The sequence below is a fragment of the Schistocerca cancellata genome, chromosome 1 (assembly GCF_023864275.1).
Source record: "Schistocerca cancellata isolate TAMUIC-IGC-003103 chromosome 1, iqSchCanc2.1, whole genome shotgun sequence".
Taxonomy (NCBI): Eukaryota; Metazoa; Arthropoda; class Insecta; order Orthoptera; family Acrididae; genus Schistocerca; species Schistocerca cancellata.
In genome coordinates, this window is record NC_064626.1 from 1,286,421,657 (window position 1) to 1,286,998,372 (window position 576,716).

The 576,716-nt window shown below is 40.5% G+C and overlaps 1 protein-coding gene across 1 annotated transcript; it reads right to left on the reverse strand.

Moving 5' to 3' along the window:
* Window positions 1-50,071: 50,071 nt before the first annotated feature.
* LOC126095109 (serine/threonine-protein phosphatase 6 regulatory ankyrin repeat subunit A-like) lies at window positions 50,072-450,086 on the reverse strand. The gene is made up of 17 exons (XM_049909822.1): window positions 449,991-450,086; window positions 411,262-411,337; window positions 387,042-387,242; window positions 361,978-362,277; window positions 335,869-335,916; window positions 301,361-301,669; window positions 274,264-274,365; window positions 268,364-268,468; window positions 268,182-268,262; window positions 249,947-250,045; window positions 228,838-228,939; window positions 177,388-177,498; window positions 156,772-156,870; window positions 145,930-146,349; window positions 108,325-108,615; window positions 91,548-91,649; window positions 50,072-50,639 (listed from the first exon to the last, which is right to left on the reverse strand). Exons 2-17 carry the CDS (start codon window positions 411,310-411,312, stop codon window positions 50,181-50,183), a joined length of 2,880 nt encoding a protein of 959 aa, XP_049765779.1. The 5' UTR covers window positions 411,313-411,337; window positions 449,991-450,086; the 3' UTR covers window positions 50,072-50,180.
* Between the last annotated feature and the right edge of the window lie 126,630 nt (window positions 450,087-576,716).

Consider the following 576,716-nt stretch of genomic DNA (forward strand, 5'->3'; position numbering starts at 1 on the left):
GGATTTTCACCGGTAAAATATAGCGTTACACAGGCGCGGCTGAGGTTAGGTTGGCTGGGTGGTTAATTTTTTTTTTTTTGGGGGGGGGGGGTGGGGGAGGAGCAAACAGCGAGGTCATCGGACCCACCGGACTAGGGAAGGATGGGGAAGGAAGTCGGCCGTGTCCTTTCAAAGAAATCATTCCAACATTTGCCTGAAGCGATTCAGGGAAATCACGGGAAACCTAAATCAGGATGACAGGACGCGGGTTTGAATCGTCGTCCTCCCGAATGCGAGGCCATCGTGCTGATCACTTTGCCACCTCGCTCGGTGGCGGTGCTTTCGGCGCCTTTTTCACAGTCATGGCGGATGCAGACCTTTAGAGAACACTGCCGTAATTTAGTCCCCTTTGTTCTCAACGCATCTGAACATGCATACGTCGTGTTGCCGACTGCCCAGTCCATTCTACATGAGTGACGCTCGTGTTCCTTCAGTGCTAGGTTGTTGAGAGCCGGTTCTACCGGTTAATTGGATGATTGTTTTGGAAGATTTCTCGCATTCATCTCTTCGAATTCTGGCCTCGGTTTACATTTTTACCCAAATATCCTAAAAAATTTAGATTTTAGAACGCATTTCGTTACACATTCATTATGCCAATCAACATTCAAAAATATAAGTCATCCAAATAATGAAATAAAACCATTAGAATGATCAGACGTGAAAATCTACAAACAAAGTAAATGGTACCGAAGTTGAATAAACGTCATTTCTACACTTAGTCGAGTATAAAACAGGGCAATTTTTTATGGTTATTTTTGCTAATATTCGATAGGATTTCTTCAATGTATCAGGTTTTTTTCCTTCACTTGTTGATGGCCAGCACTGAAATCTGCAGCAGCTTTCGGAAGGGTTGCCCTTCTGTCACTTTGAACGATTCTCTTCTGTCGTCGTTGGCCCCTGTTCTTGCAGGATCTTTTCCCAGCCTGAATTCCTGATATTGACGGTAAACTCGTGAAATGCTCGTCCGGGAAAATCTCCACCTCATCGCTAACACTGAGACGCTGTATCCCATCGCTCGTGCAGCGACTATAACGCCACGTTCAAACCCATTTAAATCTTAATAACCTGTCATTGCAGCAGCAGCAACGGATCTAAAAATTGCGCCAGAGACTTGCTGACTTATGTAGGCGTTGCCGACTGCAGCGCCGTATTCTGCTTGTTTACGTATCTCTGTATTTGAATACACATGCCTATACCAGTTTAACTACACGACAAATGTTTAACATGCGACGTGACCAGATGACGTACCTCGCCGCACGTGCAGCGGTTAGGCCTATCGGTCTGTCGCACCTGATCGTGCCGACCCACGTTAAGCGTTCACGTCGGCGTGGCTCCGGGCCTACGTGTGACCAGGCAGTATATTTTTTCACTGCGTTAGACCGTTACGTGTTTACAATGAGCTCTCCGCTGGTTTACTGCAAAGGGCAGTACAACAAAAATTCAAATGGTTCAAATGGCTCTGAGCACTATGGGACTCAACTGCTGAGGTCATTAGTCCCCTAGAACTTAGAACTAGTTAAACCTAACTAACCTAAGGACATCACAAACATCCATGCCCGAGGCAGGATTCGAACCTGCGACCGTAGCGGTCTTGCGGTTCCAGACTGCAGCGCCTTTAACCGCACGGCCACTTCGGCCGGCAGTGCAACAAAAACCTACCGTACTGCGACACAGGTAAATGACTGTAAGTTTCAGAAATGCGTCGTTACCAGTAAGTGACCTACGTTTTCTTTGCTAAACAAAGTCTGTAAGCAAAAAAGAGGGACAAAAGGAAAGAAACTAAAAAAAGAACACGTTTTGCTCGTTTACATGTGGTGATGCCACATGTTTAACATTTATCTCTCATTTTTGCGGCATTTCCCGACATTTGCGGCCTGATGTATCTTGTACGAAATTACTTGTCTCTGCATCATCTCCGTCGCTTTGGGGGTTTTTAAACATGAATAAAAATCATCGTATATATGACTCTAACGATACTTGGGAGTCCTGCTCTTTTTGTTTATGTGCTGCGAGAATATGCTGGCGTAGAGTTTCTAGGTCTTCCGAGGAAGTTAAACAGTCTATCCTAACATTGGTTCTTCCTAATTTGTTTGTTTCGGCAGTTTTTAGCTGTGATTTTAGTTTCCTCCTGGATTACTCTTTCTAAGACAGTCTCACTCCTGTTTCAATTTGGAAATGTTCGGAAATTTTTCTCCTGAATTTGACCTTACAAATGGTTCAAATGGCTCTGAGCACTATGGGACTTAACATCTATGATCATCAGTCCCCTAGAACTTAGATATACTTAAACCTAACTAACCTAAGGAGATCACACAACACCTAGTCGTCACGAGGCAGAGAAAATCCCTGACCCGCCGGGAATCGAACCCGGGAACCCGGGAGCGGAAATGACCTTAGATATTGTACCATTCAGTGTTTCAGTAACAACTGTCAGTGGCTTTGGGGTCCAAAGGTTGGAAAAGCGACTTGCGGCCCTCTGCGAACGTACAAATTGCTTTCTTGTAGTAATTATTCATCATCATAATTTAAGACTGATTATGCCTGTCAGCGTTCAGTCTGGAGCATAGTCCCCCTTATAAAATTCCTCCATGATCCCCTATTCAGTGCTAACATTGGTGCCTCTTCTGATGTTAAGCCTATTACTTCAAAATCATTCTTAACCGAGTCCAGGTACCTTCTCCTTAGTCTACCCCGACTGCTCCTACCCTCTACTGTTGAACCCATGAGTCTGTTGGGTAACCTCGCTTCTCCCATGCGTGTAACATGACCCCACCATCTAAGCCTGTTCGCCCTGACTGCTACATCTATAGAGTTCATTCCCAGTTTTTCTTTGATTTCTTCATTGTGGACACCCTCCTGCCATTGTTCCATGCAGTCATCCTAGCTAGTAATTATTATTATTATACTAAAATATTTTACGCATTTTATTGTAATTATTATTAAAAACCTACGCATATATGGTACGTCAAGCGGGAATGGCTAGTTACACTTGGGAGGAGGGGTGGGGAGGGGGCAGACAGTAACGATGTGTCACTCAGCTCCCCTCCTCCAGAGGCCAGCCCGGGGTCCGCGCCTTATTCCAGAGGACGGGTGGAGCCGCACAGAGCTGGACACAGTCAGCACTGCAGTGACGGGCGGCTACAGGAGGGACACCGGCAGCGGCAGGATGCGGCAGGAATGTGCGGCGCCAGCAGGAAACCACCGACCGCGGGCGTCTGCTGCCAGCTACCCAGCCGCCCGAATCAGCGCCACCTCCTCCTGTTCGGGGTCGGAGCTGAAATGTGTACACATCTGTAGCCGCCGTGCTCGCTGTAGTCGTAGTTTCACCACCGGCGGTGAACCGAACAGTGAAAAGGGGAGGAACCTTGTAAGAGGTCCACGATTAAGGGATTTGTTGCTAGCGCACTCGAGCAGATGTAATTTCGATGGATTGCTCACGCGCTGCCTGCGATATGTAAGGTATAAGAGAATCTCAGACCAAAGAGCAGTGTTGACGGCAGTAGGAACTGTGTAGCACTTGTAGTAGTAGTAGCGAGGAGTCGTGTGTGTGGAGTTGGCTGGGCCGGTCGTGTGGAGCGATGGCGGAGCCTGAGCGTTGTAGTATAAGGTAAAAGCAGCCTCGCGCATATGTAGTATTGTTATATCAAGTCCCATGTAAATGTTTAAAAAAATTTCTTAATAATAATCTTTCCTATGAAAATTAACTTTTGACAATCATTCGTCTCAATTTAAAGAATTTACTAATTTCTCCAGTCCATGGTCATCCTGATTACTGTAAAGAAAAATCAGTTGTTTCTTTTTATACATGACAAATCTGTCGGCCAGCATTGCACTGGGCTGTGCCAGAAAAATTTATTACAGGAACAGACATATATGCTTTATCCGGCGATTTCATTGAGGTAAGAATTTTCAATGATCTTTCAGGGCCAGACGCAGCACTGCTGACGTCCAAAATTTACCAGTTTAAATTCACAGTCAATTATTGAAAGGTTACAAGTGAGCCACAATGTTACTGAGAAATTAGTCACGTTATTATTGGTAGGTTACGGAATAAAAAAGTGTTGCTAGGTTACACTAAATGTCAATGCTACACATATTTTTAGTGTTGGTTAGTTACTCTGAATGTGAATTATATAATTATATTTTTTACTGTTGGGAGGTTATTATATAATTTAATTGTTGGGAGGTTACAACCTCTCAGCACCTAGCGGCCGGATGACGTGCCTCTCAAGCAGAGATGTACAAATCCTCCTTCCAGCCTGCCTGCCCCCATCTCCGCCGCAACCGTTGAAGCAGTTCAACCTGACGCAGTGAGACACTCGAGTACGTGTCAACTGAAGCAGGCCAGCTAGAGCTTCTGCAAGCCTGGCAAGCCTCACGGGACCCCTTCATACTGCTGCACCTCACCACGGGTTGCGCTGTCAGTCCACCGTGACTAGCCAGGTACATGTTTGCCTGGATAGTTTCTCTGCAGCTCATTTATCATAACGGCGGGAACAGCAAACTGAAAGTACCCTAACTCGAAGGAGATTGAGGAGAAATTAACAGTTGCGAGAATATACACCGGGCACGAAACAGAGCACAAGACACAGCAGAGGAAAAGTTTTGGGCGTTTATGAGGCAGCCTACATCAGTAGGCGTCTCCCAATGCAAATTGCATTTAAAACTACTAAACATTCATTCGGAAATCTCTAGTATCTTACGGCGCGTTTGTAAATTTGACCAGCAGTTTCCTCATGCCATAAACATTTTGAACGAAGGGGTGGGGAGGTTAGTGGCTGACAAGCGTGTGGAAATGCAATATAAATACTTGAGGCCATTTATCAGTGTATAGACTTTCTAAATTTAGGTCAAACATTGACTGTAATAGGAAAAAAATATGGCTCAGTAGATATTAAAAAGCACATTCCGATGGAATGCAACATAGTGCGGAGAAAGCTTCGTATGAAAGAAAAGCTTCTTCTTCCAGACATGTATTTGTTAGATTAACGTGACGTGAAGAACGAATTTCCTGTTTCCTACATTGCATTTGCGGAATTCAGAATCAACTGTTTTGCCCACTTAGAATAAATTCAGCAAACAGGCAACACACATCCTGGAAAATGTAATTGAAATTGATATAACTGGGTTCATATTTAGCTGAAACACACCGAGGTTATAGAAACAAGATATCTAAAATCTTATTTTAGCTGCTGTTGTAGCATAACAGACTTGTGATTCTTGAGTTTCTCCCGGCGTATTTGACAATCAAAATATCCACGGGTGTGCTGCTGATTCCGCCCATAAGAAGGCTGCGGGACGTCAAACAGCTAAGTTCTCACGTCTCCTTGACAAACCATCTCTGCAGGTTCCGTGCAAGACTGTCATCAATTTGAGTGGCATGGTGTTGAGTGATGATGCGGTCTCGGTTTTGCAGAAAGGTCTCAACTTCGCTCCCACCCCCAAGTTCACTCCGGTCGCAGAAATTGTTAGTGCTGTTGAACAGGTTGCAGCTCCACTTCCGCCAGAATCAGCCGAGGAAATACGTCGTGAAACTTGTCGTGCGTTGACGAAATCCAAGCCGATGAAGTCAAATATCAGCAGTAAAGAGAGGGCGGCCATTCGTGATCTGAGGGAGCGCTCTGAAATAGTTGTCTTACCGGCTGACAAAGGCAATGCTACAGTTGTTGTCTCCCATAAGGACTACACTGATAAGATGCAGAGCCTGCTAAATGACGATTCCTACCGGAAGATCAGCGTTGACCCTACAAAGAAGGTGGAGAACAAGACGAGGGCGCTTCTCAAGGACGCAGATTTATCGGAGGGTGACGCTAAGAAATTGTTACCCCCAAGTCCGGTACCGCCTAGACTATATGGACTCCCGAAGGTTCACAAAGAGGGGGTACCATTACGCCCCATTGTCAGCAACATCAGGGCACCTACATATTTGTTGGCCAAATACCTGACGGGAATATTAAGTCCTTATGTGGGTAAATGCCCTCATCACATCCGTAATTCCGTGGATTTTGTTAAACGCCTTGATAGCTTCAGGTTGGATGAGTCAGATATCATGGTGAGTTTTGACGTCGTTTCCTTGTTTACGAGGGTACCCCTGCGAGAGTCACTAGAATTGATTAGTCAGAAGTTTGACGAGAAGATCACTGAACTTTTTAGGCATGTCTTGACTTCCACGTATTTTCTTTTTAATGGAGAATACTACGAAAAAACGGAGGGAGTCGCCATGGGTAGCCCACTCTCACCGGTGGTAGCGAATTTACACATGGAGAACTTCGAGGACGAAGCCCTGTCGTCATTCGTATGGAAACCTACTTGCTTTTTCCGTTACGTGGACGACACGTTCGTCATCTGGACACATGGTATGGATAAACTCCTTGACTTCCTTACACATCTAAACTCCATACACCCCAACATCAAATTCACTATGGAGACTGAAACGGAGGGTAAATTACCTTTCCTTGACGTCTTGGTCAAGAGAAGGGCTGACGGCACCCTAGGTCATGGGGTGTATCGGAAGACTACGCACACTGATCTGTATTTGCACGCAGACAGCTGCCACCACCCTTCATAGAGGAATGGGGTACTTAAACCTCTAGTACATAGGGCGCGCACTATCTCTGACGCAGAGAGTCTACCCCAGGAATTGGAACATCTGAGAACTGTATTTCGAAAAAATGGGTACTCAGAGTGGCAGATTCAACGCGCTCTCCGCCCAACCACTGCAGCACAACCTGTTGAGATGGATGAAGTCACGAGGGAGGAGGTAGGCACTGCATTTATTCCATACACAGGCGCACTCTCGGGGAAAATCGCCCGCATTCTGCAGAAACACCGGGTCGGAACTGTGTTTTGTCCTCCAAATAAAACTCGTGCACTGGTGGGGAGCGCCAAAGATGACCTGGGTTTGAGGAAGGCCGGCGTGTACCAGATTCCGTGCCAATGTCGCAAGTCGTATATTGGTCAGACGATGCGTACCGTCGAGGATCGATGCCGAGAACACCAGAGGCACAGTCGACTGATGTATCCGAGCAAGTCGGCGGTCGCTGAACATTGTTTGTCGGAAAATCACGCCATGGAGTATGACCGCACGAGGATTCTGGTACAGACGTCGAGATACTGGGACAGCGTTGTTAGAGAGGCCATCGAAATTCGCACCAATGACGACCTCATAAACCGTGACTGTGGCTATAATCTTAGCAAGGCTTGGGAACCAGCGATCGGGTTAATCAAGAGTAAATCGAGCAAACGTATAGTTGTGACGACCACGGCGGACAGAGCCATCACACCCACGTCATCTCAGACGCTGTAGCAATCTGTTCCACCGCGCGACCGTGGCGCGGGGCGCGGACGGCGGAGGGAGCGCGCCGCGGGCGGAGGGTATTTAAATCGGCCGCCGCCGCGACCGAACCCAGTCGGTTTTCGCAGGGGCCACTCCACAGTACACCAACTCATGCGTGTCTTGGAGGAAGCCATGAGAGCCCTGGAGACCCGGGAATACCTTGGGGCGGTGTTCCTGGACGTCTCTAGGGCACTTGACTCCGTGTGGCACGACGGGCTCGTGTACAAACTATTCGTGCACGGGGTCCCGACGTCACACGGGGTGCTACTGAAGTCCTACCTCGAAAACCGGACCTTTCATGTGCGCCTTGAGGAGGGTGTGTCTACTCAACGACCGATCCAGGCTGGAGTGCCGCAGGGGTCCGTACTCGGCCCCCTGCTGTACTCCCTCTACACCGCAGATGCTCCACGAGTGGCGCGGGTGTCGCTCGCATTATATGCCGACGACACTGCGCTGCTCGTCCGGAGCATGAACCTGCAAGAAATGAGACGGCGTCTCCAGCTAGGGTGTGAGGCTTTAGGAAGCTGGTCGACGAAATGGCGGCTGAAATTTAATGCTGCCAAAAGTCAGGCAGTAATATTCACTAATAGAATGCTGCCTCCTGACTTAGAGCCGGTGACGATCGCGTGAGGCCCCATCCCGTGGTGTGAAACCGCGAAATACCTCGGGGTAACCCTAGACCAGCGGTTAACATGGCGCCCCCACGTACAGGAGGTAAAGGGTAGGGTTGCAGGGCGTCTTCGCGTCCTGTACCCTCTACTCAACCCGACTTCGACGCTTCCCCCTCGCCACGGCATCACCCTATACCTGGCACTGGTTCGCCCGGTGCTGGAGTACGCTGCCGTGGTGTGGGGAAATTCGGCCGAAACCCACATTGTCGAGCTCCGGAGGGTGCAGAACCGAGCACTTCGGCTCGCCCTCCGTCTACCCTGGCGTTACCCAACTGCCCAGCTACACCAACAAACTGGTATACCTCTGCTGAGAGATCGCTTCCGACAATCAGCGCGACAGTTCTATCAAGAGGCCCACAGGTCTCACAATAGGCTCATCCAGGCACTGGGCCACCAAATACACCACAGGCCGACCACACGTTGGCCCGACCTGTTGCAAGCATAAAAATCTTGCAACAACCAATTGATGCAGGGCATCCGATAGGCCAGCCCGAAGTAAGCCAGTTCCCTCCCACATCTTGTAAGTCAATATTAGCAGGAATAGCACCCGATGCTCACCCTGCCCCTTCACGAGCAAAGGACTGCTCGCAAGTAATAGTGAGTGAGTGAGTGACCGAACCCAGTTCCCTCTGAGCAGCCGTAGCGTACGGATCTCCGTGCCAGCACGTTCACAGGAGCTCAGTCCGTCAGTTCACCTGATGATGGCGACATGTATGATCGCCGAAATTTTGTGCCCTTTGGACACTATAGACCGGCAGCATACCCGTGGATATTTTGATTATCATAACAGACTTCTTTACGTCCTTAGGTGCAAAGGAACTGAACTTCTAGAGAAGGCTCTGCTTTGCTACGCATCAGATGTATTAGACGTGACCTGATCATTATTCGAACTGAGAATAGTTGAAAAAGGGCGAAGCTGCAGAGAAAATCGTTCGTATCGAAACAAATAAATCAATAATTCCAAAATACACCGAAAAGGAAGAAAAGGACAAATAAAACCCAACATTTTCTGACCTGGATAACCTTGTGAAATAAGACTTTTCATCAACTTTCGAAGACTCCTGTAAGCTGCTTGAGTTGGGCACATCTTGGCTTCGATGGGAGTCAAGCAGCCTGCACATGCTGTAGGTAACGCGCGGCAACTTGCCTGCCTGGCTAACAGGCAAGCATGACCAGGTTGAAAGCCGAATGCTCTGAAGTTCTAAAGAGATCATTCCTCTGCAGCGCCAATTTCGAAAGCTTCTGTTCTCTTCTTCTCTAAACTAGTTATCGTCCATGTTTCACTTCCATACATGGCTACACTTTATACAAATACTTTTAGAAAAGACTTCCTAATACTTAAATCTCTACTCGATGTCAGCAAATTTCTCTTCCACAGAAGCGCTTTCCCCGCTAGTGCCAGTCTACATTTTACATCCTCTCTACTTCGACTATCATCAGTTTTTTTTTTCCTCCGCAAATAGCAAAACTCATTTACTACTTTAAGTATCTCATTTCCTAATCTAATTCCTTCAGCATCACCCAACTTAATTCGACTACATTCCATTATCCTCGTTTTGTTTTTGTTATGTTCATCTTATATTCTCTTTTCAAGACACTGTCCATTCCGCTCAAATGCTGTTCCAAGTCCTTTGCTGTCTCTGACAGAATTGCAATGTCATCGGCGAACCTCAAAGTTTTTATTTCTTCTCCATGGATTTTAATACCTACTCCTAATTTTTCTTTTGTTTCCTTTACTGCTTGCTCAGTATACATATTGAATAACATCGGGGATAGGCTACAACCCTGCCTCACTCCTTTCTCAACAACTGCTTCCCTTCCATGCCCCTCGACTCTTAAGACTGCTATCTCCTAGAATACTAGAAAAGTAGGTTTGCCTTTGCTTAATCTATCTTCCAAGATCAGTCGTAGGGTCAGTACTGCCTCACGTGTTCAAACATTTCTACGGAATCCAAACTGATCTTCCCCGAGATCGGCTTCTACCATTTTTTCCAGTCGTCTGTAAAGAATTCGTGTTAGTATTTCGCAGACGTGACGTATTAAACTGATATTTCGGTGATTTTCACACGTGTCAACACCTGCTTTCTTTGGGATTGGAATTAGTATAGTCTTCTTGAAGTCTGAAGGTATTTCGCCTGTCTCATACAGCTTGCTCACCATACATCTGGGCTGGCTCTCCTAAGGGTATCAGTAGTTCTAATAGAATGCTCTCTACTCCGGAGGCCTTGTTTCAACTTAGGTCTTTCAGTGCTCTGGCAAATTCTTCACGCAGTATCGTATCTCCCATTTCATCTTCATCTACATCCTCTTCCATTTCCATAAAATTGGCCGGCCGAAGTGGCCGTGTGGTTAAAGGCGCTGCAGTCTGGAACCGCAAGACCGCTACGGTCGCAGGTTCGAATCCTGACTCGGGCATGGATGTTTGTGATGTCCTTAGGTTAGTTAGGTTTAACTAGTTCTAAGTTCTAGGGGACTGATGACCTCAGCAGTTGAGTCCCATAGTGCTCAGAGCCATTTGAACCATTTTGAACCGTAATATTGTCCTCAAGTACATTGCCCTTGTATAGACCCTCTATATACTCCTTCCACCTTTCTGATTTCCCTTCTTTGCTTAGAACTGGGTTCCCATCTGAACTCTTGATATTCATACAAATCGTTCTCTTTTCTCCAAAGGTCTCTTTAATTTTCCTGTAGGCAGTATCTATCTTACCCCTAGTGAGATAAGCCTCTACATCCTTACATTTGTCCTCTAGCCATGCCTGCTTAGCCATTTTGCACTTCCTGTCGATCTCATTTTTGAGACGTTTCCATTCTCTTTTGCCTACTTCATTTATTGCATTTTTATATTTTCTCCTTTCATCAATTAAGTCCAGTATCTCTTGTATTACCCAAAGATTTTTACTAGCCCTCGTCTATTTACCTACTTGATCATCTGCTGCCTTTACTATTTCATCTGTCGAAGCTACCCATTCTTCTTCTATCGTATTTCTTTCCCTCGTTCTGGTCAATCGTTCCCTCATGCTCTCTCTGAAACTCTGTACAGCCTCTGGTTCTTTCAGTTTACTCATATCCCATCTCCTTAAATTCCCACCTTTTCGCAGTTACTTCAGTTTTAATCTACAGTTCGTAACCATTAGATTGTGGTCAGAGTCCACATCTGCCTTGGAAACGCCTTAAAATTTAAGACCTGGTTCCTAAATCTCTGTCTTACCATTTTATAATCTATCTGAAACCTTCCAGTGTCTCTAGGCCTCTTCCACGTATACAGCCTTCTTTCATGATTTTTAAACCAAGTGTTAGCTATGATTAAGTTATGCTCTGCGCAAAATTCTACGAGGCAGCTTCCTCTTTCATTCCTTATTCCCATTCCTTAATCACCTACAACTTTTCCTTCCCTTTTCCTGCTACCGGATTCCAGCCCCCCATGACAATTAAATTTTCGTCTCCCTTCACTATCTGAATAATTTATTTTATCTCATGATACATTTCTTACTACTGTGGTAGCCGTGGGCTTCATGCTTATCTTGGTTACAATAATACGTTCACTGTGCTGTTTGTAGTAGCTTACCCGCGCTCCTATTTTTTTATTCATTACTAAACCTATTCGTGCATTACCCCTATTTCATTTTGTATTTATAACCCTGTATTCACCTGACCAGAAGTCTTGTTCCTCTTGCCGAACTTCACCAAGTCCCACTGTATCTGACTTTAACCTATCCATTTCCTTTTTTAAATTTTCTAACCTACCTCTGTAGAATGCCAGTCTTGTTGCTCCTGATAATGACGTCCTCCTGAGTAGTCCCTGCCCGGAGATTCGAATAGGCGACTATTTTACCTCCGGAATATTTTACCCAAGAGGACGCCATCATCAATCATCATTTAACCATACAGTAAAGCTGCATGCCCTCGGGAAAAATTACGGCTTTAGTTTCCCCCTTGCTTTCAGCCGTTCGCAGTACCAGCACAGCAAGGCCGTTTTGGTTAATGTTACAAGGGCAGATCAGTCAATCATCCAGAGTGTTGCCCCTGCAACTACGGAAAATGCTGCTGCCCCTCTTCAGGAACCACACGTCTGTCTGGCCTCTCAACAGGTATCCCTCCGTTGTGGTTGCACCTACGGTACAGTTGTCTGTATCGCTGAGGCACGCAAGCCTCCCAACCAGCGGCAAGGTCCATGTTTCTTGGGGGGAGGTAAAGATTAAAACTCGTGATTAGAGTAACTTTCTCTATGCTACCCAGGATAATTATATGTACTTAATGACGTAATAGGCGAATTAATCTCTTCCATCTAGCGATGTTTCACGACAAGCCAAAATTCCTACCATAAACTACGCAATAGGACAATACTTATAAACAGCGGAGCAGTTTAATGCGCAATGATTCTCAATCTAGCCTCTTACTAAGCACAACTCATAAATAACCTTAAAAGTTGCCAAAACACCGAAGCAACAATGATTTACGAAATTTCATATTGCAAAAACTATTTACTTTTTCTTAAATTTATAGCTCACTAGAAAACTCAGATGACCGAGAATCCGGGAAACTCACACTTTCCATCAAACTTGTTGGACTGAGGATTATTCGAAATAAACACGAATTACACTGCGTCATAAATAATGTGTTCAAAACAACTGATTTGTCTCGATGTCAATACCAAAGTTCCACTCATATTTTTACTCTGTGAAAATAATGAAACAGCACTGGAAAAGTCACATCTTTAAGAAAAAAATGATTCAAATGGCCCTGAGCACTATGGGACTTAACATCTATGGTCATCAGTCCCCTAGAACTTAGAACTACTTAAACCATCTAACCTAAGGACATCACACAACACCCAGCCATCACGAGGCAGAGAAAATCCCTGACCCCGCCGGGAATCGAACCCGGGAACCCGGGCGTGGGAAGCGAGAACGCTACCGCACGACCACGAGATGCGGGCTCACGTCTTTAAGAAACTTGCACTAAAAACATAAATTAGTTTGTAAACCCCCCAACTATATTTGTTTCTGTTTGAAATTTAGCCCAACTGTACCTTTCAGTGTATAAAAGTTTACGTATTACCAAAACTACGTCCCACAAACTTATCTAACTTAAACTCGTATGCCAACCTTTGACTAAATAGAACCTAACTTGAACTGAACTGTAATTGATCTGAATGCAGCATGCCTTCATATTAAATGAGCAACTGAAGTAAAACCATTATTTGGCCTTAATAAAAATTTCCACTTACCTTGCGTCTTGACAACATTGTTGCAGATTTCTCGAAAACACAGCAGCAAATAGCAAGCAGGTAGCGGCTAAGCTATATTTCCATTTCTAAACACTTATTCAAACTGTTGCATGTGGTAATGAGTAATGATAAACAGTAGGATGGGGAGAGTAGCTATTCCTATCAAATGATATTCCAAGACAACGCTTATAGAATGAAATGTGTATTCATAATGGGAGGCCTGGAGATACTAAAAGGTATCAGATAGATTATGTAATGGTAAGACAGAGATTTAGGAACCAGGTTTTAAATTGTAAGACATTTCCAGGGGCAGATGTGGACTCTGATCACAATCTATTGGTTGTGACCTGTAGATTAAAACTGAAGAAACTGCAAAAAGGTGGGAATTTAAGGAGATGGGACCTGGATAAACTGAAAGAACCAGAGGTTGTACAGAGTTTCAGGGAGAGCATAAGGGAACAATTGACAGGAATGGGGGAAAGAAATACAGTAGAAGAAGAATGGGTAGCTTTGAGGGATGAAGTAGCGAAGGCAGCAGAGGATCAAGTAGGTAAAGGACGAGGGCTAGTAGAAATCCTTGGGTAACAGAAGAAATATTGAATTTAATTGATGAAAGGAGAAAATATAAAAATGCAGTAAATGAAGCAGGCAAAAAGGAATACAAACGTCTCAAAAATGAGATCGACAGGAAGTGCAAAATGGCTAAGCGGGGATGGCTAGAGGACAAATGTAAGGATGTAGAGGCCTATCTCACTAGGGGTAAGATAGATACTGCCTACAGGAAAATTAAAGAGACCTTTGGAGATAAGAGAACGACTTGTATGAATATCAAGAGCTCAGATGGAAACCCAGTTCTAAGCAAAGAAGGGAAAGCAGAAAGGTGGAAGGAGTATATAGAGGGTCTATACAAGGGCGATGTACTTGAGGACAATATTATGGAAATGGAAGAGGATGTAGATGAAGATGAAATGGGAGATGTGATACTGCGTGAAGAGTTTGACAGAGCACTGAAAGACCTGAGTCGAAACAAGGCCCCCGGAGTAGACGACATTCCATTGGAACTACTGACGGCCTTGGGAGAGCCAGTCCTGACAAAACTCTACCATCTGGTGAGCAAGATGTATGAAACAGGCGAAATACCCTCAGACTTCAAGAAGAATATAATAATTCCAATCCCAAAGAAAGCAGGTGTTGACAGATGTGAAAATTACCGAACTATCAGTTTAATAAGTCACAGCTGCAAAATACTAACACGAATTCTTTACAGACGAATGGAAAAACTAGTAGAAGCCAACCTCGGGGAAGATCAGTTTGGATTCCGTAGAAACACTGGAACACGTGAGGCAATACTGACCTTACGACTTATCTTAGAAGAAAGATTAAGGAAAGGCAAACCTACGTTTCTAACATTTGTAGACTTAGAGAAAGCTTTTGACAATGTTGACTGGAATACTCTCTTTCAAATTCTAAAGGTGGCAGGGGTAAAATACAGGGAGCGAAAGGCTATTTACAATTTGTACAGAAACAAGATGGCAGTTATAAGAGTCGAGGGACATGAAAGGGAAGCAGTGGTTGGGAAGGGAGTAAGATAGGGTTGTAGCCTCTCCCCGATGTTGTTCAATCTGTATATAGAGCAAGCAGTAAAGGAAAGAAAAGAAAAATTCGGAGTAGGTATTAAAATTCATGGAGAAGAAATAAAAACTTTTAGGTTCGCCGATGACATTGTAATTCTGTCAGAGACAGCAAAGGACTTGGAAGAGCAGTTGAATGGAATGGACAGTGTCTTGAAAGGCGGATATAAGATGAACATCAACAAAAGCAAAACAAGGATAATGGAATGTAGTCTAATTAAGTCGGGTGATGCTGAGGGAATTAGATTAGGAAATGAGGCACTTAAAGTAGTAAAGGAGTTTTGCTATTTGTGGAGCAAAATAACTGATGATGGTCGAAGTAGAGAGGATATAAAATGTAGGCTGGCAGTAGCAAGGAAAGCGTTTCTGAAGAAGAGAAATTTGTTAACATCCAGTATTGATTTAAGTGTCAGGAAGTCATTTCTGAAAGTATTCGTATGGAGTGTAGCCATGTATGGAAGTGAAACGTGGACGATAAATAGTTTGGACAAGAAGAGAATAGAAGCTTTCGAAATGTGGTGCTACAGAAGAATGCTGAAGATTAGATGGGTAGATCACATAACTAATGAGGAAGTATTGAATAGGATTGGGGAGAAGAGAAGTTTGTGGCACAACTTGACCAGAAGAAGGGATCGGTTGGTAGGACATGTTCTGAGGCATCAAGGGATCACCAATTTAGTATTGGAGGGCAGCGTGGAGGGTAAAAATCGTAGACGGAGACCAAGAAATGAATACACTAGGCAGATTCAGAAGGATGTAGGTTGCAGTAGGTACTGGGAGATGATAAAGCTTGCACAGGATAGAGTAGCATGGAGAGCTGCATCAAACCAGTCTCAGGACTGAAGACCACAACAACAACAACATGTATTCAGAGACAGAGTAAAACTTCTCGTGACCTTCACATATAACATTGGTCTAAAAAATACTATGCTTAACAAAGTCAACAATGACTTAAAGAGGGTACAATGTTTACAGAGAATTTCTATAAAAACCAAACAGCTTGATCAGTTCATGTGTTAATGCATGACTCACGAAAGTGGTGTGGTCTTTCTCCCAGCTCTGAGGAAATTAACTAGCTGACAATGATCATTCCTAGCTGCGCAATGATGCACTCTTACCTCAAATTTCTTCTTTTCAAAGATGATAACATCATTCAGAAATTATGTCCTTTTCCGATTGCAGTCCTTTACTGTAAATCTTTATTCATCTAACAGATACTATCACAAGTCAACACAGCGTTACTGAATACATCCATCAACTACTACACTTCAACTTAGAATATAACAGTAGGGACGACAAGAAATCGCGTATCTATTACAAATCACAGTGACTGTGAAGTCACAGATATCACAATAATAACTTTACAGAACCTGGTTGCGATTTCAGTCACAACTATGAGTCGCAAGTAGCCTTTAACATTCAACGGCGTGTGCACATCTGTTGGCCGAATTCCGTACTTCTTTCTGTGAACGCATTGTCTAGCTGCGACTTTCGTGGCAAGTCCCAAGCAGAAGTCGCAAATAGCAACTAAAAAGCGCAGTTAACATTCAACGCCGTGTGCCATCTGTTGGCCAAATTTCGTATTTCTTCGTCTGAACCTCTTGTCTAGCCGTGATTTCCGTGACAAATCGCAGCTATAAGTAGCAAGTAGCATCTCAAGAGCGCATTTAAAATTAGAGGCTGTATGCGATCTGTTGTCCTACATCGTACTTCGTTCTGAGAGCCTTGTGTCTCACAATTTGCATGTGTTACATGCTTATGGTCGAAGGTACGAACTAAGAAGCTAATTTGCTCTGAGAAAAATTTTATACTCTGTTGAAAGTTGGTGCAGCCAAGGAATGTAAATGCCGAATAAAGTTAGTGGTAACAGTTAGACCATAGCGTAGCCTGGAGTTTTTGTGACATGTTTAAACACACTCTTTATTGTAAAGTAGAGATGGGCAAACTGAATCACGTAAATGTTTCGAAACAAATGAAACAGTACAATGTAATGTTTCGATACGGTGTTTCGAAACAGTGAAACAGTTTGTTTTGTAATCTAATAAACCTACACATTTTATCATCTTGAATGTCTACTGTATAAGTATGTCCATATAAACACAAATGAAGTGCGAGAGCGCTAATCATATCGCAGAAAGTATGAAACTATCACTTAGGCGTCTTGGCAGTTTCGTATTTCCTGCAGCAAATGCGCTGCTTTTGTGTCATGTGACTCTCATACTTTTCAATTGGCTGAGGAAAGCCTTAGCTGAAGACAAAGAACCACCACGTACGGAACTGGAGGTGGGAGCAAACTGCAGAAACAACAGATATGCTACTGGGATTCCCACATTCCATTAGTATGGCTAATATACCCATCCTGCTAATTTCCATGCACACAAAGGGAATCATTGTAGATAATAGACACAGTGACTACAGACTCACAAATAACGCCAAATAATTCGAATAAATAACAAAATATAACAGAAAAAAATTGTGTTTCAAGGTGTTTCGAACTGTTACTATGAATTTACGATGCTTCCCGTTCACCATTACACTATCAGTGATATGTCAAACAGATTGCTTCCAATTATACCTAGATCACATTTATATACATGTCTAATGACTGTCACTCTACGCCTTTTTTTTATTTAAAATGTTGTAGTCTTACTTGCGTTCCTTAATATGATTACTGTACATGAACAGAGAAGCGTATGTTATAAAAAAAAGTGTAATTTAACTGAATGATTTTCACATATTTATTATTTTGAATGCGAATAGTATGCGTTGTTTTATTGTTTGGTTAGAGTTTATAAAGCAGATGTTGCGCCATTTCGGAATAGGACAGTCAGCTAGAAACGAAGCTATATTTTCGGATATCTTGAGCTTCATGCTATTGCTTGTCAAAAGATTTCGACACTCTTGAAAGTGTTTCATGAAGTGGTATGTTGTGTTTCAGTACCTGTGCCGAGCCTGAATCTCGTCCGACACAGAGCGGAACGAAACATCACTGTTTCGATACAATTTGCCGTTCCAGGCGCAGGTGGACTGAAACAGTCTTATTTTGAAACAACGATACAGTTTCTGTGTCTGGCTCGAGATCCGAGACAAGGGCGGAATGAAACACCACTATTTCGAAACAGTGAACCATAGCCGTTCCGAAACACTGAAACAGTTCCAGGTATCGATACACTGTATCGAAACATAGAAACAGTGGCCAAGTCTATTGTAAAGGCTAAAACTGCAGGGTAATTTCAAAAACAGATAATGGATAAGTCACCGACGAGTATTTTGATGCGTATTGCACACATATTTGATACATAAACTACTAAAAATGCAATCTATTGTCTATAACTTTTACCGAATATTTAACAGCCATATTCACAAGACGGATATTTTTTCCGACGGTACAATACGAAGTTAAACGTTTGTCTATATTTTCGAATATTGCCCTAGTACTATTCCCAATGTCAACTTGTAACTGTAAGATCAGTGCTTTCCACTGTTTACACTTGCACTTCACCAACCTTAAATCACGCAACCTTCCAACCTAACCTAGACCTTGCGCTACGCTACAGGCCAGTCTGTCATCACAACGAACATTCAAGGCGGGAGGGATAGACGGATCAGTATCTACATCTACATGGATAGTCGGCAAATCACATCTAAGTGCCTGGCAGAGGGTTCATCGAACCACCTTCACAGTTCTCTTTCCGTACGAGCTCTGATTACCCCTAATTTTATTGTGGTGATCGTTTCTCCCTATGTAGGTCGGTGTCAACAAAATATTTTCGCATTCGGAGGAGAAAGTTGGTGATAGAAATTTCGTGAGAACATTCCGTCGCAACGAAAAGCGCCTTTCTTTTAATGATGTCCAGCCCAAATCCTGCATAATTTCTGTGACACTCTCTCCCATATTTCGCGGTAATACAAAACTTGCTGCCCTTCTTTAAACTTTTTCGATGTACTCCGTCAGTCCCATCTGGTAAGGATTCCACACCGCGCAATAGTATTCTAAAAGAGGACGGACAAGCTTAGTGTAGGCAGTCTCCTTAGTAGGTCTGTTACATTTTCCAAGTGTCTTGCCAACAAAACGCAGTCTTTGGTTAGCCTTCCCCACAACATTTTCTATGTGTTCCTTCCAATTTAAGTTGTTCGTAATTGTAATAACTAGATACTTAGCTGAATGTACGACTTTTAGCTTAGACTGATTTATCGTGTAACCGAAGTTTAACGAATTCCTTTCAGCACTCATGTGGATGACCTCACACTTTTCGTTACATAGGGTCAACTGCCAATTTTCGCACCATTCAGGTATCTTTTCTAAATCTTTCTGCAATTTGTTCTGATCTTCTGATGACCTCATTAGTCGATGAACGACGGCATCATCTGCAAACAACCTAAGACGGCTACTCATATTTCCTCCCAAGTCGTTTACATAGATAAAGGAACAGCAAAGAAACTATAACACTACCTTCGGGAACGCCAGAAATAACGTCTGTTTTACTCGATGACTTTCCATCAGTTACTACGAACTGTAACCTCTCTAACAGAAAATCACAAATCCAGTCACATAACTGAGACGATATTCCATAAGCACGCAATTTCACTACAAGCCGCTTGTGTGTTACAGTATCGAAAGCCTTCCAGAAATTCAGAAATACGGAATCGATCTGAAATCCCTTGTCAATAGCACTCAACACTTCATGCTAATAAAGAGCTAATTGTGTTTCACAGGAACGATTTTATCTGAACCCATGTTAATTGTGTGTCAATAGACCGATTTCTTCGAGGTAATTCATAATGTTCGAACACAATATATGTTCCAAAATCCTGCTGCATATCGACGTTAACGATATGGGCCTGTAATTTAGTGGATTCCTCCCACTACCTTTCTTGAATATCGGTGTGACCTGTGCAACTTTCCAGTCTTTGGGTATGGAACTTTCGTCGAGCGAACGGTTGCATATGATTGTTAAGTATGGAGTTAATGCGTCAGCATACTCCGAAAGTAACCTAACTGGTATACAGTCTGGACCAGAAGACTTGCATTTATTAAGTGATTTAAGTTGCTTCACTACTCCAAGGATATTTACTTCTACGTTACTCATGTTGGCAGTTGTTCTCGATTCGAATTCTGAAATACTTACTTCGTCTTCTTTTGTGAAGGCATTTCGGAAGGCTGTGTTTAGTAACTCTGCTTTGGCAACACTGTCTTCGATAGTATCTCCATTGCTATCGCGCAGAGAAGGCAGTGATTCTGTCTTGCCGCTAACATACTTCACGTACGACCGAAATCTCTCTGGATTTTCTGTCAGGTTTCGAGACAAAGTTTCGTTGTGGAAACTGCATCTCGCATTGAAGTCCGCGCTAAATTTCGAGCTTCTGTAAAAGATCGCCAATCTTGATGATTTTGCGTCTGTTTAAATTTGGCATGTTTGTTTCGTTGTGTCTGCAACAGTGTTCTAACCCGTTTTCTGTACCAAGGAGGATCAGTTCCGTCGTTTGTTAATTTGTTTGATATAAATCTCTCAGTTGCTACCGAGACTATTTCTTTGAATTCAAGCGACATCTGGTCTACACTTCCTTCGAAGATCAAGTCGATATGCTTCTCATTTTCGGAGAATGCCAACGAAATTCAGTGGGAGCTAGAGACTTATAGGCTGAAACACATCCTCAACTACTAATGAGGAAACGTAAATTGGGTACTCTTGCCACTGTGGTTCGAAATCGTTGTGTTAGTGCGCGTCAAATCGCAAGGGAATCTGGCGTCAGCCAGAGTAGTGTTATTCGTGCTGTGCGTCGCTTTAAATATCGTCCTTACCGTATCAGTCTCCACCAAGAACCAACCCCTTACGGATTGCATGCGTCGCACTGAATTCTGCCAATGGGCTCAACTTCAGATTCAGAGGGATGACACATTTATTAATTTGATTTTATTTGCTGACGAAGCTACATTTACGAACCATGGAAATGTTAATTTGCATTACATGGACTATTGGTCAACTGAAAATCCGTGTTGGCTGCGGCAAGGTTTGTGGATCAATTTTCTTTGCGGATAGAACTGCGATGGGAATCACGTACCCTGACATGTTGGAACTATGGCTGTTCCCTCAAGTTATGGAAGATTCCCAGGACTTCATTTTCCAACAGGATGGAGCTCTGCCCCATTGGCACTGTGATGTACCAGGATTTTTGAATGACTCCCTTCCTCGGCGCTGGATCGGTCGCAGGGGACTTGAGGGCCTAGCTCTGCAAGTGTGGCCACAGATATCTACTGGCCTCACACCCTGCGACTATTTCGGATGAGGTTATGGGAAAGAAGCTGTTTACGTCCCGCCTCTGCCAACGACTGTGAACGATCGGCGGAATCGGATCACTGCTGCCGTGCACTCAGTGACAGCGGATACACTTTCGCGAGCGTGGGACAAGTTTTGCTACTGCGTTGATGTTTGCCGTGCAGCCAACGGTGGCAACATTGAATATTTATCACATTTATCACATTTCTAATTATTAAAAACTAATTGATTACAAATTATAACAAATCATTAAATTTATTAAATTGATATCAAACATTATGGGGAAAAAAACTTTGAAACTTCCTCTTTTCATTGGTATAAAGCTTGTTCATTTTGGATTTGTACATGAATAAATACAAAGCTTTGAAAATGGGTCCATCATTTAGAATAACCCTGTATTACGCATTTCGACATACTGACAATGTAAGTTCACTGCCAACACTCTTGCTGCAAACTGAAAGTAAATTGGTGTAATATTTTTCGTTATTGGGATTCCGCATTTGATGAGTGATAATGCTCAGCCGATCACATCCACTTTCAAGTGAAATCCAGTAGTTGAAAACACAGTGCAATCACAGTAATGAGACTAGCTGTCAAAATCCAAAATAACCTCCTGTTGTAGCTCGGACTGTCCCGAGACGTGCAGCAGGAAAGTCAGTGAGGGTCTGGAAGCTACCGACAAGGATGCAGAGCCATGCTGACTGCAATGCCAAGGCCAACTGCGATACATTTGTCGATTTAGAATCCGTGGTGCGTACAGCCTGATCGAGATGGCGTCACACATTCTCAACTGAGTTTAAATCCGGGTAGTTTGATGACCAGGGGGGTACAGTAAGCTCATTCTGGTGCTCCTTGAACCACACTAGTTCACTGCGAGCTGTGTGACATGTTGCAGTGTCCAGCTGGAAGATGCCCATCGTGCTGAGCAAAAACAAACTACATGTAGAAGTGGAGATGGTGCTCTAGGATAGGTGCGTACTTGTGTTGATCCATTGTGTCTTCCAGAACGACGAGGTCACCAAAGGAATGCCACGAGAACTTCCCCAGACTGTAACGCTTCCTTCTCCAGCCTGGACCCTTCAGATCGTTGTTGAAGAGTGCTTGCTTTCAGATGTTTCACGCCATACACGCCGACGGCCCTTTGTTCGATGGAGCATGAAACATGGTTCATCTTGTGAAGAAAACGATTTCCAGGGGTTGTATTTTGTGAGATTTCAGACCGTGTGTTTATACGAACCCTACCGAGAATGTATGTAATTATATCGCCCCAAAAGAACTCGTTTTACTTCCGAATTGTTTGGAACAAAACATCCTTCAATGAAATAGTCTCCTAAACGTGTAAATCCCACACAATTCTATTAATAATCCCGCAGATGCTGAAGGTTAGGCTTTACGTCTCTACACTTATTCCCTGTGATCATCAAAAATCGATGTTTGTACTCATCATAGTGTGGTAACAAGACTGAGTAAGATGAAAAACATAGCCTGTGTGGTCTGACAGCTGTCACATTCAAATTTACCCTCGCCGCAAAGCTTGTACCAATAGCGAATAAGTAGCTGTAATTCTATTGGTCGGCGCGCAGAAACTAATGGCGGACACCGCGATTTACACACAATAAACTTTGCCTACTCACTTTTCAATCAATACTACACTCGCATTTATAACACTTCCCTCCAAAAGACACATAAAAATACAGTTTAATTGAAAGAAAACTGCTTATAAACACTGGCAGGTCAACAATGCCTACAATGAAAGCTAACAGTTCAATGAAAGTTGTTTTATTACCATAGGTAAAGTGAAACAAAATTATGATTTTAAATGGAAATCTTTTCGGTGTTGATGTATTGAGATGACTACACTGTCTTATGGTGTTGAAGATGGAGTTACAACAGCAGGCGCCGGGTTGGATCAGCTCCGTAGATTGAATGACGATTGCCGATACTCTTCCCATGTAGCAAATGATCTTCATCCAGCAAAGTTGACGTCAGTGGCGTAATATCGGCCACTGGCAGACAGCACGTTGTTGTTGTTGTTGCCAACACTCAGACTGGCACGTGCGCACGATTTCCCTTCCATCAAACACGATATCTGCAGTAAGAATGTCTGTTACACAGTTTTTAAGTTTTCTGATCGTGGAATTACAGTTTATTAGTTACGTGAAAACCACGACCGCGAAACCACCACGCTTGCCAGGAATCGGCACATTCATAGTATACCGTTTTTAACATGCATGTGGCATAGTTAATAATCAAGTTACACTGTTCTCAGCCACAAGGCGAAAACACATAAAAGTTCTGAAACTTGCAAAGTGCACACGATACAGTCAAAGCGAACACAGTTCACCTCAAAACCCGTAACTACAATGTTGTCCGTACACAGCTGTATTGTCATAGTTACACGACCCAGTTCAGTTGGCTGTTTTACACAGTCCAGCCTCTCTGTCCACAATAAACATTTTCAGAATTCTATGGAAAGAACAAAAACATACATCACCATTAACAAGTTCCGTTCGCACCACTTTGCAAGAAAACACGTACATACATCAAACCATACGTGTTCGCGCCACCTCCGTCACTATCGGTAGCCTACTCTCAGATCGCTCTCACTCTATTTATACAGCATCTCATTCTATTTTTAATTGTACTGTAATGCTACAGACTCATCCAGGACTCATATAAAATGTCCGATACCACCTTGTTTTATATGCATCTGGATAGTTATCAGACAATTCAGTGCTTCCTTTTATTTATTTATTTATTTAGCATCCAATAGATCACACATGTGATATAGGATTTGTCATTTGATTACATGTAACACATAACAACACATACACATAATAAATTGATAAACAGCAACAAAATTACATACACATAGTACATAAGTAGTGTACAGGAACTTATTACCCAAAACAAAAGTATGTGCTCATGATAAACAATTATAGATCATGAACTACGCCTTATACACAAAACGTATTACAGATATTTAACAGATTTTTCCTAAGTACCATAATTACGAAGTTGAAAATATAATTAAATTAGTTTGAATTTTTTTAAAAAAATAAGTACAGGTTTCAATCCACACTCTGAGACAGGTATTCGTTTACACTGTAGTAGCATTTTTCCATCAAGTATTTTTTTACTTCACACTTGAAATTATTTTTGCCTTTCAATTCTTTAATTTGAGATGGAAGTGCATTTAAAAGCTTTATTCCTAAGTGGCTAACATGTTTCTGACTTCTAGTTTTTGCTACATAGGGAATGTGGAAGTCTTTACAATGCCTTGTATTGTGATCATGGTAGCTTGAGTTGGTTTGGAGATCGCAGTTATTTTTACTGATCATTTCCAGGCATTTAAAAATATATATTGAGTGTATTGTAAGTATCTTTAGTTGTTTGAATAAGGGTCTACAGCGAGTTTGTGGTGGGCTGTGTGTCATACGAATAGCTCTTTTTTGCATAATAAAAATGTCATTTAGTGTTGACCTGGTTTTTCCCCAAAAACTTATGCCATAGCTTGCAACTGATTGGAAATATCTAAAGTACAACGCTCTAATACATTCTTTGCTACATACCTTGGATATTATTCTTAAGGCAAAACATGCTGAGCTAAGTTTCTGAGTAAGATATACACTGTGTTAATTCCAGTTTAAATCTTGGTCAATTCGCATTCCCAGAAACTTTGTGGTGAACACTTTTTCTATTTGTTTGCTATCCAGCATAAGGCCCATATGTTCCCCTTGACACTTGCTTCCATACTGTATAAAGTTTGTTTTCTTTGTATTTAATGTCGGCTTATTTGAATGAGACCATGACTGTATGTATGAGAGCATTTTTTCTGCTGTAGTACACAATGATTCTTTTATATCACTAATTATGATACTCGTGTCATCTGCAAATAGTAGAATTTTGGCTGAACTGTCTGGAGCCTATATATATTTGATATAAATTAGAAATAACAACGGGCCCAGAATGCTGCCCTGTGGAACACCTATTTCAATTTGTTTTGGTTCAGATATTAGTTTAAAATTGTGAAGATTGTTGGATGACCTCAGCTCAACAACTTGTGACCTGTTTTGCAGATAAGATTCAAACAATTTATTAACAGTACCACTGATGCCTATTGCTTTAAGTTTCTCTAGTAATATTACATGGTTCACAGTATCGAAGGCTTTGAATAAACCTAGATTAATTCCAACAACCTGTTTACTTGACTCCAAATTTCTTACTATTTCTGTTGTGTAGTCGAATATGGCTGTTTCTGTACTTTGCCCTGCTCGAAAGCCATGTTGACTGTTACTTATTAGTTTGTGTTTTTCTAGATATTTTGTAACCCTGATTTTCACTAATTCCTCAAGTATTTAGGAGAAGGCTGGGAGGAGACATATAGGTCGGTAATTTTCTATTTTATGTCTGTCACCATTTTTGTATAGAGGTATCACTTTAGAGATTTTAAGTTTATCCGAAAATATCCCTTCACTAAGGGACCCAGAGGACATTTTGGATTTCAAGCATTTAATGACTTTTAGAACTTCATGCTCATCTGTTGGGATTGCCATCATGCTGGTATTTACCATTGGAGTCATCACTGTTGGTTGTTGCTTAAATTTACTACTTAAAGTAAGGGGAATATTTACAAAATAATTGTTTACATAGTTTGCCATGGCATCTTTTTCTATGGGAATATTTTCATTATTTTTAAGATTGATTTCCTGTTCTTTAGTTTGACCTCCAGTTTCTTTTTTTTACCATTTTCCACATCATTCTGGACTTGTTACTAGCCTGCCTTATTAATCTATCATTACTTAATAATTTTGCTTTTGCTATTACTTTGTGGAAGTCTTTTTGTATGTCCTGACATACTCAACAAACTGCTGATCATGACATGTTCTTAACTTTAAACTTAGTAATTTCATGGTTTCTCACTTTACTTTTTCATTCCGGGTGTAATCCAGGTTCCTTTGGATCCAGATGATCTATAACTCAAAAGCTTTTTTGGGAAACACATTTCAAAGCATGTCATAAAAGTGGAAGCAAATATATTATAAGCATCATTTGTGTTTGTTTGTGCCAAGACCTCTGACCATTCTGCATTTTTAAAATTATTTTTGAACTGATTACAATTTTCAGTAGAGAAAAATCGTTTGTACTCCTTTTTATGTTCGTCCTCCTTGGGAGTTGCAGTGAGATTAAAGGTTAGTGCATTATGATCTGATAATCCTATATTCCCATTTGTAACTGCAACTTCATGTGTGACCACATTTGAGAAGATGTTATCTATTAGGCTTTCACTGGAATCTGTTGTTCTAGTGGGAGCTGATATGTGGGGGAACATGTTGAAGCTTTTTAGTATGTCTAAAAAGTTGTTTTTTACTGGACTCTGGACCAATAGATTAATATTAAAGTCACAACAAAGAATTATGGTAGAGTTCTCATTTGAGAAAATGTTGAGCATTTCTTCCAAATTCTTAAGAAAGTCTTCAGTATCTCCAGATGGTGACCTGTAAATTGCTGCAACAATTACTTCCTTCTTTAAACTATATAACTGAATGGCTACTGCCTCAAAATCCTTTCCTATGATTAATCGTTTAGCCTCGTATCTTAACTTTAATTTAATCTTGGGATTTAGATAAATGCATACACCACCACCTTTGGCATTTTGCCTACAGTACTGACTGGCAAGTTTATAGTGGCTTAAGTTTATGCTGTTTGGTTCACTGTCCCTGCACCAATGTTCCATAACACATAAACAATCAATATGGTCATTATTTGCTGCCACCTCAACTTCAAGGTACTTGTTTTTAAGACACTGAACGTTCAGACTCATAATTCTTAGCTGATTTGAACGATCCGACTGACCTGTGACTTTGCACTCTGTTGATGCATTTTCTCTTACACTGTTACAAGATTTCATACCTTGTTGTAGATTCCTCTGCTTGCAAACATTCACTTGTTTCCCTGTTATGTGCTGTTGTTCGCTCCTTTGCCCCAGCAAAAATCCTGGCTTCTCAAGGGTGGCTGCCTTCTTCTGGTGTGACGACTGCTCCTATTACCACTGCTGCTGCTGTGTGGTGTTGCAGTGAATGCCAGTGATTCTGGTTGCTTGGTTATCGATGTTGGAACTACTGCTTCTGATGTTGCTGGGGCCTTGTATGTCCGTCTATTTGATGAAAAACTTGATATTCATTGCGAAGGCATGTGGAATGTTCTAGAAGGATGTGCATCATTGTAATTATCGGTGGGTTGTTGTCATTGATAAAATTATGTACATATACCAAATTAAGTAACTAATCAAGAAATTGAAGTAATAAGTCCTTAACAATAAATAACTGGAGACTGCAGAAATGTTAGCACGAAAAATAAATACTCAAAAGACTGTAAGTATGAATTACCACACTAGACAAAATCTTACCCCCTTCAATGCAGTTATACTTATTGGCAAAGATAACATTACAAGCAGGCAGGACACCAAATTTCTTAGACTTACCGTCAATAACACTCTAAACTGAAAACCACACATTGAGGTACTGTCACGAAAGCTTCATAAAACCTGTTATCTATTAAGATCATTAAAAGACACAGCCAGTGTAGATACCTTGAAGCTGGTGTACCATGCCCTGTTTGAGTCTGTCTTGAGGTATGATCTAATCTTCTGGGGAAGTAGCTCTGATTCTCTCATAACTTTCAAGGTACAAAAACAAGCGGTAAGAATAATGAAATGTAAAAAAAGAACTCAGCACTATAAACAACTGTTTCAACAGTTAAAAATTCTGTCACTGCCATGCCTCTATATAATGGAACTAGCTTGTTTTACACTACAGCATTTGGAATCCCTCCAGAGAAATGCAGACCGCCACACACATGACACCAGGAACAAAACCCAATTACAAATTATACCTCACAACACAAAATTATATGAGAATGGGGTTAAGTGTATGGGCATTAAAATATACAACTACCTCCCAACTGACACAAAAGCAAGCATAAACCCAAAAATAATGAGAATTAAATTAAAGGAATTACTACCAAACCATTGTTTCTATTCTGTACATGAATTTCTTGAAACAAAATTTTAATTACTGTGAATAAGCTATTTATTCACTTGTAGTTATCTATACTTAGTAAGATAATTTAATCATTGCCCTGTTTGTATCTCATATATGTCTTCTGATATGTGAAGTATGTACCACAAAATGTTAATTACTTGTAGTAAGCTGTTTATTCACTTGTAGGTATTTCTACTTGGGAAGATAATTTAATTATTGTATGTTATTGATTTCTGATTGTATCTCTTACATGTACTCTGCTATGTGCAGCATTTACCACCACTGTCATCTCTCATTACACACCACCTTTTTATAAACTCCTGGAAATGGAAAAAAGAACACATTGACACCGGTGTGTCAGACCCACCATACTTGCTCCGGACACTGCGACAGGGCTGTACAAGCAATGATCACACGCACGGCACAGCGGACACACCAGGAACTGCAGTGTTGGCCGTCGAATGGCGCTAGCTGAACAGCATTTGTGCACCGCCGCCGTCAGTGTCAGCCAGTTTGCCGTGGCATACGGAGCTCCATCGCAGTCTTTAACACTGGTAGCATGCCGCGACAGCGTGGACGTGAACCGTATGTGCAGTTGACGGACTTTGAGCGAGGGCGTATAGTGGGCATGCGGGAGGCCGGGTGGACGTACCGCCGAATTGCTCAACACGTGGGGCGTGAGGTCTCCACAGTACATCGATGTTGTCGCCAGTGGTCGGCGGAAGGTGCACGTGACCGTCGACCTGGGACCGGACCGCAGCGACGCACGGATGCACGCCAAGACCGTAGGATCCTACGCAGTGCCGTAGGGGACCGCACCGCCACTTCCCAGCAAATTAGGGACACTGTTGCTCCTGGGGTATCGGCGAGGACCATTCGCAACCGTCTCCATGAAGCTGGGCTACGGTCCCGCACACCGTTAGGCCGTCTTCCGCTCACGCCCCAACATCGTGCAGCCCGCCTCCAGTGGTGTCGCGACAGGCGTGAATGGAGGGACGAATGGAGACGTGTCGTCTTCAGCGATGAGAGTCGCTTCTGCCTTGGTGCCAATGATGGTCGTATGCGTGTTTGGCGCCGTGCAGGTGAGCGCCACAATCAGGACTGCATACGACCGAGGCACACAGGGCCAACACCCGGCATCATGGTGTGGGGGGCGATCTCCTACACTGGCCGTACACCACTGGTGATCGTCGAGGGGACACTGAATAGTGCACGGTACATCCAAACCGTCATCAAACCCATCGTTCTACCATTCCTAGACCGCAAGGGAACTTGCTGTTCCAACAGGACAATGCACGTCCGCATGTATCCCGTGCCACCCAACGTGCTCTAGAAGGTGTAAGTCAACTACCCTGGCCAGCAAGATCTCCGGATCTGTCCCCCATTGAGCATGTTTGGGACTGGATGAAGCGTCGTCTCACGCGGTCTGCACGTCCAGCACGAACGCTGGTCCAACTGAGGCGCCAGGTGGAAATGGCATGGCAAGCCGTTCCACAGGACTACATCCAGCATCTCTACGATCGTCTCCATGGGCGAATAGCAGCCTGCATTGCTGCGAAAGGTGGATATACACTGTACTAGTGCCGACATTGTGCATGCTCTGTTGCCTGTGTCTATGTGCCTGTGGTTCTGTCAGTGTGATCATGTGATGTATCTGACCCCAGGAATGTGTCAATAAAGTTTCCCCTTCCTGGGACAATGAATTCACGGTGTTCTTATTTCAATTTCCAGGAGTGTATTTTGTCTATATATCCTATATGTATTCTGCCATGTGATTTATGTACCATTACTGTCATCTTTCATCATATACCGTCTCAACATAATTTTTAAATAGACTTGTCATATACCATGATGTGCTTTGCTGTACAAATTGTATGATCTACAGGACCAATAATAATAAATAAATAAATAAATGCTCTAATTAACGAAATGTTAATCTGAAATTACAGTTTCAAAAGCACACACAGTCAGGAGAAGCTGCTTAAAAATTATTACCAAATGATGTATTTTCATTTGTCATTTACTTTTATGTATTCTTCTGTAATTAATATTCTTTGTAATTACATTTCTAATTAACTCCCCAATTGTTTACATCTCACAGTTTTCTAATTTCCAGAATTTGTGGCCTTATTTGTATGTTCTCTGTATTTAATTGGATAAAGCACAAGATCTGAAACAAATACTAACAAAGAGATAGAGGGGCTGGCCAGTACTTACCTCAGCTCAGTACAGCCGTTAGATACACATACAGCTGGCACAGTACTTACAGTAGAATATCTTTGGCTTCCCTCTGACAACTATGCCTCCATCCTTGCTACCCTCCCTATTTTCCTTTCCCTGTTGCTTCATAGCCTGGGTTGTGAGTAACTGAATCTCCTTTCCCTTCTTCCCTTTCTTTCCCCTCTCTCCTCCCTGATGAAGGAACATTTGTTCCAAAAGCTAGGAATGTAAATTTTCGGTTCTGTTTTATTGTATCTATCGGCAGTACTGAGCTGAGGTAAGTACTGGCCAGCCCCTCTATCTCTTTGTTAGTATTTGTTTCACATCTTTATATGAGATTTTCCATTAATCATTTAAAGCACAAGATCTGTACTACCATTACATGTTAGTAACCAAATCCAAACTGTAATTAATTACATAACTAAAATAATACGAGAGACATTATTGTAATTGAAGTTCAGAATGATTTTCTTACGGAAAACTAAAGATATTACTATAAAAGATTGTCATTGAATATTGTATTTTATACCTTATTCAGCTGTAACATCAGTTTCTTTACGTTTTGTAAATCTTAATTGTAACATCAAAATTGTACAAAATTAATAATGCTTTATTTGGAAGTTATTGTTAAAATTCTATATAAAGTGATGCAGCGAGGCTGCATGTTAGTTGTTGAGTTGTTGTTTCGTCAGTCAGTTGTAAAGTTACTTCTGGAAGTCAAAGAGATCAGTGAAATCTGTCCATGTTTTGTTTACACGACGAGCGTGCAGTTCGGATGTCAATTAATGTGAACGAAGTTTGTGAAGCATGAAAATTTCCCATTCATTCGTCAGTGGACCACGCAGGAGAAACTTAAGTAACATTCAACATGAATCATTACAGTTGGTGGAGTTGAGCTGGGATCAATGTTTGAAATGTGGAAATATGTTTAACAAGTGACTGTTGCAGGTGAACATAAGACAAATGTCAAGCATAAATTATCTTGAAAAATTTTGTGTTATGGATGCACAGAACAAATGGATGTTGCCACATGGGAAGAGTCGGTGTGGATAAAACAGGACCAAATTCTTGGACAGCACCATCAACCATCAGATGAATAACAGTTTATTTTCTTAATTAGTGTTTTTGTGAAAGTGACAAACATTTGTGTGGGAAGTTATACATTTTATAACTTACTATAGCTGATAAAGACTATGTAAAAATAAGCGAGAAAAAAGGAGTTAGTAGTGAATCTGTAGAAAACACTTTGGACCTAGGAACAAGAATCAGTGAATAGTAATCAAAGTGTAGATCGGAGCTTAGTGGAGAGGGTTTCAGTGAAAATGTCGCCACAAGTTCTCCAATTGCACAGCGAAGAGTAGGCGGAGATGATTTGTTAATGTTATTATCGCAGCATATGAAAGAAGTGAAGGAACAGATGAGACAGATTAGGGAGGATATTGCTCAGTAAAGCCAACAGTTCAGCCAGCAGTTAAGTGAAAATATTAATCAGAGAAGGGAAATCCAGGAGGGTTTGGCAGCACTAAAAATTACCCTTAAGACAGGGCAGGGTGAACTCAATACTCGGGTAGGATCAGTAGAAGGAAGGTTAGAAATATCAGAAACTAATTTCACCCAAGAGGAAAAAAAATGGGGAGAGATTCGTAAAACTAGATAAGCATGTAGAAGTAGAAAATTCTAAACTTAAAGTAGAGGTTGTTCAGACTAGGAGAATCTTAGAAGAAAAAGTAGAATCTTACATACAGACATTACTAATCAAATAAGTAGTGTAGAACTGAAGTTTGATGAAAAAATAGATTTGTGTAAAAATAATGTTGTAGATTTAAATAGGAAAGTTGTAGAACTACACGAGGGTGTAGCTCAAAGAAATTTTGTTAGCAATATTAAGTGTGTATGGGGTGGCATACCTTTAAAATGCTTTCCAGGAGATGGTAAATTGCATCCTGTTGATTTTTTAAAGCATTGTCAAGATAATTTTAGTAATGACATGACAGACAATGTTAAAATTAAATTTGATAAGAGATTTTTGGATGGAGAAGCAATCTCATGGGCCAATCAGAATATTAATTGTATCATGTCATATGATTAATTTGAAAGAAAGTTCTTAAATACGTTTTGATCAGAATATGAGCATGCTAGGATTAAGAGTGGGTTTTTGAATGGCTGAATGTATAGGGAAGGTGATGGTAGCTTGAAGTGTTTTTGTGAAAACCAATTGAGGAAATTAGTACACTCAGACAAGTCTTTTGACAAACTAATACTTACTCCTTAAAAAGGAGATTACCGAAAAAAGTACAGTGGGGGTTGATTTATGGACCAATCTCCATAGATCAGTTCTTGAGGTATGTAGATAAGTTGGATAGAGCCTTTGAGAGAAATGGGAGGTTAAGTAGTGGCAGATTTGGTGATCAGCCATCTGGCAGTGGAATCAAAGCAGGAATCAAGGCAGGAGTGACAATGAAAATCAAAATAATAATAGTGGTTACAATAGAAGTGATAACAAATGGATTAACCATAGAAATGGGAACGGAAATAGAGGATATGACAACAGGGAGAGACCTAGGTATGATAATAACAGACAATTGGATAATCACCATTCAAGACCAGGCAATTTAAATTGATGGGAGCCTCATTGAGTGCCTGTCAGTTTGGGGTGAGAAATAAGTACCGAGCTAGCTGCTGTAGCCGAGTGGTTCTAGGCACTTCAGTTCGGAACTGCGTGCCTGCTGGTTCAAATCCTGCCTCAGGCATGGATGTGTGTGATGTCCTTAGGTTAGTTAGGTTTAAGTAGTTTCTAAGTCTAGGGGGCTGATGACCTCAGATGTTAACTCCCATAGTGCTTAGAGCCTTTTGAACCATAAGTAAGGAAATCAGGCTAAACACCACTGGCCTAGAAACATCAAAAATAATTACAGAAGACAGAGTAATCAAAGACATTGGAGTGGAAATGACAGAACTAATGTAAGAAGAGCACATTATATTAGCAAATTACAGTTTTACAGTAAATTCTGGAAAAGTATGAATGAAAGTGTGGAAGATAGAAGTAAAAGCATCTGTAAAGATGTGAAAGAGGTTCCGTTAGGGGAGGAAACTATTTCAAAGTCTATATAATCAGTGTGGTGAAGAAGTATGCGAAGAAAATGTTGGTTCTTATAATAATCCTGATGAGTTTGGATTAGGTAAATGAATGGAGGAAAAATCACTGTTAAGCACCGAACTGATGATACTAATACTGGTGTACTTGTCAACAATTCTGATAATCATTGTAAAAATGTTGTAGAAGTGGCTAGTACTGCAGATGATAGCATGTTTGGTAATGTTGATAGTGAAAGTGTCAGGAGTAATGATGAATGGGAGGAAGAATTAGGTGGAGTGGTGTATATGGAGGTTAAAGAAGATTTAATTAATGGGGAAGAAGATGATGTTAGTAGTATTTGTGAAGAATATGAGAACCAGATTGTAGCAATGGAAACTGGGAAGGTATCATCAGATAAGGAACATGTGGACAGAAATTATGATTTAGATGTGATGCTAGAAAGTTTATGGAATACTTACAAGGATTATAATGACAATGACAGAGTAAAATGGGTAATCAAGATTATTTGTGAAGACTTGCATTCAAACTGGGAAGGCAGTACCATTCAGCAGGCTTACAGTGAAACCAGTTCCGGGAAAAGTAGACAGTGAGTAAAAGAGGGACATGACATCAAGCAATCATCTGATGTAACTCTAAGTAAAATTCAGATAAGTAAGAGAAATTGTGCAGGCAAGAATGGTGTAAATGAAAAAAAAACTGACATTAAAGAGGAAGACAATGAAGAAGAATGCAGTGAAGACAAGTATGCTGAATTAGTAGCCAACAAACTAAAAGAACCTTGAAGGCTAGATAAAGAACAGACAGATTAATTAGGTAGTTTGTTGTGGGAATAGTAGGATGTGTTTAGTGGGAAACCTGGGAAAGTGAAAAACTATGAATGTAGGCTTAATCTAAAACCTCATGAATCATTTTTTCTCCAACCATGTGGCGTAAGTGTCAACCACAAAGAAAATTAATTTGATGTAAAAGCCCTCAGGAGGACACATCTCTATGTCAAGTGCGTGGCAAGCACTAGGTCTCCAAGCTATGTAACATTCTATTTTCTTCTTTTTGTTTTTGGATGCTACTTTTTTACTCATCTATAAACCTATAATCTGACAAATTGAAAATGAAAGTGAAGTACAATGTATACTGAAAATTTTTGAATCTACAATTTAAATGCAACAAAAAGTGATTTCAGTAAGAAAAAGGATCTAGATCACACTGACAGCAGGTGCTTTATTCATATGTTTTGCTTTTTTGAGACAGCTTCAAAATTTCTACATGGGAAAAATACATAAAAGCAGATTAGAGGTATGGTCTTACCTTGGTAAATTGTTTTACATATTCAGTTTATTCACCATTGACCACTTACAGCGGAATAGGTCTGAACATTAAATATACAATTGACAATAACTTTACAGTAAAGTTTTTTACAATTTAATTCCTTTTCTTTTAGGAATATCCTTATATACTAATGTCAATACTTATTTCAAAATATTCTGTTATCTTATAAAATGGGTGTTTGAGAAGCCAGTCTTAAACCTTACGTTTGAAAATATTATTGGTCAGTGACCGAGCAGATGCTGGAAGTTTATTGAAGAGTTTTAAACTCATTATTTTGTGTGAGTTTGTAGTCTTTGTGAGTCTGTGTCTTGGTATGTCAAAGTCCAGTTTGCCTCTGGTGTTGTGGGGATGTATGTTCTCTCTGGTCTCGAACTCATTTAAGTTGCTTTTGACATAAATCAGTGCTGTGTAGATGTATAGATTCACCACAGTTAATATCATGTGCTTGATAAAGAGGGGACGGCAGTGTTCCTTGCGTTTAGCTTTGCTTATTATTCTGATTACTTTTTTTTTAATTTTCAGAATTTCGCTGACAAAGCAAGAATGTCCCCATAACAATATGCCGTAGGAAATGTGTGACTGAAAGAGGCCAAAATATACCACCTTTAGATACTTATCAGTGACTACATCTGTCAGTCTCCAGATGAGATAACACACCCGTGCTATTCTCTTGCAGATATGGCTAATGTGTTCCTCCCAGTTTAATTTTGAGTCAATGTGGAATCCTAACAATTTTATTGATTTGCTTTCAACAGCTGTAGTTAAACCCAGAATTAGTTCTTGTGTTTTATCAGGATTACACAGGAGTTCATTAGAAGAAAACCAATCCATTACTAGTTCTAGTTTTTCCTGTGTTGCCTGATGCAGTTCTGTTGTGTCATAGTGTGTATTGAGCAACGTTGTATCATCTGCATAACACACAACTGAATTTGCTCCTACATGGTAAGGTAAGTCATTAATTGCAATGATAAACAGAAAAGGACCTAGGACCGAGCCCTGAGGCACTCCAGTCCGAACTTCCTTCAGTGAGGAGCATCTATTTTTAATTGATACATACTGTCTCCTGTTACTTAAGTATGATTCGATTACATCCAAAGATGGTTTGTGTATGCCATAAAATTCCAGTTTTGCAAGTAGGGTGTTAGATGGTAGGCAGTCGAAGGCTTTGCTAAGATTGCACAGTATGACTGATACTAGATCCTTATTTTCAAATGTAGTTAACACCTGGTTAACAACTTCAGTGACAGCAGTAGTGGTGTTTTTACCATGCTGATATGCAAACTGTCTGTTGGAGAGGAGATCATGCTTATCAAAATAGTTATTTAGTTGACTGTACATTACATATTCAAAAACTTTAGAGAAAATTGGGACAATAGAAACTGGTCGATAGTTTTGGGGCAGATGCTTATCTCCCTTTTTAAAGACTGGTATTACTTTAGCAGTTTTGAGCGCATCTGGGAAAACTCCAGATTCTAAACACATATTAAAAATGAAAGAAAGAGGTTGACAGATAAGGTGTATTATTTTTTTCATTACATAGTTAGAAAACCAATAACAGCCCATACTTTTGGAGTTGGTGAACCTTGCCACAGCTTTTACAATATCCTCTGGGGTGACAACCTTCCAGTGGAAAGTATACATACTATGGGGCACAGCACCAAGATGATCTAGTGCACAAGTGCCATTTTGCTTGATTTTGTTTTTCTGCTCACTCACTGAGGTTAGGAAGTAATTATTTACTTCTTCTGGGACCAGCATTGCATCTTGTGTATGGGTTTGTGAATTATATTGGTTGATGATATGCCATGCTGCTTTACATTTGTTGGGAGCACTTTCAATGTAATGTTCACATGCTTGTTTTTTGGCCAAGGACAATTTATCTTTGTAGATTTTTTTACATTTTAGATAAGCTCTGTAAGAAGTATTATCTAGCTCAGGTCCTTGTTTACAAGAATTTTTATATATTCTGTACAGTCTGAGCGTCTCCTCCCTAGTGAGAGCTAGCTCATCTGTATACCATTTTAGCTGTTTGTTTTTCTGTTTATGCTTAGGGCTACTTTTGACTAATGGTGAGCAGGAGTACCATAACTCTATGAGTATTTCCAGGAATTTGTTAAACACCATTTCACCAGCACCCTTTTCAGGTTGTGTGTTGTATACAAAGTCCCAGTTAACATAAGATATTCTGTCAATCAATAAATTAATATATTCATCTTTCTGCCCTCTTACCCATGTGGCATTAGACTTGATTCTGACTGATTTAGGCAACTGATCACAGGAGAATGTTAAAATCAATGGTTCATGATCAGCTAGGGCTCCACTGGCAAGTCTGACGTCGTACATATCTCTAGAAAAATTTACTATAATATTATCTAAGCACGCCTTATCCGTGTTGGTGTGTAATTTGTACATTGTAAATTTAGTGATCTTAAGATATTAAAAAACGTTCTAGTAACATGTTCATCACTGTTGTCCATTTCAATGTTGAAATCGCCACAGATAATTAGTTTTATGTTAGATTTTAGTATTTTCCTCATAAGCAGCTCAAATCTTTCGAAAAATGTGTTTACATCTCCTCCTGGTGATCTATATAAGCTAACAATTATAGTATTCTCTACGTTTAGTCTTATACAGATAAATTCTCCATCTAGTTCTGCACAGTAAGAGCTAACATCTATTTTAGTAAACATTATACTATCTTTAACAAATATTAGGGCACCTCCATTCTTTCTTTCACTTCTACACATAATGTCTCCAACAGCATACCCCTGAGGAACAAAATATTGTACTTGATCGCATGTCAGCCAATGTTCTGAGATACAAACAACATCAACGTTTTCAATACTGCAAAAAATGTTCTAATTGTAATACTTTGTTCCTAATGCAGCGAATGTTCGTTTGCATCACAGTAACAAATTTATCTTTATTGTTTATTGACTGAGAACACTCTCTCATTCGAATGTCGCTTTTAGCACCTAGTTCAAGTACAGGAGGTTTATTACCCGCCGATTCAGAGACTTTTATACTAAAAAATGACGTACATTCCAGGTATTACTCAAACCGCTACTTTCGTAGATCGTTTTATTCCGTGTGAGTCTTTCTTTAATTACACTCCTGGAAATTGAAATAAGAACACCGTGAATTCATTGCCCCACGAAGGGGAAACTTTATTGACACATTCCTGGGGTCAGATACATCACATGATCACACTGACAGAACCACAGGCACATAGACACAGGCAACAGAGCATGCACAATGTCGGCACTAGTACAGTGTATATCCACCTTTCGCAGCAATGCAGGCTGCTATTCTCCCATGGAGACGATCGTAGAGATGCTGGATGTAGTCCTGTGGAACGGCTTGCCATGCCATTTCCACCTGGCGCCTCAGTTGGACCAGCGTTCGTGCTGGACGTGCAGACCGCGTGAGACGACGCATCATCCAGTCCCAAACATGCTCAATGGGGGACAGATTGCTGGCCAGGATAGTTGACTTACACCTTCTAGAGCACGTTGGGTGGCACGGGATACATGCGGACGTGCATTGTCCTGTTGGAACAGCAAGTTACCTTGCCGGTCTAGGAATGGTAGAACGATGGGTTCGATGACGGTTTGGATGTACCGTGCACTATTCAGTGTCCCCTCGACGATCACCAGTGGCGTACGGCCAGTGTAGGAGATCGCTCCCCACACCATGATGCCGGGTGTTGGCCCTGTGTGCCTCGGTCGTATGCAGTCCTGATTGTGGCGCTCACCTGCACGGCGCCAAACACGCATACGACCATCATTGGCACCAAGGCAGAAGCGACTCTCATCGCTGAAGACGACACGTCTCCATTCGTCCCTCCATTCACGCCTGTCGCGACACCACTGGAGGCGGGCTGCACGATGTTGGGGCGTGAGCGGAAGACGGCCTAACGGTGTGCGGGACCGTAGCCCAGCTTCATGGAGACGGTTGCGAATGGTCCTCGCCGATACCCCAGGAGCAACAGTGTCCCTAATTTGCTGGGAAGTGGCGGTGCGGTCCCCTACGGCACTGCGTAGGATCCTACGGCCTTGGCGTGCATCCGTGCGTCGCTGCGGTCCGGTCCCAGGTCGACGGTCACGTGCACCTTCCGCCGACCACTGGCGACAACATCGATGTACTGTGGAGACCTCACGCCCCACGTGTTGAGCAATTCGGCGGTACGTCCACCCGGCCTCCCGCATGCCCACTATACGCCCTCGCTCAAAGTCCGTCAACTGCACATACGGTTCACGTCCACGCTGTCGTGGCATGCTACCAGTGTTAAAGACTGCGATGGAGCTCCGTATGCCACGGCAAACTGGCTGACACTGACGGCGGCGGTGCACAAATGCTGCACAGCTAGCGCCATTCGACGGCCAACACCGCGGTTCCTGGTGTGTCCGCTGTGCCGTGCGTGTGATCATTGCTTGTACAGCCCTGTCGCAGTGTCCGGAGCAAGTATGGTGGGTCTGACACACCGGTGTCAATGTGTTCTTTTTTCCATTTCCAGGAGTGTATGTCATTGACACGTTCGCACACAAACTTTTTCCCTTCATAGTTTAGGTGGTGCCCGTGTCTGGTGTGAAGGTTACGCTTAAGTTTACTTATATCGACCACAGCACAATTTGCATATTCAGAGCACAGTTTCTTTATTTTAATATTCGTTCTTCGAATTTCTTTATTTACGCACGAACTATAGATTAGATCGTGCCTATGAGGCACTGTAGCAACAACTGTATTCCTTGATTTATTTTTTGCTAGAAAGTTCTGAAGCACTTTTACCCAGATATCTGCTTCATTTTTCGCAACATCATTTGATCCCGTTATGCATACGACAAAGTCATTTTCTTGCGTGGATTTTGTTTGAATGCAAGCTTCTAAAACGTGTTTAGTTCCCGCTCCAGGTTTAACAACACTGGTCACTGCTAAGTCTCGATTTATTTCTCGAAACATACTTGATAAATTCCTGCCATGGCTATCTGTTAGAAAAAGCACACTGTTCCTTTTACCTGTTGTTTCCCGTTTATCAACATTTTTCCCAGAGTGACCATTTGTTTTCAGCGCATTGTCTTTTGAATGGTCTGGATAATTTACACTGTCTTTAACACCGTCACTGGACTGCAGATTACCGTATTTGTTTTTATCCGTAAATGTAACTGCTGTTGCAAAGTTCGTTTTTATTTTTCCAGCTACAGTTCTACCTTTGTGTCTCACTTCTGTCCACTCGGACGATTTGTGCCTTTCGTCAGGTGCCACTTCGGATGATTTGTTCTTCGACCGTAGTTCCCGATTTTCATTCTTGAGTGTGGTGATTTCGCTTCTTAAAGTGTTGACTAAGAATTGTAGACCTGAAACTCGTTCTCTTAAATTTGTTATTTCGACGTTACAATTCTCGCACACTGCCTTTTTTAGTACATAACTGTAACTTTTACTCGTCTTAGGGTTACACACTTCTACACTCGCGGCCATAGTGGGATTAAAGTTATCTCTTACTGAAAATACTATCCATTCTCTGTAGTATAAGTTTTCTGTATATAATATGACTATTAAGTGTCTACATTTGAGGAATAATTTGAAAATGTAAACTGTGTACTAAATTTGACTTTCCTACAATAGTGATTGACCAATTATTGTAGTTATACTCTGTAGAGCAAGTATTTCATTTGTGGGTGCTTCTCTAAGAATTACAAGCATGATCATAATTTTATGAATTTGCTAATGAGATGAACAAACGAACATGTGTCACTAACCATTTAAGTTGTAATGTGACAAAAGACATTTTGTGAAAAGTTTGTTATTACAAGATGGCGTGATGATGAGCAGTCTATGAGTTTGTTTGATATGATAAAGAGTTAAATGAGATCTGGGGGGCCAAATATACTGTATAGTGGAATATACTGAAATATTAATCAAAAAGAAGGGATACATATATAATTCATTTTTGGTTCATTGACTTTCATCTGTATATAGCTTAATCTTTACAGTTTAGAGGTGCTTAATTTTGTGTGATTTTATTTGTGAATATGCTAATAGTATAGGGCAATATGTGAATGCTCTTGATATATTCATAACTGATGTGACTTTAATTGTAACCTACACGAGTACCTTAAGTAATGAGTTCATCCCTGTTCCTACCTAGAGAGCTGGAAGTGAAAATTACAAAACTGTGAAACTAATAGTGGGCTGTGCTATTGCAACGTACAGACTGCCAGAAAAAGAGGGGTTGCAGACACAAGAAGGACAGCGCAAAAGGACAGATGATACTGAGCTGCCAGTTCCTTAAGATGTGCAATGTGAACCAGTGACTGGAGTGACAGCTCAGAAAAGAAAACTTCTTTTTGATTTTTTGGATTGCTTGTATGTATTTAGCAGCCATTCATACAATTAATACTTGTAACAGTGGCTGGGTGGGTGTATAACAGTACAGCCTCCACCAGGACTCATATGAAATGTCCAATACCACCTTTTTTTATATGCATCCAGATAGTTATCAGACAATTTAGTGCTTCCTAAGGCCTTGTATGCATGTCATATATATATATCTAAAAACAAAGATGATGAGACTTACCAAACAAAAGCGCTGGCAGGTCAATAGACACACAAACAAACACAAACATACACACAAAATTCAAGCTTTCGCAACAAACGGTTGCTTCATCAGGAAAGAGGGAAGGAGAGGGAAAGACGAAAGGATGTGGGTTTCAAGGGAGAGGGTAAGGAGTCATTCCAATCCCGGGAGCGGAAAGACTTACCTTAGGGGGAAAAAAGGACAGGTATACACTCGCACACACACACATATCCATCCGCACATACACAGACACAAGCAGACATTTGTAAAGTCTCATCATCTCTGTTTATATATATATATATATAGTTATAATAGAGGGAAACATTCCACGTAGGAAAAATATATCTAAAAAAAAAGATGATGTGACTTACCAAATGAAACTGCTGGCAGGTCGACAGACACACAAACAAACACAAACATACACACAAAATTCAAGCTTTCGCAACAAACTTTCGCCTCATCAGGAAAGAGGGAAGGAGAGGGAAAGACGAAAGGATGTGGGTTTTAAGGGAGAGGGTAAGGAGTCATTCCAATCCCGGGAGCGGAAAGACTTACCTTAGGGGGAAAAAAAGGACGGGTATACACTCGCACACACACACATATCCATCCACACATATACAGACACAAGCAGACATATTTAAAGACAAAGAGTTTGGGCAGAGATGTCAGTCGAGGCAGAAGTGCAGAGGCAAAGATGTTGTTGAATGACAGGTGAGGTATGAGTGGCGGCTACTTGAAATTAGCGGAGATTGAGGCCTGGTGGATAACGGGAAGAGAGGATATATTGAAGAGCAAGTTCCCATCTCTGGAGTTCGGATAGGTTGGTGTTAGTGGGAAGTATCCAGATAACCCGGACGGTGTAACACTGTGCCAAGATGTGCTGGCCGTGCACCAAGGCATGTTTAGCCACAGGGTGATCCTCAGTACCAACAAACACTGTCTGCCTGTGTCCATTCATGCGAATGGACAGTTTGTTGCTGGTCATTCCCACATAGAATGCGTCACAGTGTAGGCAGGTCAGTTGGTAGATCACGTGGGTGCTTTCACACGTGGCTCTGCCTTTGATCGTGTACACCTTCCAGGTTACAGGACTGGAGTAGGTGGTGGTGGGAGGGTGCATGGGACAGGTTTTACACCGGGGGCGGTTACAAGAGTAGGATCCAGAGGGTAGGGAAGGTGGTTTGGGGATTTCATAGGGATGAACTAAGAGGTTACGAAGGTTAGGTGGACGGCAGAAAGACACTCTTGGTGGAGTGGGGAGGATTTTATGAAGGATGGATCTCATTTCAGGGCAGGATTTGAGGAAGTCGTATCCCTGCTGGAGAGCCGCATTCAGAATCTGATCCAGTCCCGGAAAGTATCGTGTCACAAGTGGGGCACTTTTGTGGTTCTTCTGTGGCAGGTTCTCGGTTTGAGAGGATGAGGAAGTAGCTCTGGTTATTTGCTTCTGTACCAGGTCGGGAGGGTAGTTGCGGGATGCGAAAGCTGTTGTCAGGTTGTTGGTGTAATGCTTCAGGGATTCCGGACTGGAGCAGAAACCTCTGTCCTATCCAAAGGCCTTACCTTCAGCCCCACTCCCAGATTCAACCAAACAGCCCTCATCAAAGATTTACTGTCCTACACTCGTACTCTCTGCTGGAAGTATCACTTCGCCACGAAGAAAAATGATCCTAATCCTACCCAAGACACTATCCAAATTGAACCCTGCCTGGAACAGTTCCGTCCTCCGTCACAGCGGGACCCACCTCCTCTTCCTCAAAATCACCCTCTCCAAACCTTCCAGGAATTTCTGACTTCCAGCCTTGCCTCTCAATCCTTCTTAAAAAACCTTAATCCTACTCCCAACATCACCACTGCTGAAGCCCAGGCTATCCGTGATCTGAAGGCTGACCGGTCCATTGTCATTCTTCCGGCGGACAAGCGTTCCACGACTGTGGTACTTGATCGTCGGGAGTATGTGGCTGAGGGACTGCGTCAGCTTTCAGACAACACCACATACAAAGTTTGCCAAGGTAATCCCATTCCTGATGTCCAGGCGGAGCTTCAAGGAATCCTCAGAACCTTAGGCCCCCTACAAAACCTTTCACCTGACTCCATCAACCTCTTGACCCCACCGACACCCCGCACCCCTACCTTCTACCTTCTTCCTAAAATTCACAAACCCAATCATCCCGGCCGCCCCATTGTAGCTGGTTACCAAGCCCCCACAGAACGTATCTCTGCCTATGTAGATCAACACCTTCAACCCATTACGTGCAGTCTCCCATCCTTCATCAAAGACACCAACCACTTTCTCGAACGCCTGGAATCCTTACCCAATCCGTTACCCCCAGAAACCATCCTTGTAACCATTGATGCCACTTCCTTATACACAAATATCCCGCATGTACAGGGCCTCGCTGTGATGGAGCACTTCCTTTCACGCCAATCACCTGCCACCCTACCTAAAACCTCTTTCCTCCTTACCTTAGCCAGCTTCATCCTGACCCACAACTTCTTCACTTTTGAAGGCCAGACATACCAACAATTAAAGGGAACAGCCATGGGTACCAGGATGGCCCCTTCGTACGCCAACCTATTCATGGGTTGCTTAGAGGAAGACTTCTTGGTTACCCAGGCCTGCCAACCCAAAGTTTGGTACAGATTTATTGATGAAATCTTCATGATCTGGACTCACAGTGAAGAAGAACTCCAGAATTTCCTCTCCAACCTCATCTCCTTTGGTTCCATCAGATTCACCTGGTCCTACTCCAAATCCCATGCCACTTTCCTTGATGTTGACCTCCACCTGTCCAATGGCCAGCTTAACATGTCCGTCCACATCAAACCCACCAACAAACAATAGTACCTCCATTACGACAGCTGCCACCCATTCCACATCAAACGGTCCCTTCCCTACAGCCTAGGTCTTCGTGGCAAACGAATCTGCTCCAGTCCGGAATCCCTGAACCATTACACCAACAACCTGACAACAGCTTTCGCATCCCGCAACTACCCTCCCGACCTGGTACAGAAGCAAATAACCAGAGCCACTTCCTCATCCTCTCAAACCCAGAACCTCCCACAGAAGAACCACAAAAGTGCCCCACTTGTGACAGGATATTTTCCGGGACTGGATCAGATTCTGAATGTGGCTCTCCAGCAGGGATACGACTTCCTCAAATCCTGCCCTGAAATGAGATCCATCCTTCATAAAATCCTCCCCACTCCACCAAGAGTGTCTTTCTGCCGTCCACCTAACCTTCGTAACCTCTTAGTTCATCCCTATGAAATCCCCAAACCACCTTCCCTACCCTCTGGCTCCTACCCTTGTAAGCGCCCCCGGTGTAAAACTTGTCCCATGCACCCTCCCACCACCACCTACTCCAGTCCTGTAACCCGGAAGGTGTACACGATCAAAGGCAGAGCCACGTGTGAAAGCACCCACGTGATCTACCAACTGACCTGCCTACACTGTGACGCATTCTATGTGGGAATGACCAGCAACAAACTGTCCATTCGCATGAATGGACACAGGCAGACAGTGTTTGTTGGTAATGAGGATCACCCTGTGGCTAAACATGCCTTGGTGCACGGCCAGCACAGCTTGGCACAGTGTTACACCGTCCGGGTTATCTGGATACTTCCCACTAACACCAACCTATCCGAACCCCGGAGATGGGAACTTGCTCTTCAATATATCCTCTCTTCCCGTTATCCACCAGGCCTCAATCTCTGCTAATTTCAAGTAGCCGCCACTCATACCTCACCTGTCATTCAACAACATCTTTGCCTCTGCACTTCTGCCTCGACTGACATCTCTGCCCAAACTCTTTGTCTTTAAATATGTCTGCTTGTGTCTGTATATGTGTGGATGGATATGTGTGTGTGTGCGAGTGTATACCCGTCCTTTTTTTCCCCCTAAGGTAAGTCTTTCCGCTCCCGGGATTGGAATGACTCCTTACCCTCTCCCATGAAACCCACATCCTTTCGTCTTTCCCTCTCCTTTCCTCTTTCCTGACGAAGCAACCATTGGTTACGAAAGCTAGAATTTTGTGTGTATGTTTGTGTTTGTTTGTGTGTCTATCGACCTGCCAGCACTTCTGTTTGGTAAGTCACATCATCTATATATATATATATATATATATATATATATATATATATATATATATATATATATATATATATGGTTATAATAGAAGGAAACATTCCACGAAGGAAAAATATACCTAAAAACAAAGATGATGTGACTTACCAAATGAAAGTGCTGGCAGGTCGACAGACACACAAACGAACACAAACATACACACAAAATTCAAGCTTTCGCAACAAACTGTTGCCTCATCAGGAAAGAGGGAAGGAGAGGGAAAGACGAAAGGATGTGGGTTTTAAGGGAGAGGGTAAGGAGTCATTCCAGTCCCGGGAGCGGAAAGACTTACCTTAGGGGGAAAAAAGGACGGGTATACACTCGCACACACACACATATTCATCCACACATATACCCGTCCTTTTTTCCCCCTAAGGTAAGTCTTTCCGCTCCCGGGACTGGAATGACTCCTTACCCTCTCCATTAAAACCCACATCCTTTCGTCTTTCCCTCTCCTTCCCTCTTTCCTGCTGAGGCAACAGTTTGTTGCGAAAGCTTGAATTTTGTGTGTATGTTTGTGTTCGTTTGTGTGTCTGTCGACCTGCCAGCACTTTCATTTGGTAAGTCACATCATCTTTGTTTTTAGGTATATATATATATATATATATATATATATATATATATATATATATATATAAATACAAAGATGATGTGACTTACCAAACGAAAGTGCTGGCATGTCAATAGACACACAAACAAACACAAACATACACACAAAATTCTAGCTTTATCAACCAATGGTTGCTTCGTCAGGAAAGAGGGAAGGAGTGTGAAAGACGAAAGGATGTGGGTTTTAAGGGAAAGGGTAAGGAGTCATTCCAATCCCAGGAGCAGAAAGACTTACCGTAGGGGGGAAAAAAGGACGGGTAAACACTCGCACACACACACACACACACACACACACACACACACACACACACACACATATCCATCCACACATATACAGACATAAGCAGATATACTCAAAGGCCTTTGAATATGTCTGCTTATGTCTGTATATGTGTGGATGGATATGTGTGTGTGTGTGTGTGTGTGTGTTTGTGTGTGTGTGTGTGTGTGTGCGCGTGTGTATACCTGTCCTTTTTTCCCCCTAAGGTAAGTCTTTCCGATCCCGGGATTGGAATGACTTCTTACCCTCTCCCTTAAAACCCACATCCTTTCGTCTTTCCCTCTCCTTCCCTCTTTCCTGACAAAGCAACCGTTGGTTACGAAAGCTAGAATTTTGTGTGTATGTTTGTGTTTGTTTGTGTGTCTATCGACGTGCCAGCGCTTTCGTTTGGTAAGTCACATCATCTTTGTTTTTAGATATATTTTTCCAACGTGGAATGTTTCCTTCTATTATATTGATATCATTAATTTGAACCCAACAATTACGTTTTTTATTGTCACTGTTGCATTTCGAAATCTTTTCTGTCGTCTTATTTTCTCTTTCTGTTTTTGCCAGTAGTTTCACTTTGTGTTCACCTTCTCCTTTTTACCCTAATCTACTATACAATTTTATCCCGCCTATATATACTGAATAATACGTCACCCACTTCCAAACCATAACCAAATAAAAATTTTCCCCTTTCAACACTACCGCTGCTATAAAATCCACCGTTTCTAGTCCACAAACAGTTCCTTTCACCTATTAAACAACCATTTCGGCTAGTTCTGAAAACTTTCGCTTTATTTCCATTTCCGTTTTTCCCACATCACTGATAATTTTTAGCCGCTTCCCACAGGTTTTAACCTCATTAGTTCTTCGCCAGACAATTGTTAGCCTCATTTTCGTAATCTGCCACCACAAAACCACTCCTTTTAATACATTTACACGCAGTTTTTTCGAAATATTCCCGAAGTTCTCCATCCTTTAACGTGTTTGGTGACAACACAACCACCACCTAACCTTTGTGCACATCGTTGTCTACCAACCCAAGTTCACCTCAGGATCAACATAGTCCAGCTTTAACCAACACTTTTTCGCCTTTTTTCACAACAGATCACCAGTTACTTTCTAGTTTACCTTTATTTCTCCCCATATATTTTTATTTTCATTTTCATTTCAGCCTCATGTTACACTTTCCACCTTCTAATACCATGTCACCCTCACAACACCCCCACAACGACCCCATTAAGTTATATTTACATTCCCTCCGCAAACATGCCTTCACCCTAGCCAGATTACGTTCGCATATTTTATTTTCTCAGGCTTTATAGGCCTTTGAATATGTCTGCTTATGTCTGTATATGTGTGGATGGATATGTGTGTGTGTGTGTGTGTGTGTGTGTGTGTGTGTGTGTGTGTATACCCGTTCTTTTATCCCCCTAAGGTAAGTCTTTCCGCTCCCGGGATTGGAATGACTCCTTGCCCTCTCCCTTAAAACCCACATCCTTTCGTCTTTCCCTCTCCTTCCCTCTTTCCTGATGAAGCAACCGTTGGTTGCGAAAGCTAGAATTTTGTGTGTATGTGTGTGTGTGTTTTTGTTTCTATCGACCTGCCAGCGCTTTCATATGGTAAGTCACATCATCTTTGTTTTTAAATATATTTTTCCCACGTGGAATGTTTCCCTATATATATATATATATATATATATATATATATATATATATATATATATATATATATATATATATATACCAACCACCTGAAAACAGCTTTCGCATCCTGCAACTACCCTCCCGACCTGGTACAGAAGCAAATAACCAGAGCCACTTCCTCATCCCCTCAAACCCAGAACCTCCCACAGAAGAACCCCAAAAGTGCCCCACTTGTGACAGGATACTTTCCGGGACTGGATCAGATTCTGAATGTGGCTCTCCAGCAGGGATACGACTTCCTCAAATCCTGCCCTGAAATGAGATCCATCCTTCATGAAATCCTCCCCACTCCACCAAGAGTGTCTTTCCGCCGTCCACCTAACCTTCGTAACCTCTTAGTTCATCCCTATGAAATCCCCAAACCACCTTCCCTACCCTCTGGCTCCTACCCTTGTAAGCGCCCCCGGTGTAAAACCTGTCCCATGCACCCTCCCACCACCACCTACTCCAGTCCTGTAACCCGGAAGGTGTACACGATCAAAGGCAGAGCCACGTGTGAAAGCACCCACGTGATCTACCAACTGACCTGCCTACACTGTGACGCATTCTATGTGGGAATGACCAGCAACAAACTGTCCATTCGCATGAATGGACACAGGCAGACAGTGTTTGTTGGTAATGAGGATCACCCTGTGGCTAAACATGCCTTGGTGCATGGCCAGCACATCTTGGCACAGTGTTACACCGTCCAGGTTATCTGGATACTTCCCACTAACACCAACCTGTCAGAACTCCGGAGATGGGAACTTACCCTTCAGTATATCCTCTCTTCTCGTTACCTGCCTGGCCTCAACCTCCGCTAATTTCAAGTTGCCGCCTGTCATACCTCACCTGTCATTCAACAACATCTTTGCCTCTGTACTTCTGCCTCGACTGACATCTCTGCCCAAACTCTTTGCCTTTACAAATGTCTGCTTGTGTCTGTGTATGTGCGGATGGATATGTGTGTGTGCGAGTGTATACCTGTCCTTTTTTCCCCCTAAGGTAAGTATGACCCCTTACCCTCTCCCTTAAAACCCACATCCTTTCGTCTTTCCCTCTCCTTCCCTCTTTCCTGATGAAGCAACCGTTGGATGCAAAAGCTTGAATTTTGTGTGTGTGTTTGTGTTTGTTTGTGTGTCTATCAACATGCAAACGCTTTTGTTTGGTAAGTTACATCATCTTTGTATATATCTGCTTGTGTCTGTGTATGTGCGGATGGATATGTGTGTGTGTGTGTGTGTGTGAGTGCATACCCCTTCTTTCCCCCTAAGGTAAGTCCCCCTAAGGTAAGTCTTTCCGCTCCCGGGATTGGAATGACTCCTTACCCTCTCCCTTAAAACCCACATCCTTTCGTCTTTCCCTCTCCTTCCCTCTTTCCTGATGAGGCAACAGTTTGTTGTGAAAGCTTGAATTTCATGTGTATGTTTGTGTTTGTTTGTGTGTCTATCGACCTGCCAACACTTTCGTTCGGTAAGTCACATCATCTGTGTTTATATATATATCCTATTTGGTAAAAAACTTGATATTCATTGCAAAGGCATGTGGAATGTTCTAGAAGGACATGCGTTGTCATAATTATCGGTTGATTGTTCTCATTGATAAAATTATGTACAGTAGACATTTAAAATACTAAAATGGTACAAGTCAGGAGCACTTACATTACAGTGATTTCTGAGGGAATTGCTACACTGGTTTCAGAACCTGATGATACAGCGGGATTATGCCTATCCCCATAAAACACGGAAATCCCATGATCTTCTTCAAGAAATCAACATTTTAACTTACCTGCCTGGTTGGATAAGAAATGAGAAGGAATTTTCAGCCAGTAAGTGTACATTAAGTACTGATATGTTGTATATTTTTATTCTTTCATGGAATTAAGTTCTTTCATGCACAAGTATGTCGCAATATGAATATTTGATGAAAAATGTAGTTCTTTATTCCAGTGACATATAAATGTAATACAAAGTACATACATATTCAGTGTACAGAAAAAAACACTGTAAATTAGACCTGAGTCAAACCTTTTCAACTCACCCATATGTAATCAGAGTCGATGCTGCATATAATCTAGTAAGTCGATAGTTGTGTCAGACCAAGACCTTTGTGCCAACTGGTAGACAGTATTCCCATCTTTGTCTTGAGCACTAATGTCTGCTCCTGCATTCACCAGAATCTCAAGCATATCACATACATCAGGATACCACCAGTTACTGCTGATTGCTAACATTAAAGGTGTTCTGTCATCAGCATCCCTGTCATTCACTGGGACATGTGCTTCTTCCACCAAATACTTTGTTACAATGTAATTTTCTGATGTAACTGCAACATGCAATGCTGTGCGTCCTTTGTTGTCACGTGCATATTCAGTATGACCACTGTCCATTAATTTCTTCACAATTTCCACACTAAACTGTGCTGCACAGTGCAGCAATGTTGTATTGTGCTCAGGATCCCACCAGCAGTCTGATAAGGACATTCCCAAAGACATCAAGTGGTCCAACATCTGCAAAGAGAAAATACATAGACTTTCTCAGTTCTACACCAAAATAACCAGTCCCTAAGAATTAAGTGCAACAGCTAGAAGTGAAACTGTAGCATACTGATAGCTCACTTGTTTGCTTAACAGCACATTTGTGTGTGGGTTCTAAACTAACATTTGTGGCTCTAAACTCCTACAACCTAGCGTGCCATTATGGTATGACCACTTTGAGAGGTGGTGAGTCATCCCTATTTGTCATAGAATGTGTGTGTGTATGTATAAAGTTAGCAATGATAATGTCTCACTCAAGTGAAGAAAAACATGTAGAGATCTCAACAATATAGACAAGAAACCATTTATGTTCCAAACATGAACTGTGCTACACATTCATCATTCTCCTAGTGCTGACAAGGACACTTCCATTGCAAAACTAATTCAAGAACAGGACACAGTTTCTAATGCTAATGTGAAACTTCTGTTTTGTGGGGATTTAAACATCAACACAATTAATCCAAATGGATTCTGCAACGCATTCACACATTCTTCAACATTATGCACAGCTTTATAATATCACCATGGATTAACACTGACACAAGGATGACCAATCACTGATTATGTGGCATGAAGGAAGAGAGATGTAAATACTGAACTATGTTACAAACACAATGAAACTGTGATGCACCACTGGAGAAGAACTAAGCAATGTTGTGTGCAGCCTAAAAAATAAAACGTCAGCAGGTATACATAAAGTGCCCGTGTGCTTACTGGAAGACTGTATAGACAGTATCAAAGACCCTTTAGTGCGCATCATAAATGAATCCTTCATGACAGTTTGCTTCCCAGAGACAATAAATCATGTTAAAGTCCTGTCTACATACAAAAAGTGATGCATAAAACCTAGAACATTATAGTCCCATTTTATTAGCCTCACCATTTTCTATTGAATCATGAAAAATAGGCTTACAGTGTACTTAACAAAATACAATCGTCTGTGTAAATAACAGTTTGGTTTCAGGTCTAGTAAAAGCACACGCTCAGCCATAGCTCAAGCTACAAGTGTTATCCTGGAAGCACTTGGCAAAGGAGTTCACATAAGAGACATTTTCCTTGACAGTGGACTACACAATTCTGCTAATTAGATTAGGTCCACTAAGAATAAGGGGAGTAGAAAATAAATGTTTTCTTTTAGAGTGCATTGGGTGGAGATCTCTTATATGAACCACAGTCATACCATAAAACACCATTCTATCTCACACTTTACTAACATTGGAGTTATCAAATGACATGCTGTAATGGGACATCCTCCTATAGAATTACTTTTCCTCAACAGTAGTTGTCAATACAAGTAATATTTTTCGAATTTTGGACAAGTCAATATTATCTCAGCAGCTTTTCTGAAAACTTTCATATAATTTTATACTCAATATTCTATATTTCAAGCTAAAATTTACGAACAGAAATTACTTTATCTTGGATGTTGTAACTGATAAACACTAGTTCTGAATGTACAGTTGTTGTTGTTGTTGAGGTCTTCAGTCCTGAGACTGGGTTGATGCAGCTCTCCATGCTACTCTATCCTGTGCAAGCTTCTTCATCTCCCAGTACCTACTGCAACCTACATCCTTCTGAATCTGCTCAGTTTATTCATGTCTTGGTCTCCCTCTACGATTTTTACCCTCCACACTGCCCTCCAAACCTAAACTGGTGATCCCTTGATGCCTCAGAACATGTCCTACCAAACGATCCCTTCTTCTAGTCAAGTTGTGCCACAAACTCCTCTTTGTGATCTACCCATCTAATCTTCAGCATTCTTCTGTAGCACATTTCAAAAGCTTCTATTCTCTTCTTGTCTAAACTATTTATCATCCATGTTTCACTTCCATACATGGCTACACTCCATACAAATACTTTCAGAAATAACTTCCTGACACTTAAATCTATACTCGCTGTTAGCAAATTTCTCTTCTTCAGAAACACTTTCCTTGCCATTGCCTGTCTACATTTTATATCCTCTCTACTTCGACCATCGTCAGTTATTTTGCTCCCCAAATAGCAAAACTCCTTTACTACTTTAAGTGTCTCATTTCCTAATCTAATTCCATCAGCATCACCCGACTTAATTCGACTACATTCCATTATCCTTGTTTTGTTTTTGTTTATGTTCATCTTATATTCTCCTTTCAAGACACTTGTAACCTCCCCCTCACTTACCGACCTTAATGACAGTGAAAAATGAAACCGTGTGTACCTAATGGGAGTTTTGGAAAAGCAATCGTCACCGAAGTTAACCTGTCGGTAAAGAGGGAGGAAAGGGTTACATCTAAATGAAAGGAAATGTGCTAATGAAACTGGTGGAAATTAATTTTGAAAAGGGGTAAAGTTAATAAAGAAAGTAAATGTGCAGCCATTACGTTAACAATTAACTAGCGGTAATTAGGTATTTGAGATTTGGGGGAAATCACGGTCGCCAGTCCTAAGGACAATTACTATAGTAACTGAAAAAGAAAGGTTATTACACATATAATTAGCACTAGAAGCGTGGCAACTGAGGGTTGACACGTGTAGTGTGAAAACTGAAAGTTTGTCAGAAGTAATAAATTTCGCTACACCCTGACTTAATTTAGCAAAAGAATTAATAAAACCGGAAAATCGAAAGTTAATTTAGTGACTGAAGTTAAAAGTGAGCTTTCTTTCTGAAGCACATCGAAATTCAGTAAAATACGGTTAGTCTTGGACTACCTCAACAACCATTTCAAAAGCTACTTGAATCTACGCAATTTAGAAAGAAGAGATTTAACTTTGAACTTGAATTAAATGATTCTGAACAATTAACAATAGTAAAATTTAGTACGTACCAAGCTGAGCTGCAGTCACAGGTAAGCTAAAATACGGTAACAAAGCTCGCACTCTTAATTCGTGCTTGTGTAATCTGAATGTTGTAGCCAGCTATTAATGCCATAATTGTACTTTGAAATTAAAGCAGTGAAAACGAGTTAGCTATATTACTTTACTGCTGGCGTTTGAATTTCAACGACACTCGGGTTCATTTCGGAAAAGGAAGGGACTCTGCTTGGTAATGCAATTGGGACAATGAGCAACAAAAGTTCATGTTAAGTTGCTGTAATTATAGTGACGAAAATGGAACAGTTTGAAAAGCTGAGGTCTGCCATACCGTTCTAAAACTTTACGCGCGTCCAGTCTTCCTCGTCGGTTGATTGAAGGTTTGAAGCCGTCGGTCGAGGAGGTGGCGACAGTCACTCATTGTCGGCCGTCGCTGTTGCAGAAGCTGGATGTTGGCGCGCCTTCTTCTCGACACGGTCACCAGACGAAACGGGCTCTTGATGTGCGCTAGTTAATGTTTCCCGTCCGCGACACCATGTCAGAAACTATCATCGCAAGTCGATCGCGATTACATGCTGCCAAACCCCGAAAGCGCGGCAACTCGCGGGAGCGTCACACAACACACCTGCTCCACTCGCTACTCCAGCCAGACTCTTTCTGCTCAGCCCGCGCTCCACGCGGCAGAGGTAACACTACCAAAGATCCTACACACTTTGATTCTTCACACGACCTATCGATGTAATTGTTCGATAGCAGTCTTCCCTAGGCAAGACCCAGCGTAAAAATACAAATAATATTTACGAAACAAACCAATTACACATCGACATAAATGTATAAATCTATATATACAAACAGTAAAACAATTACAATATACAAAGAGACACAAATGTCATATCTTGAGGTAACAAAGCAAGGAAAAACATTATACTACAATAGATGAAAATAGGAGGATATGCATTTCCGGCGTTACACGTGCCCCACACTGTCTGAGGATGTTCGTGTATCGTAAACAGACTCAGAAAATGTCCCAAAAAAGAAACAGCAGAAATGCATATGCTCAAAATAGCAAAAAAATTTAGCATTCGTCTAATTAATCATAAACCAATTTTTATACAATAATAATTGACTGGAGATACTCCTAATCTTATTCCACTCTGTCATCTTGCACAAAGTAAAACAGGTTGACAACATATCAAAATTCATAAAAAACATAGAAAATGGTTTAGCTATTCCAAAATCATTAAAATTCGTAACACTATAAGAAATGGAATACTATTTGCAAAATTGATCCGAGTACATGGTCATAAAAAACAGGTATATCAAAATACGCAAACTAATAATTAATTACATAGAATACACATTTTTATGTAACCTTTTCATAATTAATATTCTCGTCATGTCCAATTAACGCTAAACAAGAAAATAATATACAGCAGATAAAATAAAACATAAATATTGACAGCAGAATTCTTTCACATCAGCTGTCCGGGAAGAAAAACAACTCCACCTTCCGTACTCGCAAGTACAAAGGATGCCGACAGCGGCACAAGAGCCGACAGCGGCACAAGAGCCGACAGCGGCTTCGCCTCGCCATTATTGTTGCGCCCGCCTGTGCGGCACGCTTGATCTCACTCGCCTGTGTAACGGCATTTGCAGAACGTCCGTTTCACTGAATTCTTTCGGAAAAACTCACTCCCGAGTAATCTCAAGGAGTCCATAAACACTATCACAGCGGATAACTCAACACTGTCCATCATGACACGCATGTACTAGCCTGAAACTTAAAACAGCGTCTAAGTACATCGGCAATGACTAATAAAAACACACATTCATGAAATATTACAGCAAGTTACAAAATCATATTTACATTCCTTAATCTACTGTGACTCAGCTGAAAACTTAAACTAGCAGCTTGGATTTTTCAGATGATTACTAATCAGTTACTCTTAAATCATTTAGTCAAAATTAAATACTTATTAATTACAATTTCTTTAATGACCTCTAGGTCAGGCAAAAGCATCGTAACATGGCACATCCTTAAATCTTACACTCTATATTTACATACTGTACAAATTACCCATTGTGTGGTATTAATCGATCCTAGGTTGGTACAATTTCAAGTCTACAATATTCCGTATACCTAATCGTTTTCCAGAGCTTGGATACTCTAAGCAATAAGCATTTGTGTGAGGTATACCAATGACTTTATATGGTCCATTATAAACAAACTTAAATTTAGAGATTTCATTGTCTATCTCGCTCGATTTCTCATGAGCTTTTACAAGTACTAAGTCTCCGATTGCAAACTTAGCAAAACGCGTTTTAGCGTCATGACGACGTATGCGAGCATCGGCTTTTAGCTTCATTACTTCTCGCAAACGATCTTTTTTCACACCAATACTAATGTCAATCTGTGGAGGGAATTTGATTATCTCCTCCACTAAACTTTTACTTCTGTCATCCAACAGGATTTCCTCTGGAGAAAATCCCGTAGATTCATGTCTCAAGGTGTTCATAATTCTCTCAAATACTGCTACATATTTGCCCCATGCCCTATGATTGTGATGGCAATAGGTACGGCAAAGTCGGCCTAGCTCGCGCATATACCTCTCAGCGGGATTCCCAGCCGGACAGTAAGCTGAAATATGGATCACCTTGACCCCATTACTTTCCATGCCTTCATTCCACAACTTAGAAGTAAATTGTGCCCCATTATCTGATAGAATCGCCTTGGGCTTGCCAATATGAACAAAATAATCGTTCACAAGCTTGCTATAGACCGCTTTGGCTGTAGCTTTCCTAATCGGGTATAGTTTGATGAACTTGGAAAAAGCTTCTAGCACTACTAAAATGTAGGCAAAGTTTCCTGATGACTTGGGCAAAGGTCCGTACAAGTCCACGCACAGTAATTCAAAGGTGTCGTTAGGCCTTATACTTTGCATAGGACCACGACTCATACAGTTGGTAACCTTCACCTTCTGACATAAATCGCAAGTTTTCACTCTGTCAGTAACGCGTTTTAACATGTTGTTAAAATGCACTACTTCACTCAGCTTTTCCGTACATTTCTTAGGTCCACAGTGACCATACGCCAAATGGTAGTAGTCTATTATTTCCGTGACGTATTTGGTGGGCCAGCATACCCGCCAAATATTACTATCTTCACCCTTACGTATGTACAAGATATGATCGTATATCTTGTAATACTTTCTTAATTTCTCTCCTTCTGGACTCCTTTCGTCATATCGGGTTTTCACCATATTTAAACAACCGTCCTCGTTCTGATGACGACGTAGATTCTTACAGATGTCCACTACTAATTTACGTCCCTCAACTTCTTTAAAATAGTATAATTTGACCACTCCATCTGACTCATCTTTCAATACATCTTGATTAGACTCGGGCAACCGCGACAGCGCATCCGCTACGCAATTGTCGGTCCCTTTTACGTAACAGATGTCATAGTTAAATTGCTGTAAATACAGCGACCACCTAGTCAGTCTTTCGTGAAGTAGTTTACAATCCTTCAGATAAGTGAGTGCCTTATGGTCCGTATGAATAATCACCTTACGGTCCCATAGGTAACCTTTGAACTTCTTGAATCCCCACACGATAGCGAGACACTCTTTCTCAGAAATCGTGTAGTTTCGCTCACTTTTTGATAAAGTTCGACTCGCGAACGCTATCGTCCGGTGTTCCTTGTCCTCTCCTTCACCAACTTCTTGGAACAGTTATACCCCCACCCCGTAATTCGACGAATCCGTTCCCAGATGGAAGGGTAGCGATAAATCAGGATGAAATAGTATGTTAGATCTTAACAACTCGTCTTTTAATCTCTCGAAAGCGGCCTGACACCCGTCAGTCCACACAAACGGAACGTTTTTGCGTAAGAGGTTATTCAAATTTTCATCATTAAACACTTGTCCTTTTACAAATTTGCGGTAAAATCCTGTTAACCCTAGAAAACTTTTTAACTGTTTCCTAGACTTGGGTGGAGGACAATTCCTTATTGCCTCTAGTTTCTCTGGGTCCTTCGTAATACCAGCAGTGGTAATTACATGCCCTAAAAATTTCAGTTCCTGCTTCACAAATTCGCATTTCTTTAGCTTCAGAGTCATTCCGCCACGGCGCAATGCTCTAAGAACTTCATCTAACAGGTCACAATGGTCATGCCAAGTGGCATTGGCCAACAATAGGTCGTCAACATATACAGTTAATCTTGAACTCAAAGCCGGTCCTAGCACTTTATCTAGGGCCCTGATGAATACGGACACAGATATATTAAGTCCAAACGGCAGTACTCTATACTGATAACACCTGCCCGCAAACAAGAAGGCGGTGTATGGCCTATATTCTTCTTCGAGTTCTATTTGCCAGTAACTAGCCGTCAGATCGAGGCTAGTCATGAACTTAACGTCATGAAAACGTTGCAAAATCTCCTCCATACTCTCTGGTCTGTCTGTTTCGCGTTGAACGACCCTATTCAACGTGCGTGCGTCAATCACAATACGCACACTACCATCCCGTTTTGCTACAATGACCAAACCGTTATTGTATGGACTTGTACTTCTTTCAATCACTCCCCATTCGATCATCTTATCTATCTCCCGTTGCACTGCTTCCTTTTTGGACAGCGGTATAGCATACGGTCTCACGAAGAATGGTTCGTGAGGAATTACATGCAATTTGCATTTATATCCTTCCACAAGTCCCGGTTTGTCTGAAAACACACTCTTATTCCTCATTATTACTTCATACAGACCTCGTCTTTGTTCGTGTGTTACGTTTGGCACACCGTCTACAATACTTTCCAATTCACTTTCTACACTATTGTCAATTCCGAGATTCCTCACATTACAGTAGTTCAAATTCATTCCTACGTCAATGTCATCCGGCCAGTTAACAATGTGTATAGGCTGGTATTGCTTATGCACACCGTCTCCTGCCTCGTCAAAACTAACTATTATCGTTTTATCTTGTGACGTACATGTCAAAGTTTTGCTTTCGCAATTAATCACCGAACGGTACTTTAATAGCCAATCTAACCCGATAATTACTTCCGTAGTCAAGTCTGGCACGACGACAAACTCTTGTTGAAATCGTGCCCCACATATCTCGAAGTTGACAAAAATCTGTTTTGTGACCGGTTTACTGGCCTTCCCAGTAGCACCGATAATTTTCACTCCTGTTACTGGCATAACTACGATGCCAGGTCTGTCTTTCAGTAACTCAAATATTTTCCCAGATACAGCACTCAATTCTGCACCGGTGTCAATCAACACGTTTAGTTGTAGGTCATGCATATTAACAGACACTACTATCTGTCTACACTTGTCCTCGACTGTTTCTTTATTTTCCCACAGTAAATCCTCGTCTATATCCAGGTCATTCCAGAAAAAACCATCCGGCTTTGATCCTAAATCCGGCTTATCTGGCGGCTTTTTCAGCCTCTGTTCACTTACAGTTTTAATTTCAACACGTTTGTCCTGAGGCTTAGTCTGTAGCTTCGCCTCCAATACCGAAACCTTTTCCTGTAACTCGTCAACTATTGAGTGTCGCTTTGCTATCAATTTACTAATTGTCACCTTCGTTGATTCATCTTTGGCCAGATTGATCTCCTCTGCCAATCTACCTGGAGGAATGTGCTCAGTAGTATCTGCAATTACTTCCTCTGGATCTGCGCAACCCCCACTGCTATCGTCCGACCGTATAACGTCAGCCCTAACCTCATACACGCTGTAATCTACGTGCTTTTCTACCAATCGTGTCCGGCTATCACTAAAATTCTCGTAATCTTTCTCCTTAATACTTTCACAATGTTTAAACTGGAGGTTTGCGTCGGATGGGTCGGCTACTTCTACCACTACAACTTTCGGTAAGGTCTGCCGGTTAGGGCCAGAACTTTCCGTTACTACTTCAATATCTAACTCCTGCGGGACGAAACACGACGAATCTTGCTCGTGCTCCCCCTTAACATCAACTATTTCTAGTAAAGTCTGCCGGTTAGGGCCAGAACTTTCTATCATTTCACAAACACTATCTTCCTGCGGGACGAGACGCGGCAAATTCTGCACGCGCTCCCCATAAACACTTCTCCCATACAGATCCCTATAATCTCTTAGTTCGTCGTATAAGCGACCGAACTGCCTTAACCAGACCTCATCCCTCTCTGCATCCCCTCGCTCGATGACGGACGTGTTATCCGACATCTGATCTTCTCTCAACAATTGCGAATCATTCTTAAACTCAATCTCCAGTTCCGCTGTGGGTATTACAGCTGCCACTTTATAATCGATTTCCGGAACACTACTTAAATTGTTCTCACTGACAGTGAATGTACTACCTACTGCCGTGTATACAGCTGATCTACTACTTGTGGGCGCACTCCTTTCTCCTAACACTGGCACACACTCCCGCCGTTGATTATTCCACACGGAATTTTCATAATGACGATACCTGGGTTTTCTCCTGTTATTGGGCCGCCAAAATTTCTCCACGCCCGCTCGGCCCCTCACCGGCGCGGCTAATGGTTTCCCGGTCTCGTCCCAGCAGATACGCTCCCCGGATGCCGCTGAGGCGGCTGATCACACCCTCTGGCGTTATTACTATTCTGTGAAGCCCGTATCACGTTAGTATGATACTGGTTTCTGTCATTCCTGTTATTATTTGCATAGTACCGATTGTTATTACGGTCCGAACCATTATTGTTATTGCTGCGGTATGCATTATTCCCATGGTTATCGTTGTTATGGTTGGGGTGGTACCCGTTGTTGTTACCACGGCCTCTACCACTGTCGCGATTACTGCGCCAATTGTCCTCGTCCTCAACTCTTTCCAGGAAATCATTGATTGTCCTGTAATTGCTTCCTACGTAGCGTTTTGTATCATCTGGAAGCTTCTTGTAGAGTTCCCAGACTATTTCGGATTCCGTGCGGCGATCACGCAAATATTCCAACTTGCGGATCCAGCCCTCACAAAACTCCCTCATCGAACCACGCGAATTTGCATCGAAAGGCCTCGATACGACAAATTCGCGCCAGACACTTTGCTGTTTTTGCTCTGACCAGTATTCAGCCAGAAACAAATTTTTAAACTCGTCAAAAGTCAGGTTCGTAATGTTGAGGTTTAAGCCCCAACGCTTGGCATCACCAGCCAGCACATCAATAACTGCATTAATTTTTCTCTCATTAGTCCATGATCTGGGTAAAACTCTTTCACAATTTTTAATGAAATCCGTCGCGTGAATACCGCCTTTTTTCAAGGGGTCGAACCGCTCCTCTTTCGTCAACAATTCCGAACTATGTGCACAGATTGGCAGATAGCTCTGTTTTTCGTCAAGTTTCTTTTCTAATTCCGACACTCTCGTAATTACTTGGCAAGTGGTTGTCGCAAGCGTTTCCACTTCCCTCTTTTTCTCTTCGCAGGTATTAGCCTGCTCCCTCACTTTAGTGTCTACTTCGGACACTAAAGCCTTTAAAGTTTCCACCTTCTGTTGATCCTCTTTTTTCACTAATTGAATTTGTTCCGCCACCTTATTCTCGATGATCGGAGCAACTGCTTCTCCTACACTTTTCTCGATTCTGCTAATTTCGGAATCAAAACGAGTATTTATGCTCGCAATTTCCGCCTGAACGCCTATCATTTCCTGTTTAAGATTACCGATTTCGGTATTAATTACAACAATATCTTCTTTGATTTTATCAACTTTTGTATTAACAACTCCAACATTGTTGTTAACAACATTAATAGCTTTGTTCTGATTGTCTAGCTTTCGTTCAATTTTTTCAGACTGAGCTTCTTGCTTGGCAGACTGAGCTTCTTGCTTGGCAGACAGAGCTTTAATTTCTGCCGATTGACTCTTGATTTCATTAATCAAAACATTCAATAAATCAGTTAAATTCCCGGAAACTACCGGTTTTACTTCCGTAGCTGGTTCCTCTATATATGTTCCCCCGTACTCATCATCAAGGGGTACAGATTTGATTTTCGCTTCCGATTCCGAAACATTTTCTGAAGTTTGGAATTCTATTTCTGCTCTTTGTTGCGTTTCGGCGGTCGCGTCTTTCATGCTAGCCGCCTGCCCCTGAACAATGGGAACCGCCGTGCGCGTTTCCCACTGTTCGACCGATTGTTCCGTATCCAAGTCTACCAAATTTTGGCAATTGTTGCCTTCACTCATTTTAATAATTTTCAATATAAATGCCAAATCTCAAATATAATTAGGATTACTTCCACTACTTATTCTCGCTGACGTAACGGCCTGTACGTAACCAGTACTTTGTTACGAGATTTGCACAATGCAAAATTCGTGTCCAGAACAACCTCAAATCCGAAGATTGTCCTGTCACCAGGTCGCCACGTGTAACCTCCCCCTCACTTACCGACCTTAATGACAGTGAAAAATGAAACCGCGTGTACCTAATGGGAGTTTTGGAAAAGCAATCGTCACCGAAGGTAACCTGTCGGTAAAGAGGGAGGAAAGGGTTACATCTAAATGAAAGGAAATGTGCTAATGAAACTGGTGGAAATTAATTTTGAAAAGGGGTAAAGTTAATAAAGAAAGTAAATGTGCAGCCGTTACGTTAACAATTAACTAGCGGTAATTAGGTATTTGAGATTTGGGGGAAATCACGGTCGCCAGTCCTAAGGACAATTACTATAGTAACTGAAAAAGAAAGGTTATTACACATATAATTAGCACTAGAAGCGTGGCAACTGAGGGTTGACACGTGTAGTGTGAAAACTGAAAGTTTGTCAGAAGTAATAAATTTCGCTACACCCTGACTTAATTTAGCAAAAGAATTAATAAAACCGGAAAATCGAAAGTTAATTTAGTGACTGAAGTTAAAAGTGAGCTTTCTTTCTGAAGCACATCGAAATTCAGTAAAATACGGTTAGTCTTGGACTACCTCAACAACCATTTCAAAAGCTACTTGAATCTACGCAATTTAGAAAGAAGAGATTTAACTTTGAACTTGAATTAAATGATTCTGAACAATTAACAATAGTAAAATTTAGTACGTACCAAGCTGAGCTGCAGTCACAGGTAAGCTAAAATACGGTAACAAAGCTCGCACTCTTAATTCGTGCTTGTGTAATCTGAATGTTGTAGCCAGCTATTAATGCCATAATTGTACTTTGAAATTAAAGCAGTGAAAACGAGTTAGCTATATTACTTTAATGCTGGCGTTTGAATTTCAACGACACTCGGGTTCATTTCGGAAAAGGAAGGGACTCTGCTTGGTAATGCAATTGGGACAATGAGCAACAAAAGTTCATGTTAAGTTGCTGTAATTATAGTGACGAAAATGGAACAGTTTGAAAAGCTGAGGTCTGCCATACCGTTCTAAAACTTTACGTGCGTCCAGTCGTCCTCGTCGGTTGATTGAAGGTTTGAAGCCGTCGGTCGAGGAGGTGGCGACAGTCACTCATTGTCGGCCGTCGCTGTTGCAGAAGCTGGATGTTGGCGCGCCTTCTTCTCGACACGGTCACCAGACGAAACGGGCTCTTGATGTGCGCTAGTTAATGTTTCCCGTCCGCGACACCATGTCAGAAACTATCATCGCAAGTCGATCGTGATTACATGCTGCCAAACCCCGAAAGCGCGGCAACTCGCGGGAGCGTCACACAACACACCTGCTCCACTCGCTACTCCAGCCAGACTCTTTCTGCTCAGCCCGCGCTCCACGCGGCAGAGTTAACACTACCAAAGATCCTACACACTTTGATTCTTCACACGACCTATCGATGTAATTGTTCGATAGCAGTCTTCCCTAGGCAAGACCCAGCGTAAAAATACAAATAATATTTACGAAACAAACCAATTATACATCGACATAAATGTATAAATCTATATATACAAACAGTAAAACAATTACAATATACAAAGAGACACAAATGCCATATCTTGAGGTAACAAAGCAAGGAAAAAAATTATACTACAATAGATGAAAATAGGAGGATATGCATTTCCGGCGTTACACACTGTCCATTGTGTTCCGTTCAACTGTTTTTCCAAGTCCTTTGCTGTCTCTGACAGAATTGCAATGTCATTGGCGAACCTCAAAGTTTTTATTTCTTCTCCATGGATTTTAATTCCTACTCCAAATTTTTCTTTTGTTTCCTTCACTGCTTGTTCTATATACAGATTGAATATCATCGGGGAGAGGCTACAACCCTGTCTCACTCCCTTCCCAACCACTGCTTCCCTTTCATGCCCCTCGACTCTTATAACTGCCATCTGGTTTCTGTACAAATTGTAAATAGCCTTTCAGTCCCTGTATTTTACCCCTGCCACCTTCAGAATTTGAAAGAGAGTATTCCAGTCAACATAGTCAAAAGCTTTCTCTAAGTTTACAAATGCTAGAAATGTAGGTTTGCCTTTCCTTAATCTATCTTCTAAGATAAGTCGTAAGGTCAGTATTGCCTCACGTGTTTCAGTATTTCTACGGAATCCAAACTGATCTTCCCCGAGGTTGGCTTCTACCAGTTTTGCCATTCGTCTGCAAACAATTTGCGGTAGTATTTTGCAGCTGTGACTTATTGAACTAATAGTTCGGTAATTTTCACATCTGTCAACACCTGCTTTCTTTGGGATTGGAATTATTATATTCTTCTTGAAGTCTGAGGGTATTTTGCCTGTCTCATACATCTTGTTCACCAGAGTCTCATACATCTTGTTCACCAGATGGTAGAGTTTTGTCAGGACTGGCTCTCCCCAGGCTGTCAGAAGTTCTAATGGAATGTTGTCTACTCCCGGGGCCTTGCTTTGACTCTCGTCTTTCAGTCCTGTGTCAAACTCTTCACGCAGAATCATATCTCCCATTTCATCTACATCCTCTTCCATAATATTGTCCTCAAGTACATTGCCCTTGTATAGACCCTCTTTATACTCCTTCCATCTTTCTGCTTTCCCTTCTTTGCTTAGAACTGGGTTTCCATCTAAGCTCCTGATATTCATACAAGTGGTTCTCTTTTCTCCAAAGGTCTCTTTAATTTTCCTGTAGGGAGTATCTATCTTAGCCCTAGTGAGATAAGCCTCTACATCCTTAAATTTGTCCTCTAGCCATCCCTGCTTAGCCATTTTGCACTTCCTGTTGATCTCATTTTTGAGACGTTTTTATTCCTTTTTACCTGCTTCATTTATTGCATTTTTATATTTTCTTCATTCATCAATTAAATTCAATATTTCTCCTGTTACCCAAGGATTTTTACTAGCCCTTTTTTTTTACCTACTTGATCCTCTGCTGCCTTTACTACATCATTTAACAGTAATGTATAGTAAACGTTACTTTTTTGGAAACATTTGAAATTAGGAATTATTTGGCACACTTAAAATTTCTATTATTAATTACACAATCTAGTAGTGTTTACTATGTTCATTTCTGGACTCATTTATGAAATAATAATCGAAATTAACAGAAATTCATTTGTCAAGAAAAATTGTAAATCCTCTGGAATATGGTTATTACCACAGAATGAAGTAGTAGTAAGCGTGCCAATGATGTGATGGGTCATATTTTTGTATTTTGGGCAAACAACGTAATTTCAGCTTTGTTCATGTGAAAATTCAAAATACTGTGTGATGTACTAAATTGTGACAAAATAAATTAATGTAAAACAAATTCTGCAACAACAATCTTCAAAATTATATAGATCAGTTCAACCATGAGGACCTAAAATGTGAGAATTTCAACTTCAAGAATCAGACCCCTAGACAAGAAAAACTGGAGCCAACTCTACAAGAAAAGATAAGAAACTAAACAGTATATTGTGATCGTACTCCTGTCAAATCTTCAGAAAATATTTTGCTCATTGTGACCAATAGCTGCAACTAGGAAGGAGGAGGGAGATTACACTGCACTGGGCCAAATATTCCTGCTGGTATATATCAACTGTTTTCCTCAGAGTGCCAAATGTGGTGAAACAGTACTGTTTGCTAATGACAGTAACATTCTAATCAGTAATGAGTCACACAATGTACCACATGAAAAATCTGAAGAAACATTCTTGTATGGAAAACTTGGAAATTTGTGGTAACCTCCTATCAGTCCCTAGGCTTACACACTACTTAAACTAACTTATGCTAAGGACGACATACACACTCACACCCGAGGGAGGACTCGAACCTCTGACTGGGGGAGCCGCGCGAACCGTAGTGAGGCACCTCAGACTAGGCAGCAACCCTGTGTGGCAAACTCTTGCATGCATGCAGGCAGGTAGAAATAGCAAATTAATTCTAAGTGTGAAAATAAACCAATAGTGAAAGATGAGCTTACAAAATGTGTATCACAAACTAAATTACTTGTCGACTCGCAAATGAAGTATATTGCTCACAGGAAGTGAATAGCTTCAGCACGGTATGCACTCAGAACAACAAATTCAGCGTGTAGTAGCTTGTGCATTAGAACTATATACAGAATTTTGCATATCTCCATTCTATAGTTTGTTACGGTATAACGTTCTGGGGAACAAATGAACAAAATACACAAACAATATTGTGTAATTAGATGAATGATGAACACTAACTTCACTTAACGAAGGTTTATTCAGCACTTGCACATACAAGAGTGCGGGCCAAATATCTCACGAAATAAGCATCAAACGAAAAAACTACAAAGAATGAAACTTGTCTAGGTTGAAGGGGGAAACCAGATGGCGTTATGGTCGGCCCGCTATATGGCGCTGCCATAGGTCAAACGGATATCAACTGCATTTTTAAAAATAGGAACCCCATTTTTTATTACATATTGATGTAGTACATAAAGGAATATGAATGTTTCATCTGAACCACTTTTTTCGCTTTGTGATAGATGGCGCTGTAGTAGTCACAAACATAAGGCTCACAATTTTAGTCGAACAGTTGGTAACAGGTAGGTTTTTTAAATTAAAATACAGAACGTAGGTAAGTTTGAACATTTTATTTCGGTTGTTCCAATGTGACACATGTACCTTTCTGAACTTATCATTTCTGAGAATGCATGCTGTTACAGTGTGATTACCTGTAAATTCCACATTAATGCAATAAATGCTCAAAATGATGTCTGTCAACCTCAATGTATTTGGCAATACGTGTAACAACATTCCTCTCAACAGCGAGTGGTTCGCATTCCATAATGTTCGCACATGCACTGACAATGCGCTGACGCATGTTGTCAGGTGTTGTCGGTGGATCACGATAACAAATATCCTTCAACTTTCCCCACAGACGTGGGGGCCACGATATGGTGCTTCGATGACCAATCCACCTGTCATGAAATATGCTATTCAATACCGCTTCAATCGCATGCAAGCTATGTGCCAGACATTGATCACGTTGGAAGTACATCGCCATTCTGTCATTCAGCGAAACATCTTGTAGTAACATCGGTGGAATACTATGTAGGAAATCAGCATACATTGCACCATTTAGATTGCCATCGATAAAATGGGGGCCAATTATCCTTCCTCCCATAATGCCGCACCATACATTAACCTGCCAAGGACGCTGATGTTCCACTTGTCGCAGCCATTGTGGATTTTCTGTTGCCCAATAGTGCATATTATGCTGGTTTACATTACCACTGTTGGTGAATGACGCTTCGTCCCTAAATAGAACGCGTGCAAAAAATCTATCATCATCCCATAATTTCTCTTGTACCCAGTGGCAGAACTGTACATGACATTCAAAGTCGTCGCCATGCAATTCCTGGTACACAGAAATATGGTACGGGTGCAATCGATGCTGATATAGCATTCTCAACTCTGACATTTTTGAGATTCCTGATTCTCGCGCAATTTGTATGCTACTGATGTGCGGATTAGCAGCGACAGCAGCTAAAACACCTACTTGGGCATCATCATTTGTTGCAGGTCATGGTTGAATTTTCACATGTGGCTGAACATTTCCTGTTTCTTTACATAACGTTACTATCCGGTGAACGCTCTGGACACTTGGATGATGTCATCCAGGATACCGAGCAGTGGACATAGCACATGCCCGTTGGGCATTTTGATCACAGTAGCCATACATACGGTCCATTTTAACACGGGTAATGTATCACGAAGCAAATACTGTCCGCACTGGCAGAATGTTACGTGATACCACGTACTAATACATTTGTGACTATTACAGTGCCATTCATCACAAAGTGAAAAAAGTGGTCCAACTAAAACATTCATATTTCTTTACGTACTACACGAATATGTAATAAAAAATGGGGGTTCCTATTTTAAAAAACGCAGTTGATATCAATTTGACCTATGGCAGCACCATCTAGTGGGCCAACCATAGCGCCATCTGGTTTTCCCCTTCAAGCTAGACGAGTTTCATTCTTTGTAGTTTTTCTGTTTGATGCTTATTTCGTGAGATATTTGGCCCGGTCACTATCAATGGACCACCCTGCATACAGTTACAGAACATTCCAGTACAATGATTCTTGACATATGTAGATACTTCTAGAATGTACTTGACTTAATAAAGAAATTAAAATTTTACAATTCCGGTGAGTTTTGAACTCACAACCCTCCACGCAACAGTCTAGTATCATAACCACTAGACCACAGTGACGGTGCTACTTAGTATCTTCTGCAACAATATTTAAGCTACATAAAAGGGCTGTATGGACTGTAATAAAAACAATAGAAAGAAAACTCACTGCACCAAGTTAATTAAATTTATGGGACTCTTGACTGTTCCATGTGAGTATATTTTGCATACAGTGAACCACATAAAGAAAGACTTAGACCAATGTGATGAACAGGTCTATGTATACACATGGAGCCATATCCACTCACTGCTTACATCTCAGTAGGAAACAGAAAATAAAAACTCAAAAATAGTGTATTATATAAGGGTTCTAACAATGGTATGTACATTATGTTGACAACTATGCTAATGATTAATAGCTAGGATTAAGACAGATTTTACAAATATATTCAACAGTATAGTGAAATATACATTGTAAAGCAAACAGTGCATATATTTGTGTAATTGTCTGTACATGTATGCATTTTTGTGGCTATTTTGTGTACTTTATATGTTGACAGGATCCATACGATTCGTATCGTCTATGGATAGATAAATAAATAAATAAAATACCAAAGTTCTCATGTTTTCTAAACACACAGTTCTTAAATCAAAAGCTAAGGCTGAATACAGTAGTAGGATTGTGACTCTTCAAGCTTTCCCAGCGAATATGTTGTAAATAGTCTTCGAGGGTTTGCCGCCAGATCACGCTGTGCAATTTCCACAATATTTCCTTGGAACAACTGTCTGCCATCTTCAGGTAGTTCAAACTTGCTGGTCACTAGGTATGACTGACAGTGTCCACACATCAACACCCCATTTCTAGAATATGCACGTGAAGAATGCACTGGTGCAGAAATCATGCACGCGCAATGATTTGCAGATAGATGATGCCACATTCAAACTCCCTCTGCTGACAATCGCAGAGCAGCTCTCCTGCGTGTGTGCTGTATGCTGTGTTTGTCAATAGTACGTCCAGACATTATTGACCAACAATCGTATTAGACCAATGTTACGATGGCTCTGTTATCGACGAATCTCGATTTTTGCACAGTGATTTAATAGCAGCCAATGCAGGGTTCCAGGCTGTGCTCAGTTGAAATCCTGCATCCCTGTTGATGATATTACTGGCTGTAGGGACATACATTGCTTCCTTAATGATGCAATGCCATAAAGATGATGCCGGGGTTAAAACTTCCATCTTTTCATAAATCATGCGATATCCTGTATTCAGACAGTGTTCTGCATTGCAGACTTTTCCAGCTGACGAAGGTGTGTATGATGCTGACATTCATCGCAGTGTTCTTGCACTGTGTGGCACGTATGGCCTATATACGCTGCCCCACATTGACAAGGAATCTTGTACATACCACATTTCCTCAGGCCGAGGTTATCTTTCTCAGTTTTGCAGATGGTTGAAAAACACACGTAATTCCATACCTTTTGAGAACTCTTCCAAATTTTGATGACATGGCACCAAAATGTGGCAAAACGGCCAAAGTGGTGGGTGTCTTTGTATCTTCATTCTGCTCCATAGATTGAACTTGCCTGGGCCTGAATGCATTATGTATCTGTCTCTCAGAATAACAGTTTTGTTGGAACACTGACTTCAAATGTTGTATTTCATTCGACAGGCTTTCAGGGTCAGATACCACGTATGCTCTATGAACTAACATACATAATGCACTACCACATTGTGCAGGATGGTGGCAGTCTGTGGCCTGCATGCATTAGCTTGCAGTAGACACTGTGTCCCAATGTTCCATCTGCTTTCCTTCGAGCCAAAACATCAAGAAAAGGTAAAGTACCATCTTTTTCCACTTCTGTTGTTAAGTTTATATTCGGATGGAGCAAATTCAATGTAGAATAAATGTAGGTAGAGTATCAAGTCCATGTGGCCACAGCACAAGTGTATCATCCACATACCACAGAAAATAAGAGGGTTTGAGAGTGGCTGAATGTAGTGCTTTTTCTTCAAAGTCTTCTTGGATGATGCTGCAGTTTCAGTGCTAGAGAAGGGTCTGAATTTTGCACCTACACCAGGGATAATTTCCATCCGAGATATAATTAGTGGAATAGAGCAGGCCGCTTTGAAACTTTCTAAGGATGCTGCCGAAGAGATTAGGCTTGACACATGCTGCATCTTGACTCGAGCTTCACCTGAGAGGTCCAACTTTAAGCTCACCTCAGCTGAAAGAAATGTTCTACGACAATTGAGAGAAGACCAAGACATCATCATATTACCTGCTGACAAAGGAAATGCTACTGTGCTTCTTTCACGCACAGAATATAGCAGGTAGATATACAAACTGCTCGACAATCCTGCATACAGTAAATTAAAAAGTGATCTGATGGGTAGGATACAGAGTAAGGGTTTGCATCAACAGGCTACAGTTACTCCTAGACTCTACAGCCTGGCCAAGATCCATAAGAATGGGGCGCCTCTCTGTCCCATTGTATGTAACATAGGAGCAGCTACTCATTTTATTGCCAAATATCTGATATCACTATTGGGACCTCTCACAGGCAAGTGTAACCGTCATATTCAAAACTCTGAAGATTTCATAGGACACCTGAAAACTCTTAGATTGCAACTGCCAGATCTCTTAGAAAGTTTTAATATTGTGTCTTTATTTACAAAAGTGTCCTTGCAGGACACTCTGGAGCTCATTAGCAACAAGTTTGAGGAGGACAAAGTAGCATTATTTAAGCATATACTTACTTCAACATACTTTTTAATTCATGACCAGTGTTTTGAACAAGTGGACAGTGTTGCCATAGGAAGCTCTCTGTTTCTTGTGGTGGCCAATTATTTTATGGAGGACTTTGAAGATGAAGCACTACTGTCAGCCACTCTCAAAGCCCCTTGTTTTCTGTGCTATGTGGATGATACATTTGTGATGTGGCCACATGGACTTGATACTCTACCTACGTTTCTTCAGCATCTGAATTCACTCCATCCAAATATAAACTTCATGTTGGAAGTGCAAAAATTTGGTACTTTACCTTTTCTTGATGTTTTGGTAAAAAGCAAAGTAGATGGAAACTTGGGACACAGCATCTACCTCAAGCCAATGCATACAGATCTATATCTTCATCTACAGCAGTGCAACGAAACATTAATTACAGTGTGCAAGCAGACAGCATTACATCTTTAGATGGACCTGCTTCTGTCTTGTATAGATTTCAACATTATCCTTTCGCGAACCTGGCACAGCAACAAGCTGCACAGTTCACCGACACCTCTGTCGACTTGTCAGGCAGTTACTCTAATACTGCGAGTACTACCGAACCTTTGCCAGTGAACATACCTCAGGACTTTTTCATATCAGTTCATGGAACCTTTTTTTATACGCACCGTGTGAACATTGTAAACAATGGTCACGTAGTACCGCGCCACTCCAGTTGAGCACAGTGAACTATTCCGCCAGGGGACCAAGTAATGTGAATTGTGAACGCTGGCCTAATGCTCAGCCACGTACCACAACACGTGTTGTGCCAGCCGCGTCAGTCGACTGCTTCGTCGTGCCGAGCTACCCTACTGCCCAACTGCCCGTTTTTACAGTGCCACCGAGCATACCGGCTGCGCCGTGAAGGCTCAAAGATACAGCAACCCCCCCTGCACGGGACCTGACATCCGCGCCTGCACCTAACCTATCGGCCGCTTCCAAACCGCTGCCACCCGAGAGGCTACCGAAACTACCAGCGTTCACACTAGAGCACCCCAAATTCTGGTTCACTCTCGCAGAACAAACTTTTCAATACTATTTGCTCAATGATGACTCAAGATTCATCTGTCTGCTGACCACCAACCTCCACGACCGTGTAGACCTGATCCGTGATTTAGCAAGCGCACCCCCACAGGTAGACAAATACACAACTGCCGAGGAGATAATATTGGAACGCGTCACCCACATGTCGACAGAAAAGTTTCAGAACCTCATCTAGGAGGAGCACCTCGGTGACAAAACTCTATCACAGCTGTGGCGATGCTTACGACTCCTCGTAAATGAACGGGCCCTGCCCAATGACACCCTCGTGTCGATACGGATCGGGAAACTGCCTCTCTGCGTCCAAACTGCCATCGCCAGCCAATCAACTGGAGAACACATCCACACTGCTGGACAAGTGCACTCCACTCTCAAGCGCGAACTCCACGCCCAGCAAACCCCCACACACTACAACCTTCTCCCCCCAGGCAGGCCGCAGACGACACCACAACTTAGATGCCGGGCACAACTCACTGGTCCAGCCGAACAGGCTACGAGCTGCACAAACAACAGCGATTACACCACCACCGCCCCTTCCCCCTAGTCTCAACACTTCCGATGATCCTGAGCCCCGAGAGCACCCACAACACTACCCATTCTATTACTACCGTACCAAATTCGGATCGGGTGCTAAGAGATGCAGCCCTCCTCGCTAGCACCCAGACGCATTGCGCAGGTCAGTCTAGGTGCCGCCACTTGTAACGAAGAAGCCGGGCGCAAGCCGTCCCTCGACTCAGTAGAGGAGCCACTCCCTAAGTGCACTCGCATGTACATCAAAGACTGTGTAACAGGCATTCGTTTCCTTATTGACACGGGCGCAGACGTATCTTTGCTATGACTGTTGATGAAACCGGCAAACATCCGACCACACCGTACACAGTTACGAGTGGTCAACACTACGTGTCTAAAGTGTGTAGGCTCGGCATCATTTTCCGTACACCTTTCTCCCGAGTACGTGCTTAAGTGGGTTTTTCTGGTGGCAGACATTCCAGAACCGATTTTGGGCACTGACTTTCTTAAACACCATGTACATTCGCTTAACACAGGGCACAATACTGTTTTTCACGAACCCTCAGGCGAACATTTCCAGTGTGCCACTGCGAGTGCATGTGATACCGACTCGAGTTCGTACTCCCACCTAATAAGTTTGTGTGACTCGCTCTCGACCACTTTACCACAAACTAGTGACAAACTGTTCGCTGAGACAGACGAAAGGACCCGTTTACAACAGGAACAGCACGAGATCAAATGTCGCGCGGAAAATGTTACGCTCGAGATTACGGCTGCCAGACACCACATCGAGACGCTACAGCAACACATCACAGAGCATGATACTAAGGTTAGTACCAGTGCCTCGATTCAGTGCACAAACAGTGATTCTCCACCCACACACAGTGTTAATCTTCCCTTGGCAGACTCCGCACAACTGTAATCCACAGACACGGATATTTGTAAACATTCAGCTGTTACCATGACAACTGTGTGCACAAACAGTGACATCTCGCGCACAGCAGTTGTCACGTCGTCACTAGTGCCAATTTCCAACACTGCAGTTGAGGCTCGTACTCCCTCACCGCCAGCAACGCCTCCTGTGTCGGACCCACTAACTAAAGACAAGGCCGCCACTACGTGCAACCGTAACGCACTTTTTTCGCCGACTCCGGAAGCGTCTGTCACCCCTGCGCGGCAGACGTCTTCCCTAGAAACGCCCGTCACGCCACCAAATCAGATTACGTCCACACGGCACACTACATCAGCAAGGGCACAAACAGCTGACCCGAACACAACCGAACGGCAGCCTCGGAATACTTCGGACCTGCCGAACCACACCGGGCGCATTGACGTTGCGCCACTCCAACAGGCTGTTGCACAACACACGAGTGCTCACAAGTAGGCGGCCACACGCATTGACCCAACAGTCTTGGTCATTACAAACGGAACCGTCCACAAACTGCTCCTAACTGACGGACCTCCAATCTCTTGTAGTAGTAGATGCTTAAAACCTGAACTCGTGCAGACTGCGAGGGAGCAAATTACTGAGCTTTTACAAGCCAAAGTCCTGGAGCCCTCCTCCAGTGCACGGTCTATGCTGATACATTTCGTAAATAAGAAAGACGGTAGCAAGAGAATGTGCGGAGACTACATACTACTCGACACCTGCACTATTCTTGACAAGTACCCCGTACCCAACACAGCTGATTTTACACACGCACTGTGGGGCTGTATTTATTTTTCGGTCATCAACTGCGAACGTGCGTATCATCAGATACCTATTGGTCTTTGTAACGCAGGCCAGATTGGCAGTGATTCATAAACGAGGTTCTCTTTCACCTCGATTTCTGTTTCGCCTATTTAGACGACACCCTCGTGTTCAGCCCTTCACTAGAGGACAACCAGACCCATGTACAAACTGTACTCGATACCTTGCAGGCGGCAGGTATCAAAACGAACAATAAGAAGCTGCAGTTACAACAGATCTCCGTTGACTTCCTAGGGTTCGTGGTGTCATCAGCGGGAATTAGCCCCCGCCCGCTAAAGTGCAACCAATGTAAGAGATGCAACGCCCAACTACTTACAAGGAATTGCGCAGTTTCTTAGGAACAATAAACTATTACAGGAAGCACCTACCTGCCATCGCAGAAGTCCAGGCTCCACTTACGGACGCGCTCACAGGACGGTTAACTTCAGGCACGTGACTCGAGCCTCGGACAGAAGAGATGAACTCCGATTTTCGAGAAATTAAAAAAACTTTTGGCCTCAGCATTTACCATAGCACACCCTTACCCAGAGGAAGAACTATTCATAACTACAGACGCTAGCAAAAACACAGTAGGTGCTGTCCTGAGCCAAACGGTCGGTGACTCTACCTTCCCACTGAGTTTCTTCTCGAAGAAATTGAACAACGTGCAGAAGAAGTACTCCGCCTTCGATCGTGAACTATTAGCGGTCTACGAGGCCATCAAACATTTTCGTCCAGAGATCGAGGGCCGAGGACTCTGTGTACTCACAGACCACAAACTGTTAGCCGCTGCCATACAGAACCCCCCGAAAGATCCTCCTCCAGGCCGTTTTCAATATTTCGACTTCATATCACAGTTTACCACTGATGTGCGTCATATCAGGGGCGCCGACAATGTCGTCGCAGACTTCCTATCGCAAGTTGACATCACTTTTTGGTATACCGAACCTCGTTACCTTGCAAGCAGTGCAACTGTTGACACCGATTTCTGACCAAAACTCGTCACTCAAACCAGTACGCACTACTTACCCAGGCGTAGTTGGTGAGATTTGGTGCAACGAACCCACCAGGACCCTATGACCATTCATCCCGTGTGCCTTACAGTGCGAAGTGTTTCTCAAGCTCCACAATTTAGCACACCCTGGCATCTGCGCATCCACAAGACTCGTGACGGAACATCTTGTTTGGCACAACATGAAGCCAAGAGTGGGCCCGCAACTGTACACCATGCACAACAGAACAAAATATCACGCCACACCATATCCCCACTGCATAGTTTCCTTACACCCACAAGCCAGTTTCAACATATCCACATAGACTTAGTTGGCCCCCCTCCCCCCCTCTGAGGGCCACAGGTACACCCTTTCAGTAATCGACAGGACGACACTGAGGGTGGAAGCAGCGCTCCTACCGAACATTACCACAGAAACTGTAGCACGAGAATTCTTCTCCATGTGATTCACTCGTTTTGGTTCCCCTGCCACCATCACCACGGACCAAGGTGGCCGGTTCAAGTGCACATTGTTCAACTTGCTCTGCGCTCTTTGCGGCATTGCCCATCTTCACACCACAGGCTACCATCCCCAATCCAATGGATTAGTTGAGCGATGGCACAGGACGCTAAAGACTGTGATTCAATGCCATGGAAAGCTAGGGACAGAGGCACTGCGATTCGTACTGCTTGGCCTCCGTGCCACCTACAAGGAAGACTTGAAGGGCACCATTGCTGAGTTCATTTATGGACAGACGCTCGTCTTACCTGGGGAACTGGTCAATCCCTCACCTGAACTCATCCTCCCCGAGCTACCCACCTTACTCAAACACATCAAACTGCATTGCCCTAAACTCCTACCATCCTACCCCCCCCCCCCCCCGTGCCCCCCCCCCTCTCCAGCCACACTCCCCCACACACATACATCCCACGAACATTGGAAATCTGCACAACACACATAATGCTCAGTGATGACACAGTGCGGACTCCCCTAAAGCCTCCCTATACTGGCCCACATAAAATTATTAAATGCACAGACCAGACGTTATACATTGAGGTCAAAGGCAACCCAGTCACTGTATCAGTTCACCGGGTAAAAGCAGCATACGTGGAGCCGACGTCCCCGTCCCCTCCTGTCGAAGTCGCAAATTTCTCTAATCACATTCACAGCTCAAATCGAGCTCTCTTATTTCGCCCCCAACCGCTCCCACTTCTAGACCCCCTGCAACTTGCAGCATTCCCGGCTTACCCTTCCGAGGTTTCTCGCCCCGACCTCCACTGTCCAATTCGTCCGGAGGCCGAGTCCAGTGTTACCGACAGCTCTCCGTCAAACTCTTTACCCCCCTCTCCGACCTCTCCCGCCCACGCCGGGAACATAGAGGTACTCCCAACTGAGCACACCCCCACGCCCCCCTCACCGGGTTGGCACGAACCCCTAACCCCTCCCGGCTCCCCATTCCGAGGTTTCTCAGCACCCCTACCCTGAACTGACCGGGGCCTTCCACCAGAGACCCATACGATTGCACAGCGGGTGGACATTTCCATTTCCCCAGAGGACATCACGAACCTCTCTATCACCATCTGAGGTGATTCTGCTTACATACTGTTGATAAAACCAAGTGCGTCACCCCCTACCTCCACACCGACCACGTCAGTAGTGCGACGATTCTCACTCCCACCCTCCACATCCGTCAACGCTATCAGAGCATTTGTGTGCCCTGACGGGTTCGTGTTACTGCATTTGCCATGTGCATCACAGATCTCCTCACCACACCCACACTCCAGGGCCGGCCGACGCCTTCGCCCCCCTCAGAGATTTGACGATTACACCGTCCAGTGGCCCCCCTTGAGCTGTGAGCACAGCCATCGCTGCCGATCCCAGACAACGCCGAGGAGTTACCGATCACGCATCTGCCTGGCGGCCCACTGCCCCCGCCCACCGACGAGTACTCCATACTGCAAGCAAGAGGGGGGGGGGGGGGGGGGGGGAAGGGGGGCTATGTGGCGACATTCACAGAAGTCGTTAAACATTGACTGTCAACAGCTACGAAGGTTTGATTTCTCTTTGCCATGTTCTTTGGAGGGTCACGCAGAGACCCACGTCTTAGTGCCCTTTTCTGTATACATTGTGCCATCAAGTACAATAAATCAGTGTTTCTAGTAATGGGTGTATTATGTGGTGTTATAGTACCTACTTATACCCCATAATACTATGTCTCTCACAGTTTAGAAACTGTATGTTCCTCTGCAGAGTGAAAGATTTATTGATTCCCCAGACGTTGTTAGCATCATTAACTTATGTTTGCAGCTCTGATATTGTAGCATAACTGCTCAACATAATAATCTCCAACATGTAGGGTCAGAGACTTACTTCTTATTTTTGTCTACATATTATTTTTAAAACAAATACAATTTAATATTTTATTTTACACAATTTAAATGAAGCCTGACATTGTGTAAAGTTATGATAGTGAGATTACTTTGTCTATGTAATTTTTTACCTTTGTTTAGTGGGTTTGGAGCTAGCATGTCAGTCTGAGCAGGAAAGTAGTCAGAGTGCTGACGAAAGAGGAGAAAAACTGGTGTGTGTATAAATTATTTCTCATCAGAAAACTATGTTCAGTGTAATAAAAAGTTTTAAATTAGCTTTTGGGGATCGAGATGTTATGTACGGTAATATCGAACCCCGGCATTAACTATTCGCTCATTTATAATGAACTAACTTTATTTTGATCATGTCGGTAAAAACACATCCGCTCGAATGCAGAGCCTGGAACACACTTGGGATCAACAGTTTTCAAAGAAGTTCGTTCTCAAAGATGAGGCGGAGGACTCTTGCAGTCAATAACTGCCACAAGCTGTTGTCTTCCATAAGTGCTATCATTCTCATCTTTAAAGTAGTAATGAGTGATATAGCATATGATGATTCAGTTCTTGCTCCAGCACACTGGTATGTTACAAGTGGCAATGAGTGATCAGTACAATCTTCAGTGAAGAAGAAGATGGGGAGAACAAACTGAAATTATAATATAAAAAGTGAAACTGATGGTGAAGAGATTAGCATTATGTGTCAACAAAAGAGTTGACAATAGAAAGGAGTGCACACAGTGTAGAACAACAAATAGGAATTAATGTAGAACTGTGCAGACAGATTAAGGTGTTGAATGAATTTTGGTATGGAAAAGAAGTAATTGTCAGTGTGTTTAACAGCCACAGTAGTCCCAAGAATGCCATGGAGTAGTTCTATACATTGCAGAGCATCCTATGCTATGTAGCCACAGTCATTCAAGACAACTAGAAGTAAGTGTTACAAGAAGCAACATCATAGACTGTCTAGCATCAACGCAGTATATTATTTTGGTGGTTACAGTTGTATTTTTGGGTGTGAAATAGCACGTCAAGATTTAGAGCTAACTGTGTTGAAAATGTACCTTACATTTTTATTCAAATTATATGGTAATTCTTAAGCTTGTATGATTGCAAATTATCATTATTGCCAAACTAGCAGACATTTTTAGTGGGATAAATATAGACTATAAGACAACAAAGTGGAGCAAGTACTTGAGTGTAAGACTTCAGAATTTTTGGATAGCAGCAAAATCAGAATGCGAGAAAATCTCACATACAGTAGTATGTCATGTTCAGGTTTATGCAAAGATCAACAAAAGGAAGAACTGACGAGCAGTGAACTGGAACTACAAAGTCAAATCAAAGCATCAATGTATTTAATAATAGGAGAGAAAGAGGGAGGAAATCTGTGCAAGCACAGAGTTATATAAAGAAGAAAATGTGGAAGCAGAATTCAATGTACAAGTGGTGCATAGATGTGTCACCAAAACCTAGAAGAATGCATTGGAAACACGTGAGAAAATGCCAAGAACAACAAGACTGAAGCAGACATACAGGAATGTATAAAAATGGAATTAAAGGCAGAATCACATAGTGTGCATAATGGATTAGCAGTCATAGAGTGTCACAACTAATGCTTAAGTGGGATAGACAAATCTAATGTGAAAGGATCAATCCACCTTGTACCATTTTTGGAGAACTTCAGAGGAGGGTGACCTACTGGTTGGATGGAAGATCAGTTTTGAAATAAGGAAGCTAATGGGAGACATAGTTTGGTGGTGCATGCACATAGAAACAACAGTTGAAAGCTGTGCAGATTTTGAGGTGGCATTCCTAGAAGACATGTGGTCAGAAGATAAACAGATTGAAATAAAGCTGATGCTAGTAAGTTATCCAAAATACCAGAGAGAGAGAGAGAGAGAGAGAGAGAGAGAGAGAGAGAGAGAGAGAGAGAATGAAGGCATAGAGTATGCACGGGGATAAAAGAGGAGTAAAACAAGAACAAGATGGGAAGGAAGAATGAGACAAAAGATCCCATTTCATCTCAGAAATGTTCAAATGTCTAAGAAAGAAGAAAAGATGCCACATATTTTAGGATGTGAAAAGGCATGGAAGAAAGAAGAAAAGGGCAAACTTGAAGCCTTGTTATACAGTAGTGAAAGCCAGAACGAGGTGATGTTTGATAAAAAAAATTTATGGACATGAGTGAGTTTATTAAACTTTAAAATAGTAGTTGCAATGAAATAAGATTACGAGAGCAGCAACACCAGGTTGAAAAGAACTTCATACTAAGAGACTAATGCAGTAGAAGTAAGGCCAAATAACAGTCTGCACATGCTCCCCCCCCCCCCCCCCCCCCCTATAACACCCAGTGGATGATGAGACAATGGCACAAACAAACAAAGAGATTCTGTGTGTGTGATAGTCAGGTTTTTTTTTTCAATTTTGGTATTATCAATTTTTCAGCAGAATATAAAGTAAGTGTTAATACGGAAAATGAAGACTTAATGATGACTTAGATTTATTACGATCCAATTCTGAATATATAATAGCTTAGTACCTTCAGTATGAGTAAGATTAACTTATTATCAAAGTAAAATTCATACATTTTTTTCCTTCTTAATTAATCCTGCTACTATAACTTGATGAAGGGGCTCTGACTTATACAGGGTGTTACAAAAAGGTAGGGCCAAACTTTCAGGAAACATTCCTCACACACAAATAAGGAAACGCTTAATTTCCATGTTAGAGCTCATTTTAGTTTCGTCAGTATGTACTGTACTTCCTCGATTCGCCGCCAGTTGGCCCAATTGAAGGGAGGTAATGTTGACTTCGGTGCTTGTGTTGACATGCGACTCATTGCTCTATAGTACTAGCATCAAGCACATCAGTACATAGCATCAACAGGTCAGTGTTCATCACGAACGTGGTTTTGCAGTCAGTGCAATGTTTACAAATGCGGAGTTGGCAGATGCCCATTTGATGTATGGATTAGCACGGGGCAATAGCTGTGGCATGGTACGTTTGTATTGAGACAGATTTTCAGAATGAAGGTGTCCCAACAGGAAGACGTTCGAAGCAATTGATCAGTGTCTTAGGGAGCACGGAACATTCCAGCCTATGACTCGTGACTGGGGAAGACCTAGAACGAGGAGGACAACTGCAATGGACGAGGCAATTCTTCGTGCAGTTGGCGATAACCCTAATGTCAGCATCAGAGAAGTTGCTGCTGTACAAGGTAACGTTGACCATGTCTGCATGGAGAGTGCTACGGGAGAACCAGTTGTTTCCGTACCATGTACAGCATGTGCAGACACTATCAGCAGCTGACTGGCCTCTACGGGTACACTTTTGTGAATGGTTCATCCAACAATGTGTCAATCCTCATTTCAGTGCAAATGTTCTCTTTACGTATGAGGCTTCATTCCAACGTGATCAAATTGTAAATTTTCACAATCAACATGTGTGGGCTGACGAGAATCCGCACGCAATTGTGCAATCACGTCATCAACACAGATTTTCTGAGAATGTTTGGGCAGGCATTGTTGGTGATGTCTTGATTGGGCCCCATGATCTTCCACCTATGCTCAATGGAGCACGTTATCATGATTTCATATGGGATGCTCTACCTGTGCTGCTAGAACATGTGCCTTTACAAGTACGACACAACATGTGGTTCATGCACGATGATGCTCCTGCACATTTCACTCAAAGTGTTCGTATGCTTCTCAGCAACAGATTCGGTGACCGATGGATTGGTAGAGGTGACCAGTTCCATGGCCTCCACGCTCTCCTGACCTCAACCCTCTTGACTTTCATTTATGGGGGCATTTGAAAGCTCTTGTCTACGCAACCCCGGTACCAAATGTAGAGACTCTTCGTGCTCGTATTGTGTACGACTGTGATACAATACGCCATTCTCCAGTGCTGCATCAGGGATTCCATGCGACAGAGGGTGGATGCATGTATCCTCGCTAACTGAGGACATTTTGAACATTTCCTGTAACAAAGTGTTTGAAGTCACGCTGGTACATTCTGTTGCTGTGTGTTTCCATACCATGATTAATGTGATTTGAAGAGAAGTAATAAAATGAGCTCTAACATGGAAAGTAAATGTTTCCGGACACGTGTCCACATAACATATTTTCTTTCTTTGTGTATGAGGAATGTTTCCTGAAAGTTTGGCCGTACCTTTTTGTAACACCCTGTATGTATTAGGTAGATTTGCATTATGCATGCATGCACACACAGATTTCTTTGGATCTTTTTAGTGTGGTTGGAGTTAGCATGGCAAATGCAGCAATGTGTAATTGTTTGAAGTGAGAAAAATAACCAGTAAGTAAAAGAGCAGCAGAAAAGCATATGTATGTGTTAACAATGTAGGAAAAGATGGATCACTTTTTACCATAAGCTTAAGACAGGCATAATTAAAAGACACTTACAAATTAGCTTTCAGCCACTGACTTCATCAGAAAAAGAAAGAGAAAGAGAAACACATACCATTTGTTCACACTAGCAAGCATACCTCACAAACACAGGATCATCAACTCTGGCAGCTCGGACCGGAATGCATCTGTCATGCAAAATGGAAGCAGCAAACTGGAGGGGCTGGGGAAGGAAAGGGGATAGCAGAGTATGGGTTGGGGGAGAGAGGATCAATGTCTGGTATAGTATGCAGGGACTAGACTGCCAACAGGCACAGCACTGGGAGGTTGTGGGGCAGACAAGTGGGAAAAACAGAGTGAAAATGGAGAGCTGAGAGACAAGAATGGGCAGGAGGTGACTGGTTAGAGGGCATGAAAACTGTTGGGTGAAGGGGATGTTAGGCTGTATGTTACCATAGATTGAGGCTGGGATAATTATGGGAGTGGAGAATGTGCTGTAAGGTTAACTCCCATCTGCACAGTTCAGAAAAGCTGGAGGTGGAGTGGAGGATCCAGATGCCTTGGATAGTGAAGCAGCCATTGAAGTCAACTGTCTTATGTCCAGTTGTATGTTGTACCACCAGACAGTCTGCTTTGGCCTTGGCCACATTTTAAGAAAGGAAGGAAGATTAGACTTAATGTCCTGTTGACACTGATGTCATTAGAGACTAAGCACAAACTCAGGTGGTGTAAGGATGTGGAAGGAAATTGTTTGTGCCCTTTCAAAGGAACCATCCTGGCATTTGACTGGAGTGATTTAGGGAAATCAAGGAAAACCTAAATCTCGATGGTTGGATGTGGGTTTGAACTGTCATCCTCCTGAAGACGAGTCTAGTGTGCTAACCACTGTGCCACCTCACTCAGTTTTGGCCACTCTTTGGTGGTGGTCATTTACCCTCATGGTCAGCTGGTTGGTAGTCATACCTATATAAAAATCTCTGCAGTGATGGCAGCAGAGCTGGTAAATGACATGGCTGCTTTCACACAAGGTCAAGCCTCTGATGGGGTAAGATAAGATTGTGACAAGACTGAAATAGGAAGTGCAGGGGGAATAGACTGGGCACGTCTTGCATCTGAGTCTTCCACAGCAATATCATCCTTGTGGTGAGGGGTTGGGACTGGGAGGGGCATATGGATAGACTGGGATCCTGTGCAGTTTGAATTGGCAATGGAAAACCACTTCAGGAGGGGTGCGAAGGATCTTGAGTAGGATGTCCCTCATTTCAGTGCATGATGATAGCTAATCAAAGGCCTGGTGAAGGATGTGGTTCAGCTGTTCCAGACTGAGATGGTGTTGGGTGACAAAGGAGGCTGGTTCTTGGGGATGGTGGGAGGATTGGGGGTGAGGGGGGGAATGGCATGGTAGATATTTCTGCAGAGACCCTCAGTATACTGTCCAAGAGTGCTCTTGTAACTGCAGATATGCTGTCCTTAGGTGGCTCAGCTGTTTGGGAGGGATTTTCTGGTGTGAATAGGCTGTACAAATCAACTATTTGTCATCAGAAATAAACGTCCAGTGAAATAAAATGTTTTGATTTTGCTGTTGTCTTCTGAAAGTGTTATGTTTATTTTCTTTAAGCAGTAATGAGTGACATTGCACTCAGAGGTTTGTGTGTGGGGGGTGGGGGTGGGGCTGGAGGGGGTGAAGGGGGAAGGGGAGAGGCAAACCATACCACTGCCAAGGGTGGCAGTTTTCAGGGGCCAGCAAAATCTTAAATTTTAGTATTGTGCCAACAGAATGAATTAAATAATACAATGAAAGTTTTGCATAATTAAAAAAGTGAGAGAAAAAAATTATTTAATTGGATAGATAAAAAATCTTCTCTCCAAGTGACGAATAACACATACATAAAAGATTGTTGTGACTGGCAAGGCAACTTACTGTACAGTAAGTTTCCCCTGAACTGCGGTTCTGGGTGACTTTCCCGAAATCTACCCCTTTTCCTAGACCTCTCCAGTTCTTTCCCTTCACTGTTCTTCCTTCCCCTTCAACCCTTCTGCCTGAAGCATGAGCCACTGGCTCCAAAAAGCTTGCCAATCACAACAGTCTGTTATGTGTGTGTTGTGCCGCCACTTGATGAGTAGATTTTTTATCAATCCAATTAAATATCCAATTAAATAAGTTATCTAAAAACAAAGATGATGTGACTTACCAAACGAAGGCGCTGGCACGTCGATAGACACACAAACAAACACAAACATACACACAAAATTATAGCTTTCGCAACCAATGGTTGCCTCATCAGGAAAGAGGGAAGGAGAGGGAAAGACGAAAGGATTTGGGCTTTAAGGGAGAGGGTAAGGAGTCATTCCAATCCCGGGAGCGGAAAGACTTACCTTAGGGGGAAAAAAGGATGGGTATACACTCGCGCACACACACACATATCCATCCACACATATACAGACACAAGCAGACATATACAGAGGCAAAGAGTTTGGGCAGAGATGTCAGTCGAGATGGAAGTGCAGAGGCAAAGACGTTGTTGAATGACAGGTGAGGTATGAGTGGCGGCAACTTGAAATTAGCGGAGATTGAGGCGTGGTGGATAAAGGGAAGAGAGGATATATTGAAGAGCAAGTTCCCATCTTCGGAGTTCGGATAGGTTGGTGTTAGTGGGAAGTATCCAGATAACCCGGACGGTGTAACACTGTGCCAAGATGTGCTGGCCGTGCACCAAGGCATGTTTAGCCACAGGGTGATCCTCATTACCAACAAACACTGTCTGCATGTGTCCATTCATGCGAATGGACAGTTTGTTACTGGTCATTCCCACATAGAATGCGTCACAGTGTAGGCAGGTCAGTTGGTAGATCACGTGGGTGCTTTCACACGTGGCTCTGCCTTTGATCGTGTACACCTTCCGGGTTACAGGACTGGAGTAGGTGGTGGTGGGAGGGTGCATGGGACAGGTTTTACACCGGGGGCAGTTACGAGGGTAGGAGCCAGAGGGTAGGGAAGGTGGTTAGGGGATTTCATAGGGATGAACTAAGAGGTTTCGAAGGTTAGGTGGATGGCGGAAAGACACTCTTGGTGGAGTGGGGAGGATTTCATGAAGGATGGATCTCATTTCAGGGCAGGATTTGAGGAAGTCGTATCCCTGCTGGAGAGCCACATTCAGAGTCTGATCCAGTCCTGGAAAGTATCATGTCACAAGTGGGGCACTTTTGTGGTTCTTCTGTGGGAGGTTCTGGATTTGAGAGGATGAGGAAGTGGCTCTGGTTATTTGCTTCTGTACCAGGTCGGGAGGGTAGTTGCGGGATGCGAAAGCTGTTGTCAGGTTGTTGGTGTAATGGTTCAGGGATTCCGGACTGGAGCAGATTCGTTTGCCATGAAGACCTAGGCTGTAGGGAAGGGACCGTTTGATGTGGAATGGGTGGCAGCTGTCATAATGGAGGTACTGTTTCTTGTTGGTGGGTTTGATGTGGACGGAAGTGTGAAGCTGGCCATTGGACAGGTGGAGGTCAACATCAAGGAAAGTGGCATGGGATTTGGAGTAGGACCAGGTGAATCTGATGGAACCAAAGGAGTTGAGGTTGGAGAGGAAATTCTGGAGTTCTTCTTCACTGTGAGTCCAGATCATGAAGATGTCATCAATAAATCTGTACCAAACTTTGGGTTGGCAGGCCTGGGTAACCAAGAAGGCTTCCTCTAAGTGACCCATGAATAGGTTGACGTACGAAGGGTGAACTTGGGTTGGTAGATAACGATGTGCACAAAGGTTAGGTGGTTGTGTTGCCGCCAAAACACGTTAAAGGATGGAGAAAATCGGAAAAATTTCGAAAAAACTGCGTGTAAATGTATTAAAAGGAGTGGTTTTGTGGTGGCAGATTATGAAAATAAGGCTAACAATTGTCTGGCGAAGAAATAATGACGTTAAAACCCGTGGGAAGCGGCTAAAAATTATCAGTGATGTGGGAAAAACGTAATGGAAATAAAGCGAAAGTTATCAGAACTAGACGAAATGGTTGTTTAATAGGTGAAAGGAACTGTTTGTGGACTAGAAACGGTGGATTTTATAGCAGCGGTAGTGTTGAAAGCGGAAAAAAATTTTTTTGGTTATGGTTTGGAAGTGGGTGACGTATTGTTGAGTATATACAGGCGGGATAAAATTGTTCTACTATACAATCCTTTAACGTGTTTTGGCGGCAACACAACCACCTAACTTTTGTGCACATCGTTATCTACCAACCCAAGTTCACCACAGGATCAATATAGCCCAGCTTTAACCAACACTTTTTCGCCTTTTTTCACAACAGATCTCCAGTTATTTTCATTTTCATTTCAACCTCATGTTACACTTTCCACCATCTAATACCTTGTCACCCTCACAACAGCCCCACAATGACCCCATTAAGTTTTACTTACATTCCCTCTGCAAACATGCCTTCACCCTAGCCAGATTACGCTCACATATTTTATTTTCTCAGGCTTGTCTGACATTTGGCATTACCCCCAGAGGCCTCACACTTAAAGTTCCCATCTCTGGCTGTAACCCTTCTTTCCATCAGTCCCTATATCAGTTCCAAACTGAACAATCCATTGCCCTCACCCACCTAATCCTTCACCTACACATCAACTCAGCCAATGAACACACCCGTCAACTCCTATCCTTAATAAAAGTCCTCAATCTTTCCTCTCCCACATCCACACCGGCTGTTCAGAGCATCCTCCTACAGGCCAACCGCAAATTAGAACAGCATGCCACCCTTCAGCTCAAAAAACTATCCAATCTCCTGGTTTCCCACCTCCAGAAAGGCAACTCGCTCACCCTTCACAACCTTTCCAGCAAACCTCAACCTCCTCTCATTGCACACAAACCCAGTCTCTCCCATCTACTCAATCTCCCACTTCCAGCTCCACTCCCTCCAAAACCTCAAAATTCCGATCAACACAATCTGGTACCACAACACCCTATTTCAATAGTTAACCTTTCCTCCAAACCTCTCTCCCAATCCGAAACCTCTGTCCTATCCAAAGGCCTCACCTTCAGCCCCACTCCCAGATTCAACCAAACAGCCCTCGTCAAAGATTTACTGTTCTACACTCGTACTCTCTGCTGGAAGTATCACTTTGCCACGAAGAAAAATGATCCTAATCCTACTCCTAATGATCCAACTCCACAAGACACTATCCAAATTGAACCCTGCCTGGAACAGTTCCGTCCTCCATCACAGTGGGACCCACCTCCTCTTCCTCAAAATCACCCTCTCCAAATCATCCAGGAATTTCTGACTTCCAGCCTTGCCTCTCAATCCTTCTTTAAAAAACCTTAATCCTACTCCCAACATCACCACTGCTGAAGCCCAGGCTATCCGTGATCTGAAGGCTGACCGGTCCATCATCATTCTTCCGGCGGACTAGGGTTCCACGACCGTGGTACTTGATCGTCGAGAGTATGTGGCTGAGGGACTGCGTCAGCTTTCAGACAACACCACCTACAAAGTTTGCCAAGGTAATCCCATTCCTGATGTCCAGGCGGAGTTTCAAGGAATCCTCAGAACCTTAGGCCCCCTACAAAACCTTTCACCTGACTCCATCAACCTCCTGACCCCACCGACACCCCGCACCCCTACCTTCTACCTTCTTCCTAAAATTCACAAACCCAATCATCCCAGGCGCCCCATTGTAGCTGGTTACCAAGCACCCACAGAACGTATCTCTGCCTACGTAGATCAACACCTTCAATCCATTACATGCAGTCTCCCATCCTTCATCAAAGACACCAACCACTTTCTCGAACGCCTGGAATCCTTACCCAATCCGTTACCCCTGGAAACCATCCTTGTAACCATTGATAACAATTTCCTTATACACAAATATCCCGCATGTCCAGGGCCTCGCTGTGATGGAGCACTTCCTTTCACGCCGATCACCTGCCACCCTACCTAAAACCTCTTTCCTCATTACCTTAGCCAGCTTCATCCTGACCCACAACTTCTTCACTTTTGAAGACCAGACATACCAACAATTAAAAAGAACAGCCATGGTACCAGGATGGCCCCTTCATATGCCAACCTATTCATGGGTCGCTTAGAGGAAGCCTTCTTGGTTACCCAGGCCTGCCAACCCAAAGTTTGGTACAGATTTATTGATGACATCTTCATGATCTGGACTCACAGTGAAGAAGAACTCCAGAATTTCCTCTCCAACCTCAACTTCTTTGGTTCCATCAGATTCACCTGGTCCTACTCCAAATCCCATGCCACTTTCCTTGATGTTGACCTCCACCTGTCCAATGGCCAGCTTCACACGTCCGTCCACATCAAACCCACCAACAAGAAACAGTACCTCCATTATGACAGCTGCCACCCATTCCACATCAAACGGTCCCTTCCCTACAGCCTAGGTCCTCGTGGCAAACGAATCTGCTCCAGTCCGGAATCCCTGAACCATTACACCAACAACCTGACAACAGCTTTCGCATCCCGCAACTACCCTCCCGACCTGGTACAGAAGCAAATAACCAGAGCCACTTCCTCATCCCCTCAAACCCAGAACCTCCCACAGAAGAACCACAAAAGTGCCCCACTTGTGACATGATACTTTCCGGGACTGGATCAGACTCTGAATGTGGCTCTCCAGCAGGGATACGACTTCCTCAAATCCTGCCCTGAAATGAGATCCATCCTTCATGAAATCCTCCCCACTCCACCAAGAGTGTCTTTCCGCCATCCACCTAACCTTCGTAACCTCTTAGTTCATCCCTATGAAATCCCCAAACCACCTTCCCTACCCTCTGGCTCCTACCCTCGTAACCGCCCCCGGTGTAAAACCTGTCCCATGCACCCTCCCACCACCACCTACTCCAGTCCTGTAACCCGGAAGGTGTACACGATCAAAGGCAGAGCCACGTGTGAAAGCACCCACATGATCTACCAACTAACCTGCCTACACTGTGACGCATTCTATGTGGGAATGACCAGCAACAAAGTGTCCATTCGCATGAATGGACACAGGCAGACAGTGTTTGTTGGTAATGAGGATCACCCTGTGGCTAAACATGCCTTGGTGCACGGCCAGCACATCTTGGCACAGTGTTACACCGTCCGGGTTATCTGGATACTTCCCACTAACACCAACCTATCCGAACTCCGGAGATGGGAACTTGCTCTTCAATATATCCTCTCTTCCCGTTATCCACCACGCCTCAATCTCCGCTAATTTCAAGTTGCCGCCACTCATACCTCACCTGTCATTCAACAACATCTTTGCCTCTGCACTTCCGCCTCTACTGACATCTCTGCCCAAACTCTTTGCCTCTGTATATGTCTGCTTGTGTCTGTATATGTGTGGATGGATATGTGTGTGTGTGTGTGCGAGTGTATACCCGTCCTTTTTTCCCCCTAAGGTAAGTCTTTCCGCTCCCGGGATTGGAATGACTCCTTACCCTCTCCCTTAAAACCCAAATCCTTTCGTCTTTCCCTCTCCTTCCCGCTTTCCTGATGAGGCAACCGTTGGTTGCGAAAGCTATAATTTTGCGTGTATGTTTGTTGTTTGTTTGTGTGTCTATCGACGTGCCAGCGCTTTCGTTTGGTAAGTCACATCATCTTTGTTTTTAGATATATTTTTTTTCCCCACGTGGAATGTTTCCTTCTATTATATTCATACAATCAAATAATTTTATCAATAATTGATTGTTTTCATTGTTATACTAGCCAAACCGTTAGAATAAGTTGAACATACAAATAATTCATAAAAATCTAGTGTCTTATTAGAAATTATCTGTGGTATTGTGAAACAGAAGCTTGCTAGAGGTAGTTTTGCCAATTTCTAACATGCACCTACACAGCAATTCAAACGTACCTATGTCATCTTGGAAGCCCTTACAGATATTAAAAACTTTGCAACAAAGAAATAAAGATAAATGTAAACATGTAATGGTCTAAAAGTTCCTATAAAGCAACCTTAAACATCTATAACAGTATCACTGAGAAAAACGCTCTCTTATAAATAAGCAAACAACTTTGTAAAAGATGAACTGCCAGTGACATGCCATAGTCTTTTGAATCCAGACTTTGTGATTAAGCTGCATTTACAAGTGGGAATATTCATGGCAGCCTCCCCCACCATGTCCTCCCTCCCCTTTGGATCTGCCATTAATATCATTTACATTTGTCTTCTCCTTGCTGTTCTTATCTAAATTAGTCTATTCTGCTTTGTCTGTAACTATTTTAAGTTTTCCTTCATTCTCTTATCTTTCTCAATGTTCAAACCATAGTCAATAGATATTGGTACTACAAGATCTTACGGAAAAACCACTACATATTATTTTGGATCTGTAGCAACTACACTGCACTGATCAACTATCTATCCAGTCTTGCCTTCCTTCACACTGTGGCCCAAAAATTTTATTTAGGGTTTAACTGCTACCTTTTGCCATAATAAGTGAAAGTGCTTTCGCCAAAGCAAGAAAGTATCTGTAGTATAAGGTAAATGTGAAGTCATGTTTGCCACTAATTTTAGTTTTGATTTATTTACATACATTGTGCTTTTTCATTCATTTATTTAATAAACATACATTGTAGGGTAGGACTACATTTGTTCTGCCTGATGAAAAAATACATTCCTGAATGTCACCGGCCTGGGCAAATCCATCGCTGGAGGTGCTGTTTCACATCCTATAATCTGTATACTTTTTATTATTCCCTGAGACCCATAGTTCTGTTTGAAACTCATAGGTTCAGGTAAGTTGGAACATTTCGTGCCTTTTGCAGCTTCCACCAACGTATGCAATTTAACACTGTTGAGGGCTGCAGTGAACAGTTGTTCAGTTTGCAGTGAGCAGATACATGTTTGTTTCTTTGTCTTTGTGGTGTGCTATGTATATGTACTGCACTGAAGCTAAATATCTACATAAATAAGCAATTTCATGACAACTGTGTCTTCTGAATGTCATTTATAACATAGCAAGCAATCAGTATGATGCACAAACAGTGAGCATTCTAAGTAGACTGTGAGAACTCTACTCGCATCTACTCCCCAGTTGTTACTCTCCCTGCAGCAGTCATAATGCTCCATGCCGCACACTCTGCTCTGATCAGGGAACAAGAAAAAGTGAGTTAAATAACTTAATTTTGGTGGAAATAACTTAATTTTTGTTGAAATAACTTAATTTTTGTTGAAATAATTAATTTGGAGTTACAAGGCAAAACGTAATGCACTGCAAATGCTTCACTTCTGTTTCACTGACTGATAAAATTCTTGAAGGTGGCCCTGATAGCAAATGAGAGTTTAGTTCTTGCTTTCCCAAATCAGTATCCTTCTTTATAAAGTTTTTGTAGTTTCAATAGTTTTTAATTTTTACCATGTATTTGTTCATAATGTTCTAGCAAATGATAAGTGGATAGTTTTCTTTCATTTTGAGAGCATACAGGCTATGACTCAATTAAAAATCTGTGCACAGTCTCATTTCTTTCACAGATAATATTCACTGCACAAGTAAACACACCGGAATTATCTGTAGCATTCATACAAATATAAATTTTACTTTTGCCCATTTGAAATGTTAAGAATACTAACAATAATCTCAAAGTATGTTTGTTCAGCAATGAAATCTGTAATCAGGGGCTGATTACAGTTTCAGTACTGGAATGGCACTCATAAGTTACTGATGTACAAAACATTAAATGGCTATAATGACTTACATAGAAAATGTAAGAACTGTTAGCTAACAGTAAAGGAAATATGTTCAAAAGCAATCTGTAGCTGCTGAGGAAGAAGGCATGTTTGTTTGCAGGCAATGACTGTAGCACAGATAGTAAAAATATATATGTTTGTAATTAAATCCATACTAAATAGCACTTTAGGTTACCTCCTCATCTCCTGCTGTTGCAGCTAAATGTGCAGCTCTGATACGAAATTCCTGTGGGATGTCCATGAAGCTGCTTCCTGCAGTCCACAGGAATTTCACTGCCTGCATTATAAAAAAAAGTGTGAAAATGAGCCATGGTGTGGAAGAGTTTTAGATATTTCCTATCATAGTTTCTGATTATCTCATACCCACATGGAACTGTATATAAAGGCTACTTAAAAAAATCCTAGGTCAGGTGTTCAGCGCCACTACTTGTATTTGGTTACTGAAAACAAGGATCAATAAAGTACAGACTAGCGTTTTCAATTTCTGCCCATCTGTTACTTATTTCATGTGAAAGCTAAGTTTTAGTTTTGGTGTTTAATATATGTAGTTTTCAAAGAAACTGCTTATGTAACGTGATTTCCATGTTAGATGGTTACTTATTAGGACATCAAGAAGTAGTATACACAGACCATAAGGCTTTGATCTATATACAGGAGTGTACTTTGCATCACAGCAGGATAATCAGGTGGACGCTATTCCTGAAGCAGTTCAACTATACGGTAAAGTATATAAAAGGTGAAGAAAATCTATTTGCTGGTGCTATATCAAATTGCCAATGGGAGGAGAAGGTGAAAATAACAGTGATGAGTGTGGAATGGAATCTAAAATGGGTGGAAGAGGAGAATGAAATCAGGAAAATTTGTAATGACATCTGTAGATATCAGAACCATGTTTCCAACTGGAAGTTAGTTAAAAGTTATCTGGGTAAGAGAGGATATGAGAAAGTAGAGCAACATTATAAAATGCACAAGGGTATACTTTTCAGAAGATACAGTGCAGACAGTGATGCTTGGAGATTGTGTTGGCCAGAGCAGTATACTGAAGTACTGATAAAGTATGTACATGAGAGTTTCAGACATTGTGGGACACTGAAATGTATCCGAAAGATCCAAGAAAATGTGTAACATGGACAGGAGAGTGAGGAAGCAGTTATCTACATGTGACAGGTGCCAGAGGGTAAAAGTTATTAATCAAACCTGCAAAGGGTGTATACAAAACATCTTGCCAAGAGAACAACTACAACTTGTAGCAGTTGATTTTTATGGATCATTGCCTAAGGCTAAAGGAGGATTTTGTTACATATTTGTCATGGTGGCTCTTTTTTCAAAATTCATTAAACTATATCCATTGAAGAAAGCAACAGGTAAGAACACCTTTTGAAAATTAGAGGAGACTATTTCACAAAGGTAGGAAAACTGGAGAGCATACTTTCTGACAATGGAGCACAATTTACTTCTAAACTTTGGAAATGAGGATGAAAATATAAACCATATTCTGATATCTGCTTATCACCCGTCAAGCAATCCGGCTGAACGTTACATCAGAGAAATAGGGCGATTATTTAGAACTTATTGCAACAAAAATCATGTAAGTCGGATAGAGTATGTAGACAGCTTTGAAGATAAACTTAAAAGCTTACAACATTCGTCTACTGGTTCTGCCCATATGAAATAATGTACCACAAGAAACCACTGAATCTGATCAATGAATTAATTGAATTCCCAGCATGTAAGGCTATGAGTCCACAGGAAAGAGAAGAAATAGTCAAAAAAGTAATGGAACAACAAGGGAAATTGAGGAAAAACAAACATGATAAGAAACTGAAACCTACAAATTTTAAAATCGATGATCTAATCCTGTTGAAAACACATGAAAAATCCAAGGCTATAAGAATGAATTAAAGATATTCTTTGACATACATATTGATCCATTCAAAATTCAGTCTATGCCACACCCAAATGCATACAGGTCAGTGAATCCAAAGTCTAGAAGGTTATTTGGTTTATGTAACATAACTGAACTGAAACCCTATAAGCAAGTGTCAAACACCAAGAAAAAATAAGATAATGTAAAAAGCCCCCAGGAGGACACATTTTCGTGTCAAGTGCATGGTGAGCACCAGGTCTCCGAGCTATGTAGCATTCTATTTTCTTCTTTTCATTTTTCGGATGCTACTCTTTTACTCATCTATAAACCTGTAATAAAGTTATCTCTTACTGAAAATACTACCCATTCTCTGTAGTATAAGTTTTCTGTATATAATATGACTATTGAGTGACATTATTTGAGGAATAATTTGAGAATGTAAACTGTGTACTAAATTTGACTTTCCTACTGTAGTAATTGACCAGTCGTTGAAGTTTTACCCTGTAGAGCATGTATTTGATTTTGTGGGCGGTTCTTTGAGAATTACAGGCATGGTCATGATTTTGTGAATTTGCTAATGAGATATACAAGTGGATGTAAACATGTCACTGAATGGACAAGTTGCAATGTGACAAAAGATATTTTGTGAAAAGTTTGTCATCACAAGATGGTGCGATAATGAACAATCTGTGAGTTTATGCTTGATATGATAAGAAGTTAAATGAGATTGGCAGGGGAGGGGGGGGGGGGGGGGGTTAAATATACTGTATAGGGGAACATACTGAAATATTAATCAAAAAGAAAGGATACATATATAATTTGTTTTTGTTCATTGACTTTAATCTGTATATAGCTAAATATTTACAGTTTAGAGATACTTATCTTTGTGTGATTTTGTTTGTAAATATGCTAATAGTACAAGATATTATGTGAATGATTTTGACATATTTAAACCTAATGTGACCTTAATTGTAACTTGCTCGAGTTCTTTGAGAAATGAGTTTATGGGTTTAGCGTTGTAGGGTTGCCGAATCCAATGATGCACGCTACACCACATGTAATAAACACTATTTTTATTTCTCGTAAGCACACATATACAGTTGTTTACATTCTGAATTCCCGGTACACGTCCGTACACTTTCACGCGCGACCACAGACTGCCGCAAAGAGCTTGCCAAAAACAAAGATATTACACGCGACTTGGTCGATAGTCGCCACATTAGCCCCCCCCCTAGAGTGTGGAGCACAAACATAAATATTGGGGCATACATGTAAAGGGAACACCCAGGGGGGAGGGAGAGGGTGTTTAATCAGAAACCATACCTTACATTACATTACATTAGTAATTGAAGTCTTCGAGCCAGCGAGGGGGGCGGATGGTCCTGCCTGACCGGGTGAATCCTCGTACAGCAGTTGAGGGATCTGGGGAGGGGATGGTGGGTTGTGAGGGGCCAGGATAGCGGATCTGAATGCCTGTGGCGGTACGTAGGACTTTGACCGTTGATGGGTCAGTACCAACAGGCAAGGGGACAGACTGGAGGAGATGAATGTGAATTAAGTTGTCACTGGGGAAGCTGGCTTGTTCGTAGAAGATGTACACATTACCCGGCTGCATAACAAAAAACACATTAGAGCTGCAAATAAGATCTGTGTTGACATTCACTACCACTTCCTTATACGGGTTGACAGAATCTCCACACGAGTCGTCATCGGTGACATCACACGCTCTGAGGCTGGTCCCTGATACATCACTGAATCCTAACAGGGGAGAGGCGAGGGGCTGCCTGTAGGAGGGTAAGTCATCACACGCACCACTCTGCATAGGAATGTCACACGCACCTGTAGCACTGTCACACGACTGGGAGTGGGGAACGTCACACGTGTGGGAATGGGCATCGCTCACCCATGGACTGTCGGTAGATGCCTCATGCGAGGTGGGTGCAGCAGGGGATGGGGTCTGACTGGGTGGGGTATCGGGCAGTTCTCCCAGAGTCCATGCAGGTTTGAGGCGGCAGACGGATACCGTTTGAGGCGTGCTGTTAATGAGCACTTCGAACGTGTTGGTACGCCGTGATATGACTCTGTGCGGGCCCGTATATGGAGGTCTGAGTGCCGGTCTGATGGTGTCATCACGCACCATGACATGAGTGCACGACGCCAAGTCCTTATGCAGAAATACGGGAGGGGGCGTGTGTGGTCGAGGAGGCGGCACGCGGATGTTAGCAATTAGCTCCTTGACCTGCCCGACGAATGTCGAGTCGCAGATTTGATCTGGAGGAAGTGAAGGCTCGACTAACTCTGCTGGGAGTGTGAGGGGTTCTCCATACAGTACCTCTGCCAGGGATGCGCCAAGGTCCTCTTTGTACGCGGCCCGAACGCCTAACATTACCCATGGTAAGGCATCGGCCCACTCACCTCCGTGGCACATCAGGGAAGCTTTAAGCGTTCGGTGCCAGCGTTCCACAAGCCCATTGCTCTGGGGGTGGTATGCTGTAGTCCTAAATCGTTTCACCCCACACAGTTCACAAAGCTGTCGGAAGAGGGCAGACTCGAACTGGCGGCCCTGGTCGGTGGTGACAGAGACTGGGCAGCCGAAGCGCGAGATCCACATTAACAGCAGGGCTCGGGCCACTGCATCGGCTGTGATAGTAGTGAGAGGAATTACCTCTACCCAGCGGGTAAACCTGTCAATTGCGGACAGTATGTAACGGAAGGGGCCTGAGGGGGGTAAGGGCCCGACGATATCGATGTGTATGTGCTGGAATCTTCTTTTTGCCACATCGAACGTACCCATGGGGGGCTGTGCATGACGTCCTACTTTTGCGCGCTGACAAGCCACACATGCTCGTGCCCAACTGCGACACTGTTTTATCACCCCGGGCCAAACAAAACGTTCAGATACCAGACGTGCGGAGGCGCGAATGCCAGGGTGTGCCAAGTCGTGGATACTATTAAATATGTCCCGGCGGAGAGGTGCAGGAATCACCGGGCGGTGCGTCCTGTTGAAATGTCGCACCAGATGGGTGATGAAAACCCAGGAAGTGTCCGTAACTCTAGTTTGAGTCCTGTTTTGATATCGGAACGCAATGCTGCGAGTTCAGTATCCTCTGTCTGCAATTTAGGGAGCTCACTGAGGTCCAGTTGTGAAGATAAAGCCAACACCCGAGACAGAAAATCAGCGACGACATTGTCTGCGCCTCTGACGTAACGTATGTCATTCATAAACTGACATATAAGGTCCATATGCCTAAAACGTCTCGGGGATGAGTCCTTACCTGGGTTACGGAAAGCGTAAACCAATGGCTCGTGGTCGGTAAATACCACGAGATGGCGACCTTCGATATCGTCTTGGAAATATTTGATAGCAGCGTAAATAGCAAACAGTTCCCGGTCGAAGGTCGACCATTTACGTTGGGAAGCGGTCAGTTTGTGGGAGAAAAATCTGAGCGGCTGTACAACAGAACCCACGGATTGCTGAAGTACTGCCCCCACTGCTGTATCACTTGCGTCTGTAGTAAGCGAGATGGGAGCATCAGGAATGGGGTGAGCAAGCGTAACAGCTGTCCGTAAGGCTGACTTTAGATTATCAAATGCGCGACGCATATCTGGAGTCCACGTGACCGCCCGAGACCCTGATGTGTTTTTTCCTGCGAGGGCATCCGTCAGTGGGGCTTGTATGTCGGCGGCGCGGGGAATATGTTTACGGTAGTAATTTACCGTTCCAAGGAAGCGGCGGAGGCCCTGAAAATCTTTGGGCAAAGGCACCGTACTAATGGCCTCCACCCATTCAGTTAGGGGGCGGATGCCGTCGCCAGAAACTCTGTGGCCCAGAAAAGTGACACTGGTGCGGCGGAGTTGTGACTTAGTATTGTTCACTGCGATACCGTTTGCTTTTAATAGTTGGAACACTGTATTTAAATGTTGTTCATGTTCCTCGAGGGAGGAAGAAAAAATTAACAAGTCGTCCAGGTACGCATATGCAAAGTCAAGTTTTCCAACCAGCGAGTCGATGAACCGTTGCCACGTCTGTGCAGCATTTTTAAGGCCGAATGGCATAAACAAATACTCGAACAACCCGAACGGGGTGATGATAGCGGTCTTTTCAACGTCCTCAGGTGCCATTGGCAGTTGGTGGTACGCCTTATGACAATCGACTACACTGAAAATTTGTGCCCCATGCAGCTGGGAAGCAAAGTCTTGAATATTTGGGACGGGATAATTATCTAAAATTGTTCTGGCGTTAAGCGCCCGATAGTCACCGCAGAGGCGGAAAGTGTCATCTTTCTTGGGGACCAAATGAATGGGTGATGACCAACAACTAGAAGAAGGGCGGATAGTCTTATTATCTAAAAGTTCCTGAACAATAGCTTTAGCGTGTTTAAGTTTTTCCGGATTTAAACGCCTAGCCTTTGCACGTACCGGTGGGCCTTCTGTGGTATTTATTCTGTGGACAGTACCGTTATTGATCGCGAACACCGATGGGGATGCTGGACCAGCACCCGTTGCACTGTGACTAACCTGTAATGCACACGTGTGTGTGTCCAAGGCCGGCAGTTCAGCAGCAGTGGCGGTGATCCACTGGTAGTCCTTGTCGAAGAGCTCGGTGGGGTACCTGGTAGTGTCGCGGGTACAGCTTCCGTCCGGCAGTAGAAATGTCACGCGGCGTCGGCTGCAGGTGCGAGGAAGTGGTGCGGGGGTTGGGGGCGTGGCCGTGTGTGACAGCTGGGCGGCCTGCTTACGCGCGTCCGTGAGCTTGGCTTGCACGGCGGCGATGCGTAAGCGGAGGGCCCCATTGCTGTCCCGAAGTTCGTCGTTGTGTGATCTAAGAGAAAGCACTGCAACAGCAGTTTCCGCTAGCTCACACAGCAGAATGGCGCTTTCGGATGAGAGGGGTAAGATATCTGAACCGGTGGTACGGTCTCCCGAGTTAAAGGTTAGTGTACCTCGTTGTAGGTTGGGTGACAGCGCGTGGGCTAAGAGAAAATCTACCCCAAGCACGGGTTCATCCACATCCGCGATAACGAAAGTCCACTGTAAGGGCGTATTAATGTCCTGCAGTTTAAGGCTTAAATTCGTTATTCCATGAGAGCGGATCAGGGAATTATTGGCGGCTCGAAGCGGGGGGCAAGGCTGAAGCTCGAATTTAATACCTGCGGACAAAGGTATCACACTAACCTCGGCCCCCGTGTCGACTAGAAATGAAAGGCAAGACACTGCATCTTTCACGTACAAGCGTCCTGGCGCGTGAGGAGAAGAAGTATTTAGTGATAGGCGTCTGTGCGGTGCAACGCGGCCCGTAGCGCCTGAATTGGGTCGCGTTACTAGTTTGGGAACGCGCATGGAGAACGACATTTCTTAGCCGCGTCGCCAAAGCGGGAGTGGAAATAACACCAAGCGGGGCGGCGCGTGGCGTCGCCCGTCGCGCTGGTTGAGGTCGAAGCGGCAGTGGAGGGGGACTTGTTTGTAGTTCCCTCCGATGGCGACGCTGCAGCAGTGCTGGTAGGAGAGGAGTTACTGCGGCGGTTGCCAGGCGGCGTTGGCTCCGCGCGCATGCGTGGAGCGAGTCGTGCGCACTCTGTACTGCAGGATGGGAACTGCCGCGCAGGTGTGCCAACCCCTGAGGCCTGAGGGCACCCTGGGGGGGTATGCGGGGGGGGGGGGCAGAATGTTGTAAACCTGGTCTGCGATCTTCAGTTTGGCATCTAGTGGGGCCGAAGTTACATGTAGAAGGTGAAGTTGAACTTGCGGGGGAAGTTTCAGCAACCAGATGGTCCAAAGTGTAATGTCCGGCATGTGATGCGTGTCAATCATAGCGCGGAGATGACGCCAGAGTTGCGACGGGGACCTGGATCCCAGCGATTCCTGACTGATGAGGCGGATAGCTTCCTCTGTCGATGTGGATAGTCGCTCGAGGATGGTGCGTCGGGCGAACGCATATTTGTCCGTAGCGGGGGGCGAAGCCACAATGTCGCAGATCAGATCCAGTTCGTCATGGAGGTGACACAGTAAGCATAGGAACTTCGAATTGTCGTCGGCGACGCCGTGTAGCTGCAGGACGTGGTCGACCAAGGCAAACCATGTGCGTGGGTGATCCTTGCGAAGGGGTGGTAGCTTCGGCCAACGGGTGGGAAAGTCTTGACCTAAATGTTTATCAGAAACTCTCTCTCCCTGTCCATAGTTCTGCAACGTAATTGTCTCGGGTGCAGTAGCGGTGCACCAGCTTCCGCCACTGTCAGTGGCACGCGGCACGGTAGGCGCGGCTGGCTCGACCTTGGTCGAGAAATCAACGAATCGAGCGGTCGACGGAGTAACGCCGACGGGCGTAGAATGGACCGGCGCGGTAGAATCGAGCGTAGTCGACCGATGTGCGGCGAACGACGGAATACAGTTTCCGGGCCCCTCCCCTACAGGTGCATTAAAATAGTTAAAATCACCTAATGTTTGTGGAACACACGCGGCAGGAACGGCGTGTGCCGTCGGAAACACTCGTAAAGCGGACGCTGGTGGTGTAGGGGGGGTTGTTGCAAAATCCGGAGTTCCGGCAGAAATATGAACTCTCCTGTCTTGAGCGTCCGGCTCGATTTGTACAGTCACTGATTCGGGTGGAAAATTCACACTTGCACTTGGGAAACCTGTAAACATAGTCACTGGGGTTTGAGCACATTGTGTCGGCTGTTGAGCACTCTGAACACGTGGAAAGTTCGTATTGGACGTAATACGTTCATATTCAAAGTTTTGTGCGCGGAAAACGTTCTGATGGTACGGAACACTGTCACACGACGGCTGACTCATGTACGGTAACGGAAAGTTATTGTTCGTACCTGATGCCGGCACACGTGGCTGTGGAATTGTATAAACACTGTCCTGTTGAGTACAGCTAGTCGATGTGTTCGGAAACTGCGTAGAACTATTGCGGACGCCCGGTGGATAATTGTAAAACCATGCCGAAGCGTCCGTTGGAACACTTAGTTGGCACGTGTTCGGTGTAGCAGGCGGCAAGCGATCCATTGTGTACTGCTCGACGGTATAAGATTTCGTTGTAGCACTCGCGAACAAAATTCGGGGTCACCAGTATGGGTTTAGCGTTGTAGGGTTGCCGAATCCAATGATGCACGCTACACCACATGTAATAAACACTATTTTTATTTCTCGTAAGCACACATATACAGTTGTTTACATTCTGAATTCCCGGTACACGTCCGTACACTTTCACGCGCGACCACAGACTGCCGCAAAGAGCTTGCCAAAAACAAAGATATTACACGCGACTTGGTCGATAGTCGCCACAAGTTCATCTCTGTTCATACCTAGAGAACTGTATCCAAGATTCTTACCTGACCTGGAAATAAAAACTAAGAACTGTAAAACTAATAGTGGACTGTGCTATTGCAGCATAGACAGAAAAAGAGAGTTGCAGACACAAGATGGACAGTGCAGAAGAACTGATGATTGTGAGCTGCCAATTCCTTAAGATGTGCAAGTGAATCAGTGATTGGAGTGACAGCCAAGAAAAGGAAACTTTTTTGATTTTTTTGAATTATGTATATGTATTTAGCAGCCATTCATACAAGTAATACTTGTAAGAGTGGCTGGGGGTGTGTGCAACAATACAGCTTTCCCCAAGACTCTAATGAAGAGACTGATACCACATTTTTTGTATGCATCTGGGTGGCTGCCGGACAAGTTAGTGCTTCCTAGGGACTTGTATGTGTGTCTATATTATATCATTCAGTCCAATTTACTAAAACACATGATATTCATTGTTAAAGCATAAAAAAAGTTCTGGAAGGACTTATATTACGATTTTCAGGGGATTGTTGTCATTACAAGTGCTGAGTTAGATGTTTAATCAAGAAATTGAAGTGTTAAATATCTGGCGGCAAATATTAAGAGGCTGTGGAAAAGCTGGCATAAGTGGCTGGTGCCTCTTAATTACATTAATTGCAGTTGATTGGTAGGTTGACACAGATAAACTCATCATCTTGAGAAACGGCTTAAAAGTTATTACCAAGCAAGTATTTTCATTTGTTATCCATTTTTATGCCTGCCTCTGTAATTAATATCCTTTGTCATTACATTTCTAATTAATCTCCAATTGTTTACATCACACAACTTTCAGATTTTCAGAATTTGAGGCTTTATATGTAAAATTTACGTATGTAGTCGGATAAAGCATGAGATTTGTACTGTCATTGATTGTTAGTAACCAAATCCACCCTGCAATTAATTACATAATTAAAATAATACAAGAGACATTATTGTAATTAAAGTACAGATTTATTTTCATATTTAAAACTAGTGATGATACTATAAAAATTATGTCAATTAATATTGTATTTTATACCTTATTCGGCTGTAACATCAGTTTCTTTACATTTTGTAAATTATAATTGTAACATCAAAATGGTACAGACTTAATAATGAGTTATTTTGAAATTTATTGTTAAAATTCTATATAAAGCAAAGTAGTGATGCTGTGAGGGAGTCAGTTGTTGAGTTGTTTTGTTTGTCAGTCAAAGAGATCTGTGAAGTATGTCAGTTAGTGTTTTTGTTAACATGACGAGTATGCAGTTCAGTTGTCAATAAATTTTGTGAAGTTGGAAACTGTTATATTCTTTCATCAAATGAACTCCAAGCAATCTAAAGTTAAGTTAAATGTAACGATCTGAGTGGAACGTTATAACACAGACGTGTTGAGAGACAGTCCCTCCACAGTGAACTAGGAGTACTGTTTAGTAGTAATAATATGAGCATTCTTATGGGACAGTTCAATACATGGATCCATGTGATCTCTCTTTATGATGCTCTTTGAACTCAATTGTTAAGTTTTGTGATCGTGAAGTGAATAAAGTATATCATTACAATAAAGTGGTGTTAAATGTCATTATTTCACCGTAATATCATTACCCGCCACACTGGTGAGTCTGTGTAACACATTTTCTGTGAATCCAGCAATTTGGACATTTTCCATGATTGACAAACCACAGGACAATATGGCCTACAATAGCAACGACTGTTATGACACAGAAATCGACTCCGTCCACTGGTTATATGCCTAAATGTATGTCTTCTGCATCAGTTTGTCACCATTGCAGAAAAGTGTGACCATTTTTCATCGGCATCATCACAAATTGCTGAACAAAGTGCACTGACAATGGACATCATTGCACATTCTCTTATGCCCTGTGAACATTTTGCAGGACAATTTACTCATTATGCCCCTCCATTGATGGGTTTCCATGTGAACGATAATGCTTCTGTGTCACAAAATCCATTTGTTACCCTTTATAATTCTAAGCTACAAATGATGCTGTCAGCTCTGCACCATTGTGCTGTATTGCCAGCAGATTCACCTAACCTTGCCAAATTTGATGATAAACCACAAGCGTTTGGTACAGTGCGACAGCAGGGGTGCTTGAATAGTGACCTTTTATTAATTAACAATGTGAATTTTGCCATTGTCCCGTCCAGTGCTCCTAAATCGAGTGTTCCCAATGCGCCACAATTAGTAAACAAACCTCCACAGTGTACTGTGTCGTGCAAACCAAATCTCTTGATGGCCACGGCCATTTCTACTGCACCAGTCAGCCCTGCAACCACAGCTGCTACGTTGTGTTATATGTATGAACATTAAGAACAGTGTAAAGTCAAGCGTCCAGATATTCTGCAGGGCACCACAACATCGTCTGTGTTCACCACTCCACTCCTGCCTGTTCTTTCAGGATGTCTACCACAATTGCCTCCACTTAACAAGGAGAGCCCGAAAACATGGTTTGCTCATGTTAACAGCATCCTCAATGTCCATGGAGTCTTATCCGATGAAGCGCAGTTCATATCTTTGAGTTCAGCTCTGCACAAGCACACAGATTTGACATCTGATTTCATCCGTGCAGCACCAACAAGGGACTGCTATGTACACACAAAATCTATTATTCTTGAGTGTTTGTTGAGAACTCCACATGAAGGAATTAATCATATAGTGCATGACATATTGCTCTGTGAGCCCACACCATTGCAGTTGTGGCAAAAGATCAGGGCACTTACTGATCCCTCCTTCCTGTTTGACACCGCTTTGTGGTTGCTATGGATAGTGAAAATACCGGAAGGTCTCCAGCTGCAGCTTTTATCACACTCCACTGACCCATTAGAGAAGCACCTACAGCTAGCAGATGACATCTATAAAATCATCAGACATCGGCAACTCATTGCAACACAGAGCTCTTCACCAACAGCTGGCAATACTGCACACATCCCAGCACATACTTTCACACGAGGCCACAAAAGGTTACTCCAGTCAACAACTGTGATTGAGGTGCTAGCTGGTGGTCGTGGCAGTGAAATGTCCTCCCCCTTCATGCCTCCGCACCCAGGCTCCCTTTCCACCTTACCCAATTCCTGCACTGCAACTACAGATGTCACACAAAGTCTGCAGTTGCACTCCATATATCCGCTGTGTTGGTATCATGCCCATCACGCAGATGTGTCTCAGAAGTGTCGCCCATCTGCCCTACACCCATCCCACTGCGGGATGAGTTAGGTGCATCATCTAAAGTGTATTCTAGTATTCTACAGGGTGCCTGCAGCACCACCAGTCTTCACACAATAAACAACTACCCCCAGGTAGATTGTATGTACATGACTTCATCAGTGACTCTTTCTGGTCAACATCAGTGCAGATACCAGCGTCATACCTCCAGCATTGTCAACTTTGACACTGACATCTTCCGCCTTGACATTGTGAGCAGCAAACAATTCGTCAGTCTTAATCCATGGCTCAACATACCATCGCCTCAAACTTAAACCAAAATTTTGTTTTGAACGGATATTCAATGTGGCCAACACTGATGAGCCAGTATTGGGAAATGGTTTTCTATGATACTATGGCCTCTCTCCAGATTTATCGTCAAGAACGCTGCTCCACCACTCTTCTGACACGGGCATTGAGGGCTCCTTCATTGCAATACCCACACATTCTAGAGCAAGAATGGCTGCCCCTTTGCACCAGCTGGCTGAACACACTTCCCTCACATCAGATCTGGTGGATTCACTGTTCCAGCTACCCAACAGACGACATGACTTTGCAGCCCTATGCATGGCCAACAGGTCGCTGCAGGCACTGATTAACAACAATTCCGCAGACCTGGCATATGCGCGAATGACCATCACAGCACTTTCAGTGGCTACCACCACTACAACACTGGCTACTGCTCCAGTCTTGCTCTCTAATGACAACATTCAACACGTGGCGAGCAATCTGCCTCATCCATGTCGGCAGACTATGCTCACTCTACAGCTGTCAAACCAATGAGCTACGCAGCTGCTGCAATCAACGCCATCACGCACGCTCACACCGAGCCTGCACAACCTTGTGTCACCTCGCCCACCACAGATGCAGACCACGCCCCTCTCGCCATGCTGACACCGCACACAACAGCTGGCTCACACTCTATTCTTGCAGCTGCCGACACAGTATCTGATGGCAGAGAATCTTCACCAATGTAATCATATTTTTTAATTTGTTTTCTAGTATACTTTTAAGGATTTTAGTCAAACTGAAGTTCAGTTAAATATTATACATTAGTTAGTCAGTTAGTTATATATTACACCTTCTCTTTCAGATTGAATCTTGACTGCAAGCATAACATAGAATTTCAATTCTGAAATTAATGATTTATTACTTGAAATTTTTGACTGTGTGTACTTTTTAATTGTACACTATTTCAGAACAGATTTTGGTTTTAAAATGTTCTGCACATTGACATCTTTAAACTGGTGAATCTCTTTTATGTGTAAGTATTTCAGTTGTTTCTTTGTTCCATACATTCACAATATAGTACTCATATGTCCTACCCCCCTTTGTCACCATATTTATGATCTGCTTAACACTATTTGGGAATGCTATGTAGTCATTTGGACCTCAATGAGGCATTGACCCCATCCAGCATAGTTGCACCGCTGTGTATTACTGCTGAATCACTTTCTTGAGCCTGTGCAATTACACCATTCACTGCTTTTCAGTTTCTGACCATCAGTTTGAATAGCAATGAGTAGAGCATTAGTGTAAAGTATAAAGCAAGTCATGTTCATGAAAATGAGCTGCTGACTAAACAGGTTCAATCAGCTAGATAGTTATTTAGTTACTTACTCTATAGATCAAATCCATGATATATGTTACGATGTGGAAAATGCCAACAGAATAAAAACAGAACACTTATATACAACTAAAGAGGAAATGAAAAATAATGTTTATATTCATGCAAGGTGGCCTTTTGCTAACTGATTATTTATCTCTACTCACAAACTGCTCTAATGTATAGAAGAAGTTTTTAAGGAGAAATCTATTTAATCCACATCTGAAAATAATTATGCTAATCTGTCAGACATTTTATTTTCATGGGCAGTGTGTCAAAAAGCTTTATAGCAGCATATTTACCCCTTTCTGTGCCAGAGTTAGATTCATTACAGGATAACACAGATCATTTTCCCTTCTAGTGCTGTACCGTACATGTGAATATCTCAAACATAGATGGATTTTTGACAGCAATTTTCATAAGTTACTAAATGTATTGTGAAGCTGTTGTTAATATTGCCAGGCCTTTGAACCTAAAGATTAGCCTTGTAATCTAGTTTGATAGTAGATGCAAAAATAATCTGGTCCATCAGCAGCTTATCTTGGTGAATATTCTATTCAAGCAATGGAAATTAACAATATTAGAGAAGGAAAGTTGCTACTTACCATATGGCGGAGATGTTGAGTCGTGATAAGCACAACAAAAAGATTATAGTTCTCAGCCATTAAGGCCTTTGTCAGCAATAGAGACATGTGTGTGTATTGCTGACAAAGGCCTCAATGGCCAAAAGCTATAATTGTGTGAATCTTTTTGTTGTGCCTATCGTGACTCAGCATCTCCACTATATGATGAGTAGCAACTTCCCTCTTTAATACTGAATATTCTATTCTGTACACTCCCTTGTGAGTGTAGCCATGACTGGGAAGTGCTTTGGACTTGTATTTAATATGCGGTACTCCATACAAACTTATTTGCCCATATGGATTACTTGGGAGGGTTGCCAGGGGGAAGAGAAGACAACTCCAGTAGCCTTAGACTTACCTCAAAGGAGAAGGGAAAACTCAAAGGTAAAGAAACGAAGCCACCTAGTGTCAGCTCTAGGTGGCAGCTCGGAGTAGAAGAGAGAGATGTTTATTGGTCACGGCTCCAAAGGCCTGTCATGCCGGAAATGCATATCCTCCTATTTCCATCTATTGTACTATAAGTTTTTTCCTTATTTTGTTACCTGAAGATATGACATTTCTGTGTCTTTATATACTGTAATTGTTTTACAATTTGTATATATATATATTTATATAATAGAGGGAAACATTCCATGTGGGAAAAATATATCTAAAAACACAGATGGTTATAATAGAAGGAAACATTCCATGAAGGAAAAATATACCTAAAAACAAAGATGATGTGACTTACCAAATGAAAGTGCTGGCAGGTCGACAGACACACAAACGAACACAAACATACACACTAAATTCAAGCTTTCGCAACAAACTGTTGCCTCATCAGGAAAGAGGGAAGGAGAGGGAAAGACGAAAGGATGTGGGTTTTAAGGGAGAGGGTAAGGAGTCATTCCAGTCCCGGGAGCGGAAAGACTTACCTTATGGGGAAAAAAGGACGGGTATACACTCGCACACACACACATATCCATCCACACATATACAGACACAAGCAGACATATTTAAAGACAAAGAGTTTGCCAGTTAACGTAACAACCACACATTTACCTTCTTTATTAACTTTACCCTTTTTCAAAATTAATTTCCACCAATTTCATTTGCATTTTTCCTTTCATTTAGATGTAACCCTTCCTCCCTCTTTACCGACAGATTAACTTTGGTGACAATTGCTTTTCCCAAATTTTCATTAGGTACACACAGTTTCATTTTTCACTTTCATTAAGGTCGATAAGTGAGGGGGAGGTTACAGGCCCACCATACGGTGATCCTGAAATGTAATTTGATTGGCGAGGTGGCAGTGCTAATGATGATTTGGCCTAGTCTGGTGTAAACGAGTTGATTATTAATGCATCAGCTCAAAAGCAACAGATGAAAAATGCAGTTCCATGTAAAATTTCAATAATAAACATTACTGGTGTTCAGGTCTTGGGGATATGTTGTAAAGCTCTGCAAAAATCTATAAGTACAAGATCTATGGTACCATCCAGACAAAAATATAGTCAGAAATGTAATGATTCTAAGCAACACAAATGCTCCACAGATGAGAATAACCAAAACTACAAACTGAGTTTCAATAAATAGAAATTCCGATCCAATTCTTAAAAGACAGAGAAAAAAACATAGCAATGTGTAACAGGTGGAATGAATGAATGAGGACCCTACCAGAGTGACGATACTGAGTACCAGTCCGACACCAGCGAAGAGCATACGGCATCTCTGCTGTTCTGTCTTTGAGAAAGAAGTGTCAAATTTTAGAGTCAAGGGTGCTGTCTAGCGATATTTGATTTTTATATCAGTTACACATGAGTTGATCTGTAATGAGAATAATGCACTCTTATTGGAGCAGCAGTGAATTATTTCAAAAACAGAAAAAAAAGACAAAATGTGCCTCTCTTACAAGGAGTAGTGATAAATTTATTTGACCAAAAGGGAATAATCCTATTTTCAATTCTTTAATCAGCATGATTTCCTTTGTTTCTTTTTCATTTGCAGTTAACATGCATAAATATAAATAACTTTCAGGTAACAAGACACAAATGTCTATTGCTAAATTGTGAAACTGGAATTGTACCACTCTGCCCAAAGAAATGTGAACACATATGCTATTTTCTGACATTCTGTCAAAAATTTAATATTGGCTTCTAGCTGACTGAACTTATTTGCTGTGAATATTGCCTCTTTTGCAGTATACCATTTATTAAACATCAGTTGACGCACAACTTACAAGTGACTACATCCTTTTTGTAGTCACTATTGCAATCGTCTCAAGGAAATACACAGGATTGACAAAGAGTTACCTTTCTCTCTAGTGGAAAAAAAAATGCAGTTAGAACTTACACCATGGCTGCCATGGTCAATGGCTTGTTGGAGTGCTGTCTTCCCAGAGTAATCTCTCACACTAAAATTTGCTCCTTTCCTCAGCAGGAAATTGACTGCATCACTGCTGCCAACAGCAAGCATCAGTGGTGTCTGGCCATCACTGTCCTGCTCATCAATGCTTGCTGGCTTTTGCAGCAACAGCTCCAGACCTCCTACACTGTGTGCCTCGGCTGCCCAGTGCAAAGGTGTTCGACCAATGACATCCTTTGATGTGATATCTACACCAGCCGCAATCAGTGTCTCCATTACCTAAAAAGACTTACTTTTAGATTTACTATCACACATGTTTTGTGCTGCACACATCATCCAGATGTAATCTAGCAGCAAATTTATGAACAAGTTAAAATCAACTGATTACTTAATCATGAAAACCTTACACATTTCTTGCATTAACATTTGTTCTTTCATGAGTTCATTTTTCTTATAATAAATGTTAATCTGATAATAGAAACTTCAGCAAAAAACAACCGAAGGTATGAGTGAAGATGACAACTTACCCCCCCCCCCCCTTTCTCTCTCTCTCTCTCTCTCTATCACACACACACACACACACACACATATGTCTATACTCTGCAAACCACCAAACTGTACATCCCACAGTACCAGTTATCAGGGTTTCTTCCTGTTCCATTCATGTATGGAGCATGACAAGAATCATTAAATCATTATTTGAATGCCTCTGTGTGTACTGTAGTTATTCCGATCTTATCCTCATGATCCCTATGTGAGCAATACACAGGGGTTTTTAATACATTCTTAGTAGAGTCACCACCTAAAGCAGGTCTCATATTTGTTAGTAGACTTTCTTGGGATAGTTTATGTCTATTTTCAAGAAATTGCCAGTTCAGTTTCTTCAGTTTCTCTGTGACACTTCCCCAAGGATCAAACAAACCTGTGACCATTCATGTTACCCTTTTCTGTATATGTTCAATATCCCCCGGAAGTCCTATTTGGTATGGGTCACACACACTTCAGTAACATTCTAGAACACTGTCCACATGAGTGATTTGTAGGCAATGTTCTTCATAGATTGACAGCACTTCCCCAGTATGCTATCAATAAACCAAAGTCTAGCATCTGCTTTACCCACAACCGCGCCTATGTGATCATTCCATTTCATATCTCTACATAGTGTTACACCCAGATGTTTGTACAAGTTGGCCAATTCCAACTGTGACTCACTGGCATTATAGTTACAGGATATTATGTTTTTTTTCTGTTTTGTGAAGTGACAGTTTTACACTTTTGATCATTTAAAACAAGTTGCAAATCTTCACACCACTTTGAAATCTCATCACGATCTGACTGAATATTTATGCAGCTTCTTTCAGACAGTACTTGATTATAGATAACTGCATCATTTGCAAATAGCCTGTGGTTACTATTAATATTGTCTGCAAGGACTTGACTAGAAGAAGGGATCAGTTGGTAGGACATGTTCTGAGGCATCAAGGGATCACCAATTTAGTACTGGAGGGCAGTGTGGAGGGTAAGAATCGTAGAGGGAGACCAAGAGATAAGTACACTAAGAAGATTCTGAAGGATGTAGGCTGCAGTAGGTACTGAGAGATGAAGAAGCTTGCACAGGATAGAGTTGCATGCAGAGCTGCATCGAACCAGTCTCAGGACTGAAGACCACAACAACAACAACAGGACATTGACATACAACATGAACAGCAAGGGTCCCAACACACTTAAATGGGGCATACCCAAAGTTCCTTCTACATCGGATAATGAATTTCCATCCCAGATAACATGCAGCAAACTTCCAAGGAGAGGTCCAATTTGTTAAAGAGGACCTTTAAAAGAGTCATGTTTTTCATTTATTCTTAAAATTTCCATAAAGAACAATAAACCACTTTATTCAACAATGATCTTTGAGTTTTCTCTGCTCTGAAATGGTTTGAGTCTTATCTAACTAACAGGAAACAAAGGGTGTCATTGCGAAATACCTGAGCAGTAAGCAGCCTGTCTTCAGCTGATTGGGAATTAATTACATGTGGTGCTCCTCAAGGTTCCATTTTAGGTCCATTGCTTTTTCTTATGTACATTAATGACCTCTCATTATTACATTGCCAGATGGTAAGTTTGCTTTTGTTTCCATATGATGCAAACATTGCAATAAGCAGCTAGTCAAGGATAAATTTAGAAATGGCTGCTAATCAAAGTTTCACTGATATTAATAAACAGTTTAAAGCTAATTCACTGTCATTAAACTTTGAAAAGACCCACTATAAGCAGTTCATAACTTGTAAGAGGTCTTTCAGCATGTGTATAACATACAAAAAAATGTCGATTGAAGAGGTCGACAGTGTTAAGTTTCAGGGAGTACAAATCGATAATAAAATCAGTTGGGAAGTGCACACCACAGAATTTATGAAGTGCCTAAACAAGTCCATATTTGCAGTGAGAATAATGTCAGATGTAGGAGATACAAATATAAAAAAAATGTGCATATTTTGCTAGCTTTCATTCTATTATGGAATATGGGATCATATTCTGGGATAACTAGTTAAAACAACCAAAAGTCTTTAGCATGCAAAAGCATGTAATAAGGCTCATTTGAGGTGTAAATTGAAGGATATCATGTAGCAACCTGTTCAAGGAAATTTTTAGTCTAACCACTGCTTCTCAGTATATTTATTCTTGCTCTGTAGTGATTATCAATAAGTGAAGAGTGTGTATTACCTGTGAACAGCTTTCTTTGGATCAGTCCAATGCCAGCTTTCTCACATGCTGTAGCACTTGTTTTCTGCTGTATTGTTTCTAATTATTTAGTGTTTAATAAATGTATTTCCATTGAAAGTGCCTTAACTGTGCCAATAATCACAATTAGAAGAAAAGTGAAACCAGTATTCTCACATGGAAGCTTCCACAAGAAATTAGTGATTTCTTACTCATACCAATTTCCCCATTTGAAATGAATAAATAATAAACTCTCTCAAAAATAAGAGCTCATACGAAATTGATGGTATTTCCAACAAAATTCTTGTTCTGGCTGTAGAGAAGCACTATCACACGCACTTGTTCAGAGAAGCTGTAGAAAAAAAAAAAAACACTCAGACAGTTTGAACAAGAAAGAGGAAAGCCTTAAGGTCAACGGATCCTGGCTTCCCATACTGCAACGAACAACTGTCGCAGGTAGCAAGAGGAGAACCACACCGGAAATGACCGCGAAGAAGCCCTCAGACGTTGGCGCGCCAGGTACATATAGTCTGCGCCCACGAGCTCGGCTCCAGTTCACCACCGGCAATGGAGGGTGAAGCTTTGACAATGCCAGCCACTTGTGCTGGTGAAACGTCGGAAAAATCATTGGATGAACGTTAGCCGAAGAACCCGAGACAGAAGCCAATAGACGGTTTGTCAACAAGTGGCCACGAAAGCCTTAACAATTTTGTGAAATTCTAGAGAATTGTTGTCATATGATAAGTACTGTCCTCTCTAAAATATGTAATGCATCATTAAATTAGTACTTTCATTATAGAGATTAAAGGATGTAATTATGAAACCCTTTACAGGTAAGGTGACAGGAGCGGTATCAATAATAATCACATTTTGTGAAGATTTTGAGAAACTAATGTACTCCAGAATGGTGTCCCATCTTCGTAAGAACAATATACTTAGCAAATTACAGTTTGGATTTTGGGGGAGGGGACTGCTCAACAGATAACACTATCTATACACTCACTAACCAAATTATAGAAGGATTAATTTACAGAACAAAGCCAGATAGTAATTTCAGTGACTGGTCCAAAGCATTTGACTATATAAATCACAACAATTTTATCCAAATCTAAGGTTCTAAAGCCTTTTCATTGTGGCTAACAGGTGATGTACAGGGTGTTTCAAAAATGACTGGTATATTTGAAACGGCAATAAAAACTAAACGAGCAGCGATAGAAATACACCGTTTGTTGCAATATGCTTGGGACAACAGTACATTTTCAGGCAGACAAACTTTTGAAATTACAGTAGTTACAATTTTCAACAACAGATGGCGCTGCAAGTGATGTGAAAGATATAGAAGACAACGCAGTCTGTGGGTGCGCCGTTCTGTAAGCGTGTGCTGTTCACAACGTGCAAGTGTGCTGTAGACAACATGGTTTATTCCTTAGAACAGAGGATTTTTCTGGTGTTGGAATTCCACCACCTAGAACACAGTGTTTTTGCAACAAGACGAAGTTTTCAACGGAGGTTTAATGTAACCAAAGGACCGAAAAGCGATACAATAAAGGATCTGTTTGAAAAATTTCAACGGACTGGGAACGTGATGGATGACCGTGCTGGAAAGGTAGGGCGACCGCGTACGGCAACCACAGAGGGCAACACGCAGCTAGTGCAGCAGGTGATCCAACAGCGGCCTCGGGTTTCCGTTTGCCTTGTTGCAGCTGCGGTCCAAATGATGCCAACGTCCACGTATCGTCTCATGCGCCAGAGTTTACACCTCTATCCATACAAAATTCAAACGTGGCAACCCCTCAGCGCCGCTACCATTGCTGCATGAGAGACATTCACTAACGATATAGTGCACAGGATTGATGATGGTGATATGCATGTGGGCAGCATTTGGTTTACTGACAAAGCTTATTTTTACCTGGACAGCTTTGTCAATAAACAGAACTGGCGCATATGGGGAACCGAAAAGCCCCATGTTGCAGTCCCATCATCCCTGCATCCTCAAAAAGTACTGGTCTGGGCCGCCATTTCTTCCAAAGGAATCATTGGCCCATTTTTCAGATCCGAAACGATTACTGCATCACGCTATCTGGACATTCTTCATGAATTTGTGGTGGTACAAACTGCCTTAGACGACACCGCGAACACCTCGTGGTTTATGCAAGATGGTGCCCGGCGACATCGCACGGCCAACGTCTTTAATTTCCTGAATGAATATTTCGATGATCGTGTGATTGCTTTGGGCTATCCGAAACATACAGGAGGTGGCGTGGATTGGCCTCCCTATTCGCCAGACATGAACCCCTGTCACTTCTTTCTGTGGGGACACTTGAAAGACCAGGTGTACCGCCAGAATCCAGAAACAATTGAGCAGCTGAAGCAGTACATCTCATCTGCATGTGAAGCCATTCCGCCAGACACATTGTCAAAGGTTTCGGGTAATTTCATTCAGAGGCTACGCCATATTATTGCTACGCATGGTGGATATGTGGAAAATATCGTACTATAGAGTTTCCCAGACCGCAGCGCCATCTGTTGTTGAAAATTGTAACTACTGTAATTTCGAATGTTTGTCTGCCTGAAAATGTACTGTTGTCCCAAGCATATTGCAACAAACGGTGTATTTCTATCGCTGCTCGTTTAGTTTTTATTGCCGTTTCAAATATACCGGTCATTTTTGAAACACCCTGTACATCATCAGGTTACCTTCCATTTGGAAAGTGGATGCACTCAGTGACTGTATGTGACTTATAAATTATAGAGTGCAGCAATCAGTCATCCTTTTTAGATTTTATTACGCAAATCCAGATTTCAGCTAGTAGCTAGCCATTCTCAATGTAAGTCCCTGTTGTATAGGTGTCAGTCACAGTTCTTTGAACACTGGATTTGCTTAATAAAATATAAAAAGGATGACTGATTGTTGCACTCTATAATTTATATGATTTACATCATATTTAAACAAAATGTAAAAATTTATAATTTATGGTTTTTCAGATTTAGATAGGGGATATTTTTCTGAATTAGAGCAAATAAATTTATGGAATTCCACAAGGATCAACATCAGACCCTCTGTTGCTTCTCGTATATGTTAATGAACTTCCATTTATATATCTACATCCATTCTCTGCAATCCACCATATCCTGTGATACACATGGCAGAATGTATGCCCTGTCATACATGGATAAGGGTTTCTTCCAGTTTCTTTCAGATGTGGAGTATACAAAGCAGGACTGCTTCAGTGCATCTGTGCATGCTGTAATTAGCCCACTCTTGTCTTTATGAGCCCCACGTAAGTGATACATTGAGGCCAGTAGTACATTCCTTACTTACACTGGTTCTGGAGACTTCATTTAGGCTTTCAAGGAGCAGTTGACATCTGTCTTCATATCTCTTTCAGTTCTGGTTTATCAGCATTTCCGTGACACTCTCCTGCCATTCAAACCTAAGACCATTAAGACTTCCCTCGTTATGTTCAGTGCCCCTATAAATCCTATTTGGTATGGGTTTCACATGCTCGAGAAATATTCTAGGATGGTTCTACAAGTGTGTTGTAAGTAATCTCCGTTTTGTGGATGTAGGCCTATCTCATTATCCCAGTATTCTCTCAATGTACTTGTGTCTGTCACTTCCTTTATCAATGACTGAGTCTATGTCATCTTTCATTTATTATTTCCAGAAATTTTACACAAAAGTGTTTGTATGAGTTGACCAATTTTATCTGTGACCAGCTGATATTGAAGTTACAAATACTATGTTTTATAAATAAATAGATAAAAAAATCTACTCACCAAGTGACAGCAGGGGAGCACACACACAAAAGGATTAACTTTTACAAGCTTTCAGAGCCAGTGGCTCCTTCTTGTGGCAGAAGAGTTGAATGGGAAGGAAGAGGGGTGAAGGAAAAGGACTGGAGAGGTTTCGAAAAAGGAGTACAGTTTAGAAATGTCACCCAGAACCTCGGGTCAGGGGAGACTTACTGGACAGGATGCTAAGGAAAGATGATTGTGTGGGACTGCATCAGGTAAGATTTGAAAACCTGAGAATTTGAAGATGGAAGACAGGGTAATATGCAAGTCAGAGATTACTACTAAAACATTGTGCACAAGCTAATAACGAGTGTAAAGCGAAGTGCATTGTATGTAACAGAGGTGGGAGGGGGGATGGCAAAAAGTAGACAAGTCAGAGAATGTAAGATGTAGAAAACTAAAATGGAGTGAAGAAAGAAGTATTTACTGTGAATAAATGCTGAGACAGAAGGAATTAATGTAAATTAAAGCCAAGTGGGTGGCAAGAACCAAGAATATGTTGTGGTGCTAGTTCCCACCTGCAAAGTTCTGAGAAACTGGTGTCTGGGGGAAGAATTCAGATTGCACATGTGGTGAGACAGGCACCAAGGTCAACAATGACTTCACTTTTGAGGGGCAGACATACAAACAGAGAAAGGGTACGACCATGGGAACCAGGACGGCCCATTCCTATGCCAACCTTCATTGGTTGCTTGGAGGGGGCTTTCCTGGGATCCATAGGTCTTCGGTCCCTGGTTTGGGTTAGATACATTGGTGACATCTGTGTCATATGAACTCATGGTGGGGTTGACCTGCTAAAATTCCTGGAATCTCTAAATACCTTCTCCCAATTAAATTTCACATGGTCCTATTCCGAATCCAATGCACTTTCCTCGTTATTGATCTCATCCTCACCGAAGGCCAGCTACATACTTTTGTCCACAACAAACCTACTAACAAACAATAGTACTTACGTTTGACAGTTTCCATCCTTTCCATGTCAAATATTCCCTCCAATCCAGCCTTGGCATTCGAGGCAAACGTATTTGTTCAGATGCAGTCTCCTTACAGCGGTACACCACATCTCTGCTTTCAGCCTGCACTGGACATAATTATCCTAACAGCCCAGTTAAAAAGCAGATTCCCCAGGACATCACATCCAATCCTAGCATTGTTGATCCCTCTGAGAAACAACTTCGAAACACACCACTTGCCACCTAGTATTATCCTGATCTTGAATGTATCAATCAGCTACTTTGACAAGGCCATAACTTCCAAGGCCATGCCTTGAAATAAGATCCAGTCCACCTGAGATTTTGCCCACCACACCTAGAATAGCTTTTCATCACCCTTCCAGTCTCTGCAATATCCTTGTCAGACCCTCTGATCCTTCTGCACCCATCTCCCTACCCTATGTCTCCTACCCGTGTGATGGTCTCAACTACAAGACTTGCCCTATGCACCCTCCTACCACCATCTACTCCAGCCCTGTAATTGGCAAAACATATACTATCAAAGGCAGAGCCATCTGTGAAACCATGCATGTCATATACCAGCTGTTTTGTAAACACTGTCCAGCCTTTTGCATCGGCATGACTACCAACCAGTTATCATTCAGGATGAATGGGCATAGGCAGAGGGTGTATACAGGCAACACACAATATTCTGTGTCAGAGCGTGTTGTACAACTTGACAATCATGGCCTGGGTGCCTGTTTCACCACATGCACCATTGGATTCTTCTCCCAGACAACAGTTTCTCAGAACTCTGCAGGTGGGAACTAGCATTACAACATGTCCTCGGTTCTTGCTACCCATCTCGCCTTAATTTACATTAATTTCTACCATCACAGCATTTATTTACAGTAAATACTTCTTTCTTCACTCCATTTTAGTTTTATTCATCTTCCATTTTCTGATTTGTCTATTTTTTGCCATCCCCTCTCCTACCTCTGTTGCATACAATGCACTTAGGTTTTCACTCTTTATTAACTACTGCATGATGTTTTAGTAGTAATCTCTGTCTTACATATTACCTTGTCATCCACCTTTAAGCTCTCAGGTTTTCAGATCTCATCTAGTGCAGTCCCCAACAATCAGTCTTTCCTTCTTGTCCCATCCAGTAAGTCTCCCTGGCCCAGGGTTCTGCATGACTTTTTAAAACTGTTCCCCTTTCTCTAAACCTCTTCAGTCCTTTACCTTCACACCTCTTCCTTCCCATTCAACTCTTCTGCCAGAGGAAGAAGCCACTGGCTCCAAAAGCTTGTAAAAGTTAAATCCTTTTGTGTGTATGTTCCCCTGCCACTGCTTGGTGAGTAGATTTTTTGATCTAGCCGTTGACATCATATTATCAATAACTGATTATTTTCATTGTTAAATACTGTGTTTCTGCATTCTGTGAAATGCATAGTCTTACATTTCTGTAAAACATACTTCCCAACTTTGCACCCCTCTGATATCTTATCAAGGCCTGATAGTACTTTGGTACAGATAACTGCATAATCTGCAAAAGATTAATCATGCATAGCAGTTATTTTTCATAAATTATGAAGAATTTTAACACATAACAAGCATTTTGCATGATCTGCTAAAGAGGCCACAGAGCTTTGTACTGTCATCTATAAATAAATAAATGATTAATAATGTGAATAAACATTATGTTGCTATATTGCAGAACTGATCTCACTTAAAAATACCAGATACAGACATTTCAAAACATTCAATCTCTTACACATTGATATACCATCTTTTTTATGTTTCTTCCATACATTATTTTTATAACCTGAATACTGATCTTCCGGGTGTTATGCTGAGTTGTTATTTCCATTTGCTGTGCAATATTTTGATGAGCAGTGAGCCTTCATCTACAGATGCTGCAAGTTTTTTCTGTTATGTGTTCTTCCTGCATCAATTCCAAGCAGGCTGCGAAATATTGTTGGTCTCACTCTGCTGTTTATAGCTATGATTGCTGATTTCCACTATGCCCAGATGTTTGATTTTAGTGAAAATGGGTACAACTTATTCATCTTGACACCTTGTTAGGAAGGTTACCATACTAGGAAGTCAACCTTTCTTTTACCAGAGCTTATCCAACTTGTGTACATTGTGGAATATCTCCTTTCCTCAGTAGGCATTTTGAATCAAAGTTGGTTTTAAAATGCAGTGTAAGACCAACGTAAGTTCAGTATGGTTGGAGTCTAAGTAGTGAATACATATAATAGCAAAACTCATGGCACCTGAAGAAGACAGCTGGATCAGTCATCACACTAGAGTGCAGAAAATGATAATGAAGGCTCAGCAGAACAATTGGAAGCACATTATTAATCAGTCATGCTCAGAAAATATTAGAGGTGGGGGATGCTATAACCTCTTTCTACAGCCCATATGTCATACTTGTAGACTCTTTCTTTGGAATATGGCCAGTTCACTTACTTTTCCGATCTTTTAATTAATGCATTCATCAGTCTTACTTGCACCATCACTGAAAAGGTCTTTCAGTTGACATTTTGCACTAGTAACAATTAACTGTGAATAAACTGTCTGTATAACAGAAATTTGTTGGTTAATCATATTAGATGATAGTAGAGTGTCAGTATGTGTGGCACCAAAGCTAGTGTCCAGTTCCTAGTGAATGAGACAGGAACTGAAATTGAGGATAGCAAAGCAAAAGCTGAAATGCTCAACTCTGTTTTCAAATATTCCTTTACAAATGAAAACCAAGGACAATTGTCCCAACTTAATCCACTGAAAGATGAACGAAATAAGTATTAATGTCAGTGGTGCTTAGAAACAGCTGAAATTGTTGAAACTGAACAAAGCTCCAGACCTGATGGTATCCCTATCATTCTGTCTATGAATTTTTGGTGGAGGTAGCCCCTCTTCTAACTATAATTATCATAGATCCCTCAAACAAAAAACTGTGCCCAGCTCTTGGGGAAAAAAAAAAACCACAGGTCACACCCGTCTACAAGAAGGGTAGTAGAATTTATCTACAAAACTACCATCTAATAACTGTTACATTGGTTTGTTGTAAAATTGTAGGAGATATTCTGAGCTCAGACATAATGAAATATCTTGAACAGAATGACCATCCCAACACCAAGCAGCATGGATTCCAAAAACATAAATCAAATGAAACCCAACTTGAACTTTTCGCACATGACATACTGAAAACTTAAGATTCAAGGCAGTCAGGTAGATGTAGTATTTCTTGAAATTTGTGACTTTATTGAGGACTTTTTCAGCAGGGAGGACGAAGTCTGTACTCAAAGTTTGGGACGGGGGGGGGGGGGGGGGGGGGGGGGGGGAGGTTCTGCATAGTCTGGGCCCTCCTTCTCCTCCACCCCCAATCACCTAATGAAATTACACATGACCTAGCTGATGTGCAGTGAATTTGAAAGATGTTTCAATTTTCAGTCATACAATGGAAAAAAAGATACACACTATCGATAGTCAGTAAGCCCAATGATAAATTTAAACTATCCCTACATCCATAGTACTACTGGCTCTCATCCATCCCTATTTTAGCTGAGACAAGTCGTTGGTCTTCTTTGAAAACAGGTGGTGTTTTGCACACTTGTGGAACCATCCTAGAATATTTCTTGAGCGTGTGGAACCCATACCAAACAGGATTTATAGGGGTACTGAACATAACGAGGGAAGTCTTAATGGTCTTAGGTTTGAATGGTGGGAGAGTGTCACAGAAATGCTGAAAAACCGGAACTGAAAGACATATGAAGATAGATGTCAACTGCTCCTAGAAAGCCTAAATGAAGTCTCCAGAACCAGTGTAAGTGAGGAATGTACTACTGGCCTCAATGTATCACTTACGTGGGGCTCATAAAGACAAGAGTGGGCTAATTACAGCATGCACAGATGCACTGAATCAGTCCTGCTTTGTACACTCCACATCTGAAAGAAACTGGAAGAAACCCTTATACATGTATGACAGGGCATACATTCTGCCATGTGTATCACAGGATATGGTGGATTGCAGAGAATGGATGTAGATATATAAATGGAAGTTCATTAACATATACGAGAAGCAACAGAGGGTCTGATGTTGATCCTTGTGGAATTCCATTAATTTATTTGCTCTAATTCAGAAAAATATCCCCTACCTAAATCTGAGAAACCATAAATTATAAATTTCTACCTTTTGTTTAAATATCGTGTAAATCATGTAAATTATAGAGTGCAACAATCAGTCATCCTTTTTATATTTTATTATGCAAATCCAGTATTCAAAGAACTGCGACTGCCACCTGTACAACAGGGACTTACATTGAGAATGGCTAGCTACTAGCTGAAATCTGGATTTGCATAATAAAATCTAAAAAGGATGACTGATTGCTGCACTCTATAATTTATAAGTCACACACAGTCACTGAGTGCATCCACTTTCCAAATGGAAGGTTACCTGATGATGTACATCACCTGTTAGCCACAATGAAAAGGCTTTAGAACCTTAGATTTCGATAAAAATGCTTTGGATCAGTCACTTGTAATGGATCTGGGAGACGTTATTTTCTTTACCATATTTGTCGATACCGAATTGTAAATGTTTTCTTATATTTTTGTCAGGATTTATTATAATTTGTCTTATTATATGTTAATTTACTTCTGTTTTTGAGAGTAAAAGCATATTGATTACTATTAAAAAATGTATCGAAGAATAGCAAAGAGACTGATTACAACTGGAAGATTGTGTGTGGTGTAAAACATCTTTGACGTTGGAGTCATCTTTGACTATAGTAAGTCGGCAGCTAACTCTTGGTGTGTGTTGACATGGTGTTGATCGAAGAACATTGTGAAGGTCGCCGTCATAAATAATTTTGAAGTATGTTACTATTATTTTTGTATTAACTAAAAAAGAAGAAATTACATTTGAAGAAACTGTATTTGAAACACCAAAATGAGAGAAACACGTTGAACCACGTCAATTCTGCAACCAACAAAGATGCATTGTGGAATCATTCTCAGACAACTGAAGCCAAGACTATATCGCCGTAAAAACGTCTAATGGAAAAGGTACTGTCACGAAATATGGCAAATTTAAGTAAATAAGAAAAAATAGTGATCATATTTTCAACTTGTGTCATAGCCGTATTTCAACTGGGGGCTCAGTAGCCGGGATATTGTGTTCACGAGATTTTCAACAGTGCTACGAGGAAGAAAATTTTTGTGTGTTAATACCAGTTTCTTCAGAATGTGTGTTACAGTGTTTGTGTTCATCGGGAAGTAAAAGTTTTGGAGAAGAAATGTTTCGGCGAAAAATATAATTTTCGACAGAAGAAAATATTTCAAGAATTTTGGTCAACAATCACATGGATGGAAAACGTGGTTTTGCAACAGTAGAAGAGTGTTCCAGATAAGTCACGAAATCATCGTATTTTGTTAAAAACAATCTTTTTATCTTGTTCTGTATTGTTGTGTATAAATTTTTGTTCTTCACAATGACTTATGAGATTTTCGAGAGTATTGTGCCTAAAGTAGAAAGTAGTAATTTAATAGACTTCGAACATCAGGACAGGTCAAATGAAAGTGAAAGAACCGATAAGTTTGATTTAAAAAGTTTTCTTGTAAATTTCACGAAAGAAATTAAAAAAAAACTTGACGACAATAAGACTTACTGGGATGAAAAAATTGATAACATTTTGTTGCAAGTCCAAGCAGTCAATACCCAAGTGGGAGATCTTTCGAACAGAGTTGACAATGCTGAGGAAAAAATTGAATCTGTGGAAGCAAAAGTAAATGAAATTGATGATAAATTGAGCGGTGAAATTAATACTGTAAAAAATGAGTTACTGGCAGATAGGGAAATAAATTTAATTGATTTTAATGACATTAAAGGGGAAATTAAAAATTTGGATGAGAATACACAAGTTTTAGTAAAAAATGTAGAACAAAAAACTGACAATCGTTTGGTTACTCTAGAAAAAAAAGTAGAGTGCAATGATTTAGAAAACAAAAAATCTGTCAAAGAACTTAGCAAAAAAATTAACATTGAATTTCAAAGCAAAAATTACAATGTCAACACATGTAATCTTGTATCTAATATTCCAGTGAAGCACTTTTCGGTAGATGGACCCTTATATCCCGTTGATTTTATGCAGTATTGTAAGGATTGCTTTTTACCTCACTCACCAGATGAAATAAAAATTAAATTTGTGAAAAAATTCTTGGAAGGGGAAGCTTTGACTTGGGCAAACCAGATTGTAACTATGGGGATGACATTTTCAGAATTTAAATCAAAATTTCTGGAAAATTTTTGGAATGATCTTAAACAAACTAGAATCAAAAGTGAATTTTTGAATGGGCGAAACTATAGAGAATCAGATGGGAGCATGAAACAATTTTGCAAAAGTGAACTTCTTCTTTCAGGAGTGTTAGTTCTGCAAGGTTTGCAGGAGAGCTTCTGTAAAGTTTGGAAGGTAGGAGACGAGGTACTGGCAGAAGTAAAGCTGTGAGTACCGGGCGTGAGTCGTGCTTCGGTAGCTCAGTTGGTAGAGCACTTGCCCGCGAAAGGCAAAGGTCCCGAGTTCGAGTCTCGGTCGGGCACACAGTTTTAATCTGCCAGGAAGTTTCATATCAGCGCACACTCCGCTGCAGAGTGAAAATCTCATTCTGGAAACATCCCCCAGGCTGTGGCTAAGCCATGTCTCCGCAATATCCTTTCTTTCAGGAGTGTTAGTTCTGCAAGGTTTGCAGGAGAGCTTCTGTAAAGTTTGGAAGGTAGGAGACGAGGTACTGGCAGAAGTAAAGCTGTGAGTACCGGGCGTGAGTCGTGCTTCGGTAGCTCAGTTGGTAGAGCACTTGCCCGCGAAAGGCAAAGGTCCCGAGTTCGAGTCTCGGTCGGGCACACAGTTTTAATCTGCCAGGAAGTTTCATATCAGCGCACACTCCGCTGCAGAGTGAAAATCTCATTCTGGAAACATCCCCCAGGCTGTGGCTAAGCCATGTCTCCGCAATATCCTTTCTTTCAGGAGTGTTAGTTCTGCAAGGTTTGCAGGAGAGCTTCTGTAAAGTTTGGAAGGTAGGAGACGAGGTACTGGCAGAAGTAAAGCTGTGAGTACCGGGCGTGAGTCGTGCTTCGGTAGCTCAGTTGGTAGAGCACTTGCCTGCGAAAGGCAAAGGTCCCGAGTTCGAGTCTCGGTCGGGCACACAGTTTTAATCTGCCAGGAAGTTTCATATCAGCGCACACTCCGCTGCAGAGTGAAAATCTCATTCTGGAAACATCCCCCAGGCTGTGGCTAAGCCATGTCTCCGCAATATCCTTTCTTTCAGGAGTGTTAGTTCTGCAAGGTTTGCAGGAGAGCTTCTGTAAAGTTTGGAAGGTAGGAGATGAGGTACTGGCAGAAGTAAAGCTGTGAGTACCGGGCGTGAGTCGTGCTTCGGTAGCTCAGTTGGTAGAGCACTTGCCCGCGAAAGGCAAAGGTCCCGAGTTCGAGTCTCGGTCGGGCACACAGTTTTAATCTGCCAGGAAGTTTCATATCAGCGCACACTCCGCTGCAGAGTGAAAATCTCATTCTGGAAACATCCCCCAGGCTGTGGCTAAGCCATGTCTCCGCAATATCCTTTCTTTCATGAGTGTTAGTTCTGCAAGGTTTGCAGGAGAGCTTCTGTAATGTTTGGAAGGTAGGAGACGAGGTACTGGCAGAAGTAAAGCTGTGAGTACCGGGCGTGAGTCGTGCTTCGGTAGCTCAGTTGGTAGAGCACTTGCCCGCGAAAGGCAAAGGTCCCGAGTTCGAGTCTCGGTCGGGCACACAGTTTTAATCTGCCAGGAAGTTTCATATCAGCGCACACTCCGCTGCAGAGTGAAAATCTCATTCTGAACTTCAAAAACTTATTCATTTAACAAAACCTTTGGATGACTTGATCAAAATTGATACCTTAAAGAGAAGATTGCCATCAGCAATGCAGTTGAATTTAGTTCAATGTCCTGATAGTAATGTAGAGCAGTTTCTCAATTATATTGAAAAGTTGGATAGGGTAACAACAACAACACACAGTGGGTTTACTCAGAAAGGTAACGGTCAAAATTGGGGAAATGATAACTTTCAAAAAAGGGAACAAAACAATTATCATGGTGTTAGTCAAAATTCAGGGGGATATAACAATTTTCAAAAGAAGGACCATAATTTTTATCCAAAACAAGAACATGATTTTCGCGGTAGTAATCAACAAAATAGAGAACACTTTAGGGATCAAAATCACAGAAATTTTGATAGAGATCAGTACAATAGAAACTACCGACAATCAGGTAATGTTTGGCATAGGAATGGGAACAGAAATGTTGATCAGAGACATTGGCAGAACCACAATCAGCAGTTCAAACAGGAACAAGTTGTAATTCAGGAAACAAAAAACGAGTAGACGCCCCCTTGAAGGTCCGCAAGGTTGAGGCAGAAGGTGAGCATGATGAAAGGACCAATGGATGTGACTATCATAAACCCAAACATGACAGTTGCAAACCTAAGCTATCACATGAGGTTATTAGTTGTTACTTATTGAAAAAATTTCAAGAGGAAAATAATATTGATAAAAATAAAATTTTCAGTACACAAGAACATACAGTAGATAAAAGTAATTGTGATCCATTTAATTTAACAGAGTTTTACACTTGGGCAGAAAAGAACAACACTTTGTCAGATGATGTAATTTGTAGTTCAGAGATGTGTGTGAATGAAAGAGAGAATGCATGCTATGAGAATGAAAATATTGGTGAAAGGGATCTGGTAACTTTAGAAAGGGGAAATTATATTTTGGGGAATAATTTGAATGTGTATGGCTTGAATATGTATAATGATAATGATGTTTTGATAAAGTTGATAATGATGGTAATGGTATTGATGATGATGTTGAGGAAAGGTATTTCATTAGTTTAAATAGGGAGTTGGGTATACACATGGTTGAAAATGGATTAAATAGTGAGAATATTATAGAAATTCCCAGGGATGTTACCAGGATGAATAAAGCTCACAAGATGGATGTATGTGAAAGTGTGAATTTTGATGTTGTTGGTAAAGAATCTGACTACACAAATAACGGTGCCACATGTATAACTTGTAGCCTAAGTGAAACTTTTACAGATACTAATGACACACACACATTTCTTATGAATATATGGCTGAACAGTGAAACTATTTCTTTTGACAAGAACTTTAGAAAGATGCTTATTAATGTATGTGAAACTGTATGTCCTGAGTGGTGGAAAAAGATGAGATATTTTATTTTTGAAAAGCTGAAGGATAAGTACTTCAATAGTATACAATGTGATTTGGATGAAAATTCTTGGCTATTTGAGATAATAGAGAGTACTAATGACAATTTTGTATCTTGTGCAAATTTTATAACTGTGACAAATAATACATGTAATGATATACCATATGATTCTGATAAGTATAGGTTTGGGGAAATTGAAAGTGATTTATTACATGAGGATACAGGTTCTGAGAAAAGTGATCAATTTTGCAGTCCTTATATAAAAGTTCAAATTGGGTCATGGATTGGTAAATGTTTAATTGATACAGGAAGTGAGATCTCGGGAATATCTGAAAGGTTAAGCAAGAAATTGAAAGTGGGGAAAGATTTTGTTGAAATGCCAGTTGTTGGGGTAAAGATAAAAGGTGCTACTGGGAAGAGCAGTAAATTGGTAAAAAGCCAGGCTTTAGTGACATTTTTAATTGAAGGCAAGTTGTTCACACATGGATGTTTTGTTATTCAGGAATTTAATGAGGATTTTCTTTTGGGTATGAATTGGATAGTAAAAGTAAATACAGCATTTGATTGGGTTGGAAGAAAACTTTTGATAGAAACTAGTGAAAGGGAATACATTCAGACAAATTTTGTGAACACACTTGGTGATCAGAGTAATGGAAATTTTGGCAGTATCAATTTACTAAAAGAAAATAGATTGGAGAATATTGAAACTCATAGATTTGATACTGATGAAGTTGAATTTGGGAATTTAGTAAATTTGAAAATTTCAGAAACACAAAATTTATCTGGGGAGCAAAAACAACAGTTAGAAAATCTGCTGTGGGAATACAGTGATGTTTTCAGTGACATACCTGGTAGGGTAAAGGGTTATCAGTGTGAGCTTCAGGTAAAATCTCATGAACCATTTTTCATAAAACCATACAGTATTGCAATATCAAAAAGACCTGCTGTTGAGAAAGAGCTGAAAAAGATGGAAGGATGTAATATAATAGAAAGGAGTATCAGTGCATATAATAATCCTCTAGTAGTAGTTTCGAAAAAAGATGGTGGAGTAAGATTGGTTTTGGACTCTAGACACTTAAACAAAATTTTGTTCAGACAGACAGACCATCCCGAAAACATTGATGAGTTACTCTATAAACTTACAAATATAAAATATATGTCAAGTTTGGATCTAACTTCGGGTTTTCATCAGGTACCACTTTCGGTTAATTCTAGGAAATATACTGCTTTCTTGTACAATGGTAAGAGTTACCAATATTGTGTTGTGCCATTTGGGTTAAATTCTTCTGTTTCTGAATTTATAAGAGCTTTGGATCATGTACTGGGGCAAGAACTTGCGTCTAAACTGATAATTTATGTAGATGACATTTTGGTTACAGGGCAAAATTGGGAGGAACATTTTTTGATTTTGAAGTCAGTTTGTGAAAAACTTAGAAAAGGGGGGATGACATTGAAATTAGAGAAATGTAAATTTGCAGTTTCTGAATTAAAATTTTTGGGTCATGTTGTCACAGACAAGGGAATTTTGGCAGATCCAGAAAAAATTAAAGCAATTTCAGAAATTCCTATTCCTAAGACTAAAAAACAATTAAAGTCGTTCTTTGGGTTATGCGGTTATTACCGAAAACATATAAGTGATCAGAGTCTGAATGCACCATGTTTAAGTCAGTTACTTAAGAAAAACACTGTTTGGGTTTGGGATAAAAGTTGTCAGGAAGAGTTCGATAAAATTAAGCAAGAGTTGAGGAAGCAACACTTATTACACAGGCCTGATTTTAATTTACCATTTTGTTTGAACACTGATAGCAGTAATTATGGGCTTGGAGCAGAGTTATTTCAAGAAAGAGTAGAGAATGGGGTTAAGATACATTGTACCATAGCATTTGCAAGCAGAATGTTACTCAAGCATGAGAAAAATTATACAGTCACAGAGAAGGAACTTTTGGCAATTCATTGGGCTTTTACAAAATTTAGAATTTACCTTGTTGGACATAAAACCATAGTATTTTCGGATCACAAAGCTTTGAGTTACTTACAAGAGTGCAAATTATACCACAGTAGATTGACCAGATGGGCAATTTTTCTGCAACAGTTTAACTTTGAAATCAAACACATAAAAGGTTCTGAGAATGTAGTAGCTGATTCACTTTCAAGGTTACCAATTGGGGGAGAAAAGGAGATTTTTGAACAAGAGGAGGAAAAGCAATTTAAAATTAGATACTTGAAAGGGGTGGAAAATGAAAAAACAATTAGAGCTATGTGTAACAAAATTAGAAAAAATCAAAATTTAGATCAGAGTTGGAAATTAATCAAGGAATGTTTAGGCAAGAAGGGGTATGAGAAACTTAATAAATTTTACAAATTACATAAGGGGATTTTATTTCGGAGAACAGATGTAGATTCTGATAATTGGAAACTGTGTTGGCCAGAGGCAGATGCTGATAAGCTGATCATTTACATACATGAAAGTTTTGGTCATTGTGGGATACAGAAGTGTATTCAAAAGATACAAGAAAATGTTTATTTTTACAATATTGGAAAGAAGGTTAGAAAAGAATTGGCAACCTGTGACAAATGTCAGAGAGTTAAAGTGAGCAATAAAAGATTTGGTGGAGAGATGCAAAACATTATTCCGGAAAAACCTTTAGATCTTATCGCAGTGGACTTATATGGAATGTTACCAAAGAGTAAAGGTGGTCACTGTTACATATTTGTTATGGTAGATGTATTTTCAAAATTAATTAAACTATATCCAGTGAAAAAAGCTACTAGCCATGAAATTACAATAAAAATTGAAAGAGATTATTTCGCACAGGTGGGTAAACCAAAAGCTATATTATCAGATAATGGTTCACAGTTCACCTCTAAAATTTGGAAAAAGTTTATTGAAAGATCAAAATTGAAGCATATACTTATATCTGTTTATTCTCCGTCCACCAATCCTGCAGAAAGATATATGAGGGAAATTGGGAGACTTTGTAGAACCTATTGCAGCTATAAACATCCAACCTGGTTTGAGCACATTCGAAATTTTGAAGATATTATGAATAGCCTACAACATAGTTCCACAGGATTTTCACCGTATGAGATTATGTTTAATATTAGACCTCCAAATCTTATATCAGAACTTATTGAATTTCCTAAATGTACACCTTTAACTATGCAAGAGAGAGAAGATATTGTCAGGGAAACTATGAGGAAACAAGGGGAAAAGAGGAATAAAAGACATAACAATAGGGTAAGATTAACCACTTTTAAAATTGGGGATCTTGTTCTGGTCAAATCTCATAAAAAATCCAAAATGTTAACTTCAGAAATTAAAAAATTCTTTGATATCTATATTGGGCCTTTTGAAGTCATAGAAAATCCACACCCTAATGCTAATCGTTTGGTGTATCCTAAGTCAAAGAAATTATTTGGTCTCAGGAATGTTGTCTCTTTAAAACTGTATAAACAGAAATCATAATTTCAAAATTTAAATAACCTATTATCATCTAAAACAAAAGTCCTTCACTGGAATATGCTTGTTAGAACAAAACTGCCTGTACAACCAAGTATGTATATTTGTATGTATAAAGTAATAATTTGAAGTCACATGTTAATTGAAACTGATGAAAAAACACTGTTGTAACAAAAAATGAGGTAGTGATTTATTTTTACTTTTTTACAAAAAAAAAGTCTCCATAGTGAGCATTTCTGAATTTTTCTAATTTTTGGAAGCCAAGTCTTCCCTGTGGGTGAAGGCATGCATGTGAGGACATGCATGCAAAGGTATAAGTTTCAAAACCAATTTTAGATAAAGCCTCATGATATATGAGCAGTTTATTGTTGTTTATACTGATGTTGTGGGGAGCAAAAGTACTCTTCACAAGAATGTGATTTGTAGTAATATTGTAGTAGAGAGGCAAGTGTACATAAAAAAAAAATTAGATAGTACCGATGTATCTTTAACTGTACTAAAAGAAGAAAATCACAAGAAAAAAATATATAAAAAAACCATGAGTTAAAAAAAAATTAAAAAGAAAAAAAATATATACAAAAAACAAAAAAACCATGACTAATAAAAAAATATAAAAATTAAAAAAAAAATCAGAAGTTAAAAATATATATATATATATAAAAGGCAAATATAGAGAAAAACACATTACACTATATATGTCCAGCATCATTTTTACTGTACAATATGTAAGAATAATGAAACTAACATTAATATTTATAAAAAAAAATTTAAATCTTAATCTAGGAAATGAGTTTTGCCTTTCTATTATTTTCAATCTGTATGCTGTATGTTAGAATATTTCTCATGTATGTTTTATACCATGTATATTTGTCATGTCAAATAATTTCTTTACTTGAATTTTTGTGTATGAGATTGATGGGGAAGTATCATTGCAACAACAGCCAGTAACAAGTCCACAGATTCAAAGAGTCCAAATTTGGAAGAGGTTATCAGACTGCATCATTAAAGTACTAATTGTGTAATACAGATCTATTATTGAGTGTGGTCGGGATTTTGTTGTATATGTCCATAACAACAAAAGCCCTGGGGAGCAGTTGTAATGGATCTGGGAGACGTTATTTTCTTTACCATATTTGTCGATACCGAATTGTAAATGTTTTCTTATATTTTTGTCAGGATTTATTATAATTTGTCTTATTATATGTTAATTTACTTCTGTTTTTGAGAGTAAAAGCATATTGATTACTATTAAAAAATGTATCAAAGAATAGCAAAGAGACTGATTACAACTGGAAGATTGTGTGTGGTGTAAAACATCTTTGACGTTGGAGTCATCTTTGACTATAGTAAGTCGGCAGCTAACTCTTGGTGTGTGTTGACATGGTGTTGACCGAAGAACATAATGAAGGTCGCCGTCATAAATAATTTTGAAGTATGTTACTATTATTTTTGTATTAACTAAAAAAGAAGAAATTACATTTGAAGAAACTGTATTTGAAACACCAAAATGAGAGAAACACGTTGAACCACGTCAATTCTGCAACCAACAAAGATGCATTGTGGAATCATTCTCAGACAACTGAAGCCAAGACTATATCGCCGTAAAAACGTCTAATGGAAAAGGTACTGTCACGAAATATGGCAAATTTAAGTAAATAAGAAAAAATAGTGATCATATTTTCAACTTGTGTCATAGCCGTATTTCACACTGAAATTACTATGTGGCTTTGTTCTGTAAATTAATCCTTCTAAATTTGGTTAGTGAGTGTATAGATAGAAATGAAATGAAAAATGAAAATGAAATGTTATCTGTTGAGCAGTCCCCTCCCCCAAAATCCAAACTGTAATTTGCTAAGTATATTATTCTTATGAAGATGGGACACCGTTCTGGAGTACATTAGTTCCACAATAACTTCACAAAATGTCAGCAAGGTAACAAGTTGATTATTATTGATACCACTCCTGTCATCTTACCTCTAAAGGGTTTCACAATTACATCTTTTAATCTCTATGATGAAAGTACTAATTTAATGATGCATTACATATTTTAGAGAGGACAGTACTTATCATAAGACAACAATTCTCTAGAATTTTGTTGGAAATACCATCAATTTCATATGAGCTCTTATTTTTGAGAGAGTTTATTATTTATTCATTTCAAATGGGGAAATTGGTACGAGTAAGAGATCACTAATTTCTTGTGGAAGCTTCCATGTGAGAATACTGGTTTCATTTTCTCCTAATTGTGATTATTGCCGCAGTTAAGGCAATGTACGTCGCTAACAAAACATGTTTCAATGGAAATACATTTATTAAACCCTAAATAAGTAGAAGCAATACAGCAGAAAACAAGTGCTACAGCATGTGAGAAAGCCGGCATCGGACTGATCCAAAGAAAGCTGTTCACAGGTAATACACACTCTTCAGTTACTGATAATCACCACAGAACGAGAATAAATATACTGAGAAGCAGTGGTTAGAATAAAAATTTCCTTGAACAGGTTGCTACATGATATCCTTCAATTTACACCTCAAATGAGCCTTATTACATGCTTTTGCATACTAAAGACTTTTGGTTGGTTTGACTAGTTATCCCAGAATATGATCCTGTATTCCATAATAGAATGAAAGCTAGCAAAGTATGCACAATTTTTTATATTTGTATCTCCTATATCAGACATTATTCTCACAGCAAATATGGACTTGTTTAGGCACTTCATAAATTCTGCAGTGTGTACTTCCCTACTGATTTTACTATCGATTTGTAATCCCTGAAATTTAACACTATCAGCCTCTTCAATCTGCATGTTTTTGTATGTTATACACCTGCTGAAAGACCTCTTACAGGTTCTGAACTGCTTATAGTTGATCTTTTCAAAGTTTGGACAGAGAATTAGATTTAAACCATTTATTAATATCAGTGAAACTTTGATTAGCAGCCATTTCTAAATCTATGCTTGACTTGCTGCTTATTGCAATGTTTGTATCATATGCAAACAAAAGCAAAGCTTAGCATTTGGCAATGTAACAATGAGAGGTCATTAATGTGCACACGAAAAAGCAATGGACCCAAGATGGAACCTTGAGGAGCACCACACGTAATTAATTCCCAATCAGCTGAAGACAGATTGCTTACTGCTCGGGTATTTTGCAATGATACCCTTTGTTTCCTGTTAGTTAGGTAAGTCTCAAACCATTTCAGAGCCGTGCTGGTGAAACTATATTATTCTAATTTACATAAGAGAATGCTGTGATACACACAGTCAAAGGCTTTTGACATGTCACAGAAAATCCCAGAAGCCCCTTATTTGTTATCTAATGGATTAAATACATTCTCACTGTATGTGTAAATAGCTTTCTCTGTATTGGAACCCTTTTTAGATTAGATTAGATTTACTTTCATTCCAATTGATCCGTAGTGAGGAGGTCCTCCAGGATGTGGAACATCAGAAAAACAACAACACATGACAAATATTTACAACTAAAACAAATAAGCTAATGTACCATTCCACAGGTCCCAAGTGGAATGATCGTCATTTTTTAATGAACACTAAGAGTCATTTAAAAATACTAATGCACTGAATTTAAAATAAAAAAGTTTTTTATTTATTTATAAGGTAGTAAACATGTAATACAACTACTGTAATACTTACTTACAATGAACACATTACTGCACTGAAATGGTGCAGAAGTTAGATTATACTTACACACACACACACACACACAAATTTTCAGTGAACACATTACTGCACTGAAATTGTGCAGAAGTTATGTTGTACTTATATACAAATCAGTTGGTTTTACTAAGAAATTCATCAATAGAGTAGAAGGAGTTGGCCACCAATAAATCCTTTAGGCTTCTCTTAAACTGAATTTCATTGGTTGTTAAGCTTTTTATGGCTGCTGGCAAGTTATTGAAAATGTGTGTTCCTGAATAATGCACACCTTTTTGTACAAGACTAAGTGACTTTAAATCCTTGTAAAGATTATTCTTATTTCTAGTATTGATTCCATGAATTGAGCTGTTGGTTTGAAAAAGTGATATATTTTTAATGACAAATTTCATTAAGGAATAAATATATTGGGAAGCTGTAGTCAGTATCCCTAGTTCCCTAAACAGGCTTCTGCAGGATGTTCTTGAGTTCACACCACATATAATTCTTACTGCACGTTTTTGTGCCCGGAAAACTTTAGCTTGGCTTGATGAATTACCCCAAAAAATAATCCCATATGACAGTATGGAATGAAAGTAAGCATACTATGCCAGCTTTTTCATTTTTATATCCCCTATGTCTGACAAAATTCGCATTGCAAACAGAGATTTGTTAAGACGCTTCAGTAGTTCTGTGGTGTGCTCCTCCCAGTTGAATTTATTATCAAGCTGTAATCCCAATAATTTAACACTGTCCACTTCTTCTATCTTCTTGTCATTGTATGTTAGACATATACTCTTGGGACACCCCTTACAAGTTCTGAACTGCATGTAGTGTGTTTTTTCAAAGTTTAGTGACAAAGAATTGGCTAGGAACCAGTGATTAATGTCCACAAATGTTTTATTGGCTGATCTTTCTAAGACTACACTTGATTTGCTATTTATTGCAATGTTTGTATCATCAGCAAACAAAACAAACTTGGCATCTGGTAATGTTACTGATGAAAGGTCATTGATATACACAAGAAAAAGTAAGGGCCCCAAAATGGAACCTTGTGGGACCCCACATGTAATTAGTTCCCAGTTGGATGATGCCTGATAGCTTGATACATGTCTCTTTCCTAATAACACCCTTTGTTTCCTGCCAGAGATATAAGATTTGAACCATTTTGCAGCATTTCCTGTTACACTATAATATTCTAGTTTACTTAAAAGGATATTGTGATTTACACAGTCAAATGCCTTTGACAGATCACAAAATATACCAGTTGCCTGCAATTTTTTGTCTAATGAATTAAGCACATTTTCACTGTAAGTGAAGATAGCCTTCTCAATATCAGAACCTTTTAAAAATCCAAACTGTGACTTTGACAGTATGTTATTTGAGATAAGATGGTTATAAAGACGACTGTACATTACTTTTTCGAAAATGTTTGAGAATGCTGGCAACAGTGAAATTGGACGGAAATTTGATGCTATTTCTTTACCTCCCTTCTTAAACAGTGGCTTAACTTCAGCATATTTCAGCCACTCAGGAAATATTCCACTGATAAACGACTGGTTACACAGATAGCTTAATATGTTACTTAGCTCAGAATCACATTCTTTAATTAACTTTGTTGATATTTCATCATACCCACTAGATGTTTTTGATTTTAAAGATTTTATGATGGACATTATTTCTGTTGGGGTAGTGAGGGTCAAATTCATATTATGGAAGTTACTTGAAATGTCTGGTCTAAGGTAATCCATAGCAGCATCTACCGAACCTGACAACCCCATCTTTTCAGTAACAGTTATAAAATGTTTGTTAAAAAGTTCTGCAACACTATACACATCTGTCACCAATGTATCATTTACTCTTAATGCTATTTGTTCCTCTTCATGTCTGGTTCTACCAGTCTCCTCCTTCACTATATCCCATATTGTCTTTATTTTGTTATCTGATATGACTATCTTTTCCTTGTAATATATTTGCTTTGACATCCGTATTACAGTCTTTAATATTTTGCAGTATTTCTTATAATGTGCTATAGCATCAACATTGGAAATGTTTCGGATTGACAGATACAGTTTTCTTTTTGTTTTACAAGATACCCCTATTCCTCGAGTAATCCATGGCTTCTTTGTAGACTTTGCTCTAACCTTGGTAAGTTTTGGGGGAAAGCAGTGTTCAAATAAGGTAAGCACTTTATTAGCAAAAATGTTATATTTTTCATTCATGCCATGAGCACTGTAAACATCAGTCCAGTGAATGTCTCTGAGGAGTGTCCTAAAATAATCAATTTTTGGCTTACTGATTACCCTCTTGAGCTCAGATTTAACAGATTTTATATCCTGTTCAGTATTAACATTTAACAGAAGGAACTGCATGTCATGGTCTGAGAGGCCATTGACTATTGGTTTTGTAATATAATTTTGTTCATTGGACTTTTCTATAAAGATATTATCAATGGCTGTTTGTGAGCAAGTGGCTATCCTAGTGGGGAACTTTACTGTGGGAATTAAGTTGAATGATAGTGTTACTAACTCAAATAAGTTCTTACTGGGAGAGTCTTTAAGGAAATCTACATTGAAATCACCAGCAACCACTATTTCTTTGTTTTTGGTTGTTAAATGGGCCAGTACAGCTTCAAGGTGGTTTACAAACAGATTAAAGTTACCTGCAGGTGCTCGATATACACTTAATATTATGAAAGATTTTTTGTGAAAATCTAATTCTGTTGCACATGCTTCCATATGCTGTTCTAGGCAAAATTTACGAATGTCTATGTTCTTAAATTTATGACAGTTCCTGATGAATGTGGCAACTCCTCCTTTCTCCATTTCTGATCTACAAAAGTGAGATGCTAACCTAAACCCTGTAACACTTAAAAGTTCTATACCAGTGGTCACATGATGTTCAGAGAGGCAGATTATGTCAGCTGGGTTTGAAGACTCTAATTCATCTATGCAGATAGTTAATTCATTAATTTTATTTCTCAGTCCTCGAATATTTTGATGCAATAAAGATAGCTGACATTTCACATTGACTGAGTTAAAATTGGGTGGAGTTAAAATATCTGCTGACAGTTGAAAATTCTTAACCAATGGCTGTTTATGTTGATGTAATAAGCTGGAATTATGTTTTTTGATTTCTTTCTCAAACTGAAGGTTTGTCTCAGTTCTAACCTCTCTTAAAATTTGTTTTCTTTCTGTCCTCCCTACCCTAAAAAAGGGTCTTTTCTGAATCCTATAACCACTGGTATTTTACCACTCATGACAGTGCCTCCCCCTTTAACTTTCCTGCTACTTCCCCAGCCAATTTACCCTTCCCCTTCCTGTTGAGGTGAAGGCCATGCCTAGTATAATCCCACCTACTGATAGAATCAACATGAACCACACCAATGTGTGACCCCGCACCCGACATGAGCAGCCGTTCCAGCTCCAAATTAACTCTCTTGACAGAAGAGTTCAAATGAGGTCGGTCATGGCGCCCAAGAACAGATACAAACTCAACACTGGTATGCTTCGATGCTGATGCAATCTTCGCCAGGTCACACTCTATGCTGTACCCAGGATCTCTGTCAATACTGTTACCTGCCCCACCCACTATAACCACGGTGTCTTCCTTAGTAAAATCTTTGCAAAGTGATCCTAAATCCTCTGTCACCTGCTCCAGACCAGCACTAGGTTTAAAAAAATTGGTGACCTGGTATTCTGATCCTAGTTCATCCTGCAAGAGTTGGCCAACACCTCTTCCATGGGAACTACCTAACAACAACACTTTCTTTCTCTTTACTGATTTCCCTACATTCTTACTTTTCAATTTGCTGCTGAAAGTTTGTTGTGCCCTGTCTACACCTGTAACTGCTTGTTGAGATTGGTTTGATGCAGCTCTCCATGCTACTCTATCCTGTGTAAGCTTCTTCATCTCCCAGTAAGTACTGCAACCTACATCCTTCTGAATCTGTTTAGTGTATACATCTCTTGGTCTCCCACTACGATTTTTATCCTCCACGGTGCCCTCCAGTACTAAATTGGTGATCCCTTGATGCCTCAGAACATGTCCTACCAAGCGATCCCTTCTCCTAGTCAACTTATGCCACAAATTTCTCTTCTCCCCAATTCTATTCAACACCTCCTCATTAGTTATGTGGTCTACCCATCTAATCTTCAGCATCCTTCTGAAGAACCACATTTCGAAAGCTTCTATTCTCTTCTTGTCTAAACTATTTATTGTCCACATTTCACTTACATACAAGACTACACTCCATACAAATATTTTCAGAAACGACTTCCTCACACTTAAATCTATACTTGATGTTAACAAATTTCTCTTCTTCAGAAACGCTTTCCTTGCCATTGACAGTCTACATTTTATATCCTCTCTACTTCGACCATCGTCAGTTATTTTGCTCCCCAAATAGCAAAACTCATTTACTACTTTAGGTGTCTCATTTCCTAATCAAATACTCTCAGCATCACTCGACTTAATTCGACTACATTCCATTATCCTCATTTTGCCTTTGTTGATGTTCATCTTATACCCTCCTTTCAAGAGACTATCCATTCCGTTCAACTGCTCTTCCAAGTCTGCTGTCTCTGACAGAATTACAATGTCATCGGCGTACCTCAAAGATTTTATTTCTTCTCCATGGATTTTAATACCTACTCCGAATTTTTCTTTTGTTTCCTTCACTGCTTGTTCAATATACAGATTGAATAACATCAGGGATAGACTACAACCCTGTCTCACTCCCTTCCCAACCACTGCTTCCCTTTCATGCCCCTCGACTCTTATAACTGCCATCTACGTTTACATCTACATCCATACTCCACAAGGCACCTGATGGTGTGTGGCGGAGGGTACCTTGTGAGTACCTCTATTGGGTCTCCCTTCTGTTCCAGTCTCTTATTGTTTGTGGAAAGAAATATTGTTGGTATGCCTCTGTGTGGGCTCTAATCTCTCTGATTTTATCCTCATGGCCTCTTCGCGAGATATACGTAGGAAAGTGCAATATACTGCTTGACTCCTCGGTGAAGGTATCTTCTCGAAACTTCAACAAAATCCCGTACCGAGCCACTTAGCGTCTCTCTTGCAGAGTCTTCCACTGGAGTTTATCCATCATCTTCGTAACAATTTCATGATTACTAAATCATCCTGTAACGAAGTGCGCTGCTCCCCGTTGGATCTCCTCTATCTCTTCTAGCAACCCTATCTGGTATGGATCCCACACCAGTGAGCAGTATTCAAGCAGTGGGTGAACAAGTGTACTGTAACCTACTTCCTTTGTTTTCGGACTGCATTTCCTTAGCATTCTTCCAATGAATCTCAGTCTGGCATCTGATTTACTGACGATTAATTTTATATGGTCATCACTCCTAATGCCTACTTCCAGATCATTTATGGAGTTAACTGCTTACACTTGCTGACGTGCTATATTGTAGCTGAATGATAAAGGATCTTTCCTTCTATATATTCGAGACTTGTCTACATTGAGATTCAATTGCCAATTCCTGCCCCATGCGTCAATTTGTTGTAGATCCTCCTGAATTTCAGTTCAATTTTCCATTGTTGCAACCTCTTGATATACTACAGCATCATTCGCAAAAAGCTTCAGTGAACTTCTGATGTTATCCACAATCGTCAATAGCAATGGTCCTACGACACTCCCCTGCAGCACACCTGAAACCACTCCTATTTTGAAAGACTTCTCTCCATTGAAAATGACATGCTGCATTATGTTATCTAGAAACCCTTCAATCCAAACACAATTGGTCTGATAGTCCATATGCTCTTACTTTGTTCATTAAACAACTGTGGGGAACTGTATCAAATGCCTTGTGGAAGTCAAGGAACACGGCATGTACCTGGGAACCCATGTCTATGGCCATCTGAGTCTCATGGACGAATAGTGCAAGCTGGGTTTCACACGATCGTCTCTTTCAAAACCCATGCTGATTCCTACAGAGTAGATTTCTAGTCTCCAGAAAAGTCATTATACTTGAACGTAATACGTGTTCCAAAATTCTACAACTGATTGACGTTAGAGATATAGGTCTATAGTTCTGCACATCTGTTCGATGTCCCTCCTTGAAAACTGGGATGACCTGTGCCCTTTTCCAATCTTTTGGAACACTACACTCTTCTAGAGACCTACAGTACACCGCTGCAAGAATGGGGTCAAGTTCCTTCGCGTACTCTGCACAAATTGTAAATAGCCTTTCTCTCCCTGTATTTTACCCCTATCACCTTCAGAATTTGAAAGAGAGTATTCCAGTCAACAATGCCAAAACCTTTCTCTAAGTCTACAAATGCTAGAAACATAGGTTTACCTTTCCTTAATCTATTTTCTTAGATAAGTCATAGGGTCAGTATTTCCTCACATGTTCCAACATTTCTACGGAATCCAAACTGATCTTCCCTGAGGTCGGCTTCTACCAGTTTTTCCATTCATCTGTATAGAATTTGTGTTAGTATTTTGTAGCCTTGGCTTATTAAACTGATAGTTCAGTAATTTTCACATCTGCCAACACCCGCTTTCATTGGGATTGGAATTATTATATTCTTCTTTAAGTCTGAGGGTATTTCGCCTGTCTCATACATCTTACTCACCAGATGGTAGCATTTTGTCACGGCTGCCTCTCCCAAGGCTATCAGTAGTTCTAATGGGATGTTGTCTACTCCTGGGGCCTTGTTTCAACTTAGGTCTTTCAGTGCTCTGTCAAACTCTTCACACAGTATCATATCTCCCATTTCATCTTGATCTACATCCTCTTCCATTTCCATAACATTGTCCTGAAGAACATCACCCTTGTATGGACGCTCTATATACTCCTTCCACCTTTCTGATTTCCCTTCTTTGCTTAGAACTGAGTTTCCATCTGAACTCTTGATATTCATGCAAGTGGTTCTCTTTTCTCGTAAGGTCTCTCTAATTTTCCTGTAGGCAGTATCTATCTTACCCCTAGTGATATACACCTCTACATCCTAACATTTGTCCTCTAGCCATCCCTGCTTAGCCATTTGGCACTTCCTGTCGATCTCATTTTTGAGAGGTTTGTATTCCTTTTTGCTGCTTCATTTACTGCATTTTTGTATTTTCTCCTTTCATCAATTAAACTGAATATCTCTTCTGTTACCCAAGGATGTCTATTAGCCCTCTTCTTTCTACCTACTTGATCCTCTGATGCCTTCACCATTTCATCTCTCAAAGCTACCCATTCTTCTTCTACTGTATTTCTTTCCCTCATTCTTGTCAATCATTCCGTAATGCTCTCCCTGAAACTCTCTCCAACCTCTGGTTCTGTTAGTTTATCCAGGTCCCATCTCTTTAAATTCCCACCTTTTTGCAGTTTCTTTAGTTTTAATCTACAGTTCATAACCAATAGATTGTGGTCAGAGTCCACGTCTGCCCCTGGAAATGTCTTACAATTTAAAACCTGGTTCCTAAATCTCTGTCTTACCGTTCCTGAATCTCTGTCTTACCATTATATAATCTATCTGAAACCTTCCAGTATCTCCAGTAGATGTAATGCCAACACCACCTATGCTGAGACATGACTCACCTCATCATGCACGTCTTTTTATTGAGCTAGATTTCCTGCCCATCTCGTGCACCTATGTTCCTCTGCGTGCCATGCCATGCCCACTTCACACAGGTGCCTTACAATCAGACCACTGAGTGCCATCACACCGTCCACCACTGTCCTAAGCTATTGTTGTTGCTTGGAGATTCTCTGGCAATGTGGTTTGCTCTCAGTGAGTGTTTGATGTCAGGCAGTGGCATCATATTGGGGGTGACAAGAAGTTTGCCACTCTTCTTAACTACCCCAGGGACTATGTGGTTCTTATTAAGTGTCTTGCTTTTGGACATTCCTGCTTCTCACAAATACGAAACAACCAAGACACTACTGCTACAATGACTAACATGTACACCTGAGCAGCACCTACATCTCATCATCAAAAAGTCTACTTTTGGCAATAGCAAGCTGTCTTCCCTCTGATGCCACCTGCAAATTCTATCTGATCCAATGCTCCTCCTCGATTGTGTGCCACGGACACTTTGCCTCCTAAAACTGCCAGTATACATTTAGAGAGCAATGCTAGTGCACAAGGAGGCACTGTCAGGGTTTAAACATCGACTCACTCACAGAATGCAGTCACTATTACAACACCGCATTCTAAACAACAATCAACAGTGTTACACTGTAGTCAACGCCCAGTATGCCTGCACTGAAACCAGTTTTGTATAATCCTGGCTGAGCTGCCCTAACATTCTGCACAGATGCGGACTGACTGGAGATGGCCGGACCAATCTGAACCGGGTCGTGCTACTGCCTCTATGACCACAAGTGCTTTTCATGATGCCAGTGGACAACAGTCGCCTACCACGACAGCTGAGGCTGTCACCACATCACCTTCAGTTGACCACTGCCCTGACTCTGTGTACAAACAAAAGTTACGTCAACAAAGTGCTTCACCTGTTTCCGTGCCCAACACACAGCAATGCTACTGCTGGTTTCACACCAAAATTGGGCAGGATGCACAATGCTGCAGACAACCCTGTGCCTACCCAAAACTGGAATGGCCACCTGACGTATGTGCACTGGGCTGGCCTTCATTAACGAGCCACCTCCACACACCAAAACAAAACAGCACTGATGCAGCATTTCAACACGTAGACAGTTCCCAGCTATTTTGCCACCACTGCAAATGCATGTGGCCAATGACATCATAATAACAGTTACTGGAACTGCACAAATCGTGATCAACTGATCAACCTCGGCACAGATACACAAATACCTTGGACATTCCTAGTGGAAGAAACAGTAGAACAAGTCCTGGGAGCCGATTTCCTCCAGAACTACCAACTACTTCCAGATCTAAATTGTGCCCTCCTATTACAATGGGATGGCCGGCAGCTGATCCTCGGTGCGGTGAGCGATACACTATCTGCCAGCACTGTAGTGCCCTCAGTCACACTGTCACCACTCGACACACCACTCGACCTGAAGCTAAAAAGCAAAGCACTTTCCAACCAGGTATGCTTAAAGGCAGCCAAGTACTCTTCATGACAACAAGGTCACGTGTCTCAACAACAAACAATTACAGAGACAAATTGTGATTGCCACAGTGTCATTACATGCAGGTCAACAGCATCTTGATAACCTTTATCATCTCTATACCGATCACTACCATTGCACCACTGCTATGGACATTTTGCAGATTAGGGAAGTGACACAATCCCCAATTGAATGCACTCCTGAGACAATGCCATGGGACACTAGCAGTGTTGGTGAATCACATTGTGTCCCGTCTCCTGGACTCGCTCAATGCTCTCCCATTAGACAATGTACAATCTATGCCATGCGGGATGGTACAGTCCACACATTACAACCACACCAGGTCTCCCTGCCCATTGCTGCCCATGTCACCTAGCTCCCCACTAACATAAAACGACAAAAGAAGCAGTGGACAAACTTTTGCAGGCTGGCAGAGTCAGCCCATCATACACTGTTTGGGCCTTCCCAATTATACTAGTTCCTAAAAAGAACAGAACCTGTTGCCTACGCAGTGACTACCTCTACCTCAACGCCTGTACAATCATTTACAGCTACCTTGTTCTGAACTTGCACGATTTTCCCCACATCTTGGCCAGGGCAAAAATTTTCAGTGCTGTCAACTGTAAAACAGCATACCTGCAAATGCCAATGGCAGATGAAGATGTACTGAAAACTGTGATAATCACTCCACTCAGTCTCTCTGAATTCTTATACATGAACTATTTACTAAAACATGCAGCCCCGACGTGGCAAAGATTTATTAATAGCATAGTGATCAGTTTCCCTTTTTAATTTACCTATCTAAATGACATCACATTCTTTTCACAAAATGAGCAAGACCATGATGACCATCTGTGTATCACCTTGATAAGGTGGCGCCTCACACTTTCATGATAAATGATGAAAAGTGCCAACTTTGACAACTCATTGTGACCTTTGTCGGACATCAAATCAACATATCTGGAGAGCGTCCTGCTCCTGAGAAAACTGACCAGATATGCTTTTGGGTCATAAATTTCTACAGGAAACAAACCAATTGCCACACGCTGCTGAGACTTTGCTGCCACTCACCCAAGCATTGCGCAGCAAGAATACATATGATAAATGACAGCTCGATTGGACACCGCAAATACAGGTGGGCTTCGACAAAATAAAAGAACAGCTGTTACATGCCATGACTCTCATGCACCCATCGTCTGATGCACATCTAATTATAGGGTCTGATGCTAGCAATCAAGCAATCAGGGCTGATTTCCAGTGAGAGGTCAGTGGAATCACTCAGCTTCTCAGGTTTATCTCACACAAACGTACCAACACCCAGAAAAAAATGGTCCAAATTTGACTACTAGTGACTACTAGCCATATATGAAGCAGCTCATCACTTTCAAGATGATGATGAAGGGAGACCCCTTATCATATACATAGACCATCACCCTTTGGCAGACTGATTCTGCAACCCATTGGCAGATTCTGCACCCAGTAGATTTCTCCACCTAGATTTCATAGCAAAGCCCACTGCCAATGTGTGATACATTAAAGGTGCTGATAACATTGTGGCAGACTATCTTTCTCATATCGCAGCTACCTCCATCCAGTTGGACTTCAATAGGATTGCAAATGCACAAGCAACAGATGCCAATCTCCACAGTTTGTTTAACAAACCAGAGACCGGACTCCAATTGCAACAACAAATGCTACCTGGTGGAACCAAACAAGTCTGCTGAAACGTTTCGAATGGAGAGGTCCAATCAGTCATCCCACAGCACTAAAACGCAGGACAATATTTGACATTCTCCAAAACCTGACACATCCGGGCATGCACCCTGCCATGCACCTCATCATGGAACAGTTTGTCTGGACTAACAATCAAAAATATTGTGCCAAGTGGGCCACAACTTGCATTCCATGCCAGCAGGCAAAAACGGGCCACCATGCACAGCTCCCCTTTGGCAAATTCCCAGTTCCAAAGGGGCAGTTCCAGCATGTTCACACTGGCATCCTAGGGCCACTCCATGAATCACATGGTTACCATTAGATTCTGTCAATGAAAAATTTTCTGACATGATGAGTGGAGGCAATGCCCATTTCACATGTATTAGCAGAGATATTAGCAAAATTTTTTGCCAACATTTGGATTGCCAGATTCAGCTGCCATACCTCCTTAACATCAGACCAGAGTCGGCAGTTCGAATCCCACCTGTTCAATGACTTATGCCACCTATGTGGATACTACAAGTTCCATACAACCATCTACCACCCCAAATCTAATGCCCTCTTGGAACAGTGGCATCAGATGATGAAAGCTGCTTTCACGTGGCACTCAGAATCGTGGGTGGAGGCCCTTTCATAGGTTCTTTTGAGCATTTGCACAACACACAAAGACAACCCTGATGCGTTGCTTGCCACAATTCTATGCAGCGAGCTCCTCAGTCTACCGACTGAATTTGTAGCAACAAAATGGTTCCCACAGACCTGGACTTAGTTGCCACCCCTCTCACACCACATGACACAATGAATATTTATTCATAAATAATTGGCCACATCTTCTCAAGTGATATATGGAAATGCCGTGTGGCTAGGGCCTCCCGTCAGGCAGACCGTTCGCCTGGTGCAAGTCTTTCGGATTGATGCCACTTCAGCGACTTGCGTGTCAATGGGGATGAAATGATGATGAAAGACACACAATATCCAGTCATCACGAGGCAGAGAAAATCCCTGGCCCTGCCGGGAATCGAACCCGGGACCCCGTGTGCGGGAAGCGAGAATGCTACCGCAAGACCATGAGCTGCAGACTTCTCAAGTGATGCTATGTACTGACATGTGAAACCCGCCCTAGAGCCACCATCTACAGGACCTTACCGAGTGTTGAAACATGATACAGACACATGTGATATCGAAATTACTGGAAAACAAACAATAGCATCAGTGAACTAGCTTAAACTGGCATGTACTTTAGCGGACCTGTCACAACAGACACTGCTTCCTCCACCGCCTCCTATGCACCATTAGTCAAATTCCAAATGCAAGTAAATCTCCATGATTTTTTGCCTGATGTTATTCCATCACATTATGTGATACCATCATCTTGATTACCACTACCTAAATGGACAGGTGGTCGGGTGCAAGCACTGTCACACTCCTGTCCCACCAGAAGTTTGACACCGCAGGACTCACCTTTCATTTCTCAACAGACAGTACACTTGCCATTACTGTCCTGCCTATTACTCCTGTGGATGCAACAATGCAAGGCGATGCCACCAACATGTCTCCATTTCACTGTGGCTACATCCTTATCTGCTAATGCTGTCACACTCTGATGTCCCTGCAACCCCCCCCCCCCCTCGCCACCACCACCCCACCAGTGCACCTTCCTGATGATTATGATGGATGATGGGTCCATCACATTCACCATCACATAGACACCTGCATCACTTCCGACTGACAATGCCTAACCCCAGATTCCTGTCACATGCTCCACTCTTATGGTGGAGGGGTCTCTGTGGTGACATAACATCACTGACCCAGGAAAAGGAGAATGACTGTCTTGTGACGCTGTGTGAATTAGTATGCTCTGTACACTCTAAATGATTACATATTATGTGTAAGTGCTTACCAATAAACAGTGTGGAAACCATATCTCTATGCTGTTTCACTATTCTGCCATCACATCATTGGTACCCCATCTTCCACCCCCTGCTCTCCCTCCCCCTCCCTACCCCAGCCAACTCCTTACCACCAGCACCCATATTGCTGCCAATCTGACCCCAGCAGCCAGAGACAGTGGTCATGTGTGTGTGAGTTGTTTCTGTGCGAATGTGTGTGTGCATGTTGTCTATTTCAGAAAAAGACCTACCGGCCAAAATCTGACTTGTTTAGTAGACTTTTTGCTGCGCCTGTCTGCAATTCATCTACACTACATGGTGAATAGTACTGTCATTATTCCATCAAATTAAAAAAAAAAAATCCAGTAAAATGTTTTTTAGAAAAGCTTCTTCTTCTTCTTCTTTTTTTTTTTCATATCTGTAGAACTAAGTGTACATTGTTACATTTACCAGTTTATGTGTGTAGCACCCATTCTTTCAGACATGTCTGAAGAAAGAGTTGCCACACACATATAAATATATACATTTATGTGCCTTGATGGCAAAATGATATCTTTTGTGCACATGCACTCACTCATCTGAACCTTTGTGGGACTCAGTTGGCTAGCTGCAAACCAATAGGGGATAATGAACAGAGGGGACTACATCTGTAGTGTGTGGCATGTGGGAATTTGGGCTGGACAGGAAGCAAATGTAGATGGCTGAGGCAGTTAAGCCAACCATTCTAAAGAAGTGGAGTATCCGGGTTTGAGTCCCAGTCCTGCACAGATTTTCACACCTTGCTGTTGCATTTAATGCAAAACCCACATGCAGCTAAGCTCTGTAAATTTCTATTACATTTAATAATACCTGTGTAGGGTCACACCAATTCAAATAAGCAAATGAACTGGCCTAGTTAAACTCTGACAACAGAGAAAATCCAGTTCAGACTTTGCTCTGTAGATTTGTAAAGTAGTGCAATGAAGTGTTAAGTTAAAAATCTGTTGAATATGAACAATGGTGAAAAACGGAATTTACATCCCAGAGTCCAAATCACATTCACCTAAGTGTTGATGTTATACAAATAAATATGCATTTCATACACTGAAAAATGATAATTCCTATAAATTACTGTACCTTCACGTCATCAACGCTGGATGCAATGTGCAAAGGTGTTTTTCCTTTGTTGTCCTTGATAAAGGGACTTGCTCCTTCTGCCAGTAATATCTTTACTTCACGGTGTAACGAACGCCAATTTGAGCCTTGCTGCACAAGCATGGCAAGTGCTGTCTGCCCCTCATCATTTCTCTCATCTACAGGCACCAGCTTCCTCCTCAGAATATGCTCTATAATCCTCATTCTGTTGTTACCATTTCTTGTGGCAAAGTGTAGAACAGTGTTTCCATGATTGTCATAGCCCCATGCTGAGGGCCAAACACCCATCAGATAATCAATGGCTTTGGGATTCCCAAGCTGGGATGCCTGGTGTATAATTTTCTGGCCATTGATATTGCCTACTGTTATATTAGCTCCAGCATCAATCAGTACTTGCACAGTCTGCAACAACAAATACGAATTCTTGAGATTAATATCCAAGCATTAATTAAGTTTTGAAAACATACATCTACAGTTTATGGTTAAGCTCTTGCCAGTGTATAAAACCTGCTGCCTTCCATGATGGTGGTTTCCCTCATTTCTTCCTTCCTCTAATGCCTTTTTTGCCTCTTTATCTCTGCTACAATGTGTTTTTGACATTCATCACCCATCTTCAGCTGGATAATATCAGTAATACATTCTATGACAAAAAAAAAAAAAAATACTATGCATCATGAAGGAATTATCTGAATGGGACAAAAATTGGTAAATATAATGTATATGTACAGACAAACATATGATTACAGTTTCAGGAGAACTGGAAGATCTTTTTCAAGAGAAAGAACTCCACATTTTGAGCTAGTCAGTAATGCAGTGTTCTAAATCTGGCCCTTATGCAAGCAGTTATTCAGCTTGGCATTGATTGACAGAGTTATGGGATGTCCTCCCTCAAACCAAATTCTGTCTAGTTGACAAATTATATTGTCAAAATCCCAAGATGGTAGGAGGGCCCTGCTCATAAGACTCCAGATTTTTTGCAATTGGGGAGAGATCTTGTGATCTTACTGGCCTACACTGGGTTTGGCAAGCATGAAAACAAGCAGTAGAAACTCTTGTTGTGTGCAGGCATTATCTTGCTGAAATGTAAGCCCAGGATGACTTACCATTAAAGGCAACAAAACAGGGCATAGAATATCATCGACATACCAATGTAATATAAGGGTGCCACGAATGACAATCGAAGAGGTCCTGCTATGAAAAGAAATGGTACCTTAGACCCTCCCTCCTGGTTGTTAAGTCATATGGTGGGGAACATTCAGGTTGGTATTCCACTGCTGTCCAGGGAATTTCCAGATAAGTCTTCACTGGTCATCATGGCCCCATTTGAAGCAGGACTCATCACTGAAGAAAATTCTGCTCCAATCAATGAGATTCCAGGCTAAAGACAAATAAGGAGATGCCCTGGACAGCTGTGGAATACTAATATGACTGTCATCTGCCATACGGCCTTACAACCAGGAGTGATAGTCTCGAGTGCCGTGTCTTTTCATAGCAGGACCCCTTTGTTCGTCATTGTCGACACCCTTCAACAAAGTGGTATGCTGAAGATATTCTATGCACCATTTAGTTGCCCTTCATGGTAAGCCATCCTAGGTTTACATGTCAGCAAGATAATGGCCACCAACACATGGTGAGAGTTTCTACTACTTGTTGATGTGGTTGGCAAACACTACCTTGGCCAGCAAAGTCGCCATATTTCTTCCCAACTGTAAATATTTGGAGCATTATAGGCAGGGCTCTCCAACCATCTTGGAATTATGATGATCTAACTTGACAATTGGACATAATTTGGCACAATATCCCCCACGAGGACATCCAACAACTCTATACATCAATGCCAAGCCAAATAAGTGCTTGCATAAGGGCCAGAGTAAGACCAAAACATTATTGACTTGCTCAACTTGTAAAGCTCTATCTCTTGAACAAATCATCCAATTTTTCTAGAATAGTAATAATTTGTTTGTCTATACATGTAGATCACATATACTGATTTCTCTGACAGAAAATATTTATAAGACTGACATGGAACTGTCCCTTGGTAATGAATGAGAGAATTGCCCATCACATAAAATGCTGGAAACTGTGATTTCAATGCACCAGTTACTTGTTGTCACATGTTTGTGTGTGCCAATCTCCCACATGCTCTGCCCTGAGTACTTTTCTCTGTCGTTACATTTTGGTGGGTGAGAGGGGCACTCATGTCAAATGTAACACAGACTGCTACTCACAATAAAACAGTGCCTGTTTATTGTCATGTCTCTGTGAAGCATAATTAGGGGCAAATAATAATAATAATTAGTACTTTATTCAATATCAAGTGATTCATTACATCGGTACCAGTATGAAAATGGCAAAGATTACAATTGTTGATGCATAAAACAACAAGATATTTGTAGAACTTCTGGTGCATATGGCTTGTGGAATGATGCAGAATAGTAATAAGTGAGGTAAACTCAAATTTGTTGCTGATAATGGAGCATATGGAAAGGTCCCGCTCACACAGTTTAATTGTTAACAGTGAACTGAGGACAGTTAGAGTATCAAAGAGGTTCATACCCTACAGGAGCGCTAAACTCATGTTGCAGCCAAAGAGTTTTATTTATGTGGATACTACACTTCACCAATGGTGAGGTCCACACAGAGCCATTCTCCTGCAGCATATATGGTTGGCAGGTGGAGGGTGACAAAGGTTCCCAGCCACATGCATGAACTTTGTGCAGTTGTATATGACTATCTGTGCCATGGCTGGATGTGAAGCAGGACATGACTGGACGATTTCTCAGCAAAGGTGTACACTGGTGGTGCCTTTATACCACTCTTTACTGTACATGTTAATGACTAAGGTAGGGGAGAGGTCATCAGATATGGCTTTAGTCAGATTGCTGTTCAGTGTCAAAGTTCTTGAGTTGCAGTGGTGGAAGGGTTACTTGTGACAGTGATGAATGAGATGGTGTAGTGTCATCTCTCTCTTCTTGTATGTTGTCTTCTTCCTGAGCAGCACTTTTGGTGCACCTCTCAAAATCTCGGTGGGTTTGAGGCGATGCATGGGGACAGGGAAACTGGTGCAGTATTCAAAATGAAATGTTCATTCTGCAATGGAGTGTACACTGATATGATACTTCCTGGCAGATTGAAACTGTGGGCCAGACTGACATTCAAACTCAGGACCTTTTCCTTTTGAGAGCAAGTACTCTACCGACTGAGATACCCTAGCATGGAACACAACCTGTCCTCACAGCTTTACTTCCACCAGTGTGGTGACAACTTTGTGTACTGTGGTACTGTGCCCTGTCTGATGCCTGTCCACTTAGGCATTGCACTAATTGTGTGTGTGTGTGTGTGTGTGTGTGTGTGTGTGTGTGTGTGTTGGGATGGCAGGAAATGGGGGGAGGCAGCGGGGGCTCAACATAGGTGTCTCACACGGTGGGTGCATGTACGCACAGTGGTGTAAAAATTCACCATACTGTCCACTGTTTCTGTCCATACAGGCAGTTCGACGACATCACAGGATGTGTTGTCTAGTTCATGCCAGAAATTTGTGGACTGTAGTGCTGTTCCCACTTTAACTGCCTTAGATAAGATTGCATAGCATGTAGTTCCCTTCCTAATAAACATGCCCAAGCTTTCAAATTTAAATTCTCGTTGTGTAGTCTGAGCCCCTCTTTTTTTTTTCTTCTTCAAAACTCTTTGTCACCAGTTGTTGCTCAGACTCCAAAGCCCAACAGTCATTAAGTAGTTGTTGGCTGATTTCATTTGTAAGGTTTGAAGAGGGTTGTATTGGAACAGTCTCCTCTGAAGCTGCATGTAAATGTGCTAGCAGGTTGCCACTGATTCCAGGGACTGATTCTCCACTGCTGGTTTGTCTGGGGATACATAGTATTTAGGTCTGGGGAGAGCTGAAATTGATGGCGAAAATCCGTGCCCTAGATTTTTTTGTGACGTCTGTGATACCAAACTGCCCTGTAAATATCTCATGCAAACTGAGGATCACAGTGCATGTGACAGTGTCACCTGTGGCACACAGTTGGTGTTCTGGTTGTGGCAGTTCCCCAGGAATGCTGATCACTTCAGAGGACCATCTATAAGGAAGTATTGATTTGTTGCATTGTCTAACACATACAGTCTAGAAAAATCACTTGCAAAAGGAGCAAAACTAGTCTGACCCATCACTTCAGCTGTATGCAGGTCTGTTGTGTGTTCAGGTGGTCGGATGGTGTGGAACAATTGTGTGCCTGTTAGCTGAAATGTGAGTGAAACCAGTGTAACCGTGTGTGTGCCGCTTGCTGCCATGAGGAATGTTATTGTTGACTGTGGATTTGGCAGTTGTGGCTGGCTGAAGGTCACCATTCTCAGATTTATCGCTCATGACACGACTGTCACGAGTTTACATAGCTGCTGGGGTTTGTGGCATCTCCACATTACTGGCCCAGCGTTTTGGGCTAGCAATCTGCTGGTGATGATCACTGTATCACATCCAAGTAGTTTTGTTGTTGTCAAACTGTGAAAAGTCTGTCAGCCAGAAACAATATGTTTTCCCTCCCATTATATTCACATGGAAACATTGTCATTTGTATCTGAGGAAGTAATTTAATTAACCAGAGTGTTCAAAGTATACTGTCTGGCATTAGAGTCTAGTTGATCAATTCAAAGAGGCATCTCCATATGTGAAATGGTTTCTACGGCACTGCCATTCCTCGTAAATTACTTTTTATATCTGTCGCTCTGGTGTCTTGGAAAGTCAGTGTGAAATTTGCCTGTGGCTGGGGTTGATTGTATGATACCACAAATTATGCTGAAATAATCTCATACACTGCTTAGCAGGATCCCAAACTTTGAAGTATCATCTATGATTCCAGAAGTGTGAAGCATGAATTTGATGAACATGAAATATGTTGCTGTGTGTTCTGGTTGGAAGATCAGTCAAGAGATGAGAGAGTGGTGGTATATGTGCTCCACAAAAGTCCTGTCAGCGATGTGCTGGAATGTTTGGTCTGAGGCTGACACTGGACAAGATCCCGTGGACTGTGCACAGTCACATGTTGCACGGTCTAGCTGATCGGACATTGCATTTGATTATGCATGGGGTCATCTGGATCATTCCTGTTGTAGATAGACTTGTAAGATTGCAGGGGGTTTTATCATGCAGATATGAATTAGTTGCCTGAGTACTGTCTTTTTGATGTAGAGCAAGATATGACTCATCACTGAAATCACTGAGGAGATTAAAATGCATTACACATCTTTCATGTACACATTCACCATTGTTGCTGTTGATGGTAGGGCATGCTAGGCTATCACTTTTGTGTTTCACACTAATTGTAGACTGATCAAGGTGAAAGAGAGTATGTCTCTGTTTAAAGCCAATATTATGTCCAAATTTTTTAAAAAGATGGTGATCATGGAAGCTAAGACTATATCACAAAATACACTTGTTATTGCAGTGTCACCACTGTAGAAATTCTGATGTGGTTGGCTTGCAGAGTGAATCAGAGTGCTAGTGAATGAGATAAACTCAAATTTATTGCTGACAATAGAGCCTACAGAAACACTGCAGGCACACAATACATTTGTTCACCCCTGAACTGAGGTGCATAATGTGCAAAAGGTATCCCTCCTTGCAAAACTCATGCCTCTGCCAATCAGTTTTATTTATGTAATTTTTTTTTTTTTTTACGGTGAAGTTATCACATAATCTTCTGAATATCACATTGATTAACATGTGATAAGATTACAAGTAAATGGTTTGGTGAACACCACATACATAATTTTTTCAAAGTAATTCTCTTTCTGCATTTAAGTATGATATTCTTCTAATGTGATGAAAGGATTTTGTAAAAGGTATTTCTTAAGTTGAAACTTAAGCTTCAATGTGAGAAGAGTTGTAACAGTACTGGGCAGTGCATATTTGCTATGGTCAGCACACCAGTTTTTTGAAATAGGCCAAGGCATGGTTGCACATACGACGCTTATAACCCTTTTTCGAGGAATCAATAACTTATTTAGATTTGCTTTGGTTGTTGCTCCCCAAATTTCTAATCCATAGTTCAAGTATGAGGAAAATAAAGCACTGTGTGCAGTGTTCAGAACAACAGCATCTTTGCAAAACTTGCTAATCATATTGATTCCAAATATATTCTTGGATAACTTACAAGCTAGAGAGTTAAGAAACAGATTGCTTTGAATGGTTAAACCAATGAATTTTACACAAAACTCTTATTTAACTATTCCATTCCATATGTATAGTTTAATTCAATCACTGAATCTATTGTTGGCAAACTCCATGATACATGTCTTACTGGTGCTTACATGTAGGTGGTTTTCATTGAACTATTGAACAATTTCATTTGTCTCATTGCTGCAATGGGTCTCTAGTTCATTAAATGCGTCCTTTTTACACACAATGAATGTATTATCTGCACACAGAACTACTTTTTGATATAGAGAACAATATTTAATGTCATTTACATAAGTCAGAAACACAAGAGAGCCCAATAGCAAGCATTTTAGAACCCTGTTTTTTAAATTAGTGATTTTACATTTGTGAACACCACCTTCAGTTTTGAAGACAGCAAACTGTTTTCATGGACTCATGTAGGAATTTATTAGATTGAAAGCAGTTGCCTCTTATGCCAATGTTTCGTAGCTTATCTGCTACGATAGCAATGTTCACACAGGGGAAAAGCTTTCTTAAGGTCTAGATATATACCTGCAACTTGTTCCTTTTTCTCTATGCTGCTTAATACCTCTTCAATTAACTGTGCAGCTACTATGCTGGTTGATTTGCATTTTAGGTATTCATTTTGATATTCAAATGTTAGATTATGTTTGTGAGAAAATTTATAATTCTGTCATTCATAACCTTTTCAGCTATTTGGCAAAGGACAGGAAGTATTGAGATTGGTCTGTAATTTTCCATTTTGTATTTGTCACCTTTTTTAATAGACCAGTGTTACATGGGCTATTTTTAGTTTGTCTGGGAAAGTGCCTAATTTTACTATATTATTTACTGCTACAGACAGAAGTAGAAAGACATTCTGTCTACACACTTTTAATACATTAATACTGAGGCCATCATGACCTACAGAACTGGAGGATTTGAAAGAGCTAATGATGTTCATTATTTCTTTGTAATTTGGGGGGGGGGGGGGGGGCTTCATGTATGCTATGCTAAGATGAGTTGCCTTTAAAATGATACTGCAGATTTTTATGTTCGTCACTGATGGCTTTCCCTACCAATTTCAAGTTGTTCTTTTATGTACATACCATTTTAATTTACAATAAAGTTTATACAAGCTTAGTCTCTGCATGTTCTAAAACTGTTTATCACTGCTCAGACACCAGCAGGAAGGTTGTATGAAGTCTGATGCTTGTTTTCAGCATAGTTGCTCCTGGTCTGTACTAATAAATTTTTATACTATTCTTCATAAATTTTGGAGGCTTCTTAAAGTTTGAGACTTTCTGTATCATTCAGTATTGCACTACACAGTAATTTTAATTTTCCTCTTGCTCCAATGATATTAATATTTATCCAGATACTTTTGTTTATATTTTTTGAATGGTTGACTTTTGTCACTACAATTGGTCATGAGGCATCAAAATAGCAGTAGAACTCAGCAGCAAAGCTATCATAGGATAAGCTATCATTGTCAGAGCTTGGTATGTGTGCTAACATCCAGTTCAGTCTGCTGATGTCATAATTATTAATAATTCTTTTGCTTACATATTGTTTCTTTTCAGGGCCAAAGGGCATCTCATAGTATTCCATCTGAGTCTGTACTGCATGCTGGTCAGAGATGGCTAGGTTTGTAACGTATGTAGGAAAGATAGGCCTTGTTTGTTATTATGTTATACAGACATGTTTGTTCACCAATTTCTCTACTTGGTTCACAAAAGAGTGGTATCATATTAAATTCATCTAGTAGGAGACATAGCTATTTGGAGCTGGGAACATTGGTTAATAAGTCTATATTTATATCCCCTTTTATTTTAATATTAACACAGCCATTTAGTCCAAAAAAATGTACTGCCTATATACACAAGCAAGTTAGACAGATTTTTGAAAAAGGTATCCATTTTGTGTAGGGGGCCTGTAGACCCCAATAATTACTGTTTTCCCTATTACATTTCAGATTTAGTGCAGCAATTTCTGAGATTCGATCTAAGCAGAATGCACTTACATCAATAACAACAAAGTTATTTTCTTTTACAGAGAAGACTGCTACACCATCCAGCAAGGGTATGAGACTAGACGTGTTTTGGCAAAATCTCCAGTAAAGTCCACAATACAAAACCTTGTGGCAAAGTTGTGCATAATGGACACTGTAGCAAATAAGAACTGTAACTACCTGAAAAGAGTTTAAACATCAGAAAAAATTCATGGAGGAGAGGAAAGCCTCAAAAAATGTCTAATGAAATCCAAACACTCTTTATCTGTGCAAGTGGGAATATGATATCTCCATGTTGAAACATTATCAAGGGTGTTCATCTGTGTTCTAGTGTGCATGAGTTACAACACCCAGACAAACTTTTGTCTATTGAATTCTGCTGGAGGTTTCTGAGTGAAGCCTAATCAGGGATTTTGGATCCTCAAGGTTTCATTTCCTCAGATGAAGACTGGTGCAGCGTATGATAGTATGTGAACTTGCAGAACATGTATCAGCATGCAACATAAAACCCCAATAAGTACTTTGTATAGTCCCAAGACTGATGTCTGGTGTGCAACAATGTATAGTGTTCATCACATTGTAATACAATTATTTCACCAAACTATTAATGCTAATGTTAGTCCAAAAACTGTTTAAGATGAATAACTGTATGGATATTCTCAGCAAGACAGAGCAACTACAAACATTGCCTTGACAATGTTGTCATGGGTGCATAAGGTGTTTGTGGAGGAGAGGACAATCAGCAGAGGCAGTTCAGTTTCCTGGCCACCTCAACCAACTGACTTCTCTACCTGTAATTTTTACCTGTGTGACAAATTGAATGAACTGGTGAACACAAATAATTCTCACACATGGGAACAGCTACAGCCGAACGCTGAAAAAGCTATTGCTGCTATCCCTCAAGCAGAGCTGCTATGTGTGTCTCACACTTCGATAAACAAACAAAATGCTACATCAACAACAATTATGGCCATTAACCAGGTTCAATATTGCATCAGCCTTATGTACTTGAAACCCATCACTAACAAAATGTAAAGAGACTCTTTACAATGACCAATTGGAACTAAAAATGAAATTAAGTACATTTTATCAAATAATATAGAAATTTAACAAAATAGACTCATAAGATGCAACACAAAAATAGCTACTAATAGGGGAACCCATCAAATTTGACAGTGAAGAAACTACACAGACTGGTGATTCAGAGAATTAAAAGGTAAGCACAAAACTTTAGTACTGTGTTGTGCCCATGGTACTGGATGCACTCTAAGATCACTTTTTGACAGAAGTGTGGAATATGGAATTTGCCTAAGGGAATCAACCAGTTTCTCACTCAAATGCATCAGCTGCAGTATGCTGACAAATCAGTCATAATGAAGGACGACAGCCTCAGAAAAACTGAAAAATCTTAAGTGCCAGCGTGCTGTAATGCATGACATGTGAGCTGAGGAGACATGTGGAGGAAGCCAAAACTCTTGATTTGGTAAGATTCTTGTCTTCATATCTCCAACAGACACATGTTAAGCACTCTGATCCCCCATTACTGATAGATCATACATTCTTCAGTAAGAAGAACATTACAGGCAGAGTAGGGAACTGTGTAAATACATGTATCAGTTCTAGCCCCTCCCAATTGCTACTGACTTGCAGGTAGTCACTATTTGTATAAATGTGTAGCTACATGTTTCCTTTGCCAATGACCTTGCCGCAGTGGTAATACTAGTTCCTGTCTGATCACCAAAGTTAAGTGCTGTCGGGCTGGGCTAGAACTTGGATGGGTGACAGTTTGGTCTGCCGAGCACTGTTGTTGGCAAGTGGGGTGTACTCAGACTTCGTAAGGTAAACTGAGTAGCTACTTATTTCACATCTATGAGTACCATTTCACTTGGGATCAGAGGGAGGTACATTAGCATTCCTCTTTTTCTTTGTAAATATGTATTAAGAATTCATTTTTTATGACTTTTCCATATATTTCAGGATATCCTCACTATGGATTCATGGAACAAAAAGTACATCTAATGTAATCATAATATGTTATACTGTTTTCCACCACCAGTCTTTACAGACAGCTCTGAGATTCAGATACTCATTAACATTCACTGACCATCATGTGATAATAGAGAAACATTCACAGACTTTGCATCACAGCAATGAAGAAGATTCACAAGCAACACTTACACATTTATGAGCTAGATTCTCTATTACCTACAGTAGGAAACATAACACTTGGTTGTGATGATATTCATTTGTGCTATCTCATTCATTGGTTTATCCCTTAGACTTTTTGAACTTCACTGTTTAATAAGATTCAGAATTTTTCTTTCCTGTCAGAATTCTCATGTAACTTTATGTATATATTTTTAAATTGTATGTTAGTTATAATTTTCTGGTATGGTACTACCAAGTAAAAATAAATCACATCTTCATTTAAGTATGACTTCAAGAAGTACTTGCTTTCCTTTGAATGTTTATTTCACAGAGAAAATGAAAAGTGATCATCTTTTATGAAAAGTTGTCATTCTACAGGCATCTACAACATATCAAAAGAAGAAATTTGATTACTTAGTTAATAAGTTGATGTGTTATTCTCAAATAAATACTCTGACAGTAGTTCCCTACTGTGGACTGTTTGTGACTTTAATACAAGTTGACATGGTACCTCTTTGTAGCAACGATTAGCCAGCATGAGTAATGGTGTTGCACCATTCACGTCCACAGAATTTACATCACCACCAGCATCAATTAAAATTTTCAGGTACTGAAATAAGAGAAATAAGTAATGAGACATGGCAGTAATATCAGCAATGCACTACTTTAAAAAGGTTATCATGAAATATAATGTATAGTATATAAAGCACAGAAGCAGATAAGCTCTCTCTCTCCCTCTCTCTCTGTCTGTGTCTATGTCTGTGTGTGTGTGTGTGTGTGTGTGTGTGTGCGTGACTGCAAATAACTGGAAGGGGAAGAGTATTATTTATTGTTGTTGTTAAACCAAAGACCTAAAGTAATTGCATTTATTAAGCATACTACAGACAGTAAAGTAATGTTAACAAATAGCTAAACACCTTGAGAATAATACTCTCATAACCTGGCTATCCGTGTTAAAACCATCAATCAGAAATACTTGGATTTTTCAAATTAGCAATCATAAAATAAAGTTTTCTGGATACATTGTTCATATTTTACCTTAACATTTTCAGTTTGGGAATCAGCTAGTGTGTGACAACAAGTGCACATAGTTGGGGACACAACAGAAGAAAAGCTCAGGATTAATGAAGTGCTATACAGGGAGCAACAAAAAGATCTGACAGTTTTAGAGCACAAATAATGCAAATGTTAAGAGTGATAGAAAATCTTTTATTGGTTATTACAGAAAGGTGTTAATGGAAATTAAAGAATATAACATTGGAACAACTGATTTCATCAGTTTAAGATTTGAAGATGATGTCCTTCAAATGATGCCCTTCTGTGATGAAGTACTCTTCCAGTCTGGCACCAAAACTGTCGAACACCTTCCTTAACATAGCAGGAGACAGGTTGGCGATTTCTTGAGTTATGGACACCTTAAGTTTGCCTAATGTGTGGGGCTTATTTGTTTACACTCTTGATTTCAAGGAACCCTACAAGAAACAAATCACAAATGCTTAGATGATGGGAGCATGCTGGCCATGCAATATCCTCAAAATGCGAGATTATTCAGCTGAAAAGTATACTTTTCAAAAAGTCCATCACCTCATCGGCTGTACAAGCAGTTGCCCCATCCTGCTGGAACCACATTCTACTGTGCACTAAGCGTTTTCCTTAAATTTCAGGAACCAGGAAGTTTTGTAACATCAACAGATAATGTTGCAAATCGACCATAACAGTTTGACCACCCTCTTCAAAGAAGGTGCCCAGTGGCACAAGGTTTTGTTACACCACAGCACACAGTGACCTTAGGACTATGCAGAGGATAGTCAAGCAGTTCTTCAGGGTTTTTAGCTAACCGATAATGAAAGTTCTGTTTGTTTACATAACCATCCAGATGAAAATGTGCCTCATTGCTCATCGTGAAAATTTTTTCATCTGTGGTCAAATCAATTATTTGCTCAAAAAATGCTTTTCACTTTGCATAGTCATTGGGCTTTAACTGCTCAACAACAGCCATTTTGTATGGATGGAAATGCAGATTGAACCACAAAATTCACTTTACTGAGCACTCAGACATATGCAAAGCAGTAGCTTGTTTATGGGTCACTTGCCAAAGACTGGCTTCCACAACTTCTCTTACTCTATCAATATCCTCTGGTGCCCCGGCTGACCTTGTATGGCCAGTTGACTTCCGTTTCAATGCTGAAACGGTTGCTCTGAAGTTATGCACCTGCAGCATAATTATGTTGCGTGTCAGAAATTTTCCTAGTGAACCTAAATTAAAATGCCTATGGAACTGCCTCTGCACACAAACACAGGAATCATCAGTTTTAAAAAATGCTTCGACAAGAAATGCGCGATGCTCAACTGACCACTGCTCCACGGGTACTGAAAATGTCCACGTGTAGGCTCTGAAACATGCCTATCCCCACCACCCCCCACCAACTAATCACTCAACTGCATGGCACTGAAAATCGTCATATCAATTTGCTGCTCCCTGTACAAGGGAGCAACACAAGTGGTGGCTTGGAGCGGTAGGTCAGTTCTCCCACCCTTCTCTTCCCTCCATTTGTATGTGGCAATGGGAGATGTTTGCCTAGTCTGTCTTGGTCTATGACTCCAGACACACTCTATTGCCACAATCATTCCTGTCACAGGTGCCATCAAGGTAAGAAGCAATGAACACCTATGATTTAAAGGATTTGTGTGGCAATACTCCATTAAATTCATGTTGCCACTGCCATGACTATGCAACTTTATTTGCTACTCATATTTAATTATGTGTTTTCTGTGTGGAAGTGTTGTATATTTGTGAAGGGAGAGTCATTTTCATTGTGTAATATTGCTATTTTTGGTTTTTCAGTTAAGATGACTGTATTTTAAAACACACAGAGCCAAACAAACAGTACAAAAATTCCTTCATTACGTTAAAGGTTATGTCTGAAGAGAGAAAATGTTTCAGCACTGCAGAATGAGAACTGTCACCGATTTGGATGATTTCCGGAAAAACATTGTTCATCTTATTGTACTGAAATTTTGTGACTGTGGTGAGTTTTCTGCAAGGCAAAAGGTAGCAGATGTTTTACACAGCAAGGTTGCTTTGACAAGGGACCAGAATTTGAGAGAAGGAATTGTGAAATTTTTGGGATTCAGTTACAGAAAATGCAACAATGGAAGATGCATTCTGATGGAGAGATTTGATATTGTAGACGCAAGGGCAACTTTTCTGAGCAAAATGCAGATCAGAAAAAAAAATCACCACCACCCTGTTATTTGTGTTGATGAGACCTGGCTGAATTGGAATGAAGCCAGAAACCACTCATGGGAGAAAACAAAGGGAAAATATGCTTTGAAAGTACATGCGTCCGCAGCTCGTGGTCGTGCGGTAGCGTTCTCGCTTCCCGCGCCCGGGTTCGATTCCTGGTGGGGTCAGGGATTTTCTCTGCCTCGTGATGACTGGGTGTTGTGTGCTGTCCTTAGGTTAGTTAGGCTTAAGTAGTTCTAAGTTCTAGGGGACTGATGACCATAGCTGTTAAGTCCCATAGTGCTCAGAGCCATTTGAACCAAAGTACATGCACGATTATATGAATATGGCTTTATCAAAACTGCAAAGAAGTAGTGAGGCTGCCCTATTGTCATTGCCAGTATAGCATAACTGAAAATGTATGGGACCTAGCAAAAGGAAATTTTGCATCCTGAAATTGCACATTCAGACTGAAAGGAGTGCAGAATTAACTTTAGAAAGCCACGGATGATGCCATAGTGGAAGACTAGATTACGGTAACTGCTTGCATCATGCTGAAAATCTGCCCAATAAAGACTTTCTGAAGGAAAAAGGCACATGCTAAAAGTTTGTTGCAAGTATTCTCATTACTTTCAAAGGCTCTGTGGGTACTTAGTTTCAGAACACAACCATTAAACAGCAGTAGAGTGCATCAAATGTTATGTTTCTCTTTCCTTCACTTCCCAAGCTGTAAATGGTGTTCCCTCTCTCCAGTTCCTAAAGGAACTCTCTCTTCCAAAAATTTTAAAATATGAGGTAGCACACCCAGAGAGTGTATACTGACTGTGGCAGTATGTTTCTCAGTGTTTCCTTTGGTGAGCAGAAGACCTATGTTTTCTGTTTTATACCAAGGCTTAAGCTAACATCCAAAACTAAGGAATGCCTCAATGTTCACATAATCAAAACTAAAATAGCTGTAATAATTTAACAAATGAGTGGTAATAATGTAATAGGCTTTAATGTGCCTTCTAAATCAAATGATTATGCATTAATGTGGAGAGGCTGCTGATTTGCTACAGTATTTTGTAAATGTTTTCTTGACATTCAGTTTTGCAATCGTGACACAGCTATAAAATCTTTTTTGCAGTGTGCTATCCACCAATTTTTGGCATCATATCATTTTTAGGTGTGCTTTGTAATGCATTGTGCATACATTTGCCAGACCGTATTGTCTAATCGATAATTTGTAGGGTTTCGCTCAACGTGCATGGGCCAATGGTTTCTGAATTGGATGACTGACTTGCGTGACAAGCCCACCATTGAAGGGAAGATGCAGAAAAGACAAAGGGGCTTCATTCTACACTTGCCCCTCCAGCTGCCACATTTTAGTGTTCCCTAATACAGAGTCATGCAAATGCATAACCTGACTTTCTGACTGCTACACTGAAAAATTCAAGCACTTCTGATTGACAGTTTAAATAAATCTGGCTAGAAATCCATAGCTGTGTATTAACATTGCCTTACAGTCAGTTCTACATAAACAAATGAAACTGTTGATTTAACAACCACAACCTCAGATTCATAAGATATCTATTATTAATATGGCAACATCATGTTACACTACTGGCCATTAAAATTGCTACATCACGAAGATGACATGCTACAGACGCGAAATTTAACCGACAGGAAGAAGATGCTGTGATATGCAAATGATTAGCTTTTCAGAGCATTCACACAAGTTTGGCACCAGTGGCGACACTTACAATGTGCTGACATGAGGAAAGTTTCCAACCAATTTCTCATACATAAACAGCAGTTGTGATGCCTCGTGTAAGGAGGAGAAATGTCTAACATCATGTTTCCAACTTTGACAAAGGTTGGATTGTAGCCTATTGTGATTGCGGTTTATCGTATCGAGACACTGCTGCTCGCGTTGGTTGAGGTCCAATGACTGTTAGCAGAATATGGAATCAGTGGGTTCAGGAGGGTAATACGGAACGCCGTGCTGGATCCAAACGGCATCGTATCACTAGCAGTCGAGATGACAGGCATCTTATCCGCATGGCTGTAATGGATCGTGCAGCCACGTCTCGATCCCTGAGTCAAAAGATGGGGACGTTTGCAAGACAACAACAATCTGCATGAACAGTTTGACGAGGTTTGCAGCAGCATGAATTATCAGCTCGAAGACCATGGCTGTGGATACCCTTGACGCTGCATCACAGACAGGAGTGCCTGCGATGGTGACTTAACAATGAACCTGGGTGCACAAACGGCAAAACGTCATTTTTTTGGATGAATCCAGGTTCTGTTTACAGCATCATGATGGTCGCATCTGTGTTTGGCGACAATGTGGTGAACGCACATTGGAAGCGTGTATTCATCATCGCCATACTGGCGTATCACCCGGCGTTATGGTATAGGATGCCACTGGTTACACATCTCGGTCACCTCTTGTTTCCATTGACGGCACTTTGAACAGTAGATGTCACGTTTCAGATGTGTTATGACCCGTGGCTCTACCCTTCATTCGATTCCTGCGAAACACTACATTTCAGTAGGATAATGCGCAAGCGCATGTTGCGGTCCCATACGGGCCTTTCTGGATACAGAAAATGTTTGACTGCTGCCCTGGCCAGCACATTCTCCAGATCTCTCACCAATTGAAAATGTGTGGTCAATGGAGTCCGAGTAACTGGCTCATCACAATATGCCAGTCATTACTCTTGATCACCTGTGGTATCGTGTTGAAGCTGCATGGGCAGCTGTACCTGTACACACCATCAGAGCTCTGTTTGACTCAATGCCCAGGTGTATCGAGGCTGTTATTACAGCCAGAGGTGGTTGTTCTGGGTACTGATTTCTCAGGATCTATGCACCCAAATTGCATGAAAATGTAATCACATGTCCGTTCTAGTATAATATATTTGTCCAAAGAATATCCGTTTATCATCTGTATTTCTTCTTGGTGTGGCAATTTTAATGGCCAGTAGTGTACTTGTGCTATTTGTTAATCCTATTCGTGCTTTTAACATGCTTTTAATAACCTAATCAGCATGCCGTAAAAAGGCAGCTGTGAAAGTAGACTCACTCAAATGAACAGATGTAGTTAATAGCTGCAGCAGTCAAAATGATAGGTGCTAGGAGATGGCTATTGTTACAAGGCAGTCTATTTCACCATTGTCCACTGCTTTGCTCATAACAGCTATGAGATTTAAAGCAAATGTCTGATTTGGAGAAGTCAAATGGGCAAACCACCTGGAAGTGAAAGTGTTCATACCATTCACTTATAATTGTGCAGATGATACGGAGTACACCTACATCTACATCGATACTCTGCAATCCGTCTTATGGCACATGCATACCACTACCAGCCATTTCCTTTTCTCTACCACTTGCAAACAGAATGAGGGAGAAATTACTGTCCTCGTGCTACATACGAGCCACAATTTCTCTTATCTTCATGGTCCTTACACGCAGTGCAACTTGGAGGTAACAGAATCGTTCTGCAGTCAGCTTTAAATGGCAGTTCTCTAAATTTTCTCAATAGTATTTCTCAAAAAGAATGTCGCCTTCCCTTGAGGGATTCCCATTTGAGTTCCTGAAACATCTTTGTAACACCTGTGTGTTGTTCGAATCTACCAGTAACAAATGGAGCAGACCACCTCTGAAATGCTTCAGTGTCTTTCTTTGATCTGAGCTGGTATAGATCCCAAACACTCATGAAGTTCTCGAGAATAGGACACACTAGCATCCTACATGCGATCTCCTTTACAGATAAACCATACTTTTCTAGAATTCTCCCAATGAACTGAAGTCGATCATTTGCCTTTCCTACAATAATTCTCACATGCTCATTCCATTTCATATCACTTTGCAACATTATGCCCAGATATTTAAATGATGTGACTGCGTCAAGCAGGGCACTACTAATACAGTGTTTGAATGTTACGGGTTTGTTTTTCCAACTCACCCACATTAATTTACATTTAGAGCTCGCTGCCACTCGTCACACAAATTAGAAATTACCCGAGTCATCTTGTGTCCCCGTGCAGTCATCAACTTTGAGACCTTACCATACACAACAGTATCATCAGCAAACAACTGCAGATTGCTGTCCGCCCTGTCCGTCAAATCGTTCGTGTATACGGAGAATAATAGTGGTCCTGTAACACTTCTCTGGTGCACTCCTGATGATATGTCTGTCTCTGATGAACACTCGCCATCCAGGATAATGTACTGGTTTCTATAAGTTATGAAATCTTTAAGCCACTCACATAACTGTGAATCTACTACATATGCTTGTACCTTCTTTAACAGCCTGCAATGGGGCAACATGTCAAATACTTTCAGAAAACTTAGAAATGTGGAATCTGCCTGTTGCCCTTCATCCCTGGTTTGCAGTACGTCAAGCGAGAAAATAGCGGGCTGAGTTTTGCACGAGAAATGCTTTCTAAAACAATGGTGATTTGTGGACGTAAGATACTTAGTCTCGAGAAAATTTATTATATTCGAACTGAGCATTTGTTCGAGAATTCTGCAGCAAGCTGATGTTGGGGATATAGGTCTGTATTTTTGCAAGTCAGTTCTTTTGCCCTTCTTCTACACGGAAGTCACCTGCAATTTTTTTCCAGTTACTTGGGACATTGTGCTGGGTCAGAGATTCGTGATAAATGCACGGAAAGTAAGGAGCCAGTGCCATAGGGTCTGTGAGAAATCAAACTGTGTTTCCATCTATATCTGGTGACTTGTTTGTTTTCAACTCCTTTAGTTGTTTCTCTATGACAGGGATACTTATCAATATGTTGTCCATATAGCAGTGTGTTTGATGGTCAAACAATGGTATGCTTGTACAATACTACTGCATGAACAATTTCTTGAACATGAAATTTAAAATTTCAGCTTTCATTTTATTTTCAACTGCCACACCACACTGGCCAATGAGTGACTGGATGAAAGCCTTAAACCAACTCTGTGATTCTGCATAGGACCAGAATTTTCTTGGTTTCTCTGATAGACCTTTTGCTAAGGTATAAAGGTGGTAGTATTGATGCTTCGTGCATGGATCTGTTCACAGATGCTTGAATCTCTACTAACCTTTGCCTGTCATCATTTGCACATCCCTTTTGATCTGAGAGTGCAACAGCCTCTGCTTCCTCAGCATTTTCCAAATCTTGCTATTAAACTATGGTGGATATTTGCCATCCTTAATCCACTTACTAGGCACATAATTCTCCAGACCGCATTTTAGAATCTGCTTAAAATTTGCCCATAATTCCTTTACATCCATATTACTGGATTTAAGTGGTGTCAATTCACTATCTAAGTGAGATTCTAACTGCTTATCTGCTCTTTCTTGCACAAACACTCTCCTAGCCTTCTTAAATGATTATGTAACTTTTGTAACCATAGTTGCTATAATGACATCATGATCCCTGTTTCTACTCTGACATTGTCTGTTTGTAACTCACTTGCAAGGCGTTTGTGTCACAACAAAATTGACATAAATGTCATGTATAGAACAAATCTTTATAAAACAAATAAATATAACCAAGTTATGAAATGTAATAACTGTAAAACTAAAATTCTGTATTATAACATGCATCCTCAAAATAATTATAAACAAATTACGTAAAGGCAAGCAAAACTATTAATTTAAACCATTAGAATCTTGTTTCTAGATATTAACTAACAAAGTAGAAGGAATGATATAACAAAAATCATTAAGGCTTGGCTTTCATTTCTGTTGTTGATCTGATAGATCTGAAGTCTGCCACAAAATAACTGTTCTCTCATGCACTTTAAACCATTTATATAATTTTGTATTATGTGGTAATTTACAAGTGACTCTTGTTTAATGGATTGTGAGAGTGGTGAGTGACAGTTTTATGTAGGGGCTGTAAATACTGTGTGTAATAAAAAGATATGGCCAAATTTTCAGGAAACATTCCTGTTGTAATGTTGTACAGATTCACTGTTGGAAATAACACCAACCAAGTTTTAGTCTGCTTCCACATGAAGATATCCAGAATAACACTGAGTGAAGTATAGAACAGTACAAAGGCTCTGTGTCATCTGTCCAGGTTGTCAGCTGACCTAGAATGGCCACAGAGGCACTTGTATTGCACACTGTTTGATTATGAGCACTCACATTATAGGGTTACAATACTCTCCTCCTCAGGGAAAAGTTCATCGTGGAGGTGTCCATTTCTTCATTAGTATGTGACAAATGCTGGAGCAGGTGTTGTGCTGTCACAGGAGAATACGGCCTGAAATGGCACTGTGTGGCACAACATCCACTTGCCAGTGAGAGCCTTTAAAAGAAACACTGGTGAGGTTGGTACTGTATCTAAGTTCACATCCAGGCACGGAGGCAGCAGGGAAGATGGCAGTGGCACTAGGGACAGGGGCTACGGAGATGGATGCAGCCCAGTGCTGACTACTCTGTCTGGCAATGGCGGCACCCAGAGCAAAGATAGTGCTGGAGACAGAGGGGGCTCGGACCATTAGACGGGAGCCATTGCAGATGATTGAGGCAGCCAAAGTGGTGTGAGATGTTTATATTTTCCCACCTCCGCATTGCAAATGTTTTGACTTTTGAGTGAAATGCCCAGTCGATGTGCTGTTGTTTTCACGTCAGTTCTACCAACAGTGATAGTTGTTTAGTTCTCGGGGTGTTGTAAAATTCCTGGATTCGTCTCATCGCTGTGCAACCTGTGAAAAGGATTGCGCAAGACTCCCAAATAAATTCCAAAGTACAGTGCAGTTTAACACCAATATATTTCCAGGACTCTGGTGTCCGAGCCTGGTGAACTGTACCGGTTACATCACATGTACCCAAAGTTGACATCAAATGACACAGAGTTCACAACAATCAACAAACGAGTGAGCCTACAATACATTTGCTCGCAACCCTAGCCAAACAACGAGTGCCCCAAGGCGCCTGCGTGACCTATATTTATACTTTTGTTAACAATTACCTACAATGAAAATTACAATTTTATGTAAAATCACAATTAAAAGTTAAACCGAATATGAGATACACATTGCTAAAAATTTACAATCTCAGTGCTGAACAAAGTGAACCTATTTTCAACTTAGTTACGAGTTAATATAACATTTTCTGACTAATTATGTTGCAGGTAACAATTACATTTCTAAATTTGTTTATAACAAATCAACTAGTGCCTGAATTTTAGTGCTAACATATTTTGGAGATTCAATTAACATGCTTTATTTGTATGTTCTATTTAATTTGCTGTAGTAATTTTATAATGATAGGTTTACTGGTACATCCTGACCATGTGCTACGTTTCTTTCGATTAGTTACAGTATTAATTTCACATTTATATTGTGTTTCTCACATAAGAACAATGTTAATCAGCAAAGCATCATTTTCGAATTATATGTATACTGAAATAGTGGTTATTTTTGTACATAATTTGGAAACAGGTCACTTTACAATTGGGCAGTTAGGACTGGTGTTTATCTTTAATGCTCTCCGAGGGGTTCTGATAGGGCAATGAGATACAGTAATATTTCAGGTGGAGGATGTAATGCTTATATCAATTAGAAGAATGTTTATATTATGTAAATGTGTATCTGTAATTATGAAGTGTGTATTCTTTGTTGATTAAGGTTATTGATTTGTGACAGGAAATTTAAAGTATTGCAATGTATATATGGAAAAATTTAAATGATATTTAAAATAATGAAATTTTATAATATGTGTATATTTATAAGAAAAAACATTGTATATTGGAAGCTGGTTCATGCTTAGGGCCTCATATGAAATGTCTGATACCACCTTTTCTTATATGCATCCGGATAGTTTTCAAATAATTCAACACTTCCTATGGCCTTGTATGTGTGTCTCTACATATATCATTCTGTCCTATTTGATAAAAAAAACTTGGTATTCATTGCGAAGGTGTGTGGAAGGTTCTGAAAGGACATGCATTGTCATAGGATTGTTGTCATTGATAAAATTATGTACATATACTAAATTATCTTTTCATCTGGGCTTTGAATGTATGGAACAGCTGCTCAGCCTCTCCATTGGAGTGAAGAGGAAAGGGAGGGGCTGTAATATGCTGGATGTCACTCGTTGTACAAATATCTTTAAAATATTGAGACACTAACTGTGGATTATTGTCTGTATGGCAGTCCGTCTAAGGAAAAAATCTTGGAGATGGACATGACAGTAGTTGCTGTGGATGTGGACACGCCAGGCAATAAACCAAATAAAAGTTCTGAAAAATAGTCAACCACTACAAGTCACAATAAGGAATGGTCATGCAAAATCAGCGTGAATACCCTCCTAGGGGCACTGGGGAGTGGGCCATGGGGAAAGAGAATCCTGTAGTGTCGGTTGGTGCATGGAGCACTGTGGGCAGACTGTCAACCTGCATGTGACCCCTTTGTCAATACCTAACCAAACCATGTGGTGGCGAGCAGTTTTGTACAAGAAAAAAGCCAATGGTCCAGATGGAGAATGCGCATGATGTCCCACTGCAATGTGGATGGGATCACAACCCTGGGCCCTGGCTCTTCAGTAGCCAACAAAAACACACCATCAAGAACTGAGAGGTGTGATCGAGAGCATAATAATTATGCAGAGGATTTAAAGTGGTGGAGAGCATAATGGTTATGCAAATGATCTGACATTGGAAGTTTATCTGGCCAGTCATAGTGGACAAACTGAACACCATGACGTAAGACAGGAACTAGTAATGGGAAAACCATCCACAGTATTTTGGGCTTCGACGTATAAATGGAAACACAACAGTTCATCCTGATGAAATACTGGATTGGGGCCAATCGGCAATAGCAAAAGAGCATCCATATTAGGGTATTGTATTGTGTATCATGAAATGTAACAACTAGGACCTTTCCCATTTCTTTTAAGTTTACTAGCAGCAGAGTCTTGCTCACATTTGATTAACGGAAAAGTTAATAACATGTCAACAATAATCCAACAGTGTGACAATTACTGAACTATATGAAATAAGATCATCATAACTTCTTAACCGTTTCCATTATGATGTTAAAACTGCACAGTTGGCTGTGGGGCATGATGGGAATTAGTATGCAAGTGTATGTTTTGGTTTAACAACAAAGCCCACTTTCATTTGAGTGGGTTGGTCAATAAGCAAAACTGGTGGATTTGGGGGACTGAGAATCTGCATTTCATGATCAAGAAGTCTCTTCATTCTCAAGGGGTGACTGTAAGGTCTGCAATGTCCAGTCACAGAATAGTCGGTGTGATATTCATTGATGGCACAGTGACTACCGAATGGTACATGAAGGTTTTGGGAGATGATTTCATCCCCATTATCTAAAGTGACCCTGTTTTCGTCAAGATGTGGTTCATGCAAGACAGAGTTTGACTCCATCAAAGCAGGAGAGAGTTTGATATTCTGGAGGAATACTTTGGGGACTGCATACTGCCTCTGGTGTACCCAGAGGTCACTGGCATGGGCCTCGATTGGCTGCCATATTCTCCGGATCTGAACACATGTGACTCCTTTTCATGGGGCTGTATTAAAGACAAGGTGTACAGGAATAACACTAAAACCATATCTGAGCCAAAAACAGCCATTTAAGAGGTCACAGGTCATAAATAACATCGATATTCCGGCACTTCAGTGAGTCGTGCAGAATTTTGCTATTCGACTGTCCCACATTATCATCAATGACACCAGGCATATCAAACATGTCATAACCTAAATCCAAATATCTGTAGTGATGTTTACATGGTGAATAAAGTGTGTGCATAATGTAGTTTGTAATTAATTTACATTTTTTCCATGTACTTCAGTAACTGTCACCCATTAGCATAGACAAATATTGGCAATATAGGTAACACTTTGGGAACTGTTATGATGAAATAAACCTGTGCAATGTATTCCTTATGCCTGAAGTGGACATTGTAAAGGGTAGGAATGTTTGTTTTACTTAAATCACTAAAATACAACTACAATCTTAGTCTGTGACACATATTTAAATCTGATCTTATTTGTAACTGAAAAGCCAAATTAAAATAAAACATGAGCCTTACTATGTAATTTCAAAGCATTTGTATGTCTATCTGAAATGTAATTGCTGTGTTATTAACAAAGGAGTTAATTACAATAATAAACAAATTACTTAAAGAAACTTCCAGAAGGTTTTTGAAAGACTGTTGCTACTGAAATGAAGTACATTTATGCTGAAGCTATGAAACATGCTTGGAAGAAATTACCAGTTGTACCGGTATGAAATGAGTGTTAAGATACAAATGTGTCGATAGGGAACATTTATTGTGAACAAACCTTAAATTTTTTTGTTTCGTTGGTATGACATCTGTCAAAGATATTTAGTATACATCAAGTCATGGAACAAACAACATCATATGTTTTCATCATGCTAACAATGTCGAATTTTGTACCAGAAAGTGATGATTTGCGGAAAGCATTAATTTTTTGTTCTCATTTGAAAAAAAGTGCTGCAGAGTTGCATCGAATGCTTGTCGAGGCATATGGTGATCATGCAACAAACTGTTGCCTCATCAGGAAAGAGGGAAGGAGAGGGAAAGACGAAAGGATGTGGGTTTTATGGGAGAGGGTAAGGAGTCATTCCAATCCCGGGAGTGGAAAGACTTACTTTAGGGGGAAAAAAGGACGGGTATACACTCGCACACACACACATATCCATCCACACATATACAGACACAAGCAGACATATTTAAAGACAAAGAGTTTGGGCAGAGATTTCAGTCGAGGCAGAAGTGCAGAGGCAAAGATGTTGTTGAATGACAGGTGAGGTATGAGTGGCGGCAACTTGAAATTAGCGGAGATTGAGGCCTGGTGGATAACGGGAAGAGAGGATATATTGAAGAGCAAGTTCCCATCTCTGGAGTTCGGATAGGTTGGTGTTAGTGGGAAGTATCCAGATAACCCGGATGGTGTAACACTGTGCCAAGATGTGCTGGCCGTGCACCAAGGCATGTTTAGCCACAGGGTGATCCTCATTACCAACAAACACTGTCTGCCTGTGTCCATTCATGCGAATGGACAGTTTGTTGCTGGTCATTCCCACATAGAATGCGTCACAGTGTAGGCAGGTCAGTTGGTAGATCACGTGGGTGCTTTCACACGTGGCTCTGCCTTTGATCGTGTACACCTTCCGGGTTACAGGACTGGAGTAGGTGGTGGTGGGAGGGTGCATGGGACAGGTTTTACACCGGGGGCGGTTACAAGGGTAGGAGCCAGAGGGTAGGGAAGGTGGTTTGGGGATGAACTAAGAGGTTACGAAGGTTAGGTGGACGGCGGAAAGACACTCTTGGTGGAGTGGGGAGGATTTCATGAAGGATGGATCTCATTTCAGGGCAGGATTTGAGGAAGTTGTATCCCTGCTGGAGAGCCACATTCAGAATCTGATCCAGTCCCGGAAAGTATCCTGTCACAAGTGGGGCACTTTTGTGGTTCTTCTGTGGGAGGTTCTGGGTTTGAGAGGATGAGGAAGTGGCTCTGGTTATTTGCTTCTGTACCAGGTCGGGAGGGTAGTTGCGGGATGCGAAAGCTGTTGTCAGGTTGTTGGTGTAATGCTTCAGGGATTCCGGACTGGAGCAGATTCGTTTGCCACGAAGACCTAGGCTGTAGGGAAGGGACCATTTGATGTGGAATGGGTGGCAGCTGTCGTAATGGAGGTACTGTTGCTTGTTGGTGGGTTTGATGTGGACGGACGTGTGAAGCTGGCCATTGGACAGGTGGAGGTCAACATCAAGGAAAGTGGCATGGGATTTGGAGTAGGACCAGGTGAATCTGATGGAACCAAAGGAGTTGAGGTTGGGAGGAAATTCTGGAGTTCTTCTTCACTGTGAGTCCAGATCATGAAGATGTCATCAATAAATCTGTACCAAACTTTGGGTTGGCAGGCCTGGGTAACCAAGAAGGCTTCCTCTAAGCAACCCATGAATAGGTTGGCGTACGAAGGGGCCATCCTGGTACCCATGGCTGTTCCCTTTAATTGTTGGTATGTCTGGCCTTCAAAAGTGAAGAAGCTGTGGGTCAGGATGAAGCTGGCTAAGGTAATGAGGAAAGAGGTTTTAGGTAGGGTGGCAGGTGATCGGCGTGAAAGGAAGTGCTCCATCGCAGCGAGGCCCTGGACGTGCGGGATATTTGTGTACAAGGAAGTGGCATCAATGGTTACAAGGATGGTTTCTGGGGGTAACGGATTGGGTAAGGATTCCAGGCGTTCGAGAAAGTGGTTGGTGTCTTTGATGAAGGATGGGAGACTGCACGTAATGGGTTGAAGGTGTTGATCTACGTAGGCAGAGATACGTTCTGTGGGGGCTTGGTAACCAGCTACAATGGGGCGGCCAGGATGATTGGGTTTGTGAATTTTAGGAAGATTGTAGAAGGTAGGGGTGCGGGGTGTCGGTGGGGTCAGGAGGTTGATGGAGTCAGGTGAAAGGTTTTGTAGGGGGCCTAAGGTTCTGAGGATTCCTTGAAGCTCCACCTGGACATCAGGAATGGGATTACCTCGGCAAACTTTGTATGTGGTGTTGTCTGAAAGCTGACGCAGTCCCTCAGCCACATACTCCCGACGATCAAGTACCACGGTCGTGGAACCCTTGTCCGCCGGAAGAATGACGATGGACCGGTCAGCCTTCAGATCACGGATAGCCTGAGCTTCAGCAGTGGTGATGTTGGGAGTAGGATTAAGGTTTTTTTAGAAGGATTGAGAGGCAAGGCTGGAAGTCAGAAATTCCTGGAAGGTTTGGAGAGGGTGATTTTGAGGAATAGGAGGTGGGTCCCACTGTGACGGAGGACGGAACTTTTCCAGGCAGCGTTCAATTTGGATAGTGTCTTGGAGAGTTGGATCATTAGGGGTAGGATTAGGATCATTTTTCTTCATGGCAAAGTGATACTTCCAGCAGAGAGTACGAGTGTAGGACAGTAAATCTTTGACGAGGGCTGTTTGGTTGAATCTGGGAGTGGGGCTGAAGGTGAGGCCTTTGGATAGGACAGAGGTTTCGGATTGGGAGAGAGGTTTGGAGGACAGGTTAACTACTGAATTAGGGTGTTGTGGTGCCAGATTGTGTTGATTGGAATTTTGAGGTTTTGGAGGGAGTGGAGCTGGAAGTGGGAGACTGAGTAGATGGGAGAGACTGGGTTTGTGTGCAATGAGAGGTGGTTGAGGTTTGCTGGAAAGGTTGTGAAGGGTGAGTGAGTTGCCTTTCCGGAGGTGGGAAACCAGGAGATTGGATAGTTTTTTGAGGTGAAGGGTGGCATGCTGTTCTAATTTGCGGTTGGCCTGTAGGAGGATGCTCTGAATAGCCGGTGTGGATGTAGGAGAGGAAAGATTGAGGACTTTTATTAAGGATAGGAGTTGACGGGTGTGTTCATTGGCTGAGTTGATGTGTAGGTGAAGGATTAGGTGGGTGAGGGCAATGGATTGTTCAGTTTGGAACTGGTATAGGGACTGATGGAAAGAAGGGTTGCAGCCAGAGACGGGAACTTTAAGTGTGAGGCCTTTGGGGGATATGCCAAATGTCAGACAAGCCTGAGAAAATAAAATATGCGAGCGTAATCTGGCTAGGGTGAAGGCATGTTTGCGGAGGGAATGTAAATAAAACTTAATGGGGTCGTTGTGGGGGTGTTGTGCGGGTGACATGGTATTAGAAGGTGGAAAGTGTAACATGAGGTTGAAATGAAAATGAAAGATAAAAATATATGGGGAGAGATAAGGGTGAACTAGAAAGTAACTGGAGATCTGGTATGAAAAAAGGCGAAAAAGTGTTGGTTAAGTTGATCCTGTGGTGAACTTGGGTTGGTAGACAGCGATGTGCATGAAGGTTAGGTGGTTGTGTTGCCGCTAAAACACGTTAAAAGACGGAGAAATTCGGGAAAATTTCGAAAAAAACGTGTAAATGTATTAAAAGGAGTGGTGTTGTGGTGAAAGATTACGAAAATGGGGCTAACAATTGTCTGACGAAGAAATAATGACGTTAAAACCTGTGGGGAGCGGCTAAAAATGATCAGTGATGTGCGAAAAACGGAAGTGGAAATAAAGTGAAAGTTATTAGAACTAGCCGAAATGGTTGTTTACTACGTGAAAGCAACTGTTATTGAACTAGAAACGGTGGATTTTATAGCAGCGGTAGTGTTGAAAGCGGAAAATATATATATATATATATATATATATATATATATATATATATATATATATATATATTTTTAAGTGGATTACGTATTATTGAGTATATATAGGCGGGATAAAATTGTATTACGGTAAAAAGGGGAAGGTGAATACAAAGTGAGACTACTGGTAAAAACAGAAAGAGAAAATAAAGAGAAAATAAGACGACAGGAAAGATTTCGAAATGCAACAGTGACAATAACAAACGTAATTGTTGGGTTCAAATTAATGATATGGTTATAATAGAGGGAAACATTCCACGTAGGAAAAATATATCTAAAAACGAAGATGATGTGACTTACCAAATGAAAGTGCTGGCAGGTCGACAGACACACAAACAAACACAAACATACACACAAAATTCAAGCTTTCGCAAACAACCTCCCACAGAAGAACCACAAAAGTGCCCCACTTGTGACAGGATACTTTCCGGGACTGGATCAGATTCTGAATGTGGCTCTCCAGCAGGGATACAACTTGCTCAAATCCTGCCCTGAAATGAGATCCATCCTTCATGAAACCCTCCCCACTCCACCAAGAATGTCTTTCCGCCGCCCACCTAACCTTCGTAACCTCTTAGTCATCCCTATGAAATCCCCAAACCACCTTCCCTACCCTCTGGCTCCTACCCTTGTAACTGCCCCCGGTGTAAAACCTGTCCCATGCACCCTCCCACCACCACCTACTCCAGTCCTGTAACCCGGAAGGTGTACACAATCAAAGGCAGAGCCACGTGTGAAAGCAACCACGTGATCTACCAACTGACCTGCCTACACTGTGACGCATTCTATGTGGGAATGACCAGCAACAAACTGTCCATTCGCATGAATGGACACAGGCAGACAGTGTTTGTTGGTAATGAGGATCACCCTGTGGCTAAACATGCCTTGGTGCACGGCCAGCACATCTTGGCACAGTGTTACACCGTCGGGGTTATCTGGATACTTCCCACTAACACCAACCTATCCGAACTCCGGAGATGGGAACTTGCTCTTCAATATATCCTCTCTTCCTGTTATCCACCAGGCCTCAATCTCCACTAATTTCAAGTTGCCACCACTCATACCTCACCTGTCATTCAACAACATCTTTGCCTCTGCACTTCTGCCTCGACTGAAATCTCTGCCCAAACTCTTTGTCTTTAAATATGTCTGCTTGTGTCTGTATATGTGTGGATGGATATGTGTGTGTGTGCGAGTGTATACCCGTCCTTTTTTCCCCCTAAAGTAAGTCTTTCCACTCCCGGGACTGGAATGACTCCTTACCCTCTCCCTTAAAACCCACATCCTTTCGTCTTTCCCTCTCCTTCCCTCTTTCCTGATGAGGCAACAGTTTGTTGCGAAAGCTTGAATTTTGTGTGTATGTTTGTGTTCGTTTGTGTGTCTGTCGACCTGCCAGCACTTTCATTTGGTAAGTCACATTATCTTTGTTTTTAAGTATATTTTTCCTTCGTGGAATGTTTCCTTCTATATATATATATATATATATATATATATATATATATATATATATATATTACTCTGGTAAAAAAATGCTATTGCCCTATGGATGAATTTTTTGGATGATGACATGACCATTTGAGGAGCATAAAAATTAATAGTATATATATTCAGATATTTTATAGTTCTAGTAAATGTTGTATTACATGTACAACCTATTATAGTTCTAAGCTTGAAGAGTCTCCTGTACAATAAATTAATGATTTGACATGTATGTTATGAGATAATAAAATTATGATTCTCAGATAGCGGTATGATCAGCAGTGCCCCAGGGACTTGTGGTAGGACCAATATTATTTTCTGTGTACACAAATGATCTGACAGACAGGGTAAGCAGCAGTTTGTGGCTGTTCGCTGATGATGCTGTGTGTATGGGAAGGTATTGTTGTTGAGTGACTGTAGGAGGATACAAGATAATGTAGATAAAATAATTAGTAATTAGTTGGTGTGATGAATGGCAGCTAGCTATAAATGTAGAAAATGTAATTGAATGCTGATGGGAAGGGGGGGGGGGAGCATAATGTTAGAGTACAGCATTATCAGTAGTCATGCTAATTAAATATCTAGGAATGACATTGCAAACAATAATGAAATGGAATGAGCATGTAAGGACTGTTGTAGGGAAGGTGAATGGTTGAGTTCGGCTTATTGGGAGAATTTTGGGAAAGTGTGTTCATATGGAAAGGTAGTCACATATACAGCACTAGTGCGATCCATTGTTGAGTACTGTTCGAGTGTTTGGGATATGCACCAGATCACATTTAAGGAAGACATTGAAGCAGTTCAGAGGCAGGTAGCTAGATTTGTTACTGGTAGGTACAAACAACACCCAAGTATTACACAGATGCTTCGGAAACTCAAATGGGGATCACTGGAGAGAAGGCAATATTCTTTTTATGGATCACTACTGAGAAAATTTAGAGATCCAGCATTTGAGGCTGACTGCAGAATGGTTCTACTGCTGTCAATGTACATTTTGCATAAGGACCATGAAAGTAAGATTAGAGACATTGGGGCTCGTATGGAGGCATATAGACAGTTGTCTTTCCTTTTTGCGTTTGGAACAGGAAAGGAAATGACACAACATAATATATGGTGGCTTGCAAAGTACGTATATAGACGAAGATGTAGATAGACACGTATAAAAGGAAAAGTGATTCATCTCCAAGCTCTCAGAACTAATACTTCCTTCCTTATGGTGGAAAGAGAAATAGATTTGGTGGAAGAGGAAGAAGAACAGTCAACTTAGTCAGACCATGGAGGGGTGGGGTGGGGGGTAGAGAGAGAGGGGGAGGGGGTAGAGAGAGATCCACTGTGGCTTACACTCTCATCTTCAGGTGGATAAGTGGCTTATATAACCATATCTTTCCTACGTGTAGCCAGTTCATATGAAGTATGTTTTGTTCACTAAAAGTAATTATTATGTGTCACTTGTTATGATAATATAGTTGCAAGTTATACATTATGAGTGATAATGATAACAAAGTTACATACAGGGTATGCTCTTTACTGCATAATAATAAGGAGTGACTGATAACTGTTTTATAATAAAAATGAAGAAATTCCTCCAGCTGTATTTAATGGGTCGATTTTATTTCGGCAACTAGTTTCAACATTGTAAGAACATCATCTTCAGACCCTCGATGTCAGCTGCATGCGGCAGATACTAGAAGTCAGTGGTGCAATATGGACGTGCTCCGTGTGGAAGGTGGTTAGTAACTCACACCATCTTCCACATGGAGCACATCCATACTGCACCACTGACTTCTAGTATCAGCCATACGCAGTTGACGTCAACGAGTGTATGGGCCTGAAGGTGATGATGTTACAACGTTGAAACTAGGTGCTGAAATAAAATCGACACCTTAAATACAGCTGGAGGAATTTCTTCATTTTTAATATAAATTTATACCAGCTGACACCTCACTGTCCTCCATTTCAACACGGATGTACGAAGATAACTATTTTAATTTGTCTTCAGTGTGTGTCATATCATAGAAGGAGTTGGAAGCTATATCTGTGCCCATTTTCTTCCTGAGATAGCACAAATGCCTACAGAACTTTTTACAACTACCTAAAAGTTTTCCTGGAAAGATAAAGATTGTATGGTCAACTGTGGACCTATGTCCTACAGACACTACAACAGTTCCACACCAAAAATCGCTGAAAGATGACAACAACAAATGGGAATGGAGATAATTCAATAAAGCAATTTCTAGACAAATTAATAATTTTATACCTTCCAATTCCCTTCTCTGGTGGCATAATGTAGTGGAGTTCTACTGTTATGATCAGCAACATTCACTCTGGCTTCACCTTGTATCAGCCTTTCTGTGATTTTTGAAAATTCCTGCAATAGACCATTCACACATTAGTCACTGACACAAAAAAAATAAGTTAGGAACAAACAGAATTGGGAAGCATTGCTACAGGAATAAAATTACTATTTTGGCTATAGGTAATTTTTTTCTGCTGCTTGTAGTGTTTAACACATTTCCACAGATATAATAAAAGTTTGTGGCGACTATATACCAAGTCGCGTGTAATATCTTTGTTTTTGGCAAGCTCTTTGCGGCAGTCTGTGGTCGCGCGTGAAAGTGTACGGACGTGTACCGAGAATTCAGAAAGTAAACAACTGTATATGTGTGCTTACGAGAAATAAAAATAGTGTTTATTACATGTGGTGTAGCGTGCATCATTGGATTCGGCAACCCTACAACGCTAAACCCATACTGGTGACCCCGAATTTTGTTCGCAAGTGCTACAATGAAATCTTATACCGTCGAGCAGTACACAATGGATCGCTTGCCGCCTGCTACACCGAACACGTGCCAACTAAGTGTTCCAACGGACGCTTCGGCATGGTTTTACAATTATCCACCGGGCGTCCGCAATAGTTCTACGCAGTTTCCGAACACATCGACTAGCTGTACTCAACAGGACAGTGTTTATACAATTCCACAGCCACGTGTGCCGGCATCAGGTACGAACAATAACTTTCCGTTACCGTACATGAGTCAGCCGTCGTGTGACAGTGTTCCGTACCATCAGAACGTTTTCCGTGCACAAAACTTTGAATATGAACGTATTATGTCCAATACGAACTTTCCACGTGTTCAGAGTGCTCAACAGCCGACACAATGTGCTCAAACCCCAGTGACTATGTTTACAGGTTTCCCAAGTGCAAGTGTGAATTTTCCACCCGAATCAGTGACTGTACAAATCGAGCCGGACGCTCAAGACAGGAGAGTTCATATTTCTGCCGGAACTCCGGATTTTGCAACAACCCCCCCTACACCACCAGCGTCCGCTTTACGAGTGTTTCCGACGGCACACGCCGTTCCTGCCGCGTGTGTTCCACAAACATTAGGTGATTTTAACTATTTTAATGCACCTGTAGGGGAGGGGCCCGGAAACTGTATTCCGTCGTTCGCCGCACATCGGTCGACTACGCTCGATTCTACCGCGCCGGTCCATTCTACGCCCGTCGGCGTTACTCCGTCGACCGCTCGATTCGTTGATTTCTCGACCAAGGTCGTGCCAGCCGCGCCTACCGTGCCGCGTGCCACTGACAGTGGCGGAAGCTGGTGCACCGCTACTGCACCCGAGACAATTACATTGCAGAACTATGGACAGGGAGAGACAGTTTCTGATAAACATTTAGGTCAAGACTTTCCCACCCGTTGGCCGAAGCTACCACCCCTTCGCAAGGATCACCCACGCACATGGTTTGCCTTGGTCGACCACGTCCTGCAGCTACACGGCGTCGCCGACGACAATTCGAAGTTCCTATGCTTACTGTGTCACCTCCATGACGAACTGGATCTGATCTGCGACATTGTGGCTTCGCCCCCCGCTACGGACAAATATGCGTTCGCCCGACGCACCATCCTCGAGCGACTATCCACATCGACAGAGGAAGCTATCCGCCTCATCAGTCAGGAATCGCTGGGATCCAGGTCCCCGTCGCAACTCTGGCGTCATCTCCGCGCTATGATTGACACGCATCACATGCCGGACATTACACTTTGGACCATCTGGTTGCTGAAACTTCCCCCGCAAGTTCAACTTCACCTTCTACATGTAACTTCGGCCCCACTAGATGCCAAACTGAAGATCGCAGACCAGGTTTACAACATTCTGCCCCCCCCGCATACCCCCCCAGGGTGCCCTCAGGCCTCAGGGGTTGGCACACCTGCGCGGCAGTTCCCATCCTGCAGTACAGAGTGCGCACGACTCGCTCCACGCATGCGCGCGGAGCCAACGCCGCCTGGCAACCGCCGCAGTAACTCCTCTCCTACCAGCACTACTGCAGCGTCGCCATCGGAGGGAACTACAAACAAGTCCCCCTCCACTGCCGCTTCGACCTCAACCAGCGCGACGGGCGACGCCACGCGCCGCCCCGCTTGGTGTTATTTCCTTTCCCGCTTTGGCGACGCGGCTAAGAAATGTCGTTCTCCATGCGCGTTCCCAAACTAGTAACGCGACCCAATTCAGGCGCTACGGGCCGCGTTGCACCGCACAGACGCCTATCACTAAATACTTCTTCTCCTCACGCGCCAGGACGCTTGTACGTGAAAGATGCAGTGTCTTGCCTTTCATTTCTAGTCGACACGGGGGCCGAGGTTAGTGTGATACCTTTGTCCGCAGGTATTAAATTCGAGCTTCAGCCTTGCCCCCCGCTTCGAGCCGCCAATAATTCCCTGATCCGCTCTCATGGAATAACGAATTTAAGCCTTAAACTGCAGGACATTAATACGCCCTTACAGTGGACTTTCGTTATCGCGGATGTGGATGAACCCGTGCTTGGGGTAGATTTTCTCTTAGCCCACGCGCTGTCACCCAACCTACAACGAGGTACACTAACCTTTAACTCGGGAGACCGTACCACCGGTTCAGATATCTTACCCCTCTCATCCGAAAGCGCCATTCTGCTGTGTGAGCTAGCGGAAACTGCTGTTGCAGTGCTTTCTCTTAGATCACACAACGACGAACTTCGGGACAGCAATGGGGCCCTCCGCTTACGCATCGCCGCCGTGCAAGCCAAGCTCACGGACGCGCGTAAGCAGGCCGCCCAGCTGTCGCACACGGCCACGCCCCCAACCCCCGCACCACTTCCTCGCACCTGCAGCCGACGCCGCGTGACATTTCTACTGCCGGACGGAAGCTGTACCCGCGACACTACCAGGTACCCCACCGAGCTCTTCGACAAGGACTACCAGTGGATCACCGCCACTGCTGCTGAACTGCCGGCCTTGGACACACACACGTGTGCATTACAGGTTAGTCACAGTGCAACGGGTGCTGGTCCAGCATCCCCATCGGTGTTCGCGATCAATAACGGTACTGTCCACAGAATAAATACCACAGAAGGCCCACCGGTACGTGCAAAGGCTAGGCGTTTAAATCCGGAAAAACTTAAACACGCTAAAGCTATTGTTCAGGAACTTTTAGATAATAAGACTATCTGCCCTTCTTCTAGTTGTTGGTCATCACCCATTCATTTGGTCCCCAAGAAAGATGACACTTTCCGCCTCTGCGGTGACTATCAGGCGCTTAACGCCAGAACAATTTTAGATAATTATCCCGTCCCAAATATTCAAGACTTTGCTTCCCAGCTGCATGGGGCACAAATTTTCAGTGTAGTCGATTGTCATAAGGCGTACCACCAACTGCCAATGGCACCTGAGGACGTTGAAAAGACCGCTATCATCACCCCGTTCGGGTTGTTCGAGTATTTGTTTATGCCATTCGGCCTTAAAAATGCTGCACAGATGTGGCAACGGTTCATCGACTCGCTGGTTGGAAAACTGGACTTTGCATATGCGTACCTGGACGACTTGTTAATTTTTTCTTCCTCCCTCGAGGAACATGAACAGCATTTAAATACAGTGTTCCAACTATTAAAAGCAAACGGTATCGCAGTGAACAATACTAAGTCACAACTCCGCCGCACCAGTGTCACTTTTCTGGGCCACAGAGTTTCTGGCGACGGCATCCGCCCCCTAACTGAACGGGTGGAGGCCATTAGTACGGTGCCTTTGCCCAAAGATTTTCAGGGCCTCCGCCGCTTCCTTGGAATGGTAAATTACTACCGTAAACATATTCCCCGCGCCGCCGACATACAAGCCCCACTGACGGATGCCCTCGCAGGAAAAAACACATCAGGGTCTCGGGCGGTCACGTCGACTCCAGATATGCGTCGCGCATTTGATAATCTAAAGCCAGCCTTACGGACAGCTGTTACGCTTGCTCACCCCATTCCTGATGCTCCCATCTCGCTTACTACAGACGCAAGTGATACAGCAGTGGGGGCAGTACTTCAGCAATCCGTGGGTTCTGTTGTACAGCCGCTCAGATTTTTCTCCCACAAACTGACCGCTTCCCAACGTAAATGGTCGACCTTCGACCGGGAACTGTTTGCTATTTACGCTGCTATCAAATATTTCCAAGACGATATCGAAGGTCGCCATCTCGTGGTATTTACCGACCACGAGCCATTGGTTTACGCTTTCCGTAACCCAGGTAAGGACTCATCCCCGAGACGTTTTAGGCATATGGACCTTATATGTCAGTTTATGAATGACATACGTTACGTCAGAGGCGCAGACAATGTCGTCGCTGATTTTCTGTCTCGGGTGTTGGTTTTATCTTCACAACTGGACCTCAGTGAGCTCCCTAAATTGCAGACAGAGGATACTGAACTCGCAGCATTGCGTTCCGATATCAAAACAGGACTCAAACTAGAGTTACGGACACTTCCTGGGTTTTCATCACCCATCTGGTGCGACATTTCAACAGGACGCATACGCCCGGTGATTCCTGCACCTCTCCGCCGGGACATATTTAATAGTATCCACGACTTGGCACACCCTGGCATTCGCGCCTCCGCACGTCTGGTATCTGAACGTTTTGTTTGGCCCGGGGTGATAAAACAGTGTCGCAGTTGGGCACGAGCATGTGTGGCTTGTCAGCTCGCAAAAGTAGGACGTCATGCACAGCCCCCCATGGGTACGTTCGATGTGGCAAAAAGAAGATTCCAGCACATACACATCGATATCGTCGGGCCCTTACCCCCCTCAGGCCCCTTCCGTTACATACTGTCCGCAATTGACAGGTTTACCCGCTGGGTAGAGGTAATTCCTCTCACTACTATCACAGCCGATGCAGTGGCCCGAGCCCTGCTGTTAATGTGGATCTCGCGCTTCGGCTGCCCAGTCTCTGTCACCACCGACCAGGGCCGCCAGTTCGAGTCTGCCCTCTTCCGACAGCTTTGTGAACTGTGTGGGGTGAAACGATTTAGGACTACAGCATACCACCCCCAGAGCAATGGGCTTGTGGAACGCTGGCACCGAACGCTTAAAGCTTCCCTGATGTGCCACGGAGGTGAGTGGGCCGATGCCTTACCATGGGTAATGTTAGGCGTTCGGGCCGCATACAAAGAGGACCTTGGCGCATCCCTGGCAGAGGTACTGTATGGAGAACCCCTCACACTCCCAGCAGAGTTAGTCGAGCCTTCACTTCCTCCAGATCAAATCTGCGACTCGACATTCGTCGGGCAGGTCAAGGAGCTAATTGCTAACATCCGCGTGCCGCCTCCTCGACCACACACGCCCCCTCCCGTATTTCTGCATAAGGACTTGGCGTTGTGCACTCATGTCATGGTGCGTGATGACACCATCCGACCGGCACTCAGACCTCCATATACGGGCCCGCACAGAGTCATATCACGGCGTACCAACACGTTCGAAGTGCTCATTAACAGCACGCCTCAAACGGTATCCGTCTGCCGCCTCAAACCTGCATGGACTCTGGGAGAACTGCCCGATACCCCACCCAGTCAGACCCCATCCCCTGCTGCACCCACCTCGCATGAGGCATCTACCGACAGTCCATGGGTGAGCGATGCCCATTCCCACACGTGTGACGTTCCCCACTCCCAGTCGTGTGACAGTGCTACAGGTGCGTGTGACATTCCTATGCAGAGTGATGCGTGTGATGACTTACCCTCCTACAGGCAGCCCCTCGCCTCTCCCCTGTTAGGATTCAGTGATGTATCAGGGACCAGCCTCAGAGCGTGTGATGTCACCGATGACGACTCGTGTGGAGATTCTGTCAACCCGTATAAGGAAGAGCTAGTGAATGTCAACACAGATCTTATTTGCAGCTCTAATGTGTTTTTTGTTATGCAGCCGGGTACTGTGTACATCTTCTACGAACAAGCCAGCTTCCCCAGTGACAACTTAACTCACATTCATCTCCTCCAGTCTGTCCCCTTGCCTGTTGGTACTGACCCATCAACGGTCAAAGTCCTACGTACCGCCACAGGCATTCAGATCCGCTATCCTGGCCCCTCACAACCCACCATCCCCTCCCCAGATCCCTCAACTGCTGTACGAGGATTCACCCGGTCAGGCAGGACCATCCGCCCCCCTCGCTGGCTCGAAGACTTCAATTACTAATGTAATGTAATGTAAGGTATGGTTTCTGATTAAACACCCTCTCCCTCCCCCCTGGGTGTTCCCTTTACATGTATGCCCCAATATTTATGTTTGTGCTCCACACTCTAGGGGGGGGGGGGGGGGGGCTAATGTGGCGACTATCGACCAAGTCGCGTGTAATATCTTTGTTTTTGGCAAGCTCTTTGCGGCAGTCTGTGGTCGCGCGTGAAAGTGTACGGACGTGTACCGAGAATTCAGAAAGTAAACAACTGTATATGTGTGCTTACGAGAAATAAAAATAGTGTTTATTACATGTGGTGTAGCGTGCATCATTGGATTCGGCAACCCTACAACGCTAAACCCATAAGTTCATACTACAAGCACTGTGTGCATGAAGTGGGTCCTGCATTCTCAGGTCACCCAATGTTGAGTTCTTGACACAGCTGTGAATGTGGCTTCAACATAAAACATGTTTTTTACAAGATTGAATGGTTTAACACACAACTTATTAAGTTAAACAACATTATCAGTAAACACAGTGGAGCACCAGTAGAAATCTTACAACTGTGTAATAGGAAGCAGTGTAGTTTTTGACTCCTGTATATAAGAAGGGTAAAAGAATGGATCTGCAGAATTATTGTACAATATCCTTACTACTGGTTTGCTGCAGAATACTAGAGCATATCCTGCATTTGAATATAATAAATTTCCTAGAGACTGAAAAGCTCATGTCCACAAATCAGCATGGCCGGATGGTATAGAGCTCAAATGTATGGAGGTGAATCAACAGGAAATATTTAACACAATACAAAAGCTAAAGAACAAGCATTCACCTGGATGGGATGGTATTCAAGTGTGGTGTTAAAGAAATGTGCCAATGAAATAACTAAATCCATTACCTATCTTATCAACTGTGGTATTAATGAAAACATATACCCAAACGCCTTAAAATAAGTGTATTTCAGCCATTCCATAAGAAAGGAGGTAAAAAAGAAGTTTCAAATTATAGACCAATATCACTAATCCCTACCTTCAGTAAAATATCTGAAACAGTTATCCTATCACAACTCACACCATTTTTCTCAAGAGAAAACGCTTACTGAATCGCAGAAAGGCTTTAGGAAAGACTTAAGCACGGCCACTGCTATTACCAGTTTCTTCCATGAAGTACACAGCAATACAAAACAGTGTATACACACAGCCAGAATATTCCTTGACCTGAGCAAAGCTTTTGACTCAGTAAATCACGAGCTTCTCTTAAAAAAACTGCAGGCCTACAGTGTCAGTAATGCATCAATGAAACTTCTATCCACCTATCTCATGAATCAGAAACAGTGTACCAAACTTGCACATCAAATTGACAATAAGATCTTAACTTGTTAAATCCGCAAGTGAAGCAGTGATGCAGAGAGTCCCTCAAGGCTCTATTCTTGGACCTTTCCTCTTTTTAGCATATATTAATGACATTGTACACCACATTAACTCTTACTTACTTTACTTTACTTTACACATGGCTAAGGCCTTATCGACCATACACCTGCTCTACGAGCCTCTTCCAATTATTTCTATCCAGGGAAATTGTTGTCCAATCAGAGTTGATGCCCATCCTAGCTGCATCTTCCTGGATATTCTCCATCCACCTAATTCGAGGTCTTCCTCTTCTTCTCTTTCCTTCTAATTTCTTAGTGGATGCTATTTTGGGTAGTCTGTTCTTCGGCATCCTTGCTACATGACCAGCCCAGTTCAGTCTTCTCTTCTTTAACATTTCCACAATGGTACTATGTTTGTACAGCTCCCGTAATTCTTCATTTTTCCTTATCCTCCACTCCATGACATTTTCATCGAAGATTGGTCCAAATATTTTTCTTAGTATTTTTCTTTCAAATATCAACAGTTTTTCTTCATCTTTTTTCCTGAATGTAATAGCTTCACATCCATATAATGCTACTGGTACAATAGTTGACTGATAAAAACGGATTTTGAATTCAGTACTAAGTGATCTCATCCTTAAAATTTTGATACAGCTGTAAAAAGTTCTATTAGCTGCTGCTAGACGGGCGTCTATTTCTATTTCTGCTCTATTGTCTCTGCTAAAAAGACTCCCTAAGTACTTGAAGTGGTCAACTGCCTTGAAAGTGAGACCATTTACGGTCAGTGGTGTATTCTTTTGGAGTTTTTTACTTATGACTAGATATTCTGTCTTTTCTTCATTCACATGAAGTCCAGCTTTCTCAGCTGTTTTGTAATAATTTTGCATCATCCTGATTAATTCAGCTTTTGAAGTGCTTATTAAGGCTACATCATCTGCATAAGCAAGTCTAGTAATGTTTTGTCCCTGCAGTTGGATCCCTTGTGGATTAGTTTTGGTGAATTCTCTATCAATCTTCTCTAAGATAATATTAAATAGAATAGGTGAGATGGCATCCCCTTGTCTCAGTCCAGTGTACACCTTAAAATTTTCAGTCTCTCCTGCAGGTGTCTTAACTTTGCATATGGTTTCTTCCAAACACATTTTAACTAATTTGATTAATTTTAATGGTATTTCAAATTCTTTCATGGTGTTTAAGAGTGTCTGTCGGTGTATGCTATCATAGGCCTTCTTGAAGTCTATAAATAGAATATGGATATCTACATTAAATTCCCATGGCTTCTCAGTTATTTGTCTCAATGTGAATAAGTGATCCAAAGTGGATCTGTTAGTGCGGAAACCACATTGGTAGTCCCCAATCAGTTCTTCAGTTATGGGAATCAGTCTGTGTAGTATACACATCGACAAAATTTTATACGTGACATCGAGTAGGGCAATTCCTCTGTAGTTATCACAGACAAGGGGATCATTCTTCTTAAAGATGGGGCATATAATTGCAGTTTTCCAATCGGCTGGTATGTTTTCTGTCTCCCAAATTGTTTCAATTAAGGAATGTAGTTCTATTTCCAATTGTGGTCCTCCATTTTTTAAAAGCTCAGCATATACCTGGTCTTCCCCACAGGCCTTGTTGTTCTTTAATTTCTTTATTGTTTGTCTTATTTCATTTACTGATGGTGTGGTGACTTGTATATCAACTGTATCTGGTTCTTCAAATGTAAAGTAATATTGTGGATCATTGCAGTTGAGCAGCTGTGTAAAGTATGTCTTCCATGTTTCTTGTATGTCATTCTTGTTTGTAAGTATTTTCCCATTATGGTCCTTTATAAACTGTTCCCTTTTAGTGAATTTTCCCAAGGACTTTTTTATATTCTGGTACATCTGCCTTGCTCTGTGATGCTTGAAATCATCCTCCGCTTCTCTTACCATGTTGTTGTAGTGTTTTCTCTTCTCTTGTCTTAGAGTTCGTTGTGTTTCCTTGAGGATTTTATAGTATCTCTCCTTTAGTGTAATATTGTCCATGTCTTGTAACCATGCCTTCCTCGTATTTTGCCTCTTCAGTACTCTTTCTTGGCACTTTATATTAAACCAGATTTTGTTAGTTCGTTTTCTTTTACCTATAGTTTTGGAAGCTACATCTTGAATACTGTTTCTGAGGTGTCTCCATCTACTTTCCACATCTTGCTGGTCACTATGTGTCAGTCTAGATTCCGATAGGTTAATTTCCATTGCTTTCCTAAAGTTTTCTTTTATTTTTTCTTCTGCCAGATTTTCTACATCGTACCTTTTAATTTCAACCCTATTTGTACTTTGTTTCTTTTTTAGCTTTATTTTCATTTGAGCTATGATTAACATATGATCTGTCTCACAATCTGCTCCCCTAAAAGTTCTAACGTCTTTAATACTGTTTTGAAATCGTCTTTGGATAGCGACATGGTCAATCTGGTTCACTACTTTTCCATCTGGTGATATCCATGTCCCTAAATGAATGCGTTTGTGTTGGAATTTTGTGCTGCTTAATGTGAGACCATTTGCCATTGCAAAGTTTATGAGTCGCACACCATTCTCTGAACTTTCATCATGTAAGCTGTAATTCCCAATGGTTGGTTTGTAGATTTCTTCTTTTCCTACTTTGGCATTAAAGTCTCCTAACACTATTGTTACATTATGTCTACTTATTGAATTATATGTCTGTTCCAGTTGACTATAAAATTCTTCTTTCACGTCATCTTCATTATCTTCTGTGGGTGCATGAACATTTATAAATGTAATATCAAACCACTGAGCCTGAATTGTAATGTGTGATACTCGGTTATTAATTGATTTGAATTCCTTTATTGTGTCAATTGCTGTTTTATGAATGTAAAAGCCCGTTCCAAATTCATGGCGCTGACCGCAGTCTCCATACATTATTGTCCCGTCTCCTATTTTCATTGATCCCGTTCCCTGCCATCTTATTTCTTGGAGCGCTACCAGTTGTACCTTGTATTTTCCTAGTTTGTTTATTAGTATTTGTGTGCTTCCTGGGCGGTATAGACTTCTGACATTCCACGAACCAAAAGAGAAATCCTTGTACCTTTGCCAATTTCTGTTCCAGTAAATTCTGTCCTGTTTCCGAGGCATACCTTGAGTGTCCTGACCGGCCATTGTTTTACATGAGTGGGTTGGTAGCCCTCTGCACAACCCCCAACCTGGAGGACCAGGAGTCTTGATTTTGGGGTACTCTACCCCTAGGGATTTGCCTTCACCATGGCTTAACGAGTCTTCCCTACCCGTGCTAGTTTTGGTCCACCTCGGGTATTTTATTTCCCCAGTACCCCCCATATCTGGAGAGCATTCCCCAATCCGCCACCCGGGGAGGCGCCCGATGGGGGACTAGCAACCCCACAACTCACACCATTTTTCTCAAGACAAAACGCTTACTGAATCGCAGAACGGCTTCAGGAAAGACTTAAGCACGGCCACTGCTATTACCAGTTTCTTCCATGAAGTACACAGCAATACAAAACAGTGTATACACACAGCCAGAATATTCCTTGACCTGAGCAAAGCTTTTGACTCAGTAAATCACGAGCTTCTCTTAAAAAAACTGCAGGCCTACAGTGTCAGTAACGCATCAATGAAACTTCTATCCACCTATCTCATGAATCAGAAACAGTGTACCAAACTTGCACATCAAATTGACAATAAGATCTTAACTTGTTAAATCCGCAAGTGAAGCAGTGATGCAGAGAGTCCCTCAAGGCTCTATTCTTGGACCTTTCCTCTTTTTAGCATATATTAATGACATTGTACACCACATTAACTCTTACTTACTTTACTTTACTTTACACGTGGCTAAGGCCTTATCGAGCATACACCTGCTCTACGAGCCTCTTCCAATTATTTCTATCCAGGGAAATTGTTGTCCAATCAGAGTTGATGCCCATCCTAGCTGCATCTTCCCAGATATTCTCCATCCACCTAATTCGAGGTCTTCCTCTTCTTCTCTTTCCTTCTAATTTCTTAGTGGATGCTATTTTGGGTAGTCTGTTCTTCGGCATCCTTGCTACATGACCAGCCCAGTTCAGTCTTCTCTTCTTTAACATTTCCACAGTGTACCAAACTTGCACATCAAATTGACAATAAGATCTTAACTTGTTAAATCCGCAAGTGAAGCAGTGATGCAGAGAGTCCCTCAAGGCTCTATTCTTGGACCTTTCCTCTTTTTAGCATATATTAATGACATTGTACACCACATTAACTCACACTTCGTAAATTATGCTGATGACACCTCAGTTTTACTTCATGGTAAAGAGTGTGAGGAGGTGAAATTTTCAGGAAGTAATGGGATACTAAAATTAAGTTCAGTTTTCATGCACAAGGATTAAAGGTCAATGTAAATAAATCCCAGATGCTAATATTTACAACTGGCAGCTCACATCACTCATGCATAAATGAGGGATGCAGCACAGTGGCAGAGGAAGCAAATGAATGTAAATTTCTAGGGGTCCATCTGGACTCAAATTAGTCCTGGATTAGCTAGTTCTCATATAAACTTTTACTACTGTGGTGAGTGTTGGACTTATGTATGTCTTGGCTACAATAATATGCCCACTAAACTGTTCATAGTGGTTTACCCACATTTCTATTTTCTTATTATTTACAAAACCAATCCTGAGTTACCACCATTTGATTTTGTATTTATAACACTGTATTCATCTGACACAAATTCCTGTTTCTCCTACCACTGAACTTCACTAGCTCCCACTATATCTAACTTTAGCCTATCCATTTCCCTCTTTAAATTTTCTAACTGTCAGTCCTATTAAGGGATCTAACATTCTACCCTCTGATCCATAGAACGCCAGTTATGTTTCTCCTGATGAAATCATCCTCCTGAGTAGTTCCAGTACAGAGATCTGAATGTGGGACTATTTTACCCAAGAGGACGCCATTCACATTTAACCGTACAGTAGAGCTGCACACCCTTGGGGAAAATTATGGCTGTTGTTTCCTATTGCTTTCTGCTGTTTGCAACACCAGCACAGACAGGTCATTTTGGTTAGTGTTAGAAGGCCAGATCAGTCAATCATCCAGACTGTTGCCCCTGCAACTACTGAAAAGGTTGCTGCCCCTCTTCAGGAACCACACGTTTGTCTGGCCTCTCAACAGGTACCCCTCCGTTGTGGTTGCACCTGCAGTACGGCCATCTGCGACACTACGGCATGTAGGCCTCCTCACCAATGGCAAGATCCGTGGCTCACTGTGGTGGGGGGGTGGGGGTGGGGGGTTGAGTGGATTTGCTAACATCTAATACACATGTAAGTGTTAAAAAAATTTTTATGAAGGTATTTGTCTGGAGTGTTGTCTTATCTGGAATTGAAATGTGAATAATAAACAGTGCAGACTAGAAGATTTTGGAATTTGGGGCTACCGAAAAATGCTGAAGATTCCATGAGTAGGCCAGGTAATTAATGAGCAGATAATGAATCAAATATCCTAGCACTAGCCTTAGGCAGCTAATATAAAATATCAAGACATTGACTAGGGATCTTAGTGAAGAAGACCAACTATTCACAGATGGAGGACAAGCAGACGAGCAATGGCCTGGCCAGGATACACAAGACACAGCCTATTCATCCTTTACCAGATTAACTTATCTTCTTTCGGGCGGCGTCCACGTCTTCAAAAATCTCCTTCATTTCAGCGTGAAAAAATCTGCTCCGAAATCTTGCAATAGTCCAGGGATCACTAATTTATACCAATGAAAATCATCTTGATACTGTATGCAATTTAATTCACTTTGCTACTTCCATCCACCGACTTTCTTAATAACTTCCACAATGTCTACACATTACAATCAAATCAAGACTAGCCATTAAGTTTTTACGTCAGCATCCGATCACGTCTGCCTTAAGCTACGGCTAACAAGAGACAATAGAAAACGGATAGAAAACAAAAAAAGGTTACAATTTTGGTATTTTCTCTGCCGTCGAGCGCTCATACCGCTGCGACGGGATATTTTTATCTGAGGGAACGAGTGTAGCGCGGCGAAATTTAAAGCCCCGCTACAATTGTAACGCTACTGGATTACTGTATTGATGAAATTAAGTCAGCTTGAGATGCATTGAGACCAGTATTGTGATGAACTATAATTAATTTATAAAAATATGGACCCACAAACCCAAAATATACCAAAATCATTATAAACAAAAGTCCAAATTATCATTCACAGAATTTGTACACACAAAAGTGATAGTAATGTTTACAGAGCTGATTGTAAAGTCACTGGATTAATTTTAGGAACAAAAATCAACCTGTGTTTATAATATTATTGTTGTTATGAATGCATATTTTATGTAATTTTGTCATAAACACTGTAATATTTCAACTCGTTAACCAATTCAAAAACATCGCAATGATTTGTAAAGTCAAATTCTGTAATCAGTTTTGTAAAAGTAATGAAACCATAACTGTAAATTCAAATAAGTCTCCTTGGCACAATGTATATTACAATTTTGTTAGTGTTGGAAGCTATATACGGATCAAAGGCAATAACAATGGGACTGCAAGTCCTATGTCATGTTTTAGCCGCAAAACCTTTGTTAGTCTTCGCCAGTTTGTGACTCAATAAACAAGTTTTAAAAGTATTTCAGCTGCTCTGGCTTTATCACGTATTTGATTAACTTGACACTAACCACCTGACATATGTTAAGTGGATCCAGATATTATTCAAGGTGGTGGAAATGTAACAAGTCTGAGGTACACACCTCATTCAAGACTGACAGTTATAAACAGTTTTAAACAATTTAAGTGTTTCAAATGTAGCCATGAAGGCTGGTTTAATGTCATTCAGATAGACTGCTTTAAAAGAGGCCCAGACAAATGAAGGGTCACACAAAAAAGAAACATTTATACAATAACTTCACTGTTTTGAATAAGAATGTTAAAAGGAATAAAAAACAAAAATAAATAACATCTGATCTGTTTACATGATCTAGATGTCAAAAGGATACTGATATATTATGTTTGTATGAGTGCCATGTTAATAAAGGAATCAGTATGCTGAACACAGAAGACTACAAATTAGCAACCCATTTCTGTAGGAAAATTATGGAGAAAGGAAGAGTTTTTGTATTTGTAAAAAATAAAATTAATCTCAAATCTATTGATACCAACAGTTACTAGTATGATAAACAATTGGAATCCTGTGCTTGTGAATTGTTTTCACTGAAAATGCTATTTATAATTGTTAGAGTAAACAGATACCCACTGAGAAGTTTCAAACTTTCAAGTATTATGCTGCTTAGCTTATGGTAGTGAGGAGATTTTAATATTAATTTTCTGAGAGAAATTATTTGGAAACATTAATAAACAGTGTCAACAGCGCTCTGTTGTTAATTTTTCTCATAAGAATTACACCAAAAAATGGTATACTATTAAGTAACATTTTTATAGATGAACGTGATACAAATAGAACTGTGGAGCAGCCAGAAGTCACACACAGTTGTCCTTCATTACAGGTTTTTCCTCATGAGATGTGAGTATCTTCAGAAATTTAATCAATATTACATACATCCATTGGTAGGAATACACATAATCAATTCATTTACCTGCAATTGGGACCATTCAGTTACAAACTTTCACACAATAAAACAGACACCAAAAATACTGTTTTTTTAATGTTTGAAATCTGTAACACCCATGATTAACATACTAAAGGCTTACTATGCAATTGCCAATCATAACAACATCTAATTACTATAAAATCACTGAAATTCATAAAGCAAAACCACAATGACAATTTAAATAAAGCAGAGATTTGGACTACTGTAATATTTATTGAATTCTGTTCACATCAAAAACTAATGTACGCATATTTGAAAGAGGTACTGTGTTATGTAGACTTGGGATAAAGTAGTTTCCATGTAATTAACAAAAATGTACCCAGCACTTTTTATTCAAAGCATTTTAACGATATTTCCTTAACAACAGAAGAAATGTAACTGACTATGTCCATGCATTTCATTTGTAACTACCAGATGATATTTTTTGTAATTATAAGCAACTTTTGTAACTGTCATTAGCAAATTAGCTGCCAAACATGGTGTCCCTCATTTCAATGACTGCTTCACAGCCCGTGCCATTTGGATCCTTCCCACCAACACCAGCTTTTCTGAATTGTGCAGGTGGGAACTTTCCCTACACTACATCGTATGTTCCCGCAACCCTCCTGGCATCAACCTTTGTTAGTCACCATCCTCACCCATCCAGCCCCCTCCCTGTTCCCATTCCAGCACTACACAGCCATCATTTCACCAGCACACCCAGTCTTTTAATTTCTTTTTATTTCTCTCCTTTCCGCTACTTACCCCCTCCCCCTGCCACACCTTCTCTCCTGCCCTCTGTCTAAACTGCAGCACTTCACTGTCCGCCACTCCCACGATACTATGCCTCCCCCTCCCCAACCCAGTCTCCTCTTACCCCCACCCAGTCACCACTCCCATCATGCACTGGTACTGCTGCTCACAGTGTGGTTTCAACTGTCTGAGACTGCAGACGTGTGTGTGTGTGTGTGTGTGTGTGTGTGTGTGTGTGTGTGTGTGTGTATAGCTGTCCACTGTTGACAGGGACCGATGACCGTAGCCGTCTGGTCTCTTTAATCCCACAAACCAACTAACCTACTGTTGACAAAGGCCTTAATGGCCCAAAGCTATAACTGTGTGAATATTTTTGTTGTGCCTATTGCAACTCAGCATGTCCCCAATATGGTGAGTAGCAACTTTCCTTCCTTGGTATTGTTACATTCCATCCTGCATTTTCCATTGTTTGATTTTTGCCTGACAGTTTTTCTTCAATCCTAACCCTGTGCTGTTTTCCCTGGTAACTACATTCTTTTGCATCCCCTATACTCAATGTCCATTCTTCTTTCTTGTCTTCCCTGTGTTTCTCTTGTTGCCTTATGAACCACACTGCACACTCTACTTCTGAGCCACACTGTATCAACCATCTCGGCTGCGTGTAGTAGATGGCCTCAAGACCACGCTGAATGTTAGTGCAGTATCTTAGGTCCCACATTATTCCTGCCAATATAATGAAGCCTATACCTTCAAACTGATCATGCGCCCTGTGTCAATTCCCATATTTTTGCATGTTATCTACTGCACTTTTCCGGTGCCACATGATCTTGCATCTCTAACTACGAACCTCTCCCCACCCTTTCTTCATTCTATCCCTGTTCGCACCCACTAAATCCACCTGATCTAGTCACATCTGCCATCCCCCTTCTTTACACTTATCCACCCTCAAACCAGCTACCCACAGTAATATACATATTTTTATTATTGATTAGTTATTCTCTACTTTGACCCTTGTGACTTCTCGCCAATTTTAGTGAGTTTTCGCTTTCCACTATCGTCATCTTCCTCAGATTTCATCTTGCCCCCCCCCCCCCAACCTTTGTGAATCCATTTCATCCTTTTCACACGTATTTGGGTGTATTTTTGCATAATCTTTTGGATGGAATTCTACTTCCTTATATAATTTTTCGAATTTTTTGCACCACCATGTATCCTTGCTCCTTCCATCTGCATCACTACAGAAGAGTTTTCCTATCACTGGCCAGGTCCCAGTCCCACATACTGTTCCTGCGTTGTTGCTTGGCTCATGAAATCCCCCCTCATGGCCTTACCATCAAATTACCCATCTCTGGTTGCCACCCCTCCTTCCACAATGACCTCCACCTGTTCAGATTCCGCCAATCCTTATCCCTCACCAACACAGTCCTGCAAAACCATATCAACCAAGCCCAATCCTCCTTGCATTACCTTCTCTCTATCCGCAAAATTCTCCTGCTATGTAATCCCAAATTCCTGGAACCCATAACACACACATTGAAACTCTTGCCCTGCAGGAACTTGAGCAACATGCACAACACCACCTCAATTAGCTCTCCATCCTATGCACTTCCTACTCCCGCCTTGGAGTAGCACTGTCCACCACTTCTACAACAACCTCCAAACCTCCCCCACGCCCCCTCATAGCTGCAAACCCTGTCTCGCAGACCTACTACACTTACCCCACCTTCCAAAACTCCCTCCCACCGCCACACAGAACCCAGACCCTAAACAGACCAGCAACACAGTTATGAACCTTTCCTCCAGAAGCCTTAGTCCCATAGAAATATCAGTCCTTTCCAAAGGCCTCACCTTTTGCCCCACTCCCAAATTCAACCATGCAGGACTAGTTAAAGACCTTCTCCCCTTCTCCCAGTCCCTACAGTCGAAACACTTTTTTGCCACCAACCCGACCAATCAGACTCAACCAAAGACCAATATTGAACCTTGCCTAACTCGGTTCACCCCTCCATCCAACTGTGATCTCCCCACTGCCTCCAAACCACCCCCTGTTAACTTTCCAGAATTTCTTAACCTAGACCCTTGCCTCAACATCATTCCCCAAATCCCTCAACATGCAAACTAACCTTACATCCACAGAAAGAACTGCAGCCCACCATCTAAAAACTGATCCTGACCTTATAATCCTACCTGCTGACAAAGGCTCCACCACTGTTGTTTTGAACCGCAGGGATTAGATGGCAGAAGGACTCCATCAGCTGTCAGGTACTTCCACCTACAAACCGTGCCACAGTGATCCCATTCCAGTAATCCAGCAGGATCTCCAGTCACTACTCAAATCCTTAGGCCCATCCCAGAACCTCTCCCCAGAGCCCATCTCTCTGCTCACCCCTACCACTCCCCGCACTTCCACCTTCTACATGCTTCCTAAAGACCATAAACCCAACAACCCAGGACGCCCCATTGTGGTCGGTTCCTGTGCCCCCACTGAGAGAATCTCTGCTCTCATAGACCAACACCTTCAACCTATTACCTGGAACCTATCCTCCTATATAAAAGATACCAACCATTTCCTCGACTGACTCTCCACAGTTCCTTTCCCTTTACCACATGGTGCCTTGCTTGTCACTATTGATGCCACCTCCCTGTACACTAATGTTTCTAATGCCCATGGCCTTACTGTTATCGAACACTACCTTTCCAGATGCCCTATGGTTCCATACCAACAACCTCCTTCCTAGTCTCCATGACCAACTATATCCTCACCCACAATTACCTACAAACAAATCCGTGGTACGGCTATGGGCACCCGCATGGCACCATCCTAAGCTAACCTATTCATGGGCCATCTAGAGGAATCCTTCCTAAAAACCCAGAATCCTAAACCCCTCACCTGGTTCAGAATCATTGATGACATCTTTGCTATCTGGATTGAAGGTGAGGACACCTTATTCACATACCTCCAGAACCTCAACAACTTCTCCCCCACTCAACCCAACAAGCCACCTTCCTAGATGTTGACCTTCACCTCAGAGATGGCTATATCAGTACCTCCATCCATATCAAACCCTTCTAACCACCAGCAATGCCTCCCCTTCGACAGCTGACACCCATTCCATACTGTAATGGTCGCCTGGTCGTAGATATTGCTAATTGCTATAACCGCACTATTTCACTCCCATTTACGGAGCTTGTTAGCACTTGATGTTAGGTTGGCGCCATTACAATGCATTGTAGTAATCACTGCTGCTTGCTGGATCGCTGCTGTGTCTCGATGTTGATGCTGGCTCTAAATCTGGTTGTCTAGGGTTAAAAACATGAGGTCCCGTGTTTTTTATGTGCTTTTGACGATAAAGAATGAACGAAACCAACAAATATGTAAACTTCAAATATTTATTTCTCTGGTGGCCATCTTAATTCCACTGCCCACCAAAGACTATGACACAACACAACTTCCTTTACATGTTCTTTGGATTGTTTATCCACCTCAAACAATAACACACAAACACACTGTACCAAAGTGACATTCCGACTGCTTTTCGACCCTTCTTGCTGCTCGTATTTATAACATTGTCAAAGAACTACTAAAAGGAGATATAGTTTACAAGTCACATGTACATCTGTTATCCTAATTTGTGCAGAAAAGTTATTAATTTGCATCGAGTGACATAATTTAACATGTTATTAAAATGACAGACAGATTTGTTGACTTGCCAGAATAATTCCTTGTTACAAAAAGTCCGTTTTCTAGAAGTTTGTCAATTGACTTCTCTAATTTGCATACATAAGTAATTAACATGAATTATTAAGAAATACATTGGTCTTCGTCTAAAACAGGATTGATTTCGTGAATACTAAGTGAAACCGCTCCCAGTGAACAAATAGGTTTCACTGGGTGATTTTTATTTAAGGGGATCCAAAATACCTAAGTTGTACACTATTTTTCGTACTTCATATTAATTATTTAAGATGAACTCAGTGTTTTTATATGATGACATTTGCTGTATCAATGATCAAGTGATATTAACTTTTGTGTGGGTTAGTTATTCAGTATAATTTAATGGGTTGACTGTTTATGGAGACATGTTACGCAATCATTGTTAACATACACAATAACTTTTCTATAATCATAAATACTCGTTAAACTGGTTGAATTTGGAGGGTATCGCATACTTCGGTACAGTAAAGCCTTTAATATGTTCCGTTACAATACCAAGAGGTCCCTTCTGTGCAGCCTAGCCGCCAATGGTCGTCACATCTGCAGTGACAAGCGGTCCCTCCCAAAATATGCTGAGGGTCTCACTGAAGCCTTCAATGATCGTAATTATCCTCCCATCCTTGTACAAACACAAATCTCCCGTGCCTTGTCTTTCCAGTCTCCCACCACTTTCCAAAGTCCCACAGTCCGGCCACAGAGGATCATTCCCCTCATAACTCAGTACCATCAGGGACTGGAACAACTGAATTACATTCTCCACAAGGGTTTTGATTACCTCTTGTTGTGCCCTGAAATGAGAAATTTGCTGCCCACTATCCTTCCCAGCCCTCCTACCGTGGTATTCTGCCGTCCACTAAACCTACACAATATACTCATCCATCCTTACACAATCCCTGCTCCCAATCCCTTACCTCATGGCTCATATCCCTGTAATAGACCTGGATACAAGACCTGTCCCATACATCCTCCTACCACCACCTACTCCAGTCTGATCACTAACATCACTTATCCCATCAAAGGCAGGGCTACCTGTGAAACCAGTCATGTGATTTACAAGCTACGCTGCAACCACTGTGTTGCATTCTATGTAGGCATGACAACCAACAAGCAGGAATGGCCACCGACAAACTGTAGCCAAAAAACAAGTAGACCACTCTGTTGCTGAACACGCTGCCAAACATGACATCCCTCATCTCAACGACTGCTTCACAGGCTGTGCCATATGTATCCTTCCCACCAACACCAGCTTTTCTGAATTGCGCAGATGGGAACTTTCCCTGCAATACATCCTATGTTCCCGTAACCCTCCTGGCCTCCACCTTCATTAGTCACTGTCCTCACCCATCCAGCCCCATCCCGGTTCCCATTCCAGCACTAGACAGCCATCATTTCACCGCCACACCCAGTCTTTTAATTTCCTTTTATTTCTCTCCTTTCCGCTAGTTACCCCCTCCCCCCTCCGCACCTTCTCTCCTGCCCTTCCTCTAAACTGCAACACTTCACTGTCCGCCACTCCCACCATACTATCCCTCCCTGTCCCAGCCTCCTCCTTACCCCCACCCACTCGCCACTCCCATCATGCACTGGTGCTGCTGCTCGCAGTGTGGTTTCAACTGTCTGAGACTGCAGATGTGTGTGCAAGATGTGTGTGTGTGTGTGTGTGTGTGTGTGTGTGTGTGTGTGTGTGTGTGTGTGTGTGTGTGTGTGTCTGTGTGTGTGTGCGCGCGCGTGTGTGTGTGTCTACTGCTGACAAAGGCCTTAATGGCCCAAAGCTATAATTGTGTGAATATTTTTGGTGTGCCTATTGTGATTCAGCATCTCTGCTATGTGGTGAGTTGCAGCTTTCCTTCCTTGGTATTGTTACATTCCATACTGGATTTTCCATTGTTTGATTCATTAGTGAATTTGCTGTACTTAACAATGTATTCATTGTTATAAAATGAATGTAAAAAGTAAGAGCGGGGGAGTAGAGGCGCTAGTAAGATGTAAGATTTTGACAAGGAGTATGCGACATAATGAACACTACACCTGAAACAACAACTGTCTTTACACAGTTATTGGAACCATGCAGTTCTCTGCACTATTTTAACTCAAAAACCTCCAGGAAACAGCATCTGCAGCAAAGTCTCAAGAGTAACAAGGTCAGGAGAAGTTCATATCATTAATTATTCTGTAAATACTGAGTTATATTATGAAAAAATGATTAACCTTCAGTTTATTTTGTTTTAGTGGCTGCAGTCTTTTTGATGTGTCTGTCTGTGACTCAACATCTTCACTGTGAGGTGAGTAGCAATCTTTCCTTTCCACAGTATTGTAGATATTAATAACCAGCTTAGTGTGCGCTGCTCCGTTCACATAGACTGTAGGGCCCACAGGGATGTTTTTGTTTTTATTTAATTGAATTTTTATGTTCACAAATTGCAACACCTCCTAAGCTTCTCATGCTAACTACACTGATATAAGCATGGTCTTTTCTGAATGTACTTCTGAGCAAAAAGCAGTTCTGGTAGCTGGAATCCAAAGTTTTCATTAATCATGTCTTTTACATTCTTGTGGAGGTATTTCCACAGCAACTTTCATTCCCTAACAAATATTTCTTTATATCTAACTGAGAAGTAAAATAATAATTTTTATAAATTTACCTTTAAAATTTCTTCAATGTAATTAAATATTTTCTTAAAAATTTTCGTCCCCTATTGCACTCCCATAAGGGTTCAATTTCCAGAAACACAAAAACACGCATTTTTTAAATTTCTAACCAAGGAGTCAAATACCAGTTTTCATAGATGTTGCCTTAAAAACCCTTTAATAGCTCTCTAGTAATAATTTATTTTCAAAAAAACTTTAACCCACTATTTTACATCCTTAGTAGTTGAATTTCCAAAAATTCTGAAATACAGATTTTTTTTAATTTTTTGACTGAGATACCAGTCTTTGTAGGTCTAGCTTCAGAACTCCCTTATTAGTGACATACTTTCAAATAGTCCTTCATTCCCCATTTCACCTCTATAGGTGTGGAAGTTTGGATGATGATCTTCAGGACCTCAATGAAGCTGCCATTGAGGAATGGGAACTCTCGCTCCAAGATAAACTTGATGGTCAAAGCCATGTGCAGGGAGGATATACTGACAATTAAAAGACTGATTATCATCACCATTAGGTAAATATTTTCACTCTTTTTGTTTCAAGATGTACACTTAGGAGTGAGCTGGATTTGTTTTGTAATGACGTTTTGTAATGAAAAACATTGTTCCATCATGGATTTTCCATTGTTCGTTTTAACAAAATTGTTCTTGTTTTCAGAAGGAATTATGTTTATTTTGTTAATAAGATATTGTACAAACCTCAGTGGGTGTACTGTAAGAAGTCATTGTAGTAAGCTCTACAATATTCCAAACTTATGTTGACAAGTGTATTTTCAATAAAAACTTTCACCAACTATTTCACCCTCACAGGGTTAAATTTCCAAAAATGGTGACATGTGTATCTCTCTATTCTCGACTAAAGATCAATTTTCGTAGGTCTAGGTTCAAAACTGACTTATAGTGACATTTTTAAAAAAAATCCTTCATCCCCTAATTTGTCCCCTTAGGTTTGGAATTTCAAAAAATTCCATCTTAAACAATGCCTACCTGTGGTATAGGATCCACGTCTGCTCCAAATTTCAAGTTTCTATCCGTAGTGGTTAAGGACTGAGTGATGATGAGTTTATCAGTCAATCAGTCAGTCAGTGAGGCCAGTATCACTACTTTCCTCCTCCTTGAAGCTACTGGAAAAAGTTATGTATAAAGGAACTACACCGTGATTGTTTGAAAATAAGGTGCTTAGTCACTCTTAATTGGGAACTGAAAAGGGTTCCTCCACAGAGAATGTTATTTTTAAATTCACAGACCAGGTTATACAAAACTTCAATGACAAAATATTGCCAGCAGGGTTTTACTATCTCATGGCATCATCTTCTGTGGTGACTCATCATTAAGGAAAAGGTGTTTGTTGCTCAGAAGCATGTAATAAGGATAACATGTAGTGGATGTACTAACTCACTCGTTAGTATCCCTACTGCCCACAATGGACAAAAGTCAAGCCACTATGCCAGCACAGTGCTACCCAACATTCGACATTCAAATGGCGTGCCTGCAAGTACCTGAGTTGGCTGCCAGGGACAGACTAGTCACTGACTGCCATGACTTGGCCTGTTGTATGCATGCAACATTACACAGTGACGCCTGATGGGAATGGCATCTTTATAAGGACATGCAAGGGCCTCTGAGCCCTCAGCTTTTGACGCATTCATGTAACTACACTGAAGAGCCAAAGAAAGTGGTACACCTGCCTAATATTGTGTAGGGCCCCAGAAGAACAGCAGAAGTGCCGCAGCATGACACAGCAAGGACTCAACTAATGTCTGAATTAGTGCTGGGGAGAACTGACGTTATGAAACCTGCAGGGCTGCCCATAAATCCGTAAGAGTATGGCGGCGGGGGGGCGGGGAGAGGGGGGGGGGGGGGGTTGAGGTCTCTTCTGAACAGAACATTGCAAGGCATCCTCAATGTACTCAATAATGTTCATGTCTGGGGAATTTGATGACCAGCAGAAGTGTTTAAACTCCAAAGAGTTCCATCTGTGCCAAGTTTATTTTCGAGGCTTACTATGTGTTTGTAGATAGGCACGCGGTGGCGGCGTTGACGATAAACACGTCGACGAGGCACAGTGCTTCAATGCTGTTGCAGATGGAGCTCACGGCGGAATGATTCTGCTGGCGTGCATTGCCCGCTTATATAGCAAGCGAACGACCTCGGTTACGTAAGGCAGCTGATAAGGGACTTAGACTCTGCAGGCACCAGCAAGCGAGCGTTATCCCGGACGCGCACACTAGTATAACTAGGTGTGCACATCTGCTGGTGCGCCGGCCTAGTGCCGAGCCACGCCGGTTGTGTAACCAGCTGGCTAGGCGCCCAGCAGGCAGTGCGGCACTATGCTTTGTAAATTTTTTAAAACTGTTGCATCCTTGAGCCCCCGGTTCGAGATGTACCCTCGTACAGTTAATGGCTGATGCTACAGATCACTTTATTAACAATTATAGTACAGACTTACATCACCAGTTAGAGTTACATTCTCAGCAAGTACACCGAGTCCTTTGATCCATAGATGTATTTTTTCATCATTAATAACTTTACAACAGGAACGGCTATACAACGTAAAGGGCATATTGCTATATACATAACTAGGTCTAGACTAGGACTTCACATCTATTCCACAATGACAGGTCTTGTAGGCAATGACATCTCGGTCGGCGAATTTTACCTGGATTGGAATCATTCACCGACCGAGATGTCATCGCCTATGAGACCTGGCATTGTGGAATAGATTCGAAGTCCCAGTCTAGACCTAGTTATGTATATAGCAATATGCCCTTTCCATTGCATAGCCGTTCCTGTCGTAAAGTTTGTAATGATGAAAAAATACATGTATCGAGCCACTCTGTAGCAATTATAGATGTGTGGGGTGTCACATTTTCCTGCTGGAATTGCCCAAGTCTGTCAGAATGCACAATGGACATGAATGGTGCAGGTGATCAGACATGGTGCTTATGTATATGTCACCTGTGAGAGTCATATCTAGACGTATCATGGGTCCCATATAACTCCAACTGCACATTTCCCACATCATTACGGAGCCTCCACCAGCTTGAACAGCCCACTGCTGACATGCAGCGTCCATGGATTTATGAGATTCTCTCCGTAACTGTGCTCTTCTGGCCAGACAACATGTTTCCAGTTATCAACAGTCCAGTGCCAGTGTTGATGGGCTCAGGCAAGGCATAAAACTTTGTGTCGTGCAGTCAAGAAGGGTACATGAGCGGGCTTTCAGCTCTGAAAGCCCATATCGATGATTTTGTTGACTAGTTCGCATGCTGACATTTGTTGAGGCCCAGCACTGAAATCTGCAATAATTTGCAGAAAGGTTGCACTTCCGTCATGTTGAACAATTCTCTTCAGTTGTCATTGGTCCTGTTCTTGGAGGAACTTTCTCTGGCCGCAGCAATCTCAGAGATTTGATGTTTTACAGGATTCCTGATTCACGGTACACTCATGAAATGGTCTTACAGGATAATCCCCACTTCATCGCTACCTGAAAATGGTGTGTCCCATTGCTTCTGCGCTGACTACAACACCGTGTTCAAACTCACTGAAATCTTGATAACCTGCCACTGTAGCAGTGGTAACTGATCTAACAACTGCACACAGACACGTGTTGTCTTATATAGGCATTGCTGACCACAGTGCCGTCTTCTGCCTGTTTACATATCTCTGTATTTGAATACGCATGCCTAAACCAGTTTTTTTGGCACTTCAATGTATATTCACTGTAGTCTTGTTGTTGTTGTCGTTTCTCTGTGACTATGTCTTTGCTGTATTCTTCTTGTTGTCACTCTGTGACCCAATATACTGTATCTCTTTTACAGGTGCATTTTTCCTTGTCTTCCAGGAACAGTGTCCATTCTATAAGTACCTGTAGACAGCTCTTTAAATGGTACATTTACTCCATTTCGAAGTTTCTTGTTAACAATGGGTCAAAGTTATCAGACTACAGAAATGCTCATAAATGTAACATTACACTGCCCAGTCACATTAAAGTGACCAGCTGTCAAAAGCCTGACTAAACTACCTCTTGCAGCAAGAACTAATTAAAGACATGCAGGAAGGGAGTCAGTGAGAAAGTGGAAGGTGTTGACTGGGCTGTGGAGCCATGCTGACTTCAGTACCTTGGCCAGCTGCACAAGTTTCCTCAGTTGAGGATCCATGGTGCGAACAGCCTGATCAAGGTGATCCCACAGATTCTTGATTGGGTTTAAATCTGGGAAGTTTGGTGGCAAGGGGAGTATGGTAAACTCATCTTGGTATTCTCAAACCATGCACATACACACAGAACTTTGTGACACTTTGAATTGTCCTGCTGCTAGATGCTATTGTGGCAAGAAAACACGAACTATATGTAGGGTGACCCCCATGAACAACTGACCTTGCCATTGGTGGGTAGGCTTGCATATCTCAGTGATACAGATAACCGTAGAATAGGTGCAACCACAGTGGTGGGGTATCTGTTCAGAGGCCAGACAAATGTGTGGTTCCTGAAAAGGGGCAGCAGCCTTTTCAATAGTTGCAGGGGCAACAGTCTGGGTCATAGACTGATCTGGCCCTGTAACATCAACCAAAATGGCCTTGCTGTGCTGATACTGCAAATGGCTGAAACCAAGGAGAAACTACAGGTGTAATTTTTTCCTGGGGGCATGCAGCTCCAGTGTTTGGTTAAATTATAATGCCATCCTCTTGGGTAAAATATTCTGGAGGTAAAATAGTCCCCCATTTGTATCTCTGGGTGGGAACTACTCAGGAGGATGTCATCACGAGGAGAGACAAAACTGGTGTTCCCCAGATCAGAGTGTGAAATCTCAGATCCCTTAAATGGGGAAGGTAGGTTAGAAAATTGTAGGGAAGTGAATAGGTTAAAGTTATATGAAGATAGTAACTGTTCCGAAAGGACAGATACCAATGATGACCATTAAGCTTCTCTAGAAAGAAATGATAATTAATTGAAACTCTCACCTGCCAACAGGTGTTGTTGATATACCTCAATGGGGACAGCTGAAAATGTGTGCTCCAACCAGGACTCGAACCTCGGATCTCCTGCTTACATGGCAGATGCTCTATCCATCTGAGCCACCGAGGGCACAGAGGATAATGCGACGGCAGGGACTTATCTCCTGCATGCTTCCCATGGGGCCCACATTCCCAACTGTCCACAACCTACACTCGTAATGTTCTTAAAGGATATTTGCCCACTCACTCATTACTCGCACCAACTAGGGTGACAATTCCTCTAAGAGTTCAGGCAAAGTGTGCGCATTCGCACAGAAGAAGGTCAGTGGCCAGGTAGCCTTTTAACTATATATCTTATGGGAATCATCACCTTAGTTGGCTCGAGTAATGAGTGAATGGCCAAATATACTTTAACAACATTACTAGTGTAGGATGTGGACAGTTGGGAATGTGGGTCTCACGGGAAGCGTGCAAGGGGTAAGTCCCTGCAGTCATGCTATCCTCTGTGCCCTCGGTGGCTCAGATGGATAGAGCGTCTGCCATGTAAGCAGGTGATCCCAGGTTCGAATCCCAGTCGGGGCACACATTTTCAGCTGTCCCCATTGAGGTATATCAACAACACCTGTTGGCAGCTGAGGGTTTCAATAAATTATCATTAAGTTAAAGTCGGATATAGTGGGGATTAGTGTAGTTTGGAGGCAGGAGGAACAGTATTTCCAGTCAGGAGAATACAGGGTTATAAATACAAAATCAAATAGGGGTAATGCAGGAGCAGATTTAATAATTAATAAAAAAATAGGAATGCAGATAAACTGCTATGAACAGCATAGTGAACACATTGTGGTAGCCAAGATAGACACACGGCCCACCCCCACCACAGTGGCACAAGTTTATATGCCAAGTACTCCCGTGGATGAGGAGAAGATTGAGGAAATGTGTAATGAGATTAAAGAAATTATTTAGATAGTTTAGAGAGATTAAAATTTAATAGTCATGAGGGACTGGAATTCAAGAATAGGAAAAGGTAGAGAAAGAAAAGTAGTAGGTGAATACTGACTTAGGGAAAGTAATGAAAGAGGAAGCCGCCTGGGAGAATATTGCCCAGAACACAATTTAATCATTGCTAACAGTTGGTTTAAGAGTCATGAAAGAAAGTTGAACATGTGGAAGAGACCTGGAGACACCAGATGGTTTCTGATTGATTATGTAAGGGTAACATAGAGATTTTGAAACCAGGTTTTAAATAGTAAGACATTTCCAAGGACAGATGGGGGACTCGGACCGCATTTTATTGTTTATGAAATGCATACCAAAACTGAAGAAACTGCAAACAGGTAGGATTTTAAGGAGCTAGGAGCTGGATAAACTGAAAGAACCAGAGGTTGTAGAGAGTTTCATAGAGAGCATTAAGGAATGATTGATAAGAACAGGGGAAAGGAATACAGTACAAGAAGAATGGGTAGCTTTGAGAGATGAAATAGTGAAGGCAGCAGAGGATCAAGTAGGTAAAAAACTGAGGGCTAGAAGAAATCTTTGGGTAACAGAAGAGATACTGAATTTAATCAATGAAAGGAGAAAATACAAAAATGCAATAAATGAAGCAGGCAAAAGGCAACACAAACATCTAGAAAATAAGGTATACAGAAAGTGCAAAATGGCTAAGCAGGAATGGCTGCAGGACAAATGTAAGCATGTAAAAGCATGTATCACTAATGGTAGAATAGATGCTGCCTACAGGAAAATTAAAGAGACCGTTGGAGAAAAGAGAACCATCTGTATGAATTTCAAGAGCTCAGATGGAAAACCAGTCCTAAATAAAGAAGGGAAACCAGAAAGGTGGAAGGAGTACGTTGGGGGTCTATACAAGGGAGATGTATTTGAGGATGATGTTATGGAAATGGTAGAGGACGAAGATGAAGATGAGAATGAAGATATGATATTGTGTGAAGAATGTGACAAAGCACTGAAAGACTTATGTCAAAACAAGTCCTCAGGAGTAGACAACATTCCGTTAGAGTGTTGGGAGAGCTAGCCATGGCAAAACTCTCATCTGATGAACAAGATATATGAGATAGGTGAAATACCCTCAGACTTCAAAGAGAATATGATAATTCCAATTCCAAAGAAAGCAGGTGTTGACAGGCGTGAAAATTACCAAACTATCAGTTTAATAAGTCATGGTTGCATAATATTAACACAGATACGTCAGTAGAAGTCGACCTCAGGGAAGATCACTTTGGATTCTGGAGAAATGTAGAAACATGCAAAGCAGTACTGACCCTACGACTACTCATAGAAGGTAGGTTAAGGAAAGGAAAAACTACTTTATATCATTTGTAGACTTAAAGAAAGCTTCTGTCAATGCTGACTGGAATACTCTCTTTCAAATTCTGAAGGTGACAGGGGTAAAATACAGGGAGCAAAAGGATTTTTACAATTCCTACAGAAAGCAAATAGCAATCATAATAATCGAGGGGCATGAAAGGCAAGCAGTGGTTGAGAAGGGAGTGAATCAGGGTTGTGCCCTACCTATGATGTTATTTGATCTATATATTGAGCAAGAAGCACAAGAAACAGAAGGAAAATTTGGAGTAGAAATTAAAGTCTAGGAAGAAGAAATAAAAACTTTGAGGTTTCCCAATGACACTGTAATTCTGTCAGAGATAGCAAAGGACTTGGAAGAGCAGTTGAACAGAATGGACTGTATCTTGAAAAGAGGATATATAAGGTGAACAACTACAAAAGCAAAATGAGGATAATGGAATGTAATTGAATTAAGTCAGGTGATGCTGAGGGAATTAGACTAGGAAATAAGACACTTAAAGTAACAGATGGGTTTTGCTATTTGGGGAGCAGAATAACTGATGATGGTTGAAATAGGGAGATATAAAATGTAGACTGGCAATGGCAAAAAAAGTGTTTCTGAAGAAGTGAAATTTGTTAACATTGAGTAAAGAGTTAAGTGTCACAAAGTCCTTTCTGAAAGTATTTGTATGGGATGTAGCCATGTATGGAAGTGAAACATAGACAATAAACAGTTAAGACAAGAAGAGAATAGAAGCTTTGGAAATGCAGTGCTACAGAAGAATGCTGAAGATTAGATGGGTAGATCATGTAACTAATGAGGAAGTACTGAATGGAATTGGGTAGAAAGAAATTTGTGGTACAACCTGACTAGAAGAAAGGATAAGTTGGTCGTACACATTCTGAGGCATCAAGGGAGCACGAATTTAGTACTGGGGGGAAGCACGGGAGATAAAAATTGTAGAGCGAGACAAAGAAATGAATATAGTAAGCAGATTCAGAAGGATGTAGGTTGCAGTAGTTATTTAGAGGCAAAAAGGCTTACACAGGATAGAGTAGTGTGGAGAGCTGTATCAAACAGGTATTTGGACTGAAGACCACAACAACAACATGTAGGTGAAGACGGTCCCAGGAAGAGATGTATACTTGTGTCAATTCATGTGCCTTCCAGGGTGATGAGATCACCCACGGACTGCCATCAAAACATTCCCCAGATCATAACACTCCACTCTGGCTTCTTCTGGTGATTGTTGCAGGGTGTTTGCAGTTGTTGCCAGGTGTTTGCTTTCAGGTGTTTCACACCATGAGTGGCAATGGCAGTCCATCCAGTGGAGCAAAAAAGTGATTCATCCAAAAAGTCCATCTGTCACCACTCAGTGGACATCCAGTTGTTGCACTGGTATGCCAATTCCAGCCCACATTGATAATGTGCAGCAATCAGCATGGGTGCATAAACCAAGAACCTGCTGCAATTTATTAGACACTGTTGGCAGTCTCACATTTCATGTGGATGGTCAGTTGCTCAGTAGCTGCACATCCATTCACCCATACATAGTTCTGCAGCCATTGTTCACCCCTGTCATCTACGGCCTGTAATGCACAACAATCACCTCAGCATGTTTTTTGGATAGTGGTACTTTGCCATACATAACATACTTTAATTGTGGTGGCATGTGAACAGTTTAAAAACTTACCCACTTTGGAAATTCTTCCACCCTTGGCCTGAAATCCAATGATTGTGCCTCTTTGGAATCAGCTACACCACTCTGTTTCCACATTACAGCAACAACAGCACTATTTTCCACATACCACCAACAGGCTTTATATACCCACTACTGTTAATGCTGCCACCTGCCATCTGTGTGTTGTTATTGCATGTTGATGTCGAATGTAGTTGGTATCACATTAACGTGACTGGACCTTGTAGAAGAAGAAATGAATATAGAACAGGGAGAATACAGAACAGGGAGACATCTCTTTAGTACTGTGTAGCACAACCTCTAGCGTTGATAATGCCTTCATTTTGGCAAGGAAGAGAGGCAACAATGCGGGGTAGCTGTGCGGTCTGGGGCGTCTTGTCACGGTCCCCCAGTCAGAGGTTCGAATCCTACCTCGGGGAGTGTGTGTGTTGTCCATAGCATAAGTTAGCTTAACTTAGATAAAGTAGTGTGTAAGCTTAAGGAGAACATGTAACAGATATTCACCTTGACATCAGTAATGCATGTGACATAGCTGATAAAGAAATATGTCTAGGTGTACTTGAAGCACAAAAATAAGAGGTTTTGCAAATATATGGTTTAGGTCTTACCAAGCAAGTAGTCAAGGCATTGAACATAGTTATGTATACAGCTTTGTGTGCACATAAAAAATAGAAAGTTTATGTAATTGTGTAAATAGTCCACATATTACCATGATTTCTGCTGAGAGGATGTATAACAATTATGAAACTGATTTGTCTCATACCAAAATCCAAATCCAAATGCACATCACAATAGCAATACACTGTGTGTGAAAACAGCTCAAATCCTCTGCAGGTGAGTAACTATCTGTCCTCATTTTTATTTATAATTGACAATATCAACTGCTTTCCCAATATACTTCAATTAAAAATAAATAAATAAGATATAAATAAACTGAAAACATCATAGTAATTAGAAGACAAAATGTAGGTTTAAACAGTTGGAAAGTCAGCTAGCTGGAGCAACACATTGACATCCATATTAAAGATATACATCAGAGTTTTGGTCACTGTGGCATTGTGAAATGTATTTAGAAAACTGAGGAAAATGGCTATTTTAACAACATTAGTAAGAGAGCAAGGAAATGCTTCATTTCTTGGGACAGATGTCAAAGGGTTAAGACTACAAATCAAACACATAGTAGTTTAATGAAAAATGTTATACCAAAGAACAAGGTGCACCTCATTAGAATGGATTTATTTTGGTAGCTTTCTTCTTCAGAAGAATGTTGTACTTATTTTTTTGCAATGGTAGATTTATTTTCTAAATTAGTTGAAATTAATCCTTTAAAAAAGGCAACTTGTAAGAAGATAACTCGTAATTTTACTGAAGATTTCTCTCAGAAGGTAGGTGCACCAAAAGCTATTTTGTCAGATAATAGAAGCCAGTTCACATCAGATATTTGGAAAGATTTTGCTAGAGAAAGGAATCTAAAGCACAAATGTATTTCTGTTTATTCACCTCCATGTAATCCAATGGAGAGAGATACGAGGTAATTTCATGCTTATGTAGGATATATTGTAGTAAAGATCACACTAATTGGTATTCTTACATCAGTCAGCTTGAAGATATTTTGAAGAGTTTACAACATTCTACAGCTGGATTTTTATCTTATGAAGTACATTATGGTAAAAAAAACTGCTGATTTATTAAACAAACTGATTAGTCATCCTGCTTGTACAGAGGTGACTGTAGATGAGAGAGAAGAGGTGGTTATGAAAACCATGCAATTACGTACAGTAAGAGAAAGCAGAGACATGACAGAAACTTGAAACCTAAACACCTCAGAGTAGAAGACTTGGTGCTGACAAAAAGTTATGAGAAATCTAAGGCTATAAATGAAGAGATCAGAAATACTTTGCTTCTGCCATTTGCCATTAGGTGGCAACAACGGTAAGTAGCAGTCGAAAGAAACAGATCGCAGATGTCAGGCAGTTAGCTCGGACCTCTGTCAATATAACCTCATTCAAACATTAGTCGATTTGTATCTGCATCATAAAGTAGCTCTTGATTGAAAATGTCAGTTTACCAGCCTAATTCTCATCATTTGCAGGAGGTGTTACTGTTTTGTTTCAATACGAAGAAAACAGTGGCTGAGTCTCATTGAATGCTCTCAAGTACACGTGGTAAGGACGCTATTACTGAAAGTATGTGTCATGAGTGGTATCAACATTTCAAGAATGGTGATTTTAACATCGTAGACTGACATAGTGGTGGAAGATAGAATGTTTCCAAAGATGCAGAATTGGAGACATTGCTGAGTGAAGACTCGCACCACACTCAAGAAGAATTGGCACGGTTAGTGGGAGTGATGCAGCAAGCCATTTCAAAACGTCTCAAGGTTATGGGCATGATCAGAAAGAAGAAACTTGGATCCTGTGTGAGCTGAAACCAAGAGACGTTGAATGGCATTTGTGTGCTTGTGAACAATTACTTCAGAGTCAAAAACGGAAGGGATTTCTGCATCGCATTGTGACCAGGGACAAAAAATGAGTTCATTACGATAACCCTAAACGTAAAAAATCGTGGGGATATCCCGGCCATGCTTCCACGTCGATGGCCAAACCGAATATTCATGGCGCCAAGATCATGCTCTGCACTTGGTGGAACCAGCTCGCCATCCTGCACTATGAGGTGTTAAAACCAAGTGAAACAATCACAGATGCTCATTATCAAACACAATTAATGCATTTGAGCAGAGCATTAAAAGACAAATGGCCACAATACAGCAAGAGGCACAATAAAGTGATTTTGCAGCATGACAATGCTTGACCCAACATTGCAAAAGGGGTAAAAATGTACTTGGAAAAGTTAAACTGGGTAGTCCTATCCCACCCTCTATATCCTCCAGACGTTGCTCCCTCTGACTATCACCTGTTTAGATCAATGCCGCATGGTCTGACTGACACTTCTCATCTCAAGAAAAAGTCACAAATTGGATCGATTCATGGATCGCTTCAAAAGATGTACAATTTTTTCGATGCAGTATTCATACACTGCCCAAAAGATGGGAGAAAGTAGTGGCCAGTGATGGAAAATACTTTGAATAATACATGTGTAACCAATTTGCTTCATTAAAGCCTCAAATGTTTGGGAAAAAACGATGGAAGCTCTTGAGATCTTCCTTAACCTGGTTTGTCCATGTCTTTCTAGGCTGCTCAATTGGTCTTCTTCCTGGTACCTCCATCTCCAAATACTGGCGTGGAGCTTGAGTTGGGTGCATTCGCTTCACATGACCGAACCACTTGATTCTCAAAGCACTCAGTCACGCCTCTGTAGTCAACGTCACCTGCAGGTCTCTTCTTACATAATCATTCCTGACTCTGTCTCTCCTAGGTTTTTGTAGAGCTGACCTATGGAACTTCATTTCACATGCTTGTATTAGACTCTCTTCTCTCTTATTTATGACACAGGCCTCTACACTATACATCATGACTGGTAGGAGATACGTTTTATACATGGTCTGTTTGGCTCTTTAAGGGACTTCCTTGTCCCAGATTAGATTTCGTACTTGGTGGAAGAAGCTAGATTCGTTTGTTATTCTGTTTAAGACTTCTAGTTTGAAACTTCCATTGTGTGATACAATGCTACCCAGATAATTGAAGATTTTCACACATTCAACCTTCTCCCCCTCCAGTACGAGGTGACAAGGTGTGGGTGTCCTGCTCATCTTCATTGCCACTGTCTTGTTCCTACTCACAGTTAACTTGAATTTTTTTTAAATTTTGTGTTCTGGTAATCTAGTCTCCTCTGAACCTCCATTTCCATCTCTCCACAAATGGAGATTTCATCAGCAAAACCAAAAGCGTTGAGATCTTTATTTCCTTCTTCCTTGATTTCTTTCATAATTGTGTCCATAAGTGTAAAGAAGAGTAAAGGGGAGAGCGAACTGCCTTGCTGAACACCTCTCTGTCTTAAACCATTTTGATCTTCCACCTCTTACTTCTACACTCCTCTCACAACCATCGTACAGCATCTGGACTCTTTTAATTAATGAATCAGGAACATTATGTTTCCTCAAGCATTCCCATATTTTATCCCTTGGTACACTGTCATATGCTTTTTCCAAATCCACGAATACTACTATCAAGTCCTTCTTTTTCCCCAATATTTCTCCATTAACTGACAGAGGGAGAAAATGAAATCTATTGTTCCCCTATTACTTATCAACCCATGCTGTTGTTTCTCTAATTGGTGTTCTAGAATTTTCCACAAACTTTTTCCTATGATATTTTCCACTGTCTTAAAGCAGTGTGATAACAGTGTGATTCCCCAGTAGTTGGTGCATTTCTTTCTACTACATTTCTTGAAAAATGGTAATATAATTCCTTTTTTCCATTCATCCGGCACTTTGTTTTCTTCCCATATCCCCCATCACCTGGTGTAACCATTGTTTCCATGGATTCCTGTGGCTTTAATCATATCCGCTGTCAGCTCATCTACTCCAGCCACCTTCCCACTTCTCATCTGTTTCAGGGAATTCTCAGTTTCTAACCAAGTGATTGGATCCTGCTCTTCCTCTAATTCAATGACTTAAGTGTCATTTTCTTGTACACCTTCCCCATTCAGTGAGATTTCAAAATAATTCTTCATCTCTTCTCTGATATCTTCCATGTACCTGATAATATCCCCATTCTCTGTTTGAATCGCTTTCATGTCTTCTCTATCAGATCTTTTAATTTTCAGTAACCCATATAACAGTTTCTGGTTCCCTTTGCTATTCTGCTCTAGTTTCTGGGTGAATATTTTCCAACTCTGCTCCTTTTCTTCTTTCACAAATCTCTTTGCTTGAAGTTTCTTTTGTCGATATTCCTTCTCCAGTGTTGTCACCTTGTGTTAATCTTTTGGTATCAGCACCTGGTTCTGATATCTATTTTCAAACTCCATGTTTTTCTTTGTCATATTACACTTTTTAATTGCGTCTTTTACTCTATCATTCTACCAACTGGTTTCTTTGTCTTTCACTTTACTCTTTGTTTTGCTGCAAAACTGCATAGCACTGTTAACTATTGATGTTTTAAATAGGTTCAACTGTTCCTCTACACTACCTCCTTCAATTTTTGGCACTTTTTGTGCTACTAGATTTTGGAAACTTTTCTTATTTTCTTCTTCTTTCAACTTCCACTCCTTAATTTTTGGCATTCTTTGTACAGCATTCAAACTTTTCATCTTATAATTTAGATCAGCTACTAGTAACCTGTGGTCGCTATCCAAGTGCTCACTTGATATGATGTTAGAGTCCCTTACTTTAACTCCAGTTAATTTGTCCATTAATACATAGTCTATAACTGTCTTAGATTTGCCATCCCAGCCATATCTAGCAATCTTATGGCTATCTTGTTTCTTGAAAAATATATTCTTCACTATTAGACGATTCCTTATGCACAGATTTAGAATTTCTTCACCCTCAACATTTTGTCTTCCGTATCCAAAAGGGCCCATCACCTCCTCATATCCATTTCTATCCATGCCGATCTGAGCAATTAATAATAATAATTGTTGTTGTTGTTGTGGTCTTCAGTCCTGAGACTGGTTTGACACAGCTCTCCATGCTACTCTATCCTGTGAAACCTTCTTCATCTCCCAGTAACTACTGCAACCTACGTCCTTCTGAATCTGCTTAGTGTATTGATCTCTTGGTCTCCCTCTACTATTTTTACCCTCTACGCTGCCCTCCAATACTAATTTGGTGATCCCTTGATGCCTCAGAACATGTCCTACCAACCGATCCCTTCTTCTAGTCAAGTTTTGCCACAAACTTCTCTTCTCCCCAATCCTATTCAGCACCTCCTCATTAGTTATGTGATCTACCCATCTAACATTCAGCATTCTTCTGTAGCACCACATTTCGAAAGCTTCTATTCTCTTCTTGTCTAAACTATTTATCGTCCATGTTTCACTTCCATACATGGCTACACTCCATACAAATACTTTCAGAAATCGACTTCCTGACACTTAAATCTGTACTAGATGTTAACAAATTTCTCTTCTTCAGAAACGCTTTCCTTGCCATTGCCAGTCTACATTTTATATCCTCTCTACTTCAACCATCATCGGTTATTTTGCTCCCCAAACAGCAAAACTCCTTTACTACTTTAAGTGTCTCATTTCCTAATCTCATTCCCTCAGCATCACCTGACTTAATTCGACTACATTCCATTATCCTCATTTTGCTTTTGTTGATGTTCATCTTATATCCTCCTTTCAAGACACTATCCGTTCCGTTCAACTGCTCTTCCAAGTCCTTTGCTGTCTCTGACAGAATTACAATGTCATTGGCGAACCTCAAAGTTTTTATTTCATCTCCATGGATTTTAATACCTACTCCGAATTATTCTTTTGTTTCCTTCACTGCTTGCTCAATATACAGATTGAATAACATCGGGGAGAGGCTACAACCCTGTCTCACTCCCTTCCCAACTACTGCTTCCCTTTCATGCCCCTCAACTCTTATAACTGCCATTTGGTTTCTATACAAATTGTAAATAGCCTTTCGCTCCCTGTATTTTACTCCTGCCACCTTCAGAATTTGAAAGAGAGTATTCCAGTCAACACTGTCAAAAGCTTTCTCTAAGTCTACAAATGCTAGAAATGTAGGTTTGCCTTTCCTTAATCTAGCTTCTAAGATAAGTCGTAGGGTCAGTATTGCCTCACGTGTTCCAATATTTCTGCGGAATCCAAACTGATCTTCCCCTAGGTCGGCTTCTACTAGTTTTTCCATTCGTCTGTAAAGAATTCATGTTAGTATTTTGCAGCCGTGACTTCTTAAACTGATAGTTCAGTAATTTTCACATCTGTCAACACCTGCTTTCTTTGGGATTGGAATTATTATATTCTTCTTGAAGTCTGAGGGTATTTCACCTGTCTCACACATCTCGCTCACCAGATGGTAGAGTTTTGTCAGGACTGGCTCTCTCAAGGCCATCAATAGTTCTAATGGAATGTTATCTACTCCCGGGGCCTTGTTTCGACTCAGGTCTTTCAGTGCTCTGTCAAACTCTTCACGCAGTATCTTATCTCCCATTTCATCTTCATCTACATCCTCTTCCATTTCCATAATATTGTTCTCAAGTACATTGCCCTTGTATAGACCCTCTATATACTCCTTTCACCTTTCTGCTTTCCCTTCTTTGCTTAGAACTGGGTTTCCATCTGAGCTCTTAATGTTCATACAAGTGGTTCTGCTTTCTCCAAAGGTCTCTTTAATTTTCCTGTAGGCAGTATCTATCTTACCCCAAGTGAGATAAGCCTCTACATCCTTACATTTATCCTCTAGCCATCCCTGCTTAGCCATTTTGCACTTCCTGTCGAGCCCATTTTTGAGATGTTTGTATTCCTTTTTGCTTGTTTCATTTACTGCATTTTTATATTTTCTCCTTTCATCAATTAAATTCAGTATTTCTTCCATTACCCAAGGATTTCTACTAGCCCTCGTCTTTTTACCTACTTGATCCTCTGCTGCCTTCACTACTTCATCCCTCAAAGCTACCCATTCTTCTTGTCCTGTATTTCTTTCCCCTATTCCTGCCATTTGTTCCCTTACGCTCTCCCTGAAATTCTGTACAACCTCTGGTTTAGTCAGTTTATCCAGGTCCCATCTCTTTAAATTCCCACCTTTTTGAAATTTCTTCAGTTTTAATCTACAGTTCATAACCAATAGATTGTGGTCAGAATCCACATCTGCCCCTGGAAATGTCTTACAATTTAAAACCTGGTTCCTAAATCTCTGTCTTACCATTATATAATCTATCTGAAATCTGTGAGTATCTCCAGGCTTCTTCCGTGTATACAACCTTCTTTTATGATTCTTGAACCAAGTGTTAGCTATGATTAAGTTGTGTTCTGCGCAAAATTCTACCAGGCGGCTTCATTTCTTAGCCCCAATCCATATTCATCTACTACGTTTCCTTCTCTCCCTTTTCCTACTACTGAATTCCAGTCACCCATGACTATTAAATTTTCGGCTCCCTTCACTGTCTGAATAATTTCTTTTATTTCGTCATACATTTCTTCAATTTCTTCGTCATCTGCAGAGCTAGTTGGCATATAAACTTGTTCTACTGTAGTAGGCGTGGGCTTCATGTCTATCTTGGCCACAATAACGCGTTCACTATGCTGTTGGTAGTAGCTTACCCGTATTCCTATTTTTTTATTCATTATTAAACCTACTCCTGCATTACCCCTATTTGATTTTGTGTTTATAATCCTGTAGTCACCTGACCAGAAGTCTTGTTCATCCTGCCACTGAACTTCACTAATTCCCAATATATCTAACTTTAACCTATCCATTTCCCTTTTTAAATTTTCTAACCTACCTGCCCAATTAAGGGATCTGACATTCCACACTCCGATCCATAGAATGCCAGTTTTCTTTCTCCTGATAGCGACATCCTCTTGAGTAGTCCCCGCCCGGAGATCCGAATGGGGGACTATTTTACCTCCGGAATATTTTACCCAAGAGGACACCATCATCATTAACCATACAGTAAAGCTGCATGCCCGCGGGAAAAATAACGGCTGTAGTTTCGCCTTGCTTTCAACTGTTCGCAGTACCAGCACAGTGAGGCTGTTTTGGTTAGTGTTACAAGGCCAGATCAGTCAATCATCCAGACTGTTGCCCCTGCAACTACTGAAAAGGCTGCTGCCCCTCTTCAGGAACCACGCATTTGTCTGGCCTCTCAACAGATACCCCTCTGTTGTGGTTGCACCTACGGTACGGCTATCTGTATCACTGAGACACGCAAGCCTCCCCACCAACGGCAAGGTCCATGGTTCATGGGGGAAATAATAATAATATTGGGAACTAAATTAATGACCCACAAATGATGTAGGCCACACAGTTGCAATTTGGTTAGAATAATGTTTATTCAGAAAGCAAACTAATAGCAAACTCTAACGCTTATCCATTCGACACAGTTAAATCATTCACAATCTCATCATGAATTACAAATCTGCACCTTGTTAATTACACAAAAATTTAGAGTTGATGCCAGGGCATGGCTACTCACTGCTCAGAGACTACGTCACATGATACCACACAATGTGAAATTTTGTAAGTCATAAGTCATTTCACTTCCTAGCTACCTAAAGACTGACCATCCGCTTGTGCATCTGCACCCACACTGTACCCTTTGGTGTCTAGACCAGAACTGTCCACTTTGGTGTCTCCAGCCAAACTGTCCTCTTTTACGTCTGCACCAGCACTGTCCCTTTGTCCATCTCTGGCCACGTCCCTTGTGTGCCAAACATCATCGCTCAACTGACTAGGGCAGTTCCATTTCCTGAAGCCATCCATCTGATTGGCTACAGCTTATTCCACACTCATGCTCATAAATTAAGGATAACTGCAGAATGTGGTGCCACACAACATGGCACTCCATGGTATTGGTGATAAGTTGGGAAAACTGTCCCGAAGCACATGTGCTACAAAACGCCATTGTTTCCTGCGCATGTACTCCAACCTCAATATGGTATATGATCACCATGCACATGTACACAGGCCATACAATGGGTTGGAATACTCTGGATCAGGTGGTCAAGCAGCTGCTGGGGTATAATCTTCCATTCTTGTGCCAGTGCCTGTTGGAGCTCCTGAAGTGTCGTAGGGGTTTGAAGACATGCAGCGATATGTCAACCGCGAGTGTGGGGTTAGGTCTCGAGAACAGGCAGGCCACTCCATTCACCTGATATCTTCTGTTTCAAGGTACTGCTCCATGATGACAGCTCGGTGGGGCCATGCATTATCATCCATCAGGAGGAAGGTGGGACCCACTGCACCCCTGAAAAGGCGGACATACTGGTGCAAAATGACGTCCCGATACACCTGACCTGTTACAGCTCTTCTGTCATAGACATGCAGGGGTGTACGTGCAACAATTACAATCCCACCCCACATCATCAAACCATGACCTCCATACAGGTCCCTTTCAAGGACATTAAGAGGTTGGTATCTGGTTCCTGGTTCACACCAGGTGAAAACCCGGTGAGAATCACTGTTCAGACTATACCTGGCCTCGTCCGTGAATATAAACTGGGACCACTGTTCCAATGAGCACGTACTGTGTTCTTGACACCAGGCTTTATGGGCTCTCCTGTGACCAGGGGTCAGTGGAATGCTCCTTACAGGTCTCCGGGCAAATAAACCATGTCTGTTCAGTTGGCTGTAGACTGTGTATCTGGAGACAATTGTTCCAGTGGCTGCAGTAAGGTCCCCGAGCAAGGCTACCTGCAGTACTCCATGGTCATTTACAGGCACTGATGGTGAGATATCGATCTTCTTGTGGCGTTGTACCCTGTGGACGTCCCGTACTGTAGCACCTGGACACATTTCCTGTCTGCTGGAATCGTTGCCATAATCTTGAGATCATACTTTGTGGCACACGGAGGGCCTGTGCTACGATTTGCTGTGTTTGACCAGCCTCCAGTCGCCCTAGTATTCTACCCCTCATAATGTCATCAATATGTGTTCTTTGAGCCATTTTCAACACAGTCACCATTAGCACGTCTGAAAATGTCTGCACACTTACTCACTGCACCGTACTCTGACATGCATCAACACACCTCTACATATGTGGACTGCTGCCAGCACCACGGTGCAACAACCGCAGGTCAAATGGACTGCATGGTCATATCCCAAGGTGATTTAAACCCACAAACCACCCACCAGAGCATTGTTTCACCATGTATCAGCATTATCCTTAATTTATGAACATGTGTGTAGATTATTTTACATTTTAACATATTTAAAAAAATCAGAGCTTGACCACTTTCACATTCTAAACAAAGTAACAATAATATCCGAGAAGGAAAGTTGCTACTCACCATATAGTTAGACATGCTGAGTCACGATAGGCACAATAAAAAGATTCACACAATTAAAGCTTTTGGCCAGTAAGGCCTTTGTCAGCAGGAGACACACACACACACACACACACACACACACACACACAGATATATATATATAAATGCAGCTTGCACACACATCTGCAGTCTCAGAGAGCAGTGTGGTCTTAGCTCTCTGAGACTGCAGATATGTGTGGAAGTTGCATTTATGTGAGTGAGTGAGTGTGTGTGTGTGTGTGTGTGTGTGTGTGTCTACTGCTGACAAAGGCCTTAATGGCCGAAAGATTTAATTGTGTGAATCTTTTTATTGTGCCTATCGTGACTCAGCATCTCCGCTATATGGTGAGTAGCAACTTTCCTTCTCTGGTATTGTTACATTCCATCCTGGATTTTCCATTGTTTGATTAACAATAATATCCATTACATAATAAACATTAAATTCTTTTACATAAAACCAATATAATTTCCTTCTTATCTTTGAATGTTGCAGCCAGTACCCTTGCACCAATGTGCTTTCTGATAAATAAATAAAGAACAAAAGTAACTATTACACACTAAACTTTACGACAAATATTCTATTATCTAATGATTCAATAAGATGTCATGCTGTCATTGCTCAATGTGTTTTGTGTAGAGGAAATGATGATCTGATGCTTAACAGAAAATACTGATGATTTAAATTTACTATGTCTTTTAAATATAGAGTTGATATTTACAACATTTGTCTTTTTAATGATGTGCTTCTATATGAAATGTCAATCGCTAAGATTGACTAAAGCCTTCAGATTTTAGCATTCAGGTCTTTGTTACAAAACTTGTGAATTTAATTTTAACAGTAAATCCTAAACTATTATAGATATGTTCAATATCCAAGTTTTATTGGGATCACCATGAAAATTCATGAAGGATGGTAGATTAAAATTACCATGACTTTATTCCCTGAATTACTACAGAATTAAATAGTTTTCACAAATGTTTTCCTTTATGACCGATCTTAGGTCCACCATATTTAACACTGCTACATCTCTCTGGCCACAAACGTCTTTTACGGGATTTTCCTATGACATAGGTTCTTGTCTGTCTCACAAGCACATTACAGTGCTTGTGCCTCACTCAGCATAATAGATGCCTGTGAATGATGGTCCTGGACAACACAATTCCTCAAGGCTAACTCTTTCGGCCATATATTTAAATGAGTGTGAAATGCTTGTTAACTCACAACCCATGTACTGGGTGTTGTGTTGTCCTCATCATCACATTATCACATAAAAGTGTCCCAGGTTATGGCACACAATTTTGCTGCTTTTCATTCTGCAGTGCTGCATCATTTCTTCTACTTTTTTGTGCATCTTTCCAAGTTATCTTATTCTGTAAAATTATCCTTTCTGCATTAATTAATATGCGTATAAATGCTAAAAAATGCTAAAAAGTTTTAAGTGTAATTTACCATTATAATGGAGAAATCCCTTACCTGTATTCCAGATGGGTGTAAATCTATTTCTTATGTTTTTGAAATAGGCATTGTATTATTTGAAAGTAGTGACATTTAATGTGTTTTGTATTTCTGTTCTGTATGCTTCAATAGAAGTTGTATGTAGGTATTTTGACCGTTTAGGAAAATTTATGTTGTTTCTGAATATGGGATTTGCATCATTGATTCAATACATGGTTGCATAAAATGATGTCAATGAAATACTGTGTTTGTGGTCTGTCTGAGGTCAAAGGAGTGTTCATGTTCGATTACTCATTGTATTTAGGAAATAAATATGATTTATTAATGAATTTTAGTCATACAAGGGAAACATTACACTTAATTTGAAAGATTGTGGGTATGTTCAGAATAATTAAATGGAAGGTTGGAGGTCAAGTTAGTTGGTTTATTACTGCCATTTTGTACACTTGCAACCAACAAATGTAATATCATTATGGAAAGAAAAAACAGAAGCATTACTAAGAATATGATTGCAAGTTGAAAACTTCAAGCTGGAACTTAATGTACTTTGACAATTTGATCTGTTACTTCAGTAACACTTTGAAATGTAGGTTGATTAGAAGAAAAAGGGTGTTTATCAGACTAGGAAAGTAATGAAATTACAAGAGCTGTGTGTTATAGGAATTCTTCATAAGTGGAGTAATGTTGAAAGTGCTTTGGTTGAAAAGTTGAAGGTTCTGACTATGTAGTAAATGGTTACATAGGGAATATAACTTATACTGTTATCAGGATTTTTTTATAATGAGGAACTGATGATATTATTTATGTTAGGTGAGTGATAAATATATATTGTGCTAAAGAATTATGTCTGATTAAATTAGTTATGATGATGACTGTGTTATTGACAGTGACAATGTCAGTGTCAGGTTCTTGGTTCCAAGCAGTGGTGATTCATATCTATTTATGTCATGTGGCATGTATTTACAGCAAGGAGAGAAAGAAATTTATGATGTTCTGACTGTAGTCCTGATGATTTTAATGTATATATGGGTTAGAAGCAATAATTATGGATTTGTAAAATGGTATTGGGATAATGAAGATTAATGGCAACTGTTAACTAAGAGAGTGCTTGTTGGAATAATACCGTTACTGATTATAAACAAGCCTTGACTTCTCATAAGTACTATGTGTAATTTAAAAGCAGAAAAGGTATGGGAAATTATTTCCTAATGTATTTCATATTTCTTCTGCCACCAAACACAAAGCTTAATTTTTGTAACTTTTTTTCTGTACTGGTATCTCATTATGAATGATAATTTTTGATGAAATGTAAAATGTGGTTAGCATGTTTTTTACATTTTGTGTCTTGCATGATTAATCTGTTGTTGCTATACATTGTAAGTGATAACATGACCATTTTGAAGTATGTTTGGATGGTGTAAGTCTCTTTAGATGAAGTAAATATGAAGACAGTTGTAGGTTTATATATTACTATAAGTGATTTTTTTGCCATTTGCATAATAAGTCTGGGTTACTATTTTGTTGTGTAATTTAATATGCATTTCCTTTTCATTTATCTGGGAATCTACCAATTTAAAAATTATTTATGCAGAGCTAAATGTAATTTTTTTTCCTTGTGAAATTTTCATAGGTATTTCTGTTTATGTATCTGGGAAGCAGTCAGTTTAAGATTCTTTATGCAGGTATCAATGTAATTTTCTTCTTGTCCAATTATCATTTGTATTTATGTTGTATGTACCTGGGAAGTTGCTATGTTTGAAGTTGTGTATGTAATTTAGGAGATTTCTTGTGTGAGTGACTATATCTGTGTGTATTGTATTGTATTGTATTGTATTGTATTTTTTATTAGTCCTGTTGTCTATATAGCAGCTTATGCATAAGACATTGGACAAGTCAAGTTATAAATATACAGGCTGAAAGGTTACAATAATACACTTTACATGTAAGTATTTATATAACACATTTCATAAATTTAAATATTCTTCAATGGAGTAAAAGCAGTGATGCTGTAAATATGACTTTAGAGATTTTCCAAATGTATTGACCTCAGTGATAGCTTTTATGTTTTCAGGAAGTTTGTTATAAAGCTTAACTCCCAAGCCTAATAGATAACATCTTCTCAAATGTGGACACACATGAAGTTGTAGTTACAAATTTGAATGTAGGATTATCAGATCATAATGCACTAACCTTTAATCTCACTGCAACTCCCAAGAAGGAGAAAAATAAAAAGGAGTACAAACAATTTTTCTCTACTGAAAATTGTAATCAGTTCAAAAATAATTTAAAAAATGCAGTTTGGTCAGAGGTCCTGGCACAAACAAACACAAATGATGCTTACAATATATTTGCTTCCACTTTTATGATGTACTTTGAAATGTGTTTCCCAAAAAAGCTTTTGAGTTATAGATCATCTGGATCCAAAGGGACCTGGATTACACCCAGAATTAAAAAGTCAAGTGAAACCATGAAATTACTAAGTTTAAAGTTAAAAACATGTCATGATCAGCAGTTTGTTGAGTATATGAGGACATACAAAAAGACTTACCGCAAAGTAATAGCAAAAGCAAAATTATTAAGTAATGATAGATTAATAAGGCAGGCTAGTAACAAGTCCAGAATGATGTGGAAAATGGTTAAAAAAGAAACTGGGGGTCAAACTAAAGAACAGGAAATCAATCTTAAAAATAATGAAAATATTCCCTTAGAAAAAGATGCCATGGAAAACTATGTAAACAATTATTTTGTAAATATTCCCCTTACTTTAAGTAGTAAATTTAAGCAACAACCAACAGTGACAACTCCAATGGTAAATACCAGCATGATGGCAATCCCAACAGATGAGCATGAAGTTCTAAAAGTCATTAAATGCTTGAAATCCAAAATGTCCTCTGGGTTGGATGATGTACCTGTATCAATAATTAAGAAAATTGCTCCACGTGTTGTCAAACCTATAGTGCACATAGCAAACTTGTCCCTTAGCGAAGGGATATTTCCGGACAAACTTAAAATCTCTGAAGTGATACCTCTATACAAAAATGGTGACAGACATAAAATAGAAAAATTCCGACCTATATCTCTCCTCCCAGCCTTCTCCAAAATACTTGAGGAATTAATAAAAATCAGGGTTACAAAATATCTAGAAAAACATAAACTAATAAATAACAGTCAACATGGCTTTTGAGCAGGGCACAGTACAGAAACAGCCATATTGGAATACAGAACAGAAATAGTAAGACATTTGGAGTCAAATAAACAGGTTGTTGGAATTAATCTAGATTTATCCAAAGCCTTCGATACTGTGAACCATGTAATATTACTAGAGAAACTTGAAGCAATAGGCATCAGGGGTACTGTTAAAAAATGGCTTGAATCTTATCTGCAAAACAGGTCACAAGTTGTTGAGCTGAGGTCATCCAACAATCTTCACAATTTTAAACTCTTATCTGAACCAAAACAAATTGAAATAGGTGTTAAACAGGGCAGCATTCTGGGCCCATTGTTATTTCTAATTTATATCAATGATATACAGGCTTCAGACAGCTCAGCCAAAATTCTACTATTTGCAGATGACATGAGTATCATAATTAGTGATATAAAAGAATCATTGTGTACTACTGCAGAGAAAATGCTCTCATACATACAGTCATGGTTTTATTCAAATAAGCTGCCATTAAATACAAAGAAAACAAACTTTATACAGTATGGAAGCAAGTGTCAAGGGGAAAATATGTGCCTTGTGCTGGATAGCAAACAAATAGAAAAAGTGTGCACCACAAAGTTTCTGGGAATGCAAATTGACCAAGATTTAAACTGGAATGAACACACTGTATATCTTACTCAGAAACTTAGCTCAGCATGTTTTGCCTTAAGAATAATATCCAAGGTATGCAGCAAAGAATGTATTAGAGCAGTGTATTTCAGTTATTTCCAATCAGTTGCAAGCTATGGCATAAGTTTTTGGGAAAAAACCATGTCAAGACTAAATGACATTTGTATTATGACACACAGCCCACCACAAACTCACTGTAAACCCTTATTCAGACAACTAAAGATACTTACAATACCATCAATATATATTTTTAAATGCCTGGAAATGATCAATAAAAATAACTGCGATCTCCAAACCAACTCAAGCTACCATGATCACAATACAAGGCATTGTAAAGACTTCCACATTCCCTATGTAGCAAAAACTAGAAGTCAGAAACATGTTAGCCACTTAGGAATAAAGCTTTTAAATGCTCTTCCATCTCAAATTAAAGAATTGAAAGACAAAAATAATTTCAAGCATGAAGTAAAAAAATACTTGATGGAAAAATGCTACTACAGTGTAAATGAATACCTGTCTCAGACTGTGGATTGAAACCTGTACTTATTTTTTTAAAAATTCAGACTAATTTAATGATGTTTTCAACTTTGTAATTATGGTACTTAGGAAAAATCTGTTAAATATCTGTAATACGTTTTGTGTATATCCATAATATGTTTTGTGTATATCCGTAATATGTTTTGTGTATAAGGATAGTTTGTGATCTAAAATTGTTTATCATGAGCACGTACTTTTGTATTTTGGGTAATAAGTTCTTGTACACTACTTATGTACTATGTGTATGTAATTTGTTTGCTGTTTGTATATGTTTGTCAATTTATTATGTGTATGTGTTGTTATGTGTTACGTGTAATCAAATGACAAATCCTATATCACATGTGTGATCTACTGGATGCTAAATAAATAAATAAATGTGAAAAGTACCTTTTTGGCACAGTGCTGTGCTGATTTGAGTCATATGTAAGTTTCTGTTTTGTCTGGTAAAGCGATCATATGTATCACAGTTTTTTTGCAGTCTCCAGTCCTTGCTTATTACATTTAATTTAAAGAACAAAAGGGTTTCCATAATGTATACACATGGTAATGGAGGAATACCAGATTTCTTAAACAGGGGTTTACAAGAGTCTCTAGGCTTGCACCCAAACAAGATTCTAATGGTCCTTTTTTGTAGTTTAAAAGTGCTATTAGCTGTTTTAGAGTTTCCCCAGAAGGTGACCCCATATCTAAGATGAGAATGGAAGTACTTATGATATGCATTCAATACTGTTTTCTCACTACAGCATGATTTTAATGAACAAAGAAGGTAATATGTTTTTCTCAGTTCTGCACTGAGATATTCAATATGCTTATTCCATCTGATGTTACTCTGCAGTAAAGTCCTAAGAATTTGGTTTCAGTATTGTTAACAACTGGTTCGTCATTGATAGAGACTGATGGGATAAACATGTTCTTCAGAATGAGATTTTCACTCTGCAGCGGAGTGTGCGCTGATATGAAACTTTCCTGGCAGATTAAAACTGTGTGCCCGACCCACACTCGAACTTGGGACCTTTGCCTTTCGCGGGCAAGTACTCTACCATCTGAGCTACCGAAGCACGACTCACACCCGGTACTCACAGCTTTACTTCTGCCGGTACCTCGTCTCCTAACTTCCAAACTTTACAGAAGCTCTCCTGCGAACCTTGCAGAACTAGCACTCCTGAAAGAAAGGATATTGCGGAGACATGGCTTAGCCACAGCCTGGGGGATGTTTCCAGAATGAGATTTTCACTCTGCAGCGGAGTGTGCGCTGATATGAAACTTTCCTGGCAGATTAAAACTCCCAGGCTGTGGCTAAGTCATGTCTCCGCAGTATCCTTCCTTTCAGGAGTGCTAATTCTGCAAGGTTTGCAGGAGAGCTTCTGTAAAATTTGGAAGGTAGGAGACGAGGTACTGGCAGAAGTAAAGCTGTGAGTACTGGGCGTGAGTCATGCTTTGGTAGCTCAGATGGTAGAGCACTTGCCTGCGAAAAGCAAAGGTCCCGAGTTCAAGTCTCGGTCGGGCACACAGTTTTAATCTGCCAGGAAAGTTTCAAACATGTCCTTGTTAGGAACAATGTGGAATTTTAGAGCAATGGTTTTCTTACTGTTTATTACAAGCTGATTACTCTGTGCCCAGCTGCTAAGTTGTTTCGTGACCATGTTTACTGTCTGCTGTAACTGTTCATTGTCGTCTCCTTTTAGTAGAACCATGGTGTCATCTGCAAATATGATTGTTTTGTGTGCATCAACATTTAAGCTTAGATAATTTATGTACAGAAGAAACAGAAGGGGTCCCATTACTGATCCTTGGGGTATACCACATTTAATTTGTTTATAGTCAGATAAGTGATTAGATACAGTTTTTAGTTCAAAATTTGTGTGCTTGATGCACATTGCCTGCTTACGATTAGTCCAGAAGGAAATGACCCACTTGTTGGACAGACCTTGAATACCATATCTTTAAAGCTTTGATAGCAGAATTTTATGGTCCACCATGTCAAAAGCTTTTGACAAGTCAATAAATACTCCTATTGTTTCCTGTTTTTTGTCCATCAGGTTTAGGATGGAATTGATACACTTATAGGCAGCAGTTGTCGTTGACCTCTTATTTCTGAATCCATGTTGTTCATTACATAGGATGCTGTTTTTATTTATAAATTTCATAAGTTTCTCATACATAACTTTTTCCAGTACTTTAGAGATGCAGGAGGAAATTGTGATGGGTCTGTAGTTATTTACATTGTCTTTATCCCTTTTTTTATGTACAGGAATAACTTTTGATGTTTTCAACACATCAGGGAAAGTGCCTGCCTGAAGTGAGCAGTCACATAAGTGTGTGAGTACTTCAATTAGGTTTGATGCGTTCTTCTTTAACATTGTTGCAGGTATACCATCAATACCTGCCGATTTGGAATTTTTAAGTCCTTTTATTGCTTTAGCTATTTCATCTTGTGAAACAGAACTGATGTACATTGATTCTCTACATGCACTTATTTTATATTCATTTGCCTGGGTGCTCTTAAAGCTTGATTGCAACATATTATCAGCAACACCTGTAAAAAAACTTCCCTATTGGTAGGTGAAGCACAACTGCAAGTTTGGAAGGTGCCTGGATGTATCCCATTTTTGGCAATGGAGAGCAGCACCAGAACATGGATGAGGTCAGTTAACTGGGAGACATCTAGAAATTGAAAGATGACTGGATTATCAAAAGGCAAAATGACAGTCAACGATGGATGGTCAGGTGGCAAGAGTCAAGTGATGTGGAGGGATGCACATAGTGTAATTAAAAGAGACACAAATGGTGACAGTGCATGTAATAATTTCATTACATCACTTTGTTTGACTGATTTTTAAAAAAAAAGAGGTATTTTGTTTTGGAAGATGGAGATTAGAAAAAAAATCAACGGGAGGGATTTTGTATTGCAACAAAACATGAATACATTATGAGTGCATCAACCATAAAAATTAAGTGTGAAGATCCTGATAAATAGCAAATTCTGACAATATGGACTAATTTAACAACACTTTGTGGTCATATTTTCCATGCTCCAACATTTTTCATTAAATGTGAACATTTTTGTTAAGTATGTTATTCATGTTAGTGGTAACAATTGTGTTAGACCCTACCTTGAGATCATAAAGGGAATATTAACAAGAAAGGTCATTTTTCTATTCTTCATTATTATCAGATGTTGAGAAAGAAACATTAATCAACTTTGGACTTGCGGAACTACATGTTTGCCTAGGGTATAGTAGCTCAGTAGAGTTTTATTACAACCAAATGCCAAGTATTCCATTACAGCCACATGGGTACATCTGAGGACATCAATCCTGACATTGATATTTTGTATGCCAACAGCAGACACACCATATGTGGTATTGTACATGCCCCCCAGAACTCTTTGCCAGTTTTCTGCTATGCGCTGTACCAAATCATCGAATTGACAGAGGAATCTTTATCACTATATGTAATTCTGTATATAGAGTCTCAAAGGACCCTTAACTTACGGACATCAATGTAATTACATTACCTTTTTATCCATAGGCCTTTTAGACAACATGTGGAGTAACGATACTCCACAGTCATCTACACTATATGGATCAGCACCAACATCCAGTAGCATGTTGAAGGCCTACAAAATAAAGCAGTACAAACAAATAACATGTAGGTAAATTGTTTGTTTACATTAGTGAATTTAAAAAGGAAGGAAGTTTTTGATTTAACTGGCTACAAAATAGTTGGCTTTAGTAGCTAATCATTTCTGTATTCTGAATGTTTTGCACAACAATGTAGATCTCTACTTACCATAAAGAAGACGCATTGAGTTGCAGACAGACACAAATAAAAGACAGTTACAAAAAGCTTTTGGCCACAGCCTCAATCAGTAAAAGAGAAACACATTCCATGAGCACCAACTCCGACAACTTAAAATAGCAAGAGCATTTTCTATGTTTCTTTGGTATAATTGGAGGCAATTTTAAATTTGGCTTAATCTCTTAGGGACTGTAAAATATATTGTAGAACTCGCACAATGGATCCCACAAGACAAATAAATCAAAAATCATTAAAAAACTGATCTACGTTAAGGGAAGTAGGGGGATGTTTACAAGAAATCTCTTAGGGACTGTAAAATATATTGTAGAACTCACACAATGGATCCCACAAGAAAAATAAATCAAAAATCATTAAAAAAACTGATCTACGTTAAGGTAAGTAGGGGGATGTTTGCAACACAAACACAGCTGATGGGCCATAATGTAGTTCTGTATCTCAATGTGAGCTTTCAAGGGGGGATATGATGGATTTTGGCCCAAAAACTGATTTTTCAAAAATATTATTTTCTTGATCTACACAGTTTAATCTATGTTGTGTGTGAATTTTATTGTTGTAGCAGCTTTAGAAGTGCACTTAAACTGTTAAACTGATTAACTCTGCACTGGCAGTCACTCCCACCTATTCCAACATTTGAGAAACTGCTTGCTTCAGCTGAATTTTTGTCACTGTGGAGGCTATTTTCTTTTGATATCTTTGGCTGACATCTATATCTCTGGCTGCCATGTATATCTTTGTCTGAAAACTTTCTTACATGTGGTTTATTTATGTTTTGACAATACTAACACATATTAGTAGGTGGAAGGTTGAATTTGCAAACCTTTACATGGAAGTCAAGATTTATGCATAATGGGTGGTGGACAAACTGTGTTTAGGAAATGGAGGTTTCATGGAAATTGGTTTACCAACAAAAAAGAGGAAGCAGCTCGAAATGAAGAACATAAGCTCTCAGCTTCAGCATCAAAACTTGGGATAGGAGAATTGTACAGGTGCGTAAATGATGTTGATATGAATTCCATTGGATTCAGACTTATTGATTTAGAGCTTCTCTGCCAGGCTATAAAGTTTTCCTGTTCATGTGTTAGCTGTAAAAATATGGAATGCACGATTGCTGTTGAAGAAAGAAGAGTGCGAATAGCTTGTGATTTTAAATTAATTTGTAATTCATGCGGCTATGAAATTTCATTTTCCTCCTCCAAAAAAACTGACACTGGTACCTATGAAAGCAATTCTAGGTTAGCATATGCTCTGAGATGCCTTGGACAGGGCAGGGAAGGAGGTAATTTATTGTGTGGTTTACTGAACATGCCTCCACCTTGTTTGAAAAATAAATAAAGAAATGTCTGATGCTGTATGCGATACTGCCAAAGTTTCTATGAAGAAAGCAGTGGAGGAATTTGTGGAAATACACCAAAAAGAAATACATCCTGGGGTGGATATTCATGACAGTGAATCTCCTACAAATGTTACTGACCTGTGTGTGTCTGTAATGAGACTTGGATGAAGTACGGAGTTGCCTCTGTTATTGGTATTGACGCAGGTAAAGCTTTAGAAGTAGAAATTGTCTAAATACTGCCACCAGTGTGCAACAAGGAAAATGTCCAACAATGAAGACAGTGGGAAACTGTGGCAAAAAATTATAGTGGCTCAAGTGGGGGCATGGAGCCTGCTGCAGTTGTGAGGATGTTCTCCAGATCTGAGAACCAGTATGGTGTTAGATATACTAAATACCTTGGTGAAGGGGACTTCTCTTCTTTGAAAGCTGTGATAGATAAAAACCCATGCAATACAACAATAGAAATGGAAAGTGTTGGCCACATCCAAAAGAGGCTCGGTGGTGAGCTTCGTCACTTGCTGAAAGAGAAAAAAGGTGAAGTACTTGAGGATGGAAAACCACTAGCAGGAAAAGGAAGGCTTACTCTGAAAGAAATTGATTGTCTTCAGTTATTTTATGGGAGAGTGATCAGGAAGAACACACATAATTTAGAGGCAATGAGGTGTGCTGTGAGGGCAATTTTTTCCCACAAACTATCCATTGACCAAACACCTATCTGTGTCCGAAAGATGAGACATATTCACATAAACACTCATTACCAGAACCTGTTATGAATGCAATGAAGCCCACATTCAGATTTTTGCAAACCCCGATTTATTGAGGAAGTGCCTTCACGGAAAGACACAAAACGCAAATGAAAGCCTCAATAATTTAATTTGGATTAGATCCTCAAAAAGGACATTCTGTGAACTTGAAGTACTCAAAATAAGTGTCTATGATGCAGTTTTATGTTACAATAATGGAAATACTGGCAAAATTGAAATGTTGAAGAGAGTTGGTGTAGATCCTGGTGTGTTTACAACAAAAGCATAACACACCATCGATGTGAGCAGGGTCAAGAAAGCTAATAGATCAGTGTCTTACCTGCAAATACAGATGCATCTACATCTACAACTACATGGTTACTCTGCAATTCATACTTAAGTGCCTGGCGGAGAGTTCATCAAACCATTTTCATACTACTTCACTACCATTCCACTCTCAAATGGTGCATGGGAAAAAGGAACACCTAAATCTTTCTGTTCAAACTCTGATTTCTCTTATTTTATTATGATGATCATGTCTCCTTATGTAGGTCAATTCCAACAAAATATTTTCACATTCAGAAGAGAAAGTTGGTGATTGAAATTTCATAAATAGATCTCACCAAAAAGAAAACCGCCTTTGTTTCAGTGACTGCCACCCCAACTCGTGTATCATATCAGTAACACTCTCACCCCTATTTCACAATAACATGAAACGGGCTGCCCTTCAATGCACTTTTTTGATGACCTCTGTCAATCCTACTGGGTAAGGATCCTACACAGTGCAGCAATATTCCAGAAGAGGATGGACAAGTGTAATGTAGGCTGCCTCTTTATTGGATTTGTCGCATCTTCTAAGTGTTCTGCCAACAAAGCACAGTCTTTGTTTCACCTTCCCCACAATATTATCTATGTGGTCTTTCCAATTTAAGTTTCTCTTAATTGTAATTCCTAGGTATTAGTCAAATTAACAGCCCTTAGATTTGTGCGATTTATCGTATACCCAAAATTTATTAGATTCTTTTTAGTACCCATGTGGATGACCTCACAATTTTCTTTGTTTAGTGTCAATTGCCACTTTTTGCACCATACATAAATTATCTCTAGATCATTTTGTAATTGGAATAGATCATCTGATGATTTTACTAGACAGTAAATTACAGCATCATCTGCAACCAGTCTAATTGGGTGCTCAGATTATCACCTAGATCATTTATGTAGACCAGGGATAGCAGAGGGTCTATGACACTATCTTGTGGAACACCAGATATCACTTCTGTCCTACTCGAAGATTTACCATCTATCACTACAAACTGTGACCTCTCTGAGAGGAAATCATGTATCCAGTCACACAGCTGAGATGATACTCCATATGCACACAATTCGATTAATGGTCGCTTGTGAGAAATGGTATCAAAAAGGCTTCTGGTAATCTAGGAATATGGAATCGATCTGAGATCCCTGGTTGACAGCACTCATTACTTCATGGGAATAAAGAGCTAGCTGTGGTGCATAAGAATGATATTTTCTGAATTTGTGTTGGTTATGTATTAATAAGTCATTTTCTTCAAGGTAATTCATATGCTCCAAAATCCTACTGCAAATTTAGGTCAGTGATATGGGTCTGTAATTCAATGGGTTACTCCTATTTTATTTATTCAATATTGGTGTGACCTGTGCTATTTTCCAGTCTTTAGGAACGAATCTTTCATCAAGTGAGCAGTTGTATATGATTGCTAATTAAGGTGCTATTGTGTCTGCCTATGCTGAATGGTACATGTTTGGTATACCATCTGGACCGGAAGAATTGCCAATCTTTAAGTAATTTGAGTTGTTTTGCAACACCCAAGATATCTACTTTTATGTCACTCATGCTAACAGCTGTTCTGGTTTTGAATTATGGAATATTTACTTCATCCTCTTTCGTGAAGGAATTACAGAAAACTGTATTTAGTAACTCTGCTTTAGTGGCACCATGATCAGTAACATTTCTACCACTATCGCGCAGTGACGGTATTGACTGTTTTTTGCCACTGGCATACTTTACATACGACCAGAAATCTCTTTGTGTTTTCTACCATATTTTGAGGCAATGTTCCATTGTGGAAACTATTAAAAGCACCTCACATTGATGTCCGCACTAAATTTCGAGCTTAGGTGAAACTTAGCCAGTCTTGGGGATTTTGCGTTCTTCTGAATTTGGCAAGCTTTTTTCGTTGCTTCTGCAACAGTGTTCTGATGTGTTTTATGTACCATGGTGGATCAGTCCTGTCTCTTTTTAACTTATGCGGTATGAATCTACCTATTGCTGTCAATAATTTATCTTTGAATTTGAGCCATATCTGGTCTACACTTGCATAATTAGCTTGGAAGGAATGTAGACTCTCTCTTAGGGAGGCATCAAGCGAATTTTTATCTGCTGTTTTAAATAGATACATTTTTCATTTATTTTTAGTGGTTTTGGTTGATATGGTTTTGAGCCGCACTACAATGACCTTGTGTTCACTAATCCCTGTACCCGTGATGACACTCTCTATTAGATCAGGATTATTTGTGGCTATGAGGTCAAGTGTGTTTTCACAACCATTTCCAATTTGTGTGGGCTCTTGATCTAATTGTTCAAAGTAATTATCACAGAAAGCATTTAGTACAATTTTGGAAGATGTTTTCTGTCTACCACCGGCTTTGAACATGTATTTTTGCCAACAAATCGAGCGTAGATTGAAGTCTCCACTGATTATAGCTGTATGAGTGGGGTACTTATTTGTAATGAGACTCAAGTTTTTTTTAACTGTTCAGCTATTTTATCATCTGAGTCGGGGGGTCGGTGAAGGAGCCAATTATTATTTTGGTATGACTGTTGAGTATACCTCTACCCACAATAATTCACAGGAACTATCTATTTCAACTTCATTACAAGATAAACTACCTGGAGGATGAGGAGGATCAGTATGGAGGATTTTAAAATTGAGGTAAACTTATTACATGTAGAAGTATGAGAAGAAAATCTTTGAACCTCATTTTCTCTGTTTCACATTTTTTACATTATTAGAAGCCTTTTCTAAAAAGTATATAAGCTATGCTATGAAATTTTCAGGAACTGTTTGCAATGTGTTGCTATTTCCCTTGAATTATACGAGATCCTGCAATTACATTCTGATGTTCAGATGATTGTATGTAAAAAAAAGTTAATTTTGGATGTGCAAAATTAAAAACTCTGTTAATGATACAATTTGTACCATAATTTAATAACTGTAGTTCAGTTGTCTTATAACCTTCTCAGGACACTATAGCTAAATTTTCAGATTAATTGCATGATTATAATTTGAGTTATAGCTTTTTATTTTAAAAAAGACATTAAAAATCAAATTTCTGGCAAAATATTAATCCTGAATATTTTATTATATTTTTCCATTTAAACACAGCTCTTTTGCTTTACACATGCAAAATTTTAGATTTTCACATTAATAAATATGGCTGTAATGATTTTTTAAAACAAATGTTTACATTTTTTGTTATATTCACCCTTAAAACGCTTTCTATAAAAATAGCACAAGCAATAGGGATTCCTACAAATTTAAAAATAAAGTAAATGCATGTCTTATCAGCTATTGCTAAAAGTTGTAATGTGTAATTAGCATCAACAATAAATTCCTGAGAGTAGAACTTGGAAGGTTTCCTATCTATCACAAGCAGTCAAGTTACCCGTTAGGCCACTGAGTATGCCTTCAGACATGAATCAGACAGATTGTCACTGATCTATCCATCTCAAATTTATCACCACAACTACCACAGGTTCTGCCTCGCGACATGTGGGAATAGTGCCATCAACTTAAGTTAATGGAGACCATTCAGATACAATGCAATGTGTAATGTAATGAATATGTGGTGACAATAAAAAATTTGCCAGAGAGGGACTCGAACCCAGATATAGTGAGGAGCTGGAATACTTACTATTTGCTATCAAAAAAGATCATCCTGCTAGATATACCTCATTTTTTTGAGCTCAGAATATTCTCTAAGATTCTAAAACATAAGGATACCAATGATACAGGAGAGTAGTTTTATGGATCACTTCAGCTATGCTTTTTGCAGATGGTTGTGACTCTTGTTTTCTTCCAAATATTGGACTAAGGTTTTTGTTGAACAGATCTACAGTACATTATGGTTATGAAAGGGGCTAACTCAGTTGATAATTTTGGACATAGTATGTAAGACTTTCTTGTTTTCAATAAATTTTCGAATTTTAGAACAATAATTCTTACAGTATTAGGGTAGCCACAAATCTCTTCTTGTAGCAAAATGGGACAGTATAAAACATAGAGAATGATGCCATACATTTTGAAAATTATTATGTTATCGGACAATCATTACGTATGCAAAACTTTCAATTGCATTATTATACACTTACTCTTGCAGGATGAACTAGGATCAGAATACCAGGTCACCAATTTTTTTAAACCTAGTGCTGGTCTGGAGCAGGTGACAGAGGATTTAGGATCACTTTGCAAAGATTTTACTAAGGAAGACACCGTGGTTATAGTGGGTGGGGCAGGTAACAGTATTGACAGAGATCCTGGGTACAGCATAGAGTGTGACCTGGCGAAGATTGCATCAGCATCGAAGCATACCAGTGTTGAGTTTGTATCTGTTCTTGGGCGCCATGACCGACCTCATTTGAACTCTTCTGTCAAGAGAGTTAATTTGGAGCTGGAACGGCTGCTCATGTCGGGTGCGGGGTCACACATTGGTGTGGTTCAAGTTGATTCTATCAGTAGGTGGGATTATACTAGGCATGGCCTTCACCTCAACAGGAAGGGGAAGGGTAAATTGGCTGGGGAAATAGCAGGAAAGTTAAAGGGGGGAGGCACTGTCATGAGTGGTAAAATACCAGTGGTTATAGGATTCAGAAAAGACCCTTTTTTAGGGTAGGGAGGACAGAAAGAAAACAAATTTTAAGAGAGGTTAGAACTGAGACAAACCTTCAGTTTGAGAAAGAAATCAAAAAACATAATTCCAGCTTATTACATCAACATAAACAGCCATTGGTTAAGAATTTTCAACTGTCAGCAGATATTTTAACTCCACCCAATTTTAACTCAGTCAATGTGAAATGTCAGCTATCTTTATTGCATCAAAATATTCGAGGACTGAGAAATAAAATTAATGAATTAACTATCTGCATAGATGAATTAGAGTCTTCAAACCCAGCTGACATAATCTGCCTCTCTCAACATCATGTGACCACTGGTATAGAACTTTTAAGTGTTACGGGGTTTAGGTTAGCATCTCACTTTTGTAGATCAGAAATGGAGAAAGGAGGAGTTGCCACATTCATCAGGAACTGTCATAAATTTAAGAACATAGACATTCATAAATTTTGCCTAGAACAGCATATGGAAGCATGTGCAACAGAATTAGATTTTCACAAAAAATCTTTCATAATATTAAGTGTATATCGAGCACCTGCAGGTAACTTTAATCTGTTTGTAAACCACCTTGAAGCTGTACTGGCCCATTTAACAACCAAAAACAAAGAAATAGTGGTTGCTGGTGATTTCAATGTAGATTTCCTTAAAGACTCTCCCAATAAGAACTTATTTGAGTTAGTAACACTATCATTCAACTTAATTCCCACAGTAAAGTTCCCCACTAGGATAGCCACTTGCTCACAAACAGCCATTGATAATATCTTTATAGAAAAGTCAAATGAACAAAATTATATTACAAAACCAATAGTCAATGGCCTCTCAGACCATGACATGCAGTTCCTTCTGTTAAATGTTAATACTGAACAGGATATAAAATCTGTTAAATCTGAGCTCAAGAGGGTAATCAGTAAGCCAAAAATTGATTATTTTAGGACACTCCTCAGAGACATTCACTGGACTGATGTTTACAGTGCTCATGGCATGAATGAAAAATATATCATTTTTGCTAATAAAGTGCTTACCTTATTCGAACACTGCTTTCCCCCAAAACTTACCAAGGTTAGAGCAAAGTCTACAAAGAAGCCATGGATTACTCGAGGAATAGGGGTATCTTGTAAAACCAAAAGAAAACTGTATCTGTCAATCCGAAACATTTCCACTGTTGATGCTATAGCACATTATAAGAAATACTGCAAAATATTAAAGACTGTAATACGGATGTCAAAGCAAATATATTACAAGGAAAAGATAGTCATATCAGATAACAAAATAAAGACAATATGGGATATAGTGAAGGAGGAGACCGGTAGAACCAGACATGAAGAGGAACAAATAGCATTAAGAGTAAATGATGCATTGGTGACAGATGTGTATAGTGTTGCAGAACTTTTTAACAAACATTTTATAACTGTTACTGAAAAGATGGGGTTGTCAGGTTCGGTAGATGCTGCTATGGATTACCTTAGACCAGACATTTCAAGTAACTTCCATAATATGAATTTGACCCTCACTACCCCAACAGAAATAATGTCCATCATAAAATCTTTAAAATCAAAAACATCTAGTGGGTATGATGAAATATCAACAAAGTTAATTAAAGAATGTGATTCTGAGCTAAGTAACATATTAAGCTATCTGTGTAACCAGTCGTTTATCAGTGGAATATTTCCTGAATGGCTGAAATATGCTGAAGTTAAGCCACTGTTTAAGAAGGGAGATAAAGAAATAGCATCAAATTTCTGTCCAATTTCACTGTTGCCAGCATTCTCAAAAATTTTCGAAAAAGTAATGTACAGTCGTCTTTATAACCATCTTATCTCAAATAACATACTGTCAAAGTCACAGTTTGGATTTCTAAAAGGTTCTGATATTGAGAAGGCTATCTACACTTACAGTGAAAATGTACTTAATTCATTAGACAAAAAATTGCAGGCAACTGGTATATTTTGTGATCTGTCAAAGGCATTTGACTGTGTAAATCACAATATCCTTTTAAGTAAACTAGAATATTATAGTGTAACAGGAAATGCTGCAAAATGGTTCAAATCTTATATCTCTGGCAGGAAACAAAGGGTGTTATTAGGAAAGAGACATGTATCAAGCTATCAGGCATCATCCAACTGGGAACTAATTACATGTGGGGTCCCACAAGGTTCCATTTTGGGGCCCTTACTTTTTCTTGTGTATATCAATGACCTTTCATCAGTAACATTACCAGATGCCAAGTTTGTTTTGTTTGCTGATGATACAAACATTGCAATAAATAGCAAATCAAGTGTAGTCCTAGAAAGATCAGCCAATAAAATATTTGCGGACATTAATCACTGGTTCCTAGCCAATTCTTTGTCACTAAACTTTGAAAAAACACACTACATGCAGTTCAGAACTTGTAAGGGGTGTCCCAAGAGTATATGTCTAACATATGATGACAAGAAGATGGAAGAAGTGGACGGTGTTAAATTCTTGGGATTACAGCTTGATAATAAATTCAACTGGGAGGAGCACACCACAGAACTGCTGAAGCGTCTTAACAAATCTCTGTTTGCAATGTGAATTTTGTCAGACATAGGGGATATAAAAATGAAAAAGCTGGCATACTATGCTTACTTTCATTCCATAATGTCATATGGGATTATTTTTTGGGGTAATTCATCAAGCCAAGCTAAAGTTTTCCGGGCACAAAAACGTGCAGTAAGAATTATATGTGGTGTGAACTCAAGAACATCCTGCAGAAGCCTGTTTAGGGAACTAGGGATACTAACTACAGCTTCCCAATATATTTATTCCTTAATGAAATTTGTCATTAAAAATATATCACTTTTTCAAACCAACAGCTCAATTCATGGAATCAATACTAGAAATAAGAATAATCTTCACAAGGATTTAAAGTCACTTAGTCTTGTACAAAAAGGTGTGCATTATTCAGGAACACACATTTTCAATAACTTGCCAGCAGCCATAAAAAGCTTAACAACCAATGAAATTCAGTTTAAGAGAAGCCTAAAGGATTTATTGGTGGCCAACTCCTTCTACTCCATTGATGAATTTCTTAGTAAAACCAACTGATTTGTATATAAGTACAACATAACTTCTGCACAATTTCAGTGCAGTAATGTGTTCACTGAAAATTTGTGTGTGTGTGCTTGTGTGTGTGTAAGTGTGTAAGTATAATCTAACTTCTGCACCATTTCAGTGCAGTAATGTGTTCATTGTAAATAAGTATTACAGTAGTTGTATTACATGTTTCTTACCTTATAAATAAATAAAAAACTTTTTTATTTTAAATTCAGTGCAATAGTATTTGTAAAATGACTCTTAGTGTTCATTAAAAAATGACGATCATTCCACTTGGGACCTGTGGAATGGTACATTAGCTTATTTGTTTTAGTTGTAAATAATTGTCATGTATTGTTGTTTTTCTGACATGTTCCACATCCTGGAGGACCTCCTCACTACGGATCAATTGGAATGAAAGTAAATCTAATCTAATCTAATCTATTTACGAAGACTAATTAACTTATGATGAAATTAAGTGTATAATATTCAATTATGGTCCATTTATAGAAAGTCTGTACTACAAAGCCAAAGTATGTTAAACGAAACGTAAAAACACAGAGACATTCTTTTTAAGAACAGCATACAAAACAGCTGTAGTAATAATGACAGAAGTCAATGTAAAGATACCGAAATCATATTAGCATCAAAAGTCATTATGTAATTATGAAATAATTAATCATCATCATCATCATTTAAGACTGATTATGCCAATCAGCGTTCAGTCTGGAGCATAGCCCCCTTATAAAATTCCTCCATGATCCCCTATTCAGTGCTAACATTGGTGCCTCTTCTGATGTTATACCTATTCCTTCAAAATCATTCTTAACCAAATCCAGGTACCTTCTCCGTGGTCTGCCCTGACTCCTCCTACCCTCTACTTCTGAACCCATGAGTCTCTTGGGTGTCCTTGCTTCTCCCATGCATGTAACATGACCCCACCATCTAAGCCTGTTCGCCCTGACTGCTACATCTATAGACTTCATTCCCAGTTTTTCTTTGATTTCCTCATTGTGGACACCCTCCTGCCATTGTTCCCATCTACTAGTACCTGCAATCATCCTAGCTACTTTCATATCTGTAACCTCAACCTTGTTGATAAGGTTACCTGAATCCACCCAGCTTTCGCTCCCATACAACAAAGTTGGTCAAAAGATTAAACGGTGCACAGATAACTTAGTCTTGGTACTGACTTCCTTCTTGCAGAAGAGAGTAGATTGTAGCTGAGTGCTCACTGCATTAGCTTTGCTACACCTCGCTTCCAGTTCTTTCACTATGTTGCCATCCTGTGAGAATATGCATCCTAAGTACTTGAAACCGTCCACCTGTTCTAACTTTGTTCCTCCTATTTGGCATTCAATCTGTTTATATTTCTTTCCCACTGACATTACTTTCGTTTTGGAGATGCTAATCTTCATACCATAGTTCTTACATTTCTGATCTAGCTCTGAAATATTACTTTGCAAACTTTCAATCGAATCTGCCATCACAACTAAGTCATCCGCATATGCAAGATTACTTATTTTGTGTTCACATATCTTGATCTCACCCAGCCAGTCTATTGTTTTCAACATATGATCCATAAATAATACGAACAATAGTGGAGACAGGTTGCAGCCTTTTCTTACCCCTGAAACTACTCTGAACCATTAACTCAATTTACCGTCATCTCTAACTGCTGCCTGACTATCCATGTAAAGACCTTTAATTGCTTGCAAAAGTTTGCCTCGTATTCCATAATCTCATAGAACAGACAATAACTTCCTCCTAGGAACCCAGTCATATGCCTTTTCTAGATCTATAAAGCATAGATACAATTCCCTGTTCCACTCATAACACTTCTCCATTATTTGCCGTAAGCTAAAGATCTGGTCCTGACAACCTCTAAGAGGCCTAAACCCACACTGATTTTCATCCAATTTGTCCTCAACTAATACTTTTCTTTCAACAATACCTGAGAAGATTTTACTCGCAAGAGATTAAAGAGATACCTCTGTAGTTGTTACAATCTTTTCTATTTCCATGTTTAAAGATTGGTGTGATTACTGCTTTTGTCCAGTCTGATGGAACCTGTCCCGACTCCCAGGCCATTTCAATTATCCTGTGTAGCCATTTAAGACCTGAAATTCCACTGTATTTGATGAGTTCCAACTTAATTTCATCCACCCCAGCTGCTTTATTGCACTGCAATCTATTGACCATTTTCTCCACTTCCTCAAATGTGATCCTATTTCCATCATCATTCCTATCCCATTCTACCTCAAAATCTGAAACACTGCTGATCGTATTTTCACCTACATTGAGCAACTCTTCAAAATATTCCCTCCATCTGCCCAAGGCATCCACAGGATTTACCAGCAGTTTTCCTGACCTATCCTAAATACTTGTCATTTCCTTCTTACCTCCCTTTCTAAGACTGCTAATTACACTCCAGAATGGTTTTCCTGCAGCTTGACCCATAGTCTCCAACCTGTTTCCAAAGTCTTCCCAAGATTTCTTCTTGGATGCTGCAATTATCTGTTTGGCTTTGTTTCTTTCTTCAACATAACTTTCTCTGTCTACCTGAATTCTAGTATGTAGCCATTTTTGATATGCCTTCTTTTTCCTTTTACAGGCTGCCTTGACTGTGTCATTTCACCAAGCTGTTTGCTTCATCCTACTTTTACACACTACTTTTCCAAGACATTCTTTAGCCACTTCTAGTACTGTGTCCCTGTACCTTGTCCATTCCTTTTCCAATGACTGTAATTGACTACATTCAACTAACTGGTACCTTTCTGAGATCGCTGTTATGTACTTGTGCCTGATTTCCTTATCCTGAAGTTTCTCCACTCTTATCCTCCTACATATGGACCTGACCACCTGCACTTTCAGCCTCACAATCCCAATTTCACTGCAGATTAAATAATGATCAGTGTCATCAAAGAATCGCCTGAAAACACGTGTATCCCTCACAGCCTTCCTGAATTCCTGATCTGTTATTATATAGTCAATGACAGATCTGGTTCCCCTGCCTTCCCAAGTATACCGGTGAATGTTCTTATGTCTAAAAAAGGAGTTTGTGATTACTAAGCCCATACTGGCACAGAAATCCAAGAGTTGCTTCCCGTTCCTGTTAGCCTCCATATCCTCTCCAAATTTACCCATAACCTTTTCATACCCTTCTGTTCGATTTCCAATCCTGGCATTAAAATCACCCATGAGCAGAACACTGACTGTCCTTGTCCTTTACTCTAACAACTACATCACTGAGTGCCTCATAAGAACTATCCATCTTATCTTGATCTGGCCCTTCACAATGCGAATATACTGACACAATCCTAATTTTCTTGCTAGACACTGTCAAATCTATCCACATCAGTCATTCGTTTACATACCTTACTGCAACTACACTGGGTTCCATTTCTTTCCTAATGTAAAGCCTTACACCCCATCGTGCTATTCCTGCTTTGACTCCTGACAGGTAGAACCTTGTATTCTCCCACTTCCTCTTCTTTCTCACCCCTTACCCGAATGTCACTAACAGCTAAAATGTCCAGCCCCATCTTACTTGCAGCCTCTGCCAGCTCTACCTTCTTCCCAGAGTAGCCCACATTGATATTAATGGCTCCCCATCTCATTACCATTTGTTTGCCAAGTCGTATCTTAGGAGTCCCTGGTTTGTCAGTTAGAGGTGGGACTCCGTCACCTCCATAGGTCCGAGGCATTTTGCTCTGATTGTTGCCAGCCTAATATTTAAAGTACCAGGGAAGTAGGTTGCTAGCCTTACTTGCCCCGAGTCCCATTGAGTTTTACCCCTAACGGTTGAGGGACTAACCGGTGGATTTAGTAGTCTTTGCCGTATGAGCACAAAGGTGACCACGACTCAGAATATGTCCGAGATGCCCAGCCTTATTCCAAAGTAGCTGGTATCCCGACTGTCAGGACCACTTACTTGGCCACACATACGTTGCCCGTGGTTCATGAACTAGGACATGACTACAGGAACCCACACCATGAACCACTGAAATAATTAATGGAAGTAGTTAACATATTGTTAACAGTTAATATTTCATGAAAAGTGACCCTAAAAGCCAATTTATTTTAACACACTAATTATGGCAGACCTGGTGGCTTCATTTGTCAAGCAAAAATCTGTAATCAGTATTGCAAAAGCAAATAAATTTCAGTTGTAAGTTTAATTATGTTTGATTTAAACAATTTGTAGAAAGATCTTTTAATTGTAGTATGTTATATAAGGAAAGATGGTAGTTGCCATGTTAGATCAGTGTCAAACCTGTGTCACATCAGTCTTGAATCAATTTTTGTGGGCAGTAAGTTTTGTCTTATTTGTGATGTGACATAGTAAACATATCTTAAAAGTATTTAACTGCATTTGGACTATGTCATTTATAGGTGAACACAGTGCCTGTCAGTGCACAATAATTAAGCGCACACTGATGACTCATATCATTTCAACAATCAGCAAGTGAAGTAATTGAAACGTAGCTACAAAAGCTTGTTATGTTTTAAGGTCTATCGGATTTTGTCGTGGTGACATTCTTGGGTAACGATGGAATAAAGCTGCAGCAAGATATATGGAATTTTATAAATAAGTACACTGGTGTCCAAAATTATAGCAACAAATATAAATTTTGCATGGTTGTGTTCATTTTACCACAAAACAGTACAAACAGGTGATAGTAAAGTAGAAACAATGTAAAGAATACAGAATGTAAACAACTACAATATACATAAAAGTAGACAAAAATGTTCTTCGTTTTTTCCAACTTAACAGATTTTCATACACATTCCGATAACTGGTTAATGTGCTCAGTATGGGGTGTGACCACCTCTGGGAGCAATACAGATATGTTAGTGATGACATATGCTGTGAATGATGCCATCAGTCTCATGTTGAAGCAATAACACTCATTCTTCCTGGAGAGCTGCTCGAAAATCTTGGAGAGTGGTTGGCGGCTGCTGATGTGATGCAACTTGTCTTCCCAGTGCATGCCAGACATGCTCTATGGGATTAAAATCTGGAGAGCGAGCAAGCCTTGCCATACATGCAGTATCTTCTGTTTTGATCTATGAGGTCAATCATTATCATCTATCAACACAAAGTCTGAGCCCACACACCCTCAACAGCTGCACATGAGGTCTCAAGATCTCATCACGATGTGTGACAGCAGTTAAGCCTTGCTGATTCACCCATACTATTTCATGAAGAGATGTTCATGTGGTCAACATAATCCTTACACACAACACTAGGGATCATCCTTGATATCGGTCTCTTTCCATAATGTTTGGGTCTCGTAATCATGTTCCACATTCCCTCCAGATGCAAATGCATTGACGATCACTCTCTAGAGCAAATCTGGACTCATCTGTGAAAAGAACATAGGCTCATTGTTTGACTGCCCAGTGTTTATGGCTCCACTCTAGATGTTCCCTTCTGTGAAGATATGCCGAAGATTCACATACAGCAGGTCTCCAACAATAAAGGCCATTCCACTGAAGTCTTCTGTACATTGTTTGTCTTGATGCAACACATCCAGTGGATGCTGCGAGGTCAGATGCCAGTTGCCGAGCAGTACTTAGGCAGTACCATCATGCCCTTACACCAAATAACAGTCTTCTCTTTCTGATATCACAATTGGTTGCCCTGTCCTGGTCTTTGGGGTACTGTTTTGGTTGCTATAAATTGTTGTCACATCTGAGAAACAACAGAATGATTCACTTTAAGCCATCAAGCCTCATCAGATTGTGACTGTCCTGGTTCCGTTCTCCTTATGGCCCTGCACCGCAGAATAAGCATCTTCTTTGTTCCATACTGCACTGTCAGTAATGGTATACACAGTGATTGCAGATGTGGGCCATCTGTAGTGGGCAAACCCTACTACATTTGATAGGTGCCCTGACGTCTTCATTGATGTGGTTGTCCACTAACAAGAATGCCATTTTCCATGCAGAACACAATTGTTTGGATATCTGTTGACAGCTTGTATGATTATACCATGAACTAGACACAAGATGAGGAAATAGCAGTTTTTTGCTTTAATTCTGGACACCAGTGTACAAGGAGTTTATTCTTTAACAATCTCTGTATATTGTTTCATAACTTTCATAACATGCAAAAAGTCTTTTAAATGAGACTTTACACCAAAAGAAACATTCACATTACACTGTATATGTCAGTTTGACAACATGTTACATCACTTAATTTCATAATATTTTATATGCTGCTTCTGTTTCTGCCTGAGTCTCTTGCAGTATTGTTATGCTGCAGTCATTTGCTCTGGGTTTGCTGTGTTACTCCCTCCTGTAATGATGATGTGTAGATTTGCACAAATACCCTCGCAGGTATTTCATCTTGTGAAATTACAGCAACCACTGCCCCACAATGAAGACATATGGCATCCTTCCTTACACCCTTTACATATAAAAATACATAACAAATTTAAGCTCTTCACAGCTAAATTGCTACATTGCTTAAAAGTTGTGATACCACTTGTCAGCTAGACAGACATAGGATTGAACATCACTCTACTGGAGTGATATGTAACACCACAGCTTCATGAAGCCAAACTGCAGAGCTACTATTTATTATAAACCAGATACAGGGTTTTTGCATAACTCACCTCATCATACATGATAATAATAATAATACTGACTCAGTTCAGTTCTTGCATCACTGAAAAGATGAGTGATTTTTATATATATGTTAGTTGCTACAACTAACAAAGATCTAAAGCCCGATGGAATTTCTATAGATTCTGTACTGAATTTGTGGCTTGTAACCACTCTTTTTTTACCATGACTTATCATATGCACCTCAAATGAGAAACCATGCCTTGAAGTTGGGAAAAAGCACAGGTCAAACTAGTTTATTGTAGTACCATAACACATATTCTGAGCTCAAACATAATGATATTTCTCAATCAAAATGATCTTCATGCCAATGAAGATGGATACTGAAAAGAACAATACGTAAAACTTAGCTCACACTCCACAAGACTTCCTGAAAGCCATGGATCAAGGAGTCAGCTAGATGCTGTACTTTATGACTTTCAGAACACACTTGTCTCAGTACCACACCTACATTTATTATCTAATCTCAGACTTTTTTGAAGATGAATTCATTATCTATAAAGAAGTTCTGTCTAAGGAAAGATGCACAGATATTTAGTCAGATCTTGATAACATTTCAAAGAGATGCAAAAACTGGCAGCTTACTTTAAATGTTCATAAATGTAAAAATGTACAGCCCACAAAACAAAACCACACAGAATACAATGACTATAATATCAATGAGTCACATGTGCCACACAATAAGCAGCCACAGCACACATGGTATGGTCCTTGGTTTCCTAGCTGGTGCACATACCAGCAACTACTTTGTACTTCCACTAAAACACATTCAAATAGGCCACTTGTCCACCAACAACTGAGTCTGGCACCACAGAGATGGCTGAAACTTAGAGCATGTGGTTTTCATTTTGTCATTATAGCTGAGAGTTTTCTAATATAATACATTTACATTTGAGTCTTATCTGGAAAAGAGGATGCAGGTGGTTGAAATTACAGCACCAAATATTAATCAAAAAATTAAACTAAGATCAGATCCAAGGGAGGTCACAGTAGGAGTACCCCAAGGAAGTGTATTACGCCCCTTGCTGTTCCTCATTTACATTAATGTGTCAGAGAGAAAGGCTATAATCATGTTATTTGCTGATGATACTAGTTTAATAGTTAGTGATGTGAAGCAGTCATTGCACAGTACTGTGGACCATGTCCTACAAGATATACAAAAATGGTTTAGTGCTAACAAGCTAACACAGAACGCAAAAAAAAGCCAATATGTGCAATATGGAAAAATAAGTGAACGTGACAACCTAAATCCCACCATGGAGGGCAAACAACTTGAAAGAGTACAGTGTGCAAAATTCCTGGGTATGCACATTGATGAGAAGATTAGCTGGAAGGACCATGTGGTGAGCTTAGCACTAAAACTAAATTCAGCACGTTTTGTACTTCGAATAATTTCAAGAGTTTGTAGTAATGACTGTACCAGATCAGTATATTTTGGCTATTTTCAGTCCATTGCATCCTATGGGATAGTATTCTGGGGAAAAACAAATTGTCATCTAAATGAGAGTTTCAAATTACAAAAATGCGCTATTCGGATAATGACCCAGAGCCCACCTCAAACACATTGTAGGCCCCTTTTTAAAGCATTGAAAATTTTAACAATTCCATCATTATACATTCTGAAATGTCTGCTCGTATCAAAAGAAATCGTGACAAAATGAAAACCGACACAGACTACCACAATTACGATACACGGCAATGTAAGGATCTCCACATACAAGCTGTAACAAGGATCCGAAGTCAGAAACATGTAAGTAATCAAGGCATCAAACTTTTTAATGCACTACCAAAACATATCAAAGAGCTGGAAAATGAGGATAAATTTAAAACTGTTATCAAGAACCACATGCTTGAAAAATGTTATTACAGCATAAGTGAATATCTCTGCACAACTGTATAAGAATATATGGTTATTTAAAAACAAAGATGTGACTTACCATACGAAAGCGCTGGCAGGTCGATAGAAACACAAACAGACACATACATACACATCTTTGTTTTTAAATATATTTTTCCCGCGTGGAATGTTTCCCTCTATTATATAAGAATATATGTTTAAGTTAATGTGACAAATGAAATTACATCAGTGAATATGTCTGTCAAGCACGTAAGAAATATGTTATAAAAACACTTATTAGTTGTATATTGTATGAAACATAAGATAGATTCATATGAATTCAGCACAGATAACAATTTTGTAAAGATATTATATAGTTGTTAAAATGTACCCTGACAAATCCTATATCACAAATGTGATCATTGGGATGATAATAAATAAATAAAATCTAAATCCACGTTTTTTGCAAATCACTGTGAAGTGCTTGATGCATCCACTATGTAGACTGCATTGCAGTTTAATACACCAAGCAAAAGATTTAAGTGTCTGCACACCAACACTTGGCCATTTCCAGTTCCAGTTGTCTGCAGCTGCCTACAGTTACTGGACATCTCTTTACAGTTATTTCCAGTGGTTTCAGCGAGTCAGCTACAGTTGTTGTCCAGTTCCAGCTGTTGGACAGATAATTTTGAGAGTTGAAGTTTATTTGAAGTCTTAGCTAAAGTGTCCATCAACTGAGAGACTGAACTTATAAACTCTCTAACTGTAGTCCATACTGAACTCCAATTAGGTTAGTTAGTAATCATCTACTGTGTTGGGTTTGATCAGATTCGGAACATGACATCAATGCCACACCTTCTCACAGAGCAAAAGCTGAGTATTTTTGATGTATATTATTTTAATAAATGATTGTTCTTGTTTCTCATGTGTTGCCACAGTTATTCTGTTTCAAATATATTACCCTGTGACATACACATGTAAGTGTGCAAGTAGGCCATTTTCATATAGCCAAGTTATTCTGTAGCTGGAGGTTTGGTTCCTGCTACTCTTGTCTTGGGCACCTAATACAACAGCTGGAATTAACCAGCTTACAAAATTTCTGAATGTAATAATTTGTAGGGTTATGAAATGGAAAAATCACAAAGGATCAGTTGCAGGTAGAACAGGTGGCAGCCTTTGGTCCATTGGTAGAATACTAGGGAAATCCAATCAGGCTGCAAAGGAGATTGCTTGCAAAACACTTGCGTGACCAATCCTTGAGTATTGCTCAAGTGTGTGGAATCCGTACCAAATGGGACTAAAGGGGATATTCACCATATGCGAAAAGGGCAGCAAGAATGGTCACAGGTTTTTTTGGCCAATGGGAGAGTGTCACAGAGATTTTTAAGAAACTGCACTGCCAGATGTTTGAAAATAAATACATATTTTTTCTGAGAACCCCTTCTTACAAAATTTCAAAAACCATCCTTAAGTGAGAAATCTGGGAACACACTATAATCCTCTAGTTACTGCTTCCATAAGAATCACAAGGACAATATTATACTATAAGCAATCATTTCTCCAGTGCTCTTTAAGTAAATGGAATAGAAAGGAAAGAACCCCTAACAACTGGTGTTATGGGCAGTACCCTTTGTCGTGCAGTTAACCGTGACTTTCAAGATACGGATTTAGATGTAGATGCACTATAGCAGATAATTCAGAGCTATAACGATAAAATGAAAACCACATGCTGTCATTATGTGACTATTCCAGGATATTATTTTCTATGCAGACTGTTGATATACACATTTTTCTTGACTCTGGTGAATAATTAGAATCTTTTTCTAAATTTTACTCACTACAGATCATTTGTACAGATGAAGTATGACTACAAAAGCATGTGTAACACACAGTTACATTTCAAACATTGGAAACTCGAGGTTGGAATATCAACAATATCAGGAAAAGGTTAAATTGCTACTCACTCTAAAGATGACCATTGAGTTGCAGACAGGCACAATGAAAAGACTTATGATTTAGCTTTCAGTGAAAGCCTTCTTCAGAATGGTATTCCGATCTGAGCTGACGGAGAAGGCAGTCATGTGTTTGCTTGCTTGTGTAAGTAATGCGTGTGCATTATTTTTCTGAAGGAGGCTTTGTCTGAAAGCTAAATCATAATAGTCTTCTCATTGTGCTGCCTGCAACTCAATGTATTATCTTTATCGCAAGTAGCAATTTATCCTCCTCCTTGCACAGGTTCATTTCTTATTTTGATACTGTACTAGAGACCATACCTTAAAGTTTCCACCATAAAAAGCTCTCTGAAGTGGTGACCATCCATGATTATCCTTGAAATTCACATCTGCTCCAGCATCAATCAACAATTTGAGCATCTGGAGATTGAAATACAATTGGTTAGGTATGCACACATCCACAAGAAAATTAAATGAAAAAAGACAAAAGAAGTAAAGAAAGGAAAAATGAATTTAAATCACTGTCTCATATAAAAGAGGAAGTTCCTTGTCAACACAATCTCATGCGATTGTCTCTATTAACATACCAGCGCTTTCTCATTTGGTAAGTTACAGCATCTTTGTTTTTATATATATTTTTCTCATGTGGAATGTTTCCCTCTGTTATATATATATATGATTCAATGATGTGTAATACTCTATTATCTTTGTACAGACCACGCCAGTTGAACTGTCAACACAACTGGCACTGCTAAGAGTATCCTACGATTTCCACATTGCTGGCAACAGGTTATACACAATGGTGGTGACTACTTTGAAGGTCAGTAAAACTTTGAAACATGTACCCATTTCGTACGAGCTGTAAATAAATAGTTGCCACTATTAAAGTTCCAACCCTTGTATTATTCTCTATACAAGGTAACATGATGACCAGTTAGGGAAATATTTTATCTACATTTTATCCATAGTGCCAAGACTGAGGAGATTTTTTTCCTTCCAGTTTCACAGTAATGTGGAATCCAATTAACGTTCTCAATTTAGCAATGATGAAATATGAAGAACGTTGTTGCCAGGCAAAACCACCTACTTCTCCTGAGGATGTACATATGTGTCATTTGTTATTTGATTTCCTTGACATTCATTTGAATGATATTGACATTTCGTTTGAAATTGTGGATACATTAGAAGAAATAGGAAATAACTGTGACGATTCCATGAATTGTGGTTCAGACAATGCCAGTTGTGCCAGTAATAGTTCTAAAGAAGAATACCTTTCAAGCCTAAAAAAACATATACTGCAACAGCTTTCAGTGACAAAGAAAAGGCAAAGAAATATTGGTTAAATGAAGGAGGGAAAAAACATTTGAAGTTATGCAGTGTGCAAAGGCATTTTAGTTTCATAAAATCAGAATGTGAACTGTACAAATGGAAGAATGAGTTACACGAAGTAAGAAATGAGTGCCAAATGGAAACGTGAAACCATATGAATGAAAAACTGTGTGAAACATCATTTAGAACTGCTCGTGAGAGGCTATGCATTGTTCCCAATGGATCTCAACAAGACTGGGCCCTCCAAATTGTGTATGACATGAACACTGCTAATTTCCATGCTTTATCAATCTGGCTACACAGGTTCAAGAAATCATACAGAATAGGAAGTCGCAAAATTACCAAGTTTATGTCACGTAAACATGTAGAGAAGCTACCAGTGGCAGAAATTGCTATAGAGAAATTCATAGCTGACGTAAAGACGCTGTTATCCCCACAATTGCTGTTTATAATGCTGATCAGTCAGGTTTCGTGAAAGAGCTGCTTGCACACTGCACTTTATCATTTTGCGGTGAAAAAAAGATGGAGTTGGTTGCCCAATCAATGAATGCAATGACACATTCATATACGATAATGTCAATGATATGTATGAGTGGTTTTACTGTTTCCACAGCAGTATATCTGTCTTCAAGAACCACAAGGCAAATTAGAACCAAAAATAAAAAAAAATGGACTGTTTGTTGCATAAATCTTGTAATCAGTATGAGAATCTGGAAAAATGGGAAAGAGTAATTTTCAATGTATCGTTTGAAACATATTGCTACCAGCTGCAGAAACTAATTCATCACTTTTGTTGGATTCATGGTCTAGACATAACAACACCTCTGTTTTTTTTTTTTTTTTTTTTTTTTTTTTTTTTTTTTTTTTTTTTTTTTTTTTTTTTTTTTTTTTTTGAGGATGATGAAAAATCTGTAGATGTAATGCGGATTCTGCCGGGAACTACTAGTGTGATTCAACCTCTCAATAAAGAAATTTTTTGACAGTGGAAATAATTTTTCAGGAAATTATCAGTGGATGTATTGGCAGAGGGCTGCAAATAAACAGGGTGGGGGATCAGAATGAGGAGAAGGTGATAGGACAGAGGGAGTGGAAACAGTTGGGTGGAGGGTGTGAGGATAGTATGTTACCGTAGGTTGAGGCTAGGATAATTTTAGGAGTGAAGAATATGTTGTATGGATAACTCCCATCTGTGCAATTCAGAAAAGCTGGTGGTGGAGGGAAGGATCCAGACAGCTTGGGTAGTGAAGCAGTCATTGAAATCGAGTGTGTTATGTTCTGTTGTGCTACAGGGTGGCTTACTTTGCTCTCGGCAACAGTTTGGCGGTGCCCATTCATCCTGATGGACAGCTAGTTGGTAGGCATGCCTGCATAAAGAGCAGTGCAATGATTGCAGCAGAGCTGGTGAATGACATGGCTGTTTTGAGAGGAGGCCTGGCCTTTGATGTGGTGGGATGAACTTGTGGCAGGACTGAAATGGAAGTGTTAGGTGGGTGGAATGGGCAGGTTTTGCACCTGGGTCTTCCACAGGGATATGATCCTTGTGGCAAGGGGCTGGGATTGGGAATGGCATGGGGGTGGACTAGGATGTTGCGAAGGTTGGGTGTGCAATAGAACACCACTTTAGGAGGGGTGGGAAGTATTTTGGGTAGAATGTCCCTCATTTCAAGTCACAAGGACAGGTAATCAAAGCCCTGGTGGAGGACATGGTTCAGTTGTTCCAGTCCTGTGTGGTACTGGGTGATGAAGGGGACACTCCTTTGTGACTGATTCTTGGAGGTGGTGAGAGGATTGAGGTGTGTGAGGGGAATGGGAGACCTATTTGCAGGCTAAGTCTGAGGGACAGTGCCTGTCTGTGAAGGCCTTGGCGAGGGAAAGGGATGACATCAGTCAAGATGCAGGTAATGTTGATGGTCAGTGGGTTTAACATGTGCAGAGGTGTGGATGGAGCCATCAGAGAGGAGGAGGTCAACATCTAGGAAGGTGGCATGCTGGGTTGAGGAGGACCATGTGAAGAAGATGGGAGAGAAGGTGTTGAGGTTGTGAAGGAACGAAGTTAGGTGTCTTGGCCCAGAGTCCAGATCATGAAGATATCATCAATGAACGTGAATCAGACTAGGGTTTCGGTGTTTCAGGAGGCTATGAAGGTCTCCTCTAGATGCCCCATAAAAAGGTTGGCATAGGAGTGTGCCAGGCAGGTGCTCACGGCTGTGGTGAGGATATGTTTATGTACCTTCCCTTCGAATGAGAAGTAGTTCTGAATTAGGATAAAGTTAGTATGGTGTATGAGTAATGAAGTAGTGGGTTTGGAGTCTGAAGGACATTTTCAATAGTGCTAAGAACATGGGCATCAGGGATGTTAGTGTGTAGAGAGGTGGCATCAACAGTGATGAGTAAGGATCCAGGAGGTAAAGGAGTGGGGATGGTGATGAGTTGGTGAAGGAATGGTTGGCGTCTTTGGTGTGGAAAGCTTGATTACGGTCAATATGTTGGAGGTGTTGGTCAATGAATGTTGAAATACTTTCAGTGGGGGCACAATAACCAGCTGCAATGGGGTGTTCAGGATTACTGGATTTGTGAATTTTGGGGAGCATATTTGAAGTAGGTGCATGGGATGTCATAGGGGTGAGGAGGGAAATTGATTCAGGGGAGATGTTTTGGGAATGGCCTAAGGCTTTATGCAGGGATTGGAGGTTGTGTTCGAATTCTGGGAAGGAATCACTCTGACAGAGTTTATAAGTGGAGGACACAGATAATTGGTGGACGCCACCCTTAGGCTACTATCACTTCCAGTTTCCCACTACTACTATCCCTTCTCTTTCCCCACCCCTCCAGATTAGTGCTTATGGCCCATGTGATAGCAGCACACTGGCCTGAGGTGATGGAGTTGGCAGTAGTGTGTGTGTGAGCTGTGCTTGCTTCCTTGTGTGTGTGTGTGTGTGTGTGTGTGTGTGTGTGTGTGTGTGTGTGTGTGTGTGTGTGTGTGTCTTACTGATGAAGGCTGTGGCTGAAAACTTTACGTGAGTGTCTTTCAGTTGTGCCTGTCTGCAGCTTGACATGTCTTCTTTATGGTAAATAGCAACCTGTCATTTCCTACATTGGTGAAAACAGTAATTTTTTTTAAATTTGAGACATAGCATGTTGGAGACTAATACACCTGCTATGCTTTTCTTTTTCACTCTATTTCAAATACAGTTGCAAATGTATTAGGTAATCTGTGCAGGAATATGTATAATTGTTACCCAATCAAAGTAGTTTCATTTATACTTATAGCTCAGTTGTTTTTATTTACTGTCATGAGTATAATGATGCAGTTGGTTTTACTGAAAGCATGAGTAATAATTAAAAGTGATGTCTAGTTAAAGTTACAACAGTGGTTCGTTATAGGAAAAACACTGTCAAAAAATAAGCAGCAGAGGAGGTATGGTTACCAATCTTCTGAAAGCTGACACTCACAAGTTTCCAAAACATCTTTTCAATTATCTGTATTTAATTAACTTACAAAAAAATTTACATCAAAAGTTGAGATCCTCAAAATTTCAATAGCTTATTTTTCTTTAATGGCTGCAAGAGTCCAAACTTTGATGATATAACTTTATTTCTGTTTTTTCCTGAATTAGACAACACCTCTTACTAATTAATTCAGCCAGTAGTTAAAGATTTCAAATAATTTATAATCATAAAATATTTACTTCTAAATGGGTTCCATACTCATAATCAGGGGATCTGAAAACCTGCATGATACTAATCTATGTATTTTTGTGAATTGCTAACATGAAACATTTTTCTTAGATCAAACAATAATAAAGTCTTTGTTGTCATGCAAAATAGTCAAATCTAAACTAGCCAAAATACAAAGCATTATGTAGTTTGGGAAATCACATCATGTTCTTACACCTGTCTGTAAATGGTCACCCATCTCCCAAATCTGGCAGTCCACAGCTGGACAGCACACATACAACAAGGTTATGTTCGTTCGTTTAACAGTAGATGACAACCAAGTACTTGGTTAACATCTCTGTGTTGATGAAAGTGAAAGTTTGTGGCTGGGAATTAGATGTTAAACATGTATAAAGCTTAAAGTGTGTGCCTGGAGATCATTCATAAAATATCTCTATGTTGGTTCATGTAAAAGTCTCCCATCAGTATTTGTACTCACAACAGCTATGATATTTAACACACAGAGTTTCTGTGATTGCAGAATATCTTTGTTTCTTAACATCCTATATAAAATAATAAGCATTTAACTTTAAAGTGCTGATATTCCATCACTACTATTTACTCAATAGTGTTATTAATATAATCAGTTTGTGGTCAAAGCTCTTTCCTTGTGCATGTTTGCTTCCTAATATGTAATAAGGAAATGTGGTACTTCCTTGACAAAATGCAATTTTTCTTGTTTTACTACCCATACATGTTTTGGAGAAGCTTAGCAACCACGTGATGCTGCACAACGGCTGGTCCAGCGGTGTGGCTGGAAATTCCTTGGTGACGCTGTGCGCAGGGAGGGACAAAGATGGCGGACTTTGTGAAACCTTAATGGCAGACATTTCATAGTTCATATAGAAATTAATAGTAGCCAGATGAATCTTGATACCTCCAAAAGAAACATGTACATTACCATTATTTCCACAATGATTCTGATGTTGCAATCAGATTTTCAATATCTTCATTAGGTTAAAGTTTAGTATCTGACGGTAATCTATACAAGTAACACCCAGCAACGAATTAACAAAATCTAAATGGTTAATCTGATTTCATCGATCTACATGTCTTTAGAAAGCATACCTAAATTGGTATGTAGTACAGGCATGTAACTTAAACAGTACACGAGTTATTGGAGGTCAAAGTGGCCGATTACTATCGATCGCATCAGGCCATAAGTACTCCACAGCTACACGAAGATACGGTAGCAGCACGCTTATAAATATATTTATTCATCTATGTCTTTGTTTACATCTGAATATACTATTCAAGAAGAAATTAGTTAAATATTTACTGTGTTATAGAAAGCACAGAGACATTAGGCTAATGGCCTACCTTTTGTTCTATTCCTTTTATATATGTTAATTTAACTTGTTTATGTATCTAATCTACATCTACATCTACATCTACATGATTACTCTGCAATTCACATTTAAGTGCTTGGCAGACGGTTCATCGAACCAAAATCATACTATCTCTCTACCACTCCACTCCCAAACAGCGCACGGGAAAAACGAACACCTAAACCTTTCAGTTCGAGCTCTAATTTCTCTTATTTTATTTTGATGATCATTCCTACCTATGTAGGTTGGGCTCAACGAAATATTTTCGCATTCGGAAGAGAAAGTTGGTGACTGAAATTTCGTAAATAGATCTCACCGTGGCGAAAAACGTCTTTGCTTTAATGACTTCCATCCCAACTCGCGTATCATATCTGCCACACTATCTCCCCTATTACATGATAATACAAAACGAGCTGCCCTTCTTTCCACCCTTTCGATGCCCTCCGTCAATCCCACCTGTTAAGGATCCAACATCGCGCAGCAATATTCTAACAGAGGTCGAACGAGTGTAGTGTAAGCTGTCTCTTTAGTGGACTTGTCGCATCTTCTAAGTGTCCTGCCAATGAAACACAACCTTTGGCTCACCTTCTCCACAATATTATCTATGTGGTCTTTACAACTGAAGTTGTTCATAATTTTAACACCCAGATACTTAGTTGAATTGACAGCCTTGAGAATTGTACTACTTATCGAGTAATCGAATTCCAACGGATTTCTTTTGGAACTCATGTGGATGGCCTCACACTTTTCGTTATTTTGCGTCAACTGCCACCTGCCACACCATACAGCAATCTTTTGTAAATCGCTTTGCAACTGATACTGGTCTTTGGATGACCTTACTAGACGGTAAATTACAGCATCATCTGCGAACAACCTAAGAGAACTGCTCAGATTGTCACCCAGGTCATTTATATAGATCAGGAACAGCAGAGGTCCCAGGACGCTTCCCTGGGGAACACCTGATATCACTTCAGTTTTACTCGATGATTTGCCGTCTATTACTATGAACTGCAACCTTCCTGACAGGAAATCACGAATCCAGTCACACAACTGAGATGATACCCCATAGCCCGCAGCTTGATTAGAAGTCGCTTTTGAGGAACGGTGTCAAAAGCTTTCCGGAAATCTAGAAATATGGAATCAACTTGGGATCCCCTGTCGATAGCGGCCATTACTTCGTGTGAATAAAGAGCTAGCTGCGTTGCACAAGTACAATGTTTTCTGAAACCATGCTGATTATGTATTAATAGATCGTTCCCTTCAAGTTGATTCATAATGTTTGAATACAGTATATGCTCCAAAACCCTACTGCAAACCGACGTCAATGATATGGGTCTGTAGTTCGATGGATTACTCCTACTACCCTTCTTAAACACTGGTGCAACCTGTGCAATTTTCCAACCTGCAGGTACAGATTTATCAGTGAGCGAGCAGTTGTATATGATTGTTAAGTAGGCAGCTATTGTATCAACGTAATCTGAAAGGAACCTAATCAGTATACAATCTGGACCTGAAGACCTGCCCGTATCATGCGATTTGAGTTGCTTCGTAACCCCTAAGGTATATACTTCTAAGAAACTCATGCTAGCAGCATGTGTGTTAGAGCATGTTTATGGTCCAGCCGTAGGAATATTTATATAATTTCAAGTTATTTAAATGTAAATCCAGTGCTTCGAATGTGTTTCATTATGTTTGTGTGGGTGCATTGGCATGAAGACATGGTGCAAGCGCTCTAGCCAATCACAGTGCGCGTGGATGGGGAGACTGGATGGAAGCGAGTTCAGGCAGTTCTGGGGAGTACGGGACAGGACATGAGAGGTGCTGGACATGACGGCGTGACGGCCGCACAGTCGTGAGAAAGACTTGGGGAGTGTGGAGTGGTTTGCACATGGTCGTGGCAGATAGAAAAAATTCGGAGTGCCGAGTTGTGCACTTGTGAGATTTCCATGGCTTCTACAGTGAAGACGTAGTGTGCATTTAGAAGTGAATACCTCGCAAGCTGTGTTATTGTTCATAACTAATTACGTGCAGTAGGAATTTATTGTTTCCCTGTTATTCAGCTTATATTTGATTTAATTGCTGGACCATCGACACCAATAAGTGTTTTGCAGAAATGCACCGCATTCTCAAAACTACTTCTACTATCGTACTCATCATTTAAAGTCATTAAGATAGTACCTGCAGATTTTATTTAATTGCAGTCTTTCATTTATATGTTACTTTCATAATTCGCAATTGCCGAGTGATAGAAACCTTCGACCATTCGATTCACATGTGTATTCTTATCGTATACTGTAGACTCAGCTGTATTTGGCCTGTAACTCGGCAACTACGTATCCCAGCCCCTAGACAATGAAACCAGCTAAGACTTTTAATATTGCAACTCTGAGTCAGAGGGTGCGTAGTTATTTGAAAGCCCCCAAAATTTATCTGGCCATCAACTATGAAATAGTGCTAGTAAATTGTGAAGAATCACTTTTAAAATTCATTTCTTGTTTGGCCTATATCATTTAACACTAATCTTCACAGTGTCAGTTTCCAGGATATCCTTTCAGGACAGCAAGACATGAGGCTTCAAGTTTCAACATCTAATAATAGGTAAGGGGGCTGTCACAAGCTGTCGGGCATCAAGTGTCATTATACAAGCAAGTGTCATTATTACATTTTAGCTACTTAATAATTTATTATGTAGTATGATAGAGAGAGAGAGAGAGAGAGAGAGAGAGAGAGAGAGAGAGAGAGAGAGACATATGCTAATCTCCGACAGATATGCAGTGAATCTAGCATTAATGTAGAAAATTTCTTCAGTAAGGGATGATAGCTTTTCTGACTGCCTGTGTGATTCATTTTTGCACAAGAAATGGCTAACTGGAGCAGGCCTCACTTCAGGTGTGATAAAAAAAAAACTAGATTTACAGCAATTACATTCACAAACAGGAACAAAATAACATTTTAAAGTGCTGAAAGCTGTGAGTATTACCCAAACCATTATTTTATTAACCCCTTGACCATGCTGTTTGTTGTGGCGAGAAGTGCCCAGTGGCGGGCTATTGTTGGCTGCTGCAGTGCTGCTCAGGCGGGGAGTTTTAGCACTTAGAAATGTTCCCGCACGTGTAATTCTTTCTGCACCTCTAGCGCTTATTGTAGCAGTGCATATTTGACATACTTATGTGAGATTGTTGTGAGGGCAAGTGTTTATTTAACAACTTAATAGCTAATAATTCGAAGGTTTCACAGTAGTAAATCTGTTGCTGAAATAAAAATTATTTATTATTCATTTTTATAATCTGAGGAAGGGTTTTAGTGGTAGAGCTGAAGGAAACAAAGTTTCTTGAAGAATATTTATTGGTCAAATGTGTGTAAAATCTTATGGGACTTAACTGCTAAAGTCATCAGTCTCTATGCTTACACACTACTTAACCTAAATTATACTAAGGAGAAATACACATCCATGCCCTAGGGAGGACTTGAACCTCCGCCAGGACCAGCTGCACAGTCCATGCCTGCAGCGCCTTAGACCACTCAGCTAATCCTGCATGGCGAACATTTATTAGAAATTATTCTTTGTATGGTATAGCTCAAAGCACGGTATTGCACAAAATCCAACATCACACTCTTCACAACACACACGCATTTCTCTTCTTATTTTTTTACTGGCATCATCCAGTTTGTTGCAACACACTCAGCATTTTCATGTTGGCACCTTCTTGTTTCCAGTAGCTGGAATGTGTTTGGGAAAGTGCCAGCCTACCAAACTGTTGGGGTTGAAACTTGGCAGGGGTGTCCAACCTGGCTGAGAGGACGAAACAACATGCGCACTGTATTTTTCCAGTAAACTTTCGACTAGACGAATTTGAGAATTGAGTTGTCCCAATTTTACACCAAGTTTCTTATATATAAGGTAGGAAATGAGAGCTGTCAAGTCCATGAAATGGCAAAACTGCTTCACATAATATTTTTGCAGGTGGTTTCTTGTGGCAGAATAATTTGTCATGTACTGGTCAGCCGAATCAACACCGTCCATTCTGTTATTGTATTTCAGTATAACTTCAGGCTTTGTTTTTACTGTTATCCTCTTCTCAGTTTGTTTCAGTTTGTTACTATAGATGCTGGGAAGAGTGTACACATCTTTTTTTATCTCAAAATTGCATCACCATCAGCTTTCCTCAATAAAAGGTCTTAACTTGACCCTTCTCGAATTTTCCCTCCCTCAAAGCAGCTGGCATTTCTTTTCTGTTCCCCATAACTGTTCCAACACAGTCAGTGGTTTTAGATACAAGAAAAGCTAACAGCTGGGGACTTGAATAGATTTGGTCAGTAAAAACCATATTCCTTGTCAAAATACCCTTTGAGTAATAACAAAGCAACTTCTGACACTACAGGATATTCAGTATATTGTGGCTCAAACACTGTCTTTTCCTGTGTAAATGATAAAGTGACACAAATAGCCACTTTTTGCTTCACACAGACAAAATGACTTAATTCCAAAATGAGCATGTCTGAATGGAATATACTGCTTTATAGAAAGCTGTCCTTTCCACAGTAGGAGGGATTCATCAATTGACAATTCTTGTTCCGGAGTATAAGCATCTTCAATTTTTTTTTGTAAATGGTCAATGCCAGGTTTCAGTTTGAACAGTTTTGAAGGAATTCCACAGTCTTGCGAATACAAAGTATTGTCATTAAAATGAAGGAACTTCAAGAGAAGACTAAATCTACTTCCAGAGATAATTTTTCAGAAAATAGGAGTTTCAACAACTTATTTTCTTGAATAATACATTTTGAATTCGGGTTTTTGCACAATTCCTTGGAGAAATAGCAATGCAAACAACTAATAGAGCATTCCGTTTTTTGTAGGTAGCCACTTGTGCACACTAGATGATTGTTTCAATTTGTCTGCATACAAAATTTAAAATTGTTCAACATATTTGTTTGTTTCACTTGATATAGTTGTTAACAAGTTGTCATCAAAAAAGAAGTTAAAAATATTTAATAGATCTGGAGGATCGTTGAAACTAATTTTTACTCCTGGAGTGCCAGTGAAAGGAAACTTATTACTGATAGGAATATCAGTACTACATTTAACTGACCAAGATCTTGGAGAACTAGTGTCAGCAGTCAGCACTACTTCTGTGACATCCTCTTCCACACTTGACGTTTCTGTATCACTATCACTAAAATTGTCATCACTGTGTTCTCTGCCGCTCGAAAAACTGTCACTAGACCACTCATTATCACTTTGGTATAATAATAGTTCAATGGTTTCATCACACAAAGATGAAGAAAATGTGTGCTTTGACATGTTTGCACTTGGAAAATTCTACTGTCTCACAAAATATATTGTTTCACTGAAAACACTGCCAGCAACCTCCACTGAAAGAACTCTACACTGTGTAGAGTGACTCTAGTGGCTGATATAGATGTCAAAATGAATTTCACAGGTGGCCAACCGCATGCCCGAGTGCCGTTCATCAAGCATATACCACAACGCCAACAAGTGGCCAACCTCCATTCGACGAGCACATGTGGCAAGAGCATGACTGGGCGAATGCAGTTCGTTGAGCACGACGGCAGTGCAGAAATGGCTCGAGCCCAGTTCATCGAGCACATTCCAAGGGGTTAAGTCATGGGTCACACACACACACACACACACACACACACACACACACACACACACACACACACAGATTCTTAACTCTCAGCAAAATAGCCACAGGTTTGAAGATTAGTATTAGTTCAGGACAGAGTATTGTTCACAATGTATTACACTTCAGTAAGGTTTCTGTGAGATGGGTGCCACATCAGTTGACTGCCGATTTGAGAGACCATTGTGTCGATACCTGTGAAGAACTTTTGCATCATTTCACACTGAAAGTGATGCTTTTCTGGGAAAACTGTTACAGGCAATGAGACTTGGGTCCACATCACCAACCAAAAACAAAAAGGTCAAACAAAAAATGGCTCCACAGCTCTTTTCCAAAAGCAAAAAATTTCCGCACTCAACTGTCTGTTGAAAAAGTCATGCTCTTTCTCTTCTGGGATGCAAATTGAAAATTTCTGGAGCATTACAGGCTTAAAGGAGTGACAGTAGCTAGTACTTCTTATTCAGATATGCTGAAAAATCAACTGCAACATGCTGAAAAATCAACTACAATTAGGAGTAAACAATGAGGACTTCTGACTTCAGAAGTATTGTTGCAGTATGATAATGCCCAACCACATACAGCCCATATGACAATTGAGACTATTCAGAACATTAAATGTGAATTCACCAGACATCGCTCCTAGTGATTTTCATGTGTACGATGCACTGAAAGAAGCAATGAGAGGCAGGCATTTCTGAAGTGACAAAGAGGTGAAAACCACAGTGGATGACTAGGTACACACATAACCAAAAGAATACTTTCATCATGGTATCTATGCACTTATGAAGTGGTGTAATATGTACAGTAAATGTGAGGGAGACTACATCGAAAAATGACATGCAAGTTTTTTGTTAGTTGCTAAAATTAAAAATATTATAGCATTTTTAAGGTTTTAACTTGAGTCACCCTCATATTATCATGAATAAAACTGAGAGAGCAAAAGTTTAATAACAACTTTTACAGAAACTTGACTGCGGTTATAAGAGTCAAAGGACATTGAAGGGAGGCAGTAGTTGAGAAGTGAGTGAGACTGGGTTGCTGGCTGTTATTCAGTAATTTTATTCAGTCTCTACAATGAGCAAGCTGTAAAGCAAAGCAAGGAGAAATTTGGAACACATCAATAAGATGAAAAAGAAAAAGAACTCATGGTTTTGTAGTTGAACAGGATAATGTCTTGAGGAAATTCTATAAGATGAACATTAACCAAAAGTAAAATGTGATAAACAGGGTACTGTAGAATTAAATCTGGTGATGTTGAGGGAAATAGATTAGGAAATGAGACTCTGAATGAAGCAGATAAATTTGCAAAATAACTGACAGTTGGACAGGTAAATGTGATAAAACTGCAGGCAGACAAGAATAGAGTTAGTAAGAAAAAGTGTTTTCTGGAAGTATTTGTCTGGAGTATGGCCTTATATGATGAAGATAGGTAGCAGAGACAAGAAAAGAATGGAAGCTTTTGGAAAGTGATCTCTGTAACGCTTTATGCTGTGTACTGGGTACTAATGTTCTGATACAGGCCACATACTGAGTGGCGCAACACCTGTTGCTTAGGATCCAGTTCTACACTAATAAAAAGTTCATACAGTCAGTTATTGACACATAAAAGCTTCTTAATTAAATAATAAACATGATGTCCATGTTGTACAACATTGCAGTGTTCAGCTTCAAGTCTTATAATTAGCAAAGAAATGAAAGGTTCTTCAAGAAATCATAATAACAGCCATGTTTGCAACATGCAAATATCTACAACCAATAGGCTGAAAAACAGTTTAAATATGAATATTACTTGATCTGTTGTCCTAATGACCACACCTTTGTTACGTATTGAAAAGTCAGCAAGAATGTTACAGAATACAGAACGGTGCTTAATTTAGCAAAATAAGTTTCTTCAAAATTTGGGTATTCATTGAAAGTAATTACATTTTTAAGAACTTAAAATTCATCAGAAAGTTTGGAAGATGGACCACAATTTACTTTAAACTTTTCCAAACTTGCTGTACTTGGTTAGTACTGAAATGTAAGATATTAATTTGCTTTGTAAATCAAAATTCCAAATCACTATTGATTTTCACAGCAATTAACACCAGAATTCGATTTAGTTTTTTGCAACATTAAAGTAATGTGCATAACTTATAAAATCACTTTAAGATGACAACAAAAGAATAAAACCTAAAACTAATCTTTAAAAGTTTCAAATGTTCAAATGTGTGTGAATTCCTACGGGACCAAACTGGTGAGGTCATCGGTCCCTAGACTTACACACTACTTAAACTAACTTACTTATGCTAAGAACAAAACACACACACACACACACACACACACACACACACACACACACACACACACACACACACCGAGGGATGACTCGAACATCCAATGGAAGGGGCCGCACAATCCGTGACATGACGCCTCAAACCGCGTGGCCACTCAAGGTGGCACAAAAGTTTCGAAAACAGCTACTGAATTCAGGTCCATTGCACAGTTAAACACAGGGGCTATAAATTGTATTTCTGTAATTAATGATTATTACATGTAGGTAGAAATATTAATATGAAATAATTAATATTTGTTTAGGTTTTATCATAAATAATGTCTTCCCTTCGTCATCTGCTTACGGATGCTAAAATATAAATAACATATTGACTCTGGACTATGTCTGCCATGTTTTGACACTCAGATGCCAGAGAGCAGAAATTGTCTGGATGTTGTAGATGATAGATGTAATTTTGTCATGCACATTTTTAACATTGTGCTGCACAATAGTGTCAATTGCGTTGAAATGTTTTATCACTTTGACCTGAAGTGAATCTTCTGATTGAATAATAATAAAAAATAAACTAAATTTATTTATGACAAAACAGATCCTTTTCTTTTTTTCTTTCAAACTGCTCAGAGGAAATTTCAAACATGGCAAAGGCAACTGTGCAGTTTCAATGCCAAGCGAATCATTGAGAGTTTGGATTAGTTTTGGGAGTTTCTCAGATTTCTTGCAAAGCTAGAGCATGTTGTGCTGACTTCACATTAGGGCTGATGGCAAGCTTCCAACTACTCTTCCAACTAGTGCAATGACAAGAATACATTTATGCAGCATATAGTGAATTCTATTGTCTGTCACAGAGTATTTTAGAAAGATTTAGTGTAGACCATAGCCATGATGGATGCTGTCAGATGTTACTCAAATATTTTGATATGACTTACCTTCTGTTGAAAGCAGAAATAAACCAGGAACCAGACAATGTGTGTGAGGTAGAACCAGCTCAACCAGCTGGAGAAACAGTAGATCTAGATCAATGAGGACTTGATCATGTGGTGCTAGACCAAGAAGGACTAGATCAAACAGCAGGCAGTGTTCTACAAGGGTTTTGTGTTGTACTACAACAAATGTTCATAAACATATTCTCATAAATTAATGATAATTGGAGAATGTGGTGCCACACAATGTGGCACTACACAAAACTGGCGCTAATAGCATAGGCACACAGGGGACACACATGACACAGGTCTTTAAGTCCTAAATCCATGTATTGGTGACAAGTTGAGAAAACCATCCTAAAACACATGTGCTACAAAACGCCACAGTTTCCTGCACATTTTCCCCAACATCAGTAAGGGGTACGATCACCATGCACATGTACACAGGCCGCACAACGGGTTCGCATACTCTGGATCAGGTGATCGAGAAGCTGCTGGGGTATAGCCTCCCATTCTTGCACCAGTGCCTGTTGGTGCTCCTGAAGTGTCATAGGGGTTTGAAGAAGTGCAGCAATACATCGACTGAGAGCATCCCAGATGTGCTCGATGGGGTTTAGGTCTGGAGATCGGCAGGCCACTCCATTTGCCTGATATCTTCTGTTTCCAGGTACTCCTCCATGATGACAGCTCGGTGGGGCCGTGTGTTATCATCCATCAGGAGGAAGGTGGGACCCACTTCACCCCTGAAAATGCAGACATACTGGTGCAAAATGACGCCCCAATACACCTGACCTGCTACAGTACCTCTGTCAAAGACATGCAGGGGAGTACAGGCACCAATCATTATCCCACCTCACACCATTGAGCCATAACCTCCATACAGGTCCCTTTCAAGGACATTAATAGGTTGGTATCTTGTTCCTTGTGCACACCAGATGAAAACCCGGCAAGAATCACTGTTCAGACTATATCTGGTCTCATCTGTGAACATAACCTGGGACCACTGGTCCAATGACCATGTACTGTGTTCTTGACACCAGGCTTTACGGGCTCTCCTGTGACCGAGGGTCAGTGGAATGCACCTTGCAGGTCTCCGGGCAAATAAACCGTGTCTGTTCAGTCAGCTGTAGACTCTGTGTCTGGAGACAACTGTTCCAGTGGCTGCGGTAAGGTCCCGAGCGAGGCTACCTGCAGTACTCCGTGACCGTCTACAGGCACTAATGGTGAGATATCGGTCTTCTTGTGGTGTTGTACACTGTGGATGCCCCGTACTGTAGTGCCTGGGCACGTTTCCTGCCTGCTGGAATCATTGCCATAATCTCGAGATCATACTTTGTGGCACACAGAGGGCCGGTGCTACGACCTGCTGTGTTTGACCAGCCTTCAGTTGTCCCAGTATTCTATCCCTCATAACATCATCAATATGTGTTCTTTGAGCCATTTTCAACACACAGTCACCATTAGCACATCTGAAAATGTCTGCACACTCACTCCCTGCACCAACACACCTCTGTGTATGTGTACTGCTGCCACCATCACTGTGCCACGACCGCAGGTCAAATACACCGCATGGTCATGCCCTAAGGTGATTTAAACCCGCAAATGGCCCACCAGAGTGTTTTTTTATGATGTATCAGCATTATCCATAATTTATGAGCATGAGTGTAGTTAAGAAGACCTATGGATGTCATACTTTCAAAAGAACTCTGTCAAACAGGGAACCAGATTTTACAAACAGATAAGAGGATTACAAGTGAACCAATTATAAGAAAATAGGAATGAGGAATTGGGAACACAAAAAATGGACAAGGAAAGTGAGGAAGTAGAAATACTTCAGCAAAAGGGCCATAATTGGCAATAAAGTAACTGTAATTTTTCTGAGGAATAATACTTTAAACAAAAATGTGGAGAAGTTGAAAAATTAAGATCAGGCAGTAAGTAATTATGCTGGACATCAACTTATTGATGTCAGTACTACAGTTCACAACATGTAAAACCTACTACACTAATTAATATACTACAGAAAGGTGACCTACAAGATTCAAAAGCTAAGCATTCCGTCTTTCCAGTAATATTTTAAACTATGTAAAACTAATTATCTTCCCAAATAATTAATGTTTCAGTTCCATGTTGTTACCAATTTTTGTTGCAGATTTTGTCCTAATTGTTATTAGAATCTGACTTTTGATTATTTACTTTTGTTACCTTAAATTTTCTGTACAATGTGACATAAAGCACTGATTAATTAACTCACTAATTCATAATTTCATGTCATTTATCTTAATTTGCAATATGGTGCTTAGGCATGTAAACAAGGGGCTGCACACCACATAAGAATAATTGTGTCCACGATTTTTTCTAACTTTCTGCCTAGCAACAGTTTGTGTAAGCCAAAACCACATTAGCTCTGGTAATTCATCCAAAACAGTAAAATCTAGCCTAGCTGATTTTCAAAGAATAATTTAGTTTACAAAAAAACAGTTTATTTTTCACTCCCATCTTTACATAATCAGAGATCACACAAAATTAGCTGTTCATGGTTTGAACGCACATGAGTAAGATCTATGTTGGGTGCACTCTCATTGTTGGCTCATGTCACATCATGCAAATTTTGTACACCAAAGTACATGCACTTATAAAAGAAGAGATTCATTAATGTTTAAGGACTTTTGAGTGATTTCAGTACTTCAAATTACAGAACATTTTAAATGAACTGTGTTGTGATTGATAGTGAGTGTGGAATGTCATCATAATCAAAATGAGTAGTAGTTGGACATGGTGATGCTTATTATGGACTGCATTGTAGACTATTATAGTATTCTTTGTGAACAGTGACTTTTGTGTAAATTTGAACAGTTATTGTATCCCAATTGAACATTCAACATTGCCACTGGACTGTTGGTAAGTATTTGTAGGATCTTATTCTGTGCATTAATATATTTCTGAAGTTGGCAAAGTGGTCACTGTTATAATCAAACTTTGTAAGGAAAAATGTGTGTATTAATGCAGTCTAGATGATGGTGTCATGTACATTTTTGCTGTGTCCCACACACATTTATACTTTCAGCTTTGAGGTGAGTGATGCTGCTGAGGAAAAGACTACAACAAGAATGTAGTAATGCTACAGCCACTACAGGAAAAGAAAGTAAGGAAAACTAAATGAGGCTGAGAAAAAACACTCATAAGTCAGTCCAAAGCTACAAAATAAATGTTCAGAATCATCATCTTAGACTTCCTGAGTATCACCTTAATTATTTTAAATTATTCTAAGCATCTTTTTACTCATCAACAGAGGAACTTTAAAGTCAGTACTCTTAAAATTTCAACAAAGAACTTGCTTACTTTCTCAGAGCGAAGAGCCTCAAACAAAGGAGAATATCCTGAGAGATCAGCATATACTTCAAGCCCGGAATCAAAGCACCCCTGCAAAAAAGAAAAATGCGGCATAAAATTGATACATTTCACTGTGGGAAAGGAAGTGATTCTACTTGAATTTTTATACATCACACAGTATTTAGACTTACTAAGCAATTTACAGTATGGCCTTTCTCTGTTGACTGTGGATCTGGATCTAAACTGCTGTATCTGCCATTTATATCTGCGCCTTCAGCAAGCATCCTCCTTGTTAACTGCATGATAAGAAAAATCAAACTGAGTGTTTGTGTAATATCATTAGAATCTTTATCCAGTGACAGCACATTCTTCATAAAGTTTAGGATTGAGGAAATAGCACAATTTTTATTATTATTAAGATTAACGCACTGTTCTTGACCACCAGAAAAAAAGCTCACTATAAGTAACTGGCTAAATGTATGTCTATGTAAATGCATTGCTTGGACTTATTTGCAAATTTGCTTTTGGTATAATCATTCACACCATGTTCTGTTTGCATTAAGATTTCAGTGTAAAATGACCAATGTCACACGTCGGCATGTAGAAGATTTAAAAAACTGAGTGTATTTAAAAGTGTCTGAAATGAGTAATGGTATCAGAAGTAAACCATACATTGTTCTTAAACAAACACATCATTGTCCACTTCCTCAAATTACCAGTAAATGAAACAAATATATCATTAACTTCTTGGAGTAGAGAGAGACAAGGCAATATCATCGAAATACAGCCCACCTAGTGGTCTTGTTGTAGTATTAAGGGGAATCTCACAATTCTCCACCCCGTAACACAGATCCACAAACCTGCAGCCAAGATTGTGACAGAAATCATGGACCTCTGGTTGAGACCTTCCACTTGGCTGTCTACAGAAAGACCTCAATCAATTCAGATTATGCTCCTGCAAATTGTAAGCTCTACTTGCATCCGACAGATGAAGGTGGCAGGTCCTATCTTCCTCAGCTACCTATATGTACTGAGGATCTACTTCTATTTGCTCTGTTTGCAACTGGAACAGGAAAGGAAAAAACTAGTAGTGGTACAACATAAACTCTGCCATGCACCATATTGTGACTTGCTGAGTATGTACATAGACACAAATGTACGATGGCCTCAAAAGCCCAAATGACAGGTGTCATTTGTGCTAACATGAACCACAACTTGAAGATGACTACACCCTTCACACTCAACAGCTGCAGGCAGGGCTTCCTTCACATCTCGGGTGAGCCCCATAGCAGATATACCGAGTGCACACTGGACTACTTTTGAACTCTAGATGTTATTTCCCTAAGGAGCTCCACAACAAACCTAACATTTCAGCTCCAAATAACTAATAAAACCCTCCTACCCCACATTCCTGCTCTTCACAGATACTGCTGAAGAAACACCCACTCACCAACTCACAGGAAGAGTGAGTGAGGCCAGACAGGCAGTCTTTACATTCACTCTCCAACTCAAGTGACATGTACACATTACAACCTGCCATTTACCCTGCACTGGGCATGCTGGAAGCTGCCTCTGCAGCAGAGACCATGCATGAGAAAAGCTATACCTGAGGTGTTACATGTGATGCAACAGTTTCTACATTGACACTATGCCTTGGGGCAGCAGTCTGCAGATGTCTGATCATGGCTAAAAGCGACTTTGGCTGTTTGTGAATTTTAGACAGCTTCTCCAGTATCTGCATACACCATGCATACACACATACACTATCCATCCTACAAGTAAAACTTGAATGAATTAATAGGTAAAAAATAGAGAAAAAAGAGGCTTATTGCTCTTTAGACAAGAATTTCCACAAGAAAATTTGTTAAAACACAAGCAAAAGCTACTAGAAGACACCGAGTCTGTCACTGACACTAATTCACTACACACTGGTGCTCATGTTACTACACTCAAAACTACATGACTGTGCTGCCACAGGTGGCACTAAACTATGCTGCAAAGACTACAAGCTATAAAGAATTTTAAAAATAATAAAAAAATGATCAAAATATCCACGGGTATGCTGCCGGTCTATAGTGTCCAACGGGCACAATATTTCGGCGATCAAACATGTCGCCATCATCAGGTGAACTGACGGACTGAGCTCCTGTGAACGTGCCGGCACGGAGATCCGTACGCTATGGCTGCTCAGAGGGAACTGGGTTCGGTCGCGGCGGCGGCCGATTTAAATACCCTCCGCCCGCGGCGCGCTCCCTCCGCCGTCCGCGCCCAGCGCCACGGTCGCGCGGTGGAACAGATTGCGACGGCGTCTGAGATGACGTCGGTGTGATGGCTCTGTCCGCCGTGGTCGTCACAACTATACGTCTGCTCGATTTACTCTTGATTAACCCGATCGCTGGTTCCCAAGCCTTGCTAAGATTATAGCCACAGTCCCGGTTTATGAGGTCGTCATTGGTGCGAATTTCGATGGCCTCTCTAACAACGCTGTCCCAGTATCTCGACGTCTGTACCAGAATCCTCGTGCGGTCATACTCCATGGCGTGATTTTCCGACAAACACCGCACGAGGATTCTGGTACAGACGTCGAGATACTGGGACAGCGTTGTTAGAGAGGCCATCGAAATTCGCACCAATGACGACCTCATAAACCGGGACTGTGGCTATAATCTTAGCAAGGCTTGGGAACCAGCGATCGGGTTAATCAAGAGTAAATCGAGCAGACGTATAGTTGTGACGACCACGGCGGACAGAGCCATCACACCGACGTCATCTCAGACGCCGTCGCAATCTGTTCCACCGCGCGACCGTGGCGCTGGGCGCGGACGGCGGAGGGAGCGCGCCGCGGGCGGAGGGTATTTAAATCGGCCGCTGCCGCGACCGAACCCAGTTCCCTCTGAGCAGCCATAGCGTACGGATCTCCGTGCCGGCACGTTCACAGGAGCTCAGTCCGTCAGTTCACCTGATGATGGCGACATGTTTGATCGCCGAAATATTGTGCCCGTTGGACACTATAGACCGGCAGCATACCCGTGGATATTTTGATTATCAAATACGCCGGGAGAAACTCAAGAATCACAATAAAAAAATGAGCCCTGCTCTCTCTCTCTCTCTTAGACAAGGATTTGTAGAACCTACACTAGTTATGTATCTTCAAGCATCTTCCACTTCAGGTTTTCCAGCATTTCCATGCTGTGCTCTCCTGAATCGATCAAACTTGTGACCTGCAATAAAACTTTTATTGACTCACAAAGTTTCAGTTATTTTGTCATCATGAAACAGATGTTATGTAGGCATTGGACCAAAGTGGTCTTACTTTCAGTTCAAAGTATCTCTATTACAATGTATGCTCTCAATGCATTTAGTTAATTTTAATTTTAGACATTTGTACAGAAGTACAGTACAACCAGCATGGTCAAGCAAAGACCCCAAAATATCCTTTAAATTGTGACTCACAGCTTTACTAATTGAAACTATTACAGCTAAATAGAGGTTGACTATTAAAAACAAAACAGAATTTTTTTTATGTACAATCTGTACTTACATGTTGACATTACTTTTCCTCAAATTCAAAAATTTGTCACACTGTGATGCCAGCTTCTTTATCTTTTCATCAAAGAATGGTGCTTCAGCTAGTTGCCGACAGCACGCTTGAGCTCATCATCGGCTGTGAAGTGCTCAGTAACCAACTAGGTCTTTGTCTTAGAGAAGAAATGAAAGTTGACTTTTGGGAAATTGTCGAGCCCAAATCCATACTTTCAGTTTCATGAACATCATTGGACACACCGTGTACAAAACTTGCAGTAACTTAACTTCTCTTTGACCATGTTCAAGAAAGTTGTCCTTGAAATATGAGGCACATCTCCAGAAAGTTCAGAAATTGTGCATGGAAGATGAGTGGTCACAATGTTCTCTTCAACCACTGTCATCATGACATCTGTGCAACCAGCCTTGAATTGTTTTTGGACAGTTCCCTCAGAACACCATCTATCATAACCCTATCCCCATACACGATACAATGGATGATGAATCTTGAAAGCATTTACTCTTTCTGCTTGAATGACAGAAATTATCTCACAATTGGTTGGAGATGCATTAAGACCATCCACTGCTTGTTGCTTACACAATGACAAACTGAACTGACAGCTGACTGATGCAACATGACCTACAAAGTCTCATTTTCCAACCTCCACATGCCATGAAGTTTAAATCTTTTTTTTTCCATTTTTAATAGCCAATCAGAGCTTAATGTATGACTAAGCTTTGTATAAAAATATCTTTTATCAAAGCTCTGGAGCACAGACTTATAAAATTTGCCTGACCAGGCCAGATGTGTTGAAGTGGCAGACCAAAAGCTGAAATTAAAGTTAGTAAAATTCACTGAAAGTGTACATATGAGGGTTGGAACTTAAATAGTGGCAACTATTTATTCACAACTGATACAAAAGAGTTATATGTTTGCACTTGTTACTGTCCTTCAAAGTTGTCACCAGTGTTGTGTAGAACCATTGCCAGCGATGTGGAAGGTGTAATAAACCATTAGCAGAGCCTCTTCTGTTGAGGGTGCGAATGGAGCGGTCTACTGCCCGCTGAATCTCTGGAACAGTTCTGAAGCAAATGCCACGAAGTGGCTCCTTCATCTTCGAAATCAAATCAAAGTCACAAGGACTTAAGACTGGGGAGTGTGATGGGTGGTACAGTACTTCCCAGTCCCATCAACTGAACAGAGCAGCCACAGCTTGCACTGTATGCACCCACGCATTGTGGTGCAAAATCATGGGTGTGTTGCACAGAAAGTGTCGCTGCTTCTTTCACAAAGCTGGTCACAAGTGATTCTCCAAAAAGAACAATAATACTGTGCATTGATGGTCTGCTGTGGAGGAATGTAATGCATTAGGATAACCCCATCACAGTCATACACAAGAATCACCATAACTTTAGACTGCTCCATTCACACCATCAACAGAATAGGCCCTGCTAACGGTATACTATGCATTCCACATCACTGGCAATGAGTTCTACACAATGCTAGTGACTACTTTGAATGACAGTAAGAGGTGAAAACATGTAACTCTTTTGTATTGGTTGTGAATCAATAGTTGCCACTATTTACGTTCCAACTCTCATATCAAAAAGGGATGCTTGGAATAGAGAGTAATACCAGTTTATGCTAGCATAAACATAAAAGTCTTCCTGATGACGGCAAAATAGATGAGAATAGTTGCATAAACATAAAATTTGTGGGAGCTTTTGGTTGTATGTACAAAGTGAATTTTGTCAAAGCTGTGGAAAACAACTTGGAGAAGATTTTATAAATGTGTGATAACTGGTATTGCCCATCTTTGTAGAGATGCAGTGTCCTCTGTTAGTCACATTTTTTTATGGGTTATACAGACTTGAGCACTGGTCTAGGATGATATGCATGAATGTTTTGTAATATACTTTGTACACTATCTGCAATTTTTCAGTCTCCTAATAACAAATCCACATTTGCCACTTTCTTTAACTATCTTCTTCTTACACTATGTCTCCAGGGGCATTGGCATGTTATTCCAAAAATGACACTGTTCATGGTAATGGGTGGCTGGATGCATTTCCTGACATCACCATTTCGTCCCTGGACAGAATTTATTTACCCCATTTGTCTGTGTCTGTGTCTAATGTTATCTCATGTGCAAGTGAGAGCATTTTCTAAACATTAGTAAATTGCATAACTATGGGGCACATGTGTTCTGGCCCAGTATTCACCCAGTTTGATGTGAGAAACTGCATAAAAACCAAATCCAGGGAGGCCAGCAAACTGACTCTTGTTGTTACTCCACCAAGTGGATTTGATCCAGGACTGGCACACTTCCGCAATTCACAGAAATGAGTGCTGTAATGTGCTTGGTTATCTGGGTGGATTGGTTGCTTCACCAATGACTGAGGGTGAATGATCTTTCCATTTCATATCCTTTGAAACTGTTATGTATATGTACTGATGCAAGGGTTTCATAGAGATGTGAGAGAAAGTTCTCTCAAACGGCAGAATTCCATCAGAATTTCTAAATGTTCATAGTAACATGGTGGGGAGCAGAAATTTTTGTTTGTTTACCTCAACATTTTGTTCCCATACAGCAATATGTAGACACTTTGTGAGAAAGTGCTTCCCAAAGCATGATGTTTCAGCTCCTGCTTTTATTAATGTTTGCACGTCCTGAAAATGAAAAATTAAAATTGAGTAAGGTGTACAATTTTGGAAGTGGAAGTAAGCTTTGTCCAATTATACTTATATTTCATTATGTGATGCCCTATGTGCTCAAAACATACTGGAAACACTGGAAACATTTGACAGTTTGAGAAGGGACTTATATGGCGAGAAAAAAACACACAATACAATTGTAACATTTCCCATGTGTTATCCGTTCTCAATGTTGCTATTCAGTGGCATTTAATTTAAGAAAGAATGATCCAGGAGACATTTCAATTACCATTATTTAAAAAAAAGAATATTTAAGCAGGTATAAATCTTAAGTAATGACAAAAATTCCTCAACTAAACATTAATTCAAAAAGAACTTGTCACTTGTCAGATAAAAAATCTGTACCTCTTTGAAAATTTAATTTATTACATTGGAGTTAGTATATTAATGAGTTTTTGTAAGAAATTCATTAATTGTAAAACAGTCTTGTTATTTTTAGTAATCAACTCACAGTACCTGAAATATACAGAAAATATGACATCTGAAATTGTTATACATCAATCTTGATGGAAATAGTTTATAATGGAGAATACATGACATACCACAAGTAAAACTGTAAAATGCAATTCTAGATAAAACAATTCATGTTTGAACATGGAGCCAGAGGTTTATGGATGTGTCCCAATGTTAGAACACAAAATAACATCAAAACAGAATATGGTCATATGACTATCACAAGTAGCATATAGTGTACACAGTAATCTGTGATAACACTTCTGACTATATGAAAGTGAATGAAGTTGTTTTTGCAAAACTACTCTTAAGTGCAGGAATAGCTTTGGGAGGTAGGATGGCATCATATCTGTTAAAAATGAACCAAACAAAAGCTCTACAGCATTCGAGCCAGAAGACTGAATTAGCTAGTAATCTTGTTCCTGGAAGTCCTTGCACAGGGAGAAGGACATATGGAAGCATGAAAGAATTCATGCTTACACACACACACACACACACACACACACACACACACAATGTGTCCAAACTTCTACCAAATCAAAACACAAAAACACATCTGCTGTCCCTTTATAACTTAATAAATGCCTCGTTAAAGAAGAGAAGACTCACTCACTGATATTTAGTTCAAAATGTATGTACAGAGTGATGAGAAATAGTCTAATAAGCTTGTAAGAGTGTTGCAACAGAGACTGTGTTGAGAAGTAATTGTTTGGAAAAATTCAATACATTGCACTGTTTTCAAGTTACTTAGCATTGAAGTTACCCAATCTGGTCACTGTGCGTGAAAATTTAAGCAGCCAGTCAGAGACAGTGTTGCCAAACATGTTGTTGGTTTGGTTTCCTCAAACCAAACAACTGTAGCTTTTACTCACAAAGCTTGAATTTATCACTTCCAAAAATAAGTGTATTTTACCCAATAGTGAGAATTTGAACAAATGGTAACTCATGGGTTCACAGGTGTCTGTCCATTTCTGTGCTTGAGTGCATTCAGGTGCTTGATTTGGTGTGTGCTATGATGTTATTCGTTAACTTCAATGGTAAGTAACTTTAAAATGGCACAATTTATCAAATTTGTTCTTTACAGTTATTTATCAACATAACCTCCCCTGCAACATCCTCATAAGCTTTTCATACTTTTTCGGACAACTCTGTATAGCAGAGTTCAAACACTCCCTTCTTTAACATAATGAGCAGGTGATCACATGTGGCTGGTTGCCACACATACATAGCAACGTCATGAAATATTTTCCATTTAGTACTCAATGATATTATCCTCCTGGAGGCTGCTGTACAAATAGACTACTGTGACTCAGCTGCAGCCTGTGCCTTAGGATACGTAATAACATGTGGCATTGACCCACGGATCGATAGGCCAGAACATCATATGTGTATTATGTCTTCGAGTTGATCTATGTTTGTATACTTCCGGGACCTCTTTGACCTGTATGTTTGTTAGGTAATAAAAGTATTGATGATTAGAAGAGAGAACCGTGATCATTACCTTACCACCTTGATATCTCCTTCAGTGGTGACCCCGAAGTTCGAATAATCTGACGAACTGAGTACAAAGTTACTACCACGCCGGCTTCCACGTTCCACGTGGACCTTTGTCTGCTACACAATGGCCTTCTACAACACGCTGCCAATGTCCGGCTTTCACCAGCAACAGCAACTAAATTCAAGCATGCTAGCTGTAGTTGGTGCCCATGTGAATTTTCGCAGTCCTATAGCCTCGAGAACCCAAGCACCTCGTCAGGTGCAGTGGTTTGGAACATGACGCCAGCGATCTCCGACTCCAGCTCTGTTAGCCCCGAAGTGCTTCAGTTTTCGCCACACAGCAGTACGAAAAACAACTACACACTGATACTGAACTTTAATGCAAGTACTGTAAATAGTGGGGAGCATAGTTTTCATAACGTGCCACAACAGGACGCCTTTGTGAATGTGCAAGCTCCAAATGTGTATCACTCCATACTGGTTGCACACTACGTGAATGACATTTGCCAGCCTGTTACTCCGAGTGTTCATCAGTGCAGTAATTTGAGCATGTCAGGTTCCACCGAGCTCATCAGTGACTCTGCAATGGACAATTTCGCTGCAGATGTGGAGGACCAATTGCGTAATAAACTGTCGAGCAACTGCTGTGAGCACTTTGACCTTCTGCCGCAACAACCGGTCCCGCTTTGCTCCACGCCGGGCTTCCTGCTAATGGGATTTCACTTCCCCTCCGGCTACTATGAACACAACAAGCACGTCTGCATCCTGTCTACCGCCCTCACGACCCAGAGTTAACTTTGACTTGCCTACTCCTGCATCCACGAGCAGCTGCCCGCATTCTTAGAACGCCAGTTCGTCGAATCTACCAAAACTTCCGGCATTCAAACCTGCCCATCGGGAATTCTGGTTCAACCTGGTCGAGCAAATTTCAGTGTCTGTGCACTTGATGACAACACCCGTTTCACGTGCCTCACGAACCACCTCCATGACCGTGTTGACTTAATTTATGACCTGGTTAAGTCAGCTCCTCCAAACAAGAAGTACGCCACAGCTTAACAAACAAGACTGGAACGTGTCTCCAAGACAAGAACAGAAAACGTCCAACAGCTCGTCTACGAAGAACGCCTCAGCGACAGATCTCCGTCCCAGCTGTGGCGATACCTTCGACTTCTTGTCAGTGAATGTGACATGCCAGATGCCACGCTCACTGAGATTTGGATGGAAAAGCTGCCTCTGTCTGTCCAAACGGCCATCTCCGCCTACAAAGATAGACCAAATAGCGAACGCTCGTGCGCCGCTGACCGAGCTTACTCCACCCTACTACGAGAACGCCGTGCCCGACAGTCCGGCAGCTACGCCAGTTTCCAACCACGACCAGGCCCCCAACGTGGACACCCCACTAAACCTAAGTCTGTTAAGCCTGCCGCACTACCGGCACCTTCACGTCCACACAACAACAGCACATCTGACTCCGCAGAAAATTCTGGGCCACTGCCATCTGACCACTTGCAGGAACAGACATCCGCCCATAAATACTGTTTCTTCTGTGCAAAATTCGGGGAACAAGCACGCAATTGTAAACTGCCGTGCTCCTACCCTAACTTCAACCGCAGGTAGGCAGCAGTGGTGCCACCTCCTGTGATGTAAACGACAGGCACCATCCCACGCTCCATTCTGTGTCCAACACTAATGCTTCGAATGGACGAGTCTACGTCTGCGACTTGAACTCTGGCAAAAACTTTCTCATCAACACGGGCACAGATGTTCCCTACTTCTGTCTCGTCTCGCTAACGAAAAGATTCGACTACACAAAACTGTCCTGCGTGCTGTAAACTCGTCTAATTTGTCGTGCTTAGGTTCTACTTCATATGCAGCGTCCCTCTCGCCCGAGTGCAACCTGAAGTGGTCCTTCCCGGTGGCTGACATCGACGATCCCATTTTGGGTATCGACTTTCTACGACACCACGAACTGTGGCCTGACTTCATCGAGAATACAGTGTTCTACCACCCTACACAGGAACACATCCCGCGTGCTTCGTCAAGTGTCAATAGTACTGCTAAACAGGTCCACCTGGCTAGTAAGTGTAATAACCCCTCCTCCGAGCTACACTGTCGCCTCGACGAGTTATCTTCAGCACGGCAGCAGCTCGCAGCAGACGACGCCTCGGCAACACACGAGGTTTGTCGGTGCCACTACAGTGTTCTCGCGCCCGAGTGCATTTGTGACCGTATGCCACATAAACTGTACAGTGTCCACACTCCTGCCAGCTCTAACTGTGTTAATTCGAGCGCACATTCATCCCCCTTGTAGTAGGACTTTGAATTACGCCACGCTACACTCGTTCCCTCAGATATAAATTATACCGTCGCAGTTGTACGAACGCTCGATGGCAGAGAAAATATATAAGAAAATGAAGGTACTAAAATTGTAACTCACTTTGTTTTTCTACCTGCTTTTGTCTTTGAGAGCAGAAGCTTAACTTACTTATTAGCTAGACGTGGTCAGATTAAGACGAAAAAACTCATTGATGTGCAGACGTATTGTGGAAGTTGGTATGAAATTCAGAGGATGGAAGTAGCAACATAAAATAAATTGCATTCGATACCAACACGGTTTTGATTTGTATAAATTAGTGATTCCTGGACGATTGCAAAATTTCGGAGCAGCTACAACTTTTCATGCAGAAATGAAACGGGAAATTTTTGGAGAACAAGACCTGGACACCGCACGAGAGAAGACGTGTTAACATGGTAAAAAATGAACTCTTATCCGGGCGATTTCCCCCTGTTAATCACATTTTGTTATTCTCTCTTCTCTTTCAAATAATTTTTGTAGTGGAAATTGGTTTGACTTTTGCTCAGAAACGCCACAAGGACCGTCCCAACAATAGCTTTTCCGAATCACGAAGTCCGATAACTTTTCTGTAATACAAAGTCCGATTTGCATTTCATTCTTTCCCTTTTTCACAGTCATTAACAATTTTAAAACCCCCTTTTTATTCACCATTTCTTCCCCCATTTTCAACCTTTTCTTTTCTTTTCTTCTCATTTTCTTTTTTATTAACCACTACACCTTCCTCACTCGGGCAGCTAACTTCCCAGGCGCAGGTTAGTGTTTTTGATTTACTGCCATCAGCTGTTCACTTGAGCCCGCTACCGCCACCAAGCTCGACGGCGGCGCCTTAGGTTACAGTGTACCGACCTTGTTTCGTGTAGCTGACTTGTCTGTTACTCCCAGCCACCCAACAGTTGGTACTTAAGCAAACTTTCGTTGTCCAAGCCACAACGCAGCCTAGCAGTCGCCGCGCACAACATACCACAGACAGTAGCCTCATGTACCACGTCGTGCAGTTCTGTGGTTACGGCACCGCCCACAAACTTCGCTTGCAAGACGGACCACATACCTCTTGCCGCCGGCCGAAGTGGCCGTACGGTTCTAGGCGCTGCAGTCTGGAACCGCAGCACCACTACGGTCGCAGGTTCGAATCCTGCCTCGGGTGTGGATGTGTGTGATGTCCTTATGTTAGTTAGGTTTAACTAGTTCTAAGTTCTAAGAGACTAATGACCTCAGAAGTTGAGTCCCATAGTGCTCAGAGACATTTGAACCATCTCTTGCCGACCACACCGTCTCGAGACAGAACTCACGAAAGTGGCTCGCAAACAAATAGACGATCTCTTAACAGCCGGCGTCATCGAACCATCTGTTGGATGCTGGGCCTCACCTATCCACTTCGTCACAAAAAGCGACGGTGCCTGGCGTATGGTTGGCGACTATGCTAAGTTGAACTCTCGTACTATCATAGACAAGTACCGGGTTGCTAACATCGCGGATTTCAACCGTGCTCTTGCAGGTGCCAAATATTTCTCGGTAGTGGACTGTAGGAGGGCCTATCATCAAATTCCGATGGCACCAGAGGATATTGGAAAGACAGTCGTTACAACACCTTTCGGCCTTTTTCCAGTATCGGTTCATGCCCTTTGGCCTTCGCAACGCTGCACAAACTTGGCAGAGATTCATAAACAAGGTGTTGTTTCATCTGGATTTTTGTTTTTACTTGGACGACATTCTTATTTTCAGTCCTACTTTGTAAAAGAACAAGGAACATTTGCAGATTGTTAAAGACACTCTAACTGCTGCCGGTGTTGAACTGAATAATAAGAAGCTCCAGTTGCACCAGACTTTGGTAAGATTCTTAGGCTACATCGTGTCAGCTAAGGGCCTCACTCCTCCCGAGGATAAAATCAAACCTGTTTTGGATTTGCCACGCCCTCACTCATTTAAGGAGCTGCGCAGGTTCATCAGAACAGTTAACTATTATAGGAAGCACTTGCCTGCAACAGCCCAGGTTCAGGCTTCCCTAACAGACACCCTTGCTGGCAAAAATAAGACCAGTATCCGCCCAGTCCGGTGCACCCCTGCCATGGAACAAGCTTTTGACAAACTGAAGCACCTACTAGCAGACGCAGTGACTGTTGCCCACCCACATCCAGACGCAACATTTTTTATTACTGCGGTGTGATGAATCAACTGGTACGCTGCGTCCCTTCATACCCAAACCTCTACAGAGACAAGTGTTTGACAAATTACACAACCTAGCTCATCCAGGTGTGAGAGCCTCTACCAGACTTATTTCAGAGCACTTCGTCTGGCGCGACATGCATCACAACTGCCAAGCCTCAGTCCACGCCTGCATTCCGTGCCAACAAAATAATGTTTCGCAGCACACATCGCCCCCACTAGGCAGCTCGACTGCTCCTCCCAGTCGCGTCCAGCACGTTCACATCGACTTGGTGGACCCCCTCACCCCCTCGGAGGGTTACAGATATGTGCTATCTATTATAGACAGAACCTCTTGTTGGGTAGAAGCTGCCCCGCTACCCAATATTACATCCAAATCAGTGGCACGATCCTTCATAGACACTTGGATTTCACGCTTTGGCTGCCCTGTTTACTTGACGACTGACCGAGGCCATCAGTTTGAGTCTGCCTTGTTTTCTGAACTATGTAGGCTGTGCGGCATCAAGAAAATTCATTCAACAGCATACCACCCCCAAAGCAACAGCCTCATGGAACATTGGCATAGGATGCTTAAGACAGCCCTACATTGCCACGGCCTCCTTTGGACGGTAGCCCTGCCATTTGTCTTACTCAGTTTGCGAGCCACTTTCAAGGAAGAACTTAAAGGCTTAGTGGCCAAGTTCATCTACGGCCAGTCCCTTATACTGCCAGGCAAACTTTTTGCTCCTACTCCAGTCACCAAACCGTCCAAACTGCCGTCCTCGGTAGAACGGGTGAGGTTACACTGTAACAAGCTTCAACCCCAACCCCCTTCCAGCCAAACTCCGCCGCACACATATGTTCCCGAGGCACTCGACACTTGCAAATTTGTGTTCCTTCGCGATGAAACTGTAAAAACCCCGTTACAGCCCCCTTACACAGGTCGGTACAGAGTTGTCAAATGAACCAGTAACACAATGGACATCATAATTAATGGCTCAGTAACTACTGTCTCCCTCAACAGGGTTAAACCTGCTCGCATCCAGTGTTCCCATATCTCACCCACTGTTGAAGAGACCGTGCTCTCTGGCCACCCTCGGCCTTCTTCCTCTGCTCACGATTCGAGTAAACTCACACCTACACCGGCCCTGTGAACGAGCCCACACTCATTCTGGGGTTTTCTGCCTCCCGGCTCCCATAGCTGAGACCCCAGCTCCCAGGGCTCTAATATAACAGTTCCATCTTCGGGCGGCAGCACACTGCACCACTCTCCTAACCGGTGCAGCCCGCAGGTTCCTGCCACGCCCACTCAGACCTCACTGTCTGACACTCACCCCTCTACTCGCAGCACACCGCCCTCACCGTGCTACGGTTTCCCCACCCCACCGGCTCAGCATACCTCTCCGTTAGCAGGCACCACTTACGATCTCTCTACCCACGTTCATCCTAATTTATTTGTAGTTTATCTGTCATCGTTAGTGGTGATACCACATTAGTGCTGCCTGCGTGTGACGATTCGTGTGTAGTTGGTGTGTCACAACGTGTAGTGAAGTGTTTCAAAATCTCTCAAAGTGCTACGTTTGGCAACCTACGTGCTTACGTTAGGCCATCGGAAAGGTGATCACTAGGTTCCCTGCCGACGAAACTACCCCCCCCCCCCTCCGCCACCCGTCGGGTACGTATTCCGTGCTGCACGGGGCGGGGTCTATGTGGCATCGATCCACTGATCGATAGGCCAGAACATCGTATGTGTATTATGTCTTCAAGTTGATCTTTGTTTGTATACTTCCAGGACCTCAGTTGCGGCCTAGTCTTTGACCTGTACGTTGTTGTGTAATAAAAGTATTGATGATTAGAAGAGAGAACCGTGGTCATTACCTTACCACCTTGATATCTCCTTCAAACATTAATGGTCAGTAGTATAAATATTATCTATCTACATCTATAGCCATACTCTACTAACCATTATGAAGTTACGGCTGAGAGCTTCTTCCTGTTCCATTCATATATGAGGTGTAGAAACAAAGATTGCTTAAACAGTTCTGCAGGCATTGTAATTAGCCAGATCTTGTCTTCACAATCCTTATGTACCGCAAGTCTCTAGAGGAACAGAAGGTTCCAAATGATTGGAAAAGAGCACAGGTAGTCCCAGTCTTCAAGAAGGGTCGTCGAGCAGATGCGCAAAACTATAGACCTATCTCTCTGACGTCGATCTGTTGTAGAATTTTAGAACATGTCTTTTGCTCGAGTATCATGTCGTTTTTGGAAACTCAGAATCTACTATGTAGGAATCAACATGGATTCCGGAAACAGCGATCGTGTGAAACCCAACTCGCTTTATTTGTTCATGAGACCCAGAAAATATTAGATACAGGCTCCCAGGTAGATGCCATTTTCCTTGACTTCCGGAAGGCGTTCGATACAGTTCCGCACTGTCGCCTGATAAACAAAGTAAGAGCCTACGGAATATCAGACCAGCTGTGTGGCTGGATTGAAGAGTTTTTAGCAAACAGAACACAGCATGTTGTTCTCAATGGAGAGACATCTACAGACGTTAAAGTAACCTCTGGCGTGCCACAGGGGAGTGTTATGGGACCATTGCTTTTCACAATATATATAAATGACCTAGTAGATAGTGTCGGAAGTTCCATGCGGCTTTTCGCGGATGATGCTGTAGTATACAGAGAAGTTGCAGCATTAGAAAATTGTAGCGAAATGCAGGAAGATCTGCAGCGGATAGGCACTTGGTGCAGGGAGTGGCAACTGACCCTTAACATAGACAAATGTAATGTATTGCGAATACATAGAAAGAAGGATCCTTTATTGTATGATTATATGATAGCGGAACAAACACTGGTAGCAGTTACTTCTGTAAAATATCTGGGAGTATGCGTGCGGAACGATTTGAAGTGGAATGATCATATAAAATTAATTGTTGGTAAGGCGGGTACCAGGTTGAGATTCATTGGGAGAGTCCTTAGAAAATGTAGTCCATCAACAAAGGAGGTGGCTTACAAAACACTCGTTCGACCTATACTTGAGTATTGCTCATCAGTGTGGGATCCGTACCAGATCGGGTTGACGGAGGAGATAGAGAAGATCCAAAGAAGAGCGGCGCGTTTCGTCACAGGGTTATTTGGTAACCGTGATAGCGTTACGGAGATGTTTAACAAACTCAAGTGGCAGACTCTGCAAGAGAGGCGCTCTGCATCGCGGTGTAGCTTGCTCGCCAGGTTTCGAGAGGGTGCGTTTCTGGATGAGGTATCGAATATATTGCTTCCCCCTACTTATACCTCCCGAGGAGATCACGAATGTAAAATTAGAGAGATTAGAGCGCGCACAGAGGCTTTCAGACAGTCGTTCTTCCCGCGAACCATACGCGACTGGAACAGGAAAGGGAGATAATGACAGTGGCACGTAAAGTGCCCTCCGCCACACACCGTTGGGTGGCTTGCGGAGTATAAATGTAGATGTAGATGATCCAACTGAATATTTGTGCAACCTTTTTCAGATAGTACTTCATTAAAGAAAATTGCATCATCTATGTAAAGCCTCCCATGAACCGTAGACCTTGCCGTTGGTGGGGATGCTTGCGTGCCTCAGCGATACAGATGGCCGTACCATAGGTGCAACCACAATGGAGGGGTATCTGTTGAGAGGCCAGACAAATGTGTGGTTGCTGAAGAGGGGCAGCAGCTTTTTCAGTAGTTGTGGGGGAAACAGTCTGGATGATTGACTGATCTGGCCTTGTAAAACTAACCAAAACGGCATTGCTGTGCTGGTACTGCGAACGGCTGAAAGCAAGGGGAAACTACAGCCGTAATTTTTCCTGAGGGCATGCAGCTTTACTGTATGCTTAAATTATGATGGCGTCCTCATGGGTAAAATATTCCAAAGGTAAAATAGTCCCACATTCGGATCTCCGAGCAGGGACTACACAAGAGGACGTCATTATCAGGAGAAAGAAAACTGGTGTTCTACGGATTGGAGCGTGGAATGTCAGATCCCTTAATCGGGCAAGTAGGTTAGAAAATTTAAAAAGGGAAATGGATAGGATGAAGTTAGATATAGTGGGAATTAATGAAGTTCGGTGGCAGGAGGAACAAGACTTTTGGTCAGGTGAATACAGGGTTATAAATACAAAATCAAATAGGGGTAATGCAGGAGTAGGTTTAATAATGAATAAAAAAATAGGAGTGCAGGTAAGCTACTACAAACAGCATAGTGAACGCATTATTGTGGCCAAGATAGACACAAAGCCCATGTTTACTACAGTAGCACAAGTTTATATGCCAACTAGCTCTGCAGATGATGAAGAAATTGATGAAATGTATGATGAGATAAAAGAAATTATTCAGGTAGTGAAGGGAGATGAAAATTTAATAGTCATGGGTGACTGGAATTCGAGAGTAGGAAAAGGGAGAGAAGGAAACACAGTAGGTGAATATGGATTGGGGGTAAGAAATGAAAGAGGTAGAATTTTGCACAGAGCATAACTTAATCATAGCTAACACTTGGTTCAAGAATCATAAAAGAAGGTTGTATACATGGAAGAATCCTGGAGATACTAAAAGGTATCAGATAGATTATATAATGGTAGGACAAAGATTTAGGAACCACATTTTAAATTGTAAGACATTCCCAGGGACAGATGTGGACTCTGACCACAATCTATTATTTATGAACTGTAGATAAAAACTGAAGAAACTGCAAAAAGGTGGGAATTTAAGGAGATGGGACCTGGATAAACTGAAAGAACCAGAGTTTGTAGAGTTTCATGGAGAGCACTAGAGAACGATTGACAAGAATGGGGGAAAGAAAAACAGTATAGGAAGAATTGGTAGCTTTGAGAGATGAAATAGTGAAAGCAGCAGAGGATCAAGTAGGTAAAAAGACAACAGCTAGTAGAAATCCTTGGGTAACAGAAGATATATTGAATTTAAATGATGAAAGGAAAAAATATAAAAATACAGTAAATGAAGCAGGCAAAAATGAATACAAACGTCTCAAAAAAGAGATCGACAGGAAGTGCAGAATGGCTAAGTAGGGATGGCTAGAGGACAAATGTAAGGATGTAGAGGCTTATCTCACTAGGGCTAAGATAGATACTGCCTACAGGAAAATTAAAGAGACCTTTGGAGAAAAGAGAACCATTTGCATCAATATCAAGAACTCAGATAGAAACCCAGCTGTAAGCAAAGAAGGGAAAGCAGAAAGGAGGAAGGAGTATGCAGAGGGTCTATACAAGGGCAATGTACTTCAGGACAATATTATGGAAATTGAAGAGGAGATAGATGAAGATGAAATGGAAGATATGATACTGCATGAAGAGTTTGACAGAGCATTGAAAGACCTAAGTCGAAACAAGCTCCCAGGAGTAGCCAACATTCCATTAAAACTACTGAAAGCCTTGGGAGAGCCAGCCCTGACAAAACTCTACCATCTGGTGAGCAAGATGTATGAGACAGGAGAGATATCCTCAGACTTAAAGAAGAATATAGTAATTCCAATCCCAAAGAAAGCAGGTGTTGATAAATATGTACATTACCGAACTATCAGCTGCAAAATACTAACACAAATTCTCTACAGATGAATAGAGAAACTGGTAGAAGCTGACCTTGGGGAAGATCAGTGTGGACTGCGTCGAAATGTTGGAACACGTGAGGCAATACTGACCCTACAACTTATCTTAGAAAATAGATCAAGGAAAGGCAAACATAAATTTCTAGCATTTGTAGAATTAGAGAAAGCTTTTGACAATGTTGACTGGAATACTCTATTTCAAATTCTGAAGGTGGCAGGGGTAGCATATAGGGAGCAAAAGGCTATTTACAATTTCTACAGAAACCGGACGGCAGTTATAAGAGTTGAGGGACATGAAAGGGAAGCAGTAGTTGTGAAGCAGTAAAGGAAACAGAAGAAAAATTCAGATTAGGGATTAAAATCCATGGAGAAGAAATAAGGTTCACCGATGACATCGTCATCCTGTCAGAGACAGCAAAGGACTTGGAAGACCAGCTGAATGGAATGAACGGTGTCTTGAAAGGAGGATATAAGATGAACATCAACAACAGACAAACGAGGATAATGGAATGTAGTCGAATTACATCAGGTGATGCTGAGGGAATTACATTAGGAAATGAAACACTTACAGTAGTAAATGAGTTTTGCTATTTGGGGTGCAAAATAACTGATGATGGTTGAAGTAGACAGGATATAAAATGTAGACTGGCAATGGCAAAGAAAGTGTTTCTGAAGAAGAGAAATTTGTTAACATCGAGTATAGATTTAAGTGTCAGGAAGTCTTTTCTGAAAGTATTTGTATGGAGCGTATCCATGTATGGATGTGAAATGTGTAAAATAGTTTAGACAAGAAGACAATAGAAGCTTTTGAAATGTAGTGCTACCAAAGAATGCTGAAGATTAGATGGGTAGATTACATAACTAATGAGGAGGTATTGAATAGAATTGGGGAGATGAGAAATTTATGGCAGAACTTGACTAGAATAAGGGATTGGTTGGTAGATTAAAACTGAAGAAACTACAAATGGTGGGAATTTAAGGAGATGGGGCCTGGATAAACTGACTAAACCACAGGTTGTAGCGAGTCTCAGGGAGAGCATAAGGGAACAATTGACAGGAATGGGGGAAAGAAATACAATAGAAGAAGAATGAGTAGCAATGAGGGATGAAGTAGTGAAGGCAGCAGATGATCAAGTAGGTAAAAACACGAGGGCTAATAGAAATCCTTGGGTAACAGAAGAAATATTGAATTTAATTGATGAAAGGAGAAAATATAAAAATGCAGTAAATGAAGCAGGCAAAAAGGAATACAAACGTCTCAAAAATGAGATCGACAGGAAGTGCAAAATGGCTAAGCAGGCATTACTAGAGGACAAATGTAAGGATGTAGAGGCTTATCTCACTAGGGGTAAGATAGATACTGCCTACAGGAAAATTAAAGAGACCTTTGGAGATAAGAGAACCACTTGTATGAATATCAAGAGCTCAGATGGAAACCCAGTTCTAAGCAAAGAAGGGAAAGCAGAAAGGTGAAAGGAGTATATAGAGGGTTTATACAAGGGCGATGAACTTGGGGACAATATTATGGAAATGGAAGAGGATGTAGATGAAGATGAAATGGGAGATAAGATACTGCGTGAAGAGTTTGACAGAGCACTGAAAGACCTGAGTCGAAACAAGGTCCCGGGAGTAGACAACATTCCATTAGAACTACTGATGGCCTTGGGAGGGCCAGTCATGAGAAAACTCTACCATCTGGTGAGCAAGATGTATGAGACAGGCGAAATACCCTCAGACTGCAAGAAGAATATAATAATTCCAATCCCAAAGAAAACAGGTGTTGACAGATGTGAAAATTACCGAACTATCAGTTTAATAAGTTACAGCTGCAAAATACTAACGCAAATTATTTAAAGACTAATGGAAAAACTGGTATAAGTGGACCTCGGGGAAGATCAGTTTGGATTCCGTAGAAATGTTGGAACACATGAGGCAATACTGACCTTACGACTTATCTTAGAAGAAAGATTAAGAAAAGGCAAAGCTATGTTGCTAGCATTTGTAGACTTAGAGAAAGTTTTTGACAATGTTAACTGGAATACTCTCTTTCAAATTCTGAAGGTGGCACGGGTAAAAACAGGGAGGGAAAGGCTATTTACAATTTGTACAGAAACCAGATGGCAGTTATAAGAGTCGAGGGGCATGAAAGGGAAGCAGTGGTTGGGAATGGAGTGAGACAGGGTTGTAGCCTCTCCCCGATGTTATTCAATCTGTATATTGAGCAAGCAGTAAAGGAAACAAAAGAAAAATTCGGAGTAGGTATTAAAATCCATGGAGAAGAAATAAAAAATTTGAGGTTTGCCGATGACATTGTAATTCTGTCAGAGACAGCAAAGGACTTGGAAGAGCAGTTGAACGGAATGGACAGAGTCTTGAAAGGAGGATATAAGATGAACATCAACAATAGCAAAACGAGGATAATGGAATGTAGTCGAATTACATCGGATGATGCTAAGGGAATTAGATTAGGAAATGAGACACAAATGATATTTGAGATATCAATCCATCTTATTCAGGAAACAGGTTTTCCAAAACACATTTATTTCCGTGGTTAGAAACTATCAAATGCCCTCCATTATTTCAAAACTTGATTTCTGTCATGAAGCTGATACAGCAAAACTCAATTTCTGCATCAAATTTTTGTAGAGTGAAGAATACTCTTCTGATTTTGATAATTCCTGTTAATTTGAGAGTTTTAAGACTTTTATCTAATTCTTGGATTTCTCAAAAGAAGGATAGTATTTAATGGCAGCTTTATTAAGACATCTGGAAAAGTCCAAACTTTTCACAAGTACTGACCATTACTTTCCAATGCAGGAACATAGCTTTTGATTTGATTTGATTTGATTTATTGAGCACCCGTTTCATCATGTACAATGATATGGGATTTGTCATGTGTTACATACAGAAAAAATATGAATAACAACATATTATGTAAAAAATATCAGTGAACAAGTCTGAATTAAATACATAGGCAAAAACAATTATAGCTTACATGATATAAATTTGTATCAATATAGGACACAAATAAGTTACATATATTCCATGTATAATGGACAGCAACAAGAAACAATGATTATAACACTCTATATTGACAAATTAATTAATTTTTGTGTGTACATAAAAGAGTCTACCCCATGGCACAAGTTTGCAAATGAGTGAATTATAAGATAGGTGAAGGCACACTATCTTCCTGAAGAATTCATGTATCCACTAACACTGTAAAAACTATTACTAATTAACATTCTTTTGAGTTCACTTTTGAAACTGCTCAGCTTCTGAATCCTTTTAATTTTTAAGGGAAGAGCACTATAGAGAATTTTCGGGTGGTATATTGCACTCTTGTTGTACTAGGCTTTCTTATGCACTTCTCTGTGAAAGTCATTACTCTATCTTGTTGTATAGTCATGGAACTCAATGTTTAAAGAAGAAAACTGGGGGTGAGACTTCAGAAAGCATATACTTTTGTAGAAGTAAATGGATGGAAGAGTCATGATTTTATATTCCTTGAAAAATTCCCTAAATGGATCTCTAGGTGCAGCTCGTTTTATGATCCTTATCGCTCATTTTTGAATAATAAAAGAGCATTTTGCCTCACTTGAATTGCCCCAAAATGTGGCACCATATAGCAAAAGACTATGCATAAACGCATAATATGTACACAATACTGTTTGATCACTGCAGCAATTTTTGAGCATTCTAAATACATAGCAACATTTAGTTAATTTTTTATTGAGCACATCTATATGTTTGTCCCACTTTAGATGCTCATCTAACCAAATAAACTGTTGTCCCTGAACCATTTACTTGCTTCAATTGTTGTTGTTTCAATTTTCCTGTTAAGGTCAGTCTCATTCTGAGCTTTAATAAAGAGACTTGTATGATCAGCAAAAAGCACACAATCAGCTTGTGTTAAATAGTTTGGGAAGTCATTTATAAAGATCAAGAACAACAGGAGTCCCAGCACCAAACCTTGGGGCACCCCATAACTAACTTCCTTATAACCAGAAAAGTATGACTTTCCATCATGATCTATTTCTACTTTCTGGTATCTGCCAGCTAAGTATGACTTAAACCATGCATTAGCAGTACCATGGACTCCATAGCAACTAAGTTTTTCGAGCAGTAGTTTATGGTCAATAACATCAAAGGCCTTTGATAAATCTAAAGGCCCCACAATATACTTCATTATTATCAATGTAATTTAGGACAAGTTTTAGAAAGTTGTATATAGCTGTTTCAGTTGATCTATTCTTTCGAAAGCCATTTTGTTCATTGACCAATATTCCACTTCCATACATTACTCTTTCTATAATTTTTGAAAAACAAGATAACATTGATAAAGGCCTGTAGTTTTTTACATCATAATGATCCTCATTTTTGTATAATGGTTTTATAATTGATTGTTTCAGCTTTCTAGGGAAAGTGCCAGTACTGAAAGATGCATTAATTATATCTACAAGAAGAGGAGTAATATATCTGCTGTGTTTAATGAGTTTGTCTGGAATGCCATCGGTGCCACAGGATAATTTATTTTTTAGTTGGCTGATAGCATTCTCTACCTCATGTACTGTTACAGGATATATAAACATAGTTTTGGGATTCAATGTGATGTTATGACTGATGTCTGTACTACTTTGGGTTCGTATGAGGTTTTGAACGACACTTGTATAATGACAGTAGAATATATTGGCAATGTGTAATGGATAATTTATAGTTTTGTCCTCAGTTTTAATAACAATGTTGTTGTTTCTTACTTTGTGTCTTCCTAAGTTACTATTGATCACTTTCCAAACTGATTTCATTTTTTCGTTGCCATCATTTCTACTGATATATGAATCATTATTTAACTTTTTTGCTGCAGTAATTACTTTCTTGTATAATTTCCTATAACACTTAACACGTTGTTTCAAAGCGGGATTTTGCCTTGCTGATTTACTTAACATTCTGAGTTGCTCTCCAGATTTTCTTATGCCTTGTGTTATCCATATGTTAATTTTGCCTTTTACTTTCATTTTCTTAAGGGGGAAAAGCAATTTCAAGTTATGTTTGTAATCAGCTAGAAATGATTCAAACTTCATGTCTATACTATCGTGTTTATCTAGATCCCAAGTTGTATTTTTTAACAAGGAATTAAAAATCCTAATGCTGTCCTCGTTAATACATCTTCTGTGGATGTGTTTCTCACTTGGCCTAGAGTTTTTACAGAGTACATTATTTATACTAAATGAGTAATGGAAAATTTCATATAAAGATGTGAAACAAATACTAACAAAGAGATAGAGGGGTTGGCCAGTACTTACCTCAGCTCAGTACAGCTGATAGATAACACAAAACAGAACAGAAAATTTACATTCCTGTTCGGTTGTGAGTAACTAAATCCACTTTCCCTTCTTCCCTTTTTTTTCCCAGGTTATAACCTGGGTTGTGAGTAACTAAATCCACTTTCCCTTTTTTCCCCTCTCTCCTCCCTGATGAAGGAACAAAGTTCCAAAAGCTAGGAATGTAAATTTTCTGTTCTGTTTTGTGTTACCTATTGGCTGTACTGAGCTGAGGTAATTATTTATACTAAGTTTTAGTGCTTTATGATCTGAGCATCCAGTGTCAATCACTTCTACAACATTGTCTAGTTTATGTAAGTCAAGAAATATTTGGTTTATTATTGTTTCAGAGTTCTTTCCATGGCTAGTGTATTCAAAGATAGTTGGTGCTAAATTATGCGAACAAAAGACATTGGTCAGTTTTGTAACATGTAAACAGTTGATTTTAAAGTTGACATTGAAATCTCCAAGTACAATAATGCTTTCTGTAGAATGTCTTAACTCACTAAAAAGACTTTCAACACTGTCCAAAAATTCCACAAAGTTGCCTCATGGGGAACGGTATACACACACAATAATTATTTTAAGGTCTGTAAGTTTGCAAACGCAATATTCAAATACTTTTTCAACGTTTTTTATCTTACTGAACTTGATTTCTTTACATTCAATTCCTTGCCTGACATAAATGCATGTTCCTCCCCCTTTAAAAGTTTCTCTACAGAAGCTACTAACCATTTCAAATCCTGTTAGTCTGGCAGTAAAAGCTTGATTTTCTTTTAGCAAATGTTCACATACACATAAAACTGAAACATCCTTTAGTTCATCAAGCTGTATGTCTCCTAATTGAATGTTTGGTAATGTGGAATCTGGAAAAGCCCAAACTTTTCACAAGTACTGACCATTACTTTACAACGCAGGAGCATAGCTATATGTCTCCTAATTGGGTGTTCAGTAATGTGGGAAAGAAGTATAGAGAGAAAGAAGAAATTGCTTCATATAAGCAGTATTACAGCTTCCACAGTAACCATGGTGATAAGAAAGTATTGTAAGACAAATCTATTTTGGTATTATACACTCTCACCTACAATACGGTATTGAGATCTGGGGCGGGGCACCAATGGTATACATGGATAGGGCTTTTAGAGACCAGAAGAGAGCAATTAGGATAATAGCAAATATTAGTAAACATCAATTCTGTAGAGAATACTTCATTAAGTATAATATACTAACAGTGTATTCATTATATGTTCTAAGGACTATACTGTTTGTAAAAGAAAATATGGAGCACAGTATAATAAATAGTGACATCCATAGTTGTAATACAAGGAAGAAAGAGGATTACCACATAAAATTCAGAAATAAAAAGGCAACCGTTCATAATCCATTTTCTGCTGGAAGATTTTTTTTACAACAGACTGCCAAATACCATAAAAATGTTCAAAGGAAACATATTTAAAATAAAATTAAAGCAGCTGTTAATTGCTAAATGTTTGTACTCCATCAAGGATTTTTAATGTTGTATGTACTTTATTTCTACTACTAAACTATTGTTATTGTTCATGTATGTACTGACTGACTATGTCAACGACTGTAAAAGTTATTGTGGACAAATAAACCATTATTATTATTATTATTATTATTATTATTATTATTATAGGAAAATGTGCTTTCTACATTCAAATAGGGTAAACATGATCTACTGCAAGGTTCAGTACTGGGACAATTACTATTTATCCTGTATGCAAATGACATATCAAAAGCTGTAAATGAAGCAGTGTTCATGTGTAATGATGAGATTTGTTTAAAGAATTTAAAATAGTAACTGTTCATAACCTGTATGTGCTGAAGATAATCATTATGGCAGTAAACAGTAACAAAACACTTAATAAAGAAATACACGATCACAACACTAGAGGTAGAGAGGGACCCCACATCGTCTCTCATAGAACAACACTTTATGAGAAAAGCCCTCACTATGCAGGCATAAAACTACTGAAATTCTTCCATCCTAATATCTCCAAATTTCCCATTACTAAACTAAAAATGAAATTAAAGTTATGGCTCCTAAACAATACTGTATATTCAATAGATGAGTTTCTAGATTTAGTACACTCGTATGATGGAAGACCATCTATCTAAAAATATATGCAATCTCAGATCTTAGACTGTGTCACAAACTGTAAATATCTGATGTCAGATATGAATACTGTGTCACAAACTGTAGATTCCTTAATCTAAGTATGGCAATAACAATTTTTTTATGTATAGTGCATATATTTAACTCTGTTCTCTCAACTACATTTAGAAGAAGTTGTGTAGATAAAAGTGCCAGCCAATAATATGTAACCCTAGTAAGTAAGACCCCCGCCACCATGAACCATGGACCTTGCCGTTGGTGGGGAGGCTTGCGTGCCTCAGCGATACAGATGGCCGTACCGTAGGTGCAACCACAACGGAGGGATATCTGTTGAGAGGCCAGACAAACGTGTGGTCCCTGAAGAGGGGCAGCAGCGTTTTCAGTAGTTGCAGGGACAACAGTCTGGATGATTGACTGATCTGGTATTGTAACACTAACCAAAACGGCCTTGCTGTCCTGGTACTGCGAACGGCTGAAAGCAAGGGGAAACTACAGCCGTAATTTTTTCCCGAGGGCATGCAGCTTTACTGTATGGTTAAATGATGATGGTGTCCTGTTGGGTAAAATATTCCGGAGGTAAAATAGTCCCCCATTTGGATATCTGGGCGGGGCCTACTCAGGAGGACATCATTATCAGGAGAAAGAAAACTGGCGTTCTATGGATCGGAGCATGGAATGTCAGATCCCTTGATCGGGCAGGTAGGTTAGAAAATTTAAAAAGGGAAATGGATAGGTTAAAGTTAGATATAGCGGGAATTAGTGGAGTTTGGTGGCAGGAGGAACAAGACTTTTGGTCAAGTGAATACAGGGTTATAAATACAAAATCAAATAGGGGTAATGCAGAAGTAGGTTTAATAATAAATAAAAAATATAGCAGTGTGGGTAAGCTACTATAAACAGCATAGTGAATGCATTATTGTGGCCAAGATAGACACGAAGCCCATGCCTACTACAGTAGTACAAAGTTATTACAAATGACTGAAGTGATTTCACAGCTCTACAATAACTTTATTATTTGAGATATTTTCACAATGCTTTGCACACACATACAAAAATTCAAAAAGTTTTTTTAGGCATTCACAAATGTTCAATATGTGCCCCTTTAGTGATTCGGCAGACATCAAGCCGATAATCAAGTTCCTCCCACACTCGGCGCAGCATGTCCCCATCAATGAGTTCGAAAGCATCGTTGATGCGAGCTCGCAGTTCTGGCATGTTTCTTGGTAGAGGAGGTTTAAACACTGAAACTTTCACATAATCCCACAGAAAGAAATCGCATGGGGTTAAGTCGGGAGAGCGTGGAGACCATGACAAGAATTGCTGATCATGATCTCCATCACGACCGATTCATCGGTTTTCCAATCTCCTGTTTAAGAAATGCTGAACATCGTGATGGAAGTGAGGTGGAGCACCATCGTGTTAAAAGATGAAGTCGGCGCTGTCAGTCTCCAGTTGTGGCATGAGCCAATTTTCCAGCATGTCCAGATACATGTGTCCTGTAACGTTTTTTTCGCAGAAGAAAAAGGGGCCGTAAACTTTAAACCGTGAGATTGCACAAAACACGTTAAGTTTTGGTGAATTGCGAATTTGCTGCATGAATGCGTGAGGATTCTCTACCACCCAGATTCGCATATTGTGCCTGTTCACTTCACCATTAAGAAAAAATGTTGCTTCATCACTGAAAACAAGTTTCGCACTGAACCCATCCTCTTCCATGAGCTGTTGCAACCGCGCCGAAAATTCAAAGTGTTTGACTTTGTCATCGGGTGTCAGGGCTTGTAGCAATTGTAAACAGTAAGGCTTCTGCTTTAGCCTTTTCCATAAGATTTTCCAAACCGTTGGCTGTGGTACGTTTAGCTCCCTGCTTGTTTTATTTGTCAACTTCCGCAGGGTACGCGTGAAACTTGCCCGCACGCGTTCAACCGTTTCTTCGCTTAATGCAGGCCGACCCGTTGATTTCTCCTTACAGAGGCATCCAGAAGCTTTAAACTGCGCATACCATCGCTGAATGGATTCAACAGTTGGTGGATCTTTGTTGAACTATGTCCTGAAGTGTCGTTGCACTGTTATGACTGACTGATGTGAGTGCATTTCAAGCACGACATATGCGTTCTCGGCTCCTATCGCCATTTTGTCTCACTGCGCTCTCGAGCGCTCTGGTGGCAGAAACCTGAAGTGCGGCTTCAGCCGAACAAAACTTTATGAGTTTTTCTACGTATCTGTAGTGTGTCGTGACCGTATGTCAATGAATGGAGCTACAGTGAATTTATGAAATCGCTTCAATCATTTGTAATAGCCCTGTACAAGTCTATATGCCAACTAGCTCTGCAGATGATGAAGAAATTGATGAAATGTATGATGAGATAAAAGAAATTATTCAGGTAGTGAAGGGAGACGATAATTTAATAGTCATGGGTGACTGGAATTCAAGAGTAGGAAAAGGGAGAGAAGAAAACATAGTAGATGAATATGGATTGGGGGTACGAAATGAAGGAGGAAGTCATCTGGTAGAATTTTGCACAAAGCATAACTTAATCATAGCTAACACTTGATTCAAGAATCATAAAAGAAGGTTCTATACATAGAAGAATCCTGGAGATACTGGAAGATATCAGATAGATTATATAATAAGACAGAGATTTAGGAACCAGGTTTTAAATTGTAAGACATTTCCAGGGGCAGATGTGGACTCTGACCACAATATATTGGTTATGGACTGTAGATTAAAACTGAAGAAACTGCAAAAAGGTGGGAATTTAAAGAGATGAGACCTGGATAAACTGACTAAACCAGAGGTTGTACAGTGTTTCAGGGAGAGCATACGGGAATAATTGACAGGAATGGGGGAAAGAAATACAGTAGAAGAAGAATGGGTAGCTCTGAGGGATGAAGTAGTGAAAGCAGCATAGGATCAAGTAGGTAAAAAGATGAGGGCTAGTAGACATCCTTGGGTAACAGAAGAAATATTGAATTTAATTGATGAAAGGAGAAAATGTAAAAATGCAGTAAATGAAGCAGGCAAAAAGGAATACAAACGTCTCAAAAATGAGATCAACAGGAAGTGCAAAATGGCTAAGCATGTATGGCTAAAGGACAAATGTAAGAATGTAGAGGCTTATCTCACGAGGGTTAAGATAGATACAGCCTACAGGATAATTAAAGAGACGTTTGGAGAAAAGAGAACCACTTGTATGAATATCAAGAGCTCGGATGGAAACCCAGTTCTAAGCAAAGAAGGGAAAGCAGAAAGGCAGAAGGAGTATATAGAGGGTCTATACAGGAGCGATGTACTTGAGGACAATATTATGGAAATGGAAGAGGATGTAGATGAAGATGAAATGGGAGATACGATACTGCGTGAACAGTTTGACAGAGCACTGAAAGACCTGAGTCGAAACAAGGTCCCGGGAGTAGACAACATTCCATTAGAACTACTGATAGACTTGGGAGAGCCAGCCCAGACAAAAATCTACCATCTGGTGAGCAAGATGTATGAGACAGGTGAAATACCCTCAGACTTAAAGAAGAATATAATAATTCCAATCCCAAAGAAAGCAGGTTTTGACAGATGTGAAAATTACCAAACTATCAGTTTAATAAGTCACAGCTGCAAAATACTAACACAAATTCTTTACAGACGAATAGAAAAACTGGTAGAAGCCGACATCAGGGAAGATCAGTTGGGATTCTGTAGAAATGTTGGAACACGTGAGGCAATACTGAGCTTACGACTTATCTTAGAAGAAAGAGTAAGGAAAGGCGAAACTATGTTTCTAGCATTTGCAGACTTAGAGAACGCTTTTGACAATGTTGACTGGAATAGTCTCTTTCAAATTCTAAAGGGTCAAGGGGTAAAACACTCGGAGCAAAAGGCTATTTACAATTTGTTCAGAAACAGATGGCAGTTATAAGAGTCGAGGGGCATGAAAGGGAAGCAGTGGTTGGGAAGGGAGTGGGACAGGGTTGTAGCCTATCCCTGATGTTATTCAATCTGTATAGTGAGCAAGCAGTAAAGGAAACAAAAGAAAAATTTGGAGTAGGTGTTAAAATCCATGGAGAAGAAATAAAAACTTTGAGTTTTGCCGATGACATTGTAATTCTGTCAGAGATAGCAAAGGACTTGGAAGAGCAGTTGAACGGAATGGACCATGTCTTGAAAAGAGGATATAAGATGAACATCAACAAAAGCAAAACGAGGATGATGGTATGTAGTTGAATTAAGTCGGGTGATGCTGAGGGAATTAGATTAGGAAATGAGACACTTAAAGTAGTAAAGGAATTTTGCTATTTGGGGAGCAAAATAACTGATGATGGTCGAAGTAGAGAGGATATAAAATGTAGACTGGCAATGGCCAGGAAAGTGTTTCTGGGGAAGAGATATTTGTTAACATCGAGTATAGATTTAAGTGTTAGGAAGTCGTTTTTGAATATATTTGTATGGAGTGTAGCCATGTATGGAAGTGAAACATAGACGATAAATAGTTTGGACAAGGATAGAATAAAAGCTTTCAGAAACTATAACTACATCTACATCCATACTCCGCAAGCCACCTGACCGTGTGTGGTGCTACAGAGAAATGCTGAAGATTAGATGGTTAGATCACATAACTAATGAGGAGGTATCGAATAGAATCGGGGAGAAGAGGAGTTTGTGGCACAACTTGACAAGAAGAAGGGACCGGTTGGTAGGACATGATCTGAGGCATCAGGGGATCACAAATTTAGCTTTGGGGGGCAGCATGGAGGGTAAAAATCGTAGAGGGAGACCAAGAGATGAATACACTAAGCAGATTCAGAAGGATGTAGGTTGCAGTAAGTACTGGGAGATGAAGAAGCTTGCACAGGATAGGGTAACATGGAGGGCTGCATCAAACCAGTCTCAGGACTGAAGACCACAACAACAACAACAACAACAACAACAGTAAGTAAGGCTCTGACTTATCCAGAAGACTGGAACAAAAGAAAACCTTTTTTTTTTTTGAATCAGTTGATATTGGATCAAAATATATAAATAAATAAATACACATATGGTCACCAATAAATCTGCAAATGACCTTGAAATGAGGACATGTTTAAAGATGGATAGGGCATACAATTAGCTTTCTGGGAGACGGGTGCAACCTTTGTATAAATTGAAGTAAAACAATTTTCATTAGAATACAAGCAAATAAAGCAATCAGAACAGTTGATCTTGATGTCAAGCTTGGGGACCCAAGTATTTTAGTAATCCACTGCAGCAAGTTTTGAGATTGATTATGGACAGTTTCATGTCATTGGACACATATGTAGATAAAATATGTTCAAAAATTAGCACAAATGGAGTTTTACATGTTGTAATGGTGGCAAAAACTCTGCCTATGTTTTGAAAAATCAGGGAAAGTGCAGAGTCAAGCTAGCATAGGACACGAAATCTACCTATTCAGTTCACCAACAATATATGAGAAAGCACCACAATATCAAAACTGTACGTTGTAGATTGTGTAGCAGAACAGCTACCAACATAAATGTCCAATAGTATCATCTAAGTCAGAAAATAAAAAATAACCCACTGTAGATAGCACAAAATGTGCTGAAACATGTCTGGGTGAAACAAAACAGAAAAAAGGTGTCTTGCATAATGCGGAATTCCTCTCCCCATTTTGTAGCAAGCACAGACATAAGAAGAACTGCAACATCACAAGATAATTATAAAATTGGACTTCAGTGATATAGAACCTGAAACAGCTGGATGTACCGCATATTGTATAATAAACTTCTAGGTAGTTTAAAGAACTTAAGAACATGGTTTTCTCTCAAACAACTCTCTCTCTCTCTCTCTCTCTCTCTCTCTCTCTCTCTCTCTCTCTCAAATGGCTGAAAAATTGTGCATAGGTTTTTAATGTAAGTACCAAATACTTTGTCACAAATTAATTGTATCCTGATGTATCCAATATCACTACCAAAACTGATCAGCAGAGGAAAAATAAATAAATGGATGATATAGGACCAGATGAAAGTTGCAGCAAATCTGATTAATATGATATTGTACATAATTATAGCTGGAGAAGGGCACATTCTTTTGCTAAAATCAACTATATTTATTTTAATTCTTGCAATGTATGTAAAAATTTTAAACAGGCATGAAGACTGAGGACAAGAAATTCTATTTGAAACCAGTAATGGCTGTGTGAAAATTAGCTTTTGTACCACTGTAGATAAAATGCTTTCCACCACATTGTAGGTGTCAATAAATTCCCGGGGGGAAATACATGAACACAAACCAGGGCTAAAGGTAGTTTAGACATGCCGTGACACAGATTAGCAAGAACAGGAAATTCCCACAAAGTTAACCCACTTAAAATGTTCAATGAACTGCCAATTCATGTTCAGTTTATGGATATAATTTTTTTTTAAATTAAGTGGTACAGCTGGCTGTCAGATCATCCATTCTATGACATTAAAGAATTCTTTGAGATGCCTGAGGAGGTTATTACCATTTAAAAGTTGTCTGTAGTTAAACATATTATTGTGTGCTGTGGTTAATCGTGTGTAATTTCACAGTGTATACAATAAACACTACAATAGTATATTATATTAGATTATAGTATAGCTTATTGTATTAACTTTTAGAAGCTATCCTGGTGTAATTTGGTACACTGCCAAGCTTGAAATGTATTCTATAATGTACTGACACTTGTTTACTTTATTATTCTGTATGTACCAGTACATCCTGTATGACGAAGCCAATATCATTGTAAAATGATCTACAGTGAATAAAATTCTTGATTCTTGAAACAAAACAAACAACAACAAAAATTTCTTGGTTTATGCAACCACATGTACCATAAAACATTTTTAATGACAGCACCATTCCAGTGGCAGTCTTCACTGCCAGTGGGCTGTTATAATTACTCTCTGAAGCTGTCCACGACAATGGCAGTACTCTTTTCTTATACTACTTCCTTGAGCTGTTTAATGAATCCAAGGTGACATTTGTAAATTTAGTTTTTAAGGATCTGGCAAATGAATTTATGGTATTCCAATGCACAAGACATCAGTCACCTTTCTTGTACTGTTCTCAGTAAATGAACACACTAAGTGCCCTATTCCTAAATTTTACCATGAATAAAAACTTCAAGAAGCACTAAAACTATAGAAAAGCATATCTGAAGACAGCATGACTGCCAAATAATTATTTCAGCTTGGTCAGTTCACAGTGTCAAGTTAGATATAGCATTTTCAGTGGCTTCTAACCACGATCTCCAACTCCTCCCATGAGTTTAATAATGAGGTAGTCTTCTTTAGATTACATTAACCCATCATTCAATTCTGACATATATTTGATTCACAAAGTGACCTTTTCCCCTAGAGGTATTTCATACGGAAGGCAAATATTTTGCATCTAAGCAAAAACTCAAAAAACTTTTTTTTTATAAAATGATACTTGTAAAATAGTGGAAATGTGATGAAAACTATACTTACATAATAAGAGTCTCTCTCTACAGCAACAGCTAAAGCTGTCCGCCCCTCAGCATCACATGATTCGACATCTGCACCAGCTTCCAGCAAGAGCCTCACTACAGAATGCATATTCCAATGATAGCGGAAACCTGATAGTGCCCTATGTATTGGTGTCTGCCCTTTCTTATCAACAGAGTGGGTGAAATCTTTACTTTTTTTCCATAAATACTGAAAATTGTCGGAATTTCCAAGTGTTCTATGGAGTGCAGTCCTTCCAAGCACATCCTTTATTGAAAGATCAGCACCAGCATTGAGAAGGATTGTTATAACCTGCAAAAGGCAAAAGTGTCTCTTCACCTACATTTAGAATTACAATGAAATACATTAATTAAAAACAAACCAAAGAAATGAATGTGCAGCAGTGAGTGTGAGAATTTGCTAAGTAATCAGAAAAAATGCACAAAGAGGCGTGAAGATCAGTATGACTGCTAACAAGAATACTGAAGTACTTAAGACATTTAGATGTGGTATGCATCTCTATGCCAGATAACTCAGCTACAGATGGAATGAATGTACCATGTAACTGTGTGTTGTGGTTCAGCTAATAAACAGTATATCCAGTGAGTTGCAAGGGAGGCCAGATGCCCTCTTGTATATCCATAGACCTGTTTGAATGGGCGTCTCATAATTTGTCTCCTTCTAAAGTGTAGTTGCTGATTGCCTGGGATCTTTGAGTGATTTCACACAACATCATTGAAGAAGACTTTCAAGTTTATATGTATTTATTATGACTGCCCTTTCTTATGATGATCAACTTTTATACAGCAAACTTTGCATTTGAAACAAGACTGATCAGAAAACAGCATAGACTTTGAGGAGTCTCAATCAGATAAGTGGCTATAACACATCATCCAGATATTGTAAATGTCCAATGGTGATAATTTTTATGATGGACACTACGAATATTACTCGGTAAGTAGTAGTAGTAGTAGTAGTAGTAGTAGTAGTAGTAGTAGTAGTAGCAGCAGCAGCAGTAGCAGATTTATTGCTCACTCTTACAAGAATATGGGACCTGTAGTGGTATTTCAATTTAAGAATAACAAAAATAACAATTTAAAGGGTAGGAGGGAAATGAAATGCAGCCAAGGTACCAAAAAACCCAGAGAGAAAACTCTGCTAGCAAATCCAGCTACAGTAGGCCCAGCAAACCAGTAGTGAGTAAAAAAAACATGCTTTCACATGGGACAAGCTTCAGAAATGATGGAGGATGATGCATCTATTCCCAAGGATTGATATCTGGTACACCAAATATACAGATGGTGACAGGAACAATGGAGCAGGTAGTAGACTTGGATAGGAGGAGACTGGATGTTCTCAGATTATCAGAAATGAGATGAAAGCATAAAAGAAGGAGGGAATTGCAGAATGGATATAGGCTTTACTGGAATGGGAATGAAAGAGAAAGGTGACACAGAGTGACGGTAGTTATAAGAAGAACAATGAAAGTGGGGATTCTTCAAGTACATGAACTAAAAGTTGGTTCTTTTGCTGAAGAGGAGGAGGACTTTGTAAAGGTTTGTAGAGATAATTAACTGGACAGATCATCATATAATGGGAGACAAGGAAAGAGAAGGACATGAAGAAATATTTGAAGAAGAGGAAGGCTGAGAAAGGGGAAAGGAAAAGGATGAAAACTGTTGTACTCTTGTAAAAGAAGTAGACTAGCAGTAGGCAACATATAGTTTAACAAGAGAGAAAGCTATAAAGTAAAATAGTACAGCCAAGATTCATTGAGTGAACCTGTAATTATATTACATACTGTAGTTTTATTTTCTTAGTGCCGACTACAGGAAGCAGCCATGATGACAAATGTTGAATATGTTGTTCTAGCTATTAATAATTTTGGCCCCTGTATGGCTTTTAAATGGTGGTATTTGATACCCCTGAGGCTCTTAAGCTTTTCGTGGTTTTTTCTCATTTTTTTGAATTTATTAAGGTACCTCAGCTGTTACAGAGTCTTATTTGGGAAGGAATTACAAATATGCCTTTGAATAATTTTTAACATGAACCATTTTCTCATAAGAAAAAAGAAAAAAAAAGAAAGTGGGATGCATACGTCCCACTGATCATTTCTGGAACCAATTTTCCTCACAACGAAGTTACTACCAATTAGTGTAAAATTTATGAACAAGGCTTATTTGCACCAGTATTTAATATTAATGTATTGGAAATTAAAAGTCACTCATTTTTGCCAATATGCAAACATGTGGTATACTTTATTATTTCCAACAAAAAATACATTTTGATACTTAGTGAATATTACTTACATTGCGTGAAATTTTGGAAAGCAAGGTGAAATACAAAGTGGCACATTACAGGATGAACAAACATATACTGTTCGTTTTTCAGTGTCTTTTGTGCTGCAAAACCTACACCGCCTCCTGGTCTTTTGCTCCTTGGGAATATGAGACCTGACATTCATAAGCCTTACTTCCTGTGGCACTGGAGTGAGACCTCTTTTGCCAGAACAGAAAGCAGGTGATGGGACCTACTTCATTCTTGATGAAAATCCATTTATCAACTGCCTTGCTAGTCTCATTCAAAATGACAGCTGGTTTGCGTTTCGTCTCAACAGTCGAAATAGTACATAAGAGTTGACGATGGTTAAGTGAACAAAAAAATAAAATAGTCGGTGCCACCAGTTTACTGATCACCTGCCAACCATATACCTTCCTCATAGCTGGTCAAAATGATCTACTACACCCATAGCACTATTATAAACATGTACTACTTCAGGACATGAAATGCTAATTGTGGATCCATCTTTCAATTTTCTTTTGATGAATACAACATCTTTAGGATTATGTGCAGTGGAAAGGAGACAGACTGCTTTGCTATCTTGCCACTTAACAGCAGCAACACCAGATTTGACAGCAAACGTAAACTCTCCACGGTTTAGACTTGGTAATTCACTCATCAAAAATGGAGGTAGGCCTTTTCTGTTTCCTCTGACGGTATCACAGCTATAAAGCCCCCATTTTCTCAGTTCCTTCATTAGTATAAATGTTGAAAAGTAATTATCAAAAACCACAGTTCTATTGGAATTAAAAAAATGGTTTATAGAGTTCCAGTACTACTCTTTCACACATTTTGCAATCTTTGAATTCCCCTCTACTGGCAGCAGATTTACCTGTGTAGACATCAAAATTTGAAATAAAACCTGTGTTTGCATCAGCAAGGCACCAAATTTTGTAACCTCTTTTTACAGGTTTCATGGGCATGTACTGTTTCATGCTTGTTCTTCCTTTGAATGCAACCATTGACTCATCGACTGCAAGTGAAGTAGAAGGGTGATATACTTTCAAACAGTTTTTGTTTAGGGCTGAGATAAGTGGTCTGATTTTGTACAACTTGTCATAACCAGGATCATTTGTTGCTGGCTGAAACAAATTATCATTGCAGTGAAGGTTCTCTATTATTATCTTATAGCGAGCAAGTGTCATAACATTCAATACTGCATTTACATTTAGATATGGGTCTGAGCTCCAGTAACTGGCTGCTTCAGGTAATTGATGAATACCCATTACTATGATCATACCCAGAAAAGCTTTTAGTTCCTGAACTGTGAGTTCCCTCTACTGTGGACTATTCTTCTGTTTAGCATACAAATTTGTTTGAAAGCAGATCTGTTGCATCATTGAATCGTCAAATAATTTTTCAAAATACAAAAGTTCATTGTCTGCCAGAGCAAAGTTTACTGTTGGTTTTGGGTTGAACACTGAGGGTAAATTTAGTTATTCAAAGTGAGTTACATCATCATCCCAGTGAGAATCTGTAAATTCACCAGTTTCATCATCTTGCTCAAAACTCACTCCACTTTCACTCCCAACACTGATGTTTTCATCTATCAATGAATCTAGTTGCACATCGTTGTTGACAATCTGTTCCATATAATTGTGTGTCCATGTTTCTAATGGTGTGCTTGACTAGACAAATGATCGTGAGGTGAAAAAACCTCCTCTAGATCATCATCATCAGCTTCAATGTCCGATTCTTGTGGATTATCTGGCAGTGAAAATAAAAAATCCAGAATATCGCTGTCTCACAGCTTCTGCATGAAGTAACAATAATAATTCTTAGTTCTAAACCACATACCGTACTTTTACTAGCACAAAATGTTACAGAAAAAAAGCTGTTTCTCTGAAATACACTCCTGGAAATTGAAATAAGAACACCGTGAATTCATTGTCCCAGGAAGGGGAAACTTTATTGACACATTCCTGGGGTCAGATACATCACATGATCACACTGACAGAACCACAGGCACATAGACACAGGCAACAGAGCATGCACAATGTCGGCACTAGTACAGTGTATATCCACCTTTCGCAGCAATGCAGGCTGCTATTCTCCCATGGAGACAATCGTAGAGATGCTGGATGTAGTCCTGTGGAATGGCTTGCCATGCCATTTCCACCTGGCGCCTCAGTTGGACCAGCGTTCGTGCTGGACGTGCAGACCGCGTGAGACGACGCTTCATCCTGTCCCAAACATGCTCAATGGGGGACAGATCCGGAGATCTTGCTGGCCAGGGTAGTTGACTTACACCTTCTAGAGCACGTTGGGTGGCACGGGATACATGCGGACGTGCATTGTCCTGCTGGAACAGCAAGTTCCCTTGCCGGTCTAGGAATGGTAGAACGATGGGTTCGATGACGTTTTGGATGTACCGTGCACTATTCAGTGTCCCCTCGACGATCACCAGTGGTGTACGGCCAGTGTAGGAGATCGCTCCCCACACCATGATGCCGGGTGTTGGCCCTGTGTGCCTCGGTCGTATGCAGTCCTGATTGTGGCGCTCACCTGCACGGCGCCAAACACGCATACGACCATCATTGGCACCAAGGCAGAAGCGACTCTCATCGCTGAAGACGACACGTCTCCATTCGTCCCTCCATTCACGCCTGTCGCGACACCACTGGAGGCAGGCTGCACGATGTTGGGGCATGAGCGAAAGACGGCCTAACGGTGTGTGGGACCGTAGCCCAGCTTCATGGAGACGGTTGCGAATGGTCCTCGCTGATACCTCAGGAGCAACAGTGTCCCTAATTTGCTGGGAAGTGGCGGTGCGGTCCCCTACGGCACTGCGTAGGATCCTACGGTCTTGGCGTGCATCCGTGCATCGCTGCGGTCCGGTCCCAGGTCGACGGGCACGTGCACCTTCCGCCGACCACTGGCGACAACATCGATGTACTGTGGAGACCTCACGCCCCACGTGTTGAGCAATTCGGCGGTACGTCCACCCGGCCTCCCGCATGCCCACTATACGCCCTCGCTCAAAGTCCGTCAACTGCACATACGGTTCACGTCCACGTTGTCGCGGCATGCTACCAGTGTTAAAGACTGCGATGGAGCTCCGTATGCCACGGCAAACTGGCTGACACTGATGGCGGCGGTGCACAAATGCTGCGCAGCTAGCGCCATTCGACGGCCAACACCGCGGTTCCTGGTGTGTCCGCTGTGCCGTGCGTGTGATCATTGCTTGTACAGCCCTCTCGCAGTGTCCGGAGCAAGTATGGTGGGTCTGACACACCGGTGTCAATGTGTTCTTTTTTCCATTTCCAGGAGTGTATAAGTCCTACAACATCCTAACATAAAGGAACTATAGGATCACACAATGGTTACTGGGACACATGTGTCCCACAAATTGTAACTACGCTAAAAAATATTTTAGAAGTAAAATACATTTAGAAAGTGTAGTTGTCATTTGTAAATATCTAAGAAATTGAAAATAGCTAAAATACTTTGGACATTTTTAGTAGTCAGAATACGCCGAGACACAAGAAACTAAAGTTTTGCCGCGGAAACTCATGCGACAATGCACTGCAACAATCACAGACTTCTATAGACTGAGAATTTCAGTGCCTCGATTTTTTGCGAGTTCAGAAGAGCAGCCAACAGATAGCAGGACTGAGCAGAAATATGCAACTCGCTTCCCAGTGTTTCAAATAAGGCCCAAAATTAGTGGGACATGTGTGTCCCAGCAACCACGAAAGGGTTAAAAGCACACCTAGATCAATATTATAGTTTAACTTATTGAACACTTTCTGATTCTATTACTTTTATTGCGTATGTGAAGTGCAATGTATACTCATTGAAATGTTTCAACAACTCTGAATTTTATATGAAATGGTGAATAGATTTGTGTATGTGTGTGTGTGTGTGTGTGTTAGTGTGTGTGTGTGTGTGTGTACCTGCCCTAGTATTATATTTGACACTAAGGTACCACAGTGCAGCCACTTGCACCAGATAGAAACAATTTTGTTTGGTGTTTCACTACAATAACATTCAAATTTTATGTTAAAATTTCTCTTGCATCTGACTTCTTATTTTAATGATGTTGCCTCAGTCTATCTTGTTTAAATATATCCTCTTCAGGCATTGCCTTCAAACTGTCACCAAAAATCTCGTAATAAGAGTCTACACAACTACATACTATTCTGTCAGTCCTTTTCAAACACCATGTCTAGCTTGAGAATCAAAACATTCTCCTTTAACTATCTTCCCACATTTATTGAATGTGTATTAACATACACATACACAATATTATATGCTGCCAAATTCCAATGGCTTGCTATGACTTCATACTTGCAATAAAACTGACTTCGATCATTTTTACAGACAAAGAAGCATTGTTTAATTCTTTACACTCATTATAATAATAATAATGGCAATTACCATTTGTTGGCCTGACTTTCCTGACAGGATATTTTTGTCACCCGGAAGAATTTGTTATCTAGGTCTTCAACAGTAGGTGGCTCTGCTGTTGCCACATCTTGCTCAGGCACCATACAATACATGAAGCATAACATTTACACCCATATCAGTACATATTTATAAAATCAAAGTTTATCCTTTTCATAGCCCTTCATAAAAAAATATTTTATTAGCATCTCAACATTCTGAGCGATGGAAATTAGTACAAAGGAAATTTCCACTTAAGTAAGGTGAATAAACAAGTAGTTTACACTATACAACATAAAATGTGACCAAGACACAAAGAGACCAGTCATAGTTCTAAAACCCTAGTTAATGATTACCATCTATTATGGTTTTATGAGTAATTCCCTCTCTGACACCAGTAAACCTGGTAACCAGCCACGGAGAAGCATTACTCTGATCACACGGTATCGCATTGTTCTTGAAGAGCTCAACCATGTCCTTCACCAGGATTTGTCTACCTCTTGTCATACAGTGAGATTAAGGATGTCCTACCCAAAATCCTACGCACATCACCCAAAGTAATGTTCAGTCATACACCCGACCTACAGAATATCCTTGTTCATCCCTATTTCAATTCTACTCCCAATCCTATACCCCCTGGGGCATTCCCTTGTGTCCGACACAGGTGCAATACCTATCCCATGCACCCACCCACCACCTCCTACCACATTCATGTCACAAGCATTTCCTGCCACATAAAAGGCAGGGCTCATGTACCGTATTTACTCGAATCTAAGCTGCACTTTTTTTCTGGTTTTTGTAATCCAAAAAACCGCCTGCGGCTTAGAATCAAGTGCAAAGTAAGTGAAGTTCTGAAAAATGTTGGTAGGTGCCGCCACAACTAACTTCTGCCATCGAATATATGTACGCGCTACACAGGCATGCTTTGCAGGCACAAAGATAAATACTGGCTCCAAAACCCTGCATCAGTAAATAAATTAAAAAAAAAGGTGGAAGACGAGCTTTTTTTCTCCGCCCCGAGTTTCAACCACTGCATCTTCATACATTAGCCAACAAAATAAATACAAATTCTGTATTGTTCATCTTCGAATGTAGCAGCATTTCAATGTACTACAAAAATCCGACTGGCAAAACTGTTTGGGATGTTTGTCAATATGGCCAACTCTATGTTCTGAATTTTTTCCTACCTGTGAGAAGAGATAGTTGCTAATAGGAACTTTTATGAATTGTGAATCACATGCAGTATTCTCTTCACCATAAGAATAATATGAATATAAACATTTTGCCACATATTCTTTCGTGTGTGCTGCTGTCTCATTTAAATCCTGTGCGCCTAATAAACTATGGAACTAGAATGAGACAACAGCAATCCTGGAAGAATATACATATCATGTCATGTTTATATTCGTATTATTCTTATGCCTAATAGTGATACAGTCAGAAATGAAGCACGGCAATTGACTAGATTTTTAAATCTAAGATGACTCTAATTTCTGTGCAGAATGTAATGTACTAAAGAGGCGTCTGCAAAGATTTTCAAACGGAGAAAAATTTTCGCCAAACTCTTGTTCAGAACATCTTCTATCATACGCACTCTATTATTTGGTTCTTGTTGATCATTATCAAAGAAAGCAGCAGTGTAAGTAACAACAAATAGCAGTCTCTTGCCACTGTTTCACTAATGAGATGATTCGTCTCTCTTTTTTTTAATTGTAAGCGGCGTTAGTGTGCACAAAAGCAAGCCATGCCGCGAGTGGCAACATGTCATAAACGCTCATTATCAGAATGCGACAAACAATGCATGACACAGTATGGTAATGCATTTTGCTTAGAGTGACAAAAACATCTATAACAAAGAGAACGGCACTTATCAGATCAAAGAAAAATAAGCAATCAATTCAAACCAGATTAAGCACGTGAAAAAGGAAGGGTACCCGTATAAATACAGATGGAGCACCTGACGCATAGCAATGGCTACCTGGTAAAGCTTAACTGCTAAGCTTACGACTGGAGCCAAACTACTATAGCTGTATCGTCATTCATTCGACCTAAATTGTGTCTCATATTACAATGGACTAACTTTGTTTCGATTTGGAGGTGTGGCCTAAAACTTTTCTCTCTCCTTGAATTTCGAGTCTCAAATTTCAGGTGCAGCTTAGATACGGGATTTTTTTTTTCCTTGATTTCAAGTCTCATTTTTCAGGTGCGGCTTAGATTCGAGTGCGGCTTAGATTCGAGTAAATATGGTAAATACAATCATAATACACATCAGCTATGCTGCAGTTATTGTGCAGACTTGTACTTGGGCATGACAAGTAAAACTGTTGACTCACATGAATGGCCACCACCAAACTGTGGAAAACTACATAGTTGATCATCCTTGTTGAATGTGGTGCAAATCCACTGCAAAAACAAAATGACTTCAACAGCTGCTTCAGCACACCAGCCATATGGGTACTCCCACCCAGCATGAGTTTCTCAGAACTATGCAGGGGGGAAGTCTCTCTCCTGCACTCTTATAGTCCTGATCTAAACCTCCACTAACCCCACTGCCTCACCTGTCCTTTTCCCTTCTCTCTCTTGTCCACACTACTACTTACCCATCCAGATCATGAGATCATGTACTGTATTCTCCTTACACTCCCCACCCTTATGTGGACGTGTGCTCCCCCCCCCCCCATCCCCCACCACCCCCACCCCACCACCACACGCACATTTTCCACAAATCTCTCTTTCTCCCATTTTCTCCCATCCCTCCTTGCCTCTATCTTCATCTCCACCTCCACCTCCTTCTCCTTTCCTCCCTTCCCTTCCCCCAACAATGCCACCCTCTCTATCTGTGGTCTACTATCTGAATTCCTTTCATCTTTTTGTGCTGTTGCTGATTCATGCAGCCACAGGTGTGTACATTTGCGTGTCTGTATGGTTGTATGTGTGAATGTGTGTATTTTTGTTAGAGGAAGGGTGAGAGCTTGAAAGCTAGTGTCAATACCATTTTATGATGCATGTTTCTACACACTACACATCAGTCAGCTATAATTGAGTGGTTGTCTTTCCTTTGTTTTAGATATTATCCCATCCAGAACTTTCCACTGTTGTTAGATATCTACTAATATAGTCAGACACAAAGAAATTCTGAAATTAAATTTCTTGGCATAACAAACATAGTCATAACTTAAATAAAGAAAATTTATAGCTTACATGTGGGCAAAATTCATAGAATTTCATCCATAGTTGAATATGTATGAAATTCAATGTGGTATTATAAAGGCTTAGGCAGGGTATCAATCGATTTACTAAGTGATCCAATCATGTATTGAATCTTTTATCATATGTTGCTAGGTATGAAAATATTTGATTTGATTTGATTTATTATTGATCCTGTAGGTCATACAATTAGTACAGCAAAGCACATCATGATAGAGGACCACTCAATTTGAAAAATTATGTTAAGATGGTATATGACAAGAGATGACAGTAGTGGCACATAGGCTAACTCACATAGCAGAATACATATAGGATATATAGACAAAATATAAAAAAGGTGGTGTGTGATGAGAGATGACGGTGGTGCATACTGCACATAGCAAAATACATATAAGAGATACAGACAGAATATGAGTAACAAACAATAATTAAATTATCTTACTACGTAGAAATATCTACAAGTGGATATATAGCTTATTACAAGTAATTAAAATATTGTGGTACATAGTTCACATAGCAGAATACATATTTGAGATACAGACAGAATATAGATAAGATACAATAATTAAATTATCTTACTAAGTAGAAACATCTACAACTGAATAAACAGCTTATTGCAAGTAATTAAAATTTTGTTTCAAGAAATTCATGTACAGAATAGAAACAGTGATTTGTAGCAATTCCTTTAGTTTAGTTCTTATTATTTTTGGGTTTTTTCTTGTTTTTCTGTCTGTTGGGAGGTGGTTGCATATTTTAATCCTCATACATTTAACCTCATTCACATATAATTTTGTGTTGTGGGCTATAATTTGTAACTGTGTTTTGTTTCTGGTGTCATGTGTGTGGCGGTCTGCATTTCTGTCGAGGGCGTCTGAGTGTTGTACTGTAAAACAAGCTAGTTCCAATATATAGAGGCATGGCAGTGGCAGGATTTTTAACTGTTGAAATAGTGGTTTACAGTGTTCAGTTCTTTTTTTACATTTCATTATTCTTACTACTTGTTTTTCTAACTTGAAAATTGTGAGAGAATCAGAGCTCTTTCCCCAGAAGATTAGGCCATAGCTCAAGACAGACTCAAACAGGGCATGGTACACCAGCTTCAAGGTATCTACACTGGCTGTGTCCTTTAATGATCGTAATAGGTAGCAGGTTTTATGAAGCTTTCGTGACAATGCCTCAATATGTGGTTTCCAATTTAGTGTGTTATTGATGGTAAGTCCAAGAAATTTGGTGTCCTGCCTGTTCGTAATGTCATCTTTGCCGATAACTATAACTGCATTGAAGGGGGTTTGTCATGTCCATTTTCTCTCCCTTTTATCATGCTTTGTTTTTGATGAATATGCTTGTAATTGAAATGTCAGACTTCTAAATATTATCTGAAATACCTATACTTATTTAAGGCGACAAATTGTACTTACATTTCTACCATTACCAATGAAAATAAATGTTTTAGCAAACCACAATTTCAACCATTCTTGTCACACATAAATGTGTAACATAAATTGTGAAGCATTTTAATTAACAAATAGGACTGAAGATATTTTCATAATGATCACAACTTCTGAATGAGACCAAATATCCATCGAAACATAAATTGGTGAAATATATAATTTGCAAATGTGCTTATTTATTAAAAGTAATTACCTTTTTAATTCATAACCCATCACAAAGCTTAAGTGATGCAAAATGTAGAGTTCATTTCATTCCTTGCTAAACTTGCTGGACTGAGACTTTGTCAAATTATGAAACATTTAAATTGATATAATAGACCTGAATAATACAGTATTATTGTCAAAATCAGAATTCTGTTTAGATTAACAGTTAATGTGATGAATAACACTTAAAAAAGTCATGTTCTGAAGAAAATTAACTTGAAAATCATGTTAGTTGCACATGATTTCAAAACAACTTCCTTTGTTAAATTACCTGTACTGTAAACACTATAAATTGTCATTTTATAAATAATGTTCCCTGCAGAAATATGGGATTTGTTCATGAAAATCATTAACATCTGGTACGTTTTTATAGTAAATTCTGTGCTCTGTTAATCGCCTATGTAAGGAGGTAAAAATAAAATTGTTTATTTGACTCTTGAAGTCAGTCAGCCATTTTTACATACTGACACACTGACTGGCATGTTTTTTACTGCTGTAATGCTGAGCAGACATATTTTTTGATGCACTCTAAGATGACAAATTTGATGTAATCAAGGCAACCATTGTGTGATGTTCATTACTCTACTTATGAATAAATGGAAGTCATTTCCTGAAACATAAGATCGTTGGTTTTATTTGAAATTTCTCAAGAACCTATTCTGAAACATAAGGTCATTGGTTTTATTTGAAATTTCTCAAGAACCTATTAAAATAAAATATGTGTATGGAACTGAACATGAGATGCACAATGATGCAGCTTCAAAATTAACGAGATTGATCTAGCAAAAGATAATAAACTCTTATCTGAAAATACCTTAAATTATCACAATTTTGGAATTTATTGTGCTAACATCATGTCCTGTGTAATGGCAAACAAGAATTCCAGCTGAGAACCGTGACATTTCAGTATGCATACTCCTACATTTAATAGATATGACTGGTTACAGTGATTCTTCTGCAATTGTTTAATTATACAAAAATGGGTGTTTCTGACTACCTAAGTGCAATACGTTGCAATTGTTTATGTTTATGCTGAGAGTGACCTGTCAACACCTGCACCATGTTCCAATGCTCTGCAGGTCTTCCTGTATTATGATACAATTTTCTATCATTGTGACTTCTCTGCATATTACAGCACCACCAGCAAAAAGCCTCATGGAACTTCTGACATCATCCACTAGGTAATTTCTATACTTGTGAAATGTAATGGTCCTGTGGGGGATTTTCATGGTCTAGGTGATATGACAGTGAATAATTACCAACCACACTGCTTTCTGTACACACCATTTTATTTCCACAAAGTGCAATACATAGTCCATTTGATACAAAAGCACAGAGCATACTAACTATGGCTCCAGAGCAGACTGAATACATTGTCTGTTGGTGATATTACTGTTCACAGAGGCCCCCCACGAAGTGCAGAGCATGGGTGGAGATGCTGTCACTGTGATGACTATGAGTTTGTAATCTCTGAGGTGTCGCAGGAGGCATCCTGCTCAGCTGAACTCTGAAGTGGGAGGTGATGATTTCTCATCCACTGTTGTTGCCCATTGCGGGGGTGATGCCAGTCACTCACATTTCGTCAGAGACAATGAAAGTGGTGTGGAATTGGTGGAGAGATTTTCCAGGGTCCACACCAGCTTAAAATGCTCGATGGTCACCACTGCCGCTTTGCCACTGACCTCGACTTTGAAGACACTGTTGCGACTGATGACTCTGTATGAGCTTGCGTAGGAGGATGGGGGTGGAGGATGTGAATACAGGTCACATAGCATGATGAATTGCATCATGGCCAATCCCTTGTGCATGAAGGTAGGCAGTGCTGTGTGGGGCCGCCATGCTGATGGGATGTCTGTATGCTGAATTCTTCTCCACACCACTTGTAGTAGGTCCACCAGTAGTCACAGTCTCTCTCTGTATAGCACCTGTCGATCCTCTTTTGCAGCAGTGCACATCCCTAGCAAGACCCAAGGGAGTACTTCTGCCCATTCAACACCCTGACACATGAGTGTTCCTTTCATTGTTCTGTGCCACCTCTCAACAAGACCATTACTCTGCAGGTGGTATGCTGTCAAACATCAGCAATTGATGTTGCACACATATAATGCTTCAAACACCAAGGCCTCAAACCATCATCCTTGGTCCATCATTATCGTGAGTGGGTGGCCAAAATGGGCAATCCTTTTATGCACAAAAGAAGTAGCTGTGGCTTATGCTGTCATTTCAATCATTGGTGTGGCCTCAACCCATCAGTCACCTGATCAATCATGGAAAGGATATATTTGTGTCCTGATGATTCCAGTAAAGGGCCGATGAATCCAAATGAATGTGACAAAATCATCCCTGAAGAACTGTGAAGTGGCCTAGTGGCATTTGCACATGATGATGTTTTGCTTTGTTGACAGACAATGGATGTTTGCATCCATTCTTTGCAGTCACATTGAATGTTTGGCCATATGAAGGGGTCACTGACAAGCTTCATTGTGGGCTATATTCCTGGGTGGGAAAAAAATTGCTTCAAGAAAGCATGCTGGAACCTGTGGCCATCGGCCATCATTTTCCGAGTGAAGTATGACAGAGTAGAATTGCATCTGTCTCTGGCAGCTGACATTGTTCAATCTTCAAACTAGTTGCCATGTCAGAAGTGAGTACCATAATCGATGGATCCGATATCTGCTCCCGTGCCATCTAGAAATAGTCCACTTGAAGCAATATGGTATTGGCCCATGAAAAGTAGTCTGCCACAGTGTTATCTGCACCCTGTAGGTAGCAGATATCAATAGTAAATTGAGAAATATAGTCCAAGTATCTAAATTGTTTTGGAGCAACTTGTTTCAACAGATGCTGAATCGCATCCGTGACTGGTTTATGTTCTGTATTAATCACAGCTGCTTGCCCATCAATATCTTCATTGAAGTAGCAGATGGCTTTGTAGATTGCTAAAAGTTCTCAGTCAAATGCAGAATACTGCGTTCGTGTTTTGAGAGCTTTTTGGAGATGAACTGGAGCAGTTGCGCTTGCTCACTGATGATTTGTTGGCGTATTGCCCCTACCGTTACCTCACTGGTTTCAGTAGGGATTGTAAGAGGTGCACACAGCACCAGGTGAGCTAAAGCCACTGCTGAAACCAAATGTCTGACTGAACGTGCGAAAGCCACCTGCATGTCTTCGGTCCATGTAATCAATGATCTCCTTTTAATGCATCCGTGAGGGGAGCCTCGCTGTCTGCTGCATATGGGCTGTTTCTTCAACGATGCTGAGATACTGCTTGAGCCCACGGAATGTTTGTGATCGTGGAAGATTTCATACGAGCGCCAACTGATCATCCGTCAGACATATTCCTGAAGTGGGGACAGTGAGTCCTAGAAGTGTGATTAGTTTCTGATGAAACTTTGATGTCTTTGTTGACTTCAACCCCAACTCTGTCCAAAACACAAAGAACTTGTTTGAGGTGTCTGTCAAGCACTTCATTTTCTTTGGAGATCTCTGGTATTCATCTATGTAGGTAAAGTCTTGAATGTTCAGTACTAGGCAATAATTGTGCACAGTTCAAGTCAGCAATGTATGATAATCACCACACATGCGGATCGATCTTTCTTTCTTTGGAACCAATTTTATTTGCGAGGACCACGGACCGTCAGATTGTCAAAGCACACAACGTGACATCATTTGTTCAGTTGCTTCTTTTGCAATGTTGAGTTTTTGAGGATCTAGTCTATGTGCCTTGTGTCATACAATGAGCCCCAGTGTAGTCATAATCCTATGGACTGTTCTGTTCTGTACAGCACACGAATACACCATTGAGGGATCACTGGCACGGGCCAGGAAGGCAGGTGAGGCAGAGTGCGAAGTACATACCTCCATCAAGTTGTTGGCTGAGGGCGTTTCTGGTGCAGCCAACAAGGAGGCTGTGGGTCTCATAGAATGGCATGTGCTTTGCTGTTTTAATGCACTGTTTGTAGCACAGGTCTTATTTAGCTCCTGTGTAAGTGATTGAAGTCATAGGTTCATTGAATGGTTTTCCAGATGCTGTAAGTGGTTTGTAGTCAGTTTGTCCAGTGCACATTAGGTAGCATCGATGCGAGGGATGACTGGCGGACAGTCGGCGGTAGATCCCGATGTCGTAGTATCGGTAGATGTGAGTCCCCTGATGGTGTGTGTGTTATGGTGGTACAATGCAGACTGATGCAAATCAGGGAAAAGGTCGAAGTGTCACAACAAGTCCACCCTGGAACTGGTTGAACGTAGAAAGCTATGTCGAATATCCACAAGCGTTGTACTCCGTCGGCAAAGTCACTGTTCTAGTCGTGCTGCCACTTACCCACATAAGAACGTTTTTGGAAGCCAGGAGGAGCAGAAGTTCTGAGGTGAATCACACTGAGGCAATGTGCTTTGGGAGTATACTAAAGTCAGACCCTGTGTCAGTCAGGATGTGGATGTTGTCTATGATATCTACGATAAAATGCATCCACTACCTGTCGAAGTGATGGTGGCTGGAAGATGACATGTTGTAGCATGATGAGTGAGTGTGCCTATTCCTGTTTGCTGGTAGTGTCTAGGTGCCAGCACAGAGATTGCCATTTTTGTGCCTTATCACCGAATCTTTGGTGGTGTCAGCACACAGTGCCAGTGTTGTCCGATACGGCCACTGTTGCTCGTCATGATGGCTGAACATCAATAGTGTCGGTATGGTCCAGACATCGTGCTGGAGTGTGTTGTGGTGAACTGATGATGTTGCAGTGTTGTGTGTCGTCATGGGGTGGTCCATCTGGACAGCGGTTTTCCCGACATGTAGAGGCATATTTTCTATCAGCCAGTGTGAGCCTGTCTATCACTGGTTGCTGTGATGAGCTACCAGTGCTGTCAGGACCACAGTCAGCAAATTTGTGAGCCAGATAGTCCACAACACGCGATCATTGATTACCTTTGTATCAGTCGAGTGCCGGAGGTGGTGCCACAGCTCCGATGTAGTGCTGTCATCAATGTTCGCTTCGTACGGCACTTGATGTAGTTGTTGTTCCAGTGGCTGTGTGCATCTTCTCAGAATCACTCATTTTGCCATCTCATATTTATTGGAGGATGGCGGTGACAGGATGACTCACTAATTCAGCATCCTTGCCTAAGTGACATAGTAGAGCAACAAATTTTTCTGAATGCCTCAGTTTGCAAAAAATCGTTTAGCTGTAGCACGCCATAACATCACACCGTCTGCACAGAATGGCAGGAACTTAATGTTCAGCCCAGCAAGGAGTGCAGTATGCTGACAGGTTGCATGCACGCTGCATGTTGTAATATGTAGTTGCTGGACTGTCTGACGGATGGTAACTGTGGTGGCGAAGGCAATATGGCACCGTGATTATTTGCCAATTGCTGTTGTTCTATCTCGATACAGAATGCCACCTGTGATGAGTCCTTGGAAACGCAGCTTTAAATGCAGGATAATTGCCATGCTTGACTGGTGAAACTATGCTGTTTAGGTCAGCACTAGCGTTAGTCACTGTCGAAAGTAGCCCCATTGACAATGTGGGGATGGAAGCCCATTGTTGTCGTATGGCCTGCATCAGTGACGTGGTGATCGGTCGAGGTGCAGTTTGTAGCACAAAGTTTTCAATACAGTGAGGGCACTGTGCTGATGTGTACGTGGAGTGCTGAAGTAAGAGTTCCTATTTTGTCATCATCCACTGACAAGATATATTAGTAATTTGAGGTTGACCAAAATTTTCACTCTCTTCACTATGTCAGCCATCACTGTCACTTCATACAGTACATCCACAGCACCACAGCACTAGCATCGGTGTACATCGAATGTTCAGCGAGGTGACACTGTAGTAAGCACATCGTGGACACCAATGATCTTGTATTCATGTCTATGGGCCATCAATGTGGGAGATTTTCATGGTCTAGCTGATATGAGAGTGAATTATTACCATCTGCACAGTGTTCTGAACACACTGTTTTATTCCCACTTAGTACAATACGTAGAGTCTGTTTGATATGAAAGTACAGAGCATACTGATTATGGCTCCAGAAGAGAGTGTATACATCATCTGTGAGTGATATTATTGTTCAGAGTCCCCACAGCCCTATATCACTTCCTTGGGAAACATCTGAAATTACTTCTGCATCTCAGGGTACCACCCTGTCGAGAATGACATGCTGTACTCTGATGCTAGTAATTCTTCAACCCGGTCTCACAGCTAATCTGATATTCCACGTACTTCTATTTTGTTCATTAGACAGTAGTGCAGAACTGTATCCAATGCCTACCAGAAGTCAAGGAATGTTTTATCAACCTGGGTACCAATATAAACTGATTTCTGAGTCTTGTGGACATAGAGAGCAACTTGAGTTTCACGTGGTCTTTGTTTTCAGAAACCGTGTTGATTTCTACAGAAGAGATGTTTGGTCTTCAGAAATGTCATAATATGTGAACATAAAACATATACTGCAAAATTCTACAACAGACCAATGTCAGTTACGTAGGCCTGTAGTTTTGTGCATCTGTTCGATGACTCCTTTTTAACAGGAATGATCCATGACTTTTTCGAGTCATTATGAATGCTTCATCTTGTAGTAACCTATGGCATTCTGCTGCTAGAAGAGCAAGTTCTCTTGCATACTCTATGTAGATCATACTGGTATTACATCAGATCTAGTGGTTTTTCCATTTATTGAGTGGTTTCAGTTGCTTTTCTATCCCATGATACTTATTTGGATATGTGTCATTTTGACATTCATATGATGATTTAAAGGAAGACCCAACATAGAATAATCTACCATAGTGAAACAATTTTGGAAAAAGGTGCTTAGTATTTCAACCTTTTCTCTGTCACCCACCATTTCAGTGCTGCTATGGTCACAGGGAGTCTGGACACTTGTTTCCAATTCAGTTGCTGAATTAACGAAAGACCAAAACTTCTTAGGGTTGGTTTGTGAAATCAGGTGATAGAATTTTATCTTCAGATTCATTGTGCCCGTCACACATGGCTCTCCTCATACAATAAATGTAATACAAACAGGAATGAGGCAAGTACAGAAAATTCCAAGTTCTATGACTGCAGTATCAACATCAATGATTCACAGTCACAGTTGGAATCAGTCAACACATGTTAATATATCAATGTAAGAATTTGTACCTAAAAACAAAGATTATGTGACTTACCAAATGAAAGTGCTGGCAGGTCGACAGACACACAAAATAACACAAACATACACACAAAATTCAAGCTTTCGCAACAAACTGTTGCCTCATCAGGAAAGAGGGAAGGAGAGGGAAAGACAAAAGGATGTGGGTTTTAAGGGAGAGGGTAAGGAGTCATTCCAGTCCCGGGAGTGGAAAGACTTACCTTAGGGGGAAAAAAGGACGGGTATACACTCACACACACACACATGGATGGATATGTGTGTGTGTGAGAGTGTATACCCGTCCTTTTTTCCCCCTAAGGTAAGTCTTTCCGCTCCCGGGACTGGAATGACTCCTTACCCTCTCCCTTAAAACCCACATCCTTTCGTCTTTCCCTCTCCTTCCCTCTTTCCTGATGAGGCAACAGTTTGTTGCGAAAGCTTGAATTTTGTGTGTATGTTTGTGTTAGTTTGTGTGTCTGTCGACCTGCCAGCACTTTCATTTGGTAAGTCACATCATCTTTGTTTTTAGGTATATATTTTTCCTTCGTGGAATGTTTCCTTCTATTATAACCAATGTAAGAATTTGTATAGATATGAAATGGAACAATCACATTGTCTTGGTCACAGGTTAAGCAGGTGTCAGACTGTGGTTCATTAGTAGAACACTTCAGAAATTCAATCTGTCTACAAAGGAATCTGCGACACTCCTAAAAATTGCTCACATGTTTGGGACCCATACCAGATAGGACTACCAAGGGATATTGAACAGCTAGAAAAAATAGCAGCATGAATGGCCACAGATTTGTTTGAACTATGGGAAAGTGTCACAAAGATCTTGACAGAATTGAACTAGCAGACACTTGAAGTTATACGCAGATTCTCCTCTGAAAGCCTACCCAGAAAGTTTCAAGAATCAATTTTATTTGATGAAATTAGGAACAAACTACAACATCCTACATATCACTCCCATAGGGATCAGAAAGACAAGACTAATCACAGTGTGTACAGAGGCATTTAAGAAATCACTCCACACATGGATAGATGGAAAAAAGTACTGCCGAGCATTACTTAGTTATAAGAACATAAAGTTCTATGGAATCAGCTGGATTGGTTAAAAATTCTGTGACCATGATATCTAAAATAATGAGTATGCCAATTTCTGTTTGCACTGGCAAATCAGACTTCATAAGGTAAAACAAGAAGTTTCTATCTAATAAACATAAACAATAATTATCTTAATGAGACAGCCACAGATCACAAGTTAGCTGGCTAATTTTGATCACAAAAACTCACCAACTGATCCACAAGATGAGCTATTAAAAAATAATGTTAACATTAAAATGATAAAGTACACTAAAATGAATTTCATTTACCATTACTTATTATTCAAGAATACTGACATGGGTAATACATTCATACAGATACAAACAAAATCGAGACCACAAAAGCAAATAGCAAGGGAAGAATGAAACAAATGACAAAAAATGATACAGATTCTCCATTTTCCTCATGGAGATGAAAATTAAATCAGTATTATTACAATTAAGTCCAGGCATAATGAAAGTTCTTTTTTGCCATAAAAGTGTCACTGGAAGTTCATCTGGAAGCTCACTGGATGTTGAAAATATCAACAATAAAATAAAAAATGCATTCCTGGCTGAGTTTGATAAGAAGTAATGTTTGTCATACAAATCGAGAACTTTTCTAGCCGGTACAGCAGAACCTTAAATGAGCATGGCTAAAGCACTGAGAAACAGTGTGCCACTGTGGCCACTCTGGCAGTGTCACTGACAGTGAGCAAAGCAGGTGATATAGTTTTACATTCTAGGTGATGGAGGCAAATATAAATTCTGTGGTTGTGGTGGTGGCATACATGGGTGCTCCTCCGAATCTCTCCGTCTTCCAGGGAGCCAGCACTGCAGGTACTAGTGGATGAAGGGCAAGCTGTGCTGAAGCCATGGTGTCCATCCAGGTGACCCAGTTGCAACATTTGTGACTGCAACAATTGGGTGATGACATACACCTCCATCAGCTCATCAACATCTGAAGAAGTGTCACCATCAAGGGGCTTGAGCATCAATCTGGTGGGGCACAGGCCCAGAAGTGGTCCACATATGGCGAGTCAGGAACAGGAATGACCCTGGACGGAGTGGCAGTGCTGTAGCCGCACCATTGGCAATGATGGGGAGAGGGGTCACCTGGAGCTCCTGTGGAATGGCGATGTCCGGGCAACTGCTGTCAGACATCAACTGAGGGTCGGGCACGACTCGCAGCTGCACCAATGCCTGACAGCACATTAAATGGGGGCTCCTCTGTGGCTCCCAGCCTGTGTAGTGGGGTGTTGCTTGCAAAAGAGGTCCCCACCAGCTGTGGTCATTCAGGGTGTATACGTGGACAAGGAAAGAAAATTCCCGGATTTCCCAGTTAAAAAAACACTTTCTCCCAGGTGAAAATATACTTTTTCTGTGCTAAGTGACAGTATACTCTTGCTCGGCACTGTAAAACTCATCAATCCTTTGTATGTTTATGGTTTTATATACGGACGTAGAATTTCCCGGCACTTTAGAAAACGAAACTCGGCAGGGAAAAACACGTTCTTAAAGATCTTCAATGTGCAGCAACATGTACGCTGCATATTTCCATATTTCAAAGGTACAAATTTGAATTCCACCAAACACCGCATGTCACTTTCCGAAAACATTGAAACCGAGATGCACTTTTGTAAACCAGTCATAGCTCATGTCATGTGATCTCGTCAGCTGATGACAGCATAGGACATGTGATGTAGTCAGCCAATAGCAGCAAGATCACTTAAGTAGCGCAAACACACAAATACGAAAAATTAATGGTTTAAATTAAAGCTGGAAGAGAAGCTAAGCTTCCACATATAATGTTAATCTTTTTTGTGTGGGTACACTTTATGATACATCACACAAATGTGCCACTAAATTTTTAATAATGACGTAAATGTCTGATCTTCTGGGCTCAAAATTCTTCTAAATGGTCGTCCTCAAAGAGTTGATTTGTAAATGAGAGTCAAACACTTTGTGATTTAAGAAATTCATCGTACATTCTCGCACACAGTTCATCTTGCGTAAAAGGAAATTTGGTTTGAATGTAAAGCTTTTCAAACCACCATTCGCAATATTTTCCTGTGACCTATTAGAAATAGGTTCGTTTCAACAGTGGGAAGATAGCACCAGATAACAGGCATCACCACGCTTACGCAGCTATGATGACGTAGGAAGCCCATATGTTCGTACGTGTAAAACATTAAAAGATCTTACATTATGTCATAAAAGAAACAAGACATCGGAGGATACTTCAAGAGCACCGGAATTTCGTGAACCATACTAAAATGCAGAATTTGACTTAAAATGCACATTCGTATGTCCAGAATCATATGTAAATTTTCTTGGAGTACCAGTACCGTATTATCTCATGTTTGGTTCTTTATAATGGCATAATGCCATACGTGCACTTGAAATGCAGTGAACAGTTGAAACTAGCCAATAGTGCGAAATTAAACATTTCGTTTCAAATAAATTGACTGCCTCAGCAGAAAAGATTAATGAAAGCCAAAACCCTTTAGAAAACCGACAAAAATAACTTCATTGTTCTCCAAGGCGATTAATGCTTGACTGTCAGGAAAGTGGTTCAAAATGGTTCAAATGGCTCTGAGCACTATGGGACTTAACATCTGAGGTCATCAGTCCCCTAGAACTTAGAACTACTTAAACCTAACTAACCTAAGGACATCACACACATCCATGCCCGAGGCAGGATTCGAACCTGCGACCGTAGCAGTCGCGCGGTTCCAGACTGAAGCGCCTTTAACCGCGTGGCCACACTGGCCGGCCAGGAAAGTGGAAATAAAATCTAAAACTAATAACATATTTTAGCCTTCCGTAATTAATCTCATAACTCCCGGACGTAAAAATCCATTTGTTATCATTTAACGTGAAAGCAATAAACAAAGAGGAATCAACAAAATCACTGAATGTAAATACAGGTCATGTGGTGATGGCCCATCTCCCCACCACAACTCAGACTGCTCTGGGCATCAGCCCCAGATTTACTATATTTCCGAACCGGGACAATATTAAGTAGTGGCGCCCAGCCATACTTCCTGTAACCAGAAGCGAAAGAAGGTACTACTCATACGCGACTCAACTACGCATGCGCAAGAGCCCGCCTGTAACTGCTCAAACGAATCTAATTTAAACAGTTGTCACGTCACGCTCATCGGAGGCAATTTGTTGTTATGAAGCATTGCATAGTCTTCCTAAGGTCTTTGACACACTTTGCTGTTGGCAGAAGCTTGTGTGAGCACTGTGTTTTGTTGTTGTATATGGCGCATTTCCTTTGCAACGTAAGTTTTATTTTCGTTTTTTTCCTCTTTTTCATGTTTTGTTGCTGCAGTATTATTCTGCAATAGCGAGATACAGTAGTATCCTTTGTTACAGTATTGGTTCTTATCAGTCAAAATCACAAAAATTTAACTGAAAAGTAAAACAATGAAAAATTCCCGGAATTCTAAACAATTCCCGGGTTTTACCCGGTTTTCTCCCGGATGAAAAAATTCCCGGGTTTTTCCCGGATCTCCCGGTTGGCCCGGGTCGTATACACCCTGTCGTTGTTGACCAGTGCCCTACTGGAGGTACAGTTGGATATGATGATGGTAGAGTGACCCCCCCCCCCTCCACTGGCCCCCACTGGTGGCCAATGTGAACATTCACCAACTGTGTGTCACTCACCCCATCTCTGGTGCCCATCCAGGCTGCCGACCAAAGATGCTCGCCCAGACATAGTCACCCGGGGTGTATCACAAAGGGCATGACTGCACCTCAGGCCATGGCACAGGGCACAGTAGGTGCAGCAGTGCCAGAGGAGGTCAGTTGTAGAGTATCTCCACTGGTCTTCAGTCTTGTAGGCACTGAGAAACAAAGGCAATGCTGAGTTTGCAGATGAATCCACCAAGCACTCTTCTAACTGCAACTTAAAGGTGCGCACCACATGCTCCACCAAAGTGGAAATGGAAGTGGAAATGGGGTGAGTAATACCATTGAGACTACAGAAATCACTAAACAATTCCAAAACTAACTGTGGACCATTGTCAGAGATGATCCTCCAAGGGAACCTTTTGACTGGGAAAACCCAGGTGAGAGCCCACATTGTTGTTTCTACTGTGGTGGACCACATGTGCATGACATGTGGATATCTGGAGAGCACGTGGACCACCACCAACCTCATAAAATCACAGCCCACAAAATCAATGCAGACATGACTCCAAGACTGATTTGGTGTTTGCCAGGGAATGAAAGTTTGTGGTAATTCTGCCTGCTGCTTGGCACACTGTCGACACCCATGGGCGATCTTTTTAACGACCCAATCAATGTCACACCAGTGGACAAAACACCGTGCAAGGATCCTCATGCAAGCCATATCCCAGTGGCCGTAGTGTAAGAGAGTGAGGCTGTGAGCCCACAGGACCAAAAGGACAAAGACGCAGTTGTCATCCAACTCAATGCTAAGGAGGAGGGTGCCATCGAACACTGCCAGCTGATGACGGAGGAGAAAATAGTTATTGAAAGGACCAGACTCTTTGCTGGGCAGCCAGTTGGACCAACTACTGCACACAAAATGAACCATATGACAGAGCACGGGCTCTTGCTGAGTTGCCTGCATCATGCAATGCCCAAGCATCGGAAGTCTATCCACTGTGTGCTACAAGTGATCATCAATCTGGAAACAGAGATCTTTGGCTTTATTGAAGGCCAGGTCACATCCCATGGGCAAGCAAGACAATGCATCCGCATTAGTATGCTGTGCAGTCGATCTGTAATGAATCTCATAGTGACACACACTCAAAAACAAAGCCCTATGTTGCCATTGATGTGTGGACCTGGCAGAAAGTTGCAAACAGGTGGTAAAAATTACCTTATGGAGTGATGAGATGGAATTTGCTGCCATAGAGGAAAACATCAAACTTCCAGGCCGACTATATAATGGGCAAAGTTTCCTTTTCTATCTGAATTAACTGCATTCAGCAGCTGTCACCATCTTGGAGGCATAAAAGACAGACTGTTCTGTGCTATTGGTACACTCACTGATGAAAATATGTCAATCAGGTTCAAACTATAAACCAACATAATTATTTCATATTTAACGGAGAAATATATTCCCAACCATGTGGACCAGCAATGGGAAGCTTGCTGGCTGGCATTCTGTCTGAAATTGTTCTAAATTATTTAGAATGTGTTTTTTTTGCCAGTAACGTGGACATCATGGATAATATAACCTTTTACGCAAGATACTTAGATGATATACTTCTTCTTATTGGTGGTAATCAAAACAACATAGACAAGGTTTTCCTAACATTTAACGAGCTCTGTGAGAAGATTAATTTTACACTTGAAAATGAATCCTCTAACAGATCTTTAAATTATTTAGATCTTACCCTCACTATAGTAGATAGCCACATTGCGTTTAGCATTTTTCGTAAAAGTACATACTCTGATAATATCATACCGGCTGATTCTGCCCGTCTGCAAGCTCATAAGTTAGCGTTTTTCCATTCCAGTATACATTGTGCCCTGACAATTCCCCCGTCTCCAGATGCTTTAGAATCTTAATTAGTAATGCTTGAGGAAACTGCTAGAAATAATGGTTACAAGGCTGACTTGGTGAGGCAAATGTACAACAAGAAACTAAATAAATGAAATAACACATAATCCACTTTAGATGATTGGGGAGAAAGTGAACCTGCTGCCATTTCATCTATTCCCTTCATAGGCAGGGTTTCTTACAGATTAGGCTGAATGCTTAAGAATCATGGGTTTAAGGTAGCATTTCCAACCAATAATAATCTGAAAAAAACTTTGGTCCATACACTGAAAGCATCACATGACAAACTATTTCGCTCTGGGATTTTTAAAATTACCTGTGGGGATTGCCCGAACTATTATATAGGTCAAACAGGCAGAACCATTGCTACTAGATATAAGGAGCACATTCCAACCAAAAGTAGTGATGGCACACGAGGTTCCTCCTTCGCCAATCACCTGATTCAAATGCCACATGTGCATAATCCCCTAACCAGCTACTTCATCATGAGATTAAAGGTACTAGATTAGACATCCTAGGACAAATGGAGATTTTTAAACATCTGCAATTTGATAAGGATAACCTCCTTAATGATCAACTTCAGTTAAAAAACAAGAAGTTTTTTGAATGTTTTATGCCCTTATTTAGAATATCATGACCAGATAATGGTTGGTTGGCAGGAGCCGAGCAGTATTTTGGTGGCGGTGTGACACAGATGGTCGGTGTTTGATGTACTTTATTTTAGACATCCCTTAAGGTAGTGGCTAGCATGAGTGCATTTGAGCATGTGACATTTTGGTATATGATTCCCATCAGGGGGTCTTTCCATATATGGGGCTTACATAATGTGGTACACATGGTTCCTCCTTCACCGAACACCGGATCCAAATGGCACAGGCGCCCGCATCTATCCCGTACACAATATTCATATTAATATAAGTGGTTACTAGCCCACGAGCAGTGAAATGGAGCCTCAGGTGACAAGATGAGTTTAGCTGGTCTGTCTCGACCTTTTGGGATTTACTTCCCTTTACATTTATTTTTAGTTGCAATCCAGAGACTTCATTCTTGTCCATTTATGGCACGCACATGGGCATATTAGTAGCTATCTTTTATTCTTTTTTAATTCTTCCCTGTGAAGAACATGCCGTTTTCCCATGTCAAGTGCCCATAAAATTTTCCTATGTGTTTTTTCATGTCAAGCACGTTTTATCGTATCGTGTCTATTTAACAATAGCCCTTAATTTAAGAGGTGATAATTCTCTTTTGAAGCACGTAGTGAAATTGACCTGTGTTGGTTGTTAAATTATTAGGGAAATGAAAGGGCTTGCACATCTGTTCACGCAATTACTATATTTTTTACACATAAAACATAATTTGACCTATGCTGGTCATTTGCTACTACATGGTGTTGAAGTGGCATTGTTCGTTCACTCACGCGTTATTTTTAGTAATAAGATAAAAAATTAACCTTGATAATATTCTTCAATCAATAGGTGTTAGCAATAAGAATTATATCTACATCAACTGATAAAAACACCTATTCGACCATCTGTGCACAGGTTAACCAAGATTATTGCATTAAGCTGTTTACATATTACAGTTTTGCTGTTTTATATCCTATGTCATCTTTAATTAATAACGATGGGTGCATTATGCAGCATTCATTGTGAAAGGGCCGATATATTCTAACAGTGCAAGTTGGGGTAGTGTGTTCAGATTTATATAAATCCATGCATAGTTTGTTACATTTTAGTCATAAGCTGGTGCAGAGGCTTTATCTTTAAGATTTTCAACCTTTCTATAAGTTATTTGTTTTAAGATACAACTGCTTTGGTCTTATATCTTTGACAGTCATGGTCTCAGTTAGACATGCACAATGTTCCCCACCATGTTGATTTGCAGCGCACTATCTAGTCCTACTTAGTTTCACATGAGCTCACGAGGCCCACCGCATGGCATCCACTGAGACGAGATGCTCACCAGAGCCTAAGTTAAGAAGTCTTGGTGTTGACTTAGTACTTATGTATTATTCAGGCTGTTTTAGTTTTATTTATAGATCATGCCCTCTTAGACAAATTATAGATTCAGGTATATCTTCTGAAGAAGGCTCAATTATTTGGGCTGAAACCTAGGAAAAGGTTGGTTTCATTACCACAATCGAGGCTGATAGTTTCTTATATATTAACATAATAGGATATTAGAAACCAGCTTGTTCATGAATGTATCAACAGCTGCAGTCCTATGTTTCCATTTTCATAGTATGTAACATGTATTTGTTTGAGTTTCATACCAGATGGTGGTTTGTAACTGAAACCAGTAGTACAATAAAAGAACCCAATATGGCTTTGTGTTAAGAATTTTGTGAAACATATTTGCACTGTTGACAAAAATGTTGGCAGGTCATGAGTATTTCTTCAGGATTAGGAATAGGACAGCAATTTACAATTGACTGGGCACTAATTATGGACTTAAAAACTCTGCACAAATGAAGTACTCCCATACACTTATGCATAAAAATCAGAGGCATAGCCTACAGGCTCAAATAAATTGGTTCAGTGATGTCCAGACCATGAAAACTGTCTAGTTCATCCTTAACAGCCAATCACAGAGCAAAAGGAATGAGTCGAGCATGACAAAATTCAGGAACAGCTGATGGTTTCAGAGTAATGTGAGCTTCTTCAAGTGCCACAGCATGCATCCAGGAGACAGGGCCACCCTTAGCTGGCAAGGAGCCACATGCAAAACATCTGCGCAGGGGTCTCCCACATCCCCCACTCCGACCCTCCTCCAACACAGGTTCTTCACCTTCATCATGTCCAAAAGAAGTCTAATTTTGTTACTGACATACTACCAATACACCAAAAGACTGTTGCTATAGCAGACCTACTGTTATGATAGAAAAATAATTCATCAGAGAAGGAATCTTAATAGGTATGGTAATTACTAAAATGTTAATACTAAAATCCAACTTAGCAATGGGAATCCTTCCAATTCAATGAAATTCAAAATCAAATATGTCTGCAAGTTTTGTCCAGGATATACACTTAAATGTTTTCATCACATGACTTTGCTTTATACTTACAAAAAATAAAATGAGTTGTAGGTTATAAATACTAAGGGTTTTCTGCTTTACACACTTCACATAAAACATCTTTTCCTCACTTTTTGACAAGTAAAATCAGTAATAATATTTTCAAAATTCAATTATGAAAGCATATCATGTTCCATTGACAGCATAGCAAAAGAAGACAGGTGTTCTTGTGAGGTGCTGCTTCTGAAGTAATTCTTGATAAGCTTTAAACATGAAAATCTCCCATCAGTGGAGATGACAGTCACTTGCACAGTTAGCAAAATTCTGTAAGCAACACAAATAATGGGAAATGGGGGTTGGGTTGGGTTGGGTTGTTTGGGGAAGGAGACCAGACAGCAAGGTCATCGGTCTCATCGGATTAGGGAAGGATGGGAAGGAAGTCGGCCGTGCCCTTTCAAAGGAACCAGCCCAGCATTTGCCTGGAGCGATTTAGAGAAATCACGGAAAACCTAAATCAGGATGGCCAGACGCGGGATTGAACCATCGCCCTCCCGAATACGAGTCCAGTGTCTAACCACTGAGTCACCTCGCTCGGTGGGAAATGGGTTTCCAGTACTAGCACAGGAGTTTTTACATCCTCATGCTCCTTTCCTCTGAACACTTTAATTTCTGTCAGAAGGTCTGATGCAGCAATGTGTTTTGAACATTCACAATCTGTGGTTACATTTAGAACTTTCTCAAGGTTTTTACATAGCATTTTCAGTTCTTCATCCCATATGTATTTTAAACTTTCCGGAGAAAACAAAAAGTGAATATTTTGGAATACTTAGCCAGTTGGCCAAACCTTTCTTTCAAACTTTTTAACACTGTGTCAACAACAAGACAGAAAAAAATCTATTTTGTTTGTCTCCTCTGAATTTTCACCTACACAAACCATGTTGTCACCTTCATAATCAAATTACTTCACCTTCTTGCCAATTCTCTTTTCTCCAAATTTTATTTCAATCTGTATACTTTCAGCTATCTCTTTTGCTGCTATCTGTGCCTCAACAACACATTCTTCACAGAAATTCTCAATAAACTTCATTAGACTTTCAAGGGATTTAGTTTCTACTTTCATGCCTATAACCTGTGCACTAAAATAAACTCCCCTACACACATAACAAAAACTAGTGCTACACTTATTGATCAGATCTTTGTAAATACTGACATGCATACCTCAGAAAACTTTAATACCAGCTACAGTGACCACAATGCACATATACTTGCCGTATGCAGAAGTGTTGATTTGTCTAGGAATGGGAGTGTTATCTACAAGAGAAAATTCAGCATGCAAAATATTGAGCACTTCAAACACATGCTAAGTACCCACTTGTGGAATAAAATCTACAACACAAATGAAAAGCTGGATAATTTCATGGAAATTTACAGACATTGTTTCGAAATTGCATTTCCGAAAAGGAAAATAATTTGTAAAGGCCCCAGCAAACCCAAAACTTGGATTACATCAGGGATCAAAGTATCATGTAGAAGAAAAAGAGAACTTTTTGCACTATCAAAAACAGATAGCAGCCCTGAATTTGCTCACTACTTCAAAAAATACAAGTTAACTCTGAGTTGCGTAATAAGGGAAGCAAAATTAAGGGAAAATTGCAAACTTGTTATGGAATCATCAAACAAAGCTAAGACAATGTGGAATACGGTACAGAGACTTACTGTAATGGTGGAAACACAGAAAAATATTGTATTGTCACAGGCGGGCAGCAAGATCACTGATCCAAAATTAATTGCTAACCACTTCAATACTTACTAGACCAATATTGCTTGTGAGTTAGTGAAGGAACAAATGGGAAAAACATCAAACAAAATATTACAGGAAATTTCTGGAAGTAGTGTAACAAATACATCAACGTGCCTTCGACCAATAAGTAGGGAAGAACTGTTAAACAGCATAAAGTCATTAAAAAATAAATATTCAGCTGAAGTTGATGATGTGCCAGACTATATTACAAAAAATCAGCTGAACAGATACTCGCACCACTGCTAGATATATGCCATTCTTCACTATCAAGTGGTATTTTCCCACAACAGTTAAAAATTGCAAAAGTTGTACCCCTTCACAAAAAGGGCGATCGGCAGCAGATGGTCAACTATAGGTCTGTGTCACTCCTATCAGGTTTTTCAAAAATCATTGAAAAACTAGTTCTGCTACAACTAACTGATTTCTTTAACAAAAAAATATGATTTCAGGATGTCAGCATGGCTTCAGGCCTCAGTGCAGTACTGAAACAGCGACTTTTAGCCTCATAAATTGTATTTTAAATTCAGTGGATAATCACAAAAATGTTTCGGGGATTTTCCTGGATTTAACAAAAGCACTTGATCTAATAGACCATGAAATTCTCCTAAGAAAGTTAGAGTGGTATGGTGTAAGAGGCCTGCCACACGAGTGGCTGAAATCCTACCTAGAAAATCGCTCTCAGATTACAGAGGTAAAACACATGGGAAAAAACGAACTCCAAGCTTATCAATCAAAACCTTCCACATTAACCCACGGTGTACCACAAGGCTCAATTTTAGGTCCCTTTCTCTTCTTAATTTTCATAAACGACTTCCCCCTACATGTTCAACACTCCACACCAGTGCTATTTGCAGATGACACAAGCATATTAATTGAATGTGAAAATGAAATGGCTCTAAGTTTAAATGCTAAAGTCACAAGTGAAAATGTCACAGAGTGGTTTATGAGGAATAAATTACTGATAAACCCTCAAAAAACAGTCGTCTTACACTTCCATACACAACAAAATAAAAACCCATTAAAACTAAACATGTCCATGGAAAGCCAAAGAATTAACAGTGTCACTGAAACAAAATTTCTTGGCATCTATTTACAAGACAATCTTAAATGGAATTCCCACATCACATCATTAAATTCTAAACTATTGAAAATGACTTATGCAATGAGGATTATATGGAACAACACAAGTCCTGAAAGAGTTAGAGCAGTGTATTACAGTTGCATACATTCCCTATTGAGATATGTCATCATATTCTGGGGAAATTCTCCTCAAAGCATAACCACATTCTGGAAGCAAAAAAAAGATTGTGAGGATAATGAAAATGTTAACAGCCGAAAATCATGCAAACCATTCTTTAAAGAACTGGGAGTTCTACCCCTACCATGTATCTATATACTAGAAGTTGTAATGTTCCTAAAAAACGCGTGCTAAAAAATGGAAATGTATTTATTCAAAATAAATCAGTACATGAACACCACACAAGGGCAAATAGTGACATACACAGACATCATTGTTATACAACACGGTGCAAGAAAGGTGTATATCAGTCAGGTTCACATTTGTTTAATTAGCTGCCAAGTAACCTAAAGGCCATAAACAAAATCCATAGCTTTAAAAAATCTGTAACTTCATATCTCTTGGAAAACTGTTTTTACTCAGTAACACAGTATCTTGAAAAATAAGTTAATTTCGGTTGTAACAATATAAAAATGTAATGTAACAATATAGCAATATAACAATGTAACAATTTATAAATGTAATGTATACAATCAATGTAACAGTATATTAATGTAATGTCATTTTGTCCAACATCTAAGGTATAGTATATGTACCTCAAAGATTCAGGATGTAAATAAATAAATAAATGCCCATTTTTTCTGCTTGAAGTGCCTTACTTGCTTTGTTAATGGCAAAACAATGTCACACCATATGACAATACCTACAATAGACTCAAAGCTTTCTAATTCATTCACAGAGAGTGAGTGTGCTTCGCTCTTTGTTTTTGATTCAATAGTGCTGTTGCTCACCTCAAGAAGCGCATCTCTGACTTCTCATATCTGGTACCTTATAGCTTTGACACTCTCCATCCTACTTGAGTATCTGAAAGCTTCTTCACTGTTAGAGTTGATACCCTGATCAATAAGATTTCCCATCTGAGGGGATGCACTGAAAACAATGTATATTCTTTGAATTACACCAAAAAATGCAAATGCTTTTGCTAGAGATTTTGCCAAATCTGATAACACAAGATTAAAACTGTAGCTGGCACAAGGCATATAAAGTGCTCTTGGATTGCACTTTAGGATTCTGGCTTTAACATCACTTTGGTAAATCTTTCATATTTGTGCCATTATTGTAACTCTGGCGTCTGCAATCATGTATATTGAGTCCTATTTGACCCAGTTTCCAAAAAAGTTTCAGGCAAACTTTCTCCTGTTGTTGAAGTGATGTTCAGAAAGTCAAGGAAGTGTTCTCCAACAGTCACTGTGTCTTCTGATAAATTCACAAACTTAACAGTCAATGCATTTGTTCATTGTGGCTTCTATCAGTAGTAAAATCAATTATGACAAAAATATTTACTTTCTTTTACATAATTAAGAATGCTGTTATTGACATTGTTGGCAAACAAATTTATGAGTTCATTTTGAATGCTTTTCCCAAGATAATAGTCATGAATTTCTTGAGTTTTTACCTGCCTTAAATGTTCCTGCAAATCAGGGTTAAATGCTGATAGCATTCAGATCAAACAAAGAAAATTACCAGTATTTTGACCCCCTTAAGGCCATATTATGTTGAGCTAGGTACATGATGCCAATGCTTGCTCTCTTTTTCCAGTAATTCAAGGTCAATTGGATCAATACCACTATTTCATTTCAAATACATATCACAACTCTATCCTTCTTTGTACAGTTTATGTCATTAAATGATTGTTCATATCCTTGAAGGTGAATTCCTAAAGGAACCCAATCACAGAGTCCATCAATCCATCACTTGATTGCTTGTTTGAAGGAGATCCAAGAAGTTTACGACAAAAACAAAAACTTTGTTGGTAGATTTCCAATACACAAGCCATTTACGACCCCTTGGTAAAGTTCTTGTCTAAAAATGAGTTGAAATTTTCTTCTGTTCTCATTTACGGGATACTCAAAATTTACAGTTTTAGTTGGGATTTTCTGTACAATTTCATTTATCATGGCGGATGTTAATGTATTAGGCCAAGTGCCTAGGTCAAAATTTGTGATTACTTCACAATTTCTACTATTAGGTCTACCTGAATGTGGGATAGCAGGAGGTTCATATTCCAATGCTTCATGTTCACTTGTATCTAAAGCACTACATGATGAGAAGCTATTGTTAATGCCATCATCCTTTAAGCACTCTTCAGTCTCACTGTCTGAAGTTGTTCGTCAAAGAAATTTTTCAAAAAAGCCTTTCTATGATTTCCAAAATTGTTCGTGTTGTAGCTTTTTCTTGATCTTTTGAGCACCTGAATTGTATTTTTTAAATCTGTCCCTTTCATGAGACATTTCCCTGATGGCACTTTGAACATCACAGGACAGTCAAAAACTCTATATCTTCACACAATAGTGCACTATCTAACTAACTACATAACAAATTAATGCAAAAGATCTAGCTAATTAAGCTGTCAGTAACTTCAGAACACAGCATCTGGAGAACAGACAGATGTTTAACTGCAACCCTATTATTATTATCACTGCAACAAAATATTATGGATGCAATTTCTGACACAGAACCCTTATAAAAGTGAAATTTTATTGTCCCAAGATGGTCAAAAAGTCAGTGAATTCAACAATTCTAAATTCCTAAGACTGAGTGTAGAAGAGAAACATTCTTTGAAGCATCAAACGGAAAAGTTGCTCAAGAAAATTTTTAAATTATGAAATAGAATTGCTGGATGGTACTTATCTCCAGGAGCTGAAATTTCAGTATTGCAGTAGGCACATATAAAAATTAGTGGCAGAATTCTATCCTTCAGAACTAATGGTTTGTCGGGAAGAGAGGGCACAGTTTGGGGAAGTTTAAAAAGGAAGGGTAGGTCACTCAGACAAGAGGATGAGAAGGCCCCAAATGTGTGATTATCTGCAGAACTGAATATTTTGTGTCCTGGAGTTGAGCAGTGGCCAGAAAATTATCTAATTAGATCTTTTATTTTTCTAGAGATAGTTTTATTTTTGATACAAGAAACAAAATATCAGTGGTTTCTGTTTGGTTTTTGATAAAATCAATAATGCAGATGATATATACATATTCTATAATCTTTATGTCCTCTATAGGTTGAAGTTGGTCATTCTTTGAAAAGTATAAAACAATTACTGAAAATTTTGTCATGCTTACCTTGTTCACCCAGCCATCTTTTAAACTGAACCAGCTGACATCATCTCTCTGAAAGAAAAGAACAGCAAGTCAACTGAAGAAAGTATTCTATGGTCATAATAGTGAATAAAATACTTAGTTAGGAAAGAATGAAACAGTCATATGGTATTGTTGGCTTGGACCCTGAGGGGTAGGTTCACCTAGCTAATCAGAAAAAGTTTTCCTCTTCATTCACAACCGTCCCTTTTCTTACTGTGTGTGGAAGTTCTGTCTTAAGTGTATCTGCTGAATGTAGGTGACTGTAGTGCAGGTGTGTATAGTATGGTGTTATCACCATGTTTTGTGATGATGAGAGGGACAGGGTGAAACCCACTGCTCACACAGTGGCTGATACTCTTGAATAGCAATGTGGGGACCACTGAACATAACAACTTAACATTCTCTTGTGAAGGGTGGATCACCATCAACAGTGCCACTTGCCCTCACTCTATGAGTCACTGCACAGAAGTTTGGAATTTAATCCAGCACACTGGCACAAGTTCTGGTGATCATGAACTTTAAACCATTATATCTTGTCCCCTTATCTGCCATATATGGTGACAAAAAATTCTTCCACCACCAAGATTCATACCAATTACATCAGTGCAAGGGCACCCATATGATAGCTCGTGGGAGGGGGGGACTGAACTGAACTGAGGGTATGGAGCATTTTTAATATTTTGGAAGGCAAGTGGTGACTCGAAGTAGTGATAAAGTCCCAGTTCCCACACTGTAAAAAACCTATGTAATACCAACACCTGACTACACTATATTTTTTTCATCCCCTGAGAGCTGGGGGAGGGGAGGCTGTGTGCACTTCTTGGTCCCATGTATGGACACCCTTGCCTCTGTGTGAAGTGGCATGTGTGAGTGACCACAGCCACAGAGGCAAATATTTATTCAGAAGTGAGCAATAAGGATATTGAACAAAGTAGATAACTGCATACTTTGCAGAGGCTGCTTCAAAGGTAACTGGATTATTACAATTGCTTTGTGTCTCATTTTCACCTTAGTTCCATTTTAGGCCCATTTTTTCTGTATCAGAGTGTATGTAATTTACTCAGTGGCAACATGAGACATGAAAACTCTGCCTTTCATGAGCAATATAAGCTACCCATACTTACTGACAATTATTTAGTAATGCCATATGCAGTTCACTACTACTGGATTTCTGGATTAATTCTTATTTTGACTAATTTCACATCTCTAAGGATTCTCTAAGGATCTCTGGGATCTATGATAGAACAATGACCTACAGACAGTACAATGTAAAATTAATGTATGAATTAATGTATAGCATGTATAAAAGTTGCTTGCCTGACAGCAGGTCATAGAAAATCATGTTCGCACTCTATATACAAAGAAAAATTAAATTACCTCACCTAGATGGTCATATCAAGCATTCTTTATAGCTTCCTTCGCTGTTTCCCTGTTCTGACTTTGTTCTCATGATATCCCAAGATGACCACATATTTACTGTCTCCATCCTGTCACCTCAACTTTGGCCAACCAAAGCATCTCTTCCACGTGGCTTCCCTTCTAGCACTCTTTTTTTTTTATCCATTCTCAGTAATTGTTCCAACCATTCAATTCTCTACATCTACATCCTATTCTGCAAGCCACATAATGATGTGTGGTGGAGGGTTCTTTCAGTACCGCTATCTGATCCCTCCAACCCTGTTCCACTCACAAATAATGCGTGGGAAGAATGGCTGTTGGTAAGCCTCTTTACTGGCTCTAATACCTCGAATTTTCTCCCTGTGGTCAATACATGAGATGTATGTGGGGGGAAGTAATATGTTGTCTGACTCCTCCTGATAAGTGCCATTCCGAAATTTCAACAGTAAATCTCTCCGTGATGCACAACGCCTCTCTTATGACATCTGCAAGTGGAGTTTGTTTAGCATCTCCATAACATTCTCTCACCAGCTAAACGATCCTGTGACAAAACATGCCACTCTTCGTTGGATCTTCTCTATTTCCTCTATCAGTGCTACCTGATAGGTATCAGAAATAACTGAACAATACTCAAGAATTGGGCAAACAAGCATCTTATAAGCCACTTCTTTCATGGATGAGTTACATTTCCTTAAGATTCTTCTGATGAATCTGAGTCTGGTGTCTGCTTTTCCCACTATCTGTTTTATGTGGTCATTCCACTTAAGGTCACGCAGGATAGTTATGCCTAGACATTTTATGGCAGACACTATCTCTAGCTGTTTGTCACCAATAGTGTAGCTGTACAGTAGTGGATTTCTTTTCCTATGCATGCACAATATGTTGCATTTATTTACATTCTGGGTCAACTGTCAGAGCCTGCACCAATCATCAATTGTCTGCAGGTTGTTCTGCAAATTCTTACTATCTTCTGGCATTGCTACTTTGGCACAGACAGCTGCATCATCTGCAAATAACATCCAATGCCTTCTACTACATCATTTATACATATTGTAAACAACAATGGTACTATCACATTTCCCTGTGGTACTCTGGAAATTACCTTTACATCTGTTGATTTTGTTCCATTAAGAGCAAAGTGTCAAGTTCTATCTGCAAGAAAGTCTTGCATCCAATCACAAATCTGCTCCAATACTCCGTAAGCCCATTTTTTTTTTTTCATTAAATGGCAATGTGGGACAGAGTCAAACACCTTACTGAAATCAAGGAACATGGCATCAACCTGAGCGCCATTGTCCACTGCGCTGTGGATCTCATGGAGGAACAGAGTGAGATGAATTTTACAAGATCTCTGTTTGAAGAATGCATGTTGATTTTTATAGAGGAAATGTTCATTTTCCAAAAGCATCATAATTCTGAACATAAAACATGTTCTATAATCCTACAACAGATTGACATCAACGATATAGGTCTATAATTGTGTGGATCTGTCTTATGGCCTCTCTTAAAAATGGGAATGACCTGCACTTTTTCCAGTTGTAGGTACCTTTCATGGCTCAAGCAATCTACAATAAATTACTGCTAGAAGGACAGCAAGTTCTTTCGCATAATCTTTATAGAATCTTATAGGCATCTCATCTGGTCCTGATACCTTTTGCATTACAAAGAGACTGTAGCTGCATTTCAATTCTGTGATTGGTAATCTCAATATCTGCCATTTCGATGTTCATATGATGATTGAAACGAGGGACAGAGTTACTATCTTCCATGGTGAAACAGCTTTGGATGACCAAATTCAGTATTTCAGCCTTCTCTCTGTTATCTTCTGGTTTGGTGCTGATGTGGTCCCTGAGAGAATGAATAGATGATTTTGACCCACTTACTGATTTTATGTATGACCAAAATCTTTTAGGGTTTTCACTCAGGTTGGTTGACAATGTCTGATTTTCAAAATCATTTAACACTTCTCTCATTGGTTTCCTTATGCTCACTTTTGCTTCATTCAGCTTTAGTTTGCAAGCTAGGTTTTTACTTCTCTTGAATCTGAGATGAAGTGCTTTTTGTTTATGCAGCACTTTTCTAACATGGCTATTAAACCATGGTGGATCTTTCTCATCCCTTAAAACCTTACTCAGAAAATATTTGTCTAGGGCTTATTGAATGCTGCCTTTGAATTTTTTCCATTTGTTCTCCACATCTTCATCCTCATCACCGAATATTTGATGCTGATTGCTGAGATATTCTGAAATTTGTATCCTGTCACCCTTGCTGAGCAAACATATTTTCCTACCTTTCTTAACATTAATTGTAGGACCCATAATCATAGATGCTGTCACAACCTTATGATCACTGATGCCTTCCTCTATGTTAACTGATTTGGTAAGTTCAGGTCTGTTTGTTGCCAGGTGGCCTAAGACATTACCCTCATGGGTTGGTTCTCTGACTATCTGCTCAAGGTAATTTTCAGACAAGACATCAAGAACAATGCCACACAAATCCCTGTCTCTGGCATCAGTTTTGATGGCATAACACACACAATCTATACCTGGTAAGTTGAAGTCAGCCCCCATTACAGTGGCATAAGCAGGAAAATTACTAATGATATTCTGCAAGTACCATCTGAAGTGCTCTATAAAAGCACCTGATCACTATTTTTTACCATTATTTGATACTCAATTTCACCCAGATTAATTCACATTTGAAGTTCATGATAACCTCACTAGATTTTATTGGATTTTTTACTGCAATAAACACACTGCCACAACTGGTGACTAACCTATCCTTACGATAAACATTCCAATCTGAACTTAGTATTTTGTTGTCATTGACATCTGGTTTCAACCAGCTTCCTGTTCCCAATACTATCTGTACATTATAATGTTCAGTACGCAATACTAATTCTGGAACCTTTCTTTGGGCACTCCTGCAGTTTATTAAAATCATGTTAATCTTTTCTATCTCTAATCTGCGAGGACCAAGATTGTCTGAGGTCGCTGTGGATGATTTAACAGGCACATCATCTTTGATCCCACAGGAGGGGTTCTCAAACCTAAAAATACCCCATGTGCCTGCCACACATACACTGCTACCCTAGTAGCCGCTTCCTGCATGTAGTGCACCCTACAGTCCTTTACCTGATAGTGGAGGTCAAGAAATTCGCATCCGATACTGTCTCGTAGTTGTCAGAGCCTCTGCTTTAGACCTTTCACTCTCCTACAAGCCAGAGGACCATGATCAACCTTGGGTAAGAAGCTATAAATAGACAGCTTAGCCTGCACCTCGTGTGTGTCGCTAGTTACCTTTGCCAAATCAGCCAGCCGCCGAAAGGAGCCAAGGATGGCCTCAGAACCCAAGCGACAGGCATCATTCACACCAATATGTGGTACTACACGCAGCTGGTTGCACCCAGTGCATTCGATAGCCACCGGCAGGGCCTCCTGCACATCAGGGATGAGACCTCCTGGCAAACATACTGAATGCACACTGAGATTTTTTCCTGCCTTGCCTGCTATCTACAGAGGGATCCGTCATCCGCCTAACATTGGAGCTCCCAATGGCAAGCATATCCACCCCCCATACTTGTCCAGACAGGGCAGGAAAGTCAACCACTGGCCCAACAGGAGAGGCATACTGTGCTGGCTCAGAGTTATCATCAACACTGGGTAGCACCTTGTACCTGTTTCTAAGACATAGGGAACCAGTCACATGACCCAGTGACATGCAAACCCACCACTGTCTGCCACACACTCTGGAGTGAGGATGGACTGTTCAGATGTGTATCAGAAGCTGCAGCAGTGTCCGGGTCACCAGGGGATTCCAGTGGCACCAAAGGTGTTGCAGGTCTCATCACTGGTGCCCCAACATCACTGCAACTTTGAGAATTAGCTATAAGCTTGTCGACAGTAGCCAATGTAGCTTCCACCTGTTTACGGACAGCAGCCAGCTCTGCTTGTGTCCGCTCACAAGCACAGTCCCTAGCCATATTGCACTGTGCATAAAATAGATATAAGGTCTCAAATGGCACTACTGAGTTTGAAATGTATACAAAATAAACCAAAGGAGAATAAAGTAACACTAAAAGTTGATTTGCAGATTCCTCACTGTACTTTGAGACTGCAAGCTATTAAACAGAAATAAATGTCTCTCATGAAGTTGATGTATTTACAGATGCATGTTATTAGAAGTCCTCTTTACCAAAAAGTTACTCCAAGAGAAAAATATTCAAACTATAATGCACTGATTTACACTGTATTCAGTCTACTAGCACAAAATTAAACCTTTGTGGCATGCACTAGGAAGCCACCCTACACAAGGATATTCACAAGACTTATGCAAAAACAAAAACTGCAATTAATTTTCTAACCACCAGCCTATAGTGGAAGATACACACATATAGCTCACTTCTTTGCAGAAGCACACGGGAGGGAAAAAAAAAAAAAAAAAAAAACTGTTTATCAGACAAGTGCTGCTGCTGCACGTCCTCTCAGCTTGGCGGCTGCCACTACACTACTCCTCATTCATGCTGCTAAATATAGCTCATTGTATAGTGCATCCATTTCTATGCCTTTTCTTCTTTTGAAGCATTCATACTCATAAAATGGCCCAAAATTTTCTCCTAGCTCTTTTCTTCCATAGGTGATTATTTTTCTCTCCATCTACTTCTCAGAGTCCACATCTTGTCCCCAAATTGTAAGACCAGTTGCACAAGTGTCTTGTAAACGTGAGGAAACTAAAAGTAAACTGAACATCAAAAACAGGAAATCTAAATGCGTTATGGTGCAGATGGGTGTAAAGCAAGAGACTGAAACTCCCCAAATTTGTTTCACTTGGTATTGGTGGATGCACTAAAAAGTGTAATTAATTGACTGAGGTGTGAGCATAGGTGTTGATGTTAAATTATTGGTCTTTGCTGATGATATTTGTGATGACTCAACCTTCAACTAACTTAGAAAACTCTGTGGGCAGTGGGCAGAACTCTGCTGAGGCTCCACCTTTAGCTGGCAGTTCACTCTGAATAATAGCTATTTGTGCAATTGCTCAGCATACTTCATCTCTTCACCTATGTCCAACAATGGAGCCACTGTGCATTTACAGTCTGGCTAACTCCAAGTGCAAGGCAGTGACTTTACTAGTGGTTTGTTTAGTGCTACAAATCAGCAGGAATAATTTAGATTCTATGTGAAACATGAAAGTGGTTGGTAGCAACAATAACCCTTGCATACACAGGGTGTATACGTGGACAAGGAAAACAATTCCTGGTCTTTCCTGGTTAAAAATACATTTTCTCCTGGGTGAAAATACACTTTTCCCATGTTAAGTGAGCATACACTTTCCATTGGAACTGTAAGAGGTATCAATCCTTTGAATGGTTATGGTGAAAACGAAACTTGTGGGGAGGGGGGGGGGGGGGGCGTTTCGTGAAGTTCTTTGATGTGCACTAACATGTACCCTGCATATTTTCATATTATGAAAGTTTAAATTCAAATTCCACTAAACACCACATGTTACTTTCTGAAGGATTGAAATACAGATTGCAATGCACTTATGTAAAGCTCATGTCACGTGATCTCGCCAGCTGGCGACAGTGGATGATCAGAGCATAAGATACGTGATGTAGTCAGCCAATAGCAACATCACTCTTAAGTAGAACGAACACACAAATATGAAAAGTTAATGGTGTAAATGAATATACATAGTGTTGATACAAGAAAAGCAAATCTTTCACATATAGTATTGGTCTCTTAGATTAATAAGCTGCAATAGAAGCTACTCTTTCACATGTAATGTTGAACTTTTTTGTGCTTGTTACACTTTAAGACACATCACATAACAATGAGAGCAAAATTTTTAATAAAAATATACATGTCTGATCATCTGTGCTCGAAATTCTTCTAAATGTCTCGTCATCAAAGAGTTGATTTTTAAATCAGAGTCAAATGTTCTGTGATTTAAGAAATTCATCATACATTATCTTGTAAAGTTCATCTTGAGTAAAAGGAAATTTACTTTGAAAGTAATGCTTTTCAAACCACCATTGGCAATATTTTCCTGTGACCTGTTAGAAACAGGTTTGTTCCAGCAGTTGCCAGAGAGTGCCAGATAAAAGGTGTCACTGCGCTTGCACAGCTACGATGACATAGGAAGCCTGTCTGTTCATACGTGTAAAACAATAAAAGATCTTACAAAATGTCATAAAAGAAATAAGACATCAGACGATACTCCAAGAGCATCGGAATTTTGTAAACCAGACGAAAATGCATAATTTGGCTTAAAGTGCACATTTGTATGTTCAGATTCCCAATGAAGTATAGGCCTTGGCCTGATATTAAGCTTTCCAGTGTGGCTTTCGAGATGTATATTTTCTTGGAGTACCAGTACTATATTATCTCATGTTTGTTTCTTAATTATGGCATAATGCCATATGTACTAGAAGATGAAAGCGTGCACTTTAAACACAGCAAACAGTTGAAACTAGCCAATAGTGTGGACTTAAACACTTTGTTTCGAATAAATTGACTGCCTCAGCGGAAAAGATTAATAAAAGCCAAATTTCTGTAGCAAACTGACACAAAGAACTTTGTTGTTCTGCAAGGTGATTAATACTAATAATACATTTTAGCCTTCCATAATTATGTGACCTCATTTTAATTCACTTGATAGCTCCCGGCCATTCCATTCTGTGTTTATTTTACATGAGAGCAGTAAACTAAGAGCAAACAGCAAAATCACTAAATGTCCCTACTACAATGCAGATTTCTCTGTGCATTGCCCCAGATTTACGATATTTACAGACAGTGATGCCCCCCCCCCCCCCTCTCCAGCGAGCATCTGAGATAGGACTTTTCAAAGATATGTTCATTTTGTAGCACACATCTTTCTGAAGAGTCTGATACATAAAATAAATATCTTCGAGGAAATGTAAAACATGTTATTAGGTCTTAGGTGTGCCAAAGTGCAGTGCCATGCCTCTTCACACAGTGTTCAATCTAAAGATATTGCCTTCTATAGAGGCAATTGAAGGTTTCGTTCCAGGAAAGAGAGGGAAGGGCACAAGAAGGTTCCATATGATGGACGATGTCAGCATGCCACAAGAAGGGTAACAAAGAATGAAGAGGAATGCAGAAGACAAAAGCATGGAAGGCTATGCAGTCAAAGTCTGCCACAAGTCAGACAACCCAATGATGATATGATGGAGGGATTACTGCAAGATGAGGAGAGGGATCCGATGTCTGGTTGTCCGAGTACAGTGTTGCTGTGTCAGCGGGCATGTAACCTGTGGCTGCAAGCTGGCAGTGCTTCAACAGACCAGCTTTTCTGTGTAATGAACGCTCTAGGTGTGCAGGGCTGTGAATAATGAAGGTTTTTTTTTAAAAAAAATACAAGTGATGATGTGCAAAAAAATCTTGCTCAGACGATGTCAGCGGTGTATTCAAAATCATTATGTAGCATTTATGTATCTAACCCTTCTTTTTCAGGAACTAAATGATATTATATTTTACTTTTGTATTTTTCTTTATCTTGTAATTATGCTTTTCTATACCGGGATGCACTGTAGGTAGGTTTGCAAGTATTTGTGATTTCCTTGTATGTACTATAATATTACATTTCTTAACATTTGTTTGCATGTCATGGTATGGCTTTGCAGCAATGAGTCGACTGTGGCACTATATGCGGGATGGGATGTTCCACAACCCCCTCCCCTCCCCCCACCCTCCTCATTGCCACCACCAGAGGGGCTTCATTTTTTGTTTGTTTTTCACAATTCTGTACTGGAACTCAAAAACGTTTGTGTGTGGGAATGTAAGCATAGAATTGTATCATTGACTATCGATAGTTGCCTCTCTGCCGAGCGCAAAGTAACAGCGGGGAACTGTGGCATAACTTTCGTGGGGCATGGACGGAGTGTCGTGCTGATGCCAGGGGTGCAGCACATATCTTACATGTTTGCCACACAAGTTTTGCATTTAATATCAGTGTTCATGGCACAGTATCAATGTTTATCAAAAAGGTGATGTTTCCCAGTTTTGTGTGTTGTGTCAGGAGAACAACAATCAGCTGCATCATGACGGTTACAGAAAAATAATGCGGAGCGTGTGGCGAAGCAAGCTGGGAAAATTTTACTTCCCCTCTTGTTTTGCCATATGCCTCCTTAAATTAATTTTTTTTGCAGTTTGAACTAATTACCATTAACATGTTGTTGTTGTGGTCTTCAGTCCTGAGACTGGTTTGATGCAGCTCTCCATGCTACTTTATCCTGTGCAAGCTACTTCATCTCCCAGTACCTATCGCAATGTACATCCTTCTGAATCTGCTTGTGTATTAATCTCTTGGTCCCCCTCTATGATTTTTACCCTCCACGCTACCCTCCAATACTAAATTGGTCATAACTTGATGCTTCAGAATATCTCCTACAAACTGGTCCCTTCTTCTAGTCAAGTTCTGCCACAAATTTCTCTTCTCCCCAATTCTATTCAATACCACCTCATTAGTTATGCAATCTAACCATTCAATCTTCAGCATTCTTCTGTAGCACTACATTCCAAAAGCTTCTATCCTCTTCTTATCGAAACTATTTATCATCCACATTTCACTTCCATACGTGGCTACACTCCATACAAATACTTTCAGAAAAGACTTCCTGACACTTAAATCTATACTCGATCTTAACAAACTTCACTTCTTCAGAAACCCTTTCCTTACTATTGCCAGTCTACATTTTATATCCCGTCTATTTCGACCATCATCAGTTATTTTGCTCCCCAAATAGCAAAATTCCTTTACTACTTTAAGAGTTCCATTTCCTAATCTAATTCCCTCAGCATCACCCAATTTAATTCGAGTACATTCCATTATCTTCGTTTGGCTTTTGTTGATGTTCATCTTATATTGTTCTTTCAAGACACCATTCATTCCATTCAGCTGATTTTCCAAGTCATCTGCTGTCTCTGACATAATGACAATGTCATCAGTGAACCGTAAAGTTTTTATTTCTTCTCCATGAATTTTAATTCCTAATCTGAATTTTTCTTTTGTCTCCTTTACTGCTTGCTCAATATACATATTGAATAACATCAGGGATAGGTTACAACCCTGTCTCACTCCCTTCCCAACCATTGCTTCCCTTTCGTGCCCCTTGACTCTTATAACTGCCAACTAGTTTCTGTACAAATTGTAAATAGCCTTTCACTCCCTCTATTTTACCCCTGCCACCTTCAGAATTTGAAAGAATTTCCAGTCAATATTGTCAAAAGCTTTCTCTAAGTCTACAAATGCTAGAAGCATAGGTTCACCTCTCCTTAATCTATTTTCTAAGATATGTCATAGGGTCAGTATTGCCTCACGTGTTCCAACGTTTCTACGCAACCCACACTGATCTTACCCCGAGGTCTGCTTCTACCAGTTTTTCCATTCTTCTGTAAAGAATCTGTGTTAGTATTTTGCAGACGTGGCTTATTAAACTGATAGTTCAGTACTTTACATATTTGTCAACACCTGCTTTCTTTGGGATTGGAATTATTATATCCATCTTGAAGTCTGAGGATATCTCTCCTGTCTCATACATCTTGCTCACCAGATGGTAGAGTTTTGTCAGGGCTGGCTCTCCCAAGGCTATCAGTGGTTCTAATGGAATGTTGGCTACTCCAGGGGCCTTGTTTCGACTTAGGTCTTTAAGTGCTCTGTCAAACTCATCATGCATTATCATATCTTCCATTTCATCTTCATCTATCTCTTCTTTCATTTCCATAATATTGTCCTCAAGTACATTGCTCTTGTATAGACCCTTTGTATACTCCTTCCTCCTTTCTGCTTTCCGTTCTTTGCTTAGAGCTGGGTTTCCATCTGAGCTCTTGATATTCATGCAAATGGTTCTATTTTCTCCAAAGGTCTCTTTAATTTTCCTGTAGGCAATATCTATCTTACGCCTAGTGAGATATGCCTCTACATCCTTACATTTGTCCTCTAGCCATCCCTGCTTAGCCATTTTGCACTTCCTGTCGATCTCATTTTTGAGACATTTGTATTCCTTTTGCCTGCTTCATTTACTGCATTTTTATATTTTGTCCTTTCATCATTTAAATTCAATACATCTTCTGTTACCCAAGGATTTCTACTAGCCCTTGTCTTTTTTCCTACTTGATCATCTGCTGCCTTCACTATTTCATCTCTCAAAGTTACCGATTCTTCTTCTGCTGTATTTTGTTTCTCCATTCTTGTCAATTGTTCCCTAATGTTCTACCTGAAGCTCTTTACAACCTCTGGTTCTTTCAGTTTATCCAGTTCCCATCTCCTTAAATTCCTACCATCTTGCAGTTTCTTCAGTTTTAATCTACAGTTCATAACCAATAGATTGTGGTAAGAGTCCACATCTGTCCCTGGAAATGTCTTACAATTTAAAACGTGGTTCATAAATCTCTGTCTCACCATTATATAATCTATCTGAAACCTTCCAGTGTCTCCAGGCCTCTTCTGTGTATACAGCCTTCTTTCACGATTCTTGAACCAAGTGTTAGCTATGATTAAGTTATGCTCTGTGCAAAATTCTACCAGAAGGCTTTCTCTTTCATTCTTTACCCCCATTCCATATTCACCTACTACGTTTCCTTCTCTTCCTTTTCCTGCTATTAAATTCCAGACACTCATGACTATTAAATTTTTGTCTCCCTTCACTATGTGAATAATTTCTTTTATCTCATTATACAATTCATTAATCTCTTCGTCATCTGCTGAGCTGTTTGGCATATAAACTTGTACTCCTGTGGTAGGCGTAGGCATTGTGTCTATCTTGGCCACAATAATGTGTTCACTATGGTGTTTGTAGTTGCTTACCCGCACTCCTTTTTTGAAAAAAAAAAAAAAAAAACTACTCCTGCATTACTCCTATTTGATTTTTTTTATAACCCTTTATTCAGCTTACCAGAATCCTTGTTGCTCCTGCCACTGAACTTCACTAATTCGCACTATATCTAACTTTAACCTATCCATCTCCCTTTTAAAATTTTCTAACCTACCTGCCCGATTAAGGCATCTGAAATTGCATGCTCTGACCCGTAGAACGGCAGTTCTCTTTCTCCTGATAACAACGTCCACCTGAGAAGTCCCTGCCCAGAGATCCAAATGGGGGACTATTTTAGCTCCACAATATTTTACCCAAGATGAGAGCATCATCATTTAACCATATAGTGAAGCTGCATGCCCTCAAGAAAAATTACGGCTGTAGTTTCCCCTTGCTTTCAGCCGTTTGCAGTACCAGCACAGTAAGGTCGTTTTGGTTAGTGTTACAAGACCAGATCAGTCAATCATCCAGACTGTATCCCCTGCAACTACTGAAAAGGCTGCTGCCCTTCTTCAGGATCCACACGTTTGTCTGGCCTCTCAACAGATACCCCTCCATTGTGGTTGCATCTACGGTGTGGCTATCTGTATCGCAGAGGCACGCAAGCCTCCCCACCAACAGCAAGGTCCATGGTTCATTGGGGGGGGGGATACCATTAACATACATGAGTATAATCTGCATTTTTATATAAGAGAAAGGTTGGCCCTCAGTGTTAAAGAATTTAATACCAGGTCTAATTTTGTGCTTAGTTTTATGTATGTAATTTATTTACTAATTTATTTTGACTATTCCTAGTTAGTATCTGTAGTTATAGGGTGAAATCAGTAGTTGTTTACTAACTTAAATTCTATTGTTGACTTATAAAAAAATATAAATTCTGTACTAATTATAAAGTTTCAGACGAGGAACCTGTGTTGGTTGGATCAACAACAATGCGTCCATGAAATGAGTGTAACACAATTAGACCATGGGTCAAAACAATTACACTGACTGTTCCATACATACCTTGTTATTCTTCAACAACTGTGTGGTTATGTTTTTACTGCTCAATAATGTTTAACAGCAAACTACTGTAGCAGTACATGGATGTTCACCTACAACCTATTAACCCTTTGACTGCTGTTGACGAGTTTACTCGTCATGCTGCATGCCGCTCCCTGGGTGCTAATGACGAGTATAGTTGCGGCCGCCGGTTTTCCCCTGAGCGCTGTTGATGAGTTAGTCACACCCACTTCCCGGCCCCTGAGCGCCGATGACGAGTATAGGCGCGCCGCTACCTGAGTGCTGATGACGAGATAACTCGGACAGCGGACTTCCTGTCCCATGTCTCAGTAGCTGCTAGCTTGTCTGTTGTGAGCCTAGGCTTCGCACTACAGTTCACTGTTCATCGGAATTTACATCAGTGTTCTTCGCGTCCTGTATTTTACAAGGAAAATGGCGAGACATCGTGGTTGCACCGAGGAAGAAATCATGGAGATTCTTACAAGGAGCAACAGTGAGGGTGAACTACTTGATTTTGACGAAAGTGATAGCGCTTCCGCAGATTCCAAAAGCTCTGTTCATAAACCGTACACGTCAGCAGGGGTGTCAAAGCAGTCTCATGTGTCAACAAGAGATGTTAGTTGTTCTGAATCTGAAGAATCAGAAAGTGATAGTGAAACGCCTACGAAGAAAACACGTCTTAGTGATATATTTGACTGGAAAGAAAATGACTTTCAGGCAGTTAATCACGCATTTGATGATACGCTGTCGGGACATGTGTGTCAAATAGGGAATGAGTCAGTTTTCATGTTATTCTTTACACAAGAACTGATGAAATATATAGCTGATGAAACGAATCAGAATACTCCCAAATCAGTGCATTCTCGAATCTCAAAGTGGAAAGATACTGGATATGAAGAAATGTATTGTTTCATAGCTGTTTGTCTTCTGATGCCTCGCGTGAAAAAACTGAAAATTAGCGAATACTGGACCAGAGATGTTCTAAATACACCAATTTTTAGTGAACTCATGTCAAGGAACTGCTTTTTGTTACTTATGAGAATGTTACATTTCAGTGACAACTCTGCCAATACTGGAGGAGACAGATTATTCAAAATTAGGAACATTGTCAATAAAGTTCGTACAGCTTTCCGTTGTGCATTTAATCCGCATCAGAAACTATGCATTGATGAAAGTTTGTTATTATTCAAAGGACACTTATCTCTCAGACAATTCATTCCATCAAAATGGAGTAGATTCGGTATAAAAACATTTGTGTTATGTGATTGTAAGACTGGCTATGTCTTGGATTTCATTGTTTACACAGGGGCATCAACAGAAACTGAGTTCCACAATTTGGGGAAAAGTGGTGACATAGTGGCTACACTTATGAAGCCCTATTTAGAACGTGGACATACCCTCTACGTCGATAACTGGTACTCAAGCCCAGACTTGTTTGCCTGGCTTCACAGTCAAGGGACGAACGCATGTGGTACTATTTGTAAGAACAGACGCAACATGCTGAAACTTCAGAAGAAACTGGAACGTGGAGATATTCAATTTATGTGGACTGATACAATGCTTGCTATAAAGTGCTGTAACAAAAGGGAAGTGTGGATGTTGACCACATGTAACATGACAGAAATAGTTGACACAGGAAAGACTGGCAGAAATACTGGAGAAAAAATTAAGAAACCACAAAGCATTGTAGATTATAACTTGAATATGGGAGCAGTTGACCGTTATGATATGCTGCTTAGGTCTGTCGGATGTACACGGCACCGCTACGGTCGCAGGTTCGAATCCTGGCTCGGGCATGGATGTGTGTGATGTCCTTCGGTTAGTTAGGTTTAAGTAGTTCTAAGTTCTAGGGGACTGATGACCACAGATGTTAAGTCCCATAGTGCTCAGAGCCATTTGAACCATTTGTATACGGAAAACAATGAAGTGGTATGAAAAGTTCTTTTTTCACATTCTAGATCTGTGTGTTTTAAATGCTCATGTCCTACACAGATCACTAACAGGTTGTAAAATGACAATAGCAGAGTTTCATCTGTCACTGGTAAGGGAACTTACAGAAATGTATGCGTTAGAGTGCAGAAAAACTGTCAGAAGAAGGTGTTCTGATGATAATCCTCTAAGATTTGTGGGAAGGCATTTTTCAGACATTATAACAAGTGAGCAATCCAAGAAAAGTGAGCTAATGCGTAGATGCATTGTTTGCTGGAAACAAAAAGTGCGCCGAGAAAGCACGAATGAATGTAAAACTTGCAACGTACCATTGTGTCTCATACTCTGTTTTGAAAAATACCACACAAAACAGAATTACTAATTGCAGCATAGAACGAATACAATAATGCTATTAGAAAAAAACTTCGAAACCGAAAAAAAAAAAAAGTTATAAAAAGGGAAAAACAAAATAAAAATGTTTTTAACTTTGCCAGTGCCAGTCCAAAGCCAGGATCAAAAAGAAGAATGGGAAACATATTCACAAAGTGTAAAAGTAACACCTAAATTTACAGTTCATGACTTTGAATTTTCTCTATAAGTAAATTTAATGTGCTAACAAAAAGACAGAGATTTCACAGCTTTCAAATGTTGGAAAATCTGTTGAACATTTATGTACAACAATCACAAGTATTGTACAAATTTCATCAAAGAAACAAAATTACGCATAATCGGGTAATTACAAAGTGCAACAAATATTCGGGCAATTCAGTGATACAAACAGTAGGCCATGTGAAAACTCTTATCACACCAGAATACGAATTTAACGACGTGAAGTAAAATTGTTCTTACCGTCGCTCACAGTAAATTCCGATGTTGTAGTGCGATATGAAAGATGATCTGTATGTCGCTTTCTCCTATAAATGACGTAATATGATGTTCTGAACAACAAAAATAACGTACAGTAATCTATAGTCTATGGCTTATTTTATTCATCCTCGAGTTAGTACAGTGAGGAACGCATAGATAAATGCAGACATTATAAACGAGTATCCACGAAAGAACAATAAACTATTGATGTAAAGCTAATGAATCACGTTGCTTTCGGCATAATCTACAAAAATAGTGCAAGAAAACTACAAGCAAGTTATCATTCTTCTTGAAGGAAAATAGTTTTACCAGACAGTTTGATTCTGTAGTAATTCACCTGCAGGGGAACTATGTAGTGAGAGCATTTATGAGTATTCTGTATCAGCCGTAAGAGGACACACTATCTCGCACGGAGTCGCAGTCACTGCAGAAATATTCAGCACAGGGTGGGTGGGGCAGGGAGGGGTGCTCCGCCCCAGGCGGCAGCTCGAGGGTCAGCCACACTAGCGCAGGTGTACGGATGACAGTGCAGACCGCAGCACCTCAGCGTGCCAAGCGGATCGTGCGCCTCCAGCAGTCAAAGGGTTAATGAGGCTTAATGAAGGTTAAACAATAGCATTATAACTGTGCAATACTGGATTGTACGTAACCACAATAAACGAGGACTTGCGAACTTTGAAAAGTGAAATCGAGAGCGGTTTACAGTGCAGTTATGCAACGGCCAATCAGGGCTTGGGTTCCATGGCCACAGTATGAAAGAAGCCAATAAGCAAGCGGGTTCTATGGAAGCAGCCACTGAGATCAGGAGCAGCCAATCAGCATGCAGGTGGACACAGCTTGCCAAGAGAATTACATCTTGCAGCAGACGGTGAGTCGAGATAACCACAGCAGAGCAACAGCTGCTGATGAGTGATTAAAAACAAGGTAATTCATTGCAAAAGCTGTTTTGTATTAAGTGACAAATAATGAGTGGCCTTAACGAAAGAGACAGTGTGACTGATGACAAAGCTGTAGAGGTTAAGTTATTAAATGAACAGAAGGACATAAGTGCGACTGGTTCTAAAGACAATGGTGACCATAAATCAAACAGGAATGTAACTTTGAAGGATGGGGACGAAATTGCTATTGTAAAGAGCAAAATGTATGAAATAGTACTGAAGTGGATGAGGTTGTTAAGGTTAAGGAGGAGGAACCTAGAAGCGAAAATCAGCAAGGGCAAAAGTTTATGCAGATGGAAAAGTGGAAGTGATGTTTATGCAAATTATGAGTAGTTTGAGAAGTATGTGTATGAAAGAAGCCATGACTAGCTTAAAGAATGAATTAAAGAAAGAAATTAAGGTAGTCAACTCTAATCTTACAGAATTAAATAAGAATTTTGATGCAGTAGTTAAAGATTGTGATAATACTAATGAGAAATTAACATCGAGTTGTAAATTTGTGGAAGAGAGAAAGAAGTTTTGTGATGACAATAGTAGGAAGGTGGAGGTTCCGAGTAACAGTGTGCTGAAAATAGGGTTAAACTTGAGAACCAAATTGATGAGATTAAAAATGATTTAGAAACTGAGGTAGAAACGAAGTGTGCAATAGTGGTAGAGGAAAAACTGGAGAAATTAAATGAAAATGTAAATTCAAAATTGACTGAAATGGATATAAATATGGAAGAGGTATAAAATCTAAAGCACAGGGAAAGTGACAGTGGGTTGAATAATCATTTTGGTAAGCAGGATTTTTCCAGGGAAAAGATTAATGAGGATTTTTTGTTTGAAGATCACTTGGTGAGCAAATAGGATGTGTGGCTCCCTGTAATAACAGCAAGTGTACAAGGTATACATGTTAAGTGTTTACTGGACAGTGGCAGTGATTTGAATGGCATTTCGCAGGCATTTTTTGATTCTATTAAGAATACAGAGGGTATAGTAGTGACGCACATTTCTGGAATAAAGATTGTTGGTGCTACTGGTAAGCTATCAAAGAGTTTGAAACAAGAGGTACTATTAACTGTGGAATTGTCTGGACAGCTGTTGGAGTACAATTTCTTGGTGATTCAAAAACTCAGCATTGACATAATATTTGGGACTAATTTCTTGTGCAAATAGCAAGTAGGGGGTTCAACAATCTGTGTTGGATTCATTGTGTGGCAATAATGCTTACCCCAGCTGTCTGTCTCATTTTTCATGTTTCCTGAGACAGTCAAACTCTTCTACTATCCTATCTGTAGTTTATAAGTGAATCAGAAACATTGTATATTCTACTTTCATGTAATTTTGTACAATAGGATACTTTATTATAGGGATATGTTAGAAAGGTTTCTCCAGTATTGTGTGTTATCTATCACAGACAATGGAAAATCCAGGATGGAATGTAACAATACCAGAGAACGAGAGTTGCTACTCACTAAATGGCTCTGAGCACTATGGGACTTAACATCTGAGGTCATCAGTCCCCTAGAACTCAGAAGTACTTAAACCTAACTAACCTAAGGACATCACACACACCCATGCCTGAGGCAGGATTCGAACCTGCAACCGTAGCGATCGCGCGGTTCCAAACTGAAGTGCCTAGAACCGCTCAGCCACACCGGCAAGTGGTGAGTAGCAAATTTCCCTCTCTGCATTTTTATGTTGTGTTAGTTATAAGTAATAAAATCATAAGAGGTTAAAGAATTTCTGTCAGACAAAGAGGTAAGGTAAACTGAACATGAAAGGTTATGTGGAGGATAACTAACATCTGAAGTAATCAGCTCATGTGTGAAAATAATATACTTTGGTGGTGCAGCAGAGGCAATATGCATTATAAACCATCTTGGATACAAGGTATTAATATTAATTGTAGTGTAATAGGAGTGTTTGTGTTCAGTGCAGTCAGTATTTGGAGATAAATATATACCTATAGAAGGGTGTCATGGTACAGCCTTTTCTAAAGTTAAGGAATTACAACTTTAGACATAGTTGCCTGGAGTAATGTATGTGGAAAGAATAAGCAAGGTTTGTATGTATATTGCCCTTCAGGCTAGAATGTCAAGCAAATAACAGTTTTTCTAAGTGATAATTTTGTCAGATCGATAATGAGAGTTAAGTTTGGCTTAGTATAAGGATCTGTTCCTGTGGAGTGTTTTTCTGTAGAGTCAATTTTGCATTAAATAAGCAGAGCAGGTGTTTATTTATTAGATAATGAAGCAATAAGGAAATAAAAGAAACAATGAATAAAGTTAGGGTCTTCAATGGTTAGGGAGCCTGTCGCTGCAGTAGGGATATTTTTTGAGAATGCACTCCACTAATTACCAAGGTAAGAAGGATAGGTAAAGTAATGGAGCTGACAGACATGAGTAATGAAAAAGGTAACTGTATGCAAACAAATGTGGTGTAACTGTATTCAAAATAAAAATTTTGAACTAGAAAGCAATGGGTACTGTTTATATTAGACAATTCATGACACTGCAGCTGGGAATAAGAGCTTAATAGAGAAAGCAATATTTTAGTGATGTACAAGTCATACAATGCTGCATTATTTGAGCTAGAGGTTATCTGTAAACTTCTATTAGTGTTTTGAGGAACTATGAGCTTAAAGTGGTAACACTGGGATGAAGAAAAGTAATTTTTCTGATTAACTGATAACTGTGGTGCTAGATTGATATGAATATTTCTGACAGGTCAACTATTTGGTAGCATTTTATGAGGATTTAATTTTCCGCTTGAGTGAGAATAGTGCTCAGAGTTGAGTAGACAAGTGGGGCTATGATTTGGTACAACTTCCATCCCCTTAATTTTGATTTGAATAGTAATTAAGGTATATGATGGTGACCAGTCTTTTTTCATATAGTTATGATTAATAAATCTATACTACTGCACATCTTGAGTTTTTGCTATTTTGCAAATGTAAAAGATAACCAAATCTTTCAAATTTAACCAGTTTCAAATAGTTATGACTTAAGTAATATATTGTAGTGTAATGTGTACTTGATTTTAAAATTTTTTCTAGTCACCACCTTTCGTACTATAGTCAATTTTAGTGCTAATTATTGTAATGTTACAAGAACTATGTAATGTATTTATTTATGAAGTAATGGCCATTATTTGCCATTAGTGCTAAATATTTTTTCGTATACTTAAGTTAGAAGTAAAAGTAAGTGTACTATAGTAGGTTAACTTTGTCTCATTTTTTCATCTATTGTCGCAGAAGAGAACCACCTCCAAGGGAACTGATAGCTTTGCATTTCCTTATTAACTGCCACTTGGACCTGCTGAAGGCTTGTGCATAAAAGCTCATTAAAAGTGTGAAAGTGCTTGTGAAAAATACTAAACATTGAGCAAGTGAAATTTTCAGTCTATTACAACCCATGAGGATTTATTATTTGAAGCAAGACAGGGCTTCCATCAAATGATATGTATCTTTAAAATGTAATCTTTGTTTACCCAAAAAGGACATCACTTATGATGAAAATGCATAAATGTGACGAAGCAAGCTTGGATAATTTTACTTCCCCTCTTGTTTTGCCATCTGCCTCCTTAAATTCATTTTTTCAATTTTAACTAATTACTATTAACATACATTATTATAATCTGCATTTTCATATAAGATAAAGATTGGCCCTCAGTTTTAAAGAATTTAATACCAGATCTACTTTTGTGCTTAGTTTTATGTATGTAATTGATTTACTAATTTATTTAGACTATTCCTAGTTAGTATCTTTTGTTATAGGGTGAAATCAGTAATTGTTTAGTAACTTAATTTCTATTATTGACTTATAAACAAATATAAATTCTGTGCTGATTATAAACATTTGGAAGACTAAATACTAGTAATCTTAAAGTATCTATTTGGCTACATTCGAAAACATGTTAGCAAATCCAGCCCTTAATTAATTCCAAAGTAATTAACAGTTTTGTCAAAAGTATTGTTTGTTTAACCATATTTGTTAATTTCCCAATTTAAACAAATAATTCGGACTAACTCTTGTAGTAGAAGAAACTGTTAATAAGAACCAATTTTTTGACGTATTCAGTTAATTTAGTGAGTTACATTTTAATTGTAATTTCTGTACATTTAACTTTGAACAATGTGTAAGTTCAGTACCTATTATTGTGATGATATATAAGGGCCTGATTTTTGGTGAAGCCACAGTCAGTCTATGGCTGAGTTTCAGACAAGGAACCTGTGTTGGTTAGATCAACAACAATGCATCCGCGAAATATGTGTAACACAATTAGGCCGTGAATAAAAACAATGACAGTGACAGTTCCGTAGGTACCTCGTTATTCTTCAAGAACTGTGAGGTTAGGGTTTTACTACATGTTGATGTTCAACAATAAACTATTGTAGCAGTATATGGATGTTCAGCTGCAACCTATTAATGAGGCTTATCGGAAGTTAAAGAATAGTACACTGGCCATATAACTGTGTAATATTGGGGGGTTGTAAACAGTGAAAGTAAAAGACTGTGAAATGCAACTGTCAGCTACATCACTTACAGCAGACAGGAGTTCCACTTCCACCTCCTAATTTTCAGCCAGTATGTTGACACTGAGGACAACAAAAAAAAAAATAAAAAAAAAAAATAAAAGGTCGAATGTTGTCACAACTGGTATGATCCTAAATGCAAGTTCTATATGAAAGAAACACATATTGTTTTGACTACCTGAACATCAAGAGCATGGGTACTTTCAGATTTGTATATTGTACCCGTAAGCTTATGGAGCATCCACATCGCAACTTGGTCACGTGCAAGCTCGTGTTATATGCTTATGAGTTTTTAGTACTGTTGGAAGAACTGTGCCAGTCATCAACTGATAATACATCCATTGAGCAGTGATTATTTTGTGTTCTATGTACCATGGACCTTGCTGTTGGTAGGAGGCTTGTGGTTCCTGAAGAAGGGGAATAGCCTTTTCAGTAATTGCAGGAGCAACAATCTGGACGATTGAATGATCTGGACTTATAATACTAACCAAAACGGCCTTGACATGCCAGTACTGCAAACAGCTGAAAGCAAGGGGAAACAACAGCCACAATTAATCACGATGGCAAGCAGTTATACTGCATGGTTAAATGACGATGTCATCCTCTTGGGTAAAATATTCCGAAGGTAAAATAGTCCCACATTCGGATCTCCAGGCGGGGACTACTCAAGAGGACGTCGTTATCAGGAGAAATGAAACTGGGGTTCTACGGATCAGAGCGTGGGATGTCAGATCCCTTAATTGGACAGGTATGTTAGAAAATTTAAAAAGGGAAATGGATAGGTTAAAGTTAGATATAGTGGGAATTAGTGAAGATCGCTGGCAGGAGCAACAAGGATTCTGGTAAGGTGAATAAAGGGTTATAAATACAAAATTAAATAGGAGTAATGCAGGAGTAGATTTAATAATGAATAAAAAAAATAGAAGTGTGGGTAAGTTACTACAAACAGCATAGTGAACACATTATTGTGGCCAAGATAGACACAATGCCCACGCCTACCACAGGAGTACAAGTTTATATGCCAAACAGCTTAGCAGATGACGAAGAGATTAATGAATTGTATAATGAGATAAAAGAAATTATTCACATAGTGAAGGGAGACAAAAATTTAATAGTCATGGGTGTCTGGAATTTAATAGCAGGAATAGAAAGAGAAGGAAACATACTAGGTGAATATGGAATGGGGTAAAGAATGAAAGAGGAAGCAGTCTGGTAGAATTTTGCACAGAGCATAACTTAATCATAGCTAACACTTGGTTCAAGAATCATGAAAGAAGGCTGTATACACAGAAGAGGCCTGGAGACACTGGAAGGTTTCAGATAGATTATATAATGGTAAGACACACATTTAGGAATCAGGTTTTAAATTTTAAGACATTTCCAGGGACAGATGTGGGCTCTTACCACAATTTATTGGTTATGAACTGTAGATTAAAACTGAAGAAACTGCAAAAAGGTGGGAATTTAAGGAGATGGGACCTGGATAAACTGAAAGAACCAGAGGTTGTAAAGAGCTTCAAGTAGAGCATTAGGGAACGATTGACAAGAATGGAGAAACAAAATACAGCAGAAGAAGAATCGGTAACTTTGAGAGATGAAACAGTGAAGGCAGCAGATGATCAAGTAGGAAAAAAGACAAGGGCTAGTAGAAATCCTTGGGTAACAGAAGATGTATTGAATTTAAATGATGAAAGGACAAAATATAAAAATGCAGTAAATGAAGCAGGCAAAAGGAATACAAATGTCTCAAAAATGAGATCGACAGGAAGTGCAAAATGGCTAAGCAGGGATGGCTAGAGGACAAATGTAAGGATGTAGAGGCATATCTCACTAGGCGTAAGATAGATATTGCCTACAGGAAAATTAAAGAGACCTTTGGAGAAAATAGAACCATTTGCATGAATATCAAGAGCTCAGATGGAAACCCAGCTCTAAGCAAAGAACGGAAAGCAGAAAGGAGGAAGGAGTATACAAAGGGTCTATACAAGAGCAATGTACTTGAGGACAATATTATGGAAATGAAAGAAGAGATAGATGAAGATGAAATGGAAGATATGATAATGCATGATGAGTTTGACAGAGCACTTAAAGACCTAAGTCGAAACAAGGCCCCTGGAGTAGCCAACATTCCATTAGAACCACTGATAGCCTTGGGAGAGCCAGCCCTGACAAAACTCTACCATCTGGTGAGCAAGATGTATGAGACAGGAGAGATATCCTCAGACTTCAAGATGGATATAATAATTCCAATCCCAAAGAAAGCAGGTGTTGACAAATATGTAAAGTACTGAACTATCAGTTTAATAAGCCACGTCTGCAAAATACTAACACAAATTCTTTACAGAAGAATGGAAAAACTGGTAGAAGCAGACCTCGGGGTAAGATCAGTGTGGGTTGCGTAGAAACGTTGGAACACGTGAGGCAATACTGACCCTATGACATATCTTAGAAAATAGATTAAGGAGAGGTGAACCTATGCTTCTAGCATTTGTAGACTTAGAGAAAGCTTTTGACAATATTGACTGGAAATTCTTTCAAATTCTGAAGGTGGCAGGGGTAAAATAGAGGGAGTGAAAGGCTATTTACAATTTGTACAGAAACTAGTTGGCAGTTATAAGAGTCAAGGGGCACGAAAGGGAAGCAATGGTTGGGAAGGGAGTGAGACAGGGTTGTAACCTATCCCTGATGTTATTCAATATGTATATTGAGCAAGCAGTAAAGGAGACAAAAGAAAAATTCAGATTAGGAATTAAAATTCATGGAGAAGAAAAAAACTTTGACGTTTGCCGATGACATTGTTATTCTATTAGAGGCAGCAAAGGACCTGGAAGAGCAGTTGAACAGAATGGACAGTGTCTTGAAAGGAGGATATAAGATGAACATCAACAAAAGCAAAATGGGGATAATGGAATGCAGTCGAATTAAGTCAGGTGATGCTGAGGGATTTAGATTAGGAAATGAGACACTCAAAGTAATAGATGAGTTTTGCTATTTGGAGAGCAAAATAACTGATGATGGTCAAAGTAGACAGGATATAAAATGTAGACTGGCAATGGCATGGAAAGTGTTTCTGAAAAAGTGAAATTTGTTAACATCAAGTATAGATGTAAGTGTCAGGAAGTTGTTTCTGAAAGTATTTGTATGGAGTGCAGCCACGTATGGAACTGAAACATGAACAATAAATAGTTTGGACAAGAAGAGAATAGAAGCTTTCGAAATGTGGTGCTACAGAAGAATGCTGAAGATTAGATGGGTAGATCATATAACTAATGAGGAAGTATTGAATAGGATTGGGGAGAAGAGAAGTTTGTGGCACAACTTGACTACAAGAAGGGATCGGTTGGTAGGACATGTTCTAAGGCATCAATGGATCACCAGTTTAGTTTTGGAGGGCAGCGTGGAGGGTAAACATTGCAGAGGGAGACCAAGAGATAATACACAAGCAGATTCAGAAGGATGTACGTTGCAATAGGTACTGGGAGATGAAGAAGCTTGCACAGGATAGAGTAGCATGGAGAGCTGCATCAAACCAGTCTCTGTACTGAAGACCACAAAAAATTTCACATGTACTGTGTTTTTGTATTTGATGCCATCATTTAAATAGCAACCTTATACGTCACAACAGAAAGGGCATGACCAACTTCCTTCCCCGTCCTTCCCTAATCCAATGAGACCGCTGATCTCGCTGTCTGGTCTCCTTCCCCAAAACAACCCCAACCCAACAACGTAAATTGTAGTTGTTTTTTGCTAGTTGCTATTTTGATGCGGCTCCACCCATCCTCGACATAAACCCAAAATCATACTTTTGCCCATGCACTTTATTCCTCTGCTCTGCCTTCACTTGTGGATGTTCTGCATCTTCTTTTATTGATAGTCCCAATTAACTCCTCTCACTGAGTCGTATCTTATCAGGGAGCCATACTTCTAGATCCTAAATTTCATAATCTTTGTGAGACTAAGACTTAAGTTGTTTGCAGAGATCCAGTTACAGGCTCCTCCAGCTATCATTTGCACTGTGCATGACAGGCCCTTGATTAGTATGCTTGGGTCACCAACAGACAGTATAGCATTATGGAAAGTATAGACTACTATTCACCATATAGTGGGGATGGTGCGACACAGACAGGCACAACAAAAATATGCTGAACAAGTAAGCCCTTGGCCAAAAGGCGTTCTTCTGAATTAGACAACACACACACACACACACACACACACACACACACACACATTCATGAAAACACAACGCATACACACACGATCACAGTCTCTGGCTGGTGAGGCCAGACATTACATAGACATTATATGAAAACATATTCATGCATGTTCCCCCCTGGAGATCATAGAATGATTTATAAATTAAATAGGAGTGACTGAAAACAGGTATGAAAGTAGAAACAAACTACTTGATTAGGGAATATAGGCACTTTCGTCTACTGGCAGAGCTTTCCTAGGATCCACTGTTAGGGTAGCAAAGGATAAGAAGCCATAGAGTGGTATGAAACAGTGTTTGAAGGCAGTAGCATAAAACATGTTACACAGTTAACACTAATTAGTAATGTCTTTTTACATATTATACAAAGTGATAACTAAAGATGAATTTGTACCTCACTCCGTGGGTAGTCTGCTGTCAACATCAGTGGTGTTTGCCCATTCTTGTCTTGGCAGTCAACATGCAGCCAATCCCCTTCAAGAATGCATTCTACCATCTTCGGATATGCAGACTTGGCTGCATGATGGAGGACAGTCCTGCCTCGAATGTCCAGAGCATCCACAGGAATGCCTGACTGCTGGAGGAACTTGAAAGTCTCCACTGACTTGGTGCGTGCGGAGAGGTGCAGTGCTGTTTCATCCAGTGCAGTTCTGGCCAGGATGTTGGCACCAGCTGAGAGCAGGTACTGCACAGCCTAGGGACAGGAATGATACTTCTGAATGGCACCATTACTTCTGAAAATAGTTCTACAAGGCATCCTTATAATTCTTCCAGATGCTGGCAACAATTACATTGAGATATGAGTTTACACAACCCAAAGTCTCTTCACCGAGAGCTACTGAATGAACAATGAAGTGAAAGGAAAAGTATGTGTAAATGTGTAATGCAGAAGGATGAAACAGGAAGAAGGAGGGGGGGGGGGGGGGGGGAGCAGTGTTACACAGAGTTTGTAATGGAACTGTTCAATGGCTCTTCTTTTGCTATGTTTTGTACTTGGTGATACATTTAAGGGAATGGGTTACTTGATACTATTGATAAAATTACTATACGATACAGACAAGCTCAAAAAATTTTAATTTCACATCTTGTATAGTTTTATGACATCAATAAAACAGTTTTGTGCACTTATATACAGGATGGAAGTGAAACATGGACGATAAATAGTTTGGACAAGAAGAGAATAGAAGCTTTCGAAATGTGGTGCTACAGAAAAATGCTGAAGATTAGATCGGTTGCTCACATAACTAATGATGAAGTATTGAATAGAATCGGGGGAGAAAGGGAGTTTGTGGCACAACTTGACAAAAAGAAGGTACCGGTTAGTAGGACATGTTCTGAGGCAGCAAGGGATCACAAATTTAGCATTGGAGGGCAGCGTGGAGGATAAAAATCGTAGAGGGAGACCAAGAGATGAATACACTAAGCAGATTCAGAGGGATGTAGGTTGCAGTAGATACTGGGAGATGAAGAGCCTTGCACAGGATAGAGTAGCATGGAGAGCTGCATCAAACCAGTCTCAGGACTGAAGAGCACAACAACAAACATACAGGATGTGTGTTCAAGCATGAATCTAACATGAATAATAATGGTTTTAGGGTTTTTCAAAATACTTATGTTTCATATATTGGATTTATTTAAAAATTTTGTTAGCCATTTTTAACTTCATCTGAAGTCACTGGCATTAAAGTTGTAAAATATAAACTTTGAAAATGATCCCACAAAAGATTATTGATAAATACTTATTTGATATATAAAAGAGTTTCTTTCATATGTGTGTTATCTGCTAGAAATTGGAAGTCACATGTTGGTGGGAAGTGAAATCTGAAAATTGGGTTTATATTGTGCCTATGTTACATTGTGTCTGTAATTGTTTATTGGGGAGGGGAAGGGGGGGGGGGTACAATAATTTGGAAAATATAAATGTGTCCATAGTAAATATAAACACCAGCAACTTATTTTTCATGCCCATTTCCTTAGCACAGACTTGGCAAATATACAGTTATGAAAAACATGGAATGCATCTGAACAGAAGTGTCCAAAAATTACTCAGTGAATTGCTAGAAAAATACAGCTGGCAAGAAAACAGTCTGTATAAACCTGCCATCCCACTGGGGTACCCAAAAATCAGTGGTACAGTAACAGCAATCCCAGATGAAGTAACCACAGAAACAAAAAACAGCAGAAGCAATAGTTCCAAATGAGACAGTGAAGCCTACAAAAGCTGCAGTAACAGAAAAACATCTGCCTCAGTCTCAACAGAAACAGCTGAGCTGTCATCAACGTCAGGAACATCTGACCGACACCAACAGTAACTAGAAAAGCTACAGTTTCAATAAAATCTACAGAACACCAGCTAAAGGAGAGAAGGTGTTCAGAACAGAAGACACAGGGTCAAATATTGTGTGCAGCAGAAAAAATGGTGCCGTCTATCTGTTTGAATGACTTTGTGGTGGATTCAGGGTGGTTTTCTCCAGAGAATACACCAACATGTTGAGAAATATATTTTATTGCACATCATGGCAGAACAACACATATGGAACTGAACTTTAACATGGCGGGAAGCAAAGAAATCAGAGATGAAATAAATGCAAAGATGGTTTCTTTATGTATCGATATTTCTGGTGATGAGTTTATCGTTGATGCCACATAGTCCCCCCTCCCAGTATGGAGTACTGTTGAGAGACTGGAGGAGGGGTAACCATGGCATCAGGTGGAGTTGTGTGAGGTAGACGAACGATAGTAAGCTCAACAGAGTCCTCCGGTAGTGGTGTCGGAAGTCGTAGAGCTGCGAGGGTTGGCCAGTTGACGTGGAAACCGTGGAAGCGAGCAGGTCATCTCACAGGCCGTGTGTGTTGGGAGGAGGCGGGCTCGTACGGAGCAATTACGACAATGTCAGCTGAAGGTGTTGCGAATGCCAGGAGCGTTTCGAGGTCGACTTAATTAAGTGGCACGGTATCACAGAATTATCACCGGGAACACTGGGAGATGAGAAACACGCAATAAATAGCAAATTGTCCCTTAGTATTATACAAATTTCATGATGTCAGAGGGCACAGAGACTGTCACCTCGAGTGAGGGTGTGTCGACCAGGGGAGCAGTGGGAGAAAAACCTCGACACGGTGAGGCAGGCGAGAGTGGGGACAAGCTCAACAAAGGTAGCAGTGAGCAGTTCACGGTTGTGGGTGGTGAGCTCGATCGAGAGAGTGTGGTCGGTGGGGAGCTCAGCAACGAGCTCGACGAGGAGTTCTGAGATGCACACAACGGTGAGTGACTGCTCGAGGGAGGGAGGAAAGGTGGAGCGCCGTGTGGTGGTAGGTGAAGTGGAGTGCTCGTGTCAGGTGATGGCGAAGTTTCGGGCTCGACATGAGCTGGTTTGAGTCTGTTCAGTGACACAGTGACGGAGGAATTTTTTTATCAGGATGTCAAATGTGTTCGTGGATCATCAAAGTACACGATAATGGCCAGAGTACAGGGGCTGGAGAGATGCTTGCATGGAGTCGTCCCGGAGGATGACAAAATTACAGTTGGAAAGGGATGCGGGTACATAGACCGTTGGAGGTGTGTGAGTGGACTGGGGAGGGGGGGGGGGGGAATCAGCAGGTTGGAGAAGTGGGATTTCACACGTTCAGTGAAGGAGAGTAGGGGTGAAAGCGAGTGCCAGGCAGGAGGACAGATGAGTTCTCCTGGGAGGACCAGGGTTTGTCCATATATGTATTCTGCAACTACCCTTTGATGTATTCCTTGTAGGTTGCATGAGCACTGAGAAGTACAAACGGCAGGGCCTCTGCCCATAAGAAGTTGTGGCAGTGGAGGGCCGCCTCGAGGATGTGGTGCCAGCGCTCGACGAGGCCATTGCTTTGTGGACGGTAAGCAGTCGTGTGTATGCGTCGGATTCCGTAGATATGGCAAATGCCACTGAACGGGGCCGACCCGAACTGACAGTCCTGGTCAGTGGTAATGACTGCGGGACAACCGAAATGTGATACCCACAACTCGATGAAAGAACGAGTGACAGTTTCTGTGGTAATGTTAGGAAGAGGGGTGGCTTCGACCCAACGAGTAGTACGATCAATGGTGGAAAGTATGTAGCAGAAGCCATCGGAGGTGGGAAGAGGGCCCACAATGTCGATGTGCACGTTCTCAAATCGCCCAGGGGGAACAGGGAAGGTGCTGAGAGGGGGAGAGGTGTGTTTGCGTACCTCGCTGCATTGACACGCTAGGCATTTGCGTGCCCACTGTTGCGAGTCTTTATTGACGTTTCGCCAAACGAAGTGCTCTGCAACTAGACGAGTTAAAGCTCGAATGCCAGGGTGAGCCGAGTTGTGAAGAGCATTGAAAACAGCTCGATGGAGCACGGTGGGGATAATGGGGCGTAGTGTGCCCGTGCTGTCATCGCACCAGACATCGCCTGAAACACCGGGAAAGATGGGTAAGGACGGGGTGTAGAGAAGAAGCTGGGTCGGAGATTAATGTCTGTGTATCTTCGTCACAGGATTGGAGTTCAGGGACAGCAGAAAGATCCAAAAGGGAAGATACAGCATACGGGAAAGAAAATCAGCAACAATATTGTTGGCACCCATTATGTGCCTGACATAAGTGGTGAATTGTGAAATGAAGTCGAAATAACGGAAGCGACGTGGGGGAGGGACGGCCAGGGGATTCATTATAGCAGCTGCCGAGGGTTTTTGGTAAGTGAGAACAGAGAATGAGCGCCCCTCGACGTCCGTTTGAAAATGTTTGATCGCCTCGTACACAGCTAGCAGTTTGCGATCGAACACAGAATATTTGTTTTGGGCGATGTTGAGCTTTTGGGACAAAAACTGCAGGAGCGAGGTCTGGCCGTTGACTGTCTGGCTGTCAACGGCACCGACGGCAGAGTCACTGGCGTACGTTGTTATGAAAAGTTGCGCATCGGGGTGGGGATATGCGATTGTGCTGGCTTTGGCGAGGAGTTTCTTGAGTTCTGAGAAAGAGTCTGTCATTTCTGGTGTCCACTGCACAGGCTGGGTCCTGGAGGTGTTTTTTCCTGCCAAAGCGTCGGTTAACGGGGCTCGGATTTCTGTGGCTCGGGGTAGGTGTTTTCGATAGCAGTTCACAGTGCCAAGAAAACGCCAAAGTTCTTTGAATGAAGAAGGTCTCGGTAGATCTAAGATGGACTGTACTTTCTCTGGTGGAGGTGAGATACCGTCAGCCAATACCTGGAACCTGAGGAAGGTGACAGCAGACTGTTGCAGTCGTAGTTTGTCAGGGTTGGTTTCGATGCCTGCGGATTTCGAGGTGTCTAGAACAGTCTGCACGTGATGTATATTGTCCTCGCAGAGGAACTGAAGACAAGTATGTCGTCGAGGCAAGCAAAACAGAATATGAAGCCGAACCTCATTAATAAAGTGTTGCCACATCTGTGTGGTGTTTTTGAGTCAAAAAGGCATGAATCAGAATTGAAAGAGGCCTATGGGCATGGTGATTGCTGTTTTTTCAATACCAAAAATGGTTCAAATGGCTCTGAGCACTACGGGACTTAACATCTATGGTCATCAGTCCCCTAGCACGTAGAACTACTTAAACCTAACGAACCTAAGGACAGCACACAACACCCAGTCATCACGAGGTTTTCAGTACCCTCAGGGGCCATTGGAATTTGGTGGTAAGCCCATTTACAGTCCATGATGGAAAAAACAGATGCACCCGATAGCGTGCTGGTGAAGTCGGCAATGTTTGGTACAGGGTAGTTGTCCATTATAGTTCTCGCATTCTAGTGATGGTAATCCCTGCACATGCGCCAGGTCCCGTCTTTTTTGGGTGTGATACGACTGGGAGTGGACTGGCAGCTGGCGGAGGGTTCAATGACACCGGTGTTTACGAGCTCTGTCATTTGCTTTTTGAGATCACAAAGGCACTCGGTGCAAAGTCTCCGGGTTTACTAGAGATGGGAGGACCCAGTGTGAGACACAATCTGTGCATTGTTCCGTTAGTAATCACAGCGAAGTTGCCTGACACGAGGGAGGCCGTTTGTTTACTGCTCGCGTCATGCGAGTCAGGCAGAGCAGGATTACTGTGTTCAGTGTAGGTCAGCTTTTCCAAAGGAAGCCGAGGTGGTGATGTGTCCTGGGAGTCAGCGCAACAAGACGGCCACCGGCCCAAAGCGCAAACTCCGGAATCGTGAAAGTTCGGTCGGGTTAGTGAATCGTTAGTAGGCACAGCGGCCTGTGGCAGCACGGTCTCGGTCGAAACGTGTGAATTGCGTTCAGGTGCAAGTGCACTGTCTGTGCATCGGGTTCACACGGTGGCGTGCAGGAGCAGCGGTTTCACAGTTTGCAAGATCATCCACTGGGGGCAGGCCAGGCTGAAGTGAGGCACAGCGCGCATGCACAGTGGTACACAAGTCAGAGTCAACAACTGTGGCGTGAGGAGGGCACGGCACTACGGGGCTGTCAGTACATGTGGCGACAGCAGTACAGGGGCTTAGTTTACACATGTCTGCGTACGACATTGCGGTGATAGCACAGTAGATAGAGGTGACGGATGAGGAGCACACAGAAGTAGGATTGTCTGTACAGTCGATGCACTTACTAACCTCGATTTGTACTTGTTGAAGTGTTTTTAATTTCTTGAGAGCGACGGAGAGCTCGAACTGCTTTTCGTGGATCCGGCGGGCGAGCTCAAAATTTTCGTTGCGTAGGCAAGCGACCTGTTCTCGCTCGACGAAGCACTCGTGTGTAATTTATTGCAGCGCAGGCGAAAGAGACGAGCGTGTGTGTACTAGATGAGCATGAACACGTGCATCCAGGGAGCGAGGGCTCAACAGAGCACAGGGAAAGTGAGTGGTTGTCGGGTGACGATACACGGTGTTGCGCACTATGTCCGGGGAAAGTTTGTGGTGGCACAAGAAATCATTGCCTACGATAGGTTCGTCAGCATCACAGACTAGGAAAGTCCACTCGAGCTTGCAGTTTGGAGAGAGCGTTACAGAGTGGGATGTCAAACCGATGCACTGCAGTTTAGTGGAGTTGACGGTTTGTAGTGACGTGTGGTGGGAACGAATGTTCTCGGATGCTAGAGACGTGAGTAGTAGGGACACATCAGCACCCGTGTCAATGAGGTACAGTTGTCCCGAAGACATGTCTTTGACATATAAGCGTCCACAAATGTTAGGTCATTCACGAAATGAGTGAAGCACTGGGAGGTGCCCGTCTTGTGCACAGAAGGCGGCACCCGACCCACCTGCGACTGGTGTTTGGGAAACAGCGAGGCAGTCTGCAGTTCCTTGCTGCATCACCGAAACATGTGTGGAAGTAGCAGTAGGGGTAGTGTGGCTGTGCATCCTGCAGAGAGCCCGTAGCCGAGGGGAAGGACGAGGGTCTCGGTAGATCTAAGATGGACTGTACTTTCTCCGGTTGAGGTGAGATACCGTCAGCCGATACCCCGGAACCCGAGGAAGGTGACAGCAGGCTGTTGCTGTCGTAGTTTGTCGGGGTTGGTTTCGATGTCTCTGGCTTTCGAGGTGAATGAAATCAAAGTTGCACATTATACATAACTGATTTGGTTCTCCAGAATCAGTCTTATCATAAATGCAGAAAAGACAGTAACTATGGATTTACATACAACACAAAGGATACACCCGTCAAGCATTGTCATAATGTTATCTGGAAAACAATTATAAACTGTAAACAGCACTAAATTTCTTGGAATTGGATTCAAGAAAACCCAAAGTGGGACAAACATGTAAGCTTCACCTATAAGAAATTAAGTACCACCTGCTACAGTATGAAAACTCTTACTGGCTGCATAACAGAACAAATGAGGTTAAGTTGTCCAAAAAAGAATTATTAGGACCATAGAAAATGCAACTATAAGAAGTTCATGCAGGCCAGTATTTTAAGAACATACAAATTCTTCCACTACCTTCTTACACATTTTGGAAGTTACATGTTTCATTAAGAAGATAATGGATGCTGGATATCAACTACTACAAAAAAGAAACAATTCATAAGTACAATAGACAACAGAAAATGGAACTGCCTAGTGAATATGCAAAAACAAAATTCAGACAAGATGGGTCCCTATCAGCAGGAAAAAAAACTTTACAGTAAGTTACCACACCACAGTAAGACACAAAAAATTTAAGGAATTTTAAAATGATTCTAAAAATGTATCTTTTAAATAAACTGTATTATAGTGTTGATGAATACACATAATATTAAACTATATACAAGCTAGTGAAACAAGCTGCTTTCTAAAGTCTGGATCAGTTCCTGTAGAATACTTCAGTAACAGAAACAATGTTACTGTATGTCATATAAATTGTAAATATTTTCTAATCTTTAAATTTGTGCCATTTGTACAAATGTAAAATCTATTAACTATAGTCATAGACATGCCACAAAAACTGTAAATATTACCCCACTTTTTTTATTTGTTAACAGTAATTGTTGTTAACTCTTAAGAAAAAAGTCATGATTTAATGTAAATTTATTTTCTTTTACAAAAAAATTGTAAGGTACTATCAACACAATGATACAAAAATCCTCTTGCTTTTTAACTGGAAAACTGATATAAGTTCCTCAGAAGAGCATGAAGACATTTAACATGTATGTATACATTTGCTTACAGTTTTATATATGTGAACTTATCAATTTTGTAGTAGATATACAATTTACAGTCATCACATAAATTCACATTGTCTCATCTCATCATCTCACAAAAATTGACTTGTCCGATATCAATTTGTAACTATGTACAAAAGTGATGGAAACAGACCAATCAGTCAAATATTAATACTTAACATTACTTGAACCCAATAACTTTCTGCATCATGAGGTATCTAACATACCCAATAACTTTCTGCACCAATGAGGAATCTAACATACCCACAGACCACTGTGCCAACAACATGAAGAAAATGTAGAAATTTTCAAGAAACAAGATGAGACAAAATAATTACTTCCCAGTGTGCTATTGCAAATGATAAACAATTCATAATCTGTCACCTCTGCTCTTCAACTGCTGAATAAGTTGAAGAAAACTGACCTGAACTAACTCATTGTAAAAGTGAAGTTTGGGGGTGACATTTTGGTTTTTGATCATATTTGGTACATTGAGAGGGGGAAGATGATAGAAATGTCACAATAGAAGTCATTATTGAGACAGATTACCAGGAGAGTCTGATAGGGTGAAAGAAGGAATTCTGCAAAGATCTGGGAGTTTATAATATGCCATAGGAATATGGTGAAAATTATCTAGAGCAGACAATTTGCATTGTGTCCAAGCATTGTAGAGTGTATACAAAAATTCTTGGACTATACCTGCACAGACAGCATGGTAGGGCAAGGGGCAATAGTAGTGGTCGGGTGTCCATGGTGAACAGCAACAGTGTGGTAGGAAATGTGGAGTTTTATAGCTGGATCTTACACACAAACACATATCTTGCATAACCTGATTGTATAAGTATCATGAATTATTTGACAAACATAGGCATTCAAACTCAATAGCTTCTCATTAAAGTACCAATAAAGAAATAGTTGCATAAACAAAGAAGGAATCAAAGCAAAAGAAATGTCCAAACACAGGCTGCCAGAAGGTACTCTCATAAAACAAAAAAGAGGTAAAAATGTAGCAAATGTCAATTGAGAATGCCACTACTTAAAACAAAGGGATGGAAGCCCGTAGCACTCAGGATGAGCATGCATTTCTGTGCATGGGCTGTTATTTTGGATGAGCTTTCATTGTATTGTATTGTATTGAACTGGGAACCTAGAAATGACAGAGAGGCTGCGTCCCCACAGTAGCCCTCAGTGGTTCACAACCCTACAACAGGCTACAGCAGTCCACTCACCTTACTGCCATCCCACACTGAACCCAGGGTTATTGTGTGGTTCAGCCCCCAGTGGAACTCGCTGGAAAAGTCTCACACCAGACAAATTTAGCCCCAATGTCTGCGTGGTACAGTAATTAAGGTGAACGCGTACATGAAGAAAGTGTTTGCACAGCAATCGTCGACACAGTGTAACTGAGGTGGAATCAGGGGAAGCAGCCTGCATTCGCTGAGGCAGATGGAAAACTGCCTTAAAAACCATCCACAGACTGGCCAGCATACCGGACCTAGACACTAATCCACCAGGTGGATTTGTGCTGGGAACTGGCGTGCCTTCCAACCCAGAAAGCAGCGTGTTAGACTGCACAGCTAACTGGATGGGCTTGGATAAGCTTACTGAACATAATCATAATATAAAATTCAGTGATTGTAAAATATTGCCTTATGAAAGGACATTATATCATCTTCAAAGATGTGCTATCTTACCTCAAGCTTCATATTACTGGGGCTCTGTAATACCATGAGCAATAGAAACAGTGACAAAATCTTAGTGCAGCTTAGGTCAGGTGCTGAAAATTGAGTATTTAAAAAAAAGAAGACAGAAGAAAGAGAAAGAGATATTAAGGGAAGTGCTGGTGCTGGGGGCAGTTTCCACACCATATTTAGGCCCACAGGATAAACACTCTCTTCACTCTTCATTCCCCACATTTTTGCATGCAAAGCCCATGCAGGTACACCATTGCACCATATTAAACAAGAACAATCCTGCTGCTAATATTCACAGCGCTTCTTTCTCAGTAAGTAATTCAATTATGCTTATCATATACATAAGAAAAATACAGTCTTTTGCAACAGAATGTTTTTTGTTTCTAATCAAACATGCTTCACCTGTACCTGTGATATATAATATAAATAAAATTAATTATATATATTTTGATAGAAGATCTGTAGTGATGAAAATATGTTAAATGACAAAAAAAAGTAGCAGATGGAGAATATTCCCATTAATTCATACAAAACTATTTATTTAAGAAAATTAGAAAATGCAAAATAATAAGAACAAATTTGACAATTGCAAGTAGGAGTTGTGCTTTGATGGTTCTGTACAAACAGAAGGTGTCATCCCAAAGGAGATTCATCAGAGAATGAAAGCAGTTTATGGTGATTGTGTTGATGTGAGTACTGAATGGAGAAAGGCATCACCTTCATTCTCGTAATGCCAGAGGAGTTCCTGGCAAATTTTGGGTCTGTGCGCTTTCATTTCAGGGGTCAGCATGTGTGAGGGTCAACTGAAAAGAAATGCCTCCACCTTCATAACTCTACAACAGCTGGCAGCATTGGTATGCGACAGGCACTGGCTTGTTCTGTAACCTCTTCTCTACAGTTCCAGTTGGCACAAAGCATTAGCATTGAATGGTTGTGTTGTTACAGTGTAAAGTATGGAACCCTGTGCAGACAGTCGGTCAATGTGATTTAACATGCAGTCATTGAATTCTTGACAGCAGAAGGTGTCACTCCAAAGGAAATTCATCAGAGAATGAAAGCAGCTTATGGTGAGTCTGTTGATGTGAGTAATGTGTGTTATTGGGTGAGTAAGTTTAAAGATGTTGAGGTGGGATCATCTGATCTGACAGACAAACAAAGAGATGGACGTCCTGTGACAGCAACCATCAAGTTTCACAAGTAAAATGTTGACAGATTGATTCAGGACGATCGTCGTATCACTCAGAGAGAAACTGCAAGCACAATTGGCATTTCACAAGAACATGTGGGTCACATTATTGCTTTGCTTGGCATTTGCATGATGGGTACCCTAGATGCTGACCCCTGAAATGAAAGCGTGTGTCAGTAATGGTAACCCCCAAAAATTTGGTTTCCTTTACATAGTTGATTTTATCATCACTCAGTGATATATTTGGTACTGGTGGGTTTTTATTTTGGACTGTGTGGAAATTAATACCAGCTGTCTTTTTTAATTAAAAAAGAGTAGTCCGTTTGAATTAAGCCATGAGTTTAGTTGTGCTGTGCTCCTGTTCATTGTGCCTTGAAGATGTTAATTTGAGTCAGATATCATAATTGAGGTATCATCAGCAAAGTGGAAGGTTCTGTTACTGTGTAAATTTAAGGGGAGGTCATTTACATAAAGTAAGAATAATAAGGGTCCCAACACTGAGCCTTGGGGAACTTAAATGTTCTGTGATTTGGGTAGATGACTGTACAGTATTAGCAATTCTTGGTCGATTGGTTACATTTATTTGGACATATTGGTTTCTGTCTTTGACGTAGCTTTTAAACCAGTCGTGGCCAGTGCCCCTTATTCGATAGGTATACATTTTTTGGAGCAGTATATTGTGATTGACCATATCAAATGCCTTTGTTAGGTCAAGAAAAATGCCTATGTCTGGAAGCTTCTTGTCTACTGGTGTTAAGGTGTAGTCTAAGAGTTGCTATATTGTATCTGTTGTGGTGTTTCCTCCTTGGAAACCAAACTGAGCATAAGATATGGCACTTTTTTTTTTCAGAAATGAATTTAGTCTGTCTGCCATAGTGTATTCAAATATTTTGCTGAATACTGAGAGTACTGCTATCGGCCTGTAATTGCTGATATCATCTTTACTTCATTTTTTATGAATTGGTATGACTTTTGCTATCTTGAGTTTATTAGGAAATATGCTGTTGAGGAATGAAGAGTTTATTATGTGGGACAGTGGTTTACTTATGAGGTTGCTGCAGTTATGGAGAAGAATGCAGGGATCTGATCTTGTCCTGCAGATGATTTTTTCTTAATTTTTGTAAGAATAATTTTTTTCTATTTCTGCCTCTGTTGTCAGTAATAAGAACAGCATGTCGGTGCAGTTGTTTTGTTTTAAGTTTGGGAGATGACTATTTTTAAGGTGGTCTGTGAGACTTTCAACAATTTTAATAAAACATGAGTTAAATTCATCTGCTATTTTTTTCTTGTTTGTGATTGATTTGCCATTTATTTTTAGGTTCATATTACTTGTCCGCTGTTGATTTCTGCCACTGTGTGTATAATGATTTTCCACATGCACTTACTTTTGTTAGCTGAAAATTTGAGCAGGTTATCATTTTGCAGTTTTTTGGCTGCATTAACGATGTTTCTGAAGATTTTTTTATATTTGGCAAAGTAATTCTTAAATTCTTCAGTATTTCCAAATTCGGTCTTGCTGAGGTTGAAGAGTTCTGTTTTTCTTTTTGCTGAGGTGATAATACCTGGGGTTATCCACTTGGGGGATTTACTGTTATTGGAAATATTTTTTTTTGTTTTTAATGGGAAGTGGTAGTTGAAATAATAACTATAATAATTTAGAAAAGTCTCAAATTTGTCATCTACATTTTGAGACTGATATATATCCTGCCAGTTTTCTGTTTGCATGTGGGACAGAAAGGTGTGGATATTGCTTTGACAGAAATTTCTAGTTTGTGTTGTAAACTTTTTTTGAGGGGGCTTGCTTACTGGTATCTGTATAACTAGGGCATTGTGGCCAGAGGATTCTAGCTTTACAGAGCATTCTGTGTCATTACCTACTTGGTCAAGACAAGATTCACTGTGGTTGGTTATTCTGGTTGGGGATTTAACCTTTAGTTCCAGATTGTAGAGATTCATAAAGTTTTTTTTTTAAGTTTACATGGTCACTATCTTCTACTAGGAAATCTATGTTAAAATTGCCACAGATTACAATTCTGTAGGATTTCCTTGTTGTTAGTTTTTCTAATACTAAGGCCAAGTTCTTATAGAAACAGCTTAGGTTGCCTGAGGGTGATCTATATACTGATATTAAGTAAATACGATGTTCAGTGTGTTCTATACCTGATAATTCTATGTCTTTTTCAGTGCTGTCAGAGTTGCATATGTCCAGTGGTAGAGCAATTGTATTGTTTTTTACAAATATGCAGCTCCCTCCACCCCTGAATTTTTTCCTTGAGAAATGATTTACCAGTGCGAACTGTGGTATCATAACACATTCAATTTCAGAACAGCTCATAAAGTGCTCAGTAATACATAGTACTTGGATATTTGATAAATCACTGTTGTTGTTGTTGTTGTTGTTTTCAGTCCTGAGACTGGTTTGATGCAGCTCTCCATGCTACTCTATCCTGAGCAAGCTTCTTCATCTCCCAGTACTTACTGCAACCTACATCCTTCTGAATCTGTTTAGTGTATTCATCTCTTGGTCTCCCTCTATGATTTTTACTCTCCACGCTGCCCTCCAATGCTAAATTTGTGATCCCTTGATGCCTCAAAACATGTCCTACCAACCGGTCCCTCCTCCTTGTCAGGTTGTACCACAAACTCCTCTTCTCCCCAATTCTATTCAATACCTCCTCATTAGTTATGTGATCTACCCATCTCATCTTCAACATTCTTCTGTAGCACCACATTTCGAAAGCTTCTATTCTCTTCTTGTCCAAACTATTTATCGTCCATGTTTCACTTCCATACATGGCTACACTCCATACAAAAACTTTCAGAAACGACTTCCTGACACTTAAATCTATACTCGATTTTAACAAATTTCTCTTCTTCAGAAACGCTTCCCTTGCCATTGCCAGTCTACATTTTATATCCTCTTTACTTTGACCATCTTCAGTTATTTTGCTCCCCAAATAGCAAAACTCCTTCACTTATTCAAGTGTCTCATTTCCTAATCTAATTCCCTCAGCATCACCCGACTTAATTCGAATACATTCCATTATTCTCATTTTGCTTTTGTTGATGTTCATCTCATATCCTCCTTTCAAGGCACTGTCCATTCCATTCAACTGCTCTTCCAAGTCCTTTGCTGTCCCTGACAGAATTACAATGTCATCGGCGAACATCAAAGTTTTTATTTCTTCTCCATGGACTTTAATACCTATTCCGAATTTTTCTTTTGTTTCCTTTACTGCTTGCTCAATATACAGATTGAATAACATCGGGGACAGGCTACAACCCTGTCTCACTCCCTTCCCAACCACTGCTTCTCTTTCATGCCCCTCGACTCTTATAACTGCCATCTGGTTTCTGTACAAATTGTAAATAGGCTTTCGTTCCCTGTATTTTATCCTTGCCACCTTTAGAATTTGAAAGAGAGTATTCCAGTCAACATTGTCAAAAGCTTTCTCTGAGTCTACAAATGCTAGAAATGTAGGTTTGCCTTTGCTTAATCTATTTTCTAAGATAAGTCGTAGGGTCAGTATTGCCTCACTTGATCCAACATTTCTGCGGAATCCAAACTGATCTTCGCCGAGGTCGGCTTCTACCAGTTTTTCCATTCGTCTGTAAAGAATTCGCATTAGTATTTTGCAGCTGTGACTTATTAAACTGATAGTTCGGTAATTTTCCACATCTGTCAACACGTGCTTTCTTTGGGATTGGATGTATTATATTCTTCTTTAAGTCTGAGGGTATTTCACTCATCTCATCATCGTACTCACCAGATGGTAGAGTTTTGTCAGGACTGGCTCTCCCAAGGCCGTCAGTAGTTCTAATGGAATGTTGTCTACTCCTGGGGCTTTGTTTCGACTCAGGTCTTTCAACGCTTTGTCAAACTCTTCACGCAGTATCGTATCTCCCATTTCATCTTCATCTACATCTTCTTTCATTTCCATAATATTGTCCACAAGAACATCGCCCCTGTATAGACCCTCTATATACTCCTTCCATCTTTCCGCTTTCCCTTCTTTGCTTAGAACTGGGTTTCCATCTGAACTCTTGATATTCATGCAAGTGGTTCTCTTATCTACAAAGGTCTCTTTAATTTTCCTGTAGGCAGTATCTATATTTCCCCTTGTGAGATAAGCCTCTACATCCTTACATTTGTCCTCTAGCCATCCCTGCTTAGCTATTTTGCACTTCCTGTCGATCTCATTTTTGAGACGTTTGTATTCCCTTTTGCCTGCTTCATTTACTGCATTTTTATATTTTCTCCTTTCATCAATTAAATTCAATATTTCTTGTGTTACCCAAGGATTTCTACTAGCCCTCGTCTTTTTACCTACTTGATCCTCTGCTGCCTTCACTACTTCATCCCTCAGAACTACCCATTCTTCTTCTACTGTATTTCTTTCCCTCATTCCTGTCAATTGTTCCCTTATGCTCTCCCTGAAACTCTGTACAACCTCAGGTTTAGTCAATTTGTCCAAGTCCCATCTCCTTAAATTCCCACCTTTTTGCAGTGTCTTCAGTTTTAATCTCCAGTTCATGACCAATAGATTGTGGTCAGAGTCCACATCTGCCCCTGGAAATGTCTTACAATTTAAAACCTGATTTCTAAATCTCTGTCTTACCATTAAATAATCTATCTGATACTTTCTAGTATCTCCAGGATTCTTCCATGTATACAACCTTCTTTTATGATTCTTGAACCAAGTGTTAGCTATGATTAAGTTATACTCTGTCCAAAATTCTACCAGACGGCTTCCTCTTTCATTTCTCTCCCCCAATCCATATTCACCCACTATGTTTCCTTCTCTCCATTTTCCTACTCTCGAATTCCAGTCACCCATGACTATTAAATTTTTGTCTCCCTTCACTACCTGAATAATTTCTTTTATCTCATCATACATTTCATCAATTTCTTCATCATCTGCTGAGCTAGTTGGCATATAAACTTGAACTACTGTAGTAGGCGTGGGCTTCATGTCTATCTTGGCCACAATAATGCGTTCACTATGCTGTTGGTAGTAGCTTACCTGCACTCCTAATTTTTTATTCATTATTAAACCTACTCCTGCATTACCCATATTTGATTTTGTATTTATAACCCTGTATTTACCTGACCAGAAGTCTTGTTCCTCCTGCCACCGAACTTCACTAATTGCCACTATATCTAACTTCAACCTATCCATTTCCCTTTTTAAATTTTGTAACCTACCTGCCCGATTAAGGGATCTGACATTCCACGCTCCGATCCATAGAACGCCAGTTTTCTTTCTCCTGATAATGACGTCCTCTTGAGTAGTCCCCGCCTGGAGATCCAAATGGGGGACTATTTTACCTCCAGAATATTTTACCCAAGAGGACGCCATCATCATTTAACCACACAGTAAAGCTGCATGCCCTCGGGAAAAATTACAGCTGTAATTTCCCCTTGCTTTCAACCATTGGCAGTACCAGCACAGCAAGGCCGTTTTGGTTAGTGTTGCAAGGCCAGATCAGTCAATCATCCAGACTGTTGCCCCTGCAGCTACTGAAAAGGCTGCTGCCCCTCTTCAGGAACCACACGTTTGTCTGGCCTCTCAACAGATACCCCTCCGTTGTGGTTGCACCTACGGTACGGTCATCTGTATCGCTGAGGCATGCAAGCCTCCTCACAAATGGCAAGGTCCATTGTTCATGTTACTATTTATTAAAATTTCTATTTCACTCACTTTGTTTCTGAGTCCTTGTACATTGTGGAAGTAAAATTTGCTGATTGTAAGAGTCAGAAAGTATTGAACACAGTTGAGAAATTTTTGGTTCTACCTTACTTTCTGCAGCTGACTGGGTGGTGGCTTTTTCCTCTTCAGTCCAGTCCATAAAAAATCATTGAATCTGGGAGGTGGAACAACAGTTCTTCTGTTGACCACCATTTTCTCTGCTGTAGGTGTCATATTGTTTATCGCTGCTGGTGAGACTGATGGCATGTTGACTGATTTTGTTGCTGTTGGTGTCTTTTTGTTTATTGCTGGTGGAAAAACTGATTGCTGCTTGACTGTTTTTGTTGCTGTGGGAGTGTCTTTATCTGCTGAAGAAGCTAATGGCTGCTTAACTGTTTTGGTTATAGTTTCTGTTGTTTTCTTTCTTATGTGTTGTCCAGTTGCTTCTGTTATTTTTGTCTGTGTTTGTGCATCCGGTAGAGTAGTATTTGCAGTATCATCGCATTTGTATTGGCAGTTATTTGATGTTGAAGGCTGCTCTTTTGCTCCTGAGAGCATCACTGGGATGGAGGTACCATTTTCTTATTGACTGAGTTTTTCTAACATATGAAGAATTTTTTTTACCAAGTAGAATTTTACCACTTTTGTTTAAATGCATTCCATGTTTTGTCTGGCAACTCCTTTGGAGTGTGCATGCAAATCAAAGACAGACAGTTCAAGGATTGCAGAAGGATGTAACATTTCACTTGTATCATGTCACACCATCTTAGAATGCATTGTGTTGCCAGCAAGTTCATCCCACGGCTCACGGGTGAAGACCAGAAAGACCTTTGTCTCACAATCTGTGAAGAGCTTTTGGATCATGCAAATGAGAAAGAGATGTTCCTTAAGAGAATCATAGCTGGCGATGAGACGTGGGTCTTTGGTTATAATGTTGAGACCGAGGTTCAATCTTGACAGTGGGTAGGTAAAGGTTCTCCGAGATGAAGAAAAGCTCATAAGGTCAGGTCAAATGTCAAAGGCATGCTGATAGTGTTCTCTGACTTTTAAGGATTAGTTCATCATGAATTCATGCCACAGGGACAAGCTGTTAATTTATGGTACCACTGGGACATGATGGCATGCCTGTGAGAATATGTGAGATGGAAATAGTCTGAAATGAGGTGAGACAATTCATTGCTCTTGCATCACGATAATGCACCCTAACATTCATCCCTGTTGGTGTGTGACTACTGCACAAAAAACGAAATCACTGTGCTGCCTCATCCTCCGTACTCTCCAGACCTGGCCTTTTTGGACATTCTTTTATTTACAGAGTTGAAAACCCCATTGAAGGGATGAAGATTTGCAATGATAAATGAGATGAAAGAAAATTAGCAGATGTCACTTCACACAATCCAGTAAGAGGAGTACCAAGACTGCTTCCTGAAGTGGAAACAGTGTTGGGTGTGGTGCATCAGTTGTGGAGCAGAGTATTTTGGGAGAGACCATGCACAATGAGTAAAAGGTAAATCTAGAAAAATGTTGTGGATAAAGTTTTGTAAATGGCTGCAAAATCAATGTTTTTATGCTTTATTGGTACACACCAACCAGGTATTTTGCCCATGTAATGGTTCTTTATTTAGGTGACCATTACGGCACTCCAATCCCAGTTCTCAATACCAGTAATATCGTACAACTTTCCTGTGGAGTAACAGACATATTTTTGTGACTATATTCACATTTGGTTTTTATTAATGTATAGGTACTCCAATGTATCGATATATTACAATGATATGGTTCTTGTGTGTATTCATTTCTGTGAGACTGTTATAATCTTTGACTTACTTCTAACCGTTTTGGCGCGAATGCGCACAGAGCAGTCTTTGTTTCACTTTGCAGAAGTTAAGTTGTTATTTCACTTTGTAACAGTACAGTCAAGTCTTGTGTTTGGTTAAAGTGGAAATTAAATATATGAAGATTGATACAAAACTGTTTTCTTGATGATGTGACAATTAAGAAGAAGTATATGTGAATTTACAAGAAGTTTAATAAAAAAGTGGATCGTGAACACCAAGTCAAAAATTATTTCTACCATACCATTGTTCTGATCTGGGATTGTTTGATCATTAAGAATTTACTGAAAAACGCATTTGTTAGGTCTTCAAATATTGCTAAAATACAGATCTGGACCTTCTAGCAGTCAAAGAGGAATCACCCTAGAATCAACAAGATGAGCCATAACAACTTTGACAAAATCTACGTGGGAATCCATTCAAGATAAGTGCCAAAATTAATGACTTTTTTACGGTGAGTTCATTATTTCCATTCTGATGATACCATCCACAGTCAATAACTTTGTTGTTGCCCGATAAAGCGAACATATGATGCGTGAGCAACATTATTAATCTGATTTCTAACCTACTTTGCAAATGGTGGTATTGTTAGACCCACTTCCATGAAATTCCCCCTTTTTTTACACCATTCCTGTCACAATGGACCTCTGCTCCATCTTTCTGCACCAGTTCAGAAAGCATTCCTTTCTCTAGCTAAAACTCAATCCCACATCGTGTTTCACACATTCTGCCTAAACCGAGGGATCCTTCTAAACAGATTAACCATAAAAAATCCTTTCTCTGTATCCCACCTCTCCTTACACAATGACCAACTTTTCGAATTCTACCAGTCCCGGCCCTCACAAACCTGGTACCACACAGACACATCTCTATGGCACAGGCATCCCAAATCAATCTCTGCACTCTCTGCACGGCACTACTACTGTGCAATCCTTGGTTCATACCTCACATCTCCAAAACTGAATCTCTCACTCTCCAGTACCTGGAGGAGCATTTCAAACACCATCTCCATAAGCTGTCCAACCTGCTGACATACTACTGCCACCTCGGGGCATCGCTACCCAACCCCTACCCTACCCAGAATGTTTCTCCTTGTCCACCTCTCATAGCTCCTAAAACCTGCATAGCTGACCTTCCCAACTAGCCACAGCCCCCAAAACTCTGTATCAACACTCCACCAAATCCAGAGCTGAAACATTCCCATAACACTGGGTGCTTACATAGACAGTAAATGTAGTTGGTCAGTTCACATTCTTCATCTATGTAAAAAACTTAGCTCGGCAACATTTGCACTACGGGTAATTTCTTCAGTGGCTGAAGTTGACACCATTAAGGTTGCCTACTTTGGCTACTTCCACTCATTGATGTCATATGCTATCATATTCTGGGGGAACCAACCACTTGCAAAAAAAGTTTTCACCATCCAAAAAAAAGCAATCAGAATAATGTGTGGGGCCCACCAAAGACACTCTTGCAGGCACTTGTTTCGGAAGATAGGTATCCTAAAAACTGCCTCAGAGTATATTTTTTCCTTGCTGACCTTTGTGTGCAAAAATTATTCTATCTACCAAGAAAACAGTAAATTCCATGGCTATAACACCAGAAACAAAAACAATCTACATTTTGAAATGAAACATCTCACTCTGGTACAAAAAGGAGTTTACTACTCCAGCATTAAGCTGTTAATGCTCTACCACAACATATCAAATGTGTTCATACAGAACTGCCAAAATTTAAACAAGTTCTCAAAGATTGCCTGACAGAGAAATCTTTTTATACTGTGGATGAATATCTGAAATAAAATATATACCATCACTAAACTTACTGTGTCTAGAAGTAGTTCAATTGATTTTATTGTGCATTTGAGCATTAGCACACTTTTTGTAACAACAGATTGTCTGTATATGTATTTACTCTTGTAGGCCTAATATCTGGTTTAACTTTGTGCTCTTATCTTTAACCTTTATTTGAAACTCCTTTTTCTATTAAATGGTTGTTACGTTATCTAGCTGACGTTGTATCTATTACTGTATTTATAGTATGTCTTACTTAAACTATGTACAATTTGTCATTGAATTGCCCTTGTATTTATTGTAAGTTTAAATTGAAACCTGTACAATTTGACACGTTCCATATCATTGTGATTGACTCACTAACTGGATCTACGGAACACGAAAGAAATAAATAAATAAATTTAGCTTTCCAGTAAAGCCCTCAGTGCCACAGGAGTTTCAGTCATATCTAAAGGCCTTGCCTTTAGCCCTACAACCAAATTTAGCCAAGCTGGACTGGTCAAAGACTTACTCTCCTTCTCCTGATACCTGCAATGTAAGACTTCCTTGCCACCAATCCCTCCAACCAAAACCAACCTAATTCAAACATTGAACCCTGCCCCTCCCAGTGATCCCCCTCCCATAACCATCCACTGGTCAACTTTCAGGAATACCTTATCTCTAACACAGTCACACCATCCTTCAAGAGGCACCTTAGCAGTAACTACTTGGCAGAAAGCCTCTGCCAATTATCTGACTGCTCCACCTATAAACTCGGTCAGAGTGATCCCATCTCAGAACTACCTCCACAGCGTCCAATCCCGGGTTAAAGCCTTAGATCCTTCCCATAACCTCTCCCCTGAATCCATTTCCCTCCAATTAAAACCACCTCCATGCACCAACCTTCTACATGATCTCCAAAATCCACAAACCCAACAATCCTTGATGCCCTATTGTGGCTGGTTATTGTGGCCCTACTGAAAGAATTTTGGACCTCATTGACCAACACCTCCAACCAATTGCCTGTAATCTAGCCACCCATGTCAAAGATACAAACACTTCCTTCACTGACTCTCCACCATCCTCACCCCTTTGCCTCCTGGATCCCTATTCATCAGCCACGCAGGGTAGCCACACGGTCTGAGGTGTCTCGTCATGGCTCCCCCAGTCAGAGGTTCGAATCCTCCATTGGGCACGGATCTGTGTGTCATCCTTAACATAAGATAGTTTACGTTAGATTAAGTAGTGTGTAAGCTTAGGGACTGATGACCTCAGCAGTTTGGTCCCATAAGCTAAAACTAAACTAAACTCCATCCGAACAGGCCATAAAGACCCAACAGCGCCATAATACCTTATTACAAATTTCCAAATTTTTCCTATTCATCACCTCCCTATATACCTACATCCATCATGCCCATGGTCTTACTGCTATTGAACACTACCTTTCCCAATACCCTTCTGACTGATACACGTTTACCCCAAAATTTCTTCTGCTTCAAAGGGAAGCTATAAAAACAAATCCACGGCAGCCTCCCGAAACACTAAACATCTAGTCTGGTTCAGGTTCACTGATGATATCTTCATCATATGAACTCAGGGTCAAGAAATCCTATCCTCATTCCTTCACTACCTCAACACCATATCTCCCATCTGCTTCATCTGGTCCTCCTCAACCCACTGTGTCACCTTCCTAGATGTTGACCACCTCACCTCTGTCCACATTAAGCCCACCAACCACATACAGTACCTGCATTTTGACTGTCATCCCATTCACACCTAAAATCCCTCCCATACAGCCTGCCCACTAGAGGATGGAGTATCCCCAGTGATAAGAAATGCCTTGCTCGGTATGCTGAGGGTCTCAAAGGCCTTCACAGACAGGCACTATCCCGCAAACCTAGCCCACCGACAGATCTATAATGTCATTTCCCCTCATATCCCCAATCCTTCCACCACCCTGAAGAACCGGAGACAAAGGAGTGCCCCCTTTATCACCCAGTATCTCCCCAGACTAGAAGAACAGAAACACATCCTTTGTCAGAGCTTTGATTACCTATCATAATGCCCTGAAATGAGGGACATCCGACCCAAGATCCCTTCCACGTCTCCTAAAGTGGTGTCATGACACCCACCCAACCTGCACAACATCCTAGTCCATCCCTATGCCCCTCCCAATCCCACCTTCTTGCCACAAGGATCATATCCCTGTGGATGACCCAGGTGCAAGACTTGCCCAATCCACCCACCCAACACTTCCTATTTTGGTCCTGTCACAGGTTTATGCTACTTAATCAGGGGTCAAGCCACCTTGTGATGAGGCATGTTGGAATCTTTTAACTTCCTCTCATTTTGCCATCTGGCTCCTTAAATTCATTTTATTTTCATTTTTGCCTATACTTTACATGTTCATAAAAGAGAAAGGTTGGCACTCAGTCTTAATGAATATACCACCAGATCTAATTTTGTGCTTAGTTTTGTGTATGAAATTAATTTCCTAATTCATTTTGACCATTCGTAGCTAATACTTTTGTTATAGGGTGAAATCAGTAATTGTTTTGTGACCTTATAAACATATATAAATTATGTAGTAATTATATCTAAAAAGAAAGATTATGAGACTTACCAAACAAAAGCGCTGGCAGGTCGATAGACACACAAACAAACACAAACATACACACAAAATTCTAGCTTTCGCAACTAACGGTTGCCTCGTCAGGAAAGAAGGAAGGAGAGGGAAAGACAAAAGGATTTGGGTTTTAAGGGAGAGGGTAAGGAGTCATTCCAATCCCGGGAGCGAAAAGACTTACCTTAGGGGGAAAAAAGGACAGGTATACACTCGCACACACACACATATCCATCCGCATATACACAGACACAAGCAGACATGTAGTAATTATAAACATTTGGAAGAAGAACTACTAGGATGCTATTTATTTGGCTCTATTCGAAAACACAATAACAAAGTCAGCCCTTAATTAATGCCAAAATAATTACCAGGTTTGCCAAAAGTATTGTCTGTATAACAATATCTGTTAATTTCATTATTTGAACAAATAATTTGGCCTAACCTTTGTGGTAGAAGAAACTGTTAAAAAGAAAGAATTTTTCAATGTATTTAGTTAATTGAATGAGTTATGTTTTAATTTTAATTTCTGTAAATTAAACATCAAACAATGTATAGTTTCAGCACCTATTATTGTGACAATACATAAAGGCCTGATTTTAGGTCCCTGAGTCAGACAGTTCACAGTCGATTTTCAGACAGGAAGTCTGTATCAGTTAGAGTAACAATAATGCATTAACTTAACAGTGGAATTAGTGTAACATAAATAGATCATGTGTTAAAATAATGACATTGTCTGTTCAATTTATTTGAAAAATAGTGTCACACATACTTTATTCTTTTGCAAGAACCATGAACTGTGTGGTTAGGTATTTATTGCTCAAGACGTTCAGTAGCAAACTATTGTAGCAGTATGCTGATATTTGCCTGCAAGCTATTAATGAGTCTTATCAAAAATTACCAATAGTGAATTGGTCATATAATCATGTAATATTGGGGGATTGTGAACAGTGAAAGTAAAGAAAGGACTATCAATAAAGAAATAAAGCAGGCGAACTTCGGAACCTGCTAAAGCAGCCATGTCATTTACCAGCTCTGCTGCAATCATTGCACAGTTTTTTATATTGGTATGTCTATCAACCAGCTGTGCACTGGGATGAATGGCCACTGCCAAACTGTGGCCACCTTGTGGCACAACATGCAGCTGAACATAACGTGCTTGATTTCAATGGAAATTAATCTGCCATCAACCTTGGGTAACATACTATCCCCACATCATCCACCCAACCGTTTGCACCCCCTGTGTGCTATCATCTCCTCCCCATTCTCATCTGCCACCCTCTTTATTTGCCGCCCTGTGTCAATGCACCCACCCATCTTTGTACACTCCTCTGCTTTTTCACTCCTTTTCTCTCCCAACCCCCTGCCCCACAACCTCCTGAGGCTGTGCCTGTTGGCGTTATAGTTCCTGCACACTCCCCCCAGACAGCATTCCTGTCTCCCTCCACCCATACACTATTATCCCTTCCTCTTAACTCCCCCATCCAGATTGCTGCTTGTGTCCCATGTGACAGATGCATTCTAGCCCAAGTTGCCAGGGTCGGCAGTAATGTGTGCTTGATACATTTGCTTGAATAGGAGAATAAGGGGCTTTCAAATAAGCTACGTAAATCTTAATACAAACAGTTTTTAGTGGATTTGAGCACACTCTGGTTACAGGTATCATAAATTATGAATATTTCTTTAAATAAAATGTTTCCATATGAACTAAATATACCACTATCATCAACAGTCTGAAAACTAGCCTGTAAACAATAAATTCTGGTGATATTCAATGTGTATAAGAATTTTCCACTTTTGTATGAACTTTATATATGAACTGTGTGTATAACAGAAAACTGAAAAAAAAATTATATCACAGACAAATAAAACATGGCTGAAACCTTCCACAAGCAAAAAAAGAGTGCCATTTAGTGCCTGGTGGACACGCTAAGCTGTCTTGCTTAATTTAAGATGATAAGAAGAAAAGGGCAAATGCTTATTGACTTAAATTCATAAATGAAAATTTAATTGTTCTCTTATATGCCAGTGCATAACATTTTTAATGGAACTTACATCCAGGTTTCCATACGATGCTGCAGTCAAAAGAGCTGTGCGGCCACGTTTATCACACAGTTCTATTGGAACACAGGCCTCTTTCAGTAGATATCTGATGACTTCCACTTTATTACAGATAGCTGCATATAACAGCAATGGTTCATCATTATAGCCTTTTGCATTTGGGTTACCACCTTTTGATACCAGTTCTTTTAATGCCTACATGAACAAAAATCAACAAACTGAAGTTCACAGTAAACAACTTTTAAACGAGTCTGAAAACATTTTTTTAATGTCACTGCAAAATTATTAACATGATCTGCATTTACAAGAAAAGATGGTAACAAAAAGTTAAAACAGCAACAGTATTTTTGTTAATTCATGTTGTTCTAACACAAAAACAATAATTTATTGCTTGAACAGTACACACACATAAGGCAAAGTACAATACAATTAGCAATACATAAGTGGTTGGCAGCGCTCTAGCCTTTATAGACATTTGTTCCAAAAGGAGGCACAGTCGGCAGGCTGTGCAAACAATTGCTGTCATATTTTCAGGCTGGGTGATCTCTATCGGCTGAATCAATCATAAAGTTCACATGTGCACTTTGAAGCGGTGTACATAGAAAATTGGTAACTAGTGCTCTGTTCTTCCTCGGTGAACAAATGAGCACTGTGTTCAAATCCATTTCTTCTGTGGTCAATGTAGATTATTGATTCAGGTGAGACACTGCCACCAGCGCGTAGAGTCAGAAATTGCACAAGCGTGGAGAGGTGCGGCATCCACCCACCTGTGAGAGACTGTGCGGTACGATGGCAGTGTCGGCACAGCTACCAGTTCCTTATTTGAGTCCGGTCTCAGACAAGGAGGTGGCAGCAAAAGCAGTAGAACCGGTGGTGCCTGCTGTGATGGAGGTAGCAGCGGCAGAGGTGTCAGCTGTGACAGCACAGGAGCTGGGGATCCACCACAGCCCTCGACAGCTGAAAGGGGAACCCACAGCAGAGGACATAGTTGTGAAAATGTCAACAGTGGCGGTAGAGAAGGCAAGGGCATCGGCCACGAAGTAGGACACAGTCGGACAGACAGAGGACGTGGGGGCAGTGAAGGCGCACCTAGTGCGCAGCTGCCGACACGAGGTCGTACGTGGTCAATGTATTGCGACTGCCTCCTCTCAGCCGTGCAGACGACACAGAGGCGTCGGACACGGGTACTCTCAATTACCGTTGGCAATGATTTTGGTCAGCGGTCAAAACTGTGAGCCCAAACAGCTGTGCCAGGCCCGTAGCAGTGCAGTGCCAGTGCTGGAGAATCGCCTGGCATCAGCCAAAGCAGATGTAGCAGAGTCCTGGACTGACAAGCGTGCAACAACTCGGCTGGACTCTTATCACCAAAGGTGTGAACCAATAACAACTGAGGAACTGGCCAACAGCTACTTTCGGTGACATATCCTAAATGAATTTTTTCATCTGGATCTTAAATGTTAATACAAACTGTTCTGCTTCCACATTTGATTGAGGGTGGAAAGGAGGGGCTGTGACATGGCAAACACCATGTTTTATCATCAAATTCCTGAGATTTGAATTGGGGGCTGTTGTCTATAACTGAAGTACATGGAAGACCCTCCACTGCCACTGCAAAAATTTTGGACAAAGCTGAAATTGCTGCCGCCGCAGAAGTAGACCGAGACTGCACTACATACGGAAACTTAGAATAAGCATCAGTTACAACAAGTCAGTAGAAATTCAAAACAGCATCCACAAAATCTGTATGAATTCATTCCCAAAACTGCCGTGGATCTGGCCACAGTGACAAAGAAGAACAGAGAGCTACATGATGGATGGCACAATCAGGGCAGGCTGCAACAACTCTCACTATTTCCCCATCAATGCTTGGCCAAAAAACATATCTGCATGCTAATGTTTTGTAGGAGACAAACCCCAGTGGTCCACAAGTAATAAACTCACAACCCCGTGCCGAAGGGCCAATGGGACTACACCTGAGGAGTGGTGTGCTCTATAGTTTGTAACGCCGGAAATGCATATCCTCCTATTTCCATCTATTGTACTATAATTTTTTTCCTTGTTTTGTTACCTCAAGATATGACATTTCTGTCTCTTTATATATTGTAATTGTTTTACTGTTTTATATATATATATTTATGCATTTATGTCGATGTATAATTGGTTGTTTCGTAAATATTATTTGTATTTTTACGCTGGGTCTTGCCTAGGGAAGACTGCTATCGAACGATTACGTCGATAGGTCGTGTGAAGAATCAAAGTGTGTAGGATCTTTGGTAGTGTTAACTCTGCCGCGTGGAGCGCGGGCTGAGCAGAAGGGGTCTGGCTGTAGTAGCGAGTGGAGCAGGTGTGTTGTGTGACGCTCCCGCGAGTTGCCGCGCTTTCGGGGTTTGGCAGCATGTAATTGCGATCGACTTGCGATGATAGTTTCTGACGCGCCAACATCCAGCTTCTGCAACAGTGACGGCCGACAATGAGTGACTGTCGCCACCTCCTCGACCGACGGCTTCAAACCTTCAATCAACCGACAAGGAAGACTGGACGCACGTAAAGTTTTAGAACTGTATGGCAGACCTCAGCTTTTCAAACTGTTCCATTTTCGTCACTATAATTACAGCAACTTAGCATGAACGTTTGTTGCTCATTGTCCCAATTGCATTACCAAGCAGAGCCCCTTCCTTTTCCGAAATGAACCCGAGTGTCGTTGAAATTCAAACGCCAGCATTAAAGTAATATAGCTAACTCATTTTCACTGCTTTAATTTCAAAATTCGGTTAAAGTATTTATAGCTGGCTACACTATTTAGATTACACAAGCACAAATTAAGAGTGCGAGTTTTGTTACCATATTTTAGCTTACCTGTGACTGCAGCTCAGCTTGGTACGTACTAAATTTTACTATTGTTAATTGTTCAGAATCATTTAATTCAAGTTCAAAATTAAATCTCTTATTTCTAAATTGCGTAGATTCAAGTAGTTTTTGAAATGATTGTTGAGGTAGTCCAAGACTAACCGTATTTTACTGAATTTCGATGTGCTTCAGAAAGAAAGCTCACTATTAACTTCAGTCACTAAATTAACTTTCGATTTTCCGGTTTTAATAATTCTTTTGATAAATTAAGTCAGGGTGTTGTGAAATTTATTACTTCTGACAAACTTTCAGTTTTCACACTACACGTGTCAACCTTCAGTTGCCACGCTTCTAGTGCTAATTATATGTGTAATAACCTTTCTTTTTCAGTTACTATAGTAATTGTCCTTAGGACTGGCGACCGTGATTTCCCCCAAATCTCAAATACCTAATTACCGCTAGTTAATTGTTAATGTAACGGCTGCACATTTACTTTCTTTATTAACTTTACCCCTTTTCAAAATTAATTTCCACCAGTTTCATTAGCACATTTCCTTTCATTTAGATGTAACCCTTTCCTCCCTCTTTACCTACAGGTTAACTTCGGTGACGATTGCTTTTCCAAAACTCCCATTAGGTACACGCGGTTTCATTTTTCACTGTCATTAAGGTCGGTAAGTGAGGGGGAGGTTACACGTGGCGACCTGGTGACAGGACAATCTTCGGATTTGAGGTTGTTCTGGACACGAATTTTGCATTGTGCAAATCTCGTAACAAAGTACTGGTTACGTACAGGCCGTTACGTCAGCGAGAATAAGTAGTGGGAGTAATCCTAATTATATTTGAGATTTGTCATTTATATTGAAAATTATTAAAATGAGTGAAGGCAACAATTACCAAAATTTGGTAGACTTGGATACGGAACAATCGGTCGAACAGTGGGAAACGCGCACGGCGGTTCCCATTGTTCAGGGGCAGGCGGCTAGCATGAAAGACGCGACCGCCGAAACGCAACAAAGAGCAGAAATGGAATTCCAAACTTTAGAAAATGTTTCGGAATTGGAAGCGAAAATCAAATCTGTACCCCTTGATGATGAATACGGGGGAACATATATAGAGGAACCAGCTACGGAAGTAAAACCGGTAGTCTCCGGGAATTTAACTGATTTATTGAATGTTTTGATTAATGAAATCAAGAGTCAATTGACAGAAATTATAGCTCTGTCTGCCAAGCAAGAAGCTCAGTCTGCCAAGCAAGAAGCTCAGTCTGAAAAAATTGAACGAAAGCTAGACAATCAGAACAAAGCTATTAATGTTGTTAACAACAATGTTGGGGTTGTTAATACAAAAGTTGATAAAATCAAAGAAGATATTGTTGTAATTAATACCGAAATCGGTAATCTTAAACAGGAAATGATAGGCGTTCAGGCGGAAATTGCGAGCATAAATACTCGTTTTGATTCCGAAATTAGCAGAATCGAGAAAAGTGTAGGAGAAGCAGTTGCTCCGATAATCGAGAATAAGGTGACGGAACAAATTCAATTAGTGAAAAAAGAGGATCAACAGAAGGTGGAAACTTTAAAGGCTTTAGTGTCCGAAGTAGACACTAAAGTGAGGGAGCAGGCTAATACCTGCGAAGAGAAAAAGAGGGAAGTGGAAACGCTTGCGACAACCACTTGCCAAGTAATTACGGGAGTGTCGGAATTAGAAAAGAAACTTGACGAAAAACAGAGCTATGTGCCAATCTGTGCACATAGTTCGGAATTGTTGACAAAAGAGGAGCGGTTCGACCCCTTGAAAAAAGGCGGTATACACGCGACGGATTTCATTAAAAATTGTGAAAGAGTTTTACCCAGATCATGGACTAATGAGAGAAAAATTAATGCGGTTATTGATGTGCTGGCTGGTGATGCCAAGCGTTGGGGCTTAAACCTCAACATTACGAACCTGACTTTTGACGAGTTTAAAAATTTGTTTCTGGCTGAATACTGGTCAGAGCAAAAACAGCAAAGTGTCTGGCGCGAATTTGTCGTATCGAGGCCTTTCGATGCGAATTCGCGCGGTTCGATGAGGGAGTTTTGTGAGGGCTGGATCCGCAAGTTGGAATATTTGCGTGATCGCCGCACGGAATCCGAAATAGTCTGGGAACTCTACAAGAAGTTTCCAGATGATACAAAACGCTACGTAGGAAGCAATTACAGGACAATCAATGATTTCCTGGAAAGAGTTGAGGACGAGGACAATTGGCGCAGTAATCGCGATAGTGGTAGAGGCCGTGGTAACAACAACGGGTACCACCCCAACCATAACAACGATAACCATGGGAATAATGCATACCGCAGCAATAACAATAATGGTTCGGACCGTAATAACAATCGGTACAATGCAAATAATAACAGGAATGACAGAAACCAGTATCATACTAACGTGATACGGGCTTCACAGAATAGTAATAACGCCAGAGGGTGTGATCAGCCGCCTCAGCAGCATCCGGGGAGCGTATCTGCTGGGACGAGACAGGGAAACCATTAGCCGCGCCGGTGAGGGGCCGAGCGGGCGTGGAGAAATTTTGGCGGCCCAATAACAGGAGAAAACCCACGTATCGTCATTATGAAAATTCCGTGTGGAATAATCAACGGCGGGAGTGTGTGCCAGTGTTAGGAGAAAGGAGTGCGCCCACAAGTAGTAGATCAGCTGTATACACGGCAGTAGGTAGTACATTCACTGTCAGTGAGAACAATTTAAGTAGTGTTCCGGAAATCGATTATAAAGTGGCAGCTGTAATACCCACAGCGGAACTGGAGATTGAGTTTAAGAATGATTCGCAATTGTTGAGAGAAGATCAGATGTCGGATAACACGTCCGTCATCGAGCGAGGGGATGCAGAGAGGGATGAGGTCTGGTTAAGGCAGTTCGGTCGCTTATACGACGAACTAAGAGATTATAGGGGTTTGTATGGGAGAAGTGTTTATGGGGAGCGCGTGCAGGATTTTCCGCGTCTCGTTCCGCAGGAAGATAGTGTTTGTGAAATGATAGAAAGTTCTGGCCCTAACCGGCAGACTTTACTAGAAATAGTTGGTGTTAAGGGGGAGCACGAGCAATATTCGTCGTGTTTCGTCCTGCAGGAGTTAGATGTTAAAGTAGTAACGGAAAGTTCTGGCCCTAACCGGCAGACTTTACCGAAAGTTTCAGTGGTAGAAGTAACCGACCCATCCGACGCAAACTTCCAGTTTAAACATTGCGAGAGTATTAAGGAGAAAGATTACGAAAATTTTAGTGATAGCCGGACGCAATTGGTAGAAAAGCACATAGATTACAGCGTGTATGAGGTTAGAGCTGACATTATACGGTCAGACGATAACAGTGTGGGTTGCGCAGATCTAGAGGAAGTAATTGCAGATACTACTGGGCACATTTCTCCAGGTAGATTGGCAGATGAGATTAATCTGACCAAAGTGGAATCAACGAAGGTGACGATTAATGAATTGATAGCAAAGCAACACTCACTAGTTGACGAGTTACAGGAAAAGGTTTCGGTATTGGAGGCGAAGCTACAGACTAAGCCTCAGGACAAACGTGTTGAAATTAAAACTGTATGTGAACAGAGGCTGAAAAGGCCGCCAGATAAGCCGGATTTAGGATTAAAGCCGGATGGTTTTTTCTGGAATGACCTGGATATAGACGAGGATTTACTGTGGGAAAATAAAGATACAGTCGAGGACAAGTGTAGACAGATAGTAGTGTCTGTTAATATGCACGACCTACAACTAAACGTGTTGATTGACACTGGTGCAGAATTGAGTGCTGTATCTGGGAAAATATTTGAGTTACTGAAAGACAGACCTGGCATCGTAGTTATGCCAGTAACAGGAGTGAAAATTATCGGTGCTACTGGGAAGGCCAGTAAACCGGTCACAAAACAGATTTTTGTCAACTTCGAGATATGTGGGGCACAATTTGAACATATATATATATTTATGCATTTATGTCGATGTATAATTGGTTGTTTCGTAAATATTATTTGAATTTTTATGCTGGGTCTTGCCTAGGGAAGACTGCTATCGAACGATTACGTCGATAGGTCGTGTGAAGAATCAAAGTGTGTAGGATCTTTGGTAGTGTTAACTCTGCCGCGTGGAGCGCGGGCTGAGCAGAAGGGGTCTGGCTGTAGTAGCGAGTGGAGCAGGTGTGTTGTGTGACGCTCCCGCAAGTTGCCACGCTTTCGGGGTTTGGCAGCATGTAATTGCGATCGACTTGCGATGATAGTTTCTGACATGGTGTCGCGGACGGGAAACATTAACTAGCGCACATCAAGAGCCCGTTTCGTCTGGTGACCGTGTCGAGAAGAAGGCGCGCCAACATCCAGCTTCTGCAACAGCGACGGCCGACAATGAGTGACTGTCGCCACCTCCTCGACCGACGGCTTCAAACCTTCAATCAACCGACAAGGAAGACTGGACGCACGTAAAGTTTTAGAACTGTATGGCAGACCTCAGCTTTTCAAACTGTTCCATTTTCGTCACTATAATTACAGCAACTTAGCATGAACGTTTGTTGCTCATTGTCCCAATTGCATTACCAAGCAGAGTCCCTTCCTTTTCCGAAATGAACCCGAGTGTCGTTGAAATTCAAACGCCAGCATTAAAGTAATATAGCCTAACTTGTTTTCACTGCTTTAATTTCAAAATTCGGTTAAAGTATTTATAGCTGGCTACACTATTTAGTTTACACAAGCACAAATTAAGAGTGCGAGTTTTGTTACCATATTTTAGCTTACCTGTGACTGCAGCTCAGCTTGGTACGTACTAAATTTTACTATTGTTAATTGTTCGGAATCATTTAATTCAAGTTCAAAGTTAAATCTCTTATTTCTAAATTGCGTAGATTCAAGTAGTTTTTGAAATGATTGTTGAGGTAGTCCAAGACTAACCGTATTTTACTGAATTTCGATGTGCTTCAGAAAGAAAGCTCACTATTAACTTCAGTCACTAAATTAACTTTCGATTTTCCGGTTTTAATAATTCTTTTGCTAAATTAAGTCAGGGTGTAGCGAAATTTATTACTTCTGACAAACTTTCAGTTTTCACACTACACGTGTCAACCTTCAGTTGCCACGCTTCTAGTGCTAATTATATGTGTAATAACCTTTCTTTTTCAGTTACTATAGTAATTGTCCTTAGGACTGGCGACCGTGATTTCCCCCAAATCTCAAATACCTAATTACCGCTAGTTAATTGTTAACGTAACGGCTGCACATTTACTTTCTTTATTAACCTTACCTCTTTTCAAAATTAATTTCCACCAGTTTCATTAGCACATTTCCTTTCATTTAGATGTAACCCTTTCCTCCCTCTTTACCGACAGGTTAACTTCGGTGACGATTGCTTTTCCAAAACTCCCATTAGGTACACGCAGTTTCATTTTTCACTGTCATTAAGGTCGGTAAGTGAGGGGGAGGTTACAAGTTAAAGCAGCACTACATCCCAAACAGAAAGATGATTTTGAAACACAAAATAATTTCTCAAAGGATCAGAAGCACAGCCCAGTAGTCCGTATGGCCTGCCATGTTGCACATAAGGAACAACTTCTGTGGTTATCTTGGCTGCAATTTTACTGCTAGTAATAGGGCAACCATCAGCAACATTTTGAGCTTCCATGCCTAAATGAAAACAACACAGTTTCTCTTTATCAAACTCTGGATCCAGAGGAATTGGCAGATTCGATAAGGCATCAACATTTGCACGGTATGCCGCACATCAAAAATGTACCTCATATTTGTATCATGATAGGAAAAAGAGCCCACCACTGTTAGTGATGTGGGGCTTTGTCAGGCAAGGATGCCAAAGAGTTAAAAAGAGATGCCAGTGGTTTTGGTGTGTGATAAGGTGGAACTTGGACCCATGTACGAGGGTTGGAACTTTAATAGTGGCAACTATTTATTTACAGCTCATACAAAATAGAAACATGTTTCAAAGTTTTTCTGACCTTCAGAGTAGTCACCAGCATTTTGTATAACCCATTGCCAGTAATGTCAAAGTCGCAGGATACTCTTAGCAGTGCCAGTTGTGTTGACAGTTCGAGCGGCACGGTCTATTGCCCAACAAATTTGTAGCAGTTCTGAGGTGAATGCCTTGAAGTGTTTCCTTCAGTTTATAAATCGAGTTGAACTTATGAGGGCTTAAGTCAGGGGAGTGCACTAGGTGGTACAGCACTTATCAGCCCCATCAGTCAAACAAATCAGTAACAGCTTGCACTGTACGTGCTTGAGCATTGTCCTGCAAAATAATGTTCAGGTCCTGCAGAAAGTGTCATCACTTCTGTCTCTAAGCTAGTCATAGGTTGTGTTGCAAAAATGAACAGCATAGAGACAGAAGTGATGACACTTTCTGCAGGACCTGACCATCATTTTGCAGGACAATGCTCAAGCACATACAGTGCAAGCTGTTACTGATTTGTTTGACTGATGGGGCTGATAAGTGCTATACCACCTACTGCACTCGTATTTTTAAGTTCAACTCAATTTCTAAACTGAAGGAAACACTTCATGGCATTCACTTCAGAACTCCTACAAATTCGTCGGGCAATAGACCGCACCGCTCGAACTGCCAACCAACTGGCACTGCTAAGAGTATCATACGACTTCCACATCACTGGCAACGGGTTAGACACAATGCTGGTAACTACTTTGAAGGTCAGTAAAACTTTGAAACACGTATCTATTTTGTACGAGCTGTAAATAAATAGTTGCTACTATTAAAGTTCCAACCATCATAGAAACACATGAAATTTTTGAGAGCATACACAATCACCAAAACTTCTTTCTTTGTTGTGCTGAATTTAAGGATTTAGAGGCATATGCAAAAGGACATTCAGATTCATCTACACACTTGTTGTTGTTCTTGTGGTCTTCAGTCCAGAGATTGGTTTGATGGAGCTCTCCATGCTGCACTACCACATCCAAGCCCCTTCACCTCCAAGCAACTACTGCAACCTACATCCTTCTAAATCTGCTTAGTGTATTCATCTCTTGGTCTCCCTCTACAATTTTTACCCTCCAGACTTCCCTCCAATACTAAACTGGTGATCCCTTGATGCCTCAGAAAATGTCCTGCCTACCGATCCATTCCTTTAGTCAGGTTGCACCACAAATTCCTCTTCCCCCCAATTCTATTCAGTACCTTCTTATTAGTTACATGATCTACCCATCTAATCTTCAGCATTCTTCTGTAGCTTCACTGTTTGAAAGCTTCTATTCTTTTACTGTCTAAACTGTTTACCATCCATGTTTCACTTCCACACATGGCTCACCCCAAACAAATACTTTCAGAAAAGACTTCCTAACACTTAAATCTATACTTGATGTTAACAAATTTCTCTTCTTCAGAAACACTTTCCCTGCCACAGCCAGTCTACATTTTATATCCTGTCTACTTTGGCCATCATCAGTTATTTTGCTTCCCAAATAGCAAAACTCATCTACTACTTTAAGTACCTCATGTCCTAATTGAATTCTCTCAGCATCACCTGATTTAGTTTGACTACATTCCATTATCCTCTTTTTGCTTTTGTTGATGTTGATCTTATACTCTCCTTTCAAGACACTGTCCATTCCATTCAACTGTTCTTCCAAGTCCTTCGCTGCCTCTGACAAAATCACAATGTCATCAGGAAACCTCAAGGTTTTTATTTCTTCTCCCTGGTCTTTAATTCCTACACCCAATTTTTATTTTGTTTCCTTCACTGCTTACTCAATATACAGATTGAATAACATCGGGGATAGGCTACAACCCTGTCTCACTCCCTTCCCAACTGCTGCTTCCCCTTTGTGTCCCTTGACTCTTATAGCTGCCATCTACTTTCTGTACAAACTGTAAATAGTCTTTTGATCACTGTATTTTACCCCTGCCATGTTTAGAATTTGAAACAGAGTATTCCAGTCAACATTGTCAGAAGTTTTCTCAAAATCTACAAATACTATAAACGTAGGTTCGCCTTTTCTTAACCTATCTTCTATGAGAAGTCGTAGGGTCAGTATTGTCTCATGTGTTCCAACATTTCTACAGAATCCAAGCTGATCTTCCACAAGATTAGCTTCTACCAGTTTTTCCATTTGTCTTTAAAGAATTTGTGTAGTAGATGAGTTTTGCAGCCATGACTTATTAAACTGATAGTACAGTAATTTTCATGCCTGTTTATACCTGCTTTCTTTGGGATTGGAATTATTTTATTCTTTTTCAAGTCCAAGGGAATTTCGACTGCCTCATACATCTTGTTCACCAGATGGTAGAGTTTTGTCTTTGGTAGCTCTCCCAATCCTGTCAGTAGTCCTAATGGAACATTGTCTGCTCCCAGGACCTTTTCTAGGCTTAGGTCTTTCAGTGCTCTGTTAAATTCTTCACACATTTTCATATCTCCCATTTCATCTTCATCTATGTCCTCTTCTACTTCCATAATATTGCCCTCAAGTATATTGCCATAGTATAGACCCTCTATATCCTCTTTCCACTTTTCTGCTTTCCCTTCTTTGCTTAGGACTGGTTTTCCATCTGAGCTATTGATATTCATACAAGTGGTTCTCTTTTCTCCAAATGTCACTTTAATTTTTCTGTAGGCAGTATCTTTCTTACCCCTAGGCATATATGCCTCTACATCCTTACATTTGTCCCCTAGCCATCCTTACTAAGCCTTTTTGCACTGCCTGTTGATCTCATTTTTGAGACATTTGTATTCCTTTTCTCCTGCTTCATTTACTGCATTTTTATACTTTCTCATTTCATGATTTAAATTCAGTACTTTTTCTGTTACTGAAGGATTTCTACTAGCATTCGCCTCTTTACCTACTTGATCCTCTGCAGCCTTCACTATTTTATCTCTCAAAGCTACCCATTCTTCTTCTACTGTACTTCTTTCCCCTCTATTTGTCAGTCATTCCGTAATGCTCTCTCTGAAACTCGCTACAAACTCTGGTTCTCTCAGTTTGTTCAGGTTCCATCTCCTTAAATTCCCACCTTTTTGCAGTTTCTTCAGTTTTAATCTACAGTTCATAACCAAAAGATTGTGGTCAGAGTCCACGTCTGCCCCTGGAAATGTCTTACAATTTAAAACATGGTTCCCAAATCTCTGTCTTACCATTTTGTAACCTATCTGAAATCTTCCAGTGTCTCCAGGCCTCTTCCACATATACAACCTTCTTTCATGATTCTTCAACTAAATGTTAGCTATGATTAAGTTATACTCTATGCAAAATTTTACCTTGTGGCTTCCTCTTTCATTCCTTACCCCCAGTCCATCTTCACCTGCTTCTTTTCCTTCTCTTCCTGTACCTACTATTGAATTCCATCCCCCATGACTACTAAATTTTAATCCCCCTTAACTATCTACACTATGTGATCAAAAGTGTCTGAACACCCACAAAAACATAAGATTTTCATAACAGGTGCATTGTGCTGCTACCTGCTGCCAGGTACTCCATATCAGGAACCTCAGTAGTGATTAGACATCGTGAGAGAGCAGAATGAGGCACTCCATGGAACTCACAGACTTTGAACATGTCACTTGTGTCATATGTCTGTACGCAAGATTTCCACACTCCTAAACATCCCAAGGTCCACTGTTTCTGATGTGATAGTGAAGTGGAAATGTGAAGGGACTCATACAGCACAAAATCGTACAGGCCGACCTCGTCTGTTGACTGACAGAGACCACCGACAGTTGAAGATGGTTGTAATGTGTAATAGCCAGACATCTATCCAAACTGCATCAGAATCCACCCACTGTAAGTACTATGACATTTAGGTGCGAAGTGAGAAAACTTGGATTTCATTGTTGAGCAGCTGTTCATAAGCCACACACCATGCCGATACATGCAAAACAAGGCCTTGCCTGGTGTAAGGAGCGTAAACATTGGACGATTGAACAATGGAAAATCATTGTGTGGAGTGACGAATCACAGTACGCAATTTGGCGATCCAATGGCAGGGTTTGGGTATGGCGAATGCCCGGTGAACGTCATCTGCCAGCGTGTGTAGTGCCAACAGTCAAATTCAGAGGCAGTGGTGTTATGGTGTGGTCGTGTTTTTCATGGAGAGGGCTTGCACCCCTTGTTGTTTTGCATGGCACTATCATAGCACAGGCCTACATTGATGTTATAAGCACCTTCTTGCTTCCCACTGTTGAAGGGAAATTGGGGGGATGGCGATTGCATCTTTCAACATGATCAAGCACATATTCATAATGCACGGCCTGTGGCAGAGTGGTTACACGACAATAACATCCCTGTAATGGACTGGTGTGCACCTGAATCCTTCATGCCAGGCCTCACCAACTGACATCAATACCTCTCATCAGTGCAACACTCTATGAAGAATGTGTTGTATCCGTAATTGGAGAAACAACAAATAATGATTGGTGTGAGTTCCAAAATCTGTTTATTGCCAACAGTTCCACAATAATAACACAACTTGGTGCTTGATCAAGAGCAGCGACTGGGCTGCAGAGTCCAAGTCTGGTATGGTAAACAGTCATAGTACAGTGTAGCATTGTTTCTGGGTGCGATGTCGACATAGCAAGTAGGTAGCCCAACATGACACTGCCAGGTGTGGCGGCATATGTGGCTATATAGGGCGAGTGGCGGAGGAAATGCCTCACGTAACTATCTCTCAGGAGGACACCAGCCGAGGTTGCGATAACAGTGCGGAGGCATTCAGTGTGTGAGGCCCGCGCCTGTGCTGTACAGTTGTGCAGAGCTGCGAGTAAGCAGGGCGTGCTGGCCATTGGCTGTATGACGTAAAGACCATGGCCACGCAGCTGCAGGCGCCATGGCGTGGGCATTGACTATACCACAGAATGGGCTGCCATTCCCCGAGAAACCTTCCAGCACCTGATTCAATGTGTGCCTGTGAGAGTGGAAGCCATCATCAGGGCTAAGGGTGGGCCAACACTATACTGAATTCCAGCATTACTGATGGAGAGTACCACAAACTTGTAAGTCATTTAGAGTCAGGTGTCTGGATACTTTTGACCACATAGTGTACATAATTTATTTTATCTCGTCATACATTTCTCCAATTTCTTCACCATCTGTGGAGTTAGTTGGCACATAAACTTGTACTATTGTGTAGGGGTGGGCTTCATGTCCATCTTGGCCACAATAATCCATTCACTATGCTGTTCATAGTAGATTTTTTTATTCGTTATTAAATCTACTCCTGCATTACCTGTATTTGATTTTGTATTTATAACCCTGTATTCACCTGACCAGAAGTCTTGTTCCTCCTGCTACCAAACTTTACTAATTCCCACTATATCTAGCTTTAACCTATCCGTTGCCCTTCTTAAATTTTCCAACCTACCTGCCCGATTAAGGGATCTGACATTCCACACTCCTATCAGTAGAAAGCCACTTTTGTTTCTCCTGATTATGACATCCTCCTGAGTAGTCCCTGCCCGGAAATCTGAATGGGGGACTATTTTACCTCTGGAATATTTTATCCAAGAGGACACCATCATCATTTAACCATACAGCGAATCTGCATGCCCTTGGGAAAAATTGTGGCTGTAGTTTCCCTTTGCTTTGAACCATGTGCGGTAGAAGCACAGCAAGGCCGTTTTGGTTGATGTCACAATGCCAGATCAGACAAACATCCAGACTGTTGCCCCTGCAACTACTGAAAAGGCTACTGCCCCTCTTCAGGAACCACATGTTTGTCTGGCCTCTCAACAGATACCCCTCCATTGTGGTTGCACCTACAGTATGGTGTATTGCTGAAACACACAAGCCTCCAATCAATGGTATGGTCCACGGTTCATGGGGTGGCGGGAGGGGGGGGGGGGGGGGGGGAGTTGTCTGCGCGCTTATGAGCAAGGGCCTTGTGCCAGCAAAGGCCCATCTGAGTTGCATTCATTGCTAATACAAGGTTCTGGTCCAGCTGGAATGTGACTAGCAAGTGACCAACTGCAGTTTACATGTCAACAACTGGAATGCCTAGTCATAAGCCAGAGACCAGTGGAAAGGTACATCTTTAAGTAACAAGCATGTAGTAGTTGTGCTACAGCAGCAGTAATCAGTATGAATTTGTGGTAGTACCCAGCTTTGATTAAAAATGCTTGTAATTCCTTGATAGACAAGGGATGTGGCAATGTGGCAAAAGATACGTATCAATGATTAACAGTGCATTAACAGATATTTTTTAATCACCACAAATGTGTAACTTACTGGAAGGTTATTTGACTATCACCAGTGATGATGAATATTCACTGGAAGAATAACAGCAAGATGATCTAATTTTGCTTTTACTTGACCCCTGCAACAAAAGTTCATGTAGTTCTGCCATCCATGCCTTGTATGACTGTTTTGGCCACTTTTGCCAGCAGTAAAACTCAACATGAGCAGCAATAGCTTGAGCACATTTACAGTGACACCTACAAAGTGACTCACACATCTGATAGAACGAAAGACTTGAGGGTTCTTGTAAGGGGGTGAGCTGACACAACGACTGGTACATGCAAGGTGAAATCCACAATAAAAAGGGCCTTGAACCAGTTACCCCAGAAAAGTGTTCTAACCCAAGAACACTGTAATTTATTTCTCTAACAGTGCACACACATGGAAGGCAATACACAAGTGGCCAGTGGAACTGGCTTGTACTCCAGTCTATGTAGGTATTAGTTCCCAGAGCAGGTACTGCTGGCAAACTGAACATGCACCTTCTTTCATATTAGAAGGCCAAGTGGCCTCTAGTGGCCGAGTCAAGCACAGATTTCACACACAAAGCATGGAGTGGTGCACACACAAAACTGATAGTTACAACAGAACACACAAAAGAATGACATAATAGTTTGTAATGATTGGTTATTGCTGTGTATCAAATGCTTCATTTACAGTACTTAAAATTTAATGGAAAGAATAAATACTATTTGTTTGAGCAATTAATTCAAATAGTTCTCTGAATAAGTGCATACAGTATGTTATTGTCACAAAGGGAAAGAATGGTTAAGTAGTACTTGTGTTGATAACAAAATGTCCAAAGTACTGCTATACAAACACCTCCTAGCTTTCAGAATTTGTTACTGCCTTCCTCAAAAAGAAAACAGTGATTCACTGAGGAAGACTATAAAAAGAAAGGATGGAGGGAATAGGGCATTTCATTCAGACCAGACGCTAAGAGGAATATACCTGTTGTGAGGAAGAGAGGAGACAAAGATCTAGTTTCCTCTCAACCTGGAGTCTGAGTGACCTGCCATTCCTTCCCCCAAGCCAACATCCTCGAGGAAGGAAAATACGAGTTACAAAAGTAAATAATAGTGTCTTCTACTTTTAAGTGTTTCTTCCTGAAGGTAAGAAATGGCCAGCCATTCTGTCACCTTGTAATTTGTGAATAGGAAAATCTTCTGAAGCTACGATAGCTTGGTATTTTTATTTTACTTCAAAATGACCAGTTTGGCAGAATCTTGCTTTCATCATCTGATCTTTGAAATATCTTATTAAAATGTGAACATGCCACCAATACAATGAGAACAATTTCTGCTCATAGGAAACCACATCACATTGGCTTCTCAAACACATGTGACTGCACTTTCTATATGTTCACTTCCAATCCTGAGCACACAGATGGTGTAATGGATATTTTATGCATTCTTTTTTCATGTGTTTGAGAAGCCTGTGTGGTGTGGTTTCATAAAAAAGAAAATTGTTCTCATTGTATTGGTGGCATATCTGCACGATGTTAAGATTTCCCGAAGATGCAATGATGACAGCAATGTGAAATAAAATAAAAATATCAATGCAGAAGATTGTCCTATTCACCAATGACAGATGGCTCCCTCCAAATATGAGCAACCTATATCCTTGTAATTTATTTTCTTAACCAAATTTTCCTTTTGATATTTTAATATTAGAACATTATCATTCTATCTAGCAAAAGTTGACAGAGTTTCCCTAGTTATAGCATTCACAAGAGTAAGCAGGAATAGAAAAACACCATAACCCTCTTTCATGCAATTAAGGCAAGTGAGAATAAAGAAACTATTTTCAGGTGTCTCCAATTCAGTTTTTGGGAATATGACTGCCAACAACACAAAATATCACATAAATAAAACTCGTTGCCAGTGATATGAGTTTAGCCTTCTCTCAGGGAGGAATATCTTTCTCACTCAAGCCAACCTCAGTACACTGTAAATGACTGTATTATGTGCACACAAACTTTCTGTATGCTCCATTGTTAGTAAAAAAAGTCATGTTAACTTTATTTGCAAGCTTCAAGCTTCATTCTGTAAGCCACCCACACCAGAATATCTATAGTGGTGACCCCACAGTGAACAGCAGCATCTGTTTTGACATAACAAGTGATCAGGGATGCAACTGCTCCACACTGGGCAACCGTCCAGATGCAAGAAATTGTCTGCAATAGGTGCTGTGGATCACAATGGACAGAAACGTTTTCTACAGGTCAAGCAAGTGGGGCCTAACTAGTTCTGCCCCATCTATAAGTGACAGAGGTAGACTGATTGTGTTAGACAAAGTAACAAATCAATATTTTCTCATATCACTGGCTCTAAAGCGAGCACAATTCCCAGGGTACAGCCACAAACAGAACATAAGATGTCCGTCATCCAACTGCATGCAGCAAATGCCACTAATATCAGGCTGTTTGGAACCATCTCACACACTGCGGACCTCAGTTTGCATCAGAAATTTACATGGTAGTTTGTGGTCACAGAGATTTGTGAACTGATTTGGCCATGGGTTTTTTATTTCATTGATTTCACCTCTCCCCTGACCAAATGCTAGCAATCCTTAGGCAAACTGAAAGTGGCCAGACAGCATCTGGTATCACTGGCAGTCCACCAGCACATTCAAATGCAGTTTCAGAGGGGACTGTTCCAGTACATCCCTCTTCAAACTCTACCTAAGACATCCACTGTAACTTCTTAGTAACCATCATGTTTTGGAGACCAAGCTACGAGCAGTGATGATGTTATGAAAAAGAAAAGAAGGAGAGGCTCAGACTACACAATGATAATTTCGAATTAAAACCTTGGGCACATTCATTAAGCAGTGAACTGGATGCTACAATATATTATATATGAGAGTTAAAGAGGGAACACCACCACTGTCTGAAAATTCCTAGTGCAAACAAGAAAGCACCAACCGGTTATGTCAATGAACTGCACATGAACAGTCTGTGCAGACTGCACTGGATGACTCACCAAAGGTACAGGTCAGTATGGTGAACTTTTCTAACAGGGTGTGTGGGCACCCCTTACATATGTCTCCTGTGTTCTCCATCTAATGTACATGACATATAAACAGAGAGGCATCAGTCTTGACATAGTGTACAAAATTAATGTCACACTAGTCTGCCAGTTTACCATAAAGCATGCAGGCTGGGACCAGACAAACTTCAAATGGCCAAACTGTTATCAATACATTGCTACAGGCAGGCATTCTCAGGTCATTCGACAGTCTGTGGGCTTCACCTGTACATTTAGTTTGTAAGAAAGACATAGCATATAGTCTATATGGTGATGTGGTGATTACCACACCCCAAATTCACATACAGTGCCTGTTCATTACCCCATACCATATATCCAAGACTTTAGTCATGCCTTGGCAGGTACTTGCAGGTTCAGCATTCTAAACTGTAAAAAAGCACACTTGAAAATTCCCATTGTTACTGAGGACATACGCAAAACTGCTATAATAACACCATCCAAGCTCTATGAATTCTTGTTCATGTCTCACAGCTTAAAAATGGAGTCAAAAGTCAAAATGTGGCAATGCTTCATTGACAATATTCTCCCCAAATTTCAATTCAGTTTCCCATACTTGGATGACATTTCAGCATTTTTTAAAAAAAAAACAAACTTCTCCACAAGAGCTTGAGGAACATCTCTGACTTATTTTTGAGGCCAGTGATGAATAAAGACAAATGCCAGATTCGACAAACGGAAGTAATATTCTCTAGGACACTGACAATCAAGCTGGGGCTCTAACCACGACCCAACAAACACACACACACACACACACACACACACACACACACACACACACACACACAAATGCAACTCACACACATGACTGCAGTCTCAGGCAAATGAAACCACACTCCAAGCAGCAGCACGAGTGCATGATGGGAGTCCCGACTGGGTGGGGGTATGGAGGAGGCTGGGGCAGGGAGGGGGAGGTATAGTATCATTGGGATGGTGGACAGTGGAATGCTGCAGGTCAGACAGAGGGCAGGGGAGAGGTGGGGAGGGGAGGGGGGGAGGGAGTATCGGAAAAGCAGAGAATTAAAAAGACTGGATGTGGTGGTGGAATGACAGCTGTAGTGCTGGAATTGGAGCAGGGAAGGGGCTGGATGGGTGAGGAAAATGACTAATGGAGTTTGAGGCCAGGAGGGTTACAGGAATGTAGGATTTCTTGCAGGGAAAGTTCCCACCTGCACAATTCAGAAAAGCTGGTATTGGTGGGAAGGATCTATATGCCACAGGCTGTGAAGGAGTCATTGAAATGAAGGATATCATGTTTGGCAGCACGTTTAGCAACAGGGTGATCCACTTATTTCTTGGCCACAGTTTGTCGGTGGCCATTCATGCGGACAGGCAGCTTGTTGGTTGTCATGCCTGCATAGAATGCAACACAGCGGTTGCAGCTCAGCTTGTGGACCACATGACTGGTTTCACAGGTAGCCCTGCCTTTGATGGGACAGGTGATGTTAGTGACCGGACTGTAGTAGGTGGTGGTAGGAGGATGTATTGGACAGGTCTTGCATCTAGGTCTATTACAGGGATATGAGCAAAGAGGTAAGGGATTGGGAGCAGCGGTTGTGTAAGGATGGACAACTACATTGTGTAGGTTTGGTGGACAAGCAGAGAATGTAATTCAGTTGCTGCAGTCCTGGGTGGTAGTGAGTTATGAGGGGAATGCTCCTCTATGGTCAGACAGTGGGACTTGGGGGTGGTGGGAGATTGGAAAGATAAGGCATGGGAGATTTATTTTTATACAAGGTTGGGAGGAGAATTACAGTCAGTGAAGGCTTCAGCGAGACCCTCGGTATATTTCGAGAGGGACTGCTCACTGCTGCAGATGCAATGACCATGGGTGCCTAGGCTGTACAGAAGAGACTTCTTCATATGGAACAGGTGGCAACTGTCGAATTGGAGATATTGCAGTGGATAGTAGGTCTGATATGGACAGGGGTACTTATGTAGCCATTTTGAGGTGGAGGTCAACATCTAGGAAGGAAGGTGGCTTGATGGATTAAGTAGGACCAAGTGAAGCAAATGGGGGATAAGTTGTTGAGGTCCTGGAGGAATGTTGACAGGGTGTCCTCACCTTCGATCCAGATAGCAAAGATGTCATCAATGAATCTGAACCAAGTGAGGTGTTAAGGATTCTGGATTTTAGGAAGGATTCCTCTAGATGGCCCACGAATAGGTTGGCATAGGATGGTGCCATGCAGGTGCCCATAGTCATACCGCAGATTTGTTTGTAGGTAATGCATTCAAATAAGAAGTAATTATGGGCAAACCCTGTCTCGCAGACCTACTACGCTTACCCCACCCTCCGAAGCTCCCTCCCATCGTGTCACAGAATTCGGAACCTAAACAGACCTGCAACACCATCGTGGATGTTTCCTCCAAAAGCCTAAGCCCGACAGAAATATCAATCCTTTCCAAAGCCCTCACTTTTTGCCCACTCCAAAATTCAATCATGCAGGACTTGTTAAAGACCTTCTCTCCTTCTACCAGTCCCTACAGTGGAAACACTTTTTCGCCACCAACCCTACCAATCAGACTCAACTAAAGACGAATATTGCACCTTGCCTAACTCGGTTCACTCCTCCATCCAACCATTATCCACCCCCAATGCCCCCAAAACACCCCCTGTTAACTTTCCAGAATTTATTAACCTTGAACCTTGCCTCAGTATCATTCCCATAATCCCTCAACAAGCAAACTAACCTTACATCTGCAAAAAGAACCACAGCCCACCATCTAAAAACTGATATTATAATCCTACATGTGGACAGAGGCCCCAATAATGTCGTTTTTAACTGCAAGTATTACCTGGGGAAGGACTCTGCCAGCTGTCAGATACTTCCATCTAAAAAACCTTGCCACAGTGACCCCATTCCATAATCCAGCAGGATCTCTAGTCAATACTCAAATACTTAGGCCCATCTGTAACGAAACAGTGTTGCCCACTGCTATCCTGTTTTGGTTTTACACTCCTTCAGTGACTTAGTTAAGCAATGAACTTTTATTTTTTCTCATTTTCACTACTCAGATTCTGACTACAGATTCTGTGGCCTTCAGCCTCATAGTACAGAATTCAGAAATAGTTTAAATAAAATTCCACTAGTAAAATCTATTATTTTAGTACAGTCTAATATTTATTCTGAAAGTAATGAGCTAATCAGTTTTATTGGAAATGCATACTATTAACAGTTATGGACAATGACATATATTGTGCAATACATATTAAATAAAATTCGAGTGAGCTAATAGATCAAATTCAGCTATAAGACTGCATCCAAAAGAAAGCCTAAATTTTACTGATTCCAGCAAAGTGTTTAAATTAACCTAAAGTCTGTTAGTTAAATAGATATTAAGACTTAAAATCTGTAGCCTGTATGACTTTCAGTGCCAATTGTGACCAAATTACCGAATAATTCTGAGATCTGTTTTGATACTTTTGCTACCTTTATTTTTCTACATAAAATGACTCCAGTCTCAACTTTGTAAGTGCATTAATTAAGAATTACGTAAATTCGAATATGTAAAAATTATTGTTCAAAAGGGCTGCCACGGTTATAAGTCGGGAATTTCCACGGCGGATGCACAAGTTAGTTCCGCGTATTTAAATTGATACAGCTCACTCGTGTTATTTAAATAATAAAACCCAATAGTTAACTTCAAAACCAGTTATAAAGGATCATTTTAACACTGGGAAATTATAAACTATAATATATTAACAGAAATAGTCAAATATTCAAGCGCTCGTCTATATAAGGTCCGAGCTGGTGCAGCTCTAGTTAGTTCTCGGTCAGATTCTCTCGGAGCAAAAGTGCCGGCAAGTCGGTTAATTTTTCGGTAATTGTAATAGTGAACTTTGTTAAAGACTGGAAGTTTTTGACCTACCTAATGTGTCGATTAAGTGTAAGAGGCCTGGTCATACGAATATTGTGTGTGTGAGTGATAACAAATAAATCGCACTGTGGTTGACAAATGTTCAACAATGCATACGATCTTGACTTTTTATTTTGGAAAACTTAATTTAGAATCCCGGCTTCTTAATTTCAGTGTGATTTAGGTGAGATGGACGCAGCTACTGGGAAGACAATGTCGAATAAGCAAAGCGAGGTAGGTCGAGAACACTACGCACTATCTACTGGGTGAGGAAATATTTCAATACCGGTACATCCGGTTGTGACGTGAACTAGTAAGAGGCACCAATAAAAGCACATGTCCCGGCACTTTACACGTCCCAGAACCTCTCTCTGTTAACCCTTACCACTCCCCACACTCCTATCTTCTATACGTTTCCTTAAGTCCATAAACTTAACCACCCAGACACGCCATTGTGGTAGGTTACTGTGCCACCACTGAGAGAATCTCTGCTCTCGTAGACCGACACCTTCAACCTATTACCCAGAACCTATCCTCTTACGTAAAAAATAGCAACCTTTTCCCCATCAACTCTCCACAGTTTCCTTACCACTATCAAAAACTACCTTTCCCGTCACCTGATTCATTCCAAAACAACAACCTACTTCCAAGTTGCCATGACTAACTATATCCACTCACAATTATTTCTCCTTTGAAGGCTTTATGTACAAACAAATCCAGGGTACAGCTATGAGCACCCTCACGGCACCATCGTACGCATTTGCATCTGCAGCGGTGAACAGACCCTCTCGAAATCTACTGAGGGTCTCACTGATGCCTTCACTCCCAACCTTGTACAAAAATAAATCTCCTGTCCCTTACCTTTCTGGTCTCCCACCACCTCCCACTGTCTGACCACAGAGGAGGATTCCACTTATAGCTCAGTACCACCCAGGACTGCAGCAACCGAATTACATTCTCCGCCAGGGTTTCGATTACCTCTTGTCGTGCCCTGAAATGAGAAATGTCCTGCCCATCATTTCCACCTGTCCCAAAATAGTATTCCACCATCCACCAAACCTACACAATGTACTTGTCCATCCTTACACAACCGCTGCTCCCGATCCCTTACCTCATCGCTCATATGCCTATAATAGACCTAGATGTGAGACCTGGCCAATACGTCCTCCTACCACCACCTACTACAGTCTGGTCACTAACATCACCTATCTCATCAGAGGCAGGGCTACCTGTGAAACCGATCGTGTGGTCTACAAGCTGAGCTGCAACCGCTGTGCTGCATTCTATGTAGGCACGGCAACCGACAAGCTGTCTGTCCACATGAAAGGACAATGATAAACTGTGGCCGAGAAAGAGGTGTACCACCCCATTGCTGAACATGCTGCCAAACATGATATCCTTCATTTCAATGACTGCTTCACAGCCTGTGGCATACGGATCCTTCCCACCGACATCAGCTTTTCTGAATCGCACAGTTGGGAACTTTCCCTGTAATACATCCTACATGCCCATAACCCCCTTGGCCTCAACCTTTGTTAGTCACTGTCCTCACTCATCCGGCCCCTTTCCTGTTCCCATTCCGGCACTACACAGCCGTCATTTCACCACCACGCCTAGTCTTTTTTATTTCTCTCCTTTACCACTACTGCCCCCCTCCCCACCTCTCCCCTGAACCTCTGTCTGACTTGCAGCACTTCACTGTATGCCACCCCCACCACACTATTCCTCCCCCTCCCCCCCCCCCCCCCCCAGCCTCCTCCTTCCCCTCACCCAGTCACCACTCCCATCATGCACTGGTGCTGCTGCTAGCAGTGCAGTTTCAGTTGCCTGAAACTGCAGTTGTGTGTGTGAGTTACATTTGTGTGTGTGACTAAGGCCTTGATGGCCAACAGCTTTAATTGTGAGAGTCCTTTAATTGTGCCTATCTGTGGCTCAGCATCTCCGCTACATGTTGAGAAGCAACTTTCCTTTGCATGATATTGTAAAATTTTATCTTTTTCAAGCATTTAATACATTTAAAAATGTTACATTTATACACAAATATAGCACATAAGTTGAAGTCCAGTCACTGACTACAACCATTCACAAGAAGAAAATCACCATCTACAATTGCAGCTTTTGATGGTTTCGAAACAGAATCCATTAATTATATTAGAAATGTTAAGAGCAACTTGCAAAAAACGTAATGTTTGTTTGCATGTTATGTGAAAAACCAAGGTAAGTGCTGCCTACTCACATCAACATCTCCTTTGTACACTGCCGACCTCATATCATTGTCTATAGACATTTCCTCCTTTGTGCAGAGTAAGTACCTGCTCAAAAAATAGAGAACATTTATGTAAATGCAAGAAATATGTCGTAGCCAAAGAGAGAAGCAGCAGAACATGAAATACAGTCAGTCAATCAGTCGGTCTCTCTCTCCTCTCTCTCTCTCTCTCTCTCTCTCTCTCTCTCTCTCTCTAACCTACGTAAGTAAAAAACATGGAAACAATCAATTTTTGTGCAGATCAGAGCCTAAAAGCATCCCTTGAATGCTGTTATTGCAGAACACTTGTCTTGCAATTATTAACAATGATAACACCAGGTTTGCATATCAACAGTATTATGTAAGGGACAGAATGGTATTCACTGTAAAGGTGACAGTGAATTGCAGACAGGCACAACAGAAAGAGTGTTACACATTGAGCTGTTGGCTAAAGCCTTCTTCAGAAAAGAAAACTTTCACACATTCACATAAGCAGGCACACTTCATGCACATATGATCATTATCTCTGGTCGTTCCAGACAGAATTCAGTTCTCAAAAGCAGCAATCCGGAATGGAGAGGGAAAGGGGAGGGATACCAGGATATTGATGGGGGAGAGGGAGATACAATCTGGTGGAGCATGCAGTGGCTAGATGGCAGCAGTACAAGGCTGCCAGATGCAGCATCGGGAGGCTGAATGGGAGGGGAAACGTGGAGTAGAAACAGAGGAGCAGAGAAGGGGAAAAGATCAGTGGATGCATTGGCAGAGGGTGGCAGGCAATGAGGGTAAGAGGGCCCGCACTGGGAGGAGGTGTTGGGTGGAAGGTGTGGGGATAGCAGGCTACCGTAAGTTGAGGCCAAGATAATTTTGGGAGCAGAGAATGTACTGTAAGGATCTATCCTACTTGCGCAGTTCCAGAAAAACTGGTGGTGGAGGACAGGATCCAGATAACACAGGTTGTGAAACCGCCATTGAAATCAGGTATATTATGTTCAGCTGCATGTTATGCCACAGGATGGTCCACTTTGTTCTTTGCCACAGTTTGGAAGTGGCAATTCATCATGGGGGACAGCTGGCTGGTATATGACGTGGCTGCTTTTCCAGGTGGTCCAGCCTCTGCTGGGGTAGGGTAAGTATGTGACAGGGCTGGAATTGGAAGAGCCAAGCAGGTGGATTGCACAGGTTGTAATGGGTCACCCTCCTCCAACATTACCTTTTCTTTTTATAGAATAACCGATACCGTGTATACTATCGATTCTTGTATAGGTGAACATTGTATCAGCTGTCTAACTGAATGAACTTCATATGATTTTGTATATGGTGTGTTATGTTTTAGGCTAAAATGAATAAAAAGAAATTAATTTGTTATGCTCTGTATGTACAGTTAAAATTAATCTTATTTTAAAAATACTGGAAATTATGAAAATATCCGACATATTTAAAATTCATATTATTAATTGCACAATCTAACATTAATTATTTAATTTATTTCTGGACACGTTTATAAAATAATGATATAACTTGAAGATTCTTCTTTTGTCTTGAAAGTTTGTAAACTCTTTTGCTTTGTAAACTCTTTGGAATATTGTGAATACCACAGAATGGTAGGAGTTGTGGGCATGCCTCTGATAGAAGTAGACATTTTTCTAAGTTTGTAAACAACAATCTAATTATTGGCTTTTCTGAAATGGAATTGTAAAGTTAGTGTGATATAAAAGAGTGGGTAAAATAAACATATATTCATAGCAACAGGCAAATCTTCATCATTTATTCAGTTGAATAAAGAACCCACAAGGTTATAAAAATTACAGCCTCAAGAATGTACCCTAGACGCAAGACTTGGAGTCAAAACCAATGAGATAATCAAGATAAGCAAAATGTTTTTCTTTTGGGTATCTTATGCCTCTTGAAGCTTTTGAAAATAGTGAAGAGACTAAGCGAATTTTAATAGTGATGTGTAGGAGGGTAAGATTACAAGTGTGGGCGTCAGCTGCGATCTGTTGACTGATAACCAAGTCTTGTCTGTTGCAGAAGAAAACAGGACAGTACTTTAGTGCTTTGTATAATTTCCAGTTTTCATATATTTATGGAAACTCCAATCACTCAATGAAAGAAGACCAGTGATGAGAATTTCATATGATATCAACAACGACGGACCGGACAAATTGAAAGAGGACTTGACAACTACAACGAAGGGCTTAAAAAAAGATAAGTACAGACTATTTGTGAAATTAATATTTTTGGTGGGATCATGTGATCGCTAGGAAAATGAATAGAGATGAGGGCGATGGTGATGAAGTGAAAGCTGTAGGATGTAGTCTAGACGGATTTGAACCAAGTTAAAGTGCAGAAAGCAAAGAAACAGTGAAAACCAATATTATTCAGCTGATTTTGGCAAAATCGAGTGGAGTTCATAATTAGTTAATAGGAATAAAAACAGATAACAATAGCAAATTTTGTGCAGTTAATGATCAGTTAACCGAAAAATTTACTTCACTATAAGGACAATTAAATGATCTGAAAACTGAAAGCAAAGGTAAAGTGGACAGAGTACAATACCAAATAGACCAACTTAGTAATCAGGTTTTGGAACTGAAAAAGGGTTGTCAGAGGGATTAGAAAGTGTGAATGAAAAGTCACTGTCTTAGAAAATAAATTTATTGTTTTAGAAAATGAGTTAATTGCACAATCATCAAAACAGATGAAGAATGTTAATGATGTATAGTTGAACAGAAGACCATTGTGGAAAAAATGGAGCAGAACTTTAGTAGTTTGGATCAAAAAATTTTAAATGTTGAAAACAGTATGCTAACTAATGTAAATGCTTTAGATCAAAAAAAAATCAGTAGTTCAGCAAAATTTTATTCACAAAAATCTTTATTCAAACAATGGTATTGTGTGGTCCAACATTCCAATCAAAAGTTTTCCATCAGACAGTTTACATCCAGTGGCTTTTCTACACCACTGTAGAGGTAGTTTTGTGTCAGGCATAAGTGATGACCGAAAGTTAAATTTGTTAGAAGATGTCTTGAAGGTGAAGCTCTGTCATGGGTAAATCTAAATTTCAGCTACTGGGAATCATATCAAAATTTTGAAAAAAGTTTTTAAATATATTTTAGTCTGGAGTTGACCAAGGGAGAATTAAAAGTGAATTTCTGAATGGTCCAATTATAGGTACAGAGATGGAGTTTTGTAAGAATCAACTTAAGAAATGAACACATCTTAACAAACCTTGATGATGATGATAATAATAATAATAATAATAATAATAATAATGAGCATCAGGTATTTGTAGAGTTTACGAATAATGAAGTTTCAGAGTTATCTGCAGATACAGGTAAGTTAAGTGATGTATGTGAAATGTGCTTTATTCATCTCATAACATACACAATTTCAGAACATATGTCTGATGTACAGGAGACATGTCAAGGTTACAGTTTGCTTATTTAAAATTTTGTCACATTTACAATAATACTTTGTGGAGAGTTTACTTACTTGCAATTTGTCAGACTTACAGTATTTACATCTACTATAACTATCATAAATTTTTATTCCATTTTAGGGATCCAGCTCAAAGTATCACTTCATCCTTCACGAAATCTTTCACAGAGTAGTAGCATCATTCAGTTAGAAAATCATGTAACTTGCTTTTTAAAATATTTATCTTCATATTCATTATGTCACACCCTTTTATTGTGTTTTGAATTTTCATGGCTATATACTGAGGAGTCTGAGCATGCAGTTTTAAGCGATGAGACATAAGCATAAAGTTCTCTTTATGTCTTGTGTCATATGAGCATTCAAAATGATTTTTTTTAAATATATCAGCTCTGCAGCGTAGGAATAGAACCACCTCAAAGATGTATAAAGAGGGGACAGTTCATATTTTAGGTCTTTAAATAATGGTTGACATGATGCCCTTAGCTGTGCAGAGCACATGTTGCAAATGATTCTTTTTTGCAACTTTAAAATTCGTGTAACTTTTCCCGAGTTTCCCCAAAAAGTATTCCCTATCGAATAACTGATTCAAAGTAGCTACAATATGCTATTTTCCTGGCGGCCATTTCAGTGGCACAGGCTAAAATTTCCATTGCAAATGCAAGGCTGTTTAATTTATTTGCTAGATATTCTATATGAGAATTCCAACTCAAAGTTCTGCCTAAGTTTATTCCCAGGAACCTGACTGAGTCAAGTTCTTCCATTTTTTGATTGTTGTGAGTGACATGGATTTTTTTAGTTTTTGAATGTTTGGTTTTAAAACTGATCTTGTGGGTTTTTGAAATGTTTAGCCTTAAGCCATTTTGACTGAACCATGTTTCCAGGTTACTTAACATATTCATGACACTCAGTGGTATATTGTCAGAATTTTCATTTTCCACTTGGGTAGAAGTATTATCTGCAAAAAAAAAGTTAAATGAGTATTTATATTGAGAGGCAAGTCATTTACATAGAAGATGAATAAAATGGGTCCAAGGATTGAGCCTTGAGGAACACCTTGTGACACAGTTTTCCACTTGGAGAAGTGATTTGCTCCATTTGATGTGTTTCCTCTCCAAGAGATATGATTCACACCATTTCAAAGCAACATCCCTTATTCTATACCTGTTTAGTTTGAAAAGCATCAGGGCATGGTTTACAGAGTCGAATGCTTTTGTAAGATCACATAATATTCATGTGACCTTAGCTTTCCTATCTAGTGATGAATTAATTTTTTCAATAAACTCGTTTATCACATCTACTATGTTTTAGCCTTGTAGGAAGCCAAATTGCTTATGGGAAATGGTATCATTCTGTGCGATGAAGCTTTGTATCTGTAAAGCAGCAATTTTTTTTCAAATATTTTTGATATGACAGGGCATATAGAGATGGGGCAATAACTTCCCATATCATCTTTTGAAGATTTTTTTAAACAATGGTTTACTTCTGCGTATTTCAAGAGATCAGGGAAGAAACCTTCTTCAAAGGATTTGTTTATTATGAGAGAGAGGATGAGTTATTATGCTGTAAACTTTTTTAATTATTTTGGTGGGTATCCCATCCCAGCCAGCAGAGTTTTTGCCTTTTAAGGAGAGTATGACATTTTCAACAAATTTTGCTGAGACTGTGTTGAATTTTTTGAAACATTCACTGGTATTGCCTTTTAACCCGAATCCATATAATTTCTACTCATAATTTGCAATGTCTAAATCAGATTTTGCTTCATTTATGAAGTATTCATTGAAGCACTCAGATATTTGAGCTGGATTTACAACTGAGTTTTCCTTAAGTTTGATTTCTAAAATGTCTTGTTTATGATTCTGAACACCTAATTCAGACTTAACTACAGACCATACTGCCCTTGTTTTATTTTTCTGTCCTAGAATGAATTTGTTATTTTCCATTCGTTTTAAGGCTTTCACAACTTTTTAAAAATAGTTTTATAGTTTTTAACATATTTTACAAAAACAGGATCTTTGTTGTACTTCAGTTGATTGTGTACCTTCCTTTTCCTCTCACTCAATATTTTTATTCCTGGTGTGATCCATCATATCTTACCTGATGTTTTGTTGCAATATGATCTTGGAATACTCTCTTTCAAATTCTAAAGGTGGCAGGGGAAAAATACAGGGGGCAAAAGGCTATTTACAATATGTACAAAAATCAGATGGCAGTTATAAGAGTCGAGGGGCATGAAAGGGAAGCAGTGGTTCGGAAGGGAGTGAGACAGGGTTGTAGCCTCTCCCCGATGTTATTAAATATGTATATTGAGCAAGCAGTAAAGGAGACAAAAGAAAAATTCGGAGTAGGTATTAAAATCCATGGAGAAGAAATAAAAAATTTGAGGTTCACCGATGACATTGTAATTCTGTCAGAGACAGCAAAGGACTTGGAAGAGCAGTTGAACGGAATGGACAGTGTCTTGAAAGAAGGGTATAAGATGAACATCAACAAAAGCAAAATGAGGATAATGGAATGTAGTCAAATTAAATTAGGCGATGCTGAGGAAATTAGATTAGGAAATGAGACACTTAAAGTAGTAAAGGAGTTTTGCTATTTGGGGAGCAAAATAACTGATGATGGCCGAAGTAGAGAGGATATAAAATGTAGACGGGCAATGGCAAGGAAAGCGTTTCTGAAAAAGAGAAATTTGTTAACATCGAGTATTGATTTAAGTGTCAGGAAGTCGTTTCTCAAAGTATTTGTATGGAGTGCAGCCATGTATGTAAGTGAAACAGGGATGATAAATAGTTTAGACATGAAGAGAATAGAAGGTTTTGAAATGTGGTGCTACAGAAGAATGCTGAAGATTAGATGGGTAGATCACATAACTAATGAGGAGGTATTGAATAGAATTGGGGAAGAGTTTGTGGGACAACTTGACTAGAAGAAGAGATTGGTTGGTAGGACATGTTCTGAGGCACCAAGGGATCACCAATATAGTACTGGAGGGCAGCATGGAGGGTAAAAATCATAGAGGGAGACCAAGAAATGAATACACTAAGCAAATTCAGAAGGATGTAGGTTGCAGTAAGTACTGGGAGATGAAGCAGCTTGCACAGGATAGAGTAGCATGAAGAGCTGCATCAAACCAGTCTCAGGACTGAAGACCACACCAACAACAACATGATCTTGGTGGGAAAGCTTCATTAAATACTTCAAGAAAATTGTTTAAGAATGTACTAAAGTTATCATATGTTGAATCACCATCCCCAAAACACCACTTTACTTAGTTTCTCATAGAATATTTCAGTATTTGTTTTACTGAAACTTCTTTTGATATATGTTTTTCTTATATTATGTTTCAGTTTTTGGCAGTGAGAAAAGTAAGGCTGAGTGATCAGAAAGTTCTAAGTCTAGACAGAATTTATGTACATTATCAAAGTAGTAACTCGTTACAATGTTGTTAATGCATGTTGCTGAGTGAATATTTTCTCTGGTGAACTCTGAAAAATTTAGTTTAAATCCAGATTTTTTAATTGAATCAATAAATGTTGTTGATTCTTTATTGTCATTTGCAGTGTTTATATTAAAATCTGCTGGTATTACAATTTTTTTTCTTTTCTTTCTTTAGTTTATCTAGCAAGCCCTGGAATTTAGAGAGGAATGGTACGACTAAAGCCCTTTCCAGAATTCTATAAATTGAAATGATCAACATATTGATGTCTTTAAGCTGTACACAACTTTTGAATATGCAATCTTCATTTAAACAATTAAAATCTTTTTCCACTTCATAGCTTACACAAGAGTCCAGGAGCACGCAGCAACCTCTGTGAGATTTCTTCTTCCTGCAATAGGTGGTTGCAACATTGAAGCTTTCAATTTTATTTAAAAATATTTATTGTATTAGAGCTAAGCCAGAGTTCATTTAAACAAATAATTTTTATGTTTTTACATTCTGAGAGAAGAATTTGTAACTCATCGAGTTTGTAGCTTAGCCTGCTGGAAGATTTAGAACATTAGCCATTTATATTCCAGTGCATCAAATGAGAACTTTTGCTTGTTTTAATTTTATTAAGTGTACAGTTTCGTAGACACCTTTTAGCAGATTTCTTTTCAGTTAACAGGCATTTTTCTTTTACACCCCTTCCAGTAAATATTAGTTTTCCTTAGTTTTAATGATTTTACAAACATCCATAAACATTTTGCTGAAGGTCATCGATCCTAGTCTGTTTAGATACAGTCCATCCTTGGCTAGACATTCCTTGCCCAAAAACTTATTTGAGTTTATAAATATTGCACCTAGTCTGTCACAATACTCATTAATTCTGCAATTGATTCGATTGATATAATCGTCACTCACCAACCTCCTGTTTATGATTCCGCTGATCACTATCTTGGAAGCAGGGTAAATTTTTCTGGCTGATCGGATTATATTTTTTGATTCATTAATAATTTCCTCTTCACTGCATCCTCAGAGGGAATTTGTTCCCACATGGATGAAGAGAAGCTTTGTAATTTTTGTTCGCTTCTATTTCAATATTTTCTCTTGAATTTGTAATAATTTTGAAATAGTTACTGAGCTGATGGGACCTAATTCCTGGGCAGACATCAACTTCACAGGCTGGCATTTAAACATTTTTCAACATGGAATCGCCAATTATGAGAAATTAATTTTCAGCTACACCTCTAATATTATGACGTCTTTTGTTCTCAAACTTTTCACTTGTCCATTTATACGTAGTATTTATGCCTACTGAGTCTGTAACGATGTAAGTGAGAGTCGCAGAATACCAGTCCAGTCAAAGCAGTTTTTCATTAATGTCATGCAGAGTAATGATCCAAACAGTAAAGGTGAGTTATCTAAAAGCCTAAAGAATAAAGGTGAAATTTTTTTGAAATTTGTTTGGGACCAGATTGATGATAACATAGATAAACGTGCATTCTGGAGTAATTAAGCTGTCATTAGTCAAAATTTGTATCCAAATTGGTGGAATGAAGTAAGAGAAGATCTAAGTAGGAAATATAATTTTGACAGCAATATATTTTTTTGTTTCTTCTGTAGTAAGTGATGTTACCAGTGTTATGGAATCCAATCAGTGTGTTCAATCTTTACCTGACAATATGTGTAACCAAAGTAAAGCTATGATAACAGTAGAGTTGATAAAACCCTCCAACAGTCCAGATGTAGCATTTGATGAAACTGAAAGTGACCTCTTACATGAAGTGTCCAATAACAAAGATGATGATTCAGATTTTGGATGTAAGATTGATCAGTAGGACAAAAACTGTTTGACTAACACATGTCATCCGATTCGTGGTACATCTGAACAATTTAGAGACAAGATAAAAATAGTAAGAATTTTGTGGAAATGCCTGTGGTAGGTGTAAAGACAAGAGGAGCTACAAGTAAGCAAAGCAAACTGGTAAAATCTCAGGTATGTATATATCTATGTATGTAATCATTCAACTGAGGACCTAGAAACTATGGAGAGGCTTCACCCCCCTTCGTAGCCCTCAGTGGTTCACAACCCCACAACAGGCTACAGCAGTCCACTCACCCCACCACTGCCCCACACCGAACCCAGGGTTATTTCTCAGTTCCGCCCCCAGCAGACCCCCCTGGGAATGTTTCATTCCAGACAAGTGTAACCCTAATGTTTGTGTAGTACAGTAATGATGATGTACGCGTACGTGGAGACAGGGTTTGCATAGCAATCGCCGACATAGTGTAACTGAGGCGGAATAAGTGGAACCGACCCACATTCGCCAAGGCAGATGGAAAACCACCTTAAAAACCATCCACAGACTGACCGGCACACCGGACATCGACACTGATCCTCTGGGCAGATTCGTGCCAGGGACTGACACACCTTCCTGCTCGGGAAGCAGTGCATTAGACTGCAGTAAAATCTCAGGTACTTTTAACTTTTAGTATAGAAGACAAGACCTTTGAACAAAGATGCTTAGTGTTGGAAGAAAATATAATTCTGAGTATGGATTGGAGGGCAGTGTGGAGGGTAAAAATCATAGAGGGAGACCAAGAGATGAAAACACTAAGCAGATTGGGAAGGCTGTAGATTGCAGTAAGTACTGGGAGATGAAGAAGCTTGCACAGGATAGAGTAGCATGGAGAGCTGCATAAAACCAGTCTGAGGACTGAAGACCACAACAACAACAACAACAATGGATTGGATAGTGAAAGTTGAGGATTGTTTTGGATGGAGTGATAAGGAATTGTTTATTTTGGAACCTAAAAGTAATACTCATATGACAACTAATTTCTGTATCTTAAACTGTGGGAAAAGTTGTAACTATTTGTAAAACATTGTGAACCAAGGTGAGTACTAGGTGTTTGATGATAATATAGGTTTTGATGAGCCCGAGGATCAGGATTTTGAAAGTGTGGTAGGCCCTAAAGTAAGGGAAGCTACAACTCTGAGGGGAATTTAGAAGCAAGCGACCTCCAGCTGATGGAACATGAAATGGAAAAGCATCGCAATAACGAAGCACGCCATTATGGGATGTTTTATGTGCACCGCCATTTAGTTTGGTGTCGCTTTGCATTTCCGAGCCTCCCTCGAAGTATAGTACCACCCTACCATCTCCCGTCTAGTTGATGCACCTTAATAATCGACTACCTGTTCCTTTCCCAAATTCATAAATGGCTTCACCATTATGTGCCCATCACGGCCCATTCAACTCATATGTATCGATTCATTCTCGAAAGGATTTGGAATATTCATCACAACCATCACTAAATCCATTCTAATGTTACTAATTTACGTGGACTGTGTTTTGTAAATGGTTTGTTCCAATGCATCAAGGTGTCGCTCATTCAGGACATGTGCCGCTGCCCAGCTATCTCAGCATTACATGCACTGCACAGCTGTTCCGCTATCTCAGCGCTCCACATGCCGCACTGCTGCTCTACAATATCAGCACTAACTTGACACCTGCTTCTGTCTGTTTCTGCCTCTTGCCAGTTTCATAACGCTACCAGCCTCATCAAGTACCAAGTTTGATAAATTGTTTTACCACTCAGTGTTAGGCACCTTTTGTATGATTAGAGGTGTTTAGCGATGTCCGACCCACTATGCATTACCGGTTGATAGCTGATTAATAATTGGTACCAAATAACTTGCATTTTTCTCCCCTTATGGTTTTATGTTGGGTTTAAGCATTTCATAATCATTTTGCTGCATAGCAATGCCCTTGCTATATCATATGTTGTTGTTGTTGTTGTTCCCCCAGATGGAGGGGGAAGAAAAACCCTGTGGCTAGTGGATATATCACCGCTTAATCATTCTTATTCTGAAACCTGTTACCTGAACTTGTTCCCGATCATACCCCGGTCCTTATTCTTCAAGGTAAACACCCTTCTGGTTTGCTGCAGGTGGGCCACTCAGCATAAATGGTCTATACGTCAGGCTACCTCGGCATCGCGATCGCGGACAGCTGTCCAAGATTATACCCAGAAAAAATCCTGCATTAAATGCAACATGATTTTTCCCATTGGTCAAATCCCTTTTCTTCCTAAGCTCCAACATCCATAACTAAAGCTGCTGATTCAGCAAATCACTTATGAAACCACAAAATACCACAAATTCCACCTACAAATCAATTGCAGGCATTGATTAATGCAATCCCGCATTTTTGCACTCGTGCTGATCAAGATGACGAGTAAGCCTCTTTTCAGCATGACCATACCCTCCTCATTCCCTCACCAACCCGTTGCTACTAACTGATACCCCTGCAGTTCTTTGGAACCTTTCCCGACCATTTATTCTTTTTCTGTCTGTGCCTTTTTTTTTTAATAAGTTCCTTGACTGGTTAACTCAGTGCATGAAGTTATGAAAGAGAATTGATCTGTTCTACCCATGTAAGTTGATAACAAAGGATAAATGACTTCTGGCTGTTATCCCCCAGAGGACAGCAAAGTTTTGTTGATACGAGGATATGTAATACGTCATTTTATTCAGGTTATTACTGAACAAGCAAGAGTTCCTGTGTGTGTTGTGGTAAGTGATGTTAAACAGTCTGTTTTATGCTGCCACCCCAGAGGTCAGAGCAGAACCATTAGCCACGATTCATTTTACCGTGCAGCGAGTTTCCAGTCGATGCAAAGTTTTGGAGTCCTTTAAATTGCACGTTATGTTATCAGTGAACGCTTACTGTAAGCAGAGCACGGTGCGAACACCTGGACTGGCACAGCTGTCACCTTGCAATAAGCCAGTCACGCCCCCAAACGCTACCAATTCTCTCCCTACTCTTTGTCTCGTCTGCCGTAATTAAGTCTAATTTTCATACGATTTATAAGTCATAGTCGAGTGACACAGTGCACACAAGTCTGTTAACCATCGCCATTTCACCCTCCACTACAACCTCAGGTAATTACTCAGTACTTTTTCATCCACTGTAATTTTTCCCTTCCATAAAATAACTACTAGCTGCAGCTAACGGGATTAGTTCGTAGCTGTAGGCAACAGTATTTTATACACCATACCCCCACCCAGTAACAGCCACTATCGTAGGCTACAAATACTTTCGAGCAACCCGGCCCGAGCGTATGTTAGTCGACGGTAGTGATTTACTATTTAATAGCTCTCACTGTGACATACTACCCCCACCGAGGAAGTGTTTGCACGCTTATCTTACACCTAAAATGTGCAACTCCTTCCTCTCCTGTGGTATTTACCAGAGAAACTGATTTTACTACCGTTGCCTGACAGCTGGCCATTCCTCCCCAGTCAGTCACATTCCCAGCTGGTCCAGACCTTAACTGACCTGGTAAACAAAGAGTTAGGGCATATTACGCTAGACCATTCCACCACGCACATCACGGATTGGCACCACCACCAGTATCTCAGTCGTATAGTTATTTCTAGTTCTGTATGTACCCCTCTAATAATTATCCTAATTGGTTTATACCTACGGGCTGTTTGCGTGACTACGGTCACCCCCTCCTGCTGTCCCTGAACAGCAACCTCCTGGGGAATACCGTGCCTAAGTTGTGAAATGGGAACAAGAGTGTTCCTTGCTGCCCCCATACTGTAGTTGTGAATAGAAAGGAATAGTACATAAGTAAAATACACCCAAAAGAAAAGGCACGGCCCTCCTTTAGGGGTAAGCAACAAAGTATGTGTGGGAAGTGATTCAAAAGTGTCAACCCTCTTCCCCCCCTCGTGATCTGTGCATCGCTCCTTTCGGAACCCCCCACATATACTCTCCGGCAGAAGTTGTAGTGCGTCACAGCACGCCGCTCTCCACCGTGGCCAGTGACCTTCGCCGCTGCTAGCACAAACAGCTGACCACCGAACCTGACACCACCACTCGCCACGTCTCACACCACCGCCGCACCGTCCGCCGTCGACCAAATTCTGTCGTGCGAGTCTTCGTCGGCCGACGCAAACATTGTCACACTTTCTTAAACGAAAGCAAATTAAAAAAAGGAAAGAAATCGAAGTGTATTGTCTAAATTATGTAAGGCCATCCTTCGAAGGAGCCCCACAGTAATTGTCAATTTACCACCTCCCTCCCCCATGCTTCACTTCAGCAGGGGGGAGAAGGGTGTACAGTGGGGACCGATAACGAATGGATTTATTAGTATAAAAATCTGATTTTTATTTTTCACTCTACGTTCGTCAGTGCCTTCGCCTGGCAGCTAGTTGCAGCGTCTCAGTCACGTTGCCCGGAACTGGTCATAACCACTTTGAAACCCACGTGTTGAACCGTCAGCAGCTAAATTCACGTGTTGCTGATGAGGTAACGCTACCGAACTGTGCATCTTTGACTTGTCCGACCAATAGAAAGGCTCGGAGGTGGTCAAGTGGGGGTGGGACTGCGGCCAGCTGCTGGGAACGGACACATCGTCCGGTCTCTTCTGTTGGCAGCTTCCGACCCGACCAGATGTTCTCCTCTCCTGCTCTCTTGGGAGGCAACCCATTCGGTATTGGCAGCTTCTCTAGGCCTACCTTTCCTTTTTATGGCATTAAACTTTCATGCAGTTAAAAATATGTTTGATTTTTCACCTCAACGGGTGCCTACTGTTTTCCCCTCCAGGCCAATCCTGACGCATTAACACAGATATTGTTCAGACAGATTTATCTCTTCCTTTTTGTATTATGACAGACAGTAGTGATGTTGGATTGGGTGCTCATTTATTTCAGGAGGTTGAAGTTGATGGTGGTGTTGAACATAGATCTCTTGTGTTTGCTAGTAGAGTATTTCAGTAACATGAAAAGACATACACTGTAAGTGAGAAAGATCTTTTAGGTGTACATTGGGCATTCAACAAATTTAAGAATTTACTAGGTCACAAATTTATCATCTATACTGATAAACCATCATGTCATCTTCAGGTGTGTAAACTGTACCATAACAGAATTACTCGTTGTGCCTTGTTTTTACAGCAGCTCACTTATGAAATCAGATACACTAAGGGCACAGACAATATAGTTGCTGATGCTTTGTCTAGGCTACCTTTAGGAAGTGAATCATCTAACAACTTTGGAGAAGGAGAAAAAGATTTTAAAATTATGTACTTGAAAGCTGTGAAAGAGGAAAAAGATATCTTGAAAATTTGCAAAGACATCCGCAGGTATCAAAATCATGATCAAAATTGGAAATTGGTTAAGAGCATGTTGGGTATGAAAGAAGAAGAAAAAAATGAAACAATATTATAAGGTATACACGGGTATTTTATTCAGGAGACATAAGACTTACTCAGAGGATTGCAAACTATGTTGCCCGGAACAATGTATTTATCCTTTAATTATTTATACACATGAGAATTTTGGTCATTGTGGATCAACCAAATGCACACAAAAGGTTCAGAAAAATATCTATTTTCATAACAAGGAGAGTCAAGAAGAAGACTGTCAGCTGTGACAGATGTCAAAGAGAGGAGGTAAGTAACCACAGAAGCAGAGGCCAAATGCAAAACATACTGCCTAATAGCAACCTTGATATCATGTCTGTGGATATTTATGGACCTTTACCGAAGTTTAAGAATGGATTTTGTTACATTTTTGTGATGGTTGATGTGTTTTTGAAGTTCATAAAGTTGTTTCCTCCTACCAGTAAGCAAATCATCTCCAAGTTTGAAAACACATATTTTCATCAGGTGGGTATTCCTAAAACAGTTATCTGATAATGATTCTCAAATTACATCACAAGCTTGGAAAGATTTTGTTGATGATGCAAAAATAATACATATTCTAAACTCGGTGTACCATCCTTCAAGTGAACCCACAGAAAGATGTATGAGAGAAATTGGAAGATTGTTTAGAACGTATTGTAGTAAGAATCATACCAGTTGGATAGATTATGTCAGTGATTTTGAGGATATTATGAGCAGCATAGAACATTCTTAAATAGGTTTTTCGCCATTTGAAATCATTTTTAATTGCAGACCAGCTAACTTCATTTCTGAAAATGTTGAGTTTCCACCATGTAAAACTCTGTCAGTGCAAGAGAGAGAAGAGCCTCTTGGGGGGCGGGGGTGGGGGGGGAGGGGGGGGGGGGGGAAGCGGAGACATGATGGTAAAGGTAGATTTTCTAAGTTTGGGGTAGGAGATCTTGTGTTGGTGAAAGCCAAAGAGAAATCTTAGGTGTTGACATCTGAGATGGAGAAATTTTTCGATATTTATATTGGACCATTCAAAATTGTTGAAAATCCACATCCTAATGCCTACAGGCTTGTGTATCCTAAATTTAAGAAGTTGTTTGGTTATGCAATACCACTGAACTGAAAGCATAGAGACAGGGTCCATAAGTATTTAATTTTTATTTGTTTGTTCTTTTTCCATTATCATGAATTTAGTATGTAGGATGATGGGATTTCTAGAGTTCTGCCTTATCCATTAACTGGGCTTAAATCTATTTGTAGATTCATAAAACTATGTAATTGTGTTTTGTTTGTCTGGCATTTTGTATGTAAGATGATGTGATTTCTAAAGTTGTTGTCTTATCTATTGACTGAGTTATAATTATGATACACTATTCCCATTCCAGCACTACACAGCCATCATTTCACCACCACATCCAGTCTTAATTTCTTTTATTTCTCTCCTTTCCGCTACTTACACCCTCCCCCCTCCACACCTTCTCTCCTGCCCTCCGTCTAAACTGCAACACTTGACTGTCCGCCACTCCCACCATACTATCCCTCCCCCTCCCCGCCCCAGCCTCCTCCTTACCCCCACCCAGTCTGTGTATGTGTACTGCTGACAAAGGCCTTAATGGCCAAAAGCTTTAATCGTGCGAATCTTTTTATTGTGCCTATTGCGACTCAGCATCTCCGCTATATGGTGAGTAACAACTTTCCTTCTCTGGTACTGATACACTATATAGTTGTGTTCTATAATAGATTTGTGCTTTAGAATTTGATACATATATGCCATGAGACTAAATGAGTAAATCTTTTTATAGTTTTGAAATATTCATAATTTGTACGTAAAAGAATGGAATAGTATCTGAGCATATCTGTGTGTAATACCTTATTAGTCCATTTTTTATTGCATTTAACTCTGTTTAATGATGTTTCATGTTTGAACACTTCAATTTCACCTGACATAAATCTGACTTTGAAAAATAACTAAGGAGAGTAGATTAGATTAATACTAGTTCCATGGATCATGAATACGATATTTCGTAATGATGTGGAACGAGTCAAATTTTCCAATACATGACATAATTAAGTTAATTTAACAACATAATTAAGTTAATATAACAACTTATTTATTTTTTATTTTTTTTATTTTTTTAATAAATTTTTGTTTTTTTTTTCTTTTTTCTTAATTTATATCTAAAAATTCCTCTATGGAGTAGAAGGAGTTGTCATTCAGAAATTCTTTTAATTTCTTCTTAAATACTTGTTGGTTATCTGTCAGACTTTTGATACTATTTGGTAAGTGACCAAAGACTTTAGTGCCAGTATAATTCACCCCTTTCTGTGTCAAAGTTAGATTTAATCTTGAATAGTGAAGATCATCCTTTCTCCTAGTATTGTAGTTATGCACACTGCTATTACTTTTGAATTGAGTTTGGTTGTTAATAACAAATTTCATAAGAGAGTATATATACTGAGAAGCTACTGTGAATATCCCTAGATCCTTAATAAGTGTCTGCAGGATGATCTTGGGTGGACTTCAGCTATTATTCTGATTACACGCTTTTGTGCAATAAATACTTTATTCCTCAGTGATGAATTACCCCAAAATATGATGCCATATGCAAGCAATGAGTGAAAATAGGCATAGTAAGCTAATTTACTAAGATATTTATCACCAGAATTTGCAATGACCCTTATTGCATAAGTAGCTGAACTCAAATGTTTCAGCAGATCATCAATGTGTTTCTTCCAATTTAATCTCTCATCAATGCACACACCTAAAAATTTTGAATATTCTACCTTAGCTATATGCTTCTGATTAAGGTCTATATTTATTAATGGCGTCATACCATTTACTGTACGGAACTGTATGTACTGTGTCTTATCAAAATTCAGTGAGAGTCCGTTTACAAGGAACCACTTAGTAATTTTCTGAAAGACATTATTGACAATTTCATCAGTTAATTCTTGTTTGTCAGGTGTGATTACTATACTTGTATCATCAGCAAAGAGAACTAACTTTGCCTCTTCATGAATATAGAATGGCAAGTCATTAATATATGTTAAGAACAACAAAGGACCCAAGACTGACCCTTGTGGAACGCGATTCTTGATAGTTCCCCAGTTTGAGGAATGTGCTGATCTTTGCATATTATGAGAACTACTTATTTCAACTTTCTGCACTCTTCCAGTTAGGTACGAATTAAACCATTTGTGCACTGTCCCACCCATGCCACAATACTTAAACTTGTCTAGCAGAATTTCATGATTTACACAACCAAAAGCCTTTGAGAGATCACAAAAAATCCCAATGGGTGGTGTTCGGTTATTCAGATCATTCAAAATTTGATTGGTGAAAGCATATATGGCATTTTCTGTTGAATAACCTTTCTGGAAACCAAACTGACATTTTGTTAGTACTTCATTTTTTCAGATATGTGAAGCTACTCTTGAATACATTACTTTCTCAAAAATTTTGGATAAAGCTGTTAGAAGGGAGATTGGACGGTAATTGTTGACATCAGATCTATCCCCTTTTTTATGCAAAGGTATAACAATAGCATATTTCAGTCTATCAGGGAAAATGCCCTGTTCCAGAGAGCTATTACACAGGTGGCTGAGAATCTTACTTATCCGTTGAGAACAAACTTTTAGTATTTCGCTGGAAATGCCATCAATTCCATGTGAGTTTTTGCTTTTAAGCAAGCTTATTATTTTCCTAATTTCAGAGGGAGAAGTGGGTGAGATTTCAATAGTATCAAATTGCATAGGTATGGCCTCTTCCATTAACTGCCTAGCATCTTCTAATGAACACCTGGATCCTGCTATATCCACAACATTTAGAAAATGATTATTAAAAATATTTTCAACTTCTGACTTTTTGTTCGTAAAGTTTTCATTCAATTTGATGGTAATACTGTCTTCCTGTGCTCTTGGTTGACCTGTTCCTCTTTTAATAATATTCCAAATTGTTTTAATTTTATTATCAGAGTTGCTGATTTCAGACATGATACACATACTTCTGGATTTTTTAATAACTTTTCTTAATATAGCACAGTAGTTTTTATAATGTTTGATAGTTTCTGGGTCACTACTCTTTCTTGCTGTCAGATATATTTCCCTTTTCCGGTAACAAGATATTTTTATACCCTTAGTAAGCCATGGTTTGTTACAAGGTCTCTTACAAGTATATTTAACTATTTTCTTGGGGAAGCAGTTTTCAAATGCATTTACAAAAATGTCATGAAATAAATTATATTTTAAATTGGCATCAGGTTCACGGTACACCTCATCCCAGTCTAACTGCTGTAGGCTTTCCCTGAAATTTGCAATTGTTAAATCGTTGACTGAACGTACTACTTTGGAGGACTGTTTAGTATTGCTGAATGGAGCTATGTCATATATTGTAACTAGCTGTGCATCATGATCAGAAAGACCATTCTCAACAGGCTGAGCATTTATCTGGTTAAACTTATCTTGGTCTATAAAGAAGTTATCTATCAGTGAGCTGCTATCCTTTACCACCCGAGTAAAGAAGGTATTAAACAGCATATTTAGTACACAAAACAATGTTCCAGGATTTGATGTGAATGAAAGACAGGAAAGTACCTATCCGTTGGAGCATGTGATGAGAACTCTAAGGAGAAAACTGAAAGATGTGTGCGGGTCCACTCTCCACACTGCTGTATAGCTGTACCCTGTTGTACCAGTCATTTTGCAAGAGATCGTAGGTGCTGGGTAACGTACTTGAGCATCTGTCAACTGGACCTGTGTTGTGACTGATATTTGTGAATTGTTAGCCAAGACTGCCAAAGACTGTTATTCAGCATAAATGCATGTTTTTTTTTTTTTTTTTTTTTTTTTTTTTAAAGTAGGGGGATTGACTTTCCCATACATTATGTAACTTTAAATCAGTATGTATTTTTTTTATCATTTGTAAATGAGTTTTCTAGGCTTTTATGTATGTAGTTTAGTTTGTATGGACAAGTAGCAAATAGTGCGGAACATATTTACTAGTATGGACAATATATCAAGATGTATATCTGCTTTTATACACTGATTTTGGTCCTCAAGCTACTGGACTATGTCATCATTCAAAACTATGACTCTGCTTACCTGTATTGATCCCGAGTATTGTATCTGATTGGATATTGAATTGTGGACAGACTCATGCTTAGTTCTGTGTTTTGGGTACCCCTGATCATCACGACTCTCTGTGTATATGCGTACAACCATTGATTGGGGCTAGATGCTTCTCACCATTACTCCTTGAATTGAATTGAACTTATTGACATGATTATGAACTTTATCCATTTTATTGTGCCATAAGATTTTTTTGCTGGTTTGTACCCGGTGTGGTTTAGATTCATGGGTCAATCCCTGGGTCGTAAACTTAGGACCTGGTATTTTGCCATTATTTTGTTCCTTCATGAATCAACATATCCTCAAATACTCTGGTTTAAGTGGCTGGTTGATTTTGTACTATATTCCTACTTATGATCAAGTATATTCTTCTGGTGTGTACCTGTCATCGTGAGTTTTTCAAGTCCGTTCACTCATTGTATACTTACGCTCAGATTTTTTTTTTCTCTTCCCTTTTGAAGATTTTATTGCATGGATTAAACTTAAAATTTGTAATTCTAGTAATTTACCTTGTCTCTGTAATTGTTTCTATAGTTTAATTATGTAACGTTGTAGTTTCGACTTTGTATTATTTGTCTTGTGACAGTATTTCCACAGATCTGAAAATCTGAATGCCATATCCTGATATGGCTTGTATAGTAGATATTTTTCTTATGTTTCCTGTAATATGTTATATATCAGATTCTTCTATACATCTACATCATATCCTGGGCATCATTTTGTACACTGTTTGGCAAATCTGTCACAAAATCTTGTAATCATATTGTTTCCAAATTTTGTGAGGGCTATATAGTTGATAACATGTAACTTGTATAGATTAAAATTATCTAAGCTGTTTCACTAAACGAATTTCATATGATTTTGAATGTGATTTATTATATTTCAGGCTAAAATGTATAAAAATGAATTAATTTGTTAGTACTCTGAATGTACAGTTAAAATTACTCTTCTTTTAGATATATTTGAAATTATAAAATATTTTGCTTATTTAAAATTCATATTATTAATTGCACAATCTGATATTAATTATTAAATTTATTTATGGACTCATTTATAAAATAATGATGTGGCTTTTTGAAGATTCTTCTTTTGTCAAGAAAGCTTGTAAACTCTTTTGTTTTGGAATACTGTGTAAGTACTGCAGAATATAAGAAGGAGGGGGGGGGGGGGGGGGGGGGAATCGTGTGGCATTGTTATCCGGGGAAGTCTGGGTGCTGAGTGCATATCTTATTTTAGTCAACGCCACATTGGGCAACTTGCACACCGGTGATGAGGATGAAATGATGATGAAGACAACACAACTCCCAGTTCACGAGCAGCAAAAATCTCCAACCCGTCCGGGAATTAAACCCGGGCCCACTGCACGGGAGGCAAGCACGTTACCACTCAACTAAGTAGGCAGACATGTAAGTGGTAGTGGGCATGCCACTGATGGACACGCAAGAATTTTTTTTTTTCTTTTTATTTTGTCTACAGCAATGTAATTGATGGTTTTATGAAAAATGGAGATTGTGAAGTCAATGTGGTATAAAAGAATGGGATAAAATAGTAACATATTCATAGCAACAGAAAGAATTTCATTAATTATGCAGTTCAACAGGAACCCAAAAATCAAATTACAGCCTCAAGAATGGAACCCTAGATGCAAGAACTGCGGCCAATAATAACAACAACAAGAGAAAATGAAGATAAGTAAAAAGTTTTTCTTTTGTATATTTTACACTTCTCTAAGTTTTCGAAACTTGTGCAGAGACAGAATTTTAACAGTGATGTGTGGGAGGGTAAGATTACAATGTGCAAAGTCTGGTGCTAGTGTTATTCAAAAGGAAAAATCCACATGACTTGGTAAACAGCATTCACTCCACTCCACTGGAGAAATGCCACTATTGCACTTCCCGCGATGCAAGTGTGACTCTCATGTTGCTCGTAATCAATTGTATGGAGAATGTCACCAAACTGGCACACACTGACCCACCCTACCTTCATGAACATTGTTAGAAGAATTCGTGCAACAGGGCAGCTGTTGCCTTGAATGTGTGTTTGGAGCAGAGGAAGAACACATGAAGCAGCAGAGGTAGCTGTTCTGACAGCCACTGCAATAAACCCTCGTGTAATTATTCGTGAAATGGAGGGACAGATGGGAATCCCTCAGACAAGCATGATGCGGATTCTGCACAGGCATATCATCTGGTGATACATCAAAGCCTCCGTGGCAACATTCTCAATAACCTGGAATACTGTGAGTGGGTTCTGCAGTAAGACCACGACTTTATGTGTCGAATACCGTTTATTGATGAGGCCATATTCACAAGCTATGTGAATGTAAACGTACATAATACACACTACTGGCCACTAGAAAACCTGCACTCGATTCGTAGGGTTGAGCATCAATGTCAGTGGAGTGTCACTGCACGGTGTGGTATTGTACAACACCACATCATTGGCCCGTATTTCACTGATGGCATTCTTAATGGGCGACAGTACGAGTGGTTCCCGAGTTGTACCTTACCTTGACTGATGGAAGACCTATCCCTTCATTTGCATCAAATAATGTGTTATCGACACGATTGACGCCCATCACATAATGCCACAGTGGCGCAACAGGCACAAAACGAACAATTCCCACATTAATGGATTGGACGGGGCAGTCACATACAGAGACTTCCAGCACGGTCACCGGACCTAACCCCCGTGGACATTTTTTCTCTGAGGACATGTGACAGATGTGTATAAGTAGGTCCCAATAACAATGGCCAACATGAAAGCCACATTATCACTGCAATAACCCCACAAACACTGACAGCCATGAGTTGATCTGCAATGGAATGTGCCCAGCAGTGTTGCCAACCAAATGGCAATCTCTTCAAACATACACTGTAGCGTTTCGGCTGTGAGATGTGTGACCGCACACCGGCATGCTTTTTTGTATTACAGAGAACACGTTTGTTTTGTTGGTACTACTATATGTTTATGTATCATCTGCAATGGTTCAATTTTGTAGTAGTCATTAAAGATGTTCAGCAAGTGGCATGTACCATTTTGTAATTGCTGTACAACTACGTACAAATAGCATGTATCCCTCTGTGTGACCCTTTGACAGCCATAAATATTGTTTACTCTGGCCGATGGTTATTGTTATTTCATTACTGTTACTGTTGAAAAGTTCAATAAAACACGTACAAGTAAAGTGTGTTCTTATTTTCATTGTGGGTGACTGGATATCTGTATATTTTCCATGCCACATACTAAAGGTGTACATAGCAAATTGTCAGTACGGCATCTGTCACATCGTAGAACGTCAATCACACCGTAATTAAGAGCAATGTCTGGGTCACGCTTACATCACAGGAGATGCAATAGTGGCGCATTTCATTCATTTCAGGCGTCAACTTCGCATTCCAATTTCTTTGGATGTAACTGACATTTTGTGATGCAACAAACACCATTGTTACTGTGATTTCTCATGTTATTGATTGCGAATAGAATAATATAGGGTGTCCATTTAAAAAGCAGCACAAGTTTGTGTTGAAACCAACATTTGCACATGGTTTACAATTCCTCATAATATTGACTTTCATGAGCCCCTGCCATACATTCATACCCGTCAAAGCCGTTTGTCAATATCTATTATGATCCCAAAGTATTGGCATTGAAAAGTTTAGGTGGGACACCCTGTACGTTATTATATGAAAAATTGTAAAAATTAGTACGTATGTATATAATAGAGGGAAACATTCCACGTAGGAAAAATATATCTAAAAACAAAGATGATGTGACTTACCAAATGAAAGTGCTGGCAGGTCGACAGACACACAAACAAACACAAACATAAACACAAAATTCAAGCTATCGCAACAAACTGTTGCCTCATCAGGAAAGAGGGAAGGAGAGGGAAAGACGAAAGGATGTGGGTTTTAAGGGAGAGGGTAAGGAGTCATTCCAATCCCGGGAGCGGAAAGACTTACCTTAGGGGGAAAAAAGGACGGGTATACACTCGCACACACACACATATCCATCCACACATATACAGACATATGTCTGCTTGTGTCTGTATATGTGTGGATGGATATGTGTGTGAGTGCGAGTATATACCCGTCCTTTTTTCCCCCTAAGGTAAGTCTTTCCGCTTCCGGGATTGGAATGACTCCTTACCCTCTCCCTTAAAACCCACATCCTTTCGTCTTTCCCTCTCCTTCCCTCTTTCCTGATGAGGCAACAGTTTGTTGCGAAAGCTTGAATTTTGTGTTTATGTTTGTGTTTGTTTGTGTGTCTGTCGACCTGCCAGCACTTTCATTTGGTAAGTCACATCATCTTTGTTTTTAGATATATTTTAGTACGTATGTATATATACAAGTGGCTACAAAACGAATTTGGGGGAAAATATTGATCAATATGAGATATATCGGAGAAATGAAGTCTGCAGCTGATCAGTGACATTACACATTACATTTAAAACTCCACAGCTTCTGCTACTAACTGCTTCATCTATATGTAGTTTTCTTCTAAGTGAACCTATAAATAATTGTGATACTAAACTGGGAGTGAATAAAGGGATCTGACATATGTGTAGATGCCATATGTCACTTCAGTCGGTTTATTTGATTCGACTCTGACTGGTGTATGTAAAATGCCCATTCTACCGGTCACTGGTCTGTTGTGCTTGTTCAGTTCTCTCAAGTAACATTTTCAAATCAAAGTGAAAAAAAATTTTGTTCACTGTGTACAATGGATAAACTAGTTATTTCAGTAAGAAACCTAAGAAGGAGAAAAAAATATAGTTGAAGAAACTGAAAACCATCCTGGAAACAGTGAAAATGGAGTCACATTTGCCTACCTCATCCAGTATCAATTCATCTTCGGGGGGGAGGGGGGGGGGGGAGGGGGGGGGGATGAAAACTGATATGAAAATATCCAAGCAATGGATTGGACATAATATCACTAGTTTTTGGGGAAACTTGAGCCTAGCAACAAACTTCATTGAGAAAAAAGATATTTGATCACAAAGACATAGCTTCACACAGAACAGCTGTGAAACAACTTTGAATCAGAAATCAATGTTCAAGATCTCAGTTGATTAAATATTAGCCAAATTCTACACTCAAATAAGATGTGTGTGAATATCATTAACCCTATCAGTGCAGAAATGAGAAAACATATTATATGGGAAATGATACAAGCAGATGATAAGTTTGCAACCATCATCCATGAATCAACTACTTTAAGCAAAAAATCAGCTATATTGTTGTACATCCAATTAAAAAACTTTAAAAATGTGGTAAAATCTTCTAAAAATGTATAGAGTTCACTCGTAGCTGCATTAGAGTTTGCTGTGCAAAACTGAGTATGGAATTGCCTGCAAATTTATTTCTGGACCTACAGGAACTCTAATGTGTGATGTGTGTCTGCACTTTTCATACTGCAGTTCAATTTCTTGAAGGCTAAAAATGAGATGAAAAATTTTTGAAGAGTAGACTAATTTCTGTGCCATTTGATGGAGTTGCAGTGAATATCTGGAGCTGGGGCTCTTTTTAAAGAGCCGTCTATCATTGTCTGGCTTTACTATAATCATAAGCTTGAACTTTGTGTAAGAGATGTAGTAAGGAATGACAATTATCAACTGATTTAAAGTATCCACTCAAAAACTTCATGTTCTGTATCACCCCCCCCCCCCCCTTCCCCATGAACCATGGACCTTGCCGCTGGTGGGGAGGCTTGCGTGCCTAAACGATACAGATAGCCGTACTGTAGGTGTAACCACAACGGAGGAGTATCTGCTGAGAGGCCAGGCAAACGTGTGGTTTCTGAAGAGGGGCAGCAGCCTTTTCAGTAGTTGCAGGGGCAGCAGTCTGGATGACTGACTGATCTGGCCTTGTAACACCAACAAAAACGGCCTTGCTGTTGTGGTACTGCGAACGGCTGAAAGCAAGGGGAAACTACAGCCGTAATTTTTCCCAAGGGCATGCAGCTTTACTGTACGATTAAATGATGATGGCATCCTATTGGGTAAAATATTCTGGAGGCAAAATAGTCCCCCATTCGGATCTCAGGGAGGGGACTACTCAAGAGGGCGTCGTTATCAGGAGAAAGAAAACTGACGTTCTACGGATCGGAGCGTGGAATGTCAGATCCATTAATCTGGCAGGTAGGTTAGAAAATTTAAAAAGGGAAATGGATAGGTTAAAGTTAAATATAGTGGGAATTAGTGAAGTTCTGCGGCAGGAGGAACAAGACTTTTGGTCAGGTGAATACAGGGTTATAAATACAAAATCAAATAGGGGTAACGCAGGAGTAGGTTTAATAATGAATAAAAAAATAGGATTGCGGGTAAGGTACTATTTTTTTTTTATTTATTTATTTGGTCCTGTCGATTACATATTATACAGCCAGTGTACAAGTAATACAGGACAAGTCAGTTGATGCAATTACTGTAGCACATAAACATTTATACATCACATTGCACAGACATTGGTTTATTTTACAAGAACAATTACTTGCATGCTGTATTAAAGCCAGCAATATGCCAAAAACAGTTTAACAAACAGCATAGTGAACGCATTATTGTGGCCAAGATAGGAACAAAGCCCATGCCTACCACAGTAGTACAAGTTTATATGCCAACTAGTTCCGCAGATGAAGAAATTGATGAAATGTATGATGAGATAAAAGAAATTATTTAGGTAGTGAAGGGAGACGAAAATGTAATAGTCATGAGTGACTGGAATTCGGTAGTAGGAAAAGGAAGATAAGGAAACATAGTAGGTGAATATGGATTAGGGCTAAGAAATGAAAGAGGAAGCCGCCTGGTAGAATTTTACACAGAGCATAACTTAATCGTAGCTAACACTTAGTTCAAGAATCATGAAAGAACATTGTACACACGGGAAGAACCCTGGAGGTACTAGAAGGTTTCAGATAGATTATATAATGGTAAGACAGAGATTTAGGAACCAGGTTTTACGTTGTAAGACACTTCCAGGGGCAGATGTGGACTCTGACCACAATCTATTGGTTCTGAACTGTAGATTAAAACTGAAGAAACTGCAAAAACGTGGGAATTTAAGGAGATGGGGCCTGCATAAACTGAAAGAACCAGAGGTTGTACAGAGTTTCAGAGAAAGCATAAGGGAACAATTGACAGGAATGGGGGAAAGAAATAAGTAGAAGAAGAATGGGTAGCTTTGAGGGATGAAATAGTGAAAGCAGCAGAGGATCAAGTAGGTACAAAGACGAGGGCTAGTAGAAATCCTTGGGTAACAGAAGAAATATTGAATTTAATTGATGAAAGGAGAAAATACAAAAATGCAGTAAATGAAGCAGGCAAAAAGGAATACAAACGTCTCAAAAATGAGATCAACAGGAAGTGCAAAAATGGCTAAGCAGGGATGTAGAGGCTTATCTCACAAGGGGTAAGATAGATACTGCCTACAGGAAAATTAAAGAGACCTTTGGAGAAAGGAGAACCACTTGTATGAATATCAAGAGCTTTGATGGAAACCCAGTTCTAAGCAAAGAAGGGATAGCAGAAAGGTGGAAGGAGTATATAGAGGGTCTATACAAGGGCGATGTACTTGAGGACTATATTATGGAAATGGAAGAGGATGTACATGAAGATGAAATGGGAGATAAGATACTGCGTGAAGAGTTTGACAGAGCACTGAATGACCTGAGTCGAAACAAGGCCCCGGGAGTAGACAACATTCCATTAGAACTACTGACAGCCTTGGCAGAGCCAGTCCTGACAAAACTCTGCCATCTGGTGAGCAAGATGTATTAGACATGCGAAATTCCCTCAGACTTCAAGAAGAATATAATAATTCCAATCCCAAAGAAAGCAGGTGTTGACAGATGTGACAGTTTAATAAGTCACAGCTGCAAAATACTAACACGAATTCTTTACAGACAAATGGAAAAACTGGTAGAAGCCGACCTCGGGGAAGATCAGTTTGGATTCCATAGAAATGTTGGAACACGTGAGGCAATACTGACCCTACGACTTATCTTAGAAAATAGACTAACTAAGGAAAGGCAAACCTACATTCCTAGCATTTGTAGACTTAGAGAAAGCTTTTGACAATGTTGACTGGAATACTCTCTTCCAAATTCTGAAGGTGGCAGGGGTAAAATACAGGGAGCGAAAGCCTATTTACAATTTGTACAGAAACCAGATGGCAGTTATAAGAGTCGAGGGGCATGAAAGGGAAGCAGTGGTTGGGAAGGGAGGGAGACAGGGTTGTAGCCTCTCCCTGATGCTATTCAATCTGTATATTGAGCAAGCAGTAAAGGAAACAAAAGAAAAGTTCAGAGTAGGCATTAAAATCCACGGAGAAGAAATAAAAAATTTGAGGTTTGCCGATGACATTGTAATTCTGTTAGAGACAGCAAAGGACTTGGAAGAGCAGTTGAACGGAATGGACAGTGTCTTGAAAGGAGGGTATAAGATGAAGATCAACAAAAGCAAAATGAGGATAATGGAATGTAGTTGAATTAAATCGGGCGATGCTGAGGGAATTACATTAGGAAACGAGACAGTTAAAGTAGTAAAGGAGTTTTGCTATTTGGGGAGCAAAATAACTGATGATGGTCGAAGTAGAGAGGATATAAAATGTAGACTGGCAATGGCAAGGAAAGCGTTTCTGAAGAAGAGAAATTTGTTAACATCGAGTATTGATTTAAGTGTCAGGAAGTTGTTTCTGAAAGTATTTGTATGGAGTGTAGCCATGTATGGAAGTGAAACATGGGCGATAAGAAGTTCAGACAAGAAGAGAATAGAAGCTTTTGAAATGTGGTGCTACAGAAGAATGCTGAAGATTAGATGGGTAGATCACATAACTAATGAGGAGGTATTGAATAGAATTGAGGAGGAGTTTGTGGCACAACTTGACTAGAAGAAGGGATTGCATTGTAGGACATGTTCTGAGGAATCAAGGGATCACCAATTTAGTACTGGAGGGCAGCATGGAGGGTAAAAATCATAGAGGGTGACCAAGAGATGAATACACTAAGCAGATTCAGAAGGATGTAGGCTGCAGTAGGTACTGGGAGCTGAAGAGGTTTCCACAGGATAGAGTAGCATGGAGAGCTGCATGAAGACCACAACCACATCACATCTTACCAAAAAACAGCTTAGAGTTGCATGTGTTTGCAGATGAGGTTGGTGTTCAATTGTTGAAAACTGGAAGGGCTTTAGACACAAGATGGATTTGTCCAGTTTTTGTACAGTTTCAGCAGTCTGGGAGAACTATGAGGTTCTTGCAAACCATTTTATAGCAGCTAAAGACGACCTAACACATGATGCTTCACATAGATGAAAGTATGAAGGCCTACTTAGGAAAGTAACATTGACATGTTTGTGTTGGATTTTGCGTTGAGGTGTTATGCGTTTCAAGAACTTTCATAAGTTAGTAAGGAATTGCAACACTGAGATGTACGTTTATTTTGGTCTAATAAAAAACTTCGGATGTTTGTTAACACACTTTATTGCTCAGAAAGGCAGTCCAGAAATTTATTATGAGCAATGAGAAAACTAAATAACTGCCCATTAATCCTGTTGACTATTATGATAACCATTCACAAGCGATTGAAAAGAGAATGCTGAGATGGGAAGATGCAGCTTTCGCCAACTCAGCCCACATGATACAGAAATTGCCCCAAAGACCTTAAAGACAATAATACTTTTGAGGAAAAAGAGACTGAGTCACTTGCAGTTTGCTTTCAATTGAGCAAAAGAGATATGATTTAAGCATTTTGCGAATACATTTTTGACAATTGTTAGAATTTGGTGGACACTGTAAAAACAAAACAAAATATGCCATAAATTTGCTCTGGTTGACAGCTACCATCATGATAATTTCAGTGCCATCTAGTTAATGTGGGAGACGGTTTTCAAAAATGAATTTGATAGTTACTGACAGTATAGCCTCTCTGTTACCAAAAACTGTTTCTTCAATATTTTTTCTGAAGTTGAATGGCCCACCACTGACTCGTTTTGACTCTTCAATTTATGTGGAAACCTGCCTGCTTTGTGACAGCCCTTTGGTGTAGACATCAACAGCAAGTCAAGAGAGAGAGAGAAGAGGGACATACAACAAAATCCTTTCAAAGCTTTGGACAATTTTTTCAGTTTTCTTACAGCTCAAATTTACATGTGTTCACATTATTGTAATTTCATTTTTGTAACAAATTGTAAACTGAGGACATAATATTTAGTTTAATTAATACAATACGTAAAAATTGATGGTTGGTGTACATAGAAGTTTTATTTTTTTTTACCAGTACTAATGTTGTATTCACACTTTGAAAATTCTCAGGAAAGTGTTAAAATAACATTTATGATATCTAAATTTTAAATTCTAATGATTTACCTGTAAACTATGTGGTGCTACAGAAGAATGTTGAAGGTTAGATGGGTAGATCATGTAACTAATGAGGAAGTACTGAACAGAACTGAGGGGACAAGAAATTTTTGGCACAGCAAGCACATTCATAACAAAGTACAATGCAATAGTTATTCAATGTGAAGAGGTTTGCACAGGATAGAGTAGCATGGAGAGCTACATCAAACGAGTCTTCAGACTGAAGACGACAATGACAACAATAATAACAACAACAACAGCAGCAATAAACTATGTGGAGACTGTTACAATGCATGCAGAATAACGTGGCCAGTAGATGCACAGTGAGCACACATGGGGAGTGTGTTAGCGGTGGGGGTTGTGTGCTGGCAGTGTAGGAGAAAATGCCAAGCACTTGAGGGGAAGTGCCATTCTAAACTGAAGCCTATATTCATATTTTATTGTAAATGGAATGCATCAACACCCAAACTTGCATGCTGACTATTCAAAAAAGATCTACAGTTGTCTCTGCTTTGGTTAGTATCTAAAAATAATTCCACTGAAAATGCATCAAAAGCAAAGATTTATTTTTGCCTAGCTTGTTAACTATCTGTCACTTTCAGAGAAGCATAATGAGTGGCGAATTTTGAGTAATACCTACATTTCTCTTGTTGCTATGTTAAAACTTGCTTCTTTTGACAAAACACAATGTCACTTCATTAACATGTTGTACAAACACAATTGCAAGAGAATTTTGGAACAGTGATTTATTAAGTGAGAAACTGACGAAAAGTAAGGTCAACAGCTGATGAAGCACATCCTTGATACAAAAATAAACGAGTAATATCTTCGCTTACATTGTTCCAAAACCCACAGCATTTCTCATTTAATCGGCTATCAATGGCTCGTAAAAATTACATTATTTTTTTTAAAAGAATGTCTGTAGCTGGTGGAATAATGTGCTAAAGAATGTTTTGCCTATTAACTATATGGCACAATAACTTCTCTTCACATGCTATCATTTGCCAAAATCTTAATTCGATATCTCAAATCGATTATGAAATGTGAGAAATGTTGTGGATATTTCATTCTGGCTGTATCACCAGCGCGTGCGATTGCAAATGTGTGTGCTGTATCATATCAATTTTCTCACGATTGTCGACAGATACAGACCTCCACACAAGTCTAAAACATAATTCATGAATATAATAGAGGGAAACATTCCACGTGGGAAAAATATATCTAAAAACAAAGAAGATGTGACTTACCAAACGAAAGTGCTGGCAGGTTGATAGACACACAAACAAACACAAACATACACACAAAATTCAAGCTTTCGCAACCAACGACTGCTTCATCAGGAAAGAGTAATGGGGTCGTTGTGAGTGTGACATGGTATTAGAAGGTGGAAAGTATGACAAGAGGCTGAAATGAAAATAAAAATATATGGGGAGAGAGAAAGATGAACTAGAAAGCAACTGCAGATCTGGTGTGAAAAAAGGCGAAAAAGTGTTGGTAAAAGCTGAGCTATGTTGATCCTCTGGTGAACTTGGGTTGGTAAACAACGATGTGCACAAAGGTTAGGTGGTTGTGTTGCCGCCAAAATACGTTAAAGGGTGGAGAAATTCGGGAAAATTTCGATAAAACTGCGTGCAAATGTATTAAAAGGAGAGGTTTTGTGGTGGCAGATTATGAAAATGCGCCTAACAATTGTCTGACGAACAAATAATGACATTAAAACCTGTGGGAAGTGGCTAAAAATGTTCAGTGATGTGGGAAAAAAATCTCTCCCCATATATTTTTATTTTCATTTTCATTTCAGCCTCATGTCACACTTTCCACCTTCTAATTACCATGTCACCCTCACAACATCCCCACAACAACCCCATTACTCTTTCCTGATGAAGCAACCGTCGGTTGCGAAAGCTTGAATTTTGTGTGTATGTTTTTTTTTTCTTTTTTTTTTGTGGTTTCAGGGCGCAAAACTTCTATGGTCATTAACGCCCAGCCCGTGACTTAAGACAGTAAAAAACCGAAATTGAAAACCAGCAGCAATGGGATCAAAGTCAGAAAATTGGAGAAACTAAAAATAGAAGAAAGCTTAAAAATCTGCTACAGAAAGGGGGTTGTGTATGTTTGTGTGACTATCAACCTGCCAGTGCTTTCGTTTGGTAAGTCACATCATCTTTGTTTTTAGATATAAATAATTCAATATGTTATTTAAATTTCATACATAGCAACACATTATGTAATATCCACCAAATGTAAAATCACAGCAACCTCTATTCTTCATTGCATACTTTTTTAAATTTCACACAGTGTCTTACTTAAATGCAAATATCAGAATAACTGACCATTAATGCAGTGATGGGAATGTCATCATGAAGCTGACACTTAAAGCTGTAAGTAAAGCAAAAATGATTTTTTTGTCACACAATTTGTGTAAAACCATTTGAGAAAAACTGCAGGGCATGGGCTTCAATTCTGTCATCGTCGACCAGTGTAAAGCAGGCAAACAAAGTGACTCGCCCAGTGCTTGGATGAAAACTGGCCACCATATCCTGTGCAGACTCTAATACAGACCCCAACAAAGAAGGCGTAAGTATTACACAGATGTGTTATATTAAAGGCAGAGAGACTTTCTTTTTCCAATCCAGCACATCATTCTCCTAAATACCATCAAATATGGATATTAACGAATAACGATTGGCTGCCACAAAGAATGTTTCTCCACAGGTCTTAAGAAAATGAACCAATGTGTCTTCCAATGTAAACCATTCCTTATTAAAGAAATTACTCATTTAACTACGTTCATGCGCTGCGTGTACGAAAAAGGAAACAGGAAATGGAAAGGGTCAAATTCAGAAATGAAATGGGGAAAACAACTGGGGCAAAGGAAGAATATAAACTGCTACTGGAGAAAGAGCAAGCTACTACAGACGTGTAGGCAAGACAGATTACTTTAAACACAGTGTACAGAAAAATCTGGATACAACAGTACAATACAAGCTATCTGCATTTACTGCAAACAGCAACAGAAAATTGCCATACGTTGGAGTTCTTACCGAAAATGAAGGGTTTGAGAGAGTTTGTTATGTTGATGTATACTATAAATGTCGATTCCCATTTGGATCTGCTTAAAAAGGATGAGTGCATTGTACCTAAATGCAGTGGACTGGATACTGTGCATTTAGCAACAGAAAATCCATTTGTGGCCTTTAAAACAGATGAAATAACTATATTTATCTGGTGGTTTGCAAATGTCAAACTTGGAATTTTATTCCAAAGCTCTACAAGGAAGTGGAGGAGAAAAGTTGTCAATGAACACCCAAGACAATGTGGAATGCTATAATAATAGTATAATGCAAGAAATAAAAATCAAATTAAAAACCCTCAATGTAAGAAGGAACAGAGCTAATTGTTAAGGGGATATAGCAGATAGTTTACAGGAAAAAAAAAGAGACATCAGAATTCAAGGTGGTGTGTTGTTTGTATTTAGTGCATTATATTTAAAAATTAAACTGGATACTATCGAACCATGCCAAACAATCATAGAGAAACAACTGTTTTCTGTGTGTAAATGTAGAGAGAAAAATTACTAAAAATTTGGTGTGGGTTGGTTTCTCTAGCATTCCACCCATTAGACAGATGTGTCTATGAAGTCTTTTTGGGAGCACTACTACTACTCCCCCCCAAATGTCTATCCAGTAAAACTTATGTTAACACAATGCTAGATGTCTAATCCATCCCTTACTTACACTAGAACACATGGACTGTGGGGGAAATGTAGAGTGTCACAATGTTTAATAGCACATCAAAGGTGGGTATGCAGACTTTAGCTTCATTAAATACAGCTTTAAGCATACTGATTCTTACAAACTTTTGCTTGACCACATAACAAAGGTTACACCCATTCTTTCACTTTTCCGTACACTGATACAGAATACTGATCAACTGCGGCTATCAAAGCTTTTTATCTACTCTAAAAGATCCAAGATGTGTGTAACATATGGAAATAATGTCTGAGGAATCATCATAATGCAGAGATGAGGAAACAGCTCAGGAATTCCATAAGTGGATGTCTGTAGAACTCTCAGGCTGATTAGTATATCTGAAAATGGTTACAAATCCCATGCATGTATCAACTTAGGGCTCTAAGCTACAATTAATTTTTGTTAATTGGCAAAACTTTGTTGCATCTCCATAATGATTTGTAAGTAATGGATCTGTTTACATAATAACTTTCTTTTCCACTGTCAGTCATAATAGTGTTTTTAAGTATGGTGTGTGTTTCGACCGGTAGACATACTTTATATTAATCTCCACTAATCGGTGTCCAGATAATTTTCATCAGGTAGTGTATGTGCAGTCGCAGTCACACAGTGCAATATGAGCAACTAAGAGGGGAAACAAGTTTGTGCATCCACACTGTTTGAATAAGTATTGGAATTATACGTAGTTATGTTAAGCAATATCAGCTTTCTTAAGACGCTCCCTCTGGCTGGCTTGTGACACTTGTCAGCCCCTGGTGCAGGGTGAGGCAGTTAATATGTTTATCCTCCTTCCAGTGGTTATGTATCTCTCTCTCTCTCTCTCTCTCTCTCTCTCTCTCTCTCTCTAAAAAAAAAAAAAAAAAAAAAAAAAAAAAAAAAAAAAAAAAAAAAAAAAAAAAAAACCCCTTGATTCGTGATTATTAATGTCAGGAAGTTATAAGACATTAATCATTTTTTATTTATTTATTCATAGTTAACTTACATCATGCATGGTGTTGAATCTTCCTACATAAACAGACCAAGCTACCTCACAGTTTTCTTTTAATTTCCTGCCCCTTTTTTTCCACGAATCTACTGCAACACAGTGTCTACTTACCTTGCACAGCCTGACAATGACATTGTGTCGGCCATACTGGATCATGAATTATAATAATTAATACAAGGATACCTCAGGAAAACACCCAGCAGACATATTGTCTCATAAATTATAGTGATAAAGATAAGGGTGCCCATATTGGTAGATATAACGACAGATCCTAAATATTCGTGGGAAACCTGGCAATCATTCTGGTTGTCCTCATATCTGCAGCCAGGAGAACACCCCATCTCCCATTCTGAAGTTAATGAATTACCTGAATAAAATTAATCTTCTTTGCAATGAACAATTGGTTTTCAGACAAAATCAGGTGCTGGGTTTGCTGCAGCCCAGTTTATGAAAATTTTTTGATGAGATTCAGTTTTCATTCCCAAGACCCAAAAAGAGATGATTCACATGGTTGTTCCACATATCAGAGAGTATAACATAAAAAAACCATCTGAATATAATTTTCACTTCCCTAATCATTTGTCAGGAGATTGTCAAAATATGTGAATACATTACAGTAAACTGTAACTGAAAATATTTGCAGAATTAATACATTGTCAGAATACAACGTAGTTATGCACAAAATATCTTATCTTGACTGTTACAATCAAGTACTGTCAAAACTGAAATCTAACAGGCATTTTCACTGAAGCTGGTCTAACAGATCCTGTTAAGATATTCGTCTATAGAGTAGGAGGAGCTGCATACCAGAAAGTTTTTCAGATTCTGTTTAAACTGTGCTTTACCTGAAACCAAGTTTTTAATGTTTGCTAGCAACTTATTGAACATGTGAGTTCCTAAATATCATCCCTTTTTGGACCAAGGTTAAGTGATTTTAGGTATTTATGTATATTGTTTTTATTCCTAGCATTGATACTATGTACTGAGCTATTGGTTGGAAACAGAGGCATTGTATTTGCAACAAAGCTCATTGAGGAATGAATATACTCAGAAGAAGTGGTTAGAATTCCCAGTTGCTTGAACAGGTTTCCACATGATTTTCTTAAAGTTACACAACAAATGAGTCTTATTACATGCTTTAGCACTCAAAACTTTTGCATTGTCTCCTACACCTGAAGTCATTTGCATTGCAAATACAGAACTGTTTAAATGCTTCAGCAATTGAAATGAATTTATTACCGAGTTGTAATACCAGAAATTTAACACTATCAACCTCTTCTACCTGCATGTCTTCATGTTGGAAGGTAAACTCATACAGGTTCTGAACTGCATATAAAGGGCCTTTTCAAAGTTTAATGACAGAAAATGAGCTTTAAACCATTTATTAATGCCAGCAAAAATTTGATTAGCAGCCATTTCTAAATCTGTATTTGACTTTCTATTCATAACAATGTTTGTATCAGCTACAAACTACAATAAACTTAGCATCTCACAATGTAACACACGACAGGTCATTCAGGTACACAAGAAAAAGGAACAGACTCAAGATGGAACCTTGAGGAACACCACTTGTAATTAATTCCCAATCAGATGAAGACCGATTGCTTACTCCACAGGTACTTCACAATGATACTATGTTTCCCGTTAGTTAGGCAAGTCTCTAGCCATTTTGCAGCACTGCCGGTGACACCATAATTTTCTAATTTACTTAAGAGAACGCTGCGATTCACACAGTCAAAGGTTCTTGAAGCATTAGACAAAGGTGGCCACATAATAGGTAACTTCTTTGATCTGTCAAAGGTTTCTGACCCAGGTGACCACAGAATCTTATCACATAACTAGATATATTAGGAATAAGAGGTGAGACAAATAATTGAGTTAAAACAGTGGAAAACTGCTGTATCCTTGGCTGTCACTTATGTCACAACAGTCAGCTTCACAGCAAAATGGCTCTACCATCTTCTCCTTAGGAAAGAGGGATGCTGTACCATCAGCTGTCACCTAAGTCTCATCCTCCAGCCACAGAGCAGTGTGCCTTGGGATGCCACCCTTCAAGTATGTCAGCAATGCAACCGTGGGATACCACAACTTCAGCAGCCACCATGGTACCAAGTGGTGTTATGCTCACCGTATGCAGCACTGTTATCGTCAGCACTATCTTGCCCCTGCAAGTTAAGTGCCACCATCACAATTCCCTGGTATTCTTCCATCGAATGGTTTTACAGCAAATCCCCCAGCCATTCCAGTCGACATCAAGAGTTCACCATTCTCCGGCCTTTAAGCCAGCCACACCTCTTGCCCATTAATCAGAGATAACTGCCTCGCATGCCACATCCAAGCCACTGGGTCATTGTGAGTGTATCAACCATATATGAATACTTCCCAGCTAAGTCAGTGATAACTATTACAACAGATCACGGCAGTGTGAGAGACTACAAAAAGCATAATGATAAGCTTTTTATGTTTTAAGAAACTCTTACTGTATTTGTTCAGAAAACTAATAAAATTTCATAGTTCTCCATCTACTTGGGTGCGATCATTCATCAGCAGCTTGCATCACCCAACAGTGGGTCACATCCAAAATGAACTGGAGTTTCTCATACTTCACAGAGATTATTGGTAAAACACTTACGAGACTCAAAATATGTTAACACAGGTGTGCCTCAGGGGTGCTTATTCGGCCCACACCTTTTCTTAATCTGTATTAATGATTTCCCAAAATGGAGAGAAAATACTGTTTGCTAACAGCAGCACTGTACCAATCACAGATAATACATCATCACAGACGGAAAAAAAATATATGTTCTCAAAGATATCCACAAATAGTCACTGGACAATAGAGTATATGATCTTCCACAAAGAAACAAAAAACTGCTAGACTAAAAGTCAACAGTGCTATATTAGAACTTTGGAGAGCCAGCTGAAATGGACGTAATAAGTGAAGATTTTGGCAAAGAGAGTATGTATAGCTTGTTATGCCCTTTGAATACTTACTCCAGATTGCTAAATTTCATGCCTTAAAGCAAACTTTTGGATACATGCATTCAATCCTCGGTTACATAATCATGTTTCCGAGAATATGTGCTGGGAACCAGAGCAGAAAGAAGTTGTGCATATAATGAAAAATACTGGTAGCAGCATCAGGACTCATTGAGCTCGCTTATTTAAAATGCTAGAAATTCTGATTAACTTGTGTGAATATATATTTCAGAATAGAATGTATATTAGGGAAAGTATTCAACTGTAAGCCACAAACTGCTCAATACATGAGCATGGGGCCAGAGCAAGTCACAGTTTACAACTAAACAGAAAAATGCCAAACAACAGTATGTTCTATCATGGGCTAAAACTGTACAACAGCCTGCAGCTGGAAATTAAAGATGTAAAAGGTTCCAGCATCTTTACCAAAGGCTTAAAAGAGCATCTGTTAAGTAACAGTTCTTAAAATGTAAATGAATACTTAATATGCCCTCATAACTAAATAATGTGCTTCAGTACGTAACACGTAAATTTACTTCCATGAACATGTGTTGCATAAGAACATGTAACTAGAAATACTGTGTGTCTAATTATAAGAGTTAGAAAGAAAAGTAAGAAAGTCTATTTTATTTAATAAAAACCATTGCACCATGCACTGATGACATCTGTACAATGTACATTCAACCATGGATGAATAAATGATTCTATGCGTATGTTTCCTTAGCAAGGCTGTTCGCTCACACACACACACACACTGCAAGAATTCGAGGTGCGTTTGTAACAACGAATGGGAAGGCACCTTTTCATGATGTATTCTGGGCTTTATAGTTCTCCACGATTATCAAAAACTTTGAAATATTATGGTGAAAATGCCACAGGCTCATGTATGTATACAGTAGCTTGGGGCATTTGCTCTACTTTCACGTGACGACGAAGACATGTAAATTTATTTCTGTTGTCCAAACTTTTTGACGATTACATTAAAAATGACATTTTCTGCATGCCAGCAAAAACTAGGAGTCGTATATTACGGTCCTTACACATGTAACGCGAAGTGAGAAACAGAAATAAAGTATCGTTGTGGCAAAATCTTGAAATACTTAGCGCCGTCACAATTTCTAGCGTGGCTAACTAAATTGTTTACACGGTATCAGAAGCACGATCATGTTCCGGTAGTAGTTTTTATCTCATTCTTGACTAGATAAATTCACTTATATCAGCAAGCTGCCATGCCGGTGCTAGTATTCTTATACTGTAGGGCGTGTCCTGTTATGTGTTACGTACTGGTGTAATAACCATCAACCTGTGACTAAAACTTTGAATTAACACAGCATTTGCATTATCTTAACTACACTGTAACTTCAACTCTCTCACAGTGCGAGTGCGATCACGGGCCAGTTAACAACATCCTCTGTCAGCCACAATATGCATCGCCATACATAAAAACTTCACGTGTGACAGTTGATTTCTTTGCTCACCAGATTTCGCTGCTGTCTTGACGGCAGTCTGCTGATGCTGCGAGAATGGCACGATGGGAACTACCTAGCGCAGCGTGAGTGCGCACTGACAATGAGCTTCTGTCTTATAAACACTGTTATTTGCACGTTGTTAGGCAATCGGAATTCCGGGAACGTTGCGTGACATGCTATAAAACGATCGATAAGAATGTAGTCTCCAATATCGTGTATCCCTGATTCCTATTGAGACAATAAACGATGAATTTTATTTAAGCAATTCAAACAGCCTATTTAGGAAGCGGCGCATTCTGTGCCTCCAAAACAGACAATTCTATTCGTTAAATTCTGCTTGCAAACATTCTGTTCATCGATAAAAATGTAAGACATTAGAGATGTCAATTTAGGTTCCACATTTCCACATTATATGTATACGATAAATGCTCTATATTGCGTATAGGCAATAAACGAAAAGAACAGAAAAAGCAGTTATCGTAAAATTGAAGATTCACGGCGATGATGCTTGCACAGCAGTGATCCACGTAGGCAGACATGTAGGTGTTGATCCAGCGTTCGGGTCTGGGAAGGGGTCACAGTCTTTTACTACTTCTCACCATCTCCCCACTCCCACACCTGCCAAATATAACTTGCCCTAAAATCTACATTAACGTGCATCGATGCCTAAGATTTTAATAATAATATACCTGTAAGTAAAATGTATACAAAATTTAACATAACCGTAAATTGTCTGCATCAATTGTTAGTAGAATGCTTTTGAATATTTGTTAGCGAGCGGTTTCATGATCCCTGCACTCCCCCGCCCCCCGTGGATCCGCACCTATACACACGTTAAGAAACCATTGGTGTGATAATCTTATCTCAGATGTCAGATGAATGTCAGCCCCTCTCGTGTATAAAGAAATCACTAGTGTGATAATCTTACCTCAGATGTCAGATGAGTATCAGCCCTTTCTCGTGCAGAATACAAATCGAAAGAAACTTACTCGGGACTGATAAGTTTGAACTGAGAGCGCCCAAGATACAGTTAGAACGCAATGGTTCTTACACACGACAGAGCTAAGAGACTTCAGTTTGACAAAAATAGTACTTCATGCAAACCGCAACGCATGTATTACCGTCTTGAAATTTCCTTTCTATTCGACACACTACCTATTTTCGTCACTTCCACAGACCATTATATGATCAATTTTTTGCTTTCAGAGAACGAATTTCGTATGTGGAAGTAATAATGATTGTTGCATACTTATACATTCCTGCATCCCGTTATGCTCATCTTAGAAGTACATGCAAGCTGTGTAGCCAAAAGAGCAACCTTTGTAGGGCATCTGATTCATCAACAGAACTTACCTTTGAATGACCTATGATGGTTCGTAGATGCTGTACAAAGTTCATAGCTTTTTCTGAAAATTGCTTGTACATATTCTCGAGATTGTCATAGCCAGGCTCGGACACACAGAACGGATCTGGAGGGGGTCATATATTGTTACTGCTCCCCTCTCCCAACCCCTCCACAGCTACCAACTCAAATATAGATTCATGTTTATTGACACTGTCAACGTTGGAGACAAGCGATCTGACGTAATTATTATATTAAGTGTTCAAAAGTCTCGAAGTCAACATTGCAAATAAATTTTTATTTTCATTACATTGTCTCAGCTACACAGGTGCCACCTTCCGATCTAAGGTATAAAATTTCAGATAAGACCACTAAAAATAATTCTACCATGATTTACTGTCCAATAATTTCAAATCACCGAGGTATCGGTGCATTCACACCGAGCCCTCAAAAAAACTGATACTTTCTTTTGAGACATATGTACATTACGTACTCTATAGAGATACAGGAATATACGATTATACTTCGTCTTGTACAGACATGTTAGTCTTATTGGTTCGCACCTTACACCCGTTTAACCTCAGCTCTGGGCGACGTTACCGCATTGAATAGGTCGACTAAGTGCTAAGACCCACTTTCACAGGTGCATTCTGTGCAACGCGTAACTAGTATTCTGCGTAGTTTTGATCGTAAGAGTGGGAATGTTACCCTTGTGGTGGAGTATGTAGCGATGTTGGTTGTAATAAATACATTTCAGGAATTGGACGTCGAGCAACGACTTCTGATGTTTCCTGATGCATAAGATTAAGATAAATTCCACTAATCTAGGCTGTGCACCCTTTACGTTTGCGCTCGGGTGGCATGTAATATCCGTTTATCGTAAGAAAAAAAACTGATGCAAACATTGCACTATGTATTCTTCCGCATTTGCTGGAACCTTATTGGATTTCCGTTTCACGTGTGACTGCTGCCAAGCTGTCTCGAGTACTGTCAAGTACGATAATAAGGGTGAGTTCTGTGTTGTACGTTACGCGAACATCGACTTAGCGATAATACGGGACAACAGCTTTACCGGCGTATTTAACTTGGACAACACTGGCCGGTCAGCTGGTATAGCTAACCTGCACTGACGTAGCTAGCTGCAGTTCACACGTAAAAACAGACGACCAGAGGAGCAATACAGCTTCGAATGCCATTTAATTTTGAAGCAGAATGAAATAATACACTGCAAATCTCCCACAAAAGCTCCTTAGTCGACTAGACGAAAAACGCTACACGTTACCGTTTTTAGCTAACATACTATTGTAATTGAAAACAAGAATAATGAAAACTCTTGACTTAACCAAGGGTAATTTTTCTGCATAAGCTGTGTATAACGTAACAGAGCATTGAAGGATTTCGCCATATAGATAAATACTGAAGCCACTTAGCTCCTTTCATAACCGAAGCCGAGAAATGCATTTCAGTTCTGGAAGTGTCACCTGCTACGTTGATAGCGAGCCTAACAACAACAGAATCCACGAAGCCAACCAGGCGCAGCATACTCTTACTTCTTTTATGACGAGCCGTTCTATATACCGCCAGCGTTCGACAGTGACATGTGAAAAAGCTGCGTGTATACATTCCAGTACGTCTTGCAAATGGTTCAAATTGCTCTGAGCACTATGGGACTTAATATCTGAGGTCATCAGTCCCCTAGAACTTAAAACTATTTAAACCTAACTAACCGAAGGACATCACACACACCCATGCCCGAAGCAGGATTCGAACCTGCGACCGTAGCAGTCGCGCGGTACCAGACAGAAGCGCCTAGAACCGCTCGGCCACTCCGGCCGGCGTACGTCTTGCAGCTTAAGGGGACCACACCGTGGTTCAGGTCGAAAAAAAAATCGATTTTCGGTTTTCTTCGTATTTCGATAGATTAAGGTTTTATTTAAGTACTCTGAAAAAGATTTTGCTGAATTTTTTTTTCGAGCATTTAAAGAGCATTTTCCTACCACTTGTGTTATGTGCCACGCCCACTTTTTTGTCACCCATTTTTCTGTGTATATTTTAGATCTTTATATCCCCTATATTGCACGTTGGGGATTTTTTTTTTTTACTCCCGAGTGTGTTGGTTATCCTTAGAATGCAACGGTCGGTATTCTTTTGTTTCTGCTGTTTGTACACAACACGCTTTCAAACACATGGTTAGTTTTGTTCATGTGTGATTGCGAGCAGTTGTCATACTTTTTTATTCCCGAGTGTGTTGGCTATCCTTAGAATGCAACGGTCGGTATTCTTTTGTTTCTGCTGATTGTACACAACACGCTTTCAAACACGTGGTTAGTTTTGTTCAAGTGTGATTGCGAGTAGTTATACTTATGTTTTCAGTGATCGTTTACGTGTGTTTTGTTGTGTTTATTGAAGATGACGAAACGTAAAGGCATTTTCAAGAAACGACAATTTAGAGGAAACATGTTTAGAAAGCTTTCTGTATAAGAGGTTATGTCGCCTGGCAACGATGTTTCTAATTGTAATTCTTCAATAAGTGCATCATCAAAGAAGCTCTCACCATTTCAAGAGAGTTACTACGAATTTACTGTAAGTGACAAGGTGTGCAGTATCATTATTATAAATTTGAGAATATTATCAGATGTAATTTCTAAATTTGTACAAGGCAGACAGTGTGGTGAGTCACAGAGTGTGAAAATTTGTGAGAGTGCCAGTGGGAGAAAAGGCACTTTGCTGAAATAAATAACTATAAAAAGCGTTGTTATTAAGCTATTTTTAAACGTTTGCAGGTGTTATAATATAAGTGTTGTTAAATTAGTAGAAGTGTTAGTGAAGTATAAAATAAGATTAAACGGGGTAAGAAGCGTATTTTTATTCTCGCGCCTGTAGCACGAATCCTAGGCCTAATTTCACGCGCACGAATCGTAAGTAAGCAGTGAATTAAACTTATAGCTAAACGTTTCCAGTTGGTATAAATTTAATATAAGTGTTGTTACATTAGTGGAAGTGTTAGTGAAGTGCTGAAGAAGATTAAACAGGGTAAGAAGTTTATTTTCCTTCTCGCGCCTATAGCACGGATTTTAGGCTTAATTTCACGCGCGTGTATCATAAGTAAACAGTGACTTAAACTTATATGTAATCACCAGTATTTTTATTCAGTACTCTTTCAATTTATTTAGGCCTATATCTGCCTGAATAGTTTCTAGGGTCCTTTGTTTACGTTTTAGTCAGTACTTAAATCAGTTTATACGATTTCTGTTTTTTACCATGAGTGAGAAGTGTGTGACATGCCATAGGATCATTAGTTCCAGGGTGTGGTGGATGGGTACTGTAGTTTCTTTCATTGGGGCGAATGTAGTGGCGTGGGAAATGGGGACATAAATGAGGCTCACCAGTGGTATTGTAGGATCTGCAGTAGAGATAGGAAAATACTGGAACAGGAAGGGAAAATTGCAGCTCTTCAAGCTGACCTAGACAAGGAAAGGGAGGATCTGGACAGTTTAAAGAGGGAGAAGGGTGAACAGAGGTGGGAAGTGGCGACAGGTAATAGAGGGAGCAGGCAAAGGAGAGCATCAGACAGCTTTGTCATAAATCTTGAAAATAGATTTGACCTGTTGCCTCAGTCAGAATCGGATGAGCCTCATGTAGCTGAAGCTGTAGAAAGGGCACAACAAACTCTCAAGGACTTGAAAAAGGTAGGGAAATTTGTAAAGAGAAAGAAAGTTCTGTTGTTAGGTAGTTCCCATGGTAGAGGTCTTGGCCAACTACTGCAGGAAAATCTAGGTCCAGAGTACCAGGTCAGCCGGCCGAAGTGGCCGTGCGGTTAAAGGCGCTGCAGTCTGGAACCGCAAGACCGCTACGGTCGCAGGTTCGAATCCTGCCTCGGGCATGGATGTTTGTGATGTCCTTAGGTTAGTTAGGTTTAACTAGTTCTAAGTTCTAGGGGACTAATGACCTCAGCAGTTGAGTCCCATAGTGCTCAGAGCCATTTGAACCATTTAGTACCAGGTCACAAACTTTTTCAAGCCTAGTGCAGATCTGGGTCAGGTAACAGAGGATGTAGGTTCTTTATGCAAGGATTTCACAAAGGAGGATGCCGTGGTTATAGTGGGTGGTCTGCGAAATAACATTGACAGAGACTCTGAATATTCCACAGAGAGTGACCTGGTGAAGATAGCATCAGCAACGAAGCATACTTGTGTGGGGTTTGTGTCTGTGTTGAGACGCCATGATCAGCCTCATTTGAACACTTCCGTCGGGAGGGTGAACTTGGAGTTGGAGTGGCTGCTTAGGATGGATATAAGGTCCCATATTGGTTTGATTCCTGTGGATGCTATCGATAGGTCGGACTACACTAGGCATGGCCTTCAGTTCAAGAGGAAAGGGAAGGAAAAACTGTCTGGGTTGATTGCAGAAAACTTAACGGGGGACACTGTCACAAGTGGTAAAATACCAGTGGTCACAGGTGTCAGAGGGATGCTTTTTTTAGGATAGGGAAGGGGGAAAGAAAATGAGTTTTAAGAGAGATTGACAGACACACTCAGTTTGAGAAAACTGATGAACAGGAGGCAGATTTTAGCATACAGCCTCCATTTAAACAACGTTTAACAGAAAGTAATCAGAAACTGCCAGTTCATCTTCACCAAAGCAGTTATAATTCCATTAGTATGCACTATCAGTTATCTTTATTACACTAGAACATTCCGGGACTCAGAAATAAAGTTGATGAACTACTCATTTGTATTGATGAAATGAATTCATCTAACCAAATTGACATAATCTGCCTCTCTGAACATCAAGTGACCACTGGTATAGATATGTTAGACATTTCAGGATTTAAGCTAGCTTCCTACTTCTGCAGAGTAGATATGGATGGAGGAGGAGTTGCCACATTTATTAAAAACTGCCATAAATTCAAGAACATTGACATTGATAAATTCTGTTTAGAGCAGCATCTAGAAGCCTGTGCAACAGAAGTAGAGTTCCGTAACAGAACCTATATAATAGTAACTATTTACCGAGCACCTGCAGGAAATTATAATCTATTCATAAATCATCTAGAAGCTCTTTTGGGTTATTTAACAGGAAGAAACAAAGAAATTATGATTGCTGGTGACTTTAATACAGATTTTCTTATGCAATCTTCCAGTAAACATTTACTGCAGTTAGTAATGTTGTCTTTCAATCTAACTCACACTGTAAACTTTTCAACTAGAATCACTAAAACCTCAAAGACAGCCATTGATAACATTTTTATAGACAAATGTAAGGAACAAAATCATATAATAAAACCTGTAATAAATGGACTATCAGATCATGACATGCAGCTCCTTGTTTTAGATGTAAATTCTAAGCAGATTATCAAGACTGCTAAATCTGAGTACAGGAGACTAGTCAATCAACCAAAAATTGAGTGTTTTAGAAAACTGCTCAATGATATGATCTGGAAAGATATTTATAGTGCTCATGACATTAATGAAAAATATAACACATTCATGAACAATGTCAGTACCATGTTTGAAAACTGTTTTCCTCTAAAAGTTACCCAAATTAAACAGAAGTCTATATTAAAACCATGGATTACGCAAGGAATAAAGATTTCCTGTAAGACAAAAGGAAAATGCATCTGTCGACCAAGAATAGCTCTAATACTGGTGATTTAGCTAAATACAAGGAATACTGTAAAATATTAAAAAAAAGTAATTCCGACATCGAAACAAATGCACTACGAGAAGAAGATAGCAATGACAGGAAACAAAATAAAAACAATATGGGATATAGTGAAAGAGGAGACTGGTAGAACCAGAAAGAAACTGGAGCAAATAGCACTAAGGGTAGATGACACATTAGTAACCGATGGGCATAGTGTGGCAAATCTATTTAACAAGTACTTTATATCTGTTAGTGATAGAATGGGATTGTCAGGATCAGCAAATAATGCCCTTGAATATCTGAAACTAGCCTTTACAAATAGCTTTAGGTACATGAATATATCACTCACTTCACCAAAAGAAATAACGTCCATAATAAAATCTTTACAAACAAAGCATTCTAGTGGTTACGATGAAATATCAACAAAGTTAATTAAGGCATGTTCTTGTGAGTTTAGTACAATTCTAAGTTACTTGTGTAACCAGTCAATTATAACTAGGATATTTCCTGACTGGCTAAAATATGCAGATGTTAAGCCTCTCTTCAAGAAAGTGGATAAAGAGATACCATCAAACTACAAACCAATTTCACTTTTGCCAGCATTCTCAAAAATTTTAGAGAAAGTAATATACAGGCAGCTTCTCAACCACCTGACCACAAATAACATATTATCAAGAACAGTTTGGATTTCTGAAGGGTTCTGATATAGAGAAGGCTATTTACACCTACAGTGAAAATGTACTTAATTCATTAAAAAGCAAGTTACAAGCAGCAGGTATTTTCTGTGATTTGTCAAAGGCATTTGATTGTGTGAACCACAACATCCTTTTAAATAAATTAGAATTCTATGGTGTCACGGGCAGTGCTGCAAAATGGTCATATCTCACTATCAGGAAACACAGAGTGTCAGTGCAAGGGACTAGTGAATTAAGTCATCAGTCATCATCAGAATGGGAAGAAATTACATGTGGTGTTCCACAAGGATCCATCTTAGGGCCATTGCTTTTTCTTGTGTACATTAATGATCTCTCATCAGTTACACTGCCAGAAGCAGAGTTCGTTTTGTATGCAGATGACACAAGTATTGCAATAAATAGTATGTCGAGTGTAGTTCTAGAAAGATCTGCTAATGATATTTTCATGGATTTTAGTAAATGGTTTAAAGCCAACTCATTGACATTAAACTTCGAAAAGACTCACTATATGCAATTCAGAACCTGTAAGAGGTTTCCACCCAGCATATGCATAAAGTATGAATAAAAGCAGATAGAAGAGGTTGACAGTCTTAAATTCCTGGGATTACAACTTGATAATAAATTCAGTTGGGAGGAGCACACCACAGAACTGCAGAAACGCCTTAACAAATCTGTATTTGCACTTCGAGTGTTAGCAGACATAGGCAACATAAAAATGAAAAAGCTTGCATACTTTGCCTACTTTCATTCCATAATGTCATATGGTATAATATTTTCAGAGTGCAAAAGCGTGTAATGCATATTATTTGTGGAGTAAATTCATGGACGTCCTGTAGAAACCTCTTCAAAGAACTGGGTGTACTAACTACCGCCTCTCAGTATATTTACTCCTTAATGAAATTTGTCCTAAGTAATATATCTCTTTTCCAACAAACAGCTCAGTTCATACACACAATACCAGGACCAAAAATGATCTGCACAAGGATTTAAAAGTACTTTAATTCAAAAAGGGGTCCACTACTCAGGAACACTCGTCTTCAATAATTTGCCAGCAAACATAAAAAATTTAGTTACAAATAAAGATCAGTTTAAAAGAAGCCTGAAAGACTTACTAGTGGCCAACTCCTTCTACTCCACTGACGAATTTTTTAATAGAGACAAATGATGTATTCTATACAGGGCTATTACAAATGATTGAAGCGATTTCATAAATTCACTGTAGCTCCATTCATTGACGTATGGTCACGACACACTGAAGCCGCACTTCAGTTTTCTGCCGCCAGAGCGCTCGAGAGTGCAGTGAGACAAAATGGCGACAGGAGCCGAGAAAGTGTATGTCGTGCTTGAAATGCACTCTCATCAGTCAGTCATAGCAGTGCAACGACACTTCAGGACGAAGTTCAACAAAGATCCACCAACTGCTAACTCCATTTGGCGATGGTATGCGCAGTTAAAAGCTTCTGGAAGCCTCTGTAAGGGGAAATCAACGGGTCGGCCTGCAGTGAGCGAAGAAATGGTTGAACGCGTGCGGGCTAGTTTCACGCGTAGCCCGCGGAAGTCGACGAATAAAGCAAGCAGGGAGCTAAACGTACCACAGCCGACGGTTTGGAAAATCTTACGGAAAAGGCTAAAGCAGAAGCCTTACCGTTTACAATTGCTACAAGTCCAGACACCCGATGACAAAGTCAAACGCTTTGAATTTTCGGCGCGGTTGCAACAGCTCATGGAAGAGGATGTGTTCAGTGTGAAACTTGTTTTCAGTGATGAAGCAACATTTTTTCTTAATGGTGAAGTGAACAGACACAACGTGCGAATCTGGGCGGTAGAGAATCCTCATGCATTCGTGCAGCAAATTCGCAATTAACCAAAAGTTAACGTGTTTTGTCCAATCTCATGGTTTAAAGTTTACAGCCCTTTTTTCTTCTGCAAAAAAAAACGTTACAGGACACGTGTATCTGGACATGCTGGAAAATTGGCTCATGCCACAACTGGAGACCGACAGCGCCGACTTCATCTTTTAACAGGATGGTGCTCCACCTCACTTCCATCACGATGTTCGGCATTTCTTAAACAGGAGATTGGAAAACCGATGAATCGGTCGTGGTGGAGATCATGATCAGCAATTCATGTCATGGCCTCCACACTCTCCCGACTTAACCCTATGCGATTTCTTTCTGTGGGGTTATGTGAAAGATTCAGTGTTTAAACCTCCTCTACCAAGAAACGTGCCAGAACTGTGAGCTCGCATCAACGATGCTATTGAACTCATTGATGGGTACATGCTGCGCCGAGTGTGGGAGGAACTTGATTATCGGCTTGATGTCTGCCGAATCACTAAAGGGGCACATATCGAACATTTGTGAATGCCTAAAAAAAACTTTTTGAGTTTTTGTATGTGTGTGCAAAGCATTGTGAAAATATCTCAAATAATAAAGTTATTGTAGAGCTGTGAAATCGCTTCAATCATTTGTAATGACCCTGTATATTTATATTGTTAGTATTGTTATTTCAGGTTTAAAAAATCGACATGTTCCACATCCAAGAGGATCTCCTCAGCAAGGATCTATGGAATGAAAAACTAATCTAATCCAGGCCTAGCAATTGCTTTGGATTTAATTTGCACTAAATGCTCAGCTATGATTTCATTTCTGAGTTCTTCAAAACCAGATGCCAGTGGCCCGTATGAAATCAATACTAGATTAGCTTATGCCTTACAATCCATTGGCAAGGGCGTGGCTGCAGGGAGAACATTTTGTTCAGTGATGAACTTTCACGAATCACCAAATAAATTTGAAACAAATGACTGCAATATTAGAGAAAGCTGTATGTGAGGTCAGTGAGCAAAGCATGAAACTGGCTGCTAGGAAAGCAGTGGAAGAAAATGATGGATGTTTGGATATTGCAGTTGCACTAGTGACTGCCAAGAGTGTAGACACTGGTTAAGTGTTAGGTGTGGAGATAATGTCTAAATATTGCAAATGTTGTAAAGTCAATGAACATAAAGAACACAACTATGTGGCTAATTTTAGAGGAACAAGTGGTGGTATGGAAGTTCATGGAGTACAACAATGGGCAATGGTGACAATAAGGCATACAACAATGTGGTGAATCTAAGACATATGGAGATGCCATTATTAGCAAAATAGAATGTGTAGGCCATGTTCAAAAACGTTTGGGAACAAGGCAGAGAAAACTAACTGTTGATATGAGAGGAAAAAAATTAGAAGATGGAAAATTGTTGACCGGACAGGGTCGGTTAACTAAAACTGAAATAGAAAACTTGCAGGTATACTGTGGGCAGGCAATTAGGAGAAATATAAAAATCTGGAGGCAATGAAGAAAGATGTTTGGGCCATATTCTTCCATAAGTCCTCTAGTGATGATAAGCCAGGCCATGGATTGTGTCCATCACGAGAAAATTTGTGGTGCAACTACAATAGAACTCAGGCAACTGGAGAATCTTATTCTCACCAGTATTCTCTTCCTGCTGCTGTTATTACAGCAATTAAACCTATTTTCAGAGACTTGGCTCACCCTGACCTTCTGGGGAAATGTCTACATGGGCAGACACAGAACCCAAATTAACATTTCAACAGCATAATTTGGAACTGCCTTTCTAAAACTGTATTTGTAGGCATGCATACAATGAAACTAGGAGTTCATGATGATGTTATTATATTCGATTGTGGTAATATTGGAAAGTGTTGGGTACTGAAAAAGCTGGGGATTAATCCTGGTGAAAATATGATCCCTGGGCTGCAACGTTACGATAAAATGAGGATAGCCAATGCAGACAGATCTGCATCTAATGAGAAGGGCAGGCCAGTTTTAATTAACTGTAAGTAACAAATTTCAAAAGTTTTTGCTTTAAAGTCAATTTTCCGCAAACTAAAATTTTCAGTACTTATGCCCTATTGTATCAGAAACTATCATAGATAAAAGAATGACATTTTCAGACACTCTGTGTAACATAAAAACCACCTCTGGCACTACATTCATTAATATTGCCCCATTAGAAAGCTCCCAAAAATAAATTTCCTCAGAAAAATCTTAATATTTTTGTTAATAAATTTAAAAAAGTATTTCTTAAAAACTAGAAAATGAATAAAGTAGATTTTAGTACAGTTGACTCTATTAGCACCATGTAACATACAGTAAAAATATTAAGGTCCTGCTTCAAATAGTTTTTTTCAGAAATGGGTCAAATACTTGCCTAAATCAACATGGGTTAGACAGGCAGGGTGTGGTCACCTTAACAATCTAGTTACTTCTCGGACAAAATCCTGCAGCTTGGATCCAGATCAGTTATGTTGGGTTCATATTGTAATGGTACAATAGTAAATGTAAAAATACAGCATTTGTATGATGTGCTTGATGCTGTGAAAATAATTTTTTTCATGTTTCTACCATATTTATGTACCTCTGTGGTATAAAACGATCGACATAGTCCTAATAAAGAGGATGTGGTCTTTCATTCTTGCCTTAAAAAATTAAACTTATATTTTCGTATTTTAAACGACTTTTATGAAGTCTTTCATAGAACATTGATAATTAAGAATTTGTATTTGAAATGGAAACAGGAATTTCGCGCTCAACATGTAATTAGAAACAAGAAGATGTGCATTATTCATAAAAAATTATAATGATTTTTACAATTATGAGATGTGGATGCTTCAAATTGGTCGAGAAATTAGTGTAACTGTGGATATTCTAACCAATGTATGAGTAACAGCAAATCCTTCACCATCTATTACGCTACAGATTATGCCAAATGTGCAGTGAGGGGCTCCACTAACGACTGCATTATATACAGCACTGGGAAAACTTCAAAGACGATTATCTCCGTAAATATATGAAACACATTGAGAACAGCCTATTTATCGGCACTTTTTAACCGTGTTCCACCTGCGTGTTTCACTACAGAACAGAAAGCAGCCTCAGCCATTTTCACATGGCACATTTACAGCGTGACAATCAGAGCACACCGCTGCAGAGGCTGTGACTGTACACGATTTTTGAAATAAAAATTATGTAGCAAAAGCATGATTAAGAAAACCGTTGATGGCTGTTAATACATTTGAACGTCTTAAAGTTTAATTTAATCTAACATAATAATAAGATATCTGCCAAGAGCGTAATAACACCAGTGTACGTGCGCTATGGCTTCTGACCAATCATCGTGTTTGCGTTTGTTTACATCAGGTTTATTCTTATGATGAACGGACTATAGTTACTGAGCTAGCGGTGTATGCTAGTTTTATTACTTTTATGATATCGGTAAATCATTTGCATCTTTTCCCTTCTCAGTAACTGAGAAATCCGTTATTACATATGTATTATCGACATTATGACGAAAACTGCAGTACCATTACTTCAATCTCAGTTATGGTTCATAACACTGCATGTTAACAATGCTCCTTATACTTACGTTTGTTATGAAGACATAATTTACTGCTTAAAAATCTTGAGAATGTGGCTACAGTCAGAAAAGCTTAGTACATTATTACCAGTTTGTAGATTACTATATAAAACTGGTTCGCCTGATTTCCATAATTTTAATGGGCTCTTATTATCCATGTTATGGTATTATCAGTTAAAGCCCAGTTCATTCAATTATAAGATGAACTGTCCTGATGTTTATTATTTTGCAAGATTAGCACCAGCCCCGTATCTATGATATTTCTGAACTGGAACAAAAGCGTGATAGTGGCACCCCCCCTTTCCCGCCGCCCCCTCCAGGGTACAGATAGGATGTAAAAAATTTAAAAATTCGATTTTTCAAAAATATGTTCATTTATTGGCACACATGTTGCTGAAGAGTTTGGTCATAAAACATATTTTTGAGAAAATGTAAGACACGTCATTTGGTGCTGGCCGCTGTGGCCGAGAGGTTCTAGGCAATTCAGTCCAGAACCATGCTGCTACTACGGTTGCAGGTTCGAATCCTGCCTCAGGCATGGATGTGTGTGATGTCCTTAAGTTAGTTAGGTTTAAGTAGTTCTAAGTCTAAGGGACTGATTAACCTCAGATGTTAAGTCCCATAGTGCTTAGAGCCATTTGAACCATTTTCTTATTTGGTCATAAGTGTGCCAAAGTGCAGTGCCACACCTATTCAAACAGCATCCTTCTATCGCACATCACTATTTCTCTCTAAAGAATTGAAATCTCATATATTTTGTAATGGACGCCATCAAGCCTATATTCAGGGCAATGGAGATTAAGGTGTCCTAAGGTGCCTCTCCTGCATCCCAGGCGGCTGGTTAGACATCCTGCTCCCTTTAAAAAAAAAAACTCACAATTTATATTGGGTGGAATTATTTGTGACTGGGAGAATAAGAACCCTCGAGAAAATCTGCACTCTTTATTACCTATTAGCTAATAACTTTCTCTTTTGTGTGACATAAAATTAAATATAAGAAACATAAGAAAAGTAAAGACAAGAGAGGAGCAAGACAGTACACATTTCTTCAATCCTTAGGTCCCAGCATCATTTTCTCTCTTATCTTGCTACAGCTTTACACGGCGTGCTTTCCTTTGAGCGAAAGAATGTGTTACCTAATCAAAGTTCGTCAAACGTTTTACTACATGAAAAATCAAAATATCGTTGTCTGATATCGAAAAAGCCGTTAGTTTAAACGAATAGTGCTTAAGTCTGGTGTGGTTTCTCGATTTGATTACGTCTATTTTGTCACTCTCTGCTAGCTAGAACGAAATAGAACTTTCTAATATTGCAGCAGCTGTAACACATGCCAAATAAGCGAGACAGTTTTGGCGCAAGCGATCATTTTTATGTACCTCATTTACATAAATTCCACAGACACCTTGCACACAAAATAGCGCAATTGGGGTAGGAGTTAAGCAGAGTGTATGACCGGAAATCACGTGAGCGGAAGTGCAATAAAAGAAGGCATGACAGCCGCAACTGATCAGTCTTCCGCAGTAGCTGAAAGGCTCCACATGGATTCCTCCAGAGTGCTAAACATCCGTCAGCTGTTAGGGAGGAGGACAAGACCAACGGACAAGCTTCGGTTTGTGGTTATTACAGCAGAACATGGATAATCTGGCTACTGACATTGGCAACATACATTACACCTAACATAATAAAATACTTAGCGAGAAGAATGTAAAAGTGCTTACACCTATTACAGAACCGTTTTGCGATGATACTACGGTGATTCAATTCTGTGACCAAGGGGACTGTCAAGAACACTTAGACAGAGGACGGTCTGTAATGTTAAAGAAGGAGATGTGTGGCTCATTTAACCATTATCTACGTAGTCAATTCTTCAATTTCGTTACTGCAAGACATGGTGTCAAGGCAAAGCTGCTTTTCTCCTACACGGGAACGACGGTGTCACAGAAAGAGGGATATGGCAAAAAATCAGGAAGGAAGCACTGGAAACTTTTTCGAAGAAATATAAAAATCCTGTTGTTAAACCATATAAAGTGGAATTATCTGACGTTAAAATGGATGTTCTAATGGAAGAGTTCCCTGGAATATTACAACAGATACGTGTAGACGACTATTACCTTTTGTATTTGGACATAACGCAAGACTTCGCCGGAATTTTTAACAAAATGGAGATGTGCGACTACTTAATATCAACCCAGGACTTCGGCATCGAAGGAGATCACCAGGGCAGCACCAATGTGATTGTGGACGACGATAAGAAAGTTGGAATAGACTGTCTAATGTGATTAAGCTCCAACTGAAGAGTAAAGATATATAATAAATTCATTTGTCAGATCACAAGTCCAGGAGTGAACAACGATATTGGTAACCAATTATATATTTTATAAAGTGTGCAGACATGCGATTACGAGAAACTTTTTTGTCTTCCCTGGCTAAACAGCATGGCATTACCAGGTTGGAGGCTACAATATACAACTGCAGAATGGGTCGTGTATTTGATGCTGTGCACGAGTGTTTACGTGCATCAGACACCAATAAACAGTATTTACAATGTACTCCACTTTACTCTGTGCCACTTGCTTCCATGTGGTGTCAATTAACGGATAACTTACAGAATAACTGTTGCATTGTGTTTAATAACGCTCTGCAGTTTGTGTACTGGGGTAATAAGAATACCCAAAAATTGATAGGTGTACAAGTGAGTCTTCCAGATACTCCAGAAAGAGAAATCTTATGAGCTATGTTCTGTTTTTGCATACAGTTTAAATTATCTACCTGTAAACCTCCCCCCCATGTACCATGGACTTTGCCGTTTCTGGGGAGGCTTGCGTGCCTCAGCGATACAGATGGCCATACCATAGGTGCAACCACAACAGGGGGGGGGGGGGTATATGTTGAGAGGCCAGACAAACTTGGGGTTCCTGAAGAGGGGCAGCAGCCTTTTCAGTAGTTGCAGGGCCAGCAGCCTTTTCAATAGTTGCAGGGGCAACAGTCTGGATGATTGACTGATCTGGCCTTGTAACACTTACCAAAATGGCTTTGCTGTGCTGGTACTGTGAACGGCTGAAAGTAAGGGGAAACTACAGCCATAATTTTTCCCAAGGCCTTCAGCTTTACTGTATGGTTAAATGATGATGGCGTCCTCTTGGGTAAAATATTCCGGAGGTAAAATAGTCCCCCATTCGGATCTCTGGGTGGGGACTACTCAAGAGGACATCGTTATCAGGAGAAAGAAAACTGGCGTTCTACCGATCGGAGCGAGGAACAAGACTTTTGGTCAGGTGAATACAGGGTTATAAATACAAAATCAAGTAGGGGTAATGAAGGAGTAGGTTTAATAATGAATAAAAAATAGGAGTGCGGGTAAGCTACTACAAACAGCATAGTAAATGCATTATGGTGGCCAAGATAGACACGAAGCCCATGCCTACTTTAGATTAGATTAGATTAGATTAGATTTACTTTCATTCCAATTGATCCGTAGTGAGGAGGTCCTCCTGGATGTGGAACATGTCAGAAAAACAACAATACATGACAAATATTTACAACTAAAACAAATAAGCTAATGTACCATTCCACAGGTCCCAAGTGGAATGATCGTCATTTTTTAATGAACACTAAGAGTCATTTTACAAATACTAATGCACTGAATTTAAAATAAAAAAGTTTTTTATTTATTTATAAGGTAATAAACATGTAATACAACTACTGTCATACTTATTTACAATGAACACATTACTGCACTGAAATGGTGCAGAAGTTAGATTATACACACACACACACACACACACACACACACACACACACACACACGCACACAAATTTTCAGTGATCACATTACTGCACTGAAATTGTGCAGAAGTTATGTTGTACTTATATACAAATCAGTTGGTTTTACTAAGAAATTCATCAGTGGAGTAGAAGGAGTTGGCCACCAATAAATCCTTTAGGCTTCTCTTAAACTGAATTTCATTGGTTGTTAAGCTTTTTATGGCTGCTGGCAAGTTATTGAAAATGTGTGTTCCTGAATAATGCACACCTTTTTGTACAAGACTAAGTGACTTTAAATCCTTGTGAAGATTATTCTTATTTCTAGTATTGATTCCATGAATTGAGCTGTTGGTTTGAAAAAATGATATATTTTTAATGACAAATTTCATTAAGGAATAAATATATTGGGAAGCTGTAGTTAGTATCCCTAGTTCCCTAAACAAGCTTCTGCAGGATGTTCTTGAGTTCACACCACATATAATTCTTACTGCACGTTTTTGTGCCCGGAAAACTTTAGCTTGGCTTGATGAATTACCCCAAAAAATAATCCCATATGACATTATGGAATGAAAGTAAGCATAGTATGCCAGCTTTTTCATTTTTATATCCCCTACGTCTGACAAAATTCGCATTGCAAACAGAGATTTGTTAAGACGCTTCAGCAGTTCTGTGGTATGCTCCTCCCAATTGAATTTATTATCAAGCTGTAATCCCAAGAATTTAACACTGTCCACTTCTTCTATCTTCTTGTCATCGTATGTTAGACATATACTCTTGGGACACCCCTTACAAGTTCTGAACTGCATGTAGTGTGTTTTTTCAAAGTTTAGTGACAAAGAATTGGCTAGGAACCAGTGATTAATGTCCACAAATATTTTATTGGCTGATATTTCTAAGACTACACTTGATTTGCTATTTATTGCAATGTTTGTATCATCGGCAAACAAAACAAACTTGGCATCTGGTAATGTTACTGATGAAAGGTCATTGATATACACAAGAAAAAGTAAGGGCCCCAAAATGGAACCTTGTGGGACCCCACATGTAATTAGTTCCCAGTTGGATGATGCCTGATAGCTTGATACATGTCTCTTTCCTAATAACACCCTTTGTTTCCTGCCAGAGATATAAGATTTGAACCATTTTGCAGCATTTCCTGTTACACTATAATATTCTAGTTTACTTAAAAGGATATTGTGATTTACACAGTCAAATGCCTTTGACAGATCACAAAATATACGAGTTGTCTGCAATTTTTTGTCTAATGAATTAAGCACATTTTCACTGTAAGTGAAGATAGCCTTCTCAATATCAGAACCTTTTAGAAATCCAAACTGTGACTTTGACAGTATGTTATTTGAGATAAGATGGTTATAAAGACGACTGTACATTACTTTTTCGAAAATTTTTGAGAATGCTGGTAACAGTGAAATTGGACAGAAATTTGATGCTATTTCTTTATCTCCCTTCTTAAACAGTGGCTTAACTTCAGCATATTTTAGCCATTCAGGAAATATTCCACTGATAAACGACTGGTTACACAGATAGCTTAATATGTTACTTAGCTCAGAATCACATTCTTTAATTAACTTTGTTGATATTTCATCATACCCACTAGATGTTTTTGATTTTAAAGATTTTATGATGGACATTATTTCTGTTGGGGTAGTGAGGGTCAAATTCATATTATGGAAGTTACTTGAAATGTCTGATCTAAGGTAATCCATAGCAGCATCTACCGAACCTGACAACCCCATCTTTTCAGTAACAGTTATAAAATGTTTGTTAAAAAGTTCTGCAACACTATACACATCTGTCACCAATGTATCATTTACTCTTAATGCTATTTGTTCCTCTTCATGTCTGGTTCTACCGGTCTCCTCCTTCACTATATCCCATATTGTCTTTATTTTGTTATCTGATATGACTATCTTTTCCTTGTAATATATTTGCTTTGACATCCGTATTACAGTCTTTAATATTTTGCAGTATTTCTTATAATGTGCTGTAGCATCAACATTGGAAATGTTTCAGATTGACAGATACAGTTTTCTTTTTGTTTTACAAGATACCCCTATTCCTCGAGTAATCCATGGCTTCTTTGTAGATTTTCCTCTAACCTTGGTAAGTTTTGGGGGAAAGCAGTGTTCAAATAAGGTAAGCACTTTATTAGCAAAAATGTTATATTTTTCATTCATGGCATGAGCACTGTAAACATCAGTCCAGTGAATGTCTCTGAGGAGTGTCCTAAAATAATCAATTTTTGGCTTACTGATTACCCTCTTGAGCTCAGATTTAACAGATTTTATATCCTGTGCAGTATTAACATTTAAGAGAAGGAACTGTATGTCATGGTCTGAGAGGCCATTGACTATTGGTTTGTAATATAATTTTGTTCATTGGACTTTTCTATAAAGATATTATCAATGGCTGTTTGTGAGCAAGTGGCTATCCTAGTGGGGAACTTTACTGTGGGAATTAAGTTGAATGATAGTGTTACTAACTCAAATAAGTTCTTATTGGGAGAGTCTTTAAGGAAATCTACATTGAAATCAGCAGCAACCACTATTTCTTTGTTTTTGGTTGTTAAATGGGCCAGTACAGCTTCAAGGTGGTTTACAAACAGATTAAAGTTACCTGCAGGTGCTCGATATACACTTAATATTATGAAAGATTTTTTGTGAAAATCTAATTCTGTTGCACATGCTTCCATATGCTGTTCTAGGCAAAATTTATGAATGTCTATGTTCTTAAATTTATGACAGTTCCTGATGAATGTGGCAACTCCTCCTTTCTCCATTTCTGATCTACAAAAGTGAGATGCTAACCTAAACCCTGTAACACTTAAAAGTTCTATACCAGGGTCACATGATGTTCAGAGAGGCAGATTATGTCAGGTGGGTTTGAAGACTCTAATTCATCTATGCAGATAGTTAATTCATTAATTTTATTTCTCAGTCCTCGAATATTTTGATGCAATAAAGATAGCTGACATTTCACATTGACTGAGTTAAAATTGGGTGGAGTTAAAATATCTGCTGACAGTTGAAAATTCTTAACCAATGGCTGTTTATGCTGATGTAATAAGCTGGAATTATGTTTTTTGATTTCTTTCTCAAACTGAAGATTTGTCTCAGTCCTAACCTCTCTTAAAATTTGCTTTCTTTCTGTCCTCCCTACCCTAAAAAAGGGTCTTTTCTGAATCCTATAACCACTGGTATTTTACCACTCATGACAGTGCCTCCCCCCTTTAACTTTCCTGCTATTTCCCCAGCCAATTTACCCTTCCCCTTCCTATTGAGGTGAAGGCCATGCCTAGTATAATCCCACCTACTGAGAGAATCAACATGAACCACACCAATGTGTGACCCCGCACCCGACATGAGCAGCCGTTCCAGCTCCAAATTAACTCTCTTGACAGAAGAGTTCAAATGAGGTCGGTCATGGCGCCCAAGAACAGATACAAACTCAACACTAGTATGCTTCGATGCTGATGCAATCTTCGCCAGGTCACACTCTATACTGTACCCAGGATCTCTGTCAATACTGTTACCTGCCCCACCCACTATAACCACGGTGTCTTCCTTAGTGAAATCTTTGCAAAGTGATCCTAAATCCTCTGTCACCTGCTCCAGACCAGCACTAGGTTTAAAAAAATTGGTGACCTGGTATTCTGATCCTAGTTCATCCTGCAAGAGTTGGCCAACACAGTAGTACAAGTTTATATGCCAACTAGCTCTGCAGATGATGAAGAAATTGATGAAACATATGATGAGATGAAAGAAATTATTCAGATAGTGAGGGGAGATGAAAATTTAATAGTCATGGGTGACTGGAATTCAACAGTAGGAAAGTAAGAGAAGGAAACGTAGTTGGAGGAAATGCATTAGGGCTAAGAAATGAATGAGGAAGCCGCCTGGTAGAATTATGCACAGAGCATAACTTAATCATAGCTAACACTTGGTTCAAGAATCATAAAAGAAGGTTGTATACAAGGAAGAATTCTGGAGATACTAGAAAATACTAGAAGGTATCAGATTATATAATGGTAAGACAGAGATTTCGGAACCAGGTTTAAAATGGTAAGACATTTCCAGGGCCGGATGTGGACTCAGACCACAATCTATTGGTTATGAACTGTAGATTACAACTGAAGAAACTGCAAAAAGGTGGGAATTCAAGGAGATGGGACCTGGATAAACATACTAAACCAGAGGTTGTACAGAGTTTCATGGAGAGCTAAGGGAACAATTGACAGGAATCAGGGAAAGAAATACAGTAGAAGAAGAATGGGTAGCTTTGAGGGATGAAGTAGTGAAGGCAGCAGAGGATCAAGTAGGTAAAAAGATGAGGGCTAGTAGAAATCCTTGGGTAACAGAAGAAATATTGAATTTAATTGATGAAAGGAGAAAATATAAAAATTCAGTAAATGAAGCAGGCAACAAGGAATACGAACGTCTCAAAAATGAGATCAACAGTAAGTGCAAAATAGCTAAGCAGGGATGGCTGGAGGATAAATGTGGGGATGTAGAGGCTTATCTCACTAGGGGCAAAATAGATACTGCCTACAGGAAAATTAAAGAGACCTTTGGAGAAAAGAGAGCCACTTGCATGAATATCAAGAGCTCAGATGGAAACCCAGTTCTAAACAAAGAAGGGAAAGCAGAAAGGTGGAAGGAGTAGATAGAGGGTCTATACAAGGGCGATGTACTTGAGGACAATATTATGGAAATGGAAGAGGATGTAGATGAAGTTGAAATGGGAGATACGATACTACATGAAGAGTTTGACAGAGCACTGAAAGACCTGTGTCGAAAGAAGGCCCCGGGAGTAGGCAAAATTCCCTTAGAACCACTGACGGCCTTGGGAGAGCCAGTCATGACAAAACTCTACCATCTGGTGAGCAAGATGTATGAGACAAGCGAAATACCCTCAGACTTAAAGAAGAATATGATAATTCCAATTCCAAAGAAAGCAGGTGTTGACAGATGTGAAAATTACCGAACTATCAGTTTAATAAGTCACAGCTGCAAAATACTAACGCGAATTCTTTACAGACGAATGGAAAAACTGGTAGAAGCCGACCTTGGGGAAGATCAGTATGGATTCTGTAGAAATGTTGGAACACGTGAGGCAATACTGACCTTACGACTTATCTTACTCTCTTTCAAATTCTAAAGGTTTCAGGGGTAAAATACAGTGAGCGAAAGGCTGTTTACAATTGGTACAGAAACTAGATGGCAGTTGTAGCCTCTCCCTGATGCTATTCAATCTGTATATTGAGCAAGCAGTGAAGGAAACAAAAGAAAAAATTCGGAGTAGGTATTAAAATCCATGGAGAAGAAACAAAATCTTTGAGGTTCGCCAATGACATTGTAATTCTATCAGAGACAGCAAAGGACTTAGGAGAAAAGTTGAACGGAATGGACATTGTCTTGAAAGGAGGATAGATGGTGAACATCAACAAAAGCAAAAAGAGGATAATGGAATGTAGTCGAATTAAGCCTGGTGATGCTGGGGGTACTAGATTAGGAAGCAAGACGCTTAAAGTAGCAAAGGAGTTTTGTTATTTGGGGAGCAAAATTACTGATGATGGTCGAAGTAGAGAGCATATAAAATGTAGACTGGCAATGGCAAGGAAAGCGTTTCTGAAGAAGTGAAATTTATTAACATCGAGTATAGATTTAAGTGTCAGGAAGCCGTTTCTCAAAGTATTTGTATGGAGTGTAGTCATGTATGGAAGTGAAACATGGACGATAAATAGTTTGGACAAGAAGAGAATAGAAGCTTTCGAAATGTGGTGCTACAAAAGAATGCTGAAGGTTAGGTGGGTAGATCATATAACTGTTGATGAGGTATTGAATAGAATTGAGGAGACGAGGAGTTTGTGGGACAACTTGACAAGAAGAAGGGACCGGTTGGTAGGACATGTTCTGAGGCATCAGAGGATCTCAAATTTAGCATTGGAGGGCAAGGTGGAGGGTAAATATCGTAGAGGGAGAACAAGAGATGAATACACCAAGCAGATTCAGAAGGATGTAGGTTGCAGTAAGTACTGGGAAATGAAGAAGCTTGCACAGGATAGAGTAGCATGGAGAGCTGCATCAAACCCGTCTCAGGACTGAAGACCACAACAACAACTTGTAAACTACGTGGAGATTCTTAACTCTGACCCAAATAAAGAAAATGTAAATATTATACAGAAGTGTTATGTTAAAGTGGGAGAAACTTATTTTTCTCTGTCTAGAACACGGTTCATCACAATAGCGTGCGATATAGATATTGCGGAATTGGGACTGGTAGATACGAGCAACGTTATTCCACAGGTCCTAAGAAAAAGAGTAAAGGTATCACACCGATTTAAACCATTTCCCATTAAAGAAGTTACACCTTTAAGTACAGTTAGTGTATTATGTGCATGGAAAAAGAAACTGGAAATGGAAGACATCAAAGTAAAGAAAAGAAAACTAGAGTATGCAGAGAAGACAGCTGCTACATAGAATGAGTATAAGCTGCTAACTGAAAAGGCTATAGCAGATGTGCAAGACAGGCATATGTATGGATTTAAACACAGTGTATGGAGAAATCTAGCTATGGCTGGGGAATACACGGTGATAGCGTTTACTGTAAAGAACAGTGGTAAGAGGCCATATGTTGGAATTCTGGCCGATAATGACGGACTGTAGAATGTTTACACACGAAAAATCAGTTTATCAAACTCCATTCCTCATTAGAGCTGCTTAAAAAGGATGGATGCATTATATCAAAATGTGGTGTGCTCGATACCATACACTTAGCAACAGAACAGCCATTTACAAAGATTAAAACCAACACAAGAACAACCTTCAATGACAATTCGTTTACAAACGTTGTAAACTTAAAATTCTGTACCGAAATACCGCAAGAATGTGCAGCAGAAGAGCTTGCAGCTTACACCCAGGAGGATGTGAAGTTTTATAACAACAGTTTCATGCAGGAAATAAGAGGAAAAATTAAAGTCTAGAAGAACTGCCAGAAGGATAATTGTTAAAGCCATAAAAGAGGTAGTTTACAGGAAAAAAGTAGATATATGCTGGAGTTCTAAAACATATCTTCTCTATATCTGTCAAATTACTGGCTGGAGAAGTAAATAGATGATTCAGATGTGGATTTAAGTTATAAGTGAAAAAATTAAATTGTACATTATTAAAGCTACACCTACAAAAAACAAGGAAAGATTTGTTTTCTGTATGTAAATGTAAATGAAAAAGTTAATAAAGATTTGGTACTAGAATATTTCCTTGTCTTATTCGCTAATCAACCAAAATTCCTAAGACATATCCTATATACAATAATCAATGGTCATGTATTTCGGTTGTGGAAATTGGGTAGGCAGATGATCTTGAAAAGTAATTGAAACTAGGTAGTTGAAAGTATAGTGACCCCCCTTTCGTACCTGTATGAGAGTGCCAGAAATATGTTTCACTAGTGGCTGTAATCATTAAAAGACTTCCCCATAGGATCCAACGCAGGTATGTGGTTGAGTGGAAAGACTTGATTCCAAGTCCCAGACAGCATTTATAGTGGATAGCGTAACACTAGAGAGCTGAGAAGCCTGTGTACATTTCTTACGACCTCAATCAGCACACCATCTACTGTTTTTGATCCTTCTCAATCAACCTTCACCTATAATTCAGTGGATATATCGCAGAACCTCTGACATTGTATTGCGACATGATATTGTCGGGTTGAGGATCAGTTTCACGATATAATATTCAAGCTTCCATCCTCAGTGGAAGAGCAGTGTAATTGAGTAACAATCTTTCCATATTTGACTATCTGTAGGCCCCTTTTGCATGATTTAAATGTCAGTGCAATATGGCGATCTGTACAAAATAATTCTGCTGCTGAAAGTCTTGTCTGCAGAAAGAAAGAGGTGGGCAGTGCTTCCACACCAGCAGCACCAGTAATTTGGCGAGTAAATTCAGTAAGAGCCAATCATAATGCTCCATTCATTCACAAAACATCCTTTGTGCCAGGGCATAGGAGCCTCTATATAGCGGTGAGAACGTTTGCATTTGGGAGATATTTGCTGAAAGCAGGACTTAACGATTTCCAGGACAGGTAACACGTGATGGATGAGGTGCCATGTTAGGACTATCAGGAGGAATGCATTCGATGTTATTCTGGGCTATTTTCTTAAACAGGTTCGGTTAGGATAAGAATTTCCATGCAGACAAGCTAAGATATCACGAAAGCTCATACAAAAGCGATTGTTAACTGATTCTGCAACACTTTACAATTTCCAAGAGGTCGACTAGCCTCTTATATACATAGCCATGTGACGTCAATATAATATTGAGAACCTTTAAGATGGTGCGTTCCTATGCTAACATTTCGCAGCGATGCGACAGCCACACTTGGCAGATAAACACGCATGCACGGCTAGACACAGCTCGCATGTCCTGTTAGGATTGCTAGGAACAATGCACCCAGTGGTTTTCTGGGAAGCATTGGAACAGATTTCTATAGCGTGATGTGTAACGTCAGTATCGACAGGTAGAGGTATAATGCCAGCAAGGTAAACAAGCACGAGTGGCCCAGAGGCGTTTCACGTCTGGAGTTGGCGTCGTCGGCGTGCGCGTCCAGAGAGTCACTTTGCTCTTATTTACATAGACATGTGACATCAGTACAACACTCGAAGAATTATAACTGTACACCCAAAAATAGACACAACTTTCACCTGCTTGCTGCCGGTGGCACAGGCTTGAGAGCGGTTGTTCGCACCCCAGCACTCATCACTTCATGGGGTCCACTGGTGCTTCTCAACTCCTGCCAGCGTATGCAGAGTCGGAGGTGTTTGCGTCATGCGTTGGGTGGTGGGATGTGTTTCTTACTAGCAATCTTTTGTTTAAACTATATTTCATCAATTTACCCTAATAACAGGATGCTTGGAATTAAAAAAACTACCTCATACATGTGAAGGATATCAATTTAATTAATTTGTATAAATTTTTATATCAATGTGGTATTAGTGGTACAGTAATTAAGGGAGGGTGTGGGTGGGTGGGTGACATGGAGCAGAGCAGCAGGTTAAGTGCAGAACACTACGTTAATTTGCGTAATTAATTTGCATAATTTTTATGTAAAATGTGGTACAATAGTTTAAGAGGGTGGGTGACAAAGTAGAGTGCGCCAGAAATGGCGTTCAAAATCTTGTGAAGTTCGAAAAGTGTAGCAGAAAATGGTGGGAGGACATTACTAATAACTTAATATGGTATCAAAGGCGGTACAACAATTTAAGGGGCTGGAGGTGCCGTGGAAAGCCATTTAACAGAACAGTAGGTTAAGTGCTGACAAAGGGCCAAACATTTGGTTAAGACACCCAGAGTGCAGTGCCAAACATTAGGTTATGCAACATGTTTGCCCCATGTAATTACTTCTTACAAGACCTACATCTTTCCAAATAGTTGAGAATGATGAGTAAGAGATTTCCAACCCCTGCAAACTGAATTTTTTTATAAATAAACAATATATCCTTGAATTTCTTGTTATGAGATCCTTCCTCTCCTCCACAGAGCCAGCAGTTTCCATATATTCCATACATTGCCTTGAATCCCATAAATTGTTTAAATAAACAATATTCCATACTTTGTCTAAATTGGTTAAACAATATTCCATTCACTGCAATTGAATTCCCTCCAAATGACCAATCAACTGAGTCTTTTTCCCGCCAATTTCCGGGAGGGAGGGTGGGAGGGGCGGGGGTTTACCAGAGGGGGAGAGGTTAATTAATTGATCAATTTAATTAAGTAGTCAATCAAATTGATAAGAGTGAGAGGGGCTATTCCAATAACTCAGACCTGAAAGTGTACTTGTAGCAGTGAGGGGGAGCGGGTGGGTTGAAGGTTATCTGAGGGGGGGGGGGGAGGGGGGAGGGGGACAATAGGTTAAGGATAAGTCAATCAAAAGGAAGGATCCTTTTAGCAGAACAATAGGTTAAGTACCTATCAATCAAAGGAGAACAATAGGTTAAATACCTGTCAAACCAAGGAGAACAATAGGTTTGCCCCTGAGTGCCCCTGATGTAGGCAACTTTCACTAACAAAATGCGCCAGAACATAGTTTGTCCTTCTACTGGAGACTCGTTTCAGTTGGTTGTCTCGCGTTGAGTGAAACCACTCAAACTCGATGAGTGAGTGAAAACATTCATAGAATGGCTGCAACATTCGGAGATTTGTTTCAATCGGTTGTCTCACACTGAACGAAACTTCTCAAACATGGTGAGTGAGTGAAAACCATGGAGGTAATAAAAGAGGGGATGTGGCGCCGATGTTCGCCATGTTAACTAGCCCAAAACATTAGGATCACTGCATGGACACTTCTCTGTAAAGTCACTCTGACTGTGTCATATTACCAGAACATATACGCATTCAGTAACAGAAAAACTTCCAAAATTGCGTTCCTGACACTACGTTATTCATGTAATCTCTATAATTTTTAGTATTTAAAACAGATGTTGTGCACACACGACAGAACTAATGAACAAGAAGCACTCGTAAACTGTAGTCTGCTAATGTTGTGGGCTACTTCAAAAATGGCGGCCACTCTAGCTTCAAAACAACGTAAGCGAAAGTCTGTTGTGTCACCTCTCTTCTTTCTTTACCTCCATGGTGAAAACATTCATATAGCTGACATGGCTGCTGAGACTGATTTCCTTCGGTTGTTTCATTCGACTGGAAAAATCGACTGAACGAAAAAAAAGTCGACTGACCAATCGATAGTTAAAAACAATCGACTGTCTCATTAAAACCTCCACCTATAACTGGTGCTTAATGGTTTGTAACTGATCGCCAATATCACCGGTCGCTGGCCAGTGGGGCAGAGCGGTTCTAGGCTCTTCAGTCTGGAACCGCGCGACCACTCCGGTCGCAGGTTAGAGTCCTGCTTCGGGCATGTATGTGTGTGATGTCCTTAGGCTAGTTAGGTTTAAGTAGTTCTAAGTTCTAGGGGACTGTTGACCACAGATGTTAAGTCCCATAGTGCTCAGAGTCATTTGAAAGCCAATATCACCGGTCACCTTTCAATTTTTCATTCACATTGTTGTAACTTATAGGTCTGACTTTCTTCTTATGGAACTCCAGACTCATTACATTAACCAAAGCGCTTGTATCTGTTAACAGGTTCACTGTTACTCCACAAATACTTACTTCGACCATGGCTTGTACTAATTTAGTGTCTTAGTGTCTTTCTGTGGGCAAGAACGAGGTTCATTTAATATCTCTTGTTGCAATTCGATACCTTCGTCGTATTTTAACATTCCTACACTATGGCCCACCATATCTAAGTTGCTTTCACTCCCTCTCAAGGCCAACAATGAAGAGCTTATTGTGGCTGAATCTCATTTGATGACAGACGTTTCCAGACGGATATCGACACGACACGATACGATACTGACGTGATGTCGCTTTGAGACACGGGGCAATGCTACGACTTGATGTCGCAACGTCATGATGCAATGTGTTGTGATGTTGAAGTGAATTCTAGAGTAGTGGTGTCAGAACTCGTGTAATTGGATAAAATGTGTAAAAATTGTGGAAAATATATGAAATTGTGGAAAATAAATAAAATTGCTAAAAAGCCAGTAAAAATACAAAAATGGGTGAAAAATATGTCAAACTGGGAGAACACGAAAAATATGTGGAAAATGTGAATAAACACATCAGTCTGTGGAATACTGAGAATGCTTACATGTCTGCCTGTGTGTGATCTCATTTGGTGCTATGTAATATTAAACTGTTATTAACAAATAGACCTAGGGTGATGTGACTTACCGGAATTTGTTATTAACAAATAGAGAGAGCCTACAAAGTCTCCATATTTTGTGTCCATATCCAGAGTTCTCCCTACTTATAAAAGGGGAAAATTCCGAAAAAATACTAGGATGGGCGGAAAATGCGTAAAATTGAGGAAAATACGAAAAAATGTGTAAAATAGGGACAAATATGTTAAACTGTGGAAGATTAATGGTACTTACATACATGCCAGGTTGTGGTCTCTGCTGGTGTCTCTAATGATGTCATATTAAACTGTTATTAACAAATAGATCTAGAGTAATGTGACTTAATTCAATTTGTTATTAACAAACAGACACATCTTGCAGTCTATCCGTGGGCTGACCAGCTCCTGAGTGAACTCCGCCCACCCAAGTGTCCCAGCTGTAATGAAGATTGAGAGGGGGAGGGAAAGGAGGGGGCGCTTGATCTTTATTGGTTCATTGGGTTTTATTGTGTTCCCATTAACTGACTGGGTGTCCCACCAATTTTATATCATGTGACCAGCATCGAGACCACTCGCATAAGGATTGTACATCTGACCGCATGACCACTTTCGAGTTACGCCATGAGGTTGAATATGACTTGCAGAATTGGCTGCGTGATTCCCCCGGGTAACTTTGATCAGTTCCCGGTGGTTGCTCAGGGGAGGGGTGGGGGAGAAGGGAGTGGGGGTGACTTTTAATATAAGTCGCTCCACTTTTCATTCAGAATAACATATTCAAGTTTTCTGTGCTTCGACAAGGGCATTTTTCCGATGGTATAGTAGCACACATAACGACTAATGCGACGGTCTTGGGTATTGTGAGGTTTACTGTGCCGGTCAGATTCTCATCAGCTCATAGTCGACAATCTCTGGACTTCGTTCGAATATTGCACTCGTCTTCTGTGTAACCACTGTATTGGCTTGGAAACGATTCGTGTAACTCGGATCAACATGTCTAACAGAATGATGTAGACTCGAAGCCGCTGCTTGAGAGAAGGAGGAAAATCTCTCTGTCTGCAGTGAAAAGACAATTGCGTCGTGAAGACCAAAGGGCCAGCTGGATATGACAGACAGACCTGCCCTGAGCCCCAGTATAAACCTGACGAACCTCTCGGGCAGAGGCAGAGCACTGGCTGGGCGCTACATTGCCCCTGGGTAGCTGCCTACTGCTGTTTACTACACATCAGAAAGGGTCCAGGTGAATTTCACCTTCATTGTATCACTGTGCAATAGCACATATGAAATCTTGGTAAAATATTAGGTGCTATACTCATGCTAACTCCTTTGTATATTGTATCTAGTTAAGACACTAAAAGAAAAAAGCAACTAAATAATATTAGAACTTAAAGCTAAGCTGTCCTTCAATATGAAATGCTGTGACTGTCAGAAAATAATGTTCAAAACTACGATACACATTACTACCAGCACCTTGAGAGCTGGTGACAGTACAGCACTTTCGTTACACTCTGGATTTAGAAGGAAATCCTCGTTCTCCTTTCTCAGCAGAGAGTTAAATTTTTATGAATTATAAACGGAATTTTTTGTGTGGAAGACATAGCACATTTCCTTGGCAATCCTAGACAATATGAAAAATGTGAAGAAGGATCCAGTTTTGTTAAAAAAACTTTGTTGAATAATAGTAATAATAACAAGGACATGTTACACGCGATAATGAACTAAATAAATATCTATAGCAATGGACCTCGTTCACCTAACTTGTTAAAGGAACAGAATGCAGTCGCCCCTAACTTTCTTGGATGTGATCATAACGTGTTGCGCAGAAATAAAGGATTAATTGCGGCCGGTAAGTAGCTTCTGAAGAGAGGAAGTGAATAAGGGAACTTAATATCAAACTGCAGCAGAAACAATGACCTATTAACTGAGACTTTATCTCAAATGAGGACGGAAAAGAGTTACGATGTTTTCGTCTGAAGTGTAATTGAAATTATGGCGAGTATTTAAGTGTATCATTAAAACTTGTAACTTTTCTACTTGTTGAGGTCCTGAGGTAAATATGGCTGCAGATGCTAACGGTTATCATTTTACAACAATCTGTTTTATGTAACATGGCTCTTATTTGAAATTATACCTGGAGGCAATGCTTGACTTGTAAAAAAAATTAGACTCCTTAAAACGTTATTTTGACGCTTTTCTGCGCATTTAAAAAATTTGGATAGGAAGGTGAAAGAAAAACTTTTCTAAAAATGGAAAATTTTTCTGGTAGCAACCTTATATGGATACTATTGAAAGCGATAACAGTAGTAACAAGAGGAGAATAGAAGCTTTTCAAATGTGGTGTTTCAAAAGAATGTTGCAGGTTAGCCAGGTAAATCGGATAACTAATGAAGGAGTGCTAAGGAATAAGGTAGACATCTTTTTAGGCAAGTTCACTACAAGAGAGGATCAGTTGCTACTGCTATCCTGAGGCATCAAGGAAGGTGAAGAGAGTTGCTTGGGAACATCATATTTACATCTACATCCACACCTACATGAATACTCTGCAATCACACTTAAGTGGTTGAGATAGGGTCATCGAACTACCTTCGCAATAACGCTCTATTATTCCAATCTCGCGCGGATAAAACGAAGTCCTCTATCTTTCTGTGCGAGCTCTGATTTCCCTTATTTTATCATCATTATCGTTTCTCCCTATGCAGGTCGGCGTCAACAAAATATTTTCGCATTCTGAGGAGAAAGTTGATGATTGAAATTCCGTGACAAGATTCCGCCGCAACGAAAAACGACTTTGTTTTAATGATGTTCACCCCAAATTCTGTGTGATATCAGTGACACTCCCCTATTTCGCCATAATACAAAAGGAGCTGCTCTTTTTTTGAACTTTCTCTCTGTACTCCGTTAATCCTATCTGGTAAGGACCCAGACCGTGCAGCAGTACTCCAAATGAGGACAGACAAGCGTAGTGCAGGAAGCCTCTTTAGTAAATCTGTTACGTTTTCTAAGTGTTCTGCCAATAAAACGCTGTCTTCCGTTTGCTTTCCCCACAACATTTTAAGTTGTTCGTAATTGCATTTCCTAGGTACTTAGTGGAATTTACGGCGTTTAAATCTGACTGATTTATCGTGTAACCGATTCCTTTTAGCACTCATGTGGATGACCTCACACTTTTCATTATTTAGGGTCAACTGCTAATTTCCGCACTATAGAGGTATTTTTTCTAAATCGTTTAGCAATTTGTTTCGATCTTCTGATGATTTTACTAGACGATAATCTACAGAATCATCTGCAAACAACCTAAGACAGCTGCTCAGATTGTCTCCTACATCGTTTATGTAGGAAAGGAACAGCAGAGGGCCTATGACACTACCTTGGGGAACGCCAGAAATCAGTTACGTTTTACTCGATGACTTTCACTGAGCTACTAACTGTGAGCTTTCTGACAGGAAATCACTAATCCAGTTCCGTAACTGAGACGATATTCCATAAGCACGCAATTTCAGTATAAGCCCCTTGTATGGTACATTGTGAAAAGCCATCTGGAAATCTAGAAATACAGAATCATTTTGAAATCCCTTGTCAATAGCACTCAACACTTAGTGTGAGTAAACAGCTAGTCGTGTTTCACAAGAATGATGCTTTCTAAATAGGTGTTGACTGTGTTTCAATAGACCGTTCGCTTCGAGGTAATTCATAAAGTTGGAACACAATATACATTCCAAAATCCTGCTGCATATCGACATTAATGATATGGGCCTGTAATTTAGTGGATTACTCTTACTACTTTACTTGAATATTGGTGTGACCTGTGCAACTTTCCAGTTTTTGGGTACGGACATGCGTCAAGCGAGAGTCTGTACATGATTGTTATCTATGCAGCTAATGCATCAGCGTACTCCGAAAGGAACCTAATTGGTATACAGTTTGGACCGGAAAACTTGCTTTTATTAAGTGATTTAAGTTGCTTCACTATTCCGAGGATAATTACTTATAAGTTACTCCTTTTGGCAGCCGTTGTTGATTCGAATTCTGGAGTATTTACTTCGTCTTCTTTGGTGAAGGAATTTCGGAAGGCTGTGTTTAGTACCCCTGCTTTGGCAGCACTGTCTTCGATAGTATCTCCATTGCTATCGCGCAGAGAAGGCGTTGATTGTGTTTTGCCGCTAGCATAATGTACATACGATCGGAATCTCTTTGGATTTTCTGCCAGGCTTCGAGACAAAGTTTCATTGTGGAAACAATTATAAGCGTCTCGCACTGAAATCCGCGCTAAGTTTCGAGCCTCCGTAAAAGATCGTCAATCTCGGAGATTTTGCGTTCGTTTAAATTTGGCATGCTTTTTTCGTTGTTGCTGTAACGGTGTTCTGACCTGTTTTGTATACCAAGGGGGATCCGTCGTTTATTAATTTATTTGGTATAAACATCTCAGTTGTTGCCGATACTATTTCTTTGAATTCATGCAACAGCTGGTCTAAACCTACAGTGTTACTTTGGAAGGAATGGAGATTGTCTCTCAGGAAGGTGACAAGTAAATTTTTATCTCCTTTTTCGAATAGATATATTTTTCGTTTATTTTTGCAGGATTTGGGTCTTTCAGTCTCACTACGACAATCACGTGTTCACTAATCCCCGTGTCCGTGTTGATGCTCGTTAGTAGCTCAGGATTATTTGTTGCTAAAAGGTAAAGTATGTTTTCACAACCGTTTACTATTCACTTGGGTTCATGAACTAACTGCTCGAAATAATTTTCAAACAATTCGTTAATCACAATTTCGGATGACGTTTGTGAGTACCTCTGGATTTAAACATGTTTTTTCGCCGACTTATCGAAGGTAAATTAAAGTCACCAACAACTATAATTGTATTAGCCAGGTACGTGATTGAAATTAAACTCAAGCCTTCTTTGAAGCTTCCAGCAATTATATCGTCTGATCTAGGAGGTTGATAAAAACATCCAATTATTATTTTGTTCCAGTTGCCAAGAATGTCCTCTGCCCATAATAACTCACAGGAACTGTCTACTTCAGTCTCGCTACAAGATAAACTATTTCCAACAGCAACAAACACTCCGACGCCAACTGTGTTTAGTCTATCCTTTCTGTACACCGTTAGTTTCTTCGCAAAAATTTCGGCTGCACTTATTTTCGGCTTCAGCCAGCTTTCAGTGCCTATAACGATTTAAGCATCAGTGCTTACTATTAGCGCTTGGAGCTCTAGTACTTTGCTAACTACGACAATTTACGATAGTTATACCGATAGTTCCGGTAACTACGTTCTTCCTGTGTTCGTCCTGCGTCCTTTGCGACTGAAGCCCTTTTTGTGGTTTCCCGAGACCTTCTAACCTAAGAAACCGCCCAGTCCACGCCACACAGCCCCTGCTACCCGTGTAGCCGCCTCCTGCGTGTAGTAGACTCCTGAACTATTCAGCGGAAACCGAAACCCGTGACTGCCCTCTTCTTGCAGGCTGAGAAGTTTCCTCTGAAACACAACAAGCGACTGCATCTGACTGAGCAACGGTGTAGCCGGCCGGGGTGGCCGAGCGGTTCTAGGTGCTACAGTCTGGCACCGCGCGACCGCTACGGTCGGAGGTTCGAATCCTGCCTCGAGCATGGGCGTGTGTGATGTGCTTAGGTTAGTTAGGTTTAAGTAGTTCTAAGTTCTATGTTGCAAGTCGAGGAATCTGCAGCCTACACAGTCGCAGAACCGTCTGAGCCTCTGTTTCAGACCCTCCACTCGGCTCTGTCCCAGATGTCCACTATCGGTCCTGTCGAGTAAGCTGCAAATGGAGAGTTCTGCTTTTATCTTACAAGCAAGACTGGCAGCCTTTACCACTTATGTTAGCCACTCGAAACCAGAGAGAATCTCTTCTGATCCTAAGCCACACACATCACTGGTACTGGTGCGAGCCACGACCTACAGTTGGGTGTACGCTGTGCTTTTCATGGCATCCGGAAGTACCCATTCCATGTTTGTAATGACTCCACCCAGTATGCACACGGAATATACATTGGCTTTCATCCCGTCATTGGCAGACATATCCCTAAGGGGCTCCATAACGCTACCAGCTACTTATAATCCCACCTTCTGTGACTGCCCTCCTCTTGCAGGCTGAGAAGTTTCCTCTGAAACACAAGCGACTGCATCTGACTGAGCGACGATGTAGCCGGCCGGGGTGGCCGAGCGGTTCTAGGTGCTACAGTCTGGCACCGCGCGACCGCTACGTTCGCAGGTTCGAATCCTGCCTCGGGCATGGGCGTGTGTGATGTCCTTAGGTTAGTTAGGTTTAAGTAGTTCTAAGTTATAGGAGACTGATGACCTCAGAAGTTAAGTCCCATAGTGCTCAGAGCCATTTGAACCACTTTTTTGAGCGACAGTGTCAGCCACACCTAGAATATGTTTGTTAGACTAACCGGGGAGACCTTACATGCGAACCCCTGTGAAGTCACCGCATTGCCAAGCCCTGAAGCGACCTCCAACTCGACGAAGGGTGAGGGGTCAACCTCAGTGAGACTATTAAGTGGGCTGGCCACAGGTGCAGACCGATCAGTAGACTCTCTTCCCATAACAGTGAGGCCCATCCACTGCAGATTCAAGCTGTGTAATCGAAGTCATCACAGCCCGGCATTGAGAGTAAAGTGTCACCATCTCGGCTCACAACTGCACATGGCGATCACAGTCCGTATCCATAATAAAGACTGTGAAAAACTACACTACACAGACATACAAGGAGAATCGTCACGCATTGTGGAACTCTACTGTAGACACTGAGGAAAATGCAGGAACTGTGCCTAAAAAATTAGATTAATATGCAGAAATTCAAAAACTGAACTACCAAAGCACTCAGGTGAGACTAAAAAATTCGCTCCTGATTAAGAACTTGTAATATGTCACAAAGTTGGTTTTCTTTCTGATGCAAACGAAAACAGGAGAACTGTGTCTATTAAATATTAAATTAACACCCACAAACTCAAGAAACTGAACTACCAAAGCACACAGATGAAACCATACAATTCGCTCATGGTTAGGAACTCATAAAATGTCACAAAATAGGTTACTTCCCTATTGCTGCTTGTGTCTCAACTGGTTGCTGCTGCCTGACTGAAAGAATAGACAGGAGAGCTGCACCAAACTAGTTACTGCACTTTAGACTACGACACCAACAACATGATATAATCTTTCCTTTCCTAAAATATTTTGATTGATTCATTTGAGATTAGTATCCCATCCTTTTTAGGGTTCCGTGCCACAGTCTGTGAAAATGGAACCCTTGTAGGGTTGCTTTGTTGTCTGTCTGTCCATCTGTCCGACTGTTCAGAACCCTTTCTTTCAGGAACTGGTAGACGAATCAAGTTCATGTTTATGTCACGTATTAAAGTCTGTGGTCCCTTGTAGGTATAAAACCCTTAAGTTTCTAAGTCACGACCATTTATGCCACATATTTTGACACTCCAAAAGTCACACTTAAAAACCTATAGGCTACTTCCCGTTAACAGAATAACGAAATTTAGCAAGAAGCGAGGTTTCACAGTACAAGTAAAGGAAAAAATCCGAAATGGTTAATTTGTAACTACATCAAATGAAAAAAATATTTTTTTCTAATTTTTTATCTGTCTGTCCGTCTGCCCGTCTTTTAAGACCCATTTTTCGTATCAAGTTCAAATTTATATTGGTCTAAAAATGGTTCAAATGGCTCTGAGCACTATGGGACTTGACTGCTGAAGTCATCACTCCCCTAGAACTTAGAACTACTTAAACCTAACTAACGTAAGGATATCACTCACATCCATGCTCGAGACAGGATTCGCGGTTCCAGACTGTAGCGTCTAGAACCGCTCGGCCACCTCGGCCGGCACTGAGGTCTAAGTCAATGCAATGAAAATATTAGGTCATTTATGTCACATATTTTGATACTCGCAAACTCACTCGTCAAAATCTATAGGGTACTTCTCGTTGACGTAGAATCATGAAATTCGGAAAGTAACGAGATTGCAAAGTACAAGTAAAGTAAAAAATCTGAAACTTGGTACATTGTAATTATATCACATAAAATTATCTTTTGCCATTTGAAGATACATTGCATTCAGCATCCTTCGAAAACATAAGAGACAAACATTGCTGCATGCAAACATAAAATGTAAGTTGTCGCACGTTTTAGGAAATAAAAGACGTTTTGTTAAATCTTCTCGCGCCACATATATGTGTAAACTGAAATCTCCTGTTTCCTCTTTTTTTGTATTTACAGGCTAGTTTGAGGAAGTACAGTACGCATTTTGAGAAGGTCTTGAAATTTCCAGGATCAACATCTCAGCAGTATCGATGTCGATAATGGGCAAGTATCATTGAGATTCTCGATTTCCAGGTTGAATGAATATACCCTCAGAGTGCGAGACCCACTCGCAGTCGGTCAGTGTTTTACCCAAAAGACACCGTGTCTATAAATAAAAGTTCATAATGTGAACTATTGACTGGCAGCGTACTTGGACCGCTACTCTACTCCCTCTTTACAGCCGATCTGCCCTCTGCGCCGAGGGTACATTTAGCTCTCTACGCAGATGATACTGCACTCTTCTCGCGTTCTCGGAGTGCGGCAGGCCTCCAACAGTGGCTCCAGGGGGCTACAGATTCCCTAACTGATTGGGCTAGGACCTGGCGTCTGGCATTTAATCCCTCCAAAACCGAAGCCCTTATCATCTGCCGAGCCCATTCGGCTCCCTCAGGTGATGGTCCTTGGTACCCCAGTCCCCTGGACTCGTACTGCAAAGTACTTGGGTGTTACCCTGGACCAGCGCCTCACCTGGCGCCCCCACATCGACGACGTGCGTCGTAAGGCAATGGGGCGGCTATGCCTGCTCTACCCTCTCATCAATACAACCTCTTCACTCCATACACACCTTGCTGTTAGACTGTACACCTCCCTTGTTCGCCCCATCCTTGGTGGTGTGGGGCAATGCTGCCCCCACCCACCTCTGCCGACTCCAAACCGTCCAGAACCGGGCTCTCCGGCGTGCCCTCCACCTCCCCTTCGACTTCCCTACCCAAGAGCTCCACATCCTGGCCGAGGTGCCGCTCCTTCGTACCCGCATCCTGTCTGCAGCCACTTCCTTTTACCAACAAACCCATCACTCTCCTAATCCCTTAATCTTTTCCCTGGGCACCTGTGTCCATCGTCTAGCCACCAGTCGATGGCCAGACCTTCTCTTCCGCCCCCCATGACTTCGCATACACTAGCCACCTCATCTCATGACAACTACTCTCTCTCACATCATCGATCATCTCCCCACCATGTCATGTCATTCCCCCCCCCCCCACCAGCACGCCACCCCCTTCTCACCCACACACAGGCCGTTCCTTTTTCCACTTCTTCATCTGTCACTTTCTGACTTCTTTCTCTTCCCCCCCCCCCCCCCCCCACTCCACCACCTCAAGATTGTTTGCCACCACCATCAAGACGCCGCCAAGAAGAAGAAGAGGCCAGGATAATGGCCTTTGGCTTTCACTTAACTCTTACTGTTCCTCCTCCTCTCCTTTAATCTGTCTGTCATTTAACCGTAATTCCCGGCCAGCCAATGGGCCGTTCGTTTTCCTCACACTTCTACTGTCCCTTCTACTGTCCCTTCTACTGTCCTGTCTTCTTTCATTTAAAAAAAACACGCTGGCCAGTCAATTGGGCCGTTCGTTTTCCCATTTCTTCTACTATCGCTCTGACTATCCTTTCAACCTTTAATATATATATATTTAAAAAAATCCAGCGCATAAGTCAAGAAATGACCACAACTATCATATTATTCCATATCAACACACCATATAAGAAGGCGAAGCGCCTCAGTAGCGCTAGAACTTCGTCCCCAGCAGAGGGTACAACCCTCAGTCACGTGCGTCTGCGTCTGCGAACTATTGACTATCATAAAAGCTTGCAGTTGCCTGAACCGATATAATGAACACTTAAGTTAAACTGAGCGTAAACCACGAGAAAAAAGCGCCACACCATCTCCACATAAATTTTCCTGCTGCCACAACACATTCAGAGATAGGCACTTAGCTCAATGCCAAGGCACGAACCAAGACTCATTAGGCTAGCCGTACAGTGAAAAAATAAATAAATAAAACAAATTCAGGAGCAAAAGGAAGAAATTCAGACGGTGAATAGCGATTAAGAGGCAGGGAACTGAAATTAAAGTTGTTCAAAGAGAATGCCAACTCGGAAAAAGACGGTGACCAAATTAATCAGCAGAGCAGTAGGTAAACTTCAGTTGCAGTGACAAAGGTAACTGCGAATGAAATACTGTCCTAGTCGGTACAAATACATCTGAAACGCAAATTTTCGATTAAATTCCAATTTAATTAAGCTATATAGTTGATGGTTGGGGAATGAGGACGATACATGGTACAGCAGCGGCATATTTTCCATCTGCAATAAGACTACATCTAACGTGCCAATATGGTCCAAGATGAGCCTTTCTTGTATTTCCATCATTACTGTTTCTATTTAAAGATTGAACAGAATGGGCGAAAGATTATATCATCTTCATCTTAATATGTAAAATGAATGTTCTGACTGACTGACTCACCAACGCCCACCGCAAGCCGCTAACGACAGAAAATTGAAATTTGGAGAAGGTGTGGATCTTATACTGTAGGCGTCGTTTAAGGATGGAGTTTTCTAAATTCCACCCATAAGGGGGTGAATAGGGATGAATGATTTTTTTAATGCCGCTATTAAGGCTATTTTGAAGCTAGATATACGAAAATTGGTATTTGGTTTCTGGTCAGAAATAAAGAAACACGTGTTTCAGCATTTTTGGAAATTTAACCCTATGGGGGTGAAATAGTGGGTGAAATGTTTTTTTGAAAATATGTCTTTATTAAAGAACTACTAAAGTATTTTTAAAGCTACATATATGAACATTGGTATTTGTCTTCACTGTTGCAGTGTGTTTGTAAATTGTACCGAGAAGGGGGTGAGACAGGGTCACACTGACCCACTGACTCACTGCCGCCCAGCAGAAACTGCTGAGGATAGAAGCTTGAAGTCTGGAGAGGCTACAGGCCTTATTGTACTGTAGGCATCGTTTAAGGAGGGATTGTCGGAAATTCCACTCCTAAGACGGCGGAAAAGAGGATGAAGGGCTTTTTGAGAAAAAAATAAATGTTGCTATTAAGGTAATTTTGAAGCTAGAACTACGAAAACTGGTACTCGCTTCTCAGTCACAAAATAAAAATACGTTTTTCAGCATTGTTGCAAATTCAACCACTATGGGAGTAAATTAGCTGTCGAACGTTTTTTTGAAAAGAAATAATTACTAAAGAACTACTAAAGGATTTTTAAAGCTACATGTACGACAACTGGTATTTGACTTCTCGGTTGGAAATTAAAAAAATACGGGTTTCAGGGTTTCTGGAAATTCTTCCCCTAATTGAGTGCAACAGGGGAAGAAAATTTTCAAGAAAATATTTCTTTACATTAAAAAAATTAAAGCTGAATTTATGAAAATTGGTATTTTTCTTCCCAGTTAGATATAAAGAAGTATTAGTTAGGGAATGAAAGATGCCATGAAAGTATCTCCACAAGAACGCAAAAGGCACGATTATCAAAAACTTTGCACTTCAGCTACCAGACTCGCTTTTTGGTCAGAAGTACATTAGGGAAAGACAATGCTTATATGGTCTTAATTAGCGTGAAAAGCTTAGAAGCTGTTTCAGTTTGTGAGCAACACAAAAATTCGATGAAATAAAAGCAGAAAAATCCTTGCAGGGCACACAGTCCACGCGGGTGAGGCAGCGGGCGCTACGCTAGCTGTGTCAGGCCCACTCTGATCCAGTCACCTAGCTGTCGGTCTTCAACTCTTACTTTTCTCTCTTGATTCTAATACATATTGTATATTAACCGTATTTCCCTATAGCTTACAGCTACTTTCTTCAACATTAGAACATATGGCGCCAATTTATATTGTCGAACACTTTTTATAAGTCGACAGATCCTGTGAACATGTCCTGATTTTTCTGAAGTCTTGATTCCATAACCAAGCACAACGCCAATACTGTCTCTCCGATGCCTTTACCGTTCCAAAAGCCAAACTGATCATCTAATGGATCCTCAATTTCCTTTCCCATTCTTCTGTATATTAATCTTGTCCCCAGCTTGAATTAATGAGCTGTTAAGTTGATTGTGCGATATTTCTCGCACGTATGTAGCCTTGGTACCACCAGGCATGGATCCAAGGGAAGAAAGGCGGTCAGGAGGCAGGCAGAAGGAGAAGGGTGGGGTGCGGGGGGGGGGGGGGGGGGTGTTTTGGGTGGTCATATCTCTTCACAAAACTAATTAGTAGAAGCGCTTATGTTTTTACGTGCACCAATTTTCGCCGCCCACACGAAACATGGGGCATGTGGGATGGGCCAGCTCGCTTGCCTCTACCATACCGATAATCGTATCATAGATTCAAGGACTTCAGAAGGGTCACCGTGGAGAGGCCATGCAAACTCTAGAAGGGCAGCAGCATTTTCAGTAAATGCAGGGACATAACTTTTGGTGATCGACTCATCTGGCCTTATGACATTAGTCAACATGTCTTGCAACCTTTGTATTGGAAACGGCTGAAAGCATGGGGAAACTAAAGCAGTTATATTTCCTGGAGACATACAGCCCTACTGCGCAGCTTAATGCAGGTATAAAATGTTCAAGAGATAAAACAGTCTCCATTTGGATCTCCGCGTGGGGACTACTCAGGAGGGTGATCCCATCAGGAGAAACAATCTGGGGTTCAACAGGTGGAAGTATGGAATGTTAGATCTCTTAATCGAGTAGGTATGTTACAGAATTTAAAAAGGAAAATGGATAGACTAAAGACACATTTAATGGAAAGTAGTGAAGTGTAATGGCAGCAAGAAAAGGCCAGTACAGAGTGATCAACGTGAAATCAGGTTGAGGTTAGGAGCCGAAGGAGGTATAATAATGAATAAGGAAACTGAAATATGGGTACGTTAATAGGAACAGCATCGTGAACCTAATATACAGTGGTGTCCAAGCTAGATACGAAGCCAACACTCAACCACGATAGTACTAGTTTATATGCCAGCTAGATCCACAGGTGGTAAAGAGATTCAAAGAGTGGATGATTACATTAAAGAAATTATTCATATCGTTCAGGGAGACGAAAAACTTGTGATGGGAGACTTGATTTGGTTAGTAGGGAAATGCCGAGAAGGAAAAATAGTAGGAGAACAGGGACAGGAGAGTGGAAATAGTCTGCCAAAAAATCATGAATGGAGGTTATAAGTGGAAGCAGAAAGTTTTAAATAGGTTGTGTAATGGTAAGACAGAGATTTAGTAAGCGGATTTTACACTGTAAAAAAATTATATGGAGAGACGTAGACTCCGATTGATTAGAGTTGGAGAAACTGCAAAAAGGCAGGAAAGTAAGGACATGGAACTTATACAGGGTATTTCCGTAAGTGCTTGCAAAAATGTAACAGGATATGGACGATGCTCCACTGAATAATTTGAGGTACGGAACCTGGGGTCGGAGAAGCCAGCTTAAGGTAATAAACTTGTCTACCGCTTTGTCTACCATTACTGTTTTCCAACTTATTTATAACTAACATGCGTACCAGTTTACGCGTACTGCGCTGTTTACTTACGTGTGCATTCTTTATTTCCTGCAAGAAACCGAGGAGGACGAGCCTGCTTACTAGGAAGTATTCCCCGGTCGCTGGATTGGAAGCGAAGGTCGTCACCTGACCTGAATCCACTTGTTATTTTCTTTGAGGATATCTAAAGTTACTTGTGTATGAGAACCCAGTGGATACGGAGATGGAATTAGTTGCCAAAATTATAGCTGCCTGTGGTGTAATTCTAAACACACCAGGAATGTTTGCCAGGGTGCGACATAATCTTGTTCGCCGATGTCATGCCTGCATTGAGGTTGAAGGCCAAGATACAGTACAATTGGTACCTTCATTGTGTCGGTGATGGTATTTGCAGTTAACTGTAACTAATATAAACAGAAAAGTACACAGTACTGTCACTTTACTCCTATTATCTCCTTAAGCTGGCTTCTCCGACGACAGATTCCCTGCCTCAAATTGTTCATCGGAGCATTCTCTATGTCCTGTCAAATTTTTGCATGCTCTTACTTAAACACCCTGTGTGAGTGAAACAATCACAGATTCTTGAGATTTTTCGAAGGGAACATTAGGATACGATTGACTGAAGCGGGAGTAAGAAACGCAATTGAAGGCATATGGGCACCCTTGAAAGATGAAGTAGTGAAGGCAGCAGAGGATCAAATAGGCAGAAAGACAAGACCGACTAGAAGCCGTTGGATACCACACGAGTTATTCAATGTAACCGATGAAATGACGAAATAAAAATGCAATCAATGAGCAGACAAAGGGGAATACACAGGTCTAAAAACTTAGAGTGACAGCAACCGCACACTGGTAAAGCGAAAATGGCTAAACGAGTAAAGCAACACATAATTATGGGAAAGATGGATTACAGGAAGCTTAAAGAGACCGTTAGAGAAAAAAGAATCACCTGTATAACTATTAGAAACCCGTACCAATCAAAGAAGGAAAGGCAGAAAGGCTGAAGGAATGCGTGATGCGTCAATATAAAGGAAACATACTTAACATCCAACATTAAAGAAAGAGAAGAGTAAGTAAATGAACAGGAGGTGGGAAAGATAATGCGAGAAGAATTTGACACAGCTCTCGAACTCTCTAAGTCGAAGCAAGTCCCCTGCCGCAGACGACATGTCTTCAAATAGTTGAGAACTTTGGGTGATACCACCATGGCAAGATACATCAAATGGGCGAATTACCCCCAAACTTCAAGAAGACTGCAATAATTCCTGTTCCAAAGCAAGCGGACCTGGTAGGAGTGCCTTTTGCCGAAACAACAGTTATAAGCCACGGTTGCAAAATGCTGACATGAATTACTTGAGATGAATAGAAAGTCTTTAAGAAAATGAGTCAATTTCTGAAGAAATATAGGAGACGAGGGCAATACTGAAACCATGATTTATCTTAGAAGAAAAACTGAAGAAAGACAAACCTACGTTTACACTATTTTTAAATTTAGAGAAAGCGGTTGACAGTGTTGATTGAAATGCACTGCTTGAAATCATAAAGACAGCAGGGGCAAAATACAGGGGACGAAAAGTTGTCTGCAACTTTCACACATACTAGATTGCAGTTACAAGAGCGGAAGAGCTTGAAAAAGTAGCACTAGTTGAGAAGGGAGTGACACAGGGATGCAGCCTATCTCCGATGTTACTCAGTCTGTACATTGAGCAAGAATTTAAGGAAACAAAGGAGGAATTTGGAAAGAGAACTTAAGTTGAGGGAGAAGAAATAAAAAACTTTGCGGTTTGCCGATGAGCTTGTAATTCTGTCAGAGACAGCAAAGGACTTGCAGGAGCAGATGAAAGGAATCGATAATGTTTTGAAAAGTGATTATAAGATGAATATCCAAAAAAATGAGTTTGGCTATTTGGACAGCAAAACAACTGACGATGTGAGCAAGTGTAATTTCTGTTTAACATTACTGGACAGAATTGACGATGATGATGCTTTTCTGTCAACCCTTCTGACAAGGCAAACTTTTAACTAAATAAATTTGTTAATAAACAAAACTTGCACTATTACTCGTTCATGAAAAGGCCCAGGGTAGCCGAAAGGTGTGTTGTGATATGCCATTTAACAGTCTGTTGGAACTGTTGGGCCATGTTATTTTGAAGACAACGGTCGACCTGTGAGTGTCAATGTGAGTAGTATGCGATCATGATAAACAATTTTTTGGTACCATAGCTGTAAGGACGTTGCCGTTAAAATGAGATTTGTTAGCTACAGCCCATACATCCCGTAATCCAATAACTTTTCACCATGATTTACTTTGTAAATAAACGATAAGAGGGTACCACCACATTGATAAGGAAGAGTGAAGAGATGATATTCTATCTAAATACACTCTTTGCCGAATTAAGGGTGACTGTTTTTCACTGATTAGGGCAGGACCGATTTTCTTTTCTGAACGTTTAAATTCTTGTTGTTGAACTGAACTGTATATGGCTTGCAACATATGCAGATGCCTTCTACACATCGGACAACAAGTAAGTGTGAATGAGGGTGGTTTCCATAAATATGAGTGTGACAGTAAACATAATGTTCTCTCTTATAGATTGTCAATGCGTCCCTTTCCAATAGTTGTCGTCAATTTTGTTTCCAGATACCCAGCGGGTAGGTATACTCAAATATTCCTTCAGTCTGTAACACAATGAAGTCTGTCACAGACCTCACAAAATCTCAAACGTGAATGGGATGTAGTGAAAGACGGTGAAACTGACAGTTTCATCGACTTTCACTTTATTTATGTTTGAGAGATTCTATAGTGTGTATGTAGATCGAATTAATTTGATTTGAAAATAGCGTATTCCTTTATTTTTATTAAAGGTTACCCGATAGTGGATTCCCATAAGTGAAGCACTTGTAGGCGTTCTATTTCTTGAGAATTACTTTTGTCTGGGCTCGCAGTTTCACAGACAGACAGCAGATCAAAGTGGGCCGATGGGCACCATTAACTGAATGCAGGGTGTAAAGGTGACGCCGACGCTACGTAGGACAGAGCTCCAACTGAAAACGGCGAAATACAATATCGCGTCTTCCAAGTTCTGCTTGTGGTGTTTAACACGATTTTGTACGTCACTGGCTATGTTCCTCTCGTCATATGTAATAGCTCACTGAAACAGGGCATTTTTCCAGGTGTATTGAAATATGCTGTTGTTAAACCATTGCATAAAAAGGGAGATAAGTCTGATTCCAACAACTACAGCCTCGTCTCTCTTCGGACAGCTTTATCTAAAATTCTTGAAAACGTAATGTATTCAAGAGTAGCTTCACATATTGCAAAAATAAAATACTAAGAAAATGCCACTTTGGTTTTCAGAAAGGCTTTTCAAGAGAAAATGCTATATATGCTTTCACTGATAAAATATTAAATGCTCTGAATAAAGCAACATCAACAACCGAGATTTTCTGTGATCTCTCAAAGGCCTTTGACTGTGTAAATCACAGAATTTTTCTAGATAAGCTTAAGTACTGTTTTATGAGTAGGACAGTGCACAAATTATTTGAGTCATATTTAATTGGAAGAGTACATAAAGTTAAAATAAACAGTTGGTATAATGCGCTAAAAGCAGCAGATGCCTCAGACTGGGTAGGTATCAAGAATAGGGCCCCACAAGGTTCAATCTTGGGTCTCTTATTGTTCTTAATATATATTAATGACTTGTCACTCAACATTCACGAAGACGCGGATCTAGTTCTCTTTGTAGATGATGCAAGTATAGTAATCACACCCAACAAACAAGAAATAGCTGAGTAAATTGTAAATAATGTCTTTTACAAAATTATTAAGTGGGTCTCTGCAAATAGACTCTCATTAAATTTTGATAAAACACAGTATATACCTTTCTGTACAGTACATGGCACAATACCTTTAATAGATATAGAGTGTAAACAGAAGTCTGTAGCTAAGGCAGAATATTTCAAATTTTTGGGTGTGTGCGTTGTCGAGAGATTGAACTGGAAGAAACACGTTGGTGATGTGCTGAAACGTTTGAGTTCAGCTACTTACGCTATTAGGGCCATAAACATTTAAGTAAATTAGTTTACCATGCCCATTTTGAGTCACTGCTTTCGTATGTCATCATGTTCTGGGGTAATTCACTATTAAGAAAGAGAGTATTCATTGCAGAAAAGCGTGTAATCAGAATAATAGCTGAAGCCCAGCCAAGATCATCTTGCAGACAATTATTTAAGAAACTAAGGATATTTCCAGTAGCTCCGCTTACGAAATTTGTTGTTAGTAACCCATCCTATTTCAAAATCAATAGCAATGTGCATAGCTTCAACATTAGGAGTAAGGCTGATCTTCACTGCTTTGGATTAAATCTAACTTTGGCACAGAAAGGGGTGAATTACGCTGCCACAAAAATCTTTGGTCTCTTATCAAATAGCACCAAAAGTCTGATAGACAGCCAACTGACATTTAAAACCAAATTAAAATAATTTCTGAATGACAACCCCTTCTACTCAATAAATGAATTTTCAGTTATAAATTACTAATCTTATAACTGAAAAGAAACTTTGAATTACGGCATACGAAGAAACTTGTTGGTAAACTGACACATTTCACATCATAACGAAGTGTCTATCCGTGATCTATGGAACAAGTATTAATCTAATCTAATGTAATCAAAATCGAAGCGTAGAGTGAGGTTGACAAGGGATTCAGAATTCATTCCGTATTTACAGATTTCCAGAAGATTTTTGACACTGTAACTCACAAGCGACTTGTAATTAGGTTGGGTGCTTGTGGAATATCTGCTCAGATACACGACTGCATTTGTGATTTCCTGTCAGAGAGCTCACAATAATTGACGGAAAGTCCTCGAGAAAAGCACAAGTGATTTCTGGCGTTTCGCAAGGTAGTGTTATCGCCCTCTGTTGTTCGTTGTCTACACCATGTGATCAAAAGTATCCGGACACCTCTAAAACATACGGTTTTTTTATGTTAGGTTCATTTTGCTGCCATCTACTGCCAAGTACACCATATCAGCGGCCTCAGCGGTCATTACACGTCGTGAGAGAGCAGAATAGGGCGCTCTGCGGAACTCACGGACTTCGAACATGGTTGGTGATTGGGTGTCACTTGTGTCATACGCCTGTGCGCGAGATTTCCACACTCCTAAGATCATCCTGCAGACACTTATTTTAAGAGCTAGAGATCTTCACTGTAGCCTCAATATATATATATATATATATATATATATATATATATATATATATATATATTCACTTATGAAATTTGTTATTAACAATCCGAATGAACTCAAAAGTACTAGTAGTGTACATGGCTACAACACTAGAAGAAAGGATGATCTTCACTACTCAAGGTTAAATCTAACTTCGGCTCAGAAGGGGGTAAATTATGCTGCCACAAAAGTCTTTGGTCACTTACCTAATAGCATCAAAAGTCTGACAGATAGCCATATAGCATTTAAAAGGAAATTAAAAGAATTTCTTAATGGCAACTCCTTCTACTCATTAGATGAATTTTTGGATATAGTAAGTGGGTAATTTCCCCAACACCCACAAAAAAAAATTAAAAATATTGAGAGTCATGTAATATTGTGTGTAATGTGATATCTTGTATAGACACCTTTTATTAACCTGACACATTCCACATCATTACGAAGTGTCGTATTCATGATGTATGGAACAAGTACTAATCTAATCTAATCCCTTGGTCCACTGTATCTCATGTGATACTGAAGTGGAAACGTGAAGGACACGTACAGCACAAAAGCGTACAGGCCGACCTCGTCTGTTGACTGCAAGAGACTGCCGACAGTTGAAGAGGGTCGTAATGTGTAATGCCAGACATCTATCCAGACCATCACACAGGAATTCCAAACTGCATCAGGATTCACTGCAAGTACTATGGCAATTAGGAAGGAGGTGAGAAAACTTGGATTTCGTGGTCGAGTGGCTGCTCATAAGCCACACATCACGCCAGTAAATGGCAAACGATGTCTCGCTGGGTGTAAGGAGCGTAAACATTGGACGATTGAACAGTGGAAAAAGGTTGTGCGGAGTGACGAATCACAGTACACAATTTGGCCATCCGATGGCAGGATGTGGGTATGGCAAATGCCCGATGAACGTCATCTGCCAGTGTGTGTAGTGCCAACAGTAAAATTCGGAGGCGTTGGTGTTATGGTGTGATTGTGTTTTTCATGGAGGGGGCCTGCACCCCTAGTTGTTTTGCGTGTCACTATCACGGCACAGACCTACATTGATGTTCTAAGCACCTTCTTGCTTCCCACTTGCGATGCCACTACCGGAATTTTCTGTATTATTATTAGACCATGTGGCAGCGAACTTCCGGAAAGCGGCTCTCGCGTGTAATAGCTTTGAATAGACACCCTATGCTGACCCAACTACTACACGGAATTTTTGGAATAAATAATGATAATGGCGCGTAGCAACTTATTTTTACGTCTGTATTTGATTATTAGTAGCACTAATAATCTCTCTGAAGTGACTGAACAGGAAGCACTTAATTCTGTATGTTTGATATTGCCTAGCAGGAGGACATTATTCATTTAAAACAATACCACAGCCTGAAATCGTTTCACAATACGTAAACACACATGATAAACACTTGAAATTGTTTTAGGTTAATGTAAAGTACACAAATTGTAATTACGGAATTTAATGTTATTGAGCTTGCATTGTGCTGAAGGCACAATGTGTACTGTGGTGGCAGCAATTTCCGTGAACGCTTAATTAAAGAACAATTTAGATCTGCTTGTCAATATAGTTACTGAAAACACTAATTGAGAATCACGTTGCTGGGACGGAACCGAGTAATTTTTAACTATGGCAATGTACTGAAATGCCACCACATCGAGTTGGATAGTAATTAAGGTGGCACAGTACCTGGCATCTTCCATCCGTTGCATGAAGCGGCGTCTGCTGGCAGTTTCGGCGTTAATTCAGACTATTTTCTCTTGTAACATAGCTACGCCGATACTCACGCACCATAACTGTTCACTGATGTTACAGCACATACGGCACATAGAAATAACTGGATATGGGGTAATAATGAGCTATTACCTTTAAATAATTGATTGCACTCGGGGAATGCAATTTAAACCACAAAATTATTATTGCCTCCAAACTTTACACACTGTAGAGTATTTGGTTTGATTATTACACAAACTGATTCACAAAATACAAATGTACTGGTAATGGTGTCGGTATAACAACCACTCTTCATAATAATACGCCTGTGAGATAACTTCTAGTTCGTTGCTACCGAAGTGAGCTCACCAATGGACCTCATCAGTTATTGAGATCAGAATACGCCGTTGGATGCGGCTACTGGTCCCTCCACACCTCGCCCTTGGCACAAGCAACTCGACGCAATTAACGCAGCATTGCACCATGCCGTGCCATGTACCCCAGAGCGGGAAACCGCGCTATTTTGCCGCTCACAGCCCATCTCCGTCGAAATACCGCGTCTTACAAGCCTTAGTGTCCATATAGCTTGTAGCCATACGATAAACGAAGCCCATAACTGCTTTCAGCTCACTTCTAAATGGTCTGTTAGCAACGTTAGCGTAGCATACACCGGCAGTCACTTCTGTGCCACTTAACACTTGTTCTGCCTCAGAGCTACGCCAACTTACTTCTACCGCCAATATTACGCGCCAACCTGTACACTGTTCTCATTCTCGGTGATTCCCCTCACCCTTAACGTTATTTTACATTACGCCAAGTTCTCTATTTACAATTAAACATACCATAGCATTACAATATTCAATTACAGTCATTTTCATATATTAAAGTAGTATTACATTTATACTTTTACTACACATAACAATATTATTTAATTTAATTCTTTTGTTATTTCGCTGTCAGAGTGCAGCACAAGCCAGACACTGTCTCCAGCATAGCTTTCTTTAATTTCGCTGCCACCAGGAGGAAGCACTTCCGCTTTGCCTTCGATTCTGACCCACAGATGGCATAAGCGTCCACTTTCTCTACCGTTGCGCCTCGACTATCCCTGGCATTCACTAGACGGCACGTTGTCACATTACGCACTGTCGAAGAGCAATTGGGGGATGGCGATTGCCTTTCAACACGATCGAGCACCTGTTCGTAATGCACGGCCTGTGGCAGAGGGGTTACACGACAATAACATCCATGTAATGGACTGGCCTGCACCTGAATCCTATAGAACTCCTTCGGGATGTTTTGGAACGCTGACTTCGTTCCGGGCCTCACTGACCGACATCGATACCTCTCCTCAGTGAAGCCCTCTGTGAAGAATGGGCTGCCATTTCCCAAGAAACCTTCCAGCACCTTATTGAACGTATGCCTGCGAGAGTGGAAGCTGTCATCAAGGCTAAGGGTGGTCCGACACCATATCGAATTCCAGCATTACCGAAGGAGGGCGCCACGAACTTGTAAGTCATTTTCAGGCAGGTGTCCGGATAGTTTCGATCACATAGTGTATATAAACGATTTAGGAGACAATCTGAGCAGCAGTATTAGGTTGTTTGCAGACGATGCTGTCGTTTATCGTCTAGTTAAGTCATCGGAGGATCAAAACCTATTGCAAAACGACTTAATAAGATATCTGTATAGTGCAAAAATTGGCAATTGGTCCTAAATAATGAAAAGTGTGAGGTCATGTAGATGAGTGCTAAAAGAAATCCGCTAAATTTGGCTTACTTGATAGATCAGTCTAATCTAAAGGCCGTAAATTCATCTAAATCCCTAGGAATTACAAGCACCGACAACTTAAATCAAAAAGAACACTTAGAAAATGTTGTGGGGAAGGCGAACCAATAATTGCGTTTTATTGGCAGAACACCTAAGAGATGCAAGGGATCTACTACAGTGACTAAGTATGCTACGTTTGTCCATTCTTTTTTGGAGTACTGCTGGGCGGTGTGGGGTACTTACCAGTTAGTGTAAACGGAGAACGTCAATGAAGTTCAAAGACGGGCAGCACGTTTTTTATTATGTGAAGAAATTTCAGTCACTAACTTTCTCCTCCGAATGCGAAAATATTTTATTGCCGCCGACCTACATGGGGAGGAATGATCAAAATTAAAAAAAAAAGGGAAATGAGAGATAGCATGGAAAAAATTTAAGTGTCAGTTTTTCCCGCGTGCTGTTCGAGAGTGCGATAACAGAGAATTATTGTAAAGGTGGTTCGATGAACCATCTGTCGTACACTGAAGTGTTATTTGCAGAATAGCGATGTAGACGTAGATGTAGAAAACGAAAAAGCTACGGTATACTGTGGGACGCGAAATTCTACGCTGTGACGTCACAAAACTCGACACTTCCTCGCCCCGTGTGAGGCCAGCTTTGATGCACCGGCTGGTGTGGTGCGCTCCCAGGCGCCACCGCGGCGCAAGCGGCCGCGAGCCCACGCCTTTTTTCTTTTTTTTTTTTTTCTTTATTGGTTGTCAATTCCCCCCGGAGGGGGCGGGCCGGCAGCAGCTTACTACGCTGCTCTACAGCCTACAGACTTTTTGTAAATAAAGGAAGAAGAAAGAAACAAGGAAAAACAGGCGATAAAATGGTGATTTAAAGTGAAAAATGGCGTAAAATTGCGGAAAGTTAAAACAGAAAGCAAAGGTGGTTGGCAATGTAGATAAAAGACACAGGAATCAGACAAGTAACACAGTAGACACACAATTAAAAACACAGCGACAGTCTGGTTTCTGTTCGCAAGGAATAAAAAGCACACCCAGCGACAGTATGATGGCTGTTCGCTACACTTCCCAAAAGACACAACACGGAGCACGCACTGGAAAAACACACTGTAAAACACTGCACGAAAAAGGCGGCACAAAGATGGCACTCCCGACCCAAGGCAGAGGGGGGGGGGACCTGGAGTAGGGGGAAAAACAAGGAGGGAGGAGAGGAAAAAACGAAAAGGGGGGGGGGAACCAAGGAGGGAGAGGACTAATAAAGGGGGAGAAGGGCAGACGCGAGAGGGAATGAGAGGAGGCAGAGGAGGGAAACATAAAAGGACGCGGGGGAGAGAAGGGGGCAAAGAGAGGGGAGGTGGGGAAGAAAGAGGACGGAAGGGGGGGAGAGGGAGCCCGGGAAAAGGACAGAGGAAAGGAGGGGGAGTGAGGATCAGAGTTGATAGGAGAGATAAATGGAGGGAGAGAGGGCATCATCCAGGAGGGGGAGTTGACGGAAGCCACCTCGGGAAAGGAGATGTAGGGTGTAGAGATGGAGGGTAGGGGGGACACAACGGTGAAGACGTGGCAGGGGGCGGGGATGGGAGAGGAGAGGAGCAACCAGGGGGTGAGGGGGTTCAAGACGACAGGAGGTGTAGAGGATGCGGATATGTTCGAGGAATAGGAGCAGATGGGGGAAAGGAATGAGATCGTAGAGGATCCGCGTGGGGGACGGGAGGCGTATACGGAAGGCGAGGCGGAGTGCATGACGCTCGAGGATCTGGAGGGACTTATAGAATTTGGGGGGGGGCAGATATCCGGGCAGGACTGGCATAACAGAGGATGGGACGGATTAAGGATTTGTAGGTGTGGAGGATGGTAGAGGGGTGCAACCCCCACGTCCGGCCAGAGAGGAGTTTCAGGAGTCGGAGGCGGTTGTGGGCTTCGGATCGGAAGGAGCGGAGATGAGGGATCCGGGTGAGGTGACGGTCAATGGTGAGGCCGAGGGAGGTGAGGGTGGGGAGAGGCGGACAGGACGTGCGCAGACAGTAAGGGAGAAATCCAGGAGCCGGAAGGAGCGAGTGGTACAACCTACGATGATTGCCTGTGTCTCGGAAGAATTGAGTTTCAGGAGCCACTGGTTACACCGTGCAGCAAAAAGGTCAAGGTGATTCTGGAGAAGGCGTTGGGCCCTTTGGAGGGTAGGAGCGAGGGCGAGGAATGCGGTGTCATTAAGCCCACGCCGGAAGCGCGCCGGCTATAAAAGAGGCGGGGCTGGGCGCGGCGGCTGCAGTTCCCCCATGGCCCGCCTCGTGCTGCTGGCGCTGGCCGCTTTGCCGGCCGCCCGTGGCGCGCTGCGCTACTGCGACTGCACGTTCCAGGGCAACAGGCACTCCGTCGCCAAGGAGATCTGCTCTGTGACGCCGGTAAGCCCGCTGCGCTACGTCTACGTCCGTACAGGCGCGGTTCGTAATTAAACGCTTTGAGCTGGAACCACTCCACAATATACGGGGTGATCATAATTAAACTTTCGAACCACTGTAGAAGTAACAACACCGGCCAGAATGATGTCAAACTCCAACGGAATATTGTCAGAGAAGGGGGAAAACGTATGGCAGAAGAAAATAAATAGTTACAAAATGTATCAATAGATGGCGCTGTAAGCATAATAAATTAATAGAGGTCGACTACAAATGACAAATGAATCATACAACAATGCCTAAAGTGCACGTTTGTCGTTAAACAAACTACTCCTCAGTGTGCACGGGTGTTCTGGTGTGGTACTCTCAGTTAGCCCATCCACGGCAAGGTCTTACCACAACGGATGGGAAAAATCGGTTTTTAATTGTGCCGAGGCCAAAAACCACATAAAAAACATAACTCACATCGGTTTTTAATTGTCCTGAGGCCAAAAACTACATAAAAACATAACTCACACCGGTTTTTAAAATTGTCCAGAGGCCAAAAACCACAGAAAAAGCATCTATCAAAATCAAATCGGATTATTAATTTCCGCGTGACTGGCGTAAAACATGTTCAGTATGCTGTACACCGTTTTCTGCAACAAGTTGAAATCGAGAAACAGCATTTTTCACAACTGCTCGAAGCGTTTCCGGGGTCACGTTCAGAGCGTCTTGCGCAATGCGTGCCTTCAGTGCAGCTAAGTTTGCAATCGTAACACTGAACACGACATCTTTCAGGTAGCCCCACAGCCAGAAGTCGGGAGGATTAAGCCGAGCGGTCTTAGGCGCTGCGGTCATGAACTGTGCGGCTGGTCCCGGTGGAGGTTCGAGTCCTCCCTCGTGCATGGGTGTGTGTGTTTGTCCTTAGGATAATTTAGGTTAAGTAGTGTGTAAGCTTAGGGACTGATGACCTTAGCAGTTAAGTCCCATAAGATTTAACACACATTTGAACATTTTGATTAAGATCAGGTTATCGGGACTATAAAGCTGTAGGGAAATGGTGGCTGATAATTCTAGCATTTCCGAAACGGCGCTTCACCAGCTGCTTAACTGGATTTGCAGTGTGCGGAGGTGGGCTGCGTTGCATAAAAATGATCCCATCCACACATCCGCGCTGTTGGAGAGCTGGAATGACGTGGTTGCGCAAAAGACACTCATAGCGCTTACGAGTGACGGTACAATTTGGGGAATGGCGGCTATTATGGACCATTTAAGGAAAAATGTAAATTACAAAATATATTTGTAGCTCAACTCAGTTATGAGCGAAAAAACTCATATTTTCAACTTCTTTCCTCTAAGTAATAAAAATACATTTAGCAATATATGAAGAGAACATAACACAAAATGTAGTTAGAATTAAACTCGCATTTTAGGCATTTTAAAAATTGGCGGGTAGTGTAGGCCACGCCAATATGATTATGTTTATAAATTAAAGACATTGTTTTGAATAAAAGTTTTATTGTTTAATGCTATACACAATGAATAATGCATTATAGCTCATTTACCCTACGATTTATTTAGCTTAGAGAGATCATAAAAGTGAAAAAGTAAGTTGTCAATGTTCACACAGAGCTCATGTGCCCAGCCTTCACTCCTGTTGCACTGAATCCGGTTTTCCTCATAGCCTTCTCCACGCACAATACATTTTACATCTACAACGTCTCGAGAAGTGCTTAGTGTAGCACTGTCATTACGAAAAATTTTGATTTGTTCATTTTTCTTCTTATTATTGATCATCGTTTGTTCTTGTCTTGAAAATTTCATTTGTCTCTCTTTCTGGTGTGCTTTTTCCTTTTGCTCTGGCCCATACTAGCCGACTCACGCTAATATGAAAACACGGTAGTAAGCGAAACATTGTTAGAGCAAACGAAATGCAATTGTCACTGACTTATATTAAAAGAGTAAACTAAATAACGGCTCTAGTTTCATAAGTATATTCTTACCTGTAATGATGCAGAGTGATGTTAAATAGTATTCGAGACAACATCTTGTAGAAGCACAAACAAACAATAATCACTCGCAGACGAGACAACACAGGTAATCAAACAAACTCTCTGCACATGGCGAAATGGCGCTGGCGGCAAAGATTAAACTGTGTACCGTGGTGCTACCTAGTAGTGAATAGCTGAAATACCAACTGGCCCATACTACCCGCCGTTCCCCTCCTAGGACCGGAAGCACATGTCTCTTCGAAAACATACGGTCCTACGTAAACCCGCACCACACAGTGGCCTTTTCAGGACGATGCGGTACTGGTTGACTTGCGTGTCGATTTTCCGTTGCCCATATTCGACAATTCTGTGTACCGACGCATCCTGCCGGATGCAAGTGGGCTTCGTCAGTCCACAAAATCTTCTGGGGCTAATCATTGTCCACTTTCATGCGAGCTAGAAATTCTGAAGCAGTGGTTTCTCTTGCTAGTAGGTTAAGAGGAAGCAAATCGTGCACACGGGTAATTTTGAATGGATAGCAAAGAAGGATGTTTCGTAGGATTTTCCGCACCGTGCTCACGGGTGTGTCCAGTGTTCGGTCAATTCTCGGTGCACTACACGTCTGCACACCACCACCAGTCGTCTCCTCCTGCGTTGCTGTGGCCACTGCTTCCACTGACGTCGAATCAGTTCGTTTCCTCCCTCTACTAGATTGTACACCAAAAGAACCCGTCTTTTCGAATTTCCGAATTATTTTCTCCAGACACACGGCAATAATCGGACCAACGCCTGTTTTCAAACACTTCAGTGTCCGGAACTTCTGCAGAGCGACATGTGCACAATCATTATACTTTTAGTATAGCTTTACAAGCAGATGTCGATCCTGCATTGAGACAGTCACGGCGAACGTCGCAGACGCGAAAGGAGGAAAAGCCGTGCACCCGGCGTGTTTATACCAACCTCAATGGGTCGCGTGCATGACACGTGTACTTATGTACTCTGCGCCGCCGCGCAGTCTCGATCGCCTTGCCACGGTACGCGCTGGAGGTTCGAGTCCTTCCCCGGGCACGGATGTGTGTGTTGTCCTTAGCGCAAGTTAGTTTAAGTTAGATTAAGTTGTATGTAAGCCTAGGGACCGATGACATCAGCAGTTTGATCCCAGAGCACCTTACCACAAATTTAAAAAAAAAAAAAAAAAAAAAAAACATACAGCGCCATCTTTTGATCAATTTTCACATTACTTTTCCTCTTCTGCGATACGTTTTCCCCCTTCTCCGATAATATTCCGTTGCAATTTGACGTCATTCTGACCAGTGGTGTTATTTCTACAGCGTTTTGAAAGTTTAAGTTTTGTTATATTCACCCTGTACATTAAAATAATTTCTCTATAATGTACTACAGAATTTAAATTATTAGAACGCATTTCGCGTATCCCCCACACAGTTTCAAATAACACCGGTCAATGTTTTTGGAACTGTTGGTACGTGATATCGAGTGATGTTTTTCGGACAGGAAGAAGCTAGAATTAAAGCTGCGACTTGAAACGTCGCTTAGCTCTATGTGGCAGAGGTATGGGGCGTGATTTCCTCGGAGTACACCTCTTGTGGCCGTCCCGATGGCTCTGGTGTAGGGTGTCCTACCAACCTGCAAACAATTTTCGGGCTCTACTGGTTACATCAAAAGGCAATGAACAGAGCTGCCGAAATCCCTGTCTCTGTATATCTCTATTACGCTTTGGTATGTCATTAATCGACGTTAAGTATTATTGTTTTGATAGTGTTTTAGAGTGTTTTTTTTGTTTCTGCCGTTGGCTGTTCTATATTCATGTAGAATAAGTTTGCATATGTCTCGCCAAAGTGTACTAGAGTAGGGTAAGCGTCAGCACCTAGCGAGAGTTTCCTGAATGATTAGAGGAAAAAGCGCGCGAACTGTGCCCTGTTCCTTTAGTTTACTTGCTTTCTCACTACGGCAACGTGTGTTATAAGCAAGAATCCTGTTGCTAATATGTATTTGAGTTTTACTTTCCTGCTAATAGCAGCAGCATACCACGAGTTCGAAAACAACGCAATATGAATTCTATGTGCGGTTTATCAGGTAATAATTTGGAAGATGCGGTTAAGATGAAATTGAAGGAACTTGCTGCGTACGGACCCGATGTGAACACGAATCAAGAACAAAAGCAGTGTAAATCCGAGCAGGGCACACACGCACTTTTGACAGAACGATGTCCAATACAGCTGAGGGGCTGTGTGCACTATATTACTTAGAATGCGTACTTTTGTAATACAGAAGCATAAATAGGATGAAAATTACCGTGGCGGTTACTCGGGTTGGTCACGTCAACTCGATAGGTCTTTCCAAAAAATAGCATTTTTCTCACCGATATATCGATACCGAAATGGCAATACCAAGTGCTGAAATTTTTATTTTATGCTATATTTTTTTTCGAGATTCCGATAAACATTTGAAGTTGTTCTTTTGAAATTGTAGTGGCTTAGTTCCTCGATTTGGGGGAGTAGGCCAAACAGCGAGGTCATCTGTCCCATTAGATGAGGGAAGGATGGGGAAGGAAGTCGGCCCTTTCAAAGCAGCCATCCTAGCATTTGCCTGAAGTAATTTAGGGAAATCACGGAAAATCTGAATGAGGATGACGGGGCGCCGGTTTCAACTGTCGTCCTCCCGAATGCAAGCCCTGTGTGCTAACTACTGCACCACCTCGCTAGGTGGCTTTGAGCACTACGGGACTTAACATCTGAGGTCATCAGTCCCCTAGAACCTAGAACTACTTAAACCTGACTAACCTAGCGACATCACACACATCCATGCCCGAGGTAGGATTCGAACCTACGACCGTAGCGGTCTCGCGATTCCAGACTGAAGTGCCTAGAACCGCTCGGCCACACCGGCCGCCACATCGCTAGGTTTGAAATTGTAGTAGAATATAATTATACTTTCACTGTCTGATGAAACCTTACTATTTTTGAGCTTTCATCACGTCCAGTCTTTATCTCTGACCGTGTGAAGCGAGTATAGATGGCACTAGGAAGAAGTCTGATTGCACTGGGGGGCGGCGGTGTGAATGGAATAACAAGATGTACGATGTAAAGGAATTGCACTCCAGTTGCGTTAAATGACAATTTTAACGCAACTAGTGTGCTATTTCTTCACATCGGCATTATTCAAAAACAGTTGGTGAAACTGATGAACAAAAACCGAAATGACGAGATTGGCTTTCGCGGTGGGCAGAGATATGTGAGGGGAAATGCTGACGTAATCGACGCTCGACGCTACCAACAGACAGACACCGCAACGCGTTAACTTGACTACGCAGTTTTGACACCACGGCTGCCAGGTCGCTGACGTTTGCAGAGACAAAAAGAACAGGGGAGTCGACGTGAAGCGGTCCAGGCAAATTCGGTATCTGACGAAACCGAACGACGGATCCATCGCATACCTTTTATTGTTCCATTTTATCTGCAACTACCATCATCGCCAAGTGTGACCGTGCATTGCTTTTCCTTACAGTTCTTGCTCTAAGAGGGATAAGCAGGCTGCTAACTTGTTGATGCACGGAGTATCTAATAAGAAATATACAGATCTGAAACTGGCAGCATATGTACAATGTGCAGCCCATATTTTTTTTGGCCAGTACGTTAATATTTTTTCTGTCGATGTATCGATAATTTTTTTCAACATATCAAGTGCTGATACCGATATTTTTAAATATCGATATGTCGGATTCCCGATATTTTAAAAGTATAGAAAGGGAAAGGGAAGTAGTGATTGAGAGGGGAATTAGACGGGGTTGTAGCCTATCCCAGAAGCAATAAAGGAAAGCGAAGAAGAATTTGGAGTAGGAATTAGGATTCAGGAGGAAGAACTAAAAACTCTGAGGTTTTCCGATAACACTGCAATTTTCTCAGAGACGGCAAATGACTTGGAAGAACGGAATGAAAAATGTCTTGAAAGGAGAATATGGCCGTGCGGTTCTAGGCGCTTCAGTCTGGAACCGTGTGACCGCTACGCTCGCAGATTCGAATCCTCCCTCGGGCATGGATGTGTATGATGTCCTTAGGTTAGGTTTAAGTAGTTCTAAGTTCTAGGGGACTGATGATCTCAGAAGTTAAGTCCCATAGTGCTCAGAGCCATTTGAACCATTTTTGAACTGCAACATGAATAACGGTAAACAAAAATGTTCTTCGTTTTCTCCCAACTTAACGGATTTGGAATGTGCTCAGTATGGGTTGTGATCGTCTCTGACGGCATTAAAGGCCTAAAAACGACGGGGCGTGCTGTGAATGATGTAATCACTCTCACCTTGAAGCAATAACGCACATCCTTCCTGCAGAGCTACTTGCAGTCTTGCAGAGTGGTTGGTGGATGCTGACGTCATGCAAGCCGTCTCTCCAGTGCATCCCAGACATGCTCTATAGGATTCAAATCGAGCAGGCCACGCCATGCATGCAACATCATCCGCTTCCGACAAAACATCAACCACCTGTGCTCTATGAAGTCGGGCATTATCGCCATCAATACGAAGTCTGGACCCACGGCAACAACTGCAAATGAGGTCCCAAGATCTCGTCGCAATATCTGACAGCAGTTAAACCTCGCCGGTTCACCCGCACAACTGCACGGAGAGAGGGTCGTCTGCCCACAGCATTACGGGTCCTCCTCAATGTCGGTCTCTCTCCACAGTGTTTGAGTCCCGAAATTGTGTTCCACGTTCCCTCGAGATGCGAATAGATCGAGAATCGGGACTCGTGTGTGAAAACAACATTGGTCCACTGTTCGACCGTCCAGGTGACGTGCTGATGACTCCATTCTAGACTTCCCCTTCTGTAAAGACGCGTCAGAGGTAGACACGTAGTAGGTCTCTGACAGTAAAGGTCACACTGCCGAAGCCTTCTGCACACGGTTTGCCCTCGATACTGCGCGTCCAGTGGATGCTGCGAGCTCACGCGCCGGTTGCTGTGCAATACCAAGCCGTGCCCTTGCAGCCAAATAACGGTACTCTCCTCTGAAGTCACACGTGGTCAGTCCCGCCATGGTCTTTGGGATACATTTTCGGTCTCTATAAACAGTCGCATAAACATTCACATTAAGCCACTGCGTCCCAACAGTTTGCGACTGTCCTGATTCCTTTCTTTCAACGGCCTTCCACCATAGAGAGTATGGTAGGCATCTTGTCTGTGTCATACTGCACCGTCCGTGACTGTGTACACCGCAGTTGTGGATATGGGGCTATCCGGCAAACAATATCTCGATTTATAGGTGTCCTGACGTCATCGTTGGTATGGTTGGCCGTTAACAGGAATGCCACCTCCCGTCCACAACTCGATCGTACGGACATCTGATCGAGTTTGAACGATTATATCACGAATTAGACACAGGATTGGGAAATAGCGGTTTGTTGCTTTAATTTCGGGCACCAGTGTATTGTTTTCATAAGCTACCATGTGTTTTCCTTTTGTGAAGTGCACAGTTTTAGATTTTTGAAGGTTTACAGCAAGCTGCCAATAATCGCACCAGTTTGAAATCTTAAGGAGGTTCGACTGTATATTTGTGCAGCTTCGTTGAGACGGTATTTCGTTGCAGATAACTGCATCATCTGCGAAAAGCGTGCGGTTACTATTAACATTGTCTGAAAGATCGTTAATATACTACATGAACATCGAGGGCCCCAAAACACTTCCCTGGGGTACAGTCGAACTTACTTCTGCATCTGCCGATGACTCTCCACCCGAGATAAAATGCTGCTTCCTCCCTACCAATGCATCCTCAGTCCACTCCCATATTTCGTCTGAGGCCCCATATAATCGTACTTCTGGTAAAAAGCGTAGGTCTGGCACTGAGTCAACCAGTGATATAACTCTGACGAATTCTGTGATCTTTTCGAAATGCAAACATGGACTGAGACCACCTCATCTCTTTCCAGGCGATTCTTTCACAAGAACAGACTTTTATTCATCATAACCTAAATTTACTAATAATAAAAGTTCGCTGTGACGTGTAGGTAACATGCGGCACTTTTATTTATTTAACACGATCAGATTAGGGTCTTCAGGTTTCCTTTACATTGCACCAGTGTTTCACTCACAGAGATTTTTTTTTTTAGATCGTGGTTAACTCTCCGTCCGAACAGGCTTTGGAAGGCCCAGCGGCACCGATCGGCCGCCGTGTCATCCTCACCCACAGGCGTCACTGGATCCGAATTTGGAGGAGCACGTGGTCAGCACACCGCTCTCCTGGTCGTGTGTCAGTTTACGAGACCGGAGCCGCTACTTCTCAGTCAAGTAGCTCCTCAGTTTGACTCACAACGGCTCGAGTGCACCCCGCTTGGCAACAGCGCTCGGCAGACCGGGTGCTCACCCTCCGAGTGCTAGCCCAGCCCGACAGAGCTTAACTTCGGTGATCTGACGGGAACCGCTGTTACCACTGCGGCAAGGCCGTTGGCAGATCATGGTTACCTAAGAAGAATAAGAATTTTAAAAGATACAAAAGTAATAAACTAGTATTAATAGAACTCGAAATGACACACTGAATGAATACAAGGGTTGCTCACAAGTATGGAAACATAGCGAGAAATGCGTGCTTGAACATAAATGGAGATCCTAGTCAAGTCTGGAGGTTGCGATTTTCTGTTTCATCACGAACGGTATCTGTCCAATGTCCTCAATAGGTTGCAACTGTCAGTCGTGGTCAGAACATTGTTCTGTGTGGCTGTGAGTTCATTATGTCGGAGCTGAGCGAATTCGAACGTGGGAAATATGTTGTGCTCGTAAGGTGGATGCTTCCGTGATCGAGGTAGCCGACGCGTTTGGTGTGACAAGAGGCACCGTATTGAAGGCGTATATACCGCTCACTGAAAAGCGGAAAAACATCATTCACTGAGTCACAAAGTGGATGAAAGGGGGTGCTGAGTGGTCGTGACAGACGGTCGTTGAAGAAGACAGGGACGGAAAATAACGGGAAGACAGCTGAAAAAGTCACTGCAGAATTGAATGGGACACTCTCGAACCATGACGACACCAAAACAACACAAAGGGAGCTCCAGAAGCAAAGAAATGCAGTCCGAAATGGCTTTCTGAAACCTCACACCAGGCACGCAACGCCCGCAACAGGAAAACGAGGTGTCGGAGCCGTAAAACCTGGAGTGTGGAGCAATGGAAGGAAGTAATTTGGTCGAGTGGGTCTTGCTGCCACTGTTTCCATCTTATTTCCGTCCCGAGAGTGAAACACGGCGGGCGTTCGGTGATACTTTGGACAGCGACATCGTGGTATTGCACGAGTCCTGCCGTTACTCCGCAATGCCTCATTAGTGCCAAGCGTCGTGTGGCAGATCACGTCCATCCCTTGACACAATGTTTGTTCAAAATGGTTCCAATGGCTCTGAGCACTATGGGACTTAACATCTGAGGTCATCAGTCCCCTAGAACTTAGAACTTCTCAAACATAACTAACCTAAGGACATCACACACATCCATGCCCGAGGGCCGGCCGCGGTGGTCTCGCGGTTCTAGGCGCTCAGTCCGGAACCGCGCGACCGCTACGGTCGCAGGTTCGAATCCTGCCGCGGGCATGGATGCGTGTGATGTCCTTAGGTTAGTTAGGTTTACGTAGTTCTAAGTTCTAGGGGACTGATGACCACAGATGTTAAGTCCCATAGTGCGCAGATCCATTTGAACCATGCCCGAGGCAGCATTCTACCTGCGACCGTAGTGGTCGCGCAGTTCCGGACTGAAGCGCCTAGAACCGCTCGGCCACCATGGCCGGCCCACAATGTTTGTTCCCCTATGGCAGTGTTTTTAAGCCTTTCTGAATACCCGACCCCTTTCCAAGCAAAAATATTCTGGCGACCCGCAGAACTATGATAAAAGTATGTCAGCGATTTCAAAGGGCCGGCCGTTGTGGCCGAGCGGTTTTAGGCTCTTCAATTCGGAACCGCGCGACTGCTACGGTCGCAGGTTAGAATCCTGCCGCGGGCATGGATGTGTGTAATGTCCTTAGGTTAGTTAGGTTTAATTAGTTCTCAGTCTAGGGGACTGATGACCTCAGATGTTAAGTCCCATAGTGCTCACAGCCATCTGAACCATTTTTTGATTTCAAAGGCAACAAATTTAATTTTCTTTCTATTGATATTATATTGATCGAGAAATCAAGTGCAATGTGGAAAGAGGTTGCAGTGCTCTGTGGACACATATATAATTGTAGAAGCGTGGTGAGGAGAAGGGGTCAGCGGGGGCATAGTCTCTCGTTTTCGGTCTCTACAATCAGTTGTCCGAGTACGCCAACAGGTACGGACGTGCCTGTTGTCTTCGCGCGACGCTCCGAGCGAGCACAAAGTGGGCGTCTCCTTGGCGACCGCGACCCCCTGAGCGAGGCTCTGCGACCCCGTACACCGGACACTGGTGTGCTGCATTCCCAGGCGACGTGGCCCCTGCTCAAACAGCCCGCGCCGGCCAGGCGGAACTCGTTAGGTGAGCGCGAGGGTGAGTTGTCGCACCTGTCCCGGTGGCCACAGTCACCACATCTCTTATTACCGACGCTTTGTGGTCGTCCGCAGCTCGTGGTCTCGCGGTAGCGTTATCGCTTCCCGAGCACGGCGTCCCGGGTTCGATTCCCGGCGGGGTCAGGCATTTTCATCTGCCTCGAGATGACTGGGTGGTGTTGTGTCGTTTTCATCGTTATCATTCACCCCATTACGGTCGGAGGAAGGCAATGGCAAACCACCTCCACTAGGACCTTGCCTACTACGGCGGTGCGGGTCTCCCGCATCGTTCCCCTACGCTCCGTCACGGAGTATGGGACTTCATCGTCACCCTTTATGGTCTGCAATGGAGAGGAAGGTGCGTGATCGCTGTCCACCTCCATCAGTGTTACCCGAACTTGCGGCATTTTGCAGGACGAAAAGCACGAGACGACACTCCGAGACGTCTGGGATCTGTTTTGAATGCCTACGGTTTTCCTCCCCCGTTTTAGGCACGATAATTTGTCGGCTTTTCGCTGTTTCCATGCTTTTATCCACATCCTGTAGTGCTGGACCAAGAACTAATCACATCATTGCTAGCAGCACTACTTTTACTGCTGCTGCTGCCACTAGTAATAATAATAATAATAATGACAATAATAGTGCATCAGCTAATAATACTGGGTAATGAGTAAAATTTGGTAAAAAACAATGCAGTAATATTGTGGTGTCACCGCCAGACACCACACTGGCTAGGTGGTAGCCTTTAAATCGGCCGCGGTCCGCTAGTATACGTCGGACACGCGTGTCGCCACTGTCAGTGATTGCAGACCGAGCGCCGCCACACGGCAGGTCTAGAGAGACTTCCTAGCACTCGCCCCAGTTGTACAACCGACTTTGCTAGCGATGGTACACTGACAACTACGCTCTCATTTGCCGAGACGAGACGATAGTTAGCATAGCCTTCAGCTACGTCATTTGCTACGACCTAGCAAGGCGCCATTACCAGTTAATATTGAGATTGTGAAGCATGTACAGTCAAGAGATATGTACACCAATTATGGATTAAAGTTAAGTATTCCAGCAGCAACGTACCTTATTGGCTATATTAATTACATTGTCATTTTCCAGACCTCACGCCAGCCTGCGTGAGCTTAAAGGCGTGCATTTCGGCCTCCTCTAGCAACACGGTGTTGGCTCTTCTGCCAACACAATAAATATGGTCACGAGTTCGTGCAGGGACAAAGGTAGATGTTATTGTTGCTTGACTAGATACGTCATTAACTGTTTTATAAGCTGGAGGTGTTATTTTAATTGTCAGATAAAACGTGGGAACCCATTCCACAATCGGGTACCTGGTACTGAATAGGACTTCAAGAAAGTGACAGAGTAATTGTCTGCGACAGTAAGAGTTTTTCTCTTATGGGAACGAACTTGTTTTATGTTGTCGTGAGAAGATAGTTAATGTCGAGGAAAGGTATGAGGGGTAATGTACATTGATAAGACGGTAGAAGAGACAGACGTATGGCAATCTCCGCGCTTGTCTGTACGTAGCCTGCATAGCCGCGCGTTAGTTGATGAAGTATGATAAAGGAGTCGAACATCACACAAAGCAGGCACCAGCGTTATTTCGGTTGGGTTGTTTGAGGGGGGAGGCCGGACAGCGAGGTCGTCGGTCTCATCGGGTGAGGGAAGGACGGGGAAGGAAGTCGGCCGTGTCCTTCCAAAGGAACCCTCCCGGCATTTGCCTGGAGTAATTTAGGCAAATCACGGAAAAGCTAAATGAGGATGGGGACTCGACGCGTGATTGAACCGTCGTCCTCCCGAATGCGAGTCCAGTGTGCTAGCCACTACGCGACCTCGTAATTTACGAGTTGTTTGCGTCTCTACACATCAGATAATGCATTATTTGTGAGTACTTTCGAGATCTGTAACCTGTGTATTGTGACTACAATCACGTTAGGGTATTTTGCATCAGCGAGATAAATTACGTGAAATGTGTAGCTAAATAAATTGTCCAAAAAATAAAGGAAGCACACTCCTGCCTCTCTGCAGCAGCCCAGGACAGGATGGTTCGTTTCTCACACCCATTCTCCCTCCCTCCAAACAGTCGGCAGGGTGAGTGTTTTGTATCAGCATAATAAACTAGGTGACATACGTCCCTCGATGTACGTAGGAAATGTGGTTGGGTGTCCTCGAAAAGTAGCTCAAACTAGGCAGTTCATTTGCGAATGATGCAGTTGTTTACCTCAAGTCTCAGTCCGACAGTGCTTGTAGCGTACGGTACTACAGTGTTGTTGCGTGAACAACGAATACAACTTTGTGTAGTGAAAATGCCACAGATTTTCGCACAAGCACAGTATGCTGACATGGTGTTTGTCTACGGTTTGTCCAACGGGAGTTCCAGAGTTGCTGTGCGACAACACCAGCAACAGTTTCAGAATCGCACGGCGCCAGGTAGCAGGGTGTTTCACGGATTGCGTGGGCGGAGCGAGGCGCGCTTCCCAGCGTGACTGTTGTCTCTGAACGTCCCGTACAACAAAATCCTAACGAAGTTGAGAACATTCTGCCAGTAGTGGAACGCAACCCTACTACTAGCTCTAGAAGAGCTGCTGCACAGCTCGGTACTCCACAGTCACCAGAGATACGCACAGTACACGAGCACCGTCTGTATCCCTGTCATCGGCAGAGTGTCCAGCATCTGCACGGAGGAGATGCTGCCGCCCGGCAAGAATTCTGTCAGTGGATCGTTGCCAATGAGCGGTTAATTCCACGTACTCTGTTCACTGATGAGTCAACATTTATCCGCAACGCAATCGACAACACGCGCAACTCTCGTGTACGGGCAAATGAAAATGTGCACACTAGTGTCTTGTTGTCGTGGTCTTCAGTCCTGAGACTGGTTTGATGCAGCTCTCCATGCTGCTCTATCCTGTGCAAGCTTCCTCATCTCCCAGTACCTACTGCAACCTACATCCTTCTGAATCTGTTTAGTATATTCATCTCTTGGTCTCCCCCTACGATTTTTACCCTCCGCGCTGCCCTCCAATGCTAAATTTGTGATCCCTTGATGCCTCAGAATATGTCCTACCAACCGATCCCTTCTTCTGGTCAAGTTGTGCCACAAACTCCTCTTCTCTCCTATCCTATTCAGTACCTCCTCATTAGTTATGTGATCTACCCATCTAATCTTCAGCATTCTTCTGTAGCACCACATTTCGAAAGCTTCTATTCTCTTCTTGTCCAAACTATTTACCGTCCATCTTTCACTTCCATACATGGCTACACTCCATACAAATACTTTCAGAAATGACTTCCTGACACTTAAATCTATATTCGATGTTAACAAATTTCTCTTCTTCAGAAACGCTTTCCTTGCCATTGCCAGTCTACATTTTATATCCTCTCTACTTCGACCATCATCAGTTACTTTGCTCCCCAAATAGCAAAACTCCTTTACTACTTTAAGTGTCTCATTTCCTAATCTAATTCCCTCAGCATCACCCGACTTAATTCGACTACATTCCATTATCCTCGTTTTGCTTTTGTTGATGTTCATCTTATATCCTCCCTTCAAGACACCATCCATTCCGTTCAACTGCTCTTTCAAGTCCTTTGCTGTCTCCGACAGAATTACAATGCCATCGGCGAACCTCAAAGTTTTTATTTCTTCGCCATGGATTTTAATACCTACTCCGAATTTATCTTTTGTTTCCTTTACTGCTTGCTCAATATACAGCTTGAATAACATCGGCGAGAGGCTACAACCCTGTCTTACTCCCTTCCCAACCACTGCTTCCCTTTCATGTCCCTCGACTCTTATAACTGCCATCTGGCTTCTGTACAAATTGTAAATAGCCTTTCGCTCTCTGTATTTTATCCCTGCCACCTTTAGAATTTGAAAGAGAGTGGAAACGAATTTTTCAACGACCTTTCTCAGTCAGTATGTGGTGCGGTATTATTGATGACCAACTCATTAGTCCAGTGGTTTTAGATGACCGCCTTACTGGGACATGGTATCTCGAGTTTCTTCGACATGTGTTATCAGAATACGTGCAGGATAACCCTTTGGCAACACGAGTTCGTATGTACTTTCAGCATGACGGAGCTCCTACACGTTCCGTGCGGCCAGTGACACAGTCACCGACGCGACGTATCCTGATTGTCGGCCTGGTCGCCGTGGAGTCACTGCTTGGCCACTCGAGTTGCCCGATCTTACCCTATCGGATTACTGTTCGTGGGAGTGGCTGAAGAGCGACGTCTACAGGCGCAGAGCGGACACAGGAGAGGAACTCCTCTCACGTGTTTTACACGCTTGCGCCCGGGTAGAGGAACGTAAAACTGAGCTCCGTTCGGCGACACAACACGTGTCTACAAGAGCAGCAACATGCACCGAAGTTGACGGTGGACTGTTTGAACATCTTCTGTGAGGAAACGTACACAATTAAACAAACCGTAACATAACAGTAACTTAATTTATCGTCACCTACACCTTTCCTGTTCCTAGCTGTTTTCATTGGTTTACCCAGAGACGGTTAAGAAAAGGGCATATCTTTGTAAGAAGTTTTTTGTTCAGAATCACCAGTAGTATCACCTGTCAAAACATGTTCCTTTCCTCCTGACTCACCCTATATATTTGTGTATGTGTGTGTGTGTGTGTGTGTGTGTGTGTGTGTGTGTGTGTGTGTGTATGTGCGCGTGTTTGTGTGTATCAGGCCCATACCTCTTTCTTCTTAATGCTTCGCTTCCCTTCTGTGAGGACAGCAACTGTGGACATAGTTGCATCATTTCTCCCTAACACACTTTGGTGAAATGGACATCAGCCGCCACTTTCATCGACATAGCCGATACTATAAATGAGTGTGCTTATTTGATTGACGCGCATTAGCTGTATACTTCTCAGTCCATCCACGTTACTGAGCAGCTTGACGTCTGCATTCTGCTGTCACAACAATGGGGAACTGCCTCGTGAGATTTAGCGTCTTTGGTTCGTGTGCGTTGGGGATCTATCTTTGGTCCGCCTGCTGCCGATCAGGATGATGTGACTTCTCTGAAACTCATAAGGTAAATTGCACACGAAAAAATTTGCGAAACCTATAAGTTAGTAAAGAAAGTGTGACTTGACCGAGACATAGTTCTGGTAGCACTTTACTTGCAGAACGAACAAGCCACTATCGATCACGACAGATTGTGCAAACACGCAAGGGTGTGAGACATCGTGACAGTCACAAAACGATGGGGTGATCCTTTGTAACTGGGGGGAGGGGGGCGGCCCTTTGGTTCCTTTAAGGCTCGGCACAAATTGAGACACGTGTAGCGCGTGTGGCTCGGCGCAGCGCAGTACGCTTTTTTGGAACTTCACAGGTTCAAATGGGACCGCGCAAACTGCCACGCGACGCGACTGGGACGAGACGTGCACCCGCTATGGGGTGAGGCGGGAGCGGGGAGGCTGTCCTGCCATGTGCTCACTTCGGCATGGCGCATGTGGGCAGCGGAAGTATTGCCCAGCCCAAACATCAGCCTCACGGTCTACTGAATTTCATTGTCACTGAGTAGTGTTTCGTTTTTCGCCGTTTAAGCGCTCCATCTTTTTTCGTTAGTACATAACAGTTTTCAGTTACATATATCTGTGTACTTAGAATGAGATTTTCACTATGCTGGAAAGTGTGCACTGATACGAAACTCCCTGGCAGATTAAAACTGTGTGCCGAGACTCGAAGTTGGGACCTTTGCCTTTCGCGGGCAAGTGCTCTACCAACTGAGCTACCCGAGCACGACTCACGACCTGTCCCCACAGCTTCAATTCTGCCAGTACCTCGTCTCCTACCTTCCAAACTTCCAAGGTTTGCAGCAGAGCTTCTGTGGAGTTTGGAAGGCAGGAGGCGAGGTACTGGGGACAGGTCGTGAGTCGTGCTTGGGTAGCTCAGTTGGTAGAGCACTTGCCCGCGAAAGGCAAAGGTCCCAACTTCGAGTCTCGCTCCGGCACACAGTTTTAATCCGCCAGGAAGTTTCATCTGTGTACTTTTTTTGTTCATTCTTTTGTCAAGAACAGTGCACAGTTCAATAACTGGTGAGCCATTAGCCACTGTAATTGTATCTTCTACCTCCACAGTGCTTTTACATCGTAGGAGGGACAGACGATTCAGTATGGGGGTATTGTATAGTATGGAACTGGGGACCTAAAAACGATGGATAGGCTTCGTCCTTGTCGTAGCCCTCAGTGGTTCACAACCCCACAACAGGCCACAGCAGTCCACTCACACCACCGCCGCCCCACACTGAACCTAGGGTTATTGTGCCAGATGAGTGTAACCCCAATGTTTGCGTTGTAGGGTAATTATGGAATACGCGTACGTGGAGAAAATGTTTGCGCAGTAATCGCTATCGTGGTGTAAATGAGGTGGAATAAGGCGAACCAACCTGCCGAGGCAGATGGAAAACCGCCTTAAAAACCATCCACAGACTGGCCGGCCCACCGGACCTCGACCCTAATCCTCCGGGCGGCGGATTCGTGTCGGGGACCGGCACGGCGCGCCTTCCCGCCCAGAAAGCAGTGCTATAGACCGCACGGCTAACTGGGCGGGCATTGTGGGGTTAGTGAATCTGTGATACTCATATGTTTGTAAGCTCTTTCTGTGTATCAAAACATGTGGTGCGTGGTAGAAATCTTCTCAGTGACAAATCTAAAGTGTTTAGTGAGAACAATTTACGTGTGCAACGATAAGAATGCAGTGAGACTGCATTTACATTTGTTGGACGAATGTTATGGAAACAAACACTCTAAACCGACGTTTCACGTAAGTCACATGCAACGAAAATCTGTAACGCAACCATCTGTGTGTGGCGTGTTTATAATTAGATATTATTTATATTTTAGGAAAATTAATCTGTAAAAAAACACACAACATGTCATAAAGAAAGCGCGTAAACCGTCTGAGGATGAATCACAACGATTCGAAACCGGTAACGGTGCCCTTTAAATAAAGGAACTGAAAATAAATTTGTGGCTGGTTGCTGTCCTAACACCATCAACATTTGTCCCTACGGAATGTTAGAAAAAGTCGTAAAGGCGTAGTTTACAACCGTCCGAGATACGAGCTTCATGGAATGTTAGAAAAAGTCGTAAAGGCGTAGTTTACAACCGTCCGAGATACGAGCTTCATAAGTTTGACTACCATCATTTGGGTGTGGAAGTAATAAGAGACATTACATGTGGATATCACATTTCAACTGCGAGCTAGAAACAGTCGAGACGCCCTCACGAATAATGATGTTTTAATCGGCTCGTCGTGACGAGAAAAAGCATTTCAGGTGTTCCATACACACTATCAGCAATAACAAACTGATTATACAACAGGCTACACAAATGAAGGAGTGGTTCGTGTTATTCCGAAAGTTTGAGTATCCTGAAAGAGTGTGGTGATCTGATATATTTAATTTGTTGAAATGTGTTGCTGAGAAAGGCAGATCTACTTACATGACAATGTTTTTCGAACGACATGAACTCTTCCTCTCACAAAGCACCTTGGCTAGCTTCCGAATTCCTGTAGCGCGCATTATTCTGAGTTGCTGACGATATACTGACCATTGTGTTGTGCCACGTATCAACTGTTCACTTTTCTCAACAATAACTATTTTATTCGAAAATCACACATTGTCAGTTTGGCAAGGCGTAGGTGAGTAACCAGCATCAGGCACGTGCGTGTCATTCCGCCTGAAGGCTACGCTCGTCATCATTTTATTGCTGTTCAGATGCAGAAAAGGAATAAAATCCTTTGGTAAGTTTTCATTCCAGTCGCTCAGAGTTAAAATTACGGTGGGGTATGGGATTCAATCAAAACTCCAGCAGAACTGGCGATTTATTTTTGTATGGATTGTTAACCTTTTCTCATTCGAAAAAGCATCACCATTTATAAGTAACGGCCACTTTTCCATTGTTGACAGGTTTAATTGTACTTCTTTTCCCAAAACACAATATATTTACACAAACTCATTATTTGCAGCAGCTCTTGTCCCAGAATTCTGGATCAGAGTGTCTGGTTGAAGGCATATACGACACTCATCGGTGAAGAGAACGTGATGCCAATCCTGAGCGGTCCATTCGGCATGTTGTTGGATCCATCTGTACCGCGCTGCATGGTGTCTTGGTTGCAAAGATGGACCTCGCCATGAACGTCGGGAATGACGTTGCGCATCATGCAGACTATTGTGCACAGTTTGAGTTGTAACACGACGTTCTACGGCTGCACGAAAAACATTATTCAACATGGTGGCTTTGCTGTCAGGGTTCCTCCGAGCCATAATCCGTATGTAGCGGTCAGCCACTGCAGTAGTAGCCATTGGGCGACCTGAGCGAGGCATTTCATCGACAGTTCCTGTCTCTCTGTATCTCCTCCAGGTCCGAACAATATCGCTTTGGTTTACACCGAAACGCCTGGACACTTCCCTCGTTGAGAGCCTTTCCTGGCACGAAGTAACAATGCGGACGCGATCGAACCGCGGTATTGACCGTCTGGGTATGGTTGAACTACAGACAACACGAGCCGTGTACCTCCTTCCTGGTGGAATGATTGGTACTCATCGGCTGTCGGACCCCCTCCGTCTAATAGGCGCTGCTCATGCATGGTTCTTTACATCTTTTGGCGGGTGTAGTGACATCTCTGAACAGTCAAAGGGACTGTGTCTGTGATACAATATCCAAACTCAATGTCTGTCTTCAGGCATTCTGGGAACCGGGATGATGCAAGACTTTTTTGGCGTGTTTAAAACATGTCCTAAGGACTCTTGTAAAAGTTAGTGACGCTGTTCAGAACTTCATCATGGATGTGGTGGAGAAACCACAAAACCTTGAGTCACCACATAAGGCAACTCGCTAAATAAAAAAAGAAAACACGAAGATTACCACAGAGGCGCCCCCCAACTTAAATCTTCCGCGGATCTAAAATAAATTCAGGTGATTGATGAGGGTGAAAAAAAAAAGTATCAATGTGATCCGTGGCGTACGAAAGCTAAGGCAAGGGCCGCCAATTTGGAGTCGAGCTGCGTGTTTGCTATCGTGGAGACCTTAACTGTTATGCAAATTAGGAGGCAGAAACACGTCGTTATGCAAATCACACCCAAGTGGTTTTACATTGAATCTAGACAAGGTGTGCATCGCTATCTTATAATGGCCCCAATATAAATCTTAAGTGGGGTGGCTACTTTCCCACATAATTTATTAATCAAACTAATTGATCAAAGTTCCCATCCAAAAATGATCATGGGAAAGGAGTCTGTTGAGTGTGACTGTTTAACAGATAAATGCCGCCATAAAAATTTACAATTACATTAATTTTTTTTAATGGAACCCAAAGCTGATTATGAATTTTTACGAGAAACAATCATGTATATTAACGTAAACCAAACATGTAAACAGAGGTGTTGGCAAGAACCTAGTAAAAATGACACTGTATGTAATCTAATGTGCTTCTCTACTACGAGAAGGGGGAGCAAAGAGAACAGGTGAAATGTACAGTAGCGATAAACCGGTGGGTAATCGGATGCAGTACCATGATATCATCTAAGGAGGCAAAGTGGTTCTATGTATGCTACCACAGAGAAAGCTGAATTCGAATTTTTGGCGGCTAAAAAAATCAACTGAAACCCTAAAGGCCGGAGCTGCTTATATTAACGACAGCAGGACGCAAGGCGCGGTGCTGATGCCGGCTGCATGGAGATGGGGTCCGGAGACCGATGGAAGTGCGAGTGCGGAAAAAAAAAACTATATATTGTTCCGGGTGGCCAGACAAGTGAAAGTGTGAATGCAATTACTCTGAGCAAGGGCGGTAAAGTACACGACCGGCTCGTAGAGTGACCAGGTACCAACTCCCCAAATTCTTTTCCGCCCCGCGCCCAGAAAGCGACTACTCTGCTTGTGCCAGAACTCGGCCAGTTGCCGCCGATAAACAAAGCTATCGTGAGTTATGGCCTTACAGCTTCTTCTGGATTCACTACTCTACTTCGTCAAGTTAGGCGCCAGTGCCGTTCCTTCCGGCCAATTTCCGATAGTGACTGCAAATGTGTGTTGACGCAAAAGTCAAGCGGCGTATCATAGCCTCCGCATCGACTTTGCTCTGAAGGCTTTCTGCGACGGACGCCAACGGAGTGTGATCATTGCGGTTCTCCATGTGGCGCCGTTCTGTCGGCTGTCCCGTGGAGTTTGGCGACCGCCTCTCTGGAAGGTCCCAAACAACAGCACAGCCAGCTGTGGCGCTGTGCTGGAGTGTTCCCACCCGAAGTCTGAGGCTTTCGCGAGAAAACAGCGAGTGTCCGTCCCTCTGGCCCCTGCGACTTGGCGTCAAAAGAAAAAGCCGCCAGCCACGGGTCGGGGCTGTGCCCGCAGTTGCCGGTGCTGGGATGTCCCCCCAAATCCTGCTGTAGTCAGCGGTTAGTCTACTATCAGCCGAAAAGTTCCTGCTCGCCTCCTGGGTGAAACGAAAAGTATTACGACACGCGTGCATCCGACTCCCGATCGTGTCCATGCCGGCGTACAGCGTGCGATGACCTACTTTGCACGTTAATGTACTACAGTTGCGAAAGGACATTAGTATGCATGTTTGCAAATTCAGATTTTAGAAATGCAAGACAGGCTGGTCTGATTTCCCTGAATAAGCGAGCGAAGAGGCCAGAGGGTCTGCCACATTGCAAATAAATCAGCAGGTCGGGATGGAATGTCAGTTCGATTTAACAAAGAGTATTCTACGGCATTCTACCCTTACCTAGCTCGAATCTGTCGTGAATCTCTCGCCCAGCACACAGTCCCAAGTGACTCGAAAAAGCGCAGGTAACTCCAGTATGAGCACATCGACAACATTACAGACCAATATTCCTAACTTCTGTTTGCTGCAGAATCCGTGAACACATTCTCAGTTCGAATGTAATAAGGTTTCTTCAGGCTAAGCTGCTTATGTCCACGAATCGGCACGGTTTCAGTAAGCATCGCTCGTGCGAAACTTTGCCACATGACAGAGTGAGAACTATGGATGAAGGGCAGCAGGCAGATTCTGTATTTCTAGATTTCCGGAAAGCATTTGACACGGTGCCCCATTACGGGCTGTTAACGAAGGTGCGGGAATATGAAATAAGTTCACAGATATGTGTGTGACTCGAAGACTTCTTAAATAGTAGAACCGAGTATGTTGTCCTCTACGGCGAGTGTTCATCAAAGACAGGAATATCGTCTAGAGTGCCCCAGGGAAGTGTGATAGGACCGCCGTTGTTCTCTGTATACGTAAAGGATCTGGCGGAAAGGGTGGAGAGCTGTCTGCAGTTGTTTGCTAATGATGCCGTGGTGTGCGGTAAGGTGTCGAAGTTGAGTGGCTGTAGGAAGATACAAGATGACTTGGACAAAATTTACATGTGATCAATAGCAGCTAGCCCTAAATGTGGAAAAACGTAAGTTAATGCCGATGAGTACGAAGAACAAACCTGCAACTTTCGCGTTCAATATTACTAGTGTCCTGCTTGACACACTCAAGTCGTTTAAATATCTGGGCCTAACGTTGCAAAGCGATATGAGGTGGAACGAGAATGTGAAAACTGTTTAGGGAAGGCAAATGCTCGACTTCGGTTTATTGGGAAAATTTTAGGCAAGAGTGGTTCACCTGTAAAGGAGACCGCATATCGGACGCTGGTGCGACCTGTTATTGAGTACTTAGTAGTGGTGATCACGCTGGTTTTGGCCTCCAATAATATTCATTCTCTTCTCGAGCGGCTAGCAGAGAGTTACAGGTAGACAGCGAGAATCTCGCTCCTACGTGCTGCACTGTTTCTGTAACAAGCAGACTAACTTTTTTTTTTTTTTTTGGTAACAGTAAAATGCAACTGTCTCTACTAGTATCTGGAAGATCGCGCACTGCATTACTTTAGAAGGAAGACGCTTTGCTACTATCAAGAGAAAAATTGGCAACATATTACGGTCTGCAGCTCGTGGTCGTGCGGTAGCGTTCTCGCTTCCCACGCCCGGGTTCCCGGGTTCGATTACCGGCGGGGCCAGGGATTTTCTCTGCCTCGTGATGACTGGGTGTTGTGTGATGTCCTTAGGTTAGTTCGGTTTAAGTAGTTCTAAGTTCTAGGGGACTGATGACCATAGATGTTAAGTCCCATAGTGCTCAGAGCCATTTGAACCATTTTTGGAAGTGTCTAAAGGGCATTTCTGGACACACTTTAACGATATCCTTCGTAAGAAGCAGCCACCAACAGATTTTACCTAGTGTTATGGCAATTTCGTAAGCCAAATCCTTTCAGATTGCAGCGTGGTACAGTTTTAAGTTAGAATGAGCTAGGACCAGACAGGAATTTCTCAAAGATCTTATGACAGACAATAATATCGTTGCTGCGGAGCATTAGGCTTTAAATAAATATCGCCATTGGTAGCGGCTTTCAGTTCTCAACTACACTACTGGCCATTAAAATTGCTACACCACGAAGATGAAGTGCTACAGACGCGAAATTTAACCGACAGGAAGATGTTGTGATATGCAAATCATTAGCTTTTCAGAGCATTCACACAAGGTTGGCGCCGGTGGCGACACCTACAACGTGCTGACATGAGGAAAGTTTCCAACCGATTTCTCAGACACAAACAGCAGTTGACCGGCGTTGCCTGGTGAAACGTTGTTGTGATGCCTCGTGTAAGGAGGAGAAATGCGTACTATCACGTTTCCGACTTTGATAATGGTCGAATTGTAGCCTATCGCGATTGCGGTTTATCGCATCGCGACATTGCTGCTCGCGCTGGTCGAGATCCAATGACTGTTAGCAGAATATGGAATCGGTGGGTTCAGGAGAGTAATACGATTCACCGTGCTGGATCCCAACGGCCTCGTATCTGTAGCAGTCGAGATGACAAGCATCTTATCCGCATGGCTGTAACGGATCGTGCAGCCTCGTCTCGATCCCTGGGTCAACAGATGGGGACGTTTGCAAGACAACAACCATCTGCACGAACAGTTCGACGATGTTTGCAGCAGCATGGACTATCAGCTTGGAGACCATGGCTGCGGTTACCCCTGACGATGCATCACAGACAGGAGCGCCTGCAATGGTGTACTGGACGACGAACCTGGGTGCACAAATGGCAAAACGTCGTTTTTTCGGATGAATGTAGATTCTGTTTACAGCATCATGATGGTCGCATCCGTGTTTGGCGACATCGCGGTGAACGCACATTGGAAGCGTGTATTCGTCATCGCCATACTGGCGTATCACCCGACGTGATGGTATGGGGTGCCATTGGTTACACGTCTCGGTCGCCTCTTGTTCGCATTGACGGCACTTTGAACAGTGGACGCTACATTTCAGATGTGTTACAAACCGTGGCTCTACCCTTCGTTCGATCCCTGCGAAACGCTACATTTCAGCAGGATAATGCACGACCGTATGTTGCAGGTTATGGACGGGCCTCTCTGGATACAGAAAATGTTCGATTGCTGCCCTGGCCAGCACATTCTCCAGATCTTTCACCAACTGAAAACATCTGGTCAATGGTGGCCGAGCAACTGGCTCATCACAATACGCCAGTCACTACTCTTTATGAACTGTGGTATCATGTTGAAGTTGCATGGGCAGCTGTACCTGTACATGCCATCCAAGTTCTGCTTCACCCAATGCCCAGGCGTATTAAGGCCGTTATTACGGCCAGAGGTGTTGGTTCTGGGTACTGATTTCTCAGGATCTATGCACCCAAATTGCGTGAAAATGTAATCATATGCCAGTTGTAGTATAATATATTTGTCCAATGAATACCCGTTTATCATTTGCATTTATTGTTGGTGTATCAATTTTAATGGTAGGTTACAACTACAGACAACAATTTTGTGGCAGTAGTCACATGATTTGCAGCTGGGCCGAAAGTCCTCAATGTTGTCTGCTTTAATTCGTCTGCTAGAATGGCTGCTGCATCCACCACGATACCTTGACAACAGAGACATCTATCGATGCCTTTGAAAAAGCCAAAGTACTGTATGTCTTTGAAAGGAGCGCAGCGACAGTACGTCTCAGGACAGTTTTAGAAACAAAGGAACGTGCATCAGAAGGGATTTCGGCGACGAACCACAGACCCAGAACATGAGGCCACTCGGGCCAACAGGGAGCGAAATTATGACCCCACTGCCGACTGGGCTCTGCGGCGAACGTCACTGTCCCGCGGCCGAACTACAAGAGGGCAGTGCTCTGCCGGCGCCGAGCCGCCAGCCACGGCTTCGGCCGCAGGCGAGTCCAAGCCGGAGCGCGACGCGACGCGAGACACGGTCACCAGCGGCTGGAAAAATGAGTGTGCCGCAGTTCACGGCACAAGATCAGCGTACCGTGCAGTTGTTGTTGTTGTGGTCTTCGGTCCTGAGACTGGTTTGATGCAGCTCTCCATGCTACTCTATCCTGTGCAAGCTTCTTCATCTCCCAGTACCTACTGCAACTTACATCCTTCTGAATCTGTTTAGTGTATTCATCTCTTGGCCTCCCTCTACAATTATTACCCTCCACGCTGCTCTCCAATGCTAAAATGGTGATCCCTTGATGCCTCAGAATATGCCCTATCAACCGATCCCTTCTTCTAGTCAAGTTGTGCCACAAATTTGTCTTCTCCCCAATTCTATTCAATACCTCCTCATTAGTTATGTGATCTACCAATCTAATATTCAGCATTCTTCTGTAGCACCACATTTCGAAAACTTCTATTCTCTTCTTGTCTAAACTATTTATCGTCCACGTTTCACTTCCATACAAGGCTACACTCCATGCAAATATTTTCAGAAAAGACTTCCTGACACTTAAGTCTATACTTGATGTTAACAAATTTCTCTTCTTCAGAAACGCCTTCCTTGCCATTGCCAGTCTACATTTTATATTCTCTCTACTTCGACCATCATCAGTTATTTTTCTCCCCAAATAGCAAAACCCCTTTACTACTTTAAGTGTCTCATTTCCTAATCTAATTCCCTCAGCATCACCCGATTTAATTCGGCTACATTCCATTACCCTCGTTTTGCTTTTGTTGATGTTCATCTTATGTCCTCCTTTCAAGGCACTGTCCATTCCGTTCAGCTGCTCTTCCAGGTCCTTTGCTGTCTCTGACAGAATTACAATGTCATCGGCGAACCTCTAAGTTTTTATTTATTCTCCATGGATTTTAATTCCCACCACGAATTTTTCTTTTGTTTCCTTTACTGCTTGCTCAATATACAGATTGAATAACATCGGGGAGATGCTGCAACCCTGTCTCACTCCCTTCCCAACCACTGCTTCCCTTTCATGCCCCTCGACTCTTAAAACTGCCATCTGGTTCTGTACAAACTGTAAATAGCCTTTCGCTCCCTGTATTTTACCCCTGCCACCTTTAGAATTTGAAAGATAGTATTCCAGTCAACATTGCCAAAAGCTTTCTCTAAGTCTACAAATGCTAGAAACATAGGTTTGCCTTTCCTTAATCTGTTTTCTAAGACAAGTCGTAGGGTGAGTATTGCCTCACGTGTTCCAAGATTTCTACGGAATCGAAACTGGTCTTCCCCGAGGTCGGCTTCTACCGTTTTTTGCATTCGTCTGTAAAGAATTCGCGTTAGTATTTTGCAGCTGTGGCTTATTAAACTGATAGTCCGGTAATTTTCACATCTGTCAACACCTGCTTTCGTTGGGATTTGAATTATGGAAGTCTGAGGGTATTTCGCCTGTCTCAATACATCTTGCTCACCAGGTGGTAGAGTTTTGTTAGACCTGGTTCTCCCTAACCTGTCAGTAGTTCTAATGGGATGTTGTCTATTCCCGGGGCCTTGTTTCGACTCAGGTCTTTCAGTGCTCTGTCAAACTCTTCACGCAGTATCATATCTCCCATTTCATCTTCATCTACATTTTCTTCCATTTCTGTAATATTGTTCCCAAGAACATCGTCCTTGTATAGACCCTCTATATACTACTTCCACCTTTCTGCTTTCCCTTCTTTGCTTAGAACTGCGTTTCCATCTGAGCTCTTGATATTCATACAAGTGGCTCTCTTTTCTCCAAAGGCCTCTTTAATTTTCCTGTAGGCAGTATCTATCTTGCCCCTAGTGAGATAAGCCTCTACATCCTTACATTTGTCCTCTATCCATCCCTGCTTAGCCATTTTGCACTTCCTGTTGATCTCATTTTTGAGACGTTTGTATTCCTTTTTGCCTGATTCATTTACTGCTTTTTATATTTTCTCCTTTCATCAATGAAATTCAGTGTCTCTTCTGTTACCCAAGGATTTCTGTCAGCCCTCGTCTTTTTACCTACTTGATCCTCTGCTACCTTCACTATTTCATCTCTCAAAGCTACCCATTCTTCTTCTACTGTACTTCTTTCCCCCATTCTTGTCAATCGTTCCCTAATGCTCTCCCTGAAACTCTGTACAACCTCTGCTTTAGTCAATTTATCCAGGTCCCATCTCCTCAAATTCACACCTTTTTGCAGTTTCTTCAGTTTTAATCTACAGTTCATAACCAATAGATTGTGGTCAGAGTCCACATCTGCCCCTGGAAATGTCTTACAATTTAAAACCTGGTTCCTGAATCTCTATCTTACCATTATATACTCTATCTGAGACCTTCCAGTATCTCCAGGCTACTTCCATGTATACAGCCTTCTTTTATGATTCTTGAACCATGCTGAAATATTGCGACTTCACCTGATATTTAAGATCGCAGTAAGGAGCTCGATTTAGGGCTCGAGGTGACGAAGCGATCGGAGTCACTTCGTGTTTTGAAGTTATATCAAACACGGCATGGAACAATTCTGTTTCGTCAGGTAATCTAAGGTAACAGTAGTTTAGCAATGCTGTACATGTAGTGACTGTGTTCCAATGTCAGAAGTATTTTTTTAATGAAGGTTGAGTAGTCATCGGTGCTAGAACTGTGAAATGTAGTTTGTCATATTTTACTTTACCCTTCGAGATGATATTAGAATCTGAAGCATAATGATTGACTCTATACATACTTTTTTCAACAATGTAGTTTGTATGTAATTCCAACATTATATTGGTATCAGTACAGCAACTCAATATATTTGTAATTTGTTAATTGATGTTTCCATCTGAGGCGCAAATAATATTTTTATTGGTGACTAGTTTCGTACTTTTGTTTCATTCTCAAATCATTACCTGGTTTTGCTATGATTCTCGGTATATAATACAGTTATGTAAATGTAGCAAATGTTGCTTGACTGTATTAAGGTTGTCTTAATATATTCAAAACGCGTTAGTATCTTTAGTTCTACAGAAATAATAATCTGACAGGCACCTTCAGTTGTTATAAATGTGGTTTGTGGTTCTACATTTGAAGGCATTCTTTTTTCAGCAGGCCGTTTATATTTGATAATACTATAGTACATTTGTGAACTGTCTTGTTGTATCTATAAAAATCAGTAGTATTTTATGTTTTTCTTGAGGAAAAATGCTCTTATATACACTCTAGAGAGGATTTGTGGATTTATGTAGTTATTTAAGTGGTGCTAACTTGTGCACCACCTTGGTGGGTACAGTTTTCGATTTTCTTAAAAAATGGTGAGGATACAGAATGCGCGCTATGCACGTGTTCATCTTCAATATTCCATTCTTTGGTTCTTTTTAAAATGAAGTCCAGTGTTTGGTTTTAACTTCCCGAAATATGAGGTAGGAACTGTTTGAATACTGCATCTGATGTTTAGTTGAATGCGAGGCAAAAGATGTAAACTGTCAACAGTATAAGTAAAGGGATTTAATTTTATTGAGACAGTTATCAATTGTCTCTGCACTTTTAGCCAATTTTAGTGTGTAATTTTCAAGTGACTTGCTGACGGTATTTCTCTGTGTACGGGCTACATACTTGCACGTTTTAAAATTTCAGGACGATGAAGCGCGTCCCGAGTGCAGTACTGGTGAGTGTTTCTCTGTTTTTTAATCAATTCTCGCCATAACAGATGCTGAAATTTGTTGCTGGGTGCTTATCTATTTAGCCCTTCTTAACTCTTTTTTTTTTAATGCTCACAGAAACGGTGCCATACATATCGCCTGGCTTTACATTCTACTCCTCAAAACCACAGAGAATGTTCAAGCACTTCGCATTGCAAACAACTGTACATAAAGCACTGGAAATTTGCAAACAAGAAGGTGGCACGCTTGCACGTCCATTAAATAAGGAAATGATAAATCACATGTTGAGAAACCTCCGCACAGACGATAAGTGGATTATTATCAACTACACAGATGAAAAAAAAGAGGGAGTGTGGCTGGACTTTGACGGTGAGTATTTCAAAGCGAAGCAGTGTCATCGTCTCAACTGTTGTAAACAGATTGTCAGCGTTACTCGAAACTGTTATAAGCCTGCCCTACGTTTGCAAAACACCATAACAAGATGAGGCATACATATGCTACGCATATGTATCTGTAGTCAGTGAAGGAAAATTTAGAGACACTTGGTTTACAGCCCACAGGTACGTTACAGATGTTGGTGTAGCAGTAATGCCATGTATGCTGGTCAGTTTACAAATTTGATATTAAATCTACTCAAAAATTGTGTCTATATCTGTAACTGACTGGTCAACATGTCTGAAATTGATCGTAAATCGAAGAAAAGAACTTTCCTTCTCCGAGCACTGATTAACTGAGGATTTGTAAAAAAAAAAGTAAATAAAAATTTATTTCGGGAGCTCTTTTTGGAGAAGCAGTAAGGTGTGAAATTTGGAATAACAAATCGAGAAAGAAGTTTTTAAAACGTGAGTGGGGGGTTTTAAAGATTATGAATAATGCCTGATGGCATGTAGCTTAAAATCGCTCAATCATTACAATTAAGAAAATTGAGAGAAAGTTAGTTTCAAGGCATACATACAAGATTTTGTACCCTTCCAAACAAAGACAACATTTTTCTCTAATTTAGTTAGTCACAGTCCCTTGATACATCCAGAGAGAAGACTCACAAAAGTAATTTTCTAGATACAAAAAATAAATAGATGAAATATTTGTAAAGCACGAATCATATTTGTAAAAAATAAAAAAGTTGTTAAGATGTATTTTATGTACCTGGACTTTATGCGACTGTAGGCTTCTTTGCACAGCTTTGAGAATTTTACCTATTTTTGTACATTAAATAGCAAATCACTTAAACGTTTCAAATACCGCACTCTACACAGAATAAAGTCTCCTTTTAGCCAAATTGACTTACGCACAATTATCTTCAAAAATCTTGAAAGAAAATTTGTGCTTCGAGTTAAATTGAACCTAACTGTATCCCATGCCATCATCCGTATCTGTCCTAATCATTCCTTGACCTATGATATACACAACCACATCGAACACACCATACTCAGGTAAGTTACTCCCATTGACCTCAATTTTTCTAGCCTATTCCACACCAAATTACAGTGGTTGTGTCGGATTACAAACACCCAACAAAGTAATCTCATTTCCCTACCTTAACACGCCTGAGCAAAGAGTAGCTTCACTCCATACCGTATTAACCAATCTCCACGATCACATGACTGCGCATGCCCTTATTATGACTGGACGTAATAGAATCTCAGCCCTCTTCCGCACGCTTTACGTCATAAACAAACTCACAACACCACTCCCAAAGTTCCTATATAAGTATTGTATTTGTATTGTATTGTATGTTAACGGGGAACCTAGAAACGACGGAGAGGCTCCGTCCCCGCAGTAGTCCACAACTCCACGACGACTACCGCAGTCCACTTCAGCCATCCGCCGCCCCACACCGAACCCAGGGTTATTGTGCGGTTCGGCCCCCGGTGGACCCCCCATGGAACGTATCACACCAGACTAGTGTAACCCCTATGTTTGCGTGGTAGAGTAATGGTCGTGTACGCGTACATGGAGAACTTGTTTGCGCAGCAATAGCCGACGTAGTGTAACTGAGGCGGAATAAGGGGAACCAGCCCGCATTCGCCGAGGCAGATGGAACACCGCCTAAAAACCGCCCACAGGCTGGCCGGCTCACCGGACCTCGACACAAGCCCGCCGGGCGGATTCGTGCCGGGGACCAGGCGCTCCTTCCCTCCCGGAAAGCCGTGCGTTAGACCGCACGGCCAACCGGACGGGCTCCTATATAAGTACTTCCACATCAACAGACATGCCAATAGCACTTTTATCCGTAGCCAGATTTTAAGTAACTCAACGACTCTGTAAAACTCTGATGACATACATCTCACTGCAGTCTTCCTCCAATCTATTATACAGTCTTTCATCTGAAGCAGAGATCTTGAAATTCTAACACGCTTCTATATATCATATCGACGTATCTGAGACCTCGTGCTGGCAAAGAAAGCCCGGAGCTGGCGGCAGGTATCCGCTGACGTTAAATTCGTCAACATCTACGTCTACATCTACGAGAGCCGTTCCGTATTGATTTAAGCTTTATTTTTTCAGTCATTCGTAGTGCGAGGCTTGACTCATCGTTACAGTTGCAAGTAGGTAGCACTTTTGTCTAACTGTAGGTGTATTGTGCAGTACAGCCTCTTTTCCCAACTTCTGCCATTCGTTACTTGAGCGGACAACAATCGAGTGCTGCCATCGAGGACGGCGCTCGAAGAAGAAGTGGCTTCTGTCAAAGGACGGTGCACACAGTGAGGACACTGAGAAGCGACTGGTGGCAGCATATAGAGGGTGTGCACCGTCACAAAATCTGCTCTAGCAACACAAAAGCACTCGTCTCCATACGAGTCGGAAAACGGTAACTGCCGTCGCTGAAACGGGGCTCAGGTGCTGCCACGCCCACCGCGTTCTCCTGACTTGGCCCCTACAACTCTGTAGGCCCTCGTCGAACCGCTTTTCTGCAGTCTTGCGCCCCCACTCGAGGAAAGCCGCTTGCTGTCTGTGAAAGTATGTCTGTGCAGAGGTTCTTCGTAGGCCTGAATAGATGGTAATCAGAAGGGGCCAAGTCAGAAGAATATGGTGGGTAAGGCAGTGCCTGGAACCCAATTTCAGCGATGGCACTCGTGGTTTTCCGATTCGCATCGGGACGAGCATTGTCGTGTTCCAAGAGCGATTTTCGTGATGGTGCACGCTTTCCACATATTGCCACCAATCGCACGTGAATGTCAGCAATGATTACACCCTCCTTCTACAGAAACGACTTGGTCCAGCGCTGTCCTTGATGATCACGCTCCAACGTTGTCCGTTCGTGTAATGACACCAGTTGGAAACTTGGCTGCACTGTGCAGGGTTTACACTTCCAGCGATTGCCCTGCCACCAACTGTTAGATCGATGTAATAAACACTTACAATTGTAATGATGAGTCTAATAGCGGACCACGAATGAGGGGAAAAAATAAGGAGTAAGTCAGTGTGGAAGACCCCTCGTAACATCTACAATCGCAAGCCACCTTACGGTGCATGGCGAAGGTTACTCCGTGCCTCTTTCTCACTGCCCTCTTTAAATGTTCCACTCGCGAATAATTTGCAGCAAGAACGATTAATGATAAGCCTCTATTTAACTCGAATCTAATTTTATCTTCATGGCCTTTTCTTGAAATATCTGCTGGAAAATGCTATACAGGTTGACTCTTCTAGGAGTACACGCTCTCTGAAGTTCAAAAGCAAATTAAACTGTGATGCAGAATCCCTCTCTTGTAGTGCGGCGTTAACCGTGGGGTCACCAGCGTCCTTACTAAATGCATTGGAGACAATTATTGTTTTTACTTTTTAAACTATGCAGCAAAAGTTAAAATACACTACTGGCCATTAAAATTGCTACACCACGAAGATGAAGTGCTACAGACGCAAAATTTAACAGACATGAAGATGCTGTGATATGCAAATGATTAGCTTTTCAGAGCATTCGCACAAGGTTGGCGCCAGTGGCGACACCTACAACGTGCTGACATGAGGAAAGTTTCCAACCGATTTCTCATACACAAACAGCAGTTGACCGGCGTTGCCTAGTGAAACGTTGTTGTGATGCCTCGTGTAAGAAGGAGAAATGCGTACTATCACGTTTCCGACTTTGATAATGGTCGGATTGTAGCCTACCGCGATTGCGGTTTATCGTATCGCGACATTGCTGCTCGCGCTGGTCGAGATCCAATGACTGTTAGCAGAATATGGAATGGGTGGGTTCAGGAGAGTAATACGCCGTGCTGGATCCCAACGGCCTCGTATCATTAGCAGTCGATATGTCAGGCATCTTATCCGCATGGCTGTAACGGATCGTGCAGCCACGTCTCGATCCCTGAGCCAACAGATGGGGACGTTTGCAAGACAACAACATACTGCGCGAACAGTTCGACGACGTTTGCTGCAGCATGGACTATCAGCTCGGAGACCATGGCTACGGTTACCCTTGACGCTGCATGACAGACAGGAGCGTCTGCGATGGTGTACTCAACGACGAACCTGGGTGCAAGAATGGCAAAACGTCATTTTTTCGGATGAATCTAGGTTCAGTTTACAGCATCATGATGGTTGCATCCGTGTTTGGAGACATCGCGGTGAACGCACACTGGAAGCGTGTATTCGTCATCGCCATACTGACATATCACCCGGCGTGATGGTATGGGGTGCCATTGGTTACACGTCTCGGTCGCCTCTTGTTCGCATTGACGGCACTTTGAACAGTGGACGTTACATTTCAGATGTGTTATGACCCGTGGCTCTACCCTTCATTCGATCCTTGCAAAACCCTACATTTCAGCAGGATAATGCACGACCGCATGTTCCAGGTCCCGTACGGGCCTTTCTGGATACAGAAAACGTTCGAATGCAGCCCTGGCCAGCACATTCTCCAAATCACCAATTGAAAACGTCTGCTCAATGGTGGCCGAGCAACTGCCTCGTCAGAATACGCCAGTCACTACTCTTTATGAACTGTGGTATCGTGTTGAAGCTGCATGGGCAGCTGTACCTGTACACGCCATCCAAGCTCTGTTTGACTGAATGCCCAGGCGTATCAAGGCCGTTATTACGGCCAGAGGTGTTGGTTCTGGGTACTGATTTCTCAGGATCTATGCACCCAAATTGCGTGAAAATGTAATCACATGTCAGTTCAAGTATAAAATATTTGTCCAATGAATACCCGTTTATCATCTGCATTTATTCTTGGTGTAGCAATTTTAATGGCCAGTAGTGAATAAAATGTAATTACCAGTCACTCTGCTACACCATCTCCCACTCGCACTCACACTTTCACACAGGAGACCAAAACACATGGGCCTGACTTCATTATATGATTACAGTATACAGGCTACAGCTACACTAAAGGTAAAATAATGTAACAGGTAACCATGTCTGAACGATAAATGGAAAAATAAAAGATGAAGCAGTCGCCTTGGACACTGTGTACCAGAGAAACGTTTCACAGTATTGAAGATGAACATGTGCTCATAGGTCTTGAGGTATGTGTTACAGAGCCGACGTTTACCACAATTTTTTGCTTCTAATGATCGTTCCTGTGTTCTGCTTACAGTATTCGTCTCTCGGTCTCCTTCTATGACTTTTACCATCCCCCCCCCCCCCCCCTTCTCTCCAGTACTAAATTGGTGGTCTCAGAATGTGTCCTCTCAACTGATCACTTCTTCTAGTCAGATTGTGCCACAAATTTCTTTTCTCCCCAGTTCTATTCAGTCCCTCCTTATTTGTTACGCAATCTACCCATCCAATCTTCAGCATTCTTATGTAGCACCACATTTCAAAGGTTCTGTTCTCTTCTGGTCTAAACCGTTTATCGTCTAAACTGTTTATCGTCCATGTTTCGCTTCCGTGCTCCATACATATACTTTCAGAAAAGACTTCTTACCACTTAAATCTATGTTAGATGTTAACATATTTCTCTTCTTCAGAAACGCTTTGATCCCACTGCCAGTCTACATTTTATATCCTCTCATCTTTTACCATCGTCAGCTATATTGTTCCCCAAATAACAAAATTCATCTACTACTTTAAGTGTTTCGGTTCCTAATCTGATTCCCCTAGCATCACCTGATTTAATTCGATTATCTTCCATTTTCCTCGTTTTGCTTTTGTTGATGTTCATCTTATATCCTCTTTTCAAGACACTGTCCGTTCCGTTCAATTGCCCTTCCAAGTCCTTGGCTGTCTCTTATGGAATTACAGTGTCATCGGTAAACCTCGAATGTTTTTCTTTTCCCTGAAGTTTAATTCCCACTCCAAATTTGTCTTTGGTTTGCTTTCCTGCTTTCTTAATGTACAGACTGAATGACATTGGGGATAGGCTACAACCATGTCTCACTCCCTTCTCGACCACTGCTTCCCTTTCATGGCCTTCGACTCAAGTGCCATCTGGTTTCTGCACAACTTGTAAAGAGCCTTTCGCTCCCTGTATTTCTAACCCTGATACCTCCAGAATTTCAAAGAGAGAACTCCAGCCAACATTGTCAAAAGCTTTCTCTGAGTCTACAAATGCTATAAAGGTATCTTGGCCTTTCCTTATTCTAAGATAAGTCGTAGGGTCAGTATTGCCTCACATGTTCCTACATTTCTTTGGCGTCTACCACTTTTTCCATTCTTCTGTAAAGAATTCATATTATTAACTGATAGTTCTGTAATGTTCAGACCTGTCAGCACCTGCTTTCTTTGGAATTGGAATTATTACATTCTTCTTGAAGTCTGGCGGTATTTCGCCTATGTCATACATATTGCACACCAGATGGAACGGTTTTGTCATGGCTGATTCTTCCAAGATTATCAGTAGCTCTGACTGACTGTCGTCTACTCTCAGGGCCTTGTTTCGAATTAAGTCTTGCACTTCTCACAGCATAATATCTGCCATCTCATCTTCATCTGTCTCTTCCAGTTCTATAATACTGCCTTCAAGTTAATCTGCCTTTCATTCACACTGCTATCCACCTTTCCCCATACCATTCTTTGCTTAGGACTGGTTTTCCGTCTGAGTTCTTGATATTTGCACAGCTGCATCCCATTTCTCCGAAGGCCTCTTTGATTTCCTGTAGGCGGTATCTGTCTAGAGATATATGCTTCTAAATCCTCACATTTGTCCTTTATCCATTCCTGCTAAGCCATTTGGCACTTCCTGTCAATCTCATTTTTTAGACATCTGTATTCCCTTTTGCCTCCTCCATTTGCTGCATTTTTTTTGTATTTTCTCTTTTCATCAATTAAATTCAGTATCTCTTCAGTTATCTAAGAATTTCTACTAGATCTTTACATATTTGATCCTCTATTGCCTTCACTATCTTATCTCTCAAAGTTACGCATTTTTCTTCTACTGTATTCCTTTCACCTGTTCTAGTCAATCGTTTCCTAAATCTCTCTCTGAAACTCTCAACAACCTCTAGTTCTTTCAACTTACCCAAAATCTCGTCTCCTTAATCTTCTATCTTTGCAATTTCTGCAGTTTTAATCTATAGTTCAGAATCAATAACTTGTGGTCAGACTCCACATCTGCCCATGAAAATGTATTTCAATTTAAAATCTGGTTCCGAAACCTCTGTTGTGCCATTATACAGTATAATAATTCTGAAATCTTTCAGTGTCTCCAGGTCTTTTCCACCTATATGATCCTTAAATCAAGTGTTAACTATTGTTAAATTATGATCTGTGCAAAATTGTACCAGGCAGCCTCGTCTTTCATTCCTTTCCCCCCAGTCCTTATTCACCTACTATTTTTTTTTCCATTCTTTTCGCGCCATCGAATTACAGTCGCACTCAATAATTCAATTTTCGTCTCCCTTAAGTATATGAATTAATTTTTTTAGCTCATTATACATTGCCTAAATCTCTTCGTGACTTGTGGCGCTATCGACCTGTATTTCTGTGGTGGGTGTGGACTTCGTGTGTACCTTGGCTGTGATAATGCATTCAATATGCTGTTTCTAATAGGTTGCCCGCATTCCTGCTTTCTTATTCATTATTAAACCTACTCATGCCTTACTCCTGTTTGATTTTGTGTTTACTACCCTGTGTTCACCTGACCAGAAGTGCTGTTTCTCCTGCCACCGAACTTCTCTAATTCCGACTAGATCGAACTTACCATACCGATTTTCCTTTTTAAGTTTTGTAACTTACTTACCCAATTAAGGCATCTAACAATGCACGTTACGATCCACGGAACGCCAGTTTTGTTTCTCCTGATAACGGCATCCTTCTGAGCAGTCCCCACCTAGAGATCAGAAGGAGAGACTGTTTTATCTCTGGAACATTTTACCCAAGAATGGGTGTCATCATCAGTCAACCATGCAGCAGAGCTGCATGCCATCAGCAGAAATTATGGCTGTAGTTTCCCCTTGCTTTCAGCATTTCACAGTACCGACACAGCAAGATCGTATTGGTTGATTTTACAAAGCCAGATCGGCCAGTCATCCCGACTGTTCCCCCAGCAACTACTGAAGAGACTGCTGTCCCTCTTCATGAACCATATGTTTATCTGGGCTCTCAACAAACTTCCTGTCATATCCATGAACGTCGACCATCCCTCATGGGACACCCTGTACATTGTTCACATTCAACTTACACTGAACAAGATAAAAATTAATGAAACTGAATTCACCTTTTTCAGTGACTCTGTACCTGCAAAGCATTCTGCAATATAGAGTGAAATAGGGACCGTTCACAGTAAAGTTCAAGAATAAGTTGGGAGAAGCGTGGTGTACATGTCATCTGAGAAACACCTCTATTTCTGCTGATATTCATATCGTGATACTCTGTCACGTCTCAGAGAATCTTCCAGCATTATTAATTGGATTCATGGTTTTTACGAGGAACTTGGAGATCCCGCAGAGCTACTTGCCTGCATGGCCTTAACTTTATATGTGCTGCCACAGTGAGTCTGGTGCACACGTCACCACTGGGGTATCGCTAACTAAATAAGTCACGTCCCATGACATGGACTGGGTGAGTTGGAGCCTTCAGTTGGAATTTCCTGCAATAATGAATGTGTCTTGGAGGTAGGAGTCGAAACTGATGACTTTATTTAGGTCGTTAGAAAAAGATTTTACTGTTTTGGAAGAAGTGTGGTTGTAGTCATCAGAAACTACTTGGTTATTTTGAAGGAGTAGTTACTGTGGAGAAACTATGTGGCCAGCAAGTTCATGGGCAAATTCTATGGAGTTTAGCATACATCTGACATAAGTAGCGGCATCTTTTCTCCTTTCTATAAATACTTACCCCCAAGATATGCATAGCACAATAGTAACACCTCTTCCTCTTTCTCAGCTTGCCGGCCGGGGTGGCCGAGCGGTTCTAGGCGCTACAGTCTGGAACAGCGCGACCGCTACGGTCGCAGGTTCGAATCCTGCTCGGGCTTGGATGTGTGTGATGTCCTTACGTTAGTTAGGTTTAAGTAGTTCTAGGGGACTGATGACCTCAGAAGTTAAGTCCCATAATGCTCATAGCCATTTGAACCATTTCTTTCTGAGCTCAACATCTCACTCATTATGCAGGGATGCTGACTCAGTTTTTCAGGATAGCAAATGGGAAGTTTTGGTACAAAAAATGGCCCAGAGATCACCAGTGTGTGTGTGTGTGTGTGTGTGTGTGTGTGTGTGTGTAGCAAGTGATGTGTTATGAAACAATGTGTGTATAGTATGATCAGTGGCTGATAGTGAGATATGAGTGAAAAGTGTGGCATTACATTACTTAATAAGTTATTTGTAATAAATGTATTGTATACCAGGAGTAAATCTAATGATTGTGTCTAACTAGAAGTCTGTAAATATATGTGTATGCAAATTAACTTATTTTAAATTGCTCTAAACTTGTAAATACTTTGACATGTCCTATATCCTTGTAAAAATATTATCTACAGATGAATAAAGCTACTGTCATACACTGTTATGAGTACTGAGGAAGACTGACATAATGTCTAAATCGGCATCTTCTAGAGGATTAAATTAAATACCATTGGTTTGTGTGGCTGTGCATACATTCCACATAATCACTCAATAATTAGTTATAACGCTATGCTCTATGTGTCTGTAGTTTTAATTATTTTACGTGGACATCGATAACGTGAGTCAAGAAACAGCAAAGGTGACAATTGTGCTGTGGACTGTATGTGGGTTGGATGACTGTTTATTCATCGCAAGCAAACCAGTATGGCTTACTATACCTTCCAGGAATGTTCTTTATAGTGTTAACAATATGAAAAATTCTAGTGACGATAATATGAGAATCTCTAAAGGGTGTGACTGTCATGTTGGCAGAGATATAGAACAAATTATACGTTCCTGATTCATAAAGGAAGTAACGTGCATTGAGAAAATTTGGACCATTACCTATTAAAATTATTGTTTATGTAACGCTAAGATCATTCTGTTATATGTTTACTGGAGAAGTAATACTAGCTGAGATGGTGTTCATCGTGACACCTTTAATGGTTTGGATACTAAAATTGGAATACATTACTGTTATATTTTTAGGTGAATGTGTACATATTATGAAAGACTGTAGTTTTAATGGATTATTTGGTAATGGTAGGATGCAATATCATGCATTGATACTCTACTTTATAACAAAAATGATAAGCACGACCTGTAATGATCTGCTAATTGCAGAAATATGTGGCTGTTTATTCCTCTAATCATTTCGTCAACCTAATTGGTGGTGTCAGAAATATGTTTGTAATTTGTTGTTAGAATGATTATCAAATGCACAACCCTCCCCAGATATTTTTTAAGTGTGCTAAGAATACAAAAAAATTGTAACGGCAGTAATTCTGATAATGCAAAAATGAATTCTAGTTTTCTTGCTGGTAACGATATAGAGCAAGTTATGCCTTTCTGATGTGTATAGGAGGAACTGTTTGTCAAGCAGACATAGACCATTCGCTATTTAAGTTTACATATATGTATCTCTACGATCGTTCTGCAGCTTGTCTACTGAGAAGGTGATACTATTGTAGATTAGATGCTGTTGATCATGATATCTTTTTAGGCGAATGTAACCTAAAATTAGAATAGATACATTTTATAGTTTTAGCTGGATGTGCACAGGGTGCAGAAGGCTATATTTTCAATGGATTATTCGGCAATGGCGTTATATTATACTTAAAAAAAAGAAAGACAATCAGGACCTACAGTGGTATATAAAACTATGTACTGTATGTCCATAGTTTTAACGTGGAAATCGATTACACAAAAAGCAGCTATACAGACAGCTGTTTCGTAGCCATTGTGATTGTGGAATTCGGAATTACTCTGTCGGATGGTTGAATCATCTCATCTGCCCAAGTTTCTTCTAATAGAACTGAGACTGGAAAACTAGGTATACCCTCGCAGACATGGTTGGCAGAAAGATAGTCTTTCGGTATGTGTTACACTTCCACTACACAGTGCTTATGTCAGTATGGTGTTGTAAATAAACAAGTTTGGTTGGTCTTCGAATAATTAACTATTACATGGATAAAATGTTTAGGACTTTCACGGTGTGTTACGACAAAATAAGAGATTTGATCAGCAGTCTGAGACACTTACCACGTTCGATTAATGGGCCTGGGCTATAATTCAAATGGTTCTGAGCACTTTGGGACTTAACATCTGAGGTTCAAAAATGTTCAAATGTGTGTGAAATCTTATGGGGACTTAACTGCTAAGGTCATCAGTCCCTAAGCTTACACACTACTTAACCTAAATGATTCTAAGGACATCACACACATCCATGCCCGAGGCAGGATTCGAACCTGCGAACGTAGCAGTCGCACGGTTACGGACGGAAGCGCCTAGAACCGCTCGGCTACCACGCCCGGCGGGATGTAATTATTAGGAGAACTACTTCTCTAGTAGTCTATTTTCCCGATGGACCAATGTTTACATAGAATAATTCCGAACCAATATTAGACACAGATTCATTGTGTTCTTTTTTTTTTTTTAATTCTCATCCGAACTCTAAAGCGCTTATTGCTTATAAGTGGATCATGCGAACGTGATGTCTGTCTCCCCAAGATACATACAATCAGTAAGGTTACCTGTGCCACTAACAAAAAATAGCGCCAGAGAGGAGTGTTTCTATCTGTCTCTAATTTCTCTTATCTTACATGAAATGTGCGCTGGCTACGAATGCCACTTCTCGATAGTCATTTTCTCGAAAAGAGCATAGTCCGATTTGAGTTAATGTAATACTAGCATGTTGACTGAAGCTACTGGTACCACGTCCTGCGTTATATCGTTGGTTTTTTGAAGGAAAGTCTTCTAGTTAGCAATTTGTATGTTGCTATGACAAAATATTCACTGCTCCGAAGTGCTGTCAGCGCGCTTGTAAAACTACATTATGGGTTTGTTCGTCAGTATGAGAGCCATACCAGGTTGGGTTAGATTAGATTAGATTAGATTAGATTAATACTAGTTCCATGGATCATGAATACGATATTTCGTAATGATGTGGAACGAGTCGAATTTTCCAATACATGACATAATTAGGTTAATTTAACAACATACTTAAGTTAATATAACAACTTTATTTTTTTGTGTGTTTTTTTATTTTTATTTATTTATTTATTTATTTTTAATAATTTTTTTCTTAATTTATATCTAAAAATTCCTCTATGGAGTAGAAGGAGTTGTCATTCAGAAATTCTTTTAATTTCTTCTTAAATACTTGTTGGTTATCTGTCAGACTTTTGATACTATTTGGTAAGTGACCAAAGACTTTAGTGCCAGTATAATTCACCCCTTTCTGTGCCAAAGTTAGATTTAATCTTGAATAGTGAAGATCGTCCTTTCTCCTAGTATTGTAGTTATGCACACTGCTATTACTTTTGAATTGGGTTTGGTTGTTGATAACAAATTTCATAAGAGAGTATATATACTGAGAAGCTACTGTGAATATCCCTAGATCCTTAAATAAATGTCTGCAGGATGATCTTGGGTGGACTCCAGCTATTATTCTGATTACACGCTTTTGTGCAATAAATACTTTATTCCTCAGTGATGAATTACCCCAAAATATGATGCCATATGAAAGCAATGAGTGAAAATAGGCGTAGTAAGCTAATTTACTAAGATGTTTATCACCAAAATTTGCAATGACCCTTATTGCATAAGTAGCTGAACTCAAACGTTTCAGCAGATCATCAATGTGTTTCTTCCAATTTAATCTCTCATCAATGGACATACCTAAAAATTTGGAATATTCTACCTTAGCTATATGCTTCTGATTAAGGTCTATATTTATTAGTGGCATCATACCATTTACTGTACGGAACTGTATGTACTGTGTCTTATCAAAATTCAGTGAGAGTCCGTTTACAAGGAACCACTTAGTAATTTTCTGAAAGACAGTATTGACAATTTCATCAGATAATTCTTGTTTCTCAGGTGTGATTACTATACTTGTATCATCAGCAAAGAGAACTAACTTTGCCTCTTCATGAATATAGAATGGCAAGTCATTAATATATAATAAGAACAACAAAGGACCCAAGACTGACCCTTGTGGAACCCCATTCTTGATAGTTCCCCAGTTTGAGGAATGTGCTGATCTTTGCATGTTACGAGAACTACTTATTTCAACTTTCTGCACTCTTCCAGTTAGGTACGAATTAAACCATTTGTGCACTGTCCCACTCATGCCACAATACTTGAGCTTGTCTAGCAGAATTTCATGATTTACACAATCAAAAGCCTTTGAGAGATCACAAAAAATCCCAATGGGTGGTTTTCGGTTATTCAGATCATTCAAAATTTGACTGGTGAAAGCATATATGGCATTTTCTGTTGAAAAACCTTTCTGGAAACCAAACTGACATTTTGTTAGTACTTCATTTTTACAGATATGTGAAGCTACTCTTGAATACATTACTTTCTCAAAAATTTTGGATAAAGCTATTAGAAGGGAGATTGGGCGGTAATTGTTGACATCAGATCTATCCCCCTTTTTATGCAAAGGTATAACAATAGCATATTTCAGGGTTAATGGATGTGGCACATAATTATTGCGCGCCTTATCTTTATTACATGATTCTTAAACAAATTATCCAACAGAGTCCTATAAGATAAATATATTACATGCACGATTTACGAGCATTTTATTGCAAACGTGATTTTGCATTTACCATCTTAGACGAGAACAATAAAAAGATTTAATAATATCCTTCCTACAACCTTCTCCTCTCTAAAAGCATCAGGATGACTCCAATATTACCACATTTGCTATTCGCCATCTATGACAATGTCCTAGACGGAATGATGTGGGAGGTATAATGATATATGGGAACCGGGAGAGAGGTGGATTCCTGGTAAAATCTTTACGTTCAACACCTCACATCTTACGATAGTAATAAATCGAGTACAGTTAGGGGTGTTTTTGGTACTAAATCATGCTTCTTTATTAATAAGACTGTATGGATAAATCCAGCAACTCACAGACGTTAAGAAAATAATTTTAGTGCGTTTATATTCGTACAGCTTCCCCCATCTGCTTGGAGTTTTGACAGGTGTACGCCGGTAGTCTTATCAACAGCCTCCTGTCATTAGAGACGCCATTGCTAGTGGATGGGACGCTGGTCAGACATAGTTTCGTAATGGCTGCATTGTGGGTACATTCTCCCAGACATAGCAGTCTTGGGGGAGGTGGAAAGAATTTTCTGGCCATTAAAGTGATGGATAGTCAGGTAGGCAATTCCCCCACCCCCACCACACACACACACACACACACACACTTCCATGCATCGGCTTCATGCTGGATGATATTTCCCAGGGTTATTTGCGCTTACCCCAACATCAGCGGAAGAGGCGATGAGCGTCGCTGTAATCGAAGTCTGGCTTCTGGAGGTGTCGTGACCCTGCGTTAGAAGAGACGCACAGCGTTTCGTCATCAGTATGGTGACGACCCTGTTCTTATGATACCAGTACAGCCGATTTTTTTCCCCGCAGTCTTTGTGCCTGTATTATTTGCAATTCGAATAACTTTGGTGGTGAGTTTTTTGGTCTTTGGAGAATCGGTTTATCGGCAGACAGAGCTCGAGCTCTGTACATGTCTAAGATTACATATTTTTGTCATAGCAGGAGAGGGGCTGTGATCTCTGAGGGTCTGTGACTGCACTGTGACCATTACTCAGGCTCATTTCTGTGTGGCGAGGACATATATACTTCGGATTGTTTCCACATCTATTTATGAAACATATATACTGATTTCGCACATTAACACAGCAAAAGATACGTGTCTTCTTATCCTGCCTGGGTTCCCTGGCGGACCTCGTTCATTGCCAGTGAACTTGCACAATTTTATTTACAAGTCTTACAGTATCGCTACAAGCTAATAATATTGCTGGGTTAATTTGTATAACTAGCTTTTTTAGATAGGGTAGTAGTAATAGTGTGGCTTCTGATATTAAGAATATACACTCCTGGAAATGGAAAAAAGAACACATTGACACCGGTGTGTCAGACGCACCATACTTGCTCCGGACACTGTGAGAGGGCTGTACAAGCAATGATCACACGCACGGCACAGCGGACACACCAGGAACCGCGGTGTTGGCCGTCGAATGGCGCTAGCTGCGCAGCATTTGTGCACCGCCGCCGTCAGTGTCAGCCAGTTTGCCGTGGCATACGGAGCTCCATCGCAGTCTTTAACACTGGTAGCATGCCGCGACAGTGTGGACGTGAACCGTATGTGCAGTTGACGGACTTTGAGCGAGGGCGTATAGTGGGCATGCGGGAGGCCGGGTGGACGTACCGCCGAATTGCTCAACACGTGGGGCGTGAGGTCTCCACAGTACATCGATGTTGTCGCCAGTGGTCGGCGGAAGGTGCACGTGCCCGTCGACCTGGGACCGGACCGCAGCGACGCACGGATGCACGCCAAGACCGTAGGATCCTACGCAGTGCCGTAGGGGACCGCACCGCCACTTCCCAGCAAATTAGGGACACTGTTGCTCCTGGGGTATCGGCGAGGACCATTCGCAACCGTCTCCATGAAGCTGGGCTACGGTCCCGCACACCGTTAGGCCATCTTCCACTCACGCCCCAACATCGTGCAGCCCGCCTCCAGTGGTGTCGCGACAGGCGTGAATGGAGGGACGAATGGAGACGTGTCGTCTTCAGCAATGAGAGTCGCTTCTGCCTTGGTGCCAATGATGGTCGTATGCGTGTTTGGCGCCGTGCAGGTGAGCGCTACAATCAGGACTGCATACGACCGAGGCACACAGGGCCAACACCTGGCATCATGGTGTGGGGAGCGATCTCCTACACTGGCCGTACACCACTGGTGATCGTCGAGGGGACACTGAATAGTGCACGGTACATCCAAACCGTCATCGAACCCATCGTTCTACCATTCCTAGACCGGCAAGGGAACTTGCTGTTCCAACAGGACAATGCACGTCCGCATGTATCCCGTGCCACCCAACGTGCTCTAGAAGGTGTAAGTCAACTACCCTGGCCAGCAAGATCTCCAGATCTGTCCCCCATTGAGCATGTTTGGGACTGGATGAAGCGTCGTCTCACACGGTCTGCACATCCAGCACGAACGCTGGTCCAACTGAGGCGCCAGGTGGAAATGGCACGGCAAGCCGTTCCACAGGACTACATCCAGCATCGCTATGATCATCTCCATGGGAGAATAGCAGCCTGTATTGCTGCGAAAGGTGGATATACACTGTACTAGTGTCGACATTGTGCATGCTCTGTTGCCTGTGTCTATGTGCCTGTGGTTCTGTCAGTGTGATCATGTGATGTATCTGACCCCAGGAATGTGTCAATAAAGTTTCCCCTTCCTGGGACAATGAATTCACAGTGTTCTTATTTCAATTTCCAGGAGTGTGTGTATATATATATATATATATATATATATATATATATATATATATATATATATATATATATATATATATATATACAGATAAGTCTTCGTAGCAAATACAGCAATGTACTGTCTGTCCTGTGTGTGTCTTTGGAATTCTATATATTAGTTCAAAATGCATTAATAGCTATGGTCATATTCGGTGATGTACGAAACCTATAGTAATGTCGCATATACTAATAACATTGTACGGTTTACTTGGTTTAGATATCGTGGTTATAACTAATAGTCTTCATTCCACCTAGAAGTGTGGTCTGACTGAGAATGGAGTCGCCCAAACTAGTGTTAAAGGCATGATGGTTGTGAGAGGATGGGGGCATGTTTCTCGTTGGTCCAGAGAGAAAGAGCCGCTGGGGACGCTCGGCACTGTTAGCAACGTTTATCCGCAGACTTCGGCAAGTTAGGCCTGTCGTGTTGTGGCGGAGACTCCCTCCCCTAATGACTGAGTGCCATTCATACCAGCCAGTAGGTCGGTCGTGCCATAGGCAATTACAGATGTATAGTGTTTAAATTATGCAACATGGCTAGGGATATGTTCTGGTGCAGTGTTGAGCAAACGTGTGGAGCTCTCCCCTTCACTACCTGAGATTCTCTGACGATCCCAACTGCTCGAGGAGTCCCATATCGTGTCATCACTATTCAGTCAAATGCAGGAAGGAGTTCCTGTGTGGTAGGTGTGTATTTGTAGCAGTATGATATTTTTCGCTAATATTTTGGGTTTGCCATTATTACCACTGGTGGTAGGTTCCACAGTCAGAACTGATATAGCAGCAGTGTCAGCCACTAGGTTGGAGATGATTACACCATTTATAAAACACCTTTCTCAGTAATTGCTGGGCTGGGTGTTCGTGTGTCCACGATCATGCTCCAAGTGTCGATGTTCACGCCCATACCCCCATATGTCAGAATCTGAGGGATAGTCTGCCCTGCACGTGACCAGATTTTCACCAGCGTGGTTTCAGTTATTGGTCAACTCTTTCTCTGGGTACACATTTTATAGTGCTTACTGCATATACACACGCACACATAAAATTTTACTTGATGACACATATGTAATAGTGGCTTATCAGGACGTTTATCCATCGTATTGTGATATTTCTTATACATTATCTTTCGTTTAAAATCGATAGTGTTCACAGAGTTTGCTATGACATCATAATTTCCACTCATGTGTTTGTTTCTAACACATACACTATCATGTCACACACACTAGTAATGGAATGGTAGCATAGCAATGAATAAATAGGGAGCATGCTGCATTGTGATTGGCTGAGAGTATCATGACGTCGAGATGATGCGAAGTGACTTGATTCAATATGACTGTGACATGACAAGATGTGACATACTATGATACGTTGCGATACTACGACACATTGTCGTGACACGACGTTGTGACACAATGCTGCGTGATGTTGACATGACAATCAGAGCAATGAGTTGCAGCTCATGTAATGGGGAAAAGGCCTATAATTGAAAATATGGAAAACATTTGAAAATACTTAAAATTTCGGAAGAATATCTGTCTGGGTAGGTCCTCTGTTGTGGTTGTAATGATGAAATATTATATTGTTATTAACAAATAGCTGTAGGGTAGATGTCAAGTGGCATGACTTTAACTGATTTGTTATTAACAAACAGACACAGCGTGATCCTCTTCCTAAGCTGCTCAGTGGCAGAGTGAACGCCTCCCATTCAAGTGTTCCAGTCGTAAAAGGTGAAGGTGTGGACGGTGTACTTGATCCTTGTGGCTCCAGAGGGGATAGGTGGAGATGGGATGATGGGAGGAGGAAAGGGTCTGGGAGTTGCCCTGAGTAACCTTGGTCAATTCCCATTACTTTCCTCAGGGAGAGAGAGTGGGGGGGGGGGGGGGAGGGGGGGGGGGACCAATGAGACCAAGTGTGCAATCTTACACCAATGTGTAACATGACACTGGATGTGATAAGATTATCATCTGGCCAGGAACTTGGATTTGTATCTTACTGCTTACCTCGTACTCTGATGCCTACATTTTCTCCAAAATTAATTCTATAGGTCCCAGACTGTATGATCTCTCTGAACTCCACAAAGGCGACATCCCAATCTTTCTTTAGCATCTTTGAGTTCAGCTTCATTTTACAAATTAATCAGGGAACTGAATGACCTGATCAAAATCAAAACACCTCTTAAATCTAGTCTGGGCACTCTTAATTCAATTGACTTAGTGTATAAGTTGAAATATATCCAAATCCCCTGCCCCTCTAGTTCCAGGCTACATTCTTTTGATTTCAGGAATTTAGTTACTAACATATCCAATCAGGAGAGCACAAATATTCTCACAAACTTGCTAGATAAATCAGGAGTTAACCCAGTTGTTGCAGGTAACTTAAAGTTAGCAACACACAGTTATGGTCTACTTATGGACTCCCCTCAGTCCAGTCCCCACAGATATCTACATGGACAATTCCAAAAAACATCTCTTGAAAAATAACAGTCTCTCGCAAGTTTGGGTAGTTGTTGATGAAGTGCAGTGGTTATGTATGGGTACTACCACAAAAATTTAAACACTCTTAAAGCAAGAAATGATAAGCACAACAGTATGAAATTCTCAGAGGAATTTGGGGGTAACTCCATAAGTTACCTAGACCTAACATAGATATAAATCATCATACTCATACTTTCATGATTTATAGGAAGCCTACCACCACAGACGTTGTAATATGTGCCATTTCTCAACTCCTAGTGTCCCAAAAACCTGCTGCTTTTCATTTAGTGATACATTACGTAATGTCCTTTCCCATGAGTGATGTTGACATTTGAACTGAATTAAATATAGTCGGGTAAATAGCATTATGAAATGGCTACACTCCTGCCTTAGTGGTCTTCATAATCCACCATAAAAGGAAAGAACACGTCTCTTCTCTTCCTTACCTTGCCCTCAACCCATCACATCAAGACCACAATAAAAGGTACACGATTCCATATTTAAGAAAAGTCTCTCTGAATGTGGCGAGTAAGCTTAAATCCAGTGACTTGAAAGCATTGTTTAATATATACAACACTACTGGACATTTTTTGTACAATAGTGAAGTCAGTAATTCAGCTTTGGGAAAGAGTAGAATAGACCAAATCACTTGTAATTGTGACAAATTCTGGCAGGGCAATACCACAGAAGTAGGAAACATAGAATAGGATATTCATTTATTTATTTCGAGTTCTGCAGATTCCTATGAGAATATATCTCTGGATGTAGAATGAGTCAAATTTTACAAATTATTTTTAGTGCACATGAACATTGTTCTCATCATATAAATAACAGGAACAGATAAGCTAATATATAACCTTATGTATGAGTTATTATACTTCACTTCTGAATGTATATATATTTGTATTTAAAGACATACACACATTTCAGTTTTAAATTACACTGCAGATAGATAAAGGGTGATGATTAGGCCATAAAGGCCACAAAAATAAATTTAAGCATACTCAGTAGGTATTATGCATTTTGGCTTAGAAATTCGTTTATACTATAATAAGATACATCTAGATTGAACTGCTTCAGATTTTCTTTAAACTTGGTATGTTTCCAACCAGTTCTTTAATTGTTGGTGGAAGGGCATTAAAAATCTGGGTGCCACTGTATAAAATCCCCTTCTGCACCATGCTCTTTATTTTTAGATCATAGTGAATGACAAGTCTTCTTCTGGTTTTATAATTATGGTTCAAACTATTGGTTTTAAATAGGTCGATATTTTTTCAAATAAAGCACACCAGGGAAAAAAGTGTATTGAGCAGTTCTTATAAAGATTTGAAGATCTCTAAATAGATTTCTGCACGAGTGCCTAGGATGTACTCCACACATAATTCTTACGGCTTGCTTCTGTGCATGGAACACTTTTCTTGCTCCAGTTGATTTCCTCAGGATAATACACCATAGTTGATGGAAATAGCCAAAGTATACAGTTTTTATTCTTGTCATCTCCCTACTGTCTGATATGATTCTCAAGGCTAATGTTGCTGAGCTTAACGTTTTGCACAGATAGTTAAGTTTACTGTCTATATGCACACCCAAGAATTTGAAGAACCCATCTTTAGAATCTCATGTTCACCCATTTTCAGATTCATTTCATTGGTAACATTTGTATTAGAGGAAAAAAATAACATAATTTGTCTTCTTTAGATTGATGGAAAAACCATTAGTTTCGACTAATTTTGTCATATCTGCTAAAGCCTTATTTACTATCTCATTTGACACATTCATCCAGGGATTATTATGGTAGTGTCATCAGTGAATATGATGATATTGCCATGTTCTGTGCATAGTGGCAGATATTTTTATAAATATTAGAAAACGAGGCGGGCCCAATACTCAGCCTTGAGGTACTCCAGTGGCAATGGAGCCTTAGTCTGAAGACACCTACCCACCATTCAGTCCTTCCATGATTACTTTCTGCTTTCTACCACACCGACAGGATTCAAGCCATTTGCCTACTGTTCTACTCATTCCTATGGTGTTGGCTTCATTCAGGAGAGTATGGTGATTACACTGTCAAAAGCTTTTGACAGGTCACAATATTTTCCAACTGTCAGCATATTATTATTTATGGATTCTAATTCACTGTCAACTAATGCACGTATTGCATCCTTAGTTGATACCCCTTTTTCAAAAGCCAAACTCGCTACTGCTGAGGGTGCTATATTTACTAAGATGATCAACCATTTGATTCTGCACCAATTTCTCTAGTACCTTAGAAACAACTGAGAGTAATGAAATGGGTCAATAATTTTCTCCTTTTTAGAAATTGGTCAGATAAGTCCATATTTTAGCCTATCAGGGAATATGCCTTCCTCAAATAACATATTACAAATATAGTTGAGGGCTGTACTTATTCCTCTACAACAATATTTCAATAATTTGATGGAAATGTTGTCAGCTCCAGCAGAGGTTTTACTTTTTTAAGTCAAAATTACTTTTTCTATTTCTTTCACTACTGTTTTTCGAACACACATCGTCAGTCAAGGTGTTACACACGAATTCTGGATCTTTGTTTACAGGAGCCAGGCACTGAATTTGATTGTTGAAAATATTAGCCACTATTTCAGAACCATCCACTGCATTGCACTCTTTTCTTAAACTAGTAATTTCTTGGCAGCTGAATTTTCCCAATCTCACTTTCCACATATTTCCATATGGTTTTCATTTTGTTATCAGATTCATAAAGTTCCTCTTTTAAGTACAGGTGTTTGTTTGCTGTATCACTTTCCTCAATATCTTAGAGTACACTTTATATTGCCTCATCATTTCAGTGTTGTTAGACAATCTGGCTGACACATACAGTTATCTTTTTGTTTTAATGAAACTTTAATACCCTGGGTAATCCATGGCTTAAATATAGTGTTACACTGTTTTTCTCAGACTCTTTTCTTTGGAAACATTTCCTCAAAAAGATTTATTACTTGATTTATAAAACATCTTTTGAATTGTATACTTCAGACCAGTCTACTAACTGTAGCTTCTACCTATATGTCTCCATTCTTTCTTTATTTATTGGTCTCAAAGTTTTCCACACATATCTTGGTTTTATCTTAATATCAAACTGAGGGATAGTGATAAGTACTGCATCATGGTCTGACAACCCATGTAAGACTTAACTGGTTATCAAGCTGCTGTGTCTAGATTTATCAACAAAAACATTATCAATTAGAATACTAGAATGGTCAGTTACCCTAGTGGGAAATTTTACTATTTGCACTAAATTGTAATAGCTCATCAACTGCTCTAATTCTGTTCTGTCACTACTTTCAGTCAAGAAATTTAGATTAAAGCCACCTAGTAATACAGCTGAAATGTGCTTCTGTATACAACTTTCTCAAATCTGCTTCACTCTTTTTGAAAAAGATCCCGAGATTCACTGTAGGTACTCTGTAAATTGTTAATATCACAACTAGTCTCTTGTTTGCTGTTAGCTCTATACCACACACTTCAAATTGTTGCTCAGTACGACAACTGCTTACGTTTTGGTCTCTAAATTCAATGTTATTTCTAACATAAATAATGGTTCCACCCCCTTCCATGATGGATCTACAGTAACGGGATGCTACACTGAATCTTTAGATACACAACATACCTCTAGTGACATGGTTTTCAGTCAAACACAGAATGTCTGGTTGCTCTGTATCATTTATACCCATTACTAACTGGTCTATTGAATTTTGAATTCCCCATAGACCTATGTTCTGGTAGAAAATTGTGATAGATTTAGACACATTTAAATTTGCACCATATTCAGAGTAAGGCTTATTAAGTATCAAGGTAATTTCACTGTGTTCACAAATTGTTGGTTTGAATTGTGGTCTGCTACATCCTCTTCCTCTGTGTAAGGTTTATAAGAGACTATCTTGCTAACTGTAATTGCCTGAGGAGGTTCACTGGGATGTAGTGGATCTCAAGCTCATTTGGAGATGCTAACTTTTTTGCTCCTCCTCTTTAGATGTATTCCACCTTGGCCTTAAATTAACACTCAAAGATGTCCTTGGTGATATTTTTGAGACTGGATCTGCTGTTGTCCTTAGTGGGTCTCCTGTAGTTACTGCTTCTGGTTTCCAGTGCACATTTCTTGTTGTTGTATTTCGAACATCTTCATCTTGATTGAGCTATTATTTTTGGGCTGGATGCTGCTGCTGGTATCACGTCCTGGTTTAGTCTTTTGCTGTTTTCTTTCAGATATGAAGGTGTAGTACAATTCTGTCTCGTGGCTTCTCGTTTATCTGTCATCACTGTTGAGTTGGATAAGTCTGTTTTTGCTGTTAATTTTTCTTGCGATTTCACTGTCATTTTGGTGAAAGGTCTTCACATTGTATGTATGTTAGAGCTGGTATTTGCAGATTGGCATCTACTGATAGCTGTAAATGTCTACATAATTTCTCTTTGCCTCCCATTCATAGGTGAAGTTCATGCTTTGTGTAATCGTTTCTGCTGAGGAATATATTGGCATTCATTACCTTTACATTCTCTTCTTTGACAGGTCACCTCCTTAAAGAAGGCTATAGTTACATTGTGCAACATGAAGTCTTACATCACATTCATAAAGGGATGAAGATGCACTATCACGAAATAATGAAAGTTAATAAACATATGTCCATTTGCACAAGATTAGTACCGAATGATCAGAGACAGCTCCCTTACTCTCCACTTGTAACTGCAGATACTACCAACTGTCTCATCCAGACCACTTTGTAGATTACTCCTCCTACTTAAATATACAATTTTTCGTAAGTTTCAGGTTTTATAGTTTCACTTGTCCTGCTAAAAACTTTGCTTTGTGTAATCACAGTTTTTCACCTAACTGTTCAATCTCACTTATATCATTTTAGTTGTCTGTTACGTTGGACCTATGAAATGTAATATTATCTCATTCAGCCATGCCATTACAAAGTGTCAACAAAATTTACTATATTGTACAATTTATTTTTCTTCTCAGAACTGTTGTTCTATTTGTATAGTTCATTATTTAGTGTGTCATACATTTTGCTGATGTTAATAGTTTTACATTGCATTTTACTGAAATAATTACTCTAGTTTTAGTCCTGTATCAAACATTAACAATTGTAATTTTTGAAAACCAGCTGAGACACTTTATAGATCCACTAGTTTAAAATTTTCAAACCAACAAAAATTTCACAACTTATATTTCTATCTGACAATGGTACAAATGGTTAAAATGGGGACTTAACTTCTGAGGTCATCAGTCCCCTAGAACTTAGAACTATTCAAACCTAACTAACCTAAGGACATCACGCTCAGCCATGCCCGAGGCAGGATTCGAACCTGCGACTGTAGCGGTCGCGCGGTTCCAGACTGCAGCGCCTAGAACCACTAGGCCACCAAGGCCGGATCTGATAATGGTGTAACAGCTGAAAACAGGCTTGAAAAGTAAAATAATAAATATTGTAGAATATTACAGCAGTGTCATGTGTGTTTTCATTCTGAACCCTTAGCGAGTAACACCTGAAAAATTGGCGTTTACAGTAACATCCGTCTGGATAACTAAGATTACCAAATATTTCAAAGAATTTCCACTGTAGTCATCATCATCTTGGACAGTTTCCAGCCACTGGCTGGGTCTGTTGGGAACACAAGCCTCTCCATCGTGTTCTGTCTTTCCACCATTCCCCCTCTTCCACCTTCGTCCAGTTCTCTCCTCTTCTCATCACACATTCCTTCACTCCCTTCACCCATCTATCCCTTGGTCTTCCTCTGGGCCTCTTCCCCTCCAGTTGCAGATCAAACATCCTCTTTGGAATTCTTCCCTCATCCATTCTCTTCATGTGTCCATACCACTGCAGTCTTGATTTTTCTATCCTGTCCTGTACTGGTTCCTCCTTTAGTCTTTCCCTCACATACACATTTCGCAATCTGTCTCGTCTTGTTACACCCAACCTGCTCCTCTGGAACTTCATTTCACTAGCCTGTATTTTACTTTTGTCGCTTTCGTGCATTACCCATGTCTCACTTCCGTATGCCAATATGAGGACAAAGTAGCTTCGGTATATAATTCCCTTGGATTTCTGTGGCACCTCCTTGCTCCAAATAAGCCCCTTAATGCATTTGTAGAACTGCCCTGCTTTTCTGCACCTTTCATTTATTTCCATTGCATTTCCCCCCTTACTTTCAATCACGCTTCCCAGGTACTTGAAGTTCTCTACCACTTGTAGTTTTTCCCCTCCACAAGTTATATCCACATTTGGCCTATTCTTCTTCCTTGTTGTGACGATTATTTCACTTTTCTTTGCAGAGAAATGCATTCCATATTGTGCTGCCGTTGCCTCCCATGCATCTAACTGCTCTTGCACCTCCTTCTCGCAATTTCCCCATAACATCAGGTCATCGGCAAAAAGCACTGCTTTCATTTTATGATCTCCAATTGCATCTGATACTTGCTGTAGGATTTCATCTATAACAATAATAAACAATAAAGGCGAAAGTGCACTTCCCTGTCGCAGCCCATTTTCCAGCTTGAACCATGCAGTACGTTCCCTCCCCACTTTCACACAACTCTCACTTCCCTCATACATTTTTCTGACTTTTCGTGTTATCTCTTCATCTATCCCTTTTGCGTTCAGCACATCCCAGAGCTTGTCCCTACAGATACTGTCATACGCCTTCTCAATATCCAAAAAGGCCATGATTAAGTCCTTCCCGTACTCATAGTGCCTCTCCTGCAGTTGCCTTACCGCAAATATGAGGTCCGTTGTTGATCTTCCCAGTCTGAAACCGTACTGCTCCTCTTGCAGTCTACTTTCAATACTGCTTCTTATTCTCTTCTCCAGGATCTTTTCATAGATTTTTCCCCAGTGGCATAGCAGTGTGATTCCTCTGTAGTTCTCACATCTCCTTTTATCCCCTTTCTTGAAGATTGGGACTATAATTCCTTTCTTCCAATTCTCAGGAATTCTGTTCTCCTTCCACACCACCCTCAGCACTCTGTATAGCCACTGGGTTCCTACTTCTCCTGCTGCTCATATCATATCCACTGTTACTTCGTCCCAACCTGGTGCCTTGCCCCATTTCATCCTCTTTGTGGCTTCTTCCACTTCATTCCAAGTTAGATCATCAATTTCCCCACTATTATAATCGTCTGCTGCCTTAGGCTCTCCATCGCTGTTAGTTACCCGCTTGGCAGCATTCAACAGATCTTCAAAGTACTCCTTCCAAATCTTTTTGAGCTCATGCATTTCCTCCACAACTCTTCCATTATTATCCATGATCCTCAGGCACTCACTTCTGTTGTTCCTCTTATTTCTTACCATGGTGTAAAGTACTTTTTTGTTCCCTTCACTGTCCTCTTCTAACATTCTTGTCCATTTTTCCAACCACTTCTTCTTCTCCGCCCTTACTATGGTCTGTGCCGCTTTCTTGCTTTCCTTATACTTTACCCTAGCTTCCTGTGTTCGGGTCTGGAACCATTCTCTGAAGGCTTTGTTTTTTGAAATACTGCCTCTTTACATATGTTGTTCCACCATGGGGTTTCCCTACTTCTCCTCTTTGTGCTAGTTCTTCCGCACACAGTCTCAGCTGCCTCAACTAGAGCCCTCTTAAAATCTCCTCATTCTTCTTCCACTGTTCTCTGATCTTCCTTTGGCAGCTTCTTCCTGATCAGTGTCTGGTACTGGGTCCTCCGTTCATCCTCTTTCAGCATCCATGTCTTCAACCTTTTCTCCTGTATTTCTGTTGCCCTCCTATCTTTTTTCTCTCTCAGGGTGGCTACCAAAAGCCGATGGTCACTGTCTAAGGCCTCAGATGGAATGACCTTAACATCTGTGAGGCTGCTCATCATCTGCCTATCCACTAGTATATAGTCTACTACTGAAGTTTGGGACCAGTCCCCACTATACCAAGTTATTTTGTGACTACTTTTCTTCTTGTACCAGGAATTTGCGATCGCCAGCCCATTCCTCTAGCAGAGTTCCAGCAACTATTTTCCTTCTCTATTTCGGTTCCCCCAGCCCTCTGGTCCCATTATCTCCTCGAATCCTTTCCTGTCTGTGCCAACATGTGCATTGAGGTCCCCTATTATAATCTGATTTCCTCCATTTAGCTGCTTTTGCATGTCATCTTCAAATTCCTCCTTCTCCTTTTTTGTACACCCCACCTGTGGGGCATATGCTTGGATGATTTCAATGCTTTTTCCTTTCACCCGTACTCTGGCTTTTATCATTCAATCATTGATACCTTCCACCTCCTCCTGCAGACCCTCTCTAACCACTATTGCCACTCCATTTCTTCCCCTCTCATTCCCTATCCAGTACAGTTTACATCCTTTACTTAGTGGTTTTTCACCAACTCCTCTCCACCTAGTCTCAGCAAGTCCCAAGATGTCCAATTTCCTCCTTTCCATCATTTCTACAATTTCTTCTAACTTCCCAATTAGAGTCCTTACGTTTAGGGTGCCCAGTCGTAAACCTTCTCGTAATCCTTTTCTGTTGCTTAGTCGGTTTCCTTTAGATCCGTTCCGTGATCCGAGGCATGTTCCCTTTTTAAAAGCAGTTGATTTATCCACTACTGGCTTGCTAGGCCTATCGCAGCTTCACCAGAGCCCCGTTAGCCGTCACGTTTCACGGTTCCCATAGGGCCTTCTCAGCTACCGTAGTGGTCCTGGGGCACACGAAGTCCCCGTTGTACATCGCCCCTATAGACATTCCCCTACTTTGTGCCGTTGCCCATCTCCCACGATGAGGGATTGGACTTATGGGAGAATATCGAAAATAAAGAACAATTTAAAAGCTTGATGAAAAATTAATATCAATATTTCTATTGTCTTTCAGTCACATTTTGCAATACAATACGAAAAAATTATAACATTAAATACAAGTTTTTCCATGAAATAGTATATGAAGTGTATTCTTCCCTTGAAAAATTCATGAGATTTAGTATTACCATGTCAAATGAAATAGTTTCTAAACTTGACAAGTGTTTTCTCAAATATCTTGATATACATGCAAAGAAATGGAAAAAAATTACAAACTTTCTATAAACATTTTACATGTTTTCATGGAGCACTGGAAGTGATTGGGTTTATCACATTTCACACACATGTATGCCATCTTTCTGCTCAATGTGTAGAAACAATGACGATAGTTTTTTTCTGTTTCCTAGCGTGTAGCTTATTTTTGTGCTTTTTGGATTCCATTTCTTTGCTTTTCACCTAAAATACCTGGAATAATTTTCCTGAGGTCATCCAGTAAGTTTGGAATCTGGAGCCTTCTCTGCATATGACGTCTGATTAAGTTCATTCCTATGCTCTTCACGAACTCAGATCTTGACATCGTACCTTTTATGAAGATACATAACATTGGCATTTGCACAGCTCACAAATATTAGAAAGTAAAATACTGCCAGTGGCCATCCTGTTCTCTGGTTTGCTGAGTAGTTGCTGCACTTCATGTGTAGAGCATCTATGCCAGATTTTGTGGCATTACAGAAACTGATAATTGTTGCTACTTTCTTCAGTATACGCAGCGTGGTGCATGAAAGAAAGAGCTAAAACTGCCTTAGAAAATTTTTGAACAAAAGGCAATAGTGTAAGATCCTTAGTAAAACCATAAATACTGGAGCTCATTTCTTTCTTTGCTTTGGGAAGAAACTCTTTTGGAACTTCTATTTCGTTGCATTTTAGAATTCCAACATATGTCAACCAGTTTTTCAGCAGCTTCTTACACAATTCAATGGAGGAAAACCAATTGTCTGCTGTGATCTTCCTCTTTGTCCCGTACATGCTATTGGAAAGACGAATCACAGACTGTGTTGGCTTTAGGAACTTTTTCTCTTCCTCAGTTAGTGTTGCTCCATCATGTCTTTCCCCACATAAACGTAAGCATTATTCAGATATGAAGAATGTGCATCTGTGAGGCAAATGAATTTTATGCCATATTTAGCAAGCTTCTTGGCTATAAATATTCTGAATCGGCATCTGCCTCTAAATGGGATTAGACTCTCATCAACACATGCAAGAGCCCCAATCGAATATACCTTCTGACAATTAGAAATAAATATGTTGGAAATATTAGACACAGTGGCTGCAGGATCATCTCTTTTCCTTTGTTTGTGAGTAGATGCATCATCAAATCTGAGAGCCCAGTAAAGCGTCATGTCGTTTTAGAGGCATGGTTGCATGAAAAATAGGACGTCCAGTACAGTCATTTGCAAAAAGTGATGCCAAGTTTTCACGTCCACACTTGAAAATAGAACATGGAAGCATCAAACCAGTCAGTGGCCCAATTTCAGTTTTGTCTGTATCTTTATAACTGGAAGTCTAAGGATTTTGCAATTTATTCCGTATCACTTGTACTTTTGAGTTGGTATGTACTACTATCTCATCCAATATCTCAGTGTTAAAAACTGAACGCCATGTTTCTTGTAGATCTGGATCGTTACCTAACTGACTGGCAGGGTCTAACCACAATGACAATCTAATTTTTATTACATTTTTATTTCGTGTTTTAGTACCGCAATTGGGTGCACTGGAACTCCAACTGGAACAATTCAGCTTGCCATGATAAATTGCGTCGTTTTGGTGTTATCATTTTCCCTATTCTGAAGAGGGTCAACATCAACTTTTTCATTCACAGACGTGCAGATAATATCATTGACCTCTATTTCTGAATCACTGTCACGGTTTGAATCTGATACGTGATCTTCCTCAGGATCATAAGTGTCATCTGAATGATAACCATCATCACTTTTCTCAAACTGATCTAAAGCTATCTGCTTCTTTGGGACACACAAGGTATCCCTCCACTAGTAGCCGTCTACAAGTAATGAGATATTTGAAAAAAAAAGAGAGTATGACACAAAAACGTCCTCACTTAGAGTAATATCTGTCTGTCAGACAGAGTAAATATCTTACCTCTACAGTAACATCAGTCTGTGAGATGATGTGACTGACGTTTGTGCACGAATAAAACAATACTATCATGGAGATGAAACAATGATGTCTACACAGTAGCAAGTTCTAGTCACGAATGAAGGTAGCTGAAATATCAGATCCAAGTAACAATGCACGCCTGTCAACAATACATTGAGAGCTTTTATATCCTCCTATGAGACAGATGTTACCAACTAAGGGGTAACACATTGCAAGTTAAGGTGTTTGGCGATTTTGATTACACTAGGATTATGGCCAAGTGGAGAGGTTCTTCAGTCATCAGTTAGAGCTCTGCTCTGGTCGATGAATGGGAGTTGTCAGTTCTTTGAAGCTTAAGAGAAGATATGTGACTGGTGTTATGGGGTTGAAGGAAGGATTTACTTAGGACGAATGCGTAAATTTATGGCTGGGTGAGGGCTTTATTGAGTAGGGCTTTCTATGTGCTTTGGCAACAATGGTACTGCCCTGTTTCATGTACAGAAACTATGATGTAAAAGTATGTAGGTTAAACTATGGTCTTTAAGCACAAATCTGTCTTCCTTTCTTCCACTGTGAAAGGACATTCCATCTTATTTTTGAAATTGGAGATCTGAGCATGCTGCCAACTGATTTTTTTGTGATTTTACTTCTTTTCCTTGAAATCATTTCTCGCTATCTCAGTAATGAATTACTTCACAGTGACGATTTCTTCAAATTATAAATAAATATAAATGCAAAAATTTTGTTTGGTACTTGACCTTCGTGTTTCCATTTGAAGAACGTAACATGGCTGAAGAAAATGCTGTTTGTTAACTGTAATTTCTAAGCCATTCAGTGGACTTGTTAATTAAATAACTCACTGATTCAGAAACTGCTCCATTTCTATTTTTAACATGAAATGGATACGTATATCTGTCTCACCATCGTACTAAAACCATTGTCTCCTTTTTTCCTTCCAAATTAATGGTACAAGGAAAACTTTTGTTCTACTCAACATACTGCTACAACCACATGAAGGTGTGATAGCAAACTATAACTGCTTTAGAATGACACTGAATATTTAAAGTGAATACGTCCTGCTGCCTAGTTTAATGACTTACCATTAAGATTCAGTTGGGGTACCAGAACTAATATTTATGGTAACTTATTCAGAATCAGAGATGGACTACAGGCCAGCCTTCTGCAGGTTTGGATAAGGGAAGTAGCTGTGCCTTTTGAAAGGAAATCATGTATATATTACTGCTATTAATAATAAATGGTACACTCAATAATTCAAAAATTTAGATAGGGGAATGTCAATAATTTTGATTGCAGCCAACACTGGAGACAGCTAAGGGTTACTCAAATGTCCAAAGAATGTATTCATATTAAGACTAAACTGGAAGACTTTTGCTCAAGGCAAAACAAGAATGAGAAGACTGATGATGTGATTTCTATCTTCATCAACAATGTGTTAGACAATATTCTAAACTATAGAACAAAATGTTTAGGATCTATGCATAGTGTTCATATGTCAGCCAGCAGTGTCTCATAGAATTGTTTCTGTATGTGATAGGGTTTGTTTACTTTTTCTTTCATTATTATTAAACGTAACAGGTGAAACTCGGTTCTTTATTAAATGTTTACAGCTCTTGCATCATATTTGCGTCTCTTGATAAAATGAATTTAATGATGAAAGTATTGTGTATTGGTAAACTCCATATGTGCTATTTTTCATACTACAGCGACTCAGTTATTTCTCTGGTCCTATATAGTTGTTGCTTGATGTTACCTATGTCTCCATATGAGATTCCAAATCACTATATATTACCTGAAATGTTATGTGTAGTTGCAGACTTATTCTTCTTTGCATTTAACCACAGCAACATGTAACCATACTGTTCAAGGTAACCCTGCGCCAAAACTACCATGGGCGAAAAATAGGCCTGACAACTGGAAAGGTGGTGAAAACTGTCTACATATACATGCTAAGAAGGGCCACGTGAACGACATTAGCTGCTCTACATATTACACATTTATTTGTGAACGCACCCTTCGTAAAAATGTACCGAAAGGTTACACGTATTATGATTTACCTCGGACCTTCTACAAGTTATACAAAGAGGAGAAACCATTTCACCTTGCAAAGAAGACATGTGAGGATGACGGAGGGAAACTGACGGCCCCAGAGGATTGGTTCAAGGCTTTTTCTGTGCTTTTTGTTATCAGAGAAGTTGGATTCCATGCAGACTTTTACGTCGACTTCTCTGACGAAGCTGAGGAAGGGAACTTCGTTACAAGCGAAGGTACGTCCAAAAGTGCCCTCGAAATCTCTCTCCTATTTAGCACAAGATAGAAGTATTTCTACTCATTTTACAGTATCGAGAGCTTCTTTTGAGTATTTTAGAGCGCATTGCAATGTTGAAAGTGACATGTTTGATAAGACATGTGGAACAATACAAAATGCCTTATATAAGAATTAGATACAACAGATAGTTTGGATGCCCATTCACCCTCAAACACTATGTAAATGACCCAAAAAATATTATCTTTCCTTTATTCATCGAGTATTTTTCACCATTTTACCACTATTTTCATCATTTTTAACATTTTTCCCCGCAGCATTTCCCACAAAAACCATGTAGATGACCATAATTTCCCTGACATTTCTCTAAAATTTCCCTACTTTCTAAATATTTTAGCAGATATGATGCTGTTATGAATTAATGATTATTCATGTTGTTTGAGTGCACAGTTAACCACACTTCTAACACAGTCACATGTAACTTTTATCTTACTGTAATGTTTTTAAATTTGGTAAATATACTGAAAGCCCATCATTTTTATATTTAACGTTATGAAATTCTTCGCTATTTATTTTCTCGGTGCTCTGACCATATTGCTTGGTGTTGTCCATTTAGAGATTATAAACATTAAAAAATAAATCTAACTCATGGAATTCACATAGGCACAGCCCAAAGGCAGTAACTGCTGAAGCAGGCATGCTAATCGTCACAGCACCACAGTGGACCAGGACTTTGAGTTGGAACTTCGAAGAAACCTGAGAAGGATAAGAGACGAGATATAGTAGAGAGAGCAGCTGAAAATCACTCTGCAATTTCCTTCATGTGGGAAGAAGGTTCTGTACTTTTTGAGATGAATTCCACAAGCTCTAGTTCATTAGGTGCTGCTGAAGTAGGACACAGTCCAGTGACTGCTCCAGCAGCTGGTAGTGAATTACAGATTGCAGAACTCATTACCATTATTTTCACAAACTTTTTCACTCCTCTGTATCTCAGCTAAATACTTCCATCCTCGAAACATTAAAAATCCCAACCACTGATCAATTTCGAGTACCTGTCTGACAAAATAAATTCAAATTAATTAATGCATTCCATTCAAATTTTCTCTCCATATCTAGTGTTCAAATATTCACATTCAGTAATGTTATATAGAATGTTTAATTTCAACTCACTTATTTTTTTGAATTAATTAAAACTGCTTGTGCTGTTGAGCTTCTTCAGTAGACTTTATTTATATAGAAATAAAATTTAATAACAAATTTCATTCTCAAAAAGTGTAAAATCTTCATCCCACATGAAGGAAATTGCAGAGGGATTTTCAGCTTCTCTCACTTCTATTTATCATCTCTTATCCTTATGAGGTATTTTCGAAGTTCCAGCTCAAAGACCTGTTCCACTGCAGTGCCACGATGATCGACATCGTAATGGTACCTGCCCTTTTTCATTTGTCACTGGCCTTCTTTAATTGAAGGGGCAAAGCTTGGACGGCAGCGACGTGATGAACAATGGTGATGATTTGAAGCCGAGTTTTTGGCACTCCTTACATCCATTGTGGGTTCACCAGCAGGACCAAGCTTTACCAATGTGCTTATATGCTGCATTACAGCAGTAAAAACTACATTCTGAAATGATCATATTCCCTTCATGGTGATTTTTTAGAAGAGATGAACTTTAAACAACACATGAATGTTAGTATCAACACGCAAATTATCATTAAAAAAGAATAATGAAGTATGTTTCCAAATTGATTTAAATGGAGCTTGCCTCAATTGACAGATTTTTCTAAGTGAAACTAAATCCAGTACGTTCACACTACTGTTCACAGATTGCACCATTGTACGTATTAAAATTTAATAGTTCACACTAGAATTCATAGATGGCACAACTTCATTGGCATCTTCTTGACAGTTTTCTTGTGTTAAGTTCTTCAAATTTATTTATCTGGAACCTTTTTATTTTTATAGATAATATAATTATGATTAAATTTTCAGACAAGAAAAGTGCCCCTGAAAAACCACTACCCACAATACATGGAAGTAAGCTGTGCTGCTTAAGGGGGAAATTCTTTTCTGTTAATTTCTCACCCAAATATTAACCGATTTTAAAAATTCAAAACGTTAACATAACCTACTCAAAAAGATGTATCCAGAAAAATAATGATGAGTAAAATCAGGCATCATCTTGTAAGTTAGATACTAAATTTTTCAGTTTAAAAAATGTCATTAACAATTCTCTGTTGTGTGTCATATGTGAGATTCTCTTTATCATACATTGTTACATGTGCAAGTGTTGCTTTCGGAATTTTATCATTGAAAGTGGCACGAAGTTTCGTAGAGGTTTTCTGTGTAGCAACAATATTCTTTCTACACATCACATTAATCATATACATAAATATGATAATATATTATTAAATTGTATGGATTTGTATCGACATTGCTCTTCAAGTCTTTTAAAATCACAAACAGCATTATATGCTTTGAGGTAATTATGTGGTACACGTAAAAATGCAGTAAATGAAGCAGGCAAAAACGAATACAAATGTCTCAAAAATGAGATCGGCAGGAAGTGCAAAATGGCTAAGCAGGGATGGCTAGAGGACAAATGTAAGGATGTAGAGGCTTATCTCACTAGGGGTAAGATAGATACTGCCTATTGGAAAATTAAAGAGACCTTTGGAGATAAGAGAACCACTTGTATGAACATCAAGAGCTCAGATGGAAACCCAGTTCTAAGCAAAGAAGGGTAAGCAGAAAGGTGGAAGGAGTATATAGAGGGTCTATACAAGGGCGATGTACTTGAGGACAATATTATCGAAATGGAAGAGGATGTAGATGAAGATGATATGGAAGATACGATACTGCGTGAAGAGTTTGACAGAGCACTGAAAGACCTGAGTCGAAACAAGGCCCCGGGAGTAGACAACATTCCATTAGAACTACTGACGGCCTTGGGAGAGCCAGTCCTGACGAAACTCTACCATCTGGTGAGCAAGATGTATGTAACAGGCGAAATACCCTCAGACTTCAAGAAGAATATAATAATTCCAATCCTAAAGAAAGCAGGTATTGACAGATGTGAAAATTACCGAACAATCAGTTTAATAAGCCTCAGCTGCAAATTCACTAACACGAATTCTGTACAGACGAATGCAAAAACTAGTAGAAGCCGACCTCGGGGAAGATCAGTTTGGATTCCGTAGAAATACTGGAATGTGTAAGGCAATTCTAACCTTACGACTTATCTTAGAAGAAAGATTAGGGAAAGCCAAATCTATGTTTATAGCATTTGTAGACTTAGAGAATGCCTTTGACACTGTTGACTCTGTTTCAAATTCTAAAGGTGGCAGGGGTAAAATACAGGGAGCGAAAGGCTATTTACAATTTGTACAGAAAGCAGATGGCAGTTATAAGAGTCGAGGGACATGAAAGGGAAGCAGTTGTTGGGAAGGGAGTAAGACAGGGTTGTAGCTTCTCCCCGATGTTATTCAATCTGTATATTGAGCAAGCAGTAAAGGAGACAAAAGAAAAATTCGGAGTAGGCATTAAAATCCATGGAGAAGAAATAAAAGCTTTGAGGTTCGCCGATGACAGTGTAATTCTGTCAGAGACAGCAAAGGACTTGGAAGAGCAGTTGAACGGAATGGACAGTGTCTTGAAAGGAGGATATAAGATGAATATCAACAAAAGCAAAACGAGGATAATGGAATGTAGTCGGATTAAGTTGGGTGATGCTGAGGGAATTAGATTAGGAAATGAGACACTTAAAGTAGTAAAGGAGTTTTGCTATTCTTCTTCTTCTTCAGTAGCTCTACAGCCCTTGGTGAGCCTTGGCTTCTTCAACAATATTCCTCCACACTTCTCGGTTATTTGCTGCTCTTTTCCACCCCTGGACTCCCATATTGCTGATATCCATTATTACCTCATCGATCCATCTTCTTCTAGGTCTCCCTTTTCGCCTAACTGAATGGATCATACCTTTCATAATTTTCTTTGGAATTCTATCCTCTGCCATTCTCTCCAAGTGTCCTAGCCATCGTATTCTCTGTGATTTCACAAATTTTACTATGTCCCTGCCTTGTATTAACTCTTGTAATTCGGCAATGTAGCGTATTCTCCAGCCTTCTTCCTCCCTTATTGGCCCATAGATTTTGCGTAGTATTTTCCGCTCAATGCTTCTTAGAGCATTTTTATCGTGTTCTGTCAACGTCCATACCTCTGAGCCGTATGTGATAACTGGGCGGACTAGGGACTTATATATTAGCAGTTTAGTTTTTCTTGTAACAAGGCTATTTTTGAAGAGCTGCATATTTGCAAAGTAAGCTTTGTCTCCTGCTTGTATTCTTTCCCTTATAGCCTTTCCAATACTGTTATCATTTGTTATTAGGGCTCCCAAGTAGTTAAAAGAGGACACTCCATTGAAGCATTTCCCATTGATGTTTAGGTTTTTAGGGGTTCTTCTGGCCTCAGATTGTGACATTACCATATATTTTGTTTTGTTTTCATTTACTATGAGGCCAATTTTTAAGGCTTCTGTTTCCATTGCCCGGTATGTTTCTAGGAGTGTATTGGTATTTCTTCCTACTATAGCAATGTCATCAGCGTATGCACATATCTGGCTAGTTTTCATAAATATGGTGCCTCTTTTGTTGATTTTATTTACTGCACTATGCAGGGCTATGTTGAATAGGACAGTGGAGAGACTATCCCCTTGCTTCACACCTTTATTAAAGTCAAAGCTATCACTTGTTCTGCTAAGGACCTTTACTTTTGCTATTGTCTCTGTCATTGTCATTCTGATTAGTCTTATTAATTTAGCACATATACCAACTTCTTTCAGTACTCTATATAGTTCTTGCCGATTTATGCTGTCAAAGGCTTGTTTGAAATCGATGAATAAGAAATGCAGATCTATATCGTATTCATAGAACTTTTCCATCATTTGCCTTATCACAAATATTTGATCAGTTGTTCCTCTGCCTGGTCGAAAGCCACACTGATATTCCCCTAGTATGCCTTCTGCACACTTCTGTATCCTTTCGTTTAATATACTTGTGAAGATCTTATAAGCTGTACTTAGGAGTGTTACACCTCTATAGTTTTCACATGCTGTTCTGTCCCCTTTCTTATAAATGGGGACTATTATTCCAATTTTCCAATTATCTGGCATAGTTTCTGTTTCCCATATATCTGATATTAATGTGTGCAGTTCCTTTATTACAGCCTCACCACCAGTTTTTATTAATTCAGCAATTATGCTGTCTTCCCTAGGGGCTCGATTGTTTTTTGACTTGTGCACAGCCTGGGAGACCTCTTGTAGTGTTGGCTTTCTTGCCTCATTGGTTTCATTGTCTACTTCCAGCTCCACTCTTCCCTCCTGTGCAGCTGTCTCTTCATCTTCTAGGCTGGTGCTCAGTGTATCTTTGAAATACTCTGCCCATCTTCCCACTATCTGTTCTTCCTCCCTTATCATTTTCCCATCTTTACTGGAACAGGCCGTTATTTTTGGTTGGAATCTATTCTTCATTTCGCCTATGGCATGATAGAACTTTCTTATTTCACTCTGTTCCTTTAGTTCTTCTAGTTCTTGAAATTTCTTCTTATTCCACTCTCTTTTCTTTCTCTTGCACAGTCTGTTAGCTCTTCTCCTTAATTCTCTATATTGTTCCACATTATTTCTGGTTTCTCTCTGTAGCACTTTTGTTCTTGCCCTGTTCTTTTCCTCTATTGCTGACCTGCAATCTTCATCAAACCACTCCTGGGTTCTTCTGTTCCTTCTTATGCCTATTATTTCCTCTGCAGCATCCTTAATGGCTTTTTCAAACCTGTTCCACCTTTCATCTACTCCTACTGTGGTCTCTTCATTGCTCAGCTTTCTGCTTAGTGTTACTTGGTATTTTTTTACTTCATCAGGGATGTTCAGTTTGTCTGTATTCCATTTCATCATCTTTCCCATTCTGTTGCCCTTTGTTAGTGACAGTTTCTCTCTCAAGACTGATTTTATCAAAAAGTGGTCTGAATCACAGTTTGGTCCTCTGCAGCTCCGTACATCCGTAACTGACGTGGAGTGGCGTGCAATCACTAAAATATGGTCAATCTGATTGACTACTCCATTGGCTGCAGACTTCCAAGTACCCAGATGGATCCTTTTATGTGGAAAGCAGGTACTTTTAATAATCATATTATTCCTTGCTGTGAATTGGCATAGTAAGTCTCCATTCTCATTGTTTTCTTCATGTAGTGAATATTTTCCAGAAACTCCATACGGATGTTCATTCCTCCCTATTTTTGCATTAAAATCTCCTATTACTAGCATCAGGTCATATTTAGGTACTGCACAGCATACTTTTTCCAAGTCTTTGTAGAATTGTTCTTTAATTATATCCTCTTTTTCCTCTGTTGGTGCATGTGCATTAACTATTGATATATTCCTAAATTTACCTTTTAGTCTGAGTCTGCACATCCTTTCATTTATAGGTTCAAATTCTAGAAGGCTTTTCCTAATTTCCCTAGTTATTATAAACCCTGTTCCAAGTTGGCCTGTTCTTTCTTCTGGTCCACTATGTACCAATGAGTACTCAGGTTTATCTATCTGCCCATTCCCCTGCCATCTTATTTCCTGTAGCCCTACAATACCATATTTGAATTTTAAAATTTCATTGGCTATTTCTTTCATTTTTCCAGGCTGAAGCATTGTCCTCACATTCCATGATGCTACTGTTAGATCCTTTATCCGTTTTCTTTGCCGGGGTCGTGATACATGCTTTCCATCCAGTTTCCGAGGCTTCTGTTGAATTTCCGTAATATTCTTTTTTTTACAGTATGGGGTTATTAGCCCCATGCCCAACCCCCAACCTGGAGGACCAGGATTTGTATGAGGTTTACTCCTCTAGGGAAGCTGGCTTCACTACGCCTCTAGAGCCCTCCCTGCCCTATGTTGTGGGACACACTTTGTCTGGTTCTTCTGTCGAGACCAGTCCGGCTTGGGAGACCCTGCCAGTAGCTAAGCTACTGCCGGCATAGCTCTCGACTTCACTGAAGCACGCAAACCCTCCCGCCCAGCACTGAAGGTGCCTATTATAAGGCGGGTTTTGCTATTTGGGGAGCAAAATAACTGATGATGGTCGAAGTAGAGAGGATATAAAATGTAGACTGGCAATGGCAAGGAAAGCGTTTCTGAAGAAGAGAATTTTGTTAACATTGAGTATAGATTTAAGTGTCAGGAAGTCATTTCTGAAAGTATTTATATGGAGTATAGCCATGTATGGAAGTGAAACATGGATGATAAATAGTTTGGACAAGAAGTGAATAGAAGCTTTCGAAATGTGGTGCTACAGAAGAATGCTGAAGGTTAGATGGGTAGATCACATAACTAATGAGGAAGTATTGAATAGGATTGGGGAGAAGAGAAGTTTGTGGCACAACTTGACCAGAAGAAGGGATCGGTTGGTAGGACATGTTCTGAGGCATCATGTAAAAGTTATGATATGATCACCTTCTCACACCACTTCTTTATAATAATTAAAAATTCAGCCAAGTACATTAAGTGGACAAGGCATCATGTTTTTCGTATTTATTATTTTATCATTGTGAAATATATGACCTTCCATGCATATTTCATTAGAATTAGATGAAGTAAAATGCAACAAAAGGGATGAGCAAAGGGTGTTCTCTTCTAGATGAAACATAATACGCTTTCTTTATGGTCATGAAGTGAAATAGTTTTGCTATGTAGTTTGTGATTAACTTCTTGCTGGATTTTCCATCATATGTTGGATAATCATTTCCATCATTGTGACTAGTTCTAAAACTGATGTGCAGCTGATCATGATTCTGATGAACCCACCCAACACAATGTTAATCTTAATTTAAGTGTTTACACTAACACCACTGAAGTCAAGTTAACAGTTATTGTTATCTTCTAAATTTTATAATGAAATGGAATAAATGAAGGATGATACGGTTCATAAGTTATTAGTGCAACAAACTAAACATTAGGCTTGAATGAAGCAATAAAGTTACAATCTTGATGAAAGTGCTTACTATGGTTAACATACATTCCATCAGCCAAATTAAAATTAATATTCATCAATTTGAATGGAATTATATTAGGAACTTAATTAGCAATAGTTTTTCATTAGGAGAAAAACTTTAATTATGAAGTCCTAGAACCCTTGCAGTGCTATCTTCTATATCTATATACAAATAACATCACTCTCTATAGTAACACTTTTTACACCTTCACCTTTTTTAATGTGTATTAAGCTTTGTCATGTGAATAAATTTTCACATGTTATTGACCAATAGTAATTCCCATTATTTGCCCATCACACTAAAATTTACAATTTCTAATGTAATATTTGGAGTTAAAAAAGTTGTGCAAAATCAAACTAATGTGACACTGTTACAACTATCTCCCAATAGGACAGTCGGTCTACTTTTGTGAATTGATAACTTACCACAAAGCTTAATTAATCTACTCATTTACTAGTAATGAAGAATTATGGATTAAATGAAAATCAGTTGAGTCTGTTTTAGCTGCTGCAAAACGGATTGTGATCCAAAAATCACAATTCTAGAGAAACAATTAAAAAAATAAGTGTGGCAAACATTTACCTAATTCCATTTGATGTGCAATAATAAGACCAACTGAATGTGGAAAAGCAACATTAATAACCAGTAACTTTATTTTAGCTCCAGGATGGTTGAATTGGGATGAGATCAGCCTTGATCATTACCCTAAAAGTTTGGATCAATCGAAATATCCAGAGTTTATAAAGAAGTTAAAAAAAAGTAGAAGACAAACATAAAGAGAAGATTACTACTTTTATTGGAAACAACGACGAAATTATACCACTGGATAAATGTGAAGATAATTCACTAGAAGTATTCAATGATTTCGTTCTTGAAAATCAGGATGCAGTTAGTGAATATTTTTCTATACACAGACACAATTGAATAAGACTGATTTTATTTGTCTCAGACATAGTCAAAGATATCAAAGCAACCAGAGGGAGAGAGATAACATAATTTTTTTGAACATCTTTATGCAGGATATCACAAATTCAAATAATATTTACCACAGGTTTGTTGGTGTAGATTTAAAGTTTGATCATTTAAATGAAATGTGCAGTAAATATTGGAATAAGTATGAATTTGGACTTTTTACAATAGACATGACAAGGAAATCTAAAGACAGTCAGTACAGTTTTAAAATATAATCATTCTTAAATATCTAACACACAGTATAGCAACATTTTCTATCCAACACATCACGTGAAAAGCTTTGTGTTATTTAAATTTTGTGTTGTATAGATGTTGGCGAAGTATGACCCACAAGTTATTAAAAAGGCAAAGAAACAGAAAAGGAGTTGAAGAGTTGAAAGAAGGAGTGTAGCTTAGGAAAGAACAACCAAGAACAGATTATGAAAAATATAAAATAGAAGATAAGCTTGTTACTGGTGCAGTCAAACAAGTAAAGCAAAGAACTAAAAGTTTAGATGACAATGTGCTGAACACTGTCCAAGAAAACAGAGAAGTTGGAAAACAAATGATTCCTTACACACACTATAATGCCACTCCTCATCCAGAATAATTCTGAGATTTACCCTAAATTAAACCTTACGAAAGTCTGAAGTTTGATTACACAGTAAGTCAATCAGATATATAGGATGTACTGAAGAAATGTGAAGAAGAGGATAAGCTAAAAGGTAGACCATCATATTGGATGATAAAGAACTGTGGATCAAAAAAGTGTAAGTGAAAGAATATGGCAATATATCAACAACAATAAAAATAAAATTTTTAAATTGAAACATGTTGGCCACTTTAAATTTGTTGGTTGTTTGTCAGTTGAGTTCCATGGAGAAAAATAAAATGGAGGTGCAGGTGGACTGATGAATCTTATAACTAAAAAGCAGGTAACTGAATATGATATGAATAAAAAATTGGATGTTGTTGATTTATCAAGTTATAAAGGTATGCAGCATATGTTGGCAGTTTTGTATTCTGATAACAATGCAAATAATATAAAATGAAGTAAAGGTAAGAAACACAAAAGTTTGAACAAAGCAATTTTTGATGTCTATTTCCCAAAATGTAGACAATTACAGCCAATTTCAAATCCTTCAGATGATTCAGATACAAAAACAGGCGAAGGTTTAATAAAAAGGTATACAAAACAACCAGTTGAATGATGGATGTGCATTAATCAATAGATTATCAGAAATTCATGGTGAAGAGAGGTTGGAAATAAAAATTGTCATGATGAATGAGTAGGCATAGTTCAGTGATATCATTATCAGCAATCCAAAATGAATCCATATCTGATTAGATTTTTCGGCAGCTTACTACACACACTATGGAAAAGTAAACTACACGGAAAAGGCTTAGCAAAATTGGGCTTTAAATAATTTGCCAATCCTAGAGTTGCATCTAACAGACTACACATACTGTGGCCCATTTACTAAATAAGATGGAAGATTAGCACAAGGTTTTCAAAGGCATAAATCATTACATGAAGATCGTAAACAACATGATATTACCTAAAGAGATCATAATGATGTATACTCTAGGGATGCTGCAGATACACAAATTCATTTATCAGCAAATCAAAGAATTATCCTTCTAATGCTGCATTTGATGAAAAAGTTGTGGTAACAGCAGTTAGAGGAATAGTGTTGATGAAAATGGTTGGGATTTATACAATTTGATTCTAGATTGCTACCTAGTGGCAAAACTAAAGCAAAACCACTTAACATTAAACTCAGTAACTGCACAGTACCGGTAATTTTTTTGCTAGGCATAACTGCTATAAAAAATTGAATATCTAATGAAGGAGAAAGAAGGATCAAGATTAACAAAACAGGAAGATGGTTTCCTTCTACTGATTTAACTGTCAGCATTAGGAGCAACTGGTTCATTAGCAAGTAGAACAATACAAAATCATTTCATGACAAACTGGAGAATGATGCATACTTGGCAGAACAAAAAAGACAAACTGGCAATAGACAAGAAAGGAAAATGGTTAAAAAATTAAAAAAATAATCAAAATGTGTGAAGTATTTTGACATAGAAAAACTTGCAAAGCAATTAACAATTAAAACTTTCATGGTGTGTACATGATTGATGAACTACCTGATCATCCTAGAGAATACATATCTGGAGTGGTGAATGTAGATACAACTGATAATGTTGGTACACGTTCAATATGTTACTGTAAAGCAAAAATGTAAAATTTTTATTTGATAGATTTGGGGCAAATACTCCTCAAGAACTGGTTAGATGTTTTGGTTCAAGTGAGTTGTACTACAATGGACAGCGAATTCAAAATTGTGATGAAGTCATCTGTGGTCATTTGTGTATATTAATGCTAAAGTTATTGTTAGTTTAGTAATATTCTGACCACAATCAGTGAGCTTTTTGGAAATAAGTAGCAGCCTATAGAATGCATGATTAACATGCAAAAAAATCTGGAGAATTAGAAAATATCATAAATGAATTAGGATCAAAAATCGAAAATTTAATCAAACAGTTTCTTAAAGAATTGCATAACATCCTTAAAGTAACAAAAGTATATGTTGATTTTAAAAGTAGAAGACTAGTAGATTTAAAAAAAAAATGTAGTAGGTAGTTATGATGCAGTTAGCAAGCAATATGTATAAAATGAACTAAATTATGTTGTTAATAAAAATGAATATACTGCTGTGCTACACAACTCTTAAAAATTACTACACAAAAAGGGAAATAGAGAAAATATTGACAGATTATCACATAAAAATTGATTCCATGCATAAACAGGTAGAGAGATTACAAAGTAAACTATATGATAATCAAATAACTGAATTAACGTTTATGACTGGAAATGAAAATCAAACATAATTTTCAGTAGGATTTTAAGCTCGGAAGAGTTCTTGTTCTTGAGAGGAATATAAATTACGATTTGACACTGAATGATTTTGATATCACAGTAAGTGTACCTGATAAGCTACATGTAATAAACAATGATAAAAATCTGCAAATATCAGTGCATAAATGAAATTTTCTAACTATAAGATTAAAGGATATAGTTAAAACTGTGCCAGTAGATGTAAAAAAAATTGGTTTATTAAAATTTTAATTTATATAAATGGATCAGTTCTGGTGTTCGAAGTGTAGAATATTTACTGAAACAAATCACCCTCAAAGACTAATAACTAAACATGGAAGACAGAGAATTGAAAGTCTTTGCAGAGTATGCAAGACTAGAAATAATAAGTTTGTTGAAAAAAATTTGTTGGTGATGATGTGCAGCCTAATATTTGTGAAGATTTCACCAATAAATAACATAAGCTGATAATAAAAAATTTTAAAAGAAGAAGTGTTGTCTCATTTGGTATAGACGATCTACGGGAAGCAGATCTTATATAAATGGTAGAGGGAAGTTGAAATCCACCTCAAAAATAAATGAAGGATTTAAATATTTATTGACTGCTGCTGATGTGTTTTAGAAATCTGCATGGGCTATTCCAGTTGAGTATAAAACAGGTAAAAATGTGGTTGAGGCCTTTGAAAAAATTTTAACTATGA

Bases quoted from the DNA above. Each gene is read 5' to 3' on its own strand.
- LOC126095109 (XM_049909822.1), bottom strand. From the start codon at position 411,312: ATGTCTATAGACAATGATATGAGGTCGGCAGTGTACAAAGGAGATGTT. The intron at 301,670-335,868 runs GTAAGCATGACA...TGCCTTTTGCAG, and splicing joins AAGATGGCTGGGTGAACAAG to GTTATAACAATCCTTCTCAA. The intron at 91,650-108,324 runs GTAAGTTCTAAC...TTTATAATGCAG, and splicing joins TTGACCATGGCAGCCATGGT to GCAGTGAAATTCCTGTGGAC.